At 41.9% G+C, this 576,716-nt stretch overlaps 4 protein-coding genes across 4 annotated transcripts; all 4 read left to right on the top strand.

Annotated features, from left to right (window-relative positions):
* Positions 1-3,694: 3,694 nt before the first annotated feature.
* On the top strand, positions 3,695-72,838 carry LOC126159753 (glutamate receptor ionotropic, kainate 2-like). Its single transcript, XM_049916573.1, has 7 exons — positions 3,695-4,173; positions 19,274-19,523; positions 34,144-34,486; positions 41,315-41,531; positions 56,576-56,787; positions 70,324-70,511; positions 72,563-72,838. The coding sequence occupies exons 1-7, from the start codon at positions 3,695-3,697 to the stop codon at positions 72,836-72,838; spliced, it is 1,965 nt and encodes a 654-aa protein (XP_049772530.1).
* Positions 72,839-102,645: 29,807 nt separating this feature from the next.
* On the top strand, positions 102,646-183,362 carry LOC126159737 (glutamate receptor 1-like). The gene is made up of 7 exons (XM_049916572.1): positions 102,646-103,142; positions 120,663-120,912; positions 148,132-148,474; positions 152,946-153,162; positions 167,155-167,366; positions 180,791-180,978; positions 183,087-183,362. Exons 1-7 carry the CDS (start codon positions 102,646-102,648, stop codon positions 183,360-183,362), a joined length of 1,983 nt encoding a protein of 660 aa, XP_049772529.1.
* Positions 183,363-225,456: 42,094 nt separating this feature from the next.
* On the top strand, positions 225,457-408,207 carry LOC126159721 (glutamate receptor 1-like). Its single transcript, XM_049916570.1, has 8 exons — positions 225,457-225,848; positions 241,454-241,703; positions 286,163-286,505; positions 309,139-309,349; positions 329,616-329,827; positions 344,117-344,304; positions 350,887-351,171; positions 407,779-408,207. The coding sequence occupies exons 1-8, from the start codon at positions 225,457-225,459 to the stop codon at positions 408,205-408,207; spliced, it is 2,310 nt and encodes a 769-aa protein (XP_049772527.1).
* Positions 408,208-413,479: 5,272 nt separating this feature from the next.
* LOC126159705 (uncharacterized) lies at positions 413,480-527,378 on the top strand. Its single transcript, XM_049916569.1, has 6 exons — positions 413,480-413,755; positions 428,668-429,013; positions 453,655-453,850; positions 456,172-456,383; positions 495,320-495,507; positions 527,085-527,378. The coding sequence occupies exons 1-6, from the start codon at positions 413,480-413,482 to the stop codon at positions 527,376-527,378; spliced, it is 1,512 nt and encodes a 503-aa protein (XP_049772526.1).
* The last annotated feature ends 49,338 nt before the right edge of the window (positions 527,379-576,716 follow it).

Here is a 576,716-nt window from a genome sequence, read left to right as displayed (position 1 = left end):
TACCTTCTACATCCTCATGTCGTTGATCATTGCTGATTCTTCCGCCTTTAGGGGCAATTTCCCACCCCTAGGACAAGAGAGTGTCCTGAAACTCTATCCGCCCCTCCGCCTTCTTTGACAAGGCCGTTGGCAGAATGAGGCTGACTTCTTATGCCGGAAGTCTTCGACCGCCAATGCTGATTATTTATCAGAATTTAGGCAGTGGCGGGGATCGAACCCGTGACCGAAGATGTTTTGATTATGAATCAAAGACGCTACCCTTAGACCACGGGTACTAACTGTGTACATGTACTGACGAAAAAAATTGTAACACGAAAACGTGGTAATGTTGAAATTTTGGGAACACATTTGTCTAATAACATACTTCAGTGACTGACTCTGTAGGTTAATGTAAGCGCGAGATACGCCATTACAAACGTGAAACACTTGTACATTAACAACAAGCATAGCCGCCAGAATGTTGAATATAAGCAGGTAGACGTTCTTTCATTGTGTTATAAAGTGGCCGGATGTGAGTTTGTGGGCTGGAGTCCCACGCCTATTCCACTTGGTCGATCTATAAAGGGCCAGGTGATGCTGATTGTGGATGGCGTTGGAGCTGTCTTCTGATGACGTCATATATGTGCTCTATCGGAGACAGATTTCGTGAATGAGTAGGCTGTAGAGCATGTTGGGTTACAACAGCGTTATGTGGGCCAGCGTTATCCTGCTTTAAAATATTCTCTGGAACGCAGTTCATAAATTGCCAGATTGACGAACAAATCTGCAGTCAGTGTGCGTTGGATAACCACTAGAGTCTTCCTGCTGTCATACGAAATCGCGCTCCCGACCTGAACTCCAGGTTTAGATCCATTGTGTATAGCATCTAGGCACGTTGGTTGCAGGACCTTAGCTGGGCTCCTAACCAACACATGGGCATCGCTGTCACCGAGGCATAGCCAGCTATCACCAGAAAATACGACAGACCTCCACACTGCCCTCCAATGAGCTTTCGCTTGACACTACCGAAGTCGTAAATGGCGCTGATTTGGGGTCAGTGTAATGCAAGCCATAGGACGTCGGGCTCTGAGCTGTCCTTGAAGTAACCGATTTGTAACAGTTCTTTGTATCACTGTGTTGCCAACTGATGACCAAATTGCTGCAGCAGATGCTGTACGGGTGCGCCAAGAGGCATACGTACCACGTGGCCGTCCAGAGAACTGTCTTCTTGTGACTGAACATTCTCGTGATCACCGCTACCAGTAATCGAGTGCAGTGGCTACATTCCTGCCAAATCTTTCTGCAGTATCGCAGAAGGAATAGCCAGCTTTTCGAACCCCTATTACACGGCCTCGTTCAGCATCAGAGAGGTGTTGATAGTGGTGTCTTTGTCGCCTTAAAGGCATTCTTGGTTCATATCAGCTCACTATGTCCTTTCTCAAAGAGGTATTTCTGATTAATATCATCTCACTATGTCCTTTCCGGAAGACAAGTAACGCTCAGGACCGTTAGAGCGTGTATTTAAAGCAGATCTGATTTGCATCGTCACTGGCGCTACTAGCACCACTATTACGCGACTGCTGCGAGATTCCCGTAGACGTCGTCTTTTGGCTGTAGACACAAGCCTACCAACTACCGTTTATGTTACACAACTCCTTATTGGTGCTGCAATTTTTTTCAGTCCATTTAAAACTGTGTCGTCCATTCTTTCCGCCGGGCACTGTTCTGCGTTGTTCTTCGGACAATCGGACGTACTGCTGATTTTTGACAAATGTTTTCTTAATTTCCGCCTGATATTTTTTCCAACTTTCGACCTTTTCCTCGTTCCGCATTGCTGGGCTACTTCGTCGAAGTAGACGTTGGCATGAAGCTGGTTGACATCCCATTAATTATTAAATGTGTTTAAAATTTCGTTGTGATATCATCGGTTTCCCTTAAGCTACACTTATTCTGATATTTTTTATATTATTCTAGCCATGGGCTTGCGATCACGATATCACAGATCTTATCGTTGGTATACAAGCATTTGTTTGATTTTTATTCAGTACTGTGATCTATAATTTGAGACTAAGGAATGAAAAATTAAAGAGGAGAATTGAGGAACTGCATGGAACGAGAGGACGTTGAGAAATGAAACAGATAAGTAAGTCTCCCTCGTAAGAAGAGAGTGTAACATACACAGCAGAGAACCGGCGGTTGTAAAAACGTTCGCAGCGCGTGGATCATACCGGTGTTAATCATTGCAACGACAGTGAGCGCTAAGCTCCTAAAGCGCCAACTTTGGGGAGGGAAGCACGGCCAAGACAAGAAGGAGTTGAAATCAATTCAAATGTGACATTATAAGACCTTTTTATGGAGTAGTATAACTGAAGAAACTTAAATTAAAATTTAGGAGGAGAACAGTCAGTACAAATATTTTAAGAATAGCAAGTGCATAGGTTATCGATAAAGTGGATTGACAAATAAATTGGAATGCTTAACACAGAAATACTGTATAAAGTAAACGTATTCACTGACTAAGGAAAAAAAGACTGGAATTGGATATCAGAAGTAATGTTTATTGTCATTGAAATAATCGAGGGTTTAGATGTACTATTCGTACTATGTTGTATGTTATACACTGCTGTTCACTATTCTAATGTGCATGATTGCTCTGATTTCAGTGAAACATGCTCTACACTTTCTTCCACGTTAGTGACCAACGGATTTATAAAGTCATGGCCCACGGATTGATGAAACGACTAGAATGTTGCTTTGTAGCAAACGTAAATGATAAAAGGAAATGTTATCATTACACAACCGAAACTACGTGGGACATTATGAATGGTAAATTTTAACTGCAATGCAATTTACTTGCTTTATCAAAAGAAAAATGTTTTTCCCAGATGGGGTCGTACATGGCCGTTATCACGGTGACTATGAATTATTATAGCTAGCAAATGGACACGATGTCATACGATACAGCAATTAATCTTGACAAATGGTTCTTAGATACTGTTTCATGATACTTCCCATAATTGGTATCGCCAATACTTTAAAGAGTAGCTCAAAACAGAACGAAACTTTTCGAACTAGAGATGAGACTTCGTGATGCGAAAAAAGGCCCGTTGACCAGGGATACGGAGCTACAGATGTTTCATTTACGTTTGAAAGCTGCCATCCAGCCACGGTTCTTTGAAGTTATTATCTCGACTAAAAGCCGAAGCTTACTTTGATCAGCGATTCAAATCCGAAATGAAAAATGTATCATCCGCACGGAGCGCACGGGTAAGTATCGGAAGAGGTAACACTTTAAATGTACGACGGATGATTTTTCTGACTGTAGTCTTTACTTATATTTCAGTAGGGGACTTTTGACCTACGTATCAAACATGCAAAATATTGTTTGATCACCGTGACGAAAATTGAGTGTCCATTTCTTTCGTGAAAGGTGAACGAAACATACTCCGAATAACCTTCAAGGGCAAGTTAAAATTTTTACGTCACTTCCGTCAATATAGGCCGAAGCTGCTCCAAAGACCACGCATTTGGAGAGCGTCAAGCGAACCGTAAGGCCGAGACACAGAATAAAATTAGATATTGAGGTAATCTAAATCAAATTATTTTATCGGTAACCGGGTGAACCCTCAACGAAAAAGAATATTGGTTTACTCACAGTCCTTAATACCAGGATAAATTTTCCCATACTCTACAGGCAATGCATTCTATACTAATGATGGCAACATTAGGAATTTCGCTGTGCAATGGCCGTCTAGTACTACAGAACGAGGACTTCAGCTCTTTTGATAGTTTAATACGTGAAATGGGGTCTACAATTCTCTTGAAGGAATTTGGCAATTACAAGTGTATAGTTGCTTTGTCGGATGTTCCAGAGGGTTTAGCGTTCTTAAATCCGTGGTTCCGCACAATAGTACGAGTATCGCTGGTCAGTGGAGACGTTCCTGTACAGCGCCTCCTGGTGTCCGCTCTGGACGCTGACTGCCGAGGGTTGGTGGTTAGATGTCGCGGCGCCACCGCTGGTGTCGACCGATTCCTCAAGGCAATCAAGCTGGCCGTCACCCGAGTAAACCGTCGTTTACTGGTACTGCCGGTAGCTAAGTTTCCACACATTAACGTATCTGCAGTATTCGCTCTCCACAACATCGACCAAGTACCCGACATTCTAGTGGCTAGAATGGCGGATAATGATGAAAGGTAAGACATGGATTTTTTTCACTGTAGTCTAGTTGGTGTTAGATTATCTAGAGATTTCTTATTTTGTGCAAGCAATTTCAGTTCGTGGTCAATAATTTATTTATTTATTTTTATTTAAAGTGATTCTGTCCTCCACTGCACGTGATTCAGTTTTGCCTTTCTCATTCATCTAGCATGAAGCAATGCTTTATTTGCTATTCAAACCAAATTTCTTCTCAGTCTGTGGTTTCACGGAATTTCCACAACTACATTATACTACATGACTCAGACTCAAGAATATCTTTTTATGATTACTTCGTTAATTTAGGACTGTTGTATACTCTTCTCAGGAGTCATTTCCAAAACAGTGGCATAAATTTGGAATTATATCTTGGCACCTCATATTACTGTATGTGCTCTACAAATATATTAACTCTGAAGTACAAATATGTCGTTTGTACGTTCCTAGGAAGGTAACACTGTAATCCGAAAATTATATTACCCGGTGTGGATGGTGAAAAGAATTAGCTAGGACTTTATTTACGTTTTTCATAGCACCAGTGATACAATTAAGACTGATATAACGTCAGTGACTACAACTACGGATATTATATGCGCCTCACAAAGAACTATTGAAAATTGACTTACACAGTTTTGACAAAATCAAATTAGATTATGCCGCGTGATAATAAAACAGTAAAGAATTAGTCAATCAACGTTTCGACTGTCTTTGCAGCGATCTCTTCAAAACAGTTTCAAAGGACCGCTGCACCGGCGGTAGAAACATTTTTGGCTTAGTTGCAGTTCTTTGCAATGACGCTGATTCACACACAAAATGTTTTAATGAAATTTACACTCACTATGGGAGCCTATGGAAATACACTGAAGCGCCAAAAAAACCGATATAGGCATGCGTATTCAAATATAGAGATTTGTAAACAGGCAGAATATGGCGCTGCGGTCGACAACGCCTGTATAAGACAATTAGTGTCCGGCGCAGTTCTTAGATCGGTTACTGCTGCTACAATGGCTGGTTATCAAAACTTAAGTGCGTTTGAACGACCGATGCGACACAGCAATCAGAAGTAGCGATAAAAATGGGTTTTTCTGGTACGATCATCACACGAGTGTAATGTGAATACCAGGATCACGTTAAAACATAAAATGTCCGATATCGCTGCGGCCAGGAAAGCATCCTGCAAGAACGGGACCAACGACGGCTGAAGAGAATCGTTCAACGTGACATAAGCTCAACCCTTCCGAAAATTTCTGCAGATTTCAATGTTGGGCCACCAACAAGTGTCAGCGTGCGAACCGTTCAACGAACCATCATCGAAAAGAGCTTTTGGAGGCGAAGGCCCACTCGTTTACCCTCGATGACTACGCGTCACAAAGCTTTACGCCTCACCTGGGCCAGTCAACACCGACATTGGACTGTTGATGACTGGAAACACGCTACCTGTTCGGACGAGTATCGTTTCATATTGTATCGAGCGGAAGGACGTGTACGGGTGTGTTGACAACCTCTTGCATCAATGTACCCTGCATGTTAGCAGGGACTGTTTAAGCTGGTGGAGGCTCTGTAATTATGTGAGGCGAGTGCAGCTGGGCTGGTATGGGACACCTGATACATCTAGATACGACTTGATAGATGACACGTACGCAAGCATCCTGCCTAATCCTGCATCCATTCATGTCCATCGTGCATTCCGAAGACCTTGGACAATGCCAGCAGGACACTGTCACACCCTACACCTCCAGAATTGCTACAGAGTGGCTCCAGGAACACTCTTCTGAATTTAAATACTTCCTCTGGACGACTAACTCCCTAGACATGAACATTATTGAGCATATCTGGGATGCCTGGCAACATGCTGTTCAGAAGAGATCTCCATCCCCTTGTACTCTTACAGATTTATGGACTGCCCTGCAGGATTGATGGTGTCAGCTACCTCCAGCGCTACTTCAGACATTAGTAGAGTCCATGCCGCCTCGTGTTGCTGCATTTCTGCGTGCTCGCTGGGACCCTGCACGGCATCAGGTTCTTTGGCTCTTGAATGGATATCTTACATCGAGATCCCCCATGAACTTGGATGAGAATATGAGTTGTGAAGTGTAAAGAAATCGTGAGACTTTGTGTGACGGGTAGAATCATTGTGTGCCAGCGTACGAAAATAAAATTTAAAGATACGCACTTTAAACCTTTGAGGGCCATTCAGTGAAGAGTTGCAATACTCATAATTTTCAATCGAAAGTTCGTCGTTTTTCAGTGCGTTCTTCAGGAAAAAAACATTATTGCGATGACGTTATACGCAAGGTCATAACCGCCACTGCCACCATTCTGAGGCAGCCTCCCTTGCCGAGGAACAGGCAGGCGTACCTGTGCTTTGATGAGGTAGCAACTGCTACATGGACAGCTACACATCCCGTCATTCCGCCGCCATCATCCTCTGTACGAACATCTGACTAGACATAGAACGTTATTAATATTTGAGTACATTCCTCGTGGAAAACAGCTGCCTGGCGAAAAGTACTTTAAAATGAGCACGAACAGTCTAGATCGCGAAAGCCTTGATTTAGTGGTAACACAATGACCGAAACCAATTAACACAAAATAAAGGTTTTTCGCGGTCGCGACTGCGTTTGTTCATGTTAAAGAATGTTATTATCCACTGACACATTCTGATTTCACGTGTGCCGAGAAGCAGGTATTACGCAGTAAATCGTCCTGAAACACCTTCCTAGGATCCTTCTTTTTTTAAAAAAAAAATCACCTTCCTAAGATCCTCCTCCTCTTTTTTTTTTACATCGGTCCGTCTAGTTTGACGCGGCCCGCCACGATTTCCTTGCCTGTGCCAACCTCTTCATCCTATAATAGCACTTGGGGCCTACGACCTGTATAATGTGTTGTATGTCTTCTAGACGAGGACAGTTCCATGCCGTCCGCAGCTCGTGGTCGTGCGGTAGCGTTCTGGCTTCACGCGCCCGGGTTCCCGGGTTCGATTCCCGACGGGTTCAGGGATTTTCTGTGCCTCGTGATGACTGGGTGTTGTGTGATGTCCTTAGGTTAGTTCGGTTTAAGTAGTTCTAAGTTCTAGGGGACTTATGACCATAGATGTTAAGTCCCATAGTGCTCAGAGCCAGTTCCATGCCGCGTCACGTGTCGGAATGAACAACAAATCCGTCAGTTCGCCTGATGTCAGCCGAGAGCTGTGTACTACAGTGTTGCCTAGAGAGACGGGGCTGCAAGTACGGGACTGGAGGGGGTCAGTCAGCTGCGCATCTCTCGATGATAATAACAGGGCGAGCACAAGTAAAACGGAGCAGCCAAGTTTTCTGTCTGTATGCGAAAATTTTTTTCTGTTCGTGCAACGTGTCTAGTTGCAAAGTGTTTCGTACGTAAGAAAGATGTACGGAGTAATAAGAAATATTATGCTGTGTTCCACGCCAATGAATATGAGAAATATCAAGGAGAAGAACGTTGCAACGTAATATCGAAATTTAATGAACATGCTGATCTTCAGGACTATTAAAGCAGATAAGCGACTTTCCATCATAGCCACAAAATAGCTATTCGTATAACCATGAAAGACCGCCCGTTTACTGAAGGAGAGTTTGCGAAAGAAGTGACTCTGATGGCCTCAGAAGAAATAAGTTTGTCTCCTGAGACTACTGTGTGACGTATTCGGGAAATGCGTGTACATATCCAAGAGATATTTGTTGTTAAGCAACCTGAGTTTGTACGTTATTCCTTAGCTATCGATAAGAACGGTGCTCCTGGTCCTGTAGATGTAGATGTAGATGTAGATGTAGACATACCAAGTACTGCGCAATCAGCTACTTTCATTAGGGTCGTCAATGACAAGTTGAACATCATGGAGCAATAACTGGACTTAGTTCCCTTGAGGGCAACACCACAGGATTGGACCTTTTCAAAAGTGATGAAAGAGCTGTTGAAAACTCTGGATTGACGTGGAAGAAGCGTTTTCCAGTCGCTACAGATGCGGCTCCGTGGATGGTAGGAGTCCATACTAGATTAATAACTCGAATGAAAGAACATACGAAACGTGCTCAGGTCCAACACACGATTTCATTGCAATCCACTGCATTCTTCATTAACAGAATCTTTGCGCCAAGTACATTAAAGTGGAAAATGTTATGGATACCGGGGTACAAGCTACAGATTCCATTCAACCAAGAGGCCTCAGATATAGTTTAAAACTTTTCTTGAACAATGTGGGTCAATATAGTGAACTCAGTTATCAAATTTCGACTGCAGTGTGCGCTGGTTAATTGTGGGTAGGGTGTTAGTTCGATTCTTCGAGTTAAGAGACGAAAGACCATTATTGATGATTAATCACTTACATCTTGCCCTCATTTGCAAGACCCTGAATTTGTGACCAACCTTTTACTTCTGGTATAATATGTCATTTGAACGACTCAAATACCTCACTCCATCTCAACAGATATGTGCTATCGAATCAAAAATTTCAAAGTGGCGTTGTATCTGTGGACGAACCAACCTTTTTTGGACGCACTGCTCATTTTTCTCAGTTGCCGCACGTGGATACTCCAGATATTACTCTCTCTGAAGAATACGCGCAACTCGTACGAAATCTTCGTATCTAGGTTGAGTCCTGGTTTCAAGGTGCAGAAACATTGTCCACTACGTTTCAGCTGTTTGCAGCCTCTTTGCTATGTCTGTTAACAGCGTCCATACCAGGTATGAAATGTAAAATTTGAATTTATAATTTGAATATTTGTTGAAGGATAAATATAATCCCAAGAAAGATCTAGCCGGTTGCTACAAGCATGTCCGCCAAACCAGAATTCCGAGGTTATACCGCACTTGCTGCCTAGATATTATGTATGTTCGTTTCGACTCATGTGTGCGAACAATTCTTTCCTATTTCGAAATTAGCAAAGTTCAAATTCCGAAATATGCTGTTAGTTCACTGCCTAACATGCAGTCTTCGACCGCAGATATTTCAAACATTTCGTCCTTACATTGAAAATCTAGTCAAACAAAAACGAAACAGAAAATGTCGGGAAATGTTCTCGTAATAGCTATGTACAACTCGCTTCCAAACTGTAGTGAAAATGGTGTTATGTTATGTTCTATTTCCCTTATAAACATGACTGTCCTTTACTTTAAGCTAGACTGTTAATATAATTTCTCATAGTATAAAACGAAACGCATTGTTTTATAATCTGCGACCATTATATAACTGAAACAGCATTACAGTTACGATGCCCTAGACGTCTGTTAACACCAGATTTGTTTCCTGACTTTCCTAAACCGCTGCATCCCTCACTCCTCTCCCCTGCAGCATCACTACAGAGGGCAGTGACATCATTTGTTGAACTCCCCTTCCCCGGGAGCATGTACAGAGGTGTCCGCTAACGTCACACTAACGTCACACAGACGATACCTTCCCTTCTCCCACCCTCCTCTGTTTGTATTACAAACAAACTGTCTTCCTCTATAGTTTTCACCCTCTACAGCTTCTTATAATACCATGGGAGTTAACATATGCGTTACCACCCTATCCCTTCGTCTTGTCATTGTTACCGGTATGCTCCTTTATGCGGCGATTCTCCGGGGATCTCATCATTCCTTACCTTATCAGACGAGCAAACTCTCAACATACGTCTATAGCATCACATCTCAAACTATAGATTTGCTTCTGCTCCCACAGCACATGATTTGTTACCATACAATACTGTACTACCAACGTACTATCTTAGAAACTTCTTCCTCAGATTAAAGGGCAATGTTTGATACCAGAAGGCTTTCCTTTGTCAGGAATTCCATCTTTGCCGATCCTAGTTCGCTTTATATGTCGTCCTTGCTAAATCCGCAATGTCTTATTGTGCTTCCAAAGAAACAGAAATTCTTAACTTCGTAAGCTTCGTGGTGATTAGTTTTGAATTTATGTTCGTCGATAACCTCATTTCGGCTACCTCTCATAACTTTTGTCTTTCTTCCGTTTACTCTCATTCCATCTTCTGTAGACATTAGATCTTCATTACACTCAATACCTCTTGTAACTCTTGGCTACTTTAACTGAAAATAGCAATGTCATCACCGAACGTTATTATTGACATTCTTTCATCCAAAATGTTAAACGCACTCTTTATTCCTGTCTTGTATTTCCGTCATTGCTTTTACGATCTGTAGACTGAACAGTAGGGACGAAAGACTACACCTTTCCTTTATTCCATCACATTTTTTTCTGCAACTCTTTCACCTAGGCTTCCCTATTTATTGTATTTCTAAGCAATTTATTTTTAGGTATCATGTCTTTCCCAGAGTACTGTAGTACGTCTATTTTTTGTCAATCAGTTGAGGTGTTTTTCCTTTTAACCAAGGTGTCATTTTCATTATAAGTATATCTGGCTATCCAACGTCTGTGACTGCTGTTTTTAGAGATGTCCACTGCTATTCAACTGAGCTGTCTATTGTGTTACTCATTATCTCAATATTCACATCTTCAGCGACACTGAAAATTGTCTCATCATTTCAAAAAAAAAAATGGTTCAGATGGCTCTGAGCACTATGGGACTCAACTTCTGAGGTCATTAGTCCCCTAGAACTTAGAACTAGTTAAACCTAACTAACCTAAGGACATCACACACATCCATGCCCGAGGCAGGATTTGAACCTGCGATCGTAGCGGTCACGCGGTTCCAGACTGCAGCGCCTAAAACCGCACGGCCACTTCGGCCGGCTCTCATCATTTCTCAGCACTTCAGTATTTCACTTCCTTCTTCACGATTCTCTCTAACTTCAGTCTTCCCTTCATCATCACTAAACTGTTATCCGATTCTGCATCTGATTGTTGTATCTCTGTCCGACAATAACACAATCCAGCTGGAATATTTCCATATCTCCGCTCCATTTCCACGTATACTATCTGACATTTGTTACACAACTCCATAGTCTTTCTTCTCTTTCATTCCTGCTGCACCCCCCCCCCCCCCCAAGTTCTTTCGTATACTTTTTTCTCATGCACCCCACTGTCACATTCCAGTCCCTCATGATTACTTCATTTTCAGTTTCCTTTACATACTGAATCACGCGTTCAGTGTTATAGTTTCTCCATGTCTTCATCTTTTGCCTGCGACATTGGCAAATATACTTGAACTACTGTTGGCGGCGTTTGTTTGATGTCGATCCCGATGAGAAGAACGGTATCATTGAACTGTTCACAGTTACTCTCTCCTACCTTGCCAATCATAATAAATCCTGCTCCCGTTATACCATTTTCTGTTGCTTATGATACCAACCTACATTCGTCGGACCAGAAATCTTTGTTTACTTTCACTTCAATTTACTCACTCCAGTCGTGCACTGGAGCTCTTTTGCTCGTTTATGCTGACGTCCCGTTGGTAGTCACCTCCTGGAGATCCGAATGGTCTAATTGGGAATCTCTGGCCAATGGCGAGATCATGATAACACTTTTCGAATCCCATGCCACATGTCCTGTAGATACATTTTTTGTGTCTTTAACGAAGTAGTTTCCATTGTCCTGTGTATCCTCACACAATTTATCACAGCTGATTGTTCTGTCTTTTAGGGGCAATTCCCCACCACAAGCTCAAGTGAGCGCTCTGAAGCTCTGTCAACTCTTCGACCGTCTTTCACAAGGCAGGTGGAAGAACGAGGGTGACTTCTTACGCCAGAAGCTTACGGCCGCCATTTACGCCGAATTTTATTAAAAATGTTAGCAGTGTATAGATTCGAATACAGGAACCCACGACGTTTTGATTACCAGTCAAATACGCAACTCCTTGACCATGTTGCCGTTTAATGGTGTCCACACCCTCAACATTTCTGCACTCTGAGTGTGAAGAAATCCAGATACAATAAATGACGTTGTGAGAAAACGATGAGCATCACCATTTCAACGTGGCGAATGATATCCAACTGTTTATTATCTTCTGCAAGGCGTTTTTGTTGACAATGTCTAATCCTTGGGATTGGAAGTTTCGATGTAAGGTATGATAGGTGAAGATAGGCTCAGTCAGTGATTTAAGTGAATTTAAGGGGAAAACTAAGGCCACTGATGGCGGTTTGCAGCCACTGTGTAATGAATAGTGTAGTTTGCTGGAGCAAAGTGCTCTAAGATATTCCATTATCAATTGCAACTTTAGAACTGCCTCTCTGCTTGCTTTTCGTTCCTAGAATCCCAATTGCCTTCTATATACATAAATTATCTGGCGGTCAGGATACGCAGCAGTCTATGGATGTTTGCTGATGATGCTACGGTGTACGTGAAGGTGTCGACGTCAAGTGACGGTAGGAGGATACAAGATGACTTAGACAAAATTTCTAGTTGTTGTCATGAATTGCAGGTAGGTCTAAACGTAGATAATTGTAAGGTAATGCAGATCAGAAGGAAAAACAAAGCCATAATGTTCAAACACAGCATTAATAGTGTGCTGCTTGAAACAGTTACCTCGTCTAAATATTAGGAAACAGTGTAAAGGGTGCCGCGTAAAGGCACTAGAGATATCCATTCTTGAGTACTGTTCGAGTGTTCAGGGTGCGCACCTGGTCGGACTGACGGAAGACATCTAAGCAATTCAGAGGCGGGCTACTGGTTTTGTAGCCGGTATTTTCAAACAACTCTCAGATATTACGGAAATGCGTCGGGAACTCAAATGGTAATCACTGGAGGGAAGGCGACGTTCTTTTCGAGGGGAGCTATGGAGAAAAAGTTAGAGAACCGGCGTTTGAATCTGACTGCAGAGCGATTTTACTGCCGCCAACGTACATTTCGTGTAAGGACTTTGAAGATAAGATTATGGAGATTAAGGCTTGTACGGATGCATAAAGGCAGCCGTTTTCCTTTCGCTCTATTTCCGGGCGGCTTTGAGTGTTTAGGATGTGCACCTGGTCGGACTGACGGAAGACATCTAAGCAACTCCTCTGAGTTGTTTAGATGTCTTCCGTCAGTCCGACCAAGTGCACGTCCTAAACACTCAAACAGTACTCAACAATGGGCATCATTAAGTCCTATATGCGGCCCCCTTTCCACAGTTTCCTAATATTTAACCAAGGTGACTGTTTCGAGCAGCACACTACTAATCTGAAAATGTCTACTAGTGGTACAGGGTACACTCTGCGACGCACCATATGGTGACTTGCGGAGCATGTATGTAGAGTGACTTGCGGAGCATGTATGTAGATGCAGATACAGTCTTCTGCTGTCGATGATGTGTGGATGATATTTTTCCGAAAGTCTGATGAGTCTCACAGACTCTACACCCGAAGTTCAATAGTGTTTTGATTGTCACTTAGCAATTCCGAAGGAACGTTATCTATCCCTTCCGCCTTATTGGATCTTAAGTCCTTCAAAGCCGTCTTAAACCCTGACTGAAGCACTGTACAATGTGGTACCATCACACGAGGAGATATTTCAAAACAGTTATTTATTGAAATGGCAGAATTGTCGATCTGTGATTCCATATTATATGTATCATAGATATTCTGGATTAGTCGAGATCGGAGGTACGAAATAATCTGTGATTGCAGGCGATGCATTTCAGGGTATGGTAACTGTTGCCGCCCGACACGAGGGCGAGTGTGGCATTTTCGTCGGAGCAGTCTGGGAACTGACTTGTTAGGCTTGTGAGATAACGACCATTTCGTCTCATTTAAGTATATGGCCGAAAGATTCAGCCTTCAAGAAGTGTGAAATAACCCTGTTGTCCAGGACCGGATGCCACAAAGGGCGCAATTCACAACGAGATGGGGAAAGTCACCGACGTCTATTGAGGCGTAAGCGCTATAGTGAGCGAGTCAGACAAACGAGAACCTACGTCATAGGGAAACCCAGAAGTAGGTTTCTGTGGCCAAGGAGACGTAGCAGTGTTAAATATGGCGGACCTAAGATCGGCCATAAAGGGAAACATTTATGAAAACTATTTAATTCTGTAATAATGCAGCCGGCCAGAGTGGCCGATCGGTTCTAGGCGCTGCAGTCTGGAACCCCGCAACCACTAAGGTCGCAGGTTCGAATCCTACCTCGGGCATGGATGTGTGTGATGTCCTTAGGTTAGTTACGTTTAAGTAGTTCTAACTTTAGGGGACTCATGACCACAGATGTTAAGTCCCATAGTGCTCAGAGCCATTTGAACAATATTTTTGTAATAAAGCAGGGAATTAAGCCACGGTAATTTTAATCAGCCATCCTTCTTGATGATTCCAATAAAACTTGAATATTGATTATACCTATAACAGTTTAGGATTTACTGTTAAAGTAAAATTAACAAGTTTTGCAACAAAGACCTGAATGCTAAAATCCGAACGCTATGGTCGATCTTAACGACCAACATTTCCTATAGAAACGCATCATTAAATGACAAATGTTGTAAATATCAACACTGTAACTTTTTTGTTTAAAGGATATAGTAAATTTAAAACATCAGTATTTTCAGTTAAGCATCAGACCATCATTTTCTCCTCACATAACTCAATGAACGATGACAGCATGACACCTTATTGAGTCATTAGGTAATAGAATATTTGTTGTAAAGCTTAGTGCATAATTCTTACTTTCTTCTTTAATTATTTATCAGAAAGCACATTGGTGCAAGGCTACTGGCCGTGACATTCAAAGTTAAGAAGGAAATTGTATTGGTTTTGTGCAAAAGTATTTAACGTCTATTATGTAATGGATGTTACTGTTGCTTTATTTAGGAAGTGAAAGTGCTCAAGCTTTGATTGTTTAAATATGTTGAAATGTAAAATAATGTAGAATACGCTGTAGCCAATCAGGTGGACGGCTTCAGGAAAGGTAACTGCCCCACACAGTTGAGTGACGATGTTCGGCGCGCAGGAAACGCGGCCGGGGAAGGGCAGATACCGTGCGGATGCAGACGCGAAAGCGGACAGTTCGGCTGAAGACACCAAAGAGTACAGTTCGGATTGAGACGCGAAAGCGGGCAGTCAGTCTTTAGCCAGCTAGGAAGTGAAACGACTTAGAAGATCTTGGGTTGTGTGGTATCGCGGGACTTTTCGTGTGGAGTATCGGATTTGTGTTTCGCGATGAGATTGTGAATGATCGAAATGTGTCAAATGGATATGCGATCGAGTGTAACCGTAACTCTAAATACGACCACTTTCACTATTAGTTTGTTTTCTGAATAAAAATTATTCTAAACAAATCGCAGCTGTGTGGCCTACATCATTTATGGGTCGTTAATTTAGTTCCCGATATTATTATTACTGTAATTATACATTATGTTAACTTTGCATTTCGCCAACTTGCCATCAGTCAGACAATTTAACCAAAGGGTTAGAAGTGTGTAATTTAGGACGTGTAATGCGACACGTGCGGTTCAACTCCTAGACGACTTTGAGCCAAGACATTTCGATGAAAAGGAACCAAATGTCAGCCCGAACATCTCTCGGATGTTAGTTCGCAGGCTGTTTTGCGTATCAGTTCTCAAAAGGGGTATTCGCGCTGCGGTATGTTACCGTGTAAGTTTCACTGTGAAAGCGATCGGTAACATATGATGGCCTGTAGAATGTGGCTTAGTTGTGTGCAATTACGAGACTTCATAATTCTTCAGTATTCGTAATAAAACATACAGTTCTTGATCTCATAACAATCATTCTTCTCAGTCGATTCAGTCATCATTCGCTTCGCTAAATTATCAACACATACAGTCGGTTAATTATTAAATTCACGTATAAAGTTGAACCAGAAATCGTAGGAATATAACAGCCCAGGTATTTTATAGCTGGATTCCGTATGTCTTCCGTATTGACCCCAATTTCTTCTTCTATCTCGTCATCAGATATTTTCTCCCTCTCGTAAGGACATTCTGTGGTGTCACCGCCAGACACCACACTTGCTAGGTGGTAGCTTTAAATCGGCCGCGGTCCATTAGTACATGTCGGACCCGCGTGTCGCCACTGTCAGTAATTGCAGACCGAGCGCCACCACACGGCAGGTCTAGAGAGACGTACTAGGACTCGCCCCAGTTGTACGACGACTTTGCTAGCGACTACACTGACGAAGCCTTTCTCTCATTTGCCGAGAGATAGTTAGAATAGCCTTCAGCTAAGTCCATGGCTACGACCTAGCAAGGCGCCATTAACCATTTCTAGAGAGAGTCTCACTTGTATCATCAAGAATGCTGTATACAAAGGATGGATTAAAGTTAAGTATTCCAGCAGCTACGTACTTGTCTTTATAGCATTCATTACGTATCCTGTTCCAGACCTCACGCCAATCTGCGTTAGATTATAGCGTGCATTTCGGCCTCCTCTAACTACAAGGTGTTGGCACATCTGCCAACACATCACATTCAATGTACTCTTTCCACCTGTGCGTTCTTTACTTTGCGCGTAACACTCGTACTACTTTAGTACTCTTAATGTTGATGCCTTTTTAATGTCTGATTTCACTTCTCTGTATTGTGGAAGTCATTGCGACGAACATTTCGTTTTTATATTTTATCACATATTTGCTGCAGAGATTTTTCTTTAGCTTTCCTGCACTTCCTATTTATTTCATTCCTCAGTGACCTATTATTCTGTATTACTGTTTTTCCTGAGTATTTTCGTACTTCCATCTTTCCATGCTCAACTGATTTCTTCTTTCTCCCAAGGTTTATACACAGTTATCTCCGTAGTATTTATATATGTCTGTTCAAATTACTTAATTATTCATTTTAGGGTGCTCCACTCCTTTTGAACCCAACCGCCTACTGTGATATTCATTATTACAATATCTACAGCCTTAGGGAACTTCAAACGTATATCGTCATTCCACAGCTGTTCAGTACCCGCTCCTTTCCTCGGTGATTCTTAAGATTCTCTTAAACTTCCGTCACTTCTTCACCATTACTAATTTGTGGTCTGGGTCTATATTTGCTACCAAATGTGCCTTACAATCAACCATCTGTTTCCAGAATCTCTGTCTCCCGATGATGTGATCCAGTTGGAATCTTCCACAAACCTTCTTTGATAACCAAAACTAAGTTAGTCTTCCTCCTTTTTCATCCGTATACCGATACCAATTCTCCAGTCACTTTAATTTCTACTCTGCTTCATACTACAGCGTTCCAGTCACCAAGAATATTATACTTTCATCTCCCTTTACACATTGTACTTCAAAGTCTTCATACACTATCTCTGTCGCATCATCTTCTGTTTCTGACGTCAGCAAGTGTAGATGAACTATTGTTATTGACGTGGATTTCCTGTTGAGTCCGATGTGAAAACGCTATCACTGGACTGTTGGCGAATAATCACGCTCTACCTACTCTCATAACAATGCTCTCTGTTCTTGTTAATACGCTCCTATACTTGTCTGACCTTATCTTCTTTTAATTCCGTTGCACTGAACCCAACTCCATCTAGAATGCATCTCTGAGTTTTCGTTTTCAGATCTTCTAGCTTCTCCACCATTTTAAGACATCTTAAATTGCATGATACTACTCACACAGTGTTACCATTTCGTTACATATTCAATCTTTTTCTCTTCGTCACTTCCCCCTTTCCAGAACCCAGACTGGGAGACTAGTCTGGAGAGACGGTCACTAAAGCTTTTTCCATTACAGGACACTCTCCCTGTGGATACGAATTATGTGTCTTCTATGGAGTGGTTTACGCTGCCGTCTGCATCCTTATGACGCTGGTTGGTGACTGTTCCGCCTTTTAGAGGCATTTTCCCAACCCAAGGGAAAGAGGCTGCCACAACCTATGTTTGCTCCTCTGCTCTCTTTGAAAAGGCCGTTGGCCTGACGAAGATAGCTCTACACAACTATGACTGATGATTTTTATTCAACGTTGAGCCAGTGGCTGGGTTCTAATTCATTACTCATGACGTTTCCATTACTACCCAAAGTTGCTAACCGTAGACTGTGATAAGTTTTACAAACTGGTTTGGTTTTCCTACCATAACATCCGAATTTTCTTCTTACTATTTATGCATTTAAATGTTTGCGTAACCTTCTTTTCTTTATACGAAGATAAATGAAATTGTATATATTCTTTTTTTTTACCTTCCTACATCCTTAACGACGATGTCACTTCGCGCCTGTGCAAGTAACGATAACATATTAGTTCCTTTTAAAGTTTATTATATCTCTCTGAGTCCTTCGAAATGCCGGGTGGAGTTCTCAGTATGGAAGCTATGATTGGATGGCGTGTTTATAGCAATCTAAAACAAAGAAAGTACATTATTAACAAACAAATTAATACATAGATATGAATTAGTTTGTTGTCATCGTTAACAGACGGGTATTGCTCAATGTTGAAAGCTTAGGGAGGAAACTGTTTTCAAAATATATCCCGTGTTGACGTACTCAACGCCCTAATACCCTACGCCCTCCTTACAAATCCCTTAATTTGTAATGATGGTTGCTATGAAGTCTCACTTTCATTACAACGATAATACCACATCATAAAGTAAACATCTTTCGCAATTTATATGCTTAAGAACTAATCTTCGTTTTCTTCATAGAAGCAGTAGGGCAATCGCGTGTTCTGGTAGCAGAAAAGTTGCTATGACGTTTCTTCGGTGTTCCATTGTCTTTTCAGTCTATATTATAGAACTATCTGCTATTCTTTCTTGAGGCATTACGTTCATGGATGAGCACCATCTTTAATCAATTTACTTTAATGTTCTATCTTAAAAATATTCAGTTCGCGCATCATCATTTTTAATATTCCTATTTTCATCAGCATGCAGCCATTCATAGACGTCATGAAATTCGCTTTTAATCCACATATATGATAAAGATTTTATTATTCCTCAATTATGTTTCTGAGCTGTACACACTACGAAATTAGTTTTCGGACTCCGTTAACACTGCTTTACTGTCAGTGAGAAGAAAACGTTTTACAATGCCTCACTCGATTTAAAACATGGCTTACAATTCGTTAACAATCTATCGTCTTTGCCATTTATTGTTTGATGATAAAACTAATTCTGATATACTTTAGGTTTGTGAAAAGTAAAGATGGCAATAATATAATACTAATCCTAATATTACAATGGAAGGTAGCAAAATTTGGAAGACGTATTTCTGTGAGCTTCGTTGTGTTGCTTGTACCAGAAATTAGAGCTGTTCACTGAGGTGTCGCCTTGTCCACCAGCCTTGAATTGGTAACACTGTGGTTGACCGGGGAAGAGACGTGGCGTGACGAGCTGGTGGTGGCACGGTGGCGGCGGGGGCTCGGCTTCAACCCGCCATCTGCGGTCCTCTATCCCGGTGGGTTGGCAGACCTACACGGGCGTCGGGTGATACTTGCAGTACTCGACTACCCGCCATATGTCATACTCAACAGCGACGCTAGTGTATTCGATGGTGTTGAGACACGCATCATTTTAGAGTTCGTCAAAAAGGTATGACGTAGTAGTAGTAGTAGTAGTAGATTTATTCATCCGTAGAGCTCTTTTTACAATGATATAGCCTATGTCAAGGTATTTACAAGTTTAGACCAATTTAAAATACACTTACAGACTTCTAGTTAGAGACAATCATTAGATTTTCTCCTGGTATACAATACTTTTTTTTACAAAGAACTTATTACATAATGTAATACCACACTGTTCACTCATATCTCACTACCAGTCACTGCACACACTATACACACATTGTTTAATAACAAATCACTCACTACACACACACACACACACACACACACACACACACACACACACACACACATACGCACACACACACTGGTGATCTCTGGGCCATTTTCTGTACCAAAACTTCCCATTTGCTATTCTCAAAAACTGAGTCAGATTGCTTTTTGTCAATAATTTGAAAAGGTATATCTTTTCCGTTCTTGGTGGAGTTTCACTGTACTATAGTCAACTTTGGAGAGGAATCAGCACGAATCCCATATTGCTCTGAAATCTGTCATGTAGAAAGAATATTCATCAGTAGTTGCTGTGAAATAATAAATTATCACCAATTTTGCGATTTAATCCGACAGTACTGGCATGAATATCCGATCATTGTTTCCAATGTTATTTTAAGCACTGTGAAACAGAATAGGATATATACTCTCATAACAATGTCGAATTCAATTAATTTTCAACTCCACGTGTCAACGAGCTACATGTATTATAATATATACACATAACTTATTTTCTTCAAAACAAAGAAAAGTTGACACACATTGCATTGAAAATGAACAACAAGTATAGTTGATGAAACGTACACTGCTGTATCTTTATATGAGCCTCAGTTATACAACAGTTAAACCAATAGTTCCATGATTACTTTTTGCTACATGTATTACTTCAGTCCGGTCTGTCCAAACTATTGACACAAACTCCCTTGAAATGACCATGGCATGTCCACTTCTTACAGAGAACACACCGCTTAATGATTTATTTGTCCCGCGCCCTACCACACTCGTAACACCTTCCTCTTTTTCCCATTATGTCCTCTTTCGGCCTATTTACTGTCTTCTTCATTCCACGCAGTGGAAGTCCCTGCTTCCTCATCTCCTCAGGTACCTGAGGTGTGCTTGACATCACCTTTCTATTTAAGGCTTTATAAGTTCCCGTTCAATATTGGTTAGAAAAGTAGTTCTCGTTAGTGCTCTATCTTCATTTTACTGAACTGAACTCTGAAAAATAAATAAATTACCTATCGAAATAGAAAGACAAATGGTAACACCAATGGTCGCATGGATGGTAATTGTCAGCCAGAGAACACAACCCGGATAAACTTATTTTTGTACTACCTAAAATCGGCACGTTTAAAGAACAATGGTCAAATACAGACCTTTAAAGTGGAACACGAAGCTATACAAATTCACGTCTGTGAAAAACCCATACGGCCGACGACATAAAAAAAAAAGAAAATCACCGGTTGGCATGTATCACCCGCACAACTACTCAACGATTAATAAACAGCTGCACAGGAGTTACTTCCATATTTTAGAGAATAAAAAAAGTTCTGAGCATTTATCATACAACGACCGTGCCTCTTTGAATGAAGTCATTTGCAAAAAATCTCGCTTTAGTACAGGATGTACATAAACATTGTACATTTGTCATTTTGAAGAGAAACTCTGAAAGGCTTTTTTTTCTCAAACATTCGATGCGAGAACCATGAGTGAAACGGCAGACGTCAATCGGATTCTTGCCACACCCGTCCCAGCATTGCTTCGTCGACTGCTGCAGTCGCTTCCCGTATTCTCTCCCGGAGCTCAGCAGCATCGCGTGGTGTAGGCGGTACATACACCAGATCTTTAATGGGTCCCCACAGAATAAAGTCACACGACGTGAGATCTGGCAATTGGGGAAGCCATTTCATGAAACAGCTGTCCCCTTCTGTAGCATGGCCGATTCATCGATGCGGCAGCTCCGGGTTCAGCTCCAAGTTGAATGGTTTCATGGAGAGCTTCTGTCGCAGGACGTTCTACACTGTCACTGGAGCCATTTTAAGTTCACGGGATGCACGACGCAACAGTTTCTTTGGACTCCTTATGAATGTCTATCGTACGCGCTCGATATTCACCTCACTCACACTGGGACGTCCGCTTCTCTTTGGCAGGCACAAGCAACCGGTCGTAACCAATTTGTTCTGCCAGTGGTAAATGGCCTTCCTTTTGGTTGCTTCTTATCGTACTTTGTTCTAAATATCCGCTGAACAGCTGAAGCACATTTGTTTTTGTCGAATTATAACGTAGAGAAAGCTCGCTCCGCACCTGAACTCGCCATGTTTGCGGCTAGCGTTGACTATAGGCAAAATACCAAACTATGCTTTTCGGTATACATGAAAAAAACTTTCAGGCTTTCTGTTCAAAATGACATATGTATAATATCCGTACAATGTTTGGTCCTTGTGTAATAAATAATTGAAAGTGTACCCCCACTTTATGTGCTCCCTGCATCTATCATTTATAAATAATGATTAGACGGCCGCGGTGGCCATATGGCTCTAGGCGCTCCAGTCCGGAGCCGCGCTGTTGCTACGGTCGCAGGTTCGAATCCTGACTCGGGCATGGGTGTATGTAATGTCCTTAGGTTAGTTAGGTTTAAGTAGTTCTAAGTTCTAGGGGACTCATGACCACAGCAGTTGAGTCCCATAGTGTTCAGAGCCATTTGAACCGTTTTTATAAATAATGATTACTGTTGTGATCATATGTAGCCAACGCACAAGGACAGAATGAATGATGTTCACGACCAGTCACCAGATATACATATCAGAGGTATCGTTCTGCTGTTCCACCCGTGGTCTCAGCGTGTTCGGTCAGAGGGTTAGTCGCCCTCTGTAATAAAAAAACTGAGATAACGGATCAACTACGAACAAAAACGGGTGTCTTGCGACGTCCGCACCGAGCAGATACAACGAACGAAAACGAACAAAATGAGACTACAAAAAAAAGGGGGTAGCGTCTTTGATTCATAATCAAAACGCCTTCGATCCCGGGTACGCTTCCCGCCACTGCCTAAATTTTGATAAATAATCAGCATTGGCGGCCGAAGACTTCCTCCATAAGAAGTCCGCCTCATTCTGACAACGGCCTTGTCAAAGCGGGCGGAGGAGCGGATAGAGGTTCAGGGCACTCTCTTGTCCTAGGGGTGGGAAATTGCCCCTAAAGGCGGAAGAATCAGCAATGATCAACGACATGAGAATGCAGAAGGCAATGTAAACCATTGCATTAAAGACACGTAACGTGTATCCACAGGACATGTGACCTGTATTTGAAGAAGTATCATGATGATCTCTCCATTGGCAAAAGATTCCGGAATAGTCACCCATTCGGATCTCCGGGAGGGGACTGCCAAGGGGGAGGTTACCATGAGAAAAAGATTGAATAATCAACGAAAGGATAATGTTCTACGAGTCGGGGCGTGGAATGTCAGAAGCTTGAACGTGGTAGGGAAACTAGAAAATCTGAAAAGAGAAATGCAAAGGCTCAATCTAGATATAGTAGGGGTCAGTGAAGTGAAGTGGAAGGAAGACAAGGATTTCTGGTCAGATGATTATCGGGTAATATCAACAGCAGCAGAAAATGGTATAACAGGTGTAGGATTCGTTAAGAATAGGAGGGTAGGGCAGAGGGTGTGTTACTGTGAACAGTTCAGTGACCGGGTTGTTCTCATCAGAATCGACAGCAGACCAACACCGACAACGATAGTTCAGGTATACATGCCGACGTCGCAAGCTGAAGATGAATAGATAGAGAAAGTGTATGAGGATATTGAAAGGATAATGCAGTATGTAAAGGGGGACGAAAATCTAATAGTCATGGGCGACAGGAATGCAGTTGTAGGGGAAGGAGTAGAAGAAAAGGTTACAGGAGTATATGGGCTTGGGACAAGGAATGAAAGAGGAGAAAGACTAATTAAGTTCTGTAACAAGTTTCAGCTAGTAATAGCGAATACCCTGTTCCATAATCACAATAGGAGGAGGTATTCTTGGAAAAGGCCGAGAGATACGGGTAGATTTCAATTACATTACATCATGGTCAGACTGAGATTCCGAAATCAGATACTGGATTGTAAGGCGTACCCAGGAGCAGACATAGACTCAGATCACAATGTAGTAGTGATGAAGAGTAGGCTGAAGTTCAAGACATTAGTCAGGAAGAATCAATACGCTAAGAATTGGGATACGGAAGTACTAAGGAATGACGAGATACGTTTGAAGTTCTCTAACGCTATAGATACAGCAATAACGAATAGCCCAGTAGGCAGTACAGTTGAAGAGGAATGGACTTCTCTAAATAGGGCCATCACAGAAGTTGGGAAGGAAAACATAGGTACAAAGAAGGTAGCTGCGAAGAAACCATGGGTAACAGAAGAAATACTTCAGTTGATAGACGAAAGGAGGAAGTACAAACATGTTCCGGGAAAATCAGGAATACAGAAATACAAGTAGCTGAGGAATGAAATAAATAGGAAGTGCAGGGAAGCTAAGAAGAAATGACTACAGGAAAAATTTGAAGACATCGAAAAAGATATGACTGTCGGAAGGACAGACTCAGCATAAAGGAAAGTCAAAACAACCTTTGGTGACATTAAAAGCAACGGTGGTAACATTAAGAGTGCAATGGAAATTCCACTGTTAAATGCAGAGGAGACAGCAGATAGGTGGAAAGAATACATTGAAAGCCTCTATGAGGGTGAAGATTTGTCTGATGTGATAGAAGAAGAAACAGGAGTCGATTTAGAAGAGATAGTGGATCCGGTATTAGAATTGGAATTTAAAAGAGCTTTGGAGGACTTACGGTCAAATAAGGCAGAAGGGATAGATAACATTCCATCATAATTTCTAAAATCATTGGGGGAAGTGGAAACAAAACGACTATTGACGTAGGTGTGTAGAATATATGAGTCTGGCGATATACCATCTGACTTTCGGAAAAGCATCATCCGCACAATTCCGAAGACGGCAAGAACTGACAAGTGCGATACTTATCGCACAATCAGCTTAACAGCTCATGCATCGAAGCTGCTTACAAGAATAATATACAGTAGAATGGAAAAGAAAATTGAGAATGCGCTAGGTGACGATCAGTTTGGCTTTAGGAAAAGTAAAGGGACGAGAGAGGCAATTCGGACGTTACGGCTAATAATGGAAGCAAGGCTGAAGAAAAATCAAGACACTTTCATAGGATTTGTCGACCTGGAAAAAGCGTTCGACAATATCAAATGGTGCAAGCTGTTCGAGATTCTGAAAAAAGGTAGGGGTAGGCTATAGGGAGAGACGATTCATATACAATATGTACAACAACCAAGAGGGAATAATGAGTGTGGACGATCAAGAACGAAGTGCTCGTATTAAGAAGGGTGTAAGACAAAGCTGTGGCCTTTCGCCCCTACTCTCCAATCTGTACATCGAGGAAGCAATGATGGAAAGTAAAGAAAGGTTCATGAGTGGAATTAAAATACAAGGTGAAAGGATATCAATGATACGATTCGCTGATGACATTGCTATTCTGAGTGAAAGTGAAGAAGTATTATATGATCTGCTGAACGCAATGAACAGTCTAATGAGTACACAGTATGGTTTGAGAGTAAATCGGAGAAAGACGAAGGTAATGAGAAGTAGTAGAAATGAGAACGGCGAGAAACTTAACATCAGGATTGATGGTCACGAAGTGAATGAAGTTAAGGAATTCTGCTACCTAGGCAGTAAAATAACCAATGACGGACGGAGCAAGGAGGACATCAAAAGCAGACTCGCTATGGCAAAAAAGGCATTTCTGGCCAAGAGAAGTCTACTAATATCAAATACCGGCCTTAATTTGAGGAAAAAATTTCTGAGGATGTACGTCTGGAGTACAGCATTGTATGGTAGTGAAACATGGACTGTGGGAAAACCGGAACAGAAGAGAATCGAAGCATTTGAGATGTGGTGCTATAGACGAATGTTGAAAATTAGGTGGACTGATAAGGTAAGAAATGAGGAGGTTCTACGCAGAATCGGAGAGGAAAGGAACATGTGGAAAACACTGATAAGGAGAAGGGACAGGATGATAAGACATCTGCTAAGACATGAGAGAATGACTTCCATGGTACTAGAGGGAGCTGTAGAGGGCAAAAACTATAGAGGAAGACAGAGATCGGAATACGTCAATCAAACAATTAAGGACGTGAGTTGCAAGTGCTACTCTGAGATGAAGAGGTTAGCACAGGAAAGGAATTCGTGGCGGGCCGCATGAAACCAGTCAGTAGACTGATGACACAAAAAAAAAAAAAAAAAAAAAAAAAAAAAAAAAAAAAAAAAAAGAAAAAAAAAAGAATCGTTCTGCTCTAAATTGTAAACAAAATTTCGACATTTGATCTACACACAGCAATTTATGAGCCAACATCAACCGAACCCATTGTTTTTGCAATGTATTTATACATCAGAAAACACTTCGAAATTTCATGAAATTACTTATTTATTTAATTTGATGCAGTACGGCAACTATGACAAATAACGAAAAGAAATTCCATCCTTTATAAAGAGAAAATCTCAGACTGTAATACAGACATCAAATTTTGTCACTAAATAGTTTTCTCAAAATCGAATAAGTCCCTCATAGTGGAATCAATGGTATCTCCCAGCATCGTTAGCAGCATTTGGCAAGCAGTATTGCGACAAGAAAGTCACATCCAACGAGCTTGTCTGTACAAATTAAAGCGTGAAAGTGTACTTGTTGAAGAGATAATTTCTATCATTGTACCAAAATAAACTGTACTATTCCCATATTTAAATTGTCTTTATAATTAGTCTAAAATTGTTTTAGTTTGGTTAAAACTGACATCAATGTCAGCCAAACATTATAGTACCTAAGATACTAGTGCAGTAACTTTATCTTGCTCTACAACATATAATCTCCTGCTGATAATGCTATGTCATGGTGTCCACACGACACTTCTATGAAATAACTTGTTGCAAAAGAGTATTACACATTTGTACAGGCGAGGACTGATGGTTTCTTTGGTATCAGCTGCCCAAAGTCGGCCGTACATTATAGTGATGCCATGTAATACAAAACGTTTGTCCTCTTCTGCTCATAATGGCAATTCTTGCTGTCACACAGTGGAGGCTATGAGACGGTTCATCCTACGTGAGCATCATTTTACAGTAAACTCTAACAAATTCCTTCATACAGAAAGTATCACGTTGCTCCAAACATTGCTATGATACAACAGAACTGTAACGAATTTGGATGGTTAGTTTACAGGGCGGAGAAATGTGGTAAAATGACATGGTGACTGATATCACCCGAAATCCATGGTGAGAGTATATGTACCATAACCAGTCAGTAGGTTTCAGCTCCAAGATCTCAGGTAGCATTATAACAGCAGACATTATACGTGCCATTACTTGGCATTGAATATCAGCTACAATAAGTGTCCTCAGTTACAGATAAGAGTCTAACAGAACTGTAACAAATTGTTCCATACATGACCATTGTACAGCATAATTGTAACAAATCATCCCATGTCGCGAAAATATTGTAACAAGCTGCCTATGAACAGAATGTCTGACATCTTATACTATCACAAAGCGGAGAACCCATGAGCTACATGGCACCTATCACCTCATTTCAAATAAACTGTAACAAATTATACAAAATTTTTTCATACATTGTAATGTTACACCAAAGTTGCGATAAACGGCCGTGCGCATAACTATGTTAGAGGCAAATTTCAACAGATCTCTTCATACATTGCCATACTGCAAAAAAATAATAACACATTACCCCATATATCATCACTGTAACATGAAATTGTAAAATTTAGCCTCATATGTCACCAACTGAGCAAGCTGAGGTTTGTTCCAACAAGTTACATTGTGTTCCAACAAGAAAAAAATCATTGGTTAGCTAGTTTCGACTTATCATATTTATCAAATGAAGAATTGTTCCAAAGAGCTAAGTGTTTATGTCATTAAGTTGAGACTGCTGGCTAGGGTGACATACATGTCTTAGCACAGCCGCCTTTACATCACACCAACTTGGTGAATAAGGAGAGAAAGTGTGGGAGGGGCTGCATGTGTATTACATCAAAGAGGCTGCGCTGAGATTTTCACATAATGAAATTTCCTGTCAGATTAAAACTGTATGCCGGACTGAGACTCGATCTCGCGACCTTTGCCTTTCACGGGCAAGTTCTCTACCATGTGAGCTACCCAAGCACAACTCACGATCCACCCTCACAGCTTCAATTCTGACAGTACCGTGTCTCCCACCTTCCAAACTTCACTGGGGGGATGTTTCCAGAATGAAATTTTCACGCTGCAGTGGATGTGCGTTGATATGAAACTTCCTGGAAGATTAAAACTGTGTGCCGGACCGAGACTCGAACTCGGGACCTTTTTCTTTCTCTGAGTGAGGACGGGTCGTAGACTTCTAGGAGTTGTAGAGGGCACTTACTAGGTAAGTTGTTGATAGAACCGTATACAAATATGCACTGTTTGGTTGTAAAATAAATTTGAAGATCGGATAATTTTCAAATCTCCCGCTTCACGGCACGCACAGAGCGGAGACAATTTACTCCGACCTGTGTTCCCTACAGAGGCCCTCAGCATAGGAAATACCGCGAGTACTCGTCATCGAGCTATCTTTTACGTGACGAGGACGTTCTGTTCAAAATCTGGAGTTCGGTGCGTCCGTGTAGCACCACAGTAAACCCTCCTAGTGGTGACTTACCAGCTTCTAACAGCGGCTTCTACACTCGAACGCATGTGATGTCATCGTTATGATTTGGACTCATGATCTCAGTTTTTGTGCTACCTTGTAGCTGTAGATTTTGCAGAGATTCGACCATTGACCTTAGTTATTATCCAAACGGTACATGCCGAACGTGGGTTCCTTATCAAAACTTTATCTACACTGTCTAGTCACATTAATGTCTTTCTGGACGATACCAGCAGGAAAGTGGAGTCATGTTGACTCCAGTACCATGACCAGCTGAGCTGGGGTACTTGGTCGAGGATCCATGGTGCGAAATGCCCCATCGACGTGGTGCTATTTCTCGATAGGATTTGAATCCGAGGAGTTAGATGGGCAGGTGAGTACAGAAAACCTCGGCCTGATGTTCTCAGAACCACGCACCTAAACTGCGAGGTGTGTGACCCGTCACTTTCTCCTGCTGGTAGATGCCGTCGTGGCGAGGAAAAACGAAAGGAAAAACGAACTGCATATTGCTGTGGAAATGGTCCCCAAGGATAGATTCATACCTGTATTGATACATTGCGTCTTTCAGAATGACGCTATCACCTACGGAATGGCACGAAAAACTTCCCTAAACCACGATGCTACCTCGGTTTTTGGAGGGTTTTCCGTCGTTGCAAGCCGTACACGCCAACGCCAGTGTGTCCATTGTAGCATTAAACGTGATTCATCAGAAAAGGCCACCTGTCGCCACTCAGCGGACCTCCAGCTGAGGTACTGGCGTGCAAATTCCAGTCTTCGTCGCCAGTTAACAGCATTGAGAAACGGTGCTGGAATTGTGAGGCTGCGGGGGCTCATACCTAGAAACACCGCTGAATGGTCGTTGAGAAGACAGTGAAGACAGTGTTGGTAGCAAATTTGTTCATCTGGGCGGTCGCTGGTCAATGGCTGGACCTTTATTTGCCCGTACATGTCTCCGCAGCCTTCATTTATCCCTGTCATAGGAGGCTCTTGGTAGACCACTGTTGACTCTGCGCCTCTCTTGGATAAATCGTTTTTCCATGCACGGTATACTTTCACCATGATAGCATCCGAACAGTTTACAAATTTAGCCATTCTTGACCCGAAAACTAATAATCATGCTCATTAGAATGTCACATAAATTGCTCCGTTCCCGAATTACGACAATGACTGCAATGTTTTCCGTGCCCCCCCCCCCCCCCCCGCTCACCCCCTTGTCACTGGCACACACTACTATATAACCTCGGTCGCTAGTGCTGTCACCTACCATATATGAGTGGTGTGAGCGTGGGGGGATTGATCTGCTATTCTGTCATTCTGCGCATCGGATTAATCTGACATTTACCATTTACACTGTCGCTCCTGCAAGATGCAGTTTCCACCCCCACTACTACAGAAGTCAGACAGACGCTCCTAACGTTCTAAACAGAAATGCCTGAAAAACTTTCAGCAATAAATATCTTCTGGAGTCGTCCGCTGTAAGAAAATGACACAAAAATTCACAAAATTTCTTACGTAACTAGTGGGATACTTGGGTACTGGAGTAGTGCTAGTTAGTGTAAGAAAAACATGAAACAAACGAAAATTATTATTTATTTTGCAAAAATTCTGAGAAATCACAATGGCACTTCTAGTTATAAATTTAACAAGTTATATCCTGGTTCTTTACGGAATGTGAAGTTACCTCTCAAGGATAGGATTCGCTAATGAAATTTCTATACAAAGTTTGAGATTGTTACTGACTTGGCAGAATGGCCGAGAGGCGCGCCTACTCAACTTGAATAATTATCCTTTAGAATGTTGCTAGGTATGGTCGAGGCTGTCAAGTGTCAAATGCAGTGAAGTGTACTGTTGTGGAGGAAATGTAGGGCTTGCAATAGCTGTGGCACACAATACCGTAAGCTGTGATGACTGCTGTCTGCACCGCTCGCTGCTGACAGATAAGATAACTCTCGTTCTATCTGGATTGACCTTCGCCACTCAAACTCTCCGTATGCCTTGATGAAGTCAAAGATTTCTATTCGCCCCTAGTCTAAGTATTGGCGTGTACACTGGTCAGATAACCAGTCCACCGCGATGTCACCCAAAAATTCGCTCGCAGGCGTTTAACTATAACTCTGTCCGTTCACACCGCACAATAAGTGTGGTGGCCAACACAGTGAACAACGCTTAATCGCAAGGACTCAATATAGAGTCGAACTTCGATTCGCTCTCGACAGTGGTGCTCTCCCAGTGAAGTACTCAGGAGATACTTGTTCCTCGCTCCAAGAGCGACAACGGAATGGATCCTCTCCATGCCAGACATGAAGGGGTATATCTTTTGGTCTCTTCCATTACTCCTTCAGCTCAAGGTGTCAGAAATATCGTCTGCCAATCAGCATTGCTCTTCTAAAATGGGAGAATCACATTTCGTTAAAGGCGACCAATCAAGAAATCTGTAGTATCGGCGTTTGGCGTTTGCTGTCTCCCTGTGAAAATCTCTGAAACTGTGTGCTATGTGTAAAGAATGCGTAAGTTGGACGCTACCACACAATGTAGCGGAATTTGCTTTTAAGCCGAACATGGAGTCATTCCCCCTTTCACTCAGGCACACGCTGTCTGCTCCACGGGTGGCTGAGGTTGACTCGTCCTCTGAAGGGACCAGCCTTCCAGTGTGTGGTCTGCCTCTCTCGAACTAAAAGCTCCTGTGACCTGCGTGTCTGGAATGTATGTGTGTACGCCAGCCTCAAGTATTTCTACCCCGGTGCGCACTTCTTATTTGCATATCGTTTACATGAACTCATACAACATTGACTTGATGTTATCGAGTTTGGGTTCAAATGAAGCGCTTTGTTATGCGGATATGATTGTGAGGGCGGAATACGTAAGCAATGAAGGTCAGGAGACCACGACGTCTTACAGTGGCTATTGCACGTTGCCGTCGAACATAGGTGGTGGTCATGTTAATCTGACTGGGCGGTACCTTATGTCCCGTCTACAATCCCTGTTTAGGTAATACTTCTTAATATGCTATAATGATTACTATTGGACATAGTACCTCGGAGTCATTATGCCCAGTCTCTCCTATAAGGGAACCAGGAACTGAAAATCCGACGAAAAACCAATTTTCTTTTTATTGGGTTAAGCTACACCTCGGGATTTTCTGAATCAGAATACGTATATTTTTGTGTGTGTGGTGCATGTTAACCATAAAGAAGGAGCGTTTTCTAAACAAGGACAAGCCCCTTTCTGTCTGCTGTAGACTGATCTGTGTTTATCACGGCTGCATCAGACATTTTTGCTTTATTTATTCTTTGACCACAGTTTTGCAAGTTGGTCAACCTCGTGCTAAACGAGTGTACGTAACAGTTGAAAATCAGTTCAGCGTTCTGTTTTCATTTAGCTCCGCGTAGTGACTTTAAACAGCATTTGAGTTTAAGAAGTAATTTTGTTGTGTTTATAGGTATATGCTGTCGTGCAGATCGTAAATATGGGCAGAATAAAGAAGTATAACAGTAGGAATAAGTTTAAAGGTAACACAGGACCTCTGTCATTCTCACAGTTCAAAGGACACCGAGTCATGGCATAAGTATCAGAGAGTTACTGTAACTGGTGATGTATATACCACACCTCCTAGCAAAGCCAGTAGCAGATGTTATAACACTTGTATATTGAGCCTTAGCTAGCAAACATCCGCTTCCTACGAACGGGATCGCTTGTTAAAACTGTATTGTGAACCTCAAACCGACTGAAACAGGTGTCACGTATGCAGTGTTGTCTTTCAATGGTGGGTCAGTCAGAAGGCTAAAAGTTTTCAGCGATACGGGCATAGAATCCGGGGTGAACATGAAGAATGCGCTTTTGTAAGTTGACCAGATATAACTGCAGGATGTTGAAGAAAGTGCGCTAGAATTGACAAAAGAGGGCAGAACTGAATATGGTTCAAATGGCTCTCAGCACTATGGGACTCAACATCTGAGGTCATCAGTCCCCTAGAACTTAGAACTACTTAAACCTAAGGACATCACTCACATCAATGCCCGAGGCAGGATTCGAACCTGTGACAGTAACGGTCGCGCGGTTCCAAACTGAAGCGTCTAGAACTGAATAGATAGCCTCCAGACGTAAGCGAGAGGATACAAAAACACGCTACGATGAAAGTTATAGACGTGGCGAAGTTTTGCTTGGTTGAAAAAGTTGTATGATAAACGTTAAATTCATTTTCCTGAAGGTACGAACCTTTCCCTTTAGGTACAATTTTCTTTGTAACTGACATATATATAGATGAACCTTGTTGCAGAGACTAATTGCACGAATTTAAAAAACTTACTAGAATTATGACAATCAAGTAAAACTTTTGAGGAACACATAACCATTTTTTTTGTCACATAACTATTTGCCGGCCGGAGTGGGCGAGCGGTTCTAGGCGCTACAGTCTTTGAGCACTATGGGACTTAACTTCTAAGAACTACTTAAACCTAACTAACCTAATGACATCACACACATCCATGCCCGAGGCAGGATTCGAACCTGCGACCGTAGCGGTCTCGCGGTCCAAATACAGAGATACGTAAACAAGCAGAATACGGCGCTGCGGCCGGCAACTCCCATATAAGACAACAAGTGTCTGGCGCAGTTGTTAGATCGGTCACTTCTGACACAATGGCAGGCTATCAAGATTTAAATGAGTCTCACCGTGGTGTTATAGTCGGCGCACGAGCGATGGGACACAGCATTTCCGTGGTAGCGATGATGTGAGTATTTTCTCGTACGACTATTTCACTGATGTACAGTGCAATCAGAAATCCAGTAAAACATCGTATGTCAGACATTGTCGCGGCCGGAAGAAGATCCTTTAAGAATGGGACCAACGACGACTGATGAGAATTGTCGAACGTGACAGAACTGCAACCCCTCCGCAAATTGCTGCAGACTTCATTGATGGGCCATCGACAACCACTCAACGAAACATCATCGATGTAGGCTTCCGGAGACGAAGGCCCACTCGTGTACCCATGATGACTGCACGACACAAAGCTTTACGCCTTACCTAGGCCCGCCAATTCCGACATTGGACTGTTGATGACTGGAAACTTGGTGCCTGGTCGGACGAGTCTCGTTTCAAATTGTATCGAGTGGATGGACGTTCACAGGTATAAAGACAACTCCATGAATGCATGGATCATACGTGTCAGAAGCGAACTTTTCTGGTGGAGGCTCTGTAATGGTATGGGGCGCGTGCAGTTGGAATGATATGGGACCCCTTGTACGTCTAGATACGACTCTGACAGGTGACACGTACGTAAGCATCTAGTCTGATCACATGCATCCATTCATGTCCATTGTGCATTCCGACAGACTTGGACAATTCCAGCAGGACAATGCGACACCCAATTCGTCCAGAATTGCTACAGAGTGGCTCCAGGAACACTCTTCGGAGTGTAAACACTTCCGCTGGCCACCAAAGTCCCCAGACATGAACGTTATCGAGCATATCTGGGATGCCTTGCAACGTTCTCATCAGAAGACATCTCCACCGCCTCGTACACTTACGAATTTATGAACAGCCCTACACTATTCATGGTGTCAGTTCGCTCCAGAACTACTTCAGACATTAGTCGAGTCACTGCCCCATCGTGTTGCGGCACTTACGCGTGCTCATGGGGTCCCTACACGATATTAGGCAGGTGTACCAGTTTCTCTGATTCTTCAGTCTATAAGTAACACGCTCCGGAGAAAATAGGGCAACTTAAGCATCTTACAAATTTGGTTTCATTTGAACGAACAGTTTTTGAGAACAGTGTACCAACGTTGGTATGGTCAGCCACAGGAAATTCGCTCATGACCTTGACCCTTAATGTTCAATTTGTGGTTGCTTGCAGGTGAATGCAACGTGGAGCCTGCTTGAAGATACTACGTATAAGTGGGGCACAGTATGGGAGAACGGCTCTGGAAACGGTATGCTGGGCGCCGTGGCGGTGGACAAGGCGGACCTGGCGTTTGCTGCCGTCTACCCCTGGTACCCCGAGTACCTGTTCCTGGAGTACTCGCGGCCCTATATTAGGGCCGGCATCACGTGCCTGGCTCCGCGGCCGCTGCTGTTACCTGGCTGGCAGGTCCCCATACTGCCCTTCTCACCTGTCCTGTGGGCGGCCGTCGGTTGCTCCGTGATTTTCGCCACGGCTGCACTGTACGCTGTGAAGAAACTATCGGATCGGGTTCTTGGTGAGTTGCAGCTCGGTTGTCACCTTCCAAGTGTTAAATGCCATAGTTATAGAAAAGAGACGAGAGTTCAGTTCGGAAACCCATCTTGCTTTCGCAGATTTTGAGAAAACATTAGACAATGTGAGTACAGATATGTTGAGGAATGTCATGGCTGAACGAGGATATCTCACCTCATAATTGCTGTTACGAGACTGAATACGAACGCCGCTAGTGTTATATAGATATGGAGAATATAGCAACAAAGCCAATGAATACAAACAAAAGGGATACGACAGAGATGATGTATTCCTCCAGCACTCTCCAATATACTGTATATACAGGGTGTACATTTTAAGTTGACAAACCAGAATAACTCGAAAAATAAGCTTCACACGAAAAAACGTGTAGAATCCAAAGTTGATTATTTTCGAGGGGGACATCTTCTGGTGCTAAAATTATCCCGCCACCCCATTTTTTATTGCAGAATCAGATTCTACATAAGAAACTACGTACATTTTGTCTTAAACATTTGTTTTGTTTCTTGGTAGTTGGCGCTGTAATTCAAGAAAACCCATGTTCTCATTTTTGCATGGAAAATGGTTACAGACAAATAAAAAATACTTATTTACATCGTAAATTTGGATTCGTTAAAACTAAAACTGGGACTCCCTCCGCATAGAGCGGGGTTTGAGAGAGAGGACCGCGAAACAAACAAAACGTATCCGAATCTGCGGAAAAAATTAATATGTGGGTCAACATTTACAAAACTCTAGTCCCTCTCTCTCAAACCCCACCCTTTGAGGAGAGAGGGAGAGTTTTAGTTTTAGGGAATTTAAATTTACAAAGTAAATAACTATTTTTTATTTATCCGTAACCGTTTGCACGCACAAATGAGAACATGGATTTTCTTGAATTACAGCGCCAACTAACAAGAATCAAAACAAATGTTTAAGACAAAATGCACGTAGTTTTGTACGTAGGATCTCATTCTCCAATAAAAAAGGGAATTCCCATTTGAAACTTCAAAGTTGCCTCCCGCCCCACCCCCCAAGGGGCTAGGGTGATGGGCTAATTTTAACTCCAGCAGATGTCCCTCTCGAAAACAATCAACTTAGGATTCTGCACATTTTTTCGTGTGAAGCTTATTTTTCGAGTTATTCTGGTTTGTCAAATTAAAATTTACACCCTGTATATAATACATATGTTTTTGGATGGAGGCCGCCTTTAGTAAAACACATTTTTGTTTTATATCCCAAACGTGTTTCACTGCAGTTATAGCATCATCAGTGGGCTTTTATTTTATGGTTTTTTACCACATGGTGTGGTTTTCCTAAGGTATTATGTTTGTATGGCGCCTGTTTTCTTTCACAGCTTGACGTGTTTTCTTTTTCCTTCTCTTCTTCACTGTGAAGTTCTGTATATTGAGCTGTCACTGTTTCACTGTTTACAGTGGTTTGGGACTTAGTAATTTTCATAAATTGGTGACTGGGTAAGATACAATCAGAATATTAAGAGCACGACGTTTGCCTTGCTGTGTTTGGTGAAAGGAAGGAAACTTAGAGTGCGGTTGCGGAATTAGTGGTCTTCGAACTATGGCCTGAATCAAGTGTTCCTGTGGCCTGTGGTTCTGAGGCGTATTTAGCAAGTATCAGTCTCATTCAGAAACGCAGCTAACTTGAAGAACTTCATAAGATAGTAGTTTTCTCCCTCAGTAAGAAACAAAAAAATTGAATCAGTAATATTTTAAGATGTGTTTCATTTTAGCTCACAGTGGGTTAATTCCATCGTGAGCTAAATGGGTTGCTTCTTACCTCAAGGCAGAGGGGTAAGCAGTGCAGTCATTGCGGGGTTAGGGGACGTTAGATGGTGGATATTTCATTGCTGGTCTTGTAATACTGACAATCAAAAAATGTCCGCGTCTGATACACATCAACTGCTGTGGGATAGTTTCTTACACGGAGGTAACATGGACTCGTGAATGACGGTGATCTTCAAATGTAGCACCTATCTGTAGCAAGGAACATTAGGTTAATGAAGGCTGTTGCGATTTCACGCAGTTAGTAGAAGACATTTGAGATGGTTTCTCATACTCAGTCGTGCATTAGTACGAATTTCATTACTAATCTATGTCAATGGCACCCTTAATAAAATCAACAACACTTCACTACGCAACTGTAGTGCCACAACTGTAAGTTAGCTGTAATTGGCAGCAATCTGTAACGGAGAACAATCGGCACGAAGTGTTCCGAATGGTGACGACTTTCAACGGTCAGTACTTGGGTCCAGTGCCAACCTCATCTCATCCTTACTGTACCTAGTCTATTGGAGGCTCGTAACATAATGATTTATGCAGATTGACAATTAATAATAGGATCGGTACCTATGTGGCCCCCGGTGCTGCCCCACTGTGTCAGTAATGGCTCTTGAGGGAGAAAGTTAGATGGTCACTGCTTTAGGTACTATAGTCTTCATTTATTACAAAGTGACAACAGCTGATCAGTGATAGATGTGTTTGGTAAAGTTGGAACAGGCTGCGGAGTGTAGAAAGACAAGGAAGCACTTTTCCGTAAAATTCTTCTGGGTTGCTTGATCTGGTGTTTGAAATGTACTGGCATGTTGGCCAGTCTGTAAATTCTCACTGGTTAGTGAGTAGTTAAAAATGGTTTAAATACCTGAGAATATCTTGCCTACGGTGTCTCTCGACGACAGTATACATCAGCTAATATATGCTTGTTCAATAAATACAGGATACCACAATGGATTTCATTGCAATGATGGAAGCCAAAACTGAAGTAAAGTAAGTACGTAGATTTATTCACTTCAAAACCTGTATCTTATGGGCTCATGATCATTCTTCGGTGTAATAAGCCTCGTTGTTACTATTACAGTTAAGCGATGGTAGCACATACTACACTGGCGATATTTCCAGATGCAGTAATTTGAAAGAAATGCGCGTGTGAGGTCCATTGCATTGTTCAACCCTAATACTCAACAAAGTACGAATATAAAGTCACATATCATTCTGCCTTTTGCCATATTAAATTAAACTGTTTAACATTCCGAAGTCACTGCACATTTCTAATATGCTGTTTAAGAAAATGTTGCTCTACTGTAAATCCAAACCCGTATCATGCACCAAGTCCTTATTTCAACAGTAGGCACATATCTGTCCTCTAGTGGGTCCAACACTCATCCCTCTAACAATACTCGAGGCCGAGTATTTATACTTGGGAAGGCAGGGGAACCAGATCTGTCATTGACTATATAATAACAGATCAGGAATTCAGGAAGGCTGTGAGGGACACACGTGTATTCAGGGGATTCTTTGATGACACTGATCATTATTTAATCTGCAGTGAAATTGGGATTGTGAGGCCGAAAGTGCAGGAGGTCAGGTCCATATGTAGGAGGATAAGAGTGGAGAAACTTTAGGATAAGGAAATCAGGCACAAGTACATAACAGCGATCTCAGAAAGGTACCAGTTAGTTGAATGTAGTCAATTACAGTCATTGGAAAAGGAATGGACAAGGTACAGGGACACAGTACTAGAAGTGGCTAAAGAATGTCTTGGAACAGTAGTGTGTAAAAGTAGGATGAAGCAAACAGCTTGGTGCAATGATACAGTCAAGGCAGCCTGTAAAAGGAAAAAGAAGGCGTATCAAAAATTGCTCATACCAGAACCCAGGTAGACAGAGAAAGTTATGTTGAAGAAAGAAACAAAGCCAAACAGATAACTGCAGCATCCAAGAAGAAATCGTGGGAAGACTTTGGAAACAGGTTGGAGACTATGGGTCAAGCTGCTGGAAAACCATTCTGGAGTGTAATTAGCAGTCTTCGAAAGGGAGGTAAGAAGGAAATGACAAGTATTTTGGACAGGTCAGGAAAACTGCTGGTGAATCCTGTGGATACCTTGGGCAGATGGAGGGAGTATTTTGAAGAGTTGCTCAATGTAGGTGAAAATGCGATCAGTAATGTTTCAGATTTCGAGGTAGAATGGGATAGGAATGACGATGGAAATAGGATCACATTTGAGGAAGTGGAAAAAATGGTCAATAGATTGCAGTGCAATAAAGCCGCTGGGGTGGATAAAATTCAGTCGGAACTCATCAAATACAGTGGAATGTCAGGTCTTAAATGGCTACACAGGATAATTGAAATGGCCTGGGAGTCGGGACAGGTTCCATCAGACTGGACAAAAGCAGTAATCACACCAATCTTTAAACATGGAAACAGAAAAGATTGTAACAACTACAGAGGTATCTCTTTAATCAGCGTTGTGGGTAAAATCTTCTCAGGTATTGTTGAAAGGAAAGTGCGAGTATTAGTTGAGGACCAATTGGATGAAAATCAGTGTGGGTTTAGGCCTCTTAGAGGTTTTCAGGACCAGATCTTTAGCTTACGGCAAATAATGGAGAAGTGTTATGAGTGGAACAGGGAATTGTATCTGTGCTTTATAGATCTAGAAAAGGCATATGACCGGGTTCCTAGGAGGAAGTTATTGTCTGTTCTACAAGATTATGGAATAGGAGGCAAACTTTTGCAAGCAATTAAAGGTCTTTACATGGATAGTCAGGCAGCAGTTCAAGTTGACGGTAAATTGAGTTCATGGTTCAGAGTGGTTTCAGGGGTAAGACAAGGCTGCAACCTGTCTCCACTGTTGTTCATATTATTTATGGATCATATGTTGAAAACAATAGACTGGCTGGGTGAGATTAAGATATGTGAACACAAAATAATCAGTCTTGCATATGTGGATGACTTAGCTGTGATGGCAGATTCGATTGAAAGTTTGCAAAGTAATATTTCAGAGCTAGATCAGAAATTTAAGGACTATGGTATGAAGATTAGCATCTCCAAAACGAAAGTAATGTCAGTGGGAAAGAAATATAAACGGATTGAGTGCCAAATAGCAGGAACAAAGTTAGAACAGGTGGACGGTTTCAAGTACTTAGGATGCATATTCTCACAGGATGGCAACATAGCGAAAGAACTGGAAGCGAGGTGTAGCAAAGCTAATGCAGTGAGCGCTCAGCTACGATCTACTCTCTTCTGCAAGAGGGAAGTCAGTACCAAGACTAAGTTATCTGTGCACCGTTCAATCTTTCGACCAACTTTGTTGTATGGGAGCGAAAGCTGGGTGGATTCAGGTTACCGTATCAACAAGGTTGAGGTTACGGATATGAAAGTAGCTAGGATGATTGCAGGTACTAGTAGATGGTAACAATGGCAGGAGGGTGTCCACAAAGAGGAAATCAAAGAAAAACTGGGAATGAACTCTATAGATGTAGCAGTCAGGGCGAACAGGCTTAGATCGTGGGGTCATGTTACACGCATGGGAGAAGCAAGGTTACCCAAGAGACTCATGGATTCAGCAGTAGAGGGTAGGAGGAGTCGGGGCAGACCGAGGAGAAGGTACCTGGATTCGGTTACGAACGATTTTGAAGTAATAGGTTTAACATCAGAAGAGGCAGCAATGTTAGCACTGAATAGGGGATCATGGAGGAACTGTATAAGGGGGGCTATGCTCCAGACTGAACGCTGAAAGGCATAATCAGTCTTAAATGATGATGATGATGATGATGACTATTTATACTCTTCCTACAATGTGCCACTGAATATTATAATGCAAAACATAATTTATAATATGAAATAGTTTAACAATATTATCAAACACTCTTTAATATTCCCTACTTTACTAGAACAAGTTTAAGACATTTTCTAAACATCTAAATATGACATTAGTATTAAAATTGCAGAAATAAGCGTACTAAGGATGCTAAACGATCAATTATCTATATTTTGTTAATTAGGCTCGAGATTTAATTCCTACCATTTACAGATGATGAGAGCGAAATATATTATTCTTTATTCCAAACATTTTACATATATTAATTTCCTGAATCTGATTTTGATTGTTTATGGTACAATGGGTATTGTAACTACTATTGTTTGGTATTGCTATTATTCTTCTAAAACCCTTTCTCCTAGTATCGAAAAGTAATTGAATTTAATTATAGCTGGAGATATAAGAGTATTTATCTAGTAATACATAATGCAGGGATGGTAACCATAAGCCTTGAAAGTTACAAGTCTTGCGGTCTTCTTCAGTGTAAGCACGATTACACACTGATGACGGCCACATACCGAGTGGTCGAAGCGTTGGCACGTTTTAAACGCGACGCGTTCTACTGCCCAGAAGAATTCTTGGCCTCCGACCTTCTTGGGACGTATATGCTGACAGAGGTATGGCAGTGCAACGGGGTCCTAAGAAATTCGTACATCATATATTTCAGCTGCACAAGTTTGCGGAATGTATAGGATTTGCGAAAGGATTCCAGGAATTTTTTGCAGTAGTGAGTTCCTGGTTGTCTTTGATGAGGGTAGGCGTTTGAAGGACGCAATGAAGTACGGTTAAACAATGCCCTTTTCTTCTGTCAGTGTACTGATGGTTTGATGCGCCCACCACAGTTTCCTTTTCTGTGCCAGTCTCATTATGTCGTTGTAGCTCTTACATTCAACAGTCTCGATTATTTTTTTGTTATATTCCATTCTCTTTCTTCCCTGTAGATTTTACCCTCTACAGGTACCTCTAGCATGTCAGTTACCTCCTAGAGTCTTCACATATTCGTTATCGTCAGGTTCCTCTGTCGGTGTTTCCCAGTTATTCCTCGCCTCGCTCATTCTGTAGCATACCTCTTCATTTTAATAATACAACAAAATTATTACTTTTAGCAATAATAGTTCTGATGTACTGAAATCTAGTTATTTCTAGTAATTAGTAAATAACAATTTTTGTCTGCTTACCTCTTAAATGGAAGCTATCCTCGTCATTGTTGGCACCTTTTCAGGTACAGGCGATGGGCCGGCAGGCGGGCGGTACTCGACGGTGGAGGACTGCTTCTTCCGCTCTTTGGGCCTGCTGGTGCTGCAGACGCCGGACGTGGAGCGGCGCCACACTCGTGTCGTGGGCCCCACGCGCCACGTGCTGTCCTGGCTGCTGATCGCCTACCTGCTCGTCACCGTCAGCTACGGCAGCGGACTCTCCTCCGTGCTCACCGTACCCAGGTATCAAATAGGATAGTTAACCGCCGGTTAGATTCAGAAGAGGAGTGGGGCTTCAACAAAGGCACTGGTTGCACGAAATTTAGAGCATTTCATAGGAAGGTTTACTACTGTCGTTATAAAACGTGCAGCAGCTAAGACAGACCACTTCAAATATGTCCAGGACTAGTGCGGTTTTCGCTAGGCTATATCAGATTTTGCAGAAGGCTTAGTAGAGTAATTGAGTGACGTAAGACGGGTGGAACTTGATCAAACAGTTACAAGACAAGAGTACCGCAGTCACCAATCCTGTCGTCGTTAGCAGAAGTGCCGCTTACCTCCGTCCTACTGTACCAAATGTAAGAAAACACGCAACTCAGGTAACGGTCCGTATGTTTACTTGTGCGCTTCAATCCCGTCCCTACATTTTCTGTAGTTATTTTGCTCGTGAAGATATTCAGGCTCTTACAATATAAGTGATAATCGAAAAAGAAGGATTGGTTTTGATCTCTCCAAGAGCTCACTATCAGATTTCGGAAACATTACGAAGAAGTTCGAGGAAGTCGAACTGGGAGAAATAAAGTACGCCATTGCCAAAGATCTGAAACTTACGAGAGAAATGCAACGGCTCAAAAGACTTAGAGAAACCTGTGTATCAATGTCCGGTACGTTAAATTTGTTTTGATACAGGCGGTACCTGTGCTCTTTTTGTATAGCTTGAGTTATTTGCTTTCAATGTGTGCAACAACTGAAGTCATTCGCCATCTGTCGGCTGTGTTACGCACTACCATAAGAGGTGATCCCTCAGATGGAAGCTGGCCGGCGTGGCAGAGCAGTTCTAGGCGCTTCAGTCTGGAACCGCGCGACCGCTACGGTCGCAGGTTCGAATCCTGCCTCGGGAATGGATGTATGTGATGTCCTTAGGTTACTTACGTTTAAGTAGTTCTAAGTTCTAGGGGACTGATGACCTCAGATGTTAAGTCCCATAGTACTCAGAGCCAGAGCCTCAGATAGAAGGGAGTATCAGTGTCTCAGGAGCCCCATTGTTTTCTAGTAAGATACACAGACGACAGTGGTGATTTGTGAACGTACTCTTCAACCATGCACATGCAGTACTACTACGTAATGCAGTGGAAGTTGCAAGTCAGTCTGTCTGATCAAAGTACGATTGACTTAGCCATATCACTGTAGATGCCAAAACCTCTCTATATGTCATCCATAGGCTATGTTCAAGCTACAGGAAGACCGTTCACGATACAAGGCGAGTCTTACAAGATTGACAACGCATTACAAGCCCATCTGGCCGTCTCTGCGTCGCACTGTCGTATGGCTACCACCAGAGCACTGCAAGACAAACTTAGAAGGACCTCTGGAGCCTGATATCCGATCGAACTGTAAGGAACAGGTTACGAAAGAGGACCGTACAACCCAGTCGTCCAGAGTATCTTGCTTGACGCAACATCTCTGTCTTTCCCATGTCAACTGGCAACTACGTCACTGACGAGTGTTCTTAGTGTAGTTCACAGTCGAGTACAGATTTCCTCTGACGTAAGATTACTATGACCGTGCGTCGAGACACCGTGGTGAGAGGTATCTGTCAAATGTTGGCCAGAAAATAAGCATATTTGGAAAAGGTCCTGGGTTGGTGTGGGGAGGCATTAGTGTTGACAGCCGTACGGGTCTTGTGGTTCTCCATAATCGCCTTACCGCCTCCTAGTACATTTAATAGATCCTTTTGGACCATGTGGTCGGTGCTGCATGCGGTGGTTGCTCTATAAGCACAACAAAGCCAAGCCCCGTGTCGCGAGCATCAGCAGGGGTGTTTTGCGAAGCTTGGACATTGAATTAATGGAGCGGCCAGCGGTTGGTCCCGACCTAAATTACATCAAGCTTGTCAGGGACATGCGAGACAGACGTGTTCTTAGACATCATTTCTGTCAAAAACTCTTCAACGACTCTCAACGGCTCTCATTACGGAATGGGAACGGATACCACAGTGTGACCTCCTCAGACTTTTGCGGACCACGGTGAATGCTACACAGATGTCAGGGGGTGATAAACGCTCGTGGAGGGCATACACGTTATTGAAGCTCTCAAAGATCAACGAAAAGCACGAAGGATGGCGGAATGGATTATTGTTTCCACTTTGTTTTCGACACTTGTCGCACATTTCAGTTCTAGTTCTGTAAATGAAAGAACATCTAATGATGCTTAGTTGGGTGCATAATGTGTGAAAGTTAAAGCTATAATATGGTAACGTATCGAGTCCTCCGTTACTGCTCAGTGAAGTATGGCTGACACCCAAGTCGTGTTTCCCTAATTCTTTTGAGCAGTGTATTTTAGATGCGTTGAAACACAGTCCACACGTCGCAATGAGACAGCGTGAATGTTCGAAAGACCTTAGCCACGCAAATATTTTGTTAATACTACCTTCAACACATTTAATCCTGTCGAGATTTCGCTCCATCAGCGTTTCATGGGAATGATTTTCAAAATTGCTTACATTTCACCGAATGGCGTCTTCAAAAACAGCAAAGTAATGGGACGTTTCTACGGAAGAGGCATTATTTACAAAGCATGGGTAAATCGATCATAGAAATCATTTTTCAGAAGAGATTACTTGAAAATTCATGCTGGCTTAAATGGGCGAATAACGACCTTTGGTCTGTCAACGTCTGGTGTGGTCTTTAAGAAAATCGCATCATTCGTTCCTCTTTTACTGAAAGCACTCTAAATAACATATATAAAGCTGTGACAGTTGTTGCTAAATATTCCACTGGACACAATGCAGTCCGTAATCCATGCTATACTAGTGTGACATACATTCCGACTGCTTCACACTGGTAACTCCACGTGTCCTCCAATAATTTGAAGAGGATTTTGGATCGTTCGTTCGGGTAATTCAAAACTAACTGCACACCCACCGGACATAACAGCACTGGGCTTTGATCTGTGGTCCACAAGGAAACACCAATAGTTCCCAAAGACATGAAATGCCATATAGAATATGACTCGACTGTGGCGTATCCAGATGCAGTTCCCTGCGCTGTGCTGCCCGTCCAGGATCGATTTATAGAAATAATCAATACTCAAGGTTATCGTATTGAGCACTTGATGTAACAGTCACAACACTGAACCGTAACTGAGTTCCGTGTTTGCCTAATCTGGTGCAGTACAGAAGTCATTTGTGGAATTTTCGTTATTGTTTGATCAAGATCCGCACTTCTTACGTTGTTATTCTTCAAAGCTTCTTCCAGTGGCAGAGAAAATGTATGTAGTTCCGTTTCTGTAAAAAGTCCACGTCACGATACAACTAACGTAAAACAATTGCTTATGTACGACAGAAAATCCATCTGTTTAGTGTAGTGAAAACCTCACCATGATATTTTTTCCTTTTATCGATTTGGTGTCATGTGTTAGCGGCAGCAGTGTATGTCTTATTCACTGAGTTGATAGTAACAGATGAAGGTTTAGTTGTTTTACCGATGTCGAAAAATATTTTATCATAAATTTGCAGTAAGGTTAGTTTATGACATGAATTGGCAATTCGTGGCATGTATTTCTTCCTGTTAAGCCCAACCGGCTGTGAAAGCGGTCCTCTTGCGCGATTATTCCGATAGAGGGCTCGGTCTGCTGCCGTCGTGCCACAGGTAGAGAGCGACACAGCGTGCTGACCTCAGGCACGGCAACGTGGAAGATCACCTGCTCCGTGATCAGCGTGCACACAATCTCCCACAGTGGAGTGCAGTCACCGCAGGGCAGCCCATGGAGACGCCGGCGGTCAGCCTAGAGTGTGACCGGGCTAGAGCGGCGGCTGGTGTTGCAGAGGCGGGCGACGCTTCGAGGTGCGAACAGTGGAGCAGGAGAGGAGGCGCACGATGACACGGCTCTCTGCCTATAGCCGTGGTACCTGAGGCTGAGAAATCTTGGCGAGCCGTTAGACAAGTGTTGAGGCGTTGGTACTACTCTTCTCAATGGGTGTAGCAGCCCAAAGGATTCGCAGCGGCCGTAGTTGCAACTGCGAGATTAAGAAGTGGACGACAGAGTCAGCCTGTGAACAGCAAAAGACGGGAAGCCTTCTCTAAACGTGCGCCCACGAGCGCAGTTCGGGATTTCACAGACGGTCAGCGTGGTTCGTGGCTGCTGTGTGGACGCAAGCAACCCAATGGTCAGTTGCTGTATTTTCGTGGATGCGAGAAAGGCGATGTCAGAGGAGAGGCAGACAGGGGCCTTAACAACACAGTAGGAGCACTAGCAGGTTGCTCTAGTGACCGACAGCGGTATTTTTAGCGGTCGAGTAATGCAACATTTTACAGTCAAGAGTACAGGCTGTGAATTCAGTGTCACAAAATACCTGTAATATTGCATATGGAAGGTCCATATGTAAAGTGCGCCTTTATGTGGTTGTTTCCTCTAAGCCAAAGCCAAATGGAAAATTATTTTTGCTATAATGCTGTGAGCGTCATTGGTAGTGTACGTTTGACTGTACAGAAAACTATCTTGTGACTATTGCACAGTGCGGGTGATTGATTTTGTGTGTGCAATTGCACAGAAAATCGTAACTGCGAGGTTTGCATGGATATGATTCTGTTGAAGTGATAGAAGTGTAGTTTTGGTGATTAGTTGGTAATGCCTGTGTTCATGGACCTAGATTTAGCTGCCTACTAACTGTGCAACAGACTTCTAAGCTGTTATTTGTAGAAGCCATAATCGTTTGCGATTTTGGGTGCACAAGATAAATGACAAAAATTTAAAGTGTAGCATGCAAAAGCTGTTTTTCTTTTGAAACTAGTGTTGGATGTCTTTCGTTTATCGAAGTTTTGATTTAACTTGTCGATAAACCTCAGGTTCTCTTTCACGTGTGTCTAGTTTCTTATAGAGATCTGAATACTGTTGCGGCATCATTGATGAAGCGAATGAGCTGCTCGCCGACTGTAAGAAAGTAAGGGATCGCTGTCGGAGCTACTTTGAGAGCATTACGACCAAGGAATGTCTCCACCCACTAATACTAACCATATCAACTGCTGAAGGACCAGTCAAAGAAATTGCCGAAGTTGAGGCTGCTCTGAAAGAAATGAAGAGAGGGAAACCCAATGACCCGAGACATCCCAGCAGAATTATGGTGTTCTCAGCAATGGAGTGTGGTAGGTTGGACAACATATCTTTTCAACCACATCATCAGAGAAGGTAGAATACGAACAGACTGTGGACGTTGACACACCCTCTGAGCGTGAAATGAGCTTCGTCGGTCCACAACACGTAACTCAACCAATCGTCATCTTCCGCCATCTTTTGAAACGCCCACACCGCAAATGCCCTCCACTTCACTTAACCGCCAGGTAAGAGTTCATGATGCCGGTGGATTTTGTAGGGACAGCATCGGATAGTATGCCTAAGTGCCAACCAAACAGTAGCGTAAAATGCCGGTGCGACGTGAGACTGCACGAGCGCAGACTTCCCCGTGCATAGACGAACCCGCTACAGTCTCCATTTCTTCCTGAACTGTCTCAGCATCATTACGCCTTGTGCTCGGTCGGCCACTACGGGGTCTATCGTCTAAACAACCCGTGGCTTCGAACTTCGAAATCATTCTCGCCGCAGCTGCATTTGTCAACGGACGTTTACCCGTTCGAATCCCCTTCCTATGGCGTTAGGATCTTAACGCTGAACTTGCATATTCCCCATTATGATAATATAGCTTCACTAAAAGCGCCTTTTCAAGTAATGTCAACATTCTGCGACTGCTGGGCCATCTGATTCTCTCTCTCATTACTGCTCCTTTTATACACGATTGTCATGCGCAGTCACTGACGTTTTTCTGTGCAGCGCCATCTGTTGGACATTTTGTGAACTTTGTTTTTTTTTCGTTCTAATAAAACCCCATGTCATTCCAATCATGTGTGTCAATTTTTACCTCTCTATCTACATTATTCCGTGGTTCATTAAGTTTTCAAATTTATACTGACTTTTTGATCATCAGGTACTTAAGAAGTGGATTGTTTGTCTATCTGCAGTGTGGACAATCTTCATAAGGAGATCGTCATAACGCTGCACCTCAGAGACAGAATCATGGAATTTCGCTGATGTGATACAGCCGACACCGTCAGTTGTTCTACAGGTTCTGTTGTATAGCAGTTTATAACCACAATCAATGTCATATGACTTATGCTCACGCCACCTTGTTTCTTGGAAATGCGCAAATGTCCATGCGCCTCCTTTTGAGTGCCTTAAGGTACGTTGTCCAAGACGCGACGCACACTAACGACTGCGACGGGTCGCTACGTGACGTCAGAAGTTGCCTGCTGGCGCATGCGCAGTTCGAGTTTGGGATGCGACGCGCGACTGTTGCGGCAGCTGCCGCAGCACTGCACCAGTGAGCAGTGTTGCGACGGAAGTCGGACGACACAAAGATGTGCGGCTGCCAGAAAGATGTTGAGCCAGTCAAGGAAAACTGAAATGAGCCACTCACAGGATGTGATGGTCTGTGAGCTGGTCTCGCAACATCCTTGCCACTCACAGGATGTGATGGTCTGTGAGCTGGTCTCGCAACATCCTTGCCTTTACGATTTGAAGAACCCTAAATATAGAGACACTATGTTCAGAGACAGAATTTGGGAAGAAATTTGTGCACAGTTGAAACTGGAAGGTGAGTGAAATATATATTTTCCCAGTAATGCAAATTTTTCGGGCCTGTTATGAAAATCAGTATAATCCATGCAGATGTAGAATTAGAATGATGAAAATGAACTTGAAGGTCAATTTTCGCATTACTCTTTTTTGTGACGATAAAAATTGAAAACGGCAAGTACATTATAAAATGAATAATCTAAAGTACAACGAGAAAGTTACATTTTACAATACCTTCACTTTGAAAGTAAACGTTAGATTGGTGTCTTGATGATACCTTCTAGTTGTGAAAAACCACCACCAGATTGTTGTACAGCTTTCTGTAATCAATAGATGTTCGTTTTTGAGGAAGGCGTTTCTCAACAGATTGCGCAAACAGTATGCTGCAATAAGTAATTTTTCACATTCACTTCAATTCATTGGTAGAAGATGGTGCTCAAAAAACTTGTGCCAAAAGTGCCCTACTATTTGACAACGCCCTTCTGGTCTGACACAGTTCACAACTGAGATTCGTCTTTTGTAAATCCTGGAGTCATCTTTTGAGTGCAGCTTGGCAACATTAAATGTTCATGTCATCCATAACGATGTATGCTGTCAGAATATAAGAATATGGAAGTTCATTTGGATGGGAATAAAGAGTCAGTCGGCTATGAAAGTTGCCTTAGCTTGTTTCAAAAGTTTCTGCATGGGAGAAACTGACAAGTATAATTTGGAGAAATTCTGTGAACAAGCACGGACATTATTTCTTCCACATTTCTGCCAGTGTATACTGTAGACGTTCAGAATGAAAATTCTAGAGATAATTAAGGTGTGACCCTATCTTGCTGTCAAGAACTTGAAACAATGCAATGACGCTAGCATGCGCTTATTGTTAATAAACTTATCTTTCATTGGAATTTTAGGTGAAATGTGCAAAAACAGATGGAGGAATATTCGGGACTCGTATCAGAGAAATAAACGAGAAAGAAAGCTTGGAACAGGTTAAGATGCCTCAGCAAAACCAAGAAAATGGGTTCTGCTTGATCACTTGACTTTAAGAAACCTACATTTCGTGGCATTTTAAATGAAATTGTCAAGAGCATATGGAGAAATATTAGTAACTCATACTGGAGAAATATATGACATAAAATGGTTTCATTAGGTCCAAATGTGTCAGCGAAACAAAACAAATGCATTCTCTATCGTGTGATGACCACACGATTCTCGTTGCGCTTCGACAGAACTGGCGGCTAGTCGCGACGCTCACAGAGATATATGAGCCCAAATCTCGGAAACGGAGGTCGATATCATTCTGATCTCAACTTTAAAAATAATTTCGATATGTTAGCTTCTTTTCATCGGCAACGATGCATGACCTAACGTGAACCATACGTAAAGTAGCCAGCGACCACATTTTTCACTGTACACAATTCAAATTTTATGCAGTAGGTTACTTGTAAATTAAGTATCGGAATAACTGTGACGAATATCGGAAAAATAGACACCTCATTATCAATCTGTGATGTGAAACTGTAAGATACGCAAACATCAATTTTTTGTGCCTTTTACTTTCCTCACAATTGATAGAGAAGTAATATACAGCGAAAACAACACGCAAAACTGGAAGAGATACTTTTCAATTTTTTAAGGTAAAAGGAGAATCTGTATCGAAAAACTAACTCTGGGAGCCGATGTAACTTTGTTGCATTAACATACAGTATTTTTTACAGCAAGAAAATCGGAATTCTTATTTTTCTTATGTATTTGAATCCGCCGCCGCCGACCGGAGCTTGGGAAACAGCGACGACTCCTGTCGTGTTGCGGCCGTGTCGCCGTCTGCCAGGGTGGGAAAAGAGGAGGGGGCAGCGTCGCAGTCGCAGCCAACTGTCGCGTCTTGCACAACATAACTTTAGTTCGCTGCATCGCCCAGTCACAGTCCCAACGTTCAGTGATGAGAGACAGAATGTATGGGCTCGCTTGTTTAGCCATTGCCGCCCTTGCAATGATAACCCTTGCGTATTGGCCACGCTGACTGGGCTCTACCAAAATGTGTCGCTTGCAGGGGACGCACCAACCGTACTACCGAATCCTTGGGACAGCATTTCTGTAAGGATGTGAAAGTGGTTTTACGGCCGGATTCTCATAAAGCTTGTCGCCAAGCAGTTTAGAAGCTGTTGCAATCATGGCCTTAGGCCGCTTCTTACATGGGGAACAGACGCCTTTTGTAGCCGCTCCGCTGGAGAACAGACATTACTTTTTTTCTTTTTTTTTTAGTTATCTCCCAACTGCACTGTACCGGTCGTCTCCATCTCAGCTGTAGTTAACATTTAGGACTTCTCTTTTGGTCAAAGATGGTTCAACCGCCCTTCCCATCGTTCAGACGTAACAGGCTGCCCTCTTCCATCTTCCAACCCGTTGACCATGGAGCCTGAGAACTAGAGGTTATAATGTGCAAAGACATGTTATTCCTCGAAACCCAACAGCGTTGGGGCCGTAAAAGAACAAAAGGAGGCCAAGGATGGCCAGGAAGGAAAAATATAAAGAGGGGAGGCAGGCATAAGTAAGCAGAAGCTACTCGAGACTCAGCTCGGTACCCCGTGCTCGTCAACCATGTATTCATTAGGTGTAAGTCCCTGGGGGAAATGACAACTATTGTTTGTGTGGCTGTTACCTTCACGGTCACACACATTAATTAATTATCAGTTGCCTTACTACTTACTGCTTATTTAACTGTAATTAATTAATAGTAACCATTATTCAACCTAATTTACTATGCTTTCAAATTTTATGTCACAATTAGCTTCAGTATCAAAAGTTTTAATTTAGATGGGAATACGTTTGAATACATTATCACTGATGCAAAAAGCGTGCACAGCAAACAAAGAGCTAGATGGTGTTGAACTGCAGTGAACAAGGGCGCCCACGGAAAGTGGCAGTTCTCTCGTTTGGGTTAACATCACACAGTATCGCAATATAATGTGTAATGTGATGTCCTTAGGTTAGTTAGGTTTAAGTAGTTCTAAGTTCTAGGGGACTGATGACCATAGATGTTTAGTCCCATAGTGCTCAGTGCCATTTGAACCATTTTTGTGTATTGTGAAACGTTTATGTGACGGAAAGTTATTTTATATTAATAAATTGCGCTCAAAGTGAATGTATTGATATAATTTCGTAGTTGAAGGAACCTGATTGATAATAGTGTTGTTGTTGTTGTTGTGGTCGTCAGTCCTGAGACTGGTTTGATGCAGCTCTCCACGCTACTCTATCCTGTGCAAGCTTCTTCATCTCCCAGTACGTACTGCAGCCTACATCCCTCTGCATCTGCTTAGTGTATTCATCTCTTGGTCTCCCTCTACGATTTCTACCCTCCACGCTGCCCTCCAATACTAAATTGGTGATCCCTTGTTGCCTCAGAACATGTCCTACCAACCGATCACTTCTTCTAGTCAAGTTGTGCCACAAACTTCTCTTCTCGCCAATCCTATTCAGTACCTCCTCATTAGTTATGTGATCTACCCATCTAATCTTCAGCAATCTTTTGTAGCACCACATTTCGAAAGCTTCTACTCTCTTCTTGTCCAAACTAGTTATCGTCCATGTTTCACTGCCATACATGGCTACACTCCATACATATACTCTCAGAAACGACTTCCTGACACTTAAATCTATACCCGATGTTAACAAATTTCTCTTCTTTAGAAACGCTTTCCTTGCCATTGGCCGTCTACATTTTATAACTTCTCTACTTCGACCATCATCAGTTATTTTGCACCCCAAATAGCAAAACTCCTTTCCTACTTTAAGTGTCTCATTTCCTAATCTAATTCCCTCAGCATCACCTGACTTAATTCGACTACATTCCATTATCATCGTTTTGCTTTTGTTGATGTTCATCTTATATCCTCCTTTCAAGACACTGTCCATTCCGTTCAACTGCTCTTCCAAGTCCTTTGCTGTCTCTGACACAATTACAATGTCATCGGTGAACCTTAAAGTTTTTATTTCTTCTCCATGGATTTTAATACCTACTCCGAATTTTTCTTTTGTTTCCTTTCCTGCTTGCTCAATATACAGATCGAACAACATCGGGGAGAGGCTACACCCCTGTCTCACTCCCTTCCCAACCACTGCTTCCCTTTCGTGTCCGTCGACTCTTATAACTGCCATCTGGTTTCTGTACAAACTGTAGATAGCCTTTCGCTCCCTGTATTTTACCCCTGCTACCTTTAGAATTTGAAAGAGAGTTTTACAGTCAACACTGTCGAAAGCTTTCTCTAAGTCTACAAATGCTAGAAACGTAGGTTTGCCTTTTCTTAATCTAGCTTCTAAAATAAGTCGTAGGGTCAGTATTGCCTCACGTGTTCCCATATTTCTGCGGAATCCAAACTGATCTTCCCCAAGGTCAGCTCCTACCAGTTTTTCCATTCGTCTGTAAAGAATCCTCGTTAGTATTTTGCAGCCGTGACTTATTAAACTGATAGTTCGGTAATTTTCACATCTGTCGAAGCCTGCTTTCTTTGGGATTGGCATTATTATATTCTTCTTGAAGGCTCAGGGTATTTCGCCTGCTTCATACATATTGCTCACCAGATGGTAGACTTTTGTCAGGACTGACTCTCCCACAGCTGTGAGTAGTTCTAATGGAATGTTGTCTACCCCGGTGCCTTGTTTCGACTTAGGTCTTGCACTGCTCTATCAAACTCTTCACGCAGTATCATATCTCCTATTTCATCTTCATCTACATCCTCTTCCATTTCTAAAACATTGCCCTCAAGTACATCGCCCTTGTATAGACCCTCTATGTACTCCTTCCACCTTCTGCTTTCCCTTCTTTGCTTAGAACTGGGTTTCCATCTGAACTCTTGATATTTATACAAGTCGTTCTCTTTTCTCCAAAGGTCTCTTTAATTTTCCTGTAGACAGTATCTATCTGACCCCTAGTGAGATAAGCCTCTACATCCTTACACTTGTCCTAGCCATGCCTGCTTAGCCATTTTGCACTTCCTGTCGATATCATTTTTTAGACGTTTGTATTCCTTTTTGCCTGCTTCATTTACTGCATTTTTATATTTTCTCCTTTCGTCAATTAAATTCAATATTTCTTCTGTCACCCAAGGATTTCTACTAGCCCTCGTCATTTTAGCTACTTGATTCTCTGCTGCCTTCACTACTTCATCCCTCAAAGCTACCCATTCTTCTTCTACTGTATTTCTTTCCCCCATTCCTCAATTGTTCCCTTATGCTCTCCGTGAAACTCTGTACAACCTCTGGTTCTTTCAGTTTATCCAGGTCACATTTCCTGAAATTCCCACCTTTTTGCAGTTTCTTCAGCTGTAATCTACAGTTCATAACCAATAGATTGTGGTCAGAGTCCACATCTGCCCCTGGAAATGTCTTACAATTTAAAACCTGGTTCCTAAATCTCTGTCTTACCATTATATAATCTATCTGAAACCTTTTAGTATCTCCAGGCTTCTTCCATGTATACAACCTTCTTTTATGATTCTTGAACCAAGTGTTAGCTATGATTAAGTTGTGCTCTGTGCAAAATTCCACCAGGCGGCTTCCTCTTTCATTTCTTACCCCCAATCCATATTCACCTACTACGTTTCTTTCTCTCCCTTTTCTTACTACAGAATTCCAGTCACCCATGACTATTAAATTTCCGTCTCCCTTCACTATCTGAATAATTTCTTTTATTTCATCATATATTTCTTCATCATCTGCAGAGCTAGTTGGCATATAGACTTGTACTACTGTCTTAGGCGTGGGCTTCGTGTCTATCTTGGCCACAACAATGCGTTCGCTGTGCTGTTTGTAGTAGCTTACCCGCATTCCTATTGCTTTATTCATTATTAAACCTACTCCTGGATTATCCCTATTTGATTTTGTATTTATAACCCTGTATTCAGCTGACCAAAAGTCTTGTTCCTCCTGCCACCGAACTTCACTAATTCCAACTATATCCAACTTTAACCTATCCATTTCCCTTTTTAAATTTTCTAACCTACCTGCCCGATTAAGGGATCTGACATTCCACGCTCCGATCCGTAGAACGCTAGTTTTGTTTTTCCTGATAACGACGTCCTCCTGAGTAGTCTCCGCCCGGAGATCCGAATGGGGGACTATTTTACCTCCGGAATATTTTACCAAAGAGGACGCCATCATCATTTATCCATACAGTAAAGCTGCATGCCCTCGGGAAAAATTTACGGCCGTAATATTTACTTTGCTTTCAGCCGTTCGCAGTACCAGCACAGCAAGGCTGTTTTGGTTAGTGTTACAAGGAGAGATCAGTCAATCATCCAGACTGTTGCCCCTGTAACTACTGAAAAGGCTGCTGCCCCTCTTCTGGAACCATACGTTTGTCTGGCCTCTCAACAGATACCTACGGTACGGCTATCTGTATCGCTGAGGTACGCAAGCCTCCCCACCAACGGCAAGGTCTACGGTTCATTGGGGGGGGGGGCATCATAGTGTTAATTAATCAAAAAGACAGTATTACAATTAACAGGAGCGTTATTATACATCATCTTGGTTGTAATGAATACCATATCGTAAGCATGAGAGTATTGGTACTATCGTCATATTCGTTGGAGCTTTCTTACATTCGCTCTCCTCAGAAATTTGTTTATTGCTTTGTGACTTTACATTCAAGTGCGCAAAATTAACTGTTAGTGATATGTAATTACAAATGAAAATTTTTGCTATGATTTCCCACTTACGTAAGTGGTACTAGATTCTTTACACTGCATGTTCAGAATATCAGAACGTCTATTATAATTTCATGTCATTGCATCTCGTCTGAACGCCCCTCCTGCTCCTCCTCCTCCTCCTCCTCCCCCCCCCCTTCCTTCGACCCAACATTGACTCCGCTTCAGTGGTTTTCATTGGTTTCACATACGCGTTTCTCGTTTATTTCGAATACACGCATTACTATGACATGAATATTTTTCTAAGTGTCAAAAACGATCTGCATTGCCAAATACTTCTCAAACCTCTGTAGAGCATATTTATTGACTTAACACAGTATCCAAGGTACGTTATGTGGAAACTTAACTTTTCAACTGCGATTATGTGATCGAAAGGCAAATCAACGCATACAGTTTTGTACTGATGGCTGTCAGCGGCTAAAAATTAAATATCGTGGTTAACCACTGAGCTCAATTTTCGAACAAAGCGTTCATATAAATTTTATGTTTTTATCTGGCACTACACGCGAAATAAGAGAAGTATCTATCTTGTAGCAGTCTCAGTTACAGTCACTTGAATTATGAAAATGTTAATGTAAACAACGGTTACATTATTTAAGGCCGATTCTCTGTTGGTAGTTATAACTGATAATTTTATTGAAAAATAGCGTTAGTTTGTCTATGAAGTTGAAGATGTGGCATTATTGTGATGGATGGTTCTACATTTTCTAGATTCGCAATTTTGTCAATGTAATGGTGCATTACTCTCCTAATATTTATTGTACTGCGAATTAGAATTTTGTGTGACTCAATTCAGGTGCAAGAATATTTTTAATCCAAAAGAGGGCCCAGTGTGTGATAAAACTGTTTGTGAGGCTTCATGTAAGACTCTGCCCTATAACACGAAGATCTGTAGCTCATGCTACTTAACTAATTCAACTGAATGATAGCAAATAATGGAAGTGATCGGTATGTGAGGAAAACATAACTCTGCAGCACAACGTTCAAGACACTTTTGGAAAAATTATATGCAACAGACACAAACAGCGTGTTATTGAGACAAAGTAGATGGTATTTCTACATTTTCATATCAACATTTTCAATTCACTGCTGTAATATCTCAGGGCCTTTTAAACGCAAGTGACACTAAAATAAATATAACATATAATATACAAGTTTTGTAATGAAGATATAACATTTTCAACATTTACAGTTAATACAAGCACAAGGTTCATTCTCTGCGATTACTAGTAATGTGACGTATCATTCTTTTCCTTATTATTCGTTGTATTTACTTTACATTAATGTAGTAATTTTTTTTTGATCGTACAGCATTATCAATGTATCGAATTCTATCGGAACAAATAGAAAAATTTTGTCGTCGAAATTACTTATAATAAAATGTCTCCTGGGGAGATGCACAGATAACCATCACCGAAATCAAAAATACGCTAGCGAAACATAAATCACACAAGAATAAGAAAGTTAATGCAAAAAGAGAAATAAAGGGAAAAATGGGGTAGGCGAGAATTACAATAAGTAAAACGTTATCGATGTGTATGTAAATTGGTGTATTATCCACATGAAGGTTAAAGAATCTGGGTAAGGCAGTAAAAGTTGAAGGGCAGCATCAAATTAATAAAAAGAACATAAGCTGCTTTTGACACAGTGTACAGCAGCAAAGAAAAATATGCTAATAATGTTTGTCTCTTAAGATTATGAGAGTTTCTATTTAACATAGTAATTTCAATTTTTATATTTTTTTTCTAGATATGAGCCTCCCATAGACACCGTGGTTGACTTGCATGACAGTGGGCTGCAGTGGGCACAAATCGACAGTGCGTTCATCAATTCCCTCAGGGGACTTACAGATCAAGTCTACCTGGACCTGATAGAGCGTTTCCGTGTGCTCACACCAGACATCATGCGTTCTCGGGTCACCACACGAGACTTGGCGTTTATCGTCGAGAGACTTCCTGGAGGTATGATCAGTTGATCGTAGTTTCCTGCTGGTTTAGTCACCATAAAATGTAAAATAGGATATTCCACATATTTTGTAATTCGTATTGATAAACTAGCCGTGGTTTCTTGCGTTCTATTCCCTTAACGATCGAACACATATTTTACGGTTATGGGCAATGGTTGTCGTTGTCAAGATGCTAGCACTTCATTTTCCAACATAGATGAGTAATGGTAATTATCTGGTAAACATCTTGTGGTTGAAGTTCTTGTCTCGTCCACATATGCTTCCTAATATGTAAGAAGGAAATATAATTCCCCTTGAGGAACTATAACAAGGAAAACTGTATGAGAATCATATTCACATTGGAAAATGGGGCTAAACTTTGGCTGCTCTATGCATTGGTAGCAATGAAAATTTTTGCTGGGCCTGAAATCGAACCCGGATCTTCCACTTAACGTGAGGTGTAGCCTTGGCCGCCTCTGCTATTCCCGAGTATGCTGCCCGCACTGATCCAACCATCCATATGTCACTGCGTCTACATCCTAAACTTGCGCAGGTACTGTGAGTCCTCTACGGGACGAAACGTATGATTAAAGCCAAAGCCCAGTTATTAGGCATGAAACAGAAAATTGCACAGCCTGTGTTGTTAGAATAACAGCGACACAGCACTGGGCAGAACCAGTTATCGCTGTTACATAATTATCTGGAAAACATTTTAATTCTCCATTGTTATTGTAGCGAGTTCCACGACTGCAAATAACAGGCAGCAATAACAGCAGCTCTTCTGGCTACAGATTTAATTTAAAAAACACTACCACATTTGCCCTCACACACTTCCAATGTTAGATGACATCAAATACATTTGTTCATACAAAAATAGCTGCATTTGAAGTGATCTGAAAATGTCCCTGGGTGAAACCGAACCCAGGCGTACTTTAAATGAAATATTCTTGCAACTGTAGCTGGTCTCATTGCAGGCAGGAATTACTGAATAACTTCAGGTTGCTCTAAACTTTTATATTAAAAGAGCACGGGTGTATAGGAAGAGCACGGGTGTACAGGAACGTCAATGGCATCTCCCTTTTGTATCTGTAATGTTGGTACCTGTAGTGCAATAACAAATGTCGAGTATCAACTTCGTGTAGGGAACAGTTGAATTTAAACGCCTTTTTGAAGTAACCCCGTTGTGAGCGTTTCATTCCAATGTACACAAAGCTTTCAACTAGTTGCTGTAAAATTATTTTTGTTTTGAACGGTTTGTAGCTAAATGAAATGCATCCAACCGATATTTAAAACTTTTGAAGAACAAGTAAGTGAAAAATTCACTTCACTCTTGAAGATGTGAAGGACCTTGGTAAAATGCAGTCACAGGCGGAAATATATACGAAATGCAAGATGTAGAAATAACATCGTTTGTTACAAAGAGAAGTGTGTCGGGATTCCTGCTGTTCTTCCTGAATACTGATGACCTTGCGGAGAATATTAATAGTAATCTCAGACTCTTCGCAGATGGCGCAGTTATTTACAATGGAGTACTGTCTAAGAGGAGTTGCTATTATTATATCAAGTCAGAGCTTGAGAAGATTTCAAAGTGGTTCGCAGGCTGGCGACTTGCTTTAAATGTTCAGAAATGTAAAACTTTGTACTTCACAAAACGAAAAGGAAACGCAGTACCCTATGACGGTAATATCAATATGTCACAGATGAAATCGGTCGACTTATATAAATACCTGTGTGTAGCACTTAGAGGAGATTCAGAATGGAAGGACCTCAAAGGTTCCATAGTGGGTAAAGCAGGTAGAAGACTTTTGCTTTATTGGTGATATTAGTGAAATTCACTCAATATAGATGGGATACTGTTTACAAATTACTCGTGCTAACAAGTCCTAGAAAACAGCTCAAGTGTGTGGGACCTATAAGGAACAGAACTGGAATACAGACAAGGGTAGCAAAAATGGTCACAGGCTTGTTTGAGCCATAAGAGAGTGTCACAAGACTGAACTAGCAGCCTCTTGAAGACAGACGTAAAGTATTCAGAGGAAGCGCACTTACAAAGTATCACGAACCAGCTTTAAATGATGAAGCTAGGATTACTTTACAGCACGCTCGTAATCGTGCCCCTACGTACCGTTAGGATAAAATTAGATTAATTTTAGCGCACATGGAGACATTTAAATAACCATTCTTCCCGCGCTCCATATGTGAATGAAACGGGAAAAAGTTGTAATAAATGGAACGATGTGACGTACACTCTCCCACGCATTACACAATGGTTTGCAGAGCACGGATGTAGATGTCAACGTAGATGTGGTATCGTAGGTTCAACGATTTAGAGTGTGAAGTAAATAATGTTATGACTTGTTATAAGAAGCCGTATTCCACCAGTTACGTGAAGAACTAAAAATGACAAAGCTGTGTACACGACAGAGGGTGTGCATCTATTGAATGTAAACTAGAAGTAAATACATAAATTGCTTTTATGGACCAATTATTCACTTTGTATGAGATATGGGTTCACCTATGCGCATTGTGAAGTAAACGGGAATCATAACGGTAGGTCAAAGTAGATGGCCCTGCAGTAAAGAATGGCTAAGCAGGTTTTACCTTTGACATTTATTATGGAGTTGGAGACATAACTTTGTTTGCCGGTTTTAGAGATCTTTGTGCGATGTAAGCACAATGGTACAAGTGGACACTCGATGTTTCGAAAGCCCACTTACACAGAGCTTTATCTACAGGCTACTATTTTCCATTATCCGGTAGAAGTAGTCGGTGTTCCAAATACCTTGATCCACAAAGCCCATGTCATCTTGGACGCCGATAACCTGCAACAGTAATTACAACAACTAAAGACTATGTTCCTGGACAGAGTATTTTGGTCTCGCTAAGTACAGAAAACTCTGCAGACGTGAAAACGACAGAACAAGGACGATGATGAGGTTTTCAAACTGACAGTTTATCAATTATATTTGGTAATTCTTCGACGGCGACATGTACGGTATTAAGGAGGCGTAATGTGACAGTGATCTTTCCCCCTCCGTCTAAGGTATCGGTGCATCAGGAGTATGACATAGACGACAGAGTTTCGGAAGGCAGGTGCACGTACATACGATTTCGTGTGACTGCAGCAAATCAACTACACTACATGTGTTCTTTGTAATCCGTATACAATCGAATTTTTGGTTGTACTATTCCGGTTCGTGTAACCTCTTATGGGACTCTACCTTAATGCAGTTTTATGCTACTATTCCAGATCTGAAAATAGCTGTGTAATCAGCGGAAACGAGTCATCATTTAATATTATGCTCTCACGATCATCACCTTTACGATATTTTATTCACAAAATTTTATCTTAATGCCAAAGTTTTAGATCGTTTGTCTCCATCCTGGCTATGTCTGAATTAACGGCTTTATGTGTATAGTTGGTCAAAGGTGTGAAAAACAGACGATAATGAATCTGTGGACTTATTCTGTATTGCCACATTGCAATGCGTGGAAGATATTATCCACGAAAATCTTCGCATTGACAATCGATAACGTAGCATAGATTTTCTTGAAACCAGATACAACACTGCTTCTTAAGACGCCAGTCGTCTGACTGGTTTCATGCTGCCCACCACGAGTTTCTACTATGCAAACATATTCACCACAGAGTAGGGCTTGTATCCAGCATCGTCAACCTATTTCATATATTCCAGTAACGGTTTTTCCCACATAGGTTTTATCCGTTTATAGCCCCACATTTCAAAAGCTTCGATTCTCTTACCCAGTTTTCCCACAGACAATAATGCACTTCAAATGTGTGTGTATTCCGAAGGGATCAAACTTCTGCGATCATCGGCCCCTAGAATTACACAGTAATGAAACTAGATAATATGTACTAAGAACAACACACACACCCATGCCCGAGTGAGGACTCGAACCTCCGGTGGGAGGGACCACACAATCCGTGACATGGCGCCTCAAACTACGTGGCCACAAAATGTGGCAAATAGTGCACTTCCATACCATACTGTACTAGTAACGCACGTTCTTAGAAATTTCTTCTTGAGGTTAAAGCAGATGATTTGACCAGAAATGACACCATTGCCTGTCTAGTCGGTAATACATTATTTTGCTTGCACGTTAGCAGAGCTGATTCACCTTGAAGTGTAGGATACAGGTGGGGTTGTGTTTGGACATAGGATTTTGGAGATACGGTGTGGGGTGCAGGTTTAAAATATGACGATTGTTTGTGTATGTTTTTGTTCGCCGTCTTTGTCACCCAATCCTGGCAACTAATTTTGTGGTCAATCAGAATGCGAAGGAAAAAATACTTACCTTAGATCCCAGTCTGCACGGCCAAATTCTGGTCCAGGTCCCTCAAAGAAATTTTTCTATTCTCCTTCTGCTTAGTGGGATAAAGACTATGATTTTAGATGAAAGTATAAAGTTCTAGTTCTTACATACATTGAGCAAAGTCTCTCATGTACAGCACTTTGAAATTCACTACATTTAGTTGACAGTAAATCTTGCTACCATAAATAGCACAACTAGAAGTTCAGAGGCGACCTCTACGGTACGTTCCTACCAGATTGTCTTTCGCCCTAATAATACTCAAATGCTCACCACAAAAGTGAAATAATAGTCACCGTTCGCCACGTGGATTTGTAATTATCACGGACGGCTCTCTAACAGTTACTTTAGCGAAATCTAAGAAATCCAGGACGGTGTACAGTCCACGCGAGTTCACTATCCGTTTTTACCGCAAATACGCTATTTGTCACAGTCCGTCTCTGACGTCATCCGAGGCAGAGCGCGATCCGACGTTTAACAGACGTGGATGTTACAGGGGCAGAGTGCGAAGTTAACCTTATTCCTGTCTCTCGGGCTGTATTTATACAAGTGCTGCAGCGGACGGCCGAGGGAACATCTGTTGGCTACTGCCTTAACACAGGGCAGCAGCCTCAGAACGACCGCTTTCTCGGATACATAATATGTAATAACATAGTTTTGAATTAATTAATAACTTTTTAATTTTTACATGTATTTAGGTACGTTGTTTGAAAGCACAGAAAAAGTTTCAGCTCGCCAGAATAAAAACTTTGCCTTCTGGAATTTACCTCTTAACCACACCTTTACTAGAATTTGTATGGGCTGCTATTAATACTACAACTCTAAAATTTGGTATAGCCCTATTATTTAGTCGGTTTTGTCATCTACTTTAACCAGAATTCTCTACTATTAAAATTACAGGTACTAAATCTGAAACTTCCTGGCAGGTTAAAACTGTGTGCTGGACAGAGATCACAACTCGGTACCTTCGCCTTTCGCGGGCAAGTGCTCTTTCTTCCAGGAGTGCTAGTTCTGCAAGAGTCGCAGAAGAACTTCGGTGAAGTTTGGAATGTGGGAGACGAGGTAATGGTAGAACTGAAGCTCTGAGGACGGGCCGTCAGTTGTGCTTGCGTAGCTCAGATGGTTAGCCGGCACGGTAGCTCAGCGTGTTCGGTCAGAGGGTTCGCTGCCCTCTGTAATAAAAAAAACTGAGTTAATCGATCGACAACAAACTTAAACGGCTGTCTTACGACGTCCACCCTGAGCTTATACAACGAACGAAAGCGAACAAAATGAGAATTAAAAAAAAAAAAAAGTGGTAGAGCACTTGCCCGCGAAAGGCAAAGGTCCCGAGTTCGAGTCTCAGTCCGGCTCACAGTTTTAATCTGCCAGGAAGTTTCATACCAGCGCGCACTACGCTGCAGAGTGAAAATCTCATTCAGGTACTTAATCCACTACAATCGAGTATATTTTAGTTACTAATATTTTTTCACTTAATTACTCAAAAACTATAGGAGTTAGTTTAACGTGGTCTCTCAGTTATTACTTTTAGGGAGAAGTGAAGCACAAAACAAATTTTTACGTTTCTAAGTCCAATATGTAGCGTCTTCCATTTTTTTCTAAAAACGTGGATTCCGGTCGTAATTTACGTTCTTTAGATTTGAAACTTGCACCGATTATTTATCAGTTCCATAGGCGCCTTCTGACCAAATTCTGGATTTCTAGCTTTATTATTTAGCGCCATTTATTTTTTTATTAAAGAGACATTTTTACTAAGCTATCACGTTTAGCTACATTATGACTTGATATTTGAGACGTTATTACAATTTAATACATGATAACAATGTTTTAAACGTAAATTTTGAGTTTTAATTTTATAATCAATTGTGGTGCAATACTTGCGCGCTACGCGCACATGCGTTAAGGTGACGTGGCGCTACTAGCAGTGAACTGCGAAAAGTCCCAGCACACTCGGTCGCCTCTGTATCTCACACACATGCAGTGCTTGCTTTAACAAGTTTGTTTGTGTGGCCATCCTCCGCAGCAAGCATATAATTAATACTTATTTTGTAAATAACACTGCCTTCTCCTGCTGCTAGTTACTTTATTTATCCCATACGCGTTTCGCCTTCTCCTATTATAAGGCATAAGCAGTGTGATCTATAACGATACAGTTTTGTTAGTTTTAAATTATTAAACAGTTCACTTCACGATTTAATTGTAAAAAGAAAGTAATTACTTAAGATTTGCTGGTCTCACATCTGGTCTGGAGGTCGCACTACCACTTTTATCACTGCCATATAACCACATCTTTGTGTTCATCGCCTTCCACACATTATTCCCCATGTTTCTCACTCTTTTGTGTGGTGGACTGTTGTTCTTTTGTCACTCGATACAATCATCGTACACTATTTTTCACAACGTAAAGATTGCGACTCCGTTACGTGTTTCATCTTCTTTGGTATGTTTATCTGTTTCTTGCTAAACTAACGACGTATATGTTCGAGATTAACTACCATTTATGATGTTTATACCGTGTGTGTGTATGAGAGAGAGGGGGGGGATATAGCCGATGGTTCTTTTTTTTTTTGGGGGGGGGGGGAGGGTGTACTGGCTGTTAGCGAGCGGTTGAAAACTATGGTGACAGCTGATTTCACTTTTCGTTTGCATATACTGTGGAGGGGTTCATGGATGAGTGAGTGTAATGATGTTGGGTTCTATTATTATTATATTGGACGGTATTATTATATTAATACTTTTTGCGAACGTTATTCTATTACTTTATCTAATAGTGTAAATAATGAATTGTTTGGCATGTGTACTTGGTCATTCAACAGGATTTTCTCCTCTGCTTTGGTTTTCTGTATGTGGTAATTTTCTTGCATGGTTAGGAGGCATTTTTATTGTTGATTCTAATTATTTTCATGTCAACTTCTCTAGCGGTTGGTTTGTGGTAATTTTATGTTAGGTTTTCTGCAAATGTAGAGTGATGTGTCCCATATTTCCAGGCTCTCACGTGTTCTTTGTATCTGACATCAAATGTTCTCCCTGTTTGCCCTACGAATTTGACTTCACAAGTGTTACAATGTAGCTGATATACAGCTGGTTTCTGGTGTATGCCTCTTTTTTTTGTCGGTTTTGGGGTGTATTTTTGTATAGAATTATCTGTTGTGTATGCTTCATTTATTCTCTGTCTTTTGAAAATGTTGGTGATTTTATGGGCGATTTTCTGTTTGTATGTCATCGGCACCATTTTGTGTTTTCTTTCATCTTTTTCTTATTATCCTGTGTAGTAGTTATGAGACTGCGTGCCTGTGTTTAATTCTGTTGTGTTGTTGTCTCTGGTTTGGAGCTTCCTGCTTTTATTTTACTTTTAATTTTGTTGTTTAGCTTTGTGACTGTGTTATTATTGTAACCATTATTTTGTGCTGTCTGCATTATTATGTCCACTTCTTTTTGGTAGCTTTCTTTGGTGAGTGGTACTGCGTTGAGTCTATGGAGCATGTGTCAAAGTGCTGCTTGCTTTTGTGCATGTGGGTGGTTCGAGGATTGGTGAATGGTAATGCCTGTTGCTGTGATTTCTGATATATGCTTTTCTTTTGTTTCTTGATTGTTATATCCGGAAAGTTAATTTGGTTGTTCTGTCCTCTTCCAGTTGTGGATTTTATATTTTTATTTATCTTCTTGTTGTCAGTATGTAGTTTTTCAATTTTTGTTTGTGGTTCATCTATAAAGCAAAGGATGTTATCCATATACATCAACCAATATAATACGTTGTATTCTTTTGCTACTACTTTTTTGTGGATATGATCTGTTCAATATGATTTACAAAAATATTTGCTAAGGCTCCTGAAACTGTGGCCCCATTTGTAATTCATCTTCTTGTAATTTAAATTCATTATTGAACTGGAAGTAATTTTGTTCTGTTATGTGCTTTATTAGTGTGCATACTTCCTTAATCTGTTCATCAGGGAGTTGATTATAAGTTTTCAGCTTCTTAATTTCTATTGTTTCTGGTACTGGTATATTGAAATAATTTGTTTATATATCTAATGAGAGGAGTGTTACTGTGTCTGGGATTTTTGTATCTTTTATTTGTTGTATTAGCTGTGTACTGTTTTTAGTGGTTCTGTCTTCTTGTACTTTGATATATAAAGACAGTAATTTTAACATGTATCCTGCAAGCTTGTAAGTGGGGTATTTTCTGTAATCCCATATTGGCCTCACAGGAAGATTAGATTTGTGGATTTTAGGTTGGCTTTGGAGAACTGGTGCAGTGGGACTGATCTGTATCAACTTTCTTTTCCCTGTCTTATCCAGTATGATGTCCATATTTTTCTGGGTGTTTTTTACTTTTGTCTGAAATCTGTTTGTTGGGTCTGATTTTAATTTTGTAATGCTATATTGTGAGATGAATCCCTGTGTTTTTTCAATGTATTGTTCTTTGTCTATCAGCACTACTGTGTTCCCCTTGTCTGCTTTTGAAATGATAACATTTTCATTTTGAAGTTTTCTCCTAAGTTTCTGAGTGTTGCAGATTACGTGTTTTTGTTGTTTTGTGTTGTTGTGTTTTTATACTGGTTATTATATTCCGGATTCCTTTTCTTACTAGTTCTCGAGTTAATCCAGTGTTGACGCTCCTATTTTCATACCTATCTTCCCTTGTCAAAACACACTCTGCTTCTATAATTAGATTTTCTAATTAATCTTCATCTATTTCTGAATTTACATTGTATTTTACTACTTTCTCCAACAGCTGTCTTGCTTTACTGTTTAACTGTGTGTCTGTAAGGTTCACTAATCTTGGGTAGAATGTGTGTGTGTGTTTTTCTTGGCTGTGTGTAAAGGTATTACGTTGTGTGTGGAATTGTTTAAGTTGGTTGATCTTTCTTCTATGAACTGTTTCCATTCTTTGTAGAGCAGTTTTTGTGTGCTTTTAGACCTTGTTGACTAGATGGGAGAAAACGGTCATACTATATATGGTGTCTGTGAGTTGTAAATGTGTGGTTGCTTTGCTTCAACTGGTCTGAATTTAAAAAAAATTTATTCTACACGAACTGAATAGAAATATACTGTAACCAAACCAAAATGTTCCTGTAGCTCTTGAAGCTCGTTAAGTGAGGCTCCACACAATCAGTATAAAAATGTCTTCTACTGAACAAAAGAATAAAATTGAATCTTTCTCTTATTACACGTAACTAGGTAATAACGTTTGCAATTTACAACGCCTTGCATTCGGCTATAACCAGTTATCATACTTATATCGGTAAAACGTGTGGTGGCAAAAAAACTTCTAAATTTAACTAGAATGATTACACACAGGTACTCGTAGGTCCACAACTATTACCGTCACAGATAGCTACCACAACAAGCTACACGCAACTCTCTAACAAAAAATGTACGCGCATATTTTAACAAATTCTTACACAGTAACAATAACAAAGAAATTGTTTATTCCCATAGAACAGGTAAAATGATGAAATCTCAACTGTCATTCTCACAGTATAGTTCAAACAAAACATTTCGGTGTTGGTACAAATAATCAAGCACAGAGCTTTTAAGTTAGCAAGGAGAATTAAAGGGCTTATTTCAATAGTGGTACAAGTCCATTTTTGTTCATTTTGAGATACAGAGTCCAAAATGACCGCTGAAAAATCTACAGTTGAGATAACAGAAATATTCAAGCATGTGGCGTCTTGCTAGAGATGAACCTTTCTTTCTGTTTGTTTGGATCTTTATTTTCAGAAGTGTTATAGGCAGAAAAGTGGAGATAATGGACTTGTACCACTATTGAAATAAGCCTTTCGGTTGCTCTTGATCACAGCAACCACATCAACACTCCTCTGTGCCTTAACAAGCAACCTCAACTTGTCACACGACTACCACAAATATCCGTGAACAATTTTTCGTACGAATATTACTCTGGAAAGAAGCGCCATTAACATTGCTGAAGATTTCACGCGCTGGCAATAATTTCACAGCAAATCATCCATAACAGATAACTTTTCGGAAAAATAGTGTTTGCAATTAATTGTTAATGAAGATACACTACAGAAATTTCGCCGAAAACAATTTCTAATATTTTTTCTTTCAATACTGGAAGTGCCATCACACGATTTTCCAAAAACTTCGCTTGGTAGCAGAAAAACTAAACGAACACATGTCTTGGATATCCCTAGATACTCGAAAGTTTCTGATAAACGACGCACAAAGTTTTCGACATATTTTCGAGGTACCCTATGTGCATTTTACCGGGTGACAGCGCGTTTAGCGTCGTAGCTTATTAAATTATCACCCCGTGTTCGGAACCCAATTATTATTTTAATTTTACCTCACTTCATTTTTGTTATTTTCAGTTAACTACCTATGTCCTTAGAAGGTTACTGCACGAATGTTTCTTACCCAATTAGGGGATGCTATGGTGTAAAATAAATGGTAAAATTACTGGATTTCGCAATAAGTGTTATAAAATTATTATATGATATATGTCTGTATGGTATGTAGGTGGGTTACAATGTGTTTAAATTGTCATCGGTTCATTCTCATATCAGTTCTTCGATTAATTCTCACATTTATTCTTGAGGAAGATTTGGCACATTCGCTTGAATGATAGCTATCGTAGATATTCCGAACGCCAGAAGCATCGCGCGAAGGTAGGTGTACCGCAGTGACATTTCTTCGTACGAATATTACTCCGGAAAGAAGCGCCATTAACATTGCTGAATATTTCACGCGCTGGCAATAATTTCGCAGCAAATCATCCATAACAGATAACTTTTCGGAAAAATAGTGTTTGCAATTAATTATGAATGAAGATACACTACAGAAATTTCGCCGAAAACTATTTCTAATATTTTTTTCTTTCAATTTATTCGTCTGATATACAGCTAGTAGACGAATGAGGACAACGCTATATCCGTATACGCTGACAACATTTTTGTAGTAATCTTCTACGTACATAGGTATATAAAAAAACAAAAATAACAGTAACAATCGGATTTCGAATATCTGCCGCAAAATCAAAAAGCCGCGTGCTTAACACGGATCATTACAAGCATGTAGTAAAGCTTATTGTGGGGATAAATTGGAGCAAGCGAGTTGACATATGGCAGAAATTGCAGCCTGTTTGTGATACTATTAACACATCAACCTAGTGTAGCCCCATTCACGAACTCTGACAGGCCAGATTTCACTAATTATCTGGATTATTGTCGGCGAGAGAGGTTGTTTCCTGCTACAGAAAATCAGACGCCAAATTATTGCAAACGTTTCTTTTCTAACATCCTTCCTACGCTACCGACATAGCTCCTGTGACAGTCATCCACTCGTATTTGGATCTCTAGACAACATTCTGGGATAACAGCACTTTGTAGATGATGAAACAAAATACTGATTTGCTGCCGAATTTCAAGGCCCTGTTGAATGACAATGTAAGTCTATGGAACAGAGTGAGTGGGGAGCGTATTGTTCAAATTTAAGCATAACTTCAGGCTGATGCCTGCAGTGCGGAATTACTTATTGGCTCAGCCTCTAGGTTTAATACACACCAGAAGACCAAAAATCAGTAAGAACTGCAAAGGATCCATGTTGATGCAGATACTGAATGTTTAGTACGTATAATGAGTGTCCATAAATGGACATAAATAGACTGACTACTGCTCGATTACACTTTTCACCATTAACTGCGCAAAACAGGGGCAATCCGGAAGATGTCTAATAACTGCCTGGAGGGAACTAACGACGAGATAAAGCTAATTTTAGGAAAAGTTGATGCTAGGCTGACATTCTTTGCAAGAATCTTAGGGAAATGTAATTCATCGACTTAGAAAACACTAATTCGGTATTTTATTTTTGAACAATTGTGTGTTGCATGCAACAGTTACCTTTTATTTAATTTTCGAACAACTGCATACTTTCAGCCTTAGGCCACTTTCAAGTACCACGTTAAAGATTTTCTGTGAAAATGTGTCTATTGTAATTTGTATATCGTTCACTCCATGTTTTTAGTTTTAAATAACCAATGATATTCCAATATGCATTTTTTAAAAAATACGTTTTAAGAGCATGCCTGAAAATGACCTAAGTCTGATATTCTACAATAAAACGAAAATAAGGCACAAATTATCGGTTGTAGACATAATTAAGTCAACCAATGTAATCACCTGCAGGCACACAACAAAAATACTCGGTCGACGATTCGTGAGTATTACTCGTCCTGCTGGGACTCTTATCACGTTGTATTAGTGGAAGCGACAGAGAAAGACTGCACTCTTCGTCACGTGTTCCCGTAGAAATCACAGGCACGGCAAGGAGATACTGATGAGACCTCACTGGCTAACGACGCGAGTGTGGTCTTATACTTCATAGAAACGTTTAAAATTAAAACTGCGATGATGTACGCTCGAAGACGGGTCGGAAAACATATTACTTTCTTCTGTAAAACCCAAAGGGAAACGGTGAAACTATATTAGCAGCAAAAGTACACGTCACTACACAATGTAAGGTGGCTTGCGGATTATGGACGCAGTTGATATTGAATCCCATTTCCTATTCTCTACTACACATCATTTTATTACACATGCCTTAATCACGTACTCCACTGTCACATAGTTTCAGATGCCTAAAAGAAAATATGCAGAAGTACTAAAATTGCTCATTTATTCTGTCGATCACTAATTGTGTTATTATTTCTAGATTTTAAACATGCTGGAAGAGCAACTGTTGAAATACTTCACGATAAAGGATGACAGCCAAAACAGTTGCCGGATAAAAATTTATTAGAATTCTTGACCGAGGTTTCGGCATGTATAAATATACCTTCATCAGAAGTAAAAAATCTAAAGTCACATCATGCAATGGAGATTAATAAACAATTGTGCCAAAGGCGTCGTCAATAATTAAGACATCATCTCCATTTGTACAACATGACTGTAGCCACAGTGTCAATGCGAACAGTTTAGCACCGGTACTTCGTCTATTGCATGATGTAACTTTAGATTTTTTACTTCTGATGAAGGTATATTTATATATGCCGAAACCTCGGTCAAGAATTTTAATAAATTTTTATCCTGCAACTGTTTTGGCTGTCATCCTTTATCGTGATGTGTTATTATTTAACAGGCCTATAGCAGCGTGTAATTAATTTCATTCCCTGGCTAGATAAGTTTAATATTATCGAACAGTTGTATTGATGGCTAGTGTAAGACAAATTTGGTGTGATATGACTGCGTTTTTTTCCCAGGGTACTTTTCCATTGGTGACTATATCGACGAGGAAGCGCTGAGCAAATGGTTGCGACCAATGCGCGAAGACATCTACTGGGGGCATGTGGTGTTTGCTGTCCGCAAATGCTGGCCTTACCTCGAGCAGCTCAACGACATCATCGACAGACTCTTCGAGGCTGGGATTATAAGCGCATGGCAGGGACAGGTGTGATTACGTTGTGTCTAGGCTGACACTTGGTGTCTAAAATTATAGATCGTAATCGATATTCATTTATGTCAAAATAGTGCTTTTAACTTGGCTTTAACAAACAATTGTCCGTCGAGGGTCTATCATTATAAAGATGTAAAGAATCCTAAGTCAGTTCTTACATCTGAATAAGAATATCAAATATGTAGCCCTGAGTGTTATTGTAATGTACATTGGTCTAACAAAAGTCAAGAGATAGCGAGATGCACTTATACAAATGGCAGTAGTAACGCGTATACAAGGTATAAAATGATAGTGCACTGGCGGAGACGACATTAGAACTCAGGTGATTCATGTGGAATGGTTTCCGACGTGGTTATGGCCGCACGACAGGAATTAACACAGTTTGAACGAGGAATGTTAGTTCGAGCTGGACGCATGGGTCATTCCATTTCGGAAAACGTTAGGGAATCCACTATTACGTGGTCCACAGCGTCTTGAGTGTGCCGCACAACGCAGTGATCGGCGGCTTCCACTTAGCATAAAGTTGTTAATGCATAAAAACAACAGTGCATGAAGTAACGTCAGAAATGAATGTCATACGTACGACGAACGTATCCGTTTGGACAGTGCGGCGAGATTTGACGTTAATGGGCTATAGCATCAGGCGACCGACGCGAGTGCCTTTGCTAACAGCACATCGCCTGCAGCGTCTCTTCTACGCTCGTGACCATATCGGTTAGGGCATAGACGACTGGAAAACCTCAACCGGGGCAGATGAGTCCCCATTTCAGTTGGTAATAGCTGATGGTGAGTTTCGCATTTGGTGCAGATCCCAGATGCACTGTGCTAAGCGGTGATGGCTCCATAATGGTGAGGACTATGTTTATATGGAATGGATTGGTAATGTTAATATTCCGCTATTTGCAAACCATTTGCAGCATTGTTACCCGGGACACTCTGAATTTTCGTATCAGGTCTGTTCTTTCGGACATTTCCGCAAGAACAGATATCATATATACATACACAAAGAGGGAGGGACGGCCACTAATCCCTTCTGCGCAAGTGAACATATACGCTAGACCTCGTACGGGTATCAGCGAAATGCTACAAGTACTGGGGACAATGGACTGGAAAACTACATCAGTAGTGTGTGGAGAAGTTGAAAATTTGTGTTGGTCAAGGATCGAATGCTCACGTCAAGTACTTGAGTTAAGGTTATAGTCGTGTTTGCAGCAAGACCAATATCTACATGGACGTGATGACTTCTGATGCAGCATGGATTTTCAGCACTGCGACACTTGTCCTGGCTTCTCTTGAGGCAGCAGAGGGCGGTGCGCCGATAGTCGTGCACTCACTGGGACCAGTAAACGAGCAGCACCACGTCATCTTTTCAATGGTTTTGAGAAGGACAAACTTTGCCAGATTGCATTCGTCATAGTCATACACAGCTAGAACGCATGTGATGGTATGGCTTCCCATGGATGCATACGACAATCATCTCCGGTTAGCATTTGCTGTATTTTGTCAGCAACCGTTGAATTTCTCTTGAATTAAGAATGTTGGGTGTGTCTTACATTCGGGGTTTATGTTGTTAATCCTCCAGCAAGATAATGGAAAACGGCATGTTGTCCGTTCTATTATGGAATGTCTCAGTACAGAGGGTGTTCAACTGTTGCCCTTTGCAATACGTCCTTCAGATCTCTCTTTCACTGAAATATGGTCAGGGATTGCTGAAGGATTTTAACGCCACCATTCACCAGCCACAAAAATTAATGAACTCTGGTGTGAATAAACATGAACTGATTTACCTGTAGCTTTCATCGAAGTTCGATTTGATATATAGCCAGATTATAGGTACAGTTACTGCCAGTCCTGACAATTCTGTGTACAAAATTTTGCACCCTGGTAGCTGACTACAAATTTAATCATATTTTCTAGCAACTGTAGTGTACACCCACAATAATTATAATTTCGTTATTTGCTATCCTTCTTTCTATTGGAGTTTTCATGGCCAGCAGTGTGCGTATCAGAGAGCCGACATAGAGCGCTGTAAATGTCTTTTGCAGGTATCTCGCAAGTGGCTGGTCCCACGAGTGCAGCTGGCGGCCCAGGTAGGGTTGCGCTCGTACGCGCAGGCGCCCGATGGACCAATCAAGCTGCAGCTGACCCACGTGCAGGGAGAGTTCGCTCAGCTCATCCTCGGTCTCTGCCTGTCGCTGGTCGTGTTCCTGCTGGAGATCGTCTACCACTGGAAGACTATCGGTGCCACAGGGTTCCAGCTTAACTCCACGATTAAGGTGTCACTCAAGATGAATCGTCGAGAGGGTTCTCTGAAGGAATAGGCGCGTGCAACTGTATGGCTGTCAGCGACACACTGGACCTGTCACGACTTAATCTATTACACTGACTAGTGTTATTCATTAATTCACCATGCTAGCATAGTAGTTTTGAAGCTCATATCACCCAAGCAGTAGGACGGCAGTAGGCTCTAGAGCATCGATTAATCAAAATAGTTGGGAAGTGCGGTTATCCAGATTATTGTTTTTTCGGGCACCGGATAATTGATGAAAACATATCGCACCAGTGTTCATAGCAAAGCGAAACAAAGAACCATTGAAACAAACACAAATCAGTACAGACGTCTTGCAAATAACGCGAAGAATGGATTACACTGCCTCGTACGAAAAGTTTAAAATTTATGAAAATATATCGTACCAGTGTTCATAGTGATATAAAACAAAGACACATTGAATTAAACACAAAAGAGTACAGACACCCCACAAATAACACGAAGAATGAACTACATAGCCTAGTATTAAACGCTCAAAAAATGGTTTAAATGGCTCTGAGCACTATAGGACTTAACTTCTGAGGTCATCAGTCCCCTAGAACTTAGAACTACTTAAACCTAACTAACCTAAGGACATCACACACATCCATGCCCGAGGCAGGATTCGAACCTGCCACCGTAGTGACCGCACGGTTCCAGACTGTAGCGCCTAGAACCGCTCGGCCACTTACAAGCTCCAAATGGCAACTAAAGAAAAACTACAGTTTAGGAGAAGAAGTCTATCTTATGAATTTCCTTGAAATATAAGACTCGTTCTTTTACCGCTAAATGTCACAAGCAGAACAAAGACATTATATGGGCAGCATCACTGTTTTCTTGTTGTTCTAACCATTGGTAAAGCTGTCTCAATGCAGTTTAAATCTTCCTCAGTGGACGATCCGTTTTCATCATAGTCGTTGTCGTTACGCTCTTCCTCCACCATCGATAACACTAGCAAATCTTTCATCATTTGTCAATGCATGATTGCCGGGAACATCATCACCATACAGCATACTCGAATACTTTTGTGATCGTATTCTTCAAATTCTACAGATTCTTATATCAACCGGGTTAGTTCATATACAAATTGGCTCACGCTTGTGCACTGCGGTTGTTATAAGATAAATATACATAACAGCATCCAGTTCATTTAAGTATAAAATTATGATTTCATAAGAAATATTAAAACCAGTTCATCTTCATTTGGGGCATATAGAAATGAAATGATCGTATGACGTCATTGGTCAGGAGACCCCTTATGAGATTGTTCAGCCACCTATTGCAAGCCTTTCTATTTGAAGCCACTTCAGTGAATTGCGTGTCGATGACGATGAAACGATTATCAGTACACAGTACCCGAGCGCATAAAATCTCTGACATGGCCGGGAATCGAACCCGGACTCCACGTGTGACAGTGATCCACGCTGACCACTTTTTCTTTTTTTTAATTCGACAAAAGCATTAACAAAAATTATTCAGCTGCAGAGGTGTACGATGCACTTAGTAGTTACATACTTACATTCGTATCGTGTTCCTGGGTTCTGGTTGTGAGAAGAAAGTAGGTAACGCTCTAATTTATCACGGTAAGTGCGGATTATATGGCACACCGTTTACAAAATGAACTTCCTTCAATGATTCTGCAGTACGGGCAATACAGTCGTTAATATCCACCAAGTACTTTCCATTTCAATCGCCTATTAAATTACCGACTTTTCATTGCAAAGTCTGATTGTCACCATACATTGTCCAGCATTAACCATCTGCTGTACATTCAATGGGTACTACAAAGAACGTGCCTGAAAAGATACTTTTATTTTATATATGCAAGATACATCTTGTGTTGTCAAAAACAGAACATAGATATCTCCTGATTTGTTTAAAAAAATTCTTTAGCTAGGGTGACTTAATTATAAAACTAAATAGCAAAGACACTGTTCATTGATATGTCATTGGCTCCTACCATAGATATAAGTGCAGCTGGGAAAGGGGGGAATTGAATGAATAGCTGTTATGGGTTAGTACATCTTGGAAGCTCAGTAGGAAAAAATTGTTTATTAGTAGAGCCTGGAGCAATATGTGTGTAATGATAAAGATTAAAGTTTTAGTAATTTCCATTAATAATAAACTTAACACAGCAAATGATTTAATAACTAAATCCGATAAAGGTTGTTGTCTAGTCATTGCTGATGTTTCTGAGTATATTTCTAAAACTGAAAATTTCTTCAGTGAAAACAACATATCGGAGCTGCATGATGATCCGACTCCTAAATTACAGCCATTAACAATGCAAAATTCCTTATAAAACCTTTCCAAAAGAAACTACTCATCAATATGAACCCTCATCCCCATAAACTTCGGTGCCATTTCATAATTCATAAACCTAATCATCCAATACGTCCAGTCTCCAATAGCATGAATAGCGCATATCACGATTTGGCCCGATTGCTACACGAAACTTTGAAAAAATCTTTCGTTTTCGAAAATAATTATTCCGCTCCTAACAGCCACGTTTTGGTCCAAAATATTAAAAACTTAGTATGCAGTTCCTTAGATATTAAAATTCTTTATACCATTGTCCCAGTACATGAGACGCTCATCATTGTGGAAGAAATTTTACGTCCATTTAAAAAAGACCTATCAGATGAACAGATTACCGATTTTATGAATCACATTAATGTCGTTGTCAAATACAACTACTTTGAATTCAACGGAAAACTGTACCAGCAGACTGATGGGCTCGCTATGGGCAGCCCTTTAGCCGGCATCCTTGCCGACATCTTTATCAATTCCTTGGAAAAAAAAGCTGTTTAACCGTGTCTCAGCCGCTTCACTAGGTATCCTTTCTTACACAAGATACGTTGATGATATTCTAGTCATCTGTAACGGACCCGCCGATAGAATTGATCATATATTTAAACTTTTTAACGACCTCCATGAAAAAATTTCTTTCGCTATTCAACTCGAAAAACCGCCAATTACATTATTTAGACTTGACGCTTACAATAGAAGACAATAACATCACTTTCAATATTTTTCGAAAAAAAACGTATACTGGCCAAATCGTGCCTGCTTCCTCTTTTCATCCACAGTCTCAAAAAATGGCCTTTTTTCACTCTGCCGTCCACCGAGCCACCTCCATACCACTTTCAACAGAAAAGTTTAATGAGGAGATTAATTTACATAAAGCCATAGCAGTCAATAATGAATATACGCGTAACATAGTGGACGATATCCTAAAAAAGAAAACTGCAAGAACTACCACGCTCAACACCTCATGCACTGAAATTAACCAAAAAAACCCTTTTTCTATTCCTTTCATAGGACCCATTTCCAATCAGATTCAGCGCATGCTTCGCAACAAATACAACTGCAATGTTTCCTTCCCTACTAATAATAATGTAAAGAGAAATTTCGTTCATAATTTGAAATCCATTCGCTCCCCTACAGAAAGTTCTGGCGTTTATAAGATCATCTGCGATACCTGCTCCTCCTATTATATAGGGCAAACTGGACTTGCTTTCACCATCAGATATAAAGAAAATCTTTTGAGAAAGTACGGCACCAATCCCCTAAATTCATTCTTTGCCGATCATCTCTTAATTACTGGACACGTGCCTAAAGCCATAGGTGATTATAATATTCTACATACCGAAAAAAGGGGCGTAGGTTAGAATGTCTTAGAGGAATTGGAGATTTTCAAACACCTCTCTCGTCATGATGGCCTCATTCTCAACGAACAGCTGCAGCTGCGAAATAAAAACTTTTTCGACTGTATAAAGCCATTGCTTGATCTTTGATTGAGATTTCCTCATGCAGTTTACCGAAATGTTGTTTTCCTGTCACATCTTTGCTGTTTTCTTGTATGTCATAACTAACGTTTTTTACGTTAGAAAATGTGTCTCTCTTTAAAGCACATAAATATGTAACTTCATCCTATTATTATTAGTGGTTACGTTATTCCTGAATCAGCTGCATCACAATTTCATGTTCCTAATTTTGAATGTACAGTAGCCTAGTTGTTTCTGCGGCTACTAGATGGCGCTCGTAGGAACACCATGTTTACTTGCCCAAACTTTCTAAAGTGGGTACCTCAGTCTTGTTGCAACCCTTGTTCACAGTACGACCAGCCCTTAACGGCTCGCCATTTCACAATTATTCATGACGTAACCTTTTTGGCTTAGATATTTTTTAATGTGTGACTTGTAAGTACTGCATCTTTTCCAGTCAGTACAAACTTTAATTTTATTAATGTATTATATATCTAACATCTTTTAGAACAGTTAGTCTAATTCTGAAGACGACGTTCATAGTAGCGTCGAAACCGGGTCAATTTTGACTTAATATTTGTGACCGAGGGCTTATTTGTTATAATATAAGAAGTACCAAAGATTTTTCTCTGTGCTCTTCGTACATCCATAGTTGAAATGGAGGACAGTGGGACGTCAGCTAGTATAAATTTATATTCAAAATGAAGAAATTCCCCCAACTGTATTTCAGGTGTCGATTTTATTTTGGCAACTAATTTCAGCGTTGTAACAACGTCATCTTCATGCCCATACGCTTGTTGACGTCAACTGCGTGTGGCTGACATGGTCATGTACCTACTGACAAATATTCTATTCTATTTTTTAAACCGCGGCAGTTGAGAAGATCTTGTCTATATGCTACTTAGTTGTGTATGAATTACATTATTACTCTACTACGCACCAATAATCAGTTGATGAAATAAATTAAGAAGAAATATTACCAAACACAAGCAGCAAGTTAAAGGTATTTTGAAATAGATGCTATCAGCGACTAACAAAAATTTTCAATATGGAGAATGTTGTTGAGACATTTACCAAAGTCAGTTCATTTGCAAAATCCTGTGTTCCATTGTAATAGGCCTTTGGTTGGGTTGTGATAATGGTGTTTGACTGACCAAATACGGATTAACCATCCGCATGTTATATAACTAGTTTTAGAAATATGCTGAATTTTACTCAAAACGGAATTCTGGTACTGAAGAATTAGCAGTATGCTCGAAAAAGCTTTGATATATTGCACAGCACTCATAAAAAAACCACTGCTTCAAACGCAACTTCATGTCTCAGGACAACAAAAACAGTAAAAATGGCATAAACTTCTTTTGGTGTTCTCTGGTGCTGTTTCGTTCATGTGATTCCGATCGCTCGATTGAAGCAGAGATCAGGTAGCAACAGCCGTTTGTAGGTCCCTGTCCTCCAGGTACAACACTCTCCTCTGTTTCAGATAGTGTCTCACATCCTAGTATAATTCCCTCAGAACCGTGTGATTTAAATCTACATTCCATTCCCTTTTTTTGCCTTCATTAACGATCCCTTTACAGTCTCTTATCAAGAATCTATCCATTCTGTTCAGCTGCTCTTTTACGTTCTTTGGTGTGTCTTGCAGTATTACAATGTCATCGACAAACCACAAAATTTTTGTATGTTCTCCCTAAATCGTAATTCCGTTTGAAATTCGTTCTTGGCTCACTTCACAGTTTGTTCGTTGTATAACTTGAGTAATATGAGGGATAAGCTACAATCATGCCGCTCACCCTTGTCAATCACTACTCTTACCTTTCTTGACTATTATGACTATGGTTCATGTACAAGTGACTGCTACGGTCGCAGATTAGAATCCTGCCTTGGGCATGGATGTGTGTGATGTCCTTAGGTTAGTTAGGTTTAAGTAGTTGTAAGTTCTAGGGGAATGATGACCTCAGATGTTAAGTCCCATAGTGCTCAGAGCCATTTGAATCATTTGAACTAACCTCTTGGTCCCTATATTTCAGTTTTGTGAAAATCTTTCTCTATGTCTACAAATGCTGTAAATATAGTTTTGCCTTTCTTTAGTGTGTGTTCTAACAGATTTCGTAGGGTCCGTATCGCCTCGCGTGTTCTTCTACATTCCCCAAGAACCCAGTATGATCTTCCTCAAGGTCGGCCTCTGGTAGTATTTTTCCTTTCTTCTAGATATAATTCGTGTTACTATTTTATATTTTACGATCATCGTTTATTAAACTGGTGGTCGACAGTATTCACATCAGTCTGCACCTGGCTTCCTTCGAAATGGCTGCAGTCTGGAACCACGAGACCGCTACGGTCGCAGGTTCGAATCCTGCATGGATGTGTGTGATGTCCTTAGGTTAGTTAGGTTTAACTAGTTCTAAGTTCTAGTCGACTGATGACCTCAGACGTTGAGTCCCATAGTGCTTAGAGCCAATTGAACCAACTGAACTTACGAAATGGAAGTATTACATTATTCCTGAAGTCAGAGGATATTTTTCACCTGCCTCGTACCTCTTCCACACTTTGTGAAATAATTTTGTCACAGCTGGCTCTCCCAAAGTATCTCAATAATTCAGAGTGAATTGCGTTTACTTCAAATGGTTCAAATGGCTCTGAGCACTATGGGACTTAACATCTATGGTCATCAGTCCCCTAGAACTTAGAACTACTGAAACCTAACTAACCTAAGGACAGCACACAACACCCAGCCATCACGAGGCAGAGAAAATCCCTGACCCCGCCGGGAATCGAACCCGGGAACCCGGGCATGGGAAGCGAGAACGCTACCGCACGACCACGAGATGCGGGCAATGGCGTTTACTCCAAGGGCCTTGTTTCAGTTACGGTTTTCTGTTGTTCTCTCTAATTTTTCTCGAGGTATCATATCTCTCATCTCATTTTCACGAACGCTTTCTTCTCTTTCTATTTTGTTCTGAACCCTGTTCCCCTTATGGAGACCGTCTATATATTTCTACCATGTTTCAGCTTTCCCTCCTCTGTTTACGATGGACTTGCCATCTGGGCTTTTGAGATTGATGCTGTTGCTTCTCTTTTGTCCAATGGTCTCTTTAATTTTCTTATTAGCGAGATATATCTAGCGCCTAGTCCTGTAACCATTCCTGTTTAGTGATTTGGTAGGTTCTCTAGGTAGTTTCTTACACTTCTTTATTTCCTTTCACCAGTTGCTGCATTTTTCACATTTCTCCTTTCGTCAGTTAAAATTAGTATCTCCTGAGTTTTACAGATATTTGTACTAGGCGTTGCCTTCTTATCTATGTGATGCCCTGCTGTCTTCCCTATTTCATCTCTCACAGCTGTCCACCCCAGTAGCTGAGTGGCACCGGCACGGTAGCTCAGCGTGTTCGGTCAGAGGGCTGCGTGCCCTCTATAATGAAAAACTGCGTCAAGGAATCAACGATCAACTTGAATGGATGACTTCTGACGTCCGTCCAGACCAAACGCAACGAATTATATCGAACAAAACGAAGAAAAAAAAGTGGTCAGCACGACATAATGTCAATTTTAAGGGCCCGGGTTCGATTACCGGGTGGGTCGGAGATTTACTCCGCTCAGGGACTGGGTGTTGTATTGTCTTAATCATCATCATTTCATCCTCATCGACGCGCAAGTCGCCGAAGTGGCGTCGAATCGAAAGACGTGTACCCAGCGAACGGTCTACCCAACGGGAGGCTCTAGCCACACGACGTTTATTTTTATCTCTCAGAGTTACTCATTTGTCTTCTATTGTATTCTTTCACATGTTGTCGTCTAACGTTGTCTAATGTCTCCTCTGAAACTTTCAGCAGTCTCAGTATTCACAACTTGTAATTATTACTTTGCATGGAGTGGTAATAATTATCAACAAGCTGGGCTAGCTATTGCTTCACCACTATCTGACAGAATAGCAGACATTTTCATGGTTCAAAATGGTTCAAATGGCTCTGAGCACTATGGGACTTAACATCTGTGGTCATCAGTCCCCTAGAACTTAGAACTACTTAAACCTAAGTAACCTGAGGACATCACACACATCCATGCCCGAAGCAGAGTTCGAACCTGCAACCGCAGCCTTCACGCGCTTCCAGACTGAAGCGCCTAGAACCGCACGGCCACAGCGCCTAAAGCTGAAAATGTTCTGAAACCAGGTAGGCTGCTTTAAAAAAATAATGCAATATAAAATATCTATAGATGATAACTGTAAAGGATGAGCCAGACAATAAGGGATATTACTTTATTATATGAGCCTCCAACCGGTAACTTCATTTTTCCATTGCGGTCAAGCCACGGCCGGCAGTGTTAGCTGCCTGTAAATTCTTTCGTCCCACGGTCTACTAACAGGAAGTCAGCACCGATGAAGGGCACCTTGATCACGCGCCTCTCTCGTTTGCTTACGAGGTAACGCCGCCCCAGGCGTCGCTTAGCAGGCAACGCTCTGGAAAGTTGCATGCCGCCCGCACGGTTTGCTCGGTCCTGACCAATCAGGGCGGAGGAAGCTGCGTGGTGCGTCGAATATACCCGGCCGCCCGTCACCGGGCCCGCTCTCTTGTATTCTTGCTCACCCGCGAGTCGGATGCGCGCCCTGTAGCATTGAACATCTCCCGCTTCTCCCGGTGCTGCGGCACTGCGGACTTAGTTTTGGCAGACAACCACTTTCGGTAGCTTCGCGAACAATGTTCGCCAAATTGTAAGCTCTGGCTCACCCTCTCCTCCCTAGGCCAATGTAGCCCCTTTTCATCATGCTTTAGCCAATAAATGGCCTTTCTCTAAAAATTACCCTATTATTCAACAACGCCCACCGCCTGCCCATACTCCCCATCCTCCCTACAATTGGTGTCAGAAGTGGGATCCGTTCCCGTAGTGACTTTGTCGCTACACTAAATTTTTCCCGGCAAGACGCCATAAACTTCGCGCATGGAATGCGCCAACCGACCGCCACGTTTGCTCCACGTGGGTCGTGGCTGCTCCACTAAACATGCACAGGGCGCGGGCTGCAGCGAGGCAGCCCGCGCTAGTCAGCCACGTGGGCCGGACGCCGCCGCGCTGACCGCTGCCTGAGTTCGAGGGGCCTGCGCTGCGCTGCGCGACCGACCGGGCCGCCGTCATCCGCCACCCGCCGCTGTCACCCAAGCGCCAAGGGCCTGCCGCCATCGCCGACTGGCCGAGCCAGCGCCGTCCGCCGCCAACACATTTGCCGCCGCCCGAGGGTCCGGACGCCGCCGCCGCCGCCGCCGCCCGCTGCCGCCCGCCGACCACCGCCTGCCGCAGCCACTGCACCAAGCCGTCGCCGCCGCTAATGCGTCTTCCGCCGCTGGATTGAGAATCTTTGTGGCCGTCCTTTTTTGTAACAATCATTACTCTTTCTGGTCACTAGCGTCCCATAAAATTGTAAACATGCCGATGGGAACACGAGCGACGGAACGGGATACCCTCGCAGAGGCACCTGCCTCGCGAGACCCGCTCGAGGCCATAAATGCGCAAATGCGCCAGTTATTCGCACAAAATCAGGAGCTACTTGAGCAAAACCGCGTCTTGAAACAGACGCTGGAAGTTAGTGCGCGAACTTCCATACCTGTGGCTAGCTCCACCCCTGTAACAAATGCTCAAACCGAGGCAACTAACACTAATTCTGTCTCTAATACAAACGCAACAATTTCAGCTAACATGGCGACTGTAAGCAATTTTCCTGCTGCTAATTTCATCCCCACGTTTTCTGGGAAGTCCCACGAAAATGTGGCTATGTTTTTACAAAATATTCGTGATGTGGTCGCACGTATGCCTGGCCGGACGATCTATTGGTCAATGTAGCCAGACTGAAGTTGACAGGGGAAGCCCGAATGTTTATAGAAACGGTGGACGAATTGCGTGACACGCACGAATTTGAAGTATTGGCCCGCGGATTGACTACGCGTTATTCCGATACCAGAGGTGCCGCATATTACAGAGATCAATTATCAACCCTTAGGCAGAAGCCTAATGAAGATTTTGATGCCTTTGCAGATCGCATACGAGCAGTATCTTGTCGTACCTATAAGCTAGGTGAAAATGCCAGTGAAAACTGAATTTTGCGCTCAGAAGCGGAAGCGCGTGCAATTGATGCATTTGTTCGCGGTATTGACCCCCGCATCGGAGGAGAAGTCAAAGCAGCCTCCCCCACTTCTCTGTTTGAAGCTGTTCGTTTGGCAATGTTACGCGAAGAGGTATTGCGTTTTTGCGCTGCCACACCGCGCCCATAGAACCCAGTACCGGTCCCAGCAAAAGAAGTATTTTGTCAGCGTTGTGGGAAGCCCAACCATGCGGCAATGCGCTGTCGCGCGCCGTATTGCACTATTTGCCAGACAGTAGGTCATGCTAATAATGTTTGCCCCACAAAGTCACCATTTTCTAATCATATGCGTGGCCACCGCCGCAACGCGGGGTCGAATCAGGGAAACGCTTGGGGGGCAGGTTCCGCCACCCACCCGCGCCCCCGACAAAAATAATACACCCGGTTACGACCGAAAAATGTAAAGAGGTGGAACACGTTAGTCTAGTTGGCATACTCGGGAACAAAACAGAATTTTAGTTGATACTGGTGCTCAAGTTAGTGTATTGTTTGTGGAGAAAAATGATCGAAGGGTGTTACAGCCACCCCGGTATCATATCAGTGGCCTTGGAGAGGAAGTCATTGTCCCTGCAGGTTCATGTGTAGTGAATCTGCAAATAGGCGAGGGTAAATACAGTCAGAGGATGGAAGTAGTAAGGCTAAAGAAGGGTGAATTTGACATCATACTCGGGAATGACTTCCGGCACCGTTATCAGGGGATAGTGGATTATCGGACGCGAACTGTGCAGTTCGGCGAAGCAATTCACCGATTTGGCAGTGCGCACCCCCGTCAGACGCGAGGGAGCTGCGAAAGACGCCGTTCACAGTCTCCCATAAAACCGCAGATGTGGGCGATGAAAACCACTGACCCTGTGAGGATAAAAGGCGGAAGTGGAAAGATTCTCTGGATAGATGTCAAGACAGACATTCTGGTTGACCCGCTCACCCAGAATGATGTTTTAGATCGTCAGTCAGTGCATATAAAGAGAAGTTTCTGCCGACCGGAGAGATGACAGAAGGGTTTTGCGATACCAGTAAGTATAGATAATTTTGGTGTAGAAGATGTTGTGATACCGAAGGGTACTATTGTTGCCAGTGGTCAGGAAATTTTTGAGGAAATAAGAGGAGCTGAGAAGCAGCGAGATAAAGGTGAGAAAGGAAGGAGAGGAAATAAATGTTCAGTTAGAGAAGTGCGATATGTCGCGTCGACGATAAGGAGTCAGTTAGCAGAGAAGTTAGGTCATTTATACAGTGAGGAGAAAAGGATGTTGCAGCCAGTATTAGAGCAATTGTCGTGGTTGTTTGAAGAGAGGCAGTTTCTACCGGCTACGGATTTGGTTCAGCACGAAATTCCGACCGGAGAAGCCGGGCCTAGTACGCCAGTAGTTCCACCCAAAAAAGCAAGGAAGAAGGTAATACAACCGCCTAGACAGCAACGTAGATATGCTCTAAGGTCAAACCCCTATGATTTGCGTTCCAGAAAGTAAGTCTGAAATGGTATGTAAACAGTTGGAAAAGTCCTGCATGCAGCAAGAGAATTAATTGACGGAAAACACCGTAGTTACTATACATTTAATTAAATTGTGCATGTTAATTATAAGTAGACATAAGAATTGGCAACTGTTGGTAACTGGTAATAGAATTTATGACATCACATGTTAATGGAAGTGATTGAAGTTATGTAATCATTTCTGCCCGCATCTCGTGGTCGTGCGGTAGCGTTCTCGCTTCCCACGCCCGGGTTCCCGGGTTCGATTCCCGGCGGGGTCAGGGATTTTCTCTGCCTCGTGATGGCTGGGTGTTGTGTGCTGTCCTTAGGTTAGTTAGGTTTAAGTAGTTCTAAGTTCTAGGGGACTGATGACCATAGATGTTTAGTCCCATAGTGCTCAGAGCCATTTGAACCATTTTGTAATCATTTTGTCTGGTCATTTAACGTCTCCAGCAATGTTATCGTAGTAGTTGAGAAGTAGGAACACAAATATTCTTTAATCGTGGAATTAAGGGGAAAGTTGTCCTTGTCAAAAGAACACGTAGAGAATGAATCAGTTACTCTTGTATATGTTAATTTAGTGAATAGTGCACGAACACAGGTATTAAAGCTTGACCATAAAACATGATAGTAACAGGTCTTCGTAACTACCAGTAGATCAATGACTACACGCTGCCGTCTACCTGTCCTTTGAAATACGCCCTATTACATGTATGTTTTGCTAAATGATCACACAACGATAATAACATGAATAAATACGTCCAAGTTAAACAACCAATATATTACTCTAAAGTAAAAGGAGTCTTCCTCAAGTGCTATTTTATTGTTTCATGATGCGAAGTTGAACAGACAACAAGGTAAGTTTTTTGATACCACATATTTCTGTATATCAAATACCACGGAAGGAGTCGCGTAAATACCGCCGCTGTTGTCTACAGCTGTTCACATGCGCCGAGCCCCGCCCCTCCCTGTCAGCTGGTGACGCGGCCCCCTTCCCTTTCCTTTCCTTCCCACCCCGCCATACAGCAAGCAGAGAGAGAGAGGGGCCATTGCAGTTCCCCCTTCCCCAGCCACCGCCTCTGTCTTTGGTGCGTGCAGCATCTGCACCTTTCCCCTCGCCCCTCCTCGCCACACTACCTTCGCCCTGCAGGCCACGTGCCTCAGCCACGCTACACATTCGTACATTCGTACGTTGCAGTTGAAACTACACGTAAATTGCAAAAACAAATTAATGCCTCTGACACTAAAACCGATGATCAGGTAAAAATACTGACTGAAAAATATGATGAATTGGCCAGTCGTACTGATGTTATCGAAAGTACTAATGACAATAAATCAGACGATACTGCACCGATTTCATTTAATCAAACACCTGAATTTCAAAATCTACAACAGACAATTAATGAGATCGATTCATCTAATAACACCTTACGTAGAAAATTGTCATGTTTACAGCAAGAGGTAACAGAGATAAAAAATATTTCAGTTAATAACATATCACAACAGACGCCACTTTGTGAACATTTGTCAGACTCACGCAGTGCATATAATTTAGGTAATCAACAGAGAGTACACGACTTAGATTCCGAACAGACACAGACAAATAGATTCTCTTACAATCATGAATCTGTTCCAACATACAGAGACGATAATTTTGATTACAAACATTTTCTGTCAGTGAGAAAATTTAAAGTGTTTAAAAATGACAGAACACAGATTCATCCGCTAGATTGGATACAACAATTTAGCTTTGCTTTTCCACCGACTTGGCCCGTAACGCACAAACTTGAATTTATTTGCAGTTTTTTGGAAGGCGAGCCGGCAACTCGTATGAGACCGATCGCGAGGCAATGTTACTCGGTAGAAGAATTTCAGAATGCTTTTCTGTCAGCGTACTGGTCGAAGACGACACAGCGCGGAATTAAAGATCAGTTAATTAGTTTACCAAATTATGAGAACACAAATTTTCCCAGTGTGACGCAATTTTTTGAGCACATGGTGCAACAAAACCAGTACCTAAATGAACCGTACGATGAATCTGCACTCATTCAATTATGTATCTCTAAATTACCACGGTCACTAAGAGTGTCACTTTTAACAGGTCAGCAAAAAGAAAATATTTCGGCATTCATGGATCTGCTGCAGCTTTTAGAAGTGCAGCAATCAAACTATTCCTTCGTAAACAAAAATTTTTCATATAACAACCAAGGCCCGCAAACTTACAGTAATTACGATCAACCACGTAATTTCAATAGTTAAAGTAACAGACGCTTTAGAAATGACAACCACCAAAACGTTAATAACAGACAAAATTCTAATAATCAATATCGTCAAAATTTTCAGCAACAGGAACCACATATTGGCAACAATAGACGTTTTCCACCGCAACAGCATGATATCCGGTTAGCATACCTAACCAACAATGTTATGCACAAGGTCAGCCAAGCTTTAATGTTTTGCCGCGTGCACGTATAGTCCAGGGTACAACTAATAGTAACGCATGGCAGCAAAGGAACAACTATGTACAGATAACACAGTATTTCAATTCCTATCGCAATGCACCGTATAGGAATGACTATTACGACAGACGTAAAAATAACGAGGACAATTTTCAGCGTACGTCTAACAACAGTCGGTCATACCAACAGCAAAATCATCCGCAAGAACATATTCTCATGAATGAACCCGACAATAGGTATCATCCAGAGCGTAATACGTCTGGAAGAAGTAATAGAACAGTTCAAATAGTAGAAATGCCACAACATCCTCCTGAAAATAGTAACACGTCAGATAGAATCTGACTAGATACTGTACAGGTCACATCTTCCAATAACACAAGCACTACTTTAGACACGCAGAATGTTGTTCACGAAAATGTAATTACTTTTGACGATATCAGAGACACTCTTTTGCAGGAAAGACCAGTTGTTCATAAAAACCATTTCACATCCTGTTATCGAAATTAAAATAGGTTCATCGAAATTTTCAGCAGTAATCGCTTCCGGATCACCTATGTTAGTTATATATGAAGAAACTTTCAACGAGTGTAACAAAGAGAATACCTATCCTACATTACCATTAGGCAAAACGAAAGTAAAAGAAGCAGTATCGAGCAAAGGAGTAGATGCTAAATTACAGACACATTTATCATTTTGCATTGCAGGTCACACATTTCACTCAAATTTTTGGATTATTCCGTTATTGACGACAGACATTATTTTAGGTACTAATTTTCTGGTACAACACGACGCAGTTATTGACTTTCAAAATTCCTATTTAATGCTAAAGGATGAAAATGTACAATTGGCTTTAGAATTTCAGCACTCACTATCTGCGGAAGAACAGACAATTAATCGCACAGAGGTCATTTCCGTATCACGTAACATAGACTGCAATTCCACATTGTTCACAGATACGTATGTGCATAACTATAACACTCCAGACGAAGCTGACTACGACGTAATGCAGATGATTTCAGATAAAGTTAAACAAAGCAGTGCAAATACAGACGACGAACGCACGCAACTACACAAAAATCTTTTACAGCAAGCTCCAGTTTTCGACAACATTCCAGGTACTATGTCCGGTTATATGTATGAATTTCAAGTCAAACAGCATGATACATTTAAAGCCAAGCATTATCCGATTCCGTATATTCACAGAGAACAGGTTAAGAAAGAATTGCAGGATATGCTCGACCAAGGAATTATTGAACCAGCAGTTAGTCCGTACATAAACTCGTTACATATTGTTAAGAAAAAGATGGCTCACTTCGCCTCGTGCTTGATTCGCGTCACATCAATGACATAATTATTAATGAAACAGACCGACCACAGACACTAGAAGAACTTCTACAGAAATTTCACGGTACTGCTATTTATTCTACATTAGATCTGAATTCGGGTTTTTGGCAAATTCAGCTCCATCCGAACTGCAGAAAGTACACAGCTTTTCTTTGTTTTGGCGACTGTTATCAATTTTGTAAATTACCATTCGGTTTAACTATTTCTTCTGCAGCTTTTATTCGCGGTTTGAACACAATACTTCCGACAGAACTTAAAGACAGAAGCACGACGTACGTAGATGACATTCTTATTGCAGAAGCTAACTGGTCTGAACACAATATGATTCTTGAACGTCTGTTACAAACTTTTCGTGCACAAGGACTCACAGTTAACCTCAGTAAATCGCACTTTGGCAAAACTTCTATAAAATTTCTTGGACACTTAATTTCAGCAGAAGGCATTGCGCCTGATCCGGAAAAACTTCAAGCTCTACGTGACATTACTGTTCCTACGACGAAGAAACAAATACGCAGTTTTTTGGGCTTAATTAACTTTTTTCGTAAATTTATTCATCACTCTGCTTTAGACACACCTAGATTATGTCAATTGACTGGTAAAAACACTATTTGGTCCTGGGATAAGCAAGCACATTCTGAATTTGCGAACCTGAAAGAAGCCTTATTGAATGCTCCACTTTTATCGCACCCAGATCTTACCAGAAATTTTTCCATTGCCACCGACAGTTCCAACACAGCTTTAGGCGTACACATTTTTCAGGAAATTGAAGAAGATTGCTCAACAGTAATTAAAAACATCGCATTTGCAAGCCGCATTTTGTCACCTGCTGAACGAAATTATTCCGTTACAGAGCTGGAAACATTATGTGTTGTATGGGCTTTTACGAGATTTAGACATTTTCTGTATGGCAGACATACCACCGTTTACACAGATCACAGAGCGATACAATTTTTAATTTCAGCTAAATTTACTCACGACAGATTAAGTAGATGGAAACTTTATTTACAAGAATTTAATTTTACAATAGTTCACATTCCCGGCACACAAAATGTTGTAGCAGATGCACTATCTCGTTCTCTCAGGAACAATCAGCAAGACGTCCCAACCAACTTCTGCAAAGCAAATTTCAGCGTGATGTACATACAACAAGTTGCATTTGAAAATTTTATTTCGTCGTTATTACAGGACATAGCAAAAGAGCAGAATAAAGACAACGTAAGGAAAGAAATTAAACAGCTTTGGCAAGATAGGAATAATGTTTCCATTAGAAACCATTACACTGTACGCAATGACATTCTGTTTCGCCACTCTCATCCTGACAGCAACAATTGGTTATTATGTATTCCTGACGAACTGGTTAACAAATTAATCTGGTACACTCATTTAAGCTACGCACATTACGGAGCAAGAAAATGTTTTCTTATACTGATACAGAACTGTTATTTTACGAACATGGAGAAACGTATACGACGAGTTTTAGCGTCATGTAAAATTTGCCAGAAAGCTAAGTCAGACACCACTTCACATATTCCTCCATTACATCCCATTGTACCTGTTAAATTAAGACATATGGCCGCAGTAGACATTTTTGGTCCAATTCCAAGAACTAACAGAGGTTTTTGCTACATCTTTGTCGCTGTTGAACTCACTTCAAAATTTGTTACCTTCACTCCGTTACGCAATGCTACTGCTAAAACTGTTTCGAAAGCATTTGCAAAACATTTTTTATTTCATGTAGGGCATGTGATGAAAGTAATTTCTGACAATGGATCACAATTTCGTTCTGCTATATGGACACGTATGTTACGAGCTAGAAACATTTCTCCGATCTATATATCCAGGTACCACGCTTCTTCGAACCCCTGTGAACGGTTAATGAAAGAAATTGGTAAACTGTGTAGGATATATTGCCATAAAAGACATATTGATTGGGACACACATATACACTCATTCCAGGATGTAATTAATTCCATACCAAATGAATCCACTATGCTATCTCCGTCTGTAATACTGAAAAACGTCGAAACTCCTAACAAAATTAAAGAATTAGTAAACTTACCTACGTCTCGTCGACTACGACACCGTGAAATAATTGACATTGCGCTGAAGAACATCAAACGTGCCGCAGAGCGCCGGAGAAGACAACAAAAACAGGTTTGTACACGCCGTGACTTTCACATTGGACAGAAGATATTAGTACGTACACACTATTTATCCAGCAGAATAAAAGGTAAGTGCAGTAAATTTGAACTTCTATACGCAGGTCCATATCGGATTCGCAGCATTCCTCACCCCAATGTTGTACACGTCGAAACTTTGAGAACCAGAAAATCGAAAGGAAACCACCACGTCTCCAACACAAACCCTTTATTGAATGAACATACTTCTGATTTATCGCACAGTAATGCCATTTCCTAATTTTTTTATGACCGCTTATGCAATTATATTCACATGAACACTTACTGATGATTATCGTATTTTTTTTTGGCAAGTGCCCGGCAAGATAAGGTTAGCAGGTCGCTTTTCTTGTCGTTACACATCAGACCGTGCACATTTTCCATTTTTTATGTATGTACGATTGTTTTCATGTTTTGTTTGTATGCACTGTGAAATAGTTAAGATATAACAAACACCATTTGACATTGACATTTTTGCCCAATGATATCTCAACATCGTGACTGTTTTACATTTTTTTTTTTTTTCGCTGCTGCATTGTGATATTCTCTGTACATTTTTGCACTTGAACACTGTCTATTTTTTTTCTCTTTTTTCATATTACGTTTTCTGTCATGGTATGCTGTGTGCTTAACTATGTTATCATAAACCAGTCATTATTTAGTGAGTATATGACTTAAATGCAAGACATTAATCTTTGTTCATCAATTTCAGAAAGAAATGATGCGTAAAAGAAATAAATTAAACAGATATGGGAATTTCATCTTCGGAATGAACGAAAGAAGATGCAAACCTCGTGATGAAGAGTAAATGGATCAGGATTGACAAGCATTAACAAGAATATACTGTACACATCGTAGAATAGCAGTCTTAACTAATTTTTTCTTTCAGAATACAAGGCGATTGATGCAGGCTGTCAGACAGAACTGCACATCTTAGTTTTTAGTGATGAAATATGCTAGAGATAAGGAATAGTTATGTAATGAGTAATGAAGTAATCTTTTTTGCAGGTGATAATGAATGCTGATGAATAATAATGAAGAATATGCTACTATGAATAATGAAGTTTTTTCTTTACAGGTGATGATAATAATGGAGTTATGATAATATAGGTAATGAAGTGATGGATTCTTTACAGATGAGGATGATGTTGAAGTTTATGTATTTATGCTATGTAGTTATTTAAGTATTTGTTGCAGTTTGCTTTGACAGCAAGTGTTATATTGCATAGTAGGATGACGGAAGGTTTTGGGAAGGACAGCTATGGAACACATTTTATACACATTTCATTACCTGTTAATTCGAAGTTCACTACTTTTCAGCATAGTATGCGTTTCTTCTTTCAGCTCGATAATCCATTTTGTATTTTTTCCAGCAGAAGCTTTTCATGATACTTACTAAACCTGTTACTTATTATACCTGTTCTAGTACTTGCATTTTTATTTTCTTACCCATTTGTGTGTGTCATTCATGAATGTGATCACATATACTCTATTTGTTTCACAACGTTGCTACAGCTGACTCATGACGAATGACGTTACACATTTTTCATTTACAGGAACAACCTAGAAGCAATTTTTTTTTCTTTTTCTCTTCTTGCTTTCCCTTATAATTACCCAAGGCAATGCATTGCTAACAAAAAAAAAAAATGTATCACCAGTCCCAAATAATGCTACCCATTTAAGAGAGTTCTGAATAATACTGAATGATGAAAAATATTTTGTACTATTAAATACTTGCTGGCCACTGAGTGTCAAGAATTAGTGTAACTAAATGAATTATGTTATTACTGTACCATTCATTAGCTCCTATTTTCAATGATGACTTTTGATGTTTTGTAACTGGCCACTGAGTGCCAATAATTAGTGTAACTAGATGAATTATGTTATTACTGTACCATTCATTAGCTCCTATTTTCAATGATGACTTTTGATGTTTTGTAACTGGCCACTGAGTGCCAATAATTAGTGTAACTAGATGAATTATGTTAATACTATGCCATTCATTAGCTCCTGTTTTCAATGATGACTTCTGATGTTTATAACTGGCCAATGAATACCAATAATTGCTATATTCAGCCAATTTTATGAACATTATTCTGTAATACTAAATACATGGTACAGAAGTATTCAATAACTGGGATATAAATGCCGCAAACTACTAATGTAATTCTCAATGAAGACTAGTATGTGACTTAATGTCCTTCACCTACTGACCTAATTACCCTGAATTATTGCAATATCCATTTGTCCTGTCCATCCTCATGATCATGGAGCACTATATTTGGTTTTTGCACTAATTCTACGTTGGTGTGCCTTGTAAGAGTGTGGTGTTGACACGACATGCTGTCCACCACCGTGAGCGATGGAGACGTTATTATGGTCCCACTGCTTGGTGTACCTGATGTACTGCGAAAAGGATAACATGGAATATTACTACGACATTTCGGTGTCTTGTCTAGGCTGATAAACACTTATGGGAAAAGAACTTCAGATTGTCTCACTTGGTGTTGTACTTCTGTGGAAAGATATGGACTTTCAGTGCAGCTGCGTGCAACCTAAAGTGCTACAACCATGATACAATCCTTCCCTTCCTATCCTAGTTCTTGTAACATAGTTAAAAAATCATTTTTTTGCTAACATGATTTGTATTCATGACCTATATATTTTTTTTGTTGATTTGCTGATATGTTCTAAACTGCAGTGCATGTGCACTTATGTCACTTGTCAACATGATTTTTTACCATTGCGTTTATTTGTTGTGAAAATTTTGAAGAATTTTTCAGTGCATGTGCACTTGTGTCATGAGTTAATATGTTTTCTACTGAACTTCAGTGCCTGTGCACTTTTCTCATTTTTCAATATGATTTGTACTCATTCTGTATACATTTTGTGATTTCCTGATATGTTCAATATATCAGTGCGTATGCACTTATGTCATTTGTTACTCATTGTATGGACATTTCGTCATTTTCTGATATATTCTGCACTACTGTGCGTGTGCACCTTTGCCATTTGTAAATATGTTATGTACTCATGGTGTATACATTTGTCTTTGTCTGATATATTTTGTACTTGGTGCATGTGCACCACATTTACTTCATGTTCTACATCTGTATATTCTGTGGTTGAAAGTTAATTAATTGTGAAAAAATTTGTTGCTCATGGCAAGTCCAAATGACTCACCATCGCTGCCAAATTTTTGCCCCCCCCCCAGTGGAGGGTTATGAAACACGTATGTATGCAGGGTATTCATTACCAGCGATGGCGAGCCATGAGAGAATCTCTGAGCAGAGAGTTATTTATCGTTGCTAGTCTGCGCTTGATTGCGCGAGAGTTCAGTTCTGTGGCGAATGAGAGTGAGTCGCGGGTGGGACGCAGTTGCGAGGCAGTAGTGGTACGTAGCGAGTCGCGAAAGCATGTAGTACAGTTGCGAGTTAGCTGTTGTGCGTGAGGAGTCGGCGGGCGTCGACATGGGTCTCTGGTCACGATTCAGGACAAGGTATATTGTTAAATAAGGTAATGAAGCAGCTTTGCGCTCAGCTAATAACGTATTGTAATTGTAATTAATTTGTTCAGGAAATGGCACAATAATAATTCTATCTACAAAGCAGTCGTTAATGTTCATTTCTCAATTTTTGTGTCGAGTTTACATTGGGCTATTATTTTACAATATTTTTGTAGCGGAGGTACAGTCACTTTTATTTCAATTTAACGATGTTTTGTTGGAGCTCAACAACATTTCGGTCATTACTATTCAGTAAAATTGTGGGGAAATAACTTTTCGCACGTTTTCATTATCATGGACTTTTCTTTTATTTTTGCTGGGAGGTTACGTTGAGCACGATTACCATTGACGTTTAAAAGTAATTTTTATCTTTCAATTTTGTGGGGAGGTTACAGTAGCAAGAGGACGGACCCAGCGTGAACGCCAGTTATGCCGCCGAGCCAGTGAAACCGGACGCAGCCGTACTGTCAGCTGTGCTGTCAGCAACTTACGATCTACGAGCGCGACGCGTGTCGCACCTTAGCACCTCAAGCTGCACTGAATCTCAACACATAAAACACAGGAACTTACTTTGCTCCCAACACACTTTTTATATGACAAATGAACTCAAATTTTATAAAAAGCCAAAGCATCGACAGGTAAATCATATCGACGTCTTCCGAGATACAACTAGCTTCGTCGAGCCGCCAATATTGATTATATGGAAGCAGGTAGGTGAGAGAATTAACAAAAGGAACAACAATCATATCCTTGAACGATTGACTGGGTGACTGATAATCACAAATATTTGCAAAAACAAATCAACACAGGAAACGGTTTATCACACGTTTAATAATTATTGGTCTGTCCATTGAAGGAGACATAAAATCATTTTTCATCAGAATCTTCTTAAAGGAAGTATTAACGTGACATTACACTATTCCACAGCATTACACACAACATTGCCATTACTTAATGACAGATTTCTTGTGGGTAGAAGTACCAAAGTTCGGTTGGAATGAAAATACAAACGAGAGCTTAAAGGAATACCAGGGGATGCTTACATTCATTTTGCTACGAAATGTAACTGGAGGATAAGGAAGTTTTGTTTGAAGGAAATATTATTTTGAACTTCTGCTTTTGTTGCGGTTTTGCCATGTCTTGTATCACTATGACGAGTTGCCAATTACTTATGTTTAATTACTTGTGTCCAATTACTTAAGTCCATGTATTATCTTATTGTTGTTGATTTTGACTGTTTTATTACTACCTATTTAGAGAATTTTGCTAAAGTTTTTCCAGCTCCAGTAATTTAGTATTTGTATCAACCTAGTGTTTCCATGTGTCACTGTGTTACTATATTGGTGAGGATAATCATTTTGTAAGATTTCAAGTATGCTAGAGTAAGTTCCCGAGTACTGCCAATTATTTGTTTATTAATAATGATGTCGTAGGTAAGAAATGGTTTTGGAAGGATAATTTAGGATGTAACAATGCTTTATTTTCATTTGTATTTGAATGTTTATCTGGAGGGATACCACATGCCTACCCCCGTGATAGATAACGTAAACAGAGTGAATCACACCCACAGAACGAGTAAGCTTTGGCCATATACCTAGCCTGTTGGATGAACAAGATAACCACCCGCGAGGGCACGTACCTTACGTGACGCTGTTGGCACCCGCGCGAACCCTTAGCTGTCTGTGTCGTTTCTTCACTTTTCATTTTCGCGGCATAGTCCATCCTAACCACTTTCATCTTTCAACTATCAACAGAACAACCCTTGAAGAGTCATGCACCACCCGCAAGGGCACGTACCTTACGTGACGCGGTTGGCACCCGCGAGGACCCTTAGCTGTCTGTGTCGTTTCTTCACTTTTCATTTTCGCGGCATAGTCCATCCTAACTACTTTCATCTTTGTACTATCAACAGAACAACCCTAGAAGAGTCATGCACCACCCGCGAGGGCACGTACCTTACGTGACGCGGTTGGCACCAGCGCGAACCCTTAGCTGTCTGTGCCGTTCCTTCACTTTTCCGTTTCGCGGCATAGTCCATCCTACCCACTTTCATCTGCCAAATTTCAACAGACACAAAACTATTCAGCCCAGACTTTGATCTTCCATGTCGAAGAAGAGTTCACGAGAACAGTGTTCCTTGCTCTCTGACGACAGCTGATCAGGCAACATCAGACGCGAACCGCGTCTAGCCCGCAGCTAAACCGCCAGTAAGCGGAAATCTCTGTTCAAAACCTTGAGCCTTCTTAGACACTATTTTTACGTTGTATTTTCCGATACTCGCCAGCCTGTACATAACCTAAGTTTATTCAAAAGTGACGCCAAAATTAGCATAAATTTGTTTGATAATATACAGCTGAATACCAGGAAAATAATAGCATTAATTTCCTAGATTTGTGCAGAAAAAGTCAATCATAATAGTTAAAGAAATCTTGGCTCTTTGAAGCGAAGTAATACAACGAAATACGTCGCAAGCGTAGCTATGTAGGTAACATTTCCCAAAAACTAGCCCACCTACTTAGGTCCCATAAAGTGAAAGTAGCTTTCTTCACAAACAACGAACTACCACACCTTAGACCAGGGGTGGGCACGAGAGGTGCCCGCATGGTTTGCCCGCGGCCACCGTAAGCCATGAGGGCAACACTGACAAGCTGCGGGGCACGTAGTGCGGGTAGCAGAGCTGTGCGATGTTGCTGCAAGCTTGGGTATGCACACTGCAAGGGGGCAACCGTGCCGCTGTGAGAGCGCTTTGTGCACATAGCTGAGTACGGACAAGCTAACGTACGTAGTCCAGGTGGAACACGCTTACGTCCGAGGTCGTTTAACGCGCACGCGGCGTCTGTGGACACGACACCGGTACACGGTTATCGGGACGTGTAAAACGAGATTACCCTAAATTTGTGTATCCTGTGCCATGCAACGGTTGGCCATGTACGGTTGAAATACAGTTTCTAACCATACTTTCATAGCGAAAAATTAGATACATCCATAAAGGATTAAGATACGAACATATTTGTATTGTAAATGTTACGTTATACTTACACAGAAGTGTATAGTTCAGAGGAGGGGTACTACGTATGAATAGGACATAGGCATTGATTTACATCATACTGGATGTTTTTACAATGATCTTGAACTAGCATCTCAATGTTTGGTATGAAATTACTCGTCATTAGGTGCATTGCACCACTCAGATGAACATCAGTAAGACTATTCCTAAGATTCGATTTTGTCAGTTTCATTATGGAAGAAACACTTTGGCACAGTTTTGTTGTTCCAAAAAAACAATACACACGAGCAGCTATTTTAAATAATAATGGAAACTGTTCATTTGGGAAATATTTCTACGAGCTTTCGAAGGTTTCTGCAATGTAAATCATCTCCTTCAGCACACGACTGCAAAGTTCCAGCTGAATTTCTGAAGCCACATTTTCAACCTTAACTGCAAAAGGTGTCGCAAAAAGGTTGACATCGCATTCCAATCGATTTAAGTCCTCAAATCTGCTATCAAAAATGCCTTCGAGAGACTGCAGCACCGTTCCAAACCCATCTAAACGTTCTTGAGCTTCTCCTGTTCCAAATTGTTTTCACTAACAACCAGTGCAACGCACGGGAAGTGTACACATGAAATTTCTGACAGTTGCTTTGCGCACAAAATCAGTTTTCTTTTGAATGCCAAAATAGTGACAAACACTTTGCTAATTGGCAGATTAAAACTGTGTGCCCGACCGAGACTCGAACTCGGGACCTTTGCCTTTCGCGGGCAAGTGCTCTACCAAGAGCACTTGCCCGCGAAAGGCAAAGGTCCCGAGTTCGAGTCTCGGTCGGGCACACAGTTTTAATCTGCCAGGAAGTTTCATATCAGCGCACACTCCGCTGCAGAGTGAAAATATCATTCTTGAGACTTTGCTAATTACCTTATTTTTACCTTGTAAAGCTACATTCAACCTATTCAGGTGCTTGGTTACGTAAGTTAAAAACGCAAGATCTAAACCCCACTGTGGGCCGTCCAATTCTTTCACCGGTATCCCTTTCGCATTAATGAATAACGTTATATCTTTAAGTCAATTAAATAATCGTTCTAAAGCAATAGCGTACTTCACAAAAATATGGTGCACCGCCGTATTCACACTCGAGACCTGACAGGAACGATTTGAATAATCTGTGTCCCAAACCGTGCGATCTGAGAATGTTAAGTGTTTTTATAACCACATCCATGACGCCAACTAGTTTGGCATATTATGCTAGCAAATTAACACGGTGAAGAACGCAATGTGTTGCTGAAAGGTCCTGCTGGACACCGACGGCTTTCAACTTTTTTTCGTATCAAAGCAACGACACCAGACTTATGAACAATCATTGCAGGAGCCCCACCTGTTGCAATCGATGAAAGTTTTTCCCAACACGGCTCGTATCTCTCTATTATATGTTCTACGCACGAAAATATATCGTTGGCCGTTGTTGTGTAATGCATTGGCGCTAAATCGAGGAGATTCTCAATTACATTAAACTGATCATCAACTCCTCGAAAAAAGACTGCAAGCTGAGCAACATTACGTACATCAGTGTTTTCGTCCAATGCTAATGAAAAGAAAATGAAATGTTTGATCCTGTTTCTCAATTGAGCTTCCACATCGTATTTGCGCCTGAAAACCGTTCTCTGTTAAAAAGGAACGGTTTCAAAAACAGGAAGACAAGCTTGGCACAAAACTGTTGCGGCAGCAACAAAACATTCGTTCACAAATTCTCCATCGCTGAAGGGCTGTTTTAACTATTTTAAGAGCTACATGATAGTTTACTGTCATCGCAGCATCCTTGCGGATGATGTTTTCGTTCTGTAAATACGTGCAGGAGAAGGTAAAAGTGACGGAAAATGCACATAATATATTATTAATAACAGTAATAATGTGAATCGATGTATAATTATCTACATGTACACGTACATCATTCTCATTTTTCTGCTTCAGTTCGGTAAGTTTGGCTTTTCTTTCTTCGCTATTCAAACCGACTATATCCTTCTCGTGAAGCAGTCGATAATGTCTCTTCACATTGTACTTCTTCCGTGAAGACAATTTTGCATTGCAAATCAAACACTGAGGTCCGCTTTGAGTTCCAACAAAAAAGTACCCTTGCTCCCACTGTGGATTAACTAGTATGGGTTCAAAGGACATTCGTATCAACGATTTTAGCTCCTCCTCAGCCATTTTTCACCCACCAGTTCTGTTTTCTCACAAACACCGAACGCAATGTCTGCACAGACAATAGAAACGACGGGAAGTAAACGGACCGAGTGCCTCGGCGCGGTGCAGTGACGTGCGAGGCTAGGCGAGTAGATGGTGGGGATACTGCTGGCTGCAGGGTGAGGGGAGAGCCGCGGGCAAGCCTTGCGGGCATCTGCGGGCGTCAGCGCTTGCGAATCGGTATTTGCCCAGTCCTGCCTTAGACAATCAAAAAGATAAATTCTCGGGATTAGTAAAATAAAAAAAATAACGTACAAAACGACCTGAAATTAGTACAAAGGAGAGTCAGGCTGGAACGTTCATACTAGACACACTGAACGCATCAGCTGTTGCACAAACAACCAATATTCATAAAGGCAGCAATATCAGTACACTTATAAATAATGGACACCGATTCAGAAACAAAGAAGACGACCTTAAGATACTCCATATTCCCATACATAAGAAACTATGGATTTAATGTGGGAGCCGAAAATTTTTGTACATCGAAAAGAGCCAGGAGAAAAATTCTCAATGACAAAATAGATAGTGAATCAGCTAATTTTATCCAACGGACGATGCTGTTTGTGGATGACGTTAGAGCTGTCTTCTGATCACGTCACATATGTGCTCTATTGGTCATTGAATGAGTAGCCCAAGGCAACATGTCGATAATCTGTAGGACATGTTGGGTTACAACAGCGATATGTGGGCCGTCGTTATCCTGCTGGAAAATATTCTCTGGAACGCAGTTCATGAATTGCAGTACAACACGTCGAATCACCAGATTGACGAACAAATTTGCGGTCAGTGTACGTTGGATAACCACTAGAGTCTTCCTGCTGTCATAGGAAATCGCGCACCCGACCAGAACTCCTGGTTTCGGTCACTGTGTATAGCATCCAGACACGTTGGTTCCAGGACCTCAGATGGCCTCCTCACCAACACATGGGCATCGCTGCCACCAAGGCGTAACCAGCTATCATCAGAAAACACAACAGATCTCCACAGTGCCCTTCAGTGAGCTTTCGCTTGACGCTACCGAAGTCGTAAATGCCGCTGATTTGGGGTCAGTGCAATGCAAGCCATAGGATGTCGGGCTCTGAGCTGTCTTTGTAGTAACCGATTTGTAACAGTTCTTTGCGTCACTGTGATGCCAACTGCTGACCAAATTGCTGCAGCAGATGCTGTACGGTTGCGTCAAGAGGCATACTCCGGACACCCCTCGGTAGTACCACGTGGCCGTCCAGAGAACTGTCTTCTTGTGACTGAACATTCTCGTGATCACCGCTGCCAGTACTCGAGGGCAGTGACTACATTCCTGCCAAGTCTTTCTGCAGTATCGCAGAAGGAATACCTAGCTTCTCGAACCCTTATTACACGACGACGTTCAGCATCAGAGAGGTGATGATTGTGGTGTCTTTGTCGCCTTAAAGGCATTCTTGGTTCATATCAGCTCACTAAGTCCTTTCTCAAAGAGGTATTTTTGATTAATATCATCTTACTATGTCCTTTCTCAAAGACAAGTAACGCTCAGGACCGTTAGAGCGTGTATTTCAAGCAGACCTGATTTGCATCGTCATACTGGCGCTACTGGCACCACTATTACGCGACTGGTGCGAGATTCCCGTAGACGTCGTCTTTTGGCTGTAAACACAAGCCTACCAACTTCCGTTTATGTTACACAACTCCTTATTGGTGCTGCAATTTTTTTCAGTCCATTTAAAACTGTCGTCTATTCTTTCCGCCGGGCGCTGTTCTGCATTGTTCTTCGGACAAGCGGACGTACTGCTGATTTTTGACAAATGTTTTCTTAATTTCCGCCTGATATTTTTTCCAGCTTTTGACCATTTCCTCGTTCCGCATTGCTGGGCTACTTCGTCGAAGTAGACGTTGGCATGAGACTTGGTGCCATCCCATCAATTATTAAATGTAGTATTTAAAATTTCGTTGTGATATCATCGGTTTCCCTTAAGCTACACTCATTCTCATATTTCTTTATATTATTCTAGCCATGGGCTTGCGATCACGATATCAGAGATCTTACCGTTGGTATACTTGCATTTGTTTGATTTTTGTTCAGTACTGTGATCTGTAATTTGAGACTAATGAATTAAAAATTAGAGCGAAGAATTGAGATGACGCATGGAACGAGAGGACGTTGAGAAGTGAAACAGACAAATAAGTCTCCCTCGTGAGAAGAGAGAACACAGTATGCAACTAACATACACAGCAGAGAACCAGCGGTTGTAAAAACTTTCGTAGTACATGAAACATACCGGTGTTAATCATGCAACGACAGTGAGGGCTAAGCTCCTAAACCGTCAACTTTGGGGGGGGGGGGAAGAGCCAAGGCAAGAGGGAGTTGAAAACAATTCAAATATGACATTATAAGACCTTTTTATGGAGTAGTATAACTGAAGAAACTTCAGTTAAAATTTAGGAGGAGAACGGTCTATACAAATATTTTAAGAGTAGCAAGAGTATAGGTAGCAAGAGTATAGTTGTCGATTGACAAATAAATTGTAATGTGGAACACAGAAATGCTGTTTAGAGTAAACGTATTCACTGACTAAGGAAAGAAAGACTGGAATTGGATGTCAGAAGTAATGTTTATTGTCACTGAAATGATCAAGCGTTTAGAGGTAACGTTCGTACTATGTCGTATGTTATACAGTGCTGTTCACTATTCTAATGTGCACGATTGGTCTGATTTCAGTGAAACATGCTCTACACTTTCTTCCACATTAGTGATCAACGGATTTATAAAGTCATGACCCAAAGATTGATGAAACGAGTAGCATGTTGCTTTGTAGCAAACAGAAAGGCTACAAACATGTTATTATTACACAACCGAAGCTATGTAGGAAATTATGAATGGAAAATTTCAACTGCATTGCAATTTTACTGCTTTATCAAAAGAAAAATGTTTTTTTCCCAGATGGAATGATACATGGCCGTTATCACGGTGACAGTGAATTATTATAGCTAGCAACTGGACACGATACCATACGACACGGCAAATAATCTTGACTAATGGTTCTTAGATGCTCTTTCATGACACTTTCAATAAATAATATTGCCAATACATTAAAGAGTAGATTGAAATAGAATGAAGCTTTTCGAACTAGAGAAGAGACTTTGTGGTGCGTAAAAAAGCCCGTTGACCAGGGATACACAGCTACAGATGTTTCATTTACGTTTGAAAGCTGCCATCCAGCCACAGTTCTTTGCAGTTATTATCTCGACTAAAAGCCGAAGCTTACTTTGATCAGCGATTCAGAGGCGCACTGAAATATGTATCGTCTGCACGGAGCGCGAGGGTAAGTATCGAGAGAGGTAACACTTTAAAACCACGACGGATGATTTTTCTGACTGTAGTCTTTAGTTATATTTCAGGAGGAGACTTTTGACCTATGTATCAAACATGCAAAATATTGTTTGATCACCGTGAAGAAAACTGAGTGTCCTTTTCTGTCGTGAAAGGTGAACGAAACATACTTCGAATTACCTTCAGAGGGCAAGTTAAAATTTTTACATCACTTCCGTCAATATAAGCCGAAGCTGCTCCAAAGACCACGCATTTGGAGAGCGTCAAGCGAACCGTAAAGCCGAGGCACAGAATAAAATTAGATATTGAGTTAACCTAAATCAAATTATTTTATCGGTAACCGGGTGAACCCTCAACGAAAAACAGTATTGGTTTACTCACAGTCCTTACTACCAGGACAAATTTTCCCATACTCTATAGGCAATGCATTCTATACTAATGCTGGCAACATTAGGAATTTCGCTGTGCAATGGACGTCTAGTACTACAGAACGAGTACCCCAGCTCTTTTGATAGTTTAGTACGTGAAATGGGGTCTACAATTCTCTTAAAGGAATTTGGCAATTGCAAGTGTATAATTGCGTTGTCGGATGTTCCAGAGAGTTTATCGTTCTTAAATCCGTGGTTCCCCACAATAATACGAGTATCGCTGGTCAATGGAGACGTTCCTGTACAGCGCCTCCTGGTGTCCGCTCTGGACGCTGACTGCCGAGGGTTGGTGGTTCGATGTCATAATGCCACCGCTGGTGTCGACCGATTCCTCAAGGCATCCAAGCTGGCCGTCACCCAAGTACACCGTCGTTTACTGGTGCTGCCGGTAGCTAAGTTTCCACACATTAACGTACCTGCACTATTCTCTCTCCGCAGCATCGACAATGTACCCGACATTCTAGTGGCTAGAATGGTGGATAGTGATGAAAGGTAAGACGTGGATTTTTTTCACTGTAATCTAGTTGGTGTTAGATTATCTAGAGATTTTTTATTTTTTATAAGCGATTTCAGTTCGTGGTCAATAATTTATTTATTTATTTATTTTTATTTAAAGTGATTCTGTCGTCCACTGTATGTGATTCAGTTTTGCTTTCTAATTCATCCTGCATGAAACAATGTTTTATTAACTACTTAAACCAAATTTCTTCTCAGTCTGTGGTTCCACGGCATTTCCACAACTACATTATATTACACTATTCAGATTCAAGAAGATCTTTTTATGGATTTCTGCGGTAATTTAGGCCAGTTATGTACTTTTATCAGAAGTCACTTCCAAAACCATTGCATAAATCTGGTGGTATATCTTGACACCTTACCGGATCTGTCCGTTTTAATTTCCTTTAGAAATGTATCTTCATTGAACACTATTAAAGAGCAATTTTCGAGACGTGTGCTTCGAGGTTCGATTCTTGAGGATACATGAGTGCCGGCCGGAGTGGCCGAGCGGGTCTGGCGCTACAGTCTGGAACCGCGCGACCGCTGCGGTCGCAGGTTCGAATCCTGCCTCGGGCGTGGGTGTATGTGATGTCCGTAGGTTAGTTAGGTTTAAATAGTTCTAAGTTCTAGGGGACTGATGACCACAGCAGTTAAGTCCAATAGTGCTCAGAGCCATTTGAACCATTTTTGATACATGTGTAACTTTATCTGAAATGAAACACGATGAACGAAATTACTGTATGTGCTCTATAAATATATTAAATGTGATATACAAAATCGTCGATTGTATGATCCTAGGAATGTAACACTGCAATCCGAAAACTATATTACCCGGTGTAGATGGCTAAAGGAATTAGCTAGGACTATATTTACGTTCTTCATAGCCCGAGTGATACGATTATGACTGATATTAAGTCACTGACTACAACTACGGATATTATATGCGTGTCACAAAGAACTATTGAAAATTAAGTTACACTGTTTTGATAAAATCAAATTAGATTACGCCGCGTGATAATAAACACTAAAAGAACTATACAATCAACATTTCGACTGTCTTTGCCGCGCTCTCTTCAAAGCTGTTTCAAAGGACCGCTGCAACGGCGGTAGAAACGTCTCTGGGTTACTTGCAGTTTTTTGTAATGACGCCGATTAACACACACATTGTTTTAATAAATTTTATACTCACCATGATCGGCTACGGAAATACACTGAAGCGCCAAAGAAACCGGTACAGGCAGGCGTATTCAAATACAGAGGTTTGTAAACAGGCAGAATACGGCGCTGCGGTCGACGACGCCTTTATAAGACAACTAGTGTCTGGCGCAGTTGTTAGATCGGTTACTGTTGCTACAATGGCAGGTTATCAAGACTTAAGTGCATTTGATCGTGGTATTATAGTTGGCAAACGACTGATGCGACACAACAATTCGAGTTAGCGATGAAAAGAGGATTTTCCCGTACGACCATTACACGAGTGTAATGTGAATATCAGGAACACGTAAAAAAAAAATCTGCGACATCGCTGCGGCCAGAAAAAAAAAAACCTGCAAGAACGGGACCAACGAAGGCTGAAGAGAATCGTTCAACGACACAGAAATGCAACCATTCTGGAGATTGCTGCAAATTTCAATGCTGGGCCTTCAACAAGTGTCAGCGTGCGAACCGTTCAACGAAACATCATCAAAATGGGCTTTCGGAGCCGAAGGCCCACTCGTTTATCCTTGATACCTTCACGACACAAAGCTTTACCCCTCGCCTGGGCCAGTCAACACCGACATTGGACTGTTGATGGATGGAAACATGCCGCCTGGTCGGACGAGTGTCGTTTCAAATTGTGTGGAAAAGATGGACGTGTACGGGTGTGGAGACAACATCGTGAATCCATGGACCCTGAATGTTAGCTGAGGATTTTACGAGCTGGTGGAGGCTCCTGTAATGATGTGGAGTGAGTGCAGCTGGAGTGGTATGGGACACCTGATACGTCTAGATACGACTCTGCCAGATGACACGTACGCAAGCATCCTGCCTAATCATTGCATCCATTCATGTCAATTGAGCATTCCGAAGGTCTAGGACAATGCCAGCAGGACAGTGGCACACCCTACACCTCCATAATTGCTACAGAGTAGCTCCAGGAACACTCTTCTGAATTTAAATACTTCCTCTGGACGACAAACTCCCCAGAGATGAACATTATTGAGCATATCTAGGATGCCTGGCAACATGCTGTTCAATACAGATCTCCACCCCCCGCACTCTTACGGATTTATGGACTGCCCTGCAGGATTTATGGTATCAGATACCTCCAGCGCTACTTCAGACATTAGTCGGGTTCATGCCGCCTCGTGTTGCTGCACTTTTGCGTGCTTGCAGGCACCCTGCGCGGCATTAGGTTCTTTGGCTTTTGAATGTGTAACTTACATCGAGATCCCTTATGAATTTGGACGAGAATATGAGTTGCGAAGTGTAAAGAAATCGTGAGACTTCGTGTGACTGATAAGATTCATTGTGTGCCAGAGTACGAAAATAATATTTAAAGATACGCACTGCAAAACATTTGAGGGCCATTCAGTGACCAACAGTTGCAATACTCCTAATTTTCAATCGAGAGTTCGTCGTTGTTCAGTGCGTTCATCAGGAAAAAACGTTGTTGCAATGGCGTTATACGCAAGGTCATAACCGCCACTGCCACCTTGCTGAGGCAGTCTCCCCTGCCGAGGAACAGGCAGGCGTACCTGTGCCTTGATGAGGTAGTAACTGTTGACTGGAGAGCTATACATGCCATCATTTCGCCGCCATCATCGTCTCACGAGCATCTTACTAGGCAAAGAACGTTATTAACATTTGAGTACATTTCTCGTGGAAAACAGCGGTCTGGCGAAAAGCACTTTAAAATGAGCACAAACAGTCTAGATCGCGAAAAGCCTTGATTTAGTGGTAACACCATGACCGAAACCAATTATCACAAAATAATGGTTTTTTGCGGTCATGACTGTATGTGTTCATTTTAAAGAATGTTATTGTCCACTGACACATTCTGATTTCACGACTGTTGAGAAGGTGGTATTACGCAGTAAATCGTCCTCAAACACCATCCTGAGACCCTCAATTTTTTTTCTTCGAGTTATCGGTCCGTTCGTTTGATGCAGCCCGCCACGAATTTCTTTCCTGTGCCCACCTCGTCATCTCAGTGTAGCACTTGCGGGCTACATCCTGTATAATGTGTTGTATGTCTTCCAGACGAGCACAGCTTCATGCCGTGTGACGTGTCGGAATGAACAACAAAACCGTCAGTTCGCCTGTTGTCAGTCGAGAGCAGTGTACTGCAATGTGTTGCCTAGAGAGATGACGCTGCGAGTACGGGACTGGAGGTTGTTTTCTTCTTCTTCTTTTTTTTTTTTTTCATTGAGTTCGGTTTTGTTCGTTGCGTTTGGTCTGGGCGGACGTCACGAGACATCCGTTCTAGTTGGTCGTTGATTCCTTTACTCAGTTTTTTATTAAAGGTGGCGAGCAGCCCTCTGACCGAACACGCTGAGCCACCATGCCGGCGATTCAGTCAACTGTGGCGCTCTCGATGATAATAACAGGGCGAGCACAAGTAAAACGGAGCAGCCAGTTTTTCTGTCTGTGTGCAAAAATCTATTTCTGTTCGTGCAATGTGATAAAGTTGCAAAGTGTTTCGTACGTAACAAAGAGGTACGGAGTAATAAGAAATATTATGCTGTGTTCCATGGCAGTGAATATGAATGTTCTCAATGGAGAGAAGTCTTCCGAAGTAAGAGTGATTTCAGGTGTGCCGCAGGGGAGTGTCGTAGGACCGTTGCTGTTCATAATATACATAAATGACCTTGTGGATGACATCGGAAGTTTACTGAGGCTTTATGCGGATGATGCTGTGATATATCGAGAGGTTGTAACAATGCAAAATTGTACTGAAATGCAGGAGGATCTGCAGCGAATCTACGCATGGTGCAGGGAATGTCAATAGAATAATGTAGACAAGTGTAATGCGCTGCGAATACACAGAAAGAAAGATCCCATATCATTTAGCTACAATATAGCAGGTCAGCAACTGGAAGCAGTTAATTCCATAAATTATCTGGGAGTAGGCATTAGGAGCGATCTAAAATGGAACGACCATGTAAAATTAATCGTCGGTAAAGCAGATGCCAGACTGCGATTCGTTGAAAGAATCCTAAGGAAATGCAATCCGAAAACAAAGGAAGTAGGTTACAGTACACTTGTTCGCCCACTGCTTGAATACTGCTCAGCAGTGTGGGATCCGTACCAGATAGGGTTGATAGAAGAGATAGAGAAGATCCAACGGAGAGCAGCGCGCTTCATTAGAGGATCATTTAGTAATCGCAAAAGCGTTACGGAGATGATAGATAAACTCCAGTGGATGACTCTGCAGGAGAGACGCTCAGAGCTCGTACGGGCTTTTGTCAAAGTTTCGAGAACATACCTTCACCGAAGAGTCAAGCAGTATATTGCTCCCTCCTACGTATATCTCGCGAAGAGACCATGAGGATAAAATTAGAGAGATTAGAGACCACACAGAGGCATACCGACAATCTTTCTTTCCACGAACAATACGAGGCTGGAATAGAAGGGAGAACTGATAGAGGTACTCAAGGTACCCTCCACCACACACCGTCAGGTGGCTTGCGGAGTATGGATGTAGATGTAGATGTAGATGTAGATGTAGAAATACCAAGGAAAAGAACGTTGCTAAGTAATATCGAAATTTAAAGATCATGATGATGTTCAGGACTATCAAAGCAGCTAAGCGTCTTTCCATCATAGCTACGGAATAGCTAATCAAATAGCCAAGAAAGACACGCCGTTTCCTGAAGGAGACTTTGCGAAAGAATTGATTCTGATGGTCTCTGAGGAAATAACTTTTGTCTCCTGAGACTATTTGCGTGAAGTATTCGGGAAATGCGTGTATATATCCAAGAGAAATTTGTTGTTATGCAACCTGGGTTTATACATTACACCTTAGGAATCGATAAGAACGGTGACATATCAAGTACTGCGCAATCATCTACTTTCATTAGGGTCGTCAATGACAAGATGAACGTCATGGAGCAACAACTGTATTTAGTTCCCTTAAGGGCACAACCACAGGGTTGGACATTTTCAAAACCGATGAAAGAGCTGTTGAAAACTCTGGATTGACCTGGAAGAAGCGTTTTCCTGTCGCAACAGATGCGGCTCCGTGGATGGTAGGAGTCCATACTAGATTAATAACACGAATGGAAGAAGATACGAAACGTGCTCCTGGTCCAACATACGAATTCATTGCAATCCACTGCATTTTTCATTAACAGAATCTATGCGCCAAGTACATTAAAGTGGAAAACGTTATGGATACCGTGGTACAAGTTACAGATTCCAGTCAGCCAAGAGGCCTCAGGCATAGTTTAAAACTTTTCTTGAAGAATGTGGGTCAATATAGTGAACTCAATTATCAAATTACGACTTCAGTGTGCGCTGGTTGATCGTGGGTAGGGTTTTATTTCGATTCTTCGAGTTAAGAGACGAAAGACCATTATTGACGATTAATTAATTTCTTCTTGCCCTAATTTGCAAGACCCTGAATCTGTGATCAACCTCTTACTTCTTGTTTAATACGTCACTTGCCCGATTTAAATACCTCACTCCAAGGCATGGGCTTCACATCAACAGCCGGTCGGAGTGGCCAAACGGTTCTAGGCGCTACAGTCTGAAACCGCGCGACCGCTACGGTCGCAGGTTCGTTCCTGCCTCGGCCATGTATGTGTGTGATGTCCTTAGGTTAGTTAGGTTTAAGTAGTTCTAAGTTCAAGGGGACTGATGACCTTAGAAGTTAAGTCACATCGTGCTCAGAGCCATTTGAACCATCATATCAACAGATATGTGCTATCGAATCAAACATTTCAAAGTGGCATTGTATCTGTGGACGAACCACCTTGTTTTGGAAGCATTGCCCATTTTTTCAGGTGCCGCACGTGGGTACTCCAGATATTACTCTCTCTGAAAAATATGCGCAACTCATACTAAATCTTCGTAACTAGGTCGAGTCCATTTTTTAAGGTGCAGAAACATTCCACTACGTTTCAGCTGTTTGCAACCTCGTATGCAATGTCTGTTAACAGTGTCCCTACCAGGTACCAAATGTAAATTTTCAATTTATAATTTAAATATTTGTTGAAGGATAAATATAATCACAAGAAAAATCTGGGTGGTTGCTACAAGCATGTTCGCCAAACCAGAATTCCGAGGTTATACGAGTTTGTTGCATAGAGATTATGTATGTTCATTTCGACTCATGTGTGCGAACAACTCTTTTCTATTTTGAAATTAGCAAAGTTCAAATTCCGAACCATGTTGTTAGTTCACAGCCTAACATGCAGTCTTCGGCTGCAGATATTTCGGACAATACGTCCTTACATTGACAAACTAGTTAAACAAAAACGAAACAGAAAATGTCGGGAAATGTTCACGTAATAGTTATGTACAGCTCGCTTCCAAACTGTAGTGAAAACGGTATTATGTTCTGTTCTATTTAACTTATAAACATGACTGTCCTTCACTTTAAGCTAGACCGTTAATATAATTTCTCATAGAATAGACCGAAATGCATTGTTTTATAATCTGCGACCATTATATTACTGGAACAGCATTACAGATACGATGTCCAAGACGTCTGTTAACACCAGTTTTGTTTCCTGACTTTCCTAAACTGCTGCATTCCTCACTCCGCTCTCCTGCAGCATCACAACGGAGGACAGGGTCATCTCTTGTCGAACTCTCCTTCCCTGGGAGCATGTAGACTGGTGTCCGCTAACGTCACACTAACGTCACACGGACGCTACCTTCCCATCTCCCACCCTTCCTCTGTGTGTATTACAAACTGTCTGCCTCTATAGTTTTCACCCTCTATAGCTCCTTATAATACCATGTGAGTTATGTCTTAACATATATCCTATCCCTTCGTCTTGTCATTGTTACCCATATGTTCTTTTATGCGGCGATTCTCCAGAGAATCTCATCATTCCTTGCCTTATCGGAAGACCAAATTTTCAACATACATCTATAGCATCGCATCTCAAACGTTTCGATTCGCTTCTTCTCCCACAGTACATGATTTATTACCATACAATACCGTATTCCCAACGTACTTCCTCAAAAACGTCTTCCTCAGATTAAAGGGCCATGTTTGATACCAGCAGGCTTTCCTCTGTCAGGAATTCCATATTTGCCGACGCTAGTTCGCTTTTTATCGTCCTTGTTAAATCCACGATGTCGCATTGTGCTTCCAAAGCAACAGAAATCCTTAACTTCGTAAGCTTCACGATGATTAGTTTTGAATTAATGTTCGTCGATAACCTCATTTTGGCTAGATCTCATTAGTTTTGTCTTTCTTCCGTTTACTCTTAGTCCATCTTGTGTACACATTAGATCTTCATTCCATTCAAAACTTCTTGTAACTCTTGGCTATTTTCACTGAAAATAGCAATGTCATCACCGAACGTTATTATTGACATTCTTTCATTCTAAATGTTAAACGCACTATTTGTTCCTTTCTTGTATTTCCGTCATTGATTCTTCGATCTGTAGACTGAACAGTAGTGACTAAAGACTACGCCTTTGCCTTACACCCTTCTTCACATTTTTTTCTCCAACTATTTCACCTAGGCTTCCATATTTATTGCATTCGTAAGTAATTTATATTTAGGTATCATGTCTTTCCCAGAGTACTGTAGCACATCATTTTATTTTTGTGACTCAGTTGTAGTGTTTCTCCCGTTAACCAAGGTGTCTTCTTCAAAATATATCTGGCTATCCAACGTCTGTGACTGCTGTTTTTAGAGATGTCCCTTGCTATTAAATTGAGCTACCTACTTTGTTACTCGATATCTCAATATTCACATCTTCAGCGACACTGAAAATTACCTCATCATTTCTCAGTACTTCAGTATTTCACTTCCTTCTACACAATTCTCTTAAATTACAGTCTTCCCTTCATCATTACTGAACTGTTATCCGATTCTGTATCTGCTTGCAATTCATATCTAATTGTGGTATCTCTGTGCGACAATAACGCAATCCAGTTGGAAATATCCATATCTCCACGCCCTTTACTCGTATACTAACTGACATTTATTACACAACTCCATTAGTCTTTCTTCTCTTTCATTCCTGCTGTCCACGCCATATTCTTTCGTATACTTATTTCTCCTGCACCCCACTGTCACATTTCGGTCCCTCATGGTTACTTTATTTCAATTTCCTTTCGATACTGAATCACGCGTTCAGTGTCCTCATATACTTTCTCCATCTCTTCATCTTTTGCCTGTGACGCTGCCAAATATACTTGAACTACTGTTGACGGCGTTTGGTTGGTGTCGACACCGATGCGAACAACCGTATCAATGAACTGTTCACAGTTACTCTGTCCTACCTTGCCAATCATAATAAATCCTACTCCCGTTATACCATTTTCTGTTGCTCATGATACTACCCTACATTCGTCGGACCAGAAATCTTTGTTTACATTCACTACGATTTACTCAGTCCCACTCGTGGAATGGAGCCCTTTCGCTTGTTTATGCTCACCTCCACGTTTCCGCTCACCTCCCGGAGATACGAATGGTCTAATTGGGAATCTCTGGCCAATGGCGAGATCATGGTTACACTTCTCTAATTTCATGCCACATGTCCTGTAGATACATATTTTGTGTCTTTAACGGAGTTATTTCCATTGTCCTGAGCATCCTCACGTCCTTTATCACAGCTGATTGTTCTGTCTTTTAGCGGCAATTTCCCACCCCAGGCTCAAGTGAGTGCCTTAAACCTCTGCCAACTCCTACAGCCTCTTTCACAAGACTGGTGGAAGAACGAGGGCGACTTCTTATGCCAGAAGCCTTCGACAGCCATTTACGATGAATTTCATTCAGAATGTTAGCAGTGTATAGCTTCGAATACAGGACCACAGGACGTTTTAATTACAAGTCAAATACGCAACTCCTTGACCATGTTGCCGTTTAGTGGTGTTCACACCATCAACATTTCTGCACTCTGAGTGTGGAGAAATCCCGATACAATAACTGAGTTGTGAGAAAACGATGAGCATCACCATTTCAACGTGACGAATGAGAACCACCTGTTTATGATCTTTTGCAAGGCGTTCATGTAGCCAACGTCTAATCGTTTGGGTTGCAGGATTCGATGTAAGGTGCGGCAGGTGAAAATCAGTCGGCAAATTTAAGTGAATTTAAGGGGAAAACTATGGACACTGACGGTGGTTTGCGCCCACTTAGTTATGGATAGCGTAGTTTGCTGGAGCATAGTGCCCTATGCGCTCAGTCATTAGCGGTAATCTGTCTTAAAACGAAAAACTCTGGATTTACGCCAGGGTATGTAACGAAAGTGGACGGTAAATGCTCAAGGGTGAGGATTTGAAGTGCTTGCAGTAAAAAGTGTAAGTGTGGTATCAGTATTAAGTCCCCTCTCCTGGTAGTTTTCCTGTTGTTGTAGACACAGGCCTTGCATTGAGCAAACCGTGGATAGAGGAGGCACTTCAGACTTCGTTGCAACATATGACACAAACGTGGGCAGTTAACACGAACTTGCATAAGCAGCTGGGAACGTTAAGAGAGGACAGATCCTCTTCCAGTATGTCGATTCCAATCCTAAATGCCAGTGACGCTATCCTAGCTTCTCCTTTTTTAAATACAGAATGAGAGAGTGTTTAAGCGCTTGTGGACAAACTGTTGACGGCCGCAAAGTTGGGATGTTGGTCGGAGGAACAATAACAGCACAGGGGTCTAGTTACTTTTGGTGGAAGATGCAAAAACGTATGTGACGTATGAGAACAAGAAATGCTCAGGCATTTGATTTGAAAACTGACTTACTGCAGCGATATAGGAGGAATAATTGTATAGATATTACCGGTAGAAATCAAATATTGTATCACAAAACAGGGAGAATCAAACGCGAGTTTTGTGGACAGTATTAGTAAGCTTAATGCTAATATGTATGAGATGATGGTAAATGATCCTATTAATGACATCCTTCTACAAGAAAGAGAACACAGAGCATTACATGCATTTTTGGAGGGGTTGCCACCCAATGAATTGAGGAGGCCAGAACGGAGTTACCTACAGACTTCGGTGGCGACTTAGTAATGGCCACAACATTGGACGAGATAGACGGAGTAACTGGACTCCACGATAAAATGAGGATTGTTAAACATTTTGACAATCCGCATTTGTGACGTCATTGCTATAATACTAAGTATTATGTAGATTGTTACCATGATGGGCAGTCAGGCCACGTACGGCGAATTACCGTCAGCCGCAGAATAGGGAATGTGGAATAGTAAGGCATTTTCAAAAAGGTTGTAGCCAGAATATAGGGTAAGGCAGAAAAGCAAGTAATGGAAATGGTATCCTGCCATTAAACGATATTTTGAGGAAGTTTGCTCAGTTGGCGCAGTGGACGGAAGGGGACAAATATTTTATAGGATATAGGTGCACAATTGTCTGTGGCCCTCACTGGAAAGAGCTGGTTAAGTCCGGTGAAGTAGGTGGTAGTAACGTGTGTTCGCTGGGATCGCCAATATCAAGTTTTCATGTGGGTTTTGCCTCATATAGCCGTTGGTTACAGCACAAAATTATCCTTGGACAGTATGTATTAGTACTTATGGGAAATCGTTTCATGTGGGAAATTTTCTCAGTGCCATACTGCCACAAGATTCGTGTATCACAAAAGAGGAATTAGCGAGTGTGCTAGGCCTCTAAGGTTTAATTTTCGCACTGAAGTACTGAAAGTTATGGGAAAACTATTATGGGTGAGCTTGTACTGAAAGTTATGGGAAAACTATTATGGGTGAGCTTGGGATATGATTATCTGAGAAATATATTTGATACGGTTGAGCTAATAAACGAGAAAGGGAGTTAGATAAGGTATGGTGATTTCCATGATGATGTGTTGTACGCATACAGAAGTTAGACTTGAGCAGGCAGTGCCTGTTGGAAGAAATAACTTTGGGACCAAAGACGCGTAATTGTCAAATAAGTAGTTGGTCACCAATTAGGAAATTTGGGAGGAAGATGAAAGTGAGAGTGTAAATACGGACCCTAAACGTAAGAACTGCACCAATTTGACTGCATTATAGAAGAAAGTCAAGCACCTGGAAGAAGCGGAAAAATTAGCAGTAGAGCAGCTGTTAGAGTTTAAGGACCTACTTAACCCTCGTGGTTCTTTGCCAGCAACCTCGATGGTATAGCACAGAAACCAATCTGAGAAATGGTTATGTTTATATTCTAAGCTATGCCAGGTACCTCATCACCTAAAATCGGAGACGTTTAGTCCGCTACAGGAAAGTAATGATGTTATTGGGTAAAGTACCAGTCCAAAACAATTTAGAATTTTGACACTTCGTTTATTTACACATTGTTTCTGGTATTAGAACACTATTTGAATTCTGAATGCCTGTTACTTTATCTGTAACTGTCAACAATCATTACCTTGCCTGTTTTTAATTCTATTTTGTCGTAAGTTTATTATTGCAGTTGTTGAACAATGATACAGACTGTATATTTGTTGATTTGGAACTGTCAGCTATCACTGTCTTGCCATCTTAGCGTGTTATTTTAGCCAACACGTGTTTTGTACAGTTACGGAACAATAATATAAACAATTTAATTTAATCTGACGCTCCACTGTGCCTTAAAGTGAGAAGATACTTGATTAAGAAATAGTAATTCCGGTCTCGTATACTGACATATGGTCGAGTGAGCGGTGTGGTGACCACATGTCCCTCGATATCCGCATCCAGTGACACCTGCAGGCTGAGGATAACACTGCGGCCGGTTGGTACCGTTAGGCTTTCATGGCCTGTTCAGGAGGAGTTTAGTTTAGTTCCACTATGCCTTGCACAAAGCTTGGTACAAATATCAATCCTTGCTGATTGCCAACTGCAATGGAAACATGGAACAAATTTTGGGGCACATGATATAAACATGGCATATGTGTGCGTGTGTGTGTGTGTGTGTGTGTGTGTGTGTGTGTGTAGAGGGAGAGAGAGAGAGAGAGAGACAGACAGATAGACGATTGTAGGGGTGTTGCTGACGTGGCTTACACATTTACGATAAATAATATTGACGTTTTAGACGTGGAAATAACATTGTGACACTTGACACAATAATTTTTTTGTGTGTGTGTAGGTGCGTGCGTGTGCTTTGCTGATGGGTACAGTTTTGATAAATAATACACATATTTGAGACGTGAAAATGTGTGCGAAATCTTATGGGACTTAACTGCTAAGGTCATCAGTCTCTAAGCTTACACACTACTCAACCTAAATTATCCTAAGGACAAACACACACACACATGCCCGAGGGAGGACTCGAACCTCCGCTGGGACTAGCCGCACAGTCTATGACTGTAGCGCCTCAGTCCACTCGGCTAATACCTCGCGGCTAACTTTGTCACACCTTACACAACTAATATCAATGAATATGAATGTGTGATTGCGTGTGCACGCGTGCGCTTCCATATGCGCCGACAAACTTCTTGCCGCTATCATCACTCCAGGCCTCTCCCTGTACCTGTATGTAGGCTACCAATACGAGCGCCTTCATTGCTATGATACTAAATACGGTACCATACGAAGCAAATATATACCATATGACTGAAGCTCCATAGAGATACGACTGATGTTTTATGGAACTGGTTGGTGTTTCACAGGGTGACTAAATTCTAGTCCAGCACGATTGATTGTTAATACTATGTAAACGCTGACTTTGGCAAAGCTCCAATGAAGTGTTTCGATCTCTGTAAGCAAGAATTTTTTGAGGTGAGCAAGCTTTTGAGTGGTTTGATGTGGCACGTCGTGCTGTCACCAATTCTGCATTTTTATGAATATTTTTAACATATTACAACTGTGGAACGCTTTGTCTAGGTCAGCGAATTGTAGGAAAACTGTCTTGATTTTTTCTAAAGTATTTCATTATCAACTGCAACTTCAGAACTGCCTCTCTGCTTGCTTTTCGTTCCTAGAATCGCTATTATGTTCTACATACATAAATTATCTGGCGCCCAGAGTAAGCAACAGTCAGCTGGTTGTTTGCTGATGTTGCTACGATGTACGCGAAGATGTGGACGTTAAGTGACTTTAGGAGGGTACAAGATGAGTTCGACAAAATTTCTACTGTTGCGATGAATGGCAGGTAACTCTAAATGTAGAAAAATGGAAGATAATACAGATGAGTAGGAAAAAGACACACATGATGTTCAAACACAGCATTAGTAGTGTGCTGCTTGAAACAGTCACCTCAACTAAATATTAGGAAACTGTGCAAAGGGGGCCGCATATAGGACCTAATGACACTCATTCTGGAACACTGTTTTAGTTAAACACTTAGGATGCGCACCTGGTCGGACTGACGGAAGACGTCCAAGCAATTCAGAGGTGGGGTGCTAGATCTGTAACAGGTATTTTCGAACAACACCCAAATATTACCAAACGCCTCGGGAATTTCAATGGTGATCACTGGAGGGAAGGCGACGTTCTTCTCGAGGGGAGCTATGGAGAAAAAATTTAAATAACCGGCTTTTGAATCTGACTGCAGAGCGATTTTATTGGCGCCAAAGTAGATTTCGCTTACGGTCTATGAAGATAAGATTATGGAGATAGGGCATGTATGGAGGCATATAGGCAGTCGTTTTTCGTTCGCTCTTTTTCCTAGTGGAAGAGGAAAGGAATGACTACTAGTGGTACAGGGTAGACTCCGCGACGCACCATATTGTGACTTGCGGAGTACGTATGTAGATGCAGATACAAAAACTGATCGTCATGTAACAGATCAACACTCTTACTTCCCATTCGTCTGCTGTCGAGGTAGTGTGGATGATATTTTTCCGAAAATATGATAGCCCTCCGATCTCACAGATTCTACACCCCAACCTCACTAGTGCTTTGCTTGTCGCTTACCACAGCGATTTCAGAAATTCCGAAGGAATTTCCCTTCTGCCTGAATTAATCTTAAGTCCTTCAAAGCTGTCTGAAACCCTGACTGAAGCACTGTTTAAGGGTACGGTACCATCATACGGGGAGATATTTGAAAACATTTATTAATTTAAATTGCAAAATTATTGATCGGCCACTCCATATAATGTGTATCATAGCTACTCTGGTTTAGTCGAGACCAGAGGTACGAAATAAACTGTCGTTGCAGGCGTTGCTTTTCAGGGAACGGTAACTGTTCCCGCTTGACACGAGCGCGAGTGTGGCATTTTCAATGGAGGAGTGAGGAAGCTGAGTCGAAGCAGTGCAATGTCCTACACTGTTAGGCTGTTTTGCGAATCAGTTCTCTAAAGGATTATTCGTGCTGCGGTCGGTTACCGTGTAAGTTTCACTGTGAAAGCGGTAAGTGACATATGATGGCGTGTACAATGTGGCTTAGTTGTGTGCAATTGCAGGAGTTGATAGTTCTTGAGTATACGGAATAAAACATACAGTTCGTGATCTCTCAACAATCATTGTTCTCAATCAGCCATTCGCTTTACGAAATGATCAGCACATGCAGTCAGTTAAGTATTAATTTCAAGGAGACAGGTGAAAGAGAAATTGTCGTAACATAACAGCCCAGGGCCGGCCGGTGTGGCCGTGCGGTTAAAGGCGCTTCAGTCTGGAACCGCGTGACCGCTACGGTCGCAGGTTCGAATCCTGCCTCGGGCATGGATGTGTGTGATGTCCTTAGGTTAGTTAGGTTTAAGTAGTTCTAAGTTCTAGGGGACTTATGACCACAGATGTTGAGTCCCATAGTGCTCAGAGCCATTTGAACCATTTAACAGCCCAGGTATGTTATGGCTGGATTCAGTACATCTTCTGTATTGACACCCATTTCTTCTTCTATCTCGTCATCAGATGGTTTCTCCCTTCGTAGCGGCATTCAGTGTACTCTTTCCACCTGTGCGCTCTTTACTCTGCGCTTAACAGTGGTATTACTTTTGCACTGTTTTTCATTTCACTGATGTCTGATTTCACTTCTCTGTATGGTGAAAGTCATTCCGATGAACATTTCGTTTTTATATTTTATCACATATTTCCTGCAGTGGGTTTGTCTTTGCTTTCCTGCGCGATCTACTTATTTCATTCTTCAGTGACCTACTATTCTCTATTATTGCTTTTCCTGAGAGTTTTCGTACTTCCATCCTTCGACGTTCAACTGATTTCTTGTTTTACCCAAGGTTTATTCACAGTTGTCCTCATAGTATTTATATTTGTCTGTTCAAATTAACTGATTGTTCATTTTCAAGTGCTCCACTCCTTTTCAACCCAACCGCCTACTGTGCTATTCATTATTACAGTATCTGCAGCCTTAGGGAACTTCAAACGTACATCGTCATTCCACAGCAGTTTAGTACCCTCTGCTTTCCCCTTTGATTCTTAAGATTCTCTTAAACTTCAGTCTCCTCTTCGACAATACTAATTTGTGGTCTGAGTCTGTATTTGCTACCAAATATGCCTTACAATCAACCATCTGATTTCAGAATCTCTGTCTCTCCATGATGTGATCCAGTTGAAATCTCCTTTGATAACCAAAATTTATTGCAGAACTAAATTAGTGTTCTTCCTTTTCATCCATATACCGATACCAATTCTCCAGTCACTATAATTTTTACTCTGCTCTTCTACTCACGCAATGTTACCCTTTCATTAATTATTCAATCTTTTTCTCTTTGTCACTTCCCCCTTTCCAGAAATCAGAACGGGAGACTAGTCTGGAGAGACCATCACTAAACCTGTTTGCATTACAGGACACGTTCCCTGTGGATACGAATAATATGTATTCAATGGAGTGGTTTACGCTGCTGTCTGCATCCTTATGACGCTGATCATTGGTGACTCTTTCGCATTTTAGAGGCATTTTCTCAATCCAAGGGAAAGAGGTTGCCACAACCTATGTTTTCTCCTCTGCTCTCTTTGAAAAGGCCGTTGGCCTGACGAAGATAGCTCTACACAACTATGACTGATGATTTTTATTCAACGTTGAGCCAGTGGCTGGGTTCTAATTCATTACTCATGACGCTTCCATTACTACCCAAAGTTGCTAACCGTAGACTGTGATAAGTTTTGCAAACTGGTTTTATTTTCCTACAATAACATCCAAATTTTCTTCTTAATATTTATGCATTTTAATGTTTTCATAACCTTCTTTCCTTTATACGAAGATAAAAGAAATTGTATATATATTCTTTTTTAACCTTCCTACATCCTTAACGACCATGTCACATCACGCCTGGGCAAGTAACGTTAACATATTAGTTCCTTTTAAAGTGTATTATATTTCTCTGAGTTCTTCGACATGCCGGTTGGTGTTCTCAATATGGAAGCATTGATTGGACGGCGTGTATGTATTAATCTAAAACAAAGAATGTACATTAGTATGAAACAAAATAATACATAGATATGAATCAGTTTTTTTGTTATCATTAACAGACGGATACTGCACAATGTTGAAAGCTTAGGAAACAAACTGTTTTCAAAATATATCCCGTGTTGACGTACTCAACGCCCTAATACCCTACGCCCTCCTTACAAGTCCCTTAATATGTAATGATGGTTGCTATGAAGTCTCACTTTCATTACAACGATAATACCACATCATAAAGTAAAAATTTATCGCAATTTATAGGCTTAAGAATTAATCTTTGTTTTCTTCATAGAAGCAGTATAGCAATCGCTTGTTCTGGTGGTAGGAAAGTTGCTATGATGTTTCTTCGGTGTTCCATTGTCTTTTCAGTCTATATGATAGAACTATCTGGTATTCATTCTTGATGCATTAGGTCCATGGATAAGTACCATCTTTAATTATTTTACTTTAATGTTCTATCTTAAAATTATTCAGTTCGCACATCATCATTTATAAATATTCCTATTTTCATCAGCATGCAGCCATTCATTGACCTCATGAAACTCGCTTTCAATCCACATATCTCATAAAGATTTTACTATTCTTCAATTATGTTTCTGAGCTGTACACACTACGAAATTAGTTTTCAGATTCCGTTACCGTTGCTTTACTATCAGTGAGAAGAAAACGTTTTACAATCTCTCACTCGATTAAATACATGGCTTACAATTCGTTAACATTCTATCGTCTTTGTCCTTTATGTTTTGATGATAAAACTAATTCTGATATGTATTAGGTTTGTGAAAAGTAAAGATGGCAACAATACAACACTAATCCTGATCTTACGATGGAAGGTAGCAAAATTTGGAAGACGAAGAGTAACATCAATATAAAATTGCATTAGCATTTGTCAGTTTGGCTTTGAAAACTGCATTTCAGTCCTTAAAAGAGTATTTGTTTCCCATGATTACAATGCAAGAGGAAATGATTTAACTTAGGGGTCTATCACATTTTCAATCTGATGTATTTCTGTGAGCTTCGTTATGTTGCTTATACCAGAAATTAAAGGTATTGGCTAAGATGTCGCCTTGTTCAGCAGCTTTGAATTGGTAACACTGAGGTTGACCGGGGAAGAGACGTGGCGTGACGAGCTGGTGGTGGCACGGTGGCGGCGGGGGTTCGGCTTCAACCCGCCATCTGCGGTCCTCTATCGCGGCACATTGGCAGACCTACACGGGCGTCGGCTGATACTTGGAGTAGTCGACTACCCGCCATATGTCATACTCAACCACGACGCTAATGTATTCGATGGTGTTGAGACACGCATCATTTTAGAGTTTGTCAAAAAGGTATGTAGTAGTACTACTAGTAGTAGAAGTAGTAGTAGTAGCTCTATTCATCCGTAGATCTCTTTTTACAATGATATAGGCTATGTCAAAGTATTTACAAATTTAGACTAATTTAGAATAAGCTAATTCGTATCCTCATACACTTACAGACTTCTAGTTAGAGACAATCATTAGATTTTCTCCTGGTATACAATAGTTTCTTTATTTTTACAAATAATTTGTTACGTAATGTAATACCACACTGTTCCTTCATATCTCACTACCAGTCGCTGCACGCACTGCACACACATTGTTTCATAACAAATCACTCATTACACACACACACAAACTGGTGACCTCTGCGCCATTTTCTGTACCAAAACCTCCCATTTGCTATCTTCAAAAACTGAGTCAGATTGATTTTTGTCAGTAATATGAAAAGATATAACCTTTTCCGTTATTGGTGGAGTTTCACTGTACTATAGTCAATTCTGGAGAGAAATCAGCACGAATCCTATATTGCTCTCAATTCTGTCATGTAGAAAGAATATTCATCAATAGTTGCAGTGAAATAATAAATTATTACCAATTTTCCGATTTAATCCGACAGTAGTCACATGAATATCCGATCATGGTTTTCAATGTTATTTTAACAACTGTGAAGCAGAATAGGATACATACACCCATAACAATGTCGAATTCAATTAATTTTCAACTCCACATGTCAACGAGCTATATGTATTATAATATATCCACATCTGGTGTGGTCTAGTGGCTAGGATTTTTTCAATAGAAGAAACAAGGCAGTTAATGGAAGAGGCCTTACCAACACCATTTGATACAATTGAAATTCCACCCACCTCCCCATCTGAAATTAGGAAGATAATAAACTCTCTCAAGAATAAAAGCTCACATGCGATTGACGGCATTTCCAGCAGGATAATAAAAGCTTGTTCCCAAGAAATAAGTGGGATTCTCAGCCATATATGTAATAGCTCTCTGAAGCAGGGGATTTTCCCAGATGGACTAAAGTATGCCATTGTTATACCACTGCATAAAAAAGGGATACGTCTGATGTCAACAACTACCGCCCAATCTCTCTTCTGACCGCCTTATCCAAAATTCTTGAAAAAGTCATGTATTGTAGAGTAGGTTCACACCTTTGTAAAAATAAAGTTTTAACAAAATGTCAGTTTGGTTTCCAGAAGGGTTTTTCAACGGAAAATGCTATATATACTTTCACTAATGAAATATTAAATGCTCTGAGTAACCAGAAGTCACCCGTTGGGATTTTTTGTGATCTATCAAAGGCTTTTGATTGTGTAAATCATGGAATACTTCTAGATAAGCTCAAGTACTGTGGTATGAATGGGACAGTGCTCAAATGGTTTAAATCATACCTAACTGGAAGAGGGCAGAAAGTTGACATAAACAGTTCACATAATGTGCAAAAAACCTGGTGATTTCTCAAACTGGGGAACAATCAAGAATGGGGTGCCGCAAGGTTCGGTCTTGAGTCTTCTGCTGTTCTTAATATATATTAATGACTTGCCATTCTATACTCACGAAGATGCAAAGCTGGTACTTTTTGCCGATGATACAAGTATAGATGTCACACCTGACAGACATGAATTAACTGGTGAAATTGTAAACGATGTGTTCAGAACATCATTAAGTGGTTCTCTGCAAATGGGCTCTCATTAAACTTTGACGAAACACAGTATATACACTTCCACACAGTAAATGGAATGACCCAATTAATAAATATAGACTTCGATCAGAAATCGGTAGCTAAGGTAGAATATTCAAAATTTCTAGGTGTATGCATTGATGAGGGGTTGAACTGGAAAAAATGAGGATCTGCTGAAACGTTTGAGTTCAGCTACTTATGCTAGTAGGGTCATTACAAAAAGTCTGACAGATAGCCATATAGCATTTAAAAGGAAATTAAAAGAATTTCTTAATGGCAACTCCTTCTACTCATTAGGTGAATTTTTGGATATAGTAAGTGGGTAATTTCCCAACCTCCACAAAAAAATTATTGAGTGTCATGTAATATTATGTCAAATGTAATACCTTGTATAGACACCTTTTATTAACATGACACGTTCTACATCATTACGAAGTGTCGTATTCATGATCTAATCTAATCTATATACACTTAACTTATTTTATTCAAAACAAAGAAAAGTGAACACACATTCCATTAAAAATGAACAACAAGTATAGTTGATGAAACATACACTGCTGTATCTTTATATGAGCCTCAGTTACACAACAGTTAAACCAATACTTCCATGACTACTTTTTGGTGCATGTATTACTTCAGTCTAGTCTGTTCAAACTATTGACACAAACTCCCTCCAAATGACCATGGCATGTCCACTAGTCACAGAGAACACACGGCTTAGTGATTTATTTGTCCCGCACCCTACCACAGTCGTAACACCTTCCTTTTTTCCCATTATCTCCTCTTTCGGTCTATTTACAGTCATCTCCAGTCCACGCAGTGGAAGTCCCCACTTCCTCATATCCTGAGGTACCTGAGGTGCTTGACATCACCTCTCTCTTTGGGGCTTTATAAGTTCCCATTCAATATTGGTAAGAAAAGTAGTTCTCGTCAGTGTTCTGTATTCATTTCACTGAACTGAACACTGAAGAATAAATAAGTTACCTATCGAAATAGACAAATGGTAACACCAATGGTCGCATTTGATGATAATGATCAGCTAGAGCACACAATCTGGATAAACTTATTTTTGTACTACCTAAAGTAGGCACGTTCGAACAACAATGGTGATATACAGACCTTTAAAGTGGAATACGAAGGTATACAAATTCACGTCTGTGAAAAACCCATATGGAAGACGCAACCTCTCAACGATTAATAAACTGCTGCAGAGGAGTTACTTCCATATCTCAGCGAATAAAAAAGTTCTGTGCAATTATCATACAACAACCGTGCCTCTTTGAATGAAATCATTTGCAAAAAACCTCACTTCACTACAGGATGTACATAAAGTCCGGAAACATTTTCAATTATTTATTGCACAAGAACTAAACATTGTACAGATATCATTTTGAAGAGAAACTCTGAAAGTTCTTTTTTTTCTTTTTTTTACAAACATTCGATATGAGAACCATGAGTGACACGACAGATGTCAATACGATATACGATAATCGAATTCTAGCCATACCCGTCCCAGCATGGCATCGTTGACTGCTGCAGTCGCTTCCAGTATTCTCTTCCGGAGCTCAGCTGCATCGCGTGGTAGAGGCGGTAGATACACCAGATCTTTAATGTGTCCCCACAGAATAAAATCACACGACATCAGATCTGGTAATCGGGGAGCCCATTTTGTGAAACAGCTGTCCCCTTCTGTAGCACGGCCGATTCATCGATGCGGCAGCGCCGGGTTCAGCTCCCATTTGAATGGTTTCATAGACAGCTTCTGTCGCAGGACTTTCTGCACTGTCACTGGAGCCCTTTCCATTTCACAGGATACACGACGAAACAATTTCTTTGGAATCCTTATGAATGTCTATCGTACGCGCTCCACATTCACCTCACTCACACTAGGACGTCCGCTTCTCTTTGCCGGGCACAATGAACCTGTCGTAACGAATTTGTTGTGCCCTTGGTAAATGGCCTTCTTTTTTGGTTACTTCTTATCGTACGTGGTTCTAAATATCCGTTGAACAGCTGTAGCACAGTTGTTTTTGTCGAACTCAAACACACAGAAAGCTCGCTCCGCACCTGAACTCGCAATGTCTGCGACTAGCGTTGACTATAGGCGAATTACCAAACTACGCTGTTCGGTATACATGAAAAAAATCTTTCAGGCTTTCTCTTCAAAACGACATATGTATAATATCTGTACATGTTTGGTTCTTGTGCAGCAAATAATTGAAAGTGCACCCCCACTTTATGTGCACTGCCATTCATAAATAATGATGACTGTTATGATCATATGTACCCAACGCACAAGGACAGAATGAATTATGCGCGCGACCGATCACCAGATATAAATATCAGAGATATCGTTCTGCTCTAAATTGTAAACAAAATATCGATATTTGATTTATACACAGCAATTTACGAGCCAACATCAACTAACCCCATTGTTTTGGGAATGTATTTTTACATCAGAAAGCTCTTCGAAATTTCGTGTAATAATTAATTTGATGCAGTACGCCAAATATGACAAATAACGAAAAGAAATTCCGTCCGTTACAAAGATAAGATCTCAGACTGTATGATATGCAGACATCAAATTTTGTCACTACATAGTTTTCTCAAAATCGAATAAGTCCCTCATAGTGGAAGTAGTGGTGTCTCTCAGCACCGTTAGCAGCTTTTGGCAAGCAGTACAGCGACAATAGAGTCACATCCTACGAGCTTGTCTACACAAATCAAAGCTTGAAAGTGCACTTGTTGAAGAGAGTATTTTGATCATTGTACCAAAGTATACTGTGTCATTCCCATATTTACGCTGTCTTTTACAACATTTTTGTTATCTTCTGCTGATAATGCTATATCATGATGTCTACATGACACTTCTATGAAGTAACTTATTGCAAAGGAGTATTACTATTTTTGTACAGGTGCGGAGTGAGGGTTTCTATGGTATCAGCTGCCCAAAGTCGGCCGTACATTATAGTGATGCCATGTACTACAAAACGTTTGTCATCTTCTGCTCATAATGGCAATTCTTGGTGTCACACTGTGGAGGCTATGAGACGGTTCATCCTACATGAGCATCATTTTACAGTAATCTGTAACAAGTTCCCTCATACAGAAACTTGTTATAGCAAACTTATATCACATGTTACAACAGAACTGTAACGAATTGGGATGGTTAGTTTACAGGGCGGAGAAATGTTGTAAATTGACATGGTGACTGATATCACCCAAAATCTATGGTGAGAAAATATGTACCATAACCATTCTGTAGGTTTCAGCTACTAGATCTCAGGTAGTATTATAACAGCAGACAGTATATGTGCCATTGCAGTGAGTATCAGCTACAATAAGTGTCCTCAGTTACAGATAAGAGTCTAACAGAACTGTAACAACTTGTTCCATACATGACCATTGTACAGCATAGTTGTAACAAATCACCCCATGTTGCAGCAATATTGTAACAAGCTGCCTATGTACAGAATGTTTGACATCTTATACTAGCACACAGCAGAGAAACCATGAGCTTCATGGCACCCATCACCTCATTTCAAATAAACAGTAACAAATTATGCAAAATTTGTCCATGTTACACCAAAGTTGCGATAAACTGCCTTGCGCATAACTATGTTAGAGGCAAATTTCAACAGATCTCTTCATACATTGCTATACTGCAGAATAATAGTAACACGTTACACCATATATCATAACTATAACATGAAATTGTAACATTTAGCCTAATATGTCACCAACTGAGCAAGCTGAGGTTTGTTCCAACAAGTTAGTTTGTGTTCCAACAAGCAAAAATCATTGGTTAGCTAGTTTAGACTTATCATATCTATGAAATCAAGATTTGTTCCAAAAACCTAAGTGTTTATGTCATTAAGTTCATACTGCTAGCTAGGCTGACATACATGTCTTAGCACAGCCGCCTTTACATGACACCAACTTGGTGCATATGGAGAGAGAGAGTGGGAGGGGCTGCATGTATATTACATCAGAAAGGCTGCGCTGAGATGTTTACGTAATGAAATTTCCTGGCAGACTAAAACTGTATGCCGCACCGAGACTCGATCTCGTTACCTTTTCCTTTCGCGGGCAAGTGCCCTACCATCTGAGCTACCCAAGGACAACTCACGATCCACCCTCACAGCTTCAATTCTGCCAGTACCTCATCTCTCACCTTCCAAATTTCACAGAAGTTCTTCTGCGAACCTTGCAGGCCTAGCACTCCTGGAAGAAATGATATTGTGGAGACATGGATTAGTCACCTGAGGGGAAGTTTCCAGAATGAAATTTTCACTTTCCAGCGGACTGTGCGCTGATATGAAACTTTCTGGCATATTAAAACTGTGTGCCGCTCTGAGACTCGAACTCTGGACCCTTTCCTTTCTCTGTGTGTGGTCGGGTAGTGAGGTGTGCCTAGGTATCTCAGATGGTAGAGCACTAGCCCAAGAAAGGCAAAGGTCCAGAGTTCGAGTCTCGGTCTTGCATACAGTTTTAATCTGCCAGGAAGTTTCATATCAGCGCACACTCCGCTACAGAGTGAAAATTTCGTTCTGTTTACATAATTTAAGTCAGCAGCTGATTAAGCGCTTTCCACGACAGAAAAATCCTGAGATACAGCCATCAGCGAGTTTCAGTGACGTTACTCGAGGCTTGACACATTGGGCAGTTAGTCATAGTTTTGCTGTGACATACTGATATATGTAGCAGTCTGTTACACGAAATGAAATGAGCATATGGCCACGTTGGCCTGGAGGCCCCATCTGGGGAAGTTCGGCAGCCAAGTCTTATTTCAGTCGACGAAATATTGGGCGACATGAGTGCTGGTGATGAGAATGAAATGTTGATGAGTACAACACAACACCCAGTGCCCGAGTGGCGAAAATCTCCAACCCAGCTGGAAATCGAACCCTGCCCCACCATGTATGGGAGATGAATACATTACCACCTAGCTAAGCCTGTTACAATTTTCTTTTTACTTGATGATGTACACAACAATTTGTTACAATTTTGCTTCAACATGCCCACCTGTATTGCATTGTTTAACAATTTAGCTGTAAAACTGTGATGTATGGGGTTATGTCTTCATTGTGATGTAGCAGATGATGACAAACATTTTGTACATGGTGCAATATAATACAATTTTACTTTAACATGGGGTGATTTGCTACAATTTCCATGTAACATGGAGATGTATGAAGAAATTTTTTACTAAAGTTACAGTAGCTGACACCAGTTGTTATCATACCTATACTATCACCATGATTTACTGATAATGGTTGTAACTATGATCAGGATTGTGCCAACCACTATATCAACTGACACATGCAAAAGTATTCAAGGGACGAGGACAGTCACCCTGCAAATTGGCCATCATTATCCTATCCTGTAAACTGACTGTCATAACTTGTTATAACGTCACGGCAATATAAAAACGTATTTCCAATTTGTTAGTGTTGTGTCATAAATGGGGCAGTTTGTTACAATTTGGATGCAAAATGAGGATTTACTGTCATAGCAGAAACGAAGTGTTTTGTAGCCTCCTCTATGTGATGGCATAAGTTAACACCGTCTGCTGAAGATAACAAATGTGTTGTACTTCAGGGTAAAGACATAATTCTTGCATGGGGTACACAATAAAGTTTGAAAATAGGTAGCTGAATATATAACAACTTTCGTATCTTACCTATAAAAATATGCATTACTGCTGTTCAGTGTGCTATTTGGTGTGTGAGTTCCATCAGCTTGCTCCATAAAGCTGCCAACTTGGACTTCTGCCTGTAGATCTTCGTAGGTATTGTACATTAATAATTGTTCAACATGCTAATGTGTAAACTCTGTTCCATTGAAAATCTTCACACTTTCAGGTTAACTGCCAGCATGATTACAAGCTCATCGAATTGTGTATTTCCACTGTACATAACAGCCATTGGTATTGGATTATGACATAAACACATCCATTCACCGGTGGATAATTTCAATTTATTATCCCAGTAACCAGGATTTTCGAAAATCACAACCGAGTAGTACTTACTATACCTACAGTTACATATTTGCTATGACTGGCACTTTAACTGTATGATGTGTGGAACAATAGTACTTGCTTAACTGTGGTTTCTGATGGCGTTTACTTAGAGGATGTCCTATGACACTGCCCACATTACAGAGATAATAATTAGTTAAACATACACATATACATAAAAATATATCATTATATACCATCTAATACACAATGACATTTTAACCTTTACCTAGGATGGACACAATAGTTTTGTTTCTTGTTAACTCTTCAGCAGTTACTAAGCAACTAAAAGTGGGTCGACACTGAATCTAAATTCAGGAGGCAGAATCCCAAGTGACATCACAAGTAGACTTGCTGGAATATGGGGTTCTCACTGATGCAACCCAACCTGCCAGCTTGCTACATTTCTCTGAGTCAAGATAAATGTGTGTGTAGAGTAATGATAGATTCATTGTCAACTGACCAACATTGCCCACCCAATAATATTTCGGATAGTGGCAGTCACCAAGTCAACTCAGTCGCCATTTCAACTGATCAGCTTTGCCTCAACCAGTTGTTTGCTGGACTGCAGCAATAACCCTATCGACTGACGATCATTGTGCATCGTGGCAGTTGCATCGAAGGTAATGATGCCAGCATATCGACTGAACATCGCAGTCCTTCCCAGTAAAATGACCATCATTGCTCCAAACAGTAGTATCCTGGGATAACGGTAGTCACCATACCAACTCATCATCATCACCACTTACATGATGTTTTATTGAGTTGGTTACAATTTAGATGTAACATATCGATGAGCAGGGCAATATCTTAACATTTTGCTATAATGTATCTATCTAGAGGGAATTTTTTACAATTTTCCTATAACTCAGCGATGTATGGAGGTTTTTATTACAAATATGCATTAACATACCGGTTAATGGGAAAAGTTTGCACAATTTTTATGTAATGTGGCGCAATTTATTACAGTTTACCTATTACACAGTGATGTATAGGGGCGAAGGGTCACTTAAACTCTGCTGTTCGATAATACAAGTTGGCGTTATTGCTATAATGGTTCTGAGGTGGCTGATGACATAGTACCCCTCATTTCCTACCTATATGGATGTGTGTTACTACTGTTCAGTATACTACTTTACTGAAGAGTTCTGTAGTTTTCACTGTGCGGCAACATAAGTCTACATCTATATCTACATCTTCGTCATTACTCTGCTATTCACGATAAAGTGCCTGGCAGAGGGTTCAGTCAACCTCCATCAAGCTGTCTCACTACCATTCCACTCTCGAAGGGCACACGAGAAATATGAGCACTTAAATATTCCTGTGCGAGCCCTGATTTCTCTTATTTTATGGTGATGATCAATTCTCCCTATGTAGGTGGGTGCCAACGGAATGTTTTCGCAATCGGAGGAGAAAACTGGCGATTGAAACTTCATGAGAAGATCCTGTCGCAACGAAAAACGCCTTTGTTTTAATGAATGCCACTCTAATTTACGTACCATATCTGTGGTACTATAGCCCCCATTTCGCGATAATACAAAACGAGGTGCCCTTCTCTGAACTTTTAAGATGTCATCCGTCAGTCCCACCTGATGCGGATCCCACACCGCACAGCAATACTCCATAATAGGCCGGACAAGCGTGGTGTAAGCAGTCTCTTTAGTAGACCAGTTGCATCTTCTAAGTGTTCTGCCAGTGAATCAGAGTGTTTGGTTACCTCTAGCCTCAATATTATCTTTGTGATTGTTCCAATTTAGGTTCTTTGTAATTGGAGTCCCTAAGTATTTAGTTGGATTTACAGCCTTCTGATTTGTGGGACTTACCACGTAATAGAAATTTAGCTGATTGCCTTTAGTACTCATGTGAATAACTTCACACTTTCCCTTATTGATGGTCAATTTCCACATTTTGCACCTTACAGATAACTTATCTAAGTCATTTTGCAAGTCGTTTTGATCATCTGATGACTTTACATCTGCAAACAATCTAAGACGGCTATTGAGATTGTCTCCTATGTCGTTAATATACACTCCTGGAAATGGAAAAAAGAACACATTGACACCGGTGTGTCAGACCCACCATACTTGCTCCGGACACTGCGAGAGAGCTGTACGAGCAATGATCACACGCACGGCACAGCGGACACACCAGGAACCGCGGTGTTGGCCGTCGGATGGCGCTAGCTGCGCAGCATTTGTGCACCGCCGCCGTCAGTGTCAGCCAGTTTGCCGTGGCATACGGAGCTCCATCGCAGTCTTTAACACTGGTAGCATGCCGCGACAGCGTGGACGTGAACCGTATGTGCAGTTGACGGACTTTGAGCGAGGGCGTATAGTGGGCATGCGGGAGGCCGGGTGGACGTACCGCCGAATTGCTCAACACGTGGGGCATGAGGTCTCCACAGTACATCGATGTTGTCGCCAGTGGTCGGCGGAAGGTGCACGTGCCCGTCGACCTGGGACCGGACCGCAGCGACGCACGGATGCACTCCAAGACCGTAGGATCCTACGCAGTGCCGTAGGGGACCGCACCGCCACTTCCCAGCAAATTAGGGACACTGTTGCTCCTGGGGTATCGGCGAGGACCATTCGCAACCGTCTCCATGAAGCTGGGCTACGGTCCCGCACACCGTTAGGCCGTCTTCCGCTCACGCCCCAACATCGTGCAGCCCGCCTCCAGTGGTGTCGCGACAGGCGTGAATGGAGGGACGAATGGAGACGTGTCGTCTTCAGCGATGAGAGTCACTTCTGCCTTGGTGCCAATGATGGTCGTATGCGTGTTTGGCGCCGTGCAGGTGAGCGCCACAATCAGGACTGCATACGACCGAGGCACACAGGGCCAACACCCGGCATCATGGTGTGGGGAGCGATCTCCTACACTGGCCGTACACCACTGGTGATCGTCGAGGGGACACTGAATAGTGCACGGTACATCCAAACCGTCATCGAACCCATCGTTCTACCATTCCTAGACCGGCAAGGGAACTTGCTGTTCCAACAGGACAATGCACGTCCGCATGTATCCCGTGCCACCCAACGTGCTCTAGAAGGTGTAAGTCAACTACCCTGGCCAGCAAGATCTCCGGATCTGTCCCCCATTGAGCATGTTTGGGACTGGATGAAGCGTCGTCTCACGCGGTCTGCACGTCCAGCACGAACGCTGGTCCAACTGAGGCGCCAGGTGGAAATGGCATGGCAAGCCGTTCCACAGGACTACATCCAGCATCTCTACGATCGTCTCCATGGGAGAATAGCAGCCTGCATTGCTGCGAAAGGTGGATATACACTGTACTAGTGCCGACATTGTGCATGCTCTGTTGCCTGTGTCTATGTGCCTGTGGTTCTGTCAGTGTGATCATGTGATGTATCTGACCCCAGGAATGTGTCAATAAAGTTTCCCCTTCCTGGGACAATGAATTCACGGTGTTCTTATTTCAATTTCCAGGAGTGTACATCACGAACAACAGAGGGCCTATAACACTTTCTTGGGGAACGCCGGATATTACTTCTGTTTTACTCGATGACTTTCCGTCTATTACTACAAACTGTGACCTTACTGACAGGAAATCACTATTCCAGTCGCACAACTGAGGTGATATTCCAGAGGCACGCAGTTTGGTTAGAAGACGCCTGTGACAACGATGTCGAAAGCCTTCTGGAACCATAAAAAGATGGAATCAATTTGATATCCCCTGTCGATAGCACTCATTACGTCATGAGTATAAAAAGCCAGTTGTGTTTCACAAAAATGACATTCTCTGAATCCGTGCTGACTGTGTGTCAATAAATCGTTTTCTTGGAAGTACTTCAAAATGTTCGAACACAGGTTACGTTCCAGAACTCTACTGCAAATCTACGTTAGTAGTATGGGTCTGGAATTCAGTGGCTTACTCCTACTTCCGTTTATGGGTATTGGTGTGACTTGAGCAATTTTCCACTCTTTAGGTACGGATCTTTCTGTGAACGAGCGGTTGTATTTACCTACTAAATATGGGGCTATTGTATGGGCATACTCTGCAAGGAACCTGACTGGTACACAATCTGGACCGGTGGCCTTGCCTTTATTAAGTGATTTAAGCTGCTTTGCTACACCGAAGATATCAAGTTCAAAATTTTTCATCTTGGTATTTTGTTCTTGATTGGAATTCAGGAATATTTATTTCGTCTTCTTTGGTGAAGTAGTTTCGGAAAACCGTGCTTAAAAATTTTCAAACAACTTACAGGAATTCAACCTGGTAATGTTTACAGCGACCGCCGATATTTCGACGGGAGTACACCCCGCTATTTTCAAGGCATAAACTGCAATGGACAGGCATTGTACAGGGAAATTTAAAACCTCGGTGCTGGAGTTATTCAGGATAGATAAAACACACACACACACACTCAACACTTCCTGAATTAGTCCAAGAACCGAATTCCCGTAAGTTGCTTGAGAATTATATACGCCAGGAGAAACTCAGTTCTCACCTGTTCAATAACTCTTCTGTAGTGGCACTGTCATCAGAGACCTCAAAGTTGTTATCGCACAGTGAAGGTATTGATTGCTTCTTGCCACTAGTGTGTTTTATGTATAACCAGAATATCTGTCGGCTTCTGTCAGATTCCGATATAGAGTTTCGTTGTGGAAATTATTAAAAGCATCTCGCATTGAAGTATGCGCCATATTTCAAACTTCCGCAAAACTTTTCCAATCTTGGGGATTTTGCGTTCTTTTAAATTTGGCATGCTTTCTTTCGTCGCTTCTGCAACATTGATCTGACGCGTTTTGTGTGCCGTGCGTGATTAGTAGCATCACTTATTAATTTATATGGTATATATCTCTCAATTGGTATCGATACTATCTCCAAGGAATCATTCCACATCTTTTCTACCCTTACATGATCAGAACGGAAGGAGTGGAGGCTGTCCCTTAAAAAGGCGTTAAGAGTAGTTTTATAAACTTTTTTGCGGCATCTGTCTTATGGAGCTAATCCCTGTATTCGTTATGATACTCCCTATTTGTCTAGGCTTATTTGTTTCTAACACGTCAAGTATGCTTTCGCAACCAGTTACGCTTCGAATGGGCTCATGAACTAATTGTTCATAATAATAATCTGATAAAGCATGCAGTACAATTTCGGATGATTTTCTATGCCAGCCGCCGGTTTTAATCGTATAATTTTTCCAGCATATAAGGGGTAGAATGAAGTCACCACCGACTTTAACTTTATAAGTGGTGTACCTATTCCATACGAGACTCAAGTTTTGTTTGAACTGTTCAGAAGCTGTATTTTCTGCGTCGGGGGGTCGGTAAGACGATTCAATTAATAGTTTAGTCCGTTTGTCGAATATAACCTCTTCCCGCACTATTTCGCAGCAAGTATCTACTTCAATCTCACTACAAGGTTAACTACTTCTGACAGCAATAAATATTCCCCCACCAAGTGTGTTTAATCCTTCCTTTCTGAACATCATTAGATTGTTTGAAGAAATTTCGGCTGAACTTATTTCCGGCTTTAGCCAGCTTTCTGTACCTATAACTATTTGAGCTTCAGTGCTTTCTGTTAGGACTTTTAGCTGTGGTTCTTTTCCAACACAGCTACGAAAATTTACAACTTCAATATCGATCGTTTCTGCAATTACCTTATTGTGTTTTACCTGCCCCTTTTTAGAAGGACCCTCTTTCTGTGGTTTCCTGAGACCCTCTAACCTAAAAAACCTCCCAGTCCCTTCCACACAGCCACCGCTATCCGTGTAGCCGCTTTCTGTTTGTAGTGGACTCCTGACCTATTAAGCGGAACCCGGAAAACTACCACCCGATGGCGCAATTCTAGGGATCTGCAGCCTACACGGTCACAGAACCGCCTGAGCCTCTCATTCAGACCCTCCACTAGGCTCTGCGCCGAAGGACCACAGTCAATTCTAACTAAGATGCTGCAGATGGTGAGCTCCGCCTCAATCTCGCAAGCAAGACTGGCAGTCTTTACCAATTCCGCTAGCCGACCGAAAATAGAGAGAATCTCCTCTGATCCAAAGCGAGGCATGTCATTGGTATCGACATGAGCCACCATCTGCAGCCGGTTGCACCCTGTACTCTTCATTGCATCCGGAAGCACCCTTTACACATCCGGAATGATTCCCTCCGGTATGCACACGTATTGCACAATGGCTTCCTTCCCTCGTTGGCAGCCATGTTCCTATGCCCCTAGGCCCCATTGCGCGCCTAACGCTGGAGCTCCAAACTACCAACAAACCCACCAACTGTGAATGCCCAGACCTTGCGTGCTGAGAAGCTTCCTCTGGAACAGGGGGGATGACTGCATCCGGCTTAGAGACTTCGTCAACCACAGATAATGTCCGAAACCTGTTCATCAAACGAAACGGAGAGGCCTTGCGATCGGCCCCTTGGGAAGTCTTTCGCTGCCTACCAGACTCTCGAATGATCTCCCACTCGACCAAGGGTGAGGGGTAAACCCGGGGAGCCACGGCACTGTATCCGTTTAGTTTTTCCGGTATAACCAGAATCGGGACATTCATCCCTAAAACGTACAGGCAGACGTGGCCCACAGAAACCACGGATAATGGCATTAAGTAGTGAAATGCCTGTAAAACCAGGAAGTATAAGTTTTTGTGTTCTAATAACAGCTCTAAAGTGAAGGGTAAAAGGAAAATTATCTGAAATGGGGGAAGACGGAAGAAAGGGAGAGGGTTAGATGGGAAATCGTTATCCCCAGCCACACAGAGCAACGCAGTATGGTAATTGCAAAAGGTGAAAATTTAAGATGGACTAGGACTCGAATGCGAATGCTTCACTTGTATATAATGTTTTCTCAACCGTCTTGGCGTCTCGGAAATGCTTCCTGTCAGACCCCACACCTATCATATCGCACGCTGCACTGCAGTTACCTATCCATTACCCTACCTACTCGTAAAATATTGATTCCTGAAGTTGTTCGAACTATATTTGTACATCCGCACAGAAATATATCTCATAGAGCTATCACATTCGATTATATTGACGTAAACGAGTGTTGTCTGTTTTATCAGACATGTCTGGGAACCATATCCGGGTGCCGAACACAGTTAGGGCATCCGTTCTAGAAAAGCGGAGGCTGTGGGTTTCGAATGTCGGTCTGGCACAAATTTTCAACTTTCGCCACTGGAATATCCTGTGCGTCTCGGAGTCATGAATTCGCAAATAGCCCTGTCCCTTCTTTTCTGCTTCCTCTATTTCGGAAAACGGAGTACAGGGCACGTCATCCCTAATAATGCCTGTTTTAGCAGACGTTAATACGAGTATAATCCAGTGTGATGGGTCTATGACACATGTTGCTGTGTGGATGTACGAATATCGTTCAAACCCCTACTGGAATCAAGAATTTGTAAGTAGCAGGTGTAATAGACGAGGAACGCCGCAATGCAGTTTGCGGTAACAGAAAATGATTCCGAGTGGCCGAGACTGCTGAGGCAACTATTGTAGAGAAGTGGAGCATCCGGGTCAGAGTCCCAGTGTGGCACAATTTTCTACTTTCGCTATCGAAATATCGCAATGACCTCTGCAGTTGGGAGTCATGATTCCCCACCAACCTCTCTTCGTTTCTTCAGCAAATTGAGTGCAAACTTGTGTCACCCTAAGTGCTGCCTGTTCTGCCTGACATGTCCGACTGAGTTACATTAACGTAAATGGAAAATAAGGTGACTATTGTCTTAAGAAATGTCTAGGAGAATGAAAAGCGTATATTCATGCAGTGCCAGAGAGAGGAATTGTTCAATGACACTTTGGAGATGGAAACGAGAACGCGCGTGTAAACAAGAGCTGTGCGCTGCTTCGGCTTCGAGTCAGCTGTCTAGACTGGAATATCTGATCCTTTTGGCTCGAAGTAGATATGGCAGGAGAGAAGGATTGGTAACTTGGGTTCAGAAGTCGATAGCCAAAGCTCTCTCTCAGAGTACGAGTCTCAGCATCCGTTGCAAGAACATGTGCAGTTAATAGGCCCTTGGTTATAGAGATTGTTAAAACTATCAGAGAAACCAGAACTGGTCGCCTTATCCTACGTGCAGGATTTGTCAAAGTGAATGAAACCTCAGTTAGGACCGTTTCTACTATATATTATGGAATTTAGTTTAAAGTAGGACGTCGTGAGGTTGGACAAGTAAGTCCGACGTGCTGTCCTATGGAGTATTGTTTCCACCCATGCCAATACACTATATAATCATCTGTATCTGACACCTATTAGTTGACATTAACGTGCGATGTGTTCACAGTTTACCTCTATGACGACTTGAACTTGTTGGGGACACGGCTGAACCTGTGTGGACGAATGACAGGTCATTCTTCCTTAAGATCCGGAACTAGTGACGTTGGACGCTGTGGGTTGGAACGAACTCAACATTCCAACTCATCCCAGGGACTCGAGGCAGGCCAATCCATTTCAGGTACATTGTTGTCTACAGACCATCGTCACACGGATATTGCTTAATGACAGGGTGCATCGACACGTTGATACAGCCATCGTCACCGGCTGGGGTGGCCAGCGATTCTAGGCGCTACAGTCTGGAACCGCGCGACCGCTACTGTCGCAGGTTCGAATCCTGCCTCGGGCATTGATGTGTGTGATGTCCTTAGGTTAGGTTTAAGTAGGTCTAAGTTCCAGGGAACTGATGACCTCCGAAGTTAAGTCCCATAGTGCTCAGAGCCATTTGAACATTTGAACAGCCATCGTCCACGTACTCAGTACACAATGCAACAGATTTTTTTCACATCCTACTGAATTTAACATTTCCTCAAGCGCAATAATGAGACCACATTCTAGCAACGAGAAACTCCCTATATTGTAACACTTTTTCTTTGTTTGTTTCTTTCTTTCTTTCTCTGGGCCTTTGTCCCGCTCCAGCGCAGGGTTGGCTTTGTTAGTACGGATTTGGCAGTGTTTATTGCAGAGGGTGGCCGGATGCCCTTCCTGCCGCCACCCCCCCCCCCCCCCCCGGGATGGAAGTAGTGTACCCAAGCTGTCTGCGTCTAGTGTAAGTCATGAAATAGTGCGAACGTTTTCAAATGTCTGTGAGTCGTGTAACTGAGGCGGAACGTGGCGACCAGCCCGGTATTCACCTAGATGGATGTGCAAAACCGCCTAAAAACCACATCCAGGCTGGCTGGCGTACCGGCCCTAGTCGTTAATCCGCCAGGCGGATTCGATTCCGGGCCGGTCCGCCTACCCGAGGCCAGGAAGCAGCGCATTAGCGCTCACGGATACCCTGGCGGGTTCACTATATTGTGACACTGCCTCCGCCATATTTCACTGCTACCATTACACGTAATGGCTTCCGAAGAACTGAACCTCTTCCATCGTACTGTCACAGGGTACAGCGCGATTCATGGCTCCACATCACTCGTTTCCAGTCGTTCACCGAGCACTGGCGTCGCTCTTTACACCATCTCAAGTGTTACACACCATTGTCTACAGACAAGTATGGTTTGTGGGGAGCAGCTCGGCCGTTGTACCCAGTTGTTTTTATCTCCTTAAGTACAGCCATTGCGCTATCTGCACTGCTGCTATCTGTTTGAAACTCACGAGTGACTCCTTTCGCTGATTACATGCGATTTTTAACAACCTACATCCACATTGCTCTACAGTTGCTTTCCGTCAGTACGTGAGGTCTGCCTTGTCTTGGTTTAGCTATTGTTTTTCCCCCGCGTTTACACCTCACAGTCGAATTACCAATTGCTGGCTTGGGCAGCTTTAGAAGGCTTGAAATGCTCTTGATAATTTTTTTTGTTTTTGGTGACAGCCAGGTACGAAGTATTGACTTCACACCCATTCTGTTACTGATTCGCTGCTGACAACATGCCCAGCTTCCTTTAATACTGATTTGTACACGTCGAGGGACATGTTGAAGTTAATTCCGCATTAAATACGGATGTCCGGAGCTTTTTGACTAACCAGTATGTTATGTCTAAAGAGAGTGAAGCCCTTTACAATTACCTTTTCCTGCAGTTGTATTACACTACTGGCCATTAAAATTGATACACCACGAAGATGACGTGCTACAGACGCGACATTTAACCAACATGAAGAAGATGCTCTGATATGCAAATGATTAGCTTTTCAGAGCATTCACACAAGGTTTGCGCCGGCGGCGATACCTACAATGTGCTGAAATGAGGAAAGTTTCCAACCGATTTCTCATACACAAACAGCAGTTGACCGGCGTTGCCTGGTGAAACGATGTTGTGATGCCTCGTGTAAGGAGTAGAAATGCGTACCATCACGTTTCCGACTTAGATAAAGGTCGGATTGTAGCCTATCGCGATTGCGATTTATCGTATCGCGACATTGCTCCTCGCGTTGGTCGATATCCAATGACAGTTAGCAGAGTATGGAATCGGTGGGTTCAGGAGGGTAAGACGGAACGCCGTGCTGGATCCCAAAGGCCTCGTATCACTAGCAGCCGAGATGACAGGCATCGTATCCGCATGGCTGTAACGGATCGTGCAGCCACGTCTCGATCCCTGAGCCAACAGAAGGGGACGTTTGTAAGACAACAACCATCCGCACGAACAGTTCGACGACGTTTGCAGCAGCAGGGACTATCAGCTCGGAGACCACGGCTGCGGTTACCATTGACGCTGCATCACAGATAGGAGCGCCTGCGATGGTGTACTCAACGACGAACCTGGGTGCACGAATGGCAAAACGTCATTTTCTCGGATGAATCCAAGGTCTGTTTACAGCATCATGATGGTCGCATCCGTGTTTGGCGCACATCGCGGGGAACGCATATTGGAAGCGTGTAATCGTCGTCGCCATACTGGCGTATCACCCGGCATGATGATATGGGGTGCCACTGGTTAAACGTCTCGGTCACCTCTTGTTCGCATTGACGGTACTTTGAACAGTGGACGTTACATTTCAGATGTGTTACGATCCGTGGCTCTACCCTTCATTCGATCCCTGCGAAACCCTACATTTCAGCAGGATAACGCACGACCGCATGTTGCAGGTCCAGTACGGGCCTTTCTGGATACAGAAAATGTTCGACTGCTGCCCTGGCCAGTACATTCTCCAGGTCTCTCACCAACTGAAAACGTCTGGTTAATGGTGGCCGAGCAACTGGCTCGTCACAATACGCCAGTCACTACTCTTGATGAACTGTGGTATCGTGTTGAAGCTGCATGGGCAGCTGTACCTGTACACGCCATTCAAGCTCTGCTTGACTCAGTGACAAGGCGTATCAAGGCCGTGATTACGGCCAGAGCTGGTTGCTCTGGGTACTGATTTCTCAGGGTCTATGCACCCAAATTGCGTGAAAATCTAATCACATGTCAGTTCTAGTATAATATATTTGTCCAATGAATACCCGTTTATTGTCTGCATTTCTTCTTGGTGTAGCAATTTTAATGGCCATTAGTGTAGATGTATGAGACTCGAGGTAATCCAAACATGGTTTCAATATTTCATTCACCTATGTAAAACCCATGAGAGGTTTCCATCCATTATTTATCACGAATGGACACCTGAATCACACTAAACATTTAATGCCACTGAGGGACCCGGAAAACATTCTGAAGATGAGTGTCATTTGGCCAGATCGATAAGTTTTTGTAGACGAATGTCTAAAACTTGCATTATATTTAACGCTGATAAATTGTTAAAATAAAGTGGACTTATCATTATCATCCAGAAATCTTTAACGGTGCTGATTTATTGCTATAGAAACAGTAGAACGAATGGAAGCAGTCTGCAGATATGGAATAGTTTCTACGTGAATCCGATCATGTAACAACCATGGAGTTAGTTAGGCTCACAGTAGCCTAAAAATACGCCTTAAACCAGCAGCATGTCTTTTGTTTTGGAACCCAGTAAGGACTTTTTCTAATCAGGAACGTAACGTGAAAAATTTCCTATACAACCAACAGTCCATGCTGTATCATTTCCCAAATGATAGTTTTTGGACGCATCACGAGAAGAAAAAGAGATGTTTCCAGAGTCGTCACTGTTAATCCTTATAAAAGAACTCTATGTGGAAAAAGAAAAAGAGGAGGGACGACCAGCAGATAAATTATCTCGGATCTGACCGCACACAGGGCACTGGATGGAAAACATATTTATTTGAGCAAAAGCAGTGGAAAGTCTACGAACAGGCCATATTCACTTGTAGATAAGGATACAGTGATGAAAGAAGCCCACGGCGGATTTGTTGCGGCGATATCCATAGGCGCGGTAGCGTTCTCGCTTCCCGAGCACGGGGTCCCGGGTTCGATTCCCGGCGGGGTCAGGGATTTTCACCTGCCTCGAGATGACTGGGTGTTTGTGTTGTCCCCATCATCCAGGAAAGTGTCGAAATTGGACTGAGCAAAGATTGGGTAATTGTACGGGCGCTGATAACCACGCTGTTGAGCGCCCCACAAACCAAACATCATCATCATCATCATCATCAGATATCCATAGGAACTCTGAAGGTGGATTAATTCTAAAATGGGTAAACTTGTTTCGGGGTCCATTAAGATGATAATGATGTCACGTGATTTTTGAAATAAAAACATAATCCCAATAACTCGGAGGAAGTTCAGCGTACGAAGTGCGTAGTGCTATTTTTTGGTCACCTATATTCTGTGTATGTTAGATTCGGATACCAATCTTTCAGTTTTGAAGGTGCTATTCCACCAAGAGAGATTCTAAATGAATTTTTGACCGCAGTATTTATGGGACTTTTTTTCCTATTTTTTGTTTTATCAATTACAAAACCGATTAATCGTAAGCACAGAGATTTATGCCGTTCACATAAAAGTAAAAATAAACCACTGTTGATAATGGAGATAAACACGTTGCCCTTTACCACGGGTCAAAATGATCATTTGCAATGTACACTCCTGGAAATGGAAAAAAGAACACATTGACACCGGTGTGTCAGACCCACCATACTTGCTCCGGACACTGCGAGAGGGCTGTACAAGCAATGATCACACGCACGGCACAGCGGACACACCAGGAACCGCGGTGTTGGCCGTCGAATGGCGCTAGCTGCGCAGCATTTGTGCACCGCCGCCGTCAGTGTCAGCCAGTTTGCCGTGGCATACGGAGCTCCATCGCAGTCTTTAACACTGGTAGCATGCCGCGACAGCGTGGACGTGAACCGTATGTGCAGTTGACGGACTTTGAGCGAGGACGTATAGTGGGCATGCGGGAGGCCGGGTGGACGTACCGCCGAATTGCTCAACACGTGGGGCGTGAGGTCTCCACAGTACATCTATGTTGTCGCCAGTGGTCGGCGGAAGGTGCACGTGCCCGTCGACCTGGGACCGGACCGCAGCGACGCACGGATGCACGCCAAGACCGTAGGATCCTACGCAGTGCCGTAGGGGACCGCACCGCCACTTCCCAGCAAATTAGGGACACTGTTGCTCCTGGGGTATCGGCGAGGACCATTCGCAACCGTCTCCATGAAGCTGGGCTACGGTCCCGCACACCGTTAGGCCGTCTTCCGCTCACGCCCCAACATCGTGCAGCCCGCCTCCAGTGGTGTCGCGACAGGCGTGAATGGAGGGACGAATGGAGACGTGTCGTCTTCAGCGATGAGAGTCGCTTCTTCCTTGGTGCCAATGATGGTCGTATGCGTGTTTGGCGCCGTGCAGGTGAGCGCCACAATCAGGACTGCATACGACCGAGGCACACAGGGCCAACACCCGGCATCATGGCGTGGGGAGCGATCTCCTACACTGGCCGTACACCACTGGTGATCGTCGAGGGGACACTGAATAGTGCACGGTACATCCAAACCGTCATCGAACCCATCGTTCTACCATTCCTAGACCGGCAAGGGAACTTGCTGTTCCAACAGGACAATGCACGTCCGCATGTATCCCGTGCCACCCAACGTGCTCTAGAAAGTGTAAGTGAACTACCCTGGCCAGCAAGATCTCCGGATCTGTCCCCCATTGAGCATGTTTGGGACTGGATGAAGCGTCGTCTCACGCGGTCTGCACGTCCAGCACGAACGCTGGTCCAACTGAGGCGCCAGGTGGAAATGGCATGGCAAGCCGTTCCACAGGACTACATCCAGCATCTCTACGATCGTCTCCATGGGAGAATAGCAGCCTGCATTGCTGCGAAAGGTGGATATACACTGTACTAGTGCCGACATTGTGCATGCTCTGTTGCCTGTGTCTATGTGCCTGTGGTTCTGTCAGTGCGATCATGTGATGTATCTGACCCCAGGAATGTGTCAATAAAGTTTCCCCTTCCTGGGACAATGAATTCACGGTGTTCTTATTTCAATTTCCAGGAGTGTATTTAGTTTTGAATATATACGGTACTGCGTTTTCAATTCACCGACTGCGAACAGATGTCATCGATTGCTCAGATATCTATGAAAATAAATCCAAGATCTTACACAAATCTTGTCTCAGACTTCTAGGAATTGTAGAGGGCACATTGTTGTGGTTGGCAGGAGAGCCAACACCGTGTTACTAGAGGGGGCCGAAATGCACGCGTTTTAGCTCACGCAGGCTGGCGTGAGGTCTGGAACAGGACAAGGAAATTAGAATTTAGAAAAACGGACGTAGCTGGTGGAATACTTAACTTTAATCCATTAATGATGAACGTCGCTCTTGACGGTACATGATTCACAATATCAATAGTAACTGATTATGGCGCCTTGCTAGGTCGTAGCAAAATGACGTAGCTGAAGGCTATGCTAAACTATCGTCTCGGCAAATGAGAGCGTATTAAGTCAGCGAACCATCGCTAGCAAAGTCGGTTGTACAACTGGGGCGAGTGCTAAGAAGTCTGTCTAGACCTGCCGTGTGGCGGCGCTCGGTCTCCAATCACTGATAGTGGCGAGACGCGGGTCCGACGTATACTACCGGACCGCGGCCGATTTAAAGGCTACCACCTAGCAAGTGTGGTGTCTGGCGGTGACACCACATAGTAGGTAAGTTGTTGATATGGAACCGTATACAAAGTTGCTCTGTTTGGTTGTAAAATAAATTTGAAGATCGGATCATTTTCAAATCTCCCGCTTCACGGCATGCACAGAGCGGGGACGATTTACTCCGACCAGTGTGCCCTACAGAGGCCCTTCGCATGGGAAATATTACGAGTACTCCTCATCTGATTCTCTTTTACGTGACAAGGAGTTCGGCGCGTCCGTGTAGCATCACAGTAGACGCTCCTGGTTGTGAACTTATCAGCTTCTCGCAGCCGCTGCTACACTCGGATTCATGTGATGTCATCGTTACGATTACGACTGATGATGGCGCCCTCATCTCAGTTTTTGTGCTACCTTGTAGCTGGAGATATCGCAGTGATTCGACCATTAAACTTAGTTTTTATCCAAATGGTACATTGCGAACGTGGATTCCTTATCAAAACTTTATCTACACAGTCTAGTCACATTAATATCTTTCTGGACGATAACATCACGAAAGTGGAGTCATGTTGACTCCAGTACCGTGACCAGTTGAGCTGGGATTCTCGGTTGAGGATCCATGGAGCGAACAGCCCCATCGAGGTTGTCTCATTTCTCGATAGGACTAGAATCGGAGGAGTTAGATGGGGAGGTGAGTACAGAAAAACACGTCCTGATGTTCTCAGAACCACGCACGTAAACTGCGAGCTGTGTGACACGTCACTTTGTCCTGTTGGTAGACGCCATCGAGCCGAGGAAAAAAAACTGCATATTGCTGTGGAAATGGTCCACAAGGATAGATGCATACCTGTGTTGATACATTGCGTCTTTCAGAATGACGCGATCATCTAGGGAATGGCAAACCACGATACAGCCTCGGTTGTTACAGGGTTTACCGACGTTACACGCCGTACACACCAACGCCAGTGTGACCATTGTAGCATAAAACGTGATTCATCAGAAAAGGCCACCAGTCGCCACTCAGTGGACGTCCAGATGAGGTATTGGCGTGCAAATTCCAGTCTTCGTCGCCAGTTAACAGTAGTCGGGAACGGTGCAGGAACCGTGCGGTTTCTGGGTCCCATACCCAGCAATACCGCTGAATGGTCGTTGAGAAGACACTGTTGATAGCAATTTTGTTCATCTGGGCGGTCCCTCGTCAATTGCTGCACGTTTATTTCCACGTACACGTCTCCGCATCCTTCATTTATCCCTGCCATAGAAGGCTCTTGGTAGACCACTGTTGCCTCGGCACCTGTCTCGCATAGCTTGGTTTTGCCATGCACGGTATACTTTTAGTATGATAGCATACGAATAGTTTACAAATTTAGCCAATTAAACACTCCCATTCTTGGCCCGAAAGTTAATAATAAAGCCCATTTGGATGTCACATAAATTGCTCCGTTCCCGAATTACGACAACGACTGCAACGTTTTCCGTGCCCCGCCCCCCACCCCCACCCCCTTGTCCCCGACACACATTATCTACCCTCCATCACTAGTGCTACCATCTGCCATATACGAGTGGTTATTGCACGTTGTCGTCAAACATAGGCGGTGGTCACGTTAATGTGACTAGACGGTGTCTTATGTCCCCTCTACAAACCCTGTTTAGGGTTACTATAGGACATAGTACTTCGGAGTCTTTGTGCAATGGTCTCTCCTATTAAGGGAGCGAGGAACTGAAAATCCGACGAAATAACGAATTTCCTTTTTATTGGATTAAGTTACACCTCCATCTTTACTGAATCAGAATATGTATATTTTTGTGTGTCGGGTGCACGTTATCAGGAAAGAAGGAGCGTTTTCTAAACGACAAGCCCCTTTCTGTCTGCTGAACAATGATCTGTGTTTATCCCGGCTGCAGCACACATTTTTTCTTTATTCATTCTTTGACCACAGCCTTGCAAGTTGGTCAACTTAGTGCGAAACGAGTGTACGTAACAGCTGAAAAATCAAGAATGAAATTTTCACTCTACAGCGGAGTGTGAGCCGATATGAAACTTCCGGGAAGATTAAAACTGTGTGCTGGACCGATACTCGAACTCTAGACCTTTTCTTTTCGCGGGCAAGTGCTCTACCAACTGAGCTACCCAAGCACGACTCGCGGTGCGTCCTCACAGCTTTAATTCCGCCAGTACCTTCTTCGAGAAGCGCTGGTTTTGCAAGGTTCGCTGGAGAGCTTCTGTGAAGTTTGGAAGGTAGGAGACGAGGTACTGGCTGAATTAAAGCTGTGAGGACGGGGCGTGAGTCGTGCTTGGGTAGCTCAGTTCGTAGAGCACTTACCCGCGAAAAGCAAAGGCCCCGAGTTCGAGTTTCGGTCCGGCACACAGTTTTAATGTGCCAGGAAGTTTCAGCTGAAAAATCAGCTAAGCGGTCTGTTTTCATTTTACTCCACGTAGTGATTTTAAACAGCACTTGAGTGTAAGAAGTAATTTTATTGTGTCTATAGCTATATGCTGTCCGACCAGATGGTAAATATGGGCAAAATAAGGTAGTATAACAGTAGGAATAAGTTTAAAGGTAACATAGGACCTCTGTCAATCTCACTGTTGATAGGGCACAGAGTCATGGTGTAAGTATCATAGAGTTACTGTCACTGGTGATGCATACATCAAATTTTCTAACAAAGCCAGCAGTAGGTGTTGTAACACCTGTATATTGAGACTTAGCTAGCAAACATTCGCTTGCCACGAGAGGGATCGCTTGTTAAAACATTATTGTGAACCTTAAACCACCTAGAACAGGTGTCACGTAAGCAGTGTTGTCTTTCAGTGGTGGGTCAGCCAGATGGCTAAAGGTTTTCAGTGATATGGGTCTAGAATCCGGGGTGAACATGAAGAATGTGCTTTTGTCAGTTGACCACCTGTGTCTGCCGGAGGTTGAAAAAAGTGCGCTACAGTTGAGAAAAGAGGGCAGAACTGAATAGATTTCCTCCAGACGTAAGCTAGAGGATACAAAAATACGCTACGATGACAGCTATAGACGTGGCGAGGTTTTACTTGTTTGAAAAAGTTGAATGATAAACTTTAAATTCATTTTCCTGAAGGCACGAACCTTTCGCTTCAGGTACAATTTTCTCTGAAACTAACACATCTATATCAATAAAGCTTGGTAGAGAGATTAATTACATGAATTTAATAAAAATGTACTAGAATTATGAAAATCAAGTAAAACTTTTGAGTAATATTTAGAAATAATTTTCTTTAGATCACAATTTGTTTGGTGTGGTGACATGCCTATTTGTTAATAGCTACTGTAATAACAATACTGTAATACACTGAGGCGCCAAAGAAACTGGTATAGGCATGCGTATTCAACTACAGAGAAACGTAAAGAAGCAGAATACGGCGCTGCGGCCGGAAACTCCTATATAAGACAACAAGTGTCTGGCGCAGTTGTTAGATCGGTGACTGCTGCAACAATGTTAGGTTATTACGTTATCAAGACTTAAATGAGTTTGAACGTGTTGTTATAGTCGGTGCACGAACGATGGGACACATCAGCTAGGAGGTGGCGATGAAGTGAGAATTTTCTCGTACGACCATTTCAAGAGTGCACAGTGCAATCAGGAATCCATTAAAACATCATATCTCCGACATTGCTGCTGCCGGAAGAAGATCCTCCAAGAATGGGACCAACGACGACTGAAGAGAATTGTTCAACGTGACAGAAGTGCAACCCCTGCGCAAAATGCTTCAGACTGCATTGCTGGGCCATCAACAACCACTCATCGGAACATCAGCGATATGGGCTTCTGGAGACGAAGGCGCACTCGTGTTCCATTGATGACTGCACGACACACAACTTTACGCCTTCTCTGGGCCTGTCAACTCCGACATTGGACTGTTGGTGACTGGAAACATTGTGCCTGGTCAGACGAGTCTCGTCTCCAATTGTATCGAGCGGATGGACATGTATGGGTACGAAGACAACCCCATGAATGCATGGATCATACATGTCAGCAGCGAACGTTTCATGCTGGTGGAGGCTCTGTAATGGTGTGGGGCGTGTGCAGTTGGAGTGATATGGGACCCCTGATAGGTCTAGATACGACTCTGACACGTGACACGTACGTAAGCATCTAGTCTGATCACCTGCATCCATTCATGTCCATTGTGCATTCCGACGGACTTGGGCAACTCCAGCAGGACAATGCGACAACCACTACGACCAGAATTGCTACAGGGTGGCTCCAGGGACACTCTTCGGAGTGTAAACACTTTCGCTGGCCACCAAAGTCCCCAGACATGAATGTTATCGAGCATATCTGGGATGACTTTCAACGTTCTGTTCAGAAGAGATCTCCAACCCCTCGTACTCTTATGGACAGCCCTGCAGGATTCATGGTGTCAATTCCTTCCAGCAAACTTTAGACATTAGTCGAGTCACTGCCACATCGTATTGCGGCACTTACGCGTGCTCATGGGGACCCTACACGATATTAGGCAGGTGTACCAGTTTCTCTGGTTCTTCAGTCTATAAGTAACACGCTCTGGAGAAAATAGGGCAACTTATGCATCTTTCAAATTTGGTTCGATTTGAACGAACAGCGTTTGAGAAAAGTGTGCCAACGACGGTATGGTCAACCACAGGAAATTCCCTCAGGGCCTTGTCCCTTAACGTTCACTTCGGTGTTGCTTGCAGGTGAATGCAACGTGGAGCCTGCTTGAAGATACAACGTACAAGTGGGGCACAGTATGGGAGAACGGCTCTGGAAACGGTATGCTGGGCGCCGTGGCGGTGGACGAGGCGGACCTGGGGTTCGCTGCCCTCTACGCCTGGTACCCCGAGTACCTGTTCATGGAGCACTCGCGGCCCTATATTAGGTCCGGCGTCACGTGCCTGGCTCCGCGGCCGCAGCTGTTACCTGGCTGGCAGGTCCCCATCCTGCCCTTCTCACCTGCCCTGTGGGCGGCCGTCGGTTGCTCCGTGGTTTTCGCCACGGCTGCACTGTACGCTGTGAAGAAACTATCGGATCGGGTTCTTGGTGAGTTGCAGCTCGGTTGTCACCTTCCAAGTGTTAAATGCCGTAGTTATGGAAAAGAGACGAGAGTTCAGTTCGGAAACCCATCTTGCTTTTGCTGATTTTGAGAAAACATTGGGCAATGTGAGTACAGGTATGCTGTGGAATGTCATGCCTGAACGAGGTTATCTCACGTCATAATTGCCGTTAAGAGTCTGTACACAATCACCGCAAGTGTTATAGATATGGGAAATATAGCAACTAAGCCAATGAATACAAGCAAAAGGGATACGACAGAGATGCTGTATTTCTCCAGCACTCTTCAATATAGTGTACGTATATAATAGATATGGTCTAGGATGGGGTCCGCCTTTAGCAAAACACAGTTTTGTTATTTATTCCCAACATGTTTCACTGCAGTTGCAGCAACATCAGTGAGCTTTTGTTTTATGGCTTTTTACCAAAAGGTGTAGTTTGCCTGAGGTATTATGTTTTTATAGCGCCTGTTTTGTTTCACAATTTGACATTGTAGCCTACTAACAGTAAAATAAGTAATTATATCATTCACATTAAGTGTAACCTCCCAACAGTAAAAGTAAAATAAATAATTATATCATTCACATTTAGTGTAACCTCCCAGCAGTAAAATATACGTAACCTCACAATAAATAAATTTCCTAACCTATCAACAGTTTATTATTCCGTAATCTCACAATAATAAGGTGACTAATTTCTCAATAAAATTGTGGCTTACTTATACCCTATCAATAACTAACAGACCGTGAGTCTAAACTGGCGAATTTGGACGTCAGCAGTGCTTCGTCATGGCCCTGAAAGATCATATTGAATAAGCTGAAAAATCTTACCTCAATAAGGTCGCCGGATAACGCATATATATCTGCTCCTATAAGAAATTTTTGTGCCACAGCCCAGTGCAATGCTGGCCGATAGATTTGTTACGTATAAAAAGAAACACTTGAATTTTCTTTACAATAATCGGGATGACCATGGATTGGAGAAAAAAGTAAATTCTTTAAATTGAGATGAATGATTGTCAAAAGTTACTTTTTATGAGAAAGATTATTATTAAGAGATTATTTTTAAAACATTTACATGGGACTTGATATAACAATACTACATATGCGCGAGGCTGCCTTACCTTATACTACAACGCTCAGGCTCCGACATTGCTCCCCACGATCGACCCAGGCAACTCCATACACACGACTACTCGTACTGACACATAGTTCCCACTGCTGACAACATTGCTCTCTGGTCTGAGATTCTCTTATAGCTTACATATCGCAGGCAGCGCGTGAGCAATCCATCGAAATTACATCTGCTCGAGTGCGCTAGCAACAAATTCCTTAATCATGGACCTCTTACAACCCGTTTTCTTTTTTCCTCGCCTTCTTCAGCGTGAAGTTCTGTATATTGAGCTGTCAATGTTTCACTGTTTACAGTGGTTTATTACTTAGTAATTTTCATAAAATGGTGACTGGGTAAGATACAATCAGGATATTAAGAGCACGATGTTTGCCTTGCGGTGTTTGGTGAAACGGAGGAAACTTGGAGTTCGGTGGTCATCAAACTGCGACCTGCGGGCCGCAAGTGGCCTGAGTCAAGTATTCCTGCGGCCTGTGGTTCTCAGTCGTATTTTATAATAATATGTATTTAGCAAGCATCAGTCTAATTCAGAAACGCAGCTAACTTCAAGAACTTCATAAGAGTGTAGTTTTCCTGCTAAGTAAGAAACAATAAACTAGAATCCGTAATATTTTAAGACGTATTTAATTTTACCTCACAGTGGGTGAATTCGCTCGTGAGCAAAATAGCTTCCTTCTTACCTCACGGGCAGAAGGGTAAATAGTGCAGTCATTGCTGGTTTAGAGGACGTCAGATGGGGGATATTTCATTGCCTGTCTTGTAATACAATCCACAAACCTCGGCGTCTGATACAGATCAATTGCTGTGATATAGTTTCTTACACGGAGGTAGCATGGGCTCGTGAATGACGGTGATCTTCAAATGCAATACCTATCTGTAGCAAGGAACATTAGGTTAATGAAGGCTGTTGCGACCTAACGCAGTTAGTAGAAGAAATTTGAGGTGGTTTCTCATATTCAGTCGTGCATTAGTACGAATTCCATTACTAATCTATGTCATTGGCACCCTTAATAAAATCAACAACACTTCACTATGCAACTGTAGTGCCACAACTGTAAGTTAGCTGAAATAGGCAGCAATCTGGACGGAGAACAATCGGCAGGAAGTGTTCCGAATGGCGACGACTTTCAACGGTCGGTACCACAACTTATCCTTACAATATCTAGTCTATTGGAGGTTCGTAACATAGTGATTTATGCAGATTGCCAATTAATAATAGGATCGGCACACATGTGGCCCCCCGTGCTGCCCCACAATGTCAGTAATGGCTCTTGAGGGAGAAAGTTCGATGATCACTGCTTTAGGTACTATAGTCTTCATTTATTACAAAGCGACAACAAACATTGATAGATGAGTTTGGTAAAGTTGTTACAAGCTGTGCAGTGTAGAAAGACAAGGAAGAACTTTTCCGTAAAATTCTTCTGGGTTGCTGGATTGGTCGTGCTTGAAATGTACCAACATGTTGGCCAGACTCTAACGTCCCACCGGTTAGTGAGTAGTTAAAAATGGTTTAAATACCTGAGAATATTTTGCCATCGGTGTCCCTTGATGACTCCACAAATGAGCTAAAATATGCTTCTTCAGTAAATACAGGATACCATAATGGATTTCACTGCAATGATGGAGGCCAAAACTGAAGTAAAGTAATTATGTAGATTTATTCACTTCAAAACCTGTATCTTATGAGCTCATGATCATTCTTCGGTGTAATAAACCGCGTTGTTACTATTACAGCTAAGCGATAGTAGAACATACTACTCTGGCGATATTTCCAGATGTAGTAATTTGATAGAAATGCGTGTGTGAGGTCCACTGCATTGTTCAACATTAATACTCAACAAAGTACGAATATAAAGTCACATATCATTTTCCCTTTTGCCATATTAAATTAAACTGTTTAACACTCCGAAGTCACTGCACTGTTCTAATATGCTGTTTAAGAAAATGTTGCCCTACTGTAAATCCAAACCTGTATCATGCACCAAGTCCTTATTTCAACTGTAGGCATATATCTGTCCTCTAGTGGGTCCAACACTCATCCCTTTAACAATACTCGAGGCCGAGTATTTATACTCTTCCTACAATGTGCCACTGAATATTATAATGCAAAACATAATTTATAATATGAAATAGTTTAACAATATTATCAAACACTCTACAATATTCCCCACTTTACTAGAACAAGTTTAAGACATTTTCTAAACATCTAAATATGACATTAGTATTAAAATTGCAGAAATAAGCATACTAACGATGCTAAACGATCAATTATATATATTTTGTTAATTAGGCTAGAGATTTAATTCCTACCATTTACAGATGATGAGAGCGAAATATATTATTCTTTATTCCAAACATTTTACATATATTAATTTCCTGAATCTGATTTTGATTGTTTATGGTACAATGGGTATTGTAACTACTATTGTTTGGTATTGCTATTATTCTTCTAAAACCCTTTCTCCTAGTATCGAAAAGTAATTGAATTTAATTATAGCTGGAGATATAAGAGTATTTATCTAGTAACACATAATGCAGGGATGGTAACCATAAGCCTTGAATGTTACAAGTCTTGCGGTCTTCTTCAGTGTAAGTACGATTACACACTGATGACGGCCACATACAGAGTGGTCGAAGCGTTGGCACGTTTTAAACGCGACGCGTTCTACTGCCCAGAAGAATTCTTGGCCTCCGACCTTCTTGGGACGTATATGCTGATAGAGGTATGGCAGTGCAACGGGGTCCTAAGAAATTCGTACATCATATATTTCAGCTGCACAAGTTTGCGGGATGTATAGGATTTCCGAAAGGATTCCAGGAATTTTTTGCAGTAGTGAGTTCCTGGTTGTCTTTGATAAGGGTAGGCGTTTGAAGGACGCAATGAAGTACGGTTAAACAATGCCCTTTTCTTCTGTCAGTGTACTGATGGTTTGATGCGCCCACCACAGTTCCCTTTTCTGTGCCAGACTCATTATGTCGTTGTAGATCTTACATTCGACAGTCTCGATTATTTTTTTGTTATATTCCATTCTCTTTCTTCTCTGTAGATTTTACCCTCTACAGGTACCTCTAGCATGTCAGTTTTCTCCTAGAGTCTTCACACATTCGTTATCGTCAGGTTCCTCTGTCGGTGTTTCCCAGTTATTCCTCGCCTCGCTCATTCTGTAGCATACCTCTTCATTTTAATAATACAACAAAATTATTATTTTTAGCAATAATAGTTCTGATGTACTGAAATCTAGTTATTTCTAGTAATTAGTAAATAACAGTTTTTGTCTGCTTACCTTTTAAATGGAAGCTATCCTTGTCATTGTTGGCACCTTTTCAGGTACAGGCGATGGGCCGGCAGGCGGGCGGTACTCGACGGTGGAGGACTGCTTCTTCCGTTCTTTGGGCCTGCTGGTGCTACAGACGCCGGACGTGGAGCGGCGCCACACTCGTGTCGTGGGCCCCACGCGCCACGTGCTGTCCTGGCTGCTGATCGCCTACTTGCTCCTCACCGTCAGCTACGGTAGCGGTCTCTCCTCCGTGCTCACTGTGCCCAGGTATCAAATAGGATACTTACCAGCCAGTTAGGTTCAGAAGAAGATTGGGGCTTCAACAAAAGGACTGGTTGCACTCGAAATTTAGAGTATTTCATAGGAAGGTGTACTACTGTCGTTATAAAACCTGCAGCAGCTACGACAGACCCCTCCAAAATATGTCCCGGACTAGTACGGTTTTCGCTAGGCTATATTAGATTTTGCATAAGACTTAGTAGAGTAATTGAGTGACGTAAGACGGGTGGAACTTGATCAAACAGTAACAAGACAAGAGTACCGCAGTCACCAATCCTGTCGGCGGTAGCAGAGGTACCGCATACCTCCGTACTACTCTACCAAATTTAGAAAACACGCAACTCAGGTAATAGTCCATATGTTTCCTTGCGCGCCTCCAGCCCGTCCCTACATTTTCTGTAGTTGTGGCCATCAGATATCTTGCTCATGAAGATATTCAGGCTTTTACAATATAGGTGATAGTCGAAAAAGAAGGCATGGTTTTGATCCTTCCAAGAGCTCACGATCCACTTCAGAAACACTACGAAGAAGTTGGAGAAAGTCGAACTGAGGGAAATAAAGTACGCCAGTGCCAAAGATCTGCAACTTACGAGAGAAATGGAACGGCTCAAAAGACTCAGGGAAACATGTCTATCAATGTCCGGTACGTTAAATTTGTTTTGATACAGGCGGTACCTGTGCTCTTGATGTATAGCTTGAGTTATTTGCTTTCAGTGTGTGCAACAACTGAAATCGTTCGCCACCTGTCGGCTGTGTTACGCACTACAATAAGAGGCGATCGCTCAGATGGAAGCCGGCCGGTGTGGCCGAGCGGTTCTAGGCACTTTAGCCTGGAACCTCGCGACCGCTACGGTCGCAGGTTCGAATCCTGCCTCGGACATGGATGTGTGTGGCGTCCTTAGGTTAGTTAGCTTTAAGTAGTTCTAAGTTCTAGGGCACTGATGACCTAAGTTGTTAAGTCCCATAGTGCTCAGAGCCAGAGCCTCAGATGGAAGGGAGTATCAGCGTCTCAGGGGCCCCATTGTTCTCTAGTAAGATACACAGACGACAGTTGTGGTTTGTGAACGTTGTCTTCAACCAAGCACATGCAGTACCACTACGTAATGCAGTGGAGGTTTCAAGGCCGTCTGTTTGATCAAAGTACGATTGACTTAGCCATATCACTGTAGATGCCAAAACCTCTCTATATGTCATCCATGGGCTATGGTCAAGCTACAGGAAGAACGTTTACGGTACAAGGCGAAATTTTACAAGATTGACAACGCATTACAAGCCCATCTGGCCATCTCTGCGTTGAGCTGTCGTATGGCTACCCCCAGAGCACTGCAAGACAACCTTAGAAGGACCTCTGTAGCCTGATATCCGATCGAACTCTAAGTAACAGGTTACGAGAGAGGATCGTACGACCCATTCGTCCAGAGTACCTTGCTTGACGCAACATCTCTGTCTTTCCCATGTCGACTGGCAACTTCGTCACTGACGAGTGTTCTTAGTGTAGTTCACAGACGAGTACAGATTTCCTCTGACGTAAGATTACTATGTCCGTGCGTCGAGACGCCGTGGTGAGCGATACCTGTCAAATTTTGACCAGGAAATAAGCAGATTTGCCAAAGGTCCTGGGTTGGTGTGGGGAGGTATTAGTGTTGACAGCCGTATGGGTCTTGTGATTCTCCATAATCGCCTTACCGCCTCCTAGTACATTTAATAGATCCTTTTGGACCATGTGGTCGGTGCTGCATGCACTATAAAGCTAGCGGCCATGTCACGATCATCACCAGGGGTGTTTTGCGAAGCCTGGACATTGAATTAATGGAGCGGCCAGCGGTTGGTCCCGACCTAAATTACATCAAGCCTGTCAGGGACATGCGTGACAGACGTGTTCTTAGCCATCATTTCTGTCATAAACTCTCAACCGCTGTTATTACAGAATAGGAACGGATACCACAGCGTGACCACCTCAGACTAATGCGGAGTATGCTACACAGATGTCAGGCGGTGATAAACGCTCATGGGGGGCATACACGTTATTGAAGCTCTCAACGTTCAACGAAAAGCACGCACGATGGCGGGATGGATGATTGTGTCCACTTTGTTTTCGGCACTTGTCGCACATTTCAGTTCTAGTTCTGTAAATGAAAGAAGATGTACTGATGCTTTGTTGGCTGCTAAGACTGTGAAAGATAATGCTATAATATCGTAGCATATCGAGTCCTCCGTTACTGCTCAGTGAAGTATGGCAGACACCCAAGCTGTGTTTCCCTAATTATTTTGAACAGTGTATTTTAGAAGCGTTGAAACACAGTCCACACGTGAATGTTCGAAAGAGCTCAGCCACACAAATATTCTGGGAATACTACGTTCAACGCATTTAATCCTTTCCAGATTTCGCTCCATCAGAGTTTCATGAAAATGATTTTTAAAATTGTTTACATTTCACCGAATGGTGTCTTCAAAAACAGCAAAGTAATGAGACGTTTCTACGGAAGAAGCATTACTTACAAAGCATGGGTAAATCGATCTTAGAAATAATTTTTCAGAAGAGGTTACTTGGAAATCCATGCTGGCTCAAATGGACGAATAACAACCTTTGGTCTGTCAATGTCTGCTGTGGTCTTCCAGAAAATCGCGTCATTGGTTCGTCTTCTACCGAAAGCACTCTAAATAATAGATATAAAGCTGTGACTGTTGTTGGTAAATATTCCGCTGGACACAACGCATTCCATAATCCATGCAATGACATACAAAAATGGTTGAAATGGCTCTGAGCACAATGGGTCTTAACTTCTGAGGTCATCAGTCTCCTAGAACTTAGAATTACTAGACCTAACTAACCTAAGGACATCACACACATCCATGACCGAGGCGGGATTCGAACATGCGACCGTAGCGACCGCACGGTTCCAGCTGTAGAGCCTAGAACCGCTCTGCCACTCCTGCCGGCGCAATGACATATATTCCGACTGCTTGACACTGGTAACTATAGGTGTCCTCAACAGAACGTGAAGGGGTTTTTGCATCGGTCGTTCGGGTAATTCAAAACTACCTGTACGGCCACCAGACATAGCAGCACTGGGATTTGATCTGTGGTCCACAAGGAAACACCAATAGCTCCCAAAGACATGAAATGCCATATAGAATGTGTCTCTACTGCAGCGAATCCAGATACAGTTCCGTGCGCAGGCTGTCCGTCCAGAATCGATTTATAGAAATAATCAATACTCATGTTTATCATTTTGAGCACTTGATGAACCGTAACTGAGTTCCGTGTTTGCTTAAATCTGGTGCAGTACGGAAGACGTTTGTGGAATTTTCGCTATTGTTTGACCAAGATCCGCACTTCTTACGTAGTTATTCTTCAAAACTTCTTCCAGTAGCAGAGAAAATGTATATAGTTCCGTTTCTGTAAAAAGTCCACGTCATGATACAGCTAAGGTTAACAATTGCTTGTGTACGACAGAAACTTCACTGGTTTAGTATAGTGAAAACCGCACCATGACATTTTTTCCCTTTATTGATGTGTTTTTGGTGGCATGTATTAGCTGCAGCAGTGTTCATCTTATTCACTGAGTTGATGGTAACAGTTGAATGTTTAGGTGTTTTATCGATGTCGCAGAATATTTTATCATAAATTTGCAGTAAGGTTAGTTTATGCCGTGAACTGGAAATTCGTGGCACTTCTTTCTTCCTGCTAAGCCCAACCGGCTGCGAAAGCGGTCCTCTTTCGCGACTATTCCGCTAGAGGGCTCGCTCGGCAGCCGTCGTGCTAGAGAGCCTGCATACAGAGAGAGTGGCCATGGACGAAGTTGCCCGTGATTAATTGATTAGCTTTGGCGCCATTTTTCTGCCAAACGTCTCTCGCCCTTCCTATGTTCGCCGTGCTTTTGAGTTGAATTGAATTTCAGTGGACTTTGGGAAACGATTAAAAGGTATTTGAATTGTTGAGAGACTTATGCGTTGTGCATGTTAGATTTAGTTGTATATCGTATTTAGTACGTAATTAGCGTTTGCGTGCATACTGGTAGCATCACAAGCTTTTCTGAAGCCAATATCTGAAAGTCCTTGCAGGAAACGGAAAGTTCATGTAATTGCTGTGGCATGCTCATTTGACTTTATAGCGTCAAACTTTAATTTCGTTTGGAATCAGAACACTACGCATTATTTTGGTTTCAGTATTATTACCTGACTGTTGATGCAGGCAAGTTGTAAGCACGTTTTCCGCAGTTGTCGTGGTTGCTGAAACATTATTCGTAGTAAAAGATTGTAGGTACTCTTGAAGACAGTTTTTAATAGGCCTACTTACTGTGGGGTAGAAGAGACCGGTAGTTTTCTTGTTATACTTGGTCGTTATTACAGTAGCCTAAATTTAACATTAACTGATTTTTGTAACCCTTTTCGTTTGTTATCTACGAGAGGTATTCAGTATATAGACGTGACGTGACAAGAAGTACTAATATGTCTCACACTTTTTGCATGTCACAAGTAACGACTTTCATTCATATGACGTAATGCATGTGCGTTAAATCGTAGCGTTATGCACTTCCGATACAAAACAAATGCTATACACTACCTTTTTTTATTTACGTTACTTTGATTGCAAGCCGGCCCGTGTGGCCGAGCGGTTCTAGGCACTACAGTCTGGAACCGCGTGACCGCTACGGTAGCAGGTTCGAATCCAGCCTCGGGCATGGATGTGTGTGATGTCCTTAGGTTACTTAGGTTTAAGTAGTTCTAAGTTCTAGGGGACTGATGACCTCAGAATTTAAGTCCCATAGTGCTAAAAGCCGTTTCATTGGAATATGTCTAGTAAACGAACTTTAAAGGAGACAAATTCAAGTAACGATTAATTTTTACAGCCACTGTATCAAATTTTCCTGTGCTGTTTAGTAGGCTACTATGAGTATATTATAGCTTTAAAGAAAGGAATGTAACGAATCATTTCGCCGTATTGTCTTGTGCTTTTGATTTGATGGGTGTGTACTCCACTACTCGACTACTGTCCATTCAAAAGTCCCGCCCGCAGTGTGGCAGAAAAATGGCCGCCTTATCGCCCTGTTGGCCACTCTCTCCCTATACAGGCTCTCTACGGTCGTGCCACAGGTAGCGAGCGACACTCCGAGCTGACCTTAGGCACAGCAAGGTGGAAGTTCACCTGCCCCGTGATCAGCGTGCACACAATCTCCCACAGTCGAGTGCAGTCACCTCAGGGCAGCCAATGGAGACGCCGGAGGTCAGCGTAGGGCGTGACCGGGCTAGAGCGGCGGCTGGTGTTGCAGAGGCGGGCGACGCTTCGAGTTGGGAACAGTGGAGCAGGAGAGGAGGCGCACGATGGCACGGTGCTCTGCCTACAGCCGTGGTACCTGAAGCTGAGAAACCTTGGCGAACCATTAGTCAAGTGTTTAGACGTTGATATTACCCTTCTCAGTGGGTGTAGCAGCCCGAAGGTTTCGCTGAGGCCGCAGGTGCAGCCGCGAGTTTAAGAAATGGACGACGGAGTCAGTCTGTGGACAGCAAATGACAGGAAGCCTTCTCCTAAACGTGCGCCCACGAGCCGAGTTCGGGATTTCACAGACGGTCAGCGTGGTTCGTGGCTGCTGTGTGGACGCGAGTAACCCAATGTTCAGTTGGTGTATTTTCGCAGATGCGAGAAAGGCGGTGTCAGTGGAGAAGCATACAGGGGCCCTAACAATACAGGAGGAGTACTGTTAGGTTGCTCTAGTGACCGACAGCGGTATTTTCAGCGGTCGAGTAATGCAGCATAGTTTACAGTCAAGAGTACAGGCTGTGCATTCAGTGTCACAAAATTCCAGTAATATTGCATATGGAAGATCCATATGTAAAGTGCGCCTTTATGTGGCTACTTTGTGGACAGGCTGGGCGTGGGGTTGTTTCCTCTAAGCGAAAGCCATATGGAAAATTCTGTTATTGTTATAATGCTGTGAGCGTCATTGGTAGTGTACGTGTGACTGTACAGAAAACTATCTTGTGACTATTGCACAGTACGGGTGATTGATTTTGTGTGTGACATTGCACAGAAAATCTTAATTGAGAGGTTTGCATGGATATTATTCTATTGAACTGATAGAAGAGTAGTTTTGCTGAGTAGTTGGTGATGGGTGTGGTCATGGATCGAGATTTAGCTGCCTGCTAATACAACTGAGTCCTAACTACGCCACCGACTTCTAAGTGGTTATTTGTAGAAGCCATAATCGTTTGCGATTTATGTGTCTGTGGCCTTATGTTGTGGGTGCCAATGATAAATTGTAGCGTGCAAAAGGTGTTTTTGTTTTGAAACTAGTGTTGGATGTCTTTCGTTTTTCGAAGTTTTGATTTAACTAGTCGATAAACGTCACGTACTCTTTCGCGTGTGTCTAGATTCATGTATCGTGTAGACATCTGAATACTGTTGCAGCCATCATTCATGAAGCGAATGAGCTGCTGGCCGACTGTAAGAAAGCAAGGAATCGCTGTTGGAGCTACTTTGAGAGCATTTCGACCAAGGAATTTCTCCATCCACTAATACCAACAGTATCAGCTATTGAAGGACCAGTCAAAGAAATTGAGGCTGCTATGAAAGAGATGAAGAGAGGGCAACCCAATGGCCCGATGACATCCCAGCAGAATTATGGTGTTCTCAGCAATGGAGTGTGGCAGGTTGGACAACATATCTTTTCAACCAGATCATCACAGTAGGTAGATTACCAACAGATTGGCAGCAGAGCATAACAGTAACCGTCTTCGAAAAGAGAGGAAGCCTTGCCAAGTGTTCTAATTACCGCCCGATCAGATTAATGAACCACGCGATGAAGATCCTTGAACGCGTTTGTGACAGCAATAACGTCCTTAGCCTCTCTGCGTGATTGTTTGTAAGCATTCCAACAGGGAACTGTTTGCTCTTCAAGAAATTCGTGATACAGTTTTTCCATTTTCGGTGGCGTACCACGATGTTGGTAGGTTCATTCTAAGCTTATGATGACTGGTCGGTGTTACGCTGCGATGGTTTCATATGGAATAACTTTCGTGTCTGATACAACTTAGAGGTTCTAGAACATACACTACTGGCAATTAAAATTGCTACACCAAGAAGAAATGCAGATGATAAACGGGTATTCATTGGACATATGTATATTATTAGAACTGACATGTGATTACATTTTCAGGCAATTTGGGTGCATAGACCCTGAGAAATCAGTACCCAGAACAACCAGCTCTGGCCGTAATCACGGCCTTCATACACCTGGGCATTGAGTGAAAAACAGCTTGGATGGCGAGTACAGATACAGCTGCCCATGCAGCTTCAACACGATACCACGTTCATCAAGAGTAGTGACTGGCGTATTGTGACGAGCCAGTTGCTCGGCCATCATTGACCAGACGTTTTCAGTTGGTGAGATATCTGGAGAATGTGCTGACCAGGGCAGCAGTCGAACATTTTCTGTATCAACAAAGGCCCGTACCGGACCTGCAACATGCGGTCGTTCATTATACCGCTGAAATGTAGGGTTTCGCAGGGATGGAATGAAGGGTAGAGCCACGGGTCGTAACACATCTGAAATTTAACGTCCACTGTTCAAAGTGCCGTCAACGCGAACAGGAGGTGACCGAGACGTGTAATCAATGGCACCCGAAACCATCACGCTTAGTGATACGCCAGTATGGAGGTGACGAATAGACGCTTCAAATGTGCGTTCACCGCGATGTCGCCAAACACGGATGCGACCATCATGATGCTGTAATCAGAAGCTGGATTCATCCGAAAAAATGACGTTTTGCCATTCGTGCACCCAGGTTCGTCGTTGAGTACTCCATCGCAGGCGCTCCTGTCTGTGATACAGCGTCAATGGTAACCGCAGCCATGGTCTCCGAGCTGATAGTCCATGCTGCTGCAAACGTCGTTGAACTGTTCGTACAGATGGTTGTTGTTTTTCAAACGTTCCCATCTGTTGACTCAGGGCTCGAGACGTGCCTGCACGATCCGTTACGCAATCGCGATAGGCTACAATCCGACCTTTATTAAAATCGGAAACATGATGGCACGCATTTCTCCTCCTTACACGAGGCATCACAACAACGTTTCACCAGGCAACGCCGGTCAACTGCTGTTTGTGTATGAGAAATCGGTTGGAAACTTTTCTCATGTCAGCACGTTGTCGGTGTCGCCACCGGCGCCAACCTTGTGCGAATGCTCTGAAAAGGTAATCATTTGCATGTCACAGCATCTTCCTCCAGTCGGTTAAATTTCGCGGCTGTAGCATGTCATCTTCTTGGTGTAGCGATGTTAATGTCCAGTAGTGTAATAAATCTGAGTCACGTTTGATCCACTAAAATACATGTTTATGTGAGTTTCACGATTTTTGAACCAAGTGTTCTTGATGACCAGATTAAGATTTTCTATATACTCGACGATTCGCTGGCCTTCACCGTTCTTCTTTCCATGTATATGTCCACCGTTGAAGTCATGATCTTCTTTTCTTTGTCCGACATGGCTATTTCGGTCACTAGCAACGGTAAAGAGACTTCTGCTGGAACTTCAACAGTCTTCTCTTAAAACAGTCCTAGGCAGGCATCTTTGGTTTCTGCACTCAGGGCGGTTGATGTGGCATAGATACTTAAGAAGTGGATTTTTTGTCTATCTGCTGTGTAGACAATTTTCATAACGAGATCGTCGTAACTCTGCACCTCAGAGGCAGAACCAAGGAATTTCGCTGCTACGATAATGCTGACACCGTCAGTTGTTCTGCAGGTACCAATGTATAGCAGTTTATAACCACAATCAATGTCATATGACTTACGTTGACGCCACCTTTTTTCTCGGACTGCACAAATATCTATGAGCCTCCTTTCGAGTGCCATAGTTCGCTGCATCGTCCAGTCATAGTCCCGCCGTTCAGTGATGAGAGAGAGAATGTATGGGCTCGCTTGTTTAGCCTTCGCCTCCCTTGCGATGGTTGTGTTGTTGTTGTGGTGTTCAGTCCTGAGACTAATTTGATGCAGCTCTCCATGCTACTCTATCCAGTGCTAGGTTCTTCATCTCCCAGTACCTACTGCAACCTACATCCTTCTGAATCTGTTTAGTGTATTCATCTCATGGTCTCCTTTTACGATTTTTACCCTCCACGCGGCCCTCCAATACTAAATTGGTGATCCCTTGATGCCTCAGAATATGTCCTACCAACCGATCGCTTCTTCTAGTCAAGTTGTGCCACAAACTTCTCTTCTCCCCAGTCCTATTCAATACCTCCTCATTAGTTATATGAACTACCCATCTAATCTTCAGATTTTTCTGTAGCATCACATTTCGAAGGCTTCTATTCTCTTCTTGTCCAAACTATTTATCGTGCATGTTTCACTTCCATACATGGATAAACTCCATACGAATACTTTCAGACACGACTTTCTACACTTAAATCTACACTCGATGTTAACGTATTTCTCTTATTCAGAACGCTTTCCTTGCCATTCCAGTCTACATTTTATATCCTGTCTAGTTCGACCATCATCACTTATTCTGCTCCCCAAAAGCAAAACTCCTTTACTACTTTAAGTTTCTCATTTCCTAATCTAAATCCCTCAGCATCACCCGATTTAATTCGACTACATTCCATTATCCTCGTTTTGCTTCTGTTGATGTTCATCTTATATCCTCCTTTCAAGACACAGTCCATTCCGTTCAGCTGCTCTTCCAGGTCCTTTGCTGTCTCTGACAGAATTACAATGTCATCCACGAACCTCAAAGTTCTTATTTCTTCTCCATGGGTTGTAATTCCTCCTCCGAATTTTTCTTTTGTTTCCTTCACTGCTTGCTCAATATACAGATTGAATAACATCTGGGATAGGCTACAACCCTGTCTCACTCCCTTCCCAACCATTGCTTCCCTTTCCTGCCCCTCGACTCTTATAACTGCCTTCTGGTTTCTGTTCAAATTGTAAATAGCCTTTCGCTCCCTGTATTTTACCCCTGCCACCTTAAGAATTTGAAAGAGATTATTCCAGTCAACATTGTCAAGAGCTTTCTCTAAGTCTACAAGTGCTAGAAACGTAGGTTTTTCTTTCCTTAATCAATTTTCGAAGATAAGTCGTAGGGTTGGTATTGCCCTACGTGTTCCAACATTTCTATGGAATCCAAACTGATCTTCCCCGAGGTCGGCTTCTACCAGTTTTTCCATTCGTCTGTAAAGAATTCGTGTTAATATTTTGCTTATTAAACTGATAGTTTGGTAATTTTCACATCTATTAACACCTGCTTTCTTTGGGATTGGAATTATTATATTCTTTTTGAAGTCTGAGGGTATTTCGCCTGTCTCACACATCTTGCTCAGTGGATGGTAGAGTTTTGTTAGGCCTGGCTCTCCCAAGGCTGTCAGTAGTTCTAATGGAATGTTGTCTACTCCTGGGACCTTGTTTCGACTTAGGTCTTCTAGTGCTCTGTCAAACTCTTCAAGCAGTATCATATCTCCTACTTCATCTTCATCTACATCTCTTCCATTTCTATAATATTGTCCTCAAGAACATCGCCCTTACGATGGTAACCCTTGCGTATTGGCCACGCTGACTGGGCTCTACCAAAATGTGTCGTTTTCAGGGGACACCCCAACCGTGCTACCAGGACAGCATTTCCATAAGGATTTAAAAGTGGTTTTACGGCCGCATTGTCATAAAGCTAGTCGCCGAGCAGTTTAGAAGCTGTTGCAAGCATGACCTTAGGCCGATTCTGACATGGGGAATGGACGCCTTTTATTAGCACCTCCTCTGGAGAACAGACATTACTTTTTTCTTTTTTTAGTTATCAATCAACTGCACTGTACAGGTTGTCTCCATTTCGACTGTGGTTAGCATTTAGGACTTCTCATTTGGTCAAAGATGGTTCAACTGCCCTTCCCATCGTTGAGACCATACAGGCTGCCCTCTTCCAAGCCGTTGACCATGGAGCCTGAGAAGTAGAGGTTAGAATGTGCCAAGACATGTTATTCCTCAAAACCCAACAGCATTGGGGCCATAAAAAAACAAAAGGAGGTCAAGGATGGCCAGGAAGGAAAGATAGAAAAGAGGGCAACCACACATAAGTAGGCGGAAGCTACTCGAGACTCAGCTCGGTACCCCGTGGTCGCCAACCACGTACTCACTAGGTGTAAGTCCCTGGGGGAAATGACAATTAGTGTTTGTGTGGCTGTTACTTTCACGGTCACCCACATTAATTAACTATCAGTTGTCATACCACTTAATATACGAAGACAGTAACTTGTTCTTGAAATAATTTACTGTTGTGTATGACCGTGCAGCTTTTCCCTGGATTAAATGATGACTAACTGACAACCTCAGCTGCCGATAGGTGTTGTTGATATACCTCGATGTGGACATCTGAAAGTGTGTGCCCCGACCGGGACTCGAACCCGGGATCTCCTGCTTCCATGGCAAACGCTCTATTCATCTCTGTCCTCGGTGGCTGAGATGGATAGAGCGTCTGCCACGTAAGCAGGAGTTCCCGGGTTCGAGTACCGGTCGGAGCACACATTTTCATTTGTCCACAACGAGATATATCAACAACACCTGTCGGCAGCTGAGGTTGTCAGTTAGTCATCATTTATACTACTTAATGCCTAATTAATTGTAATTAATTAACAGAAATCACTAGTTAACCTAATTTACTATGCTTCCAAATTTTATGTCACAATTAACTTCAGTATCAAGAGTTTTAATTTTAATTGGAATATGTTTGAATACAATATCACTGAAGCAAAAAGTGTGCAGTAGCGCGCACAGCAAACAACGAGTCAGTTGGTGTTGAACTGCAGAGAGCAAGGGTGCCCACGCAAAGTGGCGGTTCTCTCGTTTGAGTTAACATCACACAGTATCGCAAAATAATTTTTAATGTGAAACGTTTATGTGACGGAAAATTATTTTATATTAATAAACTGCGTTCAAAGTGAGTGAATTGAAATAATTTCGTAGTTGAAGGAACCTGGCTCATCATAGTGTTAATTAATCAAAAAGCACAGTATTACAATTAACAGGAGCGTTATTATACATCATCTTGGTTGTAATGAATACCATATCGTAAGCATGAGAATATTGGTACTATCGTCATATTCGTTGGAGCTTTCTTTCATACTCTCTCCTCAGAAATTTGTTTATTGCTTTGTGACTTTACATTCAAGTGCGCAAAATTAACTGTTAGTGATATGTAATTACAAATTAAAATTTTTGCTATGATTACCCACTTATCGTAAGTGGTACCAGATTCTTTACACTGCATGTTCAGAATATCAGAACGTCTTGCACTATTATAATTTCATGTCATTGCATCTCGTCTGAACGCCCCTCCTCCTCCTCCTCCTCCTTCTCCTCCTCCCCCCTCCCTTCGACCAAACATTGACTCCGCTTCAGTGGTTTTCATTGGTTTCACATACGCGTTTCTCTTTTATTTCGAATACACGCGTTACTATGACATGTCAATTGTTCTAAGTGTCAAAAACGATCTGCATTGCCAAATACTTCTCAAACCTCTGTAGAGCATACTTATCGACTTAACACAGTATCCTAGGTACGTTATGTGGAAACTCAACATTTCAACTGCGATTATGTGATCGAAAGGCAAATCAACGCATACAGTTTTGTACTGATGGCCGTCAGCGGCTAAAAATTAAATATTGTGGTTAACCACTAAGCTCAATTTTCGAACAAAGCGTTCTTATAAATTTTATGTTTCTATCTGGCACTACACGTGAAATAAGAGAAGTATATATCTTGTAGCATTCTCAGTTACAGTCACTTGAATTATGAAAATGTTAATGTAAACAACGGTTACATTTTTTAAGGCCGATTCTCTGTTGGTAGTTATAACTGATAATTTTATTGAAAAATAGCGTTAGTTTGTCTGTGAAGTTGAAGATGTCGCATTATTGTGATGGATGGCTCTACATTTTCTAGCTTCGCAATTTTGGCAATGTAATGGTGTATTACTTTCCTAATATTTAGTATACTGCGAATTAGAATTTTGGTGTGACTCAAATCAGGTGCAAGAATATTTTTAATCCAAAAGAGGGCCCAGTGTGTGATGAAACTGTTTCTGAGGCTTCATGTAAGACTCTGTCGTATAACACGAAGATTTGTAGCTCATGCTACTTAACTAATTCAACTGAATGATAGCAAATAATGGAAGTGATCGGTATGTGATGAAAACATTGTTTCCTGTTGTTGAGAAATTTATTTACAACTCTGCAGCACAACATTCAAGGCTCTTTGGAAAAAATTATATGCATCAGCCACAAACAGCGTGTTATTGAGACAATTCTACATTTTCATATCAACATTTTCAATTCACTGCTGTAATATCCCAACGCCTTTTAAATGCAAGTGACACTAAAATAAATATAACTTATAATATACAAGTTTTGTAATGAAGATATAACATTTTCAACATTTACAGTTTCTATAAGTACAAGGTTCATTCTCTGCGATTACTAGTAATGTGACGTATCATTCTTTTCCTTATTATTCGTTGTATTTAATTTACATTAATGTAGTAATATTTTTTTGATCGTACAGCATTATCCATGTATCGAATTCTATCGAAACAAATAGAAAAATATTGTCGTCGAAATTACTTGTAATAAAATGTCTCGCGGGGAGATGCACAGATAACCATCACCGAAATCAAAAATACGCTAGCGAAACATAAATCACACAAGAATAAGAAAGTTAATGCAAAAAGAGAAATAAAGGGAAAAATGGGGTAGGCGAGAATTACAATAAGTAAAACGTTATCGATGTGTATGTGTATTGGTGTATTACCCACATGAAGGTTAAAGAATCTGGGTAAGGCAGTAAAAGTTGAAGGGCAGCATCAAATTAATAAAAAGAACATAAGCTGCTTTTGACACAGTGTACAGTAGCAAAGAAAAATATGCTAATAATGTTTGTCTCTTAAGATTATGAGAGTTTCTATTTAACATAGTAATTTCAATTTTTATATTTTTTTTCTAGATATGAGCCTCCCATAGACACCGTGGTTGACTTGCATGACAGTGGGCTGCAGTGGGCACAAATCGACATTGCGTTCCTCAACTCCCTCATCGGACTTACAGATCAAATCTACCTGGACCTGATAGAGCGTTTCCGTGCGCTCACACCAGACATCATGCGTTCTCGGGTCACCACACGAGACTTGGCGATTATCGTCGAGAGACTTCCTGGAGGTATGATCAGTTTATCGTAGTTTCCTGCTGGTTTAGTCACCATAATATGTAAAATAGGATATTCCACATATTTTGTAATTCGTATTGATAAACTAGCCGTGGTTTCTTGCGTTCAATTCCCTTATCGATCGAGTACATATTTTACGGTTATGGGCAATGGTTGTCGTTGTCAAGATGCTAGCACTTCATTTTCCTACAGAGATGAGTAATGGTAATTATCTGGTAAACACCTTGTGGTTGAAGCTCTTGTCTCGTCCACATATGCTTTCTAATAGTAAGAAGGAAATATAGTTCCCCTTGAGGAACTATAACAAGAAAAACTGTATGAGAATCATATTCACATTGGAAAATGGGGCTAAACTTTGGCTGCTCTATGCATTGGTAGCAATGAAAATTTTTGCTGGGCCTGAAATCGAACCTGGATCTTAAACTTAACGTGAGGTGTAGCCTTGGCCGCCTCTGCTATCCCCGAGTATGCTGCCCGCACTGATCCAACCATCCATATGTCACTGCGTCTACATCCTAAACTTGCGCAGGTACTGTGAGTCCTCTACGGGACGAAACGTATGATTAAAGCCAAAGCCCAGTTATTAGGCATGAAACAGATAATTGCACAGCCTGCGTTGTTAGAATAACATCGACACAGCACTGGGCAGAACCAGTTATCGCTGTTACATAATTATCTGGAAAACATTTTAATTCTCCATTGTTACTGTGGCGAGTTCCACGACTGCAAATAACAGGCAGCAATAACAGCAGCTCTTCTGGCTACAGATTCAATTTAAAAAACACTACCACATTTGTCCTCACACACTGCCAATGTTAGATGACATCAAATACATTTGTTCATACAAAAATAGCTGCATTTGAAGTGATCTGAAAATGTCCCTGGGTGAAACCGAAACCAGGCGTACTTTAAATGAAATATTCTTGCAAATGTAGCTGGTCTCATTGCAGGGCCGGAATTACTGAATAACTTCAGGTTGCTGTAAACTTTTATATTAAAAGAGCACGGGTGTACAGGAAGAGCACGAATGTACAGGAACGTCAGTGGCATCTCCCTTTTGTATCTGTAATGTTAGAACCTGTAGTGCAATAACAAATGTTATCTACTTCGTGAAGGGACAGTTGTATTTAAACTCATTTTTGAAGTAACCCCGTTGTGAGCGTTTCATTCCAATGTGCACAAAACTTTCAACGAGTTGCTGTAAAATTATTTTTGTTTTGAACGGTTTGTAGCTAAATGAAATGCATCCAACCGATAATTAAAACTTTTGAAGAACAAGTAAGTGAAAAAATCACTTCAAATATCGCTCTATTTCTCTTGAAGATGTGAAGGACCATGGTAAAATGCAGTCACAGGCGGAAATATATAGGAAATGCAAGATGTAGAAATGACATCGTTTGTTACAAAGAGAAATGTGTCGGGATCCCTGCTGTTCTTCCTGAATACTGATGACCTTGCGGAGAATATTAATAGTAATCTCAGACTCTTCGCAGATGGTGCTGTTATTTACAATGGAGTACTGTCTAAGAGGAGTTGCTATTATTATATCAAGTCAGAGCTTGAGAAGATTTCAAAGTGTTCCGAAGACTGGCGACTTGCTTTAAATGTTCAGAAATGTAAAACCGTGTACCTCACAAAACGAAAAGGAAACGCAGTACCCTATGACGACAATATCAATATGTCACAGATGAAATCGGTCGAGTTATACAATTACCCGTGTGTAGCACTTAGAGGGGATTCAGAATGGAATGATCACAAAGGTTCCATAGTGGGTAAAGCAGGTGGAAGACTTTTGCTTTATTGGTGATATTAGCGAAATTCAGTCAATATAGATGGGATACTGTTTACAAATTACTCGTGCTAACAAGTCCTAGAAAACAGCTCAAGTGTGTGGGACCTATAAGAAACAGAACTAACTGGAATACAGACAAGGGTAGCAAAAATGGTCACAGGCATGTTTGACCCGTAAGAGAGTGTCACAAGACTAAACTAGCAGCCTCTTGAAGACAGACGTAAAGGATTCAGAGGAAGCGCACTTACAAAGTATCAAGAACCAGCTTTAAATGATGAAGTTAGGATTACATTACAGCACGCTCCGTATCGTGCCCTTATGCACCGTTAGGATAAAATTAAATTTATTTTAGCGCACATGGAGACATTTAAATAACCATTCTTCCCGCGCTCCATACGTGAATGAAACGGGAAAAAGTTGTAATAAATGGAACGATGTGACGTACACTCTCCCACGCATTTCACAATGGTTTGCAGAGCACGGATGTAGATGTCAACGTAGATGTGGTATCGTAGGTTCAACGATTTAGTGTGTGAAGTAAATGATGTTATGATTTGATATAAGAAGCCGTATTCCACCAGTTACGTGAAGAACTAAAAATGACAAAGCTGTGTACACGACAGAGGGTGCATCTATTGAATGTAAACTAGAACTAAATACGTAAATTGCATTTATGGACCAATTATTCACTTTGTATGAGATATGGGTTCACCTATGCGCATTGTGAAGTAAACGGGAATCATAACGGTAGGTCAAAGTAGATGGCCCTGCAGTAAAGAATGGCTAAGCAGGTTTTATCTTTGACATTTATTATGGAGATGGAGACATAACTTTGTTTGCCGGTTTTAGAGATCTTCGTGCGATGTAAGCACAATGGTACAAGTGGATACTCGATGTTTCGAAAGCCCACTTACACAGAGCTTTATCTACAGGCTACTATTTTCCATTATCCGGTACAAGTAGTCGGTGTTCCAAATACCTTGATCCACAAAGCCCATGTCATCTAGGACGCCGATAACCTCCAACAGTAATTACAACAACTAAAGACTATGTTCCTGGACAGAGTATTTTGGTCTCGCTAAGTACAGAAAACTCTGCAGACGTGAAAACGACAGAACAAGGACGATGATGAGGTTTTCAAACTGACAGTTTATCAACCATATTTGGTAATTCTTCGACGGCGACATGTACGGTATTAAGGAGGCGTAATGTGACAGTGATCTCTCCCCCTCCGTCTAAGGTATCGGTGCATCAGGAGTATGACATAGACGACAGAGTTTCGGAAGGCAGGTGCACGTACATACGATTTCGTGTGACTGCAGCAAATCAACTACACTATATGTGTTTTTGTAATCCGTATACAATCGAATTTTTGGTTGTATTATTCCGGTTCGTGTAACCTCTTCTGGGACTCTACCTTAATGCAGTTTTTTGCTACTATTCCAGATCTGAAAATAGCTGTGTAATCAGCGGAAACGAGTCATCATTTAATATTATGCTCTCACTATCATCACCTTTAAGATATATTATTTACAAAATTTTGTCTTAATTTCAAAATTTTTGATCGTTTGTCTCCATACTGGCTATGTCTGAATTAACGACTTTATGTGTTTAGTTGGGCAAAGGTGTGAAAAACAGACGATACTGATTCTGTGGACTTTTCCTCTATTGCCACATTGCAATGCGTGGAAGGTATTATCCACGAAAATCTTTGCATTGACAATCGATAACGTAGCATAGATTTTTTTGAAACCAGATACAACACTGCTTCTTAAGACGTCAGTCGTCTGACTGGTTTCATGTTGCCCACTACGAGTTTCTACTATGCAAACATCTTCACAACAGAGTGGGGCTTGCATCCAACATCGTCAACCTATTTCACATATTCCAGTAACGGTTTTTCCCACGTAGGTTTTATCCGTTTATAGCCCCACATTTCAAAAGCTTCGATTCTCTTTCCCAGTTTTCCCACAGACAATAATGCACTTCAAATGTGTGTGTAATCCGAAGGGATCAAACTGCTGCGATCATCGGTCCCTAGGTTTACACAGTAATGAAACTAGCTAATATGTCCTAAGAACAACACACACACTCATGCCCGAATGAGAACTCGAACCTCCGGTGGGAGGGACCGCACAATCCGTGACATGGCGCCTCAAACTGCGTGGCCACAAAGTGTGGCAAATAGTGCACTTCCATACCATACTGTACTCGTAACGCACGTTCTTAGAAATTACTTCTTGAGGTTAAAGCAGATGATTTGGCCAGAAATGACACCATTGCCTGAATTAGTCTGCTCTCTATGTCCCTGTCTAGTCGGTAATACATTATTTTGCTTGCACGTTAGCAGAGCTGATTCACCTTGAAGTGTAGGATACAGGTGGGGTTGTGTTTGGGCATAGGATTTTGGAGATACGGTGTGGGGTGCAGGTTTAAAATATGACGATTGTTTGTATATGTTTTTGTTCGCCGTCTTTGCCACCCGATCCTGGCAACTAATTTTGTGGTCAATCAGAATGCGAAGAAAAAATACTGACCTTAGATCCCAGTCTGCACGGCTACATTCTGGTCCAGGTCCCTCAAAGAAATGTTTCTATTCTCCTTCTGCTTAGTGGGATAAAGACTATGATTTTAGATGAAAGTACAAAGTTCTAGTTCATACATACGTTGAGCAAAGTCTCTCATGTACAGCACTTTGAAATTCACTACATCTAATTGACAGTATATCTTGCTACCATAAATAGCACAACTAGCAGTTCAGGAGCGACCTCTACGGTACATTCCTACCAGATTGTCTTTCACCCTAATAATACTCAAATGCTCACCACAAAAGTGAAATAATAGTCACCGTTCGCCACGCGGATTTGTAATTATCACGGACGGCTCTCTAACAGTTACTTTAGCGAAATCTAAGAAATCCAGGACGGTGTACAGTCCACGCGAGTTCACTATCCGTTTTTACCGCAAATACGCTATTTGTCACAGTCCGTCTCTGACGTCATCCGAGGCAGAGTGCGATCCGACGTTTAACAGACGTGGATGTTACAGGGGCAGAGTGCGAAGTTAACCTTATTCCTGTCTCTCGGGCTGTATTTATACAAGTGCTGCAGCGGACGGCCGAGGGAACATCTGTTGGCTACTGCCTTAACACAGGACAGCAGCCTCAGAACAACCGCTTTCTCGGATACATAATATGTAATAACATAGTTTTGAATTAATTAATAACTTTTTAATTTTTACATGTATTAAGGTACGTTGTTTGAAAGCACAGAAAAAGTTACAGCTCGCCAGAATAAAAACTTTGCCTTCTGGAATTTACCTCTTAACCACACCTTTACTAGGATTTGTATGGGCTGCTATTAATACTACAACTCTAAAATTTGGTATAGCCATATTATTTAGTCGGTTTTGTCATCTACTTTAACCAGAATTCTCTACTATTAAAATTACAGGTACTTAATCTGAAACTTCCTGGCAGGTTCAAACTGTGTGCTGGACCGAGATCACAACTCGGTACCTTTGCCTTTCGCGGGCAAGTGCTCTTTCTTCCAGGAGTGCTAGTTCTGCAAGGGTCGCAGAGGAACTTCGGTGAAGTTTGGAAGGTGGGAGACGAGGTAATGGTAGAACTGAAGCTCTGAGGACGGGCCGTCAGTGGTGCTTGCGTAGCTCAGATGGTTAGCCGGCACGGTAGCTCAGCGTGTTCGGTCAGAGGGTTCGCTGCCCTCTGTAATAAAAAAAAACTGAGTTAATCGATCGACAACAAACTTAAACGGGTGTCTTACGACGTCCACCCTGAGCACATACAACGAAGGAAAGCGAACAAAATGAGAATTAAAAAAAAAAAAAAAGCGGTAGAGCACTTGCCCGAGAAAGGCAAAGGTCCCGATTTCGAGTCTCAGTCCGGCTCACAGTTTTAATCTGCCAGGAAGTTTCATATCAGCGCGCACTACGCTGCAGAGTGTAAATCTCATTCAGGTACTTAATCTACTACAATCGAGTATATTTTAGTTACTAATATTTTTCACTTAATTACTCAAAAACTATAAGAGTTAGTTTAACGTGGTCTCTCAGTTATTACTTTTAGGGAGAAGTGAAGCACAAAACAAATTTTTACGTTTCTAAGTATAATATGTAGCACCTTCCATTTTTTTAAAAGGTGAATGCCGGTCGTAATTTACGTTCTTTAGATTCGAAACTTGCGCCTATTATTTATCAGCTCAATAGGCACCTTCTGACCAAATTCTGGATTTTTTTAGCTTTATTATTTAGCGCCATTTATTTTTTATTAAAAAGACATTTTTATGAAGCTATCACGTGTAGCTACATTAAGACTTGATATTTGAAACATTATTACAATATAATACATGATAACAATGTTTTAAACGTAAATTTTGAGTTTTAATTTTATAATCAATTGTGGTGCAATACTTGCGCGCTACGCGCACATGCGTTAAGGTGACGTGGCGCTACTAGCAGTGAACTGCGAAAAGTCCCAGCACACTCGGTCGCCTCTGCATCCCACACACATGCAGTGCTTGCTTTAACAAGTTTGTTTGTGTGGCCATCCTCCGCAGCAAGCATATAATTAATACTTATTTTGTAAATAACACTGCCTTCTCCTGCTGCTAGTTACTTTATTTATCCCATACGCGTTTCGCCTTCTCCTATTATAAGGCATAAGCAGTGTGATCTATAACGATACAGTTTTGTTAGTTTTAAATTATTAAACAGTTCACTTCTCGATTTATTTGTAAAAAAAAAAGTATTTACTTAAGATTTGCTGGTCTCACATCTGGTCTCGAGGTCGCACTACCACTTTTATCACTGCCATATAACCACATCTTTGTGTTCTTGCCTTCCACACACTGTTCCCCATGTTTCTCACTCTTTTGTGTGGTGGACTGTTGTTCTTTTGTCAGTCGATACAATCATCGTACACTGTTTTTCACAACGTAAAGATTGCGACTCCGTTACGTGTTTCATCTTCTTTGCTGTGTTTATCTGTTTGTTGCCAAACTAACGACGTATATGTTCGAGACTAACTACTATTTATGATGTTTATACCGTGTGTGAGTATGAGTGAGAGAGAGAGGGGGATAGAGCCGATGGTTCTTTTTTTTTTGGAGGGGGGCGGGTGTACTAGCTGTTAGCGAGCGGTTGAAAACTTTGGTGACAGCTGATTTCACTTTGCGTTTCCATATTCTGTGGAGGGGTTCATGGATGAGTGAGTGTAATGATGTTGGGTTCAATTATTATTAATTTGGACGGTATTATTATATTAATACTTTTTGCGAACGTTATTCTATTACTTTATCTATTAGTGTAAACAATGAATTGTTTGGCATGTGTACTTGGTCATTCAACAGGATTTTCTCCTCTGCTTTGGTTTTCTGTTTGTGGTAATTTTCTTGCATGGTTAGGAGGTGTTTTTATTGTTGATCCTAATTATTTTCATGTCAACTTCTCTAGCGGTTGGTTTGTGGTAATTTTATCTTAGGTGTTCTGCAAATGTGGAGTGATTTGTCCCATATTTCCAAGCTCTCACGTGTTCTTTGTATCTGACATCAAATGATCTCCCTGTTTGCCCTACGAAAGTGATTTCACAAGTGTTACAATGTAGTTTATATATAGCTGCTTTCTGGTGTATGCCTCTGTTTTTTGTCAGTTTTGGGGTGTATTTTTGTATAGAATTATCTGTAGTGTATGCTATGTTTATTCTCTGTCTTTTGAAAATATTGGTGATTTTATGGGCGAGTTTCTGTTTATATGTCATCGGTACCATCTTGTGTTTTCTTTCATCTTTTTCTTATTATCCTGTGTAGTTGTTATGAGACTGCGTGCTTGTGTTTCGTTCTGTTGTGTTGTTGTCTGTGGTTTGGAGCTTTCTGCTTTTATTTTACTTTTAATTTTGTTGTTTAGCTTTGTGACTGTGTTATTATTGTAACCATTATTTTGTGCTATCTGTATTATTATGTCCACTTCTTTTTGGTAGCTTTCTTTGGTGAGTGGTACTGCGTTGAGTCTATGGAGCATGCGTCAAAGTGCTGCTTGCATTTGTGCATGTGGGTGGTTCGAGGATTGGGGAATGATAATGCCTGTTGCTGTGGGTTTACAGTAGATTTCAAATATATGCTTTTCTTTTGTTTTTTGATTGTTATATCCGGAAAGTTAATTTGGTTGTTCTGTTCTCTTTCAGTTGTGAATTTTATATTTTTATTTATCTTCTTGATGTCAGTATGTAGTTTTTCAATTTTTGTTTGTGGTTCATCTATTAAGCAAAAGATGTTATCCATACACCTGAATCAATACAATATGTTGTATTCTTTTGCTACTATTTTTGGTGGATATGATCTGTTCCATATGATTAACAAAAATATTTGCTAAGGCTCCTGAAACTGGGGCCCCATTTGTAATCCATCTTCTTGTAAATGAAATTCATTATTGAACTGGAAGTAATTTTGTTCTGTTATGAGCTTTATTAGTGTGCATACTTCCTTAATCTGTTCATCAGCGAGTTGACTATAAGTTTTCAGCTTCTTAATATCTATTTATTTCTGGTACTAGTATATTGAAATAATTGTTTTATATATCAAATGAGAGGAGTGTTACTGTGTCTGGGATTTTTATATCTTTTATTTGTTGTATTAGCTGTGTAGTGTTTTTAGTGGATCTGTCTTCTTGTACTTTGAAATCTTCAGACAGTAATTTTAACATGTATCCTGCAAGCTTGTAAGTGGGGCATTTTCTGGAATGCTGTATTGGCTTCACAGAAAGATTCGGTTTGTGGATTTTTGGTTGGCTTTGGAGAATCGGTGCAGTGGGACTGATCTGTATCAACTTTCTTTCCCTGTGTTATCCAGTATGATGTCAATAATTTTCAGGGTGTTTTTTACTTTTGTCTGGAATCTGTTTGTTGGGTCTGATTTTAATTTTGTAATGCTATATTGTGAGATGAATCCGTGTGTTTTTTCAATGTACTGTTATTTGTCTATTAGTACTACTGTATTCCGCTTGTCTGCTTTTGAAATGATAACATTTTCAATTTTAAAATTTCTCCTAAGTTTTCTGAGTGTTGCAGATTACGTGTTTTTGTTGTTTTGTGTTGTTGTGTTTTTATACTGGTTATTATATTCCAGATTCCTTTTCTTACTAGTTCTCTAGTTAATCCAATGTTGACACTCCTATTTTCATACCTGTCTTCCCTTGTCAAAACACACTCTGCTTCTATAATTAGATTTTCTAAGTAATCTTCATCTATTTCTGAATTTACATTGTATTTTGCTACTTTCTCCAACAGCTGTCTTGCTTTACTGTTTAACTGTGTGTCTGTAAGGTTCACTAATATTGGATAGAATGTGTGTGTGTGTTTTCCTTGGCTGTGTGTAAAGGTATTACGTTGTGTGTGTGGAGTTGTTTCAGTTGGTTGATCTTTCTTCTATGAACTGTTTCCATTCTTTGTAGAGCAGTTTTTGTGTGCTTTTCGACCTTGTTGACTAGATGGGAGAAAACGGTCATACTATTTATGGTGTCTGCGAGTTGTAAATGTGTGGTTGCTTTGCTTCAACTGGTCTCAATTTAAAAAATTTTTATTCCACACGAACTGAATAGAAATACACTGTAATCGAACCAAAATGTTCCTGTAGCCCTTGAAGCGCGTTAAGTGAGGCTCCACACAATCAGTATAAAAATGTCTTCTACTGAACAAAAGAATAAAATTGAATCTTTGCCTTATTACACGTAACTAGGAAATAACTTTTGCAATTTACAACGCCTTGCTTTCGGCTATAACCAGTTATCATACTTATATCGGTAAAACGTGTGGTGGCAAAAAAACTTCTAAATTTAACTAGAATGATTACACACAGGTACTCGTAGGTCCACAACTATTACCGTCACAGATAGCTACCACAACAAGCTACACGCAACTCTCTAACAAAAAATGTACGCGCATATTTTAACAAATTCTTACCCGGTAACAATAATGAAGAAACTTGTTTATTCCCATAGAACAGGTAAAATGATGAAATCTCAACTGTCATTCTCACAGCATAGTTCAAACAAAACATTTCGGTGTTGGTACAAATAATCAAGCACAGAGCTTTTAAGTTAGCGAGGAGAATTAAAGGGCTTATTTCAATAGTGGTACAAGTCCATTTTTGTTCATTTTGAGATACAGAGTCCTAAAGTTAAATGACCGCTGAAAAATCTACAATTAAGATAACAGAAATATTCAAGCATGTGGCTTCTTGCTAGAGATGAACCTTTCTTTCTGTTTGTTTGGATCATTAATTTCAGAAGTGTTATAAGCAGAAAAGTGGAGGTAATGGACTTGTACCACTATTGAAATAAGCCCTTCAGTTGCCCTTGGTCACAGCACCCACATCCACACTCCTCTGTGCCTTAACAAGCCACCTCAACTTGTCACACGACTACCACAAATATCCGTGAACAATTTTTAGGTAACGACGACAATACGGGAAGTGCCATCACACGATTTTCCAAAAACTTCGCTCGGTAGCAGAAAAACTTAGTGAACACATGTCTTGGATATCCGTAGATACTCGAACGTTCCTGATAAACGACGCTCAAAGTTTTCGACATATTTTCGAGGTTACCCTATGTGCATTTTACCGAGGGACAGTGCGTTTAGCGTCGTAGCTTATTAAATTATCACCCCGTGTTCGAAACCCAATTATTATTCTTATTTTACCTCACTTAATTTTTGTTATTTTCAATTAACTACCTATGTTCTTAGAAGGTTACGGCACGAATGTTTCCTACCCAATTAGGGGATGCTATGGTGTAAAATTAATGGTAAAATTACTGGAATTCGCAATAAGTGTTATAAATTTATTATATGATATATGTCTGTGTGGTATGTACGTGAGTTACAACGTGTTTAAATTGTCATCGGTTTATTCTCATATCAGTTCTTCGATTAATTCTCACATTCATTATTGGGAAAGATTTGGCACATTCGCTTGAATGATAGCTATCGTAGATATTCCGAACGCCAGAAGCATCGCGCGAAGGTAGGTGTACCGCAGTGACATTTCTTCGTACGAATAGTACTCTGGAAAGAAGCCTCATTAACATTGCTGAATATTTCACGCGCTGGCAATAATTTCGCAGCAAATCATCCATAACGGATAACTTTTCGGAAAAATAGTGTTTGCAATTAATTGTGAATGAATATACACTACAGAAATTTCGCCGAAAACAATTTCTAATATTTTTTTCTTTCAATTTATTCGTTTGATATACAGTTTGTAGACGAATGAGGACAACGCTATATCCGTATACGCTGACAACATTTTTGTAGTAATCTTCTACAGACTTAGGTATATAAAAAAACAAAAATCGGATGTCGAATATCTGCCGCAAAATCAAAAAGCGGCGTGCTTAACACGGATCATTACAGGAATGTAGTAAAGGTTATTGTGGGAATATATTGGAGCAAGCGAGTTGACATACGGCAGAAATTGCAGCCTGTTTGTGATACTATTAACGCGTCAACCTAGTGTAGCCCCATTCACGAACTCTGACAGGCCAGAATTCACTAATTATCTGGATTATTGTCGGCGAGCGAGGTTGTTTCCTGCTACAGCAAATCAGACGCAAAATTATTGCAAACATTTCTTTTCTAACATCCTTCCTACGCTACCGACATAGCTCCTGTGACAGTGATCCGCTTGTATTTGGATCTCTAGATAACACTCTGGGTTAACAGCACTTTGTAGATGATGAAACAAAATACTGATTTGCTGCAGGATTTCAAGGCCCTGTTGAATGACAATGTAAGTCTATGGAACAGAGTGAGTGGGGAACGTATTGTTGAAAGTTAAGGATAACTTCAGGCTGATGCCTGCTGTGCGGAATTACTTATTGGCTCAGCCTCTAGGTTTAATATACACCAGAAGACATAACAAAAAGCAGTAAGAACTGCAAAAGATCCATGTTGATGCAGATACTGAATGTTTATTACATTTAATGATAGTCCATAAATGGACATAAATAGACTGTCTACTGCTCGATTACACTTTTCAACACTAATTGCGCAAAACAGGGGCAATCCGGAAGATGTCTAATAACTGCCTGGAGGGAACTATTTTTGAACAATTGTGTGTTGCATCCAACAGTTACCTTTTATTTCGTTTTCGTATTACTGCATACTTTCAGCCTTAGGCTACTTTCAAGTACCACGTTAAATGATTTTCTGTGAAAATGTGGCTATTGCAATTTGTATATCGTTCACTTCCTGATTTTAGTTTTAAATAACCAATGATATTCTAATATGTATTGTTTAAAAAATACGTTTTAAGAGCGTGCCTGAAAATGACCTAAGTCTGATATTCTACAATACAACGAAAATAAGACACAAATTATCGGTTGTAGACATAATTAAGTCAACCAATGTAATCACCTGCAGGCATAGTACAAAAATACTCGGTCGACGATTCTTGAGTATTACTCGTCCTGCTGGGACTCTTACCACGTTGGATTAGTGGAAGCGACAGAGAAAGACTGCACTCTTCGTCACGTGTTCCCGTAGAAATCGCAGGAGCGTCAAGGAGATACTGATGAGACCTCACTGGCAAACGACACAAGAGTGGTCTTATACTCCATAGAAACGTTTAAAATTAAAACTGCGATGATGTACGCTCGAAGACGGGTCGGACAACATATTACTTTCTTCTATAAAACCCAAAGGGAAACGGTGAAACAATATTAGCAGCAAAAGTACACGTCACTACACAATGTAAGGTGGCTTGCGGATTATGGACGCAGTTGATATATTTTTAAACAGAGGAAGGCACTCTGGTAACGTAATTTGGTAGTGTAGTGACGCTGGCTAATGTATGCACTAACAATTTCCTCAAACGTTACGAGCAATTTTGTGCATAAAAAGGCGATATTGAATCCCATTTCCTATCCTCTACTACACATCCTTTTATTACACATGCGATAATCACGTACTCCAGTGTCACTTAGTTTCAGATCCCTAAATGAAAATATGCAGAAGTACTAAAATTGCACATTTATTCTGTCGATCACTAATTGTGTTATTATTTCAAGATTTTAAACATGGCTGGAAGAGCAACTGTTGAAATTCTTCACGTTAAAGGATGACAGCCAAAACAATTGCAGTATAAAAATTTGTTAAAATTCTTGACCGAGGTTTCGGCATATATAAATATACCTTCATCAGAAGTAAAAAATCTAAAGTTATATCACTCAATGGAGATTAATAAAACAATTGTGCCAAAGGCGTCGTCAATAATTGAGACATCATCTCCATTTGTACAACATGACTGTAGGCACAGTGTCAATGCGAACACTTTAGCACCGGTACTTCGTCTATTGCATGATGTAACTTCAGATTTTTTACTTCTGATGAAGGTATATTTATATATGCCGAAACCTCGGTCAAGAATTTTAATAAATTTTTATCCTGCAACTGTTTTGGCTGTCATCCTTTATCGTGATGTGTTATTATTTAACAGGCCTATAGCAGCGTGTAATTAATTTCATTCCCTGGCTAGATAAGTTTAATATTATCGAACTGTTGTATTGATGGCTAGTATAAGAGAAATTTGGTGTGATATGACTGCGTTTTTTTCCCAGGATACTTTACCATTGGTGACTATATCGACGAGGAAGCTCTGAGCAATTGGTTGCGACCAATGCGTGAAGACATCTACTGGGGGCATGTGGTGTCTGCTGTCCGCAAATGCTGGCCTTACCTCGAGCAGCTCAACGACATCATCGACAGACTCTTCGAGGCTGGGATTATAAGCGCATGGCTGGGAGAGGTGTGATTACGTCGTGTCTAGGCTGACAATTGGTGTCTAAAATTATAGATCGTAATCGATATTCATTTATGTCAAAATACAACTTTTAACTTGGCTTTTACTAACCAGTGTCCGTCGAGGGTCTATCATTATAAAGATGTAAGGAATCCTAAGTCAGTTCTCACATCAACAACTATTCTCTGAATAAGAATATCAAATATGTAGCCCTGAGTCTTATTGTAATGTACATTAGTCTGACAAAAGTCAAGAGATAGCGATATGCACATATACAAATGGCAGTAGTAACGCGTATACAAGGTATAAAATAATAGTGCACTGGCGGAGACGACATTAGAAAAATGGTTGAAACGGCTGTGAGCACTATGGGACTTAACATCTGTGGTCATCAGTCCCCTAGAACTTAGAACTACTTAAACCTAACTAACCTAAGGACATCACACACATCCATGCCCGAGGCAGGATTCGAACCTGAAACCGTAGCGGTCACGCGGTTCCAGACTGAAGCGCCTAGAACCGCACGGCCACAACAGCCGGCCGACATTAGAACTCAGGTGATTCATGTGGAAAAGTTTCCGACTTGGTTATGGCTGCACGACAGGAATTAACACACTTTGAACGAGGAATGGTAGTTCGAGTTAGACGCATGGGTCATTCCATTTCGGAAAACGTCAGGGAATCCACTATTACCTGATCCACAGCGCTTTGAGTGTGCCGCACAACGCAGTGATCGGCGGCTTCCACTTAGCGTAAAGTTGTCAATGCAGAAAAACAACAGTGCATGAAGTAACGGCAGAAATTAATATCATACGTAGGACGAACGTATCCGTTTGGACAGTGCGGCGAGATTTGACGGTAATGGGCTATAGCAGCAGGCGACCGACGCGAGTGCCTTTGCTAACAGCACATTGCCTGCAGCGTCTCTTCTACGCTCGTGACCATATCGGTTAGGGCATAGACGACTGGAAAACCTCAACTGGGGCAGATGAGTCCTGATTTCAGTTGGTAAGAGCTGATGGTGAGGTTCGCATTTGGTGCACATCCCAGATGAAAACAAGGCACTGTGCTAAGCGGTGATGGCTCTATAATGGTGAGGACTGCGCAAGTGAACACATACGCTAGACCTCGTACGGGTATCAGCGAAATGCTACAAGTACTGGGGAGAATGGACTGGAAAACTACATCAGTAGTGTGTGGAGAAGTTGAAAATTTGTGTTGGTCAAGGATCGAATACTCACGTCAAGTACTTGAGTTAAGGTTATAGTCGTGTTTGCAGCAAGACCAATATCTACATGGACGTTGTGATGACTTCTAATGCAGCATGGATTTTCAGCACTGTGACACTTGTCCTGGCTTCTCTTGTGGCAGCAGAGGGCGGTGCGCCGACAGTCGTGCACTCACTGGGACCAGTAAACGAGCGGCACCACGTCATCTTTTCAGTGGTTTTGCGAAGGACAAACTTTGCCAGATTGCATTCGTCATAGTCATACACAGCTAGAACGCATGTGATGTTATGGGTTCATATGGATGCATACGACAATTATCTCCGGTTAGCATTTGCTGTATTTTGTCAGCAACCTTTGAATTTCTCTTGAATTAAGAATGTTGGGTGTGTCTTACATTCGGTGTTTATGTTGTTAATCCTCCAGCAAGATAATGGAAAACGGCATGTTGTCCGTTCTATTATGGAATTTCTCAGTACAGAGGGTGTTCAACTGTTGCCCTTTGCAACACGTGCGTCAGATCTCTCTTTCACTGAAATATGGTCAGGGATTGCTGAAAGATTTTAACGCCACCATTCACCAGCCACAAAAATTAATAAACTCTGGTGTGAATAAACATGAAATGATTTACCCGTAGCTTTCATCTAAGCTAAGTTCGATTTGATATATAGCCAGATTATAGGTACAGTTACTGCCAGTCCTGACAATTCTGTGTACATAATTTCGCACCCTGATAGCTGACTACAAACTTAATCATATTTTCTAGCAACTGTACTGTACACCCACAATAATTTCGTTATTTGCTATCCTTCTTTCTATTGGAGTTTTAATGGCCAGCAGTGTGCGTATCAGACAGCTGACATAGAGCGCTGTGAATGTCTTTTGCAGGTATTTCGCAAGTGGCAGGTCCCACGAGTGCAGCTGGCGGCCCAGGTAGGGTTGCGCTCGTACGCGCAGGCGCCCGATGGACCAATCAAGCTGCAGCTGACCCACGTGCAGGGAGAGTTCGCTCAGCTCATCTTCGGTCTCATCCTGTCGCTGGTCGTGTTCCTGCTGGAGATCGTCTGCCACTGGAAGACTATCGGTGCCACTGGGTTCCAGCTTAACTCCACGATTAAGGTGTCACTCAAGATGAATCGTCGAGAGCGTTCTCTGAAGGAATAGGCGCGTGCAACTGTATGGCTGTCAGCGACACACTGGACCTGTCACGACTTAATCTATTACACTGACTAGTGTTATTCATTAATTCACCATGCTAGCATAGTAGTTTTGAAGCTCATATCACCCAAGCGGTAGGACGGCAGTAGGCTCTAGAGCATCGATTAACCAAAATAGTTGGGAAGTGCGGTTATCCAGATTATTGTTTTGTCGGGCACCGGATAATTGATGAAAACATATCACACCAGTGTTCATAGCAAAGCGAAACAAAGAACCATTGAAACAAACACAAAACAGTACAGACGTCTTGCAAATAACGCGATGAATGGATTACACTATCTAGTATGAAAAGTTAAAAATTTATGAAAATATATCGTAGCAGTGTTCATAGAGATATAAAACAAAGACACATTGAATTAAACACAAAAGAGTACAGACATCCCACAAATAACACGAAGAATGAACTACATAGCTTAGTATTAAACGCTCAAAAAATGGTTCAAATGGCTCGAGCATTATAGGACTTAACTTCTGAGGTCATCAGTCCCCTAGAACTTAGAACTACTTAAACCTAACTAACCTAAGGACTTAACACACATCCATGCCCGAGGCAGGATTCGAATCTGCCACCGTAGCGACCGCACGGTTCCAGCTGTAGCGCCTAGAACCGCTCGGCCACTTAAAAGCTCCAAATAGAAACCAAAGAAAAACTACAGTTTAGGAGAAGAAGGCTATCTTATGAATTTCCTTGAAATATAAGACTCGTTGTTTTACTGCTAAATGTCACAAGCAGAACAAAGACATTATATGGGCAGCATCACTGTTTTCTTGTTGTTCTAACCATTGGTGTAGCTGTCTCAATGCAGTTTAAAGCTTCCTCAGTGGACGGTCCGTTTTTATCATAGTCGTTGTCGTTACGCTCTTCCTCCACCATCGATAACACTAGCAAATCTTTCATCATTTGTCAATCCATGGTTGCCGAGAACACCATCATCATACTGCATACTTGAATACTTTTGTGATCGTATTCTTCAAATTCTACAGATTCTTATATCAACCGGGTTAGTTCATATACAAATTGGCTCACGCTTGTGCACTGCGGTTGTTATAAGATAAATATACATAACAGCATCCAGTTCATTTAAGTATAATTACTGATTTCATAAGAAATATTAAAACCAGTTCATCTTCATTTGGGGCATATAGAAATGAAATGATCGTATGACGTCATTGGTCAGGAGACCCCTTATGAGATTGTTCAGCCACCTATTGCAAGCCTTTCTATTTGAAGCCACTTCAGTGAATTGCGTGTCGATGACGATGAAATGATTATCAGTACACAATACCCGAGCGCATAAAATCTCTTACATGGCCGGGAATCGAACCAGGGTCCACGTGTGACTGTGATCCACGCTGACCACTTTTTCTTTTTTTTTAATTCGACAAAAGCATTAACAAAAATTATTTAGCTGCAGAGGTGTACTATGCACTTAGTAGTTACATACTTACTTTCGTATTGTGTTCCTGGGTTCTGGTTGTGACAAGAAAGTAGGAAACGCTTTAATTTATCACGGTAACTGCGGATTATTTGGCACATCGTTTACAAAATGAACTTCCTTCAATGATTCTGCAGTACGGGCAATACAGTCGTTAATATCCACCAAGTACTTTCCATTTCAATCGCCTATAAAATTACCGACTTTTCATTGCAAAGTCTGATTGTCACCATACATTGTCCAGCATTAACCATCTGCTGTACGTTCAATGGGTACTACAAAGAATGTGCCTGAAAATATATTTTTATTTTATATATGCATTATACATCTAGTGTTGTCAAAAACAGAAGATAGATGTCTCTTGATTTGTTTAAAAAATTCTTTAGCTGGGGTGACTTAATTACAAAACTAAATAGCAAAGAAACTGTTCATTGATATGTCATTGGCTCCTACCATTGATATAAGTGCAGCTGGGAAAGGGGGGAATTGAATGAATTGCTGTTATGGGTTAGTACATCTTGGAAGCTCAGTAGGAAAAAATTGTTTATTAGTGGAGCCTGGAGCAATGTGTGTATTGATAAAGATTAAAGTTTTAGTAACTTCCATTTATAATAAACTTAAAACAGCAAATGATTTAATAGCTAAATCCGATAAAGTTTGTTGTCTAGTCATTGCTTATATTTCTGAGTTTATTTTTAAAACTGGAAATTTCTTCAGTGAAAACAACATATCGGAGCTGCATGATGATCCGACTCCTAAATTACAGAAAGAAGTAAGGTCAGCCATTAACAACGCAAAATTCCGTATAAAACCTTTCCAAAAGAAACTACTCATCTATATGAACCCTCATACCCATAAACTTCGGTGCCAGTTCAGAATTCATAAACCTAATCATCCAATACGTCCAGTCTCCCGTAGCATGAATAGCGCATATCACGATTTGGCCCGGTTGCTACACGAAACTTTGAAAAAATCTTTCGTTTTCGAAAATAATTATTCCGCTCCTAACAGCCATGTTTTGGTCCAAAATATTAAAAACTTAGTATGCAGTTCAGACACCAAGCTCTTTTCCTTAGATATTAAAATTCTGTTTACCATTGTCCAAGTACATGAGACGCTCATCATTGTGGAAGAAAATTTACGTCAATTTAAAAAAGATCTATCAGATGCACAGATTACCGATTTTATGAATCATATTAATGTCGTTGTCAAGTACAACTACTTTGAATTCAACGGACGACTGTACCAGCAGTCTGATGGGCTCGCTATGGGCAACCCTTTAGCCGGCATCCTTGCCGATATCTTTATCAATTCCTTGGGAAAAAAAAGCTATTTAGCCGTGTCTCAGCCGCTTCACTAGGTATCCTTTCTTACACAAGATACGTTGATGATATTCTAGTCATCTATAACGGACCCGCCGATAGAATTGATCATATATTTAAACTTTTTAACGACCTCCATGAAAAAATTTCTTTCGCGATTCAACTCGAAAACGAAATCTGCCAATTACATTATTTAGACTTGACGCTTACAATAGAAGACAATAACATCACTTTCAATATTTTTCGAAAAGAATCGTATACTGACCAAATCGTGCCTGCTTCCTCTTTTCATCCAGAATCTCAAAAAATGGCCTGTTTTCACTCTGCCGTCCACCGACCTACCTCCAAACCACTTTCAACAGAAAAGTTTAATGAGGAGATTAATTTACTTAAAGCCATAGCAGTCAATAATGAATATACGCCTAACATAGTGGACGAAATCCTAAAAAAGAAAACTGCAAGAACTACCACGCTCAACACCTCATGCACTGAAATTAACCCAAAAAAACCTTTCTCTATTCCTTTCATAGGACCCATTTCCTATCAGATTCAGCGCATGTTTCGCAACAAATACAACTGCAATGATTCCTTCCCTACTAATAATAATGTAAAGAGACATTTCGTTCATAACTTGAAATCCTTTTGCTCCCCTACAGAGGAATTGGAGATTTTCAAACATCTCTCTCGTCATGATGGCCTCATTCTCAACGAACAGCTGCAGCTGCGAAATAAAAACTTTTTCGACTGTATAAAACCATTGCTCGATCTTTGATTGAGATTTCCTCATGCAGTTTACCAAAATATTGTTTTCCTGTTACATCTTTGCTGTTTTCTTGTATGTCATAACTAACGTTTTTTACGTATTAAATGTGTCTCTCTTTAAAGCACATAAATATGTAACTTCATCCAATTATTATTAGTGGTTACATTATGCCTGAATCAGCTGCATCACAATTTCATGTTCCTAATTTTGAATGTACAGTAGCCTAGTTGTTTCTGCGGCTACTAGATGGCGCTCCTAGCTACACCATGTTTACTTGATCACACTTTCTAAAGTGGGCACCTTAGTCTTGTTGCAATCGTTGTTCACAGTACGACCAGCCCTTAGCAGCTCGCCATTTCACAACTATTCATGACGTAGCCTTTTGGCTTAGAATTTTTTTAGTGTGTGACTTGTAAGTACTGCATCTTTTCCAGTCAGTACAAACTTTAATTTTATTAATGTATTATATACCTAACATCTTTTAGAACAGTTAGTCTAATTCTGAAGACGACGTTCATAGTTGCGTCGAAACCCGGTCAATTTTGACTTAATATTTATGACCGAGGGCTTATTTGTTATAATATAAGACGTACCAAAGATTTTCCTCTGTGCTCTTCGTACATCCATAGTTGAAATGGAGGACAGTGGGACGTCAGCTAGTATAAATTTATATTCAAAATGAAGAAATTCCTCCAGCTGTATTTCAGGTGTCGATTTTATTTTGGCAACTAATTTCAGCGTTGTAACAACGTCATCATCAGGCCCATACGCTTGTTGACGTCAACTGCGTCTGGCTGACATGGACATGTTCCTACTGACAAATATTCTATTCTATTTTTTAAGCCGCGGCAGTTGAGAAGATCTTGTCTATATGCTACTCAGTAGTGTATGAATTACATTATTACTCTACTACGCACCAATAATCAGTTGATGAAATAAATTAAGAAGAAATATTACCAAACACAAGTTGCAAGTTAAAGGTATTTTGAAATAGATGCTATCAGCGACTAACAAAAATTTTCAATATAGAGAATGTTGTTGAGACATTTTACAAAATCAGTTCATTTCCAAAATCCTGTGTTCCATTGTAATAGGCTTTTGGTTGGGTTGTGATGATGGTGTTTGACTGACCAAATATGGATTAACCATCCGCATGTTATGTAACTAGTTTTAGAAATATGCTGAATTTTACTCAAAACAAAATTCTGGAACTGAAGAATTAGCAGTATGCTCGAAAAAGCTTTGATATATTGCACAGCACTCATAAAAAAACCATTACTCGAAACGCAACTTCATGTCTCAGGACAACAAAAACAGTAAAAATGGCATAAACTTCTTTTGGTGGTCTCTGGTGCTGTTTCCTTCATGTGATTCCGATCACTAGACTGAAGCATAGATCAGGTAGCAACAGCCGTTTGTAGGTCCCTATCCTCCAGGTACAACACTCTCCTCTGTTACAGTTAGTGTCTCACATCCTAGTATAAATCCCTCAGAACCGTGTAATTTAAATCTACATTCCATTCCCTTTCTTTGCCTTTATTAATGATCCCTTTACAGTCTCTTTTCAAGAATCTATCCATTCTGTTCAGCTGCTCTTTTATGTTCTTTGGTGTGACTTGCAGTATTACAATGTCATCGACAAACCACAATAATTTTGTGTGTTCTCCTTAAATCGTAATTTCGTTTGAAATTCGTTCTTGGCTCACTTCACAGTTTGTTCGTTGTACAACTTGAGCAATATGAGGGGTAAGCGACAATCAAGCCGCTCACCCTTGTCAAGCACTGCTACTCCTACACATCCTTGACTATCATGACTATGGTTCATGTACAAGTGACTGCTACGGTCGCAGGTTAAAATCCTGCCTCGGGCATGGATGTGTGTGATGTCCTTAGGTTAGCTAGGTTTAAGTAGTTCTAAGTTCTAGGGGACTGATGACCTCAGATGTTAAGTCCCATAGTGCTCAGAGCCATTTGAATCATTTGAACTAACCTCTTGGTCCCTATATTTCAGTTTTGTGAAAATCTTTCTCTATGTCTACAAATGCTGTAAATTTAGTTTAGCCTTTCTTTAGTGTGTGTTCTAACAGATTTCGTAGGGTCCGTATCGCCTCGCGTGTTCTTCTACATTCCCCCAGAACCCAGTATGATCTTCCTCAAGGTCGGCCTCTGGTAGTATTTTTCCTTACTTCTAGAAATATTTCGTGTTACTATTTTATATTTTACCATCATGATTTATTAAACTGGTGGTCGACAGTATTCACATCAGTCTGCACCTGGCTTCCTTCGAAATGGCTGCAGTCTGGAACCACGAGACCGCTACGGTCGCAGGTTCGAATCCTGCCTCGGGCATGGATATGTGTGATGTCCTTAGGTTAGTTAGGTTTAACTAGTTCTAAGTTCTAGGGGACTAATGACCTCAGAAGTTGAGTCCCATAGTGCTTAGAGCCAATTGAACCAATTGAACCTTCGAAATGGAATTACTACATTCTTCCTGAAGTCAGAGGATATTTTTCACCTGCCTCGTATCTCTTCCACACTTTGTGAAATAATTTTGTCACAGCTGGCTCTCCCAAAGTATCTCAATAATTCAGAGTGAATGGCGTTTACTCCAAGGGCCTTGTTTCAGATACGGTTTTCTATTGTTCTCTCAAATTTTTCTCAAAGTATCATATCTCTCATCTCATTTTCACGAACGCTTTCTTCTTTTTCTATTTTGTTCTGAACCCTGTTCACCTTATGGAGACCCTCTATATATTTCTTCCATGTTTCAGCTTTCCCTCCTCTGTTTACCATTGACTTGCCAACTGGGCTTTAGAGATTGATGCTGTTGCTTCTCTTTTGTCCAATGGTCTCTTTAATTTTCCTATTAGCGAGATATATCTAGCGCCTAGTTATGAGTGCTTCTATAGCTTTGAATTTGTCCTCTAACCATTCCTGTTTAATGATTTGGTAGGTTCTCTAGGTAGTTTCTTAGACTTCTGTATTTCCTTTCACCAAAATCAGTTGCTGCATTTTTCACATTTCTCCTTTCGTCAATTAAAATTAGTATCTCCTGAGTTTTACAGATATTTGTACTAGGCGTTGCCTTCTTATCTATGTGATGCCCTGCTGTCTTCCCTATTTCATCTCTCACAGCTGTCCACCCCAGTAGCTGAGAGGCACTGGCAGGGTAGCTCAGCGTTTTCGGTCAGAGGGCTGCGTGCCCTCTATAATGAAAAACTGAGTCAAGGAATCAACGATCAACTTGAATGGATGTCTTCTGACGTCCGTCCAGACCAAACACAACGAACTATATCGAACAAAACGAAGAAAAAAAAAGTGGTCAGCACGACATAATGTCAATCTTACGGGACCGGGTTCGATTACCGTGTGGGTCGGAGATTTTCTCCGCTCAGGAACTGGGTGTTGTATTGTCTTAATCATCATCATTTCATCCTCATCGACGCGCAAGTCGCCGAAGTGGCGTCAAATCGAAAGACGTGTACGCAGCGAACGTTCTACCCAACGGGAGGCTCTAGTCACACGACGTTTATTTTTATCTCTCAGAGTTACTCATTTGTCTTCTATTGTATTCTTTCACATGTTGTCTTCTAACGTTGTCTAATGTCTCCTCTGAAACTTTCAGCAGTCTCAGTATTCACAACTTGTAATTATTACTTTGCATGGAGTGGTAATAATTATCAACAAGCTGGGCTAGCTATTGCTTCACCACTATCTGACACAATAGCAGACATTTTCATGGTTCAAAATGGTTCAAATGGCTCTGAGCACTATGGGACTTAACATCTGTGGTCATCAGTCCCCTAGAACTTAGAACTACTTAAACCTAACTAACCTGAGGACATCACACACATCCATGCCAGAGGCAGGGTTCGAACCTGCGACCGCAGCTTTCACGCGCTTCCAGACTGAAGCGCCTAGAACCGCACGGCCACAGCGCCTAAAGCTGAAAATGTTCAGAAACTAGGTAGCCTGATTAAAAAAATAATGCAGTATATAATATCTATAGATGATAACCTAAGTTTATTCAAAAGTGACGCCAAAAGTAGCATAAATTTGTTTGATAATGTACAGCTGAATACCAGGAAAATAATAGCATTAATTTCCTAGATTTGTGCGGAAAGATTCAATCATAATAGTTAAAGAAATCTTGGCTCTTTGAAGCGAAGTAATACAACGAAATATGTCGCAAGCGTAGCTATGTAGGTAACATTTCCCAAAAACTAGCCCACCTACTTAGGTCCCATAAAGTGAAAGTAGCTTTCTTCACAAACAACGAACTACCACACCTTAGACCAGGGGTGGGCACGAGAGGTGCCCGCATGGTTTGCCCGCGGCCACCGTAAGCCATGAGGGCAACACTGACAAGCTGTGGGGCACGTAGTGCGGGTAGCAGAGCTGTGCGATGTTGCTGCAAGCTTGGGTATGCACACTGCAAGGGGGCAACCGTGCCGCTGTGAGAGCGCTTTGTGCACATAGCTGAGTACGGACAAGCTAACGTACGTAGTCCAGGTGGAACACGCTTACGTCCGAGGTCGTTTAACGCGCACGCGGCGTCTGTGGACACGACACCAGTACACGGTTATCGGGGCGTGTAAAACGTGCTTACCCTAAATTTGTGTATCCTGTGCCATGCAACGGTTGGCCATGTACGGTTGAAATACTGTTTCTAACCATACTTTCATAGCGAAAAATAGGATACAGCCATAAAGGATTAAGATACGAACACATTTGTATTGTAAACGATGCGTTATACTTACACAGAAGTGTATAGTTCAGAGGAGGGGTTCTACGTATGAATAGGACATAGGCATTGATTTACATCATACTGGATGTTTTTACAATGTTTTTGAACTAGCTTCTCGATATTTGGTATGAAATTACTCGTCATTAGGCGCATTGCACCACTCAGATGAACATCAGTAAGACTATTCCTAAGCTTCGATTTTGTCAGTTTCATTATGGAAGAAACACTTTGGCACAGTTTTGTTGTTCCAAAAAAACAATATACACGAGCAGCTATATCAAATAGCAATGGAAACTGTTCACGTGGGAAATATTTCTACGAGCTTTCGAAGGTTTCTGCAGTGTAAATCTTCTCCTTCAGCACACGACTGCAAAGTTCCAGCTGAATTTCTGAAGCCACATTTTCAACCTTAACTGCAAAAGGTGTCGCAAAATGGTTGACATCGCATTCCAATCGATTTAAGTCCTCAAATCTGCTATCAGAAATGCCTTCGAGAGACTGCAGCACCGTTCCAAACCCATCTAAACGTTCTTGAGCTTCTCCTGTTCCAAACTGTTTTCACTAACAACCAGTGCAACGCACGGGAAGTGTACACATGAAATTTCTGCCAGTTGCTTTGCGCTCAAAATCAGTTTTCTTTTGAATGCCAAAATAGTGACAAACACTTTGCTAATTACATTATTTTCAACTTGTAAAGCTACATTCAACCTATTCAGGTGCTTGGTTACGTAATTTAAAAACGCAAGATCTAAAACCCACTGTGGGCCGTCCAATTCTTTCCCCGTATCCCTTCCGCATTCATGAATAACGTTATATCTTTAAGTCAATTAAAAAATCGTTCTAAAACAACAGCGTACTTCACAAAAATATGGAGCACCGCCGTATTCACACTCGAGACCTGCCAGGAATGATTTGAATAATCTGTGTCCCAAACCGTGCGATCTGAGAATGTTAATTGTTTTTATAACCACATCCATGACGCCAACTAGTTTGGCATATTATGCTAGCAAATTAACACGGTGAAGAACGCAATATATTTGTGGTGTCACCGCCAGACACCACACTTGCTAGGTGGTAGCCTTTAAATCGGCTGCGGTCCGCTACTATACGACGGATCCGCGTGTCGCCACTGTCAGTAATTGCAGACCGAGCGCCGCCACACGGCAGGTCTAGTGAGACGTCCGAGCACTCGTCCCAGTATTCCAGAAGCTATGTACTATTTTTGGCTACTATAATTCCTTGTCAATTTCCAGACCTCACGCCAGCCTGCGTGAGCTTTAACGCGTGCATTTCGGCCTCCTCTAGCTATACGGTGTTGGCTCTTCTGCCAACACATCAATATTGCTGAAAGGTCATGCTGGACACCGACGGCTTTCAACTTTTTTCGTATCAAAGCAACGACACCAGACTTATGAACAATCATTGCAGGAGCCCCACCTGTTGCAATCGATGAAAGTTTTTCCCAACATGGCTCGTATCTCTCTATTATATGTTCTACGCACGAAAATATATCATTGTCCGTTGTTGTGTAATGCATTGGCGCTAAATCGAGGAGATTCTCAATTACATTAAACTGATCATCAACTCCTCGAAAAAAGACTGCAAGCTGAGCAACATTACGTACATCAGTGTTTTCGTCCAATGCTAATGAAAAGAAAACGAAATGTTTGATCCTGTTTCTCAATTGCGTTTCCACATCGTATTTGCGCCTGAAAACCGTTCTCTCTTAAAAAGGAACGGTTTCAAAAACAGGAAGACAAGCTTGGCACAAAATTGTTGCGGCAGCAACAAAACATTCGTTCACAAATTCTCCATCGCTGAAGGGCTGTTTTAACTATTTTAAGAGCTACATGATAGTTTACTGTCATAGCAGCATCGTTGCGGATGATGAGGTTTTCGTTCTGTAAATACGTGCAGGAGAAGGTAAAAGTGACGGAAAATGCACATAATATATTATTAATAACAGTAATAATGTGAATCAATGTATAATTATCTACATGTACACGTACATCATTCTCATTTTTCTGCTTCAGTTCGGTAAGTTTGGCTTTTCTTTCTTCGCTATTCAAACCGACTATATCCTTCTCGTGAAGCAGTCGATAATGTCTCTTCACATTGTACTTCTTCCGTGAAGACAATTTTGCATTGCAAATCAAACACTGAGGTCCGCTTTGAGTTCCAACCAAAAAGTACCCTTGCTCCCACTGTGGATTAACTAGTATGGGTTCAAAGGACATTCGTTTCAAAGATTTTAGCTCCTCCTCAGCCATTTTTCACCCACCAGTTCTGTTTTCTCACAAACACCGAACGCAATGTCTGCACAGACAATAGAAACGACGGGAAGTAAACGGACCGAGTGCCTCGGCGCGGTGCAGTGACGTGCGTGGCTAGGCGAGTAGATGGTGGGGATACTGCTGGCTGCAGGGTGAGGGGAGAGCCGCGGGCAAGCCTTGCGGGCATCTGCGAGCGTCAGCGCTTGCGAATCGGTATTTGCCCAGTCCTGCCTTAGACAATCAAAAAGATAAATTCTCGGGCTTAGTAAAATAAAAAAATAACGTACAAAACGACCTGAAATTAGTACAAAGGAGAGTCAGGCTGGAACGTTCATACTAGACACACTGAACGCATCAGCTGTTGCACAAACAACCAATATTCATAAAGGCAGCAATATCATTACACTTACAAATAATGGACACCGATTCAGAAACAAAGAAGACGACCTTAAGATACTCCATATTCCCATACATCAGAAACTAAGGATTTAATGTGGGAGCCGAAAATTTTTGTACATCGAAAAGAGCCAGGAGAAAAATTCTCAATGACAAATTAGATAGTGAATCAGCTAATTTTATCAAAAGTTTTTCTCGTACGTAACAACTGTAGTATATCCCATGAATATCTTCATTCCTTCAAAGACTCTACTCATTATCTGTAATAAAATATAATATAAAGCGTAATCTATAATTTAAAGGTCAGTAAATTTATAATTAACACCGTTATGTAAATAATACAATCCACAAAAAATGTAGCATCACTGTATCCAACTTCTGTGAAAGTATACTACCACAATTTCTTTATCACATATTTTGATTTAAAAAAAAAAAAAAAAAAAAAAAAAAAAAAAAAAAACTTAGTGAGAGTGATGGTCTGCACGTGTATGGTACTCTGTAGCCTGGAAGAGAGACAGTATTTGTAAGTAGACAGACAAAAATAATATTTCCAACATTAGATGTAAAAAATCTCAAGATTTATTTTGTCCGGGTATGCGATAGTAGAATGACCTCAAGAAAGACGACTACAGTGCAAGAGAGTTGGAAAGAAAAACATGCAAGGATCACACATAATTGTTATCTAAATATTTGCACTTGAAAATGAGAATAAATTCCGGAAACGCATTGTAGTAAGCATTAAAAAATATGTAACTGGTGCAGTGTTCCATTATTTAGGTCAAGAACCATAGGTTCCTGCAATTCATCCAAATCCGATATCCTTAATTTACCACTTTTCTGTTACTTCCTCAGTTTTAGTCTGAAGATCATCACAAATAAATTACTGTCAGAGATTAGTTTGTGACTGAAATGATATATAATTTAAAATATGGTTTAGCAATCATCTTCTTAGGCCTCTTACACCTTCTTTCAAGTTTTTTAAATCAAGTGTTAGCTATTAATTATGATCGGCGCAAAATTCTATCTATAGGCTTCTTCTTTCACTTCTTTTCCACAGTCCATGTTCTCCTACCATTTTTTATTCTCTCCCCTTTCCTACTATTGAATTTCAGTCTTATATTCTTTCAATATCTTCACCATCTTCGGGCGTAGTTGACACATGAATGTGAACTGTTGTGGTGGATGTTGGCTTTGTGTCTGTCTTGCGTGTAATAATGTGTTCACTATGGTATTCGTAGTGGATTGCCGATATTGCTATTTCCTTATTCATTATTAGGGGTACTTCTGCATTACTATTATCTGATTTTACGTTGACAACCCTATAAATAATGTAATTCACTAATGACGTTGCTATTCTCACTGAAAGTAAAGAAGAACTATAGAATCTGTTGGATGGAACTAGCAGTCTAATGAGTACAAAATCTACTAATTTGGCATGGTAGATATTGGAGGCAATTGTAGTCGGTTATTGGTTGCTAATTAACCGTAAGAAGACTATTCTGGAAGTGTGCTCATACACGTTGTTGTTGTTGTTGTTGTGGTCTTCAGTCCTGAGACTAGTTTGATGCAGCTCTCCATGCTACTCTATCCTGTGCAAGCTTCTTCATCTCCCAGTATCTACTGCAACCTACATCCTTCTGAATCTGCTTAGTGTAGTCATCTCTTGGTCTCCCTCTACGATTTTTACCCTCCACACTGCCCTCCAATGCTAAATTTGTGATCCCTTGATGCCTCAAAACATGTCCTACCAACCGATCCCTTCTTCTAGTCAAGTTGTGCCACAAACTTCTCTTCTCCCCAATCCTATTCAGTACCTCCTCATTAGTTACATGATCTACCCACCTTATCTTCAGCATTCTTCTGTAGCACCACATTTCGAAAGCTTCTATTCTCTTCTTGTCCAAACTAGTAATCGTCCATGTTTCACTTCCATACATGGCTACACTCCATACAAATACTTTCAGAAACGACTTCCTGACACTTAAATCTATACTCGATGTTAACAAATTCCTCTTCTTGAGAAACGCTTTCCTTGCCATTGCCAGTCTACATTTTATATCCTCTCTACTTCGACCATCATCGGTTATTTTACTCCCTAATTAGCAAAACTCCTTTACTACTTTAAGTGTCTCATTTCCTAATCTAATTCCCTCAGCATCACCCGACTTAATTTGACTACATTCCATTATCCTCGTTTTGCTTTTGTTGATGTTCATCTTATATCCTCCTTTCAAGACACTGTCCATTCCGTTCAACTGCTCTTCCAAGTCCTTTGCTGTCTCTGACAGAATTACAATGTCATCGGCGAACCTCAAAGTTTTTATTTCTTCTCCATGGATTTTAATACCTACTCCGAATTTTTCTTTTGTTTCCTTTACTGCTTGCTCAATATACAGATTGAATAACATCGGGGAGAGGCTACAACCCTGTCTTACTCCTTTCCGAACCACTGCTTCCCTTTCATGCCCCTCGACTCGTATAACTGCCATCTGGTTTCTGTACAAACTGTAAATAGCCTTTCGCTCCCTGTATTTTACCCCTGCCACCTTCAGAATTTGAAAGAGAGTATTCGAGTTAACATTGTCAAAAGCTTTCTCTAAGTCTACAAATGCTAGAAACGTAGGTTTGCCTTTTCTTAATCTTTCTTCTAAGATAAGTCGTAAGGTCAGTATTGCCTCCCGTGTTCCAACATTTCTACGGAATCCAAACTGACCTTCCCCGAGGTCGGCTTCTACCAGTTTTTCCATTCGTCTGTAAAGAATTCGCGTTAGTATTTTGCAGCTGTGACTTATTAAACTGATAGTTCGGTAATTTTCACATCTGTCAACACCTGCTTTCTGAAAACCGAGAGTTCGACGCGTCAGTGTCATTCATTTACCGTCTCTCGCTATGATGTAAACCAAATTCTTATCAGGAAGAAGAAGTAATAATGAACATCCTCTTTTTTCGGAGTGCAAAAACGTACATATTCACGTATCATTCCTTTGTTTAACCTCTGTTCTAGTGAGATGTTACGGAAGGCATGATCGACACTGAACATGCCGTCACATAGTCATTAGAAGCGAAGGCTGACTCTGTAATAGGCTACATATGTGTAAAGGTCTCACTGCATCTTAAAGTAGAGTTTTGGGCGGGTTCCATAGCGGCGTATGACAGACTTCCTTGAATATTAGCTTCTTTCTCTCTTCCAGAACCTGTCTGGTGCTTTATGTTGATCTTCAGGTTCTCTTTCCAGTACAGAAGTCGTTTTAAGCCTTTAAGTGACAAAATGTATATGCACTACTACAGTTAAATATATATCAGAAAAATATCTTCGGGAATAGCAATGAATAAAGTGCTTAGTCCTTTCCCTTTCCTTTTTTAAGTCTAATCTGATGTACGGTGTGGTGAATAATCATACCAATGGTTCAAGAGAAAATCTTAGACATGATAATCCCAGTTTTCCACTAGTGGTGTACGTATTTACTAGTTAACGGGTTACAACATACTTTGCAGCAGTCAATTATGTATTCAGAATTTGCTCCTGACCCCATACAACCTCTAGGCCCCCCATAGATGTGACTTTTTACCTAAATATCCATTAGAATCACAATATTTCCGAAAAAATTTTGGTCATATTCTATCAGTTGGATATTTTGGCAGAGATGCCCCGCAGTGTCATACTGCAAAAATGTAATAATTAATAACTACAACCATTTGCGGATATTAAATTACGAAATCTTTTGTCAAATAAAGAGAGTAGCCGAAATTCGCGTCATTGGTTGTCTCAGATCAGGACGTGCTTTATTTGATTACCGAGTGCTGCAGCTCAATGTCGCCTTTGGCACGAGTGCTGAGACGGTATCTGTGAAGCGTGTTATACACGTAAGTATATATGATCTATATACCATCATCTAATGGTCACTTCCTTGCAGTTTTCACATCATACGCAATTCAGTTACCCAAAAAATAGTACGAGAGACAAAGATGGAACGGCCTACCTAATGTTGAGAACAAATTCAAGAGGCTTTAGCCATGAAACAATTTTCTGGAAAAATAGGAACATTTATTCAATCGTTTTCCAATAAAATTTTGCAAATCAAAACAACGTGCAACACACAAGTTATGAGCACATTGCTTGCACTGTTCCCTGAAAGTTAAATCAGGAGGCAAACATATAAGGACATAATGTCTCAAGCCTCTCTTTAAGGAATAGGTGCGGGCATCCGTTTCATTCTGCGAGTTGATATGATAATCTGCGCAGGTCTTCCATAGTCATACCAAAACGTCACTTTTGCAGATCCTTAAGGTATTTGACAAATTCTAACTCTTACTCCACATTGAAAACACTCTGGCATTTTCCGTAGGTTTTGTTAGTTGTTGAAACAGGATTGCAGTTTTTTATTTCTACGTATCATTTTAAAGTTGTCAAATGCCGACAAATCATTTCGATGGTTCATAGTTTTATTAATTGAGGATGCAAGAACTCGTGTTTTTCGTGGACCAGTATGGTCTCTCCGTTTTCTGCACATAATTTCGTACCATGTGCAAGCGAGAAAGACAAACCATGCTGTAGAACGCATCGAATGAAGAATAAAAGGCGATCGAGGAGGAAGGCACTATACCAATAGACCATTCCTTCCCAAACGCATATTTATTGAGAAAATATTCAATAAGCACCGTCATCTACTTTTTTCCAATTGCATTGTATACAAAAACAGCTAAGTTCTTATTGATTTATGTAGACGAAATGTTGATTGTGAAGAAAAAAGTATTACAGTCGTACCTTCGGGTTAAATAGTTCGGAAAGTTATCGTAGAACAGCGAACAGCAGATTCGTCTACTTTTATAGGTATACTACACAATTCGCACGCGACGACAGTTGTAACCTTACTAAACCATAACAGACATTGATTTGTTAAACGCTTGTCAGTCCGAGCCACTCACGCACCTCTAACCGAAATTAGACGACCGAAACTGTTCCGTCCCGGTAGTCCATTCTGCCCATGTCAGAGCGTCAGGAAGTGTCAACCCAGCCTCTGTTACTTCCACTTGCATTCCATTGCCCACTTCGACAGAAATGTTCTCTTTTAATATGAACAACAGCGTCTGTTTAAAAACTAACTTATGCTATATCTAGTAACAACATTATATCGTCGTGCATTTGGAATCATTTCATATCTGGCACTTCTAATTTTCCATTAGGCAATTATTGCTTCATTAGAATAATCAATTACAGAAGACACCTATAAAGTGCCCACCGTTAATCATTTGCCTCTTCTGTTGTGAGTAGTCATGATAATACAAGGTTGCCAGTTACTAAGGTGTATCACACTGTGTAGGACACGGTTGTGTAAATGCTATTATGAAAATCTACGCAACTAGGAAAAAGTACAATGTATGTGAAACTTTATGATATATCTGGTAAAATCCGAATGAATTAATAGCATTTCAACTTAGTGACTCAAATCTTTTGAAGCTAAAGGACACTAGTATGTAGAGGAATAATAAAGCTTTTTTGCAACGAAGAATGAAAAGTGTAACATTTAATACTCAACGAATTCCTCCAAAAAAATTCCCTATCCTTCATATGTACCGATTTCAATCAGCACCGAACAATTTATTGATCGTTCCGTTACGTTTAAGGGCAGACATTTGTTCGCCTCTAACTTGCTAAAGGTTTCAGTAGGTAAGTCATAGAAAGGCTATACATCCACGTGCAAAAACGTTTACGTAAAAAGAAAAGTGAATTATTCATTGCAACAGAAGCCATAATATATGCAGTTGTGATAGATATCCAGCTTCATACAGAAATACACCAAAGAAATTACTTCTTATTTAAGTCTTGAAATGATACTCTTAGGCACATTATCATGCAAAAGAGAGGAACGATAAAAATTGTTGTCATAGTTGAAATATAACACTTTTTTTGGCCTTTATTCTTCTCTAGTAAAGTATTGCGCGGACATCAATGCATGGTCCTCCGAGAACTCCTATTGATGCCATGAAGTGATGGATAGTGTTTCTTACATGTTTTTTGGCATCATACTAATTCCGTAGAAATGTTGGAACACGTGAGGCAATACTGACCCTACGACTTATCTTAGAAAGTAAACTACGGAAAGGCAAACCTACATTTCTAGCATTCGTAGACATAGAGAAAACTTTTGACAATATTGATTGGAATACTCTCTTTCAAATTCTGAAGGTGGAAGGGGTAAAATACAGGGAGCGAAAGGCTATTTACAGTTTGTACAGAAACCAGAAGGCAGTTATAAGAATCGAGGGGCATGAAAGGGAAGCAGTGGTTGGAAAGAGAGTGAGACAGGGTTGTAGCCTATCCCCGATGTTATTCAATCTGTATATTGAGCAAGCAGTAAAGGAAATAAAAGAAAAATTCGGAGTAGGAATTAAAATCCATGGAGAAGAAATAAAAACTTTGAGGTTCACCGATGACATAGTAATTCTGTCAGAGACAGCAAAGGAACTGGAAGAGCAGCTGAACGGAATGGACAGTGTCTTGAAAGGAGGATATAAGATGAACATCAACAAAATCAAAACGAGGGTAATGGAATGAAGTCAATTTAAATCGGGTTATGCTGCGGGAATTAGATTAGGAAATGAGAGGCTTAAAGTAGTAAATGAGTTTTGCTATTTGTGGAGCAAAATAACTCATGATGGTCGAAGTAGAGAGGATATAAAATGTAAACTGGCAGTGGCAAGGAAAGCGTTTCTGAACAACAGAAATTTGTTAACATCGAGTATAGATTTGAGTGTGAGGAAGTCGTTTCTGAAAGTATTTGTATGGAGTGTAGCCATATATGGAACTGAAACGTGGACGATAAATAGTTTGGATAAGAAGAGAATAGAATCTTTCGAAATTTGGTGCTACAGAAGAATACTGAAGATTAGATGAGTAGATCTCATAACTAATAAGAAAGTATTGAATAGAATTGGGGAGAAATTTGTGGCAAAACTTGACTAGAAGAAGGGATCGGTTGGTAGGACATATTCTGAGGCATCAAGGGATCACCAATTTAGTATTGGAGTGCAGCGTGGAGGGTAAGAATCGTAGAGGGAGACCAAGAGATGAATAAACTAAACAGATTCAGAAGGTTGTAGGTTGTAGGAGGTACTGGGAGATGAAGAAGCTTGCACAGGATAGAGTAGCATGGAGAGCTGCTTCAGACCAGTCTCTGGACTGAAGACCACAACAACAACAACGAGTAATTCCGCGTGTTCGTCGTTTAAATATGGTAAGCACTTTTTTAGATAGAATGGCAAGCATAAATTTCAAATTTCTCTGTGATTTCGTGTTTTCCTCACATATGAACAGCATTCAAGACGGACCTTTGAAATCGTTGCATTTTTGTTTTGAAAGACCTTGAAAAGATATGGTAATTATTTCCCCTCTAAGTTCAAAACGTTGTTTCCACTTACAAATTAAAGGATATGAGGAGAAAGAATGCAATTGATAGATATGGGTGGAAAAAATTATACATTGCAATAGTTTATTCTAGAATATCTCAATAAGAATCGTTATTAGCTTCAGTGCACCAAGAAGCTACAACAATATGGCGAAAGTAAATAAGTGTACAAAGAAGGCATTCACGACCGTGTGTGTCTTAGTTGATAGAGATCTTTTCGGGTTATATGGTTGTGGTGCAAGAAACATTTTCAATCCTGACATTTTGTTCAGAGCTGCGTTTAGAAACCAACTCATTTTGGAGAGCGACACAAAAACCGTGAAAAGAGGACATGGTAAAATTTCATACGTAATTGGCAGAAATAAATCTTGTCAAAGATCAAAATTAACTATCGAACTGTCATTCGTCAGTAAAATGATTCTGAAGAGCTGCTGAACATACACCATTAAGTTTTATGGCTTCATCTCTTCTATTAAAGTTGTCTCCATGTTTTATATTTCAATGGTTCTTTATAAAACGGTGCTTTTTTTTATTTCGGAACACTTAATTTAAAGGTTTCCTCACTAAAGAGCAGGTGAATTTTGTACTTTCCTTAGAAGGAAAACACATTTTTCCTTCTTCAGACGTGTATTCACGCTTCTGTTTCAGTTTCATTGTGGATCTTATCACACGTGCATGGAATCTTATACAGAGAGTCCAAGGAGAAATTGTCAGCATTCAGGGATATGACACAACGGTCATTCGATGCAGAACGTCTAGTGCACATTGTCTCTAAAATGCCTGCTCCAAAAGTTATAAGCACCTCTTCATCTTCAATACTTTGAGACAGATCTCTTCGGCTGATCAAGTGCTCATAGCGCTTAAAGCATGTATTTTACAGTCCACGTTTACTAAACAATGTTTTATTCTTCTCTCAAAATATGGAAAGCAGCTTGCAATAGAAGAGATTTGTTTAATAGTATCAAAGGTGAAGTAGTGATCATAGCTCTTAAGTTACACGTTGTAGATCTCATGTTTACTAGACCTTTTTCTTCTAGTGATCGTTCTTGTCATATTCCTGGATACTGACCATTCATCCTGTATAACCTGCATGTCGACAGAGGAGGACTTGTATTCTTTGCAGACCTAGGAGCTTGATAAACCTGTATTTTCTTCATCGGTCCAGTGAGATATGGACAGTAGCTCTACAGAGTCGATAGATAATACTTATAATTGGTAGACAACAGTTCGATAGCTAAGTTTTATCTTTGAGAAGAATTATATCTGCCGATGACGTGTAAGCTTCTGTCACGTAACATTTGTAGGTTATTCATGCTGCTCTTCGACGTCCGTCCCGTCAGCCAGCAAGACTTAGCGAAACCAGGAATATCTCTGAAGATATTTAGCACAGCTCTGGACGAAGTAGTAGGAACGTAAAAATTTCATGGACCATGAACATAAAATCCTTATGATTCACCGCTAGCTAAAGAAATATAATGTTATCTCAGCGAGTATTACCTTTTGAGTTATACACAAAAAGATAAACTATTTTTGAGTTGATGAATGCGATCGTAAAAGCACAACGTGTGCATCCTACAGATTGAGAGGTTTTTGACGATCACTTTGTGCAATGTGTTGAGTGGTTTCTTCTGAAACGTGATACCTGATACCCAGAAGCAAGAAACCAACGTCCCGGAGAACTTGCTGCAGAGAGAATGTTCATGGTGTTTATGACTTTCGGTGACATTTGAGCGACTAATGAGAGAAGCTGAGAGAATAGTCGACTGATCAGAGAACGAATTTTCCAATGCGTCACATTTTATGACACAAATTAGAACCATTAACGAAACTGCATTTGATTTTACTTTTGGATTTGAATGGTCTACGACTGCAACCCAAAAACTACAAACCTTGCGGAAAAACACGAAACTGCTCTGTAGGCTTCCGGCAGTTTTAGTGTGCAACGACAGAATACTGAAGTTTCCTCTGGGCAGATCTGACGGCATCTCAGAAGACGACCAAGTATAACTGCAGTGAACAACATGTCTCAATTTCCATATCTGATCTTCTGGGTAGATTCGTATGGGTATACATCTCAATGAATTAGTATTCATTACATGTAAACATACATGGGACACTCCAATAGCAGACAGAAACTTAATTTTGTGTAGCCAGCTTTATTCTCTCTCGATAAATATTGAAACTGTTAATGTGAAAACGATTAACATATTTATTACTTTATTTACATCTACCTCGAAATCTTTATCCATATCTGCTTGATTGCCCTGCAATTCACACTTAAGTGTCTGGCAGAGGGTCCATAAAACTACTTGCACTTCTTTACCTTTCTATGTTGGAATAGCACGTGGGAGAAATTAACAGCTAATTCTTCCCAGACGAGTTTTGATTTCTCGAAAAAATTAAAATGCTGGTGATTCACATCTCTTGTAAATATATGTCATAGACAAACTGTATTTATTTTAGAAATCAATAAATTTTAATTTTAGATAAATACAGTGTATAACGAAAAGATACTGACAAATTTCTGAGCATCGTACATGATGTCTTGAAGAACGAGGTGGATGTATAATCACATATATGAAATGGGTCCTCCAGCGACGCTGCAAGTGTGCGAAGACATACTAGACAGTGCCTGCCACTAGGCGACCTCTATGGTTGCAAATAGGACAATTTAAAATGATCGAACGGAACCACGACCTGCACTGGTCACTGATGGCGTTGAAGTCGTTAGATTGGACAGAACGCAAGAACACCTGTAACAAGAACGTTGTAGAGCATACAGACTCACGACTGTCGTCGAAGAGCTGGCCTAGAGGGAGGCCAGTTTGTTTCCAAAGACACTAGCCTAGTCATGGAAGTTGGTTGGTATCTTTTTTTTCTCTTACAAAATTTTTGGGTCAGAAACAGGAAACTGTCTATAATTCCCACTCTCGTTTGAATAAAAAATAGATTGTATATAGTGATGATGATTTCGAATAACAAATTCATGTTAACGTATATGTCTTTACATTTTATGCAGACAGTATTAATATTTGAACCCAAATTTCAAGATACCTATGTCAGATACGTACATTAACATTACTAAAACAAACTGAATGCACTTTTTACTTTAAACACAGCCACATTCTAATTATATTAATACACGATTTGTTCTGTTGATGACAGCATACAGGATGGCCCCATCAACTGTAATTTCTTTCCCTGCAAGGCAATTGTAATTTTTAAGAAAGTATAGGATTCCAAGATGCTCATATGTGGATACATAAAGGATTGAAGTTTGACATGTAGCAATATACCTGGTCGGGGAACGAGAATGAAACATTTATTGTCATGAATTTACGACAATCATCAGAGAGCTAGCACGTACTGTGTTTCCTCATACACTGACAAACACGTCAAGCAGTACCAAACCAGCAATTATTATGCATGGTAATTTTTTTTACAACATTTAGGGATAAGACCATTTGATGTTGTCAGGAAGAAGAGCCCATTCATTAGTTTTTCACATAATGTAATTTATTTTCATATTCTTATTTACTGTTGATAATGTACACGAAGCTTACTACCCATTCACAGATCGTCTACCACTGACTTTGCTTAATCAGTCTCCATGTCTTTCAAACTCAATGGTATTCGCAGTTAAGTGTACCTAACACAAATAAAAAAGTACACAATAATGTGATTTTATTTATATTATCTTCTTAAGCTTGTTTCGCAGACCCCAAGTTCCCTAATTCAAATAGTTCAATGTGCATCCTCTATGTCCTTTTAAATTTTTGCACACTGTTACGGAAACACCCTATATATATATATATATATATATATATATATATATATATATATATATACCCCATTCGGTTTACCTTGCTCAACCGAAACAACTACTTTTTGATGCATTAACCGAAAAATTGTTTCAAACAGTGTTTTTTTAACATCATTGAGTAGTTCTTGCTTAGGGTGTACGTTTTACATATCCCCACAGATGTAGGAGATACAGGGTTGACGTAAAACTCTTTAAATGGAACTATGTATATTTTATTCAAGAATATACTCACTCTCAGCAAGAGCTATTCAAAAATGTATCACAATGTACGATTTTATCTATGAAACTAGTAGCTGCGGAAATGGTAAATACTACATAAATTCTCTAATTTAAATATCACTTCAGTGCATTTTATTAACTAAATCATTTAACCTTTTCAAGGCCCGTTTGAACATTTTGCGAATTACTAAAAATCATGAATGCAACAGTACTGCATTTTACAGTAACTGGATCTTGTTATTGTACAGCACCTTATTACAATACTTACGATTATGCAGATGTAACTTGGCTCTTTGTTATAACTTACACAGACGCGCTCTCAGCCGGTGATGGCCGGTGCAGCAGCTGACCTCTCTGCTCTACAGAGAGTTCCCTTTCGAGGCGCCAGTAGCGCTCGGTGGATCGGCGGAAGGTTGAGCTTCGCTCCCTTTCGTCGAAAAGCCGCGTAGCTCGCGGAGAGGCTTAATTGTCGGAAGAGTCACTGACTCGCAGTAACCCGTAACTTCGGTTACAAACTTCCTTAGCGAGACTATGTCGTTCTGTGTTAGGGTTGATCAGTGCCAGGGGCCCGTTCACGTCGGACCACCCCGCGTACTGTAGGCCACTTCTCTTCCTCCGCACCTCCTTTAGGTACCGCGCCACTGCACCAACGGCGCACGCTAGGCCGTAGGGCATTCCCCCTCTTCTGTAGGACCTAGTTGGTAGCCTTTTCAGTTCAGAAAAAGCATAATTGTCGTGCCCACACACACCTAATAAAGCTCCTGAAAGCACCAAGATGGCAGATTCCGCCGGTGTTTCCCCCGCTCTAACCCGCAGCAAGGCTGCAGCTAAAGAGGCGCGTGAGTCGGCTGTTCCCGTCGACGTCAACGTCCCGCTTGCCGCCGTTGAGGAGGTGTTGGCCGACAAGGATCGGCAGATCGCTGCGCAAGCGCAGGAACTGCTGAACCAGCGTCGATTGATAACCGACCTCTGCGGCCCAAGGCCCAAGTGAGTCCCCCACGCGGACAAGTACCCTCCACATCGCGCTACATTCACCTGCAACTGGTGACTCATGCACTACCGTCCCACTTTAGCAGCTGACTCCAACGGCGGAACCAGCAGCTGCAGATGCGGACACAGAATAACAGTACACTGGGCCCTGGCAGGTGGAGGTCCCACGACGCAAACCGAGAAACACCACGCAAACAAGCGAGCAACCACACTCGTAAGGTAGCCGAAAGGCGCTGCTGCCTACACCAAAACCCGCAGTTTCAGTTAGGAACACCAACACAACAACAAACACGACCCGGCCTGCGGTCAACAACACCACAGAAGCACAACAGAAGACTGGTTTTCCTCCAGTCGTAATACAAAACTACGGGGACCTTAGTGTCCTCAACACAACATTCGCGGAAAGGCACACACCTTGCACTCTACACACGAAGTACTCCGGGGATAGGGCCTCACTGTACGTATCAACTAACAACGAATATAAAGTTCTCCTTATCTTCCTCAAAGAAAAGGGGATCGAACATTATACCTACAGGACTGCTGAAAAACGAACACAGCAGTACGTGGTAAAGGGAGTGGACCCCAGTACCCCAAACACTACAGTACAAGCGGCGCTCAACTTCCTAGGATTCGACTGCAAAAGTGCTTCCAGGATGACGGGCTTCCGCTCCCACCACCGTCTACCACACTACCTGCTCGAGATGGCTGACACGGCCGCCTCCCGCGGCCTTCTGCAGATAAAAAGCCTTCTGCGGATGGACGTAAGGGTAGAGATATACGAACCGCCACAGGTCCCCCAACAATGTAACAACTGCCAGCGGTTCGGTCATTCGGCCCTTCGCTGCGGCCTGGCACCCCGTTGTCGCGGATGCGCTGGCAAACACGCATCCAACGATTGCACACTAATCCACGAAAACATACGCCGTTGCGCCAACTGTGGCCAAGGCCATGCGGCCAACTACAGGGGCTGCGACGTGTACAAAGAGGCGCAGAGGCGCAAAAATCAAAAGTCGAAGCCACCCAACGTCATAACACGTCCAAGGCCCGCACCAAACCCTGTCAGGAACGGAGTGTCGTTCGCCATGGCTACACGCCCTGGAGGATCGGAGCAGGCCGCGGAACCTCTGCGCCCAGCACACGCACCTAACACAACTGCCGCGACAGCAACACAGTCGTCTCAGCCAACACGCAACACTACAACCACACCGGTACCAACACCAGCCCCCAAAAACAACACAGCCCCACCTCCTGAAGCCACTGCCTGCGAATCTACACACGACACACAGGAAGACACACTTACACAAGGACCCCCAGAACCAAAAACCCAGAGAAGGCGTAGGCGAACACGCGGTAACAGGAGCTGGAACACACGTGCACCACAACAAAGTACCCAACAACAACAGAACATTGACACACAGACACACAGTCAGCAAGCCACTGATACCAGCATACACACTACTCCACCCCTCACCACGTCTGACACAAAGGCACCTCAAAATGTTCCACATAACAACAACACAAGCACCAGCCCACACATAACGCCAAAACCCGCACCAGGGGCCGCCAACACCACAACCGAGCCACAGGCCGACACGCACAACACCAACACAACACTTGAGGGCTTATTGGAAACAATATTCCCCCATCACACGACCACCCAGATCCTTAACAAGATCGCGGTGGCCGTCACCAATCTCGTCACACGGCTCATGGCTGCTCAACCTGGGCAGTACTGGGCCGCCATACAAGCAGCGCTCACCCCACTGTTTACGCCCATACACGGATAACACGCCACACCCGGCCCCCATCAAAAACAACCAGACACTGACACAGATCCTGTTCTGGAATGCAGACGGGATCAACAACAAAAGGGCAGAATTTGCCGCGCTCATGGAGCGTAAGGGTATCCTTATCGCACTACTGAGCGAGACTAAGCTCAAACCACGCAACCAACTAAACTTCACCGGCTATTGCGTCTATTGTACCGACCGACCGGACGGCTCCGGTCATGGCGGAACATCCATTATCATACACAAAGGCACAGAACACACAAACATAGTGCTCCCTGAACTTGAAAAACTAGAGGCAACCGCCGTCAGGGTCATGTTCAACGGAGCCTACACTACACTGGTGTCAGTATACAACAGCCCTAAAAACATCAAAACACGCGACATCAGCACAATACTCAACATATCACCGCGCGTAATCGCCGCTGGAGATCTTAACGCAAAACACCCGGACTGGATCTCACGAATACGAAACTACAACGGCAAGAAACTATACGAACATGCACTAGGACGAAACTACATCACACTAGCGCCGACCGAGCCGACGCACATTCCCTACCGGAGGGGACACAGGCCAGACGTGTTAGACATGGCCCTCATCAAGGGCATAACAACAACACTCAACGTTGCCGTTGAAAACGATCTGCCTCAAATCACCGACCCGTTATACTGTACATTGAAGAAACACTGCAGCATATGGAACAACGCAAGATGTTACAGGCGCGAGAATTGGACCCAGTTCAAGGAAACTCTTGACAGTCGCATACCACCCACCCACGCGATTAACGAGACAGCTCAACTCGATGAGGCAGTCGAAACCCTCACCGGCGCCGTCCAGGACGCAATAGCCGACACCATACCAATCCGCACACCACAACACAGTGCTGCCCTGCCCCAGGAGATCCTGGGCCTAATATCAATGAGGAACCGCCTCAGGAGACATTGGCAGCGTACCAGGCGCCAGCACTTCAAACAGCACATTAACAGGTTCCAGGGTATAATCCGGAAAAAATACAAACATTTAAGACACAACAGTGGGACCAGAAACTCGAAGGGCTGGACACCACGCGATCTGGCGTGTGGCAGCTGGCCCGACACTTCACGAGGGAGAAACTGTACACCCCCACGTTACAAGGGCCCGACGGACCAGCATATTCTGCGGAAGAAAAAGCGGAACTGATGGCCCTCACACTCGCAGCGTCATTCACACCGAACCTGGATCCCTCAGACCCAGCGATCACACTTGATACGGACCAGGAGGTCACACCCATCTTGGCCCAACCAGCGCGCAACATCATCCGACAAGCTAGTACAGCTGAAGTCAAATGGGCCATCATGCATACCACCGCTAGGAAGGCCCCTGGTCACGATGGCATTCAAAACCGTGTCCTCCAGGAGTTCACGGATAAAGCTGTAGACTACCTAACACACATCACGAATACCACACTCAAGCACCAACACATCCCCGCCTTTTGGAAGACGGCCAAGATCCTGATGTTCAGGAAGCTGGGCAAAGACCACTCCCTCCCAAAAAATTACCGACCCGTCAGTCTGCTGAGCGCGCTCAGCAAGATCGTTGAGAAGGTAATATTAAAACTACTCACCAGGCACTGTATCACAAACGACACCCTGAGACCGGAGCAATTCGGTTTCAGGAATCACCACTCAACAACACAACAACTCCTCCGCGTCGTTGAATACATAACACACGGATACAACACAAACAAAGCAACTGGGGCGGTGTTCCTGAACATCGAAAAGGCTTTCGATCGTCTATGGCACAACGGCCTAATACGCAAACTTAGTGACGCAGGGTTCCCCGACGGGCTCGTACGTCTCATACACTCATACCTCATGGACAGGAGTTTCAACACCGACGTGCATGGAAAACAATCGACACGACATGGTATCCAGGCAGGAGTACCCCAAGGAAGCATCCTAGGACCCTGACTGTTTAACCTCTACATTAACGACCTCCCAGCTACACACAACACGACGGTAGCAATCTACGCGGATGACACCGCCATCTTTGCGCAAGATTGGAAGCCGTGTAACATTAATTCAAGACTACATACTGCACTCAGAACGGCGGAGCCTTGGCTGGTGAAATGGCGTGTTAGAGTAAACGTCGGCAACTGCGAGGCCGTTCTGTTCACCAGAAGACCGAAGCAACTGCGCAAACATCAGCACTGCAACCCTGTAACACTACACATACGTTTCCGCGAGAAGGTCAAATACCTCGGTGTCTGGCTAGACAGGAAACTACTCTGGGGTGAAACCGTACTGTACACAGCACGCAAACCAGCCACACACAACACCTACACCGTCTGCGAGCCGATCTATGACCGATCGCCCACTAATCTACAACGACCTTGAACTGTTGCAGGGACGCAGCAACTGCAGCAAGCGCCGCAACGAGCTCCAACAACGACGAAGGTAACGTTGCGCGATACCTCGAACTAACATAACCCCACCTGGCATGCACTGTCGCAGATAGCAAGCCGCTACTGCTCTTACTACCCGTCCTGCTGTCGCAAAGGTTTTTTTTCCCTTGGCGCTTGCCTTGGCACTTTTTTTCCTCTGCCCTTACAACCGCTACCCTTCGATCGCTTTCGTCCACTTCTATCTCCTGATGGACCATGTTAATGAGTAATCTTACCCAGACACATGGATAACATCACAGCCCGCATCCTGTGACTCCTGATTCAAAAACTAACAAGGTATACGGAGGTGACAGTAGAACTTTTGGTTTGGTCACCACGTTGGTGTGGGCGTGGAGGGGCCCCATCCTATAAAAAAAAATGCGATATTACCACTAAACGAAGAACAGAGCGTTTACATTACATGCTTAAAATGTGACTATTGGCATTCTTACGTAGGTTTTCTCTGCAGATGAAGGACGCCCTACATCGTCCTTTACTTCCTCGCTGACGTCTGTAGAAGTATCAATAATGCATTGCTCCATGCCCTCTGGTGTTGTCGGAACATTTTGGTAGACAGCAATCTTGACAGGTCCCCACAGAAAAAAAAAATCCAGAAGTGTAAGGTCTGGAGATCGGGCAGGCTCGGGCAGGCCAACTAACTGGCCCACAACGTCCAGTCCATCTACCTCGGTATTTACGGTCCAGAATTTGTCGTCATCGTAACGCGTTACATACAGGGCATCCATCATGCTGATATCACATGGCCACCCTCTGATCCAGAGGTACGACGTCCAAGAGAACAGGAAGACTCTGTCTGAAAAATCGGCCATATTGTATGCCACTTTGGTTGCCATTTATAAAGAAACGTCCGATAATAGCATACCCAATAATTCCGCACCAAACATTAACGTTCCTCGGACTTTGATGTTCTACATGTCGGAGCTGTGGTAAGTTGTTGATGGACCAATAATGTATGTTTCTCAGTCTGAAAATTACTTTGTTGGAGAATGCCGCCTCGTCGGGAAAAGAACATCTGAGATGAAATTAGGATTGGCCAGATGTTTGCTGAGCCCACTGATAAAATTTAATTCTATTACTGAAATAATTTCCCCAGAATGCAACGTGCACTGTTCGTGATCTACGACGATTTCGATATCTTGTATTTAAACTTCCCGTTTAGCGTAGACGAGAAATGAGACGGCGAGACATCGACCTAGAAGATGGTGGCTTGTCAGGGAATCGTCTGCCGTATAGCAGTTGTGCCTCAACAGGATTTCGCTCGCCTACAACAAATTGCAGAACAGGTATGTGTAGTAGAGTACAAGATACACCTAATAACATGATAACCGTAATGTTCACAGATAGTACTGAAGATAAGAATGCAAGATACTACATAATTTCCTGTCAACGTACTTTCTCCGTAGATTGGCAGCATTCCTACCTCACCGTCATGTGTGCACATCATACACCCTTAGACAGCAAAAATTATATTCACATTGTGTACTACCTCCATCCGGTTACTATGTTACTCTGCTAAACGACTATACTGATATGAAGTGCACTGTACGCTAAAGTAACAACAAATGAGGTCCGCGGTGGGGAGAAAGGGGGGGGGGGGGAGAAGAATCCCGGTGTCTACATGACTCGGAAATAATAAACTAAGCATACACCTCTACTACAGCTCTACACTGGATACGTAATGTATACAATCAAGGCAGTAAACAGCTCGGTTTCTTCACAACCTGTGTACACTTTATCGTTTGAAAATCTACATTTTATTGATATGGATGTTGCAGTGTGATACATTTTTGAAAATCTCTTGGGAAGGTAAGATCGCATGAGTTCATTTAAAAAATTTAATTTCAGCCCTATGTATGCTACATCTGTTTTTCACTTAACACACCAGAAAAAACTTATTTTGGGTGAGGAAGATAAGAGGCACACCCTTTCATATGAGTGTGTGTGTGTGTGTGTGTTTGTGTGTGTGTGTGTGTGTGTGTGTGTGTGTGTGTGTGTGTAAAGAACTCGTGGAATCAATGATTCTCTTGAGTATACTGGAATCTCAAAGTGCAGAAGTCATACATTTTACAACAGGGTTGAATCAGGAACTGTATATCAAATTAGAAAGGATCTCAGTCTCCACCAGGAAAAAAACTTCCGTCTTCAGATGCATTCTTAGAACACTCAAAGATGCTGTGTATGACGAAGCCCCAACTTAATCTGCAAGGGAAGTCAAACGGTGCTCAAAATAACGACATTTCGACTGACACATTTGTCACTATACTGTAGAAGTATTCGTAAATAGTTTCCGAATTACTGCCCGTCCAAGAAAGTTCTCCAGCACAAACTATCCTTCGGACTGAAAGCTAGCTGAAACCCGAAGTGGGAAGCTCTGAGATATTTAGCGAGTCGTGGATCGTATATCGGAAATACAGATTAGAGGCCATAGGAAGAGGAGTGTTCATTGCAGTTGACAAAAGAATTGTCTTTATTGAGGTCGAAGTTGAGTGTGACAGTGAAGTCCTCTGGATGCGTATAAGAGGTGTAAGTGAAACCAAGTTAATGGTTGGACGTTTTTACCGTCCTCCTAATTCTTCTTTGACATTTCTAGAGTCATTCAAAGACAGTCTACGGTCAATAGCGCGTAAATTCCCAGATCATGCAATACTACTTGGAAGCGACTTCAACCTGACGAGTGTAGATTGGGATGTCTATGGATTCATTGCGGATGGGTCATTGCGGAGGGGTGCAGACAGACATTCTGGAGAAATACTTTTGAACACTTTCTCTGAAAACCGTCTTCTGCAGCTAGCTCGGCAGTCTACACTCAGTGGAAATATCATAGACGTGGGAGGTACAAATAGGCCGGGACTTATCGACAATGACTGAATAGCAACTATGATTACGAAAGTTAATAAATAAGTCAAGAAGGCTAGGAGAGTGTTTATGCTAGATACAGCTGATAAGCAGTTACTATCATCTGAGCTAGACAGTGAATTAGCATCAGTTAGTTCCAGTAAGATGGATGTACATGAATTATGGACAAAGTTTTAGCAGATTGTAAATCGTGGTCTGGAGAGTTTTGTGTCGAGTAAGTAGATGAAGGGCGGAAAAGACCGGTCGTGATTTATTTATTAAATTCGGTCGATGCTGAGGAATCAGAGGCTATTGACTATCGGTTCAAAACGGAACACATAAATGACGACAATCGAAGGTTAGTAGAGATTCGTGCGCCTGTGAAAAGATCTATGCGCGAAGCATACAACAACTATCACCGACACACCTTAGCAAAAGATCTGGCAGAGAACCCGAGAAAATTCGGGTCGTGTGTAAAATCGCTAAGCGGGTCTAAGGCTTCCGTTCAGTCCTTTGTTGATAAGTGTGACATTTGAAGATAGCAAAACGAAAGCCGAAGTTTTTAATCTCACGTTCAAGAAATCGTTTACACAAGAGAATCTGACAGATTCCCGTACGGGCGACATAGTAATAAGCATAACCTGGCGTAGCGAAACAACACAAAGATTGTAAAGTAAATAAATCACCAGGTCGGGTTGGAATCACAGTTCGATTTTGCAAAAAGCACTCTACTGCGTTGGTCCCTTATCTAATTTGCATTTATCATGAATCTTCTCTTATATTACAAAGGTAAAAAAATGGATCCGAAAAATTACAGACCAATATCCCTAACTACTGTCTGCTGCAGAAACCTTGAATACATTCTCAGTTAGAATATACTAATAAACTGTCTTGAGACTGAGAATCTTATGTCCAACGAATCAGCATGGTTTTAGGAAGCATTCCTCGTGCGAAACACAGCTTACTGTTTCCTCACGGGTGAAGGGCAATAGAAAGATTCCGTATTTCTAGATGCCCGGAAAGCATTTGTCATGGTGCCCCAATGCAGGCTGTTACCGAACGTACGAGCATCTGGAATAAGTTCACAGATATGTGAGTGGTTCGAAAACTTCATAAATAATAAAACCCAGTGTACTGTCCTAGACGGCGATTGTTCATCAGAGACAAGGGTACCGTCATTGACATGGTGCCCGATTTCAGGCTGTTAAAGAAGGTACGAGACTATGGAATAAGTTTACAGATATGTGAGTGCCTCGAAGAGTTCATAAATAATAGAACCCAGTATGTTGTCCTAGACGGCGAATGTTCATCAGAGACAAGGGTATCGTCAGGACTGATCCAGGGAAATGTGATTGCACTGCTGTTGTTCTCTACATACATAAATGATCTGTCGGACAACGTAGGCAGCAATCTAAGGGTGTTTGCTGATGATAGCGTGTTGTACAGTGAAGTGTAGAAGTTGAGTGACTATAGGAAGACTTAGACAAAATTTCCAGTTGGTGTGATGGATGGCAGCTAGCCGTAAACATGGAAATATTTAAATTAATGAGGATGAGTAGGAAAATCAAACCTGTAATGTTCAGATAAAGTGTTACTCTTGCCCTGCTTGACACAGGCAAGTCGTTTAAATATCTGGGCGTAAGGTTACAAAGCCATATGAGGTGAAATGAGCATGTGAGAACTGTGGTAGGGAAGGCTAAGGGTCGACTTCGGTTTATTGGGAGAATTATAGGGAAGGGTGGTTCACCTGTAAAGGAGACCACAAATAGGACGCTGGTGCGAATTATTCTAGAGTACCGCTCGAGTGATGGGATATGTACCAGATCGGATTAAAGGAAGACATCGAATAAATTCAGAGGAAGACTGCTGGATTTGTTACCGGTAGTTTCGAGCAAAACTTAAGTGTTACGGAAATGTTACGGCAACTCAAATGGGAATCCCTGGGGGGAAGGAGGCGTTGTTTTCGTGAAGCACTATTGAGAAAATTTAGTGAATTGGCATTTGAAGCCGACAGCCTAGCGATTCAACTGTTTCCAACATACACTGCGCGTGTGGACCACGAAGATAAGATACGAGAAATTAGGGCAGGTGTCCGGATACTTTTGATCACGTAGTGTATGTTCATGGTGGATTACAAAAGGTTGCATTAATTGAGTTAATCTTTCCTGAATTTTCGCTAATGTTACCTAACTGAAAAGAGGGGAACGCTCTATGTTGAACAGTAAACTGTTACAATGGTGTACAGGCAGCGGATAAAGCAAAGACAACAAATCATTAACTACGTCAAATAAATCATACATATTTCTCTTTCCCAGTAAACATATAAAAAACCACGTTATAAAATCAATTCCCTCAATAAAGAAAAATTTTCCTCATTCTTGTCATGCTGCTTTCTCGGACGAGGCTCACTTCACGATTAGACGATGCGAACTGACTGTCTCTGCGACCAGCATCCGTGAGGAGTGGCCGACGCAGAGATGTTACTACAGACGCACGGTGTTGCAGATGACATTGTGCGGTTTCTGGGAAACAAAGTAAACGCGACTGCTGTCTGTGTACCCAAGTGAGAAGGGAAGCTGCTGGTGAACAAATATTAACACCCCTTTCAACGCCTTTAGGTGACTTGCGGAGTATGATGTAGATTTTGCGGTTACTGTCGAGTGTATATGGACATGTTCTTCGTTCTGGAGACCCTCTTCATAATTTTGTGTGGACAGTATTAGGAGGAAAGAAGTCATAAATTAAAACGCCCTCCCTGTGAGACTAGGCTCCTTCTCTACAGCTTTATAGCTTCGGATGTTGTATCTTCCAAGGGCAATCGGTGTACAGTTTCGTTACACATAATGCATGAGTGAACTTTTCTGGAATCACGTAAATAAGAGCAGTAACCTGAGGGCCTTCATTAACGCCACTGATTTCGCTGCATAAGAACAGGCTGACGATAGAACCCTATGCCGTTTGTAGCGACCCGTTCTCGGACGCAAGAAAGCGCACCCAACGTTATCTTGTGACGCGAATCTTGAGCCGTCAGTGCATATGTTCGCATGAAGATACGTGCTGATTATCAAGTTTAGATTGCTACCAGAGTGTACACTCAATTCTACGTAGATCACCGGACGTGCAGAGGCGAAAAGTCACTCGTTCATAGGAAGTTTTCTCGTTGTTATGATACTCTAGATAAATTTTTAAACGTCAGAAAAATCTTAAACTGGCTGAATGAGTCGTTAGCAATACTGTTTCCAACTTTTTTTTCTGGGAAGCCATTGGCTCCGAAAATTAAGAGGTATTCCCAGTGCCCCTATTAACGACACGTTTGACTGGATATCACTAGCTTCTAAAGCCTGTAATGTACGGATATACTTCATGTTTGCATTACCATACACAGTACAACCATACTCGATCCAGATCCTAATTAATGCTCGATATATTGTCAATACAACACAGGGGTTGGTTCCTGACGAGACTGGCTATAGATATGATGATCTTCACGAGGCAGACGAGCGCTAACGTCTGAAATGATGTGAGGAATCCACCCGAGCCTGGCATCGAACCATATTCCCTTGATTTTGGATGACGGGTTGATATGGAAAGAATAATTTCTTGCTTTAAGTTCATTATGGGACACATGTCTTCCAAAAAGGACTGAAGACCGCAACAACAACAACAACCATTGATAGTCAGAATTGTTTCGCTGTACTTGAATGTAAAGGTACTGTTGCTTATGTGCCGATATAACACCGGACTTTTATGTGAAATAATCAGGCTACTATTCGTGTAAAAAAAAGTTACGTATGTCTAATTGTAAGGCTATGCTAAACTTGATGTCAAGAATTGTGATTTCAACTCAGTGAGGAGCATATCCGAACGTAAGGGATATGATTCATTTCGTAAATACCTCTACTTCCTAGAATAGTTTGCAAGGCCGTTTGCGTAAAACCATCCGCCCACCTTCATTATTGCCTCCTGCAGACTTCTGACTGCGGAATCATCCGTTAAACCAGAAGTGTATAGCGCTGTTTCATCAACATACTGCTTTGTTTTAGCATTAGGAGAAAACATGCCTTCGAGTGCCATAGAGTAATGTATATATAACAAGGGGCTTATGACAGCACTTTGGCGTCAGCCGGTGGATAGGACCTATAGCATCCTTAAGTTGATTCTGATGACTGATACTAGTATCTTACGTATACCGTTCATTTTGGGCGTAAGGCACTAAAATGACATATGCAGCTGATTGAGGTCCAATTCGCGTCTTTATTTCTTTTTTTTTTCTTCTTCCCTTAAAGAAAGACGCAACTGATGTCACGTTGAAGTGTAATGACAGAAAGAAATTTTTTCTTCAAAATCTGCCAACATATCAGTCAACAGATTTGGTATGTTGTCCATCGCTCCTCGACCTTTAATAAAACCAAACTGAAGCCGAGGTAGTAACTAATTAGAGTCATGGTCTGGGCGGCTGGTCCCGGCGGAGGTTCGTGTCCTCCCTCGGGCATGGGTGTGTGTGTTTGTCCTCAGGATAATTTAGGTTAAGTAGTGTGTAACATTAGGAATGATGACCTTATCAGCTAAGTCCCATAAGATTTCACACACATTCGAACATTTTTTTAACTAATTAGTTTCTAGCAACAGCTCAAGAAGTTAAATCTTTCAGCAGTTCCCCCACACAAGAGAACAAGGAAATTGGTTTATGTGAGGAATGAATTTGGGGGTCCCTCCCAGGTTTCAGCAAGGGCATAAGAATTTGCGTAATCCATTCCTCCGTAACTTCGTCCTTTCCCCACGTGCCATTCTCCAATCAAAGAAGCAAGCAGTTCCCTGCTTTCGCGAGTAGGGGTGTTATCACATTACAGTGAAAATAGTCAATTGGTGGACAGATATTCGCACAAATTTTCAAAGCTACTCCCGACTCACGACCAGTGAATGGAGCTAGTAGAGGATGATTGTAATCAGTTTTATGTGGAATGGCTTTGAGACTTCAGGGCAAGACGTAGAAACCACTCTGGTCACGATCTGTTCTAGCTGCAAACTATCCACTACGGGAGAACCAACAGCACTAAGATGTTTTACAGATCGAACTGTCTTACAGACCTCTGAACTGTTGGAGACTAGTAGATCCAAACCAAGTTTCTTCCACTCTTCAGAAATATCCTAGTGTTCGCATCTAGTCTTTTGTATTCCAGGAATCGCCGCAGCGTCTGTTTCCCTCGATGTTTAACTAGGGCTAAACTTCGCTTAGCCACGACTCCACAGCTGTGGAGTAGTCACGGTCCTACTAGAAACACGTCGTTTCGCAGAATAAATCTTGTCTGCTATGGTACTGAGTTTCTTTCCGCTAAATCGATGACAGACGAGAGCGTGGTTCAAGTGTCCGTCAGCATCCACGTCGGAGTACGTTTCCCGAGTGCTTCATGTATATTTTTACATCTATCGCAGCAAGCGTCGTTAATTTTCCACGAACTGTTAGAATATCTCTTTCTAAAACTCATCTGAAAGTCGAAGACTAGTCTAAAGGGTAATGGCATTCAATGGAAAATCTTAAGATCTCACACGTAGAAGTTTTGTGGATATCAGGGGCACTAGACTCAAGTCCACTGCAAATAATCGTTTAAAGGGGAAATCTGTTCTAGTACGAGAGCCACCATTCAGAATGACCAAATGTAGATCTTCGATTACACAAAAAAGGTAACATACTTCTGTGTCATTAACTACTTTGCCCAAAGCACGTGATGAGACTTAAAATATCCACAGAAAAAGAAGGGGGTTGATGTTGAGTATACAGTTCATGCAAAATACTGCTAAAGGCAATGATGCGGGAGTTTTATACAGTATATGGACTTCGTACTGAAGTTACCATTCGGGGATTCTATTTCTGCAGCTGCCACATGACACTTCCGATTATAAAAGAGTATTTTTAGTTCTGTGTAACTGATGGAGTTTTTAACTAATAATGCCGCTCCTCCATTACCATCTACTCTATCTAACGTTACTAAAACGTATCCTTTGAAATCAATTGGTGTTTGCGTTTTCAACGGGGTTTCCTTGTGAACCACAATGGTGATTCATCAGAATTTCCCTCTTCTGTTCCTGACGACCAATCATTCTTATTAAGAGCCATCCGAGAGGAGAAGATGCTTCTTTCCAGCAACAAAGAGAGTGAAATTAAAAATTTTTTCTGTAAGAGGATCTTATACTATACCTCCTCCCTGCACTTCATATGAGAGTTGAGGAGAGCAAGGGTTGGGCGAAGTCGTTTTTCTCTGACAGTCCTCTGCGATCACATCGATGTTTTAAGCCAGCGTTCCAGGATGGATGGAAAAGACTTTGTTTCTAGATGTCATGCGTTCGCAGTCACAAACTTCAGGGGGGTCGGATGTAGACAGGTGGTTGAGGGCTTGTATTATTCTCAGAAAGAGGCAGCTGTTGCTGACTGCAGAGTGGGACAGAGGAATCATGGAGTAGAGAAATGCAAATTCCGACGTTGTTCTAATATCTGGACAGGTAAAAGTTTTGCCTGACTTACTTTCGTATGGCTTTGACACGACGGCAGAAAATATCCTGCTCCTAAGAAATTCTTCTGCCTTCCTAAAATAAATATTATTGAAGCGACAACGTCATTGAATTGCCATCCAAAATAAAAGTTTGGTACTGTCTGCCTGTAGCCAAATGGCTGCTTCCACTGGTTACGTATGTATTTCATTTGACTGACAAAGTAGCGTGGGATATTCCCCTACGTAAGTGCCGTATCTCTGTGCATTTCACCACTGCCTATTAATATGACCATATCTGAGACTGTTGTATCATTATCTACAACTGGGACGTAAGGGCTAACTTCGCATCTTAATTCATACAAGTACACATAATGAGTGAGTGACTGACCTTTGGATGTAACGACACACATCTGTTATTTCATAACAGCTGTCACGCACTTCTGAATTAGGCGTCGTGGAGTCTAATCTTTACAACTTCAGTAGGAGACTGGATGAAAATGACTACTGTAAATTCTTCTAGTGATATATTCACTCTTCTAATGCCAACCAAACCTTATTTTTTAACTATATAACTTTCTAACTGAACCTCTTCAAGCAAGGAATCTGACGCAAGTTTGTTTGCTATGACAGGGCTGTCCTCTTCAGTTTTGTTTTTGATCTTACCCATCGACATAATATTTACTGTACGGTTTCTCAATTTAAGGATACACACCTGAATACTCAGGGCGTGTAGTTTACAAATATTCTTATCCTTACTTTCAACATACGAGGTTCGACAATAAAGTAATGAGACTGATTTTCTTTGAAAGATGTGGCCACCCTGTAGGCTTGCGTAGGCACAATATCTTTTACCTTGGTCTATAAGCTGCTTCTAGTCCAAGCGGCACATCGATGCAACTGCTCAGTCGTGAGTTGTGTTGTAATAAGTTAACATGTGTTTGGAACCGCAAATACTGCGCGATGGTATGCCATTTCTTTTTCCATTAAATTGGGTGAAAATGCGACGACAACTTACGGTAAGCTTCAGAAGGCTTTTGGAGAGGAGGTTATGTCAAGAGCTCAAATTTTTCATTGGCATAAAATGTTTAGTGAAGGCAAAACGAATATTGAAGATGAAGACCACAGTGGACGACAATCAACCTCACGGAGGGATGTCAACTTGGCCAAGGTGCGTGAACTCGTACGAACTGATCCAAGATTATCCGTGAAAATGATTGCAGAAGAACTGAACGTCAATCGAGAAACGGTTCGTCGAATAATAACTGAAGATCTTGGTCTGAGAAAGATTTGAGCAAAAATGGTCCCCAAAAATCTCACACCACAACAGTGAGGAACACGGAAAAATGTGGCAGCCGATCTGTTAGAGCAAATGGAAATCAGTCCAGAATTGTCGAGCTGTGTTATCACTGGTGATGAAAGCTCGTTTTTTCAGTACGATCCAGAGCAAATCGCCAAAGTTCGCAATGGTGCTCAAAGGGATCACCCAGACAAAAAAAAAAAAAAAAGCTTGCATGTCAGAGTCAAAAGTGAAATGCATGCTTGTGTGCTTCTTTGATTCCACTGGAATTGTTCATAAGAAGTGGGTGCCTCCTGGACAAGCAGTTAACCAATATTACTACTAAGAAACTCTTCGTAAAGGAGTTCTTCGTGTCGTGCCAACATTGCTGACAATTGGGTTCTGCATCACGATAATGCGCCATTCCATATTGCTCTGTCAGTACAGCAATTTTTAACCTCAAACCAAATTTCAGTACGACCACAGCCACCTTGTTCACCAGAAATCGCTCCGCGCGACTGTTTTCTATTTCCAAGAGTGAAAACGGCGGTCAAGGGACACCATTTTCAAACTACATAAGATGTCCAAAAAGCTGTGACGAGGGTCTTGGAAGATATTACAGAAGATGAGTTCCAGAAATGTTACCATCAATGGCAGAAGCGTTGGAAAAAGTGTGTGCAATCAGAAGGGAACTACTTTGAAGGAGACAACACTAAACTTGGCTAAAACGGTTAGCAACTTTTTTTTTTCACCTTAGTCTCATTACTTTACTGTCGCACCTCGTACACCCTTAAGGAACTGGATCAGTTAATTATGCTTGACGGTAGGTTTTGTTGCTGAATACCATTGTTCCTGACGATCACTCGTTGGCAGCGGGGGTGGGGAAGGATGAGTGGTAGGGAAGGGGGGGAGGGGAGGGGAGGACCGCGACTCAATTCTGACTGTCCCACACCCTGAAGTTTCCCGCCGTCAGCAGGGTGTGATACAGCGGCGTGAAGATCGCCTCAGAACAGCAGATTCCACTTGCGTCATTGCAGCGACATCATCTTAAACCGACAGTTTTCTTTCTTCTAATGCTGGTGCTATTCATTTTAACTCGTTCTCCCTTGTAATTCACTTGGACGTTTTCTTACATTCTTATCTTATTGTCGGTAGGGAACACATCTATCTTTTACGTCCATGTCACTGCCATGTTCGACATGGCCATTTTACAGAAATAAGTGCATACTCTACTGCTGAGCCCATATCTTGATTAGCTAATTCGGCGTTCTGTAGTCAGGCCCAGTGTCTTCGTCTGCCTCACCACAAACTACACCAAACATGGTGGAATGTATTTCGCACTCGTTCACCAGGAACGTGAGTTGTGAATTCGAGGAGGAAACTACATACTACCCTTTCTTAAGGAAATTTATCATGCAGAAAGACGTGGTGCTGGCTGACTTCGTACGGAAGCGGCGCGCAACAGTAAACATCACACTACGCCAGCTACTTGGAGCCAACGTTGACACGACGGCAGCTCGTGAAAAAATTTGAAGTAATGTAACCCGTAATGTTCCAAATTAAAAAAACACTGTAGATAAATATTTTTAATCACATCAATGACGAAATTTAACACTATTTCCTTAATTTCAATAGTGGTTCGTTAAGGTTTCGGCGACCGTTGTAATTATAGCCTAAAGTTATTGAATTTTTAAATGTTGTCGACGCTTGTAGTGGATCTTGATATATTTTTGTTGATAAATAACCGTTGGGCGTGTAAAATACGATTCAGATTTGAGTCTTTGACAAGCACTCATATGTTTCTGTGAAAAAACTGTGTTACTTTTCTCTCACGGTGACGCATTCATAGGCAGGAAGCAAAATTAAAATTAAAATATATTTGAAACTTGTAAGTTATTTTTATTCTGAGGAATTCTCCATATATTAATAACGGAATACAGAAGATTTTAGTTGTTTCACGAGGCTTATAATTAGAACGGAAATCTTCAAAAATCATTTTTTATTTTTATTTATTTTGTCATTTCGCTGCTCCTTTATGTGATATTCAATATCTGATTCTTCGTCACTAGAGTATTATTCAGAAAACCCCAAGGTTTACTTGACTGGAAAATAAATCAGTGAAATCAAAAGTGCCTCTCCAGAGGCAGGATGGAACCCGTTTACAAATGACTTTAAACCAACACACACACACACACACACACACACACACACACACACACACACATATATATATATATATATATATATATATATATATATGTATCAGGCGTTCCAATTTTTTTTGCCTTTTCCTGGGGAATTCCTTATACATTTCCGTGATGGAATTCCTTTCTCCACTATTCCACTATACGATTGTGCTATAGACTAAGGAAAAAGAAAAAGAAAAGGATAAAAAACTGATCTTAGCAGTATCAGTGGCTAATGCTGTGCCGTTCGTAAGACATTGAGTCACCAACCATACCATTACCAGACGTCTCCATAAAAGCCAGACAAACATTAGGTTAAACGTGATAGTTAACCAGCACATCGGTTCAGAATGTACATGATAACCAGTCCCCAATACGAAGAGGGTAATGCAATTTTCAGAGATTTCAGTAACATATTTTCGGTGTTCGTTTTATGCTTCTAGGAAATAATGATTTCAATAACTGCGGAAATCAGAGTCCGAAATCCCTATGTCTGGCCCAGAATATTATTCGGAAACAGCGTACGTATGTAAGAGACTTTAGACAATTATTTCATACAGTGTCAACTTAGGCTGTCACTCTTTTCGTACTATATTTCATGACTCTCACTTTGATTCAATCGCAGTGAGAAATTACTCATTTAGTAAGCTAAAATTTTAAGCTTGGAGAGAATTCCGTGGTGTTCCTGTTGGTATTATAATCAAGTACTCTGTACACGTTCTGTATCGTTTGTAGAGCGGCTGCAGGGCTTACTTAATAAGACATTCAGAATTTAAAAAATTAATTTTCTTAACAGTCTTAAAAATAAGAAACAGTGAATTATCTTTGAAAGTATGGCTTAACCTTTGGCGAGCCAGTACGTTACATGTGACATTCGTAGTATTAAAAGATGCCGAATGTAGGTAGGAATGTAAGGACAAAGAAAATGCCCTTTCATAAAATGTACAAAATGCCTGCTCAGTATTAATAAAGACTTGCACATGTATCATTTAAGCCTGAAAGCTGAGTCTCCTTTGAGGTTATTATCGCCACAAAACGCTGTCGCTCTCTTTGATCAACCATTAAGAGGGGAACTGAAAAATGCAGTAGTTATAAGCGTCGTACGGGTAAGTATTTGACGGGTAATGCTTGAAAACGACATTCAATGATTTTCCATCCGAGTTCGTGGTTCATATTTCAGTAAGAGACTTTTGATCTTTGTGGGTAGTAGGCAAAATATTGTTTGAGGACCGAGAAATGAAATGAGGGCTTGTTGCTGCTGAAAAGACAAAAGAAGATTACGGCAAATTAAGCTAAATTGTCGATGTCAATTTTTGATAGCTCTTCCACCACTTCAAATGCACTGTACGCCCGAGGCGAGCACTCTCTCGGAGAACATCATTTTTACCACGAATGCAAACCTGATCACTACACTAAAGCGTTGAACATGTTAAGGTAGTAAAACAAGACAAATATTTTTGCAAGTTGGCCTACATACACTTGAAATTTGTGGAAAAGCACGTGACGGTATTCAAGAACTGCTCGCAAACACAAGTTCCATGCACATTATACTTTTGACAGTCATGTTCATGTTTGATGTCGTACAATGTGAAAGACGTATGGTGCCACGGATAAGTCATCTAGCCGTCATCGACAGCTCAGTACGGGAAATGGCATCAGATATTCTGTGGAATCATTTTGCCAACTACAAGTGCATTGCAGTATTGTCGGATGATTCAGACGCTGTTCTGGACATAGTATCGTCGGTGACCACAACTGAACGCATTTCATTTGCCAGTGCCGAAGATCCAGTGGAGCATCTCTTGATCTCCGCCATGGACGCCGACTGCCAGGGATTGGTGGTTCGATGCCACGACGCAGCAGCTGGTGTCGACGCGATCCTCAAGGCGTCCAAACTGGCGAACCGGAGAGGCAATCGCCGCTTGCTGGTTTTGCCGGTAGCGGGGTCCCCGCCCATTAATGTGTCTGCAATCTTCGCTCTACGCAGTATTGAGATTGTGCCTGATATTGCGGTGGCTAGACAGGTGGACGGAGTTGACAGGTATATTGCTGCAAATGCACCTCACTGATTTCTTTTCTTGTTCTTCCAATTTTGTCGAATGCTGTAAGAATTACAATATTTTTCTCTAATTGTCTGTACATGTAAGCTATAGCACACTAAAACCCCGTGTATCTAATTAGACCATATATTTATTTTAACTTTCCCACACGCTGTAGTTTTTCTACGCTGCGTATGTTGTTGCCGTATGGTCTTTAGTCCTAAGATTGATTTTATGCAGCTCTACATGCTAGGGTATCCTACATAAGCTTCATTATATATGCGTTATTACTGAAAACCACATCAATTTAAATCTCTTTACCATGCTTAGACTTATCGTGACCACGGTCCATAATTGTGGACCTTCGTTCACCTTTCCTTCTCCGTAAAAAGGCGAATTTGGCCGTTTATATACGAGTGTGGATCTTCTAGTTCTTAGTTTAAATCCAAGACGTTGCATCGTGCAAGAAACGGTCGATGTGTTAGTTTAGAGCTGGTCATATACAGAAAATGGTTACTATGCCTAATTATTAGACTAAAAATCTTTAATTTTTAGCTGACGTTCGCCAACAATGTACAAGGTGAAAATTCGTTTAGATTTGCCAAAAATTGTTCGTCACTATGAAATAACACATTTTGTGAATGTCGTAGGTAGACCACAGGTCTACACTGAAGAGCTAAAGAAACTGGTACACGTACCTAATCTCGTGTAAGGCCCCCGCGAGTTCGTAGAAGTGCCGCAATACGACGTGGCATGGACTCGACTAATGTCTGAAGTAGTGATGGAGGGAAGTGACACCATGAATCCCGCAGGGCTGTCCATAGATCCATAAGAGTACGAGGGGGTGGAGATCTCTTCAGAGCAGATCGTTGCTAGGCATCCGAGATATGCTCAATAATGTTCATGTCTGGTGAGTTTGGTCGCCAGTGGAAGTGTTTAAACACCGAAGAGTGTTCCTGGAGTCACTCTGTAGAAATTCTGGACGTGTGGAGTGTTGCATTGTCTTGCTGGAATTTCCGATGTCCTTCGGAATGTACAGTAGACATACATGGACGCAGGTGATCTGACAGGATGCTTAGGTACATGCCATCTGTTAGAGTCGTATCTAGACGTATCAGGGGCCCCACATCACCCCAACTGCATACGCACCACACCATTACAGAGCCTCCACCAACTTGAACAGTCTCCTGCTAACATACAGGGTCGATGGATTCCATACCCGTGCACGTCTATCCGATGGACACAATCAGAAACGAGACTCGTCCGACCAGGCAACGTGTTTCCAGTCATCAACGGTCCAATGTCAGTGTTGAGAGGCCTAGGTGAGGCGTAAAGCTTTGTGTCGTGCAGTGATCAAGGGTATACGAGTGAGCCCTCGGCTCCTAAAACCCGTATCGATAATGTTTCGTTGAATGGTTCACACGCTGACACTTGTTCATGGCCCAGAATTGAAACCTACAGTAATTTGCGGAAGAATTCCACTTCTGTCACGTGAAACGATTCTCTTCAGTCGTCGTTGGTCCCGTTCTTACAGGATCTTTTTCAGGCCGCAGCGATATCGGAGATATAATGTTTGTCGGATTCCTGATATTCATAGTACACTCGTGAATAGGTCGTACGGGAAAACCCCCACTTCATCGCTACCTCGTTGATGTTGTATCCCATCGGTCGAGCGCAGACTATAACACCAAGCTTAAAATCACTTAAACCTTGACGAACTGCCATTCTAGTAGCAGTAACCGGTCTAAAAACTGCGCCAGACACTTTTTCTCTTATATAGGCGTTGCCGACCGCAGCGCCCTATTCTGCCTGAATACGCTTGCCTATGTCAGTTTCTTTGGCACTTCAGTGTATTTGCTATCGTAGCGGTTCAGACACAGACAGCCGGAATCGCAACTCAGCAACCGAAACAAGGCCGCAGCCAGATAAAGTACTGCCAGCGCGGCAGCATCAGTAGACAGAGCTCCAGCAACGCCGCTCCTGCGTGAGTGACGTCACACGGACTGCCGTCGCATGAACGGCCGATCTACCTGTTACGCCACAGCAGTCCGTCGATGCCGCCCCACGTGTTTCGACGTGACTTGCACAACTGTCAGCATCTGGCAACGGGGACCAGTCCGTCAGCAAGTCGTCGTCACAGCTGTCTCGATCGTCGTCGCTTCTAAGACCCTGCCCCCGACGGACCGAGAACCAGCGACCGCTGCCTGAGTGTCCAATGCGGGCACGTTATCGTTGCCTCGCTGGTGCACCGCCATCCCACAGCCATTAGTCTCCATCCAGCGGCATGCTGTGGTAGTCGGGCCACCGCTTCCGTCCACGGGAAATGCCTGCGTCGGCACCCCCGTGCGGGTGAACTAGGGTCCAAGATCACCTCCCTTCACCTGCAGTCTGTCTGTTTCAGATATTCTGTACCATGTCTGTTCGTGTTCACCACTAAAACGTTCATCAAGATATTAGCTGTCTTCTTCGCTCACTCCATCGCCAACCTACATAAGAGAATCGCTCGCCCACTCCTACCCGGCAGTAGAAGTTTGTTACGCTAATTTCAATTTGATCATCCCATGAACCATGGACCTTGCCGCTGGTGTGGAGGCTTGCCTGCCTCAGCGATACAGATAGCCGTACCATAGGTGCAACCACAACGGAGGGGTATCTGTTGAGAGGCCAGACAAACATGTGGTTCCTCAAGAGGGGCAGCAGCCTTTTCAGTGGTTGCAGGTGAAACAGTCTGGATGATTGCCTGATCTGGCCTTGTAACAATAACCAAAACGACCTTGCGGTGCTGGTACTGCGAACGGCTGAAAGCAAGGGGAAACTACAGCCATAAATTTTTTCGAGGGCATGCAGCTTTACTGTATGGTTAAATGATGATGGCGTCCTCTTGGGTAAAATATTCCGGAGGTAAAATAGTCCCCCATTCGGATCTCCGGGCGGGGTCTACTCAAGAGGACGTCGTTATCAGGAGAAAGAAAATTGGCGTTCTACGGATCGGAGCGTGGAATGTCAGATCCCTTAATCGGGCAGGTAGGTTAGAAAATTTAAAAAGGGAAATAGATAGGTTAAAGTTAGATATAGTGGTAATTAGTGAAGTTCGGTGGCAGGAGGAACAACTTTTGGTCAGGTGAATACGGGGTTATAAATACAAAATCAAACAGGGGTAATACAGGAGTAGGTTAAATAATGAATAAAAAAATAGGAGTGCGGGTAAGCTACTACAAACAGCAATAGCAAACGAATTATTGTGGCCAAGATAGACACGAAGCCCACGCCTACTACAGTAGTACAAGTTTATATGCCAACTAGCTCTGCAGATGATGAATAATTTGAAGAAATGTACGATGAAATCAAAGAAATTATTCTGATAGTGAAGGGAGACGACAATTTAATAGTCATGGGTGACGGGAATGCTGCAGTGAGTAAAGGGAGAGAAGGAAACGTAGTAAGTGGATATGGATTGGGGGGAAGAAATAAAAGAGGAAGCCGCCTGGTAAAATTTTGCACAGAGCACAACTTAATCATAGCTAACACTTGGTTCAAGAATCATGAAAGAAGGTTGTACACGTGGAAGAAGTCTGGAGATACTGACAGGTTTCAGATAGATTATATAATGGTAAGACAGAGATTTAGGAACCAGGTTTTAAACTGTAATACATTTCCAGGGGCAGATGTGGGCTCTGACCACAATCTATTGGCTATGAACTGTAGATTAAAACTGAAGAAACTGCAAAAAGGTGGGAATTTAAGGAGATGGGAACTGGATAAACTGATAGAACCAGAGGTTGTACAGAGTTTCAGGGATAGCATAAGCGAACAATTGACAGGAATAGGGGAAAGAGATACAGTAGAAGAAGAGTGGTAAGCTTTGAGGGATGAAGTTGTGAAGGGAGCAGAGGACCAAGTGGGTAAAAAGACGAGGGCTAAAAGAAATCCTTGGCTAACAGAAGAAATATTGAACTTAATTGATGAAAGGAGAAAATATAAAACTCATTAATGAAACAGGCAAAAAGGAATACAAACGTCTCAAAAATGAGATCGACAGGAGGTGCAAAATGGCTAAGCAGGGATGGCTAGAGGACAAATGTAAGGGTGTAGAGGCTTATCTCACCAGGGGTAAGATAGATACTGACTACAGGAAAATTGAAGTTACTTTTGGAGAAAAGAGAACCACTTGCATGTATATCAAGAGCTCAGATGGAAATCCAGTTCTAAGCAAAGAAGGGAAAGCAGAAAGATGGGAGGAGTATATAGAGTGTCTATACAAGGGCGATGTACTTGAGGACAATATTATGGAAATGGAAGAGGATGTAGAGGACGATGAAGTTGGAGATATGATACTGAGTGAAGAGTTTCACATAGCACTGAAAGACCTGAGTCGAAACAAGGCCCTGGGAGTAGACATCATTCCATTAGAAATACTGACAGCCTTGGAAGAGCCAGTCCTGACAAAACTCTACCATCTGGTGAGCAAGATATATGAGACAGGTGAAACACCCTCAGACTTCAAGAAGAATATGATAATTCCAATTCCAAAGAAAGATGGAGTTGACAGATGTGAAAATTACAGAACGATCAGTTTAATAAGTCACAGCTGCAAAATACTAACGCGAGTTCTTTATAGACGAATGGAACAGTTTGGATTCCATACAAATGTTGGAACACGTGACGCAATACTGACCCAATGGCTTATCTTAGAAGCTAGATTAAGGAAAGGCAAACCTACGCTTCTAGCATTTGTAGACTTAGAGAAAGCTTTTGATAATGTTGGCTGGAATACTCTCTTTCAAATTCTGAAGGTGGCAGGGGTAAAATACAGGGAGCGATAGGCTATTTACTATTTGTACAGAAACCAGATGGCAGTTATAAGAGTCGAGGGACACGGAAGGGAAGCAGTGGTTGGGAAGAGAGTGAGACAGTGTTGTAGCCTCTCTCTGATGTTGTTCAATCTGTATATTGAGCAAACAGTGAAGGAAACAAAAGAACAGTTCGGAGTAGGTATTGAATTCCATGGAGAAATAATAAAAACTTCGAGGTTCGCCGATGACATTGTAATTCTGTCAGAGACAGCAAAGGACTTGGAAGAGCAGTTTAACGGAAAGAACAGTGTCACGAAAGGAGGATATAAGATGAACATCAACAAAAGCAAAATAAGGGTAATTGAATGTATTCGAATTAAATCGGGTAATGCTGAGGGAATTAGATTGGGAAATGAGACACTTAAAGTAGTAGATAAGTTTTGCTGTTTGGGGAGCAAAATAACTGACGATGATTGAAGTAGAGAGGATATAAAATGTACACTGGCAATGGCAAGGGAAACGTTTCTGAAGATGAGAAATTTGTTAACATCTAGTGTAGATTTATGTGTCAGGAAGTCGTTTCTGAAAGTATTTGTATGGAGCGTAGCCATGTACGGAAGTGAAACATGGACGATAAATAGTTTGGATAAGAAGGGAATAGAAGCTTTTGAAATGTGGTGCTACAGAAGAATGCTGAAGATTAGATGGATAGATCATATTACTACTGAGGAGGTATTGAATAGGATTGGGGAGAAGAGAAGTTTGTGGCACAACTTGACTAGAAGAAGGGATCGGTTGGTAGAACATGTTCTGAGGCATCAAGGGATCACCAATTTAGAATTGGAGTGCATCGTGGAGGGTAAAAATCGTAGAGGGAGACCGAGAGATGAATACACTAAGCAGATTCAGAAGGATGTAGGCTGCAGTAGTTACTAGGAGATGAAGAAGCTTGCACAGGATAGAGTAGCATGGAGAGCTGCATCAAACCAGTCTCAGGACAGAAGACCACAACAACAACAACACCTATAATGGAAAACTGAAATAGCAGTTATTTCAGTACATCAAGGAAATGTATAAAATATTAACTAGGGAGCAGTTAGACTGCCCTTCTGAATGACAGCAACGCGGAAATTTCTGATAGGGAAAATGACGCATTTTTGGTTTTGACTGAAGGTTGACCTGTTAATCTTGATGAAACTGACTGGCAAACAATAAGGACATTAAGATTTTTTATTTATTTATTTAAATGTCAAGTTCCGTAGGACCACATTGAGGAGCAAATCTCCTAGGTCATGGAACGTGTCAGTACATGAACTTAAAACATAAAAAGTAAAAACAGATAAAAATAAATGTTCATGAAGCTGAAAGAAAATCAGTCCATAAGTTTAAGCAAACGCTATCAGCAATACAGTGAGAATCATCTTAATTTTTCAAGGAACTCCTCGACAGAATAGAAGGAGTGACCCATGAGGAAACTCTTCAGTTTCGATTTGAAAGCGCGTGGACTACTGCTAAGATTTTTGAATTCGAGTGGCAGCTTATTGAAAATGGGTGCAGCAATATGCTGCACACCTTTTTGCACGAGATTTAAGGAAGTCCGATCCAAATGGAGGTTTGATTTCTGCCGAGTATTAACCGAGTGAAAGCTGCTTATTCTTGGACATAAACTAATATTGGTAACAAGAAACGACATTAAGGGATACACATATTGAGAGGCCAATGTCAAAATACCCAGACTCGTGAAAAGAGGTCGACAAGAGGTTCGTGAACTCACACCACTTATTGCCCGAACCGCCCGTTTCTGAGCCAAAAATATTCTTCTAGAATGGGAAGAATTACCCAAAAACATAATACCATACGACATAAGTGAATGAAAATAAGCAAAGTAGACTAATTTACGTAACGAAATATCACCCACTTTCGATACCGTTGGAATAGTGAAAATGGCAGTATTAAGTCTTTGAACAAGATCCTGAACGTGGGCTTTCCACAACAGGTTACTATCTATCTGTACACCTAGGAATTTGAACTGTTCAGTTTCACTAATCATATGCCCGTTCTGTGAGATTAAAACGTCAGGTTTTATTGAATTGTGTGTTAGGAACTGTAAAAACTGAGTCTTACTGTGATTTAACGTTAGTTTATTTTCTACAAGCCATGAACTGAGGTCATGTACTGCTCTACTTGAAACCGAGTCAATGTTGCTCACAACATCCTTTACTACCAAGCTAGTGTCATCAGCAAACAGAAATATTTTAGAGTTACCCATAATACTAGAGGGCATATCATTTATATAAATAAGGAACAGGAGTGGGCCCAACACTGATCCCTGGGGCACCTACCACTTGACAGTACCCCACTCAGATCTCACATCACAGCCGTTATCAACATTGTGAATAATGACTTTTGCTGCCTGTTGCTAAAGTAAGAGGTGAACCAATTGTGAGCTACTCCCCTTATTCCGTAATGGTCCAACTTCTGGAGCAATATTGTGTGATGCCTTTGTTAAATCAAAAAATACGCCAAGCATTCGAAACTTTTTGTTTAGCCCATCCAGTACCTCACAGAGAAAAGAGAATATAGCATTTTCAGTTGTCAAACGACTTCTAAAGACGAACTGTACATTTGATGGCAAATCGTGTGATATAAAATGATCAATCAACCTTACATACACAGCCTTTTCGATAACTTTTGCAAACACTGATGGCATAGAAATAGGTCTAAAATTATCTACATTATCCCTTTCTCCCTTTTTATACAGCGGCTTTACTACTGAGTACTTTAATCGCTCAGGAAACTGACCATTCCTAAAGGAAAAATTACAAATATGGCTAAATACAGGGCTAACATATGCAGCACAGTACTTTAATATTCTACTAGACACTCCATCATAACCATGAGAGTCCTTAGTCTTCAGTGATTTGATTATTGTCTCAATCTCCCTCTTGTCAGTGTCACAGAGGACTATTTCAGACGTCAATCTCGGAAAGGCATTTGCTAAGAAATTTATATGATTTCCTGTAGATACTAAATTTTTATTTAATTCACCAGCAATGCTCAGAAAATGGATGTTAAATACTGTACATATATCTGATTTATCAGTAACAGAAATATTATTACTGCAAACTGACTTTATATCGTCAACCTTGCGCTGCTGACATGTCGTGCCAGTACCTGTCTTTTACAGAAAATGTCTCTGACAGTGACGATGTTGATAATGTAGAAAATGTGCATAAAAAGTCGTGATCTCTTATAAGATCTCCTATCATCTTGTACCTTCTCAGCTGGTCTCTGTGACCGAACGGTTCTTAAGTATAGAGGACTGATGACTCAGATATTAAGTCCGATAGTGCTTAGAACTATTTGAACCATTTTGTACCTTCGCCTTGTCAGTATTTTCCATATATTCATTTCCTCTCCGATTCTGCGCAAAACCTCCTTATTCAGTACCTATTCAGTCCAATTAATTTTCAACTTTCGTCGGTAGCATCATACCTTAAATGCTTCGATTCTCTTCTGTTCCGGTTTTCCCGTAGTTCATGTTTCACTACCATACAGTTCTGTGCACCAAACGTGCATTCTCAGAAATTTCTTCCTCAAATTAAGGACTATGTTTGATACTATAGGCTTCTGTTGGCCAGGAATTCCCTTTTTGCCAGTGCTAGTCTGCTTTCGATGTTCTTCTTGCTCCGTCCGTCGTTCGTTATTTTGCTGCCTGGGTAACAGATTTCCTTAACTTCATCTACTTCGTGACCATCAATCCTGATGTTAAGTTCCACACTGTCCTCATATCATACTTCTCATTACTTTCGTCTTTCTTCAATTTATTGTCAATTCATATTCTGTACTTGTTACACTGTTTATTCCATACAGGAGAACATGTAATTTTCCTTAAGTTTCAAATGGTTCAAATGGCTCTAAGCACTATGGGACTCAACATCTGAGGTCATCAGTCCCCTACACTTAGAACGACTTAAACCTAAATAACCTAAGGACGTCACACACATCCACGCCCGAGGCAGGATTCGAACCTGCGACCGTAGCAGCAGCGCGGTTCCGGACTGCAGTGTCTAGAACCGCTCGGCCACAGCGGCCGTCTCTTCAGTTTTACTGAGGTTAGCAATGTCATCACCGAATCGTATCAGTGACATCCTCTCACTTTGGATTTTAATTCCTGTCCTGAGCCTTTCCTTTACTTCCATCATTGATTCTTCGATTCACATTGAACAGTAGGGGCAAAAGACTACATCCCTGCCTTTCACCATTGTTAATGTGAGCACTTCGCTCTTGGCCATCTACTCTTATTATTCCCTCTTGGCTCTCGTACGTGTTCTATATTACCTGTCTCTATCTATAGCTTAACCCCATTCTTTCTCAGAATTTGAAACGCACAGCACCATTTTACATTGTCGAACAATTTTTCCATGTCAATAAATCCTATGAGCATGTCCTGATTTTTCTTCAATCTTCGGTCCCCTGTCAACCACAATGTCATAATGGCCTCTCTGGTGCCTTTACTTATTATAAAAACTGATCGTCATCTAACAGTTCTTCGTTTTTCTTTTCCAATCTTCTGTATATTATTCTTGTGAGTAACTTTGATGCGTGAGCCGGTAATCTGATTGTATGATAATTCTCGCACTTGTCAGCTCTTGCAGTCTTCGGAATTGTGTGGATGATATTTTTCAGAAAGTAAGGTAGTTTGTCGCCCTACTCACACAGTACAAACAGCAACGGGAAGATTCTTTTTTTACCACTTCCCCAAATATTTTAGAAATTTTCATGGAATGTTATCTATCCCTTCTGCCTTATTTGATCTTAAGTCCTGCCGAGTTCTCTTAAAATCTGATTCTAATCTATTATTTCTTCTGAATCAACTTCTGTTTCTTCTTCTGTCACACGGGACAACTCTTCCCCCTCATAGATGCCTTCAATGTACTCTTTCCCACTATCTGCTGTCTCCTCTGCATTTAACAGTAGAATTCCTGTTGAACTCTAAATGTTACCACCCTTGTTATTGGTTTCACCGAAGGTTGTGTTGTCTTTCCTATATGCTGAGTTAGTTCTTCCAACAGTCATTTCATTGACCATTTCCTCACATTTTTCATGCAGCCATTTCGTCTTAACTTTCCCGCACTCGCTGTTTATTTCAGTCCTCAGCGACTTGCATTTCTGTATTCGTGAAATAATCTTAACGTTTTTGTACTTCCTTCTTCCATCGATCAACTGAATTATTTTTTCTGCTGCCCATGGTTTCTTCACAGTTACGCTCTTTGTACCTATATTTTTCGTTGCAACATCTGTGGTTGCCCTTTTGAGAGATGTCCATTCCTTTCAATCGTACTGCCTACTGAGCTATTCCATATTGCTGTATCTATAGCCTTATGGAATTTCAAGCGTATCTCGTCATTCCTTATTACTTCTGCATCCCATTTCCTTGCGTTTTGATTCTTCCTGACTAATATCTTAAGCTTCAGCCTATTCTTCATCACTACTATATCGTGATTAAAGTCTACATCTGCTCGTGGATACGCCTTAAATTCCTGTATCTGATTTCGAAATCTCTGTCTGACCATGATGTAATATAACTGAAATCTTCCCGTATCACCCGGACATTTACAAGTATACCTCCTCCTCTTCTTATTCTTAAACAGGTTTTTCGCTATTACTGACTGAAATTTATTACAGAATTCATTTAGTCTTTTTTCCCTCTCATTCCTTGTCCCAAGCCTATAGTTTCCTGTGACTTTGTCTTCTACTCCTTACCCTACAGCGGCATTCCATTATCCCATGACTATTACATTTTGATCTTCCTTTACGTACTGTATTACGTTTTCAATACCCTCATATACTTCCTCTATCTTTTTATCTTCAGCTTGCGAAGACGGTATGTGGAACTGAACTATCGTTATCGGTGTTAGTTTGCTGTCTGTTCTCGTAAGAGCAGCTCTATCACTGAACTATTCGCAAAAAAACACTCTCAGCCCTACCTCCCGATCCATAACGAATCCTACTGCCGTTATCTATTTTCTGCTGATGCTGATATTACCCTATACTCATTTGACCAGAAATCCTTGTGTTTAAAAAAAAGAAAAAAACTAAAAACACGCCTCGATTGCGAAAAGAGCACCTAGTGTTATGTGTTAACCCAGGTTTCGGCGTAGATAACTAAAACTTCTTCAGAACAACAATAAAACCCACAAGTGCCTAAAAATACCTTGTCAATGATTAAAAGAACACCATAGCTAAACATTTATAAACGAAAGAGAAAAGGAAACACAAACAGTACATATGTACAAAGTCAAAAGCACTACTTAGTGGTGTACGCTCCACCTCACACCGGCCTAAGTTTGATGGGCCATGACCCGCCATAAACTGCAGCTAAAAATGGTCGCTCACTTACAAGCCTGACCCGCTATCTACGCACATGCGCAAGACAATGGGAGTTACTTGAATGAGCATGCACATACGAATACGAGAAAGTTTATACATGGGTCGGGGCTAAATAGCCCATATATTCCCAACCGTGGAACAACGTATATCAAAAAATGGAATGGATTGAACAAGAGACTAGCTAAATAGGAGATGAAACCTAAAAATAACCGCACACGGTTGCTTATGCTAGTAAAGAAACTTATATATGAAGCGACCTATGACAACAGGAGGAACTCTTAAAAACTATACTTAAAGCCAGCAGTTAGCCTGGGGGGAGGCTGAGGGGACGTAATCTATTTAGACGTTGTGGTAATAAAGATATAGGGATAAAACGTGATGTGTTCAACGGGCTAAAATCACCTTCATCGTAAAAGGAAAATGAGGATAAAAAGAAAGAAGATGAACAGCTTGACCAACCGCGCTCGCCAATCAGCGCGCGCATGTGATAATCCCCAGATCATCAGATTTACAAGTATGAAGAACAAAGTAAAGGCGCGAAACCTTCAAAAAATTTTCTATTTCTTAGTAGGAGTTGGTCGTTAAGGATATTGTCTTTAACATGTTGCAGATGCTTAAAGATCTGCATTTATTTATTTATTTATTTATTGTTCCGTGGGACTAAATTAAGGAGAAGTCTGCAGTGTCATGGAACGAGTCAAAACATGAAATTATAACACGATAATAGAAACAGATAAAATAAAATACAAGAAAAGTATTCAGGCGACAATTCGTAAGTTTAAATAAAGAAAATCAACACTGTAACACTGGAATTTGCTTAATTTTTCAGCTCTTCCAGGAGCTCCTCGACAGAATAGAAGGAGTGAGCCATAAGGAAACTCTTCAGTTTAGACTTAAAAGCTAAGATTTTTGAGTTCTTGTGGTAGCTTATTGAAAATGGATGCAGCAGAATAGTGCACTCCTTTCTGCACAAGAGTCAAGGAAGTGCATTCCACATGCAGATTTGATTTCTGGCTTGTATTAACTGAGTGAAAGCTGCTAACTCTTGGGAATAAGCTAATATTGCTAACAACAAAAGACATTAAAGAAAATATATACTGTGAGGGCAATGTCAGAATTCCCAGACTATTGGATAGGGGTCGACAAGAGGTTCTCGAACTTACACCACATATAGCTCGAACAGCCCGCTTTTGAGCCAAAAATACCCTTTTTGAATCAGAAGAATTACTCCAAAAAATAATACCATATGACGAAAGTGTATGAAAATATGCGAACTTGAACTGTTCCGTCTCGCTTATAATATGCCCATGCGGTCTGATCAAAATATCAGTTCTTGTTGAATTGTGAGTTAGAAACTGTAAAAACTGAGTCTTACTGTGATTTAGCATCAAATTATTTTCCACAAGCCACGAAATTATTTCATGAACTACATTATTTGATAATGTTTCAATATTACACACAAGATCCTTCACTACAAAGCTGATTTCATCAGCAAACAGAAATATTTTTGAATCACCTGTAATACTAGATGACATATCATTTATATAAATAAGAAACGGCAGAATTTCTTCCAAACCATCCAGTTTTAAGCCCATAACTTCGGCATGAAGTAATTTGATATTAACTTGAGGGCTCGGCGCATGAGCGGTTTGTACGAGGTGTTCCGCGTAAGTATAGCCCTTAGTACCGTCATCGCTTCTAGTAGGAATATTCTCTTTATACCTGAGACCCAGAGCTCGTCCTGTTTGCCGATGTAAAATTTTGGACAATCCCCGCATGTAATTTTATATACTCCTGATTGGGGAAGTTTATCGCTCTTACTCTGCAAGGAGTGAATTAAATTCCTATGTAAACTATTATTAGTAGAATAGGCGACTCTGAAATTATGGGCTCTGAGTAAACACCCCAATTTGGATTTTATATTGCCTATGTAAGGGACAGATATCGTTGGCACCTGTTTGTCATCTAACGCATCCCCTAAGGTGGAAGACGTAATATTATTTTTATTTATTTTCTTGTACACCTGTCTCACCAACTGAGGCCTATAGCCATTATTTATAGCAATATTCTCAAGTGTGACCAGTTCAGTTTCTACCGCATCTGGTGCAAGACGGATAGCTGTAACTCGATGAATATTAGAATGAAAAAAGGCCATCTTATGGGCGTACGGATAGGCCGAGTCTGCAGGTATAATATTGTCGGAAAACGTATTTGTCCGAAAAATATTAAATTCAATGCGGTTGTCAACCACAGTTAAAGTGAGGTCCTAAAAATTTAAGGACCTAGTATCGGATTCCCGCACAATTGTAAAACTGATATTATGGTGAAGCTCATTAAAAATCGAAAAAATATGGTCTACATCATTTTGAGAACCATCAGTGACTAATAGAATGTCGTCAACATATCTTTTCTAAAATTTTATTCTCCTAAGAATCTCTCTGTCACTGGCAAAAATATCAGACTCTGAGTAGTTCAAAAAAATTTCTTATAAAATCCCAGCTAGGGGGCTTCCAATAGACAAACCTGCTGATTTTACGTAAAATCTCCCATTAAATGTAAAGTAGTTGTGTTTTAAAACGATTCGTAGCAGCATTATCAACTCGTTGACCTCTTTATCCAAAAGTTTTTTATGGTGACGTAAATTACACGCTAGTATTTGCAGTGTGTGGTCGACCGGTACATCAGTGTATAAACTTGTTACGTCAAACGATACTAGTTTAGAATCTTCAGAACAAGATACCTCGCGTAAAGTGGTAGCTAAATGAATGGAATTTTTAACGGAATAGTTTTTGCTAAAAATGAAATTTTCGTTAATATTAGTATGCAAGTATTTCGCTAGCTTATGATAGGCACTTCCCCTACTGTTAACGATAAGGCGATTTGGGTGATTTAACTTATGAACTTTAAACTGGCTTCTCAATTAAGGGGCTTGGGATTCATGTTTATCAGCCCCTTCTTTCGGAACTCTGCTATCAAATTTTTAGTATTTTGGACCCCAGTTTTTGGAGAGTAGTAGTGAGGTCTTTGTTAAGCATAACTATCCCGTTGTCATTGAAAAAAGCTTCGGTCTTGTCTATGTATTCTTGCTTTGTGGATATAACTACGGAGTTTCCCTTATCGGCTTTAGTGACCATAGCATCATTTTGTATCAGCTTGCAGTTAATACTCCTTAAAAACGTATTTGTGTTATCCTCTTTACTCATGATTTTGTAGGCCTCATAAGCCGATCGGTTTTGTTTCTCGTTAGGCATTTTGGCATAATTTAGACCGATTTTCAAGTCAACTGTTGTGTCTTCTACGTGGGTTAACACTTAACACTAGGTGCTTTTTTTCGCAATCGAGGCGGATTTTTAGTTTTTTTTTTTTTTTTAATATATTAACCAACGATTGCTGACGCGCTGCGATGTTGAAGGTTCTTAAATCCTTGTGTTCTTTCAATTTCACTTCACCGACCCCTACTGTAACTAGATTTAGCCTCTGCATTTTTCTTTTCATATTTTATAGCTTCCCTACCACGTTCCAGCTTCTGACATTCCACGTCCCGACTCGTAGAAGGTTATCTCGCCGTTCATTATTCAATCTTTTTGTCATGGTCACCTACCATTTGGCAGTCCATTCCCGCAGTTCCGAATGGGGGGGGGGGGGGACTATTCCGGAATCTGTTGCCAGTGGAGAGATCATCACGACATTTTTTCAATTACAGGCCACGTGTCGCGTGGAAACACGTTATGTGTCTTAAATGCACTGGTTCCCATTGCCATCTGCATCCTCATGCCATTGATCACTGCAGATTCTTCTGCCTTTAGGAGCAGTTTCCAAACCCAAGGACAAGAGAGACCCCTGAACCTCTGTCCGTTTCTCCACCCTCTGTGACAAGGCTGTTGGCAGAATGAGGGTGACTTCTTATGCCGGGAGTCTTCGGTCGCCAATGGTGATTTTTAATCAAAATTTAAGCGATGGCAGGCTTTAAACCCGAGACAGACTTATCTAAGACGCTACTCATAATCCTCTGGTCCATTTGGTATTCCCACTAAACTCGAACAGCACTGAATTGAGGATGGACGTATGGTAGGTTAGTACAGCCAGTTGTGCAACGCCACTGTCCCGGGATGGGAAAGTGATTGTTGTATCTGCCTGCTGACCAGGTGACCCGAGTATGAATCCTGGCCTTGGTACAGATTTTCACTCGGCGCTTCAGTCTGCATATATAAATCATAGATTTTTGAGAGTTAACATGGTCTCTGAAATTATATAGTTTCATTTGAATGTTTCGTCCGCTGAATTGATAATAATGCTTCCATCAATTTGCAGTCTTCAAATACTGAACAGATACACTGAAATCATAAAAATCAGCTGTCTTTAGCTTAGGTAGTTGCATTTGCTTGGAGATGCTCAGTGAAAATACTGATATCCTTCGCCAGCTTTGAGCTGGTGACTATGAAGTTCACAGGTGAAGAGACGTGGCGGGATGAGCTGGTGGTGGCCCAGTGGCGGCGGGGGCGTGGCCTAGAACCGCCGTCAGCTGATCTTTTCCCAGACAGAATGGCGGACATGGAGGGCCGCCAGTTGGTCTTCGCTACAATCAACTACCCGCCATACGTCATACTCAAAACCGAGTCCAATGTACTGGATGGTGTGGAGAGTCGCATCCTCCTCGAGTTCGTCAGCAAGGTATGTCACAAGCTAACACCACTTCTGAGATGCCTAAAAGTGTCTTGATCGTTAAAAAGTTGGTTTCACTGGTGTATCTCGTTTCTTATCGGAAAGCTTCTTTCTACTGCTTACTTGTTTAGTGTATTGCACTACGCATGAAATTAAGCGAAAATAGCCGGCCAGAATGGTCGAGCGGTTGTAGGCGCTACAGTCTGGAACCGCGCGACCGCTACGGTCGCAGGTTCGAATTCTGCCTCGGGTATGAATGTGTGTGATGTCCTTAGGTTAGTTAGGATTAAGTAGTTCTAAGTTCTGGGGGACTGATGACATCAGAAGTTAAGTCCCGTAGTGCTCAGAGCCATTTGAACCAAAGCGAAAGTTCAACGAGCGAAAGAAGACATAAATACAAATTATACATCAAAGTAACAAATAGGTGTCATGAGTTTATGTCCTGTCTCCTTACCAAGTCACGACTTGATGGTGTAGACATGAAAAAGTTATTCCAAGTGGGTTCTCAATTTCATCTCCTCTGCGATGTGCCGAATAGTTTGGTTCAGTGCTCTACAATCACATCTGGGGCTGGACTGCTTACCCCATTCGTGTAGGTTTTAACCACACAGTCGATATCGTGTTCTGATGCGATTTAATTATTCCACTGATACTGTGGAGTTCAAAGTCCTTGGGTCTCGATAGAGGATCAATAAGACGCCAAACTACAGCTAGAATATTCATAGATCAGGTTTTAGGCCATTTACTGTCAGCAGTGAAGTTGTTGTCAGCGGGCTATTGGGCTAGTGGCAGAGATAGATTTCCGGAAAGGAGTCAGTTTTGAGTCAACCCAGGAATATCTTTGTCGATTGGAAGTAGAAGTTCATTCATTATTTTGGGTGCCTCCGGTAGGAAAGCGCTATCTCTCTGTTATGGATCTCAGGTTTATAGTCCTCTGCTCTATTCTTTAAGTGGGAATTGCTGACTACGGTTTTAGAAAGATTGGGCATTAATCTCCGGATCGCGAAATATTTTTGTTTCTTATAGAGGTCATGAGTAGAGTGTTTTCGGCACTTTTAAACTTCTAGTACTGAACAGCCAGTTCTAAATACTCGGCGTATCCAAACTGCTTGGTTTCAGGTATTTCAGAAATATGAAGTTCGAAAAGTGTAGGGAATAATACTGACCCATGAAGATTCCATCATTTAGTTACCTTTCTTTGCTTATGAGATAAGCGACTACTCGCAAGCGCCTGTCTGAGATATGCAATAGATTATTCTCAGGTTAGTATGTTTAATGATGACTGTGATGAACGTACAGAAGAATACTTCTTACCGCACTGCGTCGTAAGCGTCAGTCGACAAGGACTACGTATTTCTACAGTTGTTTCTGAAATACGGATTTAAACTGTGTAGACAGGCTTAGAATCTGGTCTGTTCAGCTCTTGTTTGGTCAGGAATCTGCTGATTCTAAAGGCATGTTTTCCTGGGTTCTTATGCTTCTCACATTTAATATAAGTTTCTCCAAAAGTTTGTGGCCAAAGCTGAGAAGTGCTGTCAGACGGCAACTTTCCATCTAAATCGCACGTTTCTCTGGCTTCTGAAAAACGATAACTTTTTGTTATTTTGAAACTTTTTCGTAGATATCGCGATTTTAGGACGATGTAAAATTTTGAATAGCCATGCCCTAGCCCCCTTCGCGCAGAGAATTACAAACTCACGATGCATCCCATCAAAATCACGAGTTTTGCCTCTATTTTCATTGTGGAGAACTGTTTCTAATTCCTCCAGTATGGAATCGTGTGACAATTCTGTATCAACAGGTGTTAATTGACAAAGTTTATTAAACTCATTTTTTTATTTTTATATTTTGCTTTTTATCTCGTGGGGCTTACGAAAGTGAAACAGTCCTGTCTGCTATTTTCACTGGTGCTGCAGAATAATCTACCCGATTTGGTGGGCTGGTGCCACCCAGCTTCTTCAGCTATCTCTAGGACTGACGACTTGATTTCTTAAAATACAACTCGGTTTTTATTCTAATTCACTTTTCTTTTCTTGGTTGATTCAGTTTTCGCAGCAGTTCATGAGTTACATCTGGGCCGATATCCATGATTCATAAATTTCTTCCATTTCGTGGCATCACACTGGAATATATTCCTTATGGCATTCCCTTGGTAAAAATTTCTTTGCAGTCGCGATTACAGTCCCAATAAATTTGTCATAATCTTTAGGTGAAGCAAGTATACATTACCAGGTCAAGTTCCTCGAAAAAGGTATCCCAGTTTGCCCTTCGAAAGTTCCATCGTGGACCTACGAATGTATTGAATAACTGGGATCTGACACCTTACTTCGTACATTATTTGGTGATGTTAATTTTTTGAAGACCTACTTCGAACTTTCCTGGGTATATTTAAATGTTGGTTTTGGGAGTTTCGTGACTAGATGCAGAGATCTTGGTTGTATATCTTTTCGCCGCGCGGGATTAGCCGAGCGGTCTCGGGCGCTGCAGTCAGGGACTGTGCGGCTGGTCCCGGCGGAGGTTCGAGTCCTCCCTCGGATATGGGCGTGTGTATTTGTCCTTAGGATAATTTAGGTTAAGTAGTGTCTAAGCTTAGGGACTGATGACCTTAGCAGTTAAGTCCCATAGGATTTCACACACATTTGAACATTTTTGTATATATTTTCCATATGGCAGGCCTGAATGTACCCTTATCCTTTATATCAAAAATTTGACATACATTGATTTCTTCTGCCCATTCAGCATGTACGACACCCAAGTACGATACCTTTGTGACCAGTGCTGTTATACTGTATTTCCACATTGTATGATGGCTATTAAAATCGCTTACATTCGAGCAGATAGTTGATTAAAGGAAAAGTAGTAGATGTTCATATTACCAATAGGCTTTTGCTAGCTTGTACACATTTCCTAGTGTAGTCTCGCCGATTCTAAGGTGATATTCTGGATGTCACTCTCTCGTCAGTATTAACATTTACTAGGCAGTGATTTCCTATATTAATATGTGGAGTCAAGGTGTTCTGCCTTTTGATTGAAGAGTACCTACACTTCAGATGTGAATATCTTGAATAACAGCGTTGACCACATTTTTTCTCTCAAGATCTTGGAGAGGATCTCACCACTTAATATGCTGGATCCTTCTGTTTTGAACTAACAAATTCAGAGGTTGGTTCTAATATTCTTTGTCTATTGGCTCTGAGAAGAATTATTTAAATATGAATCTGATTACATGTGTATACAGAAGATCTATATACAGAAGATCGTCCTATGAAGATAGGTCTCTGTGCCAGACCACTGTTGCTCTTCAGCGCCACGCAAAGCTCAGGCGTAGCGAATTTTAATGCCACACCTATGGTCGCGAGTAACTATCGACTCCTAGTGTTAACGAGGTTAAGATAGCATTGGCCCACAATGAAAATGTTTCGGGCTCAAAAATAGTTAATTCTCATGTGTTTCCATCTGCTAAATTAAAAAATCGCCATCAAAATGACCGATCAGATCTTGTCTCCCCCGCCCCCCCCCCCCCCCCACAAAACTCTCTTTCGCTGTATCCCCCTCTCTCTCTCACTCATGCACACACACGGTATAAACATCACAAACAAAAGTTAGCCCCGAACATAGACTTCGTTAGGTTGGCAAAAAATAGGTAAACATACCAAAGAAGATGAAACAAGTCGCAATATTTACGTTGTGAAAAACAGTGTACAACGAAACAGTTGTATCGACTGACAAAAGAACAATAGTACACCACAAAACAATGTGAGAAACATGGTGAACAGTGTGAGGAAGGCCAGAACACAAAGATGTTAATATATGGCAGTGATAATAGTGGTAGTGCGACCTCCAGACCAGATGTGACGAAATTCAGATCAGCAAATCGTAAGTAATTACTTTTTTACAAAAAAAAAACATCGCGAAGTGAACCGTTTAATAATCTAAAACTAACAAAACTGCATCGTTACAGATCCCACTGATGATGCCTTAGAACAGAAAAATGCGAAGCGCGTATGGGATAAATAAATTAACTAGCAGCAGGAAAAGGCAGTTTTATTTACAAAATGAGTATTGATTAGTTCTTGCTTTGGTGATAAAGTGACATATCTGTTTTATATTCAAAATTTTCAGTTTGGGAGAAATTTTGTTTTCGGACTTGGCACGCCTGTCCAATAACAAAACACAAATGCTCTTAAGCTCTTTGTAAGTCATAAACATAGATAATGTCGCCGTGACTGTGAGTTTCACATAGTTTATGCTGTAATTAAATCCAAATTTCTGGTTTGTGCTCGCTCTTGTAGTGTCAAAGTCATAAAAATGGCACGAAAATGTGTAAATAAGGATGTAGATGAAGCTACCTTAAGTATTATTGAAGTGTTAGATGCGAGTGTGTTGGAACGTAGATTTAAATGTACCAGGCGTGTTAAATTTCTACAAAATATTTTTCTCAGGCTTAGTAAGTCCTAAAAAACAGCAAGTGCAGAAATGCATTTACTAGTCCTTGGTTTTAGCGAAAAATATTTGTAAAAAAAAAAAAAAAAATAGAACATGCTATTGGATCAGAAATGGGCATATAGACTAATTTGGCAAGTGAGATGGACTCATTTCAGTCAATGAGAATGACGATAAACTTCTAACAGCCAACGACTGACACAGTTTCTCGATAAGAGGCAACCGGTGAGAGGGTTCATCAGCTGCTTTCGGATGTCAAGGAACAGACTGGGACTAGCTTAATTAAAGATCAACATACATGAAACGATGGCAGTATTGTCTGGATGTGGCATATGAGAAATTTTAAACATGACAATTCGCACCAACTTTGATCAGTTTCTACAGGTATACGATATACTTTCCAAGTATGCTATGAATGAAACGAATTAACTCCAGCCTTTCTCCAAGGAATATTAGTGTTACTTTATATAAGATAGAATTAACTAACAATTTACTTAAAAGGAACGCACAGCTGTTGGTGAATTAATGCTAAGCATTGTTTAGAGACATCAGTAAAACCGGTTATAATGTTGGAGAATCAACGCTAAAATCGCAGCAGCAGGTTTATGAGAGCTTATCAGTGATGTGATAGGTCTCCATTTCGTTATGGAGCATTACACGGGAATTTTGTCTCCAATCATAGACACCTATTTTTAAATTAATAACTGTAACAGTCTCAGTATCGGTTACTCACAAATGATAAATGGTCTCAGTTACGTAATGATAACATTCCACCCCCATGAACCATGGACCTTGCCGTTGGTGGGGAGGCTTGCGTGCCTCAGCGATACAGATAGCCGTACCGTAGGTACAACCACAACGGAGGGGTATCTGTTGAGAGGCCAGACAAACGTGTGGTTCCTGAAGAGGGGCAGCAGCCTTTTCAGTAGTTGCAGGGGCAACAGTCTGGATGATTGACTGATCTGGCCTTGTAACAATAACCAAAACGGCCTTGCTGTGCTGGTACTGCGAACGGCTGAAAGCAAGGGGAAACTACGGCCGTAATTTTTCCCGAGGGCATGCAGCTTTACTGTATGATTAAATGATGATGGCGTCCTCTTGGGTAAAATATTCCGGAGGTAAAATAGTCTCCCATTCGGATCTCCGGGCGGGAACTACTCAAGAGGATGTCGTTATCAGGAGAAAGAAAACTGGCGTTCTACGGATCGGAGCGTGGAATGTCAGATCCCTTAATCGGGCAGGTAGGTTAGAAAATTTAAAAAGGGAAATGGATAGATTAAAGTTAGATATAGTGGGAATTAGTGAAGTTCGGTGGCAGGAGGAACAAGACTTCTGGTCAGGTGACTACAGGGTTATAAACACAAAGTCAAATAGGGGTAATGCAGGAGTAGGTTTAATAATGAATAGGAAAATAGGAATGCGGGTAAGCTACTACAAACAGCATAGTGAACGCATTATTGTGGCCAAGATAGATACGAAGCCCACACCTACTACAGTAGTACAACTTTATATGCCAACTAGCTCTGCAGACGACGAAGAAATTGAAGAAATGTATGATGAAATAAAAGAAATTATTCAGATTGTGAAGGGAGACGAAAATTTAATAGTCATGGGTGACTGGAATTCGAGTGTAGGAAAAGGGAGAGAAGGAAACGTAGTAGGTGAATATGGATTGGGGCTAAGAAATGAAAGAGGAAGCTGCCTGGTAGAATTTTGCACAGAGCACAACTTAATCATAGCTAACACTTGGTTTAAGAATCATGATAGAAGGTTGTATACATGGAAGAACCCTGGAGATACTAAAAGGTATCAGATAGATTATATAATGGTAAGACAGAGATTTAGGAACCAGGTTTTAAATTGTAAGACATTTCCAGGGGCAGATGTGGACTCTGACCACAATCTATTGGTTATGACCTGTAGATTAAAACTGAAGAAACTGCAAAAAGGTGGGAATTTAAGGAGATGGGACCTGGATAAACTGAAAGAAACCAGAGGTTGTACAGAGTTTCAGGAAGAGCATAAGGGAACAATTGACAGGAATGGGGGAAAGGAATGCAGTAGAAGAGGAATGGGTAGCTTTGAGGTATGAAGTAGTGAAGGCAGCATAGGATCAAGTAGGTAAAAAGACGAGGGCAAGTAGAAATCCTTGGGTAACAGAAGAAATATTGAATTTAATTGATGAAAGGAGGAAACATAAAAACGCAGTAAATGAAGCAGGCAAAAAGGAATACAAACGTCTCAAAAATGAGATCGACAGGAAGTGCAAAATGGCTAAGCAGGCATGGCTAGAGAACAAATGTAAGGATGTAGAGGCTTATCTCACTAGGAGAAAGATAAATACTGCCTACAGGAAAATTAAAGAGACCTTTGGTGATAAGCGAACCACTTGTATGAACATAAAGAGCTCAGATGGAAACCCAGTTCTAAGCAAAGAAGGGAAAGCAGAAAGGTGGAAGGAGTATATAGAGGGTCTATACAAGGGCGATGTACTTGAGGCCAGTATTATGGAAATGGAAGAGGATGTAGATGAAGATGAAATGGGAGATACGATACTGCGTGAAGAGTTTCACAGAGCACTGAAAGACCTGAGTCAAAAGAAGACCCCCGGAGTAGACAACATTCCATTGGAACTACTGACGGCCTTGGGAGAGCCAGTCCTGACAAAACTCTACCATCTGGTGAGCAAGATGTATGAGACAGGTGAAATACCCTCAGACTTCAAGAAGAATATAATAATTCCAATCCCAAAGAAAGCAGGTGTTGACAGATGTGAAAATTACCGAACAATCAGTTTAATAAGCCACAGCTGCAAAATACTAACACGAATTCTTTACAGACGAATGGAAAAACTAGTAGAAGCCAACCTCGGGGAAGATCAATTTGGATTCCGTAGAAATACTGGAACACGTGAGGCAATACTGACCTTACGACTTATCTTAGAAGAAAGATTAAGGAAAGGCAAACCTACGTTTCTAGCATTTGTAGACTTAGAGAAAGCTTTGACAATGTTGACTGGAATACTCTCTTTCAAATTCTAAAGGTGGCAGGGGTAAAATACAGGGAGCGAAAGGCTATTTACAATTTGTAGAGAAACCAGATGGCAGTTATTATAGTCGAGAGACATGAAAGGGAAGCAGCGGTGGGGAAGGGAGTAAGACAGGGTTGTAGCCTCTCCCCAATGTTATTCAATCTGTATATTGAGCAAGCAGTAAAGGAAACAAAAGAAAATTTCGGAGTAGGTATTAAAATCCATGGAGAAGAAATAAAAACTTTGAGGTTTGCCGATGACATTGTAATTCTGTCAGAGACAGCAAAGGACTTGGAAGAGCAGTAGAACGGAATGGATGGTATCTTGAAGGGAGGATATAAGATGAACATCAACAAAAACAAAACGAGGATAATGGAATGTAGTGGAATTAAGTCGGGTGATGCTGAGGGAATTAGATTAGGAAATGAGACACTTAAAGTAGTAAAGGAGTTTTGCTATTTGGGGAGCAAAATAACTGATGATGGTCGAAGTAGAGAGGATATAAAATGTAGACTGGCAATGGCAAGGAAAGCGTTTCTGAAGAAGAGAAATTTGATAACATCGAGTATAGATAAGTGTCAGGAAGTCATTTCTGAAAGTATTTGTATGAAGTGTAGCCATGTATGGAAGTGAAACATGGACGATAAATAGTTTGGACAAGAAGAGAATAGAAGCTTTCGAAATCTACATCTACATCTACATCTACATTTATACTCCGCAAGCCACCCAACGGTGTGTGGCGGAGGGCACTTTACGTGCCACTGTCATTATCTCCCTTTCCTGTTCCAGTCGCGTATGGTTCGCGGGAAGAACGACTGTCTGAAAGCCTCTGTGCGCGCTCTAATCTCTCTAATTTTACATTCGTGATCTCCTCGGGAGGTATAAGTAGGGGGAAGCAATATATTCGATACCTCATCCAGAAACGCACCCTCTCGAAACCTGGCGAGCAAGCTACACCGCGATGCAGAGCGCCTCTCTTGCAGAGTCTGCCACTTGAGTTTGTTAAACATCTCCGTAACGCTATCACGGTTACCAAATAACCCTGTGACGAAACGCGCCGCTCTTCTTTGGATCTTCTCTATCTCCTCCGTCAACCCGATCTGGTACGGATCCCACACTGATGAACAATACTCAAGTATAGGTCGAACGAGTGTTTTGTAAGCCACCTCCTTTGTTGATGGACTACATTTTCTAAGGACTCTCCCAATGAATCTCAACCTGGTACCCGCCTTACCAACAATTAATTTTATATGATCATTCCACTTCAAATCGTTCCGCACGCATACTCCCAGATATTTTACAGAAGTAACTGCTACCAGTGTTTGTTCCGCTATCATATAATCATACAATAAAGGATCCTTCTTTCTATGTATTCGCAATACATTACATTTGTCTATGTTAAGGGTCAGTTGCCACTCCCTGCACCAAGTGCCTATCCGCTGCAGATCTTCCTGCATTTCGCTACAATTTTCTAATGCTGCAACTTCTCTGTATACTACAGCATCATCCGCGAAAAGCCGCATGGAACTTCCGACACTATCTACTAGGTCATTTATATATATTGTGAAAAGCAATGGTCCCATAACACTCCCCTGTGGCACGCCAGAGGTTACTTTAACGTCTGTAGATGTCTCTCCATTGAGAACAACATGCTGTGTTCTGTTTGCTAAAAACTCTTCAATCCAGCCACACAGCTGGTCTGATATTCCGTAGGCTCTTACTTTGTTTATCAGACGACAGTGCGGAACTGTATCGAACGCCTTCCGGAAGTCAAGGAAAATGGCATCTACCTGGGAGCCTGTATCTAATATTTTCTGGGTTTCATGAACAAATAATGCGAGTTGGGTTTCACACGATCGCTGTTTCCGGAATCCATGTTGATTCCTACATAGTAGATTCTGAGTTTCCAAAAACGACATGATACTCGAGCAAAAGACATGTTCTAAAATTCTACAACAGATCGACGTCAGAGAGATAGGTCTATAGTTTTGCGCATCTGCTCGACGACCCTTCTTGAAGACTGGGACTACCTGTGCTCTTTTCCAATCATTTGGAACCTTCTGTTCCTCTAGAGACTTGCGGTACACGGCTGTTAGAAGGGGGGCAAGTTCTTTCGCGTACTCTGTGTAGAATCGAATTGGTATCCCGTCAGGTCCAGTGGACTTTCCTCTGTTGAGTGATTCCAGTTGCTTTTCTATTCCTTGGACACTTATTTCAATGTCAGCCATTTTTTCGTTGGTGCGAGGATTTAGAGAAGGAACTGCAGTGCGGTCTTCCTCTGTGAAACAGCTTTGGAAAAAGGTGTTTAGTATTTCAGCTTTACGCTTGTCATCCTCTGTTTCAATGCCATCATCATCCCAGAGTGTCTGGACATGATGTTTCGAGCCACTTACTGATTTAACGTAAGACCAGAACTTCCTAGGATTTTCTGTCAAGTCGGTACCTAGTATTTTACTTTCGAATTCACTGAACGCTTCACGCATAGCCCTCCTTACGCTAACTTTGACATCGTTTAGCTTCTGTTTGTCTGAGAGGTTTTGGCTGCGTTTAAACTTGGAGTGAAGCTCTCTTTGCTTTCGCAGTAGTTTCCTAACTTTGTTGTTGTACCACGGTGGGTTTTTCCCGTCCCTCACAGTTTTGCTCGGCACGTACCTGTCTAAAACGCATTTAACGGTTGCCTTGAACTTTTTCCATAAACACTCAACATTGTCAGTGTCGGAACAGAAATTTTCGTTTTGATCTGTTAGGTAGTCTGAAATCTGCCTTCTATTACTCTTGCTAAACAGATAAACCTTCCTTCCTTTTTTTATATTCCTATTAACTTCCATATTCAGGGATGCTGCAACGGCCTTATGATGTGGTGCTACAGAAGAATGCTGAAGATTAGATGGGTAGATCACATAACTAATGAGGAAGTATTGAATAGGATTGGGGAGAAGAGAAGTTTGTGGCACAACTTGACCAGAAGAAGGGATCGGTTGGTAGGACATGTTCTGAGGCATCAAGGGATCACCAATTTAGTATTGGAGGGCAGCGTGGAGGGTAAAAATCGTAGGGGGAGACCAAGAGATGAATACACTAAGCAGATTCTGAAGGATGTAGGTTGCAGTAGGTACTGGGAGATGAATAAGCTTGCACAGGATAGAGTAGCATGGAGAGCTGCATCAAACCAGTCTCAGGACTGAAGACCACAACAACAACAACATTCAGATGTAAAAATAGAATAAAATAAAGCATTAGTAAATAACTATATAAGCAGACATGTTAACTGAGACTGTAAATATTTAAATTTTGAAATTCTTAAAATTGCAGCAGAAAACGTAGAAAGAAAATGCTTAATATTTAAAATTTCTGAAAACTGTATCTGATTTAGAGCCATATTTTGATTTAATCATTAATTTTAAGACGATTTCGCATGTGTGAATATTATCAAACATCTTCTGTATCCTAAATTAATTTAATTACTCCCTTTAGACGATATTTCTTTCTTTACCACCGCACAACTTTAGCTGTCTATCCTCTCCCACCTTCTTCCTCCTCATCCTCCTACCTACCGATCATCGATGACACGAAGGTCTTCATGATGCAGTGTGGCACTAGTAAAATGCTAGATACCACTGAGTGTTGTCATAAGTGTCCTAAAGAGCTCTTCCTTCTACTTTACAGATTATGAGAGTATTATTTTTAAAGAAATTGCACTTTACAAACTCTAGAGTAATCAGGTCTAATTTTAAGAAGTTGTAAGTTTAAATACATTAAATCTCTATTATTTAGTTAAATATTTATTTATAACGTTTTACTTCATTTTAATTTTTACATCTGAAGAAAATCGTTTAGTGAGCGAAACTAGTTATCAAGTATGAGTAACTAGAGCTGAGACTGTTACAATAATATCTTAAAAAGTTGCACAACTGCGGCGTTTCTCATGACAGTTGCCAGCCATTATCATACTCATTTACACTACATGTATATCGATAATCATCAAGCTACCTTATATGGTGTGTGGTGTCACTGTCAGTTTCGACACTTTCTACTCCAGCTGCAGATGGGGCGTGGAAAGAGCGATCGTTGTTAAGCCTCACAGTGAGTTCAAATGGCTCTAATTTTCCCTTCACGATTTATTTCGTGGTACACGTAAATATAAGCAACATATTGCCTGATTCTTCTAGGAAACTAACTTCTTGAAATTTCAGTAGTAAACCACACCGTAATGCACTTTTCCCTTTTAGCGCCTGCCATTGGAACTGGGTAAGCATCTTCGATTTCACCCTTGCCAACCGAGCTTATAGCGAAATGCACTGAACATATTTGGAGCTTCTTCTGTTTGCTATATAAATCCCATTCGGTAAGGGTCCCAGAGTGACTAAAAAAACTTATTATTTGGACAAGGAGTTTGTAAGTTAACTTCCTTGTGAGTGAACTACACCTCCTGAGAATTTTTCCAAAGAATCTCTTTCCTGCAGTACTTACATGTGGTTAACTTCCTTTTAATCATTCCCCACTCATAGTTCCAGTTATTTAATAGATATGAACGGCTCCTGTGAGCGTTTGAGAATCGCGTAAATATTCAATAACTTATCCTTCCCCTATATACGCGTACTGAGTTACTTTCGTTAAATGTGAGGTCAGTCGGAGCAGTTCATAGGCGTCGTACTAGATTTGTTACTGGTGGATTCCAATAGTAAGCAAGTACTATGGAGATGCTTCGGAAACTCAAACGGTAATCCCCAGAGGAAAGGCGATTCTATTTTCGCGAGCCACTATTGAGGAAATTTAGAGAACCGACATCTGAGGCCGACTGCAGAACGATTCTACTGCCACCAACGTTCATTTCGCGTAATTTATCACGAAGGTAAGACCAGAGAAATTAGAGTGCTACAAGGTTCATAGTGAGTCGTTTCTCCCTCACTTTTTAGAGTGCAACAGGAAAGAAAATGACTAGTAGTGTTACGTGATAAAATCCGCTGCACACCGTACAGTGCCTAGCGGAGTAAGCAGTTAGACGCAGATGAACTGCGAACACGCGCATCAAGTAGGTAGGTAATCCTCCAATTGGTAAAACTCCCATTTAACTTCATTTTTACAAAAATTTGGAATAATTTGGAAGCCACTAACTTTTTGAGCTGGTGGCTTAATGTAATTTTGTGTGAGTGTAAGTGTGTGTTTGTTCCATTTAAATATTTTAGGTTGTGGTATTCTAGGTCATGCGTAGTTGCACTGTATGAAGCAGTGGCCGTCAAACTGGGGCTTGAATACTAGATTCGTGGTTTAACTTCTCTTCCTCTGAAACTGAAGTTAAATCAATGTGACCAAACAACATCTAGTTGCTTGAAGGGAAACTTTTGGCGAGAGATGTCGCTTCCCCAATATTTTTCCGCAGTTATCTCCCACTCGTTTTTTTATAAAATTAATTACACCACCTGGAACAAGATCTCTGTGAGTCCGCAGAATTCCGGTGATCGTCAACTCGGAAAGTAATCAGAGGCACATTCTTACACCGCGGGGAAGCCGTCTTCGATGCTATGACGTACTCATTCTGCAGCATTGGAATCAGTGTCCAGGTTGTGTACCAATTTCGATAAAGCCCAGACTTTAATCTCTTAAAATAGAGCCTAAGCGCCCGTGGTGCAGGCTCTACTGATTTCCCAGGATATAAACACCCCTAAGAGTTACGACACACCAGATAATGTTCAGTTAAAATAACCAAAATAACCAAAGAATTGAAAGTATCGTTTCCATTCATGAAATTAAAATTTCCATAACTGATTTTGCTACCTGCATTCCAGTATACATCATCCTCTTTTATGAGATGAAATTTTTTACAATTAATCAAATTTCATTCCGTATTCAAAGTGGTAGCTTACAACAATGCCACTAATTACAGTTCCACTGCGATCCTACTCTCCCCAATTCTAAATCAGAAATAAGGAAGTACATTTTACACCTAATATTCCACATTATATCCACAGAGTGTTTATATTAAGAGTCAGTGATAATCTGTCTCTCTTGCTCGGTTATGCATGGTGGCTCTGCGTTTTACAGACAAATATAATTTTGGTAAAGCACGATGTTTCTGTTTGTCTGCTTGGATGCAACACATGTTACATCCCAATAAAATTTTGTTGCGATACTTCCAACGCTCTGCTTGGTAGCAACACACTAACGATGCCAATATAATTTTGATAACGCGCGATGTTTCCATTTGTCTGCTTGGTTGCAACTCATTACATGTCAATAAGATTTTGTTGCTAACAATTTTAAAGATTTTCCAATATCATGAATTTAATGAGAAAAAATAACTTTGGCACGGGTTAGTAAAAAACTAACTCATGTGGTGCAAGACTGATGACTTCATACATGGAGATGCGTAAATCTCACTTCACCACACAACCATGGAATATCATAATAAATTCAGGTGTACCTATTAGGGAGCTATATTCCAGAGGGAAACCTTGGAAAAACGCGGAATATAGACTCGAAACATTGAACAATTCGGGATATATGGATATTAAAAATCAGAAAATTACCCACAGAAAAGAGAAAACTAAAGTAGCATGTACAAATCATCTTGGCTGCTTTAAAACGTTAACCAATTTCGTTTGGTAAAGTGTTTGAATGTTCATATTACTAATAGAGATGAACTACAGTTTGGGTGTTTAAAACAGTTCAGTAAACAACAATAACAGTCTGTTCACCTGAACATACGGATACCACGAAGGCTGATGGAGTTGATCGACAGATGGTGGTGCAAGCAGATTGGAAATGGTGGAGGTTGACGTAAGACGAATTTTGCGGGAATCAGGAACCAGGTTGTAGGAAAGTGGAATGGTCTCGAACCTCACGGCACCAGACCGAACCAAGAGGGCGTGAAACAATTTCAAACAATGGATCAATCGAAAATCTTTAATTTACACACAGCAAAAGAACGAGTTAGTAACTCAGTTCCCTGATGAATCCAATAGATTGGAAGAGGTATGATCAAATGCAGGGTCCACTGCATACCAATCGATCTTGTCTATTTTAAATAAGTATTTCCCAAGCAAATCACTGCACATGATCAGTTCACTACATTCACGTTTAACTGTTCTACATGAAGTCGACAGATCATGCAATACTTTTTTCTATCTTATACCACAGAACTAGATATATAGAATTTTTCGTATGTGCCGATATTCAAGACAGATCATCATTCCTTTCAGGAATTCTTCTCTCTGGGCATTGGTATCACATTATGATATTCCATAGTGACGCAAGATAAATTTTTTGTGTACCCAAAGCGAATACTCATCCAGGGAAATGCTTCCGACGAAGCACCACTTCTATGCTTTCATCGTACATTTCTCTATTAACATCTATGCTTTCTCAATTTCTTTCCATGCCTCGTCAGAATCTGAATTCACTTTAGAGCAGACAGATAACGTAATTCCTCTTGCATTCATCATCATTTGAAATCAGATCAATCACACACACATATATAAAGGATTTCATCTTTCTGAAAGTAAAAATCACTATGGCCAGAAACCTTCAAAACAATCTCAATCCACACCGTACATAACAACCAACGTGCAACAATGCTAAGTGACAAGAATGCAGCAAAATTTAACTGTTCATTAACGATGATTCCTGCAAGTATCTAAAATGTCACACACAAAACACAATTACAATAAATTTAATCCTAGTCCATCACTCCTAACTATGTAATTCCTAATCACCATGAATTTAATCATTATAGTACTTTTCACACCGTTAATCACTTCATATGATATTTCTTAATATATTGATGGGGATACAGTTTTTTGATTTGTAAACTTCCTCGATACGCCAATAAAGACGCACCAGTGTTTGGAATCTTCACAATTAAGGAAGGTCTACTGTATAATATCTGCCACTTCTTATTCTTTTTGGAAAGTCATCAGGATCGCGGATGTGCTCGCAGCAATAGGTTTTCGGGAAATCTGAATGTCTGCATCCGTTTGGGCTTTCTGTCGTAATCTTTTTTTCTGATACTGGCCTTCTTGTTGAGATTAAACAGAGCTGGGCTGATTTTCTCTTCATAAGGTATGTCAGTATCTTCTGATTTCGGAATTTTATCTATCCATTCATTTCTTTCCTTTCTCCTAAACATCAGTTAAGCAGCCGTGAATTTGGTTGATGCGAGAAGCAAGTTGTTCATATTGTCCTCTTCTATCGGTTTCTTAAAACGCCAGGAAGGCATATAGAAGCTATGATCGAGTCATGTAGCGCCAGCCGCTAGTGGCCGAGCGGTTCTAGGCGCTTCAGTCTGGAACCACGCAACCGCTAGGGTCGCAGGTTCCAATCCTGCCTCGGGCATGGATGTGTGTGATGTCCTTAGGTTAGTGAGGTTTAAGTAGTTCTAAGTTCTAGGGGACTGATGACCTCAGATGTTAAGTCCCATAGTGCTCAGAGCCATTTTCGAGTCATGTGGCTTTATATTAAGATGACACACACATCCTTTGATGATTCCAAGTTTTGCTACATAAACAACGGAATGATGTGATAGGAGGCTTGATGACTGAGGCTTCTGTTCATCAGTGAGGAGCAAAGGTTCCCATACTCATAATGTACAAACGTTCATTGTGTTCCGGGAAAATATCGTTCGGCCTTTATTATTTGTGATGATCAAGCTTATGCGGGCCGAATGGTAGTACCGCTCATGTACTCCTTCATTCCATACTAAGTCAACTTCCACAAAAGCACAGTCGATCCAAAATTTCCATTACATACAGAGATTGCTTCAGTCCCTCTCTAGTAAGCAACTAATGCCCAGGATACAATCCAGTATCAATTTTTCAACAGTTAGGAACGCGCATGTAACGGCTACATTTCCCGAATTCAACTGCAATTGTGTCTGCATGCAGATACTTCTGGATCTTGTGCTTTGTGCTCCTATAATTCAGCAGTTCTCCACTGGGAAAACTGGTAGTTTTGCGTTTCGCCACAGCTTTTGGAACAAAGCGCTTGATAACACATTAGCCGAAGCTCCCGTGTCTAATGTTACAGTGACTGGAATTCCTTCAATTGTAGCAAGGATTTCCGACACTGGCACGAAAGTATAAACCTTGTCACACTGACAAGTATCCTCACACGATTCCTCCGATAATTCCTTTCCATCGTTACCGGTAACACCTTTCCATCGTTACAGCGGAGCACGTGCAATTGCTGGCCGTTGGCCACTACTCGAATCCCTGACAGCGTCTCTGGGGCTCGAGGCGGTCACGATTAGTTTGTTGAACGTGCTTCACTGTAACTATCTGCGCAGTCTTCTACGTCCATAATTATTGTTGTCTGCATGTGCCAATCACCTAGCATAAACTGTGGCTGATTATGTTGTTGCTGTTATAGAAAGTTAATGTTCTAAAACTGACTAGTTGGCTATTGTTGGTTATTAGTTTGGACTGGACTGTACCTTCGATCGCTTCTATTAAATTAGTTTCTGGCTGATAGGAAGCCACTACCACTTCTATTTCCATTGTTATTCTTCCAACTATTGTTTGATTTACTATTTGGTACATCGCTTGGATTATCTTCATCCATTAGGTTGGTTCTTTGTGCATTACTATCATTTCCACGGCCACTTGGTGGGTGACAGACAGCAGTGTTCGCATTTTGTACCCGTTGTTCGATCCTGACCTGGACTTCAGGTCTTCTTCAATCAGATCTAATGTAATACAGATAAAAATTGCTCCAAATTTTCGTTTGACTTATTGAGGGAACACGGAACCTAAAAATGATGAAATTTTGGGTTTTCAGTTTACTGTGAAATAAAATACTACAGATCTTCCTCTTTAAAATTACATTTTAATCTTACCTGTAGCTCAGCTCCGAGGATTGAAAATATTATTTTCAATAATGTGCTGAAGAGGGCATGTCGCGACATTGAATTTCCATGGATACATGTTCACTGAAAACATCGTTTTTCAAAACTTCCGGTCTTTCCAAAGACTTTATATTATGTTGGCAACACGATTTGATATTCAATAGTTTTGTCTGCGTACTGTAGTCTTTGGATACTGTTGTTTACATTGAGCATTTGGTGCTTATTGCACGATTTGTGTTGTATTTTTATTGCGTAACTGGAACTTATCAAATATGCCTCGATTTAGTAACAGACTTTACAAGAGGAAGAAGCCTCCTCCGAGGTACACTAGTGGAACTGTGACAATTTCTCCGACCTTGGGAAATGATTCTGAAAATAGTGAGGTTATTCAAGAAGTGAAATCTACTCCTGTCTCTAGCACAAGCAAGAAGTTGCATGGGTCAACTGTAAAATACTGCAGTTTATTGAAGAAGTGCAGTGAGGATAATGTGAACGAAATAATTAACATTTCATTACTCTCAAAGATGATTGAGAATTCAGTACTGTGTAAGGAATGTTGCAAAGTGAGTATGTCAGTAAATGTCAAGCGACACATAGGACTTGCAGCAGAAATCTGTCTCCATTGTACTAGTTGTCATTACAGTGTTTCATTTTGGAACTTAGAATATGTCGAAATAGGCCAAGGTGAAACTGATAGTGAGAAAAGCAAGTACTATGGTGTAAGTATTAGATGTGCTTATTAAGGTTAATCGGTAAAGGATACTCTGCTGGTCAAATGTTTTGTGGTTTAATGAATCTACCACCACCACCAACGAAATTCTCAAAATATATCTCGGTTGTTGAATCCTGTGTTGAAGATATTGCCCAAGAAACCATGAAAGAAGCAGTGGAGGAGGCTGTGGCGACGAATGAAGAAATTTCAGGTGTTCAGAATCCTCGGGACCTGACTGTCGCACTAGATGTTACGCGGCAGAAGCGCGGGCCTACTTCACATAATGGGGGTAATAACGGCAACATTTATTGATACTGCAAAAGTTATAGATGTTGTAATTAAACCCAAGCACTTTAGGTGTCCTAAAATAGTGAAGGATGAGCATCCAGAAAACTGTCGAAGGAATTACAGTGGGTCTAGTGGGGCCATGGGAGTTTCCGGTGTGAAAGACATTTTCAGTCGCTCTCTTCTATGGTACAAGGTCAGATACCTACAGTTCCTGGGTAATGATAATTCGAAGTCTTTTGCTGCTGTATCTGAGCTGAAACCTTATGGAAATGATGTTATCATTACTAAACAGGAGTGCATAGTTCACGTTCAGAAACGTATGGGAACAAGGCGAGGTCGACTGAAGACCACAATGAAAGGCCAAGACTCAGTGATGGAAAACCTTTGGGTGGAGCTAAAAGATTGACAGACGAGGTAATCAACAGATTGCAGGGAGACTGTGGACTGGCAAAATGACAAAATACTCACAGTTTTGATGCAATGGAAAAGGCTGTAATGGCACTTTACTACCACACCTTATCGACTGACGAGGAATCACTACATGGACTATGCCCACAGAGACCCAATTCCTGGTGCAACTACAACAAATATCAGGGATCTGAACGTATATATAAGCATCAGCACAGTCTACCAGAAACTGTCATGAAGGCTATAAAACCGATTTTCAGAGATTTTTCTGCAACTGAACTTTTGAAGAAATGTCTCGATGGGCGTACACAAAATCAAAATGAGAGTGTGAATAATGTAATTTGGACCAGAATCCCAAAAAATGTGTTTGTGGAAATTCATACTCTTCATTTTGGAGTATATGATGCCATTGCTACGTACAACAAAGGTAACATTATAAAGTGCAATGTGCTGCAGAAGTTGGATGTGATTCCCGGAAAGTACATGGTGAGTGCAATGATGTCGATAGACAATGAGAGGAAACGGGATGCTGAAAGGAAAGAAAAGGAGTGTGAGAGGCAAGCCAGACAAAGAATGAAAGGTGTGAAAAGAAGGCTAGATGGGGACATGTCTAGTGACAGTGAAAACCCCTCTTATGGTGCAGGACTCCACTAAAATGTTTGTGAAACTTTGAAACTCGTTTTCCACAAGTTCACTTTTTGCCATATAAGGAACATTTTCTACTAAACTATTAGAGATAAAGACTTAAAATTTTCAAGGAATGTAAACAGTGCCAATATACACCTTGTATCATAGCCTTTTTGTGATACATAATTGATAACAGATTTTATTTCAAAGATACTATGCCAGAAAATGTGTCAATTATTTTCAATAACAAAATAATTAATATCTTCCCAAAATAACACCAATAAATTAAAATCTATATGGTACATGGTATTAAATATATGTAATATTATACTGTAAAAGTTTCATCATTCTGGTGTTAATAGTTCATAGTAAAATGTTCCTTACATTTAACATTGGAGGTATAGGACGTTCCGGGTCCTGTTAACTAGCTGATTTTTGACACTGGCAGATAATTTAGCTTTTAATGTTCTCACTACATCATGTTGTGATAAGGGATCATCACAATAGCGACATTCATTAAAATATTTTTCTAACTACTTTCTTAACGTCCGTTGCCTGAATGAGAATTGTTCAGGGTAAAATGCATCTTGGCGCAACCATTGTTGAATTCCGCAAGACCATTATTTTTAAGAACGCCTATTCAAATTCATCGTAGGTCCGACACGATTCGCATGCGTCGTTGCCCATAGTGCATATTCTCCTCGCATATAACCTGATACATAGCTATCGTCCGTGCATCAGCCCAGTTCCTTGGAAAAGCTCCCTTGAAGCTTCGCACGATCAGTACAGGATTTACCTTCCTCTTATCGGGATTAAAATCTGAAACTGCTGGTACTTGAGCATTTTCTCTTCGATATTAGGTGTAGAATACATATACTGCAACCAAGCGACTCCTTGTGGACTACAATGGGGGCCTATAGTATGGCGAATGTACGTTTGGATTTTCGTAACTGGATGCGTCGCCCAAAGTTTGTTGTCGTGCACCTTGAAAAACCTTGCTATTACTGTTCATCGCCCCTCGAAACTATTCTGTTATTCCTTTGGTTATGTTAGTAGATACCTCGACTTACTCCTTCCATTTCACAAAATCGGAACCTCGCTGATTCTTAATGTCTCCTCATCATTTCTTAAGGAAATTCTCTTCTGGCAATTCATCCGGGGATAATGATGAGACACCATATTTTGCACCATCTTTTCTCTCCTGTTTCAGCAGCTGATTCTTCTTCATTGCCCAGTTATCGATCTCCTCCGAAAAGTACCTCTTACGTACCTCATATTTTTTGTACATTTTAGCTCCCTGACCTGAGGAAATATTCTGCACTGTTTTGCTGAAGCTAGCAACCGTTTCTTCTGCCTGATTCTGTCGATTCGTAATTTCATTTGACAGTATCTTCTATCTTTTCGATCTCTATCGGAAATTTGTCATTTGACTTTGAACGATCAGCTGATTTAATCAACCAGTGTCTGGATTTCAGACTGCGTTTGTGTCATTGTTGACTGTGATTGTGCCATCTGATCGGTTTGAATCACCACATCTTTTTGCTCTTGTGCCTTGGGCGACTGGACTTGCACAATACGAGAAACATTACCAGATAGCAAACTAAGCTATTCAATAATTGCGGTGAGGGGGTTAATCGCGGGTGCTGAGGATCTAGCTAGATTCTGCGCTGCGGCTGTGGGGTCGTCTGTAGCTTCCGTTACGTTAGCTGACTGCATATCGCTTTCCTGTTCCGCTTGCATTTTAAACCTTGTGATGAAATGCTGCCAACAGTTTCGTAAAATCTACTTTTCTGATTAACACGCACAATAAGTGGAGTCAGTATTTCACATGCAACTGAAATCTCGTAGCACTTCAGAGACTACCGCTACAGAAGTTTGCAGAATGGTAGACAGAATATAAAACTTATCAACTGAAGACATAAAGCCTGTATATGAGTCCGCGATCATTTTATTTTAAGCACTTTCATTTTCACACGTCCGTCTTGATCACATAGATTTCTTTATACTTTATGACCGCTTTCGGCTTATCGCCATCTTCAGATCTGCTGTAAATATAAATATTGTGTAAGCGACCAGGTTCAATCAATTAAGATTAAATCTATACAAGTCTTTGTGATGCATGAAATATAAAATATTTACAGCCATATATGGCAGTCATACATACCATTAAAATATTCTGATATAACTGTATGTATGACTGCCATACATGGCTATAAATATTTAATATTTTATATTTCATGCATCACTACGACTTGTATAGATTCAATCTTAATTAGTTGAACGTGGTCGCTTACACAATATTTATATTTACATCAGATCTGAAGATCGCGATAAACCGAAACCGGTGATAAAGTATAAAGAACTCTGTGTGATCAAGTCGGACTTGTGAAAATAAAAGTGCTAAAAATGTAAAACTATCCTTTACGTAGAACAACAACAGAAACCTTGCCACTTCTGCTCACTGCAAGAACCAAGTTGGCGGCATAAAATATGCATAAAGACAATTGATCAAAGATCCTGCCTTTATATGTTGTCTTCCGTCGAGTTTCTGTTCTGAAATTCGCTTGTGACGAACCTGCATAGTCCGCAGCGAATGTCGTAGCAGCAACACTCGTTCCGTAGTGGCATGAAACATATACACACTGTAACGTACCCTCTCTGTTATTGTTTGGTTTTTATTATTGTTTTTCTGTTATTGTAGTTGTAGAGATGTGAAATTATTGTAGCGCTTTGCTTAGTCAGCCGTACTTCGGAATTTTTTGACGTTAAATGCAGCCTGAAACTTGCGTAATAAATACTTCGCGTGAAGTGCGATTTATAACATAAACAAAAATTAATTGCGGATATGCAATCCACAGAATATTAACCGAAAAGCTTTAGAACAATGCGCACGACTGTCTAGACACATTCAGAGGGTACGTACATTCGCGTACGAGTGGTTGCGATCTGATGAGAAAAATCTATCTTCAATTATTTTTGTGAAAAATAATTACGTCGTAACACATTCAGAGATTGCTGGGCTGGGTAAAAGAATTGCAATTATTTAAATTTAAGAATATTTCTTTTTCATTCGGACTCCTATTTTTATACGAAAAGGAAGATTGCAGGTTCCGAATGTCTCGGCAAAAACACATCGAAATTAATCTTAGCGGCCACCAAAGGAAAGTAGTGAGCACAATCACGTACCTCTGTTGTTGAGCAGCGCCGTCGTAAAGATCTTCGCCTCCATCTAAAATTCGCCATCTCGAATTAATAAAATAATTTGTACTCCATTGGTATGGGATTTAGGCTTGATCTTGACAGAAGTTATAAAACACATTTTTCATCATTTAACACCTTCATTTAACACACACATAGACATGAAACTATACAGTACGTTCTTTCGCCAGCACATCAGAGCAAAAGGTAGTTAATACTAGAAGTAATAAAATAATCTCGAAATTAGTTCTTTATCTGTCAATGATAAAAATGTTTTTTTTAGAGTATTCCTCTGGTATGACAGTCAAACACATTTTCTTCTTGTATGTTAAAGGTGGCAGGGGTAAAATATACGGAGCGAAAGGCTATTTACAATTTGTACAGAAACCAGATGGCAGTTATAAGAGTCGAGGGACATGAAAGGGAAGCAGTGGTTGGGAAGGGAGTAAGACAGGGTTGTAGCCTCTCCCCGATGTTATTCAATCTGTACATTGAGCAAGCAGTGAAGGAAACAAAAGAAAAATTTGGAGTAGGTATTAAAATCCATGGAGAAGAAATAAAAACTTTGAGGTTCGCCGATGACATTGTAATTCTGTCAGAGACAGCAAAGGACTTGGAAGAGCAGTTGAACGGAATGGATGGTGTCTTGAAGGGAGGATATAAGATGAACATCAACAAAAACAAAACGAGGATAATGGAATGTAGTCGAATTAAGTCGGGTGATGTTGAGGGTATTAGATTAGGAAATGAGACACTTAGAGTAGTAAAGGAGTTTTGCTATTTGGGGATCAAAATAACAGATGATGGTCGAAGTAGAGAGGATATAAAATGTAGACTGGCAATGGCAAGGAAAGCGTTTCTGAAGAAGGGGAATTTGTTAACATCGAGTATAGATTTAAGTGTCAGGAAGTCATTTCTGAAAGTATTTGTATGGAGTGTAGCCATGTATGGAAGTGAAACATGGACGGTAAATAGTTTGGACAAGAAGAGAATAGAAGCTTTCAAAATGCGGTGCTACAGAAGAATGCTGAAGATTAGATGGGTAGATCACATAACTAATGAGGAAGTATTGAATAGGATTGGGGAGAAGAGAAGTTTGTGGCACAACTTGACCAGAAGAAGGGATCGGATGGTAGGACATGTTCTGAGGCATCAAGGGATCACCAATTTAGTATTGGAGGGCTGCGTGGAGGGTAAAAATCGTAGGGGGAGACCCAGAGATGAATACACTAAGCAGATTCAGAAGGATGTAGGTTGCAGTAGGTACTGGGAGATGAAGAAGCTTGCACAGGATAGAGTAGCATGGAGAGCTGCATCAAACCAGTCTCAGGACTGAAGACCACAACAACAACATGTTTGAGATTAAATTACAACATTTTTTTAGTTCCTTTTCATCGCCCCCTTGGGCGAATTGTCCGAAGAAATGTCAATTTTCCGGGCAATGAGCCCAAACACGTAACACTTGAGTGTTATACACACGTAATGGGACTGCACTGTCAGTGTATTTCTTCCCACATGTTCATTCTATAAACATGGTTTTGATGCCAGTTCTGACACAAGGCAATGAGGACAAAACGTATACATTAGGATATACAGAACACACTTAAAACACACGAACTTACATACTATACCCACAAAATGTTTTACATTGTGTTTACATCGTATTTCACATAAAATCATCACATGTGGATAATTATATACAGAATTCTTACATACTCCTCTTGCCTTCTTCCTCTTCTTTTCATTCTTTTTGGTGTCGTACAGTATACACAAAATTATTTTATTATCTCTTTGTACATTATATTATGCAAGGGTATTACATTGTTTTATACATAATATATCGCCGTATAAACAGCCTTCTCGTTCGCATGTTGACAATAAAATTTATTTTTCGTAAGTCTTTGTCTCTTGAGTAAAAAAAATTTACAGGAAAGTCACATATTTATTGGAGTGTACAGATCTAGGGTGTGGGGCCAGCAGAGGTGTCTGGGGCAGCAAGAGGCGTTAGTTCTTGCTTAGAGTTGCTTGTGCTTTCCACTGCTTCCCTCTTCTACGCCAGGATCTGCTTAGTGACATCCTTTCCGCATATTACTATTGTCTCGTCATGGGTAATATAAACATGTAACAAACAAAAATTCGCATGGATTAGTCCTTAATACTAATACATATATACATAAACATAGGCGTTGTTCAAAGGTAACGTGGGACGTGAATCATGAGCTGTGGTAGTCAGACTTTATTTAGTGTGTCAGGGAACTGTTTTTCTACATGACTTGGCACTTTGTTGAGTGTCCATTTAAACGCAGATATTGCTTTGCATTTAAATTGTCCTCCTATGTTACGCCGTTATCCAATAATGCGTCAGATGCGCATAACTGCAGACGCAACAATCGGTTTGATGGCGCGCTCCGTGCCGTTTGGAGCTCAGCAGTTGCGTGGGCCCACCACCGTAAAGCGATGCCGCGCGTCCCGGTCCGTAATTTTCAGTGTCTCGTGCAGTGTTCGCAGAGTTTGCAAAAAATCAACCGCACTTGTTTCAACTTGCCGTACACCTTGGCTGTGGGAAGGGACCAATGGGTGCCTTCTAAGTTTACGGCACAAAAGGTAAGTACTGCACTTCACCATTTGGCTTGCAACGGCACACTGGCCTATATAGTGCACAAACACTCGTACCGTAGCAGGCTTCCTCGATTCACTATATCTCTTTTAACTCGAAGAAAGAGGTTTGTGATATGAAACGTATTTTCGCTCGTCTATTTGCGTATAGCTCACAAGTCACTGACACTGAATAACTCATTGTCACTGGGTAAATCTACACTGTCCTGTTCATTATACAGTTCGTTCTGAAACAAAACTGTAGCTCATGATACCACTAGCTTGTCTTTAATGATAAATGTCCACGTCCGTTATTTTTTGCTGTGCTTCTATACTGAACTATGTCGGCGTATTTATTGCTCACAACATTTTATTACGTCAATTGGTAGGTGATTGTGTTCTCAGAGAGTACGTGCCTCTAATACTACATTTCGCGGTCGCGACACTGCCTGACATCTCATAGAGCATAGGAGAACACGCTTGAGAACAACAGCACTTTCTAAGTTTATGTCGTACTACTGATGCACTTATGTATTGAAGTGACAACAGTAGGACATGAACGCACTATAAGTTTGTTTTAGAAGTTGTCTCCAAATGAGGCAAAACCTGTTCATTTTCTACCCGCGAGTTACTATGAGGTGGGGGGGGGGGGATATTTTTTTTATCCTTTCGTCACCCAAGTTTTTAATAACACATGGTACACACATCATAAACAAACAAATAAGAAAATACATACATAAATAAATCACAATACTTAAATTGCTAGGTAGTACAAACAACAGATTAATAATGAAGCTTGGCTGCTGTGCGCTACTGCCTCGAAGGTCTGTGCTTGCGTATATGGTGTTTCTTTGTGTTTATGTTTGTGTTATTTCTTCCTTCATCAAATATCTTCTGCTCAGATTGGACAAAATATTATAAACATAGCAAAAAAAAGTGTACTGCATCCCTCTAAAGTCAGCATACATCCTTAGTGTTTTCATACTGAGAAAATAGATTATTAGAATCCTCTGGCGTTACTTAGTGTCACGTAGTGTATTTCTCAGTGATCTTGGTAATGTTATTACGTCAATCGTCAGTCATAGTGACATTAATGGAACTTAGTGGCTTTTCTCCGCCGATTGAAGTCTCGCAGTATCTCGCCGAGCGCCACCTGTAAATAATTGTTTGTTTCGGCGTTACCTCATTTTTTTCCGGCTAGTGGGTTTACTGTAACTTACCTTGTACATACTCCTTTATTTTGTTATAAGAGACGGTGTTATGTTTGCCTCAGTTAACATTCACTAATCGTATCTCAACATCGTACTTGCATTCAAACATGTATATAAAGTTGAAAAAAAAATTATCTGTATGACAGTAACACAAGTTGTTATTCATGAATCCTATCTTTCGGTGCACTTTCCTTAGATTAGGTTACTGTGCGTATGATATATAGTACGCTAAACTTTCATTAACAGCTAGAAATCATTTTATAATTGCAGCATAAAAAAATCATTTTTCCATGCGATACATTTATAGATAAAACCTCGTGGTGTGGATACATCAAAAACACACAAAACCTTCTCAGCAACCTATAGTGTACTTGCGTCACACATTTATCCTTTGTACCGTAGGGAGTCCAATATTTTTCTGTAACTTACCTTGTACCATATTGCTTCGATACACAAATGGCATAAAAAAATAACTTACATCTATATTGTTTCGAGGTCTGTGCTAATTGTTCGCTCCAGATACCTCCGTATATAAACTTAAAACTAAAATACCACTGTCACCAAACAAACACATTCCGTCAAAACTTACAAGTACACTTCGTGCTAAACATCGCTAGTCAGCTACTGACGCGTATGTCCTAGCTTAACTGTGTCTTGCGTTCACGTTCACTGACAAATGTAAACAATAATAGTGAAAAGTTCGTCTTCACTTAGCTGCATAAGATGTACTTTCGTTATCCTAATCGTGTCCGTTCTCTCTTTCATAATAACTTATTTTATACGTGTGCATTAATAGGTATGGCGTGAGATAATTATAGTAGAATTTTCTTAAGTCTCTGTGTGCATACAGTCCTTTGATCTTGCCATTGTGAGGGTATGCAAGTAAATAACATCCGTCGTGCGGAGTATGTACAATTACGTACGGACCAGTATACTTTATTTGCCACTTAGCGTTTTTCTTAGCTGACAAGGAAGATTTCACATGAGTTTTGAGTAACACCTTTTCTCTGATTGTAAATCTGGTATCACCATGTAACTGTTTATCATAATGCTTCTTTCGGCGTTGGGCTTGTTGTGTGATAGAGATTAATACTTGCCTTATTTTATCATTTAGGTCTACAGGTTGTCTAGGAACAGACAGGACAGGGTTTACCCATTCATTATTCTCTTTCTTATTGCATATCAGATCAGACGGTGTAACTGCAGTATCGTATATTGGGACAATTGTTTACCACCTGTTCAAAAACGTTTAAATATTCAATCCACTTAGCTGAATTTTCTTGTCGTGGTTTTGCACTGAGTTTAGCGGCCTGTTGTCACCTAGTGTTATAGATTGATACGCTTGGCTGTTAACAGGATATTGCCACTGCTTACATTGATGATCTACCGTGTGGTTGCGGCTAAATTCAGGTTGGAAATTATTGTAACTCTTTCCCCACTGGTTCCTATTGTCACTTCTGTTCCAGTTACGTTTTCGGTCATCGGAATAACCAGAAAAATTCCTATCACCGTTTTTTCTTTTTCTATTGTACGGTTAATGGTAGGTCTGGTTGTAGCTGTTGCCGTAATTTCCTACCAAACTCGGGCCTGGCGTCTGTGCTGTCGGGGCGCGAACGACAAAAGCCGGTCGCGACTCAGCCGCGCGCGCTACATTGTTGACGCCGAAATGCGGCTGGCGCTGCGCAGGCTGGTTGCTACCGCTGCCGCGAAAATTGTTTTGGTGGGCTTGATTTTGCCTGGCATCCTCATTAATTAAATCGATAGAATCTAATACAGATAGGAAATATTCGAGATTGCCTTCTGGTACTTGTACTAATTTTTCTCGGATACTAAACGGTAATTTTGCCTTCAGGATGCGCAGTACGTCTGTGTGTAGAACGGGCTCATCCCAGAACCGCGTTTTGGTTAAGAATTTTCCAAATACTTCCGGAGTGGTCCAAATTTTGGATTGTATTGCTCCGGGTTGAACAAAGCTTTCCTTAATCGCTCTTGTACACCTTGTAACCAATACTTTGATAAAAATGCACCTTCAAATTGTTCTAAACTCTGACAGTTTTCCGACATTTCCATTGCCCGTAGAGCACCATCGCCTTGTATATATCCAGTTACATACTGTATTTTTTGCTTTTCAGACCAGGTCTTAGGCATCACATTCCTAAATGACTTTATAAAAATTACCGGGTGGACGGATTTTTTTTCTGGGATAAACACTTGGAACTGCCTGTGTTTTATAAGGCTTTCCTCTAACAGAACAGCCGGCAAAGTTGGTCCGGTTGTCTGGTGTCTCTCTCGTTCGTCACGGTAATGTCAGTTACCGTTACGACCTTGGTTAGGTGAAAACACGGGTACATCGGGATAAAGATAACTGTTTGCCCCTTCGTCACTCTAAGCAGTGCGTCTGTCATCAAATTCCTCTTCTGGATGTCGTTCTCTCTCGTTCTGTGTAGGGTGTTTACTCTTTAGTTGCTCGTCTACATGTTTTTTCCAGTCAGGTAAGCCCTATGTCAGAGTCTTTTGTAACTGAGCTACGTCAGTTTGTAGTTTAATTACGGACGTGTGCTGGGTAGTGTACACCTGCTCTACAGTATGAAAAATGGCTCTGAGCACTATGGGACTTAACATCAATGGTTATCAGTCCCCTAGAACTTAGAACTACTTAAACCTAACTAACCTAAGGAGAGCACACAACACCCAGTCATCACGAGGCAGAGAAAATCCCTGACCCCGCCGGGAATCGAACCCGGGAACCAGGGCGTGGGAAGCGTCTACAGTATCAGTTATTGCTTTTTTTTAGTTCTGTCTCTAAAGTATGGTTGATATGTTTGTCTTTTTCCTCTAAAAATTCGTCAAACTACTGTTTTTGTTGTTTCGTCATGTCATCAACTTGATCTACAGCCTCCTGCATTTTGACACTAAGCTCGGTCTGCTGTAAACTCATAGCTTCAAAATTTTCGGTTAAGGTACGGATCTGTTCTGGCATATCCTGAACTGTGGACTTGAAGTTGTCAGTGTCTTGGCTCATGTAATTTAAATCTTCGCGTACTACCTCTATCACTTGATTCGCTACCTCTCTTCTTAAATGGGTCAGTTGAGTCGTCAGGTTGTTTTGCATGTCGGTCAGGTTCTTCACGTCATTTTTTATTTTGTCCATTTGTGTCGTAATATTTTCTACACGCGTATTTACAGTACCTATTTGTGCTGCAACATTATCTGCGTGGTGACATTTTCTGTGTGAGCGTGCATTTGTGCTGTAACATTTTCTATGTGAGCGTGCATTTGTGCTGTGACATTTCCTGTGTGAGCGTGCATTTGTGCTGCAACGTTTTCTACATGTGCGTTAACAGTACCTAACTGAGCTGTGACGTGAGCTGCAAACTGTGACATGAAATTCGTCTCCATCTCTCTAAACATGCGCATGAGGTCTGGTTCTACTGGGTCTTGTTTATTGTCAGTATTCGTATCTGTTTCTGTAGTCGACATGTTGTCGCCCGTCGATTGCGACTGAGCACTGCCGGTCGCTGCGACTGTTTTTCCAGTATTCGCAGTACTTTCTGCCTCAAGGTTTTGTAAAGATTGGACTATGGTTTCCTCATCTGACGAACTATCCATGGTTTTGGTTTGAGATCTCAGTTTCACCATGCCGATTCACAACTCAGAACAGCGTGCAGCCGAACTTCACTATCACTTCAGCTCGTACTACACGTAAATAAATCACAGATGGCTTTGCGCTCATCCGTGGAAATTCACCTAGTAAAATATGTCTCTGGCAAAACAGAAGACTGATAAATGATTCTTTTCTTTTTCGCTCGCAATTAATAAATTTTGCCCGCCATCTTGTGATGCATTTACATATAATAGCAAACGAACTATTGCTATTTTTGCGTAAAAAAATGGACAAGAATTTGGAAATAAAGGAACTGATGCGTTCTACGCAGAGGGTGTCGAAAAAATGAAAAAAACAATCTCACATTTACTTTCCACTAAAGCGTAGTAGCGCGTGTTTTTTTCGGACGGTTTTGTAGTCAGAAGAATTAACATTAAATGGTCCAACACCTTTCTCTCAAAAATTGTTTTTTTCTATGGTTTTTTTTTTTCTTTTTTGGTACGCGGCTCGCGTAACATGCAACACAAACAATGAGATTTAATAGAAATAATGGATAGCAAAAATGGCTTAAATATTTCAACTAAAATTTCTACTGATTTTTACTGAAATAATCGTCATGGCACTCGATCGCCACTGTAACGTACCCTGTCTGTTATTGTTTTAGTTTTTTGTTATTGTTTTTTGTTATTGTAGTTGTAGAGATACGAAATTATTGTAGCGGTTGGCTTAGACAGCCGTAGTTCGGAATTTTTTGACATTAAATGGAGCCTGAAATTTGCGTAATAAATACTTCTCGTGAAGTTCGATTTATGGCATAAACAAAAATAAATTGCGGAGATGCAATCCACAGAATATTAACAGAAAAGCTTTAGAACAATGCGCACGACTGACTAGACACATTCAGAGGTTACGTACATTCGCGTACGAGTGGTTGCGATCTGATGAGCAAAATCTATCTTCAATTTTTTGGTGTAAAATAATTACGTCGTAACACACTCGGAGATTGCGGACGTACAATCAGAGTAGAGGCACGTACTTTCTATCACTCCCCGTGGACTGGGTAAAAGAATTGCAATTATTTAAATTTAAGAATATTTCTTTTGCAATCGGATTCCTATTTTTATACGAAAAGGAAGATTTCAGGTTCTGAATGTCTCGGCAAAAACACATCGAAATTAATCTTAGCGACCACCAAAGGAAAGTAGTGAGCACAATCACGTACCTCTATTGTTGAGCAGCGCCGTCGTAAAGATCGTCGCCTCCATCTAAAATTCGCCTTCTCGAATTAACAGAATAATTTGTACTCCATTGATATGGGATTTAGGCTTGATCTTGACATAAACTATAAAACACATTTTTCATCATTTAACACCTTCATTTAACACACACATAGACATGAAACTATACAGTACGTCTTTTCGCCAGCACATCAGAACAAAAGGTAGTTAATACTAGAAGTAATAAAAGAATCTCGAAATTAATCCTTTGTCTCTCAATGTTAAAAAAGTTTTTTTTAGAGTATTCTTCTGGTATGACGGTCGAACAAATTTTCTTCTTGTATCTTTGAGATTAAATTACAACATTTTTTAGTTCCTTTTCAACACGGGTATCATACACTGATTCCTTGTCTAAGCGATCGCCAATGTAAATTCTCTCTCCCTGAAATTTAAGTTAATATAATATGACTGAGTAGTATCTAGTTACCTGAATGGAAACTTTTGGGAGAGAGATGTCGCTTCCCCAATAGTTTTACACAATTATCTCCCACTTTTCCAAGTATAAAATTAATTACCCTACCTGGAACAAGAGCTCTGCGGCTACGCAGAATTCCAGCAATCGTCGACTCTGAAAATTATTAAAAGAATCAGAGGCACAATCGTACACCGTGGGGAAGCCGTCTTGGATGCTATGACGTACTCACTCTGAGCATCGGAATGAGTGTCCAAGCTGTATATGAATTTTGGTAAAGTCCAGAATTTAATCTCTTAACATAAAGCAAGCGACCGTGATTCAGGATCTACTGATTTCCCAGAATACAAAGTCCTCTGCGAGTTGCGACACACCAGATAAATTTCCGAGACACAAACAAAGGAGAAATTAAAATAATCAAAGAAACGTACCTTTTCCATTCATGAAATTTCAATTTTCCATATATTATTTTCCTACCTATATAACAGTATCCTCTTTTATGAGATGAAATGTTATCGCAATTAATCAAAGTTCATTCCGTATTCAGGACGACAACTTACAACAATGCCGTTAATTACAATTCCATTGCGATACTACTCTCCGCAATTCTGAATCAGAGTTCAGGAAGTCCATTGTACACGTAAAGTTCCACATTATATCCACAGAGTGTTTATATTACGAGTCAGAGATAACCTGTCTCTCGCAGTCGTATGAAGTCTTTGAGACAAAAAAATAATTTCTCGCTCAAAATTATATTATGAAGAGATTGCCAATTGCATGCCAGTGCTGATAACTCATACAAGTTTTGTAGTCGTACCGATCAGTTACTACGGCGTACATTTTGCCAAGTATAATGGATTCTTGAAACCGCAATTACAGAGACGGCATTTGAAAAGGTGGTACAGACATGTAGCAAGGAATGTCGGATTCAATTAAGACTGTTGTAATACATCGCTAAGAGCAGTAGAAAACTGACATCAAAAATAATTGATAAACATTTATGATCATGTCTCATATTGAAAAATGCATTTAAATATTAGTACATTAGCCTTTTATTAATAAGTTAATTATCCGTGTAGACAGACAACACATCGGTACTTCGTATGATTTTAACCAACATGGTTGGGAATATCAGTGATTTTACTAGTGATCATTATTTAAGAAGCAACAGTCAACGATCGTAGAATATCTTTTATTTAAAACGACCGGTTCCGGCACATACAGTAGGCTATCTTCAGACGGATTGCACTGCAAAGATTATAAAAGCAGAACGCCAATGCAACCAAAGTAACGGTTACCTGAACGACGCCTCCACGGGAACAGCGCAACCAACAGCTTTGGACGCTAATAGTCACTATTCAATGTCACCTATGCAACAGCGTGCTACAGTATGTTCTCTGACAAACAACGGCTAACACATCTCTATTTCCATGGAATCGGCGTCGCCCTGAAGTACCAACAATACAACAATACAAGTACCACTTGTATTTAAAGTTTATTTGAAGGTAAGCCAATTTATTAATGACCTGCACTATTTATTTAAATAGCTGCACTTGTCTAATGAAATACATTTAACTCTGCTGTACCGTTATACTTCATTTTCACGTCATAAACATTTTTACATAACGTACGAGGGTAATGCCAAAAGTAAGGGCTCCTATTTTTTTATAAGTACATAGACCTGCTCATTTCTACAATGGTTTACATCAGTTTACAGCTTGAACATTTAGCTAATTTTTGATATAATCACCATTTCTGTTGATGCATTTTTGTAGACGCTGTGGCATTTTTTGTATGCCCATGTCATACCAGCTCGCCGCCATGCTGTTCAAAAATTTATGAACCTCTTCTTTCACCTCGTCGGAGCTGAATCGCTTTCCGGCCAAATGTTCTTTTAACCTAGAGAACAGGTGATAGTCACTGGGCGCCAAGTCAGGACTGTAGGGTGGGTGGGTGATAATGTTTCACTGAAACTGTTGCAGGAGAGCAACGGTTTGCAGAACAATGTGTGGGCGAGCGCTGTCATGGAGAATGTATACGCCCTTGCTCAACATTCTTCTTCTCGGTTCTGAATTGCCCGTTTGAGTGTTTGCGGAGTCTCACAGCACCTGTCAGCGTTAATTGTGGTCCCAGCGATTCAGCTCCGACGACGAGTTGAAAGAAGATGTTCATAACTTTCTGAACAGCATGGCGGCGAGCTGGTATGACATGGACATACTGAAACTGCCACAGCGTCTACAAAAATGCATCGACAGATATGGTGATTATGTCGAAAAATAGCTAAATGTTCAAGCTGTAAACTGATGTAAACCATTGTAAAAATGAACAGGTCTATGTACTTATAAAAGAGTAGGAGAAATTACTTTTGGGACTACCCTCGTAAGAACCCATTGACTGCAGCTAACGTAATGCAGCAAATTTGTGCGCTATCGATTAATATTTAACGCGTGGTAGTACAGCCACCAGCAGCAGTTAGCATCCTGACCACAAGCAGCTTCTCAGCACGTCACCAGCTCCAGAAAATGGTTAAAACGAAATGCCTTTTTAGTTTAGTCTTTGTACATTTTGTGCAAGACTGACTTCCCTGATTATGATGTACGTTTATAATGTTTATAGGAAAATCAACCTAAAAATGACCAAGTGTATGTTCCGAAACCGGTCATTTTAAATAAACGATACCGTATTCTGTGGTCGTGACTGTTTCATCATAAGCAAAGACTTCGTCAGACAATTACAGCGTCACAGCGTTGTAATCGCGGAGGGCGGCAGCAATTTGAAGAAGAGGAAACTCTACGCGACGTGTTGCGAGTAGTGCCGACTTTTAGTGAACAGTATTTGGGGGCCGGCGACCAACTTATGGTGCCCGTACTAAAGTTAGTCTACTGCAGGGCTTCACAACATACGAGCTCGCGGAGCAAGCTGTGAGCAGCAAGGCGCGAGCACGGAGCGGCGCGAGCACGCTACCCCCACTACTGGACCAGAGCGGAGAGTGGGGAAAGTCACGTGGGGCACACAACAGCTGCCGCCAGTCAATGTAAATCCGCGGCCACCTGCAGGGATATTACTCACGAATTGTTACTGCGACAAATGAAACAAATAAAGGAGAATGTACACATGCCACATAATTTTATTAGCTTAGTGTATGCCTGTACATTCGCATTAATTTGTGAACTGTTACACAATAAAAGGTGTCACTGAAGTGTGGGATTCTCGGTTATCTTGTACTTTTTGCCCTTTACAATTGCGTCTTTGTTCGGAGTAATTGTTCTTGAGCATTTTAGGCGCAGCGTGCAGTTTAAATTTCGATCAGACAATGCGTTTTTCAGGCGCGTCTTGTTACATTTCATTGCAGAGAACAGTTGTTCACAAACATATGTGGAACCGAACATTGATATTATTGTAGCCGCCAGTTTGTGCAAACGAGGATATCTATCCTGAGGGAAGTGTCTGTAGAATTCCAAAATGTTTTTCTTGTTCTGAAATTTGTCTCTGTATTCTCTGTCACACTGCAGGTCAATAATTTCTTGCTGCAGCTCGGGACGAATCTCTTAAATATTCGCTGAATATGGAGAGAACAGATCAAAATCACTGTCTTGTGCTGTCAGATCTTGAAAGCGCTGATCAACTAAACTATGTGAATAACGTTCACAGTCTTTGTGTACATCTTGCATGGATGATAATTTAGGAAAATGAGCTAGGTTTCCTGTTTCAAGCTGACTCACCCAAAGTGTCAATTTCATTTTAAAAGCTCGTATTCGATCTATGAAATGTGTAATTAGCAGATCTTTACCTTGTAGTAATATGTTCAAAGCATTCAGATGGCTAGTTAAATCTGCTAAGAACGCGAGATCACATTCAAACGTGCGCGCGCATTTCCCCTCCCTCCCCTCCCTCCCGCCTCCGCGATCTTGCACCTGCTCGCAAGCACGTGCCTGAGCAGACGCGAGTACTCGCGCTCAAAACCGGCCAGTTGTTAAGCCCTGGTCTACTGGGTGCCTCATTACATTTATCTTGGTCACCAGTTAATAGTAAGATCTGTACATACGCGGCTCGAGGTGCCGCCCCGCATTGTCGGTATTGGGTCTTGAGCAAAACAGTTTGTGGACCACTGGTATAAAGAAAGTAACGTTCTCCATTGACATACCATCTTCGTCTTACAAATCTCCCTAGTCTATTCTCAATATATGTCCAGTCCATCTAAATATTTTCGCACGTTATTCTGGCAATGCTTACACGTGGTCCACACGACAATCCATTGGCCGGTGCGACAGATGCGAACCCTGAAACGCGCCACTCAATTCTGGTACTCACTTCCGATAAGAAACCAATAATTTTTCTCATTAATCACTGTAATTATAACAATTTACTGAGGATCTACTCGCGGCGAGGGTGAAACATTCTGTCGCTACTTACTCCGTCACCACTCCAATTGCAACTGTGACTCGTTTCTCGCAGAATAAGAACCATAACACTAATCCGATGCTCAATCTTTATAGTCACATGGGACCTGTGTGATCCATTACGCCCGCGCCCTGGAAGACTTCTTTGTAGCCACAGTCGGAAACGGATACAGGATAAGTCCTTAATAATTACAAAAAGGAAGGTAAGGAATTTTAATTTCAGAAGAAGCAATGAAAACTGCAGTGTATGATGGATAAATTCCCTCTGCTCTTATAATGAGGCCTCTACAAAAATATTATACAAAAATTTCAATACAATCTAACAAAAAAGTAATTATTTATCAAACTTTTGTTTTATGTTCAGCCACTACGAATCTCTTCTTTCAATAGTATGTGCTATCCCTAAACACACAGTTATCGCTGGTTACATTTAACAGCACAGTATAGAAACATTCACCCATTACAGCTACCTCTTCGGTTAGCCGTCCTTTCAGCAGGTTTTTCGCCGTCCATTCTACTAGCAAGAATGAATTATTATTATTTCAGCTCATTTCAGGCTCCACACATGACTGACAGAAGAAATGCGATAAATTAGAAGCTATTCCACAACTATCTGTACTACACTGCTTATATAAAACATGTGAAACAAACCACGATTTCGGTACGTTGAATCATACAATTAATTGACATTTTATGTTTTTCTTTGGATTATTCAAAAATATAGAAACAAACTCAATGCTGTAACACAACAAAATACGCAAGTCTAACTAACGAGGTTGCCCAGAGTAAAATTCAGAAGAAAGGATAATTTTACTGTGGAAAATGGTACATTATTTTAAATACATATTATATTGCCAACAGGACTGGTGTAATACCTTCTTCCTTTATTGACGTATTATTCAAAATTTAGGATATTATATTCATTATTCATTAAATAACATCAAACCTTTCTTTTGATGCCCGATTGAAATACATTCATTCTTAACTTACATATAAATACAGGGTTATTACAAATGACTGAAGCGATTTCACAGCTCTACAATAACTTTATTATTTGAGATATTTTCAAAATGTTTTCCACACACATATAAAAACTCAAAAAGTTTTTTTAGGCATTCACAAATGTTCGATAATCAAGTTCCTCCCACACTCGGCGCAGCATGTCCCCATCAATGACTTCGAAAACATCGTTGATGCGAGCTCGCAGTTCTGGCACGTTTTTTGGTAGAGGAGGTTTAAACACTGAATCTTTCACATAACCCCACAGAAAGAAATCGCATGGGGTTAAGTCGGGAGAGCGTGGAGGCCATGACATGAATTGCTGATCATGATGTCCACTACGACCGATCCATCGGTTTTCCAATCTCCTGTTTAAGAAATGCCGAACATCGTGATGGAAGTGCGGTGGAGCACCATTCTGTTGAAAGATGAAGTCGGCGCTGTCGGTCTCCAGTTGTGGCATGAGCCAATTTTCCGCGGGCTACGCGTGAAACTTGCCCGCACGCGTTCAACCGTTTCATCGCTCACTGCAGGTCGACCCGTTGAGTTCCCCTTACAGAGGCATCCAGAAGCTTTAAACTGCGCATACCATCGCCGAATGGAGTTAGCAGTTGGTGGATCTTTGTTGAACTTCGTCCTGAAGTGTCGTTGCATTGTTATGACTGACTGATGTGAGTGCATTTCATTTCAAGCACGACATACGCTTTCTCGGCTCCTGTCGCCATTTTGTCTCACTGCGCTCTCGAGCGCTCTGACGGCAGAAACCTGAAGTGCGGCTTCAGCCGAACAAAACTTTATGAGTTTTTCTACGTATCTCTAGTGTGTCGTGACCATATGTCAATGAATGGAGCTACAGTGAATTTATGAAATCGTTTCAATCATTTGTAATAGCCCTGTACATATGGGTACAAATAAGATAACTTGTGTAAAAATTAATGAAATTGTTAAAATGTTAGCTCTCAAGTACTTCGTGCTTTATACACATTTACACCCTTCCGTTCACACATACGTCCTTTACACATATTTATCTCATTATCGTCCAAACTTCAAATATTTACTACGGCAGTCTATATTAGTCATCCTTATTCACCTCAATAAATACACAAAAATTATTTATGGCCTTTAACTTTCCCCCACATCATTAATAACATTTTACTAATCATCCTTACATCGGACATCATTCATCCAAACAAGTACCTCCTCATCTACATGTCAATCAACACTTTCTCCTGTTTATCACAACAGTTGTGGCTGGCTCTGAGCACTATGGAACTTAACATCTTAGGTCATCAGTCCCCTAGAACTTAGAACTACTTAAACCTAACTAACCTAAGGACATCACACACATCCATTCCCAAGGCAGGATTCGAACCTGCGACCGTAACAGTCCCGCGGTTCCGGACTGCAGCGCCTAGAAACGCACGGCTACCACGGCCGGCACACACAACAGTTGTCATGTAACTCGAATTCTATGCAATTTGTCTCTGATTTCATTATGCATGAAAAAATGCTTCAGCATTGGATAGGAGTCTTTACTGATACTAATTAGCTAATATTTTGATGTAGTTTCCTTTCAAATGTGACATTTATCACCAATATTTCACGCACTATTATTTCGATAGTCTGTTCATATTGAATAATTGCACTGATCGTGGCTCCTTCCATATTTAAATATCTACTTTAACATTACGTTCAGTTTCATTTTGCTTACCGAGCGAGGTGGCGCAGTGGTTAGCACATTGGACTCGCATTCAGGACGGTTCAATCCCGCGTCCGGTCATTATAGTTTTGGTTCTCCGTGATTTCCCTAAAGCGCTCCAAGCAAATGACGGGATGGTTCCTTCGAAAGGGCACGGCCGACTTCCTTCCCCGTCCTTCCCCAATCCGATGATCTCGCTGTTCGGTCTCTTCCTCCCAAACTACCCCAACACAGTTTGTTTTTCCATTGTTGTGATATATCTCTATACAGCATCATCCGTGGACAGTCTTATGGAGCTTCCAGTGTTGTCCACAACGTCATTTATATTTCTTATTATCAGAATCGGTCCTGCAACACTCCCTTGACGTACGACGAAGTTCCTTTTATGTCTGAAGATTTCTATTTGTTGAGAGTGACGTGTCGTGTTTCATCTGCTAGGAACTCTTCATTTCAATCACAGAGCAACTCTGATATTGGATACGCTCGTAATATGTTCATTAGGCGATAGCGCGAAATTTCTGTGACTCATGGAACACGGCAACAAATTGGGCGCCGATTCCTAGTGCCGCCTGGTTGTCGTGCACGAACAGCACAAGCTGGGTTTCACACGATAATTATTTGTAGATTGGTTGGGTTGGGTTGCGTGGGGAAGGAGACCAGACAGCGAGGTCATCGGTCTCATCGGATCAGAGAAGGACGGGGAAGGAAGTCGGCCGTGCCCTTTGAAAGGAGCCATCCCGGAATTTGCCTGGAGCGATTTAGGGAAATCACGGAAAACCTAAATCAGGATGGCCGGACGCGGGATTGAACCGTCGTCCTCCCGAATGCACATATGGCTGGAACAGTGGACAACATCTTTCTAGAAATAAAATAATCTCGGTCACCCAATGTGACCAATATTTTAGTTAAGTTTCCCTAGGATTTTCAGCTGGAAATCCCTCCCAGCTGGGTTCGCTTTGCCTCATTCCAAGTCTACTGTGACATCTATCTGGAAAGAACGAATTCTGAAACAGCCTAACCCGCCCTTCCAAGTTTGAAAAAAGCGTTATATAATATTACACGCTGAAATAAAAAGCTGTTCGACTTTATTTCTCTGAGCAGATTTATTTTTCCTCACAAATGTACCAATATAGACATCCGATGATGACTTCAGTATTCATGTTTAAAACCAGATTTCTTAGCATAACATGAGAATTACTCATAATAACTCAGAACGTGAAGGTTCTACGACTATGGTTACTGCTGTGATCTTCAGTCTGAAGACTGAGTTGACTCTGCTCTATCTTATACAAGCCTCTTTATCTCCAAAAACCTACTCCAATCTACATAATTTTGAATCTGCTTGCTGTACTCGTCTCTTGATTTCCATCTGCTATTTTTAACCCCCCCCCCCCCACCACCACCACCCATCCCTCACGCGCACACACACATGCACTGCCCTCCGTCATTACCATTACTTAACGTCTCACAATGTGTCCTAGCAACCCATCCCACCTTTTAGGTACGTTTTACCACTAAATTCGGTTCTCCCCAATTGTATTCAGCATCTCATCATTAGCTACGAGATGAACGCATCTCATCTTCGGCGTTCTTCTGTAGCACCATATTTCAAAAAGCTACTATTGTCTTCTTGTCTGAAGTGTTTATCTTCCACGTTTCACTTCAATACAAGGCAACTACAGACAAATATCTTCAGAAAAGACTTGCGAACACTTGAATGTGTAATCGAAGTCTACATATTCCTCCTCTTCAGAAATGCTTTTCTTGCCATTGCCAGTCTCCATTAAATATATACTCTACTTAATGCCCAAATTTAAACACTCGTATACTACGTTTAGGGTCACATTTCCTAATCCAGCTCCCTCAGCATGACCTGATCTAGTTCGAATTCATTTCAGTGCCCTTTCCTCACTTTTGTTGTATTCATTTTACATCGTTTTTCCAAGACACTATGTATTTCTTTCAACTTCTATTTCAAGTCCTTGCAGTCTCTTTCATAATGTTAATGTCATCCGCAGACATTGACTTTTTCTCTCTTTAGGCTTTAAGTTGTTTTACAATTTTATCCTGTTTTCTTCACAGGTTACTCAATCGACATATTGAATGACATTAGGGACAGACTACAATTGTCACTCCCTTCTCAATAGCTGCCCCCCTTTAATGCCGTTCGACGATAATAATGGCCTTCTGATTCCCGTGTATGTAGTAAACGACCGACCTTCACTATTCAAAGTGTATTCCAGTAAACATTGTCAAAAGCTTTTTCTAACTCTACAGAAGTTGTCACTATAGTTTTGTGCTTTTTTAACCTATTTTCTAAGAAAAGTCGTAGAGTCAATGTGGGCTCGTGTGTTCCAGTGTTTGGTCGGAGCCTTAATTAATCTACTGCGATGTTCGCTTCTGCCAATTTTTCCATTCTTCTGTAAATAATTCGTTTCAGTATTTTGCAGCCAAGACCTTTTTGCGGATAGTTCGGTAGTATTCATAAGGACCAGCTTCCTTTGGCCCTTATATTATTACATTGTAATTGAAGTCTGAGCCGAGCAGGATTAGCCGAGCGGTCTAAGGCGCTGCAGTCACGGACTGTGCGGCTGGTTCCGGCGGAGGTTCGAGTCCTCCCTCGGGCATGGGTGTGTGTGATTGTCCTTAGGATAATTTAGGTTAAGTAGTGTGTAAGCTTAGGGACTGATGACCTTATCAGTTAAGTCCCATAAGATTTCACAGGCATTTTCTTGAAGTCTGAGGGTCTTTCCGCTCTCTCACGTTTCTTGCATACCAGATGGAATAGTTTTGTCATGGATGGCGCTCCCAAGGTTATCAGCATTTCTGCGGGAATGTCGTGTACTCCAGGGGCCTTGTATTGGCTTAGGTTTCTCATTGCTTTGTCAAATTCTTTTCCCATCATCGTGTCTCCCATTTCATCTTCATCTACTTCCCCTTCCCTGTCTATAACATTGCATTCACTTTCCTTGGCCGGCCGCGGTGGCCGTGCGGTTCTAGGCGCTTCAGTCCGAAACCGCGAGACTGCTACGGTCGCAGGTTCAAATCCTGCCTCGGGCATGGATGTGTGTGATGTCCTTAGGTTAGTTAGATTTAAGTAGTTCTAAGTTCTAGGGTACTGATGACCTCAGATGTTAAATCCCATAGTGCTCAGAGCAATTTGAACCATTTTGAACTTTCCTTGTAGAGACACTCTAAAAGTTCGTTCCAACTTTCAGCTTCCGTTGCTATAATTAGTACTGGAATCGGTTTTTGATATTCATACAGCTGCTTCTCTTTTCTCCAAATGACTCTTAAATTTTCTTGTAAGTGGCATCTCCTTTTCTCCTAATTGCACAAGCCTGTATAAACTTATGTTTGTTCTCCAGCCATTCTTTTTTAGCCATTTTGCACTTAGTGGCAGTCTAACTCCTTGGACGTTTATATTCACTTTCGCCTGCTTCCTTTATGCTGCATTTTGGGTTTTCTCCTTTCATCAATTAAAAGCAACAAATCGTATGATACCCAAGGATTTCTACTAGTCTTTCTGTCTTTACTTATTTTGTCCTCTACAACCTTGACTATTTCATCTCTCAAAGCTACCCATTTTTCTTCTACTGTATTACTTTCTCCTTCTTCTGACAATAGTTGCCTAATGTTCTCTGCGAAACTTTCAACAGCCTCTGGTACTTTCAAAACTATCTAGGTCTTATATCCTTAATTTCTTGTCTGTTTTGCTATGAGGCGTGTTTTTTAAGTATGTACTGTTTTGAAATTAAAAAACGACGTGCTAAGATATATATGAAAGCCTGTTCCTTAATTTACTCACTGACGCCATTACAGTCTGATTCATCCTTGTTTACGTTGTGTACTGAGTGTATAGGATGCCAACGACTGTGAAGTACGCACTGTTATAAGATTTTTTAGTGCTAAAGGCCTAAAAACGATCGATATTCATCGTGAGGTCTGTGCAGTTTACGCAGAAAACATTATGAATGATGGAATGATAAGAAAGTGGGTGAGAGCATTTAAAGATGGCCGCACAAATGTGCATGATGAACAACAGAGTAGGCGTCCTTCGGTCGTGAATGAACGTTTGGTGCAGGAAGTGGACAATAAGATGAGAGAAAACAGACGCTTTACGATTTCCTCCTTGCGGGATGGCTTCCTACTGTTTCTCGTAGTGTTTTGTATGGCATTGTGACCGAAAATTGTGCGCACGTTGGGTACCGAAAATGTTGACGGATGTGCACAAAACCAAACGTTTAGACAGTGCACTGACTTTCCTTAAGCGGTACCACAACGACGGTGATGATTTATTATGCCAAATTGTTACGGACGATGAAACATGGGTGGCCTACGTCACACCAGAATCAAAGCAACAGCCCATGGAAGTTGAGCAAGGGCATCGTTTTGCTGCAAGACAATGTCCGTCCGCATGTGGCAAATCAGACCAAAGATCTCATCACATCTTTTCGATGGGAAACTCTAGATCATCCTCAGTACAGCCCCGATCTTGCGACCAGTGACTACCATCTGTTCCTGCACTTGAAGAAAAACGTGGGCGGTCAACGTCTTCAAGACGATGACGAAGTCAAAACAGTGGTGATGCAGTAGTTAACAAGTGATGCGGCAGACTTCTATGAGGAGGGTATTCAAAACTGGCACAACGTTATGACAAGTGCCTCAATACCGACGGAAATTATGTAGAAAAGTAGATTACAGTACAGGCTTCCATGTAAAAATGAAATTATTGAGATATCTTTGCACGTCTTTTTTCAATTTCAGAACGATACTCACTTGAAAAATACGTGTGGTATGCGTACTGTAAAACCTTCGGTACACACACCATCAGATTATTGGACTTCTCGCTCTAACGAAGTAGGCGAGTGTCAGCAATATGTCTCGTGGTCTTATCATGGCGTGTTTATCTTCTGCCGTTAGGTCAGACGATAGAAATGCCACTTGCACGCTTAGAGTAGCAGATTGACGGTGACCAACTTTAAACAAAATTTGATTAATTTTCACACACATTTATTAACATAATAACAAGCATAAAATTACTTAACTTGGTTCTGGATGCCATTTACAATTGACAATATGAAGTTCCCTTGGTACTGGTACGTTAATCTTATTCTCACATATCTCTGATACTTGACAAAGCGTCTATACATTTCTCTTCATGGCTATGTACAGGAATATGGTAATCTTATTGGGCGCAGACTGATACTTGACTATAGACTGGTACAGACTAATGCAGACTGGTACAGACTGGTGCAGACAAATGCAGACCGACTAATCGGAGGTCTGTACGCTTGTTATAATACCTCGCGCGTTCAGGTATCACTGCGCGAGTGTGAACCGCGAGAAGAAAAGGTTCTACGTTAGCAGCGATCTCATTGGCTGCGTTACATATTAATACGAGGATCGGCGGAAGCAGAATTTGGTCCATCTCTAAGACAGCGCCATCTCGTAGTGCGGAGACGAACGAGCGCTGCGCCTGTGCTGTTGTGCTTAGCGGGGTGCGCTCTAGTGGGAAAGTTGTGTACGCGCTGACTACGCTGAACTACGTAGACAACAATTACAGTACAGGCTATCATGTAAAAATGGAATTATTGAGATATCTTAGCACGTCTTTTTTCAATTTCAAAACGGTGCTTACTTGAAAAACGCGCCTCGTGATTTTTCAGTTTTAATCCTACTACTAGTTTATATGAAACTTACATCTTTGTTTTGTTTGCTCGCAGAAAAACGCGACGTGGCGTGTTGATGACTACGCAGTGGACAGGTGGGGCACGATATGGGACAACGGCTCCGGGAACGGCTTGCTGGGCGCCGTGGCGATGGGCGAGGCAGACGCCGCTTATGCGGCCGTGTACCGCTGGTTCCCCGAGTACCTGTTCGTCGACTACACGCGGCCCTACCTGCGCGCCGGCATCGCCTGCATGGCTCCACGGCCGCGCACGCGTCCCGGCTGGCAGGTGCCCGTGCTGCCCTTCTCGCCCCTCCTCTGGGCCGCCGTCTGGGCCTCCGTGGTGCTCGCCACACTCGCACTCTACTCTGCCAGGAGGACGTCCAACTGGGTGCTCGGTGAGCTACACCTGTATAAAGCAGTGTCGTCTTTTGTCTAACTCCAGGCAACCTGAAACATCACCAGTATTGAAGGGGCCTCAAACTCACTGCTACGAGGCGTGTTTTTTAAGTAAGTACCGTTTTGAAATTAAAAAAAGACGTGCCAAGATACCTCAATTATTTTACTTTTACATGAAAGCCTGTACCTTAATCTACTTTTCTACATAATTTCCATCAATACTGAGGCACTTGTCATAACGTGGTACCAGCTTTTGAATACCCTCCTCATAGAAGTCTGCCGCCTGACTTGTTAACCACTGCATCACCACTGTTTTAATTTCGTCATCGTCTTGAAGACGCTGACCGCCAAGGTGTTTCTTCAAGTGCAAGAACAGATGGTAGTCACTGGGCGCAAGATCGGGGCTGTACGGAGGATGACCTACAGTTTCCCATAGAAAAGATGTGACGAGATCTTTGGTCTGATTCGCCAAGTGCGGACGGGCATTGTCTTGCATCAAAACGATGTCCTTGCTCAACTTGCCACGTCTTTTGTTCTGAAGTGAACGGCGCAGATTGTGCAATGTCTTACAGAAAGCTGCTGCAGTGATTGTCTCATTACGAGGCAGAACTTCCACAAACTATACTCCTTTTCTGTCCCAAAAAACTGTGCACACGACTTTCCGGGCAGAAATTGTTTGCCTATACTTCACTTTTCTGGGTGAATCAGAATGTCGCCATTCCATGAACTGTTGCTTTGTTTCAGGTGTGATGTAGGCCACCCATGTTTCATCACCCGTAATAATTTGGCACCAGCTGGGGTGGCCGAGCGGTTCTAAGCGCTTCAGTCTGGAACCGCGCGACCACTACGGTCGCAGGTTCTAATCCTGCCTCGGGCATAGATGTTTGTGGTATCCTTAGGTTAGTTAGGTTTAAGCACTTCTAAGTTCTAGGGGACTGATGACTTCAGATGTTGAGTCCCACAGTGTTCAGAGCCATTTGAACCAACAATTTGGCTTAAGAAATCATCACCGTCGTTGTCGTACCACTCAAGGAAAGTCAGTGTACTGTCTAAATGTTTGGTTTTGTGCACATCCGTCAACATTTTCGGTACCCAACATGCGCACAGTTTTCGGTTATTCAAGTGCTCGGTGACAATGCCACACAAAACACTACGAACAACATTAGGAAAGTCAGCCCACAAGGAGGAAATCGTAAGGCATTTGAATTCTCTCACCTTATTGTCCACTTCCTGCACCAAACTTTCCTTAACGACCGAAGGACGACCACTCCATTGTTCATTATGCACATTTGGGCGGCCATCTTTAAATCCTCTCACCCACTTTCTTACCATTCCATCACTCATAATGTTTTCTCTGTAAACTGCACAAATCTCACGATGAATATCGATCGCTTTTAGGCCTTTAGCACTAACAAATCTTATAACAGCCCGTACTTCACAGTCGGTGGGACTCACTATTATCGTAGACATCTTAAACACTTAGTACACAACGTAAACAAGGAAGAATCAGACTGTAATGGCGTCAGTGAGTAGACAACTGATGTACGTACCCAGTGCGCATGCGCAGAACACCGACCGCAGCGCTGCGGCCGTGGTATGGTAAAATGGTACTTACTTCAAAAACACGCCTCGTTGATATACACTAGTCGACCATAGAACTTGTTCCCACACGCAAGCCTTAGCCTATCTGAAATACGTAAAGTGTCACAAAGGCAAGGCATTTTTTCAGAAAGACGGATATATGCGATTCTCAAGCCGTCCATCATAAAAGTGATAAGGGAGATGTCAAGAACTACAGGCCTGTTTCACCACTGACATCATTTTCCCGAGTGTTTGAAAACAAGATGTATTCTAGAACAGCGTCTCATCTGAACAACAGTAATAATCCCAACAGCTCACATTTTGAATATCTGAAGGGCTGTTCAGCTGATAATGGAATTTATATGTTCAGTCACCACATTTTACAATCATTAAATAATAACACAGCGCCAGTTAATATTTTCTGCGATGTATCTAAGGCATTTGATCCTTTGAATCACAATATTCTCCTATATAAACAGATGTGGATAATGTCACATCCAGCCAAAAGTACACAGACAGTAATACTTAGTAAGTTAACTAATATAGCTCAGCGACATTATTCTGACTGGGGAGAAATAACATACTGTGTTTCCCAAGGCTCCATCTTATGTCCACTATTGTTCGTCATATAAGCAAAAGATCTTCTGTTGTACAACAAGGGGAATTAGTTATTTCTGCAGATGACACTGGTAGTGTAATCAAGCCAGACAATATACAGAAACAGAAGAAATGGCAAAAAAATGTTCTTAAAAGTATCATTAACTGGTTTTTTGTGAATGGTCTCACCCTCAATTTTAAAAATATACACCATATTGAGTTCTGTACATCTAGCGGCACTACACCATTGGTAAGTGCAGCGGATGGTGAGGAAATAATAAATAGTGTGTAAACTTTAAAACTCTTAGGTGTTCATACTGACGAGAATTTGACATGGAAGAAGTACATTTTAGAATTCCTAAAACAGTTCAGCCATTAAACTAATATGGACTTAAAATCATTGCAGATCTTTGGGAGGTACAAATCACTAGCTTGATATATTTTCCATGTTTTCATTCAATAACGTCATATGGAATAATGTTTTGGGGTCACTCAGCTTCAATAAAGGAAGTCTTCATTGTTCAAAACCCTGTTGTAAAAGCAATACACGGTGCTTCCCCACAATTATCTTGTAGACATCTGTTTAATGAGTTCGTTCTTCTGTCTACTGCTTCACGTTCTGCTTATGCCCAAATAAATTGTGTTGTAAATAATCCACTGCAGTTCAAAAGGAACAATGACGTATTTAAGTACTATACCAGGACCAAAATGACATTCATTACCCTACATTAAGGTAGCCTTCAGCACAAAAAGGGGTGCACCATGATGCAACAAAATTTTTTGATAGCTTACCCAGGGATATAAAATGTCTGACAGATAGCAAAGTGAAATTGGGAAACAAACTAAAAAAGTTTTCCCTTGGCAGCTCCTTGAACTCTGGAGAAAAATTTCTATTACAGTAATGCGTAAAAGTTTGTTAATAGGGATTACTCAAATCTGGAGATTTAACAGATTATATATGCTCAGCATATAGCCTTATTTAAAAATTAAGTTGTAGTGAGCATGAAAAATGACTCGTTCAACTTTATCATAATTTATGGTGCAAATGATCCATGGAACATGAGACTAATGAACTAACTATCTAACCACTGCCCACCAGCAGACTGCATGCTGGATGATGGTGCTGCTGGCAAATGATGTTCGAAGGAAAGTGTGTAAAGTGTAACAACATGACATGGCCAGACATTCACGAAACATTCCTCCCACGTAGAAGAAGAAAATATATAGACATGGCTCCAGAAACGGTTTATTTCCATGTTAGGCCTCAGTTCCTATCACTGAAACGCACAGGCAGAGAGTGTGCCAACAGATTATGAAACACTTGCCTAAATGAAATGCAATGCTCTCCAATGAGTCATATGGTCAGCATTACTTGTAACAGATAATCGTTTTACACCCACACTAGGGCTGTCATCAATTGCACGAAGAAGTTCCTGGTCTAATTAAGGTTTCATTGCCCTTCTAGGCCTCGGCCAGTTGCGAGTAGAAAGCTTAAATGCCCCATGCTCTCTAAGGCGACGATGCATTGCTTCAAACTGCTTCTGCAGGGGCATTACCGTTACTGAAATCTCTCCCGATACAAACGCTGAGCGTCACTGCCATTACTGTCTCATAATCAGTACAGCAAATGGGCATCTGTCAACTCAGCATCTGGACTACACTTCCACTGAACTCTACAAGAAAGCAAATCCATGTTGAATTTCAAACAGTTGTTGCTACATGCTTGCACACCCCGTGATGAGCACTAAACAGCTGGTGCTACACGCTTGAGGTTTGTAGAACAGTTTCGTTAGTTCCACATATCAACAAAAGCAATAAAGTTAGTCGCATGTGAACACAAGCAATGAAGCGAGTCATATGCAAACGAAACATTCGTTCACTTGGAACAAGAAACACTGGCGATGAACATATGAACTACTACTTACTTTGCATTCTCAACAAACTTAACCAAGGATGTATTTTGAACATTTCATGTAAGATAACGTATCGTGTACTTCTGGTACGTTGTGCTTCTGTGTGTTGCCCATGGATATTATGATTATGATGCGGATTAGAAAATGGGCTCTAAGACGGCAACAAATCATTTGCTGCCCGATTTCCACTGAACACGTTTTATTCTTCTGCGTGTGAGAAATGTATCCTGAAAGGTTAGCTATCCCTTTTTGTTACACCCTGTATAAAACGTGAACCAAAGCTCCACCTACAAACTTACATAGGTTGTTCAGTGACACCTTCTGAGTATTTTGGCATCAAGGGACCCACACCCTGCAGTGGCTTGTTACATACTTATTGCATTACTTTTTTCGGTTACTTGACCCAGTTAGCTCTGCATTGCACTGAAAATAATGCAGACTATAGTAATTAGACAGCATGCTCGGTGTGTCTTTTTCCATTCACTCATGTTACCTGCGTTTGACAACATTAAGGCCCTCTTTCACTCATCGGCCTCAACTATGGATTCAGTACTAATCGTTTCTGTCTAGAGTTTTGTTTTCGGGCAGTGTTAGTTGTGCATTAACAGTGGTACACAGCAATACTATGAATAGGTTTGCTGACGAGTTGGCCGATACGGAAGTCATGTACTGGTTCGCTAAATGCAATGGGAGAGAGGTACAGCGACGCTACTCCCGCTGTTCCCACACCGATGGCAACACACCACAGTCCTTTTGCATCTGAAGTTTGTTGCATTTCTCTGAGTTTTGTGTTGTAGATTATACGTTTTGGTTATTGCCTATGACAGGCGTCTTCACTGTTGTGAAGGTATTGTTACAAAAACATGGACGATTGCGGTAACAAACCGAATAAATCATAGTTTCATTATTATTCTGTAATGAGCTGCCGGAGATCATGGGTCCTGTCACTTTGGTGACAAATGTCATAGGATATAACGATATGCAGATATACAGGCAGCGGCAGTATCGCGCACACAGGGTGTAAAAGGGCAGTGCATTGCTGCTCCAGCTGTCATTTGTATTCAGGTGATTCATGTGGAAGGTTCAAATGGCTCTGAGCACTATGGGACTCAACTGCTGTGGTCATCAGTCCCCTAGAACTTAGAACTACTTAAACCTACCTAACCTAAGGACATCACACACATCCATGCCCGAGGCAGGATTCGAACCTGCGACCGTAGCAGCAGCGCGGCTCCGGACTGGAGCGCCTAGAACCGCACGGCCACCACGGCCGGCTTCATGTGGAAGGTTTTCCGACGTGATTAAGGCTTCACAAAGGAAATTAGTAGACTCTGAAGGCGTAATGGGAGTTTTAGCTAGATGCAAGGGACATACCACTTCGGAAATCCTTAAGGAATTCAATATTCTAAGACCCACACTGTCAAAAGCGTGCCGAGAATGCCAAATTCCAGGCATTACCTCTCACCATGGACAAAGCAGTTGCCCAGATGAGTACTGATTTCAGTTGATAAGAGCTTATGGTAGGGTTAGAGTGTGGCGCAGACTCCACAAAGTCAGTCCGGAACCGCGCTGCTGCTGCGGACGCAGGTTCGAATCCTGCCTCGGACATGGATGGGTGTGATGTCCTTAGGTTAGTTAGGTTTACGTAGTTCTGAGTTCAAGGGGACTGATGACCTCAGATGTTAAGTCCCATAGTGATTAGAGCCATTTGAACGGTTTTAGGCACTATGCAAGCTGGTTGTGGTTCCATCATGGTGTGGCCTGTGTTTATATGGAACAGACTTGGTCCTCTAGCCCAAGTCAACCGTCCATTGACAGGAAATGTTTCTGTTCGTCTACTTGGAGACCCCCACCCCCCTGAACGATGAACCTTGCCGTTGGTGGGGAGGCTTGCGTGCCTCAGCGTTACAGATAGCCGTACCGTAGGTACAACCACAACGAAGGGGTATCTGTTGAGAGGCCAGACAAACGTGTGGTTCCTGAAGAGGGGCAGCAGCCTTTTCAATAGTTGCAAGGGCAACAGTCTGGATGATTGATTGATCTGGCCTTGTAACAATAACCAAAACGGCCTAGCTGTGCTGGTACTGTGAACGGCTGAAAGTAAGGGGAAACTACGGCCGTACTTTTTCCCGAGGGCATGCAGCTTTACTTTATGATTAAATGATGATGGCGTCCTCTTGGGTAAAATATTCCGGAGGTAAAATAGTCCCCCATTCGGATCTCCGGGCGGGGACTACTGATAAGGATGTCGTTATCAGCAGAAAGAAAACTGGCGTTCTACGGATCGGAGCGTGGAATGTCAGATCCCTTAATCGGGCAGGTAGGTTAGAAAATTTAAAAATGGAAATGGATAGATTAAAGTTAGATATAGTGGCAATTAGTGAAGTTCGGTGGCAGGAGGAACAAGACTTCTGGTCAGGTGACTACAGGGTTATAAACACAAAGTCAAATAGGGGTAATGCAGGAGTAGGTTTAATAATGAATAGGAAAATAGGAGTGTGGCTAAGCTACTACAAACAGCATAGTGAACGCATTATTGTGGCCAAGATAGAAACGAAGCCCACACCTACTACAATAGTACAAGTTTATATGCCAACTAGCTCTGCAGATGACGAAGAAATTGAAGAAATGTATGATGAAATAAAAGAAGTTATTCAGGTAGTGAAGAGAGACGAAAATTTAATAGTCATTGGTGACTGGAATTCGAGTGTAGGAAAAGGGAGAGAAGAAAACGTAGTAGGTGAATATGGATTGGGGCTAAGAAATGAAAGAGGAAGCCACCTGGTAGAATTTTGCACAGAGCACAACTTAATCATAGATAACACTTGGTTTAAGAATCATGATACAAGGTTGAATACATGGAAGAACCCTGGAGACACTAAAAGGTATCAGATAGATTATATAATGGTAAGACAGAGATTTAGGAACCAGGTTTTAAATTATAAGACATTTCCAAGGGCAGATGTGGACTCTGACCACAATCTATTGGTTATGAACTGTAGATTAAAACTGAAGAAACTGCAAAAAGGTGGGAACTTAAGGAGATGGGACCTGGATAAACTGAAAGAACCAGAGGTTGTACAGAGTTTCAGGGAGAGCATAAGGGAATAATTGACAGGATTGGGGGAAAGATATACAGTAGAAGAAGAATGGGTAGCTTTGAGGGATGAAGTAGTGAAGGCAGCAGAGGATCAGGTACGTAAAAAGACAAGGGCTAGCAGAAATCCTTGGGTAACAGAAGAAATATTGAATTTAATTGATGAAAGGAGAAAATATAAAAATGCAGTAAATGAAGCAGGCAAAAAATAACACAAACGTCTCAAAAATGAGATCGTCAGGAAGTGCTAAATGGCTAAGAAGGGATGGCTAGAGGACAAATGTAAGGATGTAGAGGCGTATCTCACTAGGGGTAAGATAGATACTGCCTACATGAAAATTAAAGAGACTTTTGGAGATAAGAGAACCACTTGTATGAACATCAAGAGCTCAGATGGAAGCCCAGTTCTAAGCAAAGAAGGGAAAGCAGAAAGGTGGAAGGAGTATATAGAGGGTCTATACAAGGGCGATGCACTTGAGGACAATATTATGGAAATGGAAGGGGATGTAGATGAAGATGAAATGGGAGATACGATACTGCGTGAAGAGTTTGACAGAGCACTGAAAGACCTGAGTCGAAACAAGGCCCCCGGAGTAGACAACATTCCATTGGAACTACTGACGGTTGGGAGAGCCAGTCCTAACAAAACTCTACCATCTGGTGAGCAAGATGTATGAAACAGGCGAAATACCCTCAGACTTCAAGAAGAATATAATAATTCCAATCCCAAAGAAAGCAGGTGTTGACAGATGTGAAAATTACCGAACAATCAGTTTAATAAGCCACAGCTGCAAAATAATAACACGAATTCTTTACAGACGAATGGAAAAACTAGTAGAAGCCGACCTCGGGGAAGATCAGTTTGGATTCCGTAGAAATACTGGAACACGTGAGGCAATACTGACCTTACGACTTATCTTAGAAGAAAGATTAAGGAAAGGCAAACCTACGTTTCTAGCATTTGTAGACTTAGCGAAAGCTTTTGACAATGTTGACTGGAATACTCTCTTTCAAATTCTAAATGTGGCAGGGGTAAAATACAGGGAGCGAAAGGCTATTTACAATTTGTACAGAAACCAGATGGCAGTTATAAGAGTCGAGGGACATGAAAGGGAAGCAGTGGTTGGGAAGGGAGTGAGACAGGGTTGTAGCCTCTCCCCGGTGTTATTCAATCTGTATATTGAGCAAGCAGTAAAGGAAACAAAAGAAAAATTGGGGGTAGGTATTGAAATCCATGGAGAAGAAATAAAAACTTTGAGGTTCGCCGAAGACACTGTAATTCTGTCAGACACAGCAAAGGACTTGGAAGAGCAGTTGAACGGAATGGATGGTGTCTTGAAGGGAGGATATAAGATGAACATCAACAAAAACAAAACGAGAATAATGGAATGTAGTCGAATTAAGTAGGGTGATGCTGAGGGAACTAGATTAAGAAATGAGACACTTAACGTAGTAAAGGAGTTTTGCTATTTGGGGAGCAAAATAACTGATGATGGTCGAAGTAGAGAGGATATAAAATGTAGACTGCCAATGGCAAGGAAAGCGTTTCTGAAGAAGAGAAATTTGTTAACATCGAGTATAGATGTAAGTGTCAGGAATTCATTTCTGAAAGTATTTGTATGGAATGTAGCCATGTATGGAAGAGAAACATGGACGGTAAATAGTTTGGACAAGAAGAGAATAGAAGCATTCGAAATGTGGTGCTACAGAAGAATGCTGAAGATTAGATGGGTAGATCACATAACTAATGAGGAAGTATTGAATAGGATTGGGGAGAAGAGAAGTTTCTGGCGCAACTTGACCAGAAGAAGGGATCGGTTGGTAGGACATGTTCTGAGGCATCAAGGGATCACCAATTTAGTATTGGAGGGCAGCGTGGAGGGTAAAAATCGTAGGGGGAGACCAAGAGATGAATACACTAAGCAGATTCAGAAGGATGTAGGTTGCAGTAGGTACTGGGAGATGAAGAAGCTTGCACAGGATAGAGTAGCATGGAGAGCTGCATCAAACCAGTCTCAGGACTGAAGACCACAACAACAACTTGGAGACCATTTGCAGCCATTCATTGACCTCATATTCCAGAATATCGATGACAGTGCTCCATGTCACCGAAACTCAATTGTTCGCGATTGGTTTGAAGAATATTCTGGACAATTCAAGAGAGTCATTTGGCTAACCAGATCGCCCGATATGTGTCCTACAGAACAGTTATCGGACGTAATAGAGATTCCAGTTCGTGCAAAAAAATCCTCCACCGGCAACAGTTTTGCAATTATGATCGGCTATAGATGCAGCATGGCTCAGTATTTCTGCAGGGGACTTTCAATTACTTGTTCAGTCCATGGCAATTCGAGTTGTGGCACTACGCCTGGCAGAAGTATGTTCGATATGATATTAATAGGTATTCCATGACCTTTTCACCTCTGAGTATAAAAAAATTCTTCAGGTTATCCGGAACAATCTCTGGAAGTGTCTACAACAGAAGCAGAGACGACTGGGGTACCGTTCTAGCGGAGATGATGGAAGCGGGTTGGAAAATCCATTGACATGAACGACTTTGACAAAGAGCAGTTGGGTATGGCCCGCACCTGGAAACAAGCATTTAGGGTATGGAATGCTACTGGCTGTTCGTTTAGTATCTGCTCCTGAAATGTGACAAAGAGGCCGATTGAAAGGAAGCGAGTAGGAGCAGGTGAGGTAAGGCTTTCGGTACAGCAAGTAAAGTAAAAGTGGTTTTACTATAGTATAAACATATGCAAATATATTACATAACTTTCGGTGATGAGCACGTAGGTGTGCAGCCAATGTCCAGATATGAAAGTCTGAATTGCACGATAAGCTAAAGCGATGGTTCTCGGCCGTCCGCTCTTCATGAACTGGGCGAAAGTGGAGCGACGCTGGCCGGCCAATGTGGCCGAGCGGTTCTAGGCGCTTCAGTCTGGAACCGCGTGACCGTTACGGTCGCAGGTTCGAATCCTGTCTGGGGCATGGATGTGTGTAACGCCCTTAGGTCAGTTAGGTTTAAGTAGTTCTGAGTTCAAGGGGACTGATGACTTCAGATGTGAAGTCCCATATTGCTCAGAGCCATTTTTGGAGCGGCGCTCGTAGAGCTGTACAGCGTCGGCTAGAGGGCGTTGTGGTCGGCGATGATCTTCCGCTCTCGTAGTGCCAACCTACGCTGTGGCATCGGAACTATCGATACCACAGTTCGCATGCTATTGTGGTGAGCATCAACGGAACGTGGTTGGACGATGGTGAAACAACGAGTAGGCGACAAGGGTTCGGGCCTCTACGTCTCGTGGAATTTGGAAGTTTGCCATCGCTGAAAACAGGATTGGCGGCGATCTGTGGTAGATCTGACAACAGAGTGCTGGTGCAGGAACGATGCTCATGCACACAGTTCAGCTTACATTGTTGAACATGGGGATCAGCAGTAGATGACCTCTTCGTTTTCTCTAGTTGATCCAAGAACATTGTCAAGTGAGACTGCAGTGGGCACGGGGTAATTGGGATTGGATCGTTGATGAATGGAAACGTCAGATAAATTATACACTCCTGGAAATGGAAAAAAGAACACATTGACACCGGTGTGTCAGACCCACCATACTTGCTCCGGACACTGCGAGAGGGCTGTACAAGCAATGATCACACGCACGGCACAGCGGACACACCAGGAACCGCGGTGTTGGCCGTCGAATGGCGCTAGCTGCGCAGCATTTGTGCACCGTCGCCGTCAGTGTCAGCCAGTTTGCCGTGGCATACGGAGCTCCATCGCAGTCTTTAACACTGGTAGCATGCCGCGACAGCGTGGACGTGAACCGTATGTGCAGTTGACGGACTTTGAGCGAGGGCGTATAGTGGGCATGCGGGAGGCCGGGTGGACATACCGCCGAATTGCTCAACACGTGGGGCGTGAGGTCTCCACAGTACATCGATGTTGTCGCCAGTGGTCGGCGGAAGGTGCACGTGCCCGTCGACCTGCGACCGGACCGCAGCGACGCACGGATGCACGCCAAGACCGTAGGATCCTACGCAGTGCCGTAGGGGACCGCACCGCCACTTCCCAGCAAATTAGGGACACTGTTGCTCCTGGGGTATCGGCGAGGACCATTCGCAACCGTCTCCATGAAGCTGGGCTACGGTCCCGCACACCGTTAGGCCGTCTTCCGCTCACGCCCCAACATCGTGCAGCCCGCCTCCAGTGGTGTCGCGACAGGCGTGAATGGAGGGACGAATGGAGACGTGTCGTCTTCAGCGATGAGAGTCGCTTCTGCCTCGGTGCCAATGATGGTCGTATGCGTGTTTGGCGCCGTGCAGGTGAGCGCCACAATCAGGACTGCATACGACCGAGGCACACAGGGCCAACACCCGGCATCATGGTGTGGGGAGCGATCTCCTACACTGGCCGTACACCACTGGTGATCGTCGAGGGGACACTGAATAGTGCACGGTACATCCAAACCGTCATCGAACCCATCGTTCTACCATTCCTAGACCGGCAAGGGAACTTGCTGTTCCAACAGGACAATGCACGTCCGCATGTATCCCGTGCCACCCAACGTGCTCTAGAAGGTGTAAGTCAACTACCCTGGCCAGCAAGATCTCCGGATCTGTCCCCCATTGAGCATGTTTGGGACTGGATGAAGCGTCGTCTCACGCGGTCTGCACGTCCAGCACGAACGCTGGTCCAACTGAGGCGCCAGGTGGAAATGGGATGGCAAGCCGTTCCACAGGACTACATCCAGCATCTCTACGATCGTCTCCATGGGAGAATAGCAGCCTGCATTGCTGCGAAAGGTGGATATACACTGTACTAGTGCCGACATTGTGCATGCTCTGTTGCCTGTGTCTATGTGCCTGTGGTTCTGTCAGTGTGATCATGTGATGTATCTGACCCCAGGAATGTGTCAATAAAATTTCCCCTTCCTGGGACAATGAATTCACGGTGTTCTTATTTCAATTTCCAGGAGTGTATGTCTTGTTACAATAGGTTAACGGTCATAAATAGGCACCAAACGTTTACTGGCGACGGACGCAGGGTGGTGTGGTTAGTATTTTGTTAATAAAAACAATCACCTGGGCTTCCATCTGTACCTGTAGTAGTAATCGAGGCCGAATGATGGCTGTAGACTGCATGCAACTCGACCTCCTCCCCGGTGGCAGTGACATCTTTCAGCAGCATAACTGACCGTGTCGCTACCAATAATCGTTCTACAGTCATTTGCGGTGCATTATGGTGAACGTACTTTGACGTCTTGCACACAAAATTTGCCTAATCTAATCGCAATGGAACTTATCTCCAACGATATTTGATGCCTGCTCCACGTCTACAAATTCACTGGGCCATAACATACGAGAACTGGATGGCCTGTTTGTGTAAAAATTTTGTGTCACATACATTTGGAAACCTATCACGGTTTCACCGAATTTATACCACCCAGAGTCGCTGCTGTAAAGCGCCCAAGAGGTAGAACAATACGCAATCAAGCAGGTATTCACAATGGCGTGGCATATCAATGCATGTTCTAGTTGTCTTTATTCCATAGACTGGCTGAGTGCTGTTCTCCACACCAGTCTGTAATTACAAGTGCCTCTACCTTTTTACTACTACTCCAAACTACATCCACTTCAATATGCTCACAGTAGCCAAGTCTTGGTATGTCTCTGCAGTTTTACTACCAACATTCCGTCCATTACTGAATGTACTGTTATTATTTGATGCCTTTTAAAATTTATTATCAACTACTCCCTTATTTCTGTCAAGTTGTGACATAAAATTCGTTTCTTCAGTACCTCTTTATTAGTTATTCGTTCTACCAATCTACAACATCTTTCTGTTGTACCATATTTCAAAAGGACTTATCCTTTTCTTGACTGATGCTGTCGACGTCTTTATTCTGTACAACACTACATTCCATACACATACGGTAAGAAAACACTTCCTAGCAGTTAAATTTATGTCTGATATTCTTCTTCTTCTTCTCGGCGATCACAGGCCATGTAGACCACGCGCTGAATCAACGATCTGCTCTCATCGCCTTCTATCTCTTGCAGTCTCTCTCCACCCTGCGGAAATTCCTAATACTGCGACGTCCTTCTCTATATCATCTTTCCACCTTGTACGAGGTCGGCCCAAAGGTCTTGTTGCCGGGAGAGTTCCTTCAAATTTCAAATGCTTTCTTGGTGATTCTGTTGTTTTCCATTCTAGATACATGTCCAGCCCAATGCAGTCTCCTAATTTTTAATTTCTGGATGATAGTGTGTTGCTTCATTCACATAAATTTCATTGTTCTTTCGAATTCTCCACATGTCACTCTCCAACACAGGTTCCAAGATTTTTCTTGTTACGTTTCTTTTGAAAACATTCAGTTTTTCTCTTCCATTCTTTGTAAGCGTCCTTCTTTCTGAACCGTACAGTACTATGGGGCAGATGATAGTGATGTATATCTTCATCTTTATGGTGTTTGACAAAGCTTTACTTCTGTATGAGTTGTTTAGTGAGTACAGACATCTGGACCCTGAGGCTATTCTTTCGTTTATATCCATTGTTGTAATATTGTTACTGTTGAAACGTGATCCAAGATATTTAATCTGAAGAACTTTTCTAAATTCAGAATGTTGGTCGATTTCAAAGTGGGGATTTGGGTTTATGACTCGCCGTAATTCCATGTATTCTGTTTTCTCTTGGTTAATCAAAAGCCCCAGTTTGCTGGCACTGTGCCTGAGAGATCTGTACCTGACTATCAGTTCTTCTTCAGTTTCACTCAGCAACACTATACCATCTGCATAAGCCAGGAGTTTTACTTCACTGTGTTCGAATAGGAGACTATTGTATAGATGTAAATTACTCTGCCAAACCACTTTCTCAAATGCAAGGTCGAAGAGGACACACGAAAGAGCGTCTTCTTCTCGTATGCCTGTTTTAATTGCGAAGGTGGGGGATATGGATCCTCTGATGTTAAAATATTACATATTTTAAAAACATGTGTTTTGAAAATTGAAGCCTGAATGTCATACGCTTCCTATTTAGACCCTCGTGAGTTAATTTGCTGTAAAACTAAACTACTACTTTCAATTCTCTTTTCTTTTGTTGACTACCATCTTATAACCTCTTTTCGAGTCACTATCAATTCCGTTTGATTGCTCTCGCAACTCATTTGTCGTCTCTGACAGAATTACAATGTCATTGTCAAATTGCAGAATAATGGCAGAATAAAATTTGGAAAAATATTTAGTTGTTACCAATATGCATGAAGTGCAGTTACGGAAGGTTTGCCTCGGGACAGACACGTTACAACTATGTTGGCACTTTGCAGTAACAAGTTTACAGATATCACAAAATAAAGTATTATTTGCTTAACTCTCATCAGCTTCAGTATGTTATTTCTGCCATCGCGATTTTGGTGATCTCGGATGCATCAGGCCCTGGTGGCTATTGTACATCGTCACTGTTTGAAAATAATGACCGTGAAAATAAATTTGTTGACTTCTATGCATACAATGGCAGAAAGTATGATATCGGACTTTGTAGAAAATTAAAACAAAAGTTCGACTTTATACTTATGTAATGGTAAAATAAACCGATCAGGAAAGCTATCGGCTATTTTGCCTCCAAGTAATGCGTGCATAATCCTGATACACAGATCTGAAACTTTAAAACTGTTAAACCAGACTGAAATATGTGGTTCCAAAAGACTCTACAAATTACTGCAGACACATTTGTAAGAAGTTAATTCGTTATTCAGTAATATTTACAAAGTACACACAGCAAATACACTAGAAGTAGTGAACATCAGATAAAAAATACAACGCTCAGTTTCCTTTGTTTTAAATAATGAATAAGATTTAGATATAATCATTGCTGGTTTTTGGTATACGCAGTTTGTCAATTAAATTTAAATTTAACTCTATCCCGATTAACATTAACTTATCTTCCACGACATAACTCACGTACAGAATGATAATCACATCACAACATTGTGAACAAATAAAATTTAGTACATCTTTTATGAGAGTCGTTTCTCTATGAACTTTAATTGTCTTTCCTAGTTGCTCCTTGGCCTCCTTTTCTGCTCGCTAAATGTACATACGAAAGGCATCGCAGAGAGGTTGCTTTCCGTTCGTGTCCTTCGACTCCTATAACTGCAGTCCCAATTTTCTACAAGTTGCGATTAAGCTTTCGCTGCTGTCCTCAGTATTTCCAAGAGTATATTACTGTCAACACCACCAATGTGACCGCGCGGGATTAGCCGAGCGGTCTAGGGCGCTAGAGTCATGGACTGTGCGTCTGGTCGCGGCGGAGGTTGGAGTCCTCTCTCGGGCATGGGTGTGTGTGTTTGTCCTTAGGATAAGTTAGGATAAGTAGTGTGTAAGCTTAGGGACAGATGACCTTAGCAGTTATGTCCCATAAGATTTCACACACATTTGAACATTTGAACTAACAGTACGTTTTTTTCTAATTCCACAACAGCTGTAAAGTTAGATTTACCTTCCTTGAATTTACCTTCGAGGTCGTCGCCTGAGAACTGCCTCACGTGTTGGTATGTTCCTCCTGGATCCTAACTGAACTTGCCTGAGGTCGGTCGTGATGACTGGGTGTTGTGTGATGTCCTTAGGTTAGTTAGGTTTAAGTAGTTCTAAGTTCTAGGGGACTGATGACCATAGATGTTAAGTCCCTTAGTGCTCAGAGCCATTTGAACCATTTGAACCTCTCTGATATACGTGTCTTTCATTTCACTGCACGTCGTCGAGTAGAATATATTACTCTCACTTACCCTAGAGAGGCAGCCACCGAAAGTTCTTGATGACGGATGAAGGATTTATTTTTTCCAGACGCATTTCAGTGAAGATTAATTATACTCACGTGCATGTCAGTAATTTATTGGTAAAAAATAGATCTTATTTACAACATTAATATGTAATATTTGTATGGAATATTTTCTGTTGTAGTTAATATCTCAATCATTCTTTCAACTATAAAAACTGACCTTTTAAATCCCATTTATGGTCAACATCCCATAATTATTCATGGATAGTTTTCTTTCTATGTGACTGTTGAATATGATGAGTTTCATTAGAGCATAATGACTATAAAAGTTCGTGAACTGAATTCTTGTCCAAAGCGACATTGATATTTAGCTGGTATAGTAATCTGCCATTGAATGGAAGATCCACTACCGTATGAAACCACGGCTTCAGTCTACGCTAACACCTTCATTCTTTCTCCCAGAAATTGAAGTCTAACAATGTATATTGAAAATCCTACGCAGAGTTATGTAAGTAGCAGGTTAGCGATATGTAACTGAATCTGTTATACGGCTGGGACCTGTGTACGGGAGTGGGAGGAGCGGGGAGGGTGAAGAGTCTCTTGCCAAGAGCCATGACCGCCTTTGCAGAAGACCCGTATCCGTGTTCGAATCTCATTCCAATACACAAATTCAGTCTACGTGATTCATAACGACGTCCATCAGCATAGAGTGTGTGTGTGTGGTTTGAGGTTTTCGGGCGCTAAACAGCGTGGTCATCAGCGCCCAAACGCATAGAAACAGGAACACATGCAGTGAAGGGACGAAGACGGACACCGAACAAGGAGAACGGCTAAAAGACACAGACCTGACGCTGTTCCAAATCCTCACATACAGAGGCAAAACAAGAGGAGAAGAAACGCACTAAAAGAGGAAAGGAAACACAAGGAAAAGAGAACTGAAATCGAAGTGAAACAAGTAGGCAATCGTGACTGGCGGACCTCCCACCCAAAGCCCGGGTGAGCCAGTCACCCAGCAGCACATTAAAATCCTCTCCCTAAAATCCGAGGCAACAAATTGGACAGGACACAAAACCGTAAGACCCCAACCACAGTCGTTGCGTCGTCTTGCAAAATAGAGGGCAAATCCGGTGGCAAGGAAACCACCGCCCTCTGGTCAGAGAATAAAGGACAGTCAAGTAAAATGTGGCGGACCGCAATCTGGACGCCACAAGCACTGCAGATTGGGGGGTCCTCCCGCCGGAGTAAAAAACCGTGCGTTAAGGGACTGTGCCCGATGCGGAGGCGAGTGAGGAGAACCTCATCCCGCCTGCATGACTGGTAGGACGTACGCCATGGCCGCGTGGTGGCCTTGACCAGACGCAGCTTATTTTCACCGACTGCCAGCCACTCCTCTTCCCATTGACACATAACACGAAAACGCAAAAGGGAGGTAACAGCATGGAGGGGGACGGCACATTCAAGAACGTGAGGGAGGGAACATGCACCTTTGGCAGCCACATCCGCCAGTTCGTTTCCCCTAATACCCACGTGCCCCGGCACCCAGCAGAAAGAAACCTCCTTCCCCTACCGTTGCAGGTGGAGAGGGCATCGTGGATGTTCTGGACGACCGTATCCGCTGCGTACAAGTGTTGCATGGTCTGAAGGGCACTCAGAGAGTCAGAACAGATGAGAAACTTAAGACTGGGAACACATCTCATCTGCTCCAATGCCCGCAAGATCGCAAACAATTCGGCATCAAAGATGGTAAACGCTGCAGGAAGCCGTAACTTGACGACTCGATCAGGGTAAACAACAGCAGAACCAACACAGTCCCCCTGTTTAGAGCCATCCGTAAATACTGGTACATGGTCGGCATACTGGTTTAAAATATCATAAAATAAGGAGGTAAAAACAAACGCAGGAGTGCAGCTCCTCCGGTACTCTGACAAGTCTAAAAGGACGCTGGGCCTCTGGAGCAACCAGGATGGCAGACGGGTAAAACCCTGGAGTTGGGGTGCCACACGCTCCACACCAAGGGACTCAAGCAAATGCTTGGCACGAATCCCAAATTGTCTCGTTGCTCTTGGGCGACTGGAAAAGAGACGTTCCATAGGCGGTCGGGCAACAGTAGCCTGATACCCTCATGGTGTACTGCGTCAAGAATCTTGAGATACGAAGGCCTCGCTGACCCATACACAGAGCATCCATAGTCAAGACGCGACCGGACGAAAGCCCTATAAAACTGCAGCAGACGCGCCCGATCTGCTGCGCAGGACCGATGGCTCAGACACTTCAAAATATTCAGTGTCTTCAGGGCACGCGCCTTGAGCTCTTTAAGGTGCGGCAACCACGACAACTTGGAATCAAAAGTGAGGCCCAGGAACCTCACAGTGTCCCTAAAAGGAAGAATGGTGCCCCTCAGACGCAATTCAGGGGAGGTAAAAGTACGTCGAGAACGATTTGTCTGCAGAAAAGGTAAAACCCGTCTTCGCAGTCCATGCCTCTAATCGCTTTATCGTAAGCTGCAGCTGCCGACTAGCAGTGACAAGACTGGAGGAAGAACAGAAAACAGCAAAATCGTCCAGAGTTACACTCCAATTTTATAGGAACGATGTTTGAGTTGTTGCAGAAAAAGACAGGAATTGGTGCATATAGGCGTCAACGTATGACTCTATTGGGATTTTTTTTTGTTCGTCTAATAATGTTCAGAGCGGTCGTACTTGGCCCGCCACGACATCCTCTCTTGTGACAACCTCTTCGTCTCATATTCTTATCTTTGTCTTTCCCCTATCGTTTTTACCTCTTGCTGCTCCACTTAGTACTTTGCAAATTATTCGCTGATCTCTTAATTCATTTCCTATCATACCGTCTTTTCTTCCAGTGTTTTCCATTTATTCCTTTTCTCATTATTTCTGCGAAGACTCTCCCAATTTTAAATCTTATTAGTCTACTTAATTTGCAACGTCTGTAACGAAACATCTGAAATGTATGTTATATTCTTTTGCAGTTTTCTCAGATACCATGATGTTTTTCCGAGCTGCAAGCTTTCAATTTCCAAAATTTGTTTCTGGAATTGAAGTAAATTTTTTATAGTGATACCACATTCCAACATAGCAGTCGCGGGAATCCTTATCGGTTTTGTTACTCATTGCAACATAAGCGCGCCAAGCGGCCAGCAACCTACACTTCTGAATACAATATAGGATGAGACTGAATAGTGTGGTGTATACTGGCCCGCCCGGTGGGCCGTGCGGTCCAACACAAGGCTTTCTGGGCGGGAAGGAGCGCCTGGTCCCCGGCACGAATCCGCCCGGCGGATTTGTGTCGAGGTCCGTTAAACCGGCCGGTCTGTGGATGGTTTTTAGACGGTTTCCATCCGCCTCGGCGAATGCGGGCTTGTTCCCCTTGTTCCGCCTCAGTTACACTATGTCGGCGATTGCTACGCAAAGGCGTTCACCACGTACGTGTACACCACCATTACTCTACCACGCTAACATGGGGGCTACACTCGTCTGGTACGAGACGTTCCCTGGGGGGTCCACCGGGGGCCGAAACGCACAATAACACTGGGTTAGGTGTGGGGCGGCGGAGGAGTGATGTGGACTACGGAAATCGTTGTGGGGTTGTGGACCACCGTGGCTGCGGTGGGACGGAGCCTCTCCGTCGTTTCTAGGTCCCCGGTTAACACACAATACAATACATACAATGGTTTATACTGATTTGTGACATAGTTTTTACGATATGGACGTACATAGTGGCATAAAAATCGATAATAACTAAAAAATATACCACAATTTTCTTTCTTTAGTTTCCTGAAGATCCTGCGAGGTATGAAACGGTACATTACAGAACAGTTCATTTACGATTCTCTTGTAACGCACAGCGAAGAGTGTCGATTTTTTTAAGAACAAAAAATAGCCATTATATAGCAGAAGACATGTCCTTTTGCAGAAAGAAGTCGTACATCTACCCAAAAACGGGAAGATATGTTCGCCACACTTCCAGACAAATCAGTAAATGCGCAAAGTGGGAACTTCTGTGGAATGCATACCTACATTATTTAACGTACCAAAGAAACCATCATACCTATAGCTAAAGGGAAAACCACACAGACGTGGTATTAAAACGTCAAAAGCAGTAAAACTCCCTTCCAATACAGAAGAAACCAATTCGAAAATTGTTGCTACATCTTAGCCACAAATGGCAAGAATCTTCCACACATTCCCTTTCGGCGCAAAAGTAAGCAAATTTACCAAAACATTCTTGCATTTGAAAGACAGTGAAGCGTAAGAATGGGCGAATCATTAGACTCCACACACAGTTTTTACGTGTCAAGTAAGGTGCCTATCACGACACACAACAACAAAGATATATGCTTCTGATGCATGTAATATGTGTTTATATTCTCTTGCTTTCAGCGGCGTGTGCACATATTCGTAAGTATTTCTTCAAGAAATAATTTTAGCTTATGTCACTGAATCAGTGAGATTCGTCTGTTTTTACATTCTTTCGCAATAATTCATATGTCTTGGTAATTTTATAATGTGTGGAACACATAATATAATAACTATTTCGTTAAATAAGTAGAAAAATAAATGAAAACAAACATCATGCTTACGACGCTGCTTTCTCACCGCTTGGAGCGCTAGTGTGACTCCAGCTGTCAAACGGTAACAACTCTCGTAGCAGAGAGTGTCGCGACTGTATATGTTAGACTGTGATGGTATTCTTAACTGACTTAGGAGTACCCTCTTTGCCTGTGCTAGTCTCCTTTTACATAGTCTTTGCACCACTTGTCGTGTGTTATTTTTCTTCATAGGTAATGAAATACCCTCACTTCCTTTATTAAGTGATCGCCATAGCTCTTTTTTAAATTTATTGCTAATCTAATTTTAGTTACTCCTCGTTACTTTCGTCTTTTCTGGTTTACTCTCAGCTCATATCTTTCACTCGGCAGGCTGTTCATTACTATATATCTTCCTGACCTCAGCTGAGAATACGAGTTTTATCAGGGACTTTAATCACTGATATGTTTAACATCGAATATTTCAACTTAGGGTAATGCTTCGTACGGAACTGATGGACGTCCGTGCAGCACTGTGTTCGAAAGACCGTCCATCAACCTTCATGCAGATCAATGTGTGACGTGTCACTAAGCCCAAGCCATTGTCCTTCTTTGATAGAGACCTGGCAGGCCTAGGGTTCAAGAGGATATGCTGTTGCATTCAATGTACCAGGGATGCACTATTTTAACATACTTCAAACTTTTTAATCCCAGTGCTGATAAATGGAAGAAAGGTTAAAGAAAAATCAACACATTTTATATGATTTGTCGACCTGTAAAAAGCGTTTGACAATGTCAAATGCTGCAATATGTTCGAAATCCTGAGAAAAATAGGGGCAAGCTATAGGGAAAGACGTATAATGTACAATATATACAAGAGCCAGGAGGGAAGAACAAGCGTGGAAGACCAAGAACGAAGCGCTCGAACTGGAAGGGCGTAAGCAGACAAGGATCTAATCTTTCACCCATACTGCCCAATATATACACCGAAGAAGCAAAGATGGAAATAAAAGAAAGGTTCAAGAGTGGAATTACAGGAATTAAAATTCAAGGTGAAAGGTTGTCAATGATAAGACTCGATAATGACATAGCTATCCTCGTTCAAAGCTAAGAAGAATTACGGGATCTGCTGAACGGAATGAGTACAGAATGTGGATTGAGAATGAATCGAAGATAGGCCAAAGTACCGAGAATTAGCGCAAATGAGAACAGCGAGGAACTTAACGTCAGGACTGGTGATCAAAAAGTAGATGAAGTTAAGGAATTATGCTACTTACGCTGCAAAATAACAGACGGATTGAGAACATAAGAAGCAGACAAGGGCTGGCCATGATAAGTTTACAAGTATCAAACGTAGGCCTTAATTTGAGGAAGAAATTTCTGAGAATATACTTTTGGAGCACAGCATTTTAGGGCAGTAAAACATGGAGTGTGGGAAAACCGTAACAGAAGAGAATCGAAGCATTTGAGACGTGGTGCTGCAGAAGAATGTGGGAAATCTGGTGGACTGATACTGTAAGCCATGAGGATTTTTTCCAGAGAATCGATGAGAAATCGAATATATGGAAAACACTGTCAAGACGAAAGGACATACTTCATTTTCAATGACCGGTTTCAGGCTAGCTGCTCATCTTCAGATCATATATTGCAGTTACAGAGTAACCTGTCAGTACAGAGTTCTGTACTGACAAGTTACTCTCTAACTGCAGTAGATGATCTAAAGATGGGCAGCTAGCCTGAAACCAGTCATTGAAAATAAAAAATAGCGATCAAAGACTGAAATGACATACTTTTATTTCAAGAACGATCGCGGGAATCCCATTAAGACAATCATGTCAAGTTTTGAAAGGACATCTGTTTATATATCATGGAATAACTTCCATAATACTAGAGGGAGCTGTGGAAGTTAAAAACTATAGAAAAAGAGAGAGATCGGAATATATCCAGCAAATAACTGAGGATGCAGGCTGCAAGTGCTCTCACATTTCAATATTTACCTGACAATAGGACACATGCCCTGAAACCAGGTTGTACTTTCGTTCTTAGAAATAAATAATTTTTACAATCAGAGCGGATTTTATCATTGATGTAAATATTATTGGTCTTGAGTGTAAAGACAGAGCTGCAATTTCAGGTGATACGCAGGGTGGCGGGCGGTACTCGACACTAGAGGACTGCTTCTTTCGTTCTTTGGGCCTGCTGGTGCTGCAGACACCCGACTTGGAGCGGCGCCACACACGTGTCGTGGGCCCCACGCGCCACGTGCTGTCCTGGCTGCTGATCGCCTACCTGCTCGTCACCGCCAGCTACGGCAGCGGACTCTCCTCCGTGCTCACCATACCCAGGTATCAACGTGCATTGTGTCGTGCCCCTCTGCGTTACGAGGTGCATTCAAGTTCTAAGGCCTCCGATTTTTTTTCTAATTACCTACTCACCCGAAATCGATGAAACTGGCGTTACTTCTCGACGTAATCGCCCTGCAGACGTACACATTTTTCACAACGCTGACGCCATGATTCCATGGCAGCGTCGAAGGTTTCTTTAGGAGTCTGTTTTGACCACTGGAAAATCGCTGAGGCAATAGCAGCACGGCTGGTGAATGTGCGGCCACGGAGAGTGTCTTTCATTGTTGGAAAAAGCCAAAAGTCACTAGGAGCCAGGTCAGGTGAGTAGGGAGCATGAGGAATCACTTCAAAGTTGTTATCACGAAGAAACTGTTGCGTAACGTTAGCTCGATGTGTGGGTGCATTGTCTTGCTGAAACAGCACACGCGCAGCCCTTCCCGGACGTTTTTGTTGCAGTGCAGGAAGGAATTTGTTCTTCAAAACATTTTCGTAGGATGCACCTGTTACCGTAGTGCCCTTTGGAACGCAATGGGTAAGGATTACGCCCTCGCTGTCCCAGAACATGGACACCAACATTTTTTCAGCACTGGCGGTTACCCGAAATTTTTTTGGTGGCGGTGAATCTGTGTGCTTCCATTGAGCTGACTGGCGCTATGTTTCTGGATTGAAAAATGGCATCCATGTCTCATTCATTGTCACAACCGACGAAAAGAAAGTCCCATTCATGCTGTCGTTGCGCGTCAACATTGCTTGGCAACATGCCACACGGGCAGCCATGTGGTCGTCCGTCAGCATTCGTGGCACCCACCTGGATGACACTTTTCGCATTTTCAGGTCGTCATGCAGGATTGTGTGCACAGAACCCACAGAAATGCCAACTCTGGAGGCGATCTGTTCTACAGTCATTCGGCGATCCCTCAAAACAATTCTCTCCACTTTCTCGATCATGTCGTCAGACCGGCTTGTGCGAGCCCGAGGTTGTTTCGGTTTGTTGTCACACGATGTTCTGCCTTCATTGAACTGTCGCACCCACGAACGCACTTTCGACACATGGATAACTCCATCACCACATGTCTCCTTCATCTGTCGATGAATTTCAATTGGTTTCACACCACGCAAATTCAGAAAACGAATGATTGCACGCTGTTCAAGTAAGGAAAACGTCGCCATTTTAAGTATTTAAAACAGTTCTCATTCTCGCCGCTGGCGGTAAAATTCCATCTGCCGTACGGTGCTGCCATCTCTGGGACGTATTGACAATGAACGCGGCCTCATTTTAAAACAGTGCGCATGTTTCTATCTCTTTCCAGTCCGGAGAAAAAAAAATCGGAGGCCTTAGAACTTGAATGCACCTCGTACAGTATGGAGCACAGGCTATGCATCTTCGATAGGTTTTCAACAGTAACAATTAGGAAAAGGTCGTCTGATTTGTAAGGGCAAATTTTCCTCTTGGCATAATGTACGACAGCTCTGAAAGTGTGATTTTGACTGTGGCTCGAACCCGGAGACTTACGCATTTGCTGGCAAGTTCCACTCACGACCCACCGCTACAATCCGTCAGTATATCATGGTATGAAAATGGGTCGTGATTCGTGATAGAATGCTCAGTCGAAGAGCACTAGCCCGCAAGAGACAACGGTCCCAGGTTTGATCCCTCACCCGGCACACGGTTTAAATCCGCAAGCAAGTTTCAAACCAGGGCACACAGCGCTTCAGAGGGAAAGTTAATTATGATAGATCTCTGTAAAAGTCGAGAAATTCAGGATGACGTCTATGCTACAGCAAGGTTTCGCGTAACATAGAGTGATGAGTGGAAGTGACTGGGTATTGTGGACGTACGTACGTTTCTTATCGAGAAACACAATTTATGAACAGCAGTCTTGCCACGACAGATCCAAAGAAATGACAAAATGTTCTATTCAAAATGTGCACGCTGGCCGCAGTGGTCTCGAGGTTCTAGGCGCTCAGTCTGGAACCGCGCGACTGCTACGGTCGCAGGTTCGAATCCTGCCTCGGGCATGGATGTGTGTGATGTCCTTAGGTTAGTTAGGTTTAATTAGTTCTAAGTTCTAGGGGACTGCTGACCACAGATGTTAAGTCCCATAGTGCTCAGAGCCATTTGCACCATTTTTGAACCAAAATGTGCACGGTAAAGACAAAACCTCAATAGACAGTGTTGAAATAATACAGTCGAACATTGTAAATTACAAAAAAAATAAAGAACCTATGCCTAATATGCAGAAACAACATACAAGACTTGCTAAGTAAATGCAGAATAATTAGAACAGATTTCATGAGTAGTGGAGGCCGCAGATTGAGATATATGTAAGAGTAATTAAAATTCGCATTGAATAAAAGAAAACCTTATTAGTGGAAGGTCAGTACTGAAAATACCTAAATAAAGCTGAATTAATATACGCTAGACCAAGCCATTGACTATGATAAATATAACATAATTAAGACTCACACTAATAAAACAGTCCCTTACGAGTAAAAGCTCAGTCGTAATCTATATTAATAAGGGTCTAACTCTGCTCATGGTCTTAGTTGCAGGTTGCCTCTCTAATGGCTTCTAGCGCTACCAAACACATTTGATTTTCAATATTTCGTATAGTTATTGACCTAATTTAAATACTTAAAATTCTTTCATAATCTGATTATTAAGAGGTGTAATCCTATGTTAAACGTTTAATACAGTATAGCAAGTATTACAATTAGAAACTGTCTATATATCATGCAACACAGTAACACACAGTGCGAAAATTACCCAGACTACGTTCGTCCTTTTGTATCCTGCCTGGATAGGCGGTGCGTGGGTCTGCTCCTGTGAACTGCTTCTGTAATATAGGCCGAGAGTGAAGGAAGCGAGTAGGAGCAGGAGAGGTGAAGCACTTTACTGAACTGAACGTAACTAACACAAAGTCTCAGTAGCAAGCTAGCCCACCCGGTAGAAGGAGCGATGTTTCCAAGCTGCCTGCTCTTGATGAAAAGGGTGAAATCAAGAGGCCACTCCCTGAGCTCCACAGCGTCGGCCAGAGGGCGCTGTGGTCGGCGTAGTCAGTCTTCTCTCGCAGTGCCAACTTACGAAAGCGTGCAACTACGTTGTGGCGTCGTAACTATCGGCGCCACACGTCCAGTATTTGAGAACGAGAGAACAGCGCCTTCGAACAAACTTTACACATAACTTCAAACCTTTTCGAAACTTTGTCTCACTAACACCAGCCACTAAATGATAAAAGCGAAGAGGTTTTTTATTATAATGCATTTTAGGTTTTCCACCAGCAAAACTTCACCTTCATGCATGACGTTTTAATTTATTACCTCTTTACTGTTAACTCTACTGGAAATGTACGCTACTGGCCATTTAAATTGCTACACCACGAAGATGACGTGCTACAGACGCGAAAATTAACCGATAGATTTCTCATACACAAACAGCATTTGAAACGTTGTTGTGATGCCTCGTGTAAGGAGGAGAAATGCGTACCATCACGTTTCCGACTTTGATATAGGTCGGATTGTAGCCTATCGCGATTGCGGTTTATCGTATCGCGACATTGCTGCTCACGTAGGTCGAGATCCAATGACTGTTTGCAGAATATGGAATCGATGGGTTCAGGAGGGAAATACGGAACGCCGTGCTGGAACCCAACGGCCTCGTATCACTAGTAGTCGAGATGACAGGCCTCTTATCTGCATGGCTGTAACGGATCGTGCAGCCACGTCTCAATCCCTGAGTCAACAGATGGGGACGTTTGCAAGACAACAACCATCTACACGAACACTTCGACGATGTTTGCAGCAGCATGGACTATCAGCTCGGAGACCATGGCTGCAGTTACCCTTGACGCTGTATCACAGGCAGGAGCTCCTGCGACGGTGTACTCAACGACGAACCTGGGTTCACGAATAGCAAAACGTCATTTTTTCGGATGAATCCAGGTTCTGTTTACAGCATCATGATGGTCGCATCCATTTTTGGCTACATCGCGATGAACGCACATTGGAAGTGTGTATTCGTCATCGCCATACTGGCGTATCACTCGGCGTGATGGTATGGGGTGCCATTGGTTACACGTCTCGTCCCCTCTTGTTCGCATTGACGGAACTCTGAAGAGTGGACGTTACGTTTCAGATGTGTTACGACCCGTGGCTCTACCCTTCATTCGATCCCTGCAAAACCCTACATTTCAGCAGGATAATGCACGACCGCATGTTGCAGGTCCTATATGGGCCTTTCTGGATACAGAAAATGTTCGACTGCTGCCCTGGCCAGCACATTCTCCAGATTTCTCATCAAGTGAAAACGTCTGGTCAATGGTGGCCGAGCAACTGGATCGTCAGAATTCGTCAGTCATTACTCTTGATGAACTGTGGTATCGTGTAGAAGCTGCATGGGCAGCTGTAACTGTACACTCCATCTAAGCTCTGTTTGACTCAATGCCCAGGCGTATCAAGGCCTTTATTGCGGCCAGAGGTGGTTGCTCTGGATACTGATTTCTCAGGATCTAAACACCCAAATTGCGTGAAAATGTAATCACGCCAGTTCTAGTATAATATATTTGTCGATTGAGTACCCGTTTATGATCTGTATTTCTTCTTGGTGTTGCAGTTTTAATGGCCAGTAGTGTATTTTTCAGGCACTATCCACAAAAACTACTGAATATACCTGGAAAATTTATCAGTGTAAGCCACGTAGTTCAAGAGATATGTTGTCATAAAGATTCATATGCTATTAGAGATGGGCAAAACTGTTCTTTTCAGAGATTGGATCAGAACTGTTCACTCCCTGAAATGAATTAGCTCTTTTTCATGACTCACCACTCATTTACAATATAAAATAAATGGAAGGCACATTGCCCTTTAAACTTGGTTTATTCCAGTACTATACCTGTATTTTGATCTTATTTGATCCTATTTTGAAGTAACACAGATAATGAGTAAGAATTTTGTATTGTTTATTGAAATTTCCACGATATGACAAAGTTTTTGATTATTGATTTATTTTGCACTATCGTGGTTTTTTGGGTGATCGGAAAATGTTGTAACTTGAGATTTACATTAACAATATATTTGGCTATAACGTATTAAAATTTCATTAACCTCATACAAATACATCGCAAGCCATATATTTTTAAAGTGAACGTTTCCTTTCGAAGACGACTAAAATCGCAAAATCCGTACCAGAATAAGAAAAAAAAAATATAAATTTGACTGTAAAACGAAACTGCTGCATATAGCCTTACGCAGAATAAAACAAGGAAAATATTGGTGTATCACATTTTGCGATACGTTTATCGGTTCGCTCGTAATTAAAGCGTAAATTCGAGTGTCTATAATAAAAATCCTATAGTAAGAGGAGTCATCAGGAACCTAATCTAATCAGTTTAAACAAATAAAAATAAAATAAAAACAATTGATGTATACATAACATAATAATGTAATATACATAGCGGCATTACTACGAAGAACAATATCCAGTGGGGACGAACTCCGATGCAGAGGCGCTGAGTCGAGCAGGTCGAGCCGCGAGCTGTATTACTGCGTGAGCTGAGACAGCAGAGACCACAATGACACCTGAGTCGCTTTGCTCGACGCTCTGGCTAGAGTCGAGACGGTGGGGCGAGCGTTGAGCGGGCGAGTTCCGAGGGAGGGTGTAGCGGTGAACTCACCCGCTCCGAGACAAATAGTTCATTCCCTTGCGAGCGGGTTTTTGCAAGTAGTTCCTATGTTATCCGCTAGGTGGCTCTCTGTCCTGTTGCTCGCATCAACTGCCCAGAGGGCAGGACGTGCGACTGAAACGATCGCCGACAGAGTGCGATGCGAAGTTACGCTGCGCCAGACGCTGCGCGGCAGACGACGCACAGAGACGCCACGGCATATGTGAAACACAAAATCCAATGGGGCACTGCACAATGCAGGCAGCCAAGGTAGAAGCAGGGCAGAGGCCGGCGCTGGCTGTGTTGTGTGGCGTGCACTGTGCTGTGACCAGCAGAGGCGCTGCTGATATGCTCCGTCTCTCTCTCTCTCTCTCTCTCTCTCTCTCTCTCTGCCGTGGGAAACGTTTGGAGCTACCGTTCTTTTTTTCTGAATCGCTGATTGTTCACTCCTTTGAAAGATTGAACTCTATGAATTAGTTCAAGAGCGGATCCCCCATCTCTATATGCTATTGCTTAACACCACAAGTTACCCAGACAAATTATCACAACAGCGTCGAATAATGAGAGCACTTAGCAACTCTCCACAAACTGTAAACATAATTTCAAGCATTCATAAACTTTATTTGGATTTCATTCCCAATGTCAAATAAAGTGGCGAAAACAAAAATCGCAAACCACAAAATAATTTACGAACAGCTTGTCCTTCTTTGTATAGTACGCGCTTACCGTCTGAGGACTTTTGATACAGCTGCTTCTCTTTTTCTTCAAATCCTTTAATTTTCCTACAGGTGGCCTCTGTTTCTTCTACTGTCAAGTGCCTCTACGACCTTGTATTTCTCGACTAACGATTCCTACTTTGCTGTTCTGCACATTGGTCAGTCTCATATTATGGACATCTGTGTTTCCTTTCACCCTCTTCATTTGATGCATTCTTACGTAGTTTCTCCTTTTTCTGAATTAAATGTAGCATCTCTTGTGACATCCCAGGATTTCTATTGGGCATTGTCTTTTTACTATTTTGATCGTCATGTGTCTACAACTACATTCGTCTTTTACTGTTTTCGCAGTTTCTGCTGTCTATGAAATCCTTAACCAGTTATTTTTCCTGTTTTATCTGGATTTGTAATACGACTAATTGAGAAACCCTACGTTGCCTAGGTGTGTGTTTATTTCAATATCTTATTAGTCCATCTCCTCTTCCCTTCTCTCCCTGGCCACCTCCTCCACACCTAATCTCTCCCCACCTCCTTCTGTCACTCTCCTGTCCACATACTGTCCTCCACATCTAATTCCATTTCCCCCCACCCCCCTCTGTATCTCAGTCTCCTCCTCTCTACTCCCTCTGTCTATCTCTTCCTCCTCCAATTTTTGAATACCTCCTCCATTCCACACGCTACTTGTCCATCTCCTTGTTCTGCCATTTCTTTCTATGTTATCACACTCACCCGCAATAGGAGGCTGGTGATTTATAACCGTACGGTTTTTTTCTTTCCAGACTGTAACTATTAAGTGTACCAAATTTGACAGAAATCGTTCCACAGATTTAGGATGAACTTTTCAGCCGTGGCTTTGGCCGCATGGGCACATGTCAAATATACACTCCTGGAAATTGAAATAAGAACACCGTGAATTCATTGTCCCAGGAAGGGGAAACTTTATTGACACATTCCTGGGGTCAGATACATCACATCATCACACTGACAGAACCACAGGCACATAGACACAGGCAACAGAGCATGCACAATGTCGGCACTAGTACAGTGTATATCCACCTTTCGCAGCAATGCTGGCTGCTATTCTCCCATGGAGACGATCGTAGAGATGCTGGATGTAGTCCTGTGGAACGGCTTGCCATGCCATTTCCACCTGGCGCCTCAGTTGGACCAGCGTTCGTGCTGGACGTGCAGACCGCGTGAGACGACGCTTCATCCAGTCCCAAACATGCTCAATGGGGGACAGATCCGGAGATCTTGCTGGCCAGGGTAGTTGACTTACACCTTCTAGAGCACGTTGGGTGGCACGGGATACATGCGGACGTGCATTGTCCTGTTGGAACAGCAAGTTCCCTTGCCGGTCTAGGAATGGTAGAACGATGGGTTCGATGACGGTTTGGATGTACCGTGCACTATTCAGTGTCCCCTCGACGATCACCAGTGGTGTACGGCCAGTGTAGGAGATCGCTCCCCACACCATGATGCCGGGTGTTGGCCCTGTGTGCCTCGGTCGTATGCAGTCCTGATTGTGGCGCTCACCTGCACGGCGCCAAACACGCATACGACCATCATTGGCACCAAGGCAGAAGCGACTCGCATCGCTGAAGACGACACGTCTCCATTCGTCCCTCCATTCACGCCTGTCGCGACACCACTGGAGGCGGGCTGCACGATGTTGGGGCGTGAGCGGAAGACGGCCTAACGGTGTGCGGGACCGTAGCCCAGCTTCATGGAGACGGTTGCGAATGGTCCTCGCCGATACCCCAGGAGCAACGGTGTCCCTAATTTGCTGGGAAGTGGCGGTGCGGTCCCCTACGGCACTGCGTAGGATCCTACGGTCTTGGCGTGCATGCGTGCGTCGCTGCGGTCCGGTCCCAGGTCGACGGGCACGTGCACCTTCCGCCGACCACTGGCGACAACATCGATGTACTGTGGAGACCTCACGCCCCACGTGTTGAGCAATTCGGCGGTACGTCCACCCGGCCTCCCGCATGCCCACTATACGCCCTCGCTCAAAGTCCGTCAACTGCACATACGTTTCACGTCCACGCTGTCGCGGCATGCTACCAGTGTTAAAGACTGCGATGGAGCTCCGTATGCCACGGCAAACTGGCTGACACTGACGGCGGCGGTGCACAAATGCTGCGCAGCTAGCGCCATTCGACGGCCAACACCGCGGTTCCTGGTGTGTCCGCTGTGCCGTGCGTGTGATCATTGCTTGTACAGCCCTCTCGCAGTGTCCGGAGCAAGTATGGTGGGTCTGACACACCGTTGTCAATGTGTTCTTTTTTCCATTTCCAGGAGTGTATTTCAAACATATATAACATACACTGAAGTGACTAAGGTCATGGTATACCTCCTAATATCGTGTCGGATCTAGTTTTGACTGGCGTAATGCAGCAGCTTGTTGACTCCATAACTGTTCAGAACTTTGGAAGTCCCTTGCAGGAATCTTGAACCCATGCTGCCTCTGCAGTCGTCCATAATTACAAAAGGGTTGTCGGTGCAGGATTTTGTGCACGAACTGATCACTCGATTATGTACTATAAATGTTCGATTTGATTCAATTCTGGCCATCTGGGTCGCAAATCGTTTGCTCGAATTGTCCCAAATATTCTTCAAACCAATCGGTAACAATTGTGGCCCGGTGACATCATACTTTTGGAACATGAAGTCCGTGAATGGCTGCAATTCGACTCCAAGCAGCCATCATTTCTATTCAGTGATCGGTTCAGTTGGATCAGATGACCGAGTGTATTCCATGTAATCATGGTCAATACCATTATGGAGCCACCACCACCATACACAGTGCCTTGTGGACAACTTGAGTCTATGGCTTCGTCAGGTCTGCCTCACACTCAAACGCTACCATCAGCTCTTACCACCTGAAATCGGGACCCATCTAACCAGGCCACGGTTTTCCAGTCGTGTAGGGCCCGATCGACATAGTCACGAGCCAGGAGCGGCGCTGTAGGTTATGTGCTGTTAGCAAAGGCACTCGCGAAGATCATGTGCTGCCATGGCCCATTAACACCAGATTCCCTCGCTCTGTCCTAACGGATTCATTCGTCATACGCCCCATAATGATTTATGTCGTATTTTGCGCAGAGCTGCTTGTCTGTTAGCAATGACAACTCTACGCAAACGCCATTGCTCTCGGTCGTTGAAGTGAATTCCATCCACTCCACTGCGTTGTCCGTGGTGAGAGGTAATGCCTGAAATTTGGCATTCTCGGCACACTCTTGAAACTATGGATTTGGAATACAGGATTCCTTAATGGTTTTCCGAAAAGCAATGTCCCATGCGTCTAGCTCCAACTACCATTACGCGTTCACAGTCTGGTAATTCCTGTTGTGCCTCCATAATCACGCTGGATATCTTTTGACATGAATCACCAGAATACAAATGACAGCTCCGCTAATGTACTTCCCTCTTATACCTTGTGTACGCTATACTACCGTCATCTCCTTAAGTACATGTAGCTATCCCATGATTCTTCTCAGCTCGGTGTATTTCAAGCGTATTTCTACACATGTTTCACCTCTATCTCCAGCGAATTTCACCCTGAATTTTTTTTTTCTATCCAGTACAATGTCTATGAAGTCATGTCTCCTGGGTTGTGTGTCATACGTTGATACAAGTTTGTAGATACATTCATCGGCATTCTGTATATAGTCAGCAAAACGTATTTCGAATAGAGTTAGTAGCAAAGACGTGAGAAATTGTCACCGCTATGCATGATGCGGCAGTTTTTCACGCAAATCAGTGTTTATGCCGTCATCTATCCTGAACCCTGTGGTACAATGATATACTTTTCTAGGTACATTCAGCAGCATATGTGGATGCTGTCGGCGAAATATGGTGTGAATACAGCTAATAGCAAAGAAGTAATAAAATATAACGTCATCCATGATATGGGAGTTTTTCAGCCATGTCAGTAGATGACGCATTATCTCCTGAACTATGTGTCGTAAAATGATAAATTTTTGTAACTATATTCAGCGGTATCTGGCGGTACTTTCTAAGAAATGTGTTGCAAAATCGAAATAATGGCAAAGAAGTAATGAGTTAAAACTTAATGCATGATGCGACAGTTCTTTCTGTCATCTCAGTATTTGTCGTATCTCATTATGACGAAACGTAGCTTCAAGATGGGGCAGCTGAGCTGGCGAAGTCTGTGTCGGAAACGACATGTGCCCTGTGTACCAAGGTACGAAGTACCCCTTCACTCTAAGCTGGATGGTGATACCTATTAGCCTGTAAACACAAGTCAGTGTGAGTATGTTTCCTGTAAACTGCATATCCCAGTGGTCCATCATCCTTACTCCTAACAAAAAAACGTCAAGAAAGCGAAGGCAACCTTCCTCTTCCACCTCCATCGTAAAACGAATGTTTGGGTGCATGGAGTTCAGATGTTCTAGAAAGACATTAAAAATCTCCCTACCATGAGGCCAAATAACAAAGGTATCATCAACATAACTAAGGAAACAGGTGGGTTTGGACGGCGCCGATTCCAATGCACATTCTTCGAAGTCTTCCATAAACAAATTTGTGATCACAGGAGACAACGGACTAACCATCGCAAATCCATCTGTCTGCTCGTATACTGGTCACTAAATAAAAAGTAGGTGGATGTTAAGACATGCTAAAAGAGATTAACCGCAACGAATCAGACAGAGGAACACGAGTGAAGACAGAGTCTACATCAAAACTTACTAAAATATCCGAGTCATTCAACCGCAGTCGCCCCAAACGACGTAAGAAATGAACTGAGTTCCTGTTATGATGTTCACACCGACCAATTTGTGTACTCAACAGAGAAGAAAGATTATTGGCTACATGATACGTTGGTGCGCCGATATTACTCACTATAGGACGGAAAGGAATCCCTTCCTTGTGTACCTTCCGAAGGCAGTTGGCCTTGAAAATGGCGGGGTGTGCTCCCGCCGAAATATCGGCGGTCGTTGTTAGTACTAACTGGCTGAATTCGCGTAAATTGTTTGAAAGTTGTATAGGCCAGGAGAAACTCGGTCTCACATTGTTTACCTCTACGGAGAGGAAATGTACCGGTGTTTTCTAAAGCTGGATAAACTTCGTAGCTGTGGAGTTAGACAGCAATGTGCTTTGTCGTTTTTATTCAAGCGTCGTGATGATAATTATGTCCCAACATTTGCAAGGATGTACACCATATCCATCCTCCTGGTGCCAATCGCAACAAGCAACGTGCTCGCTTGGCGCTTGTACGTGAAAGGATTCGTTTTACTCGTCGAAGTTTGGAATTCCCAAGAATTGTTTCGTTTCCATTTAATGCTTTCTTCGAAATGGTCTGATTTCACTTGACATTGCCGGGGCGGTGCCTCATGGACTCAAGCAGACTGGGAATACAATTCTCTGTTACTGCCCTTCATTTGGCAAAGTTTGAACGTTTTCATCGCTCGGAGTCAGATATTATATCTCGACGTTCTGTGATAAATCTCACAGAGAAATCTTTTGGCGACGCAACCTTATCCCTGCTTGGGAAGGGTTTAAATTTTGCACCCACACAGAAGAGTTCGCCGGTAGTTGATTTTATTAGTTCAATTGAACACGCAGTTTGCAAACTACCCCCTCACGCTGCAGAAGGGGTTAGAAAGGATGCATGCCGTGTGTTGACTAGGACGCGTCCACCCAAGAGTAATGTAACAGAAGCAGAGAGGGCTGCTTTACGCTCTCTCAAAGTGGATCCTGATATTGTTATTTTACCTGCGGACAAGGTCAATGCCATCGTTGTTTTAAACGAACAGTATATGTACAAAAGATGCAAAGTTTATTATCTCACTCAGCGTATCGCAGAGTCGATGCTGACCCCACAAAAAGAGTTGAGTGAAAGACTAACAGGCTCCTGAAGTAAAGTGGTTTGTCGCAGAACTCTATCAGGAGTCTTAACACCTATAGTGCTCTCCCCCCTAGGTTATACGGCCTTCAGAAGGTACACAAGGAAGGGCTTCTTTTCCGTCCTATAGAAAGTAATATCGGTGCGCCAACATATCGTGTAGCCAAGCACCTTTCTTCTCTGTTGAGTCCACAAATTGGTCGGTGTGAACATCATAACAGCAACTCAGCTCATTTCTTACGTCGTTTGGGGCGACTGCGGTTGAATGACTCTGATATTTTAGTAAGTTTTGATGTGGTCTCTCTCTTCACTCGTGTGTCTCTGTCTGATTCGTAGCGGATAATTGAGGTTAGGTTTGGTGCCGAAATAACTAATCTCTTTCGGCATGTGTTGACGTCCACCTACTTTTTATTCAGTGACCAGTATACGAACAGACAGATGGAGTTGCGATGGGTAGTCTGTTGTCTCCTGTGATCGCAAATTTGTGTATGAAATACTTCGAGGAACGTGCATTGGAATCGGTGCCTTAGAAACACACCTGTTTTTTTCGATATATTGATGACACGTTTGTTGCTTCGCCTCATGGTAGGGAGAATTTGAAGGACTTTCTAGAACATCTGAACTCCATCCACCGGACCATTCGTTTTACGATGGAGGTGGGAGAGGATGATTGCGTTCCCTTTCTTGACGTTTTGGTTAGGAGTAAGGATGATGGACCACTGGCACATGCAGTTTACAGGAAACGTACTCACACTGACTTGTGTTTACAGGCTAATAAGTATCACCATCCAGCTTAGAGTGAAGGGGTACTTCGTACCTTGGTACACAGGGCACATGTCGTTTCCGACACTGAGACTTTGCCAGCTCAGCTGCCTTATCTTGAAGCTACGTTTCGTCATAATGGTTATAGTGACAGGCATTGGTGACTGTGCATTGGGTGACTGATGATAATACAGAGTCGACTCCTAAGTCTACTGCCTTTTTTGCCTTACGTAGGAACCACTTCCAACTAGGTCGGTTGTATTTTGCGGAAGTACGAGGTGAAATCTCTTCTCTGACCTCAATCTAAAATCATAGTGCTTTTGGGTTCCTTTAAGGATGAACTTGGTTTGCGAAAGGCGGGTGTATATCGCATTCCTTGTAGCTGTGGCATGGTATATATTGGTCAAACTATCAGGACCATGGAGGACCGATGTACTGAGCACAGCGGCACACACGATTACAGCAGCCAAGTAGGTCTCCAATTGTCGAAGATTGCTTGGATACTGGTCACCCTATGTTATACAACAAAACCGAGATATTGGTATGCACATCCAGCTATTGGGGCAGTGTTAGTAAGGAGGCAGTAGAGATTAAATTAGCGAGCAACCATATAAACAGATGGTAGAGCACTTGCCCGCGAAAGGCAAGGGTCCCGAGTTCGAGTCTCGGTCGGGCACACAGTTTTAATCTGCCAGGAAGTTTCATGTCAGTGCACACTCCGCTGCAGAGTCAAAATCTCATTCTGGAAACGTCCCCCAGACTGTGGCTAAGCCATGTCTCCGCAATATCCTTTCTTTCAGGAGTGCTAGTTCTGCACGGTTCGCAGGAGAGCTTCTGTAAAGTTTGGAAGGTAGGAGACGAGATACTGGCAGAACTAAAGCTGTGAGTACCGGGCCTGAGTCGTGCTTCGGTAGCTCAGATGGTAGAGCACTTGCCCGCGAAAGGCAAAGGTCCCGAGTTCGAGTCGCGGTCGGGCACACTGTTTTAATCTGCCAGGAAGTTTCATGTCAGCGCACACTCCGCTGCAGAGTCAAAATCTCATTCTGGAAACGTCCCCCAGACTGTGGCTAAGCCATGTCTCCGCAATATCCTTTCTTTCAGGAGTGCTAGTTCTGCACGGTTCGCAGGAGAGCTTCTGTAAAGTTTGGAAGGTAGGAGACGAGATACTGGCAGAACTAAAGCTGTGAGTACCGGGCCTGAGTCGTGCTTCGGTAGCTCAGATGGTAGAGCACTTGCCCGCGAAAGGCAAGGGTCCCGAGTTCGAGTCTCGGTCGGGCACACAGTTTTAATCTGCCAGGAAGTTTCATATAAACAGGGATGGAGGTTTTTGTTTAAACTCTGGAATCCTGCTCTCTCCTTTGTCAAAAAACATAGGGACAGTGTCAACGTTACCTCCACACCTGCTAGATCGTAGTCTCACTGTCGACATCTCTTACGTTAGTCATCTCTGGTGGCACTAGTGTCCAGTGTGCGTGTTATCTTTCCTGCAATGGTCCGAGAACCGAGGTTTTAAATTTTCCTGTACATCGCCATCCATTGGAGTTTGCCTTGAAAATGGCGGGGTGTGCTCCTGCCGAAGTATCAGCTGTCGCTGTCAGTACTACCTGGTTGAATAACCCGTAAGTTGTTGGAAAACTGTATACGCCAGGAGAAACTGAGGTTATCGTGCTACGTTTTACGCAGCGGCATTGTTTGCATAGCGAAGTAAAGTAGGGTTCAAAAATGGCTCTGAGCACTATGGGACTTAACATCTATGGTCATCAGTCCCCTAGAACTTAGAACTACTTAAACCTAACTAACCTAAGGACATCACACAACACCCAGCCATCACGAGGCAGGGAAAATCCCTGACCCCGCCGGGAATCGAACCCGGGAACCCGGGCGTGGGAAGCGAGAACGCTACCGCACGACCACGAGATGCGGGCAGTAAAGTAGGGGACACATTTCTCTGCAGTCTTTCCGCAACAAGTTCCTCCTTCCAGGCTGTGAGAGTTGTTAACGCGCTTTCCCGTTTAAACAGCATTTCTTGTGGCCGAAACACAGCAATTTTAATTATGGTGATGATAAACCGTATGATCTTAAGGGCAATTTGCGTATCTACAAATCTGAGCTCATCCGCAGCTATTTTTTTTTTTTTAATGCCAGGAATTCGGAATTTCTTTCGAAAACGGTGATGTGATAAACCTTCATTGGTGTTAGTTTCACTTACAGGAAAAATTTGTTATTGTTCCTTTTATTTCGCCCGCATTTCGTGGTCGTGCGGTAGTGTTCTCACTTCCTACGCCCGGGTTCCCGGGTTCGATTCCCGGCGAGGTCAGGGATTTTTTCTGCCCCGTGATGGCTGGGTGTTGTGTGCTGTCCTTAGTTTAGTTAGGTTTAAGTAGTTTTAAGTTCTAGGGGACTTATGACCACAGCAGTTGAGTCCCATAGTGCTCAGAGCCATTTGAACCATTTGAACCTTTTATTTCTACAAACATACTGGTTATGGGGAACTGCTATATTGATTGTAGCTGTTGGCGAAGGGTTATTGTGTATCCATCACCAACAAAGATTAAACATGGAGAAATAAGACTGTCATCGTATTAATAGCTTTTTCCAGGTTTTCATTCCTGCCTGTCAGTTATTATTTAGGGACAAATGGAAAATTGATATGTGGATTTTAGTAGGATACATCAACTTATTTCACTATCTTGCGTTATGAGAATAGCTTGTTAACATCAATTGACTCTTACAATATTTACGAACAGAATGCGTGCAGGGCTCAGTGTCTACAATCAATATTTTTGGCTGATGGGTATCACTCAGACCGGCAATCAGAGTCATGCGTAATCTTCCAGCAGTATATGGACTCCCATGAAGCCCAGAAATAAAATTTCCACTGTTATAGTGTCAGTCTTCACCTGCACTCTGCAAAATTTGGTCTTGGTGTGTCTCTCTACCTCACTGGACAGCTTGGGTTCTTTGACCCGCGATCCAATTTGTTGTTAGCATCTTAATTTCTCTTTTATACCGCCCTCCTTTCCCCAACTAAACACACACACACCTGCCGAAAAGCGTTACGGCGTAAATACTAGTTCTCTTGATATCTTCTGTAAGCGGAGTTATAAATCTAGTAACGTCCTTACTCTGGCGCTTTGAGTGCGCATTGTCATTCATGTTCTGGGCTAGTTCTGAATTTGGGTTGCTTCCTTGGATCTGAAGCTAAAATAGTTTCGTGGAAGGTGCACGTAGAAAATTGCCTGACGGATGATTTCTGCTGCCTTCCGACTTTCATCATACAAATACACAAATTATTGGTGCACATGTGTCAAGTAAGAAAAATATTCAATAAGTAGTCTACTTAAGCACATCGCTGCTTCTTTGAAAATCATATAGAAAGAGGGGATCCATCGTTCTTCATTGTTATTTCCTACCCTCATCCTCTAGCAGTCACTCCAATCTTTCAGTATAATATGAATAATTGCGAATTTAGTTTATGTCCCTAAAAGTGTTCAAATATAGATTTATTGCTTGCCAGACTGAACATTAAATCCAGTGCTCATCTTAGGGTTAAAGCTCCATCTTGCATCTGTGTTTAGTTACAAATAAAATTTGTTTATGGATAGGTTCCGCCTTCAGCAAGCAAACTCTTCTTCTTTTCTACACAGACTTGTTTCGCTGAAGTTCCAGATCCATCAGTTTTTTATTTCCTTTGTATTAAATAAGAAGAATAATTGCTTTTTACTAGCTATACATTAGGATTTCGCGTTCACAAATTTGAAAACAGACAAAATTTCACAATCTGCCTATTCGCTTCTGTCTCGGGTTCTTCGGCCGACGTTCATCTAATGATTTTACTGACGTTTCGCCAGCACGAGTGGCTGGCATTGTCAAGGCTTCACCCTCCATTGCCGGTGGTGAACTGGAGCCGAGCTCGCGGCCATAGACTATATGTACCTGGCTCGCCAACGTCCGAGGGCTTCTCCGCGGTCATTTCCAGTGCGGTTCTCCTCTTGCTACCTGCGACAGTCGTTCGCTGCCGTACGGGAAGCCAGGATCCGTTTACTTTAAGGCTTTCCTCTTTCTTGTTGAAGCTGTTCGCGTGTTTTTGTATTTCTACAGCTTCTCTGAACAAGCGCGTGTGATAGTGCTTCTCTACAGCCAGAACTTCCGTGTCGGCGAATTTTATTACGTGGTCGGTCTCACTGAGTGCGTGCTCTGCCACGGCGGATTTCTCCACGTGCCCCAACCTGCAATGTCGCTCATGTTTTTTGATCCTGGAGATGATTCATCTTCCAGTCATTCCGACATAAACTTTTCCCCACTTGCATGGTATACGGTATATTCCCGACATTGCAAGTGGATCCTTCCTCTTGATCTTCCTTGTCGGTTTGAAAATCGTCTTTACGTCATGTTTGCGCAATATACGGCCGATTCTGTCCGTCACTCTGGGAATTTACGGCAGAAAGGCCGTACCCGACATTTCTTTTTTGATTCCTTACTTTGCCGAGTGTTTGGCACTGTTGCACTTCTAATATAATTTGTGGAGTACCCAGTGCTGCTCAGAACACTTTCCAGGTGTTGCATTTCGCGTATGAGGTGTTGCGGCTCACATATTCGTCCTGCTCACCAAATTTATTATATGTTGTGCCAAAACGATCGAACCGTAGTTTTGGTAGAGCGCATCTCTAGTGATGAGGTGTTGATGTTAAACACATTGTCGTCATCTTGTGGTTTCACGGTCACTCAACCACTTCCCATACATTCACACGACAATAGCACGCGAACAGCTAACCTGCTTAGCCGTTTCCTGGTTACTCGTTCCCACCTACTGATCCATAACTACCTGCCCATTGTCAGTCACTTATGTCACTGTTTTTCCCCATTTGCTGTCTCTATTGTCCCTAGAACGATAACCTGCTGTTCTCAGCTCCACTTATACACTTTGAGCCGGCCGAAGTGGCCGAGCGGTTCTAGGCGCTTCAGTCTGGATCACCGCGACCGCTACGGTCGTTGGTTCGAATCCTGCTTCGGGCATGGATGTGTGTCATGTCCTTAGGTTAGTTCGGTTTAAGTAGGTCTAAGTTCTAGGGGACTGATGACCTCAGATGTTAAGTCCCATAGTGCTCAGAGCCATCTGACCCTTATACACTTTGCTGCAGTGCTGCTAGGTAGCATTCAGTCTAGCGGTGAGCAGTGGTCGTAATGTTTTGGGTCATCGGTGTACATCAACATACACACTCATCCCTATCACGCATCTAAATGAAGCATGGAGTTAGCTGTTAACGACACCAAAAAATAAGAAAATAATATTTCAGTGCTGTTAAGTAGGAAACTCATCGATCAATACACGGTGTTTTAAGACATAAAGGAATTAATTACATTAGCTGCCAGTGGGCACTGATTAAAATCAATGTGGAAATTTGAAACTTTCCGCTGGACTGGTATTGAAAAACACGGTCTTCCACTTATTATGCCGAAGCATTGTCCGCTTTGTTGTCATGTTACAGTGGTCATCGCAACTGCACAAACTGCCCTAGCACGTCTCACGTCAGACCCACGTTCTCAACTTATCCACACACTACCGATGTAATGCCCCTTGCCCATTGTTGTTGTTGTGACTTGGCAAGACAGCCAAGCCACTATGATTGGTAGCCGAAAGGCACGCGTTAAGCTCACGCAGGCTGGCGTGAGGTCTGGAACATTTAAGGAAGTTAGACTTTAGCAAAAAAGGTCGTAGCTGTTGTAATACTTAACTTTAATCCATAATTGGTGAACATCCGTCTGACGGTACATGCATCACAAGATAAATAGCAAATGATAATGGCGCCTTGCTAGGTCGTAGCAAATGACGTAGCTGAAGGCTATGCTAACTATCGTCTCGGCAAATGAGAGCGTAATTTGTCAGTGAACCATCTCTAGCAAAGTCGGCTGTACAACTGGGGCGAGTGCTAGGACGTCTCTAGACCAGCCGTGTGGCGGTGCTCGGTCTGCAATCACTGATAGTGGCGACACGCGGGTCCGACGTATACTAGTGGACCACGGCCGATTTAAAGGCTACCACCTAGGAAATGTGGTGTCTGGCGGTGACACCACAGTTGTCATTACTTGTGTCATTTTGCCAATTCCCGGAAGAGTTTGAGTGTGGTATACATTTGCACCGAAGTGATCAACTGGTCGTCCTCCCTTTACTTATGTAAATGTTGTGTCTAGTCCTTTGATCATGCGGCCATTATGAACCAAGACGCAGATAAATTAATGACATTAGCTACAAATGGGGATTGATTTAAATCAATGTGGAAAGTTGGAAACTTGTGCTGGACTGGGATTTGAACCTGGATCTCCTACATACTAAGGTACATGCATTGACCCCTGCATAATCGTGATACAGTGATCATAGCAACAGCACGGACTACACTCCTATGAAACCCGAATCCTCAACTTACCCACAGACTACTGATGTAGTGCGCAATATGTCCAAATTATATATATATATAATTGCAGTGCAGATGCACACCACGCTCGAACTCGTATGGGAATTCGTGAAATGCTGCGAATATCGAGGACGACGGGAATGGGGACTACATCACAAGTGTATGAAGTTGAGAGTTTTGGTCTGATGGGAGGGGTGCTCGGGTAGCCCAAGCAGTTGCAATCACTATTGTGTCTGAATGGCGCAGTGGTTATCTGCCTAGTAAGCAAGAGACGCAGGTTAGAATACCGGTACAGCACAAGGTTTCAAATTTCCCTATTGATTAAAGTCAATGCTTACTGGCACCTAATGATATTAGTTCCTTTGTGTCTTGATTCATAGTGGTTGCAGGGTCAAAACGGTGTGTGTTCTTTCGGACATTTCCTAAATCACACACCATATATAGACAGTGTTTCAATCCATGTTAACGGTTACTTATGTAGATTAAGATGTATTTTGTGGGAATTTTGTAGGGATTACAACAGCTGGGATATGTTTTTTTTATCAAGGGCGCAGTGGACGTCTTATCTTTGTACAGCCATTTCAGATAAATACACGACGATATTTGTTTGTTTCGTGTCACCATGTGGAGACTGTTGCTGACGTTTGTGTAGTGTGCATCTATGGTTATATGAGACCAGCCTTAATGTACTAAACGAAAGTACCCCACAGCAAAGTTCTGCCTCCACAGCCTCGTGGCTACCGCTGCTCTAACGTTGCAGCAGGCTACGTACCCTAAAGTTATCTTCTTCTCTTCTTGTTCGTATGATAGATAAAAGTTATCAGAGTCTTTCTCTCTTGGTGACAGATATGAGCGACCGATAGACACCGTGTCTGACCTACACGAGAGTGGTCTGGAGTGGGCTGAAAGACATTTGGTGTACCTCTACTCAATCAGAGAACTCACAGATCAGATCTACGTGGACCTGATCCAGCGCTTCCGTGTGTTCTCATCGGATACCCTACACGCTAGGACCACGACACGAGATTTGGCCTTCGTCATAGAGAGACTTCCAGGAGGTAAGACATTCAGAATGTGATTTGCCATTTACACTAGTCTTAGTAAAACGGAAACACGCAGTTTGATATTTTGAGTTTGTTGTTAGCAAATTAATGTAATATTTTCATCAGAAGGATTTTAATTGTTAAGAAATAAGGAGTATACATTTACCGATTTCATGGATGGAGTGAACTAACATTTATTCTCTCAGTGAAACTAGAAGTCTGAAAATACTTTGAACTGCCGACTTTCAGAGGTGATGGAAGCCGTAATCTTGTACTTCATTCTACTTACATGTATATTATGTGACGATAAAGTGAGCATCGTAAATGATCGATGTGAAGAGAGAGGAGATGAGGAGGCGATGATGAACAAAAACAGAGAGACAGGGTGGAGGTACGGACAGCAAGAGGGGAAGGTGGTGGGCACAAAGAAGGGGTAGGTAAAGGTGGATAAAGAGAACAGGGAGAAGGAGGTTGTAATAAATATCGTGCGTCACTAAGTTTCGTGGTTAGCATGTAACCTTTCCCTCACTTATCGACCTTAATGACCGTGAAAAATGAAACCGCGTGTACCTAATGGGAATTTTGGAAAAGCAATCGTCACCGAAGTTAATCTGTCGGTAAAGAGGGAGGAAAGGGTTACATCTAACTGAAAGGAAAAGTGCTAATGAAACTGGTGGAAATTAATTTTGAAAAGGGCTAAAGTTAATAAAGAAAGTAAATGTGCAGCCGTTACGTTAACAATTAACAAGCGGTAATTAGGTATTTGAGATTTGGGGGAAATCACGGTCGCCAGTCCTAAGGACAATTACTATAGTAACTGAAAAAGAAAGATTATTACACATATAATTAGCACTAGAAGCGTGGCAACTGAAGGTTGACACGTGTAGTGTGAAAAACTGAAAGTTTGTCAGAAGTAATAAATTTCGCTACACTCTGATTTAATGTAGCAAAAGAATTAATAAAACAGGAAAATCGAAAGTTAATTTAGTGACTGAAGTTAATAGTGAGCTCTCTTTCTGTAGCACATCGAAATTCAGTAAAATACGGTTAGTCTTGGACTACCTCAACAATCATTTCAAAAGCTACTTGAATCTACGCAATTTAGAAATAACAGATTTAACTTTGAACTTGAATTAAATGATTCTGAACAATTAACAGTAGTAAAATTTAGTACATACCAAGCTGAGCTGCAGTCACAGGTAAGCTAAAATACGGTAACAAAACTCGCACTCTTAATTTGTGCTTGTGTAATCTGAATGCCATAACTGAACTTTGAAATTAAAGCAGTGAAAACGAGTTAGCTATATTACTTTAATGCTGGCGTTTGAATTTCAACGACACTCGGGTTCATTTTGGAAAAGGAAGGGACTCTGCTTGGTAATGCAATTGGGACAATGAGCAACAAACGTTCATGCTAAGTTGCTGTAATTATAATGACGAAAACGGAACAGTTTGAAAAGCTGAGGTCTGCCATACGGTTCTAAAACTTTACGTGCGTCCAGTCTTCCTTGTTGGTTGATTGAAGGTTTGAAGCCGTCGATCGAGGAGGTGGCGACAGTCACTCATTGTCGGCCGTCGCTGTTGCAGAAGCTGGATGTTGGCGCGCCTTCTTCTCGACACGGTCACCAGACGAAACGGGCTCTTGATGTGCGCCAGCTAATGCTTCCCGTCCACGACACCATGTCAGAAACTATCATCGCAAGTCGAGCGCAATTACATGCTGCCAAACCCCGAAAGCGCGGCAAATCGCGGGAGCTTCACACAACACACCTGCTCCTCTCGCTACTCCAGCCAGACTCCTTCTGCTCAGCCCGCGCTCCACGCGGCAGAGTTAACACTACCAAAGATCCTACACACTTTGATTCTTCACACGACCTATCGACGTAATTGTTCGATAGCGTAGTTTTCCCTAGGCAAGACCCAGCGTAAAAATACAAATAATATTCACGAAACAAACCAATTATACATCGACATAAATGTATAAATATATATATACAACAGTAAAACAATTACAATATACAAAGAGACAGAAATGTCATATCTTGAGGTAACAAAGCAAGGAAAAAAGTAATAGTACAATAGATGGAAATAGGAGGATATGCATCTGCGGCGTTACACATGCCCCACATTGTCTGAGGATGTTCGTGTAACGTAAACAGACTCAGAAAATGTCCCAAAAAAGAAACAGCGGAAATGCATATGCTCAAAACAACAAAAAAATTTAGCATTCGTCTAATTAACCATAAACCAATTTTTAGACAATAATAATTGAGTGGAGACACTCCTAATCTTATTCCACTCTGTCATCTTGCACAAAATAAAACAGGTTGACAACATATCAAAATTCATAGAAAACATAGAAAATGGTTTAGCTATTCCAAATCATTAAAATTCGTAACACTATAAGAAATGGAATACTATTTGCAAAATTAATCAGAGTACATGGTCATAAAAAACAGGCATATCAAAATACGCAAACTAATGATTAATTACATAGAATACACATTTTTATGTAACCTTTCCATAATTAATTTTCTCGTCATGTCCAATTAACGCTAAACAAGAAAATAATATACAGCAGATCGAAAAAAACATAAATATTGACAGCAGAATTCTTTCACATCAGCTGTCCGGGAAGAAAAGCAACTCCACATTCCGTACTCGCGAGTACAAAGAATGCCGACAGCGGCACAAGAGCCGACAGTGACACAAGAGCCGACAGCGGCTCAGCCCTGCCAGTATTGTTGCGCCCGCCTGTGCGGCACGCTTGATCTCACTCGCCCTTGTAACGGCGTTTCCAGAACGTCCGTTTCACTGAATTCTTTCGGAAAACTCACTCCCGAGTAATCTCAAGGAGTCCATAAACACTATCACAGTGGATACCTCAACACTGTCCATCATCACACGCATGTACTAGCCTGAAACTTAAAACAGCGTCTAAGTACATAGGCAATGACTAATAAAAACACACATTCATGAAATATTACAGCAAGTTACAAAATCATATTTACATTCCTTAATCTACTGTGACTCAGCTGAAAACTTAAACTAGCAGCTTGGATTTTTCAGATGATTACTAATCAGTTAATCTTAAATCATTTAGTCAAAATTAATTACTTATTAATTACAACTTCTTTAATGACCTCTAGGTCAGGCAAAAGCATCGCAACATGGCACATCCTTAAATCTTACACTCTATATTTACATACTGTACAACTTACCCATTGTGTGGTATTAATCGATCCTAGGTTGGTACAATTTCAAGTCGACAATATTCCGTATACCTAATCGTTTTCCAGAGCTTGGATACTCTAAGCAATAAGCATTTGTGTGAGGTATACCAATGACTTTATATGGTCCATTATAAACAAACTTAAATTTAGAGATTTCATTGTCTATCTCGCTCGATTTCTCATGAGCTTTTACAAGTACTAAGTCTCCGATTGCAAACTTAGCAAAACGCGCTTTAGCGTCATGACGACGTATGCGAGCATCGGCTTTTAGCTTCATTACTTCTCGCAAACGATCTTTTTTCACACCAATACTAATGTCAATCCGTGGAGGGAATTTGATTATCTCTTCCACTAAACTTTTACTTCTGTCAAGGCCGAGATTCCTCACATTACATTAGTTCAAATTCATACCTACGTTAATAGCATCCGGCCAGTTAACAATGTGTATAGGCTGGTATTGCCTATGCACACCGTCTCCTGCCTCATCAAAACTAACTACTATTGTTTTATCTTGTGACGTACATGTCAAAGTTTTACTTTCGCAATTAATCACTGCACCGTACTTTAATATCCAATCTAACCCGATAATTACTTCCGTAGTCAAGTCTGGCACGACGACAAACTCTTGTTGAAATCGTGCCCCACATATCTCGAAGTTGACAAAAATCTGTTTCGTGACCGGTTTACTGGCCTTCCCAGTATCACCGATAATTTTCACTCCTGTTGCTGGCATAACTACGATGCCAGGTCTGTCTTTCAGTAACTCAAATATTTTCCCAGATACAGCACTCAATTCTGCACCGGTGTCAATCAACACGTTTAGTTGTAGGTCGTGCATATTAACAGACACTACTATCTGTCTACACTTGTCCTCGACTGTTTCTTTATTTTCCCACAGTAAATCCTCGTCTATATCCAGGTCATTCCAGAAAAAACCATCCGGCTTTGATCCTAAGGCCGGCTTATCTGGCGCCTTTTTCAGCCTCTGTTCACATACAGTTTTAATTTCAACACGTTTGTCCTGAGGCTTAGTCTGTAGCTTCGCCTCCAATACCGAAACCTTTTCCTTTACCTCGTCACCTAGTGAGTGTTGCCCTGCTATCATTTCACTAATTGTCACCTTCGTTGATTCCTCTTTGGCCAGATTGATCTCATCCGCCAATCTACCTGGAGGAATGTGCCCAGTAGGGTCTGCAATTACTTCCGCTAGATCTGCGCAACCCACACTGCTATCGTCTGACCGTATAATGTCAGCTCTAACCTCATACACGCTGTAATCTATGTGCTTTTCTACCAATCGTGTCCGGCTATCACTAAAATTTTCGCAATCTTTCTCCTTAATACTCTCGCAATGTTTAAACTGGAGGTTTGCGTCGGATGGGTCGGCTACTTCTACCACTGAAACTTTCGGTAAGGTCTGCCGGTTAGGGCCAGAACTTTCCGTTACTACCTCAACATCCAACTCTTGCGGGACGAAACACGATGAATCTTGCTCGTGCTCCCCATTAACATCAACTGTTTCTGGTAAAGTCTGCCGGTTAGGGCCAGAAATTTCTATCATTTCACAGACACTATCTTCCTGCGGGACGAGACGCGGCAAATCCTGCCCGCGCTCCCCATGAACGCTTCTCCCATACAGACCCCTATAATCTCTTAGTTCGTCGTATAAGCGACCGAACTGCCTTAACCAGACCTCATCCCTCTCTGCATCCCCTCGCTCGATGACGGACGTTTTATCCGACATCTGATATTCTCTCAACACTTGCGAATCATTCTTAAACTCAATCTCCAGTTCCGCTGTGGGTATTACAGCTGCCACTTTATAATCGATTTCCGGAACACTACTTAAATTGTTCTCACTGACAGTGAATGTACTTACTACTGCCGTGTATACAGCTGAACTACTACTTGTGGGCGCACTCCTTTCTCCTAACACTGGCACACTCTCCCGCCGTTGATTATTCCACACGGAATTTTCATAACGGCGACACCTGGGTTTTCTCCTGTTATTGGGCCTCCAAAATTTCTCCACGCCCGGTCGGCCCCTCACCGGCGCGGCTAATGGTTTCCCTGTCTCGTCCCAGCAGATACGGTCCCCGGATGCTGCTGAGGCGGCTCATCACACCCTCTGGCGTTATTACTATTCTGTGAGGCCCGTATCACGTTAGTACGGTACTGGTTTCCGTCATTCCTGTTATTATTTGCATTGTACCGATTGTTATTACAGTCAGAACCATTATTGTTATTGCTGCCATGGTTGCGGTATGCATTATTTCCATGGTTATCGTTGATGTGGTTGCTGTGGTACCCGTTGTTGTTACCACGGCCTCTACCACTGTCGCGATTATTGCGCCAATTGTCCTCGTCCTCAACTCTTTCCAGGAAATCATTTATTGTCCTGTAATTGCTTCCTACGTAGCGTTTTGTATCATCTGGAAGCTTTTTGTAGAGTTCCCAGACTATTTCGGATTCCGTGCGGCGATCACGCAAATATTCCAACTTGCGGATCCAGCCCTCACAAAACTCCTTCATCGAACCGCGAGAATTCGCAACCAAAGGCCTCGATACGACAAATTAGCGCCAGGCACTTTGCTGTTTTTGCTCTGACCAGTATTCAGCCAGAAACAAATTTTTAAATTCGTCAAAAGTTAGGTTCGTAATGTTGAGGTTTAAGCCCCAACGCTTGGCATCACCAGCCAGCACATCAATAACCGCATTAATTTTTCTCTCATTAGTCCATGATCTGGGTAAAACTCTTTCACAATTCTTAATGAAATCCGTCGCGTGTATACCGCCTTTTTTCAAGGGGTCGAACCGCTCCTCTTTCGTCAACAATTCCGAACTATGTGCATAGATTGGCACGTAGCTCTGTTTTTCGTCAAGTTTCTTTTCTAATTCCGACACTCTCGTAATTACTTAGCAAGTGGTTGTCGCAAGCGTTTCTACTTCTATTTTTTTCTCTTCGCAGGTATTAGCCTGCTTCGTCACTTCGGTATCTACTTCGGATACTAACGCCTTTAAAGTTTCCACCTTCTTTTGATCCTCTTTTTTCACTAATTGAATTTGTTCCGTCACCTTATTCTCAATCATCGGAACAACTGCTTCTCCTACACTTTCCTCGATTCTGCTAATTTCGGAATAAAAACGAGTATTTATGCTCGCAATTTCCGCCTGAACGCCTATCATTTCCTGTTTAAGATTACCGATTTCGGTATTAATTACAACAATATCTTCATTGATTTTATCAACTTTTGTGTTAACTACTCCAACATTGTTGTTAACAACGTTAATAGCTTTGTTCTGATTGTCTAGCATCCGTTCAATTTTTTCAGACTGAGCTTCTTGCTTGGCAGCCTGAGCTTCTTGCTTGGCAGCCTGAGCTGCTTGCTTGGCAGCCTGAGCTTCTTGCTTGGCAGCCTGAGCTTCTTGCTTGGCAGCCTGATCTTCTAGCTTGGCCGATTGACTCTTGATTTCGTTAATCAAAACATTCAATAAATCAGTTAAATTCCCGGAAACTACTGGTTTTACTTCTGTAGCGGCTTCTTCTTCAATTGTCCCCCCGTATTCGTCATCAAGGGATTCAGATGTGATTTTTACTTCCGATTCCGAAACATTTTCTAAAGTTTGGAATTCCATTTCTGCTCTTTGTTGCGTTTCGGCGGTCGCGTCTTTCATGCTAGCCGGCTGCCCCTGAACAATGGGTACCGCGGTGCGCGTTTCCCACTGTTCGACCGATTGTTCCGTATCCAAGTCTGCCAAATTTTGCCAATTGTTGCCTTCACTCATTTTAATAATTTTCAATATAAATGACAAATCTCAAATCTAATTAGGATTCCTCACACTAATATTCTCGCTGACGTAACGACCATTTCGTAACCAGTACTTTGTTACGAGATTTGCACAATGCAAAATTCGTGTCCAGAACAACCTCAAATCTGAAGCTTGTCCTGTCACCAGGTCGCCACGCTTAACCTCCCCCTCACTTATCGACCTTAATGACCGTGAAAAATGAAACCGCGTGTACCTAATGGGAATTTTGGAAAAGCAATCGTCACCAAGTTAATCTGTCGGTAAAGAGGGAGGAAAGGGTTACATCTAACTGAAAGGAAAAGTGCTAATGAAACTGGTGGAAATTAATTTTGAAAAGGGCTAAAGTTAATAAAGAAAGTAAATGTGCAGCCGTTACGTTAACAATTAACTAGCGGTAATTAGGTATTTGAGATTTGGGGGAAATCACGGTCGCCAGTCCTAAGGACAATTAATATAGTAACTGAAAAGGAAAGATTATTACACATATAATTAGCACTAGAAGCGTGGCAACTGAAGGTTGACACGTGCAGTGTGAAAAACTGAAAGTTTGTCAGAAGTAATAAATTTCGCTACACTCTGATTTAATTTAGCAAAAGAATTAATAAAACAGGAAAATCGAAAGTTAATTTAGTGACTGAAGTTATAGTGAGCTCTCTTTCTGTAGCACATCGAAATTCAGTAGAATACGGTTAGTCTTGGACTACCTCAACAATCATTTCAAAAGCTACTTGAATCTACGCAATTTAGAAATAAGAGATTTAACTTTGAACTTGAATTAAATGATTCTGAACAATTAACAGTAGTAAAATTTAGTACATACCAAGCTGAGCTGCAGTCACAGGTAAGCTAAAATACGGTAACAAAACTCGCACTCTTAATTTGTGCTTGTGTAATCTGAATGCCATAACTGAACTTTGAAATTAAAGCAGTGAAAACGAGTTAGCTATATTACTTTAATGCTGGCGTTTGAATTTCAACGACACTCGGGTTCATTTCGGAAAAGGAAGGGACTCTGCTTGGTAATGCAATTGGGACAATGAGCAACAAACGTTCATGCTAAGTTGCTGTAATTATAATGACGAAAATGGAACAGTTTGAAAAGCTGAGGTCTGCCATACAGTTCTAAAACTTTACGTGCGTCCAGTCTTCCTTGTTGGTTGATTGAAGGTTTGAAGCCGTCGATCGAGGAGGTGGCGACAGTCACTCATTGTCGGCCGTCGCTGTTGCAGAAGCTGGATGTTGGCGCGCCTTCTTCTCGACACGGTCACCAGACGAAACTGGCTCTTGATGTGCGCCAGCTAATGCTTCCCGTCCGCGACACCATGTCAGAAACTATCATCGCAAGTCGAGCGCAATTACATGCTGCCAAACCCCGAAAGCGCGACAAATCGCGGGAGCTTCACACAACACACCTGCTCCACTCGCTACTCCCGCCACACTCTCTCTCTCAGCCCGCGCTCCACGCGGCAGAGTTAACACTACCAAAGATCCTACACACTTTGATTCTTCACACGACCTATCGACGTAGTCGTTCGATAGCGTAGTTTTCCCTAGGCAAGACCCAGCGTAAAAATACAAATAATATTCACGAAACAAACCAATTATACATCGACATAAATGTATAAATATATATATATACCAACAGTAAAACAATTACAATATACAAAGAGACAGAAATGTCATATCTTGAGGTAACAAAGCAAGGAAAAATATAATAGTACAATAGATGGAAATAGGAGGATATGCATTTCCGGCGTTACAAGCAGCTAACTAAATTCTTTTACGTAAACATACGTAATAAGTATAATTTAATTTCATAACTTCTATAGATAATTAAATTGGTCGTTCTTTCTCTAAAACTAAAATATTCAAAACAAGTAGTAATTTCACAGTGTATCCCAACTTTATTATCTCTGTTGGCAACATATATTCACACATTGAAGGTAAACTCTTCTGGAAAGTCATGCATCTGTTCATCTTTGTTACCGCGAAACATCTCCTTTAATGAAAAGCGCCCATTGCTCTTATGGTATAACTTTCGACTCGTTTGTTTCTGGACCATAGTCCCTTACCTCAAATTGATACATTTCCCTTCCGCATCATCCCTGAAATTTTTAACATCATCACGAAATCATCTTTAGATTAACGGAGGGTAGGTTCAGTTACTATACCTCAGATCATATGGTACTTAGTAAACTAGTACCACTGCGACGAACTACCGTTATCTCGTCTTAAAGTCACCAAACTGATGAAACCATTGTAATGATCCTATTAATAACAGCGTTTGTGTCGTCTTAAATGTTACAAAGTGTCTGTCTTTCTCTGAGAAGGCGATCTACTTGGTGCGCAAACATCGCGTTAGCACCGTACGATTAGGGAGAGAAATGTTGTACGTGAACATAAAACATGAAAATACCTAAACACTATTATTTGTGTTGTAGCATTGTATATTTAAGTGTCTTCTGTTTCTGAAGCAAGGTAGGAAGCATTTTTTTTTAGACTTGTGTAAAGAACCATTGATGAAGTACAACCCAGCTACTCGGTATTGTAGACATCACTGAGGTGACAAAAAGCAAGGGATCCTCCTACTGTCTACACTGCGACCGCTGCATATGGAGTGCGTTCATTTTCAACCATACCAAGAGCCCCCGCACAGCCCGTGCGCCTTACAAAATACCTCCACCATGTCGGACTGTCTTTTGCCTCGTGTAGCATATCACCGTTACATGCTGAAAGTCTCTTGGAGAAACACTGAGACATGTTGCCTCTGTAGCCCTCCATGGTTGCAAAAGTGTTGCCTGTGTAGGATTTGGTGCACAAGCTGACTGCGCAATTGTGTCCCATAAATGTTCACCTGGATCACTATCGGGCGATTCTAGTGGCCAAATCATTCGCTAGATTTGTCCAAATTGTTCGTCAAACTAGTCACGAAAATTTGTGACCCATGGACATGATGCATTTTTATCCCTAAAAATACATTCGTTGGTTGGGAATATGAACCCAATGAATAATTGCAATGGTCTCAAGGTAGCCGAATATAACCATTTCCACACGTCGGTCATCAGCTGCCACAGTCAATTAACGTCAAATTTCGCCGTATTATCCTAACGGCTAGGTCCGCCGTACGTCCCCCATTGATTTCTGCGGTTATTTCGGGCAGTGTTGCTTGTCTTTTAGTACTGACAAGACCGCTGCTGTCGGACGTTAAGTGAAGGTCGTCAGCCGCTGCGTTGCCATTGTAAGGGGTAATGCCTGAAATTTGGTATTCTCGGCATACTCTTGACACTGTGGATTTTGGAATATTGAATACACTAAAGATTCACGAAATGGAATGTCCCACGTGTCTAGCTACACCACCATTTCGCGTTCAAAGTCTGTTAGTTCCTGTCGTGCGGCTATAATCATGTCGGAAACCTATTTACGTGAATCACCTCAGGACAAATGAACGCACCGGCATTGCCTTTTATACCTTGTATACACGATACTACTGCCATCTACACTACTGGCCATTAAAATTGCAACACCACGAAGATGACGTGCTACATACGCGAAATTTAACCGACAAGAAGAAGATGCTATGATATGCAAATGATTAGCTTTTCACAGCATTCACACAAGGTTGGCGCCGGTGGCGACACCTACAACGGGCTGACATGAGGGAAGTTTCCAACCGATTTCTCATACACAAACAGCAGTTGACCGGCGGTGCCTGGTGAAACGCAGTTGTGATGCCTCACGTAAGGAGGAGAAATGCGTACCATCACGTTTATGACTTTGATAAAGGTCGGATTGTAGCCTATGGCGATTGCGGTTTATCGTATCGCGACATTGCTGCTCGCGTTGGTCGAGTGGTCGAGATCCAATGACTGCGAGCAGAATATGGCATCCGTGGGGTCAGGAGGGTAATACGGAACGCCGTGCTAGATCCCAATGGCCTCGTATCACTAGCAGTCGAGATGACAGGCATCTTATCCGCATGGCTGTAACGGATCGTGCAGCCACGTCTCGATCCCTGAGTCAGCAGATGGGGACGTTTGCAAGACAACAACCATCTGCACGAACACTTCGACGACGTTTCCAGCAGCATGGACCATCAGCTCGGAGACCATGGCTGCGGTTACCCTTGGCGCTGCATCAGAGACACGAGCGCCTGCGATAGTGTACTCAACGACGAACCTGGGTGCACGAATGGCATAACGTCATTTTTTTCGGATGAATCCAGGTTCTGTTTACAGCATCATGATGGCGACATCGCGGTGAACGCACATTGGAAGCAACTATTCGTCCTCGCCATACTGGCGTATCACCCGACCTGATGACATGGGGTGCCATTGGTTACGCGTCTCGGTCACCTCTTGTTCGCATTGATGGCATTTTGAACAGTGGAGGTTACATTTAAGATGTGTTACGACCCGTGGGTCTGCCCTTCATTCGATCCCTGCGAAACCCTACATTTCAGCAGGATAATGCACGACGGCATGTTGCTGTTCCTGTACGGGCCTTTCTGGATACTGAAAATGTTCGACTGCTGCCTGGCCAGCACATTCTCCAGATGTCAACGATAGAAAACGTCTGGTCAATGGTGGCCGAGCAACTGACTCGTCACATCACGCCAGTCACTACTCTTGATGAACTGTGGTATCGTGTAGAAGCTGCATGGGCAGCTGTACCTGTACACGCCATCCAAGCTCTGTCTGACTCAATGCCCAGGCGTATTAAGGCCGTTATTACGGCCAGAGGTGGTTGTTCTGGGTACTGATTTCTCAGGGTCTTTGCACCCAAATTGCGTGAAAATGTAATCACATGTCAGTCATAGTATAATATATTGTCCAATGAATACCCGTTTATCATCTGCATTTCTTTTCTGCGTAGCAATTCTAATGGCCAGTAGTATATATATGTGCTTGTCGCTATCCCACGAGTTTTGCCAACTCAGTGTATGTTACAAGCTAACTGCAACTGTTAAAATCGTTGTAGAAATATATATCTTTGCTTACGAAAGTCAATAAGCAGTGAAGTGTGTAATGAAAATTCGTTTTGGAAAAAGAACCAAGTGTCGACTGACACGTATTTCATTTTGCACAAAACTACATGTACTCAAATTGTTTGGTTTTCGAACAAGTAGAGCTACAGATTACTCAGAAAAACGTAAGAACACATCGTCTACATTATATTAATTTATATGACTGCTTTTAACGTAGGAATTATACTCCTCGAAAATATGTAGTGGGAGCATGTACGAGATATATCAAAATTAATTTAGCGAGAACAAATGTCTATAACAGTTTGATGCGTCACACTGCATACATAAGAACTACAGGGAACGAAAAACAAAATTTGGGAATGTCGATCCTTGCGTGAGCTTAGTGAATGGAAAGCCGGAACGAAACCGAACGATCCATGTTCTCCACTGAGCTAAGTGTTTGAACAAACATTTACCTGGACATGCCTGAGCAATAGCTGATGCCACCACTTTATACGAATTGCATTGAGTCAGCATAATAGAGTACCCTCACACTAGAAAGTGGGTGTTGGCACATTCTTAAATCTGTCATCGAAAGCGTTGGTCGCAACGACTCTGTGTTACGCTATTGACAACCCAAGAATCCAGACCTGGCACTCAACGATCTATTTTTATGGTGTTATGCAAAGTCCTTGGGTATGTTCCTCCTTTACAGAAAACGAATCATTATCAGTGACTCTCATATATTTCATAATCTACGGCGAGAAATGAATTATCGCCTACATTTCCTCCTCGCGACCAAGCGAAGGGATATAGAACACCTCTAAAATAAGTAACGAAAACTTGAACGTTCTTTTCCGATACATTTAAATCCTCTCGATGAGTCCTTACGCACTGAATAATTATAGTCGTTTGTAGTCACCATATTTATTTTGAATTAGCCTGTTTAAAAGTGATTAGTTACAGTTATCTGCGTATTTGAATTTAAATTCACAACAGTCCTGGTTACGTGCAGTCAAAAATTTCTGTAAAAACTTACAGTAACTATAATAAATTCACCGTTGTGTTTTAGAGTAAGTGTTCGAAACTGGTTCAAATGGCTCTGAGAACTGTGGGACTTAACTTCTGAGGTCATCAGTCCCCTAGAACTTAGAACTAATTAAACCTAACTAACCTAAGGGCATCATACACATCCATGTCCGAGGCACGATTCGAACCTGCGACCGTAGCGGTCGCTAGGTTCCAGATTGTAGTGCCTAGAACCACTCGGGCATTAATCTATGGCTTATTGACATTTTATATGCACATTCACGTAATCCATGATCTCCATTTATATATACTGTTACAGCTAAAGTCTATTCATCTGTGCTTCAGTTGCCATCAATGTTTCTGTTGCCAAACTGTTCTACAAAATAATTATTTAATTAATAACATAGGATTAAGATAATTAAGTAAATTCACCATACCCTTTCAAAAAATTTTGTTGACTAATAAGGGTAAACGTATTTTTAAAGCTCAGCATAAGAGGAACTGTACAATATCAGAAACTTACAGCGGTATATTACGTTCAACAGCGCTATTTTCTCTTGCAACGGCACCATTTTCTCTTTGCCAGTTTCCTAGAAACGAATACAGATTCATGGCTATCTGTCAGGTTATTTCATGGATACTCGCATATAAATGAAACATTATGTTCCCACTTATCTTATATCAGGAATTCTCTTCGCTAAAAGCATTAAAAGTTACATAAAAATTGCAACAAAATGAAAGCTGTCTTCAAACAAGCTGTTCCTCAAGACACTGGACTCACGGCTGATTATATGACACGAAGATGCACATAGCTCACGCTGACCTCTTCAAACTGGTGGACAGTGTAAGAGGTGCGAATTTTATAGTAGCGTTATAAAATAGGAACAGGTTCAATACAGGCAGATCTCACTACCTCGGCAATTGTTTGGACATGAAATCGCGTTGGCCATACGACAGCTCTTGTACTGCACAGCACACCATTTCCCCACGTTACATAGAGTAATACATGTATAACGTAAACAATCGTTTTGCTGCTTTTTTCTGCGTAGTACAAGTTTGCTTTAATCACGTAAACTATATTTAATTAAATGTGAAATAATTTGCCGTACACGTTTGAATCGTACACTGTACGTGTTCCAATGCATAAACCGATCACGTGTACTCCATTATTATACTTCTTCCCTTTCTATAATATCTTATTTCACTTGATTTCTGTAGCTGTACAGAAACTTAGCAGTAATGTCAACATTTTCATATCTATCTCCACAGGTTATTTCACGATAGGTGACTACATCGACGAGGAGGCAGCTAGTAGGTGGCTACGACCAATGCGTGAGGACATCTATTGGGAGTATGTGGTCTTTGCAGTCCCAAAAGGATGGGCGTATCTTCAGAGACTTGATAACATGATCGACAGACTCCTCCAGGCTGGGATAATGTATACCTGGGAAGGACAGGTTAGTTTCCATTTCGACTAGCTGGCACGTACAGAGTTCTCTAACGCATAATATGCTATAAGTGGCATTTTGTTGTAATTTTTTTTTTGTTCATCAAATTTGTCCTGTGCCATTCTCTTCATATAAGATTACTGCTTCCACTCCACATCCTCAGTTACTTGTTGGACGTATACCGATCCCTTTTATTTCCTTCAGTTTTATCCACTATAGCTCCCTCTAGTATCATGAAAGTTACTCCCTAATGTCTTAAAATATGTCCTGTTAACTTTTCCCTTGTCATTGTTTTCCCCATTTACTTTCTTCATCGATTATACGAAGAATATCCTCGTTCCGCACCAACCCAACTAATTTCAACGCCGTTCGGTATCATCACATCTTAAATGCTTCGATTCTCTTCTTTTCAGTTTTTATCACTACCATACAACACCGTACTACAAAAGAACATTATCAGAAATTACTCTCTCAGATTAAGGCCGATGTTACAAGACTTCTCTTGGTTAGAAATGCGTTCTATGCCCGTGCTCATCTGCTTTTTTATTTCCTCACTACTTCGTCCTCCGTGGTTATTTTGCTACCAAGGTAATTGAAGTCTGTATCTTCATTTTTGTCGTTCTCATTTTTGATATTAAGTTATCGCCAATCTCATTGCTTCTATTCCTCATTACTTTCGTCTTTCTTTGGTTTACTGCCAATCTAATTCCGTACTGACTAGGCTGTTTACTCCACTCAGCACGTCCTGTAGTTATTCTTTACCTCCCATGAGGATAGTGATGTCGTCAGTGAATCCCTTAATTGATACCTTTCGGCCGTAATTTTAATTGAACTCCAGAAACTTCTTACATAGGGTGGGTTGAACAGTAGGAACCGAAGACTGCACGTTTTTGGTTCCATTTTTTTTATTTTTAAGGTGTCAGTCTGCTAACTGGTTTGATGCTTCTCACACCGAGTTCCTCTCCTGTGCAGACTTTTCCATCTCAAGTAGCACTTGCTAACTACCTCCTCAACAGTTTCCTGTATGTATCCAATCTCTTTCTTCCTATACACTTTTTATCTTCAGTCTTATAACCGTTTTCATCCGAGAACCCTGATCTAGGTCTTTCATTCTTATTGTTCCCTCCTGATTCTCGTATATTTTATATATTATCCGTCTTTCCCCAAAGGTTGATCCCACTTTTGTCAGAAATTCGTTCTCCTGGCACGAAATTATTTGTGGTATTTTAAAATGTCTCTGTGAACTGAGGAAGACTTATGCCATCACACGAACTTTACTTCTAACACATCATCTCTTTTGAATGAAACAGCGACTGTCACAAGACGACATTTGTGTCGAGGGAAGTCTCCAGCTCCGTCCCAACTGACTAAAGTTCAGCTTTTCCATACGACATATTTACTATGCGTCTGATAAAACAGAAATTTAAATACAGAAAAAAAACAGCCAAAAGCAGAGTTTTGCCGTTAAGCATGCTTGACTTTCATACAGTCTAGAGGTGTGAACGTAATTTCACAAAGAGCTTTCTCAAATTCTCGGTCGGTAGTGATTCTGATATACACATATTTCGTCTCCTCTTCTCGAGTGTTTCACTAATATTGTTGCCCACGTAGCAAACATGGTTCCTGCTACTGTTACAAATCGAATGTGCAGTGAGACAAGTAGTTCAATAAATAAGACAGAAAACAGCATTCATTCGGTGACAGAAATTCTTAGAACCAATCCGATGGACGGCGTGTTGTAAGCTCAGAATTCACTTCTGTATTTTTCAGATGCGAGCTCAACGCAGTGACTTTGCTTGTAATCTCTTTCAAGAAATTTTGTATTCTGTGGCCCCAAACATTACGCGGTTACACCTAAACATCACTCAGCACACTTCCACGATTATGACATACGGCAAGTCGAGGAAAAGACAAAATATATGAAATACTGTAAATTAATTCGAAAAGAGATATATTGCCATCGTGGCCGCATCATAATGTAAAATACTCAAGAAGTTAGAACCTAATTATTGGATTCTCTTATGATAATACAAATTTATCAACCATTTCCAGTTCCAAGTATCCTACCGTTCCTTTCAACTTTATTGTCTCATGATGATGGTACCTTAAACATACAGCTGTGTGACAAGTCTGGGAAAGAATGAGACTGAAATGCTTTAATTACAGTAATTTAGTGACTGACACGTAGGGTGCTTCGTGCCTTAGTTATTATTATTACTAGCATCAAATGATATAGTTGGATATGTTCTCCACATTATATAGCTAAGCGTTTTGGCATCGCACAAACCCGTCTTCAGAATCTCCCCTATTTTAGTTATATATCCTTCGGCCAACGTATCATGTAAAATAAAATACAGTCGACTGTTTGCTTTACTTTATACCAATCGTCTAACTTCACACAACGAATTGTCACTAATGCTTGATTCATGACTGTCTAAAGACAACCATTGACCGTTTTCAAGCTGTTTCACAGGGCGTACACAATTTCACATTATACAGAAAGCAGAACATTGAAATGATTTCCAGTTTTGATTTGAGACTTGTGAATACCACAGGCCATGACAAGATCTCGAAAAAAAAAACATGATCCACTAAGTTAGGATTTTTTCTTTTATTCCAGTGTACGATATCAAAAAAATATCTTCAGATCTGTTTAAAGCATATCTTAATACAACAAAGCCAAACTGGCAGCGTCAAGATGGGTTGGTTGATTGGGGGAAGAGGACGAAAGAGCGAAGTCATGGGTCTCATCGGATTAGGGCCGGATGGGGCGGAAGTTGGCCGTGCCCTTTCAAGGGAACCATCCCGGCATTTGCCTGAAGCGATTTAGGGAAGTTAAGGAAAACCTATATCAGGATGGGAGGCAGGTTTGAACCTTCGTTCTCTCGAATGCGAGTTCAGCTTGCTAACGACTGCGCTACGTCGCTCGGTACCAGCGTTGAGAGATTCAGTTTGTTTGGAATGAAAGAAACCTAATTTACCTGTGAGCACGTCCTGTTCCTTTAGCTAGAACATTTAGAGCTGTGATTTATGCTTATATATCATACTCTTAGCCATTGTCTTATTCGTACTAAGTGGTTACTCATCAACTAAGCCGCCCCTGCCTCTGTTTAGCCCTGTCCGCCAACGCTGACTTGTTTCGCACTCTGAGTCAAATGTGACGTTCGTGTGTCTTCATAGTGGAACGTTTCTTCCATCTCGTCCGCGAAGTTTCCTTAACGTTGTGCTAAGACCCAGACGAGGCTGCTCCCAGAATCCACTTACTCTCAGCAATTTGCAGAGCACGTCATATTGCTCCGGAGAGTAACTACGATACGCAGACCTGGGTCATATTTTTGGACTTCTATACTATTAAAACCAGTGTAAATAATGGGCATCGCCCTCTCTTTTAGCAACTAAACAGGGTTAAATTTATCACTCCCCTATGCCACTAATAAAGGCCCTGTAGCAGTCCAACTATTTTCAGAGAGATTCCAAAATTTGAACAGTGGACTGAAAAATGTACGGTGTCAACAGTTTATGCAGCAGCTCCATCTAGGTTCTAGTAACTTTCGCCGAATGTTTTCAACTAAACAGAGAAGATAACGGTTAAAAGTAAGTAAAGAAGAGTCGCACGAAAACAACACACTCTACCATTCCACAGTCACTGACTTCAATTAAACCTCTCCAAGCTCGATCCTTTTACTGTACACAACCTTTCTGTAGTTATAGCTCTAAGCGGTGTCATGAACCGTCTTCGTACCGAGCATTGCCGGTCGTTATGGCTGAGCGGTTCTAGGCACTTCAGTCCGGAACCGCGCTGCTGCTACGGTCGCAGGTTCGAATCCTGGCTCGGGCATGGATGTGTGTGATGCCCTTAGGTTCATTAGGTTTAAGTAGTTATAGGTCTAGGAGACTGATGACCTCAGATGTTAAGTCCCATAGTGTTTAGAACCATTTTAACAAGCGCTTCTTCGATCACTAAACTGCAACAAGCTTTAGAAAACCGAAGATGACAGATTAGGATTCCATATCCATGCACGGGAACATAGTTTTGATTCGCATAGTCGTTTTATGTTTGACATGTAACTTGGTTGATCAGGCTGGGTCACCAACTTGAGGTCTAACAGAAGTTAAGCACACCAGACGGCCCACAACTCATAAGGGCTGCTGGCCACTGTCAGATTTCAGGGGCATCGAGTTTCTCAACAAAACTGCTATAACATCCAATCCTTTCGATCACAGGTGCAGAATGCAGGCATTTTCATTCGCCACTCCATGCTCTAACGGACAGCACTCCACAGCTTCCTGGTGGCACTATTCAAATGTTTATTTCCAACAAGTGCTGGAAATCATCTTCCGTCGTGGGGAAGTCACTAGCTCTTAAAATAGCATCGTATGCCCCAATCACGACCGTTTATAACGATTACAGAGCGACTATGGTATCCACATTAGCCAGGAATAATATGTTGCAATAGGTCGTCACACTTTATCCACGTTAACTTAGCCACACTCATTACTGACTAAAATGTGAAAATACGGCCTCTTCACTTGGCCAGGAAGGAAAACGACGAGGGCTAGACCAATAGGGATCTGGCACAGGTCATTCACTGACACAAGATAAAAATTTATTTAGCACAGACTGAAATACATGAACCCAATTAAGAATGTAATTAAACAACAATGAATCTGAATACTGAACAATGATCAGTGATGGCAGTAAACAAGCAATCTGAATACTGAACATTAATCAGTGAGAGCAGCAATCACTGTTTGCCAGGCCATAAGGTAATAGACTGATACATATTCAAGCCAGATTTAAACAGCCATAAAAATTTACCAAAACTTCATGAGCAGAAGGCACCAATAAGAAATTTAATAGACTCAACCGGATACATAATAGGTTACTGCCAAAAGGTTCTCGAGCCAAAATACAAAATGACCAAATGAGAACAAAAGATTTAAAACCTCATAAAACAGACATGATAGCAAGGCTTGCAAGGTTCCACAAAAGTATTCAAATAATAAAAATGTACATTAAATAAAGATGACCATTGAGTTCTCAACCACTAGTAGAATGTTTAAGTCACGTAAAGAAGCAATAAGGTTATAAAAAGGAGTGTCTTTTGATTAACGAATTGAATGACTCAGAACTGCCCTAAAGTTTCAACTTAACTGTACACAGCAGCATTAAAGGCTACAGCAGCGTTTGGAAGAAACAGAACTACAGAGGACTGCGCTAGATTTCGCTGCCCGAGGCTAGCGCACAGAATCTCATAAACTGGCGGCTGTGTAAGCCGACTGGGCCCAGAATGATTGGGTCTCAACAAGGAACGGTAAAGAGCGCTGATGCCAAAGCACAAGCAGTCTTAACAAATTTCCTGCAGCACACATAAATTCCAATAAATGCAAGCTCAAGTCACGGCCAAGATTATAGTAAATAATGAATACGCTCCCCATAGTTAATGCAGTTTCTTATGGAGCGATAGTCGAAACTGACTTATCTGCTATGAAGTTAGCAGAAAACTTGAGACACCACTTACAATTTAAATAAGGAAATTTCAGAATTAAATCGTTGTACCAAATCCTGCTGGAACAAATGATTAACCACACCCCGAGCCAGTCGCCTCAAACTCTACGACTCCTTGGCACGTACACAGTCCACTCCAAGATCAGAACGGACGCTGTGTCCAAAAACTAATTAAAATTTCCATCTGAGCCAATTTAATAAGGCAAGCGCATTATATGCACAGCCTGTAGCAGAATAAGCAGTACATTACCCTCAATGAATAAGACAAAGAGGAATCAAATCCAAAGAGACGGTCAATTTTTTGCAAAACGATAACTACTAATTGAACAGAGCATTTCTTCAAAGTATTTAAATTAAAAATAGATCATATTGTACTTAACACTGAGCCTGATAACATTCGGGCAACACGAAAATCCACTTCCATAGCAGGAATAGACAATATGTGATAACATTAAAATCGACCACTGTGCGCAGGAATTAATATCAACTGATAGTTATCTGCCTCAAAGAAAGTGAAAATTAATAACAGGCTGATAGAAACACTTGAACACACATAAATACCACACTGCCAACAAACTTTACGACAGACTTCCTTGTAGAAGCGGACACTAACATTAGTCCAAATTAATGCCACAAGATAAAATTTCTAACAAGATGCAATTTACAAATACACTATATAATCAAAAGTATCCAGACACCTGGCTGAAAAATGACTTAAAAGTTCGTAACTCCCTCCATCGGAGGCTTAGCAGCATGGTGTAGGCGTCTTGCCACCACGGTTCGCGCTGCTTGCCACCCTCACCCCCCCCACCCCTTCCCCAACGATCGGAAGTTGGAGTCCTTCATCGGGCATGGGTGGGTGTCTGGTCCTTAGCATAAGTTAGTTTAAGTTAGGTAGTGTGTTACCCTAGCGGCCGATGACCTCAGCAATTTGGTTCCATAGGAACTTACGAAGTATTTCCAAATTTCCTAAACCGGCAAAAAACGTTTTACTTCATGATGCATCTACAAAGCCAGTTACGTTTTGTCGACAATAACTGGGGAATCCCATGCTCACATGTGCTGTGTACGTTCCTTTGCAGGTGGCTCGCAAGTGGTTGGTGCCGAGAGTGCAGCTGGCCGCACAGATAGGGATGCGCTCTTACGCCCAGTCTCCGGACGGCCCCATCAAGCTGCAGCTGACCCACGTGCAGGGAGAGTTCGCTCTGTTGATCCTCGGACTCTTCTTTTCGCTGGTTGTCCTCCTGGTAGAAATCGCCATTCACCGCAAAACCACCGTCGTCGCACAGCTGAAGGGCTTCACCACGACGAAAGTCAATCAGAGGGCGCACCCCACAGAAGATCCAGTCAAGAAAGGAGTTCCTTCAGTTCGTCTATTGTACAGTCGACGCCGACGAGGAAGATGGGTCACAGATATTAAATGTTAATAAAAGCAAGTGTTCCACTTCATTAGAAGTTCTTGTCTGGAGATCGTATATATTGACTTGCCTAACGCACTTTTGAAATTGATGTGGTGTCCGTCGATGCACTACATTTAAAATCATTTTTGATACTGGCTCACTTGTCACTACTGGAATAACAGAGCTTTAGTCGCAGCGCCGATGAAATTTTTCCGATTCGATGATATAGCGCTAAATTCTGCAGTAAACAGAAATTACTTATAAGCGATTAATCTTATTGTCTAATAACGGCAACTTCAGTGTACGAAGATTCTAATGACACACACACATACACAGACGCTCTACGTGACTTACTTCCCTTTCTTTCCTTCGTAGATCGTACATGGTTAGGTTGAAAACGCTGGTATTGGTGACGATTCTTAACGAGAGTTAATCTAGTTCGTCTCCTTCCCTTAGTGCATGGAGTATCAGAGGAATGTGGTTCTTGGGCGCCGTTTTTCGCTCATATACAGCATTGTCTTTATCTGTCAATAGCTGGCTGATTGTGATGCTGTTTAGAAAAACGTAACAAACCGTATTGCAACAGCATTCTGTGTTTCAGTGACGCCGTAACATTTTTCAACACTCCTCCTTCACACTGGTTTTATTAAGAGAGACTAACATTTGGTATAACTGACAGTAATGGAAATGAAGAAAGGATCAGAGTTTGTGGAAGGGGGGGGGGCGGGGACGTGACTTAATCGCTGTGTTGTACGTGTATATTTTACCATTGGTGGTATTGGTAAACGGTCTCATAAACTGACAAACGGCCGGGAGAGCGGTGTGCTGAACACATGCCCCTCCATACCCGCATCCAGTGACGCCTGAGTGCTGAGGATGGAACGGTGCCGCTACGGTCGCAGGTTCGAATCCTGCATCGGGTATGGATGTGTGTGATGTCCTTAGGTTAGTTAGGTTTAAGTAGTTCTAAGTTCTAGGGGACTGATGATCTCAGCTGTTAAGTCCCTTTGTGCTCAGAGCAATGTGAACCATTTTTGATGACATGGCGGCCGGTCGGTCCCGTTCGGCCTTCCAAGGCCTGTTCGGACGGTGTAGTACTGGTAAATAGCTTACAAAACGCGTAAACAATCCGAATGGAGATGTTCATTTGCCTAGTGGGTTGCTTCATTAGATCACAAATGTTTTATTCCCATTATAAAACAGTTATGACGGAAACAGCCACAAATTCGTCTCCATATAAATAGAAAAGTAATACGTAACGAACCTCTTGGGGTTCGAGTCCAGGCTGCTGGTAAGGGTGACAGTTTTAAGTACGCTATTACTTTGTATCCTCAATAGTTCCACGAGTAACCAAGTAATACGCTGTCTAATGCGGTAGATGCATTTGAATAGTATAAGTTTTAGCATTCAGCTGATTTATTTCTACATAAACGTTTATAAAAGAATTTTGTAAGCAAAATATGAAAAATTCTCTACGTTAGGCCTGTAAGTAATTATATTTTCAGTGTGTAAATTTAATTACACTGGTTTTTCAAATAAAGATACCCTTATTACAGCAATGTAAGAATGTTTTGTTGATCATTAAGGTATTACAAATACTCCTTGACTAATAATTCTCTAAACTTTGTAAACTTAAAAAATTTGTAACTGAATATAAGTTTAAAATTATTTAGTGAGATGTAGATGCGGCCCACCAAAATTTCCTCGCCTGTATCAATCTTTTCATCTCAGAGCAGCACTTGCAACCTTCGTCTTCATAACATGAGTATTTGAAAGTTGCAGCTTTAGGAAGCAATAAAGTGCATGTTATTACTTAATAATACACTGAACTATAATTTCATTTGTGGTTAAATGTTTGAGAGTTCTGCACCATTTTTACCTGCACCTGACAACTATGTATTTACTCGAATTTAAGCCACACTTTTTTTTCGCTTTTTGTAATCCAAAAAACCGGTTGCGGCTTAGAATCGAGTGCAAAGCAAGCGGAGGTTCTGAAAAATGTTGGTTGGTGCCGCCACAACTAACTTCTGCCTTCGAATATATGTAGCGCTACACAGGCAAGCTTTGTAGGCACAAAGATAAATACTGGCGCCAAAACCTCTGCGCCTGTAAAAAAAAAAAAAAAAAAAAAAAAAAAAAAAAAAAAAAAAAAAGGAGGGTGCAAGACGAGCTTATTTTCTCTGCCCCGAGTTTCGACCACTGCATTTTCATACATTATCCAACAAAGTAAATACAAATTCCGTATTGTAGCAGAATTTCAATGTACTACGAAAACCCGACTGGCAAGACTGTTTGGGATGTTTGTCAATATGGCCAACTCTACGTTCTCAAGTTTTTCCTACCTGTGAGAAGAGATGGTTCCTAATAGGAACCTGATGAAATGTAAATCACATGCAGTATTCTCTTCACCATAAGAATAATACGAATATAAACATTTTGCCACGTATTTTTCATGTTTGCTGTTAACTCATTTAAATCCTGTCTGCCTAAAAATACGAAACTAGAGTGAAACAACAGCAAACGCGGAAGAATATATGTATCGTGCCATGTTTATATTCGTATTATTCTTATGCCTAATAGTGATACAGTCAGAAATGAAGCACGGCAACTGACTAGATTTTTAAACCTAAGATGACTAATTTCTGTGCAGAATTTGATGTACTAAAGAAGCGGCTGCAAAGATTTTCAAACGGAGAAAAATTTTCACCTAACTCTCATTCAGAACATGTTCCGTCATACGCAGTCTATAATTTGGTTCTTGTTGATCATTATCAAAGAAAGCAGCAGTGTAAGTAACAACAAATAGCAGTCTCTTGCCATTTTTTCGCTAATGAGACGATTCCTCTCTCTCTCACCTTTTTTTTGTAAGCGGCTGTAGCACGCACAAAAGCAAGCCATGCCGCGAGCCGCGACAGGTCGTAAACACGCACTATCAGAATGCGACAAACAATGCATGACACAGTACAGGAATGTATTTTCAGCTTAAGAGTGACGTAAACACCTATAACAAAGAAAACGGCAATTATCAGATCGCAGCAAACTAAGCAATCGATTCAAACCAGACGAAGCACGTGAAAAAGGAAGGGTACCCGAATAAATACGGACGGAGCGCCTGACGCATAGCAATGGCTACCTGGTAAAGCTTAACTGCTATGCTTACGACTCGAACCAAACTACTGTAGCTGTATCGTCATTCATTTTACTGTTACTGTTAGAGTTAAGAATAAAACAAGCTGGATTACTTCTGTGTCAATGCAATGTAAAATTATTTAAATAATAAAATATGAGACACATTAACTAATGAACCACCTACAAATTACAACAATTGTACATATTCCTACAGTACTGCTGAACAACATAATCTTGCCTTTAATAATCATAAATTACAAACAGATGAGACATAGTAGAGATATTACGTTGGTAATTAACACAGCTGTGATATACAAAGTAAAAATTTTTGATACGAACAGAGACGTTATAGTAACTGAAATAAACGAAATGGAGCATGTGAATAAGAGGCATAATTGAATAAGAGGGATAATAATAATAAGAGGGATTACGGGTAGTATCTGCAGTTATAAGTGACAAATAAGGGAATTGTGTCTCGTCGCTCAGTATTAAGCCTGGGCAGATGGACATGTGTTTATTAATTTATATTATTTCAAGATGTTCAGCTTCCTTCGATTGTGGATGCGATGTAATTCTTCATGGTTCACCTAGTAACTGTGGCTTCTTTTACAGGTGGTCTGCAAATAAAAAATAAATAAATCTGAGCACTATGGAACTTAACTTCTGAGGTCATCAGTCCACCTAGAACTTAGAACTACTTAAATTTAACTAACCTAAGGACATCACACACATCCATTCTGAGGTCATCAGTCCTCCTAGAACTTAGAACTACTTAAATTTAACTAACCTAAGGACATCACACACATCCATGCCCGAGACAGGATTCGAACCTGCGACCGAAGCGGTCGAGCGGTTCCAGACTGTAGCGCTTAGAGCCGCTCGGCCACCCCGGCCGGCGGTCTGCAAAAGTGCAGTCTCCTTTTCTAAGTTTCCAACTTACGTGGCGTTCCATCAGGTGGGTACATATTCTCCTGCGAGGCTAACCTATATAGAATTTGCCACAGTTGCAAGTAATGTTATGTATTCCACTCTTTGCCAAGCAGCAGTGTCGTTTTCACCATTGGGAAGAAACTGTACAACTGAGTTGTGTGCATGGAATGATGTTTCTACATTCCTGGATTTAAGCTTTCCGGCTACATCCAGAAAGACTTTTCTTAAGTACAATTTATTGCATTCTTGATGTGGTGGTTCAAGGATGGGATAAAGAAGAGTACACCTATTGTTTCTGCCTTTTGTGCATCATGGAGCCCACTAACGTAGGAAGATAGCCATTGTTTGGTGGTATTTGTTTAATGGACTTTAATTCCGTTAGGAAGTTGGCTTCACACATTGGGATGGATATGGGGCGATGTTTCATAGAATGAAATGCAGCATGTTTATGAATCATTGGGTTTTCAGAATAGGCCGGTATTACTTTATCTATGGTACTAGGTTTTCTATAAATCTTGGAATTGTGAAAACGGTCATTGGTGTCTACGGTTAAATCTAAGTAATTTATGCAGTTAGATCCAAACTAAAATGGGAATTTTATACTGTTGAGTTTACCATTTAGTTGCATCATGATTTTTTGAAGTGGACTGGTAGTACCAGCCAATAATCTTCAAAAGAGTCAGTAGACGTTGCACAAAAAAAAACATGGATAAAAGAAGAAATGAAATTTTCATATAGTATTCGTGATCTCGGGAGTAAAGACCCGAAATTAACACATATACGAATTTCGGCCCTTTCACACCCAACTGAGTTAGATATGTTGAAGAGTAAGGTGAGACAGGAAGTTATCGATGTTGTGCATACCATGTACGAAATACAGAACTCTAAAATTAACAAACTTTTCTGTGGTAAACAACTTTCAAAATTTACGGAAAGTTAAAATTTGCAGATAATGTAACTGTCGTTTTGGATATAAAAAAGACCAACGAAGAACTCAGTATACACGCAAAAAGCTTCATATTCGCTCCACCATAAAAAAACAACTGGAAATAATAAAATAAGACCTAGAATGTACATTAGGCGAGGACATCTCCACTAAACATTTCGTAGCTCATGAGCTGTAAATATCAATCTTCTCTTCCAGTGTCCCGGCAGCTAAGGAAGAACGAGCATTAAACAGTTTCAAGAACAAAGTGATTCACAGGAATGTTATAGCAATCCTACCAGACAAAGGATAAGCTCGGCCTAATGAACATATGTGACTATGTTAACAGAGTGGAACACTTCCTAAATGCCACCAAATCACAGATTCAGGAAGACCCCACACAATCCTGTACTGATAAAATTAGAAGTCTCATCAAACTGTGAAAGAGTATAATATCAGTCTCTGATGCTTACTTGCTCACCAACATGAATTCTACAGGTCCCAGACTTTATGGCCTCCCTAAACTCCATAAAGATAATATGCCCATCCGTCCTGTGGTGTCTTCATTCTCAGCCCCATCTTACAAACCAGCCAGAGTGTTAAATCACCTGATCCACATCAAAACCAAGTTCAAATATACTCATGGGAGCCTTAATTTAGATTACTGGATGAACGAGTTAAAAGACATGAAAATCGCTCCTACTGCCAAGCTGCTTATTTTTCATGTTAGCCACTTATTTATTAATATACCCGCTCAGAAGTGCTTAAAAATTCTGTGAGGCTTACTAGATAAAACAGAAGCTAACCTAATTGTCGCTCATGATATAAGGTTAGCTACAGTAACATGTATTGTTTCTGATATGTATGTCGTTGTGTTGTGTTCTTTACGTCAAATGGTGTGCTTTAATTGTGTGCAGTGCACCTGTATGATTTGCAGGCTGACATACGTATAGTTACACATCAAATGACGACACACACAAAACCGACCACACAACTTATCACGGGTTAGTTACACAGTCTTTTGTGGGAATATTGTTAGAAGTTTCAACATGAAACACGTGAAGAGCGTTGTGAAGCACCATACTAGCTCGTAACTCAGGTTCTTTTTGCATTTAAATTTCATTGAAATTAATACTGCCTTAATGTCATGGGTTCGAGTAGAGAAACATTAATGTGTGGCATATTTATCACTAATCGTTTCGGAGTAAGTTAATTTCCGTGAATTTACGTATCTGAGATAAAACGTAACCATTCTGCGGCAACCACAAGCATTTAATGAAAACTATTCTTAATCTTTGCAAGTAAGTTAAAATGACACTGCAGTTAAATAACACAATTAAAATGCAGACTTTATAAGTTATTGGAGCGCACTGTGCCGTTTAATATTGGCAATGTTCATAGAAGGCGCTGCGGCCGTGCAAATGGCCAACAACAGTGAGTCATAGGCTCGCGCTGTATTACGTGTTCTGATATTCTGAAACAATAAGTTGTTAGTCTCGTAACGTAAAGGGATCCTAAAGATACATAAATAAAGATTTTAAAAGAAAATAAACTCATACATTCAACCAAAATTCAATACTATTAACACAGAACAAATAATTGTATACATAATAAAGCGATATTGTTTCTAAATACAACTGAGTTTAATGATAACTGTTTCTTCGCTACATTTTTACGCACGTCTTTCAAGAATTATAAAAGCCTTAATTCGTGCCACTGTTCGTAATTCCATATGAATAAATATTATTCTCCCCAGGGCAACCAGTGCAATGTCTAACAATAAATTATTTCCATTTCAATGGTAAGATTTACAAACAGTTGGATGGTCTAGACATGGGATGCCTCCTCAGTCCATTCCTTACTGAAATCTTCTTGACCAACACTGAAACACAGTTTCTGGAAAATAATCCAAGGTAGGATACTGGTTTAGTTATGTTGATGAGTTGTGGTTATGGACAAGTACTACCAGACAAATTCGAGAAATCCTGAAGCAACTAAATTCGAAACACGACATTATAAAATTTCCAGTGGACTTTGGGGCTAACTGCATAAGTTATTCAGACCGAAAATTAGAAATCAGTGACTGTATTCGTACTTCAAGACTTGGAGGAAACCTACCAACACAGGCATGGTAACACTGGCAAATTCTCAACAACCAGTGATCCATAAATATGCTGCCTTTCATTCTGTGAAACATCGCCTAGTATCCTTCCCCATGCGTCAAGCCTACTTCCAAATGGAACTCAAAGCTATCAAACAAGTATCACATAACAACGACTGCCCCATACCTTAGTGTTCTCCACAATGCACAAAAAAACAGAAATAGTGAGTGTACTCTCTTGTTTACGCCGTCCTTGACCCAACACCTCAAGAATGCCACAATTGATGCGCAATTCCATAATTAGGAACAGTCTTATTGAATGTAGCCCGAAAGCTTAAATCCAGGAATTCTTTGTAGGTCCGTGTGGCCGGGAAATGTGTACTCACTTCTAGGAACACCGCAGAAGTTGGAAACTTAGAAAAGGAAACACCATGTTTTTAATAAACACTTATTGTCAGTAGTACACAAGTTAAGTTAAAATTTTATTGGTACATACAAATAAGCAGAACTCTTCAATGCTGGTGCTCCGATACAACTACACCATATGCATCTGCTGGAAACAAGCAAAAGTGTAACTGAAACAATTAATTTATAAATGAAGAGTGAAGACTGCTGTGGATTTGATAAAACTTCAAGTAGGAATAGTAACATCAGTGCAACCTATATTAATTCTGTACTCATTTCTGTGCAGTTCGTATATCAGGAGTAGACAGTATTCTTGTCAGACTAAAATACTCGTAAATGAAAACACTATATAATGTATAAGAGATAATGTATAGAGATACCGACGATTCTTTTTCTTGTTATTGTTTTAAAATCTTTTTGAGAAAGAACGTATAGAATAGTAGCAGTACACGTAGTTTGTTGTCAGACTCACAAATTCACTTCAGGAGAGGAATACATAGATCTTATGTGTGAGAGCCACTATTGAAGCTAAACGACATGTTGAAGACAGTACATATTTTCTTCGATTTAACATAGGCATTTTTTTTTTGTAGATGATACAGACTTTACAGTGAATGACCCAAAACGTACAAAACATGATGTACCTAACGGGGGTAGTGAGTAACGTAAGCACAAAGTTATCAGAGAACAGATAAACGCTAAAATGCTTCAAAATGCAATACATTCAGTTTCTGACTCGGAATTCTTGTAAAAACCAAATTTCTCTGCCCCAGTGTGGTGGAACACTCAGTGAATCCGACAATTTTCAATTCTTAAGACCGAAGATGGATGGAAGCCGTTCTTGGAAGTATCACGTTCAAGACCCTGTGCAGAAACAGAATGTTGCTATCGTTGCTGTAAGTGTGATCCAAGCTCTCTCTGAAACCAAAATACGAAGGCTTTTTTGATTTAATTACTTCCACTCTTTTACCTCGTGAGGTTTTGTACTTTGAATCAACACCCTGCTCTCTACAGGAATGTTTCAATCTCAGAAATGGGATATCGCCGGCCGTTGTGGCCGAGAGTTTGTAGGCGCTTCAGTGCGGAAAGACGCGACTACTACGATCGCAGGTTCGAATCCTGCCTCGGGCATGGATGTGTGTGATGTTCTTAGGTTAGTTAGGTTTAAGTAGTTCAAGTCCTAGGGGACTGATGACCTCAGATGTTAAGTCCCATAGTGCTGAGAGCCATTTAACCAAGTGGGCTATCAGGTTGAGCTGAGTGTCGCTTTTCGAACTTTGGGTTGACCGTTGTTCAGTTTTTTCGGAATTCTAACTCTCTCGTTCCTGTGCATGTTTCCATCATGGGCTCTGTTGTCGTGAAATATTAGCTCATTCAGAAGAGACTGCAACATTCATTCAGTGGACTCTAGACGGGAGAACGATGCACAGCTGGACAACGCTTCCTTAAGCATTCTACAAAACGGTGTACACTGCTGGGCAAGTATCTTTTTCAATAGGCTTCGAGGAGCACAGAAAAAAAAATGAGTGATAAGCCTTACGTAATCAAAGGCAAGTTAAGAGGTTTCCTTATGGCATACTCCCTCTATTCTGTACAAATGTTTCTTGCAGTATTTGAGAACTTTTCTCTGTAATGTGTTACGTATACCTACACCCCTTTAATTCCCCTGTTTAAAAAGCTTAAAATCGGTTCTCTGTAAGCCATGGACTGGCACGATCCAAAATCAAGTACGGTAATCTTGGGTGATCCCACGAAACACAACAGAAAAGTAAATAAAATGAAACCAGGGAAGAATGGTGTAACCTCGGTTTTCCCAATAGGAGGTAGAAGTCATTCTTACAGCTTAATATTTCAATAAAGTACTTGTTAGTATCCTGTATCACCACATATCGAGTTATTTACGACAATTTCTAACATCTTGGAATCAATTTATCGAACCAATCAATCGCAGTGACTGTATTGCAGATTCTTTAATCGTTGCCCACTCGCAGTGTTTTGACAAAGTCTGGTTGTTGCTGCTGACACGTGAGTACCAGGCAGTACGGTGTCTCGTGAGCCGCGCAGTGGAGTTGACAGTACGTACGGCAGGCACTGTTCGGTTTCAGGTTGTTTATCTGTCTGGTTTATGAACATTGATAACAATTTGATAATTAATTTGATACTTTCAGTGAGGAATGATCGATACCGTATTGTGGAACGCTATCAGAATAGCTGTTCTTCAGAGTACTAGTCATTATCCGCTTTCACAAAATATCAGTCACTGGATCATATTTGTCTCTCAATGAATGTACTTCAGAGAGGCAGCAGTATCGACGTAATTGTAGCGTACCACCCTAGACGCGCTGCATATGGAAACAAGTGAAAAGGATGCCGCATCCTGCTACAGTTGTCGATCCGGAATCGATAGCAAGCGTCAATGTATGGTGAGTGAATTTGCCATTTTCAGCGGCGCGACAGTTCCTAGCAGCGATGGACGAGGGAGGAACTACAGACAGTGAACAGTGCTTTGATTATGATCTGGGTGTGCGGTATACATATGAATACCAATGTCTAATCGGAAAATCGTAACTTATTTAAAGGAAAGGACAGCGTTAATCAGGATGTTGTTGATATGGAACTTGTTAATGAATCAGAACTAAGTAGAGGAACTCAGAATGTTGACTGATGCAGAGGAAAATGAAAGTTCAAATTTGAACGCAGATGTGGAATAGTAAGAGGCAGTGATAGATAACAATCGGACAGACACTGTAGGAAGAGAGGACATATTAGTGCAATTTTTACATTCATGAACTCAGATTTGAACAAAAAAGTACTTGATGCTACTAAGTGAAATTTGAACAAAATGCTCAATGACAATAATCAAAAGTTGAGTGAGGATTTGAACAAAAAAATTTATGATTATAAGAAATATTTTGACAAAAAAGAGATGAACATAATCAAAAATCGGACAAAATGTAGGATCAAAAGGTATTAAATCTTCGAAGTGAGTTGTAGAGTCAGTTTAATAATTTTGTACTGGAATATAGTAAATAATTCGATGAGAAACAATCGGACTTTACGCGGGAGGTCATCACACATTTTTAGCAAACAGTATCAGTTATAACTGCGATACAGTCACAAGTAGACTCACATCAGGAAATTGTGAAACAAGCTCCGATGGATATTACAATGACTGATACTGAAGTAGTTCGTGCTAAAAGTGCATGTGAGGAAAATATTATAACGATGTCGGGCGTACAACTACAAACATCAAAAAAAGTTTTGCATTATCCCTGTTCCCAGAACTCCTGAAAGTAAACGTTGACTGTGGATATTGTATCACAGACTTAGTCCCTTTGACTGTTCAGAGATTCACTAAGCCGCGTGGAGTGGCCTCACGGTTTGAGGCTCCATATCACGGACTGCGCGACCCCTCCCATCGGAGGTTGGAGTCCTGTGTGTTGTTCTTAGCATAAGTTAGTTTAATTAGAGTGAAAGTCTAGGGCCCGAGGCCATTAGCAGTTTGGTCCATTAGGAATTAACACAGATGTCACTGATACCGCTCAAAGATGTAAACAACCATGCATGAGCAGCGCCTATTAGACGGAGAGGGTCCGTTAGCCGAACAGTTCCAGTCATTCCACTAGGAAGGAGATACACAGTTCATTTGTCTATAGTTCAACCATGCCAAGACGGTCAATACCGCGGTTCGATAGTGTCCACATTGTTACTTTGTGCCAGGAAAGACTCTCAACAAGGGAAGTGTCCAGGCGTCTCGGAGTGAACTAAAGCGATGTTGTTCGGACATGGATGAGATACAAAGAGACGGGAACTGTCGATGACATGCCTCGCTCAGGCCGCCAAAGGGCTACTACTAAAGTGGATGACCGCTATCCATGGATTATGGCTCGGGAACCATGTTGAATAATGCTTTTAATGCAGCCACAGGACGTCGTGTTACGACTCAAACTATGTTCCATAGGGTGCATGATGCGGAACTTCACTCCCGACGTCCATGGTGAGGTCCATCTTTGCAACCCCGACACCACGCAGCGCAGTACAGATGGGCCCAACAACATGCCGGATGGACCGCTCAGGATTGTCATGAGGGTCGCATGTGCCTTCAACCAGACAATCGTCAGAGACGTGTTTGGAGGCAACACGGTCAGGCTGAACGCCTTGGACACACTGTCCAAAGAGTGCAGCGAGGTGGAGATTCCCTTCTGATGTGGGGTGACATTATGTGGAGCCGACGTACGACGCTGGTTGTCATGGAAGGCGCCATAACGGCCGTACGATACGTGAAAGCCATCCTCCGACCGATAGTGCTACCATATCGGCAGCATATTGGCGAGGCATTCGTCTGCATGGACGACAATTCGCGCCCCCATTGTGCACATCTTGTGAATGACTTCCTTGAGGATAACGACTTCGCTCGACTAGAGTGGCCACCATGTTCTGTACACATGAAAACTATCGAACATGCCTGGGATAGACTGAAAAGCGTAGTTTATGGACCACGTGACCCACCAACCACTCTGAGGGATCCACACCAAATCGCCGTTGAGGAGTGGAACAATCTGGACCAACAGTGCCTTGATGAACTTGCGGGTAGTATGTCGCGACACATACAGGCATGCTTCAATGCAAGAGGACGTGCTACTGGGTATTAGAGGTACTGGTGTGTACCGCAATCTGGAAGACCACCTTTGAAGGTCGCACTGTTTGGTGATACAACACGCAATGTGTGGTTTTCATAAGCAATAAAAAGGGCGGAAATGATGTTTATGTTGATCTCTATTTCAATTTTCTATACAGGTTCCGGAACTCCAGGAACCGAAGCGATGCAAAACTCTTTTGGTGTGTGTATAATTCCCTGATTTAGAAACAAAACTGCAGGGTCTGGAAAATTGCATGAAAAACGCCAAAAAATCCAAAACATGAATCGATAAGAACATGATCCTACAAAAATGGAAATGTTATCGCAAGAAAATCGTGATGTAGTTGGTTACACGAGCTTCATTGTTGATAACATTTTCTGACAAGAACAGTTTAAGGAATTTGGACCATATAAAGAATTACATCCCACGGATTTTATGAAACAATTTACAGTTTTATTTGCACTAATTGAAAATGAAGCACAAAAGATCGGCCGGCCGAAGTGGCCGAGCGGTTAAAGGCGCTACAGTCTGGAACCGCACGACCGCTACTGTCACAGGTTCGAATCCTGCCTCGGGCATGGATGTGTGTGATGTCCTTAGGTTAGTTAGGTTTAAGTAGTTCTAAGTTCTAGGGGACTTATGACCACAGCAGTTGAGTCCCATAGTGCTCAGAGCCATTTGAACCATTTGAATAAAAGATCGATGTTTATGTACGACAGTTCAGCGACTTTCGAGGACAGCAGAACATCGGTACCAGAGGAACACCCAGCAGTTATCACGAAGAAGGTTACACCTGAGACACAGCTATCAACAATCTGGTAGCATTTGTGTTGCTCTATGTTAAGACACAAACTCCTGCCTACCTGAACATCATACTAAAGAGCACAACACGTAAAGAACAGCATCAATATTCGTTATGATAATAACTAACACTGTACCGCAACTGTCAATTACATTCGCCCCACTAAAATTTCTCTCGCAGTCGGATCTTAACAAATGACATGGCGATTTACAATCTTGAGATTATTGCGGATGTTATGAAATAGAGTAAGTTGGCGCATATGTGACTTAAAGCCGAAGTAAGGAAAGTCGTTCATAATGTGTGAGAAGATTTCCGCGTATGTAATGGAACAGGGCAACACGGTGCATACACAAGCTTAAGACGAAAGGAAGGAAAGTCGCTAATAATGGGTGACTAATCGTACGTCCGATGAGTGTTTTACAATTGGAGATAACGAAAGTGCATGTCTCCGCAATACTGTGCACGGCGGAATCAACGTGGCATCAAAGAAATACCATAATCTATACACAATTACCATCGGCACGAGGGGCCGATGCGTAACCTTCAGCAGAAACGCTGGAAACGTAATAATTATGTGGATTTTGGAAATGTAAATTAATCTGTGGGCGAGTAGAATGTATTTTGGTGGTTTATTTTCTTTGTCTCAAGATCACATCATACGAATTTAGGTGCAAGTTTTAAACCGTGATCATCCCATAGGTGTTCGAAACTTGCAGATTCTGAAAGCAATAAAGGCTGCATTATTACTTAATACTACAGCAAACTAGAATTTGACATGTCATAACATTCTCGAGAGCTGTGCACCATTTTTATGCATTTAAGAGACGTCATAAAAATCCAGTTTTCTGTAATATTTTAAATCAGTTTTCAGTTGCTCTACGTGATAGTTAAGCGACCTTTAAAAATAGAAAGTGTCAGATTTCTTTATCTATACCTCACTAATTAAGGTATTCATCATTGAAATATTGGGGTAATTGAAGACACATAAGACGAATTGCCAGTAGATCTTAGCATGGACATTACTTTTATCACATACTTCCTTAATGTAGAGAAGCAATACTAAGGCGTATCCGGAGAAAAAAAGTTTTATTTGATTCCAATTCTAGGCGTTCGTTGCAGATGGAAGGAATGGCAGATGTACCAAATGAATCGCTTAATTCGAAAGAGCTGATATATCAAACACTCTGCATCAACGATGCATCAAAGAAAATTGGTGTTTGTGCACAACCACCATCGGCACGAGGGGTCGATGCGTAACTTTCTTCAGGAACACTGGGAACGTAATAGTTACATGGACGATCCCGTTAGTGAAGCTGACTTAGTCATAATTTGGATACAACATTTACGCTGGAAGGGAAGGAAACAATTGGCGTCGTGAACTTTTGATGATTCTGATGAATTATTAAGAGTTTTGGATTAGTTAGAAGAAACAGACAATAAGGGAACGCAGGTAGTATCAGAGCACACTTCTACTAATCGCAATCAGTATGTTCAGCGACGTGTTGCACCGCGGTGGCCGTCCGCAGGAGAATCAGCAAAATGATAGCAGGATTGCAGTTACACCCGAAGAGATGAACGCTCACGAAATTATGAGCACAATGACGAGTGGCTTCGAAAGTATGGGAGGAGAGAAATGATTTGGTAGGCGGAAGTAGGAGATAGTACAAGATGAAAGAGTTCGGGACCGTTTGCCACTCCGAGATATGGTTGCCAACACGCACGACCGTCGGTAAACTAAAATTAGTTTTGGTGGAGACTTTCGCTTCAAATGGCTCTGAGCAGTATGGGACTTAACATCTGAGGTCATCAGTCCCCTAGAACTTAGAACTACATAAACCTAACGAACCTAAGGACATCACACACATCCATGCCCGAGGCAGGATTCGAACCAGCGACCGCAGTGGTCGCGCGGTTCCAGACTGAAGCGCCTAGAACTTGAAGACCTTTTACACAACTTGCAAATGGCCTAAAGGGCCAGACCGAGATGATTAAATGCGAAACTAAAGATATTTTGACTGAAATACTGAGAGATAACGAGGATAATGGAATGTAGTCGAATTAAATCGGGTATGCTGCGGGAATTAGATTACGCAATGAGACGCTTAAAGTAGTAAATAAGTTTTGCTATTTGGGAAGCAAAATAACTGATGATGGTCGAAGTAGAAAGGATATAAAATGTAAACTGGCAATGGCTAGGAAAGCATTTCTGAAGAAGAGAAATTTTTTAACATCGAGTATAGATTTAAGTGTCAGGAAGTCGTTTCTGAAAGTATTTGTATGGAGTGTAGCCATGTATGGAAGTGAAACATGGACGATAAATAGTTTAGACAAGTAGAGAATAGAAGATTTCGAAATGTGGTGCTACAGAAGAATGCTGAAGATTAGACGGTTAGGTCACATAACTAATGAGGAGGTACTGAACAGAATTGGAGAGAATTGAAGTTTGTGACACAACTTGACTAGAAGAAGGGATCGGTTGATAGAGCATATTCTGAGGCATCAAGGGATCACCAATTTAGTATTGGATGGCAGCGTGGATGGTAAAAATTGTAGAGGGATACAAAGAGATGAATACACTAAACAGATTAAGAAGGATGTAGGTTGCAGTAGGTACTGCGAGATGAAGAACCTTGCACAGGATAGAGCAACATGGAGAGCTGCATCACACCAGTCTCTGGACTGAACACCACAACAACAACAACAACTGAGAGATGTGCAAGATGGTGGGAAGTGTTTAACCCAGTTGGTGAACTAAGTGTAAATGGTCGGAAAATTACAGCAGTTTTAGATTCTGGTGCTGATACTACAGGAATATCCAATAATTTATATGAACAGCTGTATGATATAGAATAGCTATCTCTCTTTCGTGTCAATAGTGAGCATATAATTAACGCATGTGGGCAGAGAAGTCGAGCTGTTTCTGGGCACACACTCTTTAGATAGAAAATTTTGCATACCCTACTTTGAAGTGGTTGTATTGAATCTTGATTCTGTGATGGATTGGATTTTTGGTAATGATTGGCTGGCAGGAAGAAAATTTAGGATTGTCTGTGAAAGAAGATGTTTGAGTATTTGTAACGAAAGTGAAGAATTCGAGGTTGATTTCGTCGTGTTCGTCGGAGAAAATGAAGACGCATCGGCACGACTTGGGATTATACACTCCTGGAAATGGAAAAAAGAACACATTGACACCGGTGTGTCAGACCCACCATACTTGCTCCGGACACTGCGAGAGGGCTGTACAAGCAATGATCACACGCACGGCACAGCGGACACACCAGGAACCGCGGTGTCGGCCGTCGAATGGCGCTAGCTGCGCAGCATTTGTGCACCGCCGCCGTCAGTGTCAGCCAGTTTGCCGTGGCATACGGAGCTCCATCGCAGTCTTTAACACTGGTAGCATGCCGCGACAGCGTGGACGTGAACCGTATGTGCAGTTGACGGACTTTGAGCGAGGGCGTATAGTGGGCATGCGGGAGGCCGGGTGGACGTACCGCCGAATTGCTCAACACGTGGGGCGTGAGGTCTCCACAGTACATCGATGTTGTCGCCAGTGGTCGGCGGAAGGTGCACGTGCCCGTCGACCTGGGACCGGACCGCAGCGACGCACGGATGCACGCCAAGACCGTAGGATCCTACGCAGTGCCGTAGGGGACCGCACCGCCACTTCCCAGCAAATTACGGACACTGTTGCTCCTGGGGTATCGGCGAGGACCATTCGCAACCGTCTCCATGAAGCTGGCCTACGGTCCCGCACACCGTTAGGCCGTCTTCCGCTCACGCCCCAACATCGTGCAGCCCGCCTCCAGTGGTGTCGCGACAGACGTGAATGGAGGGACGAATGTAAACGTGTCGTCTTCAGCGATGAGAGTCGCCTCTGCCTTGGTGCCAATGATGGTCGTATGTGTGTTTGGCGCCGTGCAGGTGAGCGCCACAATCAGGACTGCATACGACCGAGGCACACAGGGCCAACACCCGGCATCATGGTGTGGGGAGCGATCTCCTACACTGGCCGTACACCACTGGTGATCGTCGAGGGGACACTGAATAGTGCACGGTACATCCAAACCGTAATCGAACCCATTGTTCTACCATTCCTAGACCGGCAAGGGAACTTGCTGTTCCAACAGGACAATGCACGTCCGCATGTATCCCGTGCCACCCAACGTGCTCTAGAAGGTGTAAGTCAACTACCCTGGCCAGCAAGATCTCCGGATCTGTCCCCCATTGAGCATGTTTGGGACTGGATGAAGCGTCGTCTCACGCGGTCTGCACGTCCAGCACGAACGCTGGTCCAACTGAGGCGCCAGGTGGAAATGGCATGGCAAGCCGTTCCACAGGACTACATCCAGCATCTCTACGATCGTCTCCATGGGAGAATAGCAGCCTGCATTGCTGCGAAAGGTGGATATACACTGTACTAGTGCCGACATTGTGCATGCTCTGTTGCCTGTGTCTATGTGCCTGTGGTTCTGTCAGTATGATCATGTGATATATCTGACCCCAGGAATGTGTCAATAAAGTTTCCCCTTCCTGGGACAATGAATTCACGGTGTTCTTATTTCAATTTCCAGGAGTGTAATTTTTAAGTAGAAGGTAGATAATGGAACTGAATCGCCAGTATATATGAAAGATAATGGATCCATTGGGAATGGAGAGTAGATTCGTGATGTCTTGACAAAAGTTCAGCAGAAGAAATGCGAGAAGTTTTATGCATACACGACGAAGTCTCTTCAAGTAAACCGAGATTGATGAAGGGATGCAAATAACAAATAAAAGTGGGGCTACACGAACCATCTAAAATTATGTCACATTCGGTACCGCTAGCGAGAAAAAAAGTTCTAGGGAAGGAGAACAAGCATACGATTAATCAAGATATAACTGAGAGGTCCGATAACGAATTTGCAAGCCAGTACACCCAGTAATTAAGAAGAACGGATGGGTCAGACTTGCTCTGGAGGCTAGAGCTATTAATCGCATTATTTTGCTCCAGCGGGTTCAGTCCAAAAACAGTGAAGGTATTTTCTAGAAGTTTTCTGCTTCTTGCTACCTCAGCAGCGTGGATATGACAAGCAGCTATTGGTAGCTGGAACTGGAAGAGAGAAGCCAAAATTTCACTGTGTTCTTATACAACGTGTGGTGTTATCATTTCGGACGGATGCTGCTCGGTTTGAGCATTACATCTGCAGCGCTAGAGCTTTGGATGAGATTCTTCGAGAAGAACTATTACAGGATATGATAGCGTACACTGACGAAGCTTTGTTTGCATCTCCATCGAGGTGACAGCAGACAGACCCCTCTGAAAAGTTTTGGATACATTTAAGTCAGCTAGAATCACACTCAATCAGCAAACGTCGGAGTTTGCGAGGAATAAGATATTATTTTTGGGACATATTCTCTCGTCAGCGGCATACTGCCAGATCCGAAGAAATTAGAAGCAGTTCGATATTTTCCAGTGTTAATTTGTGAAAAGCAGCTTCAGTCTTTCCTTGTTTTGTTTCAGGTATTACTGTCGGTTTCTAAAGAAACACTGTCGTCACCTGTGTTATTGCCATTAATAAGGAATTCAATTAGGATATGGGGAACCGAACAACAAGGATCGTTAGACGAGATCAGGGAACAACTTTTGGAAGCTCTGCTATTGCACCCACAGGACCTTAATGAATCATTTTATGTAGAGACGGATGTTAGCGAAATTGGACCTGCTGTTCATCAGTACTAACAGTCAGTGAAGATGGTGAAGAACAGCATCATAAAGCTACGTTCAGAAGTCTTGTTTGGCAGCATAAGAAAGCAAATATAAAGTGACTGAGCGAGAAACACATCCGACTGTTTGAAGCTCTAAATTGTTCTGCTATTTTCTGCTTGGACAACAAACCATCATACGAACTGATCACAAGGCAATATCTTTTCTCATTCACTGTAATTACTGCATAATCGTCCTGCCAGATGGACACTCACTCTACAGGAATACAGTTTCGAAATGCAATACATTCTGGTACCAGATCCTTTCTCACGTCTTCAACAAAATTTGAAAGACGTTTCCAGCGAAGCACCATGTGTAAATCAGATCAAAATTAATTTCATGACAGAAGCGAAAGAAGAAGCTAAAATTTTTTGTATTTCCATAATGTAAAAGCAGAGCAAGGGGCAGATGAGGTATTAAAAATGGAAAGGACCATTTATTCAGATGAAACATAGATTACAATTTGTGAGAATATCTTGTACCAAAGAACGGACTTGAATTCAGACTCATGGAGGCTTTGCATAGCACAGCATGTAATTGGTGTTCTGATGAAATATATTCACAACAGTTTTGTACAATTTGCTACAAAAAGTTTTTAAAGCAACTTCAAATGCAAGTGAGTTTCCGCAACATCTCTCGGCTCTGACTGAACATTAAAGAATGTGACTAAGTCACCAAAGTGTCTACAAACGCAACGTAAATGTGAGATCATTGGTTTACATCTTTTTGGACCTTTTCCCAAGTCTAGTGGGGATTTCACGCAACATTTAGTAACTGTGGAATTATTAGGAAAATTTTCTCGCTACCTTCAACTGATGTAATGGTACAATCATCGTTAAAAAATGAAGGAAGACTATTTTATGAACACCATTCGGCTTCACATTATTTTGTCGCTTAATGGACAGCAATTTCGTTCTAATATTTGGAAATTATTTATTAAAGGGGAGGAAATATCCCTCATTGCTACATTAACATACTGGCGTTCTTCGAAACTACCGAATGTACGATGCACGGAATTGGATGGTTGCTCAAAGCATACTGCGAAAGACAGGACAAGAACTAGATAAATAAGTTATCAGAATTTTAAGATGTAATGGAGAGTGAAACGTCCCCATAGAACAATTATACATGACTGTGCTTAAACTGACACACAATATTTTTAGCGCAACGCAACCTGACTTTCAAAAATCCCTACAAAAGAATGGCCTTGTCTGATATTAACCTATACCTTTCACAAATCACTTACCTCACCAAAAATCTTCGTTACTCGAACTACTGCAATACAGCGAGCGCCACTACTGCCCGCTAAATAAAAGATTCAAACTACTGAAGGCACTAACTACTAATAGGCGTAGTTAGCAAATGAAAGATTTTGATAGAGAACTAACAATGTATTTACCTCAATAGTGTTCAAAAGTCATAATGTATATAGCAGTTCATGACATTCAGTCTTACAAATTTCGAAACACCGCCATCTCTCTCCCCATGTCCACCACTGCTGGCGGCTCACCTCCAACTGCGCAACGCTATGCGCTGTTAACATCCAGCTGCCCAACACTAGAAGGGCAGAAAACAATGCAAACTAGCCACAGACTGCGCACAGCACAGCCAGTGATTTTCATACAGAGCGCTACGTAACGTTGCCAACAAGAAAACATAAACAGCCTACCTACATAGCCCCCATGCTCCCCACAAAAAATTTTACAAATTGTTTTGGGCAGTGGCCAATACAGATTTTTAAAAAATTTTCATAATTACAATTACAAAGAAATCGAATGCACATTACAATAACAAAGAAATCAAATGCACACACTTATAGATACAATGTTGGTCAAAAGCTAAAATTTTATCATCACAGTAAAATTGCAGTTTTTTTTTTTTTCAAAGTCTGAGCAGTAAAAGAGAATGCACACGGAAGTAGTAGATTCCCATGCAGTCTTGAAGAAGTAGTGTTGTCCTTCCAACGGAAAGACAGTGCTGACTCTTGACAAGCAGACAGGTAATGGGCCACACCAGAGCAAATGCACAGCAGAGTCAGTCGAAGTTTTGAAGAATATTGGTAGGTAGGTCATCACCGAGTAGACCCACTGTAGTCCTGGTAGAGATTACTGTAGTGGTGGGCCACCAGAGGTGCAGACCCACTGCAGTCCTTGTAGAAATAATGGTATTGGTGAGTCATCAAAGGTGTAGACCCACTGTAGTCCTTGTAGAGATGGCTAGCAGCCATCTGTTGCGACTGTGCAGGTATACAATCACCATAGAAGAGTCTTGCAGAGAATATAGCAAGTCCATGAACCATCACTTGTGCACTCACAAAGTTTTTTTTTTTTTAATTGTCCTTAGAACCAGCAATGCTGTTATGCAGTCCCTTGCAGAATTATTAACACACATGCAAACACTAAAAGTCCCAACTTCTCACATATTGTGCATTACTATGACCAACAGAAATGTGTGCAGTGAAATGTAACTTAATTTGAAGAACTGGTGTGTATATTATTATAAATTTACAACATAATAATACAATTACAAAGGTACAAAAAAACATCATTAAAGAACATAATAGTAAAAATAACATTTGTAGTAATACAGGCTTTACAAAAGAATAGAAATAGACATATACATCAGTGTTACAGGAGTTATGATATAAGTAAATAAATAAAATGATGAGAATAGTTCTTGAAACATTAATTTCACACATGATCATTAAAACAAAATAGAATAAATAATGTCTAAACATCTTTACAAAGAAAATAACATAGTATTTGATAAATTCAACAACATAAATCTTATTAGCTAAACACACATGAAGACAGGAGAAACACAAATATACAAGAGTCCACAAACACAAAGCAGAATAACACAGGGAGAAAGGACAGGGTTTGCTTTCAGTGTAACATTTGGTACTGCAGTATTTTGCAAACAAAACCTTTTTTTCTTGGAGATCTCCCTTCGTTCATCATTATTCCCAAAAAGTCCTATCTATACCTGCTTTCTGTACTTTTTTCGTATAACTTCTCAATGCATTTCTTCCAATTCATCGCAACTCATTCTCTTATATAGTCTACCCCCTCTTAATCTAACTTAAATCTACTGAGCTCAGATGCTAAACTAAGGGATGAGGCAATGCAGCAGCATAAAACAATTAATACAAACAGCAATGAAAAAAATGGAAATTGTCAAAGCAAGCTGCAGTAAATCTAAATTACCAAGCAATGCAACATTACAACTAATATGAGCCAATGTGCAGCAACAAGAAAAATAAATCAGTAGTAAATCTAGCTTAACAGAGTAATACAAAGTGAAATTTAGTAGCACTATGCCTGGCAAACAGCAGCAGCAAATGTAATAACTTATATCTAAACATGACAAAACTCAAGCAGAAAAAAATATTACACTTAAGATGGCCATGTCTAATACCTATGTCACATCTTAATACTAGAGTGATGCATCACAAAAATGTACTCTGTGAAAAGTTATCAAATCATTGACAAAATTATATATGCAATTCCTATGAAGTGGAAATGTCTTTTTGTGCTCCCCTGTTTTCTTTTGGAAGTCGATCATAAAATGGTTATTTACTGGATCTGTGGGCATAAAATATCTATACTAGTACATCTATTAAATTTTATTTTAACCAATGCTTCAGTGCAGCTAGAAACTAGATATTAAACGAAATGAGCAAATATATATATATATATATATATATATATATATATATATATATATATATATATATATATATATATATAAAGCAACATATGAAACGTCATTCACTAGGCAAATGGCGTCTCCAAACGCAAAAAAAAAATCTCTCAACTAGAAAGACAATAGATGTAAAATGTTTCTCATCATTTCATTAGGCATTTTAGTAAATATCATAAATTAAGAGTTCCACAGTGTAATCATATGTTTTGAAGTTAGAGCGTGTGGTATTTGCGATGCTTTCGACAAAGAAATGTCAATAGCGAGGATAATGGCTGCTTTTTTTTTCTACCTGTGCCTCTGAAAAGGCACACACTAATGGCTTTTTCTCCAGGCATCTGACGCAGCTGGCCACTCAAGATGCATTACATCAAGGTCACTTGGCTTTCTTACCGAAGTATTTATGACACCAGTTTGCACTACAGTGACAGTCTCACATCAAAAATTTCACAGGTCTAGATTTTGCGTTACAAATCTGTAGAAACAAAATCCTGTAAATATAACAGTGTCCAAAAAGTTTTCGTCGGAATTGTGGTACATACACGCATTTACACACATTTCATAACTCTTAAAGTACGATTCTTGGTTTCCAACATCCTTTTTCACAAGTCAGAGTCCCTTACCACTACTCATTATTCCTTACCTTATTACACATATACATATTCGTCAACACTTCTTCAATATTTCATCATAATAAATACATAGCATAATCAAATTCCTCTTATAGCATCAGCTTATTGATCATAAACATACCGCAACAGCGTAATACACATCGTCATCATAACATCATAAAACCTCAACCAAATCTCAAAATCGTAGTAGCTTCAAAAAAATTATCTGCTCATGTCAAAAGTGTCATCTACTTCAAATGTACTTTAAAAATCATGATCCCATACCAAATACATCGTTCAAAGCTCTCATAGTATCACAATGGTTCCAAAAAAAATATGAACCGTTCACATAGTACAGACAAAATACAGTTTCATAAGTGTGAAGTTATTCAACAGTGTAATTACGTAAACATCTGTCACTGATGTAGTAAAATAAATGTTTGTCTCTTCCAGTTAAATGATCAGATAGCTGTGTAATTTTGTGCTAGAGAAATATGGTACCGATGTGTAAAGTTGTATAAGCAAATACCATATTAGCTAGGGCTCCTTGTGCTTGACAAACACATGGTACACAATGTAGGCGTGTACCCCCTGAGGATTAATGTAATTATACCCTCAGGTGTTACAGATAACAGCAATGGAATGAAATGTATCACGGAAAACCTTTGTATCATTGTACTTCAAATATCTTTAAAAATTAATGTTTTAAGTACAAAATGAATCACTCAAATACGTGTACTGTAGCGCTAAACTGTGCGTCTTGTTGTAAGATAATCTCTGTGAAAGTGTCGTAGTTATCGTCCTCCGAAAGCTAAGTTGTGCAGAAGTCAATGTACTTACCTCATGATAAACAAAAGTGAAATGCTTTGCGTATAGATATCTTAGATATTACGCTTATTGCCGTGATGAAGAAAGTACTGTGCTGTAACGTATTGTTGTGCTACGGAAAAGGCTGTCTCCTTGTAGCTATACAACAAAAGTTACTACTAAAACAAGATTTACTTTCCAGAATAATTCAGAAAAACTGTGCAGATATAAAACAGATACACCGCAAAATCAACATTGTAAATTGTCACTCATTAGTAGCGTCGTGATAAAATCGTGTAGCTGTCACATAAACTAACCACTGTGTCATTTGGTATCTCACAGAAAGTACTTTAAATCCAGAATGTATTTTCAAGTAAACCAAAATGTTGCATTAAAATCTCATTAGTAGTACTGGTAAATCTTCTAAGTATGTGAGCCTTATAGTCGTTACATAATCGTGCAACCAACAAGCAAGAATGTACAGACACAATAACAATGTGTCGTCTGCTCACAATAACAATGCATTCGTAATTTCTGTTTAAATACGTTCTCTTGGTTCTTGACTGGATATTTAGCTTCAAACGTTGTTGCATGTTAACAGATTCTAAGTCTGACAAAGCATACTAGCAATGTAAAGTGAAAAGTTATATGGCAAAGACAAAGTTAAAAAGCAGATTATCTTTCAATAAACGGTTTTACATGTGAAATGTGGTGTAAACCTTTACTCTTCCTAGTACGCAGAGTTTCAACTTCAACGCAATTATCATGTGGTATACGTCGGATTCAGTAAGATCCATTGTAAACTAGAAAGAATTTGTGACTCAAGTGTTTCTTATAATGTGACAGTGAATGAGCTTTAGTGAGAACTATCTGACCGATATATAATTTCTTTGCATTTGCTTTACTGTGTAGTTTTCTCCTTTTGTCTGCTGCAGATTTTATATTTATAATAGCCAAATCAATAATATCTTTGTGTCGAAGTTCACGTGTATTCGGAAAAGGTACAAGCTCTGTGATTCTGTTCGGTGGTTCTTCGTTCTTCAGTACAAGAGTAGGTGGTAAAGCAGTCGAGTCATGAGGCATTTCATTCAGCACGTTTTGAAATAAGTGTAAATATCTGTCCCAATGCTGATGCTTTCTGTGACAATAAAGTCTGCAAAGCTTATTGATTTCTTTCCTAATCCGTTCGGAGGCGTTACAATGTGGTGAGTATAATGAAATAAAAACAGGTTTGATTTTATGATTTCGAAGCATGCGTGACCAAACAGCAGATCTGAATTGCGGTCCGTTATCTGAAATGACTTTACTAACGTGTGCAACTTCACGTAAGAAATTTTTAACAAAGGCGTTGGATACAGACCGTCCAGTGGCTTTACGTAACGGTGTGAAAGAAACAAATTTTGAAGTAAATTCAACAGCGACTAGAACGTACGAAAATCCATTAGAAGTTCTGACAAGCGGTCCGAAGAGATCAACAGCAGCAAATTCTTTTACTTTAGAAGGAGTGATAGGAAACAGAGGAGCACGATGGGAGACAGTAGATGATTTCGCCTTTTGACAAAGTTTACAAATAGATAAGACTCTTCGAATTCTCTTTTCCATATTGTTAAAATAACAAGTCGTTCGAAGAATATGATAACATTTTCGTGGGTCAAAATGTGCATAACTGAAATGAATGTACTAAATGAGCTTATTAACAAAATCGTCAGGAATGCAAAGTACCCATAGCTTGTCATCAACAGTGCAGCGTTTGAACAGTATGTTGTTTCTAACCAGATAATAATGCCGAATCTGTGTGTGTGTCTTTTCATGCCATTTGCTCTTGATGTCTTTCCAAATCGGATCTTTATCTTGTTCATGAGCAATGTCCTTTAGAGATGTGGTGACAAAGTTTTCAAAGGCGACTTTCTGAATGTAAATAATACTGAAATTTTTCTCGAGGTTGCCTTCTGTGTTACTTTTCTCAAGCCCAGCCGGTGCGCGTGACAGTGCGTCCGCGACAATGTTCTCCTTGCCGGGAATGTAGACTATTGTGAAGTGGAATTCTTGCAGAAACAATGCCCAACGTTTTAACCTGTCATGATTTAATTTTGAAGACATAAGAAATTGTAATGCACGATGATCACTGTATACTTTTACGTGCTTACCAGACACAAAGAAACGAAATTTGTTAAATGCCCAGACGATAGCTAAAGCTCCTAATTCAGTAAAGGAATAATTTTTTCAGATTTTACTAGCACTCAGCTAGCAAAAGCAATGGTTTTCTGGTTGGTAGTATCATTTTCTATGGGTTCTTGAAATAAATGGGCACCAAGACCGACTTTAAAGGAATCTGTGCTAAGGCAGAAATCTTGTGACAGATCTGGATGAGCTAGTATTGGCGCGTTAAGTAGCGGTTCTTTCAAAGAATTGAATTCCAACTGTGCCTGTTCGTCCCAGTTGCAAATAGTATTTTTTCCAGTGAGAGAACAAAGTTTTGGTGTAAAAAGAATTTGCGTATGCAGAAAACGACGGTAAAAATTTACGAGATCTAGAAAACTGCGGACTTGTTTTTTTGTGGATGGAACTAGAATGGCTCTGATTGCTTCTAACTTTTCAGGATCCGGCTCAATGCCTTCAGAAGAAATAATATGTCCCAAAAACCTCACCTTTGACTTAACGAATTCAGACTTTTCCACGGTAACTGTAATTCCAGGTTCTGCAAAAATACGTAACAAACTGTTGAGGATGCGATTATGTTGTTCCCATGAAGCTTCTACTATTAGAATATCGTCAACATATAAGGTGATGTGACGTTTTAAGAACTCAGGTAATATGGAATTTAGCCCGCGAATGAATGCTGCCGAAGAAATATTCAAACCAAAAGGAAGTTTCCGAAACTGATAACAGACGCCGAAACAAAGGAAAGCTGTGTAATTTCTACATTCTGGATGAAGTTCGATCTGATAAAAGCTAGATCTAAGATCAATGGAAGACAACACTTTTACGCCATTAAAATTTTGAAGAAGTTCTTCCAACGTTTGCGGCCTCTTTGTTTCAGGACTAATGATAGCATTGATTTGTCTCGAATCTAAGACAAGCCTGATGACCCATTTTTCTTCTCAGCAACATGTAATGGATTGTTGTATGAGCTTACTGCAGGCTCAATAATGCCCTCGTCAAGCAGAGATTGTATTTCTGTTCTAGCACGGTCCCTACAATGTGCTGGAATTACGTATGGTCTAACACAAAATTTAGTATGCTCACGAACACGAAATTGGTATTGAAATCCCTTGATTGTTCCTGATTTGTGAGTAAAAACTGTGGAATGTGCTTGTAAAATCTCAAAATGGTCAGGCCTATCAGTGTCATTACAATTCTCAATTGTTTGAATTTTATTCTGAATTAACTCATTAGTTTCTAATATGCCGTCGATATCATCCCTGTCAGTACTTGCAGAGTGATTGTTAGTGTCTAGTTCCGTAGAAAATTCCGAACTGTTGTCTAACAGAAGGTAAAGCCGATTAATTTCCTTGTCATGCTTTGTGAGCCAATCTTGAAATTTCAAAGCTATTGACTTACCTTCCTCCTCTAAACTTATTTCAGCATCGTGAAAGTTTAAGATTGCTTTGTGTTCATTCAAAAAGTCTACTCCCAGTATAATTTCCGTCGACAATAATGGAACAATAAGAAAGTTCATAGAGAAGCTGTGGCTTTGACAAAAGAATTCTAAGTTGGTTTGTGGGCGTACATCTACACTTTTTCCAATGATTGCTCCTTGTAATTTAATCTTACATAATGGAAGCGTGGGACAATCGTTCGATTTGTTGCATTTGCTAAAAGCTGTTTCACTAATTACTGAAATGGGACTGCCAGAGTCAAGTACTGCCATAAATTTTACGTCATTTACAGTAATGTGAATCACAGGATATGCAATTTTGTTACGTTTTATGTCGTGTTCCTAGAGTAAGATGTCCCTAATATCTTCTGTTCTTACGTAATTACTAGCTACAGCAGCTGCGTCATCAGTTTCACAAGTACGTTTTGTGGCTGCCAGCGGTATGAGTCGTTGCCTATTGTCTGTTTGTTGGCGTGCGTTGTTATTGGGATTTGGAGACCTAACTTCTACAAATTCACTTTGTCGAGAGGGCCCTGCTCTGTTTGAATCCCTCCAGTTCTGAAGCAATTCAGGTCTGTCGTTACGATCATATCGTCTGTCGTCATGTCAGTAGATTCCATAGTTTCTTTCTTGTTGGTCACGTGGTGGAGAATTTCTCCCTGAATCGTAACTGCGCGCTGGACCGTTGCATCTGAAGTTATTCTGTCTCCCTTGATAATAATTATTTTGGTTCCCATATTGTCTGTTTCTGTGATTGTCTCTGTGATAGTCACTACCGCGGAGAGGTGATCTTTCCCTGTAATTATTACTGCTGTGCCAACGGTTGTCATTCGGGTGGTGTCTGGTTTGGTCACGATTTACGTCGTAAGAATAGCCTTGTTGTGTATTATTTCTGTCATCGCGGAATTGTGACAGATGTGACCTGTAATTGTTGTGCTCCTGTTTTCGCGTTCCGCAGTTGTCAGTGTCAATTTCCAGTTCTTGTAACAGGCCCTGAAAAGTTTCAATGTCGTCTTTGTAACGTCCCGCTAAAATAATATGTCGTAAATGTTCGGGCAGTTTGATGAAGCAAATGCGGATGAATTCTGAGGGGCTGTATGGGTTTGAAAGATACTGATCCTTATGCAACATGTCTTCAAAATATTTCATAAGACTGGAAAATTCAGATTGTTCGAAATGTTTCATCATTATGATGCTATGTTTTACTCGGTCTTGTGTAGCTTGAGACCAATACGCTGAGAGGAAGGCATGATAAAATTCTCCTTCACTGTGACAATCGTGAATGACCAATCGCATTCTCACAGCTGGTTCATTCTCCAAGTAGCCACACACAAATTCTAACCTGTGCTCCAATGACCAGTTGGGAGGAAAACAATGAGAGAATTGATGAAGCCATGCTTGTGGATGAATGTCGTTGTCAGAATTCTTAAATGTTTTGAATTTACGTGTAGTAATGAACAGCTTATAGTCAAAATCATTGTGTCAGCGAGTCGCACATCGCTTATTGTTACTTCGTTTCGGCGGTTCCATCTCAAAATCCAATGCGCCTTGCCGATTTCTTTCATAACTTCCGAAGTGTCCTGTGTTATTATTTTGTGGTTGTTCCGTATTTCTATGTCCCTCTTCCCGTACTGGAGCGGGAGTGTCCTCTGAAATATGTAATTCTTGTATTACATGTGACAACTGATCTTGTACTTCCTGGATTCCTCTTTTGTACTGTGTATTGATTTGATTTTGATTTTGTTTGAATTTTCTAATTTGTTCATACTCTTCAGTGTCCGTGAAGGCTACAGGTCTTGTGTCATTCTGATCATCATCTACCTTTGTAGATAAGTTAGTGAACTGATCTGAAAGTTCGGCTACTTTATCCGATTGTGAAATTATTTCCTCTGTGTGTTTTTCTGAACCACGTTTCAGAGTGTCCATTTGTGTTGAAATCGTATCTACTGTGTCCTTTAAGTTTTCCTGAGTTTTGCAAGTTGCATAACCGAATCGGTAGATGCAACTGAGTAAATTTTAGCTTGTAAGGTGTCGTGATTTTCATGAACAATAGTTTGCAGTTCTTTTATGGCTGCTTCGTGATTCTGTAATGCATTTTCATGACGCGAAGAAATAGGTTGGAAATGTTCACAAATTTGTGTTTTTACGTCATTACAGACTTTTTGACATTTCGATGCAATGTTATGTAACTCAGTAGTTAAATCTTAACGTGTTTGTTCAAGTGTGGTGTCTAACTTCCGAAGATTTTGTTCCATTGTGTCTACCTGTTGCTGTGTTTGTCTCTGGTGTTGTTCCATTGTGTCTAACTTTCGAAGATTTTGTTCCATTGTGTCTAACTTTTGAAGATTTTGTCCCATTTGTTTCTGATTTTGTTCAAGCGTTGTGTCTAACTTTTGTAGCCTTTGTCCCATTTGTGGCATTAACTGTAATAACAGTGCACTGGTGTCTGAATCATGTTCCTCAGTGCTATTCGGCAGTGCATTTGAACCGGCAATATTCGCATTTTTAAACGCAGAAAATGTGTCTTGATTTATTTGAGAAAACGGTGAGGACGCAAAACCTGAATATACAGTATTTGCAAGTTTGTGTCCTTTCATTTCGGGATCCTGAGGCGAGCTGTTGCCGACCGATCGATCGATAATGCTTTACTGTTCACTAGTTGTTTCACTTTCTACACCATTATTTGCAGCCCGCTCCATTTCCCTATGCACAATTACCAAATTACTACTTTGAACATTAGTTAATTCATTACATGGTGGCGCTAACACACTGCTTTCGTCTTCACTGTCATTTCTCAGTTTACTTTGGAGCCTAGTATTATGTTTTTCACACGCCGTTATTGTCACAATATTTCACACGACAACACAGAAAAACACAATTTGAAGAGAAAAAATAAGAGAACACATTAACATAGCACTGAAAATAATATCTAGGTAATTGCAAGCGCAGCTGCGAAATACTTGGAGCAAATTTACATGCGTGCCACACCTGTTTTATTGTACAAGAATGAAAGACTGTAACTGCAAAGGAGCTTCTCTCTACAATTACGCGCTAGCAATAAACAAAATCTACACTAATTACACAAACTACAAGAAAAAATCAGAAGATTCCAGTGAGGTATCCTGGGCTAAGGGTAGACATATGAAACGTCCCCTTAGAACAATTGTACATGACTGTGCTTAAACTGACACACAATATTTTTTGCGCAACGCAATCTGACTTTCAAAAATCCCTACAAAAGAATTGCCCTGTCTAACATTAACCTATACCTTTCACAAATCACCTCACCAAAAATCTTCGTTACTCGAACTACTGCAATACAGCGAACGCCACTACTGCCAGCTAAATAAAAGATTCAAACTGCTGAGGGCACTAACTACTAATAGGCATAATTAGCAAATGAAAGATTTTGATAGAGATCAAACAATGTACCTACCTCAATAGTGTTCAAAAGTCATAATGTATATAGCAGTTCATGACATCCAGTCTTACAAATTTCTAAACTCCGCCATCTCTCTCCCCTCATCCACCACTGCTGGCGGCTCACCTCCAACTGCGCAACGCTACGCGCTCTTAACATCCAGCTGCCCAATACTACAATGGCAGACAACAATGCAAACTAGCCACAGACTGCACACAGCACAACCAGTGATTTTCATACAGAGCGCTACGTAACGTTGCCAATAAGAAAACATAAACAGCCTACTTACAATAGGTTAGCGAATGATGGTAGTGGTCTGATGCTGTGCACAATTTTGCATGGTAAAGAACCGGACAATATCTACGATAAATTTATTGCTTTTTTATCACAAAGTGAATCAAACACTAACGAAAGACGGCATAGCATGAAAGCTAATGGAGAAATGACACTGGGAAGAAAACAACAGCACGACGGTTTAGCGGACATGACGTGTACAAAATCGAAGATTATGTGCTGATACTATCTCATTTCATGTCTTCAGCAGCAAAGGACGAAATTAAGAGGTTTATGCGTTATTACCTGTGTCCAATTTCCGTTGAGTTGGGGAGCATAAGGCGCAATCTACTTTGGATTTCGTCTTGTGGAAATATTAAACTGTACGACCTAGGAAAATGGAGATGAATAATATTTTGTTAGCCACAGAACGATTTAGACTGGTTGAGTATTTTTCCCAGTGATGTAGGATAAGGAATACGTTGACTGTTCGCCCTGTGATTTAAAAAACAGTTGTCATTAACAGTCCTCTACGAATGGGTATCTTTAATGTGTGAATAACGGCAGTATGTTATTGAGTAAATTACTGTGCGTTTCAAACTGTGTAATGATGTATTGTTCAACTGACGATTATGTGTGACTGTCAATTTTATGATGCAGTGGCGCGAATTTTTTTCGAAGTGACTCTGTCATGCGGTTTTTTTATGTGTTCACGAGGTACCGGCTGATGACGCCACGTCAACAGAGAATGCAAGCAACTGGCTCGTGGGAAGTGACCAACATCACGGCACGTGATGTCCACAGCGCAGGAGTTCTCTGCGGGGCGACGTGCTGAGACATCCAGTAAATGGTGATCGTCACAGCTCCATGCGCCTAACTGCGAAGTCGTCCTTTCCTCGTCTCCCACCTTCCTTCACCCCTCCCCTCCCACCATTACAAGGAGCCTGGTGGGCTTTTCCTTGTCTATGCTGTCATGTGCGTCGTCGAGTATGTGTGTGAGATGTTTATAGCGTCAGTTTGGTTAATAAGATTTATAACAAGCAGCGTACCCGCGAGTACACTGAAAGAGTGTTATACGAATGAGCAACACAAAAATATGAATATTTGGATCTGCCAAATGTAAGGGTAAATGAATTCCTATAATTGAACCTGTGCACTGCGTACCTAATGATGCCCACCCCTCTGACTCTGTTTCTACGTCCTATTTTATTAGTTTTTAACGTTAGTGCTGTTTTGGTTAGAAGCGTTTAAATTTTTGTACACACCTGTTTTTAGAATGAGACGGCAAAAGTCATGAGATATCTGCTAATATCATGTCGGACCTCAATTTGCCCAACCTAGGGTAGCAGCTTGGTGTGGCATGGACTCAACAAGTCGTTCGAAACTCCTGCAGGAGTACTGAGCCATGCTGCCTCAACAGCAGTCCACAGCTGCGAAAGTGTTACCGTGCAGCTCCGCCTATGCGCTGCTCTTTTATACCTCGTGCACGTTACTATCACGAACTGTTTATGTGGATATCGCTGCCCCATGTCTTTCGTTACCACAGTGTATTTATCTAGGTAGATTCCCATATGATCATAACAAATGTGAACATTTACTCTGCTTCAGAAAAATCTAATTAGTTTTCAAACAGAGTTTTTCATAAGTAATGGAGAACATAGAGTGAGATACGCTGATGAGTTCTTCTGTGAGAAAACCTTTTAACTGCAGCTAGTTGGTATCAAAAGACACCTGTCATTCAGCCACTAATTATATTTTTACTAATTGAATCACCCATTTTAATGAAAACCAAGAGATAGAGAATTGTACGTTCCAGATATGCCTGTTAGCTGAGAGACATTTACTGCTGGTTGTGACAAATATTAATGGTGAATAGTGTTGATTCTATCTTTGTAGAACAATATTTTCACGGTCGTAATACACACCGCAAAAAATAATTTCCAACGCCAGGTTCCCAGAACTCCACAAGACAGACATTGACTGTTGATATTGTATCACAGGCACAGTCCCTTTGACTGTTCGGAGATGTCATTAAACCCGCCCAAAGATGTAAACAACCATGCATGAGCAGCGCCTATTAGACGGAGCGGTTCTTACAGCCGATCAGTTCCAGTCATTCCACCAGGAAGGAGGTACACGGCTCATGTTGTCTGTAGTTCAACCATGTCTAGACAGTCAATACCGCGGTTCGATAGTATCCGCATTGTTACTTTGTGCCACGAAGGGATCTCAACAAGGGAAGTGTCCAGGCGTCTGGGAGTGAACCAGAGAGATGTTGTTCGGTCATGGAGGAGATACAGAGAGACAGGAACTGTCGATGGCACGTCTCGCTCTGGCCGCCCAAGGGCTACTTCCGTAGTGGATGACCTCTACCTACGGATTATGGCTCGGGGAACCCTGACAGCAACGCCACCATAATGAATCAAGCTTTTCATGCAGCTACAGGACGTCGTGTTACGACTCAATCTGTCTGCAGTAGGCTGTATGATGTGCAACTTCACTCCCGACGTCCATGGCAAGGTCCATCTTTGCAACTACGAGACCATGCAGCGTGGTACAGATGAGACCAACAACATACCGGCTGGACCGCTCAGGATTGGCATCACGTTCTCTTCACCGATGAATGTCGCATATGCCTTCAACCAGACAATCGTCGGAGAGGCGTGTAACGCCGGAAATGCATATCCTCCTATTTCCATCTATTGAACTGTAATTCTTTTCCTTGTTTTGTTACCTCAAGATATGACATTTCTTTGTCTTTATAATATATTGTAATTGTTTTACTATATATATATATATATATATATATATATATATATATATATATATATATATATATATATATATATGCATTTATGTTGATTTGTTTTGTAAATATTATTTGTATTTTTACGCTGGGTCTGGCCTAGGGAAACTATGCTATCGAACCATTACATCGATAGGTCGTGTGGAGAACCAAAGTGTTTAGGATCTTTGGTAGTGTTAACTCTGTCGCGTGGAGCGCGGGCAGAGAGGGAGTCTGGCTGGGGTGGTGCAGTGGAGCAGGTGTTTGGTGTGAAGCTCCCGCGAGTTGCCGCGCTTTCGGGGTTTGGCAGCATGTAATTGCGCTCGACTTGCGATGATAGTTTCTGACATGGTGTCGCGGACGGGAAGCATTAGCTGGCGCACATCAAGAGCCCGTTTCGTCTGGTGACCGTGTCGAGAAGAAGGCGCGCCAACATCCAGCTTCTGCAACAGCGACGGCCGACAATGAGTGACTGTCGCCACCTCCTCGATCGACGGCTTCAGTTAAAGTATTCATAGCTGGCTACAATATTCAGAATACACAAGCACAAATTAAGAGTGCGAGTTTTGTTACCATATTTTAGCTTACCTGTGACTGCAGCTCAGCTTGGTACGTACTAAATTTTACTACTGTTATTTGTTCAGAATCATTTAATTCAAGTTCAAAGTTAAATCCCTTATTTCTAAATTGCGTAGATTCAAGTAGCTTTTGAAATGATTGTTGAGGTAGTCCAAGACTAACCGTATTCTACTGAATTTCGAAGTGCTTCAGAAAGAAAGCTCACTATTAACTTCAGTCACTAAATTAACTTTCGATTTTATTGTGTTATTAATTCTTTTGCTAAATTAAGTCAGAGTGTAGCGAAATTTATTACTTCTGACAAACTTTCTGTTTTCACACTACACGTGTCAACCTTCATTTGCCACGCTTCTAGTGCTAATTATATGTGTAATAACCTTGCTTTTCAGTTACTATAGTAATTGTCCTTAGGACTGGCGACCGTATTATTCCCCAAATCTCAAATATCTAATCACCGCTAGTTTATTGTTAACGTAACGGCCTCACATTTACTTTCTTTATTAACTTTACACCTTTTCAAAATTAATTTCCACCTGTTTCATTAGCATTTTTCCTTTCATTTAGATGTAACCCTTTCCTCCCTCTTTACCGACAGATTAACTTCGGTGACGATTGCTTTTCCCAAATTTCCATTAGGTACACGCGGTTTAATATTTCACTGTCATTAAGGTCGATAAGTGAGGGGTAGGTTACAGGTGTTTGGAGGCAACTCGGTCAGGCTGAACACCTTAGACTCACTGTCCAGTAAGTGCAGCAAGGTGCAGGTTCCCCGCTGATTTGGGGTGGCATTATGTGGGGCCGACGTACACCGCTGGTGGTCATGGAAGGCGCCGTAACGGCTGCACGATACGTGAATGCTATCGTCCAACTTATACTGCAACCATATCGACAGCATATTGGCGAGGCATTCGTCTTCAGGGACGACAATTTGCGCCCCCATCGAGGAGATCTTGTGAATGACTTCCTTGAGGATAACTACATCGCTCGACTAGAGTGGCCAGCATGTGCTCTAGACATGAACCCTATCGAATATGCTTGGTATGGATTGAAAAGGGCTGTTTATGGACAACGTGGCCCACCAACCACTCTGAGGGATCTAGGCTGAATAGCCGTTGAGGAGTGGAACAATCTGGACCAACAGTGCCTTGATGAACTTGTGGATAGTAAGCCACGACGAAAACAGGCATGCATCAGTGCAAGAGGACGTGCTACTAGGTATCAGAGGTGCCGGTGTGTACAGCAATCTCGACGACCACCTCTGAAGGTCTCGCTGTATGGTAATACAGCATGCTATGTATGGTTTTCATAAGCAATAAAAAGAGCGGAAAAGATGTTTATGTTGATCTCTATTCCAATTTTCCGTACAGGTTCCGGAACTATCTGAACCGAGGTGATGCAAAACTCTTTTGATGTGTGTATGAAGAGTTTGCTGTTAATGTCACAGTCGTTGCAGCTTTGAATACATTTTAATGTGGTTAAAATAAATCCGGAGTGAATATTTTACAAATTCGTCAATGTAATTGCATATATTGCTGTTCTGTTGCGTCTTTACTATCTAAAGTGTCGTTTCTTAAGTGATAGTTGTCACCTTTACCTAGCTGAAAAGTCAGCAGCTCGTGGTCGTGCGGTAGCGTTCTCGCTTCCCGCGCCGGGGTTCCCGGGTTCGATTCCCGGCGGGGTCAGGGATTTTCTCTGCCTCGTGATGACTGGGTGTTGTGTGATGTCCTTAGGTTAGTTAGGTTTAAGTAGTTCTAAGTTCTAGGGGACTGATGACCGTAGATGTTAAGTCCCATAGTGCTCAGAGCCATTTGAACCTAGCTGAAAATATACGAAAATTTCTGAGATTCGTTGGTACATAAGGATTCTATATCATCACCTTTTGAGTTATTTACTAGCATTTCTAACATCTGGGAATCAATTTATGTAACTGCTTAATCGCAGTAATTGTAATTTAGGTATATTTGGGTTTGCCGACGTAAAAATTTAAAGTAATCGCTGCACAGTGACAACGTTTTGAATAAAGTGTGATTGCTGTTGCTGAGCTCCAGTGTTTGGTCGCAGTTCGCATCCCTTAGTCGGCAGGCAGAGCGGTGCCCTATAAGCTAAGCAGTCGAGTTGAGAATAAGTGTGGCCGGCATTGTTCGGTTTAAAGTTGTTAATCTGTCTGGTTTACGATCTTTCGCGCCGCGATAGTTCATTTGAGAGTTTTAGTGTGTAGAGATGGATATTAAAACGTGACTAATGGAATATTAAGTACTTCTGAAAGTTTCGAAATATTTGCAGTGTTGCGCATACGAGAATAAATATTAACATTCATGATTTTTTAACATTAACTGTTCTTCATAGTACCCGTAATTATCTGGTCATTGTCTGGTTTATGATCAGTCGCGCCACGATAGTTCATTGGAGTGTTGCAGTGTGGAGAGATCGATATCAAAATGTGACTCGCGGAATATTAAGTACTAAATAATGTTTCAAAATATTTGCTTTCTAGTGCATACGAGAATAAACATTACCATTCGTGACTTTATAAGATTAACTGTTCTTCATAGTACCCAGTATTATCTGCTTCCTCAAAGTATTTATCATTAGACATCAGTCTCCTAAGGAATGGAGCTGAGATATGTAGCGGTATCGACGTAAAAGTGTGCATCTCCCTGGTCCTGTTATACGCCCTTCTAGCATTAGTTATTGCTCTTTCAGTGCATATTTATCCTGTTAGGAAGAGCCAACGTTAACTAAATCTTCATTGAATAATAATATAACTAGATTTGGTACTCAAGCATTTGGCTAACAACCTTTTTCCGTAAAAAGCTCACTGTTACGAAACAAAAATTTTCCTCGGACACGGATGGGTGTAATGGAACACGGATAGTGAGAGGGGAAAACGGCCTATGATTTGCAAAATTTTAATTTTGGTTTTTGAAATGTTCAAAGCCTATATTGACCACAAACCGTCCAGACTATTGTCTCAGAAATTAAGCGATGTATACTGCAGTTGGTGGCAATAAAAGGGACAAGATTTCTGGGTGAAGGTACTTGACAAACGAAGATTTTATGGGGTATGTATAAGTACACACGAATTCGGCACTGGGTCTGTAATATATGACAAAGTAGCAAATACGGTTGAAGAATTGAAAGCTGTTAACAAAGAATATCCAACACAGTATTCGGAGACCAATTGCCAGGCATCACATTTATCAATGCTCAGACCCCGACACAAGATAAAAACAGATGAAGAAAAGAAAGAGTTCTGCGGTGAACTGAAACATCTGAGCGAAAACCAACTAGAAATATTAACATAGTTATGGGTGATTTTTAGAGATAGCAGGAAAATAAGAATTTTATATATCAACTACAGGAAGGCACAGTTTTCATGACGAGATCAACGTGGATGGTTAGAGGATGATGGAATTAGCTATCTCAAAGAGCCTGAGAGTAAGTTCGACTTACTTCGAATACAGTAGAATACATAATGGAACGTAGTGCTCAATGGATGGGAGAACAACCATCCAGATAGATAACATATTGGTGAACAAGCGCTATATTTGTCGAGTCATGGGTGTCATGTGGTACAGAGGAGCCGACTGTGCATCAAAACACTTCCTCATTGTGTGTAAACTTAAAACGATGTTCACCTATGTGCGTAATAGCAAGAAGGGAACAATAGAACCAGCTTTTAATGTTGAGAAATTGTGAGAAAGTGCAGTTAAAATACAATATGCTATAAATCAAAAACCGATTTGAGGTCACAGAAAATCCGGAAACGCGAGACAACGTGGATGAAAAATGGAAAAAAATAAATTACACGGAGCTAAGTGTAGCGAAGTATACTTTGGGAAGAGAGAGGAGAAAACTGTTCAACGAGACGTACCAGAAAGCTACAGAAAAGAGTAGGAAGACAAGGGAGTACTGGCTGGCTGACAGGGACAATGAACAGGAAAGGGGACATTTTCTCAACATCAGGAGGCGGATGAAGCGAATCCTGATAACAGAGAAGAAAATATATCTAACCATTTTTTTTAGAACATGTTGAGGGAGAATTGCACAACAAGAATTCAAGACAAGTTTCTCAGAGCATCAAAAATCGGAAGCATAGACATCTGAGCCTAGTTTTTCAATAAAGATAAGAATGGAAATTTGATACATAACTAGGAAAGAATTGTAGAAAGATGGGGAGAACACTTCTTAGAACCCAGAACCAGATAAAGATAGCACCTGCAAATTCCACAGAGAAAAGGAAAGAGGAATACGAATGGGAAGGGACTAAAAAATATGTGAAGATTGCAATCAAAAGACTCATAAACAACAAGGCTCCAGGAGAGAACAGAGTAGAAGGAGAAGTGATTATAGTGGGAGGAGAGATCTTTCACTTAGAGATGTATAGAGTGATCCAGTTTTTTGAAGGAATGCTACTTTGCCAGAAGACTGGCAATTGTCCATAGTATTCCTGATATACCGTAATCCCGCAGTCTCTCTGCTGCCGTGTGCCTCACATGTCTCGCCTTGAAGAGTGCGTAAGATTGGAAGCACAATCAGGTCTCGCCTGCACGTGTTCCTTGAAAGCGCAGTGATAGGTTGGGGGTAGTAGTGTAGCGTGTGTGTTGCAGCTGTTAGTTGTACTACTGTAGAGTTCTCGTGTAATCTGAGAGTAGTGAGAATGATTAATACTGCAAAGACAGCGTTTTTATGTGGAAGGGGTTTTCCGTGCAGGAGGAAACTTTATGGAGCATGTGAGGCGGCAATTTAGATTGCGTTTTCCTGCTCCGAGATGTCTACATCGTAAGACTGTACGTGATTTAATTGGCAAATTCCAGACAACAGTTGCTGTCCACCAAGCACCGCGAACTTGTGGGTCCATGTTTTGAACAGAACATCTTGTGCTACAGACAGATTCTACACTTGTGCGCCTTTTTCATGATAACAAAAGAGATACGATGTTCCACATACGGTACGTCATAGAGAACAGAGACAAAGAACACATGCTTGGCACACAGAGTACGGCTGGTTACAGGCTACATGACGACTGTACGGTGACTGATTCATTTTATGCGGATTCAGATCTGTAGATGGAACATGAACTTCTGGTAAGTTCTACAAGCTGCCATTGATTAAATGAATAACTACAGTAACTGTCTGTTTCTAAGTATGTGAACAATTTAAACAAAACTGCATCTTTGATATTTACAATAATATAAGGAAAAAATCCCCCCCCCCCATGAACCATGGACCTTGCCGTTGGTGGGGAGGCTTGCGTGCCTCAGCGATACAGATAGCCGTACCGTAGGTACAACCACAACGGAGGGGTATCTGTTGAGAGGCCAGACAAACGTGTGGTTCCTGAAGAGGGGCAGCAGCCTTTTCAGTAGTTGCAAGGGCAACAGTCTGGATGATTGACTGATCTGGCCTTGTAACAATAACCAAAACGGCCTTGCTGTGCTGGTACTGCGAACGGCTGAAAGCAAGGGGAAACTACGGCCGTAATTATTCCCGAGGGCATGCAGCTTTACTGTATGATTAAATGATGATGGCGTCCTCTTGGGTAAAATATTCCGGAGGTAAAATAGTCCCCCATTCGGATCTCCGGGCGGGGACTACTCAAGAGGATGTCGTTATCAGGAGAAAGAAAACTGGCATTCTACGGATCGGAGCGTGGAATGTCAGATCCCTTAATCGGGCAGGTAGGTTAGAAAATTTAAAAACGGAAATGAATAGGTTAAAGTTAGATATAGTGGGAATTAGTGAAGTTCGGTGGCAGGAGGAACAAGACTTTTGGTCAGGTGAATACAGGGTTATAAACACAAAATCAAATAGGGGTAATGCAGGAGTAGGTTTAATAATGAATAGGAAAATTGGAATGCGGGTAAGCTACTACAAACAGCATAGTGAACGCATTATTGTGGCCAAGATAGATACGAAGCCCACACCTACTACAGTAGTACAAGTTTATATGCCAACTAGCTCTGCAGATGACGAAGAAATTGAAGGAATGTATGATGAAATAAAAGAAATTATTCAGATAGTGAAGGGAGACGAAAATTTAATAGTCATGGGTGACTGGAATTCGAGTGTAGGAAAAGGGAGAGAAGGAAACGTAGTAGGTGAATATGGATTGGGGCTAAGAAATGAAAGAGGAAGCCGCCTGGTAGAATCTTGCACAGAGCACAACTTAATCATAGCTAACACTTGGTTTAAGAATCATGATAGAAGGTTGTATACATGGAAGAACCCTGGAGATACTAAAAGGTATCAGATAGATTATATAATGGTAAGAAAGAGATTTAGGAACCAGGTTTTAAATTGTAAGACATTTCCAGGGGCAGATGTGGACTCTGACCACAATCTATTGGTTATGACCTGTAGATTAAAACTGAAGAAACTGCAAAAAGGTGGGAATTTAAGGAGATGGGACCTGGATAAACTGAAAGAACCAGAGGTTGTACAGAGTTTCAGGGAGAGCATAAGGGAACAATTGACAGGAATGGGGGATAGAAATACAGTAGAAGAAGAATGGGTAGCTTTGAGGGATGAAGTAGTGAAAGCAGCAGAGGATCAAGTAGGTAAAAAGACGAGGGCTAGTAGAAATCCTTGGGTAACAGAAGAAATATTGAATTTAATTGATGAAAGGAGAAAATATAAAAATGCAGTAAATGAAGCAGGCAAAAAGGAATACAAACGTCTCAAAAATGAGATCGATAGGAAGTGCAAAATGGCTAAGCAGGGATGGCTAGAGGACAAATGTAAGGATGTAGAGGCTTATCTCACTAGGGGTAAGATAGATATTGCCTACAGGAAAATTAAAGAGACCTTTGGAGATAAGAGAACCACTTGTATGAACATCAAGAGCTCAGATGGAAACCCAGTTCTAAGCAAAGACGGGAAAGCAGAAAGGTGGAAGGAGTATATAGAGGGTCTATACAAGGGCGATGTACTTGAGGACAATATTATGGAAATGGAAGAAGATGTAGATGAAGATGAAATAGGAGATACGATACTGCGTGAAGAGTTTGACAGAGCACTGAAAGACCTGAGTCGAAACAAGGCCCCCGGAGTAGACAACATTCCATTGGAACTACTGACGGCCTTGGGAGAGCCAGTCCTGACAAAAATCTACCATCTGGTGTGCAAGATGTATGAAACAGGCGAAATACCCTCAGACTTCAAGAAGAATATAATAATTCCAATCCCAAAGAAAGCAGGTGTTGACAGATGTGAAAATTTCCGAACAATCAGTTTAATAAGCCACAGCTGCAAAATACTAACACGAATTCTTTACAGACGAATGGAAAAACTAGTAGAAGCCGACCTCGGGGAAGATCAGTTTGGGTTCCGTAGAAATACTGGAACACGTGAGGCAATACTGACCTTACGACTTATCTTAGAAGAAAGATTAAGGAAAGGCAAACCTACGTTTCTAGCATTTGTAGACTTAGAGAAAGCTTTTGACAATGTTGACTAGAATACTCTCTTTCAAATTCTGAAGGTGGCAGGGGTAAAATACAGGGAGCGAAAGGCTATTTACAATTTGTACAGAAAGCAGATGGCAATTATAAGAGTCGAGGGACATGAAAGGGAAGCAGTGGTTGGGAAGGGAGTAAGACAGGGTTGTAGCCTCTCCCCGATGTTATTCAATCTGTATATTGAGCAAGCAGTAAAGGAAACAAAAGAAAAATTCGGAGTAGGTATTAAAATCCATGGAGAAGAAATAAAAACTTTGAGGTTCGCCGATGACATTGTAATTCTGTCAGAGACAGCAAAGGACTTGGAAGAGCAGTTGAACGGAATGGATGGTGTCTTGAAAGGAGGATATAAGATGAACATCAACAAAAGCAAAACGAGGATAATGGAATGTAGTCGAATTAAGTCGGGTGATGTTGAGGGTATTAGATTAGGAAATGAGTCACTTAAAGTAGTAAAGGAGTTTTGCTATTTGGGGAGCAAAATAACTGATGATGGTCGAAGTAGAGAGGATATAAAATGTAGACTGGCAATGGCACGGAAAGCATTTCTGAAGAAGAGAAATTTGTTAACATCGAGTATAGATTTAAGTGTCAGGAAGTCATTTCTGAAAGTATTTGTATGGAGTGTAGCCATGTATGGAAGTGAAACATGGACGGTAAATAGTTTGGACAAGAAGAGAATAGAAGCTTTCGAAATGTGGTGCTACAGAAGAATGATGAAGGTTAGATGGGTAGACCACATAACTAATGAGGAAGTATTGAATAGGATTGGGGAGAAGAGAAGTTTGTGGCACAACTTGACCAGAAGAAGGGATCGGTTGGTAGGACATGTCCTGAGGCATCAAGGGATCACCAATTTAGTATTGGAGGGCAGTGTGGAGGGTAAAAATCGTAGGGGGAGACCAAGAGATGAATACACTAAGCAGATTCAGAAGGATGTAGGTTGCAGTAGGTACTGGGAGATGAAGAAGCTTGCACAGGATAGAGTAGCATGGAGAGCTGCATCAAACCAGTCTCAGGACTGAAGACCACAACAACAACAACAAGGAAAAAATAGTGACGTACAATATTTTAAATAACTATGAAATATAACGTTTAAATTATAAACTATACCAACTGTACTTATAAACTATACCGAGTGTACAAGAAAACAAATGTTTAGCTATTTACAAATTTCAAAGGTCTTTATGGCAAAGTTGAGTATATTTTTGGAACACAACAAGAGTTTTTATTTATTGAATAATGAAAAATAGTAATAATACTTCCTTGAAATGTACGTAAATTACTATAGGAAAATTCAAAATATGTGGCATTTTCTGTATCTCTTGTAAAATGGAGTCTGTAGGATAACTAATTATTGTGACCAAACTCTAATGTTTGAATATCTTGTGGAATAATTTGAAAAAATGATGAATTTTCATAATAACTTTAGTTAACGTATAATCCAATAGCCACGCCACCAAATTTTATATTTACTATTGGTGTGAACGCAGCTGAAAAAGAAAAAAAGACATGGAACCGCCGCCGGCCGCGGTGGTCTAGCGGTTCTGGCGCTGCAGTCCGGAACCGCGGGGACTGCTACGGTCGCAGATTCGAATCCTGCCTCGGGCATGGGTGTGTGTGATGTCCTTGGGTTAGATAGGTTTAAGTAGTTCTAAGTTCTAGGGGACTTATGACCTAAGATGTTGAGTCCCATAGTGCTCAGAGCCATTTGAACCATTTCGAACCGCCAGTTGGAGTGGTGCTTCGGACTTCAGTTGACATGGTGTATGTAGGCTGTTTAGGTTTTCATATTGGTAACGCCACGTAGCGCTCTGTATGAAAATCACTGGCTGTACTGTGTGTAGTCTGTGGCTGGTTTGTATTGTTGTCTGCTATTGAAGTGTTGGGCTGTTAGCTGTTAACAGCGCGTAGCGTTGCGCAGTTGGAGATGAGCCGCCAGCAGTGGTGGATGTGGGGAGAGAAATGGCGGAGTTTTGAAATTTGTAAGACTGGATGTCATGAACTGCTATATATATTATGACTTTTGAACACTATTAAGGTAAATACATTGTATGTTCTCTATCAAAATCATTCATTTGCTAACTGTGCCTATCAGTAGTTAGTGCCTTCAGTAGTTTGAATCTTTTATTTAGCTGGCAGTAGTGGCGGTCGCTGTATTGCAGTAGTTCGAGTAACGAAGATTTTTGTGAGGTAAGTGATTTGTGAAAGGTATAGGTTAATGTTAGTCAGGGCCATTCCTTTGTAGGGATTATTGAATGTCAGATTGCGTTGCGCTAAAAATATTGTGTGCCATTTTAATGTTGATCAGAATATGTAAAGAGCGAAATGCGAAATGTCTGAGTATGGTCAGTTCTGCTCAGCTGTTTGAAAAGTAAATAACGTAAGAAGTTTATCAGCACAGTAATTCGTTAATTTTTCTAAGGGGACGTTTCATATGTCGACCCTTAGCCGAGGATATCTCACTCGAATCTTCTGATTTTTTCTTGTAGTTTGTGTAATTAGTGCAGCCTTTGTTTATTGCTAGCGCGTAATTGTAGAGAGAATCAACTTTGTGGTTGCAGTCTTTCATTTTTGTACAGTAAAACAGTTGTGGCATGCATGTAGATTTGCACCAAGTATTTCGCAGCTGCACTTTCTATGTTAATGTGTTTTCTTATTTTGCTCTTCAAATTGTGCTTTTCTGTGTTGTCGTGTGAAATATTGTGACAATAATGGCGTGTGAAAAACGTAATGCTAGGCTCCAAAGTAAACTGAGAAATGACAGTGAAGACGAAAGCAGTGTGTTAGCGCCGCCGAATAATGAATTAACTAATGTTCAAAGTAGTAATTTGGTAATTGGGCATAGGGAAATGGAGCGGGCTGCAAATAATGGTGTAGGCAGTGAAACAATTAGTGAACAGGGAAGCATTATCGATCGATCGGTCGGCAACAGCTCACCTCAGGAATCCGAAATGACAGGACACAATCTTGCAAATACTGTAGATTCAGGTTTTGCGTCCTCACCGTTGTCTCAAATAAGTCAAGACACATTTTCTGCTTGTCAAAATGTGAATGTTGCCGGTGCAAATGCACTACCGAAAAGCATAGAGGAACAGATTCCAGACACTAATACATTATTATTGCAATTAATGCAACAAATGAACCAAAATGAGAGACAAACATAGCAACAGTTAGTCACAATGGAACAAAATCAGAGCCAAACACAGCAAAAGCTTCAAAAGTTAGACACAATGGAACAAAATCAGAGACAAACACAGCAAAAGCTTCAAAAGTTAGACACCACACTTGAACAAACACGTGAATATTTAACTACAGAGTTACATAAAATTGAATCGAAATGTCAAACTGTCTGTAATGACGTAAAAACACAGATTTGTGAGCATTTTCAACCTATTTTTTCGCGGCATGAAAATGCATTACAGAATCACGAAGCAGCCATAAAAGAACTGCAAACAATTGTTCACGAAAATCATGAGACTTTGCGGGCTAAAATTGACTCAGTTGCATCTACAGATTCGGTTACGCTACATGCAAAAACTCAGGAAAACTTAAAGGACACAGTAGATAATCTGAAAATTAGTTCAGAAAGACACATGGAGGAAATTAGTTCATTATCAAAGAAAGTAGTCGAACTTTCGGATCAGCCTAATAATTTATCTACGTAGGTAGATGATAATCTGAATGACGCAAGACCGGTAGTCTTTAATGTCAAAGAAGAGTAAGAACAAATTAGGAAATCCAAACAAAATCGAATCAAATTAATACGCAACACCAAAGAGAATTCCGGGAAGTACAAGATCAGTTGGCACAAGTAATACAAGAATTACGTATTTCAGAGGACACTCGCACTCCAACAAGGGAAGAGGGACTTAGAAATACGGAAAAGCCACAAAATAATAACACAGGGCATTTCGAAAATTATGAACGAAATTGGCAAGGTGCACCGAATTTTGAGATGGAACCGCCGACACGAAGTAACAATGACCGATATGCGACTCGCCGACATGATGATTTTGACTATAAGCTGTTTATTACTGCACGTAAATTCAAAACATTTAAGAATTCCGGCAACGACATTCATCCACAAGCGTGGCTTTCTCAGTTCTGTCACTGTTTTCCTCCCAACTGGTCTTTAGAGCACGGATTAGAATTTATGTGTGGCTACTTAGAGAATGAACCAGCTGAAAGAATGCGATCGGTCACTCACGATTGCTACATTGAAGGAGAATTTTATCATGCCTTCCTCTCAGCATATTGGTCTCAAGCTACACAAGACCGAGTAAAACATAGCTTCATAATGATGAAACATTTCGAACAATCTGAATTTTCCAGTCTTGTGAAATATTTTGAAGCCATGTTGCACAAGAATCAGTACCTGTCAAACCCATACAGCCCTTCAGAACTCATCCGCATTTGCTTAATCAAATTACCTGAACATTTACGACATATTATTTTGGTAGGACGTTGCAAAGACGACATTGAAGATTTTCAGGGACTCTTACAAGAATTGGAAATTGACACTGACAACTGTGCGACATAAAAATTGCAACACAAGAATTACAGGTCACATCCATTACAACTCCGCGATGAAAGAAATAATAACTGATAACTGGACACGACAAGGCTATTCTCACTACACACATCATGACCAAAACAGACACCACCCTTATGACAACTGTTGGCAGAGTTATAATAATTACTGGGAAAGATAACCTCTTCGCAGTAATGACTATCACAGAGACAATCAGAGAAACAGACAATATGGGAACCAACATAATTATTATCAAGGGAGACAGTATAACTTCAGACGCAACAGTTCAGTGCGCAGTTACGATTCAGGGAGAAATTCTCCACCACATGACCAACAAGAAAGAAACTATGGAATCTACCGACATGACGACAGACGATATGATCGTAACGACAGACCTGAATGGCATCAGATCTGGCGGGATTCAAACACGGCAGGGCCCTCTCGACAAGGTGAATTTATAGAAGTTAGAGTCCCAAATCTCAATAACGATGCACGCCAACAAAGAAACAGACAATGATTCGCACCGCAGGCAGCCACGTTCGCCGGCTGGCCTTGAGAAAAATAACATAGATGCTAACCTTGAGAAAAACTTTAGCATTTCTTATCGACATATACAACATGATAATTACTTTGAAGTTGAAACTCTGCATTCTAGAAAGGGTAAAGGTTTACACCACATTTCACATGTAAAACCGTTTATTGAGAGATAATCTGTTTTTTAACTTAGTCTTTGCTATAAAACTTTTCACTTTACATTACTAGTATGCTTTGTCAGACTTGGAATCTGTTAACATGCAGAAATGTTTGAAGTTAAATATCCAGTCAAGAACCAAGAGAACTTATTTAAACAGAAATTACGAATGCATTGTTATAGTGAACAGAGGACACGGTCTTATGGTGTGTGTATATTCTTGCTTGTTAATTGCATGATTATGTAACGACTATAAGGCTTATATACTTAGAACATATACTGCTAATGAGATTTTAATGCAACATTTTGGTTTAGTTGAAAAGACATTCTTTATATGAAGTACTTTCTGTGAGATTAAAGATGACTTAGTATTTGGTTTCGTTAACAGCTACATGATATATCACGACACTACTAATGTGTGACACAGTTTATATTGTTGCTTTTGCGGTGTATCTGTTTTATATCTGCACAGTTTTTATGTATTATTCTGGAAAGAAAACAGGTTTTAGTAGCAACTTTTGTGATATAGCTACAATGAGACAGCTTTTTTTGTAGCACAACAATACGTTACATTACAGTACTTTCGTCATCACAGCAGTAAGCATAATAACTACGATATCTGTATGAAAAGCATTTCAGTTTTGTTGATGATGAGGTGAGTACATTGACTTCAGCAGAACTTTGCTTACAGATAACGGTAACTATGACACTTCCACAGAATTATCTTACAGCAAGACGCACATTTAGCGCTACAGTACATGTATTTGAGTGATTAATTTTGTACTTAAAACATTTATTTTTAAAGATACTTGAAGTACAATGATACAAAGGTTTTCCGCGATACATTTCATTCCATTTCTGTAATCTGTAACACCTGAGGGTATAATTACATTAATCCTCAGGGGGTACATGCCTACATTGTGTACTATGTGTCTGGCAAGCACAAAGAACCCTAGCTAATATGGTATTTGCTTATACAACTTTACACATCGGTACCATATTTTTCTAACACATAATTACACAGCTATCTTATCATTTAACTGAGAGTGACAAACATTTTTTTTACTATGTCACTGTGACATGTTTATGCATTTACACAGTTGGATAACTTCACACATATGACATTGTATTTCGTCTGTACTGTGTGAACTGTTCACAATTTTTTGGAACCATTGTGATATCATGAGAACTTTGAATGATATGTGGTATGGGATCATGGTTTTTAAAGTATGTTTGAGGTAGATGACTTTATTGAAGGTCTTGAAATTATTGAAAGAAGCTGCGACAATTCTGAGATGTGATTCATCTGTTATGATGTTATTATTATGATGACGATGTGTATTATGCTGTTGAGGTATGTTTATGAACAATAAGCTGATGCTATATGACGAATAAGATTATGATATGTATTTATTATGATGAAATACTGAAGAATTGTCGACAAATATGTATATGTGTAATAAGGTAAGGAATAATGAGTAGTGGTTAGCGACGCTGGTTTGTGAGAAAGGATGTTGGAAACTGAGAATCGTACTTTAAGAGTTATGAAATGTGTGTATATGCGTAATGTATCACAGGATTTTGTTTCTACACATTTGCAACGCAATTTCTCGACCTGTGAAATTTTTATATGAGACAGTCACTGTAGTGCAAACTGCTGTCGTAAATATTTTGGTAAGAAAGTTAAGTGACCTTCACATAATGCGTGGTGGGCACCCAGCTGCGCGACAGTCGCCTGGAAAAAAAGCCATTAGTGTGTGCCTTTCAGAGGCACAGGTGGAGAAAAAAGGAGGCCATTATCTTCGCTATTGACATTTCTTTGTAGAAAGCCTCGCAAATACGACACGCTCAAACTTGAAAACATATGATTATACTGTGGAGCACTTAATTTATGATATTTACTAAAATACCTAATGAAATGATGAGACATTTCACATCTATTGTCTTGCTAGTTGAAAGATTGTGTACTGCATTTTGAAATGCCATATGGCTAGTGAATGACGTTTCATGCCTTGCTTTGCCTATTTTGTTTAATATCTAGTTTCTAGCTGCACTGCATCATTGGTTAAAATAAAATTTTATAGATGTACTAATATAAATATTTTATGCCTACAGATCCAGTAAATAATAACTTTATGATGTACTTAAAAAAAACGAAGGAGCACAAAAAGACATTTCCCTTGACAGGAATAGCATACAGAACTTTCTTTTGAAGTACTTGGTAATTTCATTTGTAGAATAAATTTTGATGCATCACTCTAGTGCTAAGATGTGACATAGGTATTAAACATGGCAATTTTTACTGTAATATTATTTCTGCTTCAGCTTTGCCATGTTTAGATATAAGTTATTGCATTTGCTGCTGCTGTTTGCCAGGCATAATTTTACTGAATTTGACTTTGTATTACTCTGTTAAGCCAGTTTTACTATTGATTTATTTTTCCTTGTTTGCTGCACATTGCCTTATATTAGTTGTAATATTGCATTTGCTTTGCTAATTTATGCTGCTTGCTTTGCCAATTTGCATTTTTTATCATTGCTGTTTGTGTTAATTGTTTTGCGCTGCTGCATTACCTTGTCCATTAGTTTAGCATCTGAGCTCAGTAGATTTCAGTTAGCTTAAGAGGGGGTAGGCTATATAAGAGAATGGGTTATGATGAATTGGAAGAAATGTATTGAGAAGTTATACGAAAAAAGTACAGAAAGCAGGTATAGATAGGACTTTTTCTGAAAAATAATGAAGAATGAAGGGAGATCTCCAAGAAGTAAAGAAAGTTTTGTTTGCAAAATACTGCAGTAAAACAAACCCTGTCCTTTACTTGTGTTATCCCACTATGTGTTTGTGTACCCTTGGGGGTTTGTGTTCTTTCTGTCTTTATGTGTTTAGCTGATGAGAGTTATGTTGTAGAATTTTTCTAATACTATGTTATTTACTTTGTAAAGATGTATAGACATTATTTATCTGTTCTGTTTTGTTGCTCATGTGTGAAGTTGATGTTTCAAAAGTTATTCTGATCTTTTATGTATGTACTTATGTCAAATTCCTGTAACACTGATGTATATGTTATTTCGATTCTTTTGTAAAGCCCGTATTACTACAAATGTTATCTGTATTGTTATGTTCTTTAATGATGTATTTTATACCTTTGTTATTGTATTCTCATGTTATACAATTGTAATTGACACCAGTTCATCAAATTAAGTAACTTGTAAGCATTCATTTCACTGCACACATTTCTGTTGGTCATAGTATATAGCACAATAGATGAGAAGTTGGGACTGTTAGTGTTTGCACGTGTGTTAATAATTCAGCAAGGGACTGATTAACAGCATTACTGGTTATAAGGACAATTCCAAAAACTTTGTGAGTGCACAAGTGGTGGTTTATGGACTTGCTACATGGTCCGCAAGACTCTTCGATGGTGATTGTCCACCTGCACAGTCGCAACAGATGACTGCTGGCCGACTCTACAAGGACTACAGTGGGTCTGCATCTTTGATGGCCCACCAATACCATTATTTCTACAAGGACTGCACTGGGTCTGCACGTCTGGTGGCCCACCAATACCGTAATCTCTACCAGGACTACAGTGGGTCTACTCGGTGATGACCTACCTACCATTATTCTTCAAAACGTCGACTGACTCTGCTGTGGGTTTGCTCTGGTGTGGCCCATTACCTGTCTGTATGTCAAGAGTCAGCCCTGTCTTTCCGTTGGAAGGACAACACTACTTCTTCAAGACTGCATGAAATCCATTACTTCCATGTGCATTTTCCTTTACTGCTCAGACTTTGAGAAAAAATAACAGTGCAATTTTACTGTGATGAATGGTCAGGACTGTCTTTGTGGACTGCGAGAAAATTTTAGCTTTTGACCAACATTGTATCAATAAGTGTGTGCATTTGATATCTTTGTTATTGTAATTATGAAAAATTTTATCAAATCATTATTGGCCACTGCCCAAAACAATTTGTAAAGTTTTGGTGAAGAGCATGGGGGCTATGTAAGTAGGTTGTTTAGGTTTTTATATTGGTAACGCCACGTAGCGCTCTGTATGAAAATCACTGGCTGTACTGTGTGTAGTCTGTGGCTGGTTTGCATTGTTGTCTGCTATTGCAGTGTTGGGCTGTTGGCTGTTAACAGTGCGTAGCGTTCCGCAGTTGGAGGTGAGCCGCCAGCAGTGGTGGATATGGGGAGAGAAATGGCGGAGTTTTGAAATTTGTAAGACTGGATGTCATGAACTGCTATATATATTATGGCTTTTGAACACTTTAAGGTAAATACATAGTTTGTTCTCTATCAAAATCTTTCATTTGCTAACTGTGCCCATCAGTAGTTAGTGCCTTCAGTAGTTTGAATCTTTTATTTAGCTGGCAGCAGTGGTGCTCGCTGTATTGCAGTAGTTTGAGTAACGAAGATTTTTGTGAGGTAAGTGATTTGTGAAAGGTATAGGTTAATGTTAGTCAGGGCCATTCTTTTGTAGGGATTATTGAAAGTCAGATTGCGTTGCGCTAAAAAATATTGTGTGTCAGTTTAAACACAGTCATGTACAATTTTTCTAAGGGGACGTTTCAATGGGAACTCTGTAATCTTGGTTTGTTATAATGGGTATTAAACTAAAGGTATAACCAAGAGGGAGTCATACAAATTGAAGACAAAGAGAGGCGTGGTCGTATTAAAGAGCGCTAAAGAAAGGCATGCTGTTTCTCATCTACTGTAGTTAGAATGTTAAATGAGCAATGATGAACATTAAAAAGTTTCAGAAGTGCGGTTAAAATTGAGGATGGAAAGTTATTAAGGATAAGGTACTCTGATGACAAGCTAACGTTTTTGAAGCTGAGAAAGCATTAGCATGTCTGTTGAGTGACATAAACGGTCTACTCAGTATAAAAATGGACAGAGAAAGGTGAAAGTATTTAAGAATTACAGAAGCGAGTTTGGCGGAAAATTTTACACCACAGCTGATGACAACGTAGCAAAATAAGGGAAGGGTTCTTGCTACCTTGCAAGTCAGATAACACATGAGGGACGGAGCAAGTTTGACGTCACACACAGATACAAAAAGATGGAATTTCTCGCCGAAACCTCTTAACATAACACTGGGCTGTACGTCTAAATTACAGCTTTCTATGGAAGTTAGTATGGATTGTGGGACAGCGGGTAAAGAAGAGAATGGAAGTGTTTGACATGTAGGAAGAGCCAAAGACAATGTAAAAGTAAGTAGAGTGATCAGGCAAAAAATGAAGTTCTCCAAATAATGTATGAGGGAAACAATATGTTGAAACATTAACAAGAAAAAGTCGCTGGATGATAGGACATGTGTTAAGGCATCAGGGAATATCTTCCCGGGCATTAGATCAGTGGATCCCAACTGGGGGGTAATGACACCCGAGGGCTAAAATGAAATTTGTGAGTGGGAAAACAAAAGTGCTCGAATATACTTTAGTCATGTCACTAGATCGTTACTATTATCACTGTCTTACAGGCTATTCGTAAATTCCCGTTACATACTTCTAGGACTTGTAGAGGAGAGTGAGTGCATAGTATTCTGAATAGGAACCCGTGTCCGGAAAAATATCGTTTCCATGCTGCAGCAGTTTGAAAAGAAGTTGCTAGGTAGGTACGCAACAGGGTAGTCATGGTGGGGGATGCTTACGTCGGATCGGCTGATGTCATTTAACGTCTGCCCTACATCCCTGACCTGATTCGAGCCTCATTCACTTCTCTTTGAGTGTTAGAATACTCTGGTATGATCTTCCTGTATGACGAAGATCACGGCGATGCAAGAGTTGCTCGTCGTCTTTATTACGACCGTTATCCACAACGTCGGACTCCATCACATAAAATTTTTGATATGATTACGCAACAGATTCGAAAAAGGGGTACCTCTACGGTTACTAGAAGTGACCGTGGTTCTCCTAACACATGTCGTATATTCTAACTGGAAGAGTGTTTGCGAAAACTGATCAAGTTCCCTCTTTTTCTTTGGCTATTAGTGAGTGAAGTTGTAAAGCAAGTGATGAGCTGGGTCACGCTCAATAAATTACTTGTAAAAGTGGTCGCATTACCTACATGTTATCATATGGTTGTAGCACGGGAACGGTACCTTACCGGACATAGGTTGCTGTTCAAAGTATTATGTGTTCATTCCCCTCTACAAGACCAACAAGTTTGTAACGGGCATTTCCGAACACCCTATATAAGACTGTAATACAGAAAACGTAAGTGATTAAAAAACACCTTTTTTTCTCAAATATCAGAATCAACGCATGACAATGTGGCGAATGTATGAACAAAATTATCCTGACGTAGTTCACCAACTTCGTACTTCGTACCGTGCATCTGCGACACAGTGCAACATACACGTCGCAGATGATTAAATGTCTCTTGAAAATAATTTCTCACGGTTGCAGGTATCTCCAGCAATGGAACAGAAATTGGTTCATTATTCACTTCACAGCATATATACGGACTAACTGACAGCACTACTTATCAGTAACTATTTAATGAGTACTGTATTGATGTATTACATATACTGTATTATTGTAATTAAAATAATTATAATTCTATTGTTAGTGACAATGGTCAGACACAAAGCTTCGGCAGTCTGAAGCTTCCAATTTCTGTCTCTTCATAAGTAGACTTGCGATGTACTCATTATAGTCTTTCAGATGTAATGTAAAAAATTGCTCTACCACTGCGGCTTCTGCTAATTCGCCCGATAACACCTAAGTTTGTGGTTACCTGTTCCACATTTAATTGGAAGTGGGAGAAAAACCAGTTGCATTTAGAGTTCGTAAACCATGTTAATTGCTCACAGAAACCTTATCTTAAGAGGAGAACTTCCGTTTAGGACTCAATGTATTCATCACAGCGTCAACATTCCATGACCTATTTTAAATGTATCTTGGTACCTGAAATCAGATTTGTAAGATTTCTAGGCAGTTTTGCAAATGCTCCATGATTCCGTATCAAGGAATTAGTGTCAAAAAGTATGTGGGTCTCTCTGTGGACACTTTTGGACTTCTGCTCCAGACAGTGGACAATATTCTTATATTGTCACTTATCGTCATTAAGGCAATTCTGGAACAAGTTTAATGGTGTAACTGAACGTACTATAAACATTATTAACATGAGATGTAGTGATGTCAAATTCAAATGGCTCCGAGCGACTTAACTTCTGAGGTCATCAGTCGCCTAGAACTCAGAACTAATTAAACCTAACTAACCTAAGGACATCACACACATTCATGACCGAGGCAGGATTCGAACCTGCGACCGTAGCGGTCGCCCTGCTCTATACTGCAGCGCCTAGAACCGCACGGCCACTCCGGCCGGCTGTAGTGATGTCCATTGATTCTTCGATAGCTGCATGGTAGGACAGCTTTATATTTAGATATTAAAAACACATAAATTTGAATGTTCTGCTATAAAACATGCACACATTTGTGCGTTTGATATGTAGTGTTTAACAACTAATTTGACACACTTAATTCTCCCGTTGAGCCATCCAAAATATCGTCGGTTCAACGAACCTGTAAAATAAAATGAGGAACATACTGCACTATCTAACTAAACATGATAAATGTTTTAAGACAAGGATGAAAATGTTCATAAACTACATAGAGTTTATCATAAAATAATGAATAGAAATGAGGGAAAGGACAGTAACACAGCCGGCCGCTGTGGCCGAGCTGTTGTAGGCGCTTCATTCCGGAATCGCGCTGCTGCTACGGTCGCAGGTTCGAATCCTGCCTCGGGCATGGAAGTGTGTGATGTCCTTAGGTGGGTTAGGTTTAAGTAGTTTCAAGTCTAGGGGACTGATCGCCTCAGATGTTAGGTCCCTTAGTGCTTAGAGCCATTTGAACCATTTGACCCATTTTCACAGTAGCATACCGAATAATGATATAATAGAGAATACAGGCAATAAAAGGATAGCCTAAGAAAGATTTATCAAGCGGATATATCACGTAGATACCAAGTTAATTTTACTGTAGCGGGAAAAGCCGATATGTTTTAGTAAAAAAAGATGATTACTCACTATTGAACATTGAATACTCTTCGTTTTTACCCCCCGTACAGTGTCCTATCTACATATGAAAAAAAGCAATAGTGGTTTAAATCGAGTCAGAATTTGTGTACCATTTCTTTATCCATCACATCGCCATTATGTCCGCCCCAGTAGCTGAGTGGTCAGCGTGACGGATTGCCGTCCTCCGGGCCCGGGTTCGATTCCCGGCTGGGTCGGAGATTTTCTCCGCTCAGGGACTGGGTGTTGTGTTGCGTTCATCATCATTTCATCCCCATCCGGCGTGCAGGTCGCCCAATGTGGCGCCGAATGTAATAAGACCTGCGCCAAGGCGGCCGGACCTGCCCCGCGAGGGGCCTCCCGGCCACTGACGCCAAACGCTCATCATCATCATCGCCAATATATTTTGCTTTAAGACATTATTAACTGCCAGGCGTGAGTACATATTGTCGGTGTAGGTGGCCTACATTTATAGCTATCATATGTTACATCGGTATGAGCATCTGGAAACAGAATTACCGCGAAGAAAAATTGCAACAACTTACGGGTGCCCGGTATTATTCAGTTTTGGGTTTCAGTCTTTTAAAGGTAACGTTGAGCACACATTGAGCAAGTCTTTGATCTTATATTCGTCTACTGCGTGAAAGATCCAAGTCGTTTAGGTTCTCCTAAACGAGCGCCGTCTTGCTTCCGCGGCGTAGGAGCACGAAGGAATACGCCTTTGGCCGCCGGCTCCATATTTTACTGCTGCGCCGTTTGATCTTCCGCCTAAGTCATGGCGGTATCTGTTTGCACGTCATATGGTCGATGTCAGAAATTGTGTTTACATTTGACATGAGAGAACTCATCGATGGTATAAAGGTCCAACGATAGCCATCAGGGAACGGGGGAGGTTTATCACGGAAAAGGCAGTTTACAGAAGATACAATAGGCAGCACTGAGCGTGGTGCAGACGATGAAGAGCAATTACAGCAAAGCAACGTGAAACACAGGGAGGCTTGATCTGAAGCACGGAGAGTACGATATATTCGTTCTGTCGCGTTTGTTACCGTAGCAACGAGAGAGTGTGTACTTCGAGAGTGATCAAACGAAGCTGGAGAAAGGAGCCAATATAATTTCAACCAGACAGCAGGAACCTTCTCCTTACAAAATATAAGTTAACGTACGAGCTTAGATGAGTGACGTACATGTCCTACTGGATACACAATTCTGTCACCACCTGTGTAATTCATCCACATTACTGGGGAGCTAGTACCACACACCTACTGCTGTAGTAATTAGAACTACCATCTTTCTGAAACTTTCAGCTTGGTTGTACTTCGAAGTGCTAGCAATTATGGATATAAGACTGATTCGTGTATTGTCCACGATTATGTTGATGAATTGCGCTGATTCCGCCCTACAGATGAAGCACGACGGTGCCCCATTTGACCTTATGCTCCGGGAAATGACGCTGGACATTCTGACTGAATATTTCTACAATTTCACATGCGTCGCGTCAGTATCGGACTCGCCAGACACACTACTGGACGTGGTCACGCCGCTGGCGACCACAGTACGCGTCACACTGGAAGGCTCTGACGACGCCATGCTGGTGTCTGCGTTGGACGCCAACTGCCTGGGCGTCGTGGTGCGCTGTCGCGACGCCGCTGACGTCGTCGGTGCCCTGCTGAAAGCGTCACGCCGTGCCACGCGCCGCGCCAACAGGCGCCTGCTGGTGCTGCCAACAGCCAGGCTGCAACCTGTCGACACGGACTCGCTGTTCGCTTTGACAGACATCAAGCTTGCGCCCGACACTCTGGTGGCCAGACTGATGGACGATGGAGTCAGGTAAGCACTCTTTATTCACAGTAAAAACCTAAACTCCGTCCACAAGCCATTGTGAGCCAATCGGAACCGACCGACCGCCATGACATCCTCCTCTAATAGCATCATTGAATGTGACGTGGGACCAGTACACCACTCTACCGGCTGTTGTCAGTTTTCGTGAGCGGCGCGGGATTAGCCAAGCGGTCTAAGGCGCTGCAGTCGTGGACTGCGCGGTGGTTCCGGCGGAGGCTGGAGTCCTCTCTCGGCCATGGGTGTGTGTGTTTGTCCTTAGGATAATTTAGGTTAAGTAGAGTGTATGCTTAGGGACTGATGACCTTAGCAGTTAAGTCCCATAAGATTTCACACACATTTCGACATTTTTTGAACAGTTTTCGTGAAGCGGAGACGCTACTGGTAGATCAAGTAGCTCCTCAATTGGCATCATGAGGCTGAGTGCGCCCCATTCCAGGCAAGGAAAAATCCCTGGCACTACCGGGAATCGAATCTAGGTCCTGAGAATGGCAAGGATATTTCACCACTTCCAATCGCTTTCAAGTGCCGACCCAGATTTTAGGAACTGCACGCAATGTGCCGAGAACCATTCGGTCAAATTTCACTGGCTTACGTCGTAGTAGCTGTAGTTCGATTTTCAAATCGTCATACCCTGTAAGCTTCTCAAACCTTTCTCATCGATTCTGCCATAATCTGGGATGACAATGTTAATGATCCACGATTTATTTTTCTCCACAATTGTGAGGTCTGGTGTATTATGTTCCTACACTCGACCTGTCTGAAGTCGGAAGTCCCACAGTAATTTGGCATGTTCGTTTTCTACCATATTTCCTGGCTTGTGGTCCCTTCAGTTTTTTGTCACAGGCGGATTTTGGCATACGTACCAGTGGAACATTCGCTTCACATCACTGTACTTCTTCTTGTAATCATTCTGAGATATCTTTTTGGAATTGTTGAAGACACGTTCAGTTGATTCTTCAGCTTCCTTGCAGAGTCCGCACTCTGGGTCTTTTGCTGATTTCTCAGTTCTGGCATTGACAGTATTAGTGCTGATAGCTTTTCCTGTGCATAAAAAATCCTTCAGTTTCCTTGTTTAGGAGTCCGCTGGTCATACCACACAGGTCTTTCCTTTATCTGGTTTACTTTTAATGCTCTCCAAAAACTGCCCTTGCAATGTGTTATTGCTCAGGCTGTCAGTTCGGCATTGGCGTACAGCTCTAGGTGTCAATTCTTGGTTCGCCACACCTCGATGAGCTTGTTGTTATTGACTTCAGAGCTGATTCTTCGCTTCCCACAGAGTTTTCCAATGCATGCTTCACTTCTTTCACTGGCTGTCTCACTTTCAAGAGTCTTCCACGACGTGATTTTCTGGGCAGTAAAACCCGTCGACGCCACTGAGAGAGCAGAGTGCATGCTGAATTTTCATGAGTTTCCTTGTTTTTGCGAACAGATTACACAGCTCTACTTTTCTCCAGTCCACAATACCAGAAGTGTATATGATGACGAGTGTATCCCACGTGGAGAGTGCCTTGATGGTATTGCCGCCATTCAGTTTGGTTTACATAATTTTCCTGACTCTCTGTGCGTGCTCTTCGTTACCAGGTGGCCTCCCGCTTAGAAGGATAAGTCCACAGCATTGGCGTTGCCACGAGCAGTAGTGACACAGCTAGCAGCAGCAGATTCCAGAGGTGGAGACTGGTTGATCCATATCTACTAGCACACTTACATACCATTGTAGATACCCCTCGGAACTGGTGGCTGGTGGACTTCAGTCTTTTTCGCTGGACATGAGGAGTATTTTTACGGGTCTGGACATCCTCATTTACTAAACCATTGGTTTCCGTCAAGTAAGCCATAAGAGAACCATAGCTCGGACATGAAACAAGCAGATCACTCACGCCTCAGTAGCTCTGTCTTTCTGTTGCATCAATGGTAAAGTGTCGGTTGTAAGTACCGTATTGTAGCAAAATTTGTTTCATATCTGGTCTGTTAATGCAAAACCGATTTACGCTGAAAAAATTTCAGTTCTAATTCTGGCCACAAGGTCTATATCTGGCGCTCTGAAGCCAAGAAAGATGTATAGAAACGTTTCCATATGTGGTGGATTGGGAACGGTAAGTGGATAAAAAAGACCAAACAAGTGAGAAAGGAATAATGCTTATTCTACTATTAACCACCGCTCACACAACTTGATCGGTATGAACACCAGAGATGTCGACGAGATGCTGCATCGGTAAAACGACATGATCAACAGTTGATCGGAGCAGTTCCGGTGGACTCTCAGTAGCATGTTACTGTATATTGACCCTCAGACGAAGTTGAGACCAATCGTGTACCCGGTAAAGGAGTTCTTTTAGATATTCCTAGAGCCAAAAGTTTTGTGGATTCAGATCAAGTGATCTTGCAGGCCATGAATCGGAAATATCTCTGGAGATAACACTTCCGCTTTAAGCAGAACATTCAATGAGCGAGCGACTTGAGGTGCTGACATACCTTACTGAAAACAGAGGTTACCACACCGTTGAGCTCTCCCAAAGCAGGAACCGCACGTTACGTAATGAAGTCTCCATAAAGTGTAGGAGTGAGTACAGCTTCTCTGTGGGTATACTCTTCAAAGCAGAACGCGGTTTAATTATACCACAAGTTAGACATTTATGTGAACTCACTGCACCTTTTAGTGCAAGCCGCGCGGGATTAGGCGTGCGGTCTCGGGCGTTGCAGTCATGGACTGTGCGGCTGGTCCCGGCGGAGGTTCGAGGCCTCTGTGTGTTTGTCCTTAGGATAATTTAGGTTAAGTAGAGTGTATGCTTAGGGACTGATGGCCTTAGCAGTTAAGTCCCATAAGATTTCACACACATTTGAACTTTTTTTTAGTGCAAAATGTGCCACGTTATTCCGCAAAATATTTCCCGACCACATATCATAAACTTCCGTCCTTGCCAGAAACCGAAGAGAAAATTTAGAAAGTTGCTGTGGATGATGAGCTTTCAGTTGCTGCACTGTCTCGAGCACCAGTGAAAAACAGTCCATGAAACTTTCCGTACTGTTCACCACGCGATGAACGGTTCTCCTGACATTTCACGAGGACTAGCAGTAGCCGGACCACGTGCTGCATGATCAGTTGCCACAACAGCAACCTTATTAATAACTTCCACCGGGTTAGCACGGCTTTCTCCTGCAGGTGCCCCACCAAGCTCACCCTGTTTTTCAGTTTCATGATCGTCTTCTTTTAAACCAATTAATGACATCGCACCCTTCCTCACACCTTTCAGAGGGAGATACTCTCTCAATACAGCGCTGTAATTGCTGCCGTTCACATAAAACAGATCAGGTTACAGCACACGATTTCTCTTCCCGATAGCCATTCTGTTCATTCATGTTATGGCTTTGTCAAATGACAGCGTGGATGTCGTACCCTCATATATGCAGTGAACAGTGCCAGTTTTGTACTTCGGTGGCCAAAATTGGTAACAACTCTTTCCTTGCATAAATCAGGTACGAATCAACGCCTTACCATATCTACAAGTTTCGCTCCCGATACGATAGTTAGAGCCCAAATTGTACCTTCGTACGATCTTAACCACTGTGTATTACGCCTCTGATACATTCGCTTGGTCGGAACATGGTAACCGCTTCGACCGTTCGGGAGACAGTATTTGCCACATCAGTAGTCAGTCGCCTGACCGGTCCGAACTGGCAGGCCTCCGCGGCCTCTTGCATTACCTATGGAAGGTGTCTCAGTTTTACTCATCTGTGCTCAGTAAATTATTAGCGGCACAACAGTATTGTAGGTATATTACCATAGGCTAGATTTGTAACTTTGTCCGAATATTATATGACAGTTCACCATATACGAACAGTGTTTCCACTCTAATTAAGTTAGTAGCAAAGGAGCGCTACTCACTCCAAAATAAAAGTGAGCTGAAGCAGAAACCCATCGCTGCGGTAATGGGATTAGTCAGCATTATAATTATGTCTAATGGTACTAATCTGCTGATAGCTATTAGGAGATAGTGCCAACTCTTTCACGGAAAGATAAAATGACAAGTATCACTGGTATGGAAATAAGTGGAAGGAACTAGTTGTTTCCTGAAGATGGTCCAATAAACCGATAACTAGTTAGAAATAAAGACTAATCAGTAGGACAAAAACAGTTTACTTGTTATTCAACCTTAAATATGGAACTTTTCTATCGAGAAATGACGAAAGAATCCATAAGTAAGGAGCTATTTCTGATTTCCAAGCGACCATACACTATGTGGTGTCACAACTTTGTCGTAGCATTGAGTAAACAAGCATACAACACCATCTTCGTCCCTTTAGAAGTTGGACACTTTCAGAATAAGTGCAGTGGCAGGTACGCATATCACCTTCATATAATCTGAAATCCTCAATTTCGGTAAATATGCACCGTTGGCATCACATATAGATTACTTGTTTTGCCACGCACCCAAATCAGTGGTGATAAAGATCACCATTTAGGTCAAAGTTGATATTGTCTCATTTATAGCTTGATGCTGATTTATTTCTACATGAAGAAAATAATGTGTTTGCGATCTGTTCACAGAATGCAGTCATCTTCGCATGGTAAGTTCGCCTCATGGCACTGTTGCAAGTACAAATCTGTTTGATAAATAACGTGCATGTTACGTCCCTGTTTGTGTAGTAGTTAAATTTCCCTGGATGTGGATTACTGCAATAAATTGCATATAAATTTTCTCTCTATTTATTTCATTGGAAAGCAGGTGGTATAGATAATACCGGGTGGTTATAATGAAAGTGCACCTTCTCAGAGAGGTCCAGTATGGGCTGCAATTATCGTGTGGCAGCGAATCTAGGTAGATATTCTAATGCGTCTAATGCGTTAATGCGAAATCGATGTAGGTTGGAAAAATTGGCTCCAATTTTGACCACCAGGTGCAAATCTGATGCTGTAAATGCACGAAACACGTGCAGAAATGTTTCCATATGTGTTGGATTACAACGGGACTTGAGCAAAAACGTTCAACCAAGTAAGAAAGGCATTATGATGATTTTATTATTCACCACCACATACTTTATTGGTTATTGAACTCAAGATGTCGACGAGTTGCTGTAAAGCGCCATATTTGCACCTGGTGGCCAAGAATTGGAACTAATTTATTCCTGCGTAAATCAGTTTCGCGTTAACGCATTAGCCTATTTACCAAGTTTCGCTGCCATACCATAATTACTGTCCACACTGAACGTCTGTGGGTAGCTGCACTTCAATTACAACCGCCCGGTAGGTCATATCTTACTGAAGGATGTCATGTACATCCTTCCCTGCTAGTCTCGAGTTGGTGACGCTGAGGTTCACCGGCCGCCGAACGTGGCGGGAAGAGGTGTTGCTGGCCCGGTGGGTGCAAGGCTGCGGCATCGTGCCGTCGGACGCCGACCTCTTCCCAGGCAAGCTGGCCGACCTCAAGGGGCGCGAGCTGGCCTTCGCCACCTTCCACTACCCGCCGTACGCCGTGCTGGAAGACTCCACCGGCACGCAGGACGGCATGGAGACGCGAATACTGCTGGAATTTGCCAAGAAGGTCAGTGGCGGCCAGGGTCAACACAGCTTTCTGCAGATTGGTTCAGGACATTCTGATCTGAATTTGTTGGAATCTATATAGGATGCCCCACGAGGAGTGTTCAGCACACAGGGATTTGACAGGGACGACCATTCGAACCAGAAATGTCTGGTGAACGTGGGATCTAAAATGCATACCGGAAGACATATGAGTGCTTCATCTTCTACACCGTGAAACAAATTTTTTCTGCAGTAAGGTCTTTGCTTTCCATATTTTGAGGAGCGCCAATATGAACCAAAATAAGAAAAACGTTCAGTAAACGTAGGCACTGATATGTATACCTTAAGAACTATGAGCACTAGTCCACTTTACAACTGTCAAAACGTGTCTTCTGCTGAACAAGTCTTCATAGCTCTTAAGGTATGCGTTTTACAGCCCATGTTTACTGGACAATTCTTTCTTTTTTAGACCGTACTAACTCTTCCTAAGAAAAGCAAAAAGCTCACATTAGAAGAGATTTGTTTCACAATATCGAAGATTGTTCATTGGTCTAAGGAACCAGTCAAGGTCCATGTTTACTAGAATACCGTTATTCGAATATCCCTGAAACTTACCAATCTTCCTGGGACGCCCTGTTTACTTATACAGTAGTTTATATACTGCTTCAGTGAAGTGTAATACAAGGGAACAAAAAATGATTCAACAGGAAAACATTTATATTGTTTATGTGCTCTATATCTGACACTAAGCGATCTACTACAATTCGTCGGGTAACAGCAAATTTACGAAATATAGTTGGGATGGGATTAAGACTGGATTGCAGGCTACCTCCAGTGTCACTGTCTGTATACTGAGCAAGCGGAGAGGCACGCCAGGGAGAAATTAAGACGTGACATACAAAGAGGAACATGTGTACTAAATACAGTGTTTCACAATCAAAATAAAACTTATCTTAGGCATTCATATGAATTACAAGTAGGCATAGGGATAGAGAAAGTATATGAGGATATTGAAAAGGTAACACAGTACGTAAAAGGAAATCAAAATCTAATTGTCGTGGAGGACTGGAACGCAGTTGTAGGGGAAGGAGTAGAAGAAAAAGTAACAAGAGAATATGGGCTTAGGACAATGAATGAGATAGGAGTGAGATTATTTAAGTTCTGTAAGAAATTTCAGCTTGTAATAGCGAATACTCTCTCCAGAACCACAAGAGGAGGAAGCGTACTTGTAAAAGGCCAGGTGATAGGGAACGATTTCAGTTAGATTACATCATGGGCATGCAAAGATTCCAAAATCAGAAACTGGATTTTAAGGCTTTCCCAGAAGGGGAAACAAAGTCAGATCACAATTTAGTAGTGGTGGAGAGTAGGTTGAACTTTAAGTTAATAGTCAGGAAGAATCAGCATGGAAAGAAGTGAGATACGAGAGTATTAAGGAATGGCGAGGCACGCTTAAAATTATTTAAGGCTGTCAACGCAGCGATCAAGAATACCTCAATATGCAGTACATTTGAAGAGGAATGAACATATCTCAAAACGTCAATCACAGAAGCTGGAAAGAAAAACGTGGGTATAAAGATGGTAATTGCTAAGAAACCATGGATAACGGAAGAAATACTTCAGTTGATCGATGAAAGAAGGAGGTACAGAAATGTTTATGGAAATTCAGGAATACAGAAATACAAGTCACTGAGGAGTATAAATAGGAAGTGCAGGGAAGCATAGACGAAATGGCTGCATGGAAAATGTGAAGAAATCGAAAAAGAAATGATCGTCGGAACGACTGAGTCAGCACAAAGGAAAGTCAAAACGACCTTCGGTGAAATTAAAAGTAAGGCTGGTAACATTAACAGTGCAACGGAAATGCCGCTGTTAAATGCAGAGGAAAGAGCGGATAGGTGGAAGAGTACATTGAAGGCCTCAATGAAGGGCAAGATTTGTCTGATGTGATAGAAGATGAAACAGGAGTGGACTTAGAAGAGATAGGGGACCCAGGATTAGAATCATAATTTAAGAGAGCTTTGGAAGACTTAAGATCAAATAGGGCACACGGGATTGATAACATTCCCTCAGAATTTCTAAATTTATTGCAGGAATTGGCAACAAGACTGCTATTCACGTTGGTATGTAGAATGAATGAGTCTGGAGGCATACCATCTGACTTTCGGGAAGATATCATCCACACAATCCCAAAGACTGCAAGAGCTGACAAGTGCGAGAATTATCGCACAATCAGCTTAACAGCTTATGTGTCCAATTTGCTAAGGAGAATAATATACAGAGGAATGGAAAAGAAAATTGGGGATGCGTTAGATGGCGATTGGTTTGGTTTTAGGAAAAGGAAAAGCACCAGAAAGGCAATTATGACGTTGCGGTTGATTATGGAAATAAGGCTACAGAGAAATCAAGACACTTTCATACGACTGTCGGCTTGGATAAAGGATTCGACATTGTAAAATGGTGCTATATGTTCGAAATCCTGGGAAAAGTAGGGGTAGGCTGTAGGGAGAGACGGGTAACTTACAACATGTAAAAGAGCCAAGACGGAATAATATGGGTGGACGATCAGGAACGAAGTGTTCCGATTAAAAAGGGCGTAAGACAGTGATTTAGTCTTTCGCCTTTACTGTCAAACTGTGTATAGAAGAAGAAATGATGGAAATAAAAGAAAGGTGCAGGAGTCGAACTGAAATTCAAGGTGAAAGGATGTCAATGATACGATTCGTTGATGACACTGCTATCCTTAGTGAAGAGGAATTACATGATCTGCTGAATGGAATAACTGCCTAATGAGTACAGAATGTTGACAGAGAATAAATCGAAGAAAGACGAAAGTAATGAGAAGTAGATTAAATGAGAACATCGAGAAACTTAACGTTAGGATGAACCGTCACAGGTAGATGAATTTAAGGAATTCCACTGCCTAGGCAGCAAAGTAACCAATCAAGGACGGGGCAAGAAGGACTTCAAAAGCCGACTAGTACTGGCAAAAATGGCATTCCTAGCCAAGAGAAGTCTGTAGTATCAAACACAGGCCTTAATTTGAGGAAGAAACTTCTGAGAATGTACGTTTGGAGCACAGTATTATTTCGTAGTGAAATAAGGACTGTCGGAAGACCAGGGGAGAAGAGAATCTAAGCATTTGAGATGTGGTGCTATAGATTAACGTGGAAAATTAGGTGGATTGATAAGAGAAACTAAGCATTTGAGATGTGGTGCTACAGACGAATGTGGAAAATTAGGCGGATTGATAAGGTAAGAAATGAGGAGGTTGTACGCAGAATAGTATGAGAAAGGATTATGTGGAAAACACTGACAAGAGGAACGTACAGGATTATAGGAGATCTGTTATGACATCATGGAATGACTCCATGGTACTAGACGGAGCTGTAGAGACAAAAACTGCAGAGGAAAATAGGAATTGGAATGCATACACCAAATATTTGAGGACGTACGTTGCAAGTGCTTCTCTAAGATTAAGAGGTTGGCCCAGGAGAGGAATTCGTGGTGGGGCATCAAACCATTCAAAAGACTGATGACTCAAAAACAAATGAATGAAAATAACATATTGCAATGCCCACACCTCTACGTTTGTGCCAAAATGTAGTTCATATCTGTAAATCAAAACTAAAATGAAAATATTCCTTTCAAAAGTACATTTAAATATGAGCATGTTCTCATTTGTATGAACCATTTGGTAATGTTCGACTTCGAATGATTTTCAAAAGTAAATATCTTGTTTTTTTTTTCAAAGTAACTTATATCGTGTTATACACTGAAGAGCCAAAGAAACTGGTACACCTGCTTAACATGGTGTAGGACCCCCGCGAGCCCGCAGAAGTGCCGCAAATGACGTGGCATGGACTCGACTATTGTCTGAAGTAGTGCTGAAGGAAATTGACACCATGAATCCTACAGGGCTGTCCATAAATCCGTAAGAGTACGAGGGGTTGGAGATCTCTTCTGAACAGCACGTTACAAGACATCCTATATGTGCTCAAATATGTTCATGTCTCGGAAGTTTGGTGTCAAGCTGAAGTGTTTAAACTCAGAAGAGTGTTCCTTGAGCCTCTCTGTAACACTTCTGGACAGGTGTCGCACTGTTTAGCTGCAATTGTCCAAGTCTTTCGGAATGAATAATGGACATGAATGGATGTATGTGATCAGACAGGATGCTTACGTACGTGTCATCTGTCAGAGTCGTATCTAGAGGTACCAGGGGCCCAATATCACTCCAACTGCACGGGCCCCACACAATTACAGAGCCTCCACCAGCTTGAGCAGTCCCCTGCTTACATGCAGAGTCCATAGATTCATGAGGTTGTTTCAATACCCGTATACGTCCATCCACTCAATACAATTTGGAACGAGACTTGTCCGACCAAGCAACATGTTTACAGTCATCAACTGTCAAATGTCGGTGTTGACGGGCCCACGAGAGGCGTAAAGCTTTGTGTCGTTCAGTCATCAAGGGTACACGAGTGGGCCTTTGGTTCCGAAAGCCCTTATCGATAATGTTTCGTTGAATGGTTCGCATGCTGGAACTTGTTGATGGCTCAACACTGAAACCTGCAGCAATTTGTGGAAGGTTTGCATTTCTATCACGTTGAACGATTCTCTTCATTCGTCATTGCTCCCGTTCTTTCAGGGTAATTTTCCGGCTGCATTGATGTCGGAGATTTGATGTTTAATCAAATTCCTGATATTCACGATACACTCGTGAAAAGGTCAACCGAGCCAGACACTTGTCTTACGTAGGCTTTGCCGACCGCAGCGCCGTATTCTGCCTGTTTGCATATCCCTGTATTTGAATACACATGCATGTACCAGTTTCTTTGGAGCTTCAATGTATAATACCTGTTATTCGACATCAAATTACTTAGTTGTAATAATTTAGTATGTGATATCATGTAAAAAATTATAAACTGGCAACTGTAGCACTGATAATCCTTTTCAGCGTTTTACCGAAAGTTCTTACTTTATTAGTGCTTCACAATTATTTAAAATTGAATGTAACAATGACATAACCTACTAGTAAGACGGTTTTTGGAAATAGCTGTTGCACTTAAACGTATATGCCAGAATCATCAACTAAACAATTACGAGCAAGTACCTCTATCTGTATGTTGAACAACACCGGTATATAGACAGTGATGAATGTATACCAACAGATGTCCTCTGAGCTTGCCACTTTCCTCTCAAAATAGTTTACAGTTAACCGTCAAAATCTTTCTTCTTGTTATCTGAAATAGCATGGTTGAGAAATACTTCAGCCTGTGCTTAATTAATGATCGGTCACGGTTATAAAGAGACTTCCATTCTTTTACAGAATACTGGGACCTCTGGAATGCAGTTGCCAGCAAATCAATTGACTGTTCCCATATCTTCGTACATGTATATCAAAAGTTGTTTGATTTCACTTATGTAATCCAAATTTCGTAGGCCTTTAGATATTAATTTCACGTGTATCACGCTCCAGTCTTCACCAAGGTTTCGTAATTCACTCACTGACCCATATTTCGCTTTTGGTACCAGTTTTGGCCCTTCTCTGTTCAACCGAAAATGCATTGAGTAGTAAGGAGCTATGTCCTCGTAATAATGATTGTTAATATTATTACAATGCAATAGTATAACAACAGGGCACAGAAGCACTGACTGATGCTAACAGCTACTCTGCGCGGAAACATCGGGCCGTGACTGAAATAGACATAACTTACTGGAATCGGTGTCTGCTGTAGGCCATAAAGGGCTAATTATGCTTTGCACGTAATGAATATATGTGGGCACGTATATGCTTGCTATGAACCACGTATTTTCAAAGACTTGTTTCGTGACACATATCCGATTTCACATAAACTCTGTGATGTACGAGTAGCTTATTCTATATGTAGCTTATTCTATATGTTCCGTTCCATTCCGTACATCACTTTTCTTTTTAATTGTGGACGTGTTCGCCTTTGCGTATGACCTCCTCAAATTTAGATGAAACCTGGTAGTCAAGGGAAGGCAGGATTCGTTTACGATTGTGGACTGGGCCGTAATCAGTTATTATTGGTTGCCTTTTACAGTTACTCAGAATTTATTTTAAACCAGTAATTCCAGGCTCAACAACAAATAAAAATACCACACATTATTAAGGAAGGAATAAACAACTGTGTAAATAATAGTGTTTCCAGTGAGTTACAACTTAGCAAATCACCAATAAATACATATACAGCAGATAATGTTTTAAAAGCAACCACTGTGATCTGGGCACAAGGCCTTATACGCCATTAATGGCATTAAATTAAGAATTGTTTAAAACTCGCTGCAGCCTACAAATTAGGTATGGAAATATTAAAGATAAGTCGCCACAAACACAGCAGAAGGCATCAGAAGCTAGTAATGGCAGTAAATCAGATTTTTAAAGGCTTACTGCGTAAATACAAATACAAAATCAGAATTTTAAGGCAAGCGACCACAATCACGGCTGAAGGCCTTACACGCCAAGAATGACAATACATTAAGAATTGTTTAAGAACTCGCTGCAATTTACAACCTACAAGTACTGAAATGTTGAAAGTAAGTCACCACAAACACAGCAGAAGGTGATGATGATGATGAGCGTTTGGCGTCATTGGCCGGGAGGCCCCTCGCGGGGCAGGTCCGGCCGCCTTTGCGCAGGTCTTATTACATTCGGCGCCACATTGGGCGACCTGCACGCCGGATGGGGATGAAATGATGATGAACACAACACAACACCCAGTCCCTGAGCGGAGAAAATCTCCGACCCAGCCGGGAATTGAACCCGGGCCCGGAGGACGGCAATCCGTCACGCTGACCACTCAGCTACTGGGGCGGACTACAGCAGAAGGTGTGGACTGAAGAAGCGTTACACTGAACTACTGGCCATCAGCCTCCTTTTAGAACACAGATATCTTACAAGAACCAAGGGGCCACAGACGGTGCTCCAGGTATCGACCTCTGAGAAGGTCCGGCAACAAACACTTTCGCGAGCGATGGGATAGGCAGCCAAGAGTTACATTCACTTCACAAGATGGTAACTCACACTAGTGGCCGTCTAACGAATGATAATCTTGCTGAAGCTACATGATTTCCGATAAGCCAAATGCAACGATGGAACAACACGCCAAAGCCGGAACCGGAGTTCTGCACTGCGTACACAGAATACTGTGCTTAGAGTGCAAGAACCACTCCACTCGTTGCTCTTCGCCTCGGCGACACTGCGAGAAGCAACGCGAACCCAATTCACTGGAGAATCACGAGTTATCGCAATGGTGGAGGAATCTCTACTTGGATTGAAATGCGCTCATCTTAATGCTTGCTGGATCCGGTTTACGGCGAGGTCGTGCAATCTCGTGACCATAGCCCTTTGATCCGGTAGTCCATGCGTGTCGCCAGTGGTCCCGGCGTGTTCTGAGACTGCACGGACCTGGCTCCTCCTGAGTACACCACCGACCTGGCCCACTCACACGACCCGGGAAAACAACGACGTCGCCCCAAAGATAGGGTAACAGTTACTACATACCGGTAACCGCCGCTGCTGCCACTAGCGGACAGGCAACGCTTACGAAACCGAGTGTCGCCAGTGAACACGAGGAGAAGACAAACAACCGCGACCATGCCAACTAAACGATACCGTCTGGTCTCCAAAAGAGGGCGGAAACCTACAAACAGAATCAACGCGAGCCGCAGCATGACTCATTGGAAAGGAAAATAAATTTCAAAACAAGATATGAAAACTTCCTAGTTTGCCGACAGTAATGTAGTTCTGTCAGAGACGGTATATGACATCGAACAGCAGTTAAACACAATAAAAATACCTTGAAAAGTGCTATAAGGTGAATATCAACGACAGTAAAGCGTCGGTAATGGAATGCAGTTCAACTGAATTAGGTGACACAGATGAGGTTACATTATGAAATGAGACATCAAAAGTATTAGATGAGTTTAGATATTTGGGTAGCAAAATCCTGACAATGAATGGAGAGAGAGTCTAAAAATGCCGACTGAAAATAGAAAAAGAAGAATTTATGAAAAAGAGGCACTTGTTAACACAGTATATATACTAATGGGCCAGGACGTTACGACCACCTGCGTCATATGGCACTGGTTGACATTTGGAACGCAATACAACACCGACTGAGAGTGACATGAGTTCGACAATTTCTTGGCAGATTTTCGAAGGTCTGTGCCCCAAATGTCAACTCACCGGTTGCGCATTTAGCTCAGTTACGTGCTGGTTGTCCTTAGGAGTGGACGTGTCAGTTTGGTGGCCAAGTGATCAACCGCTGTTCAATAACATCCTCCTGAAATCAATGTAGCACGATTCTGACATTCTGACATTGCCAGTTATCATTGGAATGATGTCATCGAGGTCAGAGGAGGCGACAAACATGAAAAGCTTCAGGTTGTCTGCAATAATGTTCACGTTGTAGAGACCAGGGGGTTAATGGTCTCAATCTTGGATGGGAGAACTAGGTTATTGGTAGTCAGGAAGGCCTACATTTCATCACCCAGTGGGTGGCTGCAGTGGTATGGGGGAATGCTACCTGGAGTATTGCCAACATACTGTTCTATAAAGTGCATTTACTTATAATTCTCTGTTGTGTGCCAGAATATGTAGTTCATCAGTTGTGGTTGTGCTTGGCAGCAGTCAGTCCCTCAAGGCACAGGCTGGAATCGGTTTATGAAGTGTGCCTAGATCAGCAAGTGGCCTCTTGTCACGGCCAGCGACAACTACGGCAGGGCGAGGCGTGTTGTGAGCACTACCAGCATGTTGGCGGTGACGCTGGCTCTGGCCCAAGTCAGACAGTGCAAAATCGGTTGCACTAGGTGGTCAGAGATGTGATTCAGCATAGGAGCCACCAAGCTGCGCAGCGTCGAGCCACGGACCCTGCTGTGACGGGCAGCGTCAGTGTTGGCAGGTTAGTATCTAACTTGTACAGGGCGACGAACAGCAAAGTTTTCCCTCACAGACTATGAAACCTGGGTAGCTAGGTGCCTCTGGCATGAGCCATGGACCCACAAGATGCTTCTACCTCAAGTGGAAGAATGCCAGCCAACAGATGGTCCGCCAGTTTGTAGGCACCAAGTCAACAGCATTTGGGCAAAGCGTGGACACCAGGACTGCTGCCAACTGAGTTCGGGTAATTTCCCAACCCCACAAAAAAAAAAAAAAAAAAAAAAAAAAAATTAATTTTTTTTGATTAAAAATATTGAGGATCATGTAATATTTTGTCTGATGTAATATCTTGTATAGTCACCATTTATTAACCTGACACGTTCCAGATGATTACGAAGTGTCGTATTCATGATCTATGGAACAAGTACGAGTACTAATCTAATCTAATCTCTAATCTAATCTAATCTAGTGGATGGTTTTCCACGTGAAATAGATACAGGCCACATAAAGCAGAGTCAGAAACACAGCAGTACCTTAAATTCAGACACTCATCGTTACAACTCTACGGTGTCGATCGTCGTGATACTGCTGCACGAATTGGAGCATCTTCTCCAATCTAATCCTTCTTGAGTTACTGTTAGCTCGCTGAACTTCCCCATTCCTCGCGAATAAATATTACTCCATTGCACCATAAAGTAAAAAATAATGGAACAACATTGTATAACTCTTTCTTCTTAACAATTCCTCTTAACTAATAGTTTGTAACTGTAAATGGTCCTACTTCATTGATCTCTCACGCTCAGCATGTCTTTTTATATGTCCGATGGTTTATTAACTCGCCATTTTGGTATATCTTTTGTAACCTTATTTTTTCAACAACAGTTTGCCATGAGTTTTGTAACAAAATTCATCCCTAAATCGCACATTACAAATATGAGGCTACCGGCACCCACTAACGTAGTCTCTCCCTTGCTGATTTCTGGCTGACTCGTTTTCGCAGTGCTACGTTTCCTTGTGCCTGCGGCACTATATAACACGGTCTTAATGCGTTTTCTCACAGCTTAGCAGGGCGTAATTTATAAAAGTTTCCCACAGTTGGAACAACACGCGACAGAGTTCCACCATTGCGATCATCAGCCAAACATTCCTCAAAGTATTTAGTATTGTCAGCTCAATCATGAGTATTAAAAACACTTTTCCTTTTTCCTCTTTTACCTCTTTCTGAGGAAGCCCCAGGTGTGGCATTTCGGCAACTACTAAATCACTGTTACAGTCTTTCCCCGGCTGTGCTCCACTGATTTAGTAATTTCTCTTTTCAGAAGCCATTGCTATACTATTGTGATGTGAGGAACTATCACTCGCTGACATGTATGACTGTGTTTTTCGAAACTCAGTTTCCATGAAATCTTTGTCTGTAGAGGCCGACCCTGTAGTTACAGACTTTTCTACATTGCTGACAGAAATTTTTTTCTAGTGGTGACTGGCTTCGTAGTGTTACTTATCTTCAGCAGCTCCAGTTGCTCCCTAAAATTCCCTTGTCAGTTTCTGTTTCCCGCCTCAGTTTATTGACCCTCTGAATTCCTTCCCACGCATTACTACACCATACAGAACGATTAAGTGCAGTAGTTTCCCCGTTACCAGTTTCATCTTGTACTTTAATACGTCTTTGTATAACTTTTGGATACTTTGTTGTTTCTTTCCCATCCTTCAGCTAGGAATACATAATTTGTTTTGGTAGACGGGACTGAGGCGTAAGAACCATGCGGCCCGTCGAATGGAGTTAATGCTAGATGATCATCCCTTCAATGTTAGTATTGCTTGCTTTCTCCGGAACATTGATGTTAGCCGAGAGGCAGCGCTGATGGTACCTTTCCAGACTCTGTATCTGCCTTCTGTAAGTAGTCCATGCTTCGTAGTCATTGTAAGAGATGGTGTAACAGTAGCTTGGCATAAGTAGAATATGGTGATAACGATGATCTCGTGATTATCAAACATTCTTATCCGATGACGACCAACAGCCGTAATGGCGCATTTGAGGCGGTGTCGCATTTTCACAACAGTTTTTGCACTTGCTAAAAGCTGTTGCTGAGGTATGCGAAGTGTTCTATGTTCCGCAGGATTTTACCTTCGAGTGTGATTGTTGGGTGTATGGATACAGCGTTAGGTGCAGATTTATGTGGGATCTGAGTCTTTTGGATATTAAGACTTAGACCAATGCTCGTATTTGCTTAATCAAATGCATTCAGGATTGCTTCAGTCATGGCCTTTGTTCTAATGAGACTGAACAAACCACCATCAGTCCTGTATTCTATTTATATGCCCTTTAACAGTTTACCATGTTGATGTCCTCTACTGTAATGTTAGAATAACCTGAATAGAGCTTCTTTTGCAAAAACACCTGTTCGCCCTTCATGATGAGGTTTCTTGCGTCACTCTTGCTATGACGTCACTTGTTACACTGGTTGCACGATTCTTTTTCCATGCATACTTCGTCATGTTGCAACAAACCTTTGAGTTATCTCTTTCTGCCACCACGAAAGTGAGTTTGCATCTTAGGAGTGTTACTCAGTCTCTCAGCCAATGAGAAACTCTGGCGGTTAAGTCGGATAGATCTTAACTCGGCGTTGCACTGGAAGTAACAATGTGTATGGAGTTGGTGAGAAGCGCTTCGGGGGTCTGCTATGTTGAAAATTTTGGATGAGATCTAATTAACTGTCTTTCTGGAAGGCGTACACACATAATCTCTATATTTATGCTTTTACTAATACCGGGTGAGTCAGAACGAAAGAACAGTTTTCAGTTGTATATTACAAACTAACAAAGATAGAAACACACTGCCTACATCACAGTATAGAGAAATTTGCGTGACGTTAATCCACTGTTCAGATTTAACGTGCATTGCGCCGTCGATTCAGCAAGAAGCCACCTCTTCACACGCGGATCCACGACTAACATACAAACCTCTTGAAAGTAAGTTACACATACAAATGGAAGAGCACTGACCGGCCACACACGTGCGATGAAAATCTCGAGTGTATCCGAGATGATTTCACACGGAGCCGTTGGAACGGGCCACCGTTTCAATTTTTCTCAAGCAATGCGTAGTGCCCATGTTGATTTTATGGTACAACGTCTGTGCGAACTTAAGACTCTGAACCTCCCTCTATCCAGTAACATGCGCAATGAGTTTCCATCTTTCATAATTTGTCTGTAATAAATAACTGAAACCTGTTATATTTGCACATCTTAAGTACAATATAGTAGCGTCCTGCTAATTATTTAGCTCTTCCTAAGCTTGAATATGGCTTCTTCCCTCAGAATACCTGCTCACTCCATGATGCTGCGGTTTCTCGCTGTGATATCTCTTGCTACGTTGGTCACAGGACTCTGCTGTCACAACAGTCGAGGCCAAGTCGCGACAACGTATCCACAACTTCATCTCCCATGAAAGCCAAGGTGAATGTCGTCCACAGCGATATACTGCCCCCAGCGGCCGTAGACCCTGCACCGTCGCTATTGTCTGTCGTCATATCTGCCACAGACCGTTGTCTGTCACGCTTTTCAAGATGGGCAACCCTCCAGACTCCACGATCTGTTATGAGGCATGTGCGTCCAAGGTCTTGCAGTCCATTTGTGTATTCACCGCCATTCAACCACTTTCCGAGGGTGCCCTAGACAGTATTCCGAGGTGCTCGTTCCCTTGCGACAAGCCATTTGTCAAAATCACTCGGTCAGTGGTTCTCTTCGTACGCTAGAATGATTCCCCATTCGTCGCTGCCCCACTCTCTTAACCACGTTACGTGTAGCAACGCTTTCAATCCCACAATGGGCAGTGATCAAAACAGTTTTAGTTCCTCGGTGTAAACTTAAGGTATAGCACAACCTTTTTGGAGGTACTTGACTTGTGTGTAGGGCTGTGCAGCATTGCGTCTCAGTTTATTACTTCTCTAGTACTAACTGCACCAGTGTCACATTTTTCAGACAGTATTCGCATATACCATTGAATACACCAGAAACGTTACGACACACCGTTCAGCAGACATGAGGTCATAAACACTGAGATTTGTAAAAAGCTGCCACATTATGCAAGACGTTTAAATTATTGCTTCGTTGGTACCAACTCTGTTCACAACACTTTTGGTGGACAGTAGCCTTATCTCCCACTGAATATACCTACAAAAATATATCGTTGTACGACATATAGGTCAGGAGATATAATATCACAAACATTGAGCTGCGTGAAAATGAAAGTGCCAGGCGAAATGCGCTAGAGATCGATGTGACGCATGAGTGAAAACATATGTGAGATATGTTATATATGTGAAGAATATGGAACTTCCTGGCAGATTAAAACTGTGTGCCGGACCGACACTCGAACTCGGGACCTATGCCTTTCGCTGGCAAGTGCTCTACCAACTGAGCTACCCAAGCACGACACGCCCCGTCCTCACAGCTCTACTTCCGCCAGTACCTCGTCTCCTACCCTCCAAACTTTACAGAAGTTCTCCTGCGAACCATGCAGGACTAGCACTCCTGAAAGAAACGATATTGCAGAGACATGGCTTAGCCACAGCCTAGGGGATGTTTCCAGAATGAGATATTCTCTCTGGAGCGGAGTGTGCGCTGATATCAAACTTCCTGGCAGATTAAAACTGTGTGCCGGACCGAGACTCGAACTCGGGACCTTCGCCCTTGCCCGCGAAAGGCAAAGCTTCCGAGTTCGAGTCTCGGTCCGGCACACAGTTCTAATCTGACAGGAAGTTTCATATCAGCCCAGATTCCGCTGCAGAGTGATAATCTCATTATGTAAAGAATATGTTTGGCAAGTGCGTACGTTAGCAAAGCCAGAGGTAAAAATCTCATGCTATACCGCTGAAACGATTTCACCCAAAATTGGTACATAAATTAGTTACAGTCTAGTAAGAAATATTTTAGGGTTATGAACCACCAGCCTCATGTTGCGGTGATCGTTGTAACGTGGAGAAATAAGGGGGTGGGACATACAGTGAGAGATAAGGATAAATGGGCACAGATAGGTGGGAGGAGGATGGCTGGTTCAAATGACTCTGAGCACTATGCGACTTAACTTCTGAGGTCACCAGTCGCCTAGAACTTAGAACTAATTAAACCTAACTAATCTAAGGACATCACACACATCCACGTCCGAGGCAGGATTCGAACCTGCGATCGTAACGGTCGCTCGGCTCCAGACTGGAGCTCCTAGAACCGCACGGCCACTCTGGTCGGCTGGGAGGAATGAATAAAAACAGCGGAGAGGGTTATTCACAGGGAGAAGGAAGAAGAGGAGGTAGACAGAGAAGGGAAAGAGGAGGAGAAGGAGAGAGACAAGGGGGAGAAAAATATATGTAGGGAGAGGAGGAGGAGTACATGAAGAGGGAGAGGGGAAGAAGGAGAAGAGGGGTAGGAGGAGATGGACGGAGAGAGGGTGGAGGAGGAGATGGATGGAGAGATGGGGAGGAGGAGATTGATAAAAAGACAGGGAGGAAGAGATGGAAATAGAGAGGGAGGAGAGGACGAACAGAGAGGAAAGGAACAGATGTACATAAGGGAGAGGAGTAGATTGACAGAGAGATGGGGGAGGAGTATATAGATAGAGGGGCAGCAGGTGGTGGATGGAAAGTGGGGGTGAAGGAGTATGACAGAGGGCATTTCCGAATGACCGCTACGGTCGCAGGTTCGAATCCTGCCTTGGGCATGGATGTGTGTGATGCCCTTAGGTTAGTTAGGTTTAAGTAGTTCTAAGTTGTAGGGGACTGATGATCTCAGATGTTAAGTCCCATAGTGGTCAGAGCCATTTGAACCATTTGAACCAGTAAGACAGAGAGTTGGAGTGGAGGAGATGATGGAGAGGGTTCGAACGAGGATATGGAGATAATGAGGAGGAAGGAAGTGATTATAGGAGATTGGACGAAATACATACCAGGGGACCGTTTGGTACTAGACTAGTATAACAATCAAATGGAAAACACTTATTTCTTATCAGCTAGTCATTACCGTTGCACTTACAGGTAAACGCAAGTTGGCGCCTGACGGTGGACGCGGAGCACGAGTGGGGCGAGATCTGGGACAACAACGGGTCCGGGAACGGCATCCTGGGCGCCGTGGTGACCGACGTGGCGGACGCGGGCTACGGCGCGCTCTACCAGTGGTTCCACGAGTACCTGTTCCTGGACTTCTCGCGGCCCTACATCCGCACCGGCATCACGTGCCTGGCGCCGCGGCCGCGCCCTCTGCCCGGCTGGCAGGTGCCGCTGCTGCCCTTCTCGGCCCACCTCTGGGCCGCCGTAGGAGCCTCGGTCCTCGTCGCCACCGCCGCCCTCTTTGCTGCCAGGAGGAGCTCCGACAGGATGCTCGGTGGGCCGCGCTTCTCGTTCTCTACTAGCACGGACTAGGCCCACTGCTAGGTCGCTGCGAAGAAAAGACCGCCCAAAGTGTGGTGTCACCGCCAGACACCACACTTGCTAGGTGGCAGCCTTCAAATCCGCCGCGGTCCGTTAGTACACGTCGGACCCGCGTGTCTGCCACTATCAGTGATTGCAGACCGAGCGCCGCCACACGGCAGGCCTAGTCTAGTGAGACTCACTAGCACTGGCCCCAGTTGTACAGCCGACGTTGCTAGCGATGGTTCACTGACTAAATACGCCCTCATTTGCAGAGACGACAGTTTATAATAGCCTTCAGCTACGTCATTTGCTACGACCTAGCAAGGCGCCATATTCAGTAATTATAATGAATTCTGAACACACAATATTGTGAATAATGTACCGTCAAGAGCGACGTTCATCATTAATGGATTAAAGTTAAGTATCAAACTAATTACGTCCGCTTTCTGAATTCTCATTCCTTGTCATGTTCCAGACCTCACGTCAGTATACACTCCTGGAAATTGAAATAAGAACACCGTGAATTCATTGTCCCAGGAAGGGGAAACTTTATTGACACATTCCTGGGGCCAGATACATCACACGATCACACTGACAGAACCACAGGCACATAGACACAGGCAACAGAGTATGCACAATGTCGGCACTAGTACAGTGTATATCCACCTTTCGCAGCAATGCAGGCTGCTATTCTCCCATGGAGACGATCGTAGAGATGCTGGATGTAGTCCTGTGGAACGGCTTGCCATGCCATTTCCACCTGGCGCCTCAGTTGGACCAGCGTTCGTGCTCGACGTGCAGACCGCGTGAGACGACGCTTCATCCAGTCCCAAACATGCTCAATGGGGGACAGATCCGGAGATCTTGCTGGCCAGGGTAGTTGACTTACACCTTCTAGAGCTCGTTGGGTGGCACGGGATACATGCGGACTTGCATTGTCGTGTTGGAACAGCAAGTTTCCTTGCCGGTCTAGGAATGGTAGAACGATGGGTTCGATGACGGTTTGGATGTACCGTGCACTATTCAGTGTCCCCTCGACGATCACCAGTGGTGTACGGCCAGTGTAGGAGATCGCTCCCCACACCATGATGCCGGGTGTTGGCCCTGTGCGCCTCGGTCGTATGCAGTCCTGATTGTGGCGCTCACCTGCACGGCGCCAAACACGCATACGACCATCATTGGCACCAAGGCAGAAGCGACTCTCATCGCTGAAGACGACACGTCTCCATTCGTCCCTCCATTCACGCCTGTCGCGACACCACTGGAGGCGGGCTGCACGATGTTGGGGCGTGAGCGGAAGACGGCCTAACGGTGTGCGGGACCGTAGCCCAGCTTCATGGAGACGGTTGCGAATGGCCCTCGCCGATACCCCAGGAGCAACAGTGTCCCTAATTTGCTGGGAAGTGGCGGTGCGGTCCCCTACGGCACTGCGTAGGATCCTACGGTCTTGGCGTGCATCCGTGCGTCGCTGCGGTCCGGTCCCAGGTCGACGGGCACGTGCACCTTCCGCCGACCACTGGCGACAACATCGATGTACTGTGGAGACCTCACGCCCCACGTGTTGAGCAATTCGGCGGTACGTCCACCCGGCCTCCCGCATGCCCACTATACGCCCTCGCTCAAAGTCCGTCAACTGCACATACGGTTCACGTCCACGCTGTCGCGGCATGCTACCAGTGTTAAAGACTGCGATGGAGCTCCGTATGCCACGGAAAACTGGCTGACACTGACGGCGGCGGTGCACAAATGCTACGCAGCTAGCGCCATTCGACGGCCAACACCGCGGTTCCTGGTGTGTCCGCTGTGCCGTGCGTGTGATCATTGCTTGTACAGCCCTCTCGCAGTGTCCGGAGCAAGTATGGTGGGTCTGACACACCGGTGTCAATGTGTTCTTTTTTCCATTTCCAGGAGTGTAGTTCTTCCCTCCTCACGCCAGCCTGCGTGAGCTAAAACGCGTGCATTTCGGCCTCCTCTCGTAACACGGTGTTGGCTTTTCTGCCAACACAACACAAAGTCCTCAATGAGGACTGGAATCTTTCGATGGACTTGGTCACAAAAAATATAAAAAAAATTCATGTACGAGGTTAACGAAACATCTCTATGTAACCTCTCAAATGGTTCAAATGGTTTCCGTTTATGGTACTAAAGTTTTGCATCACCAATTTTTTTCAATAATAAACTACAAAAACCTCATTATGTAATCTGTGATTGACCATAATACGAAAGTAATTTTATTGTCGCGTTATTACAGCACATAAACCATGTTAATGACAGCCATTAACGTTTCTGCCAGCAGCCTGCCAAGTAAATTCACATAAACAATGTTAAGGGCTACAGATCTATGTTGTTTACTTCCTTAAATAATTATTCACATTTACCTGAGGGGCAACAATTTTTGAGCCACATTTTCCTTCAGAAACATAAATCAGGATATTTATCTGTGTCCTAATTCTCCACATGATCCTCCCCAATCCCATGTATTGCGAAAGAAAGAAGGATCCTTTATTGTGTGATTAAATGATAGCGGAACAAACACTGGTAGCAGTTACTTCTGTAAAATATCTGGGAGTATGCGTGCGGAACGATTTGAAGTGGTAAGGCAGGAGCCAGGTGGAGATTCATTGGAAGAGTCCTTAGAAAATGTAGTCCATCAACAGAGGAGGTGGCTTACAAAACACTCGTTCGACCTATACCTGAGTATTGCTCATCAGTGTGGGATCCGTACCAGGTCGAGTTGACAGAGGAGATAGAGAAGATCCAAAGAAGAGCGGCGCGTTTCGTCACAGGGTTATTTGGTAAGCGTGATAGCGTTACGGAGATGTTTAGCAAACTCAAGTGGCAGACACTGCAAGAGAGGCGCTCTGCATCGCGGTGTAGCTTGCTGTCCAGGTTTCGAGAGGGTGTGTTTCTGGATGAGGTATCGAATATATTGCTTCCCCCTACTTATACCTCCCGAGGAGATCACGAATGTAAAATTAGAGAGATTCGTGCGCGCACGGAGGCTTTCCGGCAATCGTTCTTCCCGCGAACCATACGCGACTGGAACAGGAAAGGGAGTTAATGACAGCGGCACGTAAAGTGCCCTCCGCCACACACCACTGCGTGGCTTGCGGAGTATAAATGTAGATGTAGAAGTAGATTTGTACAAATCGTGACTGAAATGCATTTTCGTAGCAGTAACACCCTAAAAAGCACTCCGTCTTCAGGCCACAAGTGGCTCATCGGGACCATCCGACCGCCGTGTCATCCTCAGCTGAGGTTGCAGATAGGAGGGTCGTGTGGACAGCTCACCGCTCTCCGGTCGTTAGGATGGTTTCTTTTGACCGGAGCCACTACTATTCGGTCGAGTAGCTTCTCTACTGGCATAACGAGGCTGAGTGTACCCCGAAAAATGGCAACAGTGCATGGCGGCCTGGACGGTCACCCACGCAAGTGCAGTAACATCACAAACGATACTGAAAGCCAGGTTTTTGGCGTTTACCACTGTGTACCTGCGCATTCGCTGGCAAATTTGCAATTGGTGAGAATCTGTAACATGAGACAAAGCTGCCATTTATCTATTTATCGTCGAGCTATCAACTAGTACGAATAATGCATATCGCGTACCACGTTTTACATGCTATAACGGCAGTCTTTCTATTGTTTTCCAGGTTATTAACGTGTAACATGTACAGATACGTTGATATTAAGCTCCCTTGGGAAGCACTAGATGTTACACGAACAGAAATAGGTAGTGCTACTTATTAACAAAGCTATCGTGCATTACAAAACTAATACCTCAGCATTTCCAACCTGTTCGACATGTTGATTAAACTATTTATTTAGCTCACTATGTGAGCTAAATAAAAATGTAAATGTAAATGTCGTGTTACTAGGGCCTCCCGTCGGGTAGACCGTTCGCCGGTTACAAGCCTTTCGATTTGACGCCACTTCCGCGACTTGCACGTCGATCGGGATGAAATGATGGTGATTAGGACAACACAACACCCAGTCCCTGAGCGGAGAAAACCTTGGAGCCAGCCGGGAATCGAGCCCGGGCCCTTAGGATTGACATTCTGTCCTGCTGACCACTCAGCTACCGGTGGCGGACGCTATGTGAGCTTATTAGCAGTATTTTCAGTACAGAGGATAGCCGTTCGTATAGATGAAGAATATGGTGTCTTTCGGATGCGTGTACCTTTACTGGCAACACACAATGTCCGACGTATGACCACTTTCAGCTTATTGACATAGTTCGGACTTTGAGGAGGATCAGTTCATTGTCTTGTGGCATGGGAGCATCATACCGATAGATCCATTCATGAGTAGATGGACTCAGGACGACTGCGTGGCAAGGAGAGTATACACGAATTCTTCCAGTTGGACTACACTACGAGACCATCGAATCTTTGTACGTCTGGCTGTGACAAACAGACAAATTACAACAGCAGTAATCTGACCAGAGGTTACAGGCAGAGTGTCACCACGAACCGTCGAGAACAGATTACTGCAAGATCGGTGAAGAACTCGATTTTTGATGTATTGTTCACCGCTGACCACCACTGACAACAGAGACCTGCAGGCTGTAGAACCCGAGTCAACTGAGTGAGGTACTACGTTGTTTAGCGAAGAGACTCGCTTTTTTTTTGTATCAGTCAGATCAACGCCAATCCAGCCGTAAACTACCTGGTGAAATGTTATAGGAAGTAGCAGTTCTCGAGACGAGTACTTCTCCAACAACTCAAAATATTGTGTGGGAAGGTATTGTGAGAGGCATGTTCAGAACGTAAGTGTACTGTAACCTTATATGGCTGTGTGTTTTGACCATAGAAGGTTGTGATGTTTGTTTTTTTGGAGTTGGAAACCCTAATGGGTGAGGGTATCCCATGATCAGAGTAACCTCACGTTGTAGTTTCCAATTGCGTGAAACATGTTGATAAAAAAATCCCACGTGCTATGATCCGCTCCCTAATCGCGGAAAGAATAACACGTACCGAAATTTTTCGCGAATCAGAATGGTTTACGGTGAAAGTATCACGAACAGAACGCGTGCGTTTAGGTGGTGTAGGAAGTGTACTGGAGGCAGAACAACCGTTCGAGGCCAACAGCGAAGTGGCAAACCTCCAGTTTTTACTGATTTATGGGATTTCAAAACATGTGACAGAGCAGCACAAGGAAAAATCAGGTCAGCAGCGCTCGCGAGATGCTTGAGCGACTTGAATTTTAAAGTGAGGATTTTCTGAGCTATACTGCTACAGAGATAAGAATGGAGTGGTTCATTATACGCCTGATACGAAAAGACAATAATTAATACACAACGATATTGTTATACCCTAAAGAAACTAAAAGGAGCTTTCAAAAGAAAAGTGGGGACTAGTGAGGAGAGAAGTAATTAGTTACATGTCAAAGTCTGTCCTGCTCAAGCTTATTCAATGCGTTCTCGGACTCATTTGTTCGTCATGTTTTTAACCGACCCCCGTATTCCCCTGACTTGTGGCCTTCAGATTATCATTCTTTCACCTATCTGAAGGCACACATGAGTCGAATTAAATTTTGAATCTACGAGGAGGCTCAGAAAGAGGCTTTAGAGTGGAGGAAGAAGCTAGCGGGAGGAGAACGTGAAGAAGCTTGTTCCACGGCCGACCATATGCATTGAACGGGAAGGAGATTATGTGGAAAGTCAACAATGGTATGGACAATATCCTGTACTATTTCGCAAAGACACATTTTCCAAAAAAATGTATAAAAATTTTGTACACTTACTCTTTAAAGACGCCTAGTATTTGAATAATTTGATAACTTAAAAGGAGGCTGAATGCTCACCTGTAATTAGCAGGAAAGGTAAAACATATTACCTACCAACCCTCATGAGGATACTGAATGCCATAATCCAATTGGATGAAGTAAAACCCCACACTACAGTTCACGCTAAAACCACAATGTGGCGCGAATGGATTCGTGACTACATTGCCGGTCACATGATTTGTCATTCATAGACGCTATTAGAATACGAATGGGAGACGTACACGACATTGCTACAAGCCTCCAACCAGAAATCTTCACGAACTGATGGACCAAGTATTTTAGGCATGCAAATAAACTGCTTAAGATGGATAAAATTCGGAGGCTGCTTGCTTCCATGCCACAGCGAAACCAGGACTAGGTGTTGACAACGATTAGTTAGTGAAATGATAGCAATGGGTGGTGATGGGCTCGGTAAGGGGATAAGCTACAAAATACAAAATTCTATGGCAAATTTTATTTGCTTCCCGGAGGTATAGCGTCTACGCAAGTTAATTAAATTTAGAGCAAATGAACCTCAAAAAATATAGGATCAGTATTTAATATGGATCCAGTAAATGAAATTCAGACAATTCAGAATCAGTATTTAACATGGACCCTTGGTCTGCGGGTAAGATCTTTGACTACTAATCAAAAAGTCCAAAGTCCTGGGTTCGAACTCACTCACTGCTTAAATCTTTAAAACCAACCATCAGCAATGGCGGCCGAGGACTTTCGGCACAAGACGTCACCCTTGTTGTGCCAAGAAACTTCTCAAAGAGCGAGGAGAAACGGACAGAGGTTCAGGCCACTCTCATGGCCTTGGGGTGAGAAATTTCCCCTAAAAGGCGGAAGAGTCAGCAACGACCTACGCCCTACGGCATGAGGCTGCAGAAGGCAACAGACTCCGCTGAATTAAAGATACATAATTTGTATCCACAGGACACGTGGCCCGTAGCTGAGAAAGCGTCATGATAATCTCTCAATTCGCAAAAGATTGCAAAATACTTCCCCCCTCGGAACTCCGTGAGGGGACTGCCAAGAGGGTAGTGACCATGAGAAAAAGACGGGCCAACCAACAATTAAATAACATTCTTCGAGTTCGAGGATGAAATATCAGAAGTTTGAACATTGTAGGAAAGCTAGCAAAATCTGAAAAGAGAAACGCTAAGGCATAGTCTAGATGTAGTGGCGATCAGTGAAGTGAAATGGAAAGAAGGAAAGTATTTGTGGTCAGACGAATATATGGTAATATCAAAAGCAGTAGAAAATGGCATGTTTGGCCTAGGATTCGTCATGAATAGGTATGTCTACATCTACGTTTATATAGGTATTCCGCAAGCCACAGTACGTTGTGCGGCAGAAGGTACAACGTACCATCATCCGTGTTCCACTCGCAAATAGAGCAGGAGATAGCACTATATATATGCCTCCCCTTGAGACTAATTCTCGTATCTTATCTTCGTGGTGCTCACGCGAATTGTATGTTGGCGGCAGTAGAATCGTTCGGCAGTCAGTTAAAAATTCCGGTACTCTAAATTTCCTCAATAGCGTTCCTCGAAAAGAACGTCGCCGTCCCTTCAGGGAATCCCATTTGTGTTCCCGAAGCATCTCCGTAACACTTACGCGTTGTTGGAACCCACCAGTAATAAATCGAGTAGCCCGCTGCTGAAATGCTTCGATGTCTTCCTTCAGTCCGACCTCTGGGGCAGAGAGTGAGCTACTGACAACAATTCAGTGATTCATCTCATCAGATTCGGCAGCAAACCAACAGCAATGATAATTCGGGTGTGCTTGCCAGCGTACAAGCAGAAGATGAAGAGATAGAGAAAGTATATAAGGATACTGAATGAGGGATAAAAATCAAATAATCACAGCGGGTAGGAACGCGGTCATAGGGGAACGAGTAGGAGAAAAGATTACGGGAGAATTTGGACATAGCTGTAACAACGAGACATGAGGAAGATTAAAAATATCTGCCATAAATTTCAAATGGCAATAGCGAATGCTTTGCTCAAGCAAGACTCATTAGAGGAGAAAGTATAACTGGAAAAGACCTGAACACACGGAAAAATTCCAGCTGGATTACATGATGATGAGCCGGCCGGTGTGGCCGAGTGGTTCTAGGCGCTTCAGTCTGGAAAAGCGCGACCACTACGGTCGCAGATTCGAATCCTTCCTCGGCCATGGATGTATGTGATGTCCTTAGGTTAGTCAGGTTTAAGTAGTTCTAAGTTCTAGGGGACTGATGACCTCAGAACTTAAGTCCCATACTGCTCACAGCCATTTGAACCGTTTGAACATGATGATGAGGCAGAGATTCGGAAATGAGATATGGGACTGTAAGGCGTACTCAGGTGCAGATATAGACTCAGATCATAATTTACTAATGATGAAGAGTAGAGAGAAGGTTCAGAGAATCGTCTGGAAGAATCAGCGCGGAAGGAAGTGGGACACTGAAGTACTGACAAATGACGGACGCCCTAACGTTGTGGACACTGCGACCAGAGAAACCAGAGTAGGCTCTTCGGTTGAAGAAGAGTGTAATATCTGAAATGGCAATCAGAGATGTAGGATAGATAAACGTACGTACGAGGAAAGTGTCTGCGAAGCAACCATGTGTAACAAGAAAAATACAGTATAGCCCAAGTAATTCGAGCTAATTGGATCTGAGGCTACCTCGAATTACGAAAAACTCAGATAATTCGGAAATATCACTAAACCAATTTGTAAATCATGAATAAATGTTTAATGAACACAATAATTACTGAAAACATAAATAAAAACTATTTAGTACACACCTGTGTTATATGTACATATATGGCACACACATATCCAAGTTGCAAAAATGTAAGTTATATTTTAAAGAATTTGTCCATAATTCTTTGATTTGAAATAGAACCTCGCTTTTTAGCAGCAATGGCGCGCCATCTTCTAAGAAGCGCTGTGCCCATTGGAGCAGCTTTCGTTTGCTGCTAGATATAAGGCAATGCCACTTCTAACGCTGCGGAATCCTCGGTGTGAGTGATCACTGGTATATTTTCTTCAGGCAGTTCTTCGTCGTCACAGTCTTCAGCGGGTTCATTAACCATTTCAATAAATGTAAGATCGGTCACTTCAAACTGTTCATAACTATTCATCCATTCTGAAACATCACTCGCATTCGCATTTCCACACCCAGCAATCTTTTTCATCATTTCTGCCAGTGGTAAGTCATCTTCATCTGTACTGTAGGCATCGGTTTTATTCCGTAAAATCTGTTTGTAAGACTTTCTTAATGTCTCCGCTTTTTGTTTCAGATCGTAAATAGACTATCCAGTAAACTACGCCTTTTATTGTACATTTGTTTTAGAAATTCTTTGGTGGTTCCTTCAACATCTTTTGTTTGTAGAATCATTTGAAGCAAACGAAAACTATACTTTTTATTTTTCAAGCACTGTAAAATGCGTCAGTCCATAGGCTGTATGAAAGTCGTTACGTTAGAGATAAGAATAATGTGTGAATATGGTCACATTGTAATTCTTCCTCACCAGGCCGTGAACCAGCATTGTCAAGCCTTAAGATTTCTTTGAAAAGCAAGCACTTCTTCCTTAGGTATCTTTTGGTCTTTGAAACAAAATCTTCGAAGAACCACTTTTTAGAAACATCCAAGCAGTATTTTGGTGGACATACGTAACAGCCAGTGCAGAACCAGTGATATTTTTTAAAGCTGTAGACTTAGCAGACTTCCCTATTACCAGCAGATTCAGTTTATGGTCTCCATTAGCGTTGGATGCAGCAAGAACTCTTCACGTGTTTTGTACGCCAGGACAGACTTTTCTCCTTTTGAGGCTAGAGTTTTAGATGGAAGCGTTTTGTAATTTAGATCTCTTTCATCATAGTTATACTGTTGAACAGGAGTAAGGTTTTCCTTGCAGTAAAATCGTCCTCAACTTTCTTTAACCCATTTCTAAATAATACAACTTTTTCTTGCCGAATGAGCCCTTAAATTAGATTTGTTTTTTGTCTTTGTTGAGTAAACCAAACGAACAAAGCTTCATTCGTTTTTTCTTACTCACATATCTGTATTGACTTCCTGTCAAATGACGAAATAGAACACTTGTTTGAAGAAAACTTCTCAATTTTGTCTGTTTCTGCGTCACTCTTCCATTGTCCCTTCACCGAATCCGTACTCAGCAGCAAGTTTTTTTTTAGTTTCCCCTTTGTCTTGTCTTTTCAAAGCCTCCAGATTCACATTCAGCGTCACAAACTTTCTCTTACCTCTGCCACTCATTGTAATGTACGAATTAAAACATTAAGAAACACACGGTTGGATATATGCAGTACGCTGTACATACATATAGCACTTTAAAAAATAACGTGACACAGGTGGGTTCACAATAGTACAGATGTAACCACACAACCAACTAAAGTACATATAACAATGATCAGCCAATGTCGTAAAATGTGTACTGTATTGTTACTTAGGTGCACTGTATTTTAATGACCACTGTTTCTGAACAGGCACAACACTAGGGGTAACATTAAGGAAGGTATGCACTGTACGACAGTATGTCAGGCGATTCCAATTAGTGAAGGGTCGACAAAGGAAGATCAAGCACAGTCCCCGAAATCTGACGGTACCTGTCCATCAACAATACAAACGCATTCGCAGTCTGAGGCCAAGGTTATTTCTTTGCATTATGAACGGACACCCGTAGGACAACACCTGTATTGTACATGGAAAATTGAAAGGAAGTTTAGAACGTAACAAATTCGAAAGTGGGTAAAACTTCTATGCGGACAACTTATGAAACATGTTTTTACTCTAGTTTTACGTACAATTTTTATTGCCTTAGGGACAGGTCGAATTACTCTGAACTTCTAAGCACAGGGGCCCAAATTATCGGACCTCTACTGTACTTCAATCGTTCAACGAAGGAACGATGTACGAAAATGTTTAGGGAAAGATGCGAATACTGGAAAACAAATCCCTTAGGAATGAAATGAAAAGGGAATGCAGAACAGCTAAGATGGAATGGCTGTAGGAAATATGTGAAGAAATCGAATAAGAAATGATCTTTGGGAGGACTTCCGAGGAGTACTGCTATCTTTGACGTCATGCTGTAGCGTTATTGTACACTTCACTTAGCACTGGCTTGTGGAATTTTCGAGCTGACCTCAGCTTTTCTCTGGATAGAGCCTTGTCTTGCTGTGTAACGTCACCAATGATCCTGAGATACTGGTTGCGAGCCTAGTTAGTGTGGACAGGATCGTAGTTGAGTTTAGCAAAGAGCGGTGGCATGCAGCCGCGTCGCAGATAAATACGTAATATAAAGAATTAGCTAGATTGTATAGTTAAAAGTTGAAAGCCTTACTTTGGTTCGTTGGAAAAAAGTGTTTGAATAATTCAGTTATTTGGCAGAAGAGCGCGCGGGTTTAGTTTTGAGATTTATATTTAAACCAGTATCATGTTTGTTAATCAGTGACTTTCGTGGAGGAATATATTAACGGTAGAACTTGAATCAAAATGCTTCCAAGTTCGTTGATTACTTATTTAATTAACGTGAAAACACTGGCTACTTCAGTACAAATGTGACAGGAGCTTAGTTCTTAACACAAGACTGCATGTGTTTAGTCATTCTAAGGGAAGTGTGCTACGTGCTAAACAGACAATAAAACAAAGTAATTTGACTGGTTATGTTATTATTTCATTTTTCGTAACTGTACGACTCGTACTTTTATTAGGCACATGACGCTGTTTACTTCGTAACAAAATGCGTTCTCTCAGTAAAGGCATCAAATCACAATCCGAAAGCTGCAATAAAATATGTCAACAAACTAAAGGGAGAGGGACATACATATTACAAACTGGGTAAGCTTATAGAAAAGTAAAAACAACTTTCGATTGAAAAAAAAAACATGGTTACATTACGAGTGCAAAGGTAATTCCATCGTCAAACGCAGGTGAGGGAGCCAAAGAGTACATTGAAGGCCTCTATGAGCGGGAGAACATTTCTGATAACTTGACAAAAGAAGAAATTGAAGTCAATATGGAAGACATAAGCAATCAAATATTAGTCAGAATTTATAAGACCTCTAGAATCAAATAAGGCTGATGCAATGGATAACATTCCATCGGAATTTCTAAAAGCATTGGAGCATGTGGCAACAAAACAACTATTCAAGTTGGTGTATTGAATCTATGGGACTGGCGATGTCTCACCATACTTTCGGAAAAATATCGTCCATACAATTCAGAGGACACCAAGTGCAGCTACGGGCGAGAACAATCGCACAGTCAACTTAAAAGCTCATGCATCCAAGCTGCCCACAGGAACAATATGTAGAAGAATGGAAAAGAAAACTGAGGATCTGTTAGAAGACTGTCAGAGTGACTTTAGGAAAGGTAATGGGACCAGAGAGCCAGTTCTAACAGTTTCGGTGATGATGAAGGCTAGAATGAAGAAAATTGAAGACACTTTTATCGGATTTGTCTTCCTGGAAAAAGCGTTCGACAACGTAAAATTCTGCAAGATCTTCCAAATTCTGATAAAAATAGGAATGATCTACAAGGAACGACGTGTAATGCACAGTTCGTGCAAGAACCAAGCGGGAACAATAAGACTGGAAAACCAAGAGCGAAGTGCTCGGATTAAAATGGGTGTAAGACAGGGATACAGTCTTTCCCTACTACTGATCAAACTATACAGCGCCGGAGTAATGACGGAAATAAAGGGAAGTTTCAAGAGTGAGATTAAAATACAGGTTGAATGGTTATCAGTGAGAAGATTTGCTGACGACATAGCTATCTTTAGTGAAAGTTAAGTAGAATTACAGGATCTTCTGAACAGAGTGAACAGTATTATGGGTACGGAATATGGATTGTGAGCAAACCAGGAAAGGAAAAAAAATAATGAGAAACAGCAGAAATAGGATGGCGAAAACATTATCATCAGAATTAGTGCACGTCATAGACTAAGTCAAGGAACTGCGCTACCTTGGCAGCGAAACAGCCCAAGTTGGACGAAGCAAGGAGGACGGAAAAAGGCTAACACAGACCAAAGAAGTCTACTGGTATCAAACATAGGCCTTAATTTGAGGACAAAATTGCTAGACTGCACATTTGAAACACAGCACTGTACGGCAATGAGTCATGGGTAGTGGTAAAATTGGAACAGAAGAGAATCGAAGAGTTAGAAATGTGGTGCTACACAGAACGGTGAAAATTTGGTTGACTGATTAAATAAGAAATGAGAAGAATCAGCGAAGAAAGGAACATATTGAAAGTATAATCATAAATATCCATTATGTAATGAACATTACCACAAAATTTGTTACATTTCGGGCTGATGCTTTATGTAATAATTTCCATCTCTGTCAGTGTATTTCATTTTCTGTACATGAATCCCCTTGCAACTGACAAGGTTCGAAGGTAGTTTTGTAAGGGAAACATATGTAGAAATGAGATGATTTGGTATTACGTGAAAAAATGAACTCTTTATTGGTGGTGGAATGGTGACGAAACTCAAATGGTTTTCTAAGAGACTTGTATTCTATTACTTTCTTAACGTAACGAGTAAGAAGCGAGGCTGCATTTACAGGCAGCAGTGTCGTAGGCCAGAAATTTTTCGGCAGAAGTCCCTTCCTCACATACTCAGAATTCATTGGTTTTAGATTTTCTAGATACTTTTCGGCTGTTATTGTTACCAGCTCTGCTCTCTGTTTCTTCCATTCCAAACGTTTCAAGCTTCTGGCTCCCATCACAAGCTTTCTTCAACAACAAAACCAACAACACTGTAGCTATCGCTCGGAACCACCAGTGTAACACATGTTTCACCACCACCAACGCTTTCATTAAACGGCGTTACAAATTCACGTCGGTGACTGTTAATGTTATTTCTATAGGTCAAACGGTTCAGATATTCTTTATCACTGACAGAAAATTAGTTGCTAAATCTTTTAGCTTGAACAACATCGTCTTTCGTTCAACGGTTCGTTTCCTATGTAGTGCACCACTTAGGCTTCCTCAGTCCGCTTAGCATGTTGGACAACAAAGAATAATAAGAAGAATATTGACTAACGCGTACAATGACAGTAATTGAAAACTATAGCAATGTAAATCAAATAACAGATGACATTTTGTCATGAGAGGTGGCGCAACTTTATATTAACAAAAGGAGAAGTTGTTAATTTTAGCTGTCTCACTTGCAGGTTGTCACAGATGATAACTGTGATTACTGCGAGGGTTAGTCTTGAGTCCTGCTGGGGCAGTTTTGTCGGTAGAACACTTGTCCGCAAGAGACAAAGGTCCAAGATTCGAGTCTGGGTACGGAAGAAGACTTTAATCTACTCGAAAGTTACAAATCAGGAGCAGATTCCGCTTCAGAGTGAAAATTCAGTCTCGTCTCCTGTTTTCTGTGATTTGTCGCAGTGTGTAACAGCTTAAATCGCTTTCTTATTTGATGAGGATGGCTATTTTTTGCTTTGGTTCTATTTGCTGCACACTGGGAACATAACTCATAAAATTACGTCAATATTATCTTTAAATATTCCCCATTTTTCCGAAGGTATCGGAGTTCCCAAGAGAAAAATAACTCTGTTTTCATCCTATAACTATTTCTTTGATTTTCATTAAATGTCGAATGATGTACAGTCGGTGGACAAAAGCCATTGGTGGGTGGATTACAGCTTATACAAGGCGGACATCGATGCGCACGAGTGCACAAGGGGTATTAGCGTTAATTAGTTATATCGAATATCGAAATAATATATATATTTATCTCATACGCATGGAAGCGTCTAATAACGTATCAAATGCAAAGGTCAACATATCAGCACCTTGCTACGCGATTTATAAAATAAAATTTAACAACTTTACACAGTAAAATTACACTGTGATTATTAAACTATGAGCTCATACGAGGGGTGTAGCATTCCATATTATTTACTATTCAACTAGCCCAGGTGTGTAATGTTTATCATACATAAAGTCATTCTATAGATGATATTTTTTCGCTCCTACCACCGCCTCATCACTCTCTATTTAGTAGTCTACATGTTTGTTTAATAACTATTTTGTCCCCATCAGGGAATGTGTTATGAGATTTGTGTGTCACAAACAGATACAAAATGAACTTACTCTCGGCGTCAGTAACTAATTTTTCATGATTAATGGATTAACTGGAAATCCAAGAACAATCAGCTAGAAGCTTACGTTAAATACAATTTGTCGTCATACAACATAAGTTTTTGTACCGTTAAAGGGCTTACTTCTTCACAGATATTCTTCAGTTAATAAAATATTCCGGGCTATTATGCCGTGGTCTAACGTATATCACTTCACTTGGGTTTTGAAGTGAAATCCCTTAGACCACGGCGTAATAGCACGGAATATTTTATTAATTGTGACAATTACGGCCAGCTGTGAAAGTTTACATTTTACAACTAGATTTTCTTCACTCATCCTGACACCCCTATTTTGCACATCTTTACACCAGTCGGTGACGGTGAAATGCGTAGTGTATGATTGGTTTACATATTTACCCGGATAATTGTGTTATTTAAGAAAAAAGATGCAACTACAGTTAGTAACTAAGGAAACAAGTGAATTTCTTTTCGGTGAAATAACCTTGTCTTCCCCAAAAATTTAGCGCTGAATCCACAGTCAAATAATTTGAAATAATGATACAGGGTTATTACAAACGATTGAAGTGATTTCACAGCTCTACAATAACTTCATTATTTGAGATATTTTCACAATGCTTTGCACACACATACAAAAACTCAAAAAGTTTTTTAGGCATTCACAAATGTTCGATATGTGCTCCTTTAGTGATTCGGCAGACATCAAGCCGATAATCAAGTTCCTCCCACACTCAGCGCAGCATGTCCCCATCAATGAGTTCGAAAGCATCGTTGATGCGAGCTCGCAGTTCTGGCACGTTTCTTGGTAGAGGAGGTTTAAACACTGAATATTTCACATAACCCCACAGAAAGAAATCGCATGGGGTTCAGTCGGGAGAGCGTGGAGGCCATGACATGAATTGCTGATCATGATCTCCACCACGACCGATCCATCGGTTTTCCAATCTCCTGTTTAAGAAGTGCCGAACAACATGATGGAAGTGCGGTGGAGCACCATCCTGTTGAAAGATGAAGTCGGCGCTGTCGGTCTCCAGTTGTGGCATGAGCCAATTTTCCAGCACGTCCAGATACACGTGTCCTGTAACGTTTTTATCGCAGAAGAAAAAGGTGCCGTAAACTTTAAACCGTGAGATTGCACAAAACACGTTAACTTTTGGTGAATTGCGAATTTTCTGCACGAATGCGTGAGGATTCTCTACCGCCCAGATTCGCACATTGTGTCTGTTCACTTCACCATTAAGAAAAAATGTTGCTTCATCACTGAAAACAAGTTTCGCACTGAACGCATCCTCTTCCATGAGCTGTTGCAACCGCGCCGAAAATTCAAAGCGTTTGACTTTGTCATCGGGTGTCAGGGCTTGTAGCAATTGTGAACGGTAAGGCTTCTGCTTTAGCCTCTTCCGTAAGATTTTCCAAACCGTCGGCTGTGGTACGTTTAGCTCCCTGCTTGCTTTATTCGTCGACTTCCGCGGGCTACGCGTGAAACTTGCCCGCACGCGTTCAACCGTTTCTTCGCTCACTCCAGGCCGACCCATTGATTTCCCCTTACAGAGGCATCCAGAAGCTTTAAACTGCGCATACCATCGCAGCAGTTGGTGGATCTTTGTTGAACTTCGTTCTTAAGTGTCGTTGCACTGTTATGACTGACTGATGTGAGTGCATTTCAAGCACGACATACGCTTTCTCGACTCCTGTCGCCACTTTGTCTCACTGCGCTCTCGAGCGCTCTGGCGGCAGAAACCTGAAGTGCGGCTTCAGCCGAACAAAACTTTATGAGTTTTTCTACGTATCTGTAGTGTGTCGTGACCATATGTCAATGAATGGAGCTACAGTGAATTTATGAAATCGCTTCAATCATTTGTAATAACCCTGTAGTTTGCCAACGTTCCAAGTGACGCATATTTGTACCGAAAAACGAACCTTTTTCAGAATGACAGTTGAGAATGTTATGAACATATACTAATATGCCACAACACATTCATAATAAACCTAATAGGACACACAACAGGCTACTGTCTGTGGGCAAAAATGTCCGTTACGTAACAAAATTAGTTGTGCTTTGTCAGAGAGGCGTAACATTAAATCGTTGCAGATTCTACATTAAGCCAGATGTAGTTGGCACCAGGTCTCTACATACAGGTTAGGCAATTCCTTTAGATTGCAAGAATGAGGTATATCCAAGACTGCAGAGCTAAAATCATAGAGGGGAAAGAATCCCACTTTGAGTTTTTTTCAGACGATGAAGCATTGGACCGGATATGACTATACTAGGCGGCACGAGTTCTTGACTGGGCAACACGTAAGAAAAAAGGCTTCGTAAAGTGCTTACTCTTCTGAATCACGACGCATGTGGTACCCAGAAAAATGTTTCACAATCGTTCGTTACGTGAACGCATTCCGTTCCAGATGTGCAGTTTGAGTTTCGTGTTTTTGTGTACAGTACTAGTTAATCGTCCGCTGCCTCCTTCGCGTAGACTATATTGACTGCACAGTTTCCTTGTTAATAAAATTTTTGATAGCTGGAGACAAGAGGTCTCTCTCTTAATTTCCATTATAACTTTCATCCTCTACCCAAATTTATTTATAAGTCAAATACTAATATTCATAGATATAGCATTAAATACATTTTTATATAACGGAGTATTTTCATTAAATATTCATCCCCCTTAAGGACTGAATATCCTAAAAAGACTGAATCATATTTTTCTTATTTATAATCGAGAAACTAAATACAAATTTTTTTGAGGTTTCATAATGGGTCATTTCCATAGAACCTCTTGTCCCCCATTTGAACCCCTTAGTGATGGATTTTTTTTTAAAATCCCTTCCAAAACAACAAAAACAGTATAAGCCCAACGCCCTCTCCAGATTTCAAGTTTCTATCCTTGGCGTTTTGGACTGAGCGATGATGGGTCAGTCAGTCAAGATATTTCCTTTTATGTATAAAGATTTACGACCATCTCCTTACAGAAAGTATGAAAACGTTAACAAACATCCAATGTAACTACAGGAAAAAATAGAAAGCGGCGAAAAATAGCGGTATTTACACAGTGAGAGGTTGCTAGTAAGACTGTGATCACAATGCTTTAGAAACATATAATCCGTTTCAGCTGATAGACAATTAAAGATGATGTACAATAAACATAACGAGTGTTACTGCAAGCTTTGTTACCCTTGATGTACTTTTATGTGTCTCTTCTAAAGGCTAGTGAACAATATTAGTTGCCTGATAAAAATGTCCGGTATGATATTTAAAACTAGCTATTTAAATGAGTCAGTAGAACAATATCTACTCTACACGTTAGCCTGGCATTCATCACGTTTCAAGAAGCACAAAAATTCTACCCCCTTCTCTTAGCAAAACGTGAAATATTCTCAATGTTGCGTACACTCTGTCTATAAACCCATTTTTTTCTATGTACTCTGTGCGAAGCCCTTCATCCGCAGTTTCGTGTCCAAAGAAATCATAATTAATACCTGAATGCCAAATGAAACTGCATTTGAGTTATGGTGTCGTTATACGCTAAGATCTTGGATGATTTTACAACAAGTATGCGATGAAGCCGTCAGGCGTAATAACATGAGACTTAGGGGTGCGCTGATGACAGAAAGCATGGGTCACATTTCAGTGGTGTCGGTGGAGTCTATCAGCAGGACGGATTTCACTAGACATGGCCTGCACCTCAATAGGTATGGGAAGGGGAGGTTGGTAAAGCTTACAGATGACAGCATAGGTGGGGTTGGTGGGATCACTCATGGGAAAATTCCTACAGTAGTGGGTGTTAGAGCTGCACCTTTTGTAGATTGAAGTCAGCTGATATGTATTCCTGCTTAAGGGAAGTCTCTCTAACAAAGGAACCACTTTTGACAAAGCTTAGGTATCCGAGTAATGAGGGAATTAGTATATTTCATCAAAATATACAAGGTATTAGAGATAAAGTTAGTGAACTGCTTATAGATGTTGACTCTGAAATTATTGGTATATCTGAACACTTCTTAAATAAGGAGATGTTTCAGAGGCTTCCTTTACCAGGATACAGGTTGGCTGGCAGCTTTTCGAGGAGCTCTTTGCGGTGTGGGGGAGTAGCCATGTATGTGAAAAACGGCGTCCCATTTGAGTCAATTGATGTTTCAAAGAACTGCACTGAAAAGGTGTTTGAATGTTGTGCAGGTGTGGTTAAATTTAACGGAGCTAAACTTCTAACTGTTGTTATTTATAGATCCCCAGACTCCGATTTCACAACATTTTTGCTAAAGCTAGAGGAGGTTCTTGGTTCACTTTATCGGAAATACAAAAAGTTAGTTATATGTGGTGACTTCAATATTAATTGTATAAGTGATTGTGCAAGGGAGAGGATGCTGGTAGACCTCCTTAATTCATATAATCTTATGCAAACCGTATTCTTTCCAACGAGAGTGCAAGGGAACAGTAGAACAACCACAGACAACATTTTTGTTCATTCCTCATTACTAGAAGGGCATTCTGTTAGCAAAAAGGTGAATGGCCTTTCAGATCATAATGCACAAATTTTAACTCTAAAAGATTTTTGTGCTACAACACGTGTTAAATATAGTCATCAGCTGTTTAGGAAAGCTGATCCAGTTGCTGTAGAGACCTTTGTAAACCTTATCAAGGAACAAGAATGGCAAGATGTTTATAGCGCTGATTCAGTAGACGATAAATATAATGCTTTTCTCAAGACTTTTCTCGGGCTCTTTGAAAGTTGCCTTCCGTTAGAACGTTCAAAACAAGGTACTAGCACAAACAGGCAGCCTGGGTGGCTGACTAGAGGGATAAGAATATCTTGTAGAACAAAGTGGCAATTATATCAAAACGTTAGAAACAGTCAAAATCTAAATGCAGCAGCCCATTACAAACAGTATTGTAAGGTGCTTAAAAATGTTATTAGAAAGGCAAAAAGTATGTGGTATGCAGATAGAATAGCTAAGTCTCAGAATAAAAAAAAACCGTATGGTCAGTCGTAAAGGAAGTGGCTGGTCTGCAGAGACAGGTCGAGGATATAGAATCAGTGCGTAGTGGGAATGTCCGTGTTACTGATAAGTCGCATATATGTACAGTATTTAATAATCACTTTCTGAATATAGCAGGTGAACTAAATAGAAACCTAGTCCCAACAGGGAATTATATACCGCTCTTAGAAAAAGTGTTCCGAGACTGTTATCTGAAATGGTCCTCCATGATACTGACAAGAGGGAGATTGAGTTAATAATTAAATCACTAAAGACCAAGAGCTCTCATGGATATGACGGGGTATCTAGCACAATACTGAAGTATTGTTCTATGTATGTTAGCCCAGTACTTAGCCATATATGTTACTTTTTCTTTAGGAGTGGTCGGTTTCCTGACCGATTAAAGTACTCGGTAGTGTAACCACTTTATAAAATGGGAGACAGGGATAATGTTGACAATTATAGACCTATTTCTATGCCATCGGTGTTTGCTAAAGTTATCGAGAAGGTTGTATATGCAGGTTACTGGAGCATTTAAATTCACATAATTTGCTGTCAAATGTTCAGTTTGGTTTTAGAAATGGTTTAACAACTGAAAATGCTATATTCTCTTTTCTCTGTGAGGTTTTGGACGGATTAAATAAAAAGTAACGAACGCTAGGTGTTTTCTTCGATTTAACGAAGGCTTTTGACTGTGTTGACCACAAAATGTTACTGCAGAAGTTGGGCCATTATGGAGTAAGGGGAGTAGCTTACAATTGGTTCGCCTCTTACCTTAAGAACTGAAAGCAGAAGGTAATTCTCCGCAATATTGAGAGTGGTAGTGATGTTCAGTCCCAATGGGGCACTGTTAAGTGGGGCATTCCCCAAGGGTCGTTGCTGGGGCCACTGCTGTTTCTTATTTATATAAATGATATGCCTTCTAGTATTACAGGTGATTCAAAAATATTTCTGTTTGCTGATGACACCAGCTTGATAGTGAAGGATCTTGCGTGTAATATTGAAACAGTATCAAATAACGTAGTTCATGAAATAAGTTCGTGGCTTGTGGAAAATAATTTGATGCTAAATCACAGTAAGAGTCAGTTTTTACAGTTTCTAACACACAATTCAACATGAACCGATATTTTGATCAGACAGAACGGGCATATTATAAGCGAGACGGAACAGTTCAAGTTCCTAGGAGTTCGGATAGATAGTAAGCTGTTCTGGAAAGCCCATGTTCAGGATCTTGTTCAGAAACTAAATGCTGAAATAAGTGACACTTCAACACGAAAAGTAATCTACTTCGCATATTTCCATACGCTTATGTCGTATGGTATTATTTTTTTGGGTAGTTCTGATTCAAAAAGGGTATTTTTGGCTCAAAAATGGGCTGTTCGAGCTGTATGTGGTGTAAGTTCGAGAACCTCTTGTCGACCCCTATTCAATAGTCTGGGAATTCTGACATTGCCCTCACAGTATATATTTTCTTTAATGTCATTTGTTGTTAGCAATATTAGCCTATTCCCAAGAGTTAGCAGCTTTCACTCAGTTAATACTAGGCAGAAATCCAATCTGCATGTGGAATGCACTTCCTTGACTCTTGTGCAGAAAGGAGTGCAGTATTCTGCTGCATCCATTTTCAATAAGCTACCACAAGAACTCAAAAATCTTAGCAGTAACCCAAACACTTTTAAGTCTAAACTGAAAAGTTTCCTCATGGCTCACTCCTTCTATTCTGTCGAGGAGCTCCTGGAAGAGCTAAAAAATTAAGCAAAATCCAGTGTTACATTGTTGATTTTCTTTATTTAAATTCACGACTTGTCACCTGAATATGTTTTTTTTATATTTCATTTTATCTGTTTCTAATATCGTGTTATAATTTCATGTACTGACTCGTTCCATGACCATGGAGACTTCTCATTAATTTGGTCCCACGGAACAATAAATAAATAAATAAAAAGTAAATAAATGCGGATTGAAGGGCTGTGAGTTCCGTCCGCAGCGACGGATAAGACATTTTCCTATAAATTCATATCTTGTAGGAGAGCTAGTCCAGCAAGGTATGCAGGAGAGGTTTTAAAGATAGTAGAAGAGGTATTGCCAAAAACAAAGCTGTAAGTCGGGGGTCGTGAGTTGTGTTCGGATAGCTCAGCCAGCAGAGCATTTACCCGTTGGGTAGCGGTCGGGCTCAGTGTTTTAATGTGGGAGAAAGTTTCAAATTAGCCCAGATTCCGCAGCAGAGTGGAAATTCATTCACGCAGAGACTGGCCGCACCATTATACCCCTGTGTAACTTCTCTTATTCTCTAAGTCAGCATATTTGATGTGGAGAAAGTGAACAAGAGCTGTTGATGTAATACGATGATAAGCGTAAATCTTATAACTACTTCCCAGCGCGACGGTGGATGCCCTCTGGTGGCGTTGCGGGATCGTGATATGATAACAAAAGTATGGCAGCGGAGTAGAGACACACGGTGTATCACCTCAGCGAAGATACAGGCTGCAAACGGGGAAGTCTCTTGGTATAAGCGACTCTGACAAAGGGCAGATTACTATTACGCAGATCCTGTGAACCAGTATCTCGAGAAAGGCGAAGCTGGTCGAATGGTCATATTGTACTGCCGGGAGCATATAAAGAAGGAGGTAGAAGGACAGTGGAACTACCACTTGGCACTAAATGGTTGAACGCCCACGATACTTCACATAACGTGGGGTTCGGAGGCTTATCTGCTTTGTAAAGAGGGACAGCTGGTGATCTGTGGCATCGCTGTCGTGAGAGGGCGCAGCTCATGCACGCACAAGTGTTTCGGAGCACACCGTTCATAGCACACTCTTGAACATGGAGCTTCGCAGGATACTACCCATAAGTGTTAACACGTTGATCCAACGACATCATCAATTACGATTGCAGTGGGCACTGGATTATCGGTAATGGAACGTCAATCAATGGAAACGTGTCGGCTCTTCGGGCTATACTAGGTTGATGGTCGTCTCCACATACGCCGTCACCGAGGTGAACGGCGGCTCGAAGCATGCAGCGCGCCACGGACGCAGGCTGGTCGGAGCAGTATTTTCCTGGTAGTAATTGAAGACACGCTTACAGCTGCGAACCACCTGCATCCATTCACGCTTTGTGTCTTCCTCAACTGCGGTGTCATCTTTCATTAGTACAATACTCCGTGTCTCGGAGCCAGCATCTTACTACTGTGGTTTCGGGAGCATTATAGTGAACTCACGTTGATGTCTCGGCCACCAAATTCGCCTGATTCAAATCCTGTGGAACCCATCTGGGTCGCTATCGGGCGCCATCACCACGTCGCAAATCAGCGGTCCGTTATTTACGCGAATTACATGACCTGTGCGTAGACTTCTAATGCGACATACCTCCACAAACCTACCAACAAACCGTCGGATGCCTGATAGTGGTGCATTTCGTGCATAAGACGGACAAACAAGCTGTGTAGCAGAATGAGATTTTCACTCTGCAGCGGAGTGTGCGCTGATATGAAACTGCCTGACAGATTAGAACTGAGTGCCGGACCGAGACTCGAACTCGGGACCTTTGCCTTTCTCGGGCAAGTGCTCTAGCAACCGAGCTACCCAAGCACGACTCACACCCAGTGTAAGTAGGCTGTTTATGTTTTCTTTATGTAAGTAGGCTGTTTATGTTTTCTTATTGGCAACGTTACGTAGCGCTCTGTGTACGAGTTTGCATTGTTGTCTGCCATTGTAGTGTTGGGCAGCGGCAGCTGGATGTGAACAGTGCGTAGCGTTGCGCAGTTGGAGGTGAGCCGCCAGCAGTGGTGGATGTGGGGAGAGAGATGGCGGAGTTTTGATAATTTGTAATACTGGATATTATGAACTACTATATATATTATGACTGTTAAGGTAAATACATTGTTTGTTCTCTATTATCATCTTTCAATTGCTAACTATGCCTATCAGTAGTTAGTGCCTTCTGTAGTTTGAATCTTTTATTTAGCTGGCAATAGTGGCGCTCGCTGTATTGCAGTAGTTCGAGTAACGAAGATTTTTGTGAGGTAAGTGATTTGTGAAAGGTATAGTTTAATGTTTGTCTGGGCCATTCTTTTGTAGGGATTTTTGATAGTCAGATTGCGTTGCGCTAAAATTATTGTGTGTCAGTTTAAGCACAGTCTCGTATACAATTCTTCTAAGGGGACGTTACACCCGTTCTCACAGCTTTACTTCTGCCAATAAGTAGAGCTCTTGCCCCCAAAGGCAAAGGTCCTGAGTTCGAGTCTCGGTCCCACACAGAGTTTTAATCTGCCAGGAAGTTTCAAGCTATGTAGCAGTTGGTCATAACATGTTTGAATCATCAGTGTAATTAACATCAAAATTTAAACCAGGTTTCTTGGCATCGTTCATAATGACTTGTTAAAAAATGAAAAACGAAAAAATCTGTCCGGCGTTTTATTTTTATTATTTAATTTTAACTTTACTGCTTTTATTTTTATTTTTATGCTGCTCTAAGACTGTTACATACAAGGAAAGGTAAATAATTTTCTGTTACCTGTTGATGGTCGATCGATCGAACCTGATGGTGAATAAGAAGTTGTTTTAACAATACCTATTGATGTTTCTTAAATATGACCTTCTTAAAATATCAGTGGTGCATGTCCTGCGCAAAACACCCCACATCGTTTCAGTTGTCTTTTTACGTACGACGTGCACTGCGATTGTTTGCCATTTGGGGAATCTGAGATTAGTAACAGCGACTTTACAGGGGAAGACGCGGTACGCGCGGCTGCAGGCAGTAGGTACTCCACAATAGAAGACTGCTTCTTCCGCTCTTTGGGCCTGCTGGTGCTACAGACGCCGGACGTGGAGCGGCGCCACACACGTGTCGTGGGCCCCACGCGCCACGTGCTGTCCTGGCTGCTGATCGCCTACCTGCTCGTCACCGCCAGCTACGGCAGCGGACTCTCCTCCGTGCTCACCGTACCAAAGTAATGCTCATATCTAAAAAATAGACAAAACTACTTTCCATTTATTTGAAATTCTGGCTATAAGGCCGAGGGGGGATGGAGAAGTGTTGGAAGTTATCAAACTTCTGCTCTCTAACCTGTAATTAAATTATTTGAAAATACGAGGCGTATTCCAAAACTAAGGTCAGAAGAATCTTCAGCTGCTGAAATTCATGGTGAGTTATGCCTAGTGAGTAGATGTGAAATAATCAGTAACGTACAAGTTCGAAAATGGTGCCGAGAATTTCAAAATGGCCGCACAAATATTCTCGACGACAGTATTTGGACCGGCGACATCGTTGATAATTTGAACCAAGAAGGTCCAAGTGATCGGCAATTGACGGTTAGGGCCTGGCCTATGAAATCCAAACTGTTGTTCCAGCCTCAGTTTACAGAATTGTCTCTGAACAGCTTGGATATCACGAACTATGTGCCAGGTGGTTTCCAAAAATGCTCACTGATCAGCACAAAGAGCAAAGGATGCGTAGCGCACCGCAGTGTTTGGAGTGCGATAGACAAGATGGAGATGATTTGTTTTCCCACATTGTTACCCATGACGAAACGTGAATGTCATACACCAACAGTCAATGCACTGCTGCCATTCAGATTCACCAAACCAAATAAGTTCAACTAATCTCAGTACTCGACTCGAAAAATGATGGCTACCGTTTTTTGGGACGAAGACCCTTTGAGTGATTTCATGAGCTGTGTGTCAACAATTGCAACTGACGTATGCTGTGAAAGCAAACCAATCACAATGATCCAAAATCGACGTCGCGGAAAACTGTCGAGTGGCATGGTCCTCCTACACAACACACGCCTTCACACCGCTACCTAAACCAAGATTAAGCTACAGGAACTTTATTGGGATCATTTTCATCGTCCTCCGTACAGACCCGACCTTGCACCAAGCGACTATTTACTCTTATTGCATTTGAAAATGTGACTAGGTTGACGATTTCAAAACGACGATGAACTCAAGACTGCCGTTACCAGCTGATTCAGTTCCCAGGCGGCAGACTTCGGTGCAGAGGGGTTGAAGAAGCTGGTGCCGCGTTACTGAAAGTGTGTACGTGTGAATGGCGATTACGTGGAAAGTTAAAGCACAGGGTTATTACAAAAGATTGAAGCGATTTCACAGCTCTACAATAACTTTATTATTTGAGATATTTTCACAATGCTTTGCACACACATACAAAAACTCAAAAGTTTTTTTAGGCATTCACAAATGTGCCCCTTTAGTGATTCGGCAGACATCAAGCCGATAATCAAGTTCCTCCCACACTCGGCGCAGCATGTCCCCATCAATGAGTTCGAAAGCATCGCTGATGCGAGCTCGCAGTTCTGGCACGTTTCTTGGTAGAGGAGGTTTAAACACTGAATCTTTCACATGACTCCACAGAAAGAAATCGCATGGGGTTAAGTCGGTAGAGCGTGGAGGCCATGACATGAATTGCTGTTCATTATCTCCACCACGACCGATCCATCGGTTTTCCAATCTCCTGTTTAAGAAATGCCGAACATCATGATGGAAGTGCGGTGGAGCACCATCCTGTTGAAAGATGAAGTCGCCACTGTCGGTCTCCAGTTCTGGCACGAGCCAATTTTCCGCGGGCTACGCGTGAAACTTGCCCGCACGCGTTCAACCGTTTCTTCGCTCACTGCAGGCCGACCCGTTGATTTCCCCTTAAAGAGGCATCCAGAAGCTTTAAACTGCGCATACCATCGCCGAATGGAGTTAGCAGTTGGTGGATCTTGGTTGAACTTCGTCCTGAAGTGTCGTTGCACTGTTATGACTGACTGATGTGAGTGCATTTCAAGCACGCCATACGCTTTCTCGGCTCCTGTCGCCATTTTGTCTCACTGCGCTCTCGAGCGCTCTGACGGCAGAAACCTGAAGTGCGGCTTCAGCCGAACAAAACTTTATGAGTTTTTCTACGTATCTGTAGTGTGTCGTAACCATATCTCAATGAATGGAGCTACAGTGAATTTATGAAATCGCTTCAATCATTTGTAATAGCCCTGTACATATGTAGTAAAATATTACTGTCAATAGAAACCTTTTTAAATGACCTTATTCTTTATGATCAAACAGAACTTAGTGTTGTAATACGCCCCGTAATACAGAAATTAATAAGAAGAAATAAAATTGAATGTATGATATTTTATTAAATATTCCTACGGTATATTAAATAAATATTACTTGTAACATTTTAATTAATAAAGCTTACGAGGTAACGAATGTTACTATGAGTCTGTGACCACCGTATACCCTCTCAGTACTCACTGCTGCTGTGCTGTAGGTACGAGCCGCCCATCGACAGTGTGCGCGACCTTTACGAGAGCGGCATTGAGTGGGCGGCCACCCACGAGGCGTGGGTGTTCTCGCTCAGGGAAGCCACTCAGCCGGTAATCACTGACCTTTACCACCGCTTCCGTGTCCACAAGGAGGACGTCCTGCACGCCAGGACCGTCGCCAGAGACCTCGCTTACTCCATCGAACGGCTGCCAGCAGGTGAGAGGTTGTGTGCACTTTGTGTCAAATTGTGTGCCATCTCTTTCAACCCCTCATTGCTTTTATTTTCCTCTACCTTTTCTTACATCAAATTTCTTATTTTATTTACACTAACATAAGATTCCCCTTTCTACCTCATTAGCTCTTAAAAAGAGTAATGGAATAATACAATTTTTAGAACACGCTGCAAAAAACTGAACCCATGGCAGTTTGTGATCCTACCTTACGTTGATATGGAAAATGAAAAATTTTTGAGAAGTAAGTACAAAGCTAAGACACAAAATAAGGAAGGAAATAATGCTGAAGTCCCACTAGAGAATGACGGTACCAGAAAGTTTTTGCGTGGATGAAGCGTGGCTTCTTACTACCAAGGACAAAAGAAGAGACGAAACCGCCGAAACGCGATTGCTCCGATCATGTGTGGCGTGTCAGTAAGGGAAAGGAATAGCAATGAAGATCAACGATATATATTAAGCATTTACAGCTGAAATGTCATAAACATTAGAAGTGGTTAGCACACTGGACTCGCATTCGGGAGGACGACGGTTCAATCCCGTCTCCGGCCATCCTGATTTAGGTTTTCCGTGATTTCCCTAAATCGTTTCAGGCAAATGCCGAGATCGTTCCTTTGAAAGGGCACGGCCGATTTCCTTCCACATCCTTCCGTAACCCGAGCTTGCGCTCCGTCTCTAATGACCCCGTTGTCGACGGGACGTTAAACACTATCACCACCACCGTAAACATTAGAATATAGTCTAAATTGGAGATCTCGTACAGAACGGACGAATATGGATATTTTCCAAAATCTGTCTACAGGCGATAAGTCTAGAGTCTTCTGTAGAGTTGGCTGACCAAAGAGAAGGTCTAAACATGAAGACCGAAGCAGGTCGAAGGTCCCAAAGGATGAGTACGATAAAAGTAATTCAGTGTATTGATGAACGTTCCCCACTCTAATCTCACTCGAGTGAGTTGGAAGTCACTACTGATTTAAGATAAAATCACATTATTCTAGACAACGTACGATTAATCTGTGGCAATATGTGTCTATCATGTCCAATATGGACGCATCGCAGGGAACGCTGTTCCGATCTAAGTTTCCTGAATTTGTCTGATGTATCAAGTCAGGTCATCTTGCTGCTGCCTATCGTAAGGTTCTACAACTATGCTGTAGAGAAATACCCGTATCAATCTGATGTTTCCCTTTACTCACTTTCTTCTTAATGATGCGACTCTCAGAGAAAATTTATTGCCTAAGAAACCCAACCATGTTTTCGAGTCGGTGATTTGGTGACAAGTTCATGTTGACAGAAATGACTGATATTCTTTACTGAAATTTATATTCGACTAAAGTTATACATTTAGGTAAACCTCTGGTTAAGTCACCCTATTGTAGAGTCGCTAATGAATGTTTGTGTTGTAAGCTGCCATACCTTTCAGAAGTATGCCTAAATATTCATGCAACGTTATAAACACGTTTTACGCCCTAAAACGCAAACCCCGACAGTGAACATGACCCGATGACTACGAGATGTGACTTACTAAATTAATTCAGAGATGGCGAACAAATCACAAGACCTCATGTGTTTTAAAAATATGCCGTAAAGGCTCGATACGTGCTCGGAGAAATGTCTTTGTACCCTGCTGACCGAACTACCTATTAACCCGGAACTAGACGTCTTGTATGATGAAATACACGATTTCCGCTACCTACGTCTCCGTCGACGTACAATTTGAAGCCTTTAATCAACGCTACCTGACCTGGATTGCTATAATTTCTTTCGGAAAAAAATTCCGGCAGTGCGAGCATGGGTGGCGTACCTCCTGAGTAAAACTCTGGTCCAGTGAATAGAGGACTTTCTGCATGAAATACAGATTAAATATTCAAACGTGGAGCAAAGGCACACGTTGTATAACCTGCTAACAAAGGGAGGTGTGAGATAATGCGCATGTGCATTAACAGGTGTAATATACAATTTAGCCGTCGTGGCTAAAGTTTATTAGCCATAACAAAAGTCCAGTTCCGAACTTTTAACATCCCTTCCGACCATCATGATACAAAAAGGAATAAAATAACCTTACAGACTGTTTACTAATATTATATGCTTCTGAGTGAGAGAATCTGCTGGTAAGTCACATGAATTTGCTTATGGTTAACTCAGAGACTAATACCAATCAAAATGTGTTCTCCAGCAAACGAAAACAAGAACAAAGAACCACTGTTACGCACGGCAAGAGCAAATCTTTTGCTTATCTTCATTGCTATCATGGCTCCCAATCATATGAATGAACTGGAATGCTCGAAACTTAGTGAAATCTCACCATTATGATAAGGTCTGCTTGTCGAATATGCCCGTATCAAATACGCAAGGTAAATGTCTGAATACTTCTACTCCGACTTGACCATGTTGACAGGCGCGACGAGAGAGAGTGCGTTTCATATTCTGTGAGACGAATGGCGACTTGTAAGTAGCCATAACAAAAGTCCAGTTCCGAACGTGTTAGAGACGTGCTTAATGTCGACCTTTTGTCTACAAAAAAACACTTGACTACACTATATTTTACCCTTTCACTGAGAGCTTAGGGAGGAGTCTCGCGAGCTTTTCCCCTCCTTTCTTGGCCCGGGGTATGGGGTGCCCTTGTGTAAAAGATCCCCGCACTTCCCTGTTTGAAAAAGACGAACCGCTCTTGTGAACAGGGATAACCATTGTTTGACCGTCTGTCAATCAACAAGTGATTTACGTATAGCGCAGCTGTGCGATGCGTGAAGAGAACTAAAATGACCACCTTCAAACGCTTCTGAAACTTCTATACATACTATAAAGTCCCCCGTCGTGTTTTTCTGTCCCCGTGTTGAAGGATAATCTCAGGAACTACTATAGGGAATTTTGATAAGATTTTCACTAATAGAGAGATTGATTCGTAAGGAAGGTTCCGTATATAATTTATAATTATAGTAATGGTACGTGTTTAAATATGTATTATTATCTGTTCCATGTTTAACTGACGTTTTGAGTGACATCTCATGACTGAGATGGGAGCCACGAGCTAGACGGTCACAGAGGAGGTGTTATCTGGTGACAAAAGTCATAAACTAAATGGCTGCCACAACTCCAGAGATCAGAGAAGTTTGACCAGAATCTGTACGTCTGTAAGTATCTGCTATACGCACTGTAGTTTTAAGTCGCTGCGTTTTACTGTCTGTATATGAAGGTCAATCTCAGGAACTAGTGTCAGAACTATTACATGGTTTTCACTGATTGACGGATTCACTTGGAAGCTCTGATTAGCTTATTAGCTATCCGACTGTCAGATTGTGCTTCCTGTGAGAAGCCAAGGCTGATCACTAGTCATGATGGAAATCGAACCACACACCTGATGAGGCACCTAGTGGTAAAGTGACCAAACATGGACTGATCAACCACATAGAAAATGTGTAACACGCCCGGTGGTACAAATGGGTGGAGAACCCTTAAACTGGTTTCTCATCTTCTGGACCGTTCCTTGACCGTGCGCCCTGTCCACACCACGTACCTGATAATCCCGCGGCGGTCGTATTGTTCTGCTCCACACTGCTGCTGGCTTGCCTGAAATTACCTATCTAAATGTGCAAGCGGGTTTAGGGGAGCCACTCGACGTTAAAACACAACACTGTTCTACGTCTGGTATGAACAACTATATTCTGAGGCGATATGAAATCACAGGTTGCACTGTTTACATTCTAAGTCATAAGTTTCAGGCCAACTTCCAGATGACTGTCTGTCTAGAATATCACTTGTACGCGTAATCGAACACGGCGCGGATGATTGTTGATGATGCGAAAACCGAGTAATCGAACCAAAGTTCTTACACTCTCCACACATACACAGATTTCTTTTGGTACCCGTCCTTTTTGACACTAGTAGTGATATAACACTGTTCGTAAAGTTAATTTTTCAGTTCTCAGTTCTCACTTGTACGAGCGTGCGCGTAACCGTCGCGGCGCGGCTGATTGTTGATAATGCGGAAACGCGATGATCGAACGCACTTTCTCACACTCGCTACAAGACACTGTGCAAACTAATTTCTACTGATTCACATCATTTCATTCTGGGAAACCGAACACGGTGCGGATGATTGATGCTGTGCGACACGCAACGAGACGATACATAAATACGTTATCGGCGGCACTGCTTATTTTTAATTACATCTTGACGCACTTTTCTCTGAATCACTTCCATATGTCATCACTTTACTGTAATAGCACTTGTAGCAACACTTCAATACTAACAATGCTCTTACATGCAGAGCAAGCCACAACACAAGATACCAGTTCCCGTGTCCCGTTCTCGACTCTGCAAACGCGCTGCCCGCAAAGATACTCCACAACTAAGCCAGCGATATGACAATACGCTTATAAATGCTACTTTTCAGAAACATAAAAATAAACTGGAAGCTAAAAAACTTACAGTAAGTGACAGTTCTTTAATGATGCGATAACTCTGAGAAACAGAGTCCCGTGAAACATCCCGGATACATTAACTAATCATTGTTTTTAAAAACGTCTACAGATACTCATACATCCAACATCCACGTGTAGTTGCCCCAGTCTTTATAGTAAAAGTTACCGGAGATATACGCACGTTACTGAGTGCAACATAATCGGATACAGTATTTGTATTTGTAACTATTGTAACAAGAAGTTAAATGCTTTGCATCAATTAAATCCACCAGTGCAAGACCACAGGTAAATTCCGACCAATACGACCAGCATTAATCGTAAAGGAAACCGAACAGTGAACAAGTACAAGCTGTAATCTAAACTATCATATTCGTTGTCTCATTCCTACAACTACGTATATTTCACACTAGTACACAGTACACGTGATTATAGATATTATGTCTAAACTGAATGACAAAATGCTTCTAACACACATTAGCTTTGCAATGTCATACCTTTACAGCAAAAATGGAGATTACAGCGATTCATAAGCGCTAAATTAAAATATAAATAAACATACATTAGAATGAGTTGGAGCTACAGATAATCCTTCAGTTCCCATAATTAAAACGTTGTTTAACTTATTATTTTGTTCAGCGTTTTCCACAATAACTCTTTCAATTAAATTAATTTTAACTGATTTAACTGCGCATGAAACGTTGTAATTGTTACTCATGGAACCGCACATTTGAATTATGTTTTACAAGCTTTGTTTCACACGGCCCAAGATTCGAATTAGAAGCCTATTTTCTAATGTCAACATTTCTAAGACGTTATTCTTGTCTTCTGGTGCCATGAATCTACAATAACTACATTTTAGGTGATAAACTGCCTGTGACTACCTTCCGAGATTCTTTGACCAACGTTTGACGATTTTTCTAACTCTTCGCCAGCGATGGTGAATGAAGCTTCGAGAATGGTTGCCACTTTTGCTGGCGAAGCGCCAGAAGAGTCATGAAACATACGTCAGCAGAATAGCTCAGACAGAATCCAACAAGTAGTTTATCAATAAGTGGCCACAATAGTCTCAATAATTTCGTTCAAGCGATAGCTCCAAATTCTCCAGATAATTTCATTGCAGCAGTAATGTCACATGTAACATAGCTCCTACAATTAAAATATTGATCGAATAACTGTTTGTTTTATAGTCCATTTACTACAGTCTGGGAAAAAATTTTTCGCAAAATTCTGTTCTGAAAGCAATAGACCATGATCCATGGTTCCTTTGTTAATGACCTAACCCTATGACCTATAACAGAAAGTGATATTTACCTGGAAGAAAACTGCTATATTTTTATTAATCTACGCTCAATTAACGTCGTTTCACTTTTGTCGATGTTCATTTTATATTCTTGTCTCAAGACACTATACACTCCGTTCAATTATTCTTCAATATCCTTTACCGTCTATGACAGAATTACGATGTAATCGTTAAACATTGAAGTCTTCATTCACTATGCGTGAACCATAGTTTCCTGCTTGATTCATATTAAAAAAAAATTGTTCAAATGGCTATGAGCACTATGGGACTTAACATCTGAGGTCATCAGTCCCCTAGAACTTAGAACTACGTAAACCTAACTAACCTAAGGACATCACACACATCCATGCCCGAGGCAGGATTCGAACCAGCGACCGTAGCGGTCGCGTGCTTCCGGACTGTAGCGATTAGAACCGCTCGGCCACCTCCGCTGGCTTCAAATTACACCTTAGATAACATAGGGTAGAGGCAGCAACTTTACTTCACTCCATTTTCTACTACTGTCTCCCTATTACGTCCTTCACCTCTTGTAAGTGCAGTCAGTTTTCTGTAAAAGTAGTACGTAACCTTTCTCTGCTTGTCTTTTTATCTCTGATGTCGTACTATTTTCGGCTTTTATATTCCAGTCGATATTGGCAGAAGCTGCGAATACTGCTCTACTTTAGTCTAAGAAAATAATATAATGCAGCCTATTTGTAACGCAAGTTTAACAATAGTCTTCCTTCAGTGTGGCCCCTACCAGCCAAATTCTGAATAATTCGCGCCAGTATTTTTAAACTATGACTTATGAAACTACGAAACTGATGGTTCTGCAATTATCAGCCATCATAGCACCTGCCTTATTTGAAATTGGACTTACTACATTCTTCTTGATGCCTGAGAATACTTTCCCTTTCTCAAATATCTTGCATACCAGGTGGAATATTTCTGTCATAGTTAGTTCTCCCCAACATTTCGATAGTTCTGATGGATCTCAACTAATTAAGAAACTTGTTTTAAGATTTCCAGAGTTCTCACATTCTTCTCGCTTCCAACCCTCATCTACACTCCTGGAAATGGAAAAAAGAACACATTGACACCGGTGTGTCAGACCCACCATACTTGCTCCGGACACTGCGAGAGGGCTGTACAAGCAATGATCACACGCACGGCACAGCGGACACACCAGGAACCGCGGTGTTGGCCGTCGAATGGCGCTAGCTGCGCAGCATTTGTGCACCGCCGCCGTCAGTGTCAGCCAGTTTGCCGTGGCATACGGAGCTCCATCGCAGTCTTTAACACTGGTAGCATGCCGCGACAGCGTGGACGTGAACCGTATGTGCAGTTGACGGACTTTGAGCGAGGGCGTATAGTGGGCATGCGGGAGGCCGGGTGGACGTACCGCCGAATTGCTCAACACGTGGGGCGTGAGGTCTCCACAGTACATCGATGTTGTCGCCAGTGGTCGGCGGAAGGTGCACGTGCCCGTCGACCTGGGACCGGACCGCAGCGACGCACGGATGCACGCCAAGACCGTAGGATCCTACGCAGTGCCGTAGGGGACCGCACCGCCACTTCCCAGCAAATTAGGGACACTGTTGCTCCTGGGGTATCGGCGAGGACCATTCGTCTCCATGAAGCTGGGCTACGGTCCCGCACACCGTCAGGCCGTCTTCCGCTCACGCCCCAACATCGTGCAGCCTGCCTCCAGTGGTGTCGCGACAGGCGTGAATGGAGGGACGAATGGAGACGTGTCGTCTTCAGCGATGGGAGTCGCTTCTGCCTTGGTGCCAATGATGGTCGTATGCGTGTTTGGCGCCGTGCAGGTGAGCGCCAGAATCAGGACTGCATACGACCGAGGCACACAGGGCCAACACCCGGCATCATGGTGTGGGGAGCGATCTCCTACACTGGCCGTACACCACTGGTGATCGTCGAGGGGACACTGAATAGTGCACGGTACATCCAAACCGTCATCGAACCCATCGTTCTACCATTCCTAGACCGGCAAGGGAACTTGCTGTTCCAACAGGACAATGCACATCCGCGTGTATCCCGTGCCACCCAACGTGCTCTAGAAGGTGTAAGTCAACTACCCTGGCCAGCAAGATCTCCGGATCTGTCCCCCATTGAGCATGTTTGGGACTGGATGAAGCGTCGTCTCACGCGGTCTGCACGTCCAGCACGAACGCTGGTCCAACCGAGGCGCCAGGTGGAAATGGCATGGCAAGCCGTTCCACAGGACTACATCCAGCATCTCTACGATCGTCTCCATGGGAGAATAGCAGCCAGCATTGCTGCGAAAGGTGGATATACACTGTACTAGTGCCGACATTGTGCATGCTCTGTTGCCTGTGTCTATGTGCCTGTGGTTCTGTCAGTGTGATCATGTGATGTATCTGACCCCAGGAATGTGTCAATAAAGTTTCCCCTTCCTGGGACAATGAATTCACGGTGTTCTTATTTCAATTTCCAGGAGTGTATATCCTCCTCGCTTTGCAAACTATTATTCAAATTTATTTCTTACGTATTAGCCTTCTGTATACTCCCTTCACCATCCAGCCATCGTTCCTTTTTTTAATATTGAATATCCCACTTTTTTACGTTGATTTTCATACAACTGCTTCTATTAATTTAGCCGTAGGTAGTATAGTCAATCACAATTCAACGACTTTACATTTTCCTTTAGCGATACCTGTTTTGCCATTTTGCACTTCCTGTCAGTCACATTTCATCATAATGCACATTCAACTTTTGCTTTCTTGATTAACTGCTTTTTGATTAAACTTCTTTTCCGTCATCAGGATTTTGGGGTTTTTGTGGGCCTTGTCTTTTGGCTACTTCATCCTCCACCGCCTTAACGATTCCTCCCCCTCCCTCTTTCCCCCCTCAAAGACATCTGTCCTAGTTACGTTGTGCACCTTACCAGCGTATCAGTTAACATTTGCCTAAAGGCTTCTTTGAAACTCTCGACAACCACTGATTTCTTCAACTAAATTTCCTAACTTTAAGCAATTTCCTTAGTTATAACCAGCAGTTCGTAACCTTAGAATTTGGTTAGAGTCCACATCTGCCCCTGAAAATGTTTTGCAATTTAAGACACGCTGACGAAATTTGTCGATCTAGAAAAAGCATTCAAGAAAATGAATTGGCGCAAGATGTATGTAATTTTGAGAAAAACAGGAATAAGCTGCAGAGAGAGACGGCTTGTTATACAATATGCACAGGAACAAATAGAGAACAATAAGACTAGAATAAAGAATGAACGGCTCGAATTAAAAAAAAGGTGCGGGCCAGGAATTGAGTCTTTCAGCCCAAATGTTCAATAACTACATCGAAGGAGCACTGATAGATATAAAAGAAGGTTCAAGAAAAGCATTGAAGTTTACAGTGGGAAGATGTCTCTGGTAAGATTCGGTGACGACATTACTATTCTAATTGATGAGGAACTGCGTGATCTGTTGAATGGCATAAACAGTCTGATGAGTACAGAATAAGCATTGAAGGAAAACCGGAAAAAGACAAAAGTAATGAGAAGTAGCAGAAATGAGAATAGCAAAGAATTTAACGGCAAAACTGTAGATCAGGAAGCAAAAGACGTTAAGAAATACTACTAACTTGGATGCAGAATGACCCACGACGGACGAAGCACGGAGGACATAAAAAGCAGACTAGCAGAAGCAAAGTGGGCATTTCTGGCGACGAGAAGTCTACTGGTGTCAAACACGGGCAATTCTGAGAATGTATGTCTGGAGCACCCCATTGTATGGTAGTGTATTATGGACAGTGGGAAAACGGGAACAGTAGAGAATCGATTCTTTTGGGATATTGTGCTTACGAAGAATGCTGAAAATGAAGTAGACTGATAAGATAAGGAATTATGAGGTTCTCTTCAGCGGCGAAAAAATTAACATAAGGAAAACACCGACAAAAACAAGGGAAAGGTTGACAGGCCTTGTATTGAGGCAACAGAGAATAACCTTCATGATTTTTTTTTTTTACATCAGTTTTCTGACTGGTTTGATGCGACCCACCACGACATCCTCTCCTGTGCCAAACTCTTCACTTCAGCGTAGCACTTGCAACTTACGTCATCAATTATTTGCTGAATGTATTCTAATCTCTGTCTTACGTCATCAATTACACTCCTGGAAATTGAAATAAGAACACCGTGAATTCATTGACCCAGGAAGGGGAAACTTTATTGACACATTCCTGGGGTCAGATACATCACATGATCACACTGACAGAACCACAGGCACATAGACACAGGCAACAGAGCATGCACAATGTCGGCACTAGTACAGTGTATATCCACCTTTCGCAGCAATGCAGGCTGCTATTCTCCCATGGAGACGATCGTAGAGATGCTGGATGTAGTCCTGTGGAACGGCTTGCCATGCCATTTCCACCTGGCGCCTCAGTTGGACCAGCTCAATGGGGGACAGATCCGGAGATCTTGCTGGCCAGGGTAGTTGACTTACACCTTCTAGAGCACGTTGGGTGGCACGGGATACACGCGGACGTGCATTGTCCTGTAGGAACAGCAAGTTCCCTTGCCGGTCTAGGAATGGTAGAACGATGGGTTCGATGACGGTTTGGATGTACCGTGCACTATTCAGTGTCCCCTCGACGATCACCAGTGGTGTACGGCCAGTGTAGGAGATCGCTCCCCACACCATGATGCCGGGTGTTGGCCCTGTGTGCCTCGGTCGTCTGCAGTCCTGATTCTGGCGCTCACCTGCACGGCGCCAAACACGCATACGACCATCATTGGCACCAAGGCAGAAGCGACTCTCATTGCTGAAGACGACACGTCTTCATTCGTCCCTCCATTCGCGCCTGTCGCGACACCACTGGAGGCGGGCTGCACGATGTTGGGGCGTGAGCGGAAGACGGCCTAACGGTGTGCGGGACCGTAGCCCAGCTTCATGGAGACGGTTGCGAATGGTCCTCGCCGATACCCCAGGAGCAACAGTGTCCCTAATTTGCTGGGAAGTGGCGGTGCGGTCCCCTACGGCACTGCGTAGGATCCTACGGTCTTGGCGTGCATCCGTGCGTCGCTGCGGTCCGGTCCCAGGTCGACGGGCACGTGCACCTTCCGCCGACCACTGGCGACAACATCGATGTACTGTGGAGACCTCACGCCCCACGTGTTGAGCAATTCGGCGGTACGTCCACCCGGCCTCCCGCATGCCCACTATACGCCCTCGCTCAAAGTCCGTCAACTGCACATACGGTTCACGTCCACGCTGTCGCGGCATGCTACCAGTGTTAAAGACTGCGATGGAGCTCCGTATGCCACGGCAAACTGGCTGACACTGACGGCGGCGGTGCACAAATGCTGCGCAGCTAGCGCCATTCGACGGCCAACACCGCGGTTCCTGGTGTGTCCGCTGTGCCGTGCGTGTGATCATTGCTTGTACAGCCCTCTCGCAGTGTCCGGAGCAAGTATGGTGGGTCTGACACACCGGTGTCAATGTGCTCTTTTTTCCATTTCCAGGAGTGTATTTGCTGAATGTATTCTAATCTCTGTCTTCCTTCACAATTTCTGCACTCTACACCTCCCTCTAGTTCCGTGGAAGTCATTCCCTGATGTCTTAACTGATGTCCTATCATCCAGTCAGTTCTCATTCACACTGTTTTCCGCATATTCCTTTCCTTTCCGATTCTGGGCAGAACCTCCTCATTTCATACCTTAACAGTCCACCTAAGTTTCCACATTCGCCTCTAGCACCACATATAAAATGCTTCGATTCTCTTCTGTGCCGGTTTTCCCACAGTCCATGTTTCACTATCATGCAATGCTGTGCTCCAGACGTACATTCGCCGAAATTCCATCCTCAAATTAAAGCCTGTGTTTGATACTGATAGACTTTTCGTGGGCAGAAATGCCCTTTTGGCCAGGGATAGTCTGCTTTTGATGTTCTCCTTGCACCGTCAGTCATGGTTAATTTACTGCCAAGGTATCAGAATCCCTTAACTTCATCTACTTCGCGACCATCGATCCTGATGCTAATTTTCTCCCTGTTCTTATTTATGCTATTTCTCATTACGTTCGTCTTTCTTCAATTTATCTCAATTCATATTCTGTACTCATTAGATTCAGCATATCATGTAATTCTTCTTCACTTTCACTAAGATAGCAGTGTCATCAGCGAATCGTATCATAGATATTCTTTCACCTTCAATTTTAATTCCACTCCTGAAACTTTCTTTTATTTCCATCATCGCTTCTTCGATGTACAGGTTGAACAATAGGGGAAAGGGGGGGGGGAAGACTACATCCCTCTCTTAGACCCTTTTTTAGCCGAGCATTTCGTTCTTGGTCGTCCACTCTTATTATTCCTTCTTGGCTATTCTACATATTGTACGTTACCCCTCTCTCCCTATAGCTTACCCCTACTTGCCTCAAAACTTCGAATATCTTCCACCTTTCTACACTGTCGAAATCTCTTTCCAGGTCGACAAATCCAAAGAATGTGTCTTGATTTTTCTTTAGTCTTGCTTCCATTATCAACCACAATGTCAGAATTGCCTTTCAGGTACCTTTACCTTTTCTAAAGCCAAATTGACGGTCATCTAGCACATCCTCAATTTTCTTTTCAATTCTTCTGCCTATTATTCTTGTCAGCAACTTCGAAGAATGAGCTGTTAAGCTGCGCAATAATTCTCGCACTTGTCAGCTATTGCAGTCTTCGGAATTGTGTGGATGATATTTTTCCGAAAGTCAGAGGGTATGTCCCCAGTCTTAACGATTATACACACCAACAGGAATCGTCGTTTGGTTGCCACTTCCCCCAATGAGTTTAGAAAATATGATGGATTGTTATATAGCCCTTCTGCCTTATTTGTCTTAAGTTTTCCAAAGCTCTCTTAAATTCTGATTCTAATGCTGTATCTCCAGTCTATTCTAAATCGACTCCTGTTTCTTTGTACACGTCATCTGACAAACTTTCCCCCTCACAGAGGTTTTCAGTTTATTTTTTCCACCTACCCCCCCCCCCTCTCTCTCTCTTCCGCATTTAACAGTGGAATTCCCGTTGCACTCTTAATTTCACCTCCTTTGCTTTAGTGTCACCGAAGGTTGTTTCGACTTTCCTGTATGCTGAGTCTGTCCGACAATAATTTCTTTTTAGATATCTTCTCATTACTCTTGCAGGCATTTCGCCTTAGCTTCCATGCACTTCCTTTTTGTTTCATTCCTGAGCGAATTGTATTCCTGAATTTCCCTCAACATTTTTGTGCTTCCTCCTTCCATCGATCAACTGAAGCATTTCTTCTGTTACCCGTGATTTCTTCGCAGTTTACTTCTTTGTACCTATGTTTTTCTTCCCAACTTCTGTTATTGCCCTTTTTAGTGATATCCATTCCTCTTCAACGGTACTGCCTACTGAGCTATTCCTTTCTGCTGTACCTATAGCATTAGAGAACTTCAAGCGGTTCTTGTCATCCCTTAGGACTTCTGTATCCCACTTCCTTGCATATTGATCCTTCCTGACTAATCTCTTGAACTTATGAATCTCAGCCTACTCTTCATCACTACAACATGATCTGAGTCTACATGTGCTCCTGAGTACACCTTACAATCCGTTATCCGATTTCTGAATCTCTGTTTCACCATGATGTAACCTAACTGAAATCTTCCCTTATCATGCAGTCTGTTGCAAGTATGCCTCCTCCCCTTGGGATTCTTGAACAGAGTATTCGCTATTACTGGCTAAAATTTATTACCACAGAACTCAACTAGTCTTCCTCCCCTCTCATTCCTTGTCTCAAGCCAATATTCTCCTGTGACCTTTTCTTCTACTCCTTCCTCTACAACTGCATTCCATTCCCCCATGACTAATAAATTGTCATCTGCTTTTACATACTGTATTACCTTTTCAGTATTCTCATGTACTTTCTCTATCTCTTCACCTTGAGCTTGCGACGTCAGTATGTATACCTGAACTTCGTTGTCGGTGTTGGTTTGCTGTTGATTCTAGCGAGAACAGCCCTGTCGGTGAACTGTTCACTGTAACACACTCTTTGTCCTACCTTCCTGTTCGTAACGAATCCTACACTCTTTATACCATTTTTCTGCTGCTGTTGATATTATCCTATACTGATAGCACCAGAAATCATTGTCTTCTTTCCATTTCACTTGACTGACGCCTCTACCATATGTAGATTGAGCATTTGCATTTCCCTTTTCAGTTTTTCTACCTTCCCTACCACATTACATTCCACGCCACGACTCGTTGAACGTTATTCTTTTGTTGATACTGATTATTCAGTATTTTTCGCTTTGTCACCCCTCCCTTGGTAATACCCTCACGAATATCCAAATGGGGGACTGTTCCGGAATCCTTTGCCAATAGAGAGATCATCATGAGACTTTTTCAATTGCAGGGCACATGTCACTGTGGATACACGTTGTGTGTCTTTAATGCAGTGGTTTCCATTACCTTCTGCATCCTCATGCCATTGTTCATTGCAGATTCTTCTGCCCTTAGGGGCAGTTATCCATCCCATGGACAAAAGAGTGCCTCGAACCTCCGTCCGCTCCTCCGCCCTCTTTGGCAAGCCGTTGGCAGACTAAGGGTGGCTTGTTTTGCCAGAAGTCTTCGGGCGCCAAATGCTGAGTGTTAGGCCTCATCAAAATTTAAGTTGTGGCGGGTTTGAAACCCGGGACCGATGGCGTTTTGATTACTACCCCTAGACCATGTGTTGCAGCATGGAATTGTATAGGGTAGAAACTGTAGGTGAAGACGGACTTGAATACATGTAGCGTGCATATAGACATACTAATGATGGCCTTTACCTGACTGAAATCAGAGACGCCATTTTGGGAGGTGTTTGCGATTTATGTTGCATGAACAAAAGATAAGTCCTGTTACTCTTGTGCTAGCTTTCTAGCCCAAAAACGTAACACTGATGTTAAGTAACACAGTACGCCATCCAGCAATGTGCGCTAAAACGCTGGTAAAATACCTCTGACTGTGTTTAATCTGGTAATGGAAAGTGTGTAATGCGATTACCCGGAGTAATCTCCTCTTACCTCAGCAATGGGAATCGCTCAGTACTGAAGCAAACTAGAAAACAAATAACGTGAGAGCAAACAGGTGGAGGGAGGGAGAACAATGTCGCTGACTGCCAGTATCAGCTTTAAGCACTGGAGCGCAGAAATGAAGTCGCAACCACAAAAGCGTGTTTTGAGTTACCGCGTGTTACATGTCTGGCTAAGTTCAAAGACAATACTATTAATTCAGTAGACGAATGTTTCCAGCAGTGCATATGGAAAAAACTTGTCCCAAGTATATGACGTATTTTGAGGGGAAAAAGGCAGATAACGTGCTCGTACTATTCCTTACCTAACCGTGGCTTAGTACTTCCTTACGCTATCCTACACGCGTCTCCGTACACGTGTGAGCACAAATACGCACAGTTTCGATCTGAGTGCTGAATGCTGCCAGAAGACGTGCGTTTCACAGTGTTAATAGCGGCGCAGTGGCTGCCAAATCAAGCGTGATCGCCGTTACGGTAGGATTTCAGACGGCTGCCACCCGAGCTGAAAGCCGCTCTTCTCTACTGTGTGTTCGCTCTCCCGCACACAGAGTGAATTACGCATGCCAGCTGATTGCCTTGCATATGGAGGGGCGCCTGCCGAAATTGCTGTAACACAATAGCGCTGGATCCTCAGCAAGCCTCTAACCAATAACAGAACTCACAAAATATTTATTAGCGGGAGATTTTTTACGTCCAGTTTCATATGTACATGTCAGAAAGTTTGAAATCCAGTAGCACCTACCAAAAAAAGTCGAGCAACATTTATGGCTTAAAACAGTGTTTCCAGCCATGGAGAGATCGGTGTATTATACACGGTGTTCCAAAAAGATTCATTCGATTTTACTGTAATATATCTTCCATATCAGTTCAAACGGATACTTGGGTTGCATTTTAACTTGGGAATGATGTACAGAGATTGAATTTCAGAAGACCATTTCATTTTACTAAGGTCTCTTCTTTATGTACATGCAGTACAAAGCCTACTTTTTTTAAAAATTATGTTTTGGATCAATGTTTTACTTTACCGTTCAGTTTTCAGAAGCAATCGTTTCATTTTACTAAGGTCTCTTCTTTATGTACATGCGGTATAAAGCCTACTTCTTTTTAAAATTATGTTTTGGATCGATGTTTTACTTTACATTTCAGTTTTCAGAAGCAATCGTTGTGGTCTTAATTGTACATAGTACAAAATACACACCACAGTTTCGTCCCACACTCTTGCTAACATGTCTGGAGTATCATCATTTTTTCCGTTGCGACACAGCGTCGCCATTCACCCAATTCCTGAGAGGAGCGCTGGAGACGGAGGGATACACTGACAGCGTCTTTCAGAATCCCACAAAGAAACTCACATACCGAGAGAGTAGGTGACCTCGGAGTTCAATGGAACAGTGCGAGAGCCGTACGCCCCATAAAACTGAACCGCCGTTAAGGCAACTCATTGTTAGGAAATGCTCTTATATGCATCTGCCAGTGTGGATGTGCCCTGTCCTGCTGAAATGGAGAACACACAATGACTTTTATTACTGTGTTGTCTCCATTTGACGAATGAGCGAACACTGCACCAGGTAGACCCCTACCAGCAATCATAGAGATGTGCAACTTACAACTGGCGTCAATGTAAAATCTTAGTTACGAAGTTAATATTTAGCACAAGTTTGTTCCTTAATTCAAGTATAAAATATGGTTTCCTGAAATTGGTTGAATGTTTCTGAAACCCTTATTATAAGTGTTATCTAGAACGTAATGCATAGCATTTTTTCTTCAGCAATTCTTTATTGAATACAATGAGAATTACACACACAAAAGAATGGTGTTTTACTTACACACCCTATTTTTCCACGTAATCTCCACCCCGTTCTATGGCTTTTCTCCAGCGCGAAACAAGGGCGTGTATGTCATGTCAGTACCAATTCTTGTCCTGGTGGCGGAGCCAGTGCTTCACTGTGTGAATCATCTCCTCATCGTCCTCAAAATGCCTGCCACGAATGGCATCCTTTAATGGTCCAAACAAGTGGAAGTCCGAGGGGGCCAGGTCATGTGACAGCCGTGGATGATCTCCCCGACAGCTGCAAATCGTGGAGCTCCACCGATCGACTATCTGATGACCTCACCCTCCGTGCCCAGCGACTAACTGTACTTCTGTCGACAGCAGACGCTCCATAGACTTTTCATAAGCGTTTGTGAGTATTTCCCACAGTTTCCTTCTCTGCAGTGAGAAATTCAATGACGGCACGTTGCTTGTAATGTATTTTTTTCTTCAATTCTTTCTTGAAGATAATAAGAATTACACACACAAAAGAATGGCGTTTTACTTACACACCCTATTTTTCCACGTAATCTCCATCCCGTTCTATTGGCTTCCTCCACCGCGAAACAAGGGGGTGTATGTGCTGTCAGTAACAACTCTTTTCCTTGTGGCGGAGCCAGTGCTTCACTGTGTGAATCATCTCCTCATCGTCCTCAAAATTCCTTCCAGGACGCCATTTTGGAATTGTCCTGCAGCTCCGCTATCTATCGGAAGTATCGGAAACTTGGCTCGCTCATTTAGGAGACATCAAATAACACATACATTACGTTTCGCATTCATAGCATTGTTTTCGTCTGAGAAAAAAATGCGGTGCATTACTTTCTGGGCAACCATCGTAGTATTAGTTTGGGTAGCTAATTGAAGATAAGTACATTTATGAACTATAAACAGCTAGAGACCAACCCCAGCTTAGCATAGGTATCTACGGCTGGACGACTTGCTTAGCATAGTGTTACTTATCTTTACAGGCCACTGCGTAGAGAAAGTGTCCGGCACAGTAACTGAATGTCATCACTTTCGTATAACAGACGATTTAAGCAGCGCTCACCAGGAAATGCTTGACATGTCAAGGAAAATACTTTGAAAAAACAGAGGCGCATGAATGGGCAGTAGATGCACACAGACGTGGCAAACCACATAGGATACCTCCTAATATCGTGTCGGACATCCATTTCCAGGCGTCGTGCAGCAACTCGAAGGCACATGGACTCAACAAGTCGTTGGAAATCCCCTGCAGAAATATGAGCCATACTGTCTCTCTAGTCATCCCTAATAGCGGAAGTGTAGCCTACGCTGGATTTTGCACACGTACTGACCTGACGATTATGTCCAGTAAATGTTCGACTGGATTCAGTTCGGGCGATCAGGTTGGCGAAATCATTCGCTCGAAATGTCCAGAATACTTTTCAAACCCAGCGAGAACAATTGTGGCCCAGTGACATGGTGCATTGTCATCTATAACAATTCCAAAGTTGTTTGGAAACTTGAAGCCCATGAATGGCTGAAAATGGTCTCCAAATAGTTGAACATAACCAGGACTTAGTCTATTCCGAGAAAACACAGCCCACACTATTGTGGAGCCACCATCAGCTTGCACAAAGCCTTATTGGCAATATGGGGCCATGGCTCCGAGGGGTCTGCGCCACACTGGAATGCTATTATAAGCTCTTACCAACTTACCAATCGGGCCGCTCGGGTCAGGCCATGGTTTTCCAGTCGTCTCGGGTCCAAGCGATATGGTCGCCAGCCCAGGAAAGGCACTGCAGGCGATATCGTGTTGTAAGGACAGATACTTCGATCGTCTGCTGCCATAGCCGATAAACGCCATATTTCGCTGCACTGCCCTAGCAGATACATTCGTCGTACGTCCCATGCTGCAGTTATTTCAGCAGTGTTGTTTGTCTATTACCACTGACAACTCTACGGAAACGCCGCTGCCTTCGGTCGTTAAATGAAGGCCGTCGGCCACTGCGTTGTCCGTGGTGACACCTAATTCCTCAGATTGGGCATTCTCAGCTCACTCCTGACACTGTGGAGCTCGGAAAATTGAGTCCCCTAATGACTTCTGAAATGGAACATTCCCTGTCCAAAGTTTGTTAAGGGGAGTGGGAAAGCCCTATCCCAACAATGTTAAATTTAGTGACTTGGCTTCCCTGTATTTCAGGAACCACTGTAGCCATTGACACGTAAGTTTTACAGGACATTAAACTGTATATTCTGAGCCCACTGAACTACAATGATTGCATGCCAGCCACTGCTTTCGGAAATACAATTTTGTAATTACACAGTTAAAATTTTGTGTACTTTTTTGTCCGTTATCCTAAATAACTTTAATTATACATCACGTTATGTTCTTTTTCAGTTCAGTAGACTCAATGTATGTATATTTGTACTCCCTGAAAATTTGAATACTCTACTCGAAGTGGTTTCTGAGATTTATGGAAAAATGCAACAGAAAACGTAAATTTGCAGGAACGGCTTCTAAAGTTTCAAAAGACTGTAACTCACTTAATACATGCTTAATTTTTTAGTTTTAGTCACGCAGAAGCACTCTGTACCATACTGTACCTCATCCTCTTGATATTTTTCCAAGTTGTTTTCTTATTTTCTTCTTTCTGGACTCCTTAGTGGCCAACTGTGCTGCATACTCTGCTTTATCAATGAGAACCTTGTCCATCTGTTGAAATTCTCTGATGTAGATTGCTCCAGGATCAATTCCCATATGCTGTAACACCCTACCAACGTTTCCATCATTAAAAGCAATAACAGCATCACTGACACCCCCACGTCAGTGTCTTCATTTCACAAAAACATTTTTTGGTAAGCAAGTCCATATAAGATTACTGACCGATTCACTGGGTTTCGAGTGTGACCATGCAGATACTTCTTCAGTAATTCAGAATTTGCCAGGTCTCTGGAAATACGTTTTATGATATCAATGACTGGTGTTGGACTGGAATTTTTATGGCTGTATGAACTGTTGGAGTACTGGGCATTACGGTAATTGGACTATGAATCAGGTACAGGAGTGCAGAGGTGGTGTATTGGTTTTTCATAAGTTGGCAGTCTGTGGAAGTAGGTAGCCCATATTGCATGCTTCATTTTCAACAAATCCTCAGTATTATTTCTAATGGCCATCTAATAATACTGCTATGGTTCATCAATCATTTTGTCTGTCAACCGGCTTCTTATGGTTTTACCATCAGAAAGTTTTTTGTCTCTCAAACTTTGTTTTAAACTTAATCAGACTGTGCTCATCCTCTTCTGGACATGACCAACTCATTCCAGTTTTGTGATAACCTTCTCACCATAAGGCTGAGCGGCTACTACACTGTTATATGCCTTTGATTCTCAGTCACTTAAGAACATAGTTTAACACACTGTTCTTCTGTTCACAGATCCACTAAAAATTTCAATAGCTGCAGAGGCCTCCATACCACCACTTGTTCCTTCCTAATTTCTGTGACAGATGTGCTCTTCTTCATTCCCTCATTTACGCTTATAACAATGTTTGGTTAAAATCTGGAGATTTATTACCTTTCCACTATCCACACTGGTCACCGTAGCAACAGAATTCTTAGAACTGTAGCTGCACTTCTGTCAAGTGTCATCAAAAGCTACTGGTATGTCAGTCATATCATCATTTATTTCAACAGCTTCGTTTGCAGCAACCATCATTGACTAACATGCAACAGATTCCACAGCAGCTCCAAAAAATGCTGCGTACTTGTCAATTTTACAAGGTGGACGTGGCATTTCGTCACGGCACACATTGTCTCTGCCGCAGTGTGTCCTTTTCCAATAGCTCTCAATCCATAAAAACCACCTAACATTTACTTCAAAATAATCATCTATACACTTATCAGAATTCCAAAGTGAATGAGTGTATTTACAACTGGCACAATTAATGATAAAGTTCCTGGCTACTCCATTTGATACCTCACTGTTTTCTTGTAGACTAACTGGCCTTCCACATATTTTACATCACACACATTCACCTAAAACACTTGTTACGATGTGTAAATCTATAAGAATATAACCTAACCTATCATTTACCACGTTCGTTTTGAGAAAACTGTGCCTCACAACGTTTTATTTTAATATTCGAAGCACTAATGGGTGTTTCTCTATATATGACGAGTTTGCCTGTATTTCGTTGTCTGCAACTTCACACGCCACAATGTTTCCCTTTCTTCGAAAATCTATTACCATGAAATTCACGTCTCTTAAAAATACTTCGTTTTGGAGTCATACTTTACTTTTTGAGAGATTCACTAATCAATTCGTCACTTTTCCTTAGAAAAACATTAGCACTTCACCACACAACTTGTGTTTAAACTATGAAACAATACGATACTGTTTTTGACAGTGCTACCAATACAAAGACGTAATTTAACCTTTATAACACAGGAATCCACAGCCTTCTATATAAAAAATTACCGATTTTATTAGGTGTTGAAGTAATGTAATTAAAAATTTTAACATTTTCAACCGGTGTAGATTATATTTAAAAAAGACAAAATACTTCCCTTGTGATTTTATAAGTGATATATAAATCATTTTATTAGGAAAATTGCAAATTTTATAATGAGATAAAAATCCAAAAATGTGAAAAAATTTCCGTTCTAACTCCCCTTATTTCCCATCGTGCGGCCATAAAAACATCGGTAACTATTAAACATCAATCACCTGAGTACAAATGAGAGATTGGCCAATGCACTGATATTTTGTAACTCGTGTACACGAAACTACCGCCATCTGTATATGTGTATATCGCTATCCAATATCTTTTGTAACATCAGTGTAGTCATGGTGGCACACTAGAGCACAGGGTATATCCGAAACTTACACTTATGGACAGGTATTTACACTCCTACCAATATCCAGCGCAGAAGAATTCAGTTATCCGTTATTTGGCCATCCATGCGCAAACCCTAAACGATGCTCAACACATAACACGTGAGCACAAAAGGCTGTGTACAACGTTCGTGAGCACTGGATATAGCTGTACGTCAATCCAGACGGCCACGGCAACACACAGTAACAAGTGAGGCAAGCAATAAATCGACAAACTGCTGTCAGCAGCGCACTGACCTTGTTCCAAAAGTGTCCCTGACCGGATCAGTGAACTCTTCCTCTGGGTTTGCATTGTAACGATACAGGTATTATTACATGATAAAACAACATCTTTATTAACAGAATTACTAAATTTAGATCAGGTAAACTGTTCGTCTATTTACATCATATCTTTGAAAAGTAACAGTTGGCACAAGTCCAGCAGTGATCCGTTGGCTCTAAAAGAGGCGCTTGTTTGAGGCTTGCCTAATGTAGAAGCACATGCCATCTAGCTGTTGCAAAAAGGCAATCTGGTTGTAGAAACTGGTGGCTTAGGAATCACCGTAGCATGCTGCCAACTTGTTGCTAAAATGGCAAACAAGTTACACATTTACTAAACTAAACTGAGAGACCATTAAACGTATTATGATCTGTTTATTATTAAAAAAAAGCTTAGAGCATTAAAACATTGTGTATTATGAATAGTCGTGGATTTAGAAACAGGTAATAATTGTTAACGGAATTCCCTCATATTAATCTGAGCAGCGATATGCCACACTTTCTGAGAAGAGACAGATCTCGTACGAATACTGTCCAAGTTGTCAATAGTAGTGTTAGCACAATGCATATGTCTGGTATCTGCATGGTTAAAATCGAGCGCTGGTAAAATTGGCTGTATGATCCTACTATTTTATAAAAGCTGCAGCTAAACTGTATGTCGCATAAGAAGAGATTTCCTTGGACCTACCGTGGAGTAAAAGATTATTAACATTGTGGGTAATGGGGTTCTGCAACGTGCTAGAGATGGATTGATGTCTAGACATACAACTTAAGACCTTGAAACATTCCGAGCCACAAATAGTAAGCTGCCACATCACATTTCAGTAAAATTTGTTAAAAAGACTTGGACATACTTCGCCATCTCGAGAAATTCTACCGTTTTACTTGGTCTGTGCTACAACGTCATCAACAGCCTTATTTTGAAATTTGGTAATGGATGCTGTGTGTCGCTGTTGCTGTTGATACCAAAACATCACAAGGTAAAGCGAAACTTCTACTTCACTTCTTCAATAAACTGTGGTGGCTTGTGTACTTTGCATATCGAAACCAGTGGCGTGTGACGCCATCTAAGCTTGTATTAGTTACATGAGGTATATGTAGTAATTATATCCATTACATATTTTCTGATTACATGTTGCTGTGTGACTTAAACTTTTTTATACCTTGTCTGAAATATTTCTATAATATTAACTTTAAATATTTTACCACTACAGTAGAAAAATATTTTCAATGCTTATTAGGTTATTTATTAAAGGTTTATTATGCTAATTTTGATGAAAATTGCTGTGCTATTTAAAGTAATGCTATTTAAAGTAATTACATGTGTGTGAATACAAGCACACGTAGCGCTTCCCAAATACAAATAAAAATAAAAAATAAAATAAAATATCTTATGCCATTATTTTTTGGTTAGATAGATATGAATTAATTAATTAAAATAGTATGTTAATGGATTTTATCTCTGCTAATAAACTTGACTTTTAAGAAGGCACCGAATAATTGGTGAGTACTGGTTGAGAACAGAACGTTTCTTGCTTTGTTGGAGACAATACTATCGAAATGATAGAACATGGCACAGAAAAATTTACTCCCTGTTCTAATTAAGCAGAACGCTGCCTTCCGGCATCGCCATTACATCAGACCGGCGAGTGCGTTGGTAGACGACACTGTTTGGAGGCCAGTGACCGATCTGAATATTATTCGGTTCATGTAATAACATCACCCGGATTCTGAGTGAAAAATATCGGTAAAAAATCGTCCTAGGGACGTATGAATTATAATCCGATGGATTAAACGGCGAATGAACACTAACCGTGTTCGGTCGTGGACACCAAGCAATGCGCCAACCTCTTCTCTTCGATGCAGCCTGAAACTGGACCAAAAAAATGCATAGTAAAACACATGTAACATGAAGAATAACGAAGAAAGGGATCTTCAATCGAAACACGGCTACTTAACATCAACTTAACATAATTATTCAACAAAAGCATACAAATGACTGTTAGACAGCATATATCGATAGCGGAGGACGAAAGAAAGAGAGAGGGCGAGCTAGTTGCGTTCCACTTTCTTATATAGGTATACAAAAATATGGTACTAAATATGGTACAAAACAATGTTTTGTTTACTCATTTTAACTAATAGACACGACTTTTTAAAAAATAAGTCATGAATAATTAAAAATACATCATCTCATTAGTATACCGTTTCTTTCAATTAATATACAAATTTATTTACATGTGTAAAATAATTTATAATATTATCAGGAGTTAATTAAAATTGGAGTTACTTTTTATTCATTTATAACGTAACATTTCACACATTAATATTAGCTATTGGTATAAATTTACGTGCTCCAGGTTTAACTGACATCCTGTACGACAGTCACCTCAGAGGCAGTCAAAATTAAAATAACTATTTTTCTTCTACGATCATTACCTGTTAACATCTGTTTACTATCATTTAAAATAATTCGTAGGGTCGATTGCAAACTGTTAGATACAAAAGTAAGTGATCAGCCGTCACTTAGTTGAGCATCTACTGCTGGCGACGGCTACCTGTAATTTACGAGTCCGATCGCTACACACTGTTAATAAAGCACTGATAACGTCTGATTAGGATAGCATAAATTGAACCGAACGGGGGCATCGCAATATCCTGCCTGTTTACGACAACAGTCACGAGATCCAGGATGTGCTAAGCACACAATGCAAGTGTGTACAGTGTGAACTGTCAATGAGGAGAAGTATACATAGGAAAACTCCGGCACGTCGATAAGAACGCTCATACCTCGACACGAGCGATGCATTCGTCTGGGGCAGCGTTGCAAGTCTGCGGTGGGCCAAGGCTGGCAAGATCGCAGCAACGAAATCAGATATAACTAAAACTGCGTACTGGCCATCAGCCGGCTTTGGCGAAACACAAGATCAAAGTAGGCATAGAAATAATAAAACACCCCGATAACATGAACAGGGACTATGGATACAGGCTTTCCCCAACCTAGCTGCCAGGCCCCAGATTCCAACAGGCGATAACAACACCACGTGATGTGAGAGCGACCTGCGAGTAATTGCGCGGCCTGCATCCAGCAAGAGGAAAACAGGAGCCTGTTCCTCATTACAGGGAAGAATACGCCGGCATTGTGTTGCGCTTTCAACCGAATCAGTGCGTGCGTCAAGACCAGAGAGGTCCAGTGTCATATTGATAAGTCGGCTCAAACTGACCTGCGTAAATTTGACTCGATTTTTTAACCACTAAAGTAACATCAATACCCTTTCAACCCGTGACGTGGGGTGACCAAAACACTGATGCCAAATTTAAAATTTGAATCAAATGCTTGAAATGGCTCTGAGCACTATCGGACTTAACTTCTGAGGTCATCAGTCCTCTATAACTTAGAACTACTTAAACCTAACTAACCTAAGGACATCACACACATCCATGCCCGAGGCAGAATTCGAACCTGCGACTGTAGCGGTCCCGCGGCTCCAGAGTGTAGAGCCTAGAAGCGCTCGGCCACTCCGGCCGGCTAAAATTTGAGTCAGTGGTTTTTATGATAAAGTAACTGCAGGTAGCACCCACTGTTAATAAAGCTATTTACTAAGAACAGACAGTTACCGATTTCGAACCGTCATACTCATTATCAGGTCGCTCTTCACGCTATAAAATTACATATATACCTGTACATGCGAGTTTGGCTGATTTCAGTTATGGGTAAAGTTCCTTGGCGGTCTAAAATAAACCCGTCTGTTCGAATGTGGGAAGGGCGCGATTTGACCGTAATTAATAGTGTCGTTGTGATTCTTGAGTTCCTCCCGGCGTATTTCATAATCAAAATATCCACGGGTGTACTACCGATCTACAGTGTCCAACGGGCACAATATTTCGGCGATCATACATGTCGCCATCATCAGGTGAACCTACGGACTGAGCTCCTGTGAACGTGCCGGTACGGAGATCCGTACGCTATGGCTGCTCACAGGGAACTGGCTTCGGTCGCGGCGGCGGCTGATTTAAATACCCTCCGCCCGCGGCGAACTCCCTCCGCCGTCCGCGCCCCGCACCACGGTCACGCGGTGGAACAGATTGCGACGCCGTCTGAGATGACGTCGGTGTGATGGCTCTGTCCGGCGTGGTCGTCACAACTATACGTTTGCTCGATTTACTCTTGATGAACCCAATCACTGGCTCCCAAGCCTTGCTAAGATTATAGCCACAGTCGCGGTTTATGAGGTCGTCATTGGTGCCAATTTCGATGGCCTCTCTAACAACGCTGTCCCAGTATCTCGACGTCTGTACCAGAATACTCGTGCGTTCATACTCCATAGCGTGATTTTCCGACAAACAATGTTCAGCGACCGCCGAGTTGCTCGGATACATCAGTCGAGTGTGCCTCTGGTGTTCACGGCATCGATCCTCGACGGTACGCATCTTCCGACCAATATACGACTTGCCACATTGACACGCAATCTGGTACACGCCGACCTTCCTCAGACCGAGGTCATCTTTGGTGCTCCCCACCAGTGCACGAGTTTTATTCGGAGGACAATACGCAGTTCCGACCCGGTGTTTCTTCAAAATGCGGGCAATTTTGCCCGAGAGTGCGCCCATATATGGAATATACGCAGTGCCTACCTCCTCCCTCATGATTTTATCCATCTCCACTGATTCTGCTGTAGTGTTTAGGCGGAGAGCACGTTGAATCTGCCACTCTGAGTACCCATTTTTTCGAAAACAGTCCTCAGATGTTCCAATTCTTGGGGTAGACTCTCTGCGTCAGAGATAGTGCGCGCCCTATGTACTAGAGTTTTAAGTACCCAATTCCTCTGTGAAGGGTGGTGGCAGCTGTCTGCGTGCAAATACAGATCAGTGTGCGTTGTCTACCGATACACCCCATGACCTAGGGTGCCGTCAGCCCTTCTCTTGACCAAGACGTCAAGGAAAGATAATTTACCAGCCGTTTCAGTCTCCATAGTGAATTTGATGTTGGGGTGTATGGAGTTTAGATGTGTAAGGAAGTCAAGGAGTTTATCCATACCATGTGGCCAGATGTCGAGTGTGTCGTCCACGTAACGGAAAAAGCAAGTAGGTTTCCATTCGGATGACGACAGGGCTTCCTCCTCGAAGTTCTCCATGTACAAATTCGCTACCACCGGTGAGGGTGGGCTACCCATGGCGAATCCCTTCGTTTGTTCGTAGTATTCTCCATTAAAAAGAAAATACCTGGAGGTCAAGACATGCCTAAAAAGTTCAGTGGTCTTCTCGTCAAACTTCTCACTAATCAATTCTAGTGACTCTCGCAGGGGAACCCTCGTGAACAAGGAAACGACGTCAAAACTCACCATGATATCTGACTCATCCAACCTGAAGCTATCAAGGCGTTTAACAAAATCCACTGAATTACGGATGTGATGAGGGCATTTACCCACATAAGGACTTAATATTCCCGTCAGGTATTTGGCCAACAAATATGTAAGTGCCCTGATGTTGCTGACAGTGGCACGTAATGATACCCCCTCTTTGTGAACCTTCGGGAGTCCATATAGTCTAGGCGGTACCGGACCTTGCAGTAACAATTTCTTAGCGTCACCCTCCGGTAAATCTGCGTCCATGAGAAGCGACCTCGACTTGTTCTCCACCTTCTTTATAGGGTCAACACTGATCTTCCGGTAGGAATCGTCATTTAGCAGGCTCTGCATCTTATCAGAGTAGTCCTGATGGGTGACAACAACTGTAGCATTGCCTTTGTCCGCCGGTAAGACAACAATTTCAGAGCGCTCCCTCAGATCACGAATGGCCGCCCTCTCTTTACTGGTGATATTTGAGTTCATCGGCTTGGATTTCGTCAACCCACGACAAGTTTCACGACGTATTTCCTCAGCTGATTCAGGCGGAAGTCGTTCTGCAACCTTTTCAACAGGACTAACAATTTCTGCGACCGGAGTGAACTTGGGGGTGGGAGCAAAGTTGAGAACTTTCTGCAAAACCAAGACCGCATCATCACTCAACACCATGCCACTCAAACTGATGACAGTCTTGCACGGAACCTGCAGATATGGTTTGTGAAGGAGACGTGAGAACTTAGCTGTTTGACGTCCCGTTGCCTTCTTATCTGAGAACTGTATTTCGAAAAAATGGGTAATCAGAGTGGCAGATTCAACGTGCTCTCCGCCTAAACACTACAGCAGAACCAGTGGAGATGGATAAAATCACGAGGGAGGAGGTAGGCACTGCGTTTATTCCATATACAGGCGCACTCTCGGGCAAAGTCGCCCGCATTTTTAAGAAACACCGGGTCGGAACTGTGTTTTGTCCTCCGAATAAAACTCGTGCACTGGTGGGGAGCGCCAAAGATGACCTCGGTCTGAGGAAGGCCGGCGTGTACCAGATTGCGTGTCAATGTGGCAAGTCGTATATTGGTCAGACGATGCGTACCGTCGAGGATCGATGCCATGAACACCAGAGGCACACTCGACTGATGTATCCGAGCAACTCGGCGGTCGCTGAACATTGTTTGTCGGAAAATCACGCTATGGAGTATGAACGCACGAGGATTCTGGTACAGACGTCGAGATACTGGGACAGCGTTGTTGGAGAGGCCATCGAAATTCGCACCAATGACGACCTCATAAACCGTGACTGTGGCTATAAACTTAGCAAGGCTTGGGAACCAGCGATTGGGTTACTCTAGAGTAAATCGAGCAAACGTATAGTTGTGACGACCACGCCGGACAGTGCCATCACACCGACGTCATCTCAGACGGCGTCGCAATCTGCTCCACCGCGTGACCGTGGCGCGGGGCGCGGACGGCGGAGGGAGTTAGCCGCGGGCGGAGGGTATTTAAATCGGCCGCCGCCGCGACCGAAGCCAGTTCCCCGTGAGCAGCCATAGCGTACGGATCTCCGTACCGGCACGTTCACATTAGCTCAGTCCATCAGTTCACCTGATGATGGCGACATGTATGATCGCCGAAATATTGTGCCCGTTGGACACTGTAGACCGGCAGTACACCCGTGGATATTTTGAATAGTGTCGTTAACAGTGGCTTCCTGCAGTTTTTATATATTGTAAAAGTTATTCTGTACTTTCACACAGTCACGGTCTCACCATACGAATTATCGACAAAATAGCTTTCACTGATTGCATCTGTTTTTAGATGTCATTTAGCTTGCCAAATACTGTCAGTCACAAGTGGCTGACATCAGTAACTGCGCAGAGGCTGATTAAAATGTATCATTTCGGCAGGTGTAAGCGATTTGTGTGAGTACGTCAATTCACTTTTTCACGTCACGACAAGCAGGACATATCGTAGGCTGATAGATATGGTGGAACCAAAAAGTATTGGCACAGACACCTTTTCGTGTCTAATACCAAATGTATAAATATTAGGAATATTATTGTTGTGTTGGCAACACCGTGTTATGAGTGCAGGCCGAAATGCACGCGTTTTAGCTCACGCAGGCTGGCGTGAGGAGGGAAAAACTATACTGACGTGAGGTCTGGACCATGACTGGGAATTAGAATCCAGAAAGCGGACGGAATTAGTTCGATACTTAACTTTAACCCATTAATGATGAACTTCGCTCTTGACGGTACGTGATTCACAATATTATTTGTTCAGAATACAGTCTTGAAGTAATTAGTTGCAGTAACTGAATATGGCGTCTTGCTAGGTCGTAGCCAATGACGTTGCTGAAGGCTATGCTAAACTGTCGCCTCTGCAAATGAGAGCGTAAGTAGTCAGTGAACTATCGCCAGCAGCTCTACAATTGGGGCGAGTGCTAGGGAGTCTAGACTAGACCTGCCGTGTGGCGGCGCTCGGTCTGCAATCACTGATAGTGGCGACACGCGGGTCCGACGTATAGTAACGGACCGTGGCCGATTTAAAGGCTATCACCTAGCAAGTGTGGTGTCTGGCGGTGACACCACAATTATATGGGGTGCTCAAAAAAGTATCGAATACCTTGAGAGGTGGTGGCACTAATCAAAACAAGAAAACTGTAGTAAACGTGAGTCCAGAAATGCATACATTCTGATATAAATCCAAGAAACATGCGTCCAGAAAAGTATACTCTCTACGATAAACAAATGTTTGCAGGAGGTGTTCAACGCGGCGTCCACTCATGACAGTACACACTTCTGCCCACCGGCGTAAAGAATGACGCACTCTTTAAACTATACCCGGTTTTCGTTGTACCTGCTGGCAGGCATTGAAGACGCGACCCTGTAGCGTCCACACATCATTGATTGGCACGGCGTCGACCAATTCCTTAAAGTGTCCCCGTAACCGAAAGTCTAGGGGATTGATGCCAAGGCATTCAACCCAATCCCCCCCCCCCCCCCCCCCACTCACGCAACTACATCACCATTCCTCGCTGGCCAATCCAGCGGTCATGAAACGTCTACATCAGACGTTCGTGCACCATTGCGACGAAAGCTTGTTGGTGCACCATCAAGCATGAACCATATTTGTATTCGTTGCTGCAATGGCACAGATTCCAGCAAGGTAGAAAATACATTAATGACAAAGTCCAGGAAATGCGCCCCAGTTAACAGTTGTGGTAGTATGTATGGCCCTATTAATCTATCGCCAAGTACGTCTACCCGTACGTTGATTGATAACCGGCGTTGATGCCCTCCTTCCTGAAATCCTTGAGGATTTACATCTGCCCATATGTGCTCATAACTGAAAATCATAACACCATCGCTTGTGAAACCTGCCTCAGCGGTAAATAAAATCTTGGATGTGAACAGTGGATGTGTGGCACACTTCTGCAACAGCCATTGAGAGAACCACCAACTGCCACGATAATTCTGTGGCCTTAGGGTGTGAATGCGCTGTAGATGATATTTGCGCAGAAATGGTTCATCAAGTACCATCCCCCCCATATAAGACAGACAGGCCTTCTGCTGCTGCAAATCGTCACACATTGATCCCAGGGGTTTCTTCCACCAAATGAAGCACACGCCGCTCCACGTCAGGCGTGCGGAATGTACGATGCATTCCACTGTCAGTCTTCCAAGGTGCAAGGGTATCTGTGTCCCCCAGACGCGGGGAAAGTCTGCCGATAAGGTTATCAAAGGGCACCCTGCGCATGGATATTTTTCAGCGTAGAGCACGGGCTCGCAGGTTACATCCATTTGCTAAACCATGGCAGAATAACGCTTCAGCTATTTCACTTGCCCAGTAGTACGCTTATATTGCTAACAAGCAGTAGAAGAGAGAAAATGTGAATGTACTACACGGTTTGAACGCACCGACTGCGCAATTACAGTAAACACATAAATGAATCCTCGTTTCGAAGAAGATCAGACACCATGATATGTGCCCCGAGTTGAAAGTACTATAGAGTAACGCACACAAACACGTCGAAAAATAACACAGCCTGCAATAACACTCGAACCACATAACTGACTGTACACCACCTAGTGCAGGGGCGGGCAAACGTTGCACGCGGCTCATGAGCGCACAGAGCTGCACGTGTGTTGCTCGCGTGCAGGCGTCGAGCGGGGCTGTGGCGACAGCCGGCAGGTTGCGGCAGTGTAGTGCCAGGCTAAGGTGCGGACGTTGATGCGAAGCGAGCACTAAGAAACGGAGAAGTGTAGATTTGCTATCTTTTAAAATGTAATGGGAGAATCATTTTTTCTTTGTGCAAAAACGTGAAAATTCGAAATGTTTAATATGTGGCAGTATTCTCGCTGGTCAACGGAAGTTTAGTATTGAAGGCCATTATAATAAATTTCACAAGGACGAGTACAATTTATTGTCGGACTCTGAGCGGATGGGGAATTGACTGAGCTTAAGAAGAGCGATCTTACGATACCAGATGAATCTGTCGTAGTTGGCCGGTCAGAGTGACCGAGCGGTTCTAGGCACTACAGTCTGGAACCGCGCAACCGCTATGGTCGCAGGTTCGAATCCTGCCTCGGGCATGGATGTGTGTGATGTCCTTAGGTTAGTTAGGTTTAAGTAGTTCTAAGTTCTAGGGGACTGATGACCACAGCAGTTAAGTCCCATAGTGCTCAGAGCCATTTGAATTTGTCGTAGTTGCTGTTGTCACGAGAGATCTGCGATTTTCTCTCGTCATGTCTCTCATCTAACTGATTTAACATTTTATGGAGCTCTGTTTTCAAGTTTTCAGGACGACAACAATAATAGCACAGCGGTATGTGCAAGATATAAGACTGCGCTTAATATAGCGAGAGCTGGAAAACCATTTGCTTATTAATAAGTCTCGGTTAAGAGCAAACATCAGTGATGAAAATTTACGTAACTGTTAGTGTTTGTCTGTATGTAGAAATTTTGTTCCAGATATTAAACGTATTGTAAACTCCACCTGTGATAATTAAATAAAACGTATCGTAGGTAATAGGTAATCTTTCAAAACATGATTTCTTTCAAGCACTCCTACTAACCTTATTCATTCACTCAATAAAGCAAGCTAGGAAACAAAACGCATTACAGAGGAAGGAGCGGACAGAAGGTATGGTGGGGATGCGAGATAAGCGGGTGGCTAGCTTGCCCCTGTGTGCACGCGGAACACCTGTTCACTGCACGCGTGCAAGTGCACCGCACATGTGCAGGATTCCTGCCCGCCCCTGACCTAGTGGTAGGTAGAGTACTGTAAGACATCGTAATACACCGCCGACACATTTGACGGAGCGCCAATGCAACGACTGTTCTAATATCCGCAACCCAGCGTCGCGGAGATCTTCCTGTAAACGCGTGTTTATCTTGAAAAGTATACGTTTCCGGACCCATGTTTACTGGGCTTATTTTTCTTATTTCAGTCAGTACCACCGCCTCTCAAAGTATTCGACACTTCTTTTTAAACGCTCTGTATGTATACCATTAACTCTGACTCAACAAAGGAAATAATTTATATACTAAAATGTATTCCCAACACAACGGAAACGAAAGAATCAATTAAATTAGGGTTTTCTCCCGCTGAAAAAGATATTGGCACACTCTACGACGTTTGTTATTGTCCCTGACAGACAGGGTCATTCACTTATCACGATGAATCCGAGGGATCATTGCGTGTCGTTCCGCCATAAGGCAGTTTTATTGCACTCGCACGGTAAAAGTTACCGTGAGGTCAGTAAACAACTCTCTGTTAATTATACAATCGTGCAGGCGATCATTAAGAAGTTTCAAGAGACCTGAACAACAGACAATAAACGTACATCAGGACGTTAAAAAATTCTTAGATATAGGAACCTTCACAGAATAGATCGTCTTTAAAAGAGCAGGGTCTTTTGTATCGGACATTCAGTCATCGTCCCACAAACTGGTGGGTGTTCAAACTGTTAGGAATATTATGAACACAGCTGATATTCATGGCGGATCTTCCAGAAAAAGCCATTTATTTCGGAAGTTAACCGAAGAAAATGCTTGCAGTGCGCCAATGAACATGTCAATAAATTGACTAAATTTAGGAACACTGTGCTATTTTCTGATGAATCCAAGTTTAGCTTGTTTGGTTTCGGCGGAAAGGGAAAAGTGTGTCGCGAATCAAACACAGAGCTCCAATCACAAAATGTCGCGTCTACAGACGGAGAAAGTGTAATGATTTGCGGATTCATGGCAACTTCTGGTGTTGATGACTTGGCAGATATTGAAGGTGCCATGGATCGTCGTAGATACTGATGTGCTGTGAGACCTGTTATGTCTTCGCTGCACGCTGTGCGATTCTTTAGTGGATACAAGAGCGAGGAATAGATGCCGTTCATCAACAGAGAATCCACGTATTTATACCTGAAAAACACACAAAATTTGGTTACGCATGAATTTTCGAACTCGAGTACACACGACACTGGAGCTCCGGAGAGGATATGCTTGCATCTCATTGGCAGTGTCTCAATCGTTCGTGGCAGCGCCCTCGTGCCGCGGTGGCTGCTGTAGGAAATGTGCAGCATAACTGGCTGCGCGCATATTTGAACGTGTAGGCGACCACCTAGCAGCCGTTACCACAAGAGCATACACGCCGCAGTGCACAGAGACTGGGTCTTGAAGGTATCTTCTACTTTCAGCAAGACGACGAAGCTAAACATACAGCTCTGAGAACTCTGGAGTAGTTATTATAAACGCTTCAACAAGGTTTTTCAATCCACCACAAGGCCCTGATCTCATCTCGATAGCGCATATTTGGGGACACTTGGATACAAAGGTTCGAAAAAGTCGTTCTACAGGGAAGCAGGAGTTTCAGACGCTGTTGTTAGAGGAATGGTCGAAGATGTCACTAGACCCGTGGTCTAGGGGTAGCGTCTTTGATTCATAATCAAAACGTTTTCGGTCCCGTGTTCGATCCCCGCCACTGCCTAAATTTTTATAAATAATCAGCATTGGCTGCCGAAGACTTCCGGCATAAGAAGTCAGCCTCATTCTGCCAACGGCCTTGTCAAAGAGGGCGGAGGAGCGGATAGAGGTTCAGGGCACTCTCTTGTCCTAGGGGTGGGAAATTGCCCCTAAGGCGGAAGAATCAGCAATGACCAACGACATGAGGATGCAGAAGGTAATGGAAACCACTGCATTAAAGACACGCAACGTGTATCCACAGGCCATATGGCCTGTATTTGAAGAAGTTTCATGATGACCTCTCCATTGGCAAAAGATTCCGAAATAGTCCCCCATTCGGATCTCCGGGAGGGGACTGCCAAGGGTGAGGTTACCATGAGAAAAAGATAGAATAATCTACGAAAGGATAACGTTCTACGAGTCGGGGCGTGGAATGTCAGAAGCTTGAACGTGGTAGGGAAACTAGAAAATCTGAAAAGGGAAATGCAAAGGCTCAATGTAGATATAGGGGGGGTCAGTGAAGTGAAGTGGAAGGAAGACAAGGATTTCTGGTCAGATGAGTATCGGGTAATATCAACAGCAGCAGAAAATGGTATAACAGGTGTAGTATTCGTTATGAATAGGAAGGTAGGGCAGAGGGTGTGTTACTGTGAACAGTTCAGTGACCGGGTTGTTCTAATCAGAATCGACAGCAGACCAACACTGACAACGATAGTTCAGATATACATGCCGATGTCGCAAGCTGAAGATGAACAGATAGAGAAAGTGTATGATGATATTGAAAGGATAATGCAGTACGTAAAGGGGGACGAAAATCTAATAGTCATGGGCGACTGGAATCCAGTTGTAGCGGAAGGAGTAGAAGAAAAGGTTACAGGAGAATATGGGCTTGGGACAAGGAATGAAAGAGGAGAAAGACTAATTGAGTTCTGTAACAAGTTTCAGCTAGTAATAGCGAATACCCTGTTCAATAATCACAAGAGGAGGAGGTATACTTGGAAAAGGCCTGGAGATACGGGTATATTTCAATTAGATTACATCATGGTCAGACAGAGATTCCGAAATCAGATACTGGGTTGTAAGGCGTACCCAGGAGCAGATATAGACTCAGATCACAATATAGTAGTGATGAAGAGTAGGCTGGAGTTCAAGACATTAGTCTGGAAGAATCAATACGCAAAGAAGTGGGATACGGAAGTACTAAGGAATGACGAGATACGTTTGAAGGTCTCTAACGCTATAGATACAGCAATAAGGAATATCGCAGTAGGCAGTACAGTTGAAGAGGAATGGACATCTCTAAAAAGGGCCATCACAGAAGTTGGGAAGGAAAACATAGGTACGAAAAAGGTAGCTGCGAAGAAACCATGGGTAACAGAAGAAATACTTCAGTTGATTGATGAAAGGAGGAAGTACAAACATGTTCCGGGAAAATCAGGAATACAGAAATACAAGTCGCTGAGGAATGAAATAAATAGGAAGTGCAGGGAAGCTAAGACAACATGGCTGCAGGAAAAATGTGAAGACATCGAAAAAGATATGATTGTCGGAAGGACAGACTCAGCATACAGGAAAGTCAAAACAACCTTTGGTGACATTAAAAGCAACGGTGGTAACATTAAGAGTGCAACGGGAATTCCACTGTTAAATGCAGAGGAGAGAGTAGATAGGTCGAAAGAATACACTGAAATCCTCTATGTGGGTGAAGATTTGTCTGATGTGATAGAAGAAGAAACAGGAGTCGATTTGGAAGAGATAGGGGATCCAGTATTAGAATCGGAATTAAAAGTACTTTGGAGGACTTACGGTCAAATAAGGCAGAAGGGATAGATAACATTCCATCAGAATTTCTGAAATCATTGGGGGAAGTGGCAACAAAACGACTATTCACGTTTGTGTGTAGAATATATGAGTCTGGCGATATACCATCTGACTTTCGGAAAAGCATCATCCACACAATTCCGAAGACGGCAAGAGCTGACAAGTGCGAGAATTATCGCACAATCAGCTTAACAGCTCATGCATCGAAGCTGCTTACAAGAATAATATACAGAAGAATGGAAAAGAAAATTGAGAATGCGCTAGGTGACGATCAGTTTGGCTTTAGGAAAAGTAAAGGGACGAGAGAGGCAATTCTGACGTTACGGCTAATAATGGAAGCAAGGCTAAAGAAAAATCAAGACACTTTCATAGGATTTGTCGACCTGGAAAAAGCGTTCGACAATATAAAATGGTGCAAGCTGTTCGAGATTCTGAAAAAAGTAGGGGTAAGCTATAGGGAGAAACGGGTCATATACAATATGTACAACAACCAAGAGGGAATAACAAGAGTGGACGATCAAGAACGAAGTGTTCGTATTAAGAAGGGTGTAAGACAAGGCTGTAGCCTTTCGCCCCTACTCTTCAAACTGTACATCGGGGAAGCAATGATGGAAGTAAAAGAAAGTTTCAGGAGTGGAATTAAAATACAAGGTGAAAGGATATCAATGATACGATTCGCTGATGACATTGCTATCCTGAGTGCAAGTGAAGAAGAATTAAATGATCTGCTGAACGGAATGAACAGTCTAATGAGTACACAGTATGGTTTGAGGGTAAATCGGAGAAAGACGAAGGTAATGAGAAGTAGTAGAAATGAGAACAGCGAGAAACTTAACATCAGGATTGATGGTCACGAATTCAATGAAGTTAAGGAATTCTGCTACCTAGGCAGTAAAATAACCAATGACGGACGGAGCAAGGAGGACATCAAAAGCAGACTCGCTATGGCAAAAAAGGCATTTCTGGCCAAGAGAAGTCTACTAATATCAAATACCGGACTTAATTTGAGGAAGAAATTTCTGAGGATGTACGTCTGGAGTACAGCATTGTATGGTAGCGAAACATGGACTGTGGGAAAACCGGAACAGAAGAGAATCGAAGCATTTGAGATGTGGTGCTATAGACGAATGTTGAATATTAGGTGGACTGATAAGGTAAGGAATGAGGAGGTTCTACGCAGAATCGGAGAGGAAAGGAATATGTGGAAAACACTGATAAGGAGAAGGGACAGGATGATAGGACATCTGCCAAGACATGAGGGAATGACTTCCATGGTACTAGAGGGAGCTGTAGAGGGCAAAAACTATAGAGGAACACAGAGATCGGAATACGTCAAGCAAATAATTGAGGACGTAGGTTGCAAGTGCTACTCTGAGATGAAGAGGTTAGCACAGGAACGGAATTCGTGGCGGGCCGCATCAAACCAGTCATTAGACTGATGACCAAAAACAAGAAAAAAAATTACTCGCAACTCTGTTCACTCCATGCCAAGACGTCTACAAGCTGCTATGAATGTCGACGGTATGTACACAGGCTACTATATTCTAGTTACGTAAATTACAAAGACGGTAACTTCATTTTTGTCTAGGTGTGCCAATACCTTCTTGATGTGCCGAGCAACTGATACCTTTTTGTAAAGAAATATTTTTGTTCGTGACAAATCAATTGTACTGAAAACACCTCATGTTTAGAATACTGTAAATTTCAAATTCCCTAACAGCGTCTTCCATCACCTTTGTATGTTTGTAATGTGTAATACACTACTGGCCATTAAAATTGCTACACCACGAAAATGACGTGCTACAGACGCTAAATTTAACCGACAGGAAGAAGATGCTGTGATATGCCAATGTTTAGCTTTTCAGAGCATTCACACAAGCTTACCGCCGGTGGCGACACCTACAACGTTCTGACATGAGGAAAGTTTCCAACCGATTTCTCATACACAAACAGCAGTTGACCGCCGTTGCCTGGTGAAAAGTTGTTATGATGTCTCGTGTAAGGCGGATAAATGGGTACCATCACGTTTCCGACTTTGATAAAGGTCGGATTGTAGCCTATCGAGATTGCGGTTTATCGTATCGCGGCATTGCCGCTCGCGTTGGTCGAGATCCAATGACTGTCAGCAGAATATGGAATCGGTGGGTTCAGGAGGGAAATACGGCACGCCGTGTTGGATCCAAACGGCCTCGTATCACTAGCAGTCGAGATGATAGGCATCTTATCCGCATAGCTGTAACGGATCGTACATCCACGTCTCGACCCCTGAGTCAACAGATGGGGACGTTTGCAAGACAACCATCTGCGCGAACAGTTCGACGACGTTTGCAGCAGCATGGACTATCAGCTCGAAGACCATGGCTGCGGTTACCCTTGACGCTGCATCACAGACAGGAGCGTCTGCGATGGTGTACTCAACGACGAACCTGGGTGCACGAATGGCAAAACGTCATTTTTTCGGATGAATCCAGGTTCTGTTTACAGCATCATGATGGTCATATCCGTGTTCGGCGACATCGCGGTGAACGCACATTGGAATCGTGTATACGTCATCGTCATACTGGCATATCAGCCGGTGTGATGGCATGGGGTGCCATTGATTACACATCTCGGTCACCTCTTGTTCGCATTGACTTCACTTTGTACAGTGGATGTTACATTTCAGATGTGTTACGACCCGTGGCTCTACCCTTCATTCGATCCCTGGCCAGCACATTCTCCAGACCTCTCACCAATTGAAAACGTCTGGTCAATGGTGGCCGAGCAACTGGCTCGTCACAATACGCCAGTCATTACTCTTGATGTACTGTGGTATCGTGATGAAGCTGCATGAGCAGCTGTACCTCACACGCCAGCCAAGCTCTGTTTGACACAATGGCCAGGCGTATCAAGGCCGTTACTACGGCCAGAGGTGGTTATTCTGGGTACTGATTTCTCAGGACTCAAGCACCCAAATTGCGTGAAAATGTAGTCACATGTCAGTTCTAGTATAATGTATTTGTCCAATGAATACCCGCTTATCATCTGCATTTCTTCTTGGTGTAGCTGGCCAGTAGTGTATAATGGTAGGTATACAAATACCTTTTGGTGCCGCTGTACGTCTGTTCATTTTGCGTGCTCTAGGGTATTTCGCCATCGGCAACTATATCGACGAGGAGGCGGCGAGCAGGTGGCTGCGACCGATGCGCGAGGACATCTACTGGGAGCGGAGCAACGTGGTGGTCCGCAAGGGCTGGCCGCACCTGCGACACCTGGACGCACTCATCGACAGGCTGCTCGACTCGGGGCTTCTGCTCGCTTGGGAGGGGCAGGTAAGGTTTTTTTGGACGTTATTCATTAGACATTCCATCTCTGATTGTCGGACGTCCTAGCCAATGGTAAACCTCAGTCTATTCTCCTCAAATAGTTATAGGCTTATAATTTGCTGTCAGTACCGTATCAGTACCAACATGTTCCAAAAAGCCGTGCATAAAAAAAAGTTCCGGGACCCATACCTCGGGTTATGTTGGTGAGGTAGAGTCAATTGTTATGGATAGCTCTTGAGCTAGATACCATTTGTATTCTCAACAGAATGATCGACTTACTGTAAATATCCTACAGTACAGGGTAAATGTTTGAATATTACACATTCCCTCCACCTTAGGCAAATGAAGCAAATTGGTTGGTTCTTTTTACATTAAACGTCATCTACGGTGCGCCTTAAGAGAATTTTGGAGGCAGAATTTATTTCATGGGCGTTCCCTGAGAAAATCCGATAGAAGCATTTTTACCAGGTTTTCGCAGTCAGCAGCGGTATCTAAAGGACTAATACTACAATTTTTACGATATACTCTCTAGACATTTATGCAGAAAAGTCACTGTTTTCCAAAATCGTTATCCGTCATCAACAAGCACCCAAAAAGCATGGTTTTCATGTACCACAACGGAGCCGCTGATTCTAAGACGGCTGTGGACAGCAAATGGCTCACATTCTTAAGATGTACGAGGTGCATTCAAGTTCTAAGGCCTCCGATTTTTTTTCTCTGGACTGGAAAGAGATAGAAACATGCGCATTGTTTTAAAATGAGGACGCGTTCATTGTCAATACATCCCAGAGATGGCAGCACCGTACGGCAGATGGAATTTTACCACCAGCGGCGAGAATGAGAACTGTTTAAATACTTAAAATGGCGACGTTTTCCTTACTTGAACAGCGTGCAACCATTCGTTTTCTGAATTTGCGTGGTATAAAACCAATTGAAATTCATCGACAGTTGAAGGAGACATGAGGTGATGGAGTTATGGATGTGTCGAAAGAGCGTTCGTGGGTGCGACAGTTTAATGAAGGCAGAACATCGTGTGACAACAAACCAAAACAACCTCAGGCTCGCACAAGCCGGTCTGACGACATGATCGAGAAAGTGGAGAGATTTGTTTTGGAGGATCGCCGAATGACTGTTGAACAGATCGCCTCCAGAGTTGGCATTTCTGTGGGTTCTGTGCACACAATCCTGCATGACGACCTGAAAATGCGAAAAGTGTCATCCAGGTGGGTGCCACGAATGCTGAGAGATGACCACATCGCTGCCCGTGTGCCATGTTTCCAAGCAATGTTGACGCGCAACGACAGCATGAATGGGACTTTCTTTTCGTCGGTTGTGAAAATGGATGAGACGTGGATGCCATTTTTCAATCCATAAACAAAGCGCCAGTCAGCTCAATGGAAGCACACAGATTCACCGCCACCAAAAAAATTTCAGGTAACCGCCAGTGCTGAAAAAATGATGGTGTCCATGTTCTGGGACAGCGAGGGCGTAAGCCTTACCCATTGCGTTCCAAAGGGCACTACGGTAACAGGTATATCCTACGAAAATGTTTTGAAGAACGAATTCCTTCCTGCACCAAAACCAAAACTTCCGGGAAGGGCTACACGTGTGCTGTTTCACCAAGACAACGCACCCGCACATCGAGCTAACGTTACGCAACAGTTTCTTCGTGATAACAACTTTGAAGTGATTCCTCATGCTCCCTACTCACCTGACCTGGCTCCTAGTGACTTTTGGCTTTTTCCAACAATGAAAGACACACTCCGTGGCCGCACATTCACCAGCCGTGCTGCTATTGCCTCAGCGATTTTCCAGTGGTCAAAACAGACTCCTAAAGAAGCCTTCGCCGCTGCCATGGAATCATGGCGTCAGCGTTGTGAAAAATGTGTACGTCTGCAGGACGATTACGTCGAGAAGTAACGCCAGTTTCATCGATTTCGGGTGAGTAGTTAATTAGAAAAAAAATCGGAGGCCTTAGAACTTGAATGCACCTCGTATGTCTAAGACGCCGAATTCGAATCGCCTTGAACATTTTCTTCGTACGTTTATCCGTGTCCGAGAAAATAAGATTCAAAATTACCCTACCTGTGTACGCATAATATACAAAATACTCACGTCGTTTATAAAGTGACGTATCACGGAGAAATATGCTGTAAAGTATCACTGTTATCATCAGGAGGGTTCTTGAGACCCCATATTTCAGTATTGTAGCGCACGAAAAATGTTTGTACACGTACAATCCGTTCTGAGGTGAAAATTGCTTTTGCCTTATTTCCGTTTCACAGAAATTATCTCCTCCCCCCATGAACCATGGATCTTGCCGTTGGTGGGGAGGCTTGCGTGCCTCACCGATACAGATAGCCGTACCGTAGGTGCAACCACAACGGAGGGGTATCTGTTGAGAGGCCGGACAAACTTGAGGTTCCTGAAGAGGGGCAGCAGCCTTTTCAGTAGTTGCAGGGGCAACAGTCCGGATGATTGACTGATCTGGCCTTGTAACATTAACCAAAACCACCTTGCTGTTGTGGTACTGCGAACGGCTGAAAGCAAGGGGAAACTACAGCCGTAATTTTTCCCGAGGGCATGCAGCTTTACTGTATGGTTAAATGATGATGGCGTCCTCTTGGGTAAAACATTCCGGGGGTAAATTAGTCCCCCATTCGGATCTCCGGGCGGGGACTACTCCAGAGGACGTCGTTATCAGGAGAAAGAAAACTGGCAATTCTACAGATCGGAGTGTGGAATGTCAGATCCCTTAATCGGGCAGGTAGGCTAGAAAATTTAAAAAGGGAAATGGATATGTTAAAGTTAGATATAGTGGGAATTAGTGAAGTTCGGTGGCAGGAGGAACAAAACTTCTGGTCAGGTGAATACAGGGTTATAAATACAAAATCAAATACGGGTAATGCGGGAGTAGGTTTAATAATGAATAGGAAAATACGAGTTCGGGTAAACTACTACAAACAGCATAGTGAACGTATTATAGTGGCCACGATTGACACGAAACCCATGCCTACTACAGTAGTACAAGTTTAATGCCAACTAGCTCTGCAGATGACGAAGAAATTGATGAAATGTAGGATGAGATAAAAAAAATTATTCAGGTAGTGAAGGGAGACGACAATTTAATATTCATGGGTGACTGGAATTCGACAGTAGGAAAAGGGAGAGAAGGAAACGTAGTAGACATTTCCAGGGGCAGATGTGGACTCTGACCACAATCTATGGGTTATGAACTGTAGATTAAAACTGAAGAAATTGCAAAAAGGTGGGAATTTAAGGAGATGGGACCTGGATAAACTGACTAAACCAGAGGTTATACAGAGTTTCAGGGACAGCATAAGGGAACAATTGACAGGAATGGGGGAAACAAATACAGTAGAAGACGAATGGGTAGGTCTGAGGGATGAAGTAGTGAAAGCTGCAGAGGATCAAATAGGTAAAAAGACGACGGCTAGTAGAAATCCTTGGCTAACAGAAGAAATATTGAATTTAATTGATGAAAGGTGAAAATATAAAAATGCAGTAAATGAAGCAGGCTAAAAGTAATATAAAAGTCTCAAAAATGAGATCGACAGGAAGTGCAAAATGGCTAAGCAGGCATGGCTAGAGGACAAATGTAAGGATGTAGAGGCTTATCTCACTAGGGGTAAGACAGATACAGCCTACTGACGGCCTTGGGAGAGCCAGTCCTGACTAAACTCTACCATCTGGTGAGCAATATGTATGAGACAGGCGAAATACCTTCAGACTTCAAGAAGAATATAATAATTCCAATCCCAAAGACTGCAGGTGTTGACAGATGTGAAAATCACCGAACTATCAGTTTAATAAGTCACAGCTGCAAAATACTAACACGAATTCTTTACAGACGAATGGAAAAACTGGTAGAAGCCGACCTCGGCGAAGTCAGTTTCGAATGCGTAGAAATATTGGAACACGTGAGGCAATACTGACCTACATTTCTAGCATTTGTAGACTTAGAGAAAGCTTTTGACAATGTTGACTGGAATACCTCTTTCAAATTCTATAGGTGGCAGGGGTAAAATACAGGGTGCAAAAGGCTATTTACAATTTGTACACAAATCAGATGGCAGTTATAAGGGTCGAGGGGCATGAAATGGAAGCAGTGGTTGGGAAGGGAGTGAGACAGGGTTGTAGTCTATCCCCGATGTTATTCCATCTGTATATTGAGCAAGCAGTAAAGGAAACAAAAGAAAAATTCGGAGTAAGTATTAAAGTCTATGGAGAGGAAACAAAAACTTTGTGGTTCGCCAATGACATTGTAATTCTGTCAGAGACAGCAAAGGACTTGGAAGATCAGTTGAACGGAATGGACAGTGTCTTGAAAGGAGGATATAAGATGAGCATCAACAAAAGCAAAACGACGGTATGGTATGTAGTCGAATTACGTCGGGTGATACTGAGGGAATTACATTTGGAAATGAGACACTTAAAGTAGTAAAGGAGTTTTGCTATTTGGGGAGCAAAATAACTGATGATGGTCGACGTAGAGAGGATATAAAATGTAGACTGGCAAAGACAAAAATTTGTTAACATCGAGTATAGATTTAAGTGTCAGGAAGTTGTTTCTGAAAGTATTTGTATGGAGTGTAGCCATGTATGGAAGTGAAACATGGGCGATAAATAGTTTAGACAAGAAGAGAATAGAAGCTTTTGAAATGTGGTGCTACAGAAGAATGTTGAAGATTAGATGGGCAGATCACGTAGCTAATGAGGAGGTATTGAATAGGATTGGGGGGAAGAGAAGTTTGTGGCACAACTTGACTATAAGAAGGGATTGGTTGGTAGGACATGTCCTGAGGCATCAAGGGATCACAAATTTAGTATTGGAGGGCTGTGTGGATGGTAAAAATCATAGAGAGAGACCAAGAGATGAATACACTAAGCAGATTCAGAAGGATGTTGGTTGCAGTAGGTACTGGGAGATGAAGGAGCTTGCACAGGATAGATTAGCATGGAGAGCTGCAGCAGACCAGTCTCATGACTGAAGACCACAACAACAACAACAGAATTTATCTATCAAAAGTTTACTAGCCCATAATGCTACTTTCGTATGAGTGATATGGCCTGCTGTAGCAGGGAAAAAAAGGCCAGCACAGAAAAAATATCGGACTGAAATGTGGCGTACCAGCAGCCTCATTGTCCTTTCCTCAGCAACTTTAAAATTGTTTCCAGAAACGTTGGCAAACGACCATATCCGCGTTCTTTTATACCGAGAGAGAAGGAGGCACAGACAGTGGAGAAGAGAAGGAAAATTTATAAATACTGGAAGATACCAAACAGTGGTTGTGGTATAGAAAGAGCGAATGAGACAATGGCAGTGCGAGAGAGAGGCACAAGCGGCGGTGGGACATAGGCCACAGTGACAGAACAGTGTTAGAAAGAGTAAAAGAGATATTGTCAGTGGGAGAGGAATAAAGATCAGAAGGAACTTTATGTGGTTGCGAGCCAGTAATAGTTAGAGGGAGTCTACGAACGTGACAACGAGGAAGCGAGAAATAGTAATAATGAGACGAGAAAGAAGCAGTGGAAACGAATGAATTAAGTAGTAGCCTATCAGTAGGAGAGAGCAAGGGGGAGACTGACAGTGACACGAGACAGTACTAGCAGAACAAAGGAGACTATGGCTATGTAAGAGTAGATTGTGGCGGGTAAAGAGAGACAAACAGATAATGACAACTGAGTTGGGTTGAAAAAGCGATTGAGAATGGGGAAGTGGGAGTGGATGGGTATGAACGACTTAAAGCGATCGACTTGTGGGTGTGAGCGAGTTACAGTTAGGGGAGTCTGTGGATATGAGAGGTGAGTTGCATGTTAAAAAGAGCGTGTACATGTTTACACGGCAAAGTTGTTGTGAAAAATTTCATAGGATGTAGAATGAGGCAATTGTCCCCCATTTTCAGTCAGTCTTTTACACAGGAGAACATTCTCCTTTTTTGTGCATTCAGGAATATTTCCCGCTGATCCTGTTTTGTTTTCTTTTCAATATACGTCATGATTCACCTTATTGAACGTGACGATATGGCTCCTAGGCTACGAAAGGGGTCGTTAAATAAATTATTTACAAAAGCAGCCATGCTGTTATTATTCAAGATATTCGTAAAGGTTTGCAGATCTACAAATTGCATCCACATGCACTGCGTCGCTCATTCCATTAAAGAAGAATATAAAGTTACATTAATGTCTTCAGAAGTGTGTTATACATTTTCAGCGCCTAACTACTCTTGAAAGCAGCATACGGTTGTAACTTGATTTATTCACGACACAAGGACAGGGAATTTAGAATTGCCTAACCGTTCGACGATCAATGAAGAACTTAGTGCAAACTATAGGGCAGATAGTTATCTTGCATTTGTTTTCCAAAACAAATATCTGTTACATGACATAAGAAAATTGTTATCCTTCTCTCGTTATGTACAAAACGTAAACTATCAACTTCTAAGACAACAGTTCGCAGTTCGTGGTCTCGCGGTCGCGTTCTCGCTTCTTTAGCACAGGGTTCCGGGTTAGATTCCCGGCGGGGTCAGGGATTTTTCGCCTGCCTCGAATGACTGCTTGTTTGTATTTTCCTAATCATTTCATCATCAATCATGCAAGTGGCGAGACTGGACCGAGCAAAGGTTGGGAAAGTGTGCGGGCGCTGATAACCGCCCCACAAACCAAATATCATGATCATGTTGTTGTGGTGATCTTCAGTCCTGAGACTGGTTTGATGCAGCTCTCCATTCTACTCTATCCTGAGCAAGCTTCTTCATCTCGCAGTACCTACTGCAGCCTAATTCCTTCTGAATCTGCTTAGTGTAATCATCTCTTGGTCTCCCTCTACGATTTTTACCCTCCACGCTGCCCTCCAATACTAAATTGGTGATCCCTTGATGCCTCGGAACATGTCCTACCAACCGATCCCTTCTTCTGGTCAAGTTGTGCCACAAACTTCTCTTATCCCCAATCCTATTCAATACTTCCTCGTTAGTTATGTGATCTACCCATCTAATCTTTCTTCTGTAGCACCATATTTGGAAAGCTTCTATTCTCTTCTTGTCCAAACTATTTATCGTCCATGTTTCACTTCCACACATGGCTACACTCCATACAAACACTTTCAGAAACGACATCCTGACATTTAAATCTATACTCGATGTTAACAAATTTTTCTTCTTCAGATACGCTTTCCTTGCTACTGCCAGTCTACATTTTATATTCTCCCTACTTCGACCATCATTAGTTATTTTGCTCCCCAAATAGTAAAATTCCTTTACTACTTTAAGTGTCTCATTTCCTAATCTAATTCCCTTAGCATCACCCGACTTAATTCGACTACATTCCATTATCGTCGTTTTGCTTTTGTTGATGTTCATCTTATACCCTCCTTTCAAGACACTGTCCATTCCGTTCAACTGATCTTCCAAGTCCTTTGCTGTCTCTGACAGAATTACAATGTCATCGGCGAACCACAAAGTTTTTATTTCCTCTCCATAGACTTTAATACCTACTCCGAATTTTTCTTTAGTTTCCTTTATTGCTTGCTCAATATACTGATGGAATAACATCGGGGATAGGCTACAACCCTGTCTCACTCCATTCCCAACCACTGATTCCCTTTCAAACCCCTCGACTCTTATAACTGCCATCTGATTTGTGTACAAATTGTAAATAGCCTTTCGCTCCCTGTATTTTACGCCTGCTACGTTCAATATTTGAAAGAGAGTATTCTAGTCAACTTCGTCAAAAGCTTTCTCAAAGTCTACAAATGCCAGAAACGTAGGTTTGCCTTTTCTTAAACTTTCTTCTTAGATTAGTCGTAGGGTCAGTATTGCCTCACGTGTTCCAACATCTCTACGGAATCCAAACTGATCTACCCCGAAGTCAACTTCTACCAGTTTTTCCATTCGTCTGTAAAGAATTCGTGTTAGTATTTTGCAGAATTCGCGTTAGTAATATTGAGTTAATAAACTGATAGTTCGGTAATTTTTACATCCGTCAACACCTGCATTCTTTGGGATTGGAATTATTATATTCCTCTTGAAGTCTGACGGTATTTCGCCTGTGTCGTACATCTTTCTCACCAGATGGTTGAGTTTTGTCAAGACTGGCTCTCCCAAGGCCGTCAGTAGTTCTAATGGAATGTTGTCTACTCCCTGGGCCTTGTTTCGACTCAGGTCTTTCAGTGCTCTGTCACACTCTTCACGCAGTATTATATCCCCCATTTCTTCTTCATCTACATCCTCTTCCATTTCCATAATATTGTCCTCAAGTACATCGCCCATGTGATGACCCTCTATTTACTCCTTCCACCTTTCTGCTTTCCAGTCTTTGCTTAGAACTGGGTTTCCATCTGGGCTCTTGATGTTCATACAAGTGGCTCTCTTTTCTCCAAAGGCCTCTTTAATTTTCCTGTAGGCTGTATCTGTCTTACCCCTAGTGAGATAAGCCTCTACATCCTTACATTTGTCCTCTAGCCATGCCTGCTTAGCCATTTTGCACTTCCTGTCGATCTCATTTTTGAGACTTTTATATTACTTTTAGCCTGCTTCATTTACTGCATTTTTATATTTTCACCTTTCATCAATTAAATTCAATATTTCTTCTGTTAGCCAAGGATTTCTACTAGCCGTCGTCTTTTTACCTATTTGATCCTCTGCAGCTTTCACTACTTCATCCCTCAGACCTACCCATTCGTCTTCTACAGTATTTGTTTCCCCCATTCCTGTCAATTGTTCCCTTATGCTGTCCCTGAAACTCTGTATAACCTCTGGTTTAGTCAGTTTATCCAGGTCCCATCTCCTTAAATTCCCACCTTTTTGCAATTTCTTCAGTTTTAATCTACAGTTCATAACCCATAGATTGTGGTCAGAGTCCACATCTGCCCCTGGAAATGTCTTACAATTTAAGACCAGTTCCTAAATCTCTGTATTACCATTATATAATCTATCTGATACCTTCTAGTATCTCCAGGCCTCTTCCATGTATACAACCTCCTTTTATGATTCTTGAACCAAATGTTAGCTTTGATTAAGTTATGCTCTGCACAAAATTCTACCAGGCGGCCTCCTCTTTCATTTCTTAGCCCCAATCCATATTTACCTACTATGTTTCCTTCTTTCCCTTTTCCTACTCTTGAGTTCCAGTCACCCATGACTATTAAATTTTTGTCTCCCTTCACTATCTGAATAATTTTTTTTATCTCATCCTACATTTCATCAATTTCTTCGTCATCTGCAGAGCTAGTTGGCATATGAACTTGCACTACTGTAGGAGGCGTGGGCTTCGTGTCTATCTTGGCCTGAAAAACGCGTTCACTATGCTGTTTGTAGTAGCTTACCCGCACTCCTATTTTTTTTATTCATTGTTGAACCTACTCCTGCATTACACATATTTGATTTTGTATTTATAACCCTGTATTCACCTGACCAAAAGACTTGTTCCTCCTGCCACCGAACTTCCCTAATTCCCACTATATCTAACTTTAACCTATCCATTTCCCTTTTTAAATTTTCTAATCTACCTGCCCGATTAAGGGATCTGACATTCCACGCTCCGATCCGTAGAACGCCATTTTTCTTTCTCCTAATAACAACGTCCTCTTGAGTAGTCCCCGCCCGGAGATCCGAATGGGGGACTATTTTACCTCCGGAATATTTTTCCCAAGAGGTCGCCATCATCATTTAATCATACAGTAAAGCTGCATGCCCTCGGGAAGAATTACGGCCGTAGTTTCCCCTTGCTTTCAGCCGTTCGCAGTACCAGAACAGCAAGGCCATTTTGGTTAATGTTACAAGGCCAGATCAGTCAATCATCCGGACTGTTGCCCCTGCAACTACTGAAATGGTTGCGGCCCCTCTTCAGGAACCACACGTTTGTCTGGCCTCTCAACAGATACCCCTGCGTTGTGGTTGCACCTACGGTACGGCTATCTGTATCGTTGAGGCACGCAAGCATTCCCACCAACGGCAAGGTCCATGGTTCATGGGGGGAAGCATGATCACGTAAGTCGACGAAATGCAAGCTATGTTGTCTTACTAGTAACAGACGACAATTTCTTTTTAATAGTGAGTTTGGTTAACTATAATAGTAGTAGTAATTTCGTCTGCTTCCGAACAAACAGAGAAAAACATTTCATGTCTTACAGTATTTGCTTGGTGCAGAATTTATGAAACGTATCAGTGAACAGCGTAAGTGCTGAATTTGTGCGCAAAACATTCGTAGCAATTTCATACAGTGAGGGGTTTTGAGAATAAATGAGTGCTGACGCTATCTCTTATTAATGTGTGCCTCTGATACCACCTTTTAGTGTGAGGCTTTAGGATACATTTTACGCATTAATATATGCAAATGTAGTATATTTGATCTGTAAATCGTGTAATATGATGATATTTTTGTAAATATTATTCTTTAAAAGGCAACATCTGTAATTACTTGTGTTGTTAGAAGGAGAAAAACCTTTGTTTCATATAAAGTCATAGAATGAACGTTAATTGCACAAGCTTGCCAGGCTATTATAAACTACTAATTGAAGACTTTGAAAGAAGTTTCTGGAGCGCACAACGCACAGAACTGCCTCAACGATGCGTTACGACAAGTGAAGGTTGGAGATCCATTGTTGTAATAAATGGTGGATATGGGCTGTATGATTTTGGTTTAGTTAAAGAGTGAATGATTTAATGAAGACAACCTTGACCACACATCACGATTATAATCACGAGTGCACAGATATCTAATTATGAAGATGTTGATTTGATGTTTGTTGGTGTGTAACATCGTTGTACGTTTGGAGACTTGTCAGGTATGAGGCGACTTAATGCTAGTTTTGGTCCGTGAAGTCAGTACAGTTCTGATCTTTCCAGAACTTTATTTTAGAAACTATCATACATGTTTTTTTTGGAAGGGAATTATTTTTACGTACTCACTAATCTAGAACTTCTTCAGTTAAGAAATAGAAACTTCGTTTTGTCAATTCTTTGACACTAAGATAGCAATTGTTTAGTTTACTTCTGAAAACTGACGCAGTTTGTTGCGACAATATGAAAGGAAGTACGATCAGCTATGACTGAAGGAGAAGATGCTGAACATAATCTGGTATTATTATTGATTTTGAAGCATAATTACTTTGAACTCACTAAAATAACGAGTTTGGATGTAGTTAATATTGTCAGAAGTGATCTAAAAAGTAAGTTCAAGCAACTGTTCACTTCTACTGGTTTGCTATCAAAATAATATTAGTTTGTTGAAAGTCCGAGACAGAGCTACTCTATTCATGAGACGTTACTGCAGAATGTTACCCTCGCTCCTACGAATTATTGTATAAATTTGTACACAGAACATGTGGATTAGCAAGAACAGTGGTTTACTATTCAATTTAGTTCCATGTGACTTCACAATCAAATCATTATGCTTTTTCTAATTCCTGCGATGTGACGCACTGCGTCAGGTTTGTGCCATTCATAAGTACCATTTGTTTGTGAGAAAACTTAAAATATTATTCTTTTGCCTTGAGAGCACGAGTTATGATAGTATGTTTGAAGAATACTTTCCGTTAAGGATACCTGCATGTAAATTAATCTAGTTAAGTGAGTACGTAATAGGTGCTATTAATGTTACACAATGGAAATAACTGTTTATACCAGTGACTAACCGTAAACTACATTATATAAATAATTAAATTTGTGTGTGGTTGAGTAATGTCATCCCCAATGATAGTTCAATGTTAGGCTCTACACAGGTCATATTTTCCTATGAATATCGTAAAATTGTGGAAACAGCATTTAATTATTTGTATTTTATTATTTTATTAAAGAGAAAGGACGGTAGGCTTTTATAATTGGCAATTAACCTTCTACCTAAATAAATGTAACGTATTGGCAAAATTAGGTAGAAAGACCAAGTATCGTATTATTACGTGACTGCAAAACAAATAATGGAAGCAGTCACGGCTGTTAAACATCTAACAGTAATATAGAGCACTTGCCCGCGAAAGGCAAAGGTCCCGAGTTGGAGTCTCGGTCCGGCACACAGATTTAATCTGCCAGGAAGTTTCATATCAGCGAACACTCCGCTGCAGGGTGAAAATTTCATTCAGTAATATCTCTCGGCTAGGGACCTACACGCACCTGCCACCGGTACAACAGATTCGTCAGGCGGGTTCCGGACCGAGCAGGGGCCAGCCTGTCGGCCGCCAGGCAGAGGCCAGATCGCACCAGCAGCCGCCAGGAGGCATTAGATACGCCGCTAGAGATCGCAAAGTACGCGGACTAATATATCGCGCATAGACATGTGATTGGAAATTGCGCGCACAGCATTCTGCCACGAGCAGCCCATTTAAAGTCACGCACAGACCACAAGCCAGTCTTCGTCGAGTAAGCCGCTGGGCCAGGCGTTGAGAGAAACCGCTCTTCCGCAGACAGGGGATTACTACGGTACATGCTGTAAGACGTGTCGCAGTCCACCGCCGCTTCACAGCCGAGTCGTCTTCACAGGACAGCGACAACACTCCAGACCATTACCAATCGACGTGTGACCTAAGAAGCCGAATCAACAGTCTGAATCTGTATATTATACGATGGTTGACTGTGGCTGCACCAAACTCTAAAAGACCTCATTAACTGTGAACATTGACTGTCACTGATTGATCTCTAACTCCAGAAAATACGAGCCATCCGCCAGACTAGTTAATGGTGGTATTAACTGTTGTTCTATTAGAAATGCCTTTCTGCCAAAAGTTAGTTTGTTGTCTGGGTATTTAGCCAGAACTTACTTTCTCTTGTTGTTCCTTATTTCGGCGTTCACTCTTGGTCATCACCACTAGAGAGGTACTTGTGTCTGTTGACACGAAATTATCTTTGTTTTTTTACGTCCTGAGAAGAGTTCTTGTACGCTGATTGAGGATATAGCAAACAGTACGCAAAACGATTATATAAAACAGATCGTAGGTAGGTCAGATGCCAGACAGATACATTGGAAGAATCCCAAGATAGCATAGTCCACCCACAAAGGAGGTAGCTTCCAAGGATTTTGTTCGACAAATATTTGAATAGTGCTCACCTCTCTGGCATCGATACCTGATAATTTTGACAGAGGAAGTAGAGAAGAGCAAAAAAAGAGCAGCTCGTTTTGTTGCAGGTTCATTTAGCAAGCGCGAAAGCGAGACGGAGGTGCACAGTGCCGTAGCCGATTCCAGTGGTAAACGCTACAAGAGAAGCGTTGTGCGTCGACGTGTAATTTGTGGTTAAAATTCCGAGAGCGTACGATCTTAGAAGTAGCAGCCTACATATTGCTCCCGTCTACGTTTACTTCACTATGGGACATTGAACGTAAAAGCACGTTCAAGCACACTCGGAGGCTTTCCAACACTCGTTCTTCCTACCGACCATTTCCGACAGCATCAGGAAAGGGGGTGGGTCACAATGGTGCACAAAGCACCCTCCACCAGCCACCATGAGGTTGGCTCTTTAGACTCACATTCCAATTATTTGCATTGTTATTCTCATTTGATCTATTTAATTCTCGCTTTATACATTATTAATAGTCACTTAAACAGCCATACTATCAAATATTTCAGAAGCTCAGAAGGTATAGTATTGATTCCTTCTGCACTTTTTCGAGCTCATAATTCAAATGCTTTGGCGAATTTCCGCAGTAAGACTATCATCTATCTCTTCTTCAGTTTCACCCTTATTTTTTTTCACATTTCTTGACACCTCACCTCTGTCGTGTAGGACTCCTATGTGGAGTTATCATGAGTATACTCCTTATTTTGCTTTTAACAAAAGTTTTCCAATCCTACTTCACATATCTCATTACATGATCCTTCTGAAAAGATAAGTTTAATATACATGAATACCGAGTAGTTTCCCTTCAGTTTTACGTTTCTTTAGTCCAGGATAATTTTGCCAGTTTTCGTGTTAACTTTATTCTTTCAGCTTTTTCTAGAATGCACCTGTGGTCTAGGAGTACCGTCTTTGATTAGCAGTTGAAATGCCTTCAGTCCATGATTAACGGCATGAGGATGCAGAAGGCAATGGGAAGCACCCGACTCGAATCTCCGGGAGGGGAATGCCAAGGAGGACGTGACCATGAGAAAAGATGCAATAACCAACGGAAAGATAACGTTATACTTGGTCGGCGGGTGGAATGTCATAAGCTTGAACGTGGTAGGTCAGCAAGAAAATCTGAGAAATGGAAACGCTCAATCTACCACAACAGACCAACACCACAACGATAGTCCAGGTACATATGCCGACGTCGACTGGAATGCGATCGTACGCGCGAAAATATGAGCTCGATACTAGGGATGAGAGAGGAGACAGTCTAATTGAGTCCAGCAGTAAATTTAAGCTAGTAATAGAGACTGCTCTGTTCAATAATCACAAGAGGAGGAGCTATACTTGGAAAAGGCCGAGAAATTCTGTAATATCTCAGTTAGATTACATAATGGTCAAGCAGAGATTCCGAAATCAGATACTGGATTGCAAGTACTACCCAGGAGCAGATATAGACTCAGATAACAATTTAGTACTGATGAAGATCACCTTGAAGTTTAAGAGATTAGTCAGAAAAAATCAATATGCAAATAAGTGGATACGGAAATACTAAAAGAGATACTTGAAGCTCTCTGAGGCTATTATAGACTCTTTGATAGGGAATAGCTCGGTAGGCAGTTCAGTTGAAGAGAATGGACATCTCTAAAAACGGCAATCACAGAAGCTGGAAACAAAACCCTAACTACGAAAAATATAACTGAGAAGAGACCATGATTAACAGAAGAAATACTTTAGTTGTTCGATGAAAGAAATAAGTACAAAAATGTTCAGGGGTATCCAGGAATACAGAAAAGCAAGTCCTGCAAGAATGAAACAAAAATAGGAAGTGCAGGGAAGCTATGGCGAAACGGCTGCATGAAAAATGTGAAGAAATTGAAAAAGATATGATCGTCGGAAGAACTAGCTCATACAGAAAAGTAAAAACAGCCTTCGGTGAAATTAAAAGCAAGTATGGTAATATTAAGAAGCAATGGGAATTCCACTTCTAAATACATAAGAGATAGTGAATAGGTAGAAAGAGTGCACTGAAGGCCTCTATGAGGGAAAAGACTTCAAGCGTATCTGTTTACGTGATAGAAGAAGAAAGAGTAGTCGACAGGGATGAGATAAGGGATCTGGCATTAGAACGAGAATTTAAAGAACTTTGGAAGACTTAAGATCGAATGAGGCAGAAGGGATAGATAACATTCCATCAGAAATTCTAAAATCATTAGGGGAAGTGGCAACAAAATGACTATTCACTTTGGTGTTTAGAGTCTATGAGTCTGGAAGTAAACCATGTGACTTTCCGAAAAACATCATCCACATAATTCCGAAGGTTGCAAGGGTCGACAAGTACGAGAATTGTCGCACAATCAGCTTATCAGCTCATACATCTAAGTTGTTGGCAGGAATAATCTAGAGGATGATGTTTTAAATGACAATCAGTTTGGCCTTAAGAAAGGTAAAGGCACCAGAGATGGAATTGTGTCGTTGAGATACATAATGGAAGAAGACTGAAGAAAAATCAAGTCACGTTCATAGGGTTTGCCGACCAGGAAAAAGCGTCCGACAATTTAATCAAATAAAAACATTACCTGTTAAGAAAGTTCAGTTAATGATTCTACACTTGTATATTTTAGGGAACGTTTGCCGCAGCTAAACTGGTATGAGCTGCACCGGGAACCTCACGCTGTTTTAAAAATTAGCCTATTTCAGGATACCTTTGTGAGTATTTTAAAAATCCATCTAAAAAGCCTCGGGTTACTAAAGATATAAAATGTCTTGTTAAGAGAAAAGGGAAATGTATCTTATAGGTACAAGAAATAATGATTCAGAAACAGTGAAATGTTATAAAAATTTCTGCACTGTATTAAGACAAGTTATTAACAAGTACAGAAGTATGTGCAATATAAGATTAGCACCTCTGGTGATAAAATTAAAACAGTTTGGAATACTGTTAAAATGCAAACCTGGCAACCGAGAGCACAGGAAGACTGTATTTCTATGAAAGTCAATCAAAAGTTTATTAACAAAAATTCAGAAGTAGAAAATATTTTAATAACCATTTTTCAGTTCTTTAGAGAAAAGAGGATCCAGTTGTTCGTTAGAATATGCAAGGCTGTACATGGAAGAGGCAATACCTATTCAATTTGGTAAAACTGAAATTCAACCCACCTCTCCTGCTGTAATTAAGAAAATATTAAATTCACTCTAAAGTAAAAGGCCACATGGAATTAATGGCATTTCCAATAAAGTACAAAAAGCTTGTTCTAAAAAGATAAGCAGGATTTTCAGTCACATATGTAGCAGCTCACTGAAACAGGGCATTTTTCCAGATAGACTGAAATATGCTATCGTTAAACCATTGCAAAGAAACAGGGGTAGCTCTAATGGTATCAGATACTGCCTAATCTGTCTTCTGACACCTTTATCCAAAATTCCTTATAAACTAATGTTTTAAAGAGTAGATTCAAATTTTTGTAAAAATAGAGTACTAAGGAAATGTCAGTTCTGTTTTCAGAAAGGTTTTTCAACAAAAATGTATATATATATATATATGCTTTCACTGAGGAAATATTAAAAGCTCTGAATAACAAAACACCACCCATTGAGATTTATTGTGATCTATCAAAAGTTTCTGACTGTGTGAATCATGAAATTCCTCTAGATAAACTTAAGTATTGTGGTATCAGTAGGGCGGTGCTCGAATGGTTTAACTCATATTTAACTGGAAGAATGCAGAAGGTTAAAATTAACAATATAGATAGTATGCAAAAATAAGCAGACTTCTGTAGTATCAACAATGGTGTCCCACAGGTTTCGGTCTTGAGTCTCTCATTATTCTTAATACATATTAATGACTTACCACTCTATATTCATGAATATGCAAAGCTAAATCTTTCTACTGATGATACAAGGTAATAATCACATCCAACAATAAAAATTAGCTGAATAAATTGTAAGTAATGCCTTTCAGAAAATTATTAAGTAGTTCTGTGCAAATTGGCTCTCACTAAATTTTGAGTAAACACAGTTTATACAGTTCTTTACAGCAAATGGCTTAACACCATTGATAAATATAGACTTAAGACAGAAGTATGTTGCTAAGGCAGAATATTCGAAATTTCTGGGTGTCTGCATTGATGACAAACTTAAGAACTTTGATGATCTGCTGAAACCTTTACTTTCAGCTACTTAGGCTATTAGGGTAATTGCAAATTTTGGTGACCAACACATCAGTAAATTAGCCTAATATGTAGATTTTCAGTCACTGCTTTCATATGGCATCATATTTTGGGTAATTCATCAATAAGAGGAAAGGTATTCATTTAACAAATGCATGTAATCAGGATAATAGCAGGAGAACACCCCATATCATAATGCAGACATTTATTTAAGTAACTTTAGATATTCGCAGTACCTTCGCGATATGTATGTTCACTTACGAAATATGTTATTAATAACCCTTCCCACATAGTGAAGTACATAGCTACAAGAATAGAAGAATGGATGATCATCACTGTTATGGGTTAAATCTGACTCTGGCACAGAAAGGGGTGAATTATGCAGCCATAAAAATCTTAGGTCATTTAAGTGATCGCACAAAAATCATTGGTAATTTACCAACCAAACATCATTAAAAGTCCGACGGATGACGAACGAATATTTAAAAATAAATTAAGGGGAAAAAAGGTTACATCATGTAAAGAAAAATTACGTTAAACTGGCACGTTCCACATCATTACGAAACGTGGTATTCATAACGTGTGCAATAAATATTACTGTAATGTAATATAAAGTGGTGCAAGTTGATCGAAATTCTAAGAAAAATAGGGGTAAGCCATATTGAAAGGCGGGTAATATATACTATGAACAAGAGCAAAAGGGGGACAATAAGAGTGAAAGATCAAGATAGGAGTGCTCGGATTAAAAACGCTGCGAGACTGCGATGTATTCTTTTGCCTTTAACTTTCAGTCTGTACATCGAAGAAGAACTGAAGGCCATAAACGAAAAGTTCAGTTGCGGAATTAAAAATCAAGGTGAAAGAATATCAATGATAAGATTCGCTGATGACATTGCTATCCTCAGTGAAAGTGAAGGAGAATACGGGATCTGATGAATTGAATGGGCAGTCTAATGAGTACAGAATATGGAGTGAGAGTAAACGAAAGACAGTCCAAAGTAATGAGAAATAGCAGAAATGGGAACGGGGAGAATCTTAACATCAGGATTCGTAATCATGAAGTGGGCGAAACGAAAGAATTCCGCTACATAGGCAGCAAATAAACCCATGACGGACGAAGCAATGATGGCATAAAAAGTAGACTAGCACTGGCAGAAAGGGCATACCTTGCCAAGAGAAGTCTACTAGTATGAAACACTGGTCTTTATTTGAGGGACAAATTTCTCGGAATGTACGTTTGGAGCACAACATGTACTGTGGGAAAACCGATAAAGAATAGAATCGAAGAATTAGAGAATTGGTGCTACAGAAGAGTGTTGAATATTAGGTGGACTGATAAGGTAAGGAATAACGAGGTTCTCCGGAGAATCGGCGAGGAGATGAACACATAGGAAACACTGTCCTCAAGAGGGGACAAGATGGTAGAAAATACGTTAGGATACCAGCGAATAATTTCCATGGTATTATAGAGAGCTGTAGAGGGTAAAAATTGTAGAGGGAAACAGAGATTTGAATATATCCGGCAAATAACTGAGGATGTACGTTGTGAGTGCTACTCTGAGATGAAGAGGTGGGCACAGGAAAAGAATTCGTGGCGGGTTGCATCAAATCAGTCTGAAGAAGAAAACACCTGCCAGTGGATATTTCATCTGAACAAAGTGATGACTCAAAAGATAAGTCTCCTTTCAATATACCTTTAGGTTTTGTATTATGACCACATTATTTCCTTCCTTAAGAAACTCCACTTCTACGTAAATACCCTTGAAACTTAGCAACTTGGCCACTGCCTCAGAGATTACTAGCTTTCTGCCCTAAATTTTCTGTGTCCTGGTCTTCCGCATATCATTTTGATTTTGTTGACTTTCAGCTTGTTGTTCATCGTTATTAAGTTATAATTAAAATCTATGCTAGCACCTTCTTTGCATTGTTGGATTCAATTTCTAAATATTCGTCTACATATGATGGAGCATAGTTCATATCCATTTCTGTCTGCCAGTCTTTTCAAGGTACATACTTCGTCTCTTGTGGTTACGAAGGAGTACACTACAGAGACTTCGGATCTATGGGAGAAATAGAATTTTCTCTCCCCTCATCTTCCATTCCCGAAGCACACGTTCTCGAGTAATCCCTTCTTCCATATCTTCAGAGTAAGAGCATTCCATTAATCTTTACAAATTTTATTAACTCGTCTTTCCCTCTTTATCTTCTAGCACTGCGAGTATGTAAGCTTCCACAGAGGTGCTAGATCAAACACTGTTCTGCTGAATATGAGGATCTAACCACCATTTCTTCAGAGCAGTCCACAGCCCAGTTGCGGGTCCATCACAGAAAGACAACAACCCAGTCATCCTCACCGTCACCTTTAACTTGTGCATCTTCTAGTTCTAAATCAGAAAAAATACCATCTTGCAAACAAAAGCATACATACAACATACAAAGAAATATATTGTGATCTAAGAAACGACACGTAAAACCCTACTCTCAACGAAATGAATGCTAAACGTTAGGCAAAATATTCTTGAACAATGAATTCGGCACTGTTTTGAACAGAAGGCACTATTAGATTTTTCAGTCGGCCTAATTTCCGTCGTCTGAAGCGACTCACAGACTGTCAAGGTGACCATTCATTCGGAAGAGTACAAATTCTCTTTCTTTTCCTGTCTCTGCATAATTTTAACTGTCGTTGCAACACTGCCACATCCTATATTCCTCACCCTCAACTGTACAACGCTTAGGCCCTGCCGTTTCTCTCTACGTTACAAGAACGTTTTTACTAACATTCGAATGTGTTGGAAGGAGTGGATTGTCTTTTTTTAATCGAACTGAAACAGGACAAGGCTGTGAAGTGTTCATTGCTAATAAATTTCAGTGACCAGGGCTCAACAAACAGCAAGGGTTTTTGCGTCCCGCATCCCCCCCCTTAATCATCCACAACACCAGATGTCAAGGTAACAGAATGGGAATAGCTAGCGAGGCAGGACTGAGCAGACGCACGTGCGACTAACATCGCTCAAAGGGCCACAACACTGCCCCCTAGCGAGGACTCAGGAACGGAACCACTAAGAGCCGATGATCAAAGATGTTCAACGAGGAGTCACAAGCGATGTAAGTGTACGCACACCTCAAAAGACTGCCACAATGTGACATACGAATTACAAAATACACTGCCTCTTTTAGAAACACAGTTCCATAATTTTTGGCTCCAAATTGAATGAATATCCCAAATAAGGTGGACATACGAAATATTTCATGAATGGTTCATTGTACTGAATTAAAGTTTTCATTAACTGACGAAGTTTAATATTGTAACGTTCTGTCCGCCGAGATGCAGTGGGCATTTTTTTAAGGGAACGACATACTTTTAGGTCATCAATGTTTACCTTAAATGTAATTATAATGATGTAATGCAATAGAATTTTTGTAACATATGGGCGGGAACAGCGGCACACTCAAAGAACAACTCTGCGATTCGGCAAAACTTTCGATGTTATATTAAGTTAACAATGAACATAGGTGAGAGGTCGTTGTTGCAGCATATTGCACTTTAACCTTTAGTATAAAGACATATAAGACGTCCGTGTTACAGATTTAGTGCCTGCTCGTGTTAATGCTGGAACAATCTCGCAGGAAAGTAAAAATATTAACACAAAATTTTGTTGGGCTTCTATCGACAAAAAACGCGAACGCCATTGTAATACTTCCATGGCGACCGCTTTGTCCCCGGAGCATTACCCTTCCGTGGCAGTGTATATGTACGATGCATACATGTGGAGATCTGCAATGAGATCCGTGGAAGATACTTTAGTACCTGGAACTTTTCGACTCTGTAAGTGCAGAACAGGGAATCAGTGATCATAAGGCCGTTGCAGCATCCCTGAATATGGAAGTTAATAGGAATATAAAAAAAGGGAGGAAGGTTTATCTGTTTAGCAAGAGTAATAGAAGGCAGATTTCAGACTACCTGACAGATCAAAACGAAAATTTCTCTTCCGACACTGACAATGTTGAGTGTTTATGGAAAAAGTTCAAGGCAATCGTAAAATGCGTTTTAGACAGGTACGTGCTGAGTAAAACTGTGAGGGACGGGAAAAACCCACCGTGGTACAACAACAAAGTTAGGAAACTACTGCGAAAGCAAGGAGGGCTTCACTCCAAGTTTAAACGCAGCCAAAACCTCTCAGACAAACAGAAGCTAAACGATGTCAAAGTTAGCGTGAGGAGGGCTATGCGTGAAGCGTTCAGTGAATTCGAAAGTAAAATACTAGGTACCGACTTGACAGAAAATCCTAGGAAGTTCTGGTCTTACGTTAAAACAGTAAGTGGCTCGAAACATCATGTCCAGACACTCCGGGATGATGATGGCAATGAAACAGAGGATGACAAGCGTAAAGCTGAAATACTAAACACCTTTTTCCAAAGCTGTTTCACAGAGGAAGACCGCACTGCAGTTCCTTCTCTAAATCCTCGCACCAACGAAAAAATGGCTGACATCGAAATAAGTGTCCAAGGAATAGAAAAGAAACTGGAATCCCTCAACAGAGGAAAGTCCACAGGACCTGACGGGATACCAATTCGATTCTACACAGAGTACGCGAAAGAACTTGCCCCCCTTCTAACAGCCGTGTACCGCAAGTCTCTAGAGGAACAGAAGGTTCCAAATGATTGGAAAAGAGCACAGGTAGTCCCAGTCTTCAAGAAGGGTCGTCGAGCAGATGCGCAAAACTATAGACCTATATCTCTGACGTCGATCTGTTGTAGAATTTTAGAACATGTGTTTTGCTCGAGTATCATGTTGTTTTTGGAAACTCAGAATCTACTATGTAGGAATCAACATGGATTCCGGAAACAGCGATCGTGTGAAACCCAACTCGCTTTATTTGTTCATGAGACTCAGAAAATATTAGTTACAGGCTCCCAGGTAGATGCCATTTTCCTTGACTTCCGGAAGGCGTTCGATACAGTTCCGCACTGTCGCCTGATAAACAAAGTAAGAGCCTACGGAATATCAGACCAGCTGTGTGGCTGGATTGAAGAGTTTTTAGCAAACAGAACACAGCATGTTGTTATCAACGGAGAGACGTCTACAGACATTAAAGTAACCTCTGGCGTGCCACAGGGGAGTGTTATGGGACCATTGCTTTTCACAATATATATAAATGACCTAGTAGATAGTGTCGGAAGTTCCATGCGGCTTTTCGCGGATGATGCTGTAGTATACAGAGAAGTTGCAGCATTAGAAAATTGTATCGAAATGCAGGAAGATCTGCAGCGGATAGGCACTTGGTGCAGGGAGTGGCAACTGACCCTTAACATAGACAAATGTAATGTATTGCGAATACATAGAAAGAAGGATCCTTTATTGTATGATTATATGATAGCGGAACAAACACTGGTAGCAGTTACTTCTGTAAAATATCTGGGAGTATGCGTGCGGAACGATTTGAAGTGGAATGATCATATAAAATTAATTGTTGGTAAGTCGGGTACCAGGTTGAGATTCATTGGGAGAGTCCTTAGAAAATGTAGTCCATCAACAAAGGAGGTGGCTTACAAAACACTCGTTCGACCTATACTTGAGTATTGCTCATCAGTGTGGGATCCGTACCAGAACGGGTTGACGGAGGAGATAGAGAAGATCCAAAGAAGAGCGGCGCGTTTCGTCACAGGGGTATTTGGTAACCGTGATAGCGCTACGGAGATGTTTAACAAACTCAAGTGGCAGACTCTGCAAGAGAGGCGCTCTGCATCGCGGTGTAGCTTGCTCGCCAGGTTTCGAGAGGGTGCGTTTCTGGATGAGGTATCGAATATATTGCTTCCCCCTACTTATACCTCCCGAGGAGATCGCGAATGTAAAATTAGAGAGATTAGAGCGCGCACAGAGGCTTTCAGACAGTCGTTCTTCCCGCGAACCATACGCGACTGGAACAGGAAAGGGAGATAATGGCAGTGGCACGTAAAGTGCCCTCCGCCACACACCGTTGGGTGGCTTGCGGAGTATAAATGTAGATGTAGATGGATTACTGAACACAAGCAGTTCTGGAAGCTGGGACGAGGGAAAAATCCGCTGCTGCTAAAACTGGGCGGCGAGGCAGAGACCATGTAATAAAATATAATCGCACACAGGTGCTCGCTACGGAGAAGAATTACGGCGCAAGGCTTTTTGTTTCTGGCAACTAACTCAACGTAAGTCCAACTGCTTCAACACGGTGGAGAGCAGTCTGAAAAAACGCTTAAAGAATATTTCGGTTTCCGTGCACCGAGAGTAGCAGATAACGGAAGAGCAAGATTACTTGGCGTGAAAAATGAAAAGCGCTTCGAATGGCGCTGTGTGTAAACTGCTGTCCAGGGCTCTTCCACTGATGGAAGCTGACAGCTCTCCTCGTAACGAGATGTTAGCAAAGATTTTCAGTCGAAGTAGGTCAAAACGACCACTAAGTACAACCATTAAATACACGCGCTGCTTGTTTCGCTTGGAAACAAACTTCTTCCATTCACTCAGATTATTTGCTGTTGAAAACAGAAACGTGCACCTTAGTCTTCGCCTCCACGCTTGTATTCAGTCAGCACCAGCTGCTTATTCTGTTCGTAAACAGTACACATAGGTAGTACTCAGCAGTTCGCGTGGGTTTATTGATGAATATTTGGCCGATATGCAGCTACTGCATGCGTAGCCAATGGAAGAACTGCACCGAGATATACTGAACGGTTCCCGCAGCGACGGCAACAACATCACAGTGCATTTGCGTCTGAGGTTTGACGGAATTATCCTGTGTTTTGTGTTGTTCATTTTGCTGACCGCATAGCACAGGTCTTATTCCTTCTGCGAAGGTGTTTTCCTGACAAGAAAGATAATTTTTGCATCAAAATTTATAGATTACAATTAATTAATTTTAAAAATAGTCGGTATGTATAACACATACTTCCACATCTAATCTCATCTGTTCATAAGAGGCAGTGACCTTACTGACTGGCTGACTCATCACCCACCCCAAACCAGTAAGGAGGGAAACTTGAAATTTGTGGATCTTATACTTTAGCGACATTTAAGAGGGAATTTTTCTAAATTCCAACCGTGAGGGATGAAATAGGGATGAAGTTTTTTTTTTTTTGAAGGAAGCCGGTATTAAGGTAATTTTGAAGGTAGACCTACGAAAATCAGTATTAAAGAACTTCTAAAGTATTTTTAAAGCTACGACTACTGCCACTGGTATTTGACTTCTCGGTTACAAATAAACAAAGTACCTGTTTAAGTGTTTTTGTAAACTGAACTCCTAAGGGGTGAAATAGAAGGTGAGACTTTTTACGAAAATATTTTATCATCAAAGTATTTTTAAAGTTAAGTTTGTGAAAATTCAAATTTGGCTTCTCAGTAACAAATAAAAAATAGGTGTTCACTGTTTTTAGAAATTCAACCCCTATGAGGGTGAAACGGGTGATTGAAGGGTTTTATGGAAGTATTTTGTTGTGCAAGCATTTTTTTAAGGTAAATCTATGACAATTTGTATTTGGCTTCTGTGTTAGAAATGTTCCTGTTTTTGGAAACTCAACCCTAAGGTGATTAAATACGGATTAAAATCTTTTATAAAAGTATTTGGTTTCGAAAGCATTTTAGAGCTAAATCTTTGAAAACTGGTGTTTGAGTTATTGGTTGGAGATGAAAGTATATGTGTTTCACGGTTTTTGGAAATTCTGCCCCTAAGGTGTTGAAATAGGGTCACACTGATTCACTTGACTCATCATGGCCCGCCACAAACCGCTAAGGATAGCAGCTTGAAGTTTGGAGAAACTGTGGATCTTATATTGTAGGCATCTTTTAATATGGGGTTGTCCGAAAGTCTGTTCCTAAGGGGCTGAAACTAGGGATGAAAGGCTCTTTGAACGTATGTCGATATCAAGGGTACTTTGAAGCTAGAACTAAGAAAACTGGTATTTCGTTTCTCAATCAGAAAAGAAAAAGCACGTGTTCCAGCATTTTTGGAAAGTCAGCCATTAAGGGGCCAAATTAGTGGGTAATAGTTTCACTGAAAAAAAATTGCTAAAGGATTTTTAAAGTTACATCTGTGACAACTGGTATTTAACTACTCGGTTGGAAATTTAAAAAAAAAAGTATTTCGATGTTTCTGGAAATATACCCTCTGTGGGAGTGCAACAGGAAATGAAAACTTTTTAAAAAATATTTCGTTACATTAAAAAAATTTTAAGCTAAATTTTAGAAAATTGGTATTTCACTTCTTGGTGAGATATAACAAAATATTTTTTGGGGGATAAAACTTGCTATGGAAATATCTCCTAGAGAGTGCAAAAGACTTGATTAACAAAACCTTCGGACTCCAGCTAGAAAAATCGCATTTTGGTCAGAAGTACATCCGGAAAAGACCATGCTTATATGGCCTTGATTAGCTTGAAAAGCTTAGAAGGTGTTGCAATTAGTGAGTTCGATTAAATAAAATCAAGAAAAAATCCCTGCAGGCCATACAGTCTACGCGAGCGAAACAGTGGGCGCTCATTCAGTACCTTCTTATGCGAGTAAGTAGTCTACTTTGTTAATAAATTCACTACCCTGTAATTGATCGTTAATAAGCTACCAAAACATAACACTATTTATTCAGCCTCATGTAAATCATCCCCAGATCACCACGTTAGGCAACGGTTACATTGATTGTCACATATGCCTCTTGTATCACAGTGCGAATTTTACTTGCAGCGTTTTCTATGAGATTAGGCAATGTTCTGCCCGTACACACTTTTCACTATTACCGGAACTTTCGAAACTCTGTCACCTAAATCCCACAAGCTTTCTGCAAGTGTCACGCAGTTTTCGTGAATGTGTTGTCTCTACCAAACGATTTCATTGATCTCCTGTGACGTATTATTGAGGAAGCTGCATATTGATTTCAATCTATGTATTGCTAGTTTGCCGTCATGGAGAGGTCGCGTTCCTCTTTCTGCAAACAAATTTTCCTCAGCATCTTTCGGCGTATATTTGCTAGAAGATTGCCTTCTCAAATGCTTGGGTTCATAAAAATTTTTCTGTGAGTAAATGTTCCTTTCGGAGTTGAAATCATTTGGAAACTAACTACTATCTTCAATTCATTGAAGGCATAGTGAATAAATTTCTGGGCCAATTCCAAACATACAGTTTCCATTGCACAGTAACGAGCTATAGTGATAATGTCCGGTGCTCATACTCGCATATGAAAATAACAATTTCATTCATTAATATAAACCGAGCCAGTTGGCGCTGTGGTTAGCACACAAGACTCGCAATCGGGAGGACGACGGTTCAAAGCCGCGTCCGGTAGAGTTGGGCAACACGATTCTTTTTCCCGATTCGATTCCTACGATTCAATCTCACATTGCGAATCGATTCCTACGATTCGTTCACGATTCTTTCATGATTCATTCTAGTCTGCGATGGCACGATTCTTACGGAATGCAAAAAGTTCTACATCTTACTCACAGATGGCAGGAGATGTCTGGAATTTTCAATGGGGTTAGAATCGAACTGTGTCATGATAAGATATGCCAGAAATAGTTTATTTATGAGTAAACATGCAAATAACGTTACAAGTGTGATTCTCGATTTATACGTGTAATGCCTTAATTGATGAAAGGTCACATTTGATTTGATTGCATCTATTGTTTTATTTCAGCATGCCAGGAAAGAGGAGTCGATTTGTGCGAAAGGTGGTGCAAAATTGCTTCCTTTGTTCACACGCATCCTCCACTTGACTGCCATCTGGCGGTCGTAATCATTCGGCATGATTCGGAAGTTGCCTTCGAAGAATAGCGTACTAAGAATCGATGAATCGTTGGAACTTGGAATCGTCATGACTCGGAAATACGCAATCGTTCTTATGATTCTTTTGAACGACGATTCGCCCGTATCACGATTCGATTCTTACGATTCTTTATTTAGAGTCGTTCAAATGAACGACTCATTCACGAATCGCCACAACTCTGGCCATCCTGGTTTATGTTATCCGTGATTTCCCTAAATCACTTCAGGCAGATACGGTATTGGTTTCATTGAAGGAGCACGGCTGATTTCCTTCTCCAACTTTCCCTAATCGGAGCTTCTGCTTCGTCTCAATTGACCTTGTTGTCGACGGGACGCTGAGCACTAATCTACTCTCCCTCCTCATAAATGTAGCACTGTGTACACCACCCACTACTTAACGTTACTCTTGCACAGAAAAGAGCACGGTACGAAGCCATCAAGCTAATCGATCATGTCTTCTGCTTGAGAACTCCGTCTACTTTACAGATGAAGTACTCAATAGCTAATATCGCTGCTTGGCTGCGAGACATTTATCGAATTTTGTTGTAGGTCAAGGTTTAAAGAAAATCCATTTATGTAAATGACTATCATGTAGCCATAATTGTACAAAGGAAATATCTTATTTGTAAACTTACTGACTGCAGGCGGGTTCAGCTGTTGCCAGGTCTTCGAAGGGAGCACTTGAAATAGGAATTCACGACGTCCAGAATTTCATTGCTCCAAAATGAAAACATCGATGCATTAGAAAGTTTCCACAAGAGGTGCATATAGGGCGTCTAGTTGGCATGTTGTAAAATAAAATAACTTCTTTAATCAAACGGCTGTTTGACGATTTTCCTTGTTAAATAGCGACAGGGGTGACACATTGAACTCGATATTAACACATTGCTTTCTACACGTGGGAAATTCGTCCATGGCGACAGCGAGAGAAGCAACAGATATTTATTACTTGTCCTTCAATCAGAGGACAAACCCAGGCAAAATCCTAAACCTTATAACATCTCCATGTTACCAGTCAAACTTGCAACAATATCCTATTACCACCCACACAGGAGGGGAGCGTTCAAACTTCGGAACTGTAACGCGTATCCTCAAGTACACAGAGACTGACCGCATCCATTCCAATCGCCCTGTCTTATTGTGCGTGCAGGGAAGATTATAGTAAGAAAACATATTCAGCCTCATGAACACAAGGAACGATCAGACTGGCAACAAAGATTACGCATCATTGCACCAACGCGAAAAGCGCTTTACCTTCCAGACCATTCTTACACGAAAACCAGGCTGATACCTTGTAAGTTCTTACACGTAATATACACTCCTGGAAATGGAAAAAAGAACACATTGACACCGGTGTGTCAGACCCACCATACTTGCTCCGGACACTGCGAGAGGGATGTACAAGCAATGATCACACGCACGGCACAGCGGACACACCAGGAACCGCGGTGTTGGCCGTCGAATGGCGCTAGCTGCGCAGCATTTGTGCACCGCCGCCATCAGTGTCAGCCAGTTTGCCGTGGCATACGGAGCTCCATCGCAGTCTTTAACACTGGTAGCGTGCCGCGACAGCGTGGACGTGAACCGTATGTGCTGTTGACGGACTTTGAGCGAGGGCGTATAGTGGGCATGCGGGAGGCCGGGTGGACGTACCGCCGAATTGCTCAACACGTGGGGCGTGAGGTCTCCACAGTACATCGATGTTGTCGCCAGTGGTCGGCGGAAGGTGCACGTGCCCGTCGACCTGGGACCGGACCGCAGCGACGCACGGATGCACGCCAAGACCGTAGGATCCTACGCAGTGCCGTAGGGGACCGCACCGCCACTTCCCAGCAAATTAGGGACACTGTTGCTCCTGGGGTATCGGCGAGGACCATTCGCAACCGTCTCCATGAAGCTGGGCTACGGTCCCGCACACCGTTAGGCCGTCTTCCGCTCACGCCCCAACATCGTGCAGCCCGCCTCCAGTGGTGTCGCGACAGGCGTGAATGGAGGGACGAATGGAGACGTGTCGTCTTCAGCGATGAGAGTCGCTTCTGCCTTGGTGCCAATGATGGTCGTATGCGTGTTTGGCGCCGTGCAGGTGAGCGCCACAATCAGGACTGCATACGACCGAGGCACACACCCGGCATCATGGTGTGGGGAGCGATCTCCTACACTGGCCGTACACCACTGGTGATCGTCGAGGGGACACTGAATAGTGCACGGTACATCCAAACCGTCATCGAACCCATCGTTCTACCATTCCTAGACCGGCAAGGGAACTTGCTGTTCCAACAGGACAATGCACGTCCGCATGTATCCCGTGCCACCCAACGTGCTCTAGAAGGTGTAAGTCAACAACCCTGGCCAGCAAGATCTCCGGATCTGTCCCTCATTGAGCATGTTCGGGACTGGATGAAGCGTCGTCTCACGCGGTCTGCACGTCCAGCACGAACGCTGGTCCAACTGAGGCGCCAGGTGGAAATGGCATGGCAAGCCGTTCCACAGGACTACATCCAGCATCTCTACGATCGTCTCCATGGGAGAATAGCAGCCTGCATTGCTGCGAAAGGTGGATATACACTGTACTAGTGCCGACATTGTGCATGCTCTGTTGCCTGTGTCTATGTGCCTGTGGTTCTGTCAGTGTGATCATGTGATGTATCTGACCCCAGGAATGTGTCAATAAAGTTTCCCCTTCCTGGGACAATGAATTCACGGTGTTCTTATTTCAATTTCCAGGAGTGTATTTCTCGAAAGACAAAGAAGGAAACTATCACAATTCTGACAGTCCACTAAAAGAAACCGTCGAGAACTTTTCACTGGCTTGGAGCCGCCATCAGTGATGTCTTACACGTTTACGTGTACTGCGTTGGCATGAATACGATGCATCAACGGCTGTAAATCATTTAGTAGGTATCGTTGTGACAGAAAGTAACTAGACTAAAGGACACACAAATAAAATCACATAAATCAAAGAAGATGAAAATACTGTAGACTGTCAATTTCCACAACAAATCTCCGCTGGGCTAGTGTCGTACAATGAATCATCAGATAAAATTGTGAATTATGAACCTGCAGTTCCGAAAATTTTAACGAGTGTTATTTTGTAAAAGTGCCGTTGATGTTTTAGTTGTTGTCGTTGTCGTTGTGATCAGTCCGAAGACTGGTTTAACGCAGCCCTCCAAGCCTATGCATCTCTCCACTACCTTTGCAACCCTCATGCATCTAAACCTGCTTAGTGTAGTCAACCATTGGTCTTTCTCTCTAATGTTTTGTTCCTCTACCTTTCCTGCCATGTTCAAGGAAGTGTCTCATCAACAGATTCCCACTTTTAGTCGTAATTTGAACGAATTTCTTTTCTCCCAACTTCAGTTTAGCACTTCTTCACTAGTGTTACAATCTACCCACATAATCTGCAGCATTCTGCCGTTGCAGCACTTTTCAAAAGCTTCTGCTATCCTCTCGTCTGATCTGCTTCTCGTTCAGGTTTCACTTCCATATAAGGCTACAGTCCAGACAAACGCCAGCGGAAAAGGCTTCCTAACACTCAAATTCAAATTCGATGTTAACAGTTTTTTACCTTTTGAAAAAGGTTTTTCTGGTTATTGCCAGTCTGCATCTTATACTCTCGCTACTTCTGCCATGGGGGGTATTTTGATGCCGAAATAGTAAAATATATTTACTGCTTTTATTGTATTATTTACAAATTTCATTCCCACCACATCACCATTACCTTTGTTTACTTTTGTTGGTATTTATCTTATAACCTCTTTTCAAGAGTTTATTTATTTTGTTTAGTTGATCCTTCAAATCCTTGGCCCTCTCTGACAGAATTGCAATGTTATCGGGAAACATCAAAGATTTTGTTTATTCTCACTAAACTTTAATTCCGTTTCTAAATTTCTTTTTTGTTTCCTTCATTGGTTACTTAATCTACATTTGTGGAAGCTTTCAACTACATCTTACTCCTTCCTCAACAATTGTTTCTTGGTCTTGTCCTTCTACACGTCAACTGGAGTCATGGTTTCGCACAAGTTAAAGAATACTTTTCGCTCCCTATATGTCATTCTTCAACACAAATTGATCTTTCCCAGATGTGTGTTTTAATGCTAAATTTCTTAAGAACCGAGATTGATTTTCTGCAGTTCTATAAAACCAAATACCCAAAGAGTATGTTCGAATTTATGTAATGGAACAGCAACTGAACTGGTCAAATAGTGATTATTTCGTCTAATAATCTCTTGTCTGGAGAATCCGTTATACGGCCACAAAGAATTACTTCCCAAAATCCAACTGTTCAGCGTTCCCTAATTATTTTCGCCGTGGTAATGATCGATATGACGCAGTGATGGCGATACAGGACTTCCATTTAAAAGAAATGCTGGCCCCTTCACCTGTTGGTAACCACAGATAAAGTTTCTTGTGGTTTCCCTGATCGATTCACGTGAATCCCTCGAGTAGGTTCTTGAATTTCTTAAATTTCCAATCAGCCCATTGTTACCTTGTCCATGTTCCAGTGCCTAGTACCTGTTCATTAACTGCCTCGACGTTGAGGGCACCATGAGCTCCAACTACTCTTCGTTTTCGCAGGTGTCTCGCCAGTGGATGGCCGCCCGCGTGCAGCTGGCGGTGCAGACGGCCATCTCGTCGTCCTCGTCGCACGCTGGAGACGGCCCAACGAAGCTGCGGCTGGGACACGTCCAGGGCGAGTTCGCGCTGCTCATATTAGGGCTGGTGCTCTCTATCATCACTTTCCTTGCAGAGTTGCTTATTTACAAGACAACTGCCAGAAATCTCGTCAGCGTGTATCCAAGGAGAGAACGTCTCTCCCCGAACCGGAAACATCGTAGCTCCAGTTGTCACCAAGACAAGATGTGGGCTTAGTGTTAACGTTTTAGCCTGCATTGAAAATACAGTGCAGTAGAAGATTTAGAACGCACTTTCCACAGTAACAATGTTGCCTACCTCCTTCCAGTTAGCACAGCCACCTGTATTTGGTATTATCCTGCTATGGTCGAGAACTTTGTCTGGGAATAGATTCATGTATTCCGATAGTAAAAAGTTGGACACGAAAGTAATGAATGTACCTGCTTTTACTGATTTAGGTAACACAGTTCCAGTTAAATTCAAACATACTCAGAAACAGTTCTTTTTCAGGGGTGTACTGCTTACACGTTATTCTCATACATAAATCTAACTCACTTTCACAAACTAACCACTCACATCCGCTGATTGTCAATTCGTGAGCATAATTACAGTTTTGCTCGTACAGTAAACGCATCGCGGCAGATGCTCGGGGATTTAAGATTACAGCACGCACTAGTCACTGCAATGTACGTATCTTTTGCCCGATTACGGAGCCCACATGTATATGCACAACAATAATGGCCTTTAAGCACTTGAACAAAGTTTCTAGCTGCACAACCCGTTTCGTGCTCTGACGAGCGAGCCAAGCTTCCATCACTCTACATCGTGGATCCCATTTTTCTAACTTTTCGCAGCAAACGCCTCCGCATGCGTGAAGGAAACACGCTACGCTAACGATATGCATCTTACATGTCCATTACTCATAGTTACTGTATCCAAAGCTTTCAGTATATTACTTTCATTTTGCCTCACACAACAATACATTCTGAAACTGGTTTAACTTGACTGGCAAAGTCACATCACCGTAATATTCATAGTGAACCGGGAATTTGCCGATAAAGTTTCGGAGGTTGTTCAAGATGATTTTTCTGATTTTATTTATATATGGTACCCATATTCGCGTGTTGCTCGTTACGGAATAATGATGAAAAACATGTTTTATTTGGTTGTAACTCAAATTGCCTTCATTTTGTGAAAATAACTTCACAATAATGGAAAGGCCTGCAACGTGCAATCACTAAAACATCTGACACAGAACACAGAATAAGGCCACAACAGTCAGACGAGACACATACACTTTCACTAAAGTGTGTTAAGTCTGATCTGTGAATGTACAGTACAGTGCATGACAAACACAGTACTGTTCCCTTACAGGCTGTAAGGACCATGTTTTCTTAGCTCTTTCACTTCGTTGAAGTGTATTTTGTCTTTTCGTGCATCACGGTTTGAGGACTTGCTCTATCCAGTTCCGATTTATCGATACAAGGTCTTGACCAACCTCTTTGCTTGATCACTGTGACACACTTAAAGTCTTTCGTGAGTAGGTTTTCTCTCTACCAATAGTATTCTTTCGCGGGTGTTGGGACATGCTGTCCTTCTCGTTTCAAAGTAGTACGCCATATTTCTTGGTCACTTGTTAAAACTTTGTAGTCCTAGTCGAAGAGGCGCTTTGTGTCGTGCTCCGATGTTTAGAAGCATGCTGTCTTTGTCTGGAGGAGGTACTTGCTGTTGTAGAGACATAACAATGCATGAGGAACCGGGTAGGCCAAACTTCGCGGATGTTGGCTTTTGCATCACATATTACCTTCTTTCTCACCATGCTATTATAAATTCATATGTGAACTCGCTCCTGAAGAGTAAAGTTTAACTTTTCAAAATATTTGAATAAGATGTTGCACAGGCGATGTATGTTTCTGCAGGTAAATCTAAATTTTCGAACTGTAGGTTGGAATATCTCTATGAAGCTGTGAAGCTTTGATCTTGTATTTAAAGTCAATATATTTCTTGTTAAACCTACTTATTACGAATTAATCTGCCTGAGCATATCACTCTTTGTACGTAACCCCTAGATTGTGCCACGTTGCTGACCGCCATCTTGTTGCCTTAAAACGTAAGTTAACTAAACGAGTCACAGTCGCTCAGATTGAGACGTCCAACTACTGAGCTGTCACTGAGTATTATCAATAATAAGGAGTAGAATTTTTCCTGCATGCTAAGTACGTCTACTTAGGGCTATGTATACTGCGTTGCTGGCTGCTGTTTTGAAACAGTGTGCTGTATTTGTGAACTACTACGATATTATGTTCAAAGGGGTAGTTTAAATGATCACTCTGATAACCAGTATTTTCTGCATTCGGAATCTGCGTTTACACATGCGAGGAGAATCATCGTACAGGTGTATGGTACAAGCGGAAGGCATATTTAAAGTAACCTATTTCATTTGTGAGCCAGTACACTCTTGCACTGTACACTCTTGTTGAATATGCAATCCCATTTCTTTTGATTACACTGATTATGTGTAAGTGCGTGCTACGTGAGTACAACGTATTTAATTAACGAGTCATATAGTGATATCGAGCTCGTCTTCCGGGGAATTAAAAGTACGTGTTCTACATATCATAAAATATCAGTTTATATCACTACTTATGGGCATAGTTTATGCTTTTTCATACACTTAACACCCTTTCGAAGTATTATTCAAAATGTGAACCATCATGGTCACTACAGAGTGTACAGTGACGCATCATCGGCTGCCATACACGCCCAGGATCTGTAGACTTAGGCATACTAACCTTAGCAACCTCGTCCACGAATCGTATGAATTGCTCAGAGTCAAGTAAAATTCGCTCTTCACATGCCACGAGAAGAAGAAATCCATTGGTGCAATGTCTGGTAGTCTAGTTGGCCATGGAAAAGAACCACCCTGACCAGTCCACTGCTACCTGACGACTCTGCAACAAGGCAGCGGAAACTACGGTCCCATGTACCAAAATAATCAGAAAATATTTGCTGAAGAACTTCCGAAATTTCGTCGGTGGATTTCAAGCTCATCATTTACAGACATTTGGAATTACGTACGAAATACTCCATATTTCAATGAAAGGATCAAGAAAGTAAAGTTTTCCGTTTTTTGCTGCAGTCATTCCTCCCATTAAGAAGTTTGTACTGTTGTTATATGTATCACATACCCAAATTCCAGTAGTAAAAACAGAGGTAGCACTCAACCCAAAACATTGGCCCTTATTCTGGTGATAGGAAACTGTAAAACACTACGTCATCCCAAATCTAGGATTCGACCGAGCGTCACTGAATTAGGCACTAAGGTTCCCATTATGTAGCGGACATGGTGAGTCTGGTGACTTTCAGGCTGTTCACGCTTATCGTGTAACTATGAAATAAAGAGTCCTAAATGTGTTTATCCTAGTTTTATTACGTATTTGTAGCTGCAGCATTTACAATCATTATTTTCAGGATATTTCAGGCAACAATTATTCATAGAAAAATGGGCCAAAACATGTTTGATTAACAACGTAATAAACGTGATTGAAATGTTATTTTTTCAGAAGAAACATGCACCCAGTGTTATAATACAAACAACTGACCTCCAGAAGTGTATCTTTGGACAAGGTCGAAGCCAGATGTGGACTAGAGAGCAGTTAGGGTTATTGTACCTTTCAAACTAACTTTCAGAGAGATTTCCGGCTTCAGATGAGCATGAGCACAGTTAGATGGTTATCGAAAGCACTCAACCAACGTCCCCTTGCTAGGATTCCGACCGGTAAAATTTAATAGCGGCACGGGGAGGGTGATACCGCTCTGCATGAGAAACGTAGATCAAGAAAGGTGTGACAGGAAAGAGAAGACGCACATTTCGAGCGCGAATAACCTGATGGTTAATCAGTTATTTATAACATCAAACTGTGATTTACATTCTGATGGACTAGGTAGAAAACATATATGTGAACGACGACTACGATCTGCTACTTTGAAAGTGTATTAAAAATTTTATATGTGCATAAATGCGCTTATATTTTCAGTAAATCACTGCACCATTATGCGTTGTAAAAATGTTCAAGTTTTACTATTGGTTAATAATGGAAAACAAATCAATTACGCAGATGTTGCTAGCAGTAGAATAAGGAATTACCTTAACTGAAAACACATAAAAAGGTTTTCGTTCTTGTGGCACAAACTACAGTGAGCTACAGATTGAATTCTGCCTGAAACACTAAGACCGCAACTTTCCCACATTTTTTCGTAATTTTCTTGCTTTCTTTACTTTCTCTATTTTGCTTACTAGAGAAAGCGTAGCTCTAGTGGAACTGCTTCGAAAGAATTACAAAAAAACTGCATGCCTCCTATATTCTGAAAAGCTATGAAATGAGTATTATCAGACGGGAATAATAGTAACTTTCATTCGTACGCTTTAAAACTTTATCACACAAATTTACTGTCAAGCGGACTACAACTAATAGTCATCACCAACTTCGTCCAGTTTGTGGTATACGCAGGATTTGACCAGATATGAAAGTGGCAGCAGTGGGAGCTCCTGATGACCAAATGTCTCAAAAAAAATTGTTCCAAGAAACTAGCGTCTATGGCGCTGGTCGGCCAAGCCGTGACACCCTGCGGGTCCTGGGGCAAGAATAGGCCCGTGGTATTCCTGCCTGTCGTAAGAGGCGACTAAAAGGAGTCTCAAAAGTTTCGGCCTTATGTGATGATCCCCTCTCGGGTTTGACCTCCATCTTTCTAAATTCTTCCGAAGAGCGAGCCAATTGGGGAAGGGCGCCTTACATGGTGCACTGTATGCGTCGTGCGTTGAGAACTTTAACTGGCTTTCTCGTCGTCGCAATGCTTTCCCGCTCGTTTTCCATCTCTTGGGCGTGGATACATTCCTGGGTGCGATTACCACTATCCTCTGTGCAGTGTTGCTTTTTGCTGAGACGACGACCTTGGACATTTTGCATCTAAAATCCAGCACGGTAGCCAGTCCGTTGTGGTGGGGCCGCCATGTACCCTGTTGGTTGTAGCCCCCTGACAACACAGGGATCGCTCTACTGATGCCTGTGCCGTTAACTCCCCACGTATGCCAAGGAGTAGATGCATATCTCCCTGGGGCATCGGGGCTCCCGGCAATGCCCATCCTGCCAGGTGGCCCTTGCTGAGGCTGGGTGGCGCCCATGGAGAGGGCCTTTGGTCAGAGTGGGTGGCATCAGGGCGGATGACCCGCAATGAAGCGTGGTACATCATCTCTCGCTGGTGGCCAGCCGCCAGCAGTCTCTAAGCGTTCTCATGCTCAATTTAACGCTCAGAAATACGATCCGAAAACGTTCCCCTCCCTGGCCACACCGTGGGTGGAGTGTAAGTCTCAGGATGGCAGTAACAGTTATTCGCCCCGGTTCCTAGTTTGTACGGGAGCTGATGGGGAGACTTTCATGCCAACCAAGCCTCAGTTCTTTGTAGAGCATTTAGAGGACAAGTTTGGGAAGGTTGAGGGCTTGTCCAAAATGCGCTCTGGGTCAGTTTTGATAAAAATGGCATCCTCTGCCCAGTCACGCAGGTTACTTGCTTGTGACAAGTTGGGGGATGTTAACGTTACCATCACACCACATAAGAGTTTAAATATGGTCCAGAGTATTATTTTCCATAGTGACCTACTTTTGCAGTCTGATGACTAGCTGCGCGCCAACTTAGAGCGTCGAGGTGTTCATTTCGTCCGGCGCGTTCATCGAGGTCTGAGGGATAATCAGGTTGCTACTTGTGCCTTCATCTTGGCCTTTGAGGGTGATACATTGCCATAGAAGGTCAAGGTGATGGTCTACAGTTGTGATGTCAAGCCCTATATCCCTCCCCCGATATGGTGCTTTAAGTTCTGGAAGTTGGGGCATATGTCTGTACATCCAGCCTCACAATGTCGAGATTGCGGACGCCCACCACATCCCAATGCTCCATCTGCCCCGCCTCCCATCTGTGTCAACTGTGGAGAGCATCATTCGCCTTGCTTGCTAGACTGCAGGATCTTACAGAAAGAGCGCAAAATTATGAAATATAAGACCCTGGACCGACTGACCTATACTGAGGCTAAGAGGAAATATGAACGACTACACCCTGTGCGAATGACTCCCTCCTATGCCGCTGCAACGACGACTGTGTTAGCCCCATCAGTTCCGCGACTTCCAGTCGGATAGCCGAACTGTACAGTACCTGCCCCCTTGCCCTTAGAGGGCACTATACCCCCTGTTGCTCTTACACCACCTACCTTGGGAGCAACACCCCCCACCCATTGGGGACGTCCGTCCCCGCTTCTAAGCCGGAGGAGCGTCCAACTTCTTCAGCTTCTCACGCTCGCAAAGGGTCCCTTGCGTCCCTACCTTCCCAGGTTTCCACAAACGGGAAGGCTCACGCCCGACAGTGGCATAAGTGCCCACAACCATCTGGTCTTAGGGCTTCGCGATCTTCCTCTGTCCCGGAGACTGAATCGGTGAAGCCCTCCCAGCCTGAATTGGTGAAGCCCTCCCAGCCTGTGAAACCCAAGGAACAGCATGAGAAATCCAAGGAGAAGATCTCTAAGTCCAAGGAACTCGCGGTGGCACCCACGCGACCGCAACCTTCCAGCTCTGCGTCTGAGGATGAGGTGGAGATTCTGGCGTCTGCTGAGGACCCGGATCTCGCCAGTCCCTCAGACGCAATGGATAGCAGTTGCACCGGTACTCAATCGGTGGCAGCAGGTGACCAGGAGACGTAATCTGTCTCCCCAGTCCCTTCACGCCTTTCTTGGGCATGGACAATTTCATCCTCCAATGGAACTGCGGTGGTTTCTTCCACCGTCTTGCTGAGCTCTGACAACCTCTCAGCCTTCACCCTTTCCTCTGCATTGCTCCTCAAGAAACTTGGTTTCTGGCAATGTGAACCCCCGCCCTCCGAGGCTATCGGGGTTATTATAAGAACCGGGCAGCTTATGAAAGGGTATTTGGTGGCGTCTGCAGCTACGTCCTTCACTACCTTCACAGCGAGTCTGTCCCTCTACAAACATCTTTAGAGGCTGTCGCAGTTCAGGTGTGGAAGCCACAGGCTGTTACTGCCTGCAGTCTTTATCTTCCACCAGATGGTGATGTCCTGCAGCATGTCCTGGCTGTGCTGATAGCCCAATTGCCGCCACCTTTCCTATTACTGGGCGACTTCCAACGTCCATAACCCTATGTGGGGTGGGTCAGTGGCAACAGGTCGTGGCGCCACCATTGAGATTGTATTGACACAGCTCGACCTTTCCATTTTAAATGATGGTGCCTTCACACATTTTAGTGTGGCGCGTGGCACGTACTCTGCCATCGACCTTTCGATGTCCAGCCCTAGCCTCTTACCGTTGTCCAATGGAGTGTGCATGACGACCTGTGTGGTAGTGACCACTTCCCAATCTTTCTGTCACTGCTACAGCGTCACTCTTCTGGGTGCCCTTGCAGATGGGCTACGAATAAGGCTGACTGGGACTTGTTCTCCTCCACTGCCGCCAGTGAGCCTCTTTCTAATGAAGCCATTGATGGAGTGGTTCACTCGGCCACCACCGGCATCGTTACTGCCCCAGAATGTGCCATTCCCCATTCTTCTGGGCCCCTCAGCCAGAGATCGCCGAGGCGATTAAAGATCGCAGACGGGCGCTCCAGCGTCACAAGCGGCATCCTTCATTACAAAACCTCATCGCCTTTAAACGGCCCCGTGCACAGGCCCGCCGCATCATTCGCCAACACAAGCTGGAGTGCTGGGAACGGTATGTCTCCACCATTGGCCTCCATATTTCTCCAGGTTTGGGCCAAAATTAGGCGCTTCTATGGCTATCGGACCCCTGTCAGCATCCCTGTGCTGTCACTGAATGGAGCAGTTTGTACTGACTCTGACATAATTGCAAACCACTTACCTGACCATTTTGCTCTCAGTTCCGTTTCTGTGAATTACCCACTGGCCTTCTGCTCCATTAAAGAGTGGTTGGAACATCAGAGCCTTTCTTTTCACACATCCTGAATCCTAAAATGTTCCATTCAGTGAGTGGGAATTCCAAGGTGCCCTAGTCACTTGCTCTGATACAGCTCCATCGCCAGATTGCATCCACTGTCAGATGCTGCAACACCTCTCAGTGGACTGCCAGCGATTCCTCCTCGACCTTTACAACTGTATCTGGGTCGAGGGTGAGTTTCCGTCGCAATGGCAGGAAAGCATTGTTATCCCCGTTTTGAAACCTGGTAAGAACCCATTGGAGGTGGACAACTGCCGCCCCATTAGCCTCACCAATGTTCTTTGCAAGTTGCTTGAAAGCATGGTGAGCCAGCGGTTGAGTTGGGTACTCGAGTCTTGGGGCCTTCTGGCTCTGTCTCAGGGTGGGTTCTGTAAAGGCCGCTCTGCCGCCGACAATCTGGTGAGCCTGTCCTTTGCCCGCCGTCAGCACCATGTCGCTTTTTTGACATGCGGAAGGCGTACGATACAACATGGAGCCATCACATCCCCTCTACGCTTCATGATTGGGGTCTTCGGGGTCCGCTGCCGATTTTCATACGAAATTTTCTGTCACATCATACCTTCCTCGTGCAAGTCACGGCCTCCCATAGTTCCCCAAAGTTCAGGAGAACGGGGTTCAAAAAAAATGGTTCAAATGGCTCTGAGCACTATGGGACTGAACATCTGTGGTCATCAGTCCCCTAGAACTTAGAACTACTTAAACGTAACTAACCTAAGGACATCACACACATCCATGCCTAAGGCAGGATTCGAACCTGCGACCGTAGCGGTCACGTGGCTCCAGACTGAAGCGCCTAGAACCGCACGGCCACACCGGCCAGCTGAGAACGGGGTACCGCATGGGTCTGTCTTAAGTGTCTGCCTGTTTTTAATTGCAATTAACAGGCTTGCTGCGGCGGTGGGAATGACTGTCTCAGCTTCCTTGTATGCTGATGACTTCTGCCTCTACTATAGCTCTACTGGCATTGCAGCTGCTGAACATCAGCTTCTGGGCGCTATCCGCAAGGCCCAGTCGTGGGCTTTAGCGCATGGCTTCCAGTTTTCGGTTGCATTTCTGCTGGCCACACGCTGTTCACCCTGAGCCGCGGCTTTATTTTGACGGCGAACCTCATGCTGTGGTGGAGACACATCGGTTTCTGGGTGTGGTTTTTGATGCCCGGTTGACTTGGCTCCCACATATTCGGCAGGTTAAACAGATGTGTTGGCGGCATCTTAATGCTCTGCGATGCTTGAGCCACACCAGCTGGGGCGCCGACCGATCTACCCTCTTACAGCTCAAACAGGCGTTAATCCAGTCCTGTCTGGATTATGGGAGCCTTGCTTATGGTTCAGCATCCCCTTCTGCGTTGTGGGTGCTGGACCCAATCCTTCATAGCGGAATCCAACTTGCCACTGGTGCTTTCTGGACCAGCCCTGTGAACAGCATACTTGTGGAGGCAGGTGTCCCTCCACTGCGGTTACGGCGCCAGCGTTTACTGACTGCTTATGCTACACATGTTTGTAGCATGGGCGGGTATCCAAATTATCGTCTCCTGCTCCCTCAGTCGGCCCCAGTCGGGTTGTATGATCACAGTCTGCGTCAGAGAGCTTCTCTCCGGACTTGTGGTCTTCCCTCTTCCACCTCCTTTCCGGGTCCCCCTGTGTACACCACCATGGTGTGTGCCCCACCCTTGCCTTCAGCTTGAATTGGCACAGGGCCCGAAGGACTCACTCCCTCCAGACGCCTTACGCCGCCGCTTTCTTACCATCCTTGACACGTATCAGGGCTACGGCATTGTTGACACTGATGGTTCGATGGTTGATGGTCGTGTAGGTTATGCTCTCACTCTAGGGGACTATTATGAACAACGCTCATTCCCGGCTGGCTGCAGCGTTTTCACTGCTGAGCAGGTCGCCATCTTTCATGCCCTAGAGTATATCCGCTCCTGCTCAGGTGAGTCCTTCGTTATCTGTAGCGACTCCCTGAGCAGTTTACGAGCTATCGACCAGTGCTTCCCTCGCTCTCGTCTGATGATGGCTGTCCAGGAGTCCCTCTATGCTCTTGCCAGTTGCGGCCGCCCTGTGGTCTTTGTGTGGGCCCCTGGTCATGGCATCCCGGGCAATGAACATGTTGACCGCCTGGCCAAACAGGCTACCAGTAAACCAACTCTGGACATTTGCCTCCTGGAGACTGATTTGGGAGCAGTCTTACGCCGCAAAGTTTTCGCACTTTGGAACGCTGAATGGCACGATCTGACCACACCCAATAAACTCCGTGCTATCAAGGAGACGACGACTGTGTGGCGGTCATCCATGCGAGCCACTCGCAGGGACTCTGTTGTCCTTTGTCGGCTCTGCATTGGCCACACCCGGCTGACGCACAGATATTTACTGAGCCATGAGGACCCGCCTCTATGTCGCTGCGGGCGGCTTTGACGGTGGTCCACATTTTGTTGGTCTGTCCCCTTTTAGCTATGCTCAGGCAGACATTTGCGCTGCCTGATACGCTCCCTGCGATTTTAACAAATGAAACTGCCATGGCAAACTTAGTTTTGCGCTTTATTCGGGCAGGGGGCTTTTATCACTTAATCTAAGTGTTTGTCTTTTTGTGTTGATTCTGGCCTTTGGCCTACGATTTTAGTCTCAGTTTTTAGTGTGTTTCTCGGTGGTTGGCTTTTCCTTTTTTGTCTCTATGGTCGGCCAACCACTGTCACATTCTGTGGGATTTTAATTCCTTTTGTCTGGACTCTAAGTCTTTCTTGTCCTGTGTCGTCTGTCGTCTTTTCCATTGTTCGTTTTTATTCTGTGTGGATGTTTTTAAGTTTTGGAAAAGGGGACTGATGACCGTAGCAGTCTGGTCCCTTCAATCCCACAAACCAACCAACCAACTGAAGTGAATTACATACCAACTGGTGGACAGGCAACAGACATTCTGACAAAAGTGGTACCATTCACCATTCACAAAGTTACAAATAATGAAAGAACTTCTTGGTTTGGTGCAGTGTCTACATCATAATATATATATAAAATATTGTGGGAGAGTGTGAAAGTATTAGTGTGTGTGTGTGTGTGTGTGTGTGTGTGTGTGTGTGTGTGTGTGTGTGTGTGCCGTTCATACTCTTTGAAGGTTGTATGTCACATGTCTCAAACATTCTTTGGTCCTTTATTGGTGTAGTTGTGATTATCTCGGCCTATGTTTTGAAATGTGCAGTTGGTGTTTCGTATCATGTTGTACTGTGTGTTGCTTAATAAATGATTCGTTTCTAAAATGGCAATCGGTGATTTGTCAACAGTTTTCATGTTAACTTGTGTGCGAAGATGATTAACATGAATTTAGCATAAGCAATTCTGATACCCTATGTCGGCTAAATGAGGCCCTTAACTGCTTCGAGATGGCTACTTACTTCACATTAATTATAATGCTCATTGAGTACTATTAGGTAACGGTTACATTCTCTCGCAGGTGAAAAATGCTATTGATACTATAATTTAAATCAAAGTCTGATCTTTGATGTTCATGACGTGTTGCGATGCAGCAAAATATTATGCGTTCGTCTCTAACGTTACGGTTGTAGTTCACCCATACTGCGAAATTTTATGCGTTCGGCTAGTAAGTTACGATGTCTGTGACTATAGAGATTGGCTAACTGAAACACGTAACTGTTTCGAAACAAATGAAACTATACAATGTAATGTTTCGATACGCTGTTTCGAAACAGTGAAACAGTTTGTGCTTTGTAATCTAATAAACCTATACATTTTATCATCTTGAATGTCTAGTTTATAAGTATGTCCATATAACCACAAATGAGATGCGAGAGCGCTAATCATATCGTAGACAGTATGAAACTATCACTTATGCGTCTTGGTAGTTTCGTATTTCCTGCAGCAAATGCGCTGCTTTCGTGTTGTGTGACTCTCATACTTTTCAATTGGCTGAGGACAGCCATAGCAGAAGACAGAAGAACCACCACGGACGGAACTGGAGCCATCGATTCCATATTCGCACGGTCATGGGATCCTGACAGACCGCTAGCAATATTGTCGCAGAACGATAATCCATAGTCTCGATGGGGTACGATGCTGCCTGCCGCAGTAGAACTCTGACACGACCTAGAAGACGTTCCTTCTCCTTACACAAGGCCTCAATACGATCTTCCCATAAACAACCGACTTTCAAATGCAATTTCTGAATAAGAAACCTGTTGCGTAATTTTTCCTTACATTTAGAGGCTACGTCAAAAATTATACGGACTTACTTAAGAAAACACTTTTTCTGTTGTCATACTGCGTTCCACGAATGCGTGCTTACAGTTGGTATTACTCCGGTGACGTGGGCCACACTTGACCTTGATCACAATAAAAGTGAACCGGCAGTGACAGCGTAAACATGTCCGCTCCTCTAGTGGTTTGCACGAACGAAGAACCAAACGGCAGTGATACGGTTTCCTTGGTCAGGAGTGAAAGGGGTTCAGATTCATAGTAGCCTGTTACTACTGTAAGAGGTCCATGATTAAGGAATTTGTTGCTGGCGCACTCGGGCAGTTGCAATTTCGATGGATTGCTCACGCGCTACCTGCGATATGTAAGCTATAAGAGAATCTGAGACCAAAGAGCAGTGTTGACTGCAGTAGGAACTGTGTAGCAGTAGGAGTAAGTAGTTGCTAGCGAGCAGTCTGGTGTATCGTGTTGGCTGGGCCGATCGTGGTGGAGCGATGGCGGAGCCTGAGCGTTGTAGTATAAGGTAAATGCAGCCTCGCACATATGTAGTATTGTTATATCAAGTCCCATGTAAATGTTTTAAAAAAATCTCTTAGTAATAATCTTTCTCATAAAAAGTAAATTTTGACAATCATTAATTTCAATTTCATGAATTTACTAATTCATCCAATCCTTGGTCATCCCGATTATTGAAAGGTAAAATCAGTTGTTTCTTTTTATACATGACAAATCTATCGGACAGGATTGCACAGAGCTGCGCCAGAAAAATTTCTAATATGAGCAGATATATATGAATTATCCCTCGACCATATTGAGCTAAGAATTTTCAATTTATTCAGAATGAATTTTCAGGGTCATGACGCAGCACTGCTGACGTCCTAAATTTTCCAGTTTAAATTCACAGTCATTATTATAAGGTTATAATGGAGCGACATTTTTTTATTGAGAGATTAGTCACATTTTATTATTGATAGGTTACGCAATTAATCTGTTGATAGGTTACGCTAAATGTCAGTGTTATAATTATATTTTTTACTGTTAGGAGCTTACGGAATTTATTTTGTGGGGAGGTTACACTAAATGTGAATATTATTCATATTATTTTACTGTGGGGAGGTTACACTACAGTGAGGTAAAACTGCCGCTGTCAAGTGTTTTAGAGCGAATCGAGAGATTTAAAAGCAGCCGCTCTAACGTCACACAGACTGTTAGCACTAATGTAGCTTGCCGGCCGTTGTGACCGAGCAGTTCTAGGCGCTACAGTCTGGAACCGCGCTGCTGCTACGCTCGCAGCTTCGAATCCTGCCTCGGGCATGGATGTGTGTGACGTCCTTAGGTTAGTTAGCCTTAAGTAGTTCTACGTTCTAGGGGACTGATGACCCATAGTGCTCAGAGCAATTTGAACCATTTTTTGACCTACTACGAGAGCATAGTGAGCCAAGATAGACACGAAGTCCACAGCTAACACAGTAGAACAAGTTTATACGCCAACTAGCTCCGAAGTAGATGAAGAGGTTGAAGAAATGTATGATGTGATAAAAGAAATTATTCAGATAGTTAACGGAGACTATAATGTAATAGTCATGGGGGACTTGAATTCAATTGTAGGAAAGGGAAGAGACAGAAACGTAGTAGGAGAATATCGACTGGGGATAAGGAATGAAAGAGGAAGCAGCCTGGTAAAATTTTGCACAGAACATAACGCAACCACAGCTAACAAGTGGTTCAAATGGCTCTAAGCACTATGGGCTTAACATCTGAGGTCATCAGACCCCTAAACGTAGAACTACATATACCTAACATACCTAAGGACATCACACACATCCATTTGCGAGGCAGGATTCGAACCAGCGACTGTAGCAGCAGCGCTGTTCCGGACTGAAGGGCCTAGAACTGCACGGCCACAGTACCGGCGCAGCTAACATTTGGTTTAAGAATCAATAACGAAGGTTATATATGTGGTAGAGGCCTGGAGACACTGGAAGGTTTCAGATAGATTATATAATGGTAATATAGAGATTTAGGAACCTGGTTTTTGATTGTAAGACATTTCCAGAGAGCAGATGTCAACTGTGACCAAAATTTATTGCTTATGAACTGTAGATTAAAACTGAAGAAGTTGCTGACAAGTAGGAATTTAAGGAGATGGGACACGAATCAACTGAAAGAACCAGAGATTGTAGAGAGCTTCAGAGGGAGCACTAGGGAATGGTTGACAAGAGCAAAGGAAAGAAATACAGTAGAAGAAGAATGGGTAGCTTTGAGAGATGGAATAGTGACGGCAGCAGAGGACTAGTAGAAATCCTTGGGTAACGGAAGAGATATTGAATTTAATTGGTGAAAGGAGAAAATATAAAAATGCAGTAAATGAATCAGGCGAAAAGGAATACAAACGTCTTGAGAATGAGATCGATAGGAAGTGCAAAATTACTAAGCAGGGATGGCTAGAGGACAAATATAAGGATGTAGAAGCATATATTACTGGGGTAAGGTAGATACTACCTACAGGAAAATTAAAGAGACCTGTGGAGAAAAGAGAACCACCTGTATGAACATCAAGAACTCTGGAGGAAAACCAGTCCTAAGCTATCAATGGAAAGCAGAAAGGTGGGAGGAGTGTATAGGGGTCTATACGAGGGCGATGTATTTGAGGGCAATATCATGGAAATGGAAGAGGACGTAGATGAAGATGAAATGGGATATATGATACTGCGTGAAAAATTTGACAGAGCGCAGAAATACCTAAGTTCAAACAAGGCCCTGGGAGTAGACAGCATTCCATTAGAACTGCTGATATCCGTGTGAGAGCCAGCCTTGACGAAACTCTTCCATCTGGTGAGCAAGATGTATCAGACAGGCGAAATATCTCCAGATTTCAAGAAGAATATAATAATTCCAATCCCAAAGAAAGCTGGTGTTGACAGGTGTGAAAATAACCGAACTATCAGTTTAATAAGTCGTGGTTGCAAAATATTAACACGAATTCTATGAAACGAATCGAAAAACTTGTGGGAGCTGACTTTGAGGAAGATCAGTTTGGATTCCGTACAAATCTTGGAACACTCTAGTCAATACTGAGGAATGGCTCTGAGCACTATGGGACTTAACATCTGTGGTCATCAGTCCCCTAGAACTTAGAAATACTTAAACCTAACTAACCTAAAGACATCACACACATCCATGCCCGAGGCAGGATTCGAACCTGCGACCGCAGCAGTCGCGCGGTTCCGGACTGCGCGCCTAGGAACGCTAGACCACCGCGGCCGGCAGGCAATACTGACCCTACGACTTATCTTATGCGATAGATTAAGGAAAGGCAAACCTACTCTCTTTCAAGTTCTGAAGGTGGCAGGGGTAAAATACAGGGTGCTAAAAGCTATTTACAATTTGTACAGAAACCAGATGGCCGTTATAAAAGTCGAGGGGCATGAAAGGGAAGTTGTGATTGGGAAGGGGGTGAGACAGGGTTGTAGCCTTTCCCCGATGTTATTCAGTCTGTATATTGAACAAGCAGTAAAGGAAACAAACGAAAAATTCGGAGTGTGTATTAAAATCCATGGAGAAGAAATAAAAACTTTGAGGTTTGCCGACGACATTGTAAATCTGTCAGAGACAGCAAAGGACTTGGAAGAGCAGGAGGATATAAAGTGAACGTCAACAAAAGAAAAGCGAGGATAATGGAAGTAGTAGAACGAAATCAGGTGATGCTGAGGGTATTAGATTAGGAAATGAGACCCTTAAGGTAGTAGATGAGTTTTGCTATTTGGCGAGGAAAATAACTGATGATGGTCGAATTGGAGACTATATAAAATGTAGACTAGCTATGTCAAGGAAAGCGTTTCTGAAGAAGATAAATTTGTTAAGATCGAGCATAGATTTAAGTGTCAGGAAATATCTTCTGAAAGTAGTTACTTGGTGTAGCCATGTATGGAAGTGAAACATGGACGATAAACTGTGTAGACAAGAAGAGAATAGGAGATGTGGTGCTACAGAAGAATACTGAAGATTACATGGGCAGAGAAGGAGGTACTCAATAGAATTGCGGAGAAGAGGAATTTGTGACACAAATTGACTTGAAGAAGGGATCAGTCGGTAGAACACGTTCGGAGTCATCCAGGGAGCACGAATTTACTAGAGCGAAGTGTATAGGGTAACAATCATAGAGGGTGACAGAGAGATTAATACACTAACAGATTCAGAAGGATGTAGTTTTCAGCAGGTGTTCGGAGGTGAAGAGGCTTGCACGGGATAGAGTAGCATGGAAAGCTGCATCAGACCAACCTCTGGACTGAAGATAACAACAAGAACAACAGCTTCCACAAACTGCACCACACGAACCAACACATGCTGTGCTGAAGGACCTGTACAAGTCCCTGGTAACCCTTAACAACGTTACAACCTGCCTCCACTCCCACAACCATCCTTCCCTCCAACAGCCGTTAAAAACATATAAAATGCCAAAAATCGACTTAGTCTCACTCCCACCCAAAACACTTGCAACTGGACCTGACGATACTCAGAAAATGGATACAACCTCTTCCCTTCCAATATATTCCCCTACCATCCACACATGCATTCTCCCCAGTCCAGGCCCAGAATTCCTCAAACCCAGATCCCTCACCCCCAAAATCAAAGAAATTGCCACCAACCCAGCACATTCAACAAATCACCATAAGCAAAAACTGTATTACTAAAATTCCTGAACCCAAACTTCCTCACTGTTCTCTCCAGAATTCCACGAATTATCTTTTGTCTCAAAGCTTCCTTAACACCTCTTACCATAATATCCCATGCCAGAAACTTCAGCCTCCCTCTCATCCTCTTGCCCTAATGGCAGTGATCACTGAAGTCGACCTTGAGACCATGGGAGTGAAATCCAAACTGAACAACAATCTGAGTTCCAAAAAACTCTTTGGATCAAAAGTGATCACTCTTCACTCACCTCATCTACGTCTTTACTGAATCAGCCTCCACCATACACCTCTTCTCCTTAAATACAGACATGATATGCCAACGCCACCGTGACCGCCGCCGCCGCCGCCGCCGCCGTCATCACCACCACCACCACCACCACCACCATCACCCCTACCACTGTAAGGTCGAAACTTCAAAATCCCATTCATACATACCCTGTTCTGACACAATGTCCACACCTTCATCGTTAATGAAACGTCCCTCAAACACTATCAAACCAACTGAAACTCTTCCTATAGCCTCCACTCCTTCCCTGTCAAAGACAGCAGTGTAACTGGCTGCCACAAGAACATCCCACTCAGCCACAACCATTATACAACACCCTCACTGAACACTTTATCCTTACCCTCCTCTTCCAAATCATAACAGATACCTGTGGCACCATTTACATCCAACCTAATCACCACATCTCCTATTACTTCCTCATCCACATAGACCAAACCTTTTCTACCTATATTATTGGCATTTAACTCAGCGTCCATAGTATATCCTACTCAAGACTCCAGCAGTGGTGTCAGTTTACAGGCTCCCGAAAAGGTGACATTGTTCCCATCCTACATTATATTTTTCTGAAAGTAATGCAGCCCCAGATGTTGTATGAGCATCTACCAACTACCTTGTACACCTCATTGCTGAAGTCTTCCACCGCACTCGAAGTGATCACTGCCTGTATTCTTCACTGTCTTCTACAAACAGTCTCATCCTTGTGCATCCCATCATATTCTCGATCGAACAGTTAATCAAGCCTACTCCCAAGCCAACTAAAATGTCTGCTTGGAATCCGTAGAAGCCGAGACTGAAATTCACCTCCTGAACTTCCAGCAACTTGAGAATATCCCTCATGCTACATCCTTCCTGCAACAGACCTTGTCAGATGCTGTATCCACCCACCTTCCCACTAATACCATAATTATATCCCTGATGACCCTCATTAGGATTACTCCCTGTTTCCTACAATCCATATAAACACAAACACCAGTATCCCACCTGTGGCTCTCAGCTTCCAGTACTTGGACAAAACACACCACAATTAGAAGTAAGTACACGATTCGTAGCACGTGCATAAACGCATAAACGAAATATTGAACAAAAACTCGACACCTCCCCTGGTCGCAAGTGCATTAGCTACCAACACATCAAAGAGAGCCCTGTATAGTCACCCCTACAGCCCTTTACATCAGTATCCTCTTCACAGATTACTATCCTCAACTGCGAAAAATCTCCAAAAGCCTAAGTTTTTTTTTTCAAACCACGCAAACCTTCTACTGATACCTCCTCCTACTGCCCCATCCGCCCGACCTCAGTGTTTAGCAAGGTCTTCGAATCCATCCTCTCCGGCTACATCCATAAACACCTGAAACAACACTACATTCCTCCTCTTAACCAGTGCGGCTATCCTATCACGCCAGCTCAGCACCCATAAATCTGCAATTTTTGTCTCCCTCTACCTCAAGAAATTATAAAACCATCTTTGGCATTCCGGTCTCCTCTTCCTCTCTCCAGACATACACACTTCCAATTTACTCAATCTCTCCTCTCTTTTATCACTTCTGCACAATTAACTCAATCTCTCCTCTCTCTTATCACTTCTGCACTGCTCATATGCCCAAAACGATTGCACCAGTCCGCGTCCTTAAAATGCTGATGATACCGGTTTCCCTGATCTCTATCCTGCATTTCAGATATCCCAGACATCCTTCCAAATCCACCTCAATCAGTTTACCTGCTGGTGTAACCAATGGCTCCTCAAGATCAAACCCTCCAAAGCCCAGGTAGTAATTACAGGACGAACTGTCTGCACCATCAGTCTCTATGACTCTTACTATTTGTGACTGTCCTATCCAGTTAACTAATATACTAAAATATCCTGCACTAACGGCTGGAAAGTATTGCAGAAACCTCACACAATAAACATTCAACAAAAAGCAGATAATAGACTGAAATTAAACTGCTAACAGTTTGAACTTGAGGATTATACTCGTCCACTGTTCTCCACACTTACAAAACCCTGATCTGACCCACCCTCTGCTATGCAAACGTTGCATTGATATTGGCCCCACCAAAGTCTTACCATTCCCTCCAAATCCTAGAACGACATGCACATCAGTTCATTTTCCCACACACACAGATCTTGTACCATCTCATGAAATTCTCACCCGTCCTCACTGACATCAAATACCTTCACGTCTCTTATACTATCCACAAACTAGATTCCATTAATTCGGTTGTTTCCCCTCTGATCACCAAACGTTATCTGCTGCTGCACCTTTAACAACACATCCCACCATCCCTAAACCTACACACACTTCATATCCTATCCTAACTCAACTTCAACCATCTCCCTCTCCCAGACAGCACGATGCATCCTTATATTTATTCCTCCTACAAAGTTTAACTCATCTCATCTTTCCCATCAAACATCAGGACCCTTTTCTCCTTTTCCTTTTCCATGCATCTCCGTCCCTTTCATCTTGTTACCACAGCTCTACCCACACACCAAACTCCATCTCACCTCCCAACTTTCCCACCTTGTGTATTGCCACTTGTCTACCCTAGTCTCTAACTTATGTACTCACGCCCCTCAAGCCAATATAAAACACTCTCTCCTCCTGTAGTATTGGTTATATAGTGCAGGTCCTTCTAGTTTTAAGTGACAGTGTAATGTTTCAGTGTTTTTTTTCAGAATTTCACCGTTCTGCAGTGATTTTTAAGATATATATATATATATATATATATATATATATATATATATATATATATATATATATATATATATATATATATACTGATTGACTTTGATGTTTAACTGAAAATAGAAGAACAGTGCTAATATTTATTTCTCATTCTTATTATATCTTTTTTAATTTCCTTTGGCTCAAAAGTGGAATATTGTTCTGCTGACAGCCCATTCCTCGCCATATGGGGCGAGGAGGATGAAATATCAGTCAACGAAAAAAGTATCTGTAATCTAGACATCATAGCGTAGCAGACCCAAATGATAATTGTTATAAGTTTAATGAATCCTATGTGGGATAACTGGTGTCACTTGAAAAATTAATACTCGATGAAATTGTGTTCTACAATTTGACTCTGAATGTTTATATTTCGAGGACTGCCCTTTGTATGTGTGAAGAAAGAGAAAAATATAAATAATAAAATTAAATTTGAGAACACTAGCGCAATCTTGCTGCTGTAATCTATACCTTTGTACAAATTTTTGACTGTTAATTGTTGCCCCGATTAGGTGTAGGTATTAATAGTCACTTTCTTAAGTTCTTTGTGCACCTACGGTTATATAATGAACACATGTCGTTCTTCTTGCTGTGACAGAACGTCACATAAATTGCGATTTAGAGAAAAATTAAAATGGTTCTTTGTGTGTTAAAAATAGTGACGTGTGAACTATAAATTATTGAAAGACTGCGTCCATGTGCAAGATGAATATCGAATATAAAAAAGTGTAGTTTATTATCTGTAAAGCTCACAAACAACGAAGCGCTTAACAAATATCCTGCCGCGTGGGATTGGCCGAGTGGTCTAGGGCGCTGCAGTCATGGACTGTGCAGCTGGTCCCGGAGGAGGTTCGAGTCCTCCCTCGGGCATGGATGTGTGTGTGTTTGTCCTTACGATAATTTAGGTTAAGTAGTGTGTAAGCGTAGGGACTGATGACCTTAGCCGTTAAGTCCCATACGATTTCACAAACATTTGAACATTTTTTTGAACAAACAGACTTTTGTTTATAGTATCTGTGCAATGCAGATGAAGAAGATCAGAGATAATTTTTTTGGGTTAGATTTTTTTCCTTGCTGCTTTCGTCTAGCAGAAAGCCGCCATTGTATCACAGTCTGATATATTTAAAGTACAGTAAGTCTGTTTGTAAGTTATCAGAATATATGTCCAATTGCTATTAGAAAGTGCTGGTTATTGAAGTAGTGAGCACCTCCCATAATAGCCACCGTTAATTGTAATTAATAACTCTATTTCAGAACTTCGTGTAGCGGGAAGCTCTCTTTCCCTTACAGCATTTGGTCGGCCATCACTATGACGATATTTTTTAGTTAGAAATTCAGTCTGTAATATTAAATGTAAATGCATGAGACTTCTCAGTTTTGATCTTTTAATAGTTTCAAAGCTAGGAAAGTAAAGACAAATTCCATTCATTAATGTTTTCATACTGAATGAGTTCAGTATGTTTAAGATTGGCCGCTTAACGGCAGATGAGATTCTTCTCAGTTTTTGCGTTGCAGATAACGAATAATAAATAAAGAAAAATATTCCGTTTCATTAGCATAAAATGTATCTCAGTTTGTGTATGAAAGTTTGTACATAAATGACCAGTAGCACCTGAGAACCAAATTAATCATTACAGTTTGCCTTAAAGCAAAAATATTTTCTCTCCATGATAGCAGTGCTCACGCGAACTGTTGGTTAGAAGGCGGTGAGTCGTGCGCTGTGTATAAAATATTATTTCGTGCGTACTTCAGAATAGCCGATGTCCGTACGTATGTTATTGTGGTATTGGGTTATTTCAGAGTCTCATCCTAACCCACAATATTCAACAGAGTAAAAAATATTGCAGTACAGAGTAAATAATATTGCAGTATTCAGTATTTATTTATCCGATTAATCACTGCACTGTAACAAAATTCCCAATCCCGAATACCGCGATAATGTTCCTTTTATCTTAACTAGAGATATGTGATGATGGCTGGCTGTAGCAGCATATTAAATAAAGAAAAATTTTAACAACAAACTAGATAGCTCTATTCACAAAATATTCACAATATTTAGGTAATAATAGAGGAAATTCATTTCTTTCATTAATAAAGCTTCATTTTCTGCAAAGAGGTCCAATTAATCTCCAGACGTATTACTTGGGATGCGAGCTCGCCTGTGTATGCTCTTACAAAGTGGGCGGCTCGGATGGGGAGGCTGGGGAAGGGGTGGAGGGCTAGGGGAGGTCCTGGACTAGTAATCCTGCCGTCATTAGACCAGGAGCCACTCCAACAAGTTACTCCCCAAAGTCTCCCCGGGCGCACATTTCCGGAACCAAAGTTAGCCTGTAAACTAATAGAATTAGATTGCCCGCGCCTAATTTAATAAAGCCTGTCGTTCGAGACCTCTAACACGAAGACGGAACACTCTCAAGTACTTGTGCTACCACGTATCGACCAGCTATGTGGTAACGTTGTGCTGTTTATGTTTCACCTATGTCTGTTAAACCCATTCACATGAATCAAGTCTGAAAGATACATTACTGATTTCGTTCTTTCTCTGCTCTTACTAATGATATCCAGCGCTATTGTATTGAGATCAGTTTCAAAGTACACTATTGTGTTGAGAGACAGGGTGACACTCTGTAATAATATACAGCCCTCTGAAATAGTGTCTGGAAGACCGCCGAACAGGACATCTGAATTCAGCAGAAGCAACGGAACCCTTACACACTACCTCTCACTAAGACACCGCCAGTCGGCTTTGAATTTATTTCAAAACATTGCCTTAAAATACAGTAATCGTTAGTTGTCCTCTTGTCCTCTACTATCTTCAAATTCCTTGGCGGCTATATTTTACGAAAAGTTATTGTATTAAAAGTATTCGATTCGGCTAGTCCGAGGCGCGACCACGATCTTATGATCTGCAGGTAGCCTCCTCTATATAGCTGAGCATATTGTTTCAGACGTAAATAACTGGTAAAAGCCAGTATTCAGACAGAACCATACAACAATTTAAAAGTACAATTGGAGCAGAGACAAGGTAAACTGAGGGTTCTTCCACTGTCAGTAAATTAAAGTACCGCCAAGTCAGGAGACGTCTTGTCTGTGTTCCAGGCGGCAATCGCGTCGTAATTAGGATGCTATGCTAAGAAGCTGACGCACGGATTTTCTAATTTTCATTCGGCTGACGTTACGTAAATCACTGATACAGTTCGTGCTTAGGCCTTAGTAGCTGAAATTTTGATAAGAAACGCATGTCCCGAAATTTACCGTTTGGATGTAAAACAGGTTTGACGAATGGACCATTTCTAAATCTCTTGTTTCACGAAGGCACGCAGCGGAGACAACGAGCTGCTCCTGATGATGACTCTGCTCTTCGTTGCACAAGATATACCTCGGACGCATCCTTCCATGTACAAAGTCCACACAGGAACGTGCAGCGAACTCTTCTAATTGCGGGCGTATCAGTTTTTCGCAGCCGTTGTTGTAGTCAGACAAACATTGTATGTGGTGGACTGCGGCTATGTGGTGGACTGCGGCTGCGATACTTAAACGTAGCACAGCTCTACTGTTACGCACGGTACCGTGCTGCGTAATAACTGCAAGTGATCCGCTCTTCAAACTTGTTTTGCGTACAAGCGGTACATTTCCGGACACGGGATCCTTATCGACGCTGCTAAGTTCTCTCTGCAACCCCTAGAAGCCTGTAACAAGCTTATATTTCAAACAATGTCTTTTGGCCTAAAAATATGGTCACTAATACCGAGATGGAGACTTATCGGGTAAGAGGACAGACCACTCGACTGGTAGTCTCCTTTCCGGAAGGTTCATTTATAGGCTCTGTACCCCAGTTATAGTTAACTAACTCCATACGTCGCACATATTAATCCTACAATTTCAAATACACGGAGGAAAAAACTGCAGCACCAAAAAATAATTACTGTAGAGTAATGAAATTTTGAGAGAAGTTTTGTCTTGATAACATGTTTAAGCCATTAACATTGCAAGATCACAAACCACTGTAAGCGGAAGATAATCCACTGCCAATGTGAAATGCTGGTACATTAATAACCGGTATAACCTCCAGAACGTTGAATGCAAGCATGCAAATGTGCATACTTTGTACTGTACGGGTGCCTGATGTCAGTTTGAGGAATAGAGTTCCAAGCCTGTTGCACTTTGTCGGTCAATAAAGGGAGACTTATTACTAGTTGTCAATGACGCTCGAGCTGTAGTCCGATGATGTTACATCTGTGCTCGATTGGAGACAGATCTGGTGATCAAGCACGCCAAGGTAAGATGTCGACACTCTGCAGAGCATGTTTGGGGCACAAATGGGAAATTTGTGGTAAATTACAATGGGACCAAACTGCTGAGATCATCGCTCCCTAGGCTTTCACACCACTTAATCTAACTTAAATTAACTTACACTAAGGATAACACACACACCCATGCCCGAGGGAGGAACGGTTATAAGGCGCCTCAGCCCGCGCGGCTACCCCTTGAGCCGTTGGGTTACAACAGCGGTATGTGGGCGAGTGTTAACCTGTTGGGAAACGCTCCCTGGAATGCTGTTCACCAGACTTATGTACAAATTTTGCAGTCGGTACGCGTGATATAACCACGCGAGTGCTCCTGCTATCATACAAAATCTCCACTTACAGGTTCAGTGTGTCTAGCATACATACAGATTCGTTGTAGGCCCTCAATTGGCCTCCTCCTAACCAACACACGGCCCTCACTGGCACCAAAGCAGAACCAGATTTCATCAGAAAACACAACAGACCTCCACTTTGTCTTCCAATGAGCTCCCGCTTGACGCTATTGAAGTCACAAATTGCGATGTTTTGGGATGAATGGAATGCATGCTATAGGGAGTGTGGCTTGGAGATGTCCTTGAGGAAACCGACCTGTAACACTTCGTTGTGTCACTGTGGTGCCAACTGCTGCTCAAATTGCTGCTGTAGATTCAGTACAATACTCGAGAGCCATACGTTAAATACGATGGTCTTCCCACCAGGTAGTGTCTAGTCGCCGTGGGGAGACCGGTCTTCTTGGACATTCTCGTGATCACCGCTGCCAGGAATCATGTACAATGGCGACATTTCTACCAAGCCCTTCTGCAATATGGAAGAAGTAACATCTAGCTTCTCGTAGCCCCATTACGCTACCCCAGTCAGTCTCAGTGAGGTGCTGACAGAGGCGCCTTTGTCGCTTTAATCGCATTTCAGAGTAAAATCAGTTTCCCTCGTCCAGAGGTAACTAACGGTCACGACCGTTGCAGCGTTTATTTAAAGCAAACCTAATTTGCATCCAGATAGCCCCGCTAATAGTGCCGCTCTTACGCGACGTGTAGTAACTTTTGTTTATGTCGCACAACTCCTTGTTTGTGTTACAGTGTTTTTCCATCAGTGTATGTCTTGAAGTAAGGGACACTTTTGAGGTGGTATATGTGTTTTTTTCTTTTAGTGACAGCGCGAACGCAATCCCGATTACCAAAAATTATACGCCCAAGTTACGCGCATTTTTTTTGCATTTATTTATGAACGTAACATCATTACAACAATACATGTACAGAAAAATGCAAAATGAACAGCTGGTCAATGCATCACATAGTCGCAATCCTTTAAGAACAGAAATAAATACAACTGACATGTGTGACAAGTTATTTATAGAAAGCTTTTATTAATAATTCTAAAAGAAAAGGTCCGTATGTGTTGGGAAATGTAAACAAAGTGTAAATAAATGCATCAGGTAAGAAACTAATAGAAAATGGTAAATACAAATGAGGAAAGAGAAACAAAAGGGATACTTCTAGCGAAAATATTCACTGTAAGTGAAGCGTCCTCTGACATCCGTACAATAATGCAACTGATAAAGTGTTGGTAAAATGTTCGCGGTACTGCGGTGAACGGTGCAATCGTTGGTGACATTCCGACAGGTAGACCATGTACTGCATGGCTTCACTGAGCTGTAATTCAAAAATGGCATAGGTAGTGTCTCCCAGTAGCCAGGCCACGGCGTTGCACTTTGTTCTTGGGTGCTTGAGGCAGTATAGAACAATAAGATGCCTTTTGATACCACAACAAAGTAATTTAATGAGAAATGTGTGGACTTCTTGGGCACGTCATGTTTCACCTCTTGTTAATTACGTAGTCCCTGCAGAGGCATTGAAGCCATCTCAGCTATATAGCGAGCCACCAAGACGAATAATTGTAGGTATCAGAGGGATTGACAGAGTTTTTTGCCGCTAGCAGCAATAATTGTGGCATTCGATTTTTTCTGTATCGGCGTGAACGGCAGGGAGACGTGGCCAGCTCGGCTAAGTCAATGAGACAGTTTTAGGCTCTTCCAGGAAAGCATCCGGGCTTCTGTAAAAGTGTGACCGCTTTGCTTTTGAGAGCAGATGGTGGCATCTCCCATAAACTCGGCGCACGAGGCGGCCTTTGCAGTTTCCACCTACGCCCAGTCTCCATATCGGCCGCTGGGCAGATTAGTGGTGAGCATATCGGTAGACATGGGCTATTGGCAATCTTTACCTTAGGGCTTAGTCGTCACTGCAACGAGTCCATCTGACTTGTAGCCCTGTATTTCAATCCACGTATGTCGTATTGCTAGCGGTTCACAATCTCGGTGAGTACTCATACTAGTCAGAAAACGTTGTTGCTATTACGTTGAGGGAGGCATCGTTTTAGCTCGAACGCCTTACCCTTTAATAACTTTGCCAGCCCTCAACACCATCTGTCACTGTATATTTTGCTTCTTGTTTGCTTCAAACTAAGTCTGAAAGAGCAATATTTCATTTCAGTACCCCATTCATCCTGACCACTTGGATTATAGTAAACTTTTTTCAGCTGATGGCACTTAATATGAGTAGGAAATCTTACAAATGTTCTACGTAAAACGCTGAAAAGAAAAGTTACAGGAAAAAGTAGATATGTAGTAGGCGGTAAAAACCATGTGGGAAACTTAAGGTGTGGGATCAGTAAACAGGAACTTATACTTTTGGACTGCAATACAGTTTCATGAATTTACTGTGAGCACTCCACAGAGATTATCATTCTAGTTGGCCAAGAGAAACAAAAAATGCATTGTTTTAAGAAATAGTCCGAGTGACTGGCAAAGACTAAGTGATGTGTATCCTTAGATCAATCTTTGGAAACCAGAATGTACCTTGATGTCTAGAGCACAAGCCTCGAACAAGCCCAACAAAGACTCGTTTTTCTAGAAAAATATTTTTATCTTGTTCACCGCGTTTATAATGAGGATGAAACCAATCTTTTGACCAGTCCGAGAACAGTAGTTTTCACATGAAGGAAGAGGACATGTCGGTGGCGTTACTTCAGCAGAAAAACAGTTGCTACCTACTTGCACAATTAGGTTACGATTGAATAGGTATAAATATTTGACAAAATCAATTAAATGTTAAAATGATAACGAAGTTACCTGCTACAGTCAATAACTCACCGTTTTGTAGTAACCTGTCGTGGTTAATTAAGAGTAAACTTGCTGTGGCTCCACCTTCACATCTTGTTGCCAAAGGGGCATCATCGGCAACTAGAAACTTGGGTATCGCTCTCTGCCCAAGTCAAGGAAGTGTTAAGTTTAACGACTTCACTATGAAAGACTTACTTATTCTCTTTTAATTTCTGTGTACTGTATTCCACGCACTTATTACAAAAACGCAATTACGCATCCAGTCCAATCGTGCTATTCACACTGTATTCACACGTAAACGAGACAGTTTGCTTAACCATCAACGGATGATATGACAAAAGGTTTTCACACTGAGGATGCAAGTTGTGGTGCAGTATCACTGGGTCTCTTGCGGGCTCGGAACCGTAATTCCTTGTTGTTCGCTGGAAACTGCTTTGTCATCGCTAATGACCGAAACACTTTCAGCTAATGGCGGGAAGAATAACTTAATCCTCGTTTAGAAACGAGGCAGGGCTTAATTTCGGAAGCCGCCTATCATGTCGCCCGCGGAACTTACGCGCAACGTCCCCGGCGTTCTGTTTCTACATTGTTTATGCATGCAAATGTTGGAGCTTCCACGAAACGCCGCGCGCTTCTCGCCGTAGCAGCTAACAGACTTCTCAGATTGGTACCCTACAACTGTAAGTTACTCTGTAAACCTTTAAATTAAAAATGTTCCTCTGCTGTAGATTACACTGAATATGCGGAGTATATTCACTTGGATAATACCGTTTAATTCACATATACATGCACCTATGCTCTCTGTCATTCACTGTACCTTAGATTGCGGATGGAACATAGTAATGCTATTACAGATTTCCTGTCCTACTCCATCGAGCGAGGAAATAATGACTGCTTGTACGTCTCTGTGCACGCCCAATCACTTTTATCTTATTCTCTTGGCCCCTGGGCGAGATATTCGAATATGGCACATTGACGGTCGCACAGTCTTTTTTGAACAAAAATTCTCTAAATTGACATAACAGGGAATAACCACGTCGCCTTTTCTCCACCGGTTAGCATATCTGTTATATATTCGAATGGATTTTACCTAAGTTTCACGATCTTATCACTAGTTTCTGAACTCAGTCGATACTTGCTGTCCTACCTAGCTGATAAGAGCTCCAAACACTGAAACTATACTACAGAATTAGTCGCACTAGCTTCCTGTATATGGAAACACTGCTGACTCTACACTCATAATTTACATTCACTATTACAATTGTACTGATTCCTTTTCACTTTATTTACCCAAAAAAGACAAACTGAATCACGATGGTGGATACATATTTCCTAATAACTTGTTTGTCCACCACTCGTGGTCTCACGGTAGCGTTCTCGCTTCCCGAGCACGGGGTCCCGGGTTCGATTCCCGACGGGGTCTGGGATTTTCACCTGCCTCGAGATGACTGGGTGTTGTTGTGTCGTCTTCATCATCATCATTCATCCCCATTACGGTCGGAGGAAGGCAACGGCAAACCACCTCCATTAGGGCCTTGCCTAGTACGGCGGTGCGGGTCTCCCGCATCGTTCCCCTAAGCTCTGTAAAGAAGCATGGGTCTTCATTTCATTTCCAGTAACTTGTTTACGGATTTTCAAGTTAGAGCGCGTCAAGGATAGAAGGAAGGTAGGGCTGTAGTTCTCATCGTGACCTATGGCAGAGACCGAACACTGAAATTTTTTGGTGTTGGGCGATTGAAGCACTTTTTTAGAAACCACAGAAACCTAGCTTACGATGGAACAAATACCTTCTGGAACATGAGGGCTGTAAAGGAACTCTAATACTTAATCCGAGGAAATATAGGAACTGAGTTATGAGTATATTCACGGAGGCTTACATACGCGCTTCTTTAGTGGATTTCTATCCCTTCTGATACAGTAGTAAACCATTCTACACGTACAATAAAATGATAACTGGCCGATGTCTGTGCATAGGACATATTTAAGGAAACTTAAAATTAGCGGTATTTGTAACAGCAATAGAAGACGAAACAATTATTTTCAGGATTTTTGCCTGTTTCTTTGTCTGCCTATCTGTCTGTCTGTATGTTTGTGCGCACATCACGCAAAACTACTGCAAGAAATTGGGTGTGATTTTCACAGTTGTATTTTTCGAGATTTAACTTAAGATCTGATACGAGCTACATCTTGATATACCGCACAGAAGCCGAGTTATCTACACATACACAGTGTCTGCTTTAACTGGGTCAGTAAAGGGAAACCGTAATCCATATGAGATACAGCGAAACCTCTTCGAAAGCTTTAGGTGCTCTTCCTGAAAACAATTTTGCCATAATCAAATTTTTGGTCAAGGATGAGTTGTCCATGACAATGAGTAATACTGACATTTTTTAATGTGGATCGCCTCAATTTCGTGTAAGGATCATTTTTTTATCTTGAAAGTAAAAAGACGGCACCAGATGTTGTATAAAACTGAACTAAATAAACCAGTATAGAAATTACAGAAACTGTAAAAAGTAGCACTTTGGAACGTCATCATCATAATAATAACGTTAACAGTTTAATCCTGTTAGCCATAGACATTCTTGAATTAATTCTCGAATCGGTGTAACTATCATCGTTGATAAGTTTGTCGAGTTGACGCTACTATTACCGCTGATAAGTTCGTCGTGTTGACACCTCGACCATAAATATAATAGACTGGCCCTGACGTCATTTTCGTGGCTCCAACATCTCTGGGCTGAAGTCACGTGAATGTTGGCAAAACATGGTTGTTTCGTGTTGCGCTTATGGCTGTACTCAGCGTTTTGTCGGGGGATATGGCATTACATTCCACGTGTAAGTGTTTCTATGATAGTGTAGATGCGTTTATTGAAATCTGCTGAAGTGACTTTTATATGTTTTTTGCACTTGAAATAGAGTATCACGTAAATTAAAGTGTTGAAAGTGATGCCTGTACAGTCAGACTCATATTACATTTTGGAAAGTATCTGTGATAATTCGGTTACAGAAGTAAGTAATCGTTTCTCGTTCCTACTCATAGGTTCCCTAAGGATGAAAACCGAAGGTAGCTTTGGATACAGACCCTGAAACGGAAAAACTTTAAGCCACTTGCACATACGCGCCTTTGCTCGAAGCACTTCGTGGAGAAGTGTTTTGATAGGTTAGTTATTATTTACAATGTATATCTATAATTTGTATGTCTGTCATTTTTAAAACTAGGCTCCAAAATTATTTTCTGAAACTTCAGAGTCTCACCTTTCATCTAAAATATCACTTTTATTTAAACTGATAGTTTAAACTTTTGTAAAAATAGTGGGAACTGAACCTTTGAAGTGCACCTAAAATTGATACTCTAAAATGGATCTGCTCCTAAAGTCAACAATTTTGACACCTATAGTTGACACAATTCCCACATCCCATTTTCTTTTATAAGTGACTAGAACTCAAAACGTGGCGAATCTAATGCTTAAAGTTTTGACACGAGCCCACTCTTACTGTTTAAAAGAATTTTAACGACATTTTACTTTAATTAATAGTTTATAGTAATTTCGTCCCACTGCCCACCAGAGTGGCGTTCGATGTATTTGTTACATTTTATAAGTGGTACTGTGAACAAATCCAGGTCAAATGTAGTTCTGGCATAATTTTTCACAAATAAAAAAGTAATTTTTGTTGGAAGCGTTTGGCGGTCAATTGAGAAATGTGGGGAAAACCCGATACAAACATAGGATGGCACATAACTGATTTGAAATCCCGCCACGTTTTGCCAACAGTCACGTGGTTTATGCTGGAGCCACACTAGCCCCTTAGCTTCTGCTCAGCAAGGCCAGTCTACTAGTGTCTATGGTCGAAGTGTTGACACTAGAAATATATTATCGTTGATAAGTTTGTTGACTTGTGACTAAAAATCGCTTTCATACATTTCGATACATCGATAGAAGTCAAATGATATATTTGTTGTGATCCCTTTTTACTGTCTTTGTTCGATTAGCTTCTCTCATTCTTGAATTCATTCTTCAATTGGTTTAACTGTTATCGTTGATACGTTTGTCGAGTAACAATAATGCCTTTCCGAAAACAGTCTAACCTTTCTTCTGTTTCTGTTCAAGCCAAACGAGCGCGATTGAGAAGATTAACAGAATGCGAATCGGACAATGAATAGTGTTTAGCATAGAAGCCGTCTAGAATTGCATATTCTCTATCTCAGTAGACTTCTTCTTACAAATGAAGTGCTTGGGCCTACAGAATTTCGGAACGGTAAGGACGTCACACAGGCAAAGACCATTGTCGTCTGTCACCTCTGCATTGATCTACCGTTAGCCTATATCCACGCTGATTCCGCATAGCACCCACAATTTCATCACCTGTTTTAGTCCGACTTAAAATCGTACTGATGGCATGTACATTGTACAGCAGCCGGCGACAAAGGTGAAAACACGCCCAGACTATATAGTGCAGTTGAGCATTCTCTCGCTGCGTTTTTAGCTTTGCCGCAGTCTTTGTCAGAGTGGGACTGAGTCCGCGGAAGTGTCACCTAATGTAGGCAAGTACTGTGGCCGAGCTCTTACGCGAAAGTATGGTACCAGTGTGGCTTAAGTAGTATGAAACGTTGTGACTTATACCGGAAAAGTGCACCCCAATAGTATCTGGTGAACAGGAAGAAATTAATCTTATATACGTACTGATTGATTCTTTTATGCCACCAGTGGCAGGAACTTTGAAATCTTTTTTGTAACCTTTCCTGTGATATTCTTCTATGTGTTCTCAACGGTTTCGGGAGTGAACTAGAAGGTACGATTGTTGTAATTAAAATTGAACCTCCTGTAACTGCCGTGGATTATTAACTGATCTTATAACAATGGTATACCAATAGCGTGGTATGGCCACTAGTAAAAACATGTCTGTGCAAACTATAAATGAGTACAACAGATAAAAGACGTAAGTCTGTTCGTAACTTGCGGAACAGTATTTAACACACCCAGCGACTCTGTATTGCAGTGAAATTGCTGGTACTGTACCGCAGTGTCGTATGGATTACTACAGATTGACACAAAAGCGAGTGATTGTCACGAAATATGACGCCCACTGTCTCTAAATTATGTAGGCCCATGCATTTTATTTACAATGCGCCCGTGTATGATTCATGGACCACCTGCCAAGAACGGTTTACTGTCTCACCAGCAAGTTAGAAAATCGTTAATCATGGGCGTTCATATGTGAGTTGGTGGCGTACAAGGCTCATGCTTTCGTCGTACACAGAAATAAAGTTTTTCCAGTATTTACTTAGTGGAGACGTGAAATCTGTAAATAGTACGAGTGGATGCGTGATTCCAACTGGAATGATGTCTTATGTTCCCGAGCAATCTGAAAGCTCTTCATCTTAATAGATGTTAAGTGGTTACCATCCTCTTATGGATCACCCAACTCTTACTTGTGTAAACGGTTCCTGATTTGTAACTAAGAATTACCTTTCCTTATTAGGACAATCTATTCCTGCATAAGCGGGTGACACCAGTAAACACAGTACTAGAAAAAATTTCACACTAAAAGACGTTAGCATCAAATATCGCAATCGACGTGGAAAATAGCAAAAAGAGCAATATTTCAAACTCGGGTCCCTTAAGGAACAAAATTTCTCCAAAAGCACCTTACCGGAGCTTCATTCTCCAGTGGTTCATTGGTGTAGCTATGCTTTGTGTAATTCATCAACTATCCATTTTTACGGCGAAAATAAGTTATTCAACTGTTTAGTACGATACAACGATTGTAATATTATTTTAACTGTCCAATGCCATTGAAACACTCCTAATTCAGGGTTACTGAAAAAGATGAAAATAATTTAGATAATTTCTGTTTCATGATATATGAATTGGACATAGGTAATGTACAAAATGCTAGAAAGAAAAACAAATAAATTTTCGATTATCACCGCTAGAGTGCTCACGCCCGGAGATAGCCAGTTCGTGTCAGTTGTAAGATGGCTACCACCAGAGAATAAGGATCCCTGTACTTTCGGGACAAGCGATTCTGCATTTTCGGTTCTGAGAGTATTATACAAAGGGTCTACGACCAACAAGGATAACCATAAGCCACTACTTTGAGCAATTTCAGCAAACTCTAGCTGTGTCTCGCCGCAAAAGATGAAGCACAGGTCGACCGCTTGTTTCCTATAACGACGTGAGACAAACTAAAGAAAATTTTGCGAATACAAAAGGTACACATTGAGCTTTTGCAACCTGTGTCTGTAAACTTAGAGAGATCCTTTTTTTCATCTCAATGTATATCATTTGTAAAAATGGTTCAAATGGCTCTGAGCACTATGGGACAACATCTGACGTCATTAGTCCCCCAGACTTAGTACTACTTAAACCTAACTAACCTAAAGACATCACACACATCCATGCCCGAGGCAGGATTCGAACCTGCGACCGGAGCAGCTGCGTGGTTCCGGACTGAAGCGCCTAGAACCGCTCGGCCACTGCGACCGGCCTGTTATTTACAGTTAATTTATATTTCATAAAAAACAAATTTATTAAAGTGCGACCGGCTTATCGAATAACCTCGTAGATTACATAACCATTCTTACAAAACACAGGGGCGGGATAACCACTTATAGGCTACAGTGAACTATCACAGACAATGTTCTTCTGTTTTATGAAAAGAGATGTAGATTTTCGAGTCCACGTTTTAGCTGCCGAATGCATATTTGTAGAGCCTTCCTCTTTCCATTATTTCCATTGTCCATTACTTTAGTAAAAAGTACACAACACTTAACAAAAACCGCGAGATGCAGACCTTTCCACACAAATATTTGCCTTCAGACACTTTGACAGCTAACATCCTTTCCAAAACAGTAACGTCTGAAGTTCAACATAACAGAAATCATAACTGAACTAATGCGCTCCGAAAAATCAGACAAAGAAGTCCAGGGATGCATATGTCGCTGTATAAAGATGGTAAAGTATGTGGACCTATACATGCAAAGATACATCTGAATGTTATTAAAACAACAGGTAATTTATGAACGTTTTCTAGTGATCACCAATAATTAAAGAAATAATAGTAATTGCTGATGTCTTCTCAAACTTTATAATAATGTGTTTTGCATAACTTTTCAGAGTTCCAATTTTTAGTCTTAAAAACCTACTTTTTTCCCTTTTTTGTCATTGAATATAAATAAAATAATGTTTTACTGTTAGTTTATTCATAAATAAGAACCGAAACTCCTAGACCTGTAAAGAATGTCAGTGGAACAAGTAGTATACTTATTTGAATATGTTGGGAAGTACACTGAAGAAAAGTGTGTAACTTACATTACACGTGGCACGTTCGAATCACATGAGACAGTGAAATGTGGGGGTACGTCCTCCAGAAAGAGACATCATGCGCTAAGTCACAACGTGGACGAAAGTACGCTTTGAGTGATCGCGACGGACAGCCATTAAAGAGAATCATGACGAAAAATAAGAGGGCGACGGCTGCAAAAGACACTACTAAACTAAATGGCGCACAACATGAAGGGAGCTTCACAAACAGGGAATTACAGGCTGAGCTGGAATTCGTAAACCACACACAGTGAGTGATGCAAAACAGAAAAAACGTAGTGCTGTAGCCATTAAATCTGGACTGTGGAATTATGGAATGGCTGAATAGGCTTGTTTCACATTCACAAGCTGCGACATGATGGCGAATAAAACAGTGATCCGAATATAGAATAAATTTCCTTTACTTTATGTCTGTGGTCACAAATGTTTTGTCATCAGACTAACGGTTTCGGTCTATAATGACCATCTTCAGATCTGTTTTATAAAAACGTGTCCTAATGTACTGCAGCCACAGTGGCATCATAAAATGTTAAATAACAGATCAGCACAAGCATCGTCAAATATATATGAATAACAGTCTAAGCAAGAGTGATCGTGTCAGCAGCACTACTATTGTTTTGAACAGTGTTCAAAACAATAGTAGTGCTGCTGACATGATGACTCTTTTACAAAACAGATCTGAAGATGGTCATGACAGACCGAGACCGGTAGTCTGATGACCATAGACGTAAAGTAAAGGAAACTGTTTCACACTGTTTCCGACCCCTCGTTGAGTTTACGTCTGGCATACGCGGTACCAAGCATACGATGCGACTGCTTGCTGCCAAGACTGAAACTTGGCGCAGATTCGGTGATGAGTTGGCAGTGATATCGTGGTATTCCTTGTGCTTCCTGGTTACTCTGTAAGGTCGTGCTACTGCCAAGTATTATGTACCCAATTTGGTTCATCTCAAGGTACAATGTTTGTTTCTCAGTGGTGATACTGTGTTTCAAGACCACAGAACCCCTGTTCACACAGCCAGGACTGCTTTTTTCAGCATGAGGATGAATTGTTGTGTATCCCTTAACAACCAGCCACCAGGCCTCAGTATTATTGAGCGTTTGTGGTCTACTTTGGGGACAAGGGAGCGTAACCACTATCCACCTCCATCATAGTTACATGAACTTGCCACCATTTTTCAGGAAGACTTGTAGAAGAGCTCCTTGAAACTAAACAAGACCTGTGTTTATCTCTTACGAGACCAATCAAAGCTGTTTTGAATGCTAACGCGTTTCCTACAAGGTATTACGCATGCTAAAGCTTTGTGTATTTGCAATATTTTTGTCGACCCCCGTAAACAACAGTCCAGAATCGGACGGTGGGGCTCATGTCTTGCCCGTACATATGTAACTTGAATAGAAACTATAGGTTGTTGTTCACTTTCTGGGCTCTCGATCAAGCACTCACACACTTAATTTCGGAGTAAGTAGTGCGAGAGAAGTCTTTGCCCTCCTCTTTGCACTCATACGGTAAGACACGGTCGAAGGTATCCGACACATAAATCACCTTTATGGTAACAAAAGACTAAATAACGCGTTCCCACTCTCTGCAGAGCCTGCCTGCATGAAACGCCTCTGTTTGCTGCGGCGCCCGTGAACTCCACGCTTCGTCCGCACACTGCGGCCCTTACCTGGCTGAACACACGTCCGCTTGCTGCACTGTACTGGAAATACCTGTCTGCCCTGAGCAGAGGGACAAGTAGGTCTGTACTAATATAGTTGCCAAGTTTCAGACAGGGGCCAGGTTGTCCTCGACGGGCTGACCTTACCAACTTCAAAGATTAAACTATACACCGCCGTAAGTGGCTTAAGTCCTTAGCAAACACTCAGCAGAATCCGACGTACACAAATGTATAACTCGCCACATGAGGGAGCATTGTTACATGCAAAGAGGAATATAGTAATTTTTTTTATCTGAGTGAAGTAAGGTAAGAGGAGAAAACGGAACTCTAAGGAATGTAGGCATTATAAAATTTGCTTGTAATAAAAAGGCTGAGGTTTGAATATCCGTGTTTACCAAATTGACCGTTTACATTTAATAGCTGAATAATTTTTTAAACGTGGATTGCCGAATTCTTTAGTTCCCAAGTTCTTGAAGTACGTTTCTTCTTCTAGATACAGGTTTTCTATAGGAAATGTTATTTATTTCATGGTAACTCCTTAAATGGTCTCTAAGAACGTTGACGTCTGCTGGAAGATTCTACTCCAAAACTCCTTTGTACTTTCTTGGAATGAGCTGTGTGTTTACCTGCTGAACGAAGAAGCCATCGTACCTGGAACTTGTGCTTTGGGACTGAATTTCTTTTTTTCCATCTGTCTTCTGACTGGTTTGAAATGGCCCATGGCCAGTACCACTTACACCTCTGTGACAAACTCTTTATCTTGAAGTAGGACTTACACTCAAAGAAAGTTGGTTCCTAATATCTTAATTCATGCCCATAGTCAATGAATCACACGTATTCCTTACCGTATTGATTATCTGGAGGAGCTCTTTGTTCCTACCAGACGAATCCGCTTAATTTTCGGCATTCCTGTGTAACATCACATCTGAAACTCTTCGATACCCTCCTTCTTCGGTCGCCCCCCCCTCCCCCCCCTCCCCCCGGCTACTGCATGATTCACATCTGTGCAATTCTATGCTCCAAACGTACATTATGAGAAATCTCTTCTCGAAATTAAGTCCTATATATAATATACGTACACGTACGTTAGCAATGAATGTCATTTTTGCCTATGCCTGCCTCCTTTACATACAGTACCACATAACACTAGCAAGTACTGTGTCACATATAATTTTGTACAATGTTTTTTGAAGAAAAAACCATCAAAAATTCTGTACCAATTCTAAATTTAATTCGAATCATTTTTGGTCGAAGGGCTTCGTTCAGATACTCTTGGAAGTGAAATCCGGGTAGTGGATGCCACATATTGTACCAATGCTTTGGATCGATAGTCACAAAAGAGAACTTGTGTATCGTCAATATACTTTTATCCAAGATAAAGTGTTTTACAAGCAGTTATGATGCACAGTTGCAAACCTGAACCCTTGAAAACTTAGAATGTTCTAATTGAAAATCAGTGTTATCCGAAATACAATAATACTGAAACTGTTTGCATTACAGAAGAGATTTTGTTAACAGTGCGTCAGTAACTGATCTACTCAAGTACACCGATATCGATGGAACGCTAATTGAATTAACAATGCTGATTTAAGGTTCGGGAGAAACTAAATAATGAAAGAAATTCCTTGTACCGGAAACTGGTATAATAACAGGATGATTATCGAATTTTACAGCCCAGGATGTAAAGCAGAGGAATAACGAGAGACTTCGTCTAATGTCACGAAGAAATTATTTTCTTGCGTAACTAATTATCTTCACTGATACAATAACGATATTCTACCTCAAGGGAGGACACATTTGAGAGTGCTTAACCTCATACCGATGGAATGGCCGTTATAGACGAAGAAAAAGTTCTCTATGGTCAGGCAGGAATGAGAAAGGAAATCCCTCAGGGATCCACTGAAAACACGAAGAAATTGAACAAGCTTTGAGGTTTATAAACTTCTCCTTCGAAACAAATGTCTATACCACATGGCTACTTTAGTTGCTCTGGTACTGCTACGTCATCACGTCAGTTTTCTGCTATATTAAGAGATCCTTTGTGTCTCCATTTCCAGCGAGCTATAGCTTTCTTCTTAATCCTGCTGTATATACTTTCGTCCATTACATCATCCAGGACCTGAAATGTCTTACACCCTCGCCTCCTCTTTCCTTCCACTATCCTTCTAAGGCTGTTTCGTAACCTCACTTTTTTTTCTTAATATGTGTCCAGTCCAGTTTCTATTCGTTCTTATTATTAAATCCATTAATTTGCTGTGCTCTCCCACTCTTATCAGTAACCCTTCTTTTTCACTCTGTCCTTCCACCTTATTCTTTCCATGTTCCGCCGGCCGCGGTGGTCTCGCGGTTCTAGGCGCGCAGTCCGAAACCGTGCGACTGCTACGGTCGCAGGTTCGAATCCTGCCTCGGGCATGGATGTGTGTGATGTCCTTAGGTTAGTTAGGTTTAAGTAGTTCTAAGTTCTAGGGGACTGATGACCACAGCTGTTAAGTCCCATAGTGCTCAGAGCCATTTGAACCTTTCCATGTTCCGCTATGTCCACATCCCAAAAGCCTCGACCCTTACTCTATCTCTCTTCTTTCCTCAACGTTTTATTCATAATTGGCAAAAATCTTCCTTTTCTTATAAAATGCCTCTTTCCACTTGCCATTCTGATTGTAACTTCTGTGTTGCTCTTCCAGCCAGCGCCTATGTTGCTTCCGTGGCATTTGAAGCTTTGCACATATTTAATACTTCTCCATTCAGCATTATCTTTGCCTTTTTACACTTTATTGATTTCAAAAATAAATATTTCGAAAACAAAATTCAATAGAAAAGTGCAACAAAAGGTATGTTTATTGTTAAAGCTGTAATAATTTTATACGGAAGGTATGCAGAAGTTTAGAAATTTTTTGAAACAGTCCTAACACAGATGGCACTATATGCTGTGCAGCCTATACAGAAGCAGTGTCGATAGTTAAATACGTCGTCTACAAGCAGTCTTTCCAGTCACTTCACAATCTCTTCGAAATGTTATCCACTGGCAGTATAGGGGTGGCACAAATGAGCAGTGAAATTTGCCATCACATCGTGTAGTGCGTCAGTGGGAAAGAATTCAGAAGCCTCAGATGACGCCGATTCAAGCTCTTCCAGTGTGTTGTGATGGTCGCAGCAGATAGTGTTTTTCAGTGCGCCACACAAAAGGTAGTCACAATGAATCAGATCGGACGAATATGGAAGTTAGTACATCCCTGCACCAGTAAATCTCGAACAATGCAAGGCAATGACTCTATTCCCAAAGTATTCATCAGGAAAGTGGACACATGGATTCGGTGTGGTGTGATCTGGCATCATCTTGTATGAAGCACTCGGTGCCTGATCGGTTGTCCAACGATAGCTGTTTCGCGACAAATTGTTCCAAAACTGAAACGCAACGTTCGCTAGTATCGTTTCTCTCATGAAAAAAGGGCCAATAAAGCCCGTTCTGAATACCGCACTCCAAATTGTAACGTAGGTTGAACGCAGTGGTTTCGTCAGTTTTGTTTATTCACGACTCCATTCACGTAAAAATGTGCTTCTCCTGTGATCCAGATGCAGCCAACATCAAATCCTTCATTACCTGTCCTTGTGAAAATCTGGTTCCCAATGTCAGTCCTCTGTCGCAAGGCTGGCCTGGTGGTTTTGGATATTGAATGGAGAGGTGTGTAGGCTTTGTCTCAGTATTTTGTGCTCTCTGGAACGCTTCAGACCAGTCTCTGCTGCAATTCTTCGGACGAATTTCCCTCGATTTTGCTGAATAATTTCCGAAATCGTGGCGACATTTTCAGGAGTAACAACAGTTTTCCCGGGGTCAACACTCCCCGCTAGATCATCAGCTACGCTGCCTGTCCGTTGCAGTTTGACGAGGAGATTGCGGATGGTTTCCGCATTGGGTCCTTTTGGAACATCAAATCGTGTTTGAAAAATGTGCCTTGCTGCTATCGGACTGAGTTCTAATCTCTGGTACGTATTCCAGTAGAAGTAATGGTGGTCTCGTGGGCCCGTGCGGTTAATTTGGGCCCATTAAATATCTAATAAACAGCACGGTACCTTCTGTCGTATTACTAAAGTTACACCTACGAAAATTCTCATTATGATATTTTCCTTATATTGCACTTGTATCAGAAATTATTTTCCAATATTAATATTTTAATTATGCTTAAGGTTAGACAATGATAAATTTTTGTACACAAACACGGCCGTTATGGCATTATGCGCCCTTTTCGTACAGGCAATATGAGCCCCCAAAACAAAAGGGCCCCAAATTATAATCACTATAGAGCGTCTATTCAATTTTGAGTTGCACATGCCCCATAGAGAGTTAATGCGTAGGAGAAAACTAAAAATAAAAACTTTCGATAAGCAAGACATGGTATGGGCTTTACACGCACTATCAGAGAAAATAATGGGCCTTACAATGGCAACAAAACCGTTTCCTTTGCCTACGGCAACCGTACGACGACTCTTTCGTTTTGACTTGGCTTTCAAAGAAGCAGTTTTTGGAAATACCGGAAGGAAGTCAATTTGGTCTTTTGATATGGACCTTATTAAGTACATGGGTTGGTTAAAAAGTAGTGGCAATACTGTTATAATTCATACCAGACTTTATCGACAGACGCTGACCATATTACATATCCTCCTATAATCGCCCTACATATCGGTCACCTTCCTACAAAAAGATGGAAGGCATTGTACACCTTCAGCGCGTCGATTTCAATCGATGTCTCACAACGATCGCCCTATGCCACGAATGCTTTCTCTTGTGTTGTAGCGCGTGCCATTTTGGCATTCAGATCGTAATTGCGCGTATGATCCGCCACCACCTATGCAGGAGCTCCTGCACGGCGTTCGCCGTGTGCCTTCGTGGATTGTCGTGATGGAGGATGGGATGCAGTGACAAAAGAGACGAGGAACCGTCGCTTCCTTCTCAGTGCGAGACGAGAAAGATATAGCAAGAAACTGTAGTGGCAGGCTACAGCAACCGGCTGTTAGGGCGCTTGAACTGGCCCCCCACACTTTCAGACAGTACACACTGCAACGGACAGACGCCACCGCTCATTGGACTACTACAACTAACCTTCTGCTATCAGCTACAGACAGCCCGCACGCCATTTGACGCACATCCTTCAGTTGGTGACAGTGTTTCCACTAGTTTTTATCCAATCCATGTATTTAACTATTATGGAATCTTAATAGTACGGCCTCACAAGAGACAACGTGCGGCGTTAAGCTTTCCAGTTATGCAGTAAAAACGGAATCTCACATTCAGTCATTCGTGAAGTTACAGGACGGGCCTCGTTCAACCATCTCATGAAGGGCAACAAAGGTGTTCTGTCTATGGTAAAACGTCCAGCAGCTTCACTTTCTCATGCTAATGGTTTCACTAAGGAAGCCATAACATGATGTGTTAACGTTCTGGAAGATGAGCTTGATAAACGTAAGTATCACCTGATTCTCACATGTACCGGAGGAACATTTATCCCACCGCTGATGATTTTATGGAGGACAAGTACGGTACAGATTTTATTAAAAGGATCACCACCTGGTGCCACTGGAAAACGACATCCGTCTCTGTGGATTCAAGGAAAACTATTCACAGACTGGTGCAAACACTTTATTAAGAAGACAAAGCCCAGAATAGGTCCTGTCCTCCTGATTCTTGATGGGAATAACACACAGTTAAAACTTATTGTGGCTGTGGATCTTGCTCCGAATAAACATGGTATTAACTTAACCTCCCCGCTCTTACAATACACAAAATACAACCCCAGGACCGGACATTTATGGGCCCATTGTGTAATGTATTCATTATTCCTTGCTACTGTAGAGTTACCTTGAAGCTGTGAGAAAGGAGAATAGGCGCTCCAACGCGCGGAAGCAGAGACGATGCTGAGGGCAGACGGAACTTGGAGAGAGATTGTTACATGAAGTGAACCGTAAGGGGAGGGCCTTGCGAAAATGCAGACGCCCCAGTCGCGGTCCCAGGGCGTTAGTTACTCTTCAAGGAATTAACATGTAACTTCATACGTCGGCTAGACGCTGTGGTAGGTTGCCACCGTAGAACTTTGTAACCAACTGGCACGTAGTAGCGTATAAAGCCAGCTTGAGAACATTAACATCAGTATAGCTCACAAGTGTTAGAAAGAGAACGAAAACGCCAAAGAACAGTCAACTTATCAGTTCCTACTCGAGGGAGCCCGAGGGGCGGGGCTAAATGACGTATAACAATAATGTTGCAAGCGTTATTTGGCACAGCAGTTACGGTTAGTTTTCAGCTGAACAATGTTGATACCAAATACGGACTTAGTTAGTGCAACTGTATTAACATCTTCGCCTTAGGAGCAGTAGAGGGGACCTAACTAAACCGTGATTGGGATGCGTCTGCAAGAGACCTGTGGGATTGACTGGGTGGCTTTAAGTGGGAAAAACAGTGCTCCCAAGCGACTCTTTAAAACTCCTAGATTACACATTTTGGCGGAGTTCTCAGTCAGACGATCTGGGCGCCGAATCCGCGTCCGTCGAGTTCAGCCTCGGTCCAGCTCTCTCACTTGGACTGCCTTAGTGAACAGTGTCACGTTCAGTATGTTTTGTTTTGCAACTAAGTTGTTGCCTTAAGATGCTGCTAGCGTTTGCTAATGTGGTTAGCATCCACTCCTGGGACTTCTGCACTGGCTTCTGTTGTAACATTGTTATTCATGCTTTTCCTAACCCTAGAACTAGCTTCCAGTATATTAGTTAGTCGTTTCTGGAATAAATAACTATTTCAAAACCCTGTTGGTCCAAGAGTCTCCACAACGAGTTCCCTACCGAGTCTCATCACCAGCATTTCTGGTAAATGCCTGTACCAGTGTTGGCTCAGATAGAAGCAAACAACCAAATGCCTTCACTGTGAATTGTCCTTCTGCCTTCTGCTCCGTACCGCTCTGGAGCGCAGTCTGACCAGTAACCCCTTTTTTCTCTCTCCCATCTATGTTAGGACACGACAATTGGAACACTACTAAATTCAAATATTCGAAAATGGATGCACCATAATGAGTGATCACTTGGACCTACGATATTTGGAAACTATTTGGGAAGACTTACCTAATGTATCAACCTGAATAACTGCTAGCAGTGGTTTCAGAGTGACTGGAATTTGCCCCTACAACGGACTGGTTTTTTCTGAAGTCAATTTTGCTTCCTCTGGAGGCAACAGGGCACAGTTAGATCTACAAAGACTCCAACACCTCAGCGCAATGGTTTCTCCAAATGATATGATTACTACTGATTCTTATGAAGAGCTGAAATCAACGAATTCTATTGTCAGCAACTCAAATAATTCTAACCAGAATATTTCGCAGTGTGCTAGCGATATAGAAGACCAGACTTTCTACACCAATGAAAGCAAAAGCGGTTGTTTCACCAGGAGACATGTGGCCCATTCCGAAGCCCAAACAAAAAATTACAAAGAACCTAAGTCTGTAAAAGCTACATTAAAAACATCATTCCCATATAAACTGGCTTTAGTTAATGCAGAACAGAAGACATCAGAGAAAGAATATAAGCATTTATTCAAAGGAGAATGACAGAAAAAGAAACAAAGTGACTTCAATGAATCTAGGAAGGAGTGTGTAAGAGAAAGGATGTCACCAATAACAAGTGAAGCACAAAAAAATGAAAAAGATTCCCACCAAATCCTGAGAGAGAAAATTACTTCTGTCCCCCAAATATTCTGATGTCATGCCATTCAGACATGGATTCAGATGAGTCTGAGCCTGAAGCTGCATTTGGTGTTAGCAAGCCTCTAAATGACGACAACAGCTTGCATCTTTTGTGATGCTATGTACACAGAGAACTATTGTGGCGACCTGTAGGTGCAGTGTATGCTGTATGAAATGTGGGCCCACAGTAAATGTCCTCACTATGAGACTGGCATTTATATGAGGGATTTTTGTAAACAGATAAAGTGTTTTTCAAAATATTGAAGCTACATGAAGCTTAGTAAATATGATTGTTTAAATAAACGTCATATTAGGACGATGCCCAAGTAGAATTTCAGATTGTATACCCTTATAATTATATTTTAATTAATAAAACCATCTTTATTTTAAGTTGTAGTTTAATATTTCGATTTATCCCATGGGCTTCAAACAACCAGCACAACATTTTTTCGCAGACTGTGCAAGGTTCAACGAAACTGATTATGTTTTTAACCCCATCCATCATTCTTGAAAAACTGCATAACAAATAAGTCAAAGACATGGTCGTAATATGTGCACAACAAGTCTGAAGTAGATAGCAAAGAAATAGTGGTGGTATGTATGAAAAATCAAAGTGGGAACCTGTTATACCACCTCTTCTGCTACCAGAAAAGCATGTTCTCCAATGGAATACATGAAATCAACCTCTTCCATCGGTCCGCTAACTTCCTCTCATGTTTCAGCGATGGAATTGGGGGGAGGGGGTCTATTTATAGGCACTACGTATTGCGATTACAGCGCCATCTGTTTGCAACTTTTCCAACTATTTCGAAACTTCTGTAAAGCTTCTGCATAAAAATCTTACAGCTTTCACAATAAATATACGGTTTCTTGCACGCATCTGCCGATATTAGATTACGATTCATTTAATTTTGAAATTAGAATCTCCTTCACTGGACACCCTGTGTTCCCCGCTAGTGTCATTACTTTTGTTTTCTTTGTACTGATTTTGATTCGATAAATCTTTCTTTTAGCATCAATGGCACCCATTCCAACCTGCAATTCTTTTGAACCTGGTGCTAGGAGGACCACGTCGTCTGCAAACCTCAGACACTATATTCTTCTTCCTCCTAATTCTACCCCTTCGTCATCTAGTGAGCAGTGATCGGTCATTTTTTCTACGTATGGACTGAAAAGAGTAGGAGACAGGCAGCAGACTTGTTTTACTGCTTTTCCTTTTTCTATCATCTCCGTAGAAAGCGGGAAATTAGAAAGTAGAAATCTTATATGTTTGAAGTTTTTTTTTCTTTGCTACAAGTGTGTTTTACAGATTACAACTACTACTACTTAGCGTACAACAGGACATGGATAAAGATAAAATGCGTAAAAGCGTAGCCAGTTCGACGATAGAACGAGCTGTACAGTGGAAAATTACAGGAAGAGAATCACCAAATTATGCAGCGTACACTACCGGTTGCTAAAATTGTACTGCTATGAAGGAAACATGCAAATGATACGAGACTTACACTTGACGTTAAACACAGCGTATGGCATGCAGTTGGTTAAAATTACAGGTCGACAGCGTGTGCGTGGGATGAACAGCGACCCATGTATTGCAGTATTTGGCGTGTAACTGAAAATTACATTTTGATTAAAATTGGATGCTTTGTATAATCGTTGGCACCAATAACTGTTGGATGATGCAGCTGCGTGTAACATCCGTGTTTAAGAATTTCATGCCATGATATGGTCTACGGTCGTGGAAAGTTCTGTCGTAATGTGAAATTGTAATGTTACAGCCCTAGGAATGTGTGTAAAGTGCATAATTTGCAAGTGAAACAAACCACAACTTCATAAAATGTTATGATGAAGCAGCAGCATCAAATGAAAGTACTGTAATAAGAACAATTCCACGAAATTCGTACGTTATTGGAACGATCACTGAAAATTGGAAAATATATTCCTTTAATGTTTATTTATACCAAACAAAAACTCTTTGACTGATTACTTAAAGCATGACAAATTGAGGGAAACAGCACTCAGTCTATTTATATTATCTTTATCCAGTCTGCAAATTTTCAAGCGATTCGGTTCAACTGTGCAGCTTCTGGTTTAGCACTGTAAATAGTGCAGTCATCTTAAGATATGCCGAATTGTGTTGGAACAGACAGTAGAAAAGGGAAATATAGAGCTACTGGCTGCGGTTTTCTCTCAGCTTGTACTGATTTCTTAGAGATTTTTTACTGTAACAGAGGTACTTCCAATAATCTTTTCCTATTTGTGGATTATTCTTGCTGCTAGTCTCCTGATCACCTCTTATCTTCTGCCAGTCACTTTTATTCTTTCTGTCCACTTCCCTCAATCATTCCTTCGAGCAGAGTGGTAAAGTTGGGTGAGAAGGTTGTTCGCCACGCATTTCCTCCTTACATCTTCTGTTCTGAATGGACTCTTTAACGGTCTTGCCCTTCTCAGCACTTCTTCGTTTTGACCGTCTGTCTGTCTAAAGTGACTTTAACGTTCCTCACCAACACCACATCCCTATAGTTTGCAGTCTTTTCTATCCTCTCTCCAATTATCCGTTCCCAAACATGCATAATATGCTCGACATGCAGCTTTTAAAATATTGTTTCCTTGTACTCAAAGATACACTGTTTACCGTCAGTAACGTTCTTGTCAGTATAAGTGATTTTATTGTCTTGTTATCTGTACTTCAGCACCTGCTGTACTCCTACCATCCTCTGTGATACCACCACCTGAAAGTGTCCCTATCTACCAGCTTTTCGCCTTGGAAATGGACGAGTGCGTTCTGGTCTTCATCTGGCTTTGATTCATGCTGTGCAGCTTGTCTTCGTTACTGCTCAATTAGACTACGTCATCTGCGAAACGAGTGGAAGCAGTCCCATTAATTGTTATCCCACTGTTGCTGTGTTCTGAGAATTAGCTCATTGCATTTTATGAGGACAAATTAAATAATGGTAGAGATAAGTACCTGCTGTACTCCTACCATCCGCTGTGATATCACTACCTAAAAGTGTCCATCTTCCAGCTTTTCGCTTTGGAAGTGGACGACTGCGTTCCGGTCTTCATCTGGCCTTGAGTAATGCTGTGCAGCTTGCCTTTGTTTCTGCTCAATAAGACAATGTCAACTGCAAAACGTAGAAGTGTTGCCATTAATTGTTATCCCACTGCTGCTGTGATCTGAGAATGAGCTCAATGCATTTTATGAACCTAGACTCAATAATGGTAGAGATAAGCACCGTCTCTGACTAACTTCTTTTAATATCTTAGTCGCCTATAGTCCATTCTTTTCTACGTCAGCATTCGGATTATTGTAGAGCCGTAAGAACATTATTTTCTCCCTAAAGTCTGTTCCTACATTTTTCGTCTCTTGGAGCAATATTGTAAATGAAGTGAGAGCTGTTGTTTAACTATAAAACAATCTTTCGCGCACATCTGTGAATAATAAACTTGTAAAGACACTTCAACTATCTATCAATCAATCACGTCGTTTCAAGTCAGAAGCACTGCTAATATCTATGAAAGTACTGATAGTTTACGCCCCTGCTGGGTTTATATAACTTCATTTATCTTAATAGATACAGTTAATACCGTTTGGAAGTCGGGAGACTGGTAGTTGTTGACATTCTCTAATACGGTACAGTTACATTTTTTTTTCTTTTCCTTTCATTCGCCACTCCAGAGAGTAGGGAAGGGGTTTTAAATCCGGACCTTTATAGGGTTGCAGCCCCTTTCAGTCATTTACCAGGCGAGATGGTAGTGGAACAGATGAACGGTACTTACTATGCGCAAAAACTGATACTCGGTGCGGTGGCCGATGGGAGAGACCGTAAATGGGAAATGCCTTTACCGTCGCTCCCATCAGCCACTAAGCTAAGAGTCAGCTTATTTTGCGTGGAACATGCCAGTTCTGGCCCTTTCGTACCTGCAACCAAGGAAAAATTGTTAAAAATTGTGACTAGAACGGGAGATTGGATCATTTTTTTATTTACTTCTGGGCAATTTTCCCCATTGTCCCAGACAAAAATTAAAACCCATTATAAACAATACCGCCTTCAGTCACAAATTTTCACATTTTACTAAATCACACGATGCATTTCATTTCAGACTCTCTGGGTCTGTCATCAGGTGCTAATTGTTTAGTAAATTATTTACTTTTATTCTTGAGCATTCTGGTAACAGGAACTGACATTTCGTATTACCTCACTCAAGAGCAGATATAAATATTCTGTTGAAACGAAATGTACCTTACGATGGAACCAGACGGTCAAAAACGCATAGTGTGATTTAATAAAACACGCGAATTTATGACTAAAGGCGTTACCAAAAATGGTTAAAGCTTGATATAAAAAATTTAATTTTATGAGTGTGACCAATCTGTTGTGCGCCTTGTTTGAGTGTGTTCGTGTGGCTGTAGTCAGACGCCAGTTTACGCTGTTTCACTGATAGACTATCTGATTTACACGGAAGGCAGTCTGTGGCTGATGCGTGCCCCACTGCGTCAAAGGGTCGGCAGGCGGCCACGATGAGGGTCGCAACAATGCAGAACACGCGGACACAATGGCGGCAGCGGGAACCATAGGCCGCCACACAGTGGGCGCATTCCCCGCCTGGAATTTTGTAATTTCGGCTGCCCGAACCCATCCCCTCCCACCACCGAGTCCGGCGTGAGGGCAGCAGTAGTTACCGCAAACGGATGTGCCAGGCACCTGCCACCATTTCACCTCTCCATTCATTCGCTTCATGCATAGTCTGTCTAGAATTTTTTTTCTGCGGTCCAACCCACGGCAGTATGAAATACTGGCAGCCAGTACCGAAAGTAAATATATGCTCCGTTAATTAAAGAGTCATAATAACGATGTAGGTCAAATATATTCCCCGGCAATTTCGCGATTTCTTCATACTCGTTAACCCTTTGAACATAATGGAAGGCATGTGATGCAGCAGATTCAGAACTGCTTCCACATTCAGCAACATAAGGTACAGTATTTATTTGTAGACGGCTTGGTATTAACTGCATTAGAACAGCCTCTCTTATACTCAGTTTAACAGCTACACTACTAGCCATTAAAATTGCTACACCAACAAGAAATGCAGATGATAAACGGGTATTCATTGGACAAATATATTATACTAGAACTGACATGTGATTACATTTTGACGCAATATGGGTGCATAGATCCTGAGAAATCAGTACCGAGAACAACCACCTCTGGCCGTAATAACAGCCATGATACGCCTGGGTATTGAGTCAAACAGAGCTTGGATGGCGTGTACAGGTATAGCTGCCCATGCAGCTTAAACACGATACCACAGTTCGTCAAGAGTAGTGAATGGCGTGTTGTGACGAGCCAGTTGCTCGCCCACCACTGACCGGACGTTTTCAATTGGTGAGAGATCTGGAGAGTGTGCTGGCCAGGGCAGCAGTCGAGCATTTTCTGTATCCAGAAAGGCCCCTACAGGACCAGCAACAAGCGGTCGTGCATTATCCTGCTGAAATCTAGGGTTTCGCAGGGATCGAATTAAGGGTAGAGGC

The sequence above is a fragment of the Schistocerca cancellata genome, chromosome 2 (assembly GCF_023864275.1).
Source record: "Schistocerca cancellata isolate TAMUIC-IGC-003103 chromosome 2, iqSchCanc2.1, whole genome shotgun sequence".
Taxonomy (NCBI): domain Eukaryota; kingdom Metazoa; phylum Arthropoda; class Insecta; order Orthoptera; family Acrididae; genus Schistocerca; species Schistocerca cancellata.
This window is presented reverse-complemented; position numbering and strand designations above follow the sequence as displayed.

Coding starts and splice junctions, on each gene's coding strand:
- LOC126159753 (XM_049916573.1), top strand. CDS start 3,695: ATGGCAACATTAGGAATTTCGCTGTGCAATGGCCGTCTAGTACTACAG. Junction 19,524..34,143: donor TTTTAGAGTTCGTCAAAAAG/GTATGACGTAGT, acceptor GGTTGCTTGCAG/GTGAATGCAACGTGGAGCCT. Junction 34,487..41,314: donor ACTATCGGATCGGGTTCTTG/GTGAGTTGCAGC, acceptor GCACCTTTTCAG/GTACAGGCGATGGGCCGGCA.
- LOC126159737 (XM_049916572.1), top strand. CDS start 102,646: ATGCATTCTATACTAATGCTGGCAACATTAGGAATTTCGCTGTGCAAT. Junction 148,475..152,945: donor ACTATCGGATCGGGTTCTTG/GTGAGTTGCAGC, acceptor GCACCTTTTCAG/GTACAGGCGATGGGCCGGCA. Junction 167,367..180,790: donor CGTCGAGAGACTTCCTGGAG/GTATGATCAGTT, acceptor TTTTTTTCCCAG/GATACTTTACCATTGGTGAC.
- LOC126159721 (XM_049916570.1), top strand. CDS start 225,457: ATGGCATCAGATATTCTGTGGAATCATTTTGCCAACTACAAGTGCATT. Junction 241,704..286,162: donor TCCTCGAGTTCGTCAGCAAG/GTATGTCACAAG, acceptor GTTTGCTCGCAG/AAAAACGCGACGTGGCGTGT. Junction 286,506..309,138: donor GACGTCCAACTGGGTGCTCG/GTGAGCTACACC, acceptor CTGCAATTTCAG/GTGATACGCAGGGTGGCGGG.
- LOC126159705 (XM_049916569.1), top strand. CDS start 413,480: ATGTCATGTACATCCTTCCCTGCTAGTCTCGAGTTGGTGACGCTGAGG. Junction 453,851..456,171: donor TCCGTGCTCACCGTACCAAA/GTAATGCTCATA, acceptor GCTGTGCTGTAG/GTACGAGCCGCCCATCGACA. Junction 495,508..527,084: donor TGCTCGCTTGGGAGGGGCAG/GTAAGGTTTTTT, acceptor TCGTTTTCGCAG/GTGTCTCGCCAGTGGATGGC.